The sequence below is a fragment of the Melospiza georgiana genome, chromosome 3 (assembly GCF_028018845.1).
Source record: "Melospiza georgiana isolate bMelGeo1 chromosome 3, bMelGeo1.pri, whole genome shotgun sequence".
Taxonomy (NCBI): domain Eukaryota; kingdom Metazoa; phylum Chordata; class Aves; order Passeriformes; family Passerellidae; genus Melospiza; species Melospiza georgiana.
In genome coordinates this window covers 16,668,836-17,206,970 of record NC_080432.1, presented here as the reverse complement: position 1 = coordinate 17,206,970, position 538,135 = coordinate 16,668,836, and the positions used below count along the sequence as shown (strand labels likewise).

The 538,135-nt window shown below is 50.4% G+C and overlaps 25 protein-coding genes across 38 annotated transcripts; 8 read left to right on the top strand and 17 right to left on the bottom strand.

Annotated features, from left to right (window-relative positions):
- Positions 1–32,612: 32,612 nt before the first annotated feature.
- On the top strand, positions 32,613–80,353 carry CAPN13 (calpain 13). The gene is made up of 21 exons (XM_058021171.1): positions 32,613–32,849; positions 44,154–44,223; positions 45,517–45,635; positions 49,241–49,374; positions 51,242–51,416; positions 52,935–53,006; positions 54,705–54,790; positions 56,080–56,154; positions 57,923–58,092; positions 59,987–60,132; positions 62,909–63,069; positions 64,562–64,598; positions 66,139–66,201; positions 67,132–67,189; positions 68,355–68,422; positions 69,876–69,944; positions 70,906–70,984; positions 73,759–73,875; positions 76,879–76,934; positions 78,455–78,500; positions 80,102–80,353. Exons 1-20 carry the CDS (start codon positions 32,613–32,615, stop codon positions 78,479–78,481), a joined length of 2,019 nt encoding a protein of 672 aa, XP_057877154.1. The 3' UTR covers positions 78,482–78,500; positions 80,102–80,353.
- A 13,864-nt stretch (positions 80,354–94,217) lies between these two features.
- On the bottom strand, positions 94,218–119,899 carry LOC131081212 (cullin-9-like). Of its 3 annotated transcripts, none has more exons than XM_058020157.1 (42): positions 119,747–119,899; positions 119,494–119,555; positions 117,871–118,461; positions 116,933–117,087; positions 116,098–116,619; positions 113,158–113,296; positions 111,550–111,740; positions 110,705–111,074; positions 110,289–110,490; positions 109,767–109,974; positions 109,473–109,666; positions 109,140–109,357; positions 108,763–108,994; positions 108,269–108,374; positions 107,740–107,970; positions 107,493–107,583; positions 107,254–107,425; positions 106,563–106,668; positions 106,311–106,406; positions 106,053–106,228; positions 105,419–105,552; positions 105,164–105,340; positions 104,819–104,934; positions 104,238–104,420; positions 103,741–103,898; positions 103,015–103,225; positions 102,762–102,927; positions 102,495–102,640; positions 102,215–102,332; positions 101,596–101,792; positions 101,255–101,514; positions 100,814–101,177; positions 100,457–100,597; positions 98,736–98,900; positions 98,492–98,655; positions 98,297–98,390; positions 98,018–98,092; positions 97,436–97,546; positions 96,664–96,781; positions 95,797–95,930; positions 95,537–95,628; positions 94,218–95,134 (listed from the first exon to the last, which is right to left on the bottom strand). In XM_058020157.1, exons 3-42 carry the CDS (start codon positions 118,445–118,447, stop codon positions 94,939–94,941), a joined length of 7,506 nt encoding a protein of 2,501 aa, XP_057876140.1. In that variant the 5' UTR covers positions 118,448–118,461; positions 119,494–119,555; positions 119,747–119,899; the 3' UTR covers positions 94,218–94,938. The 3 variants fall into 3 exon arrangements, with proteins under 3 accessions (XP_057876140.1, XP_057876138.1, XP_057876139.1); XM_058020155.1 differs by having other exon boundaries at positions 117,871–118,563; positions 119,747–119,765; XM_058020156.1 differs by lacking the exon at positions 119,747–119,899 and having other exon boundaries at positions 107,740–107,967; positions 119,494–119,553.
- A 5,213-nt stretch (positions 119,900–125,112) lies between these two features.
- Positions 125,113–136,704, bottom strand: SRF (serum response factor). The gene is made up of 7 exons (XM_058020980.1): positions 136,261–136,704; positions 134,668–134,934; positions 129,418–129,676; positions 127,264–127,383; positions 126,397–126,588; positions 125,841–125,917; positions 125,113–125,577 (listed from the first exon to the last, which is right to left on the bottom strand). Exons 1-7 carry the CDS (start codon positions 136,702–136,704, stop codon positions 125,482–125,484), a joined length of 1,455 nt encoding a protein of 484 aa, XP_057876963.1. The 3' UTR covers positions 125,113–125,481.
- A 6,119-nt stretch (positions 136,705–142,823) lies between these two features.
- Positions 142,824–177,126, bottom strand: PTK7 (protein tyrosine kinase 7 (inactive)). 3 transcript variants are annotated; one of them, XM_058020850.1, is made up of 20 exons: positions 177,043–177,126; positions 155,269–155,562; positions 154,644–154,746; positions 153,955–154,145; positions 152,821–152,968; positions 151,787–151,917; positions 151,248–151,514; positions 150,908–151,041; positions 150,411–150,546; positions 150,199–150,318; positions 149,905–150,054; positions 149,533–149,683; positions 149,064–149,191; positions 148,566–148,778; positions 145,376–145,531; positions 144,961–145,193; positions 144,336–144,416; positions 144,104–144,255; positions 143,849–144,027; positions 142,824–143,654 (listed from the first exon to the last, which is right to left on the bottom strand). In XM_058020850.1, exons 1-20 carry the CDS (start codon positions 177,089–177,091, stop codon positions 143,494–143,496), a joined length of 3,177 nt encoding a protein of 1,058 aa, XP_057876833.1. In that variant the 5' UTR covers positions 177,092–177,126; the 3' UTR covers positions 142,824–143,493. The 3 variants fall into 3 exon arrangements, with proteins under 3 accessions (XP_057876833.1, XP_057876834.1, XP_057876835.1); XM_058020851.1 differs by having other exon boundaries at positions 148,575–148,778; XM_058020852.1 differs by lacking the exons at positions 154,644–154,746; positions 155,269–155,562; positions 177,043–177,126 and having other exon boundaries at positions 153,955–154,636.
- A 2,018-nt stretch (positions 177,127–179,144) lies between these two features.
- LOC131081316 (heme-binding protein 1-like) lies at positions 179,145–183,724 on the bottom strand. Its single transcript, XM_058020336.1, has 5 exons — positions 183,545–183,724; positions 183,355–183,440; positions 180,613–180,754; positions 180,284–180,467; positions 179,145–180,129 (listed from the first exon to the last, which is right to left on the bottom strand). Exons 1-5 carry the CDS (start codon positions 183,693–183,695, stop codon positions 179,955–179,957), a joined length of 738 nt encoding a protein of 245 aa, XP_057876319.1. The 5' UTR covers positions 183,696–183,724; the 3' UTR covers positions 179,145–179,954.
- Positions 183,725–183,860: 136 nt separating this feature from the next.
- On the bottom strand, positions 183,861–208,095 carry KLC4 (kinesin light chain 4). 4 transcript variants are annotated; one of them, XM_058019581.1, is made up of 16 exons: positions 207,989–208,095; positions 197,528–197,794; positions 197,141–197,371; positions 196,767–196,845; positions 196,459–196,684; positions 196,082–196,169; positions 195,677–195,778; positions 195,211–195,384; positions 194,995–195,094; positions 194,398–194,450; positions 192,628–192,695; positions 192,440–192,548; positions 191,519–191,668; positions 184,866–184,990; positions 184,701–184,758; positions 183,861–184,340 (listed from the first exon to the last, which is right to left on the bottom strand). In XM_058019581.1, exons 2-16 carry the CDS (start codon positions 197,774–197,776, stop codon positions 184,251–184,253), a joined length of 1,902 nt encoding a protein of 633 aa, XP_057875564.1. In that variant the 5' UTR covers positions 197,777–197,794; positions 207,989–208,095; the 3' UTR covers positions 183,861–184,250. The 4 variants fall into 4 exon arrangements, with proteins under 4 accessions (XP_057875564.1, XP_057875562.1, XP_057875565.1 ...); XM_058019579.1 differs by having other exon boundaries at positions 191,546–191,668; positions 207,989–208,070; XM_058019582.1 differs by lacking the exon at positions 207,989–208,095 and adding an exon at positions 206,330–206,415.
- A 117-nt stretch (positions 208,096–208,212) lies between these two features.
- MRPL2 (mitochondrial ribosomal protein L2) lies at positions 208,213–209,825 on the top strand. Its single transcript, XM_058020900.1, has 6 exons — positions 208,213–208,462; positions 208,552–208,693; positions 208,782–208,897; positions 208,987–209,097; positions 209,418–209,491; positions 209,581–209,825. The coding sequence occupies exons 1-6, from the start codon at positions 208,213–208,215 to the stop codon at positions 209,791–209,793; spliced, it is 906 nt and encodes a 301-aa protein (XP_057876883.1). The 3' UTR covers positions 209,794–209,825.
- Positions 209,826–210,356: 531 nt separating this feature from the next.
- On the top strand, positions 210,357–225,816 carry LOC131080896 (cullin-9-like). 2 transcript variants are annotated; one of them, XM_058019542.1, is made up of 30 exons: positions 210,357–210,393; positions 211,214–211,804; positions 213,996–214,150; positions 214,446–214,946; positions 215,053–215,188; positions 215,369–215,559; positions 216,035–216,404; positions 216,619–216,820; positions 217,225–217,432; positions 217,533–217,726; positions 217,842–218,059; positions 218,205–218,436; positions 218,826–218,931; positions 219,233–219,460; positions 219,617–219,707; positions 219,775–219,946; positions 220,300–220,405; positions 220,562–220,657; positions 220,740–220,915; positions 221,416–221,549; positions 221,627–221,803; positions 222,033–222,148; positions 222,547–222,729; positions 223,069–223,226; positions 223,673–223,883; positions 223,971–224,136; positions 224,258–224,403; positions 224,566–224,683; positions 225,107–225,303; positions 225,384–225,816. In XM_058019542.1, exons 2-30 carry the CDS (start codon positions 211,228–211,230, stop codon positions 225,666–225,668), a joined length of 5,850 nt encoding a protein of 1,949 aa, XP_057875525.1. In that variant the 5' UTR covers positions 210,357–210,393; positions 211,214–211,227; the 3' UTR covers positions 225,669–225,816. The 2 variants fall into 2 exon arrangements, with proteins under 2 accessions (XP_057875525.1, XP_057875524.1); XM_058019541.1 differs by lacking the exons at positions 210,357–210,393; positions 211,214–211,804; positions 213,996–214,150 and having other exon boundaries at positions 214,519–214,946; positions 225,178–225,303.
- An 84-nt stretch (positions 225,817–225,900) lies between these two features.
- Positions 225,901–280,931, bottom strand: LOC131080897 (phosphofurin acidic cluster sorting protein 1-like). Of its 2 annotated transcripts, XM_058019543.1 has the most exons (25): positions 280,744–280,931; positions 245,853–245,940; positions 240,527–240,616; positions 240,091–240,216; positions 239,755–239,917; positions 239,518–239,609; positions 237,477–237,557; positions 236,647–236,706; positions 235,912–236,063; positions 232,014–232,107; positions 231,636–231,707; positions 231,218–231,348; positions 230,962–231,094; positions 230,747–230,851; positions 229,413–229,519; positions 228,982–229,136; positions 228,773–228,883; positions 228,583–228,685; positions 228,210–228,242; positions 227,802–227,844; positions 227,668–227,710; positions 227,442–227,583; positions 227,135–227,358; positions 226,829–226,942; positions 225,901–226,737 (listed from the first exon to the last, which is right to left on the bottom strand). In XM_058019543.1, the coding sequence occupies exons 1-25, from the start codon at positions 280,929–280,931 to the stop codon at positions 226,622–226,624; spliced, it is 2,766 nt and encodes a 921-aa protein (XP_057875526.1). In that variant the 3' UTR covers positions 225,901–226,621. The 2 variants fall into 2 exon arrangements, with proteins under 2 accessions (XP_057875526.1, XP_057875527.1); XM_058019544.1 differs by lacking the exon at positions 228,210–228,242 and having other exon boundaries at positions 280,744–280,848.
- A 5,413-nt stretch (positions 280,932–286,344) lies between these two features.
- On the top strand, positions 286,345–290,043 carry LOC131081443 (transmembrane protein 121-like). 2 transcript variants are annotated; one of them, XM_058020583.1, is made up of 3 exons: positions 286,370–286,411; positions 286,754–286,860; positions 288,025–290,043. In XM_058020583.1, exon 3 carries the CDS (start codon positions 288,026–288,028, stop codon positions 288,956–288,958), a length of 933 nt encoding a protein of 310 aa, XP_057876566.1. In that variant the 5' UTR covers positions 286,370–286,411; positions 286,754–286,860; position 288,025; the 3' UTR covers positions 288,959–290,043. The 2 variants fall into 2 exon arrangements, with proteins under 2 accessions (XP_057876565.1, XP_057876566.1); XM_058020582.1 differs by lacking the exon at positions 286,754–286,860 and having other exon boundaries at positions 286,345–286,411.
- A 550-nt stretch (positions 290,044–290,593) lies between these two features.
- Positions 290,594–298,863, bottom strand: RRP36 (ribosomal RNA processing 36). The gene is made up of 7 exons (XM_058020094.1): positions 298,648–298,863; positions 295,178–295,316; positions 292,877–292,943; positions 292,002–292,106; positions 291,805–291,879; positions 291,587–291,704; positions 290,594–291,356 (listed from the first exon to the last, which is right to left on the bottom strand). Exons 1-7 carry the CDS (start codon positions 298,844–298,846, stop codon positions 291,217–291,219), a joined length of 843 nt encoding a protein of 280 aa, XP_057876077.1. The 5' UTR covers positions 298,847–298,863; the 3' UTR covers positions 290,594–291,216.
- Positions 298,864–299,093: 230 nt separating this feature from the next.
- Positions 299,094–303,027, bottom strand: LOC131080859 (neuronal PAS domain-containing protein 4-like). The gene is made up of 9 exons (XM_058019461.1): positions 302,185–303,027; positions 301,494–301,660; positions 301,259–301,395; positions 300,968–301,073; positions 300,582–300,828; positions 300,339–300,448; positions 299,827–299,962; positions 299,271–299,544; positions 299,094–299,162 (listed from the first exon to the last, which is right to left on the bottom strand). Exons 1-9 carry the CDS (start codon positions 302,283–302,285, stop codon positions 299,094–299,096), a joined length of 1,347 nt encoding a protein of 448 aa, XP_057875444.1. The 5' UTR covers positions 302,286–303,027.
- A 1,605-nt stretch (positions 303,028–304,632) lies between these two features.
- KLHDC3 (kelch domain containing 3) lies at positions 304,633–324,235 on the bottom strand. 2 transcript variants are annotated; one of them, XM_058020091.1, is made up of 11 exons: positions 324,140–324,235; positions 317,339–317,563; positions 314,705–314,881; positions 312,465–312,580; positions 311,088–311,159; positions 310,647–310,860; positions 310,277–310,363; positions 308,915–309,023; positions 305,420–305,493; positions 304,981–305,059; positions 304,633–304,789 (listed from the first exon to the last, which is right to left on the bottom strand). In XM_058020091.1, the coding sequence occupies exons 2-11, from the start codon at positions 317,490–317,492 to the stop codon at positions 304,723–304,725; spliced, it is 1,149 nt and encodes a 382-aa protein (XP_057876074.1). In that variant the 5' UTR covers positions 317,493–317,563; positions 324,140–324,235; the 3' UTR covers positions 304,633–304,722. The 2 variants fall into 2 exon arrangements, with proteins under 2 accessions (XP_057876074.1, XP_057876076.1); XM_058020093.1 differs by lacking the exon at positions 324,140–324,235 and adding an exon at positions 323,742–323,932.
- Positions 324,236–324,393: 158 nt separating this feature from the next.
- MEA1 (male-enhanced antigen 1) lies at positions 324,394–325,729 on the top strand. The gene is given in 4 exon segments (XM_058020042.1): positions 324,394–324,450; positions 324,452–324,760; positions 324,840–324,954; positions 325,021–325,729. Coding segments are annotated over 4 exon segments (645 nt in total). The 3' UTR covers positions 325,185–325,729.
- Positions 325,593–353,167, bottom strand: PPP2R5D (protein phosphatase 2 regulatory subunit B'delta). The gene is made up of 16 exons (XM_058020040.1): positions 353,088–353,167; positions 352,224–352,316; positions 345,621–345,840; positions 344,506–344,705; positions 344,026–344,136; positions 342,576–342,668; positions 341,996–342,126; positions 341,825–341,884; positions 340,684–340,792; positions 339,789–339,842; positions 336,907–337,077; positions 334,741–334,868; positions 331,884–331,985; positions 329,387–329,459; positions 328,831–328,947; positions 325,593–328,484 (listed from the first exon to the last, which is right to left on the bottom strand). Exons 1-16 carry the CDS (start codon positions 353,112–353,114, stop codon positions 328,347–328,349), a joined length of 1,827 nt encoding a protein of 608 aa, XP_057876023.1. The 5' UTR covers positions 353,115–353,167; the 3' UTR covers positions 325,593–328,346.
- A 4,915-nt stretch (positions 353,168–358,082) lies between these two features.
- ABHD12 (abhydrolase domain containing 12, lysophospholipase) lies at positions 358,083–393,760 on the top strand. Its single transcript, XM_058020179.1, has 13 exons — positions 358,083–358,273; positions 375,597–375,721; positions 377,403–377,508; positions 379,629–379,748; positions 382,927–382,957; positions 385,438–385,483; positions 386,654–386,783; positions 388,537–388,574; positions 388,758–388,837; positions 389,364–389,446; positions 390,152–390,230; positions 390,471–390,598; positions 391,825–393,760. Exons 1-13 carry the CDS (start codon positions 358,116–358,118, stop codon positions 391,862–391,864), a joined length of 1,164 nt encoding a protein of 387 aa, XP_057876162.1. The 5' UTR covers positions 358,083–358,115; the 3' UTR covers positions 391,865–393,760.
- Positions 393,761–394,251: 491 nt separating this feature from the next.
- PYGB (glycogen phosphorylase B) lies at positions 394,252–411,843 on the bottom strand. Its single transcript, XM_058020924.1, has 20 exons — positions 411,566–411,843; positions 409,385–409,486; positions 407,463–407,541; positions 406,410–406,513; positions 404,345–404,476; positions 402,289–402,400; positions 401,850–401,932; positions 400,826–400,969; positions 400,398–400,490; positions 400,140–400,286; positions 399,859–400,022; positions 399,477–399,591; positions 398,298–398,399; positions 398,042–398,189; positions 397,470–397,528; positions 396,655–396,796; positions 396,133–396,340; positions 395,689–395,823; positions 395,512–395,578; positions 394,252–395,272 (listed from the first exon to the last, which is right to left on the bottom strand). The coding sequence occupies exons 1-20, from the start codon at positions 411,806–411,808 to the stop codon at positions 395,120–395,122; spliced, it is 2,532 nt and encodes an 843-aa protein (XP_057876907.1). The 5' UTR covers positions 411,809–411,843; the 3' UTR covers positions 394,252–395,119.
- A 254-nt stretch (positions 411,844–412,097) lies between these two features.
- ENTPD6 (ectonucleoside triphosphate diphosphohydrolase 6) lies at positions 412,098–425,227 on the bottom strand. 2 transcript variants are annotated; one of them, XM_058020020.1, is made up of 14 exons: positions 425,128–425,227; positions 423,491–423,832; positions 422,181–422,257; positions 421,635–421,778; positions 421,147–421,222; positions 419,885–419,920; positions 418,649–418,737; positions 417,344–417,423; positions 416,343–416,407; positions 415,883–415,984; positions 415,225–415,365; positions 414,338–414,394; positions 413,662–413,774; positions 412,098–413,411 (listed from the first exon to the last, which is right to left on the bottom strand). In XM_058020020.1, exons 2-14 carry the CDS (start codon positions 423,747–423,749, stop codon positions 413,322–413,324), a joined length of 1,329 nt encoding a protein of 442 aa, XP_057876003.1. In that variant the 5' UTR covers positions 423,750–423,832; positions 425,128–425,227; the 3' UTR covers positions 412,098–413,321. The 2 variants fall into 2 exon arrangements, with proteins under 2 accessions (XP_057876003.1, XP_057876004.1); XM_058020021.1 differs by lacking the exon at positions 425,128–425,227 and adding an exon at positions 424,793–424,885.
- A 25,250-nt stretch (positions 425,228–450,477) lies between these two features.
- On the top strand, positions 450,478–453,484 carry VSX1 (visual system homeobox 1). Its single transcript, XM_058021178.1, has 5 exons — positions 450,478–450,850; positions 451,134–451,212; positions 451,472–451,595; positions 452,448–452,628; positions 453,216–453,484. The coding sequence occupies exons 1-5, from the start codon at positions 450,478–450,480 to the stop codon at positions 453,482–453,484; spliced, it is 1,026 nt and encodes a 341-aa protein (XP_057877161.1).
- A 4,304-nt stretch (positions 453,485–457,788) lies between these two features.
- Positions 457,789–471,121, top strand: PEX6 (peroxisomal biogenesis factor 6). Its single transcript, XM_058020139.1, has 17 exons — positions 457,789–458,652; positions 458,728–458,888; positions 459,184–459,267; positions 459,936–460,038; positions 460,210–460,346; positions 460,423–460,534; positions 462,597–462,805; positions 462,914–463,106; positions 463,457–463,533; positions 463,621–463,753; positions 465,858–466,063; positions 466,163–466,224; positions 466,709–466,817; positions 467,529–467,645; positions 468,221–468,298; positions 470,117–470,256; positions 470,530–471,121. Exons 1-17 carry the CDS (start codon positions 457,789–457,791, stop codon positions 470,664–470,666), a joined length of 2,922 nt encoding a protein of 973 aa, XP_057876122.1. The 3' UTR covers positions 470,667–471,121.
- A 1,285-nt stretch (positions 471,122–472,406) lies between these two features.
- Positions 472,407–474,647, bottom strand: GNMT (glycine N-methyltransferase). Its single transcript, XM_058020143.1, has 6 exons — positions 474,381–474,647; positions 474,116–474,243; positions 473,691–473,804; positions 473,074–473,216; positions 472,809–472,930; positions 472,407–472,712 (listed from the first exon to the last, which is right to left on the bottom strand). The coding sequence occupies exons 1-6, from the start codon at positions 474,584–474,586 to the stop codon at positions 472,541–472,543; spliced, it is 885 nt and encodes a 294-aa protein (XP_057876126.1). The 5' UTR covers positions 474,587–474,647; the 3' UTR covers positions 472,407–472,540.
- A 331-nt stretch (positions 474,648–474,978) lies between these two features.
- CNPY3 (canopy FGF signaling regulator 3) lies at positions 474,979–480,188 on the bottom strand. 2 transcript variants are annotated; one of them, XM_058020140.1, is made up of 8 exons: positions 480,137–480,188; positions 479,698–480,009; positions 479,451–479,486; positions 476,601–476,724; positions 476,381–476,477; positions 475,878–476,000; positions 475,596–475,713; positions 474,979–475,466 (listed from the first exon to the last, which is right to left on the bottom strand). In XM_058020140.1, exons 1-8 carry the CDS (start codon positions 480,186–480,188, stop codon positions 475,261–475,263), a joined length of 1,068 nt encoding a protein of 355 aa, XP_057876123.1. In that variant the 3' UTR covers positions 474,979–475,260. The 2 variants fall into 2 exon arrangements, with proteins under 2 accessions (XP_057876123.1, XP_057876125.1); XM_058020142.1 differs by lacking the exons at positions 479,451–479,486; positions 479,698–480,009; positions 480,137–480,188 and adding an exon at positions 478,400–478,535.
- A 438-nt stretch (positions 480,189–480,626) lies between these two features.
- POLR1B (RNA polymerase I subunit B) lies at positions 480,627–494,352 on the bottom strand. The gene is made up of 15 exons (XM_058020099.1): positions 494,257–494,352; positions 494,012–494,179; positions 492,071–492,217; positions 491,084–491,216; positions 490,190–490,326; positions 489,522–489,745; positions 488,638–488,809; positions 487,631–487,802; positions 486,529–486,810; positions 485,809–485,942; positions 485,225–485,395; positions 484,478–484,634; positions 483,627–483,823; positions 482,972–483,225; positions 480,627–482,164 (listed from the first exon to the last, which is right to left on the bottom strand). The coding sequence occupies exons 3-15, from the start codon at positions 492,188–492,190 to the stop codon at positions 481,285–481,287; spliced, it is 3,033 nt and encodes a 1,010-aa protein (XP_057876082.1). The 5' UTR covers positions 492,191–492,217; positions 494,012–494,179; positions 494,257–494,352; the 3' UTR covers positions 480,627–481,284.
- A 1,126-nt stretch (positions 494,353–495,478) lies between these two features.
- Positions 495,479–511,128, bottom strand: TTL (tubulin tyrosine ligase). Its single transcript, XM_058021277.1, has 7 exons — positions 510,925–511,128; positions 507,407–507,485; positions 505,573–505,805; positions 502,080–502,215; positions 501,713–501,982; positions 500,731–500,874; positions 495,479–498,534 (listed from the first exon to the last, which is right to left on the bottom strand). The coding sequence occupies exons 1-7, from the start codon at positions 511,079–511,081 to the stop codon at positions 498,417–498,419; spliced, it is 1,137 nt and encodes a 378-aa protein (XP_057877260.1). The 5' UTR covers positions 511,082–511,128; the 3' UTR covers positions 495,479–498,416.
- A 3,360-nt stretch (positions 511,129–514,488) lies between these two features.
- Positions 514,489–530,827, bottom strand: SLC22A7 (solute carrier family 22 member 7). The gene is made up of 9 exons (XM_058019460.1): positions 530,450–530,827; positions 527,437–527,540; positions 522,257–522,411; positions 520,721–520,889; positions 518,206–518,323; positions 517,250–517,359; positions 516,949–517,163; positions 515,968–516,076; positions 514,489–514,699 (listed from the first exon to the last, which is right to left on the bottom strand). The coding sequence occupies exons 1-9, from the start codon at positions 530,825–530,827 to the stop codon at positions 514,489–514,491; spliced, it is 1,569 nt and encodes a 522-aa protein (XP_057875443.1).
- Positions 530,828–538,135: the final 7,308 nt, after the last annotated feature.

Below are 538,135 nucleotides of genomic sequence, written 5' to 3'. Positions count from 1 at the left end.
AGGCAGTAACGTGATCATTTCTCCTCTCTGAAGGCCGTGGGTCACTGAAAAATCCCCTAAAATTTTGCTGTGTGTCTCTCACTGCTCTGCTTCAGATCTGGACTAATTCAGATTTTCACTTTTCTTCCATAAAAGTAATATTTTTGCTAATTGTAGGTAATTGTGTCATATTTCTGTTTCCCAGTTTCCAAACTACAGATGAAGGGACTCCCATAAAATGCTGCTACTGATGGGACGGTGAAGGTTTAATTTTTAATTAAAATTAGAGACTGCTCCAAGAAAGGAAGAGGGATATTACCTGGGTTTGCTTCCCAGTTACCTTGTAGCCCACAATGTAAAGTACTGAAGAAAAGGTTTGGGATTCCCCATTCACACTGGTGAGCAGGGTGACCTGGGCTACGATGTCCCGGTGTCTCCAAGTCACTTAGCATAGCAGAAATTATTTCCTTTATTTATATTATTATTTCCCAGCTTTTGGAGATGTCTTTTACCAGAGATCATGCCAGGTGCTGCCTCTGTGTGCAACTGGGGGGAGAGAAGGACAGACAAGCTCAGGAGGGGTGTTAGGAATAGAAAGTCCTTTCCAGCCTGTCTTTCAGGGCAGCTGTCACTACAGCCACAGGTAACAGGTACACACAGCTCTTGTGTAGTAACAGCTCTCAAAGAGAACTTCCACAGGACCGTCAATGTGACTTAAAAAAAAAATACATCGTTTCTGTCTAAAAATGCTAGGATTTAGTGAAAATCCTATCCTTTGTTTCCTGTGCTGCAAACTGCAGGTGAAATACCATAAGCTTTAAGCCTTCAAGTGCTCTCAGCATCCCTTCTTGAATAAATTGCTGGCTTTCAGGATTTTACTGCCTCAGTTTCTCCTCCCTCAGTGCTGGGAGAAAGCCGTGTGTATAAATCTTCCCGGCTTTATAAGCAAAACTAGTATAGCTCTTTATGTGCAAAAGGTCACTGGTGCAAAATGCTTTTCATGTGCTGCAGTGATTACTGACCTCATCAAGCTCGCTTGGTGCCAGCCTCAAGGGCCTCTGTTCTGAGAGGGCTGGAGCAAGCTGTCATTTCGTGGTGGGAGGTGGCATTGTTTCTGTGCCACCACTCTGCCAGGAAACAAAGGGGAGCGCTTCAGAAGGAATGGACCCGTTTCACAAAGGAGGGCAGCGACCTTGGGCTCCTTTTTAATTGAACAGGGACATATCACATGTTCTCCTCACAATGGTGATGACAGGCAAGGGGTGGTAATTCCCTGTCTAGTGTTTACAAGGGAAGGCAGCTCCCAGGAGCTCAAAGCTTAACACGTTCACACCTGCACTGTGCCCACTGCCTGGCAATTCAACTCTGAAAATTCAAATTGCTGAATAGCCTGGCATGGGTTTGGAAGCTCAGCACCTGGCAGGTACACTCTGAGCAGGACCTCAGACCTATCTAGCTTTACTGTTTTCCACCAAAGCTGAAAATCTCTGTTCTCCTGACAGCCAAAGCTCTCTAAATGCTCTTTGCCTTAGCAGAAACAGCTACCTCACTACACATGTGTGTGTGCTTGGGCACCTGGACCCATGGGATCTGCAGGGATGTGTTTTTGGAAGGAGTTGTTTGACCAGCTTTGCAGCACTCTTGCCTTTTGGGAAACACAAATGCTATAGCAAACCCCTCCTGTTCCAAAACATGCTCTCAGTGATCACTGTGTCTAGGGACAGTGGAGAGGGGAGCATAAGCATGGTGTCCCTTACCAGAGAGCAGCAGCCAAGTTCAGCCAAGTCTCTTGGAGGCCCAAAAGCCACCACATTCCTCCCAGACCTGGGGAGCAGCAGCGCTTGTCAGACTGGTGATGGTGTCTCACACAGCCATCAGCTGTAACCCTTAGGCTACAGCTTATTTCATGGTCCAGGAAATGAGATTATCCCTATGGATCAGCAGTGTTTTCAGAGAAGCCTGAGAGTATCAGCCTGACTCCTGGGGAGCTTTATATAAAGCTGGCCATGGTCTGGCAGTCTCCAGAGTTAACCCCAGTGTGGCTTTTAGCAAATCTGCCTGACACCACTGCAGAGAAACCTCGCATGGCGTCAGGGAAAAGGTTAACTCGCTGCTGAAATCCAACTTGTACCGTCAGGTTTCTTCCCTTTATTAAAATACGCTGAAAACAGATGAACTTTTCTTGCTTTGTGTTTTTTCAATGCCTAGACAAATGATTGCCATGCTGTGAGCAGGCACAATGTGACTGATTGGGATCTAGATGGGCTCCCACACCAGTGCTGCTTAAGCCCCAGCATCATTTGGTGGCAATGCTTTTTTTTGGTAATGTTTTGCAATGACTTGAAAGAACATAAGATAAAGCAGAAAATATGATTCTAATCCTGGCTGTTGAGCTTTGTGACAGCCTTTATGATCTCCAGGTAAGTCACTTCTTGTGCCTTGGGAAATTTAGATTCAGAGCAGGAAACTCAAGGCTGGAACTGGCTTTTAAAGAGCCAACTAATGCTACCCCAAAACACACCAGAAAAAGTCAAAAAAAGCACATCCTCTCCCTCTCAAAGGAGATCCATGTTCCCATGAGAAGAAATCTGTCTGGTTTTAGTTGGGCTGGAGAAGTCTTGCAGTCCTTACATTGCTGCTTGTGTGATTTCCAGGTGTCTCATGCTCATCTTCTCTCTGCACCAGTGCAGTACCATAAGGTAAAAGCACAAATCATCTGTGCACAGAGCCTCAGGTTACAACATGTTGAGGTGGTTATTTGGTGGTAAGGAGGTGGAAACTGAATTCAAGGATCTTTGTTTATCCAGCAGTGCAACAGCAAAATGGGGCTGGTGGATGAAGACTGGAGAATTGGTGGTGGTTCAAGACAAGCAGAGGCCTGAGTGCTGATCCCTTCTCCTGCTCCTAGGAGTGGCTTGGGATGGCTTACTTCATTTCCCTGCCACAGTTGCCCTAAATTTTAGTGAAGAGCAGGTGTTTTGAAGAGAGAAAAAGCCAAGGATTGTTTTTTGTTGCGTGTAACGCCAGCAGTGCTAGGCTGGCAGTCAACATGGACCCTTTTATCTGTCTGTACAGATAAAAAGGTTCAGATGGAGTTAATGAGGAGCCTGTGAGGTCCTGTGGTTTAGAGTAGTGACCAAAACAGTGTTGGTAACACTCAGCAATGTTTTGGTTATTGCAGTGCCTGTACAGTACCAAGGTCTTCTCCATCTCTCACTCTGCTGCCCCTGTGAGCAGGCTGGGGAAAGGACTGGGACGGGGGACAGCTGGGACAGCTCCCCCAGAATCACCAAAGGAACATCTCACACCATAGGATGTGACACTCAGAGGTAAAACTGGATGGAGTTCTGCAACGGGAGGTCCCTGTCTGGCTGGGCATCAGGCTGCAAGTGATGACTGACTGCCTTTGCATCACTTGGTTGTTTTTGGGGTTGTTTAATTTAATTTCTTTTTCCTTCATCAGTGACTTCATCTTGACTCACAAGTGTTTCTCCCTTTTGCCCTTCAGTCAGTCTCTCCCATCCTGTGGGGCAGGGAAGGAGGGAATAGGGGCAGAGCTGCCAGGCAGGGCCAGCCCAGCCCCATGCCCTAAGCAAAGCAGGGTCTGTGCTGTGAGAGGCTGCTGCTCCTCGTGGCTCTGGTCACAACTCTGCCGTGCAATCTGCACTGCTCACATTGCAGATCTTAAAAGCTTCAGTGAAAAGCTGGGGGTTAGTATTGTTTGTAGAAGGGATAAAGGAAGCAAAGTCAATGAGGTTTCACACAAGCCACAGGAGAAACTTCTGCTGCTCAGTAATGTTCTGGCTACATTGATTTTGAATGATCAGTCCAGCACCAGTTTTAATGTGCAGCTGCTTTACATGGCTGCAGAGTTAGACTGTGGTATGGGTGTCCAGCTTATGTTGAGGCTTATTGCTGAGGCTTACATGCTGAAATCCAGTGGCATTTTTCCAGATTTATGGATGTTTTCCCAATGTCCACTGTTCTGTTTATCACTGGAAGTGCCTTCAAGAACCCTGTAAGAATAAAAACCTGTTGCAAGCTACTGCCTCTCCAACTGAGTCTAATTAAGCTTCAAATGGAGCTGCATGTTAGCACAGAGCTGACAAAGAGCAACACATAAATTTACAGGTAAGAATGCTTCCTTTGTGGAGCTGGGGGCTGTTTTGTTTTCCCTGATACTGCTTGGGCACTAAAGAAACCCAAACTGGTTCTGTGTGATGTACAGAAGAAGCCATGTCTGGGTTTTGCGTAAGCACACATGTAATAATTATGTATCCCTCACAATGAGCGATGTCTCTCATTTTCCTGTGACTTACATGAAAAAGTGTCCAGACAAGGTACTGCTACTGCAGAGGGTTAAATTGTCAGTTGTAAAACCAACCAGCCATCCAACCAACCCAAGAGAAAATAAAGGAGAAGGAGCACTGAAAGTTTGTATGTAACCTGATAGGTGCAATAAAAGAATGATATTGCGAAATTAGGACTGTTCCCAGGGTGAAAGGCTTAGGAGTCTGCAAGTCAGTAGGAATCTATTTAGGACCATTTTTAAGTGACTTAGAGTTGCACCATGGGGACAGGTTTATAACACAGCACCTGAACAAAGTCCCCCCCTCCACAGTTTTCTGAAAGAACCCAAGACTCTGCACTGCTCCTGTGGCCCCAGCTGTGCTCGTGTCAGGTTCAGCATGGACTTGGTGGTCCTGAATATCTGATGGATCCAGGTGTCTGTGTCTCTGCAGCAGGCAGATAAAAACCTACTGCCTCCTTTCCACAGCTTTGGAACAGTTGTGTGAGCCTCTTCTAATGGAGATTGGCATCCTGGTGCTGTGGTGGAGTGCTGGCATTTGGTATGTTTTCAGAAGAATCAGCATTACAAGCACTTTGAGCAGTTTTCATGAGTTCTGATCCTGCTGACAATTCCTGGATCGTCCCCATGGACATCCAGCCTGTGTTGTGTACCAGAGATGAATGTGTGGTCACAGCAGATCCAAGGTATTACTGACATGATCTCTGACCGTCTTGGCCTAAGCCCACACAATTTAGATGGTTTTTCCAAGTTTTACTGGACTCCAGCTGCCTGAGGCCACTGACAACAAGGATGTGCAGCAATGATCATCTCACCAAAAGAAGAAGAACAAGGGAGAGAGCACTTCCCATACTGAGGCTGCTACCACCTCCTTACTAATCCTTGGGATCTGTGCAGAAGGCAAGGTGCAAAGGAGGTTTCCTGGAGGTTTGGCAGTGGTGGGAGGCACTGGCTGACACTGCAGGGGTGGATGGGTTTACAACATGTGGAGGGTGGGGAGCAACCAAGGACAATTCAAATGATTTGAGCATGGAAACACCTGCACCCAGGGGTGCAGAGAGTCTGGGTGGATCTCAGATTAGCACCCTGCACCTCCAGGGGAGATTTACTTTGGCTGATAACTGATCCAGTGCTTGAAATGGCTGCCCCAGAACGCTGGAGGGGTTAAAAGGAGTTTGCTTATCTGGTTACTACATACTTTCACTTCTGTTAATGGAACTGTTATTAACAGTGTGGCAGTGGATTATTCAGTGCCCTGGACATGAAACCTTGATTTGGACAGGACCCATGTGTTGATAAGAGGCACTGCTCATGCTGTCTCTGCAGCTGTGTGCTGCCAGAGCATGCATTGGTGTGTCTGCAATGGATCCTCAGCGTGAAGGATCGCAGCCGTTGCATCTTCAATTTGATTTTCTTCTAGGGAAAGCTGCTGGAAGTAAAAACCAATTTGGTTTGTATAAACTGCATTAGAGATAAGAAGATATCCCTCAGAGTGCAGAAGATCACCTTAGAAGATGTTTTCACCCTACTGCAAGTAACAAGTCACACAATAAAAGGAATTTCTCACAGCTGATCTGATCTCCACCCATCCGTGAGCTGAAATAAACCCATCTCCTCTAATTCAGGACAGGTGTATCATATTTCCCAATCACATTACAGGCACTAGGGAGGCCTGGTGGTGTTAGCACTGAGCATATAACCCAGGCAAGTGAGGCAGCTTTGTCACCTTTGAGGGTCTGGCCTTGGAAATAAGATGCTGAACTGCTCCTGCTGATCTGGAAGTTGGCCTGGGAGGTTCTGCCTGTGCTGCTGCTGAGTAAGTAGTGGCTCTGGAGGGTCACCTGTGTGGCTTTCTTTTCTTTCTGGATAGATTTGGTGTCTTGTATCTTCTGTCCGATTCAGTCCTCCCAGTGAGGTGCTCAGTTGGTTCCTGTTTGTTTAGGTAGTGTGGTAGCCAACCTACAGAAGGAGCAAAAGAGGAAATATGCTTTAAAGGGAAAAACAGTGAGGAAAAAAATATTAAGCACAACAAGCCCACCACTTTTTCCTCCCTTGCTTCTCCCAATCTCTTGGCCTTCTGTAATAGGCATCCCTGATGTGTGCTAGCATCTAATTTGTAGTGTATCTAAGAGGTATCAGGGCTTGGGAAGCCACAGTGGGGCTGAGGATACAGGTGGATTTGCAGTCCAGCTCTGGGCTGGAGCCATCCCTTCTCTTCCCTGAGCACAAGTTTGTCAGCTCCAGTTCTCAGACTGGTGTGTTTTATGGGTCCTGCATTGCCATTTTCCCTCAGGGTGGGTCAGGAACACTGAGAATTCCTCCAAACAGGAGCAATGGGTTCCTAGCAAGAGATGCCAGCTCAGGTTGTCCATGAGATTACAGGGGAAAGACTGAGGCTGACCAAGCTTTGGTTGTTCTGCAGGGAGCAGGGTGACATTCACAGCTGGGCTTGCTGCTTTTGATGGTAGAAAGCAAAGCTTCTGCTGGTTTGGCTGTGGAAATGGAAGGTGCCGTGTCCATCTATCACAGTAATTAATGGTAGTTGTCAAAAGGTGCCTGAGAACACAAGCATCCAGAAGGGAAAGGAAAAACCTGTGGTGCCTCAAATGGATTTTGTAAGAAGTTACTGGACTGGGGAAAGAAAAAGAACATGTTCTTAACCTGACTTCAACTTTTTTTGGCAAGTAATGATGGCAGAGCTGTGGGTGGGCAGGATGTGCAGGAAGGGACTGTGTGCTCTCCAGGCTGTGACTTTGGAGAGGCAATGGCTCCAGAGCTGAGAGCTCTGCCTGCTCTCTCAGGTGTGCTGTGTGCTCAGGAGTGCAGGGCTGTGCTGGGGCTCCATCCCTGCTGCCCGTGGGGGATCCCTGGTGGTGTCCTGTGCCCCCTTCCCTTGCTGGTGACCCTCCTGGGGCCCCGTGCCAGCCCCAGCACAGGGAGCTGTTACCTGTGGTGGGACCCAGGGGAGTGGGAAGCCAGGTCTGTCCAGGTAATCAGGAATTGTTCCTTGGAGGCTGCTCTTTGTAGGACACCTGGCTGTGCCTGGAGCATCCTGCATGTTATCAGCTCATTTAAAATTGCTCACACAAGCCCTTATCAGTGCATGAGACCAAAGGGTGTTAGTGGGCATAATGACAAGGAAGGTTTTATGAACCACTTCATGAAGCCAAATCCTCAGGAGCTATTGAGGCTGTAATTAGATTTGAGGATAATAAGGGTTTTTTTTCCTTTCTTCTTCTATTTTTTTTCCCATCTCTTTCTTTCTGGTAGCAAATCAAGGGAAAAATTGGAGCTCTCAGTTCATTCTTGTGTGTTCAGAGTGTGGCTGCAGGCTGTACTCAGTAACACAAAGGGATTACAACTTGATATCAAGTAGCCTGGGAGAAGCGTGAGCATGAAAGTGCAGGGGTGTGCTTCACTGTGGACCACGTGGATCCCTTATGGATGTGCCTGGAAAAGGCCTCCCAAGCCTCAGGAGCGATTAATAATGAAATCAACTAATAACAAGATCTGCAATGTGAAGAGAAAACCAGCCAGCGTTTTGTTATGGGGAGAAAATGAGCAAAGCAGCAGGGAACGTGCTGATCGTGTCTGATTCATGTCGTCTCTGTAATCTCAGCTAAAGTTTTAACAGCCCAGCAAGATGAATTGCCCACTCCAATCAACACAGGCATCAGCATGGGGTTTATTAGAAGCAGGCTATCATTTAGCAATGTCAGGAGTGTATTTATTATTAAGCAGTAGACTCCACAGTCTAAATGGAAAACCATCACTCCTCCTCAGACACCAAACAAGGTATGTTCATAAAGCCCCATGGCCAATACATTGCATTATTGCCTGAGCACAAACCCTCAGTCTGCTTTACTGGACCTCAGGGCTTTCTGTGCTTAGCTACAAACAAACCAAAGTGTCTGAAGCTACTGGAGGACAAAGCTGTACAACAAAATGCTAATTTTGATTCTCAAAACTCCCTGGTGACTTCATTCCAGTGAAGAAACCGGAGAAGGAATTCTGGGTTCAGCATGGAAGGATTGGTTAAAAGTGGATGCTTATGGGCCAGGGTACCAAACCCTCTGAAAGCAGCTCTGCACTGTGTGCTCTCAGCTCAGAGACTCCTCAGCCCTTCCCTTTTCCTGGAGCCTTTGTCCATAGGGAGATCCATCAGTAAAATGTCTAGTAACACACCGTGAACATTTTGGTTTTATTTATCGCCACGTTAAGACACCCAGTATGGAAGCATAAATAACACAGTTCAAGTAAAACACCACTTAATGCAGTAATATTTCAGGCTGGATTTGTGGGAAAGGCTGGGGACTGACCATGTTTTCAGTCCAGCTTTGTAAATCCAGAGTATTTCTGGGCCAACAAGCATACAGTGCTCTCAACCTGTAGCATGAACTCTCAGATTTTGCAGCTCTGCTCTTGCTGCACAAACAGCAATTCCAGAAACACCTGGTTTAAATGTGGGAAAGAGTTCCTGGGCACAGCTCTCTGAGTGATATGACTGTCTGACTGTGGGCTGGCACGACTGGCTTTGAACATCACCAAAAAAATCTTTTCTTTGCAATTCATGAGGCCTAATCAGCCATATTTTTGACAAGTCCTCCTAATGGCCCTGTTGGGAGATACCTTGAAATATGACAAAGTGGATTTTCAAATTTTAGAAGCCAAATTTGCAGAATGAACTGAGAGCTGAGTCAGGGATGGAGCAAATGCATCAGACTCATTTTTTCACCTGTTTTTATCAGCTATCTGGGAATACTGATTTCTGAGGTTTAAGTGATATCACTGAAATTTCTTAATGTTTTATGTCACTTGAAATTATTTTCTTTAATTTCTCAGATTAGGGATTTGTAAACATACTAGACTAGAAATGCAGGTTGTAGATGATACAGAATTAGCGCTGCTCTTTAAACCTTCTCTTCACCAAAATTTGCTTTGTAAAAAGAAAATGAACCAGTTGAGTTTTCTCTTCCTCATTATTGCCTTGCACTTGGAAAGGGAAATACCAAGTGTCCATTTGAATGTTATTTGCAACTGAAGGCAGTCTTTGCATCTCGCTCTGTGAGATATTTTTTGGTCTGGGGCATGAATCTGGAGGGTCTTGCTGTACCACAACTTTTTCAGTTCTCTTCACCTTCAGTGTTCAATTTGTCCATTCACATTTAAAGTCCTTTTGTGTTTCATTGCCATTCCCATCAGCTGCTCCTGCTGCTGCCACTGTTCCCTGAATTCCCCATAACCATTATCCCTGATCAAGTCATAAAAGCAGATATGATACCATCTCCACAGGAGTGATTTTCATCTAGGTGTGATGAATTCCTCTTGCACTGCAATGGCTTGGATTCGGGCCATGCATAATTTTTGCATTAATTATGTCATTACTGTTTAATTGCTGCAATTGGCAGCATCACTTTCTCTGAGCCATCACTGTCATCATGTGGCCTCCACGTTTTGGCAGGGTCCCACCTGTTGGGGCACCCAGTGCAGATGTGTGGGATGTCCATGTAATGATATCAAGAAGCTGTGCTCACCTGGCCACAGGATGGGGAGTATCTGAGCTGACATCTCTTCTTTGTGAGGGCACCCAAAACCCTGCGAGGTGACCTGCAAAACGCTGCCTCTCGGAAATGTTTATTTATGTCCTTTTTCTGTAGCTTCAGATGGCTACACAAAGTACAGGAAATGGGGAATAAGGTCTCAAACTGAATTTTAAGGAGCTTCATAAAGTCAATTTAAAAGGCCTCATGACAATAAGTGCCACAAGGAAGTGACAGCACCTTGTTTGGGAAATGGAGACCAGGCTGGGGCTGTGTGTCAGGAGCCAGAGTGACCAGGGTGTGAGCACACTCTCAAAAGCACTGCAGCTGCTCACCTCATGCAGAAAGGGATTCCCTTCAGGGCTGTCAGGGTGATGTTTCTGGGATATCTGAGAGCTTCCTGCCATCTGGTGAGAGTGTTAAATGGTCAGCTAATGACAGGAGTGTCATCTGGTGTGGTGGTGTTCACAGGGGTCCCAGGACAGGGGAAGAGATGAGAGTCTTGACTCCATGTTTCAGAAGGCTGATTGATTATTTCATCTATAATATTAAATATATATATGAAAATATATATAAATAATATATTAAAATATATAAATATATAAAATAGTAATATATAAATATAAATTATAATAATATATAAAATATATGAAAATATACAAATATATTAATTTATCGTTTCATATCTATTAATATTAAAATAAAATTATATATTAAAAGAAAATTATATTTATTAAAAGAAATATTAAAAGAAAATATAAAAGAAGATTATATTAAAATAAAATTATATATTAGAACTATACTAGAATAAAGGATTTCATCAGAAGGCTAGCAAGGAATAGAAAGGAATGGAATGATAATGAAGTCTTGTGACTGACCAGACAGCCTGAGCCAGCTGATTGTGATTGGCCATTAATTAGAAACAACCACATGAGACCAATCACAGATGCACCTGTTGCATTCCACAGCAGCAGATAATTACCGTTTACATTTCATTTATGAGGCCTCTCAGCTTCTCAGGAGAAAAGATCCTAACAAAAGGATTTTTCATAAAATATATCAGTGACAATCTGGGAGTGCTTTAGGAATCCACCCCCACCTAAGCCCCTGCTGCAGAATCCACAAACTGGTGGGTTTGTAGGACCTTGGGGAATCCTCTCAGGATGAACCAGATGGAAGTGCCTCACATCCCTCTGTTTGCATGACACCCTCTGTTTTCATCCACAGCACAAATTGTTACACCTCCAGGCCACATCTTTGCTCTTTCTGACTTTTTTAAGGTAAAATTTTCACCATTGCTTCTTGTCAGTCTCCTGCACCAAATTAAATTCCATTTGAGATAATGTCAGAGGGGTGGCAGTGCAGCAGGTTACTTGTTAATCCTACAGCCCTGACACCTGGAAAACCTGCCAGGGTAGGGTACACTCATGGTATTTGACAAGGACCAAAGTCTGCATTTCCATTTTGCAGAGGGGGAAGGCCTGGTTTCCCAGAAGTAACCACTCTTCCAGTACCCTGACCAACCCTCGAGAGATTATACAAATCAAAACTGTGTAGTTTTCTCATTCAGAAGCAAGATTAGCTCTTTGGGGAGAGCCACACTTTGTGCTGTGGTTCCTGGCTGTGGCTCTCAGGTCTCCCATTCAGCGTCAGGCTGTCTGCTAACAGCACCATCAGTCCTCATTACTGCACAATATCCATCAAGCAACGAGCCCTGGTGTCTATTTAGCAGCAGGAGATCCTTATCCAGGAGAAGTGTTATGCCTTAAGACATTCTGCCTTAAACAAGGGTCAGCCATCCTGCCAAATGCATAAAACTCACTTTACCCAAATGCTTATTTTGAGTAAAACAGAGAGAAAAATAATTTCATGAGTTGCTTTTAATTCTCAGTCAATTTCTACCTTTTTGTGTGTGTGATGAGAAAGGCTCCAAAAAGCTCCAGAAGCACACATAAAAAGCTTTTTTTTTTTTTTCTTTTTTGGCAATGGCCCTGCTGGGAGTTCTTATGATTGTTGCATTCATTTGAGCTTGCTTACACAGACAAAACTCACTCAAGCAAAATCACTGCTGATCACTCTGCAAGTGGGAATGGTGATGAGGTGACAGTTCTATGGGCTCAGTTTCATGGGCATAAACCATCTTCATTGGCTGCAAAAGCTGCCTTGGGAGGAGTTCAACCTTTTCGTGTTTGTTTCAAGCACTTAAGAAAAAAAGGCAGCAATTACAGAGGGTGGCTTTAGGTCACTTTAAGTCACCCAGTGATGAACATTTATGCCACATATTACCAACTTTATAAACTGCACTGTTCTGTGCCAGTGGTTACCCACTGTATGGGTAATTGTAAAACAAACTCCATATTCCAATTGACACCCTTTCTAATTACATCTCACCTTCATTGGGCTATTAAAGTGATAAATGCTAGCAATTACATTGATCTCCAGTGAAAACCCTCTGTCTGTGCTGTGAGTGATTTGCCCTGGAGTCTGGCAGAATTCTACCAGTGGAGCCAAGCTCTGAACAAAACAACCCCCAAAAAAAGGAGGAAAAAAAAGTGTGGTAGGGTTTATTTTTTTGGTTTTTTGGGGTTTTGTTCCCTGAGAAGCAGCTCAGCTGATTGGAGAGTACCTGACGCCAAAGTCCATGCCCAGCATTGAACAGCAAGCCTGGATGGGGCTGATCTGCCAGCCATGAGCTGCAGCTTCTGCTCATTTTAATTGGATCTCTGCAGGAGGGGGAAGAGGGAGTGGACCTGGCAGGTGCTTCAGCGTGGCACAAGGTGCTCTCATTCAGCACTGGTGGCTGTTCTGTGCCTGTCCTTTGCATGTTTTGGCTTTCCCATGTTCTTGCACAGGAGATGTCCCTCATAGGAAGGGCCAGGAATGGATGGACATCTTTGCTCTGAGTGTGGGGAATTTAAATGTGCAGAGTCACCTGTGTTCCAGCTCAGGTGGGGTCTCTGCTGCAGGAGCCAGACTTAGATGGGAAGACAAAAAGCTGCTTTCTGTCACAAGAATGGGCTGTGGCACAGCCCTGGATGGTGGGGAAGCCATGAGGAGGATTCCTGGGGTGCCCTGGCTTTCCTTCCTCCCTGGCAGCCCCTCTGGAGAGCCAGGGAAAAGAGCTGGTGACATCTGGGGTTTGGGTTCCTCCCTGTTGGGTGATTTGGGAGAGCGCAGCAGACAGGGAGGGGAAGGGGCTCTTTTGCTCCAGTGCCTGCAGCAGCTCCTCCCACCCAAATGGGATCCTTTCTGTGGGGTCAGCAAGTGGGACAGAGGGTTTGGGATCACCCTGCAGGTCTGCCTTCATAGCAATTTTAATTTTAAATCCTCCCAATGCTTTGTTAGAGCCCCACATGCATTTCAGTGGAGACAGCAGCCCACCAGCCCAGGAGCAGATGTTGCTTTTCCTGCAGGGTTGAGCCAGCCACAGGGATGGAGTGTCAGAGATTTGTGGTTCTTTTTTAATAAATCTGATAACTTCTGCAGACTTTTCCCTGAGGGTTCCTGCAGGGCAACTGCTGGGATTAATGCCAAGAGCACAGCCTGAGCTGGACACAGGCTGGCCCAGCTCCTCAGGGATGGTTTTTGGGGGGCCAGACAACTGGGGCTCCCCATGGGTAACACATTTACCAGAGAAGGACACCCAAAGTCACCTCCTTTTATCATTCCTGATCTTGTAGGGACAGATTGAGGGCTTCTCCAATGCAGTTGCTGTCTGAAATGATTTGCTGAATACAGCCATTAGTCATTTCTGATTTATGAATTTTTCAGCCTGCGAGCACCTCAAAGTGAGGTATTTGAGATTCAAAATCCTGCCTGTGCTGATGTGTTGATTAGCTGGTCTGAATGCATTGAGGTGCTTGATGTGTTTCTATTTTGTGACTGAAATGAGTGTGACCTTAAAATGTTTTGTACTACTAAAAATAATAAGCCATTAAAATCCTCGGTAGTTGGCCTATGCCTTAAGAATATCATCCAGAGCTGGGAAGTAACAGCTGTGGGCTGCTTATTGACAAATTATGGCAGTGAACTTTTCCCCCAGCTTCTTTTGACAGGATTGCTTTGTGATCTGTACATTTCCTTGCCATATCTGAGTATCTTGCAGGAAAACCCTGAGTAAAGCTATCACCATCTGTTTTGTTGTTTTTTTCCATTATATGGGAAAAAGACACAGGTGGAAGGGGATGATTTGTTTTGGTATGAATGCCTCCTCTAATAAGAATTGTTCCTAGCAAAGCTTTCTGCATTTCATTAGCTACAGGCTGGACAGTGCACTGGTCTGTTGATGTGAAAATTTTGTGAGTTTTCACCCAAATGATAGAACCTCCATCTATTCTCAGTGACTCGTGCTTTACACAATGTGAAATCTGTTCTCTGTGACTATTTTTTGCCACTAAAATCCTTTCTCAGAATACTACTTTTGAATATGTTATTGCCAGCAAAATTATTTAGAGCGCATTTGTAGAAAAGTAACGTGAAGTTAGCAGGAACCTGGAAGAAAGTAAAACAGAAGAAAACAAGCTTTTTAAAAAAGGGAAAAGTATTTTCTCAGAAAAACAATGCAGATATCGAAAGCCTCTTACACTGAATGCCAGCCTGGTGACCTGAAATGAGGACGTGCACACAAATGTTCCTGAGTTCTGACTGGGCATGAGTTCTCTGGGTCACGGGGGGAAGAGAGAGAAAAATCAATGGGAGGTGCCAGGTTCTGTGCAAGGGTTGAAGTTCATACCTGGTGTGACCTCCTGTGAAACCAAAGGTGCTGGGGCACAACTCCTGTGTCCCTGCTGCCCGGGCTGGAGGTGCCATGGGGCTGTTTGTGGGTGTTTTACTGGATCAAGGATAAACAGATGTGTGTGTGAGTCAAACCAACACCTTCCTCAGACAGTGACAGCAGCACAGTCAGCAGATGGTGTCCCTGTGTTCTGGTGACACCCAGCCTGCTGCCCACGAGGAGCCCAGCCCCAGGTAACAGTCAGCAGGCAGAGTCACTGGAGCTGGTCATTGCAAATATTTATTCTTCAGGCACTTGTGGCAAAAATTCAAATAAAGGGCCTTGCACAGGTGCGGGTGTGATGCAGCATCTTGTGGTAAAGCTTTCAACACAGATGAAGGGAAACAGGGAAATGTTCAGGCATGTGGGCTTTTTTTCAGCCTGAAAGTAAACCCAAAAAGTTGCACTTTGCAAAGCAGCACTGTTATCTATTTACCAGGTGGCAGTGTGCAGATGCCCATCCCCTCCAGCCTGGATCAGATGCCTTCTTTAGGGCAGAAATGAAGTTTGTGGTGTGGGCACAGCAGCTCTCAGCCTCAGGGGCAGCCTCAGGCCCTGTGGTGTTTAGCAGTGGGATGGAACTTGGTGTTTGTGCCTTGTTCCTGGTGTGGCCATTGCCCCCAGGCAGGGCTGGGGTGCTGCTGCCTTGTCTCAGATGTGCTCCAGGCTGCACTGAAGTTATTGCATTATTCTGTCCAAGTCAGTGGCCTTTGGGTTAGATCCTGCAGCCAGCTGGGCATGGTTTTATTCAGAAATCCAGGCCTTGAGATAATCCCTGGTTGGAGAAACAAGATTTTTCAGGTGTTTCTGAGATGGACTCTTGAATTATGAATAGGAATTAATTTTCTGAAAAATCCCTTTGCCAGGATTTCTTCTCCTGGGAAGCTGAGAAACCTCGGAGAGAAACTGAAACAGTAATTATCTGATTTGCTTCTCCTGTGCTTTGCTGCTTTGGAATGTGGTCTGGAGATTGTTTACCAACTGGTCATTGATTGGTTTCATGTGAATTGTTTTAACTTAATGACCAATCACATCCAGCTGTGTTGAGGCTCTGAAGAGTCACAAGCTTTTCATTATTATCTTTTAACCTTCTGTCTGTATCCTTTGTCTATTCTTTAGTATAGTTTTAGTATAGCATAATATAATATATATTATATATTATAGTATATATAATATATATAATTTATATAATATATAATACTACATATATAATTTATATAATATATAATATATATTATTAATATAATATATATATTTAATAAAATGCCATAAAATAATAAATTAGCCTTCTAAGGACATGGAGTCAGATTCTCAATTCCTCCTTTGTCCTGGGGACCCAGGAAATACCACAGTTTTCCAACCAAATGGTTTCTGATTTCACTTTAGATTGTCTCTCTGTGAATGTTTCACCAGTAAAAGTTTTGCTCTTCCTGCTCCCTGTTGACTGAGAGGGTCTGAAATGCAACCAGAACCAGGGGCAAAAAAAAGGTGAAAATGTGTATTTAAAAGGAAGGGGAGTTTAAAAAGTGGCTGTATCTGCACTGGAGCTCTGTGGCCTGTATTGCTGGTACCAGGCAACACAAGTAGAACCAAGGCATAGAAATCTTCATAATACATAATTTTTATTTTAATCACTTGGCTTTTCCACAGCCCGTAACCATGCTCATTAACAAAATGCCCGGAGATTTATGAAGCCTGTATTTAAAAAAAAAAAAAAAAGTTAAAGATTAACTATTCTGAAACTTCCTTGGGTTTTTATATACCCAACAGTTAAAATGAAGTAAAATGATTTTAATCATTCCTCATCCTGACACGGAATAATTGTTTGTTCATACTGTTCGGATTACAGAGGTCTTTCAAGATCCAGTGGAAGGATCAAAGTCTTACTGTGTGAGGCACTGTACACACATCGTAAATCTGTGGCCCCAAAGAAGCTGCAGGATGGGCAATTTTTCAGTTTTTGTCTCTCAGCAATGCAGTGATGTCTTTTCCCTCTCCCTTTCTCTGACAGTCCAGTTATTTAGTGCAAACCCCATCTCTGTGATTTCCTCAATGCTCTGTGTAGCCCCTGGTTTAATAGGACCATCCCCAGTGCTTTGGCAGGAGGATATAAAGGGAGAGGAGGGGAGGAAGGCAATTCTTTGTTCTGGGAATCTGATCCGTCACAGGCTGCAGTATTTCCGGCTCAATCCCATCCTCTGTCACTCACTGGGGCTTATATTGGGTCAAACACATTAGAGTTGGGTTCTCCAGCTAATGGCTACCAAGCCCTGCTCTCAGTGGGCTGCAGCAAGCACAGTAATTGAAATTCAGACTGCAGGACAGAAAAGGCTCAGTCTTCATCTCAGCACATCACCCACTTGCTCATAGACAGTTTTCTCCTGGATGCAGCAAACAAGGGGCTTGGTTCAGGCTTGCCCCAAATCTTATCCCATATTAGTAAAAAAAATATGACAGTACATAGAGATTGCTTTTAGGTTCAAAGTGTCTCATCTTTTTGCTCTGTAGAAGAAACTTTGGCTGGTTCACTGTGGCAGAGTGAAGGTCCCTGACTGGCTCCTGGGGTTGCCAGATTCATTTTGCCTTTTCCATTAGTGCGTCAGGAGAGCTGCTGCATTCAGCTCTGCTCTGCTCTCACTCCCTTTTTGCATCTCCCTGTGCTCAGCAGCATCAGAGGAGCTGGAGGAAATCAGGTGTCTGGGAGAGGGACAAGATGTCTCTCACCAGGTGGGCTGAGGGGGGGACGTGGCTGCTTCTCATTCAGCTCTTGCTCCATCCTAAACCCTCTCTTATATTAGTGTTGGTATAGTGAGATTAGTGACTTGGTCTGGGATTTTCTAATAAGCTCACCAAATTTAAAATTAACAAGTTCTCTTTCAGAAAAAGTTAAAATTAAAAATGCACCAGGAATTGAGGCACTGTCACATTGTTTTCCAGTCTGTCTTTACTCTCCTGGGTGCTTCCCAGCATGGTACTGTGCCAGTTCTGCTCACCTCAAAGGGAAGCAACATTTCCAAGTCTGTCCTACCCTAGGGCTGGTCTTGCTGAGCCTTGATCTCTCCTTGTGTCCCTCTTCCCTTTCAGGCATTACCTTGCCTTTTTCACTTTTTTACTGGATGGAATAATGTTCACAGCAGTCATGCTCTGTAAATAAGCTGAGACTCTGCCCTCCTTTTTACAGTCTTGTGTATTATGGCCCTGTTCTATCCTGTGGCTGTTTTCCTTAGTCTCCTGTGTTTGACCATGGAATTAGAGAGTTCAGTTCTCCTCCTCCCCCAGGAAGAAGGAAGCTTTTAGAAATGTGGTGTAGTTTGGCTGGACAAGTTAAAGGCAGTGTCTGATGTGCTTCCTTAATACATTGTAGAATGCAGATAATCAGTGAAGAACATTAGTTGAAATGTCAATGAAAAGTGACAGAAACATTCACTGGGGACCATATGCTGTTCTCTGCACTGGCATCTCACTCTGCACACATGGCTCTGAGCCCTAGCTAAGTGCCTTATCTAGCTATTTAAGGTATTTAATTAATACCTCAGATAGAGCACCAATCCTCATTTTTCCATGTACTGATAGAGCAGAGCAAAGAGAGCAGCCCTGTTATCAAAGCACACCGTGCAGCTCGGAGAGGAACCTTTCATCCTGCCAAAGGAGCTCGGGGCAGGGAAAGGGAGTAGGGAAAGGAAGCCTGCTGCCAGCACAGCGTGGGGACAGAGGACATGTAGCCATGATATTTTATCAAAAATCCCTTCTTTAGGATTTTTCCTCCTGAGAAGCTGAGAGGGCTCAGGAACAAAATGTAAACATTGATTATCTGCTGCTGTGGAATGCAACAGGTGGATCTGTGATTGGTCTCATGAGGTTGTTTCTAATTAATGGCCAATCACAGTCCAGCTGTCTCAGACTCTCTGTCTGAGATAAGCTTGTGTTATCATTCCATTCTTTTTCTATTCTTAGCTAGCCTTCTGATGAAATCCTTTCTTCTATTCTTTAGTATAGTTTTTATATCATATATATAATTTTAATCTATTATATTAAGATATAATTTTTATATATTATATTAATATATATAATAATTGTATATATTATATATATTGATATATATTTTTAAATTTATATTTAGTTTTTATATCATATATCTAATTTTAATCTATTATATATATTAACATAATATATAATTTTATATATTATCTATAATATATAGTTGTGTATATTATATATATTGATATTATATTTAAACTATGTTATAAACATATACAAATTATATATATATTGATATAACATATATAATTTGTATATATTTATAATATAGTTTAAATATAATATATATGATAAAATAATAAATCAAGCCTTCTGAAATATGGAGTCAGCATTCTCATCTCTTCCCTCATCCTGTGAACACCCTCACAAGGTCACACCAGCCTGGGAAAGGTGGTGGCAGCTGCCATGGCCACGCAGCCAGGCGGAAAAGGAGAGCAGGGCACACAAACCCTTCCTTTCCAAGGGGCCTGGATGTGATGTGCTGCTCTGTCAGTCCATGCAGGGCACAGCTGGTCCCCCACAGCTCCTGGGAAGCAGAATTTGGGGAGGGCAGCTTTCTCCATCAGGGATTTGTGTGTTTGAGCCCAGGCTGGGTCCTGATGCTGAGATGCTCAGGATGACTGCCCCCACCACTGGGCTCTGTGCCTCAGATTTTCCACTTGTGCTCCACAGCCTCACTCTTGATCTTTGCTGGGATGGGATTCTGTCTTTCACATGTCCTAGAGACCCACCAGAGCCATGCTGCAAAGGGACAAATACTCTCTGGTTCCAAGTCTGTACAGTTACTGGAAGTTCACCCTGGTAAACCCCTCAACTCTTTCTATGCAAGATCACCTTGTTGCCTTTTTTTCCCTTCCTCTCTTGACAGCTTCCTCAGCAGCAAAACTCTCAGTTTCTGGAGGAGACCACTTCTGCCTGGAGCTTTCCTCCATGGATTTGCGACCCTTTCTATGCCTCTCAAATCAGAGCTCACGTTCCCCTTTAGTTTGGGACTGGATAAATCCAGTCTCCAGACTAAGCTGAACAGATTTCTTTATGGACAACACTTTGCTTTTAACTTGTCAGATAAGAAAGCTCAGATGCATCTGACTACAAAGTCATCAGCATGATGACAAAACTCAGGCTGCTGATGGTTTTGGTTCTTTGAGTTTTTTGGTTTTTTTTTTTACTTTTCAACCCTGTGAGGTTAGCGAGTGCTGATGCTGATATGACACTTCTCTGGGCCAAAATAATTCTTAGAGAGACCAAATGGGTCTCTGGTGAGTGGGATACGAAGTGTGGGCTGCTTTTTTTCAGAGGATGAACACCAGGTTTAGGTACCCTGAGTATTCCAGGGAAGCACAGATGATCCTGGGAGCCTTGCACTGTCCAGAAAGCAGAAAAGATCTGTACCACTCTCACCTAATTTGGGAACTGAGGTGAACACAAGCTTTTTTTCTGACTTTACCATCAGGTCTGTGGGTATCTCACCATTCTCTCTCAAGGCAGCTTTCCCTTTTAGACTGCCCAGGTACCTTACAGGTGTCTATGCTTAGGTCCTACTGCTTCAGGAGAGGTCACCTCTGCTGGATCAAGGGAAGATGGAGCCAGAGTCATCAAAAACATTATTTCTGGTTTTTCTAGTCTTTTAAGTTTGCAGGAATTTGGTGATGGAGTTGTTAGTCTGAGAGATCAATTCCATTTCTGCTTCCATGCCATTATTTGTGGTTTGTGGGACCAGTGTGTTCAAGCAATGTCCTAAACTGCCAGGATCCAGGGGGAGAAGTTCCACCAGCACCTCTCAGAGGACACCTCTCAGGGTGTCACATCTGTGGCTTCCAACCCACTCATGGCCTTAATTCCCCTGGGACAGTGTTAGGGTTTGCCATAATTTAGCTTCAGATCCCTCTGATTTGGGTATGAACCACATTTTCAGGTTTTGGGTTTGTGCCGCAGCACATGGAATCCCAGAGGAGCTGGGATTCCACGAACCCTGAATTTCTGCAGGTGTTGGATGTCTTGTGGGAGCAAGGAGGAGAATGTCACTGTCATGTTTTCTGAAAAATCCCTTTGCCGGGGTTTCTTCTCCTGGGAAGATGAGAAGCCTCAGCTTCTCCATGTTTTGCTGCTCTGGAATGTGGTCTGGAGATTGTTTACCCAAACATGTGAATTGTTTTTGATTAATGACCAATCACCACCAGCTGTGTTGGACTCTGAGGAGTCAGGGGTTCTTATTATTAATTTTGTTAAGTCTTCTGTCTGTATCCTTTCTCTTTCTTTTGTCTAGTTTTAGTATAGCATTCTTTAACATAACATAATATCATAAAATAATAGATCAGCCTTCTGAGAACATGGAGTCAGATTCTCATCTCTCTCCCCTCGTCCTGGGGACCCTCACAAACACCACAGGAGAGGTGGAATGCCAGCAGCTCACCCTGGTTGGCACCCCCCCAAATGCCAAGATGTCGAGGAGGAGGAAGCTGTGCTGTGCATGTCAGCAAAGACTGGGAACCCCAAATGTTTTTAGTAAGCTGTCAGAGAGATCTGCAGGCCAAGGATTCTCCTTTAGAGGATGGGGGGAATGTTTCTGGAAAACAAACAAGTGTGAGGCTGTCACAATCTGTTCACACCAAGGCAAAAACAAAAACAAAAAAAGCGTGAAATAAATTTTCTCGTCTCCATGGGGCTTGAAAGAGGCTGGAGGCAGAAATGCCAAACAAGGGCCAGTGTGCTGATGAAAACAAGAGCTTCATTCTGATTTTTGCCTTGCACCAAGGGCTGTCTCTGGGACACAAAAAGCTGCTTATGAAGAGGTAGATGAGGGACATTAAGGAGAGAGGAACAAAAGTGCTCCCTCCCTTTGATTCCTGTGAAGTGAAGCAGCATTGTTGTGACCAGGTGGGAGGCTGTGTCACTCACAAGGACAATGTCATGATGGCTCTGTTTAAAAAATGTTTTGATGTTACTCCTGATGATAGGATGGGCTTATTCTCAAGCAGATTTTCAATGCTGGCTGCTGAGGGGCCAAACTTCTGTAGAGGTTTTGTAGAGATTTGGTATTCAAAGTGGGATCATATTCTGTTCCTCGCTTAAACAAAAAAACAAAGTCCAAAATTTCCTGGGAAATCACATTCTTAAAAATAATGTCAGACCAAATGCAGAGAGCTACTGCAATACCACTTGAAATCTTTTTTACATTGCAATGTTAAACCTTCTGGATAATGCAGAGATGAGCCTGAAGTGATGTGGCTTTCATAAGCAAAAGTTGCAACCATTGCAAAATCAGAATGGAGCCCAATGGCATTATTGAAACGTTTGTATCTTTCTCGTGGTGAAAATTCATTGTTAGTGTCTTTCATCTTTGACAGAACTGCATTTTTCTGAAGGAAAAAATATTCCACTGGGAAATTCAAGTGCTAATATGGGTGTCAGTAGCAGGCTGCCTATTTTTTTATTTTTATTTTTATTCTCCAAGAATTCCCACTGTGGTTCTGAAGTCAGTGGATATTTCTTCTGCAAACAGGGCTCTGGAGAGAGATATTTTTCAGACCAAATCCCCCCTCCTCCAAGAGGCAGCTAGGACCCAGCTCTGTGGATTCATTATGTGCTGTTTAGCAGCTGCCACGCTTCACTCCAGCAACAGTTGTACTTCATTTATGAAGCAAAATTATTCATATGTGAATGTGGCAATAGTGCTGCAGCTCGTGGTGAGTTTGCACCAAGGAGCAGCTCGTGGGTGAGGACTGGGTAAAAAACAGATGCTGAAGTAGGACTTTGTTACTTGCCTGGTAGTTTTTACAGTCATAAAAGTTTATGTTTTAGGAGGGCAGGTCCTGCCAGAAATAGGAGTGCATAAACACGGAGCAAAGGAGCTTGTTTATGACTAATATTAATCATGGTTTCCCTGCATCTTGTCTGAGAGAAACAAATAAATGGTAACACTTGACCTATATACGAAATTATGAATGAGGAAATGAAATGGATTGATAGTATTCTTACATTAGTCCCATAATGCAAAAACAGTGGGATGCCCAATCACTGCAGCAAATGTGACAATGATTGAAGGATGATTCCTCTTTTACACAAAACCTATTTGTGTTCACTACCCTGGAAAATTTCCCAGCCTGTTTCTTTTATTTACCACGGTGTAAATTAGGAGCCTTTCTGCTAAAAAGAGTGTGATCTTCACAGGGGTGAGAGCAGCACAAGTAAGAAATTAAGGCATATGTCTGAAATGTTGCAAAAAATAACACTCCTAATACTTCAGAGCAGAAGCTCTGTGGGTGGAGTGAGGAGAGCTCCCTTTCTTCAGGCCAAGGCTCCCACCAGCACTTGGGCAAAGTGATGCAGTTCCTCCCCAGACAGCCTTGGGAGGTGATGCAGAACTCTGCCAAACTCACACATGCTGCTGAGCTGCTTTCAATGGCTCAGAGTTCATGTTCTGTGCAGTGCCTGGTGTGGGGCTGTGGTTTGGGTTTGTGCTGGAAGCAGTGCTGATAACAGAGAGATGTTTTTGCTGTGGTTGGGCAGTGCTTGCACACATCCTCAGGGCCTTTCCTGCTCCTCACCCACCCAGCAGGGAGAGGCTGGGAGGGGTCAGAGCAGCCCAGCTGGCCCCCTTGCCCCAAGGGACATCCCACACCAGGGCATCCTGGCCAGCAGGTAAAGCTGGGGAGGAGCAGGGAGGGGGGATGCTGGAGTCGCTGATTCCCCAGGAACTGCTCTGTGGGATGGAGCCTCTCCTTCCAGGAGATGCCTGAACACCTGCCTGCCCATGGGAAGCAGGGAATTCATTCCTTGGTTTGCCTTCCTTGTGCACACAGCTTTTGCTGTACCTTTTGAGGTGCCCTGACCTCAACCCGTGAGTTCTTTCACTTTTACTCTTCCAGTTCTCTTCCTGATCTGCTAGTGGGGGAGTGAGTGAGCTGACAGCTGCAGTGAGACCATGACATCCATGCAGAAGAACAGTCTACCCCCAGAAAAGCCAGGCAAAGAGGAGCTAGAAGTTTGGTTTAAAATCCATTTTAAAAGAGCCTATGTGTTGTGCAAATTATTTTTTGTGTGTGTTTTTTTTTATCTCAGGGTAGAGAGAAATAAAGATTCACTAAATTCCAAAAATCTGTGATGCCAAAAACCTGTGGTGCCAGCTGAGACCTCAGAAGCCATGTTGGCTTCACAGAAAACCTGGGTCCAACAGCACCTGCTGGAATTTGCCCTCTGGTGCCAGTCCCCAGGGAAAGAGGAAGCTATTGGTTCTTTATTTGGGTTTTACTAGCCCTGAGGTGGTGCCTCAACTGCAGGAGCAGTTTTGGTTTTTCAGTGATCCTCCAGCATCTTTTGTTCATGAGAAGATTAAACTGCACATCTACCCTTGGATGGATTCGTGTCCTTCATGTCCCTGCTGTGCAAAAGCAAACTTTAACTCAGGGGAATTGTTGGCACTTGCCACAATCTCACAGGGTAGCACAGCCCTGTGCACTTCACTCAAATCCTTCTGGGTTGGCTGGTTTTTTTCCCTTTTTTTTTTTTTTTTTTTTTTTTGTTTTTTTGTTTTTTTGTTTTTTTTTGTTTGTTTTGCAGGTTTCCACAGGTACTTAGGGTAGCAAATAATCCGGAGGCTCTTTACTGCACATAAATCCCTGAGCCTTCTGGGTTTCCTTCTCTGGAGCCACTGCAGAAATGGACACATCAATACAGCCTTCTGCAGAAAAGCTGACAATCTCAAAATGGGCTCGTGCTGCAATAACCGAAATCTCCTGCCAGGTTGGTGATGGGGCTTTCTAATCAACTTTGCAATGAATATTTCTTAAATCATGTTAATCCAGCATTTAAGCAGAGATATCAGTTCCAGACAATGAATCCCATGGCTGGAGGGGGCTGTACCTGTGGTTTCCAGGGGAGGAGGCAATGAGCAGCTCTCCTGCTGTCACAGCAGCCAGCAGCCATGGCATTTATCACCTCTCAGCTCCTTCCCTGCAATGAAGGAAATCCTTGCTCCCTGCTCCTGCTGCAATCAGCTTTTATTTATGTAGTGCTTATGGAAAACAGCTCTTAAAGGAAAACTGCACCTGTTTTGCCCTCCGAGGCAGATTTTGCTCTAATTTACATGGATGGGTTTCCTATTAGAGTTTGCTAAATGCTGGGGTCTCGAGAGGAAATGAAAGCCCTTAAATAGGAGCAGGCAGAGTGCAGTACCCAGCTTTCAGACCCACAGAGCTGTAGTGAGCACTGATGAAGAAGATGAACTGTCTTTTTCATGAGCCCTTTTATATTCTCATCTCCCGTAGCTCCTAGGAAGCAGCTGCTGTGTGAACTGTTGACATCCCAGCTCAAAGGGACTGCAGACCAAACAGAAAGTCTTGTTCTGGGGAAATTCCTGAGCCCAGGTGACTGTAGGATTACTTGGGGTAAGTAAAGAACTATGGATTGATAAATTTTTCTGTTAATCCCCAAGGTGAACTTCATGAACACTCACTGCAGAGTAACTTTTCATGAACAAGCTGTGGTAACTTGAAAAAGAGAGGGTAATTTCTTGGGTCTTTGAGTCCCCCTCCATCTTAAAGCAGGTTGACTTCCGAGTTAGGTGCTGCTGCTTATGTCCTTGTCCATGTGAACATCTCCAATATCTCTCTGGGCTTAGCCACTCTGAAGATCCTTTTTGTCCCCAGCCACATGTAATTTTCCTTGCTGCTCCTTGTGCCTGTTGCCTCTGTCCATCTGCTGTGCACCTTAAAGGACAGCCTGTCTCCATCTGCTCTGGAACTTTTTGGATAGTAGGAGAGTGCAGTTAGGTGTCCCTTTTGCCTGAGAAGAAAAATTCCCTTTCTCCCTTCTCTCACATTTTGTGCCCCAGCCCCTGACCGTCCGGTGTGTTTCTGCTGCACTGGGCAGCCTCAAACTGGGTACAGCACTGCAGATATCATCTCAAAAGTATTGTGCAAAAAGGAAGGGTCTCCTCCCTTGACCCAGAGTGCTGTTGGTTTGCTTTATTGCATTGTTGTCTGTTGTTCAGGTGGCAAGAGGCTGAGGATTCCAGGATTTTATTCAAACATGTGTTTGCAGGCTGTAGGATTACACTTAGGATTGCTGCCAAGGAATGTGTCCCTGAGAATGTGCTGCCCACATTCCCTTGAATTTTGGGCCTCCTTAGACTGTCTCAGTTTTGTCTCCCAAAAATAAACATTTCCGTGTTTTTGCTAGATACTCTTAAATTATTTGACTTTGGGCTTTAGCATAATGGAGGTCAGTCCCTTCCTGACTAAAAGGATAAGTTCTACTTCCTCAGGCAGCCCTGGAGGAAATGAGCTGCCCAAGTGAACTGAAGTGGAATTTAAGTAAGAACCCAGCATAAATGCTAACAGGCATTGGCCTAAAAATATCTGCTGATCTTCCTGCTGCAGAAAGAATGACACGCACCTCCGATAACTCGTCCTGTGCTGAGTCCTGCCAGGTCCAGGCTGTGCCTGGATCCTGAATGATTACTGCATTTCCTGGTGCTTTGAGGAGCAGAAAAACAAGATGAGAGGTGCAAATCAACCTGTTTTCCTCTGAGAATAACTGCAGCTGAAGCCCCACTTGGCCAGAGGATGCTGTCCACAAATGTAGGTTGACAATTCATTGTGCATGGCCAGCAGAAGTGTGTGTGTGCATATCTCTATATTTATGTGTCTTCCTGCTGTGATATCTGTATGAAACTATTACACCCAAGCCAGATTGGCTGTTGAACTTCAGCTTGGTCACGTTTGCTCAAGGTGTGGCCACAAGCTTCCCTATAAAGGGGAGCAGGGATTGGGCCAGCCCCTGTCTCCGTGTTGGTGTTGGCTGGAGCTACGCCGGAGGCTCTGCAGGTAAAAAACGTCCCTTTGCTCTTTGATTTAGCACCAGATGAAGCACAAGTAATAGGGCTGGAAAGGCACCACAGACACATTGAGAGGGATTTGCCTTAGAGAGGCAGAATAAATTAGAGTCCCTATCCTTAATGTTACCTGGAGGGAAAGGAAAGATGAATTTGCCATCCTAGAAAGAGGCTCCTTTGTAAAACGGTGAGTTGTCAGAAGTAATTGGATCAAGTGGGAGTAGAGATTCTAAGATGAGGAGGATGCTATAGTTACTGTGGGCTGATGTTAAATGAGGTAGAAAAAAGGTATCTGGAGCTGTCCTGTACTGTGTATGCAAAACGAGAAGAAAATTGACTTAATAAATAGCCAGGAGGGAGCGCTTCACAGGCTGTTTGGAGCAGAAGGTCGTGCAAGATGCCACTGGGAAAGCAATCTCCCCGAGGGCTGCCAGAGTGCCTGCCTTTGGTTTGGAATTTCTGTGGTGCTCAAACCTGGCTTGGTTTGGATTTTCTGTGGTGCACACGGTGTGTACAAGGAGCTGCTGTCCATGTGGGGTTTGGGACACCCACGTTCTGCTCCCTGCACTGCACCCTCAGCTTGCTGTCTCTGTTTCTTCCTGTGAATGCTAGGAGGGATAATAAACTCACACTTTGCTTCATTATAAGATAATTCTGGAACCGAGTCCCTGACATTTTTACAATGCCTCAAGTGTGTGAATGACAGGATCTTGGAGGAAAGAGTGCTGGCATTACTGTGGCATGTATTGAATGTTATGGGGAGATGAAATGTAGCTTGATAGTTTGGAGTGTTTGAGAGGAAGCAGGGGAAGAAGGGCTGTTGGCTTTTCAGCTCTTCTGGTACCCTTTGTTGTGTTTGAGAAAATTAGTTGCTCTTTCTAAAGTACAGAAATTCAGCTAAGCCAATATATAATGGAAATGTTTTGAGAAAATCAGTGGAGAGGAGAAGGTTCAGCCATGAAGTACACGTGGTTTCTAATTGCCTATTTCTACTTTCTACTCTGTGAAAAATACCAAAGCCATTGAAGGAAATGATGTCTGTACTGTGACATAAATCTTTATGCAAAGAGTAATTAGCTGTCAGTAGCTTTTGCTGCCATTGAGTACCTGATTATAGCTGTGGCTTGACATCTTTGCTGAATGAGAGCTGGAGGGAGACAGGACTCACCTTCCCTGCTGCCTTTGAGGCTGTTCAGTGCAGAGAATGGTGCCTGCTTGGGCTTTCCCCATGGATTTCTGCAGGAGTCTCCAACCTTTTTTGCCCTGCTATGTTCAGAGACTCCTCTTGCCTTCCCATCCCTTCCAGCTGCATCACTTGATCTCTTTATATCCCTCTCACTGTGGCTTTTCCTCTGCTTACTTAGTCTCCCTGTTTCTTTGCTGTTTGTCCCTTTCTCAGGGACAGACAACACGCATGTTCCTGTGCTGAGAAGGAAGAGAAACCAAAGTTGGGTGTGATTCCCTTCTCCATTTCAGATAAGTAAGTGTGTTGAAGGAGATCCCAGGACTAAGCAAATGTTTGTTTAGTCCCTCCTGAATGTTTACCCCCTTCTGAATAATAATTTCTTCCCTTAGACGAGTGGCAGTCTCTTTGTTTTCTTTAGAGTTTAACAGCATGTCTGAACCAGATTTTGTGAGGGTTTGAAATCCCTCCCTCTCTCCTTGAACATCTCCAACACCCATTCCATTATAACTCTGCCCCTTGAAGGCCCTTCTGCCTCTCGAGGTCAGTAACAGTAAGAAGCTCCCCAGCCAAGCAGGAAACATTCAGCTTTAACAACTTTTGTGACCTTTGCTGTTGCTGATGGACCTGTGAGAGCCACGTGGGAGAGCTGTGGCCAGGATTCAGGGTGCTGCTCCAAAATAAGTGACCATCAGAGTGTGTTGGGCACTGCCAGCCAGGCCCTGACCCCATGGACTGCCTGCAGAGGGGCATGAGTGTGTGAAAAATGCCAATCACTCGTTTTTAAAATTTTAAAAGTTTAATAGTAATAAAAGGGTTATAAAAATAGTAATACAATTAGAGTAATAATAGTACGGACAATTTGAATTAGGACAATATGAGACAACAAATACAAAGAGTTATGAGCAGTCCAGGTACCTTTTCCTGGGCATCACAAGCCTGAAAAAGGACACATGTTAGAGGATTAACCCTTAAAAACAATAACCTGTTCCATATTCATACACTTCATACATGATGCATAAATTCCATTCAAACACAGGATTCTGTCTGGTCAGTGTCAGCTTCTTCCTCTGAATCCTGACAGCACCTTCGAGGTGGGAAGAAGTTAATTTCTTCTGATAAGAGGACAATAAATTCTTTTTCTCTGAAAGATTTGGGTGTCCTGTGGCTGCTATCTCAGTGCCACTCCTTTCTTTAGAAAAGTATCCTGCATAGCATAGTTTCTATTTTAACATTTTTTATAACCTAAAACTATATTTAACACACTACTTAAGAGAATTAATTCAGCATAACTTTCTAACACAACACATATAGCATGCATTTTAATATTTGTGAAAAGCCAATCATAAAATACATGCATTTTTCACAGGTGGGTGTGGAACTCCTTTGTCTGTGCTGATGAAGATATTCCTGCAAGGGAGTAGTAGTTAAGTGTGTTATTTTCCTCAGTCTGGTTGCTAATTTAATCCCAATATGTTAAACAACGTAATTAAACACACACACACACATGCTAAAAACTCTTGTTCTCTGTCAGAAGAGAGGGAACGCGTGTCAGACCCAGCCTTCAAGCTCTGTTAATTTTAATTTGAGCTTTGGAATTAGTAATCAGTTTTGCTGGAACACTGTTTCAAGAAATAGATCTTAGCATGCACGGAGCCTGGGCACAGTTTCAAATGAGTATTTGTTAAGAAGCCATTCCCTTGTCGTGTTATGGTACATTACAGAAGATTTATTTCCATTGTATTAAAAAATGCAAACCCCAGGGGAATGCTCTCTCCTCTTGTTGGCCAAGGGTGGTTTTGGATTTTTTTTTTTTTTTTTGTGGGGCTTTTAATTAAAACAATGAGATGCAAAACCACTTATTTGTTTAGGCTGTTGTTACCATGCCAGGAGGGCTAAGTGACTTGAAGCACTGAGAAAGGTGATGAGACTAAGTAAAAAGGGTGTAGGGAGGGGAGTGGGGCTCTATCACACCTTCATTGCAGCTGAGCTGTTTTTTTGACATGTGGGAAGAATTCACAATACAAACCTGAGGCTTTGCTCTTACAGGAGCCATCTGCTCTATTTGTGCAGCACCACGGACATCTCAGATATACAGATAAGTTTGTTTGGTAGAAAAGAGCCCTTTTCTACAAAAAAAAATTAAACAACAACAAAAAAAAAATCAAACAAGCAAACAAAACCAACCAACCAAAAGAGCTATGGCATCCCAGTGCTGCAAAGTGAGACTAGGTGACTTCAGGCTAGAAATCAGCACAGCAAAGTTAATTAACTGGAGGTGAGGCTTGCCCAGGGCATGTGGTGGATTTTCCAGTGCTAATTTATGGAAGCCAGGTGCAGGAATCCCTGGATCAAGTGTGGTGGCATCCATAAAGCAAGATGCCAGAGGAGGATCACTGGGATTCTGCCTTTGAAATCAGCCCTGGCAGCTGCACCTGAGGCCCACCAGGCCGGGCCGCGACATTCCCAGTGCTGGAGGGACTGATCAGAGACTGAGTGAGCTGAGCCACAACCCGGGGATGGGGTTTTCTCAGTTTGTCATCTCTTCTGGAGCAGCAAGGGGTTTTACTCTTTAGTATTGTTTAGGTTTTGTTGTATAATAAACAGGTTTTTTCCACTTTTCTCCAAGGAGGTGTTTTCTCGTGGACCGGTTGAGGAGAGGGGCCAATTGAATCTGCCTTACTAGAGGAGCCCCTTTGGGGATTCTCTCCCAAATTTGCTCTAAACCAGGACAAATACATCTATTGGGGCCCAGCGTGGGGTGAGAAAGTGGAAAAAAGCTTTATTGATTGTATGTTGGTTGTGCTTGCTCTGTAGTGAGTTAAAGCAGTCAGTCGCTATGCTGCTTGAATTCGTAATGTCTCTTGGGGTGGAGGCCTTCATGTGGTTCTGGTCTCTAGACCTTTTTGAGGTTTCAATACCTTTCTGGTCACTAGGATTATTGTCCATAACATGTAATTTTTATGGTAAAGGGGCACAGATTGGAATAGCTGTTGTGCTGGCCTTGGTTATAATGATTTATAGGGCGTTTACAAAGATACTGGCGTCTGTTTACGATATTTATGGTTTATGGTTTCTTCGTCCTACCCTGCATCCCAGTTCCAGTAGTATGTTTTGGGAATTTATTAGTAATTGCACCCAGTTTGTTAGAGGAGGAGCTGCGAATAAGGCTTTCCAGCCCTTCCTTTCCTTCTTCTGCTTTGAATCTGTTATGTCACTTTTTGAGAATGTTCAGTTTCCCCGAATGTTAAAGAGACCATCTTTCTGGTATTTAATCTGGTAAACTTCCTCTATATGGTCTGCAGCTTCTCTAGAATGAGGGCTGAGATATCCGGAGGAGCTGGTGAGACCCCTGACCCAGAAGCAGATGCAGGCGTGAAAAATCCTGAGTGGTGTGGAGAATGGGAGAATATAGGCCAAACCCTGAAGGAATTTTCTGATCCTGTAGACTGGGATTTTCTACGGGAACAAATTCAGAACCCAGCTGAGGTGGGGAAATATCTAAAAGAGAAGTGCCATGACAATTCTAAAGAGAAAAGACTAATTGCAATAAGCTGCACCCTGGCCTGTGCTTATCGCACTGTGTTAGATAGTGCAGGGCAGCAGACAGAGGCAGGGGGGCAGGGAGATAAAGCAGCAGCTACCACAGTCACCCTAGGCTCGAAGCCAGCAGCCAAACCAGACAGTGAGCCTAAGCCACTGGCAGTTGCTGCAGGAAAAAAGCACACGAGCAAAACCAGTCAGCCAGTGACTGACGATGATGATCCAGGGGAAGGACCCTCAACACCAACCAATACAAAAGCCAAAGTTAACGCAACTGACACAGCATTGAAAGCCAATATTGAGTCTTATTCCCTGAAGGACCTTCATGGCTTACAGAAGGATTACACCCGATGACCTGATGAATCCATAATTAGTTGGCTGGTCCGTCTCTGGGATGCTGCAGGCAAGGCTACAATTCTGGATGGCACTGAAGCCAGGCATTTAGGATCCTTGTCACAGGATCCTGTCATTGACCAAGGAATGATGAGGGGGGCTAACCCTCACAGCCTCTGGGCACAGATCTTGGCCAGTGTAGCACAAAGATACCTGTGTGCAGATGATCTTTATATACAGCAAACACAGTGGAGACCATAGAGCAAGGGATCCAACGCCTAAGAGAAATGGCAGCGGCAGAGATTATCGTCTCAGATGATGTGACAATAGGAACCCAGGACAGGAACAAAAGTAGATCTTTGCTGGCATGACTCCTGCTGTGCTTTTTGATGCCTGTAAAGGGACAAAGCCCTCAACAGGGAGATTTTGGCTCCTGCATCCATCCCTAGCTGTGCCAGCAGGTGTATTAGCAGGTCTGTTCAGTACAGGGTTTCACTGCATGTGAAATGTTCAATATGTAATGTTCAATTTCCTAATTAAAATGCCCCTCTCTGTTAAATGCATTAACAGAGAGGGGCTCCACCCTGCTTCAGAGTGGAATACCTGGAGATGCCATGCAGGGACTGCCCATTTTAAACAGCAGTTTGTGCTCTGGGCACAGCTGTGATACCTGACCCAAAGATTCCTGGGTACCTGTGGGCATCATCCCTGCTCTCACTCCCACTCCCCTGGTGTGCAGCTCCTGTTCCATCCCCTGTGCTGGCTTATATTGCAGCTGTACCTCAGTGCTCACACAGCAGCTCACTAACAGCTTTGCTCTCTGTCCTCGGGGAAGACTCCAAATTGAATTTGTAGCACTGACAGCCCTGGTTTAAGATAAACCAGTCAGGATTTGACGACTGCTCCTTGCCCATGCATTTCCAGCTAATAAGGATTTTGTCACTGTGGCTGCCCTCAGCTTTGCAAGCTGCAGCTCCTGATGGGAGGGAGAGGGGTTATCCCACACACTCCTGATGCACCACTTTGGACTGGGAAACTAATGGCAGTCCCTGTCTTCCCCCCCACAGGAAAAGGGCAGGATGCTGGCCCCCAGCTCTGCTCCAATGCCAGAGCAGGGCTGGCAAACCTCAGGAGCCACAGGAAGCCCCCAGAACCTGAGGAAATTCAAGAGCCAGGACTTCAGAGAGCTGAGAGCCTCGTGCCTGAGCCAAGGGCTGCTCTTTGAGGATTCCACCTTCCCTGCCCACGTCAGCTCCATCGGTCCCAGCCTGCTCCCACAGGAGAAGCTCTGGCGGATCCAGTGGAAGAGGCCCACGGTGAGTTCCAGAGCTGGGGAGCTTGGGGGCACTGGTGGCCAGGGGCTACAGACCTGCACACTGGGGTGAACAATTTTAAAATTTTAAAAGTTTAATAGTAATGAAATGGCTATAAAAATAGTAATACAGAGCGATAAGAATTTGGACAGTCAGAGTTAGGACAATAAAAAAGGAAAGAATTACAAACATTTGGATGCTTTCCTCTTGAAAGCATGGGTCACTAACAAAGGATTAACCCTTAAAAGCAATAGCTCGTTGCATATTCAAATATCTCATACATGATTCAAAAGTTCTTTTCAAACAAAGGGTCTTTTCTGGTTATTGTCAACTTCCCCCCTCTCATCTTGTAAATCAATCATCTCAGTCCCCACCAAGTTTGGCTCTTCCTGATAAGGAGGCAATAATTCTTCTCTTGAAAATTTGTTGTCTTGTTGCTGTTATCTCTGGGCAAAGAATTTCTTGAGCTAGTTAGAAAAAGTATCTTACATAGCATAGTTTCTATTTTAATATTATGTTATGGTCCAAAACTATATTTAACACCCTACTGAAAAGGATTATAACTTTCTAACATAACACATATAATATTCATTTCAATATTTGTGAAAAGCCAATCATATAATATGCATTTTTCACACTGGGGTGGGAGATCTGTGTTGAGCAGGAAAGTAAACCTCAAGGGGAGCATTGGAAGCATAGTTGTAAAGAGGGATCCTAGCTGTGGGATGTGTGGAGGGAAGATAACATGTGAGAAACGATTGCTCACTTTTAAAAATTTTTAAAATTTCTTAAACATTAGCAAAGTTACAACAAAAGGAATAAATAAGGAAAAATTACAGCTCTGGCAGCACCTGTGACTATCAGCCATGTGCTTGTCTACAAAATGGATGCTTTGCTTTTTATATCTTTAGCCCTTCCCAAATTGTTGTCAGTCATTTCCTTCTCTGCTGTCCATTGGTGGAGATTACTTTCTTATATCTTGGTTGGTGGTCAGATTTTGGTAATAAACTGGTATTGTGATATAGGTGAGTAATGTAATAGTTGGCTCTCACAGTTGGACATAACAAATTGCTTTCTTTAAGCCCCCTACTGAGGCTATTAAAAGGGGGAAGAGAAAGAGCACTATGGAGAGATAAATCACAATAGCATCACTATGCATTTTAACATCTACATAATATCCATCTTAACTGTGAGAGCCAACTATTACATTACTCACCTATAACACGACATCTGCAGCATTAATGATTCCATTAGGTTCATTCTTGTAGGAAATTTTCTTCCACCTCTGAGTCTGACCAGAGCTACTGTTCCCACCTTGATCTGCTTCTAGAGGACTTTGTGCAAGGCTGAAAAGTTGTTAAATTCTGTTGAAGATCTCTGATTCCTGTAATCCAGGCAACTGACTCAGCAATACCTATTTTAAAGTAATTGGGACAAGGCAGGAGATGAAGTTTGTGTGCTGATTCCCAGTTGCCATTTAAAAGGCAGTTATCATCTGGCATATGGAAGTTTAGAATGGGAGGTAGGAATCACATGCTCAGCTCTTTTATCCCAGGACCTAATTTAGGAAATCTTCCCATGGTCCAACTGCTCTGTAGAGCACTGACTGCTGTGTGCCATTTGCTGCTGGTGCAGCTCCTGGATGAGCCATGTGCTGCCCCTTTTCTGGGTTTTGCTGAGCACACCGTGAGTGCCTGGGGCCTTTGGCTTCCCTGGGCTGGGACAGTGCCTCAGGGTATAGGGACAGTGGCTGTGAGACTGTAAAGAGACAGCATGGAACAACAGGAAAATATTTATTTGGATGGCAGATGGGTTAGGGCAGCAAGGCTGTGCTGGAGCTTGGCAGCGCGGTGGCCTTGGCGCAGCAGCAGCAGAGGATGCAGCCAGCGTGGATGTTGAAACTCATGGATCCCAGAAGGGAAGCAGAGCAGCCAGGACAGCCTGCAGAGCTGCTAAATGTGGGTGCCCACGTGGAAAGGCAGGAAACACAGCACATGGTAGGTGTGGAGGTGCTGGGTGCAGATACTTGGGTGTCTTCTGTGCAGGTGCCATGAAGAGATCATCGTCTTCTGCAGAAGCTGCTCCCACCACAGGCTGAATGTCTGGGCTTCTCCTTAGGCAGTTTTCCTTCAAAGTCTGTGTCTGGTGAGAGTGCAGCTGGTGCTGTGTTTTTTACACCAGCACTCTGCCCATGGGGTTCACAGCAGGTGGGAAAGTTGGTTGTATTAGGAAAGTAACTAAAAATGCAAAGGAGAAGAGTTAGTTGCCTGTTTCCAGTCTGAGAGAGAGAAAAAATAGGATAGCTAAGCATTAGACTCAGAAAAGACAAACACAGATATTAGAAAGGACTCTCCAGAGGCATTTTAAAGATGAATAAACTGGAATAAAATGTTATGATACAGTTCTCTTAAGTCTAACACCCCAGTTCTTTTACAGCAGAGAAGTGTAGGACTACAAAAGCATAAAAAGTGACTTAAAAACCCAAATACCACTGATTTTGAGGCACTGTGCTGTGGGATGAACATCTATCCCACTCTAATATCCTGAGAGTTATTTCATGTGGAAAGGGACTGATGTTCCTTGCCAAAAGCAGAATCTGCTGCTGCTGGTGCTTGAAGTTTGTCAGGTGAGGCAGGTATTGGAGAATTCCCTTCTATTTTGCTGAATCCATGAATACCAAGGTTCTGAATAAAAGTTTTTGTGCAATTGGTTTCAAAAATTTACATATGTCCTCTCCATCCCAGCACTTCCTTTCTGAAGAATTTTTTTACAGCAGCCAACAATTTTCCAGAGTGTTTTTTTTTTTTTTTTTTTTTTTTTTTTCAGGAAGGAGCAGGATCAAAATCCTTGGCTTTGCCAGAGCTCTCCTTCAAAAATTTAAACCATATGCCCATGGTCCAGGGTTCATGATGTGAACATTGAAAAAAGGGACACAAAAACATTGTGTCCCTTTTGTTCTTTTTTAGAGGCTAAAGCAACACCACCAGCTGCCTTTCTATGGCAAGGGACAAAAGTTGAGACTGCTGGCTCAACTGGGTCATCTGGAACAGGAACTAAGGGTTCCAGTGCTGAAGAAGACCCCAATTTTTTCCCCCTCAAAATTTTTGGCCAAAATTTTCACCTGCAGATGTCTCCCAACCATGCAGGCTTAACCTTGCCAGACAAGATGCAAGATAAAGGGGCTGAGGAGAGCAACCAGAAATTCTCAAATGTCACCACAACAGCCATGCTGTGTCATGGTGACATCAGAGTGTGGCCTCCCTTTCCTGACAGAATGAAGCAGGGGTAGAAGGTGTTTCTGAATTCATTTTTAGAGCTGCAGATGTGTGGAGTGAGGGGGTCAGGAGGCAAATAAAGTTGTGTTTGCGTTTCATAAATCCTGAAAGGCCAATGCTGTGTCCAGCTGGCTCTGGGAGTTGGTCCCCCAGGAGGAAGAGGGAGGTACCAGGAGATACCAGGTTGGGCAGCTTTCACCCATGCAGAAATGTTTGTACATTCTTTGTTCCTGGGCCATTGCAATGCTAACTCTAAGGACATGTGATCCCAGGTGTTTAAGCTACCTAAACAACTCAGCCCAGAGATACCTGTAATTTCCCCAAGAGAGACTGTTTCCAACCTGAATGCATCTCCCAGAGACTCAGTGCAGTTTTATCCTGCTGACAAATCATGGCCAATTTAACCTATGTCTGTGTTTTTTTCAGCCTCCACCATTAGCTCCCTCTGACATTAAAATAAATTTGTCTGTAATTGTACCTGTGACTGGCATCTCATTCCTAATAATCTCTTAGCCTCCATTTACTCTCGTGCAGTATCTGGTTATTTAAGTGGTAGATAGCAATTATAACTGCTGTCTTTGTTCCAGATCCAACTGAGCAGCTGAGCAACATGCTGCTTCTATTTTACCTTGTACATTGTCAAGAGAATTGCCAATTATGCTCAGAGTTTGGAGTCTTCATATCTGGGGGTAATGTATAAAGTGGAGAGAAAACAGCTTGGTTTCAGACAGTGACAGTCAGCAGTGACTGTCAGAAACAACTTTTTGACTTGTAAACTCATCTTGTTTAATAGGCATGTGCCTGAAAAGGGAGGGAAGGTGGATCAGGAGCACCAAGATGACATTTGAAATGTCACTTTTCCCAGCTCTGCAATAGTTACAGTTTCCCATCAGATGGAGACTGCTTCAGGCTGTGTTTGCATCCCCAGGCCCACAATCTATGCCCATTGAAATGTGAAATCTGTAACAGAGGTTTTGCATGTGGTATTTCAAGCATTACTAGAGGTCAGGCTGAAGGGAGCAAATACAGCAGGACCTTACAATTAACTATTCCTTTGGCTCACCAACAGTTTTGAGAAATGGAAAGAAGCTCTATTTTAGACTGAATATAGAATTTTCTATAGCTAGGCTTTTCTAAAGATCAATCAAAGGGAAATTCTCCATGAAGAATTATGTCAGATTTTGAAAACTGAGATGCTCCTTTTAAAATGTTCAGAACAATTCTTTTTCATTGTTTGCTGCTTTTCCTTCACACAAGCTATTGATTGGAACTGAGGAAGCCATGGAATGATTAACTGTTGCAGAATACGCATTTTTATTCAATTAATGTTCAGGCTAAAGATTTCTCTCTGTCCTGATCATAGCGCATCGTACTGTGCAGATGCAAAAGGAAATTGAAGGAGGATGGTCCAGATGACGTGAATTGTGGTGATGCTAAATGTGGAATGCTTTACTTCTGCTAACATTGGTTATATTTTCAGATATGATGTGTGTGAGGGGAGAGAGATTACCACCAGTGCACCAGTGCCTTGGCGCTGCACCAGGGCTCAGTATGGTGCCCATTGTAAATGTGAAAGATCGTCCATGATCTCAGTGCTTATGCCTTAAAAGAAGGCCAAAATGGGCACAGGGTGAAGTTGCTGAAGGATTTTCTGAAGGGTCTTCAAGGTGCAGACTACTCCTCCTGCTCTGCTCACCCTTGGTCTCCTGGGACTCTGTAGCTCCCTTGTGGAATGAGGGGATGCTGGGCAGGAGCTGGCATAAGAGGATCTGTCCTCCGATTAGCACAGACAGTTGTGTGTGGGGGCAGCTGGAAGAAAAGCTGCAAGGTGGCCAGTGGGAGTTTGAGGATCAGCATGGCAGGAACCCCTGAGTGCCTCTGATGTGACTTGTGGGGATGTGCCTGGTGGAAGGACTGTCTGAAAGAGCTGACAGGGGCTTTGTCTGCATCATCAGCCTGCTCAGAGCATCAGGGCGTGGGCTCCTTGGGTGCTTGTCTCAGGTATCTGGGGTCAGGTTGATGCCTCAGGTTTTAGCTTTTATATTTTTCAGAGTCTTTACCCCTTCAGTGTGTAGTTCTGAACTCCATATTAGAGGATGGTGAGCTCTCTTCATAGAGCAGGTAGACAAAACAATTCCTTCTCTAGCTGGGGACCGAGGACAAATGATCCAAGTCTCAGGCCCAAGAGCAGAAACAATGGCAGGATGAAGAGAAAAAACAAGAAGGATGGGATTTCATAAGCTATAACTGGACAATTAACTCAAATATGCAAATGGACCTGAACTTATAAAAGTGTGAGACCTCGTGACCATCATCCATTTTGTGCTATTTTGGGTTCGCCTTGGCTGGGCTCTTGTGCTGCCCAAGGTGGATCCATTGAGGCCTTTTAATAAATCCCTGCTTTATTCTTTAACTCCATCTAGCCTTTGTTCTAGGTCAGCCTTCACAAGGCATCAAGGGGATGAGAAAGGTAGTGTCCAAAAGATTCCTTGGATGGAAGGTGCAGAAAGAGGCAGTGTGAACTCAGGCAAGGGATTCACCTTGTTCTCATAGCAGAGCCCTGTGCTACTGCACTCAGCACCTAAAAAACATTGGAGAAAATTATACTCATGGAGCCAATGCTTGTTCTCTGGGAAAATAATCCATTATTTGAATCAATCACTTTGTAAAAGGGTTTGCTCATGTTTTTAATTCCCTTCCTCTGTCCCTTCCCAAAGAAAACATAACCACCTTTCAGGAGCAGAGTATCTATTGTTATCCTGCATAGCTTTTGGTGATTATTTGTTCCTTGGCCTGTTATTTATTTCCCAGAAATTTCCAAGAATTAGCATCAGCATTAAGGAATTTTGAATCCAGCAACTGACTTTTAAAAATGGACCTTTTAAAAACTTTTTTTGAAGTTAGCATCTTTCTGGATGGATAAACTGAGCTGGATTTCCTACTGGATCAGCCTTGGCCTGTCTGTAGCTGGAGGGGACTAAAAAACAGATTTCATTCAGGCAAGAATTTAGACAACAATTTGAAGTAAAACCAAAAACTTGTCTCTAATAGAAGAGAGGGAAAATAAATAAAAACATGGCAAAAACAAAAAGAAGAGGAAAAAGAAATGAAAGTTGTTACACGAGAGGTTTTAATGAGGGAAGTCAGGAATGTGTGGCAGCAAGGGACAGTGGTGTCCTGCAGGTCTGTCCCATTGGGGCCAGCAGTCCCTGGCAGGAGCCAAAGCTACTCACCAGCTGCTTGTGCTGGAGCTCACAGCTCCAGCCCTTCCCAGGAGGCTCTTGGATCCTGTTCAGTGTTTCTCCGTGATGAAAATCAAAATCAGTCCACCCTGTTCCTCTGAGTGTGCGTGTGCAATCAGGGTGATTGAACAGGAGCAGCATCCCCAGGCTGCACTGCCTCGGCCCTGCCTACTCAGCTGATTGCACCTGACCTCCACTTGGAGTTCAACCCTGAGGGCTGGGGAAGCTGCTCTGCATCACCAGCCATGACATCTGTCCTTCTGCAAGGTGGGAAATGTTTGTTAGCATCGTATTTCCCGACTCCATTGATCTTTGGGGAGAGCAGGTGGTGATGGGGAGTTTGTGCATCCTGGGTAGGTTGGAAAGCAGCGCTGCTGTGATGGTTGTTCACTGCCCTGATTCCCTTCCCAGGCTGGGGTGTCTCAGGCAGGACCACGTGGCTGTGTTGGCTGGAGGGTAGTTGGTAACACCATGGTACTTCCAGCTTTTGCTGTATGATCCCAGGGGGAGGTTCCAAGACCTCCAAGGAAACTCAAAGGCTGCAGGTACCCAGGACTGCTTCCCTTGTGCGCCTCCTTTGTCTTTGCCTCCTTTATTTTAGCAATGAACCACACAAAGCAAACAGGTTTCAGGTAAAACCCAAGCTGGTTTCTGTTTTTTGTCTGGTTGTTGACACCAGTCCATCCTCCAGCAGGATTTGGCTGTGACGTTTGTGGGCTCCACGCCTGTGTGAGTCTGGTGAGCTCATTCTTCCGATGCAAAAGAGAGCTGGAGCAGAGCATGGCTGCTTTTATAAGCAACAAATGCATTTGTATTGAAATCAGGCAATTAAGAATTGAGCTATTCTGCTGTAAAGCAGGGAATTGAGTTCTGTCGGTACAAGCAGACCCCTTGAGAGTAGTCTGATTTTTCCTATTAATTTTGGCTTGCTCAGTTATCCTCTCCCTCTCCAATCTGTCGGAGACAAGTCACTGCATGTCAGATCTCTGGTGTGGCTCAGCACAGCTTCTATTGTGTGGGTTGGAAAAGACCTTTAAATCAGGGAGTTCAACCATTATCCAGCACTGCCAAGCCATCTACATGTCTTTTAAATACCTCCAGGGGAGGTGACTGTGAGCAGCCAGTTCCAATGCTTGGCCACCCTTTCAGTGAATGAATTTTTCCTAATATCCATCATAAACCTACCCTGGCACAATCTGGGCCATCTTGTCTTGTTCTATCACTTTTTACCTGGGAGAAGAGACTGTAGCCTGGCTACCACCTCCTTTCAGGCAGATGTGGAGCCTCCTTTTCTTCAGGCTAAAAAAACCCAGCTCCCTCATTTGCTTCTCATAAGCCTTGTGCTCCAGACCCCCCAGTAACTTTGTCCTTTTTTCTGCCTCCCCTCCTTATCCAAAGTGTCTTATTTCTGTGGAGGTTTCCTGTGGTTATGGGATGTATGGCAGTGGTGTGACTGACCCCTCCTCAGCCCAGGGAACTGTGGTACAGTGTTTATTTCTTAATCCACAGCAACACTATTACAGGCACAGCAGTGCTGCTGAATTAACATTTGTCCAGCTGAGAACAGTTTGGCTTTCAATAAATAGCAGCCTTTTTATTTGTCATAATTTGTGTGTGTTGAACAGGGAGCACCATTACTCACGATGGCAGGGATGTGTAAGGATGGTGGAGCTGCAGCAGCGGGGAGCAACAAGAGTGTGGCTGAAGGGAAAGATCTGTGAAAGGAACAGAAACAGGGCTGGGATTTTATTTTAGGGTTAAGGTGGGATGACCAGGAGGTGACTCTGCAAACAGCTCCAGCCTCTTAACCCTCAGTGGCCTTGTGCCTGCACTCAGGATCATGCTGGGCTAGAAGAGAAATGTGGGGGAAAGTGGCCAGCACTCAGCCAGAGCAGCCTGCAGCCAGACTGCCCAGGAAATCCCACCTCAGGCTTCCCGTTTTTTACAGAACAGTTTGACTGTGTCCTTTGCATGTCTGCCTGTGGTCTACACCTACACTACACACCTCCAGCTCCTTCTGGGGACTTGTTCTTCCCTAAAAATTTCAAGCAATTATAAAAAGAGCTTTAGAGCTAAATGCATGTACAGGATACTTTCTTTCCACCTCAGATTAATTCTCTATCTTGCCCTTTAGATGAACAGACCATGCTCTAGAGGATGAACTGGCTTGAACTTGAACTTCTCTTTCTTTTTGAATACATAATGAAGCCTTCAGTGGTCCAGGGAAAGCCAGTGATGAGAGCTTTGTCCTGGGGGGATGAGTTCAGGCAGAGTGCTTGCCTTGCAGCCCATATGGTTGCCTTCACTGCTGGGCTCATGGATACTCTGAGAAGAGACACGTGGCTCCCTGAGCTCCCTCTTCTTCCCCCTTCCAGCCAAAAATGAAAAGTCTCAGTGAAAATGCCACAAAGCCTCATCATTTCTCTGTGAAACGGGGCACTGCTTATGGACAGACATGTAGTTTAACCTGTGGTTCCTCTCTTTGTCATGCAATTTGAGCAGTAGGAAATAGTGAGGCTTGCACATTTTGTGTAGTGGTAACTATGTGTTCAGCTGTATTTTGCAATAATGGACAATATGGTGTTTTATGACTGCTGTATTCTTGCCTTTGAAGGAAGAGGAGCTAATTGGAGACTTCCTTTCCTCCCAGTTGAAAAGGTGCAGATTTCAGAGCACATCCATCACCATTATGGCCTCTCTGTGCTCTATCAAAGCCCTCTGTGGGTCCAGACAGCTGCTGAGCAGCCCCTTCCCCTAGCTGGTGGAAACAGCACACTCTGTTGTGTCTCAGTGATTGCCCTGGAGCCTGTGGGGAGTGCAAACTCCTGGAAGCAGAGCTTCATGTGCTGTGGGGAATGCAGCACTGGAGAGTTCCCTCTGCCAGCCACAGAGATGTCTGTGTGCAGTCTGACTTCAGATGATGTCTTTTCTGGTTTTAGACTAAATTGCCAGTTTCTCTCAGCAAGGAAGCTGCTTAATGACTCAGCTCATCCCCGTTTGCTCACAGGGGAGTCCAACACCTTGGTGGGCAATAGAATATTTGGTGAGGCATCTAATGGGCTGCCTTTTGAGCCAGTCCCCACAAGAGGCTAGCAGGATCCACAGAGCAATTCTGAGCTTTAGCATCCTGGCACAGAGCACAGCATCAGCCTTTTCCTTGGGGGTCCCATAAAGACACAGCTGCCTTCCCATCAGTTTCAGGCTCATGCTCCTGGATGGTGCTTACCCCTGTGGCAGCTTTAGCCCAGCCACCTTGCTTCTGGCAAGTCAGTCTTCAAAGCCCTCAGAAATGATGGGGGAAACAAAAACAGCCATTCTTTTATGCTGTTGTCTTTCTGGGATGACTACTAGCAAGTCAGCCTCACACACAAAAGCATCGGCAAGTTCAAAGCCTTGCCATGCAGTTTAAACTTTCCTGTTTGTGGAAAGTTTTGAGTTCACCCGGGTGGGAAAGGGAGGTAGGGAAAACATAAGGCTGGGATGGATGTAGAGCAGAAGGGAGAAGGGCTCAATGCTGCCTCTTCCTTAAGCAATGAGCAACCACTGCTGCTGGTGGCCACATGTCTTAGGCCTGCTCCCATGCCATGGGTAAATCTCTTGCTGCAAATCCCCAAAGTCCTGGGATAGCTGGGGATGGCTGTAGGAGAACATCTCTCCAGGAATTTGCCTGCTGAGGCTGCCTTCCCTCACGTCAGCAGTGCTCTGGGAGCATGATGTGCCCACCAGCCTGAAGCAGTGACGTTGCATTGCATCTTTTCCTGACAGGGAAGTGTTTTGGAGGGGTTTGATCACTGTGGAGCCATTTCAGAAAGCTGACTGCATTTGCTAATGCTGAGCTCACACAACTGTGTAAGTCATGAGTCACATTGTGAGCTGGTCTTATTTTTGTGCAGCATGTCAGACCAGCTGGGAGGAAGGAATGCCAGGGCCTGTTCAGGGAAGGGCTGCTGTATTTTTTATTTTTTTTTTTTTTAACCAGGACTTTTTTCCTTCCTTTTATCTCTTTGTTTTCTTACATGTGTGATGACTTGCCTATTTCAGGCTGATTGCTCTTTCAAAACAGAGCCTTACCACGGTAGAGAGTGCCAAGGGCTCTTCATGGGAGATGGTGAGGCTGCTCCTTCCTGAGCACTTGGATATCCCAGGCCAACAGCAGGCACAGCTGGGAGAATGGTTCACATTTCTGTGTGCAAAGCCAAGCTCTGAAGTGCTTCCCCCTTCACTGCCCAAGCAAGACTCTCAAGGAAAATTCTCCCTGAATCAAAAATGTCAGCCAGGCCTATGGGATTTTGCAGACAGAGATTAAGCTCTCTTTCTATATCTCCCTCACCAGAGTGAAGAAAAGCAGCCCAGGCTGACCTGTATTAGACCTGAATGGAAACACAAAAGGCTTAGAGTGTAAAATGCTCCCAGACCCACTGCTGAGCTGAAGTATAGACCCTGTTCCTCTTTGCTTGGAGACCTGTGTTTCTGTGCCCTGCTGTGCCCCAGCAAACTGCATGATTTCACTGCCAAGCTCAGAGCTCTCTCTGAAAGGTGTCAGCAGCATCAGAAAAACCCAAATGAAAACTCAGGGAGCACCCACCCCCAGGTCCCCATCCCTAGGGATATCTGAGCAGGTTAAAAAAGAGATGGCTGAGTATCTCCTCTGTTTTTGTTGGTGGCAGGCAGCAAAACATCAGGGCTCAAGAAAAGCAGTTTTCAGACCTGGAAAAGGTAGGCAAGGGCAGGAACACACTGCTGGCAAAGGCTGGGTACTCATGCTGCTCTTTGCATTGTCTTTCCTCCAGGAACTTCAGAGAAATCCTCATCTGATCACGGATGGAGTTAGCAGATTTGACATCATGCAAGGAGAAATAGGTAAGGTGATATTCTTGATTTGGAGGAGATCTGCACAAAGCAATAACCTGTGACTGCTTTGCCATGTCCCAAGTGCTCAGTGGGAAGATGTGGACCATGGCAGCTGCAGTTAACAATCAGTGCAGGTCAATCTAGACTGGCACAAGTCCACAGACAACTGATTGCAGATATTTAACAGGATTCCCAAATGCAGCAGCTCAAATCTTTGTCACTCTTGTCTGGCATCTGCCTTCTGTCTGTGTAAGGCCAAGCTTAGAAATGGAGATCCAACTGAGATCAGGCAGATGCTTCAGGAAGAAAGGTCAAACACAGTTGAGTGTGAGTAGATAAACAGGCACAGCTCTGACTTCTGTAGGGCTGAATTTTCTTTCCTTTCTAATATCTTCATTTGTCTGCCAGTGTTTTCTTCCTGTGGATATTTCTGTTCAACTCCTGCAATACTTACCCAATATCAGAGTAGTTATCTGCACCCTGTGTCAGTTCCATCTTGTGCTCCTTGACCATGTTTGTCTTTTGGAGCAGCTCTGCTCCCATGGAGTAAGAAATGCTTTCCCATTTCTCACTCCACTGAGAAGTCCGAAGGTTTCCTAAAGAGTATTCTGTGTGGCATTTACATTATCTGGAAAAATTTCTTTGTCCAGGATTTTTCTCCTGGGAAGCTGAGAAGCTTCAGAGAAAAGGAAAACAATTCTTATCTCATTTGTTTCTCCTATGTTTTGTTCCTTTGGAATGTGTTTGGAGATTGTTTACCCACAGGTGATTGTTTCATTGGATTCTGCTGTGAGTTGTTTTCACTCATTGGCCAATTGGGGCCAAGCTGTGTTGGGACTCTGGAAAGAGACACTAATTTTCATTATTTATCTTTTTAGCCTTCTGTAAGTATCCTTTCTGTATTCTTTAGTATAGTATAATATTCATTAATATAATATAGTATCATAATAAATTAGCCTTCTGAGAACATGGAGTCAGATGCATCATTCCTGCCTTTGTTGGGGCATTTCCCAACAAATACAATAGTTCTGGGCTGCAAGTCTCAACATGACTGCAAAAGACAAGAGCAGCCTGAAAGTAGAAAAGGGTGGCTGGTGACAGCAGGGCTCCCAGTGGACATTGCTGGTGAATTCTGGACTGTGCTTCACCATTTTGGAGGGGGGAAAGGAGACAGAAGAATGTTGGTTACTTTTAGCAAAGTGGCTCTTAGAATGTTGCAGCCCATTCCCTTTCTAAAGAGTCAGCTGTGATCCAGAACAGCAAGTGACTGACTGGATGCACTGGATTCTTCCCTCCCCTGAGGTGACTGCTGGATGCTGGCTGCCCTGGGCTCCCTGACGCTGCGAAAACAATTTTTGGAAAATGTTTTGCCCAAGGACCAAGGATTCCAGGAGGATTATGCTGGGATTTTCCATTTCCGGGTATGTATTCCCTGTGCCATTGGTACCATTTGAGCTTGGCTGGGTTGGATTGCAAAGGGCTCCAAGCTGCAGCTCCACATCCCAACACCCTTGAATGCTTTGGTTCTTCAATGCTGACTCCCAGTTCGGAACTTTGCAGAAAATCCTGAATTTTTTAACGATTCCTCATGCTCCAGGTGGTACAATTGCACTTCAGGGAATTTGATGCCCTTTTCTGAAAGTTATGACTGCAAAGGCAGCGGTACCAGCTGTTCAGATAGATTTGTGTACATATATGTTTTAGATGGCATTCTGGTGGCTGCTTTGATTTGGGCAGTGTGTTATGGCTGTCATCTCACCTGCACTGTCTATTTGGGCTCATTTTCTGTTTCCCCACTTCACCTTGCCCTTTTAGCTCATTGAAACGTCTGGAAATTACAAATCCTTGGAGACAGAGCAGAGGAACAGGCTTTTGATATTTTGAAAAGAGATTTGTTTCAGAGAGAGGAACAAGGCTTTTTAGTAAATCCCACTTTCTACCAACTCCTGAAATTGTCTGAATCTCCCAGGAGGGTGACGCGGGTAGCAACTGGCAGGCTCTGCTTGCTTGTGTCTGAGTCAAACAAATATCTGGTGGGATTAGAAGAGCTTGCAGCACCATTAAACTCCAGAAGCTAAACTGGATGTGGAGAAAATCTGGATAAACTCAGCCATCCCTCATCCCCCTTACTTCACAAATATCTCTTGTTTTATGCAGTTCAGTACCAAACAGAGAGCTCTGGCAGTGGGACTTGTTTGACCTCCTAGGCTCTTGTGGAGCAGCACCAGGAGGATTATCTTGTGGACAGCCTAATTTTTGCTCTGTTCCTTTGCTCCTTAAAATACCAGATGTTTCTATCTTGGCCCATTTCCAGCACACACACTGCCACACTGTGTGAGATAAACCAGCTGAAGGGACACCAGTCTGCTTAAAACACATTAAAAGGATGCAAGCTAGATTGTCTTTCATGGGAGCTTTGAAAAGATTAGTTAGGCGCAATCCTTAAATCTTAAGCAGTATAAATACCTTACAGTATTTGAAAATGTTTTCCCTGTCATCTCATCTGCAAATCAATGCAACTGTTTCTGGCTTTCCTTGAGCAATAAACCCCTGAGAAAGCTCCTCTGAATGGAAATGCTTCTCTGCAATGCCTTTCAATTATTCCATCAAAGATATTTTATTGCCATCCACAGGCTAAGCAACCAGTCCTCAGTTCAGTGAGGAATCACAAACAAGGCATATCATATGCTAATAGAATAATTTTAGCTTATAACTTTTTTCTTCACCATTTTGGAAGTGGAGCATCTTGCCTCTCAGGAGTACAAGGGGCTGCTCCAGTGTTCCTGTACAGCAGGAGCTGTTCAGCTGCAAGAGTCAAGGGTGTTCAGCACTTCATCAGCTGTAGTTAAGATGGGCAATGTTTTTATCTAGGGAATAATTACAGTGATGTTATTTCCCCAGGGATTAAGTTAGTCCCATGTTTGCATAGGAATCCCTTTCTCACAACTGGAGGGATCTGCCCTGGGTGTTAATGTCCCTGCTCTACAGGAAAAAACTGATGAAATCTTTAAAGACCATAAATGGTCAAGACCTCAGTTTCAAGAAGCATCCAAAAAGTGCTTTTTAACACCATACAAAAGGTTGGTGTTAGTTGATAGTTGATAGACATGCGATTTTCTCCTTACTCAATTTCAGAACTGGATTTTTCTAAGATCTCTGCCCAGGAAGAAGAAAAGGAGGCAAAATAATGACACAGCATTCCCCCTTTGACCATCAGGACCCTAGATGTGTTATTGTCATCTTGAGACTGTCCATTTCTTTTTCTTCTCTTAAGGAAAATAAAGTCCTGATTTAAAAGGCTTATTCTAAATGCAAAGGCAAAGAACTTCCCTCTTTGCATTCTGCCTAAATAGCAATTCTTGGTTTTATTTACTACCACATTCACAACTGCAGTACTTAAATCCCATAAAGGGATATAAAGAAATTTCATTAAGCCAGTCTCAAGCCACATCCTCTGAAAGCAGGAGAATGGCTTCTCCTGCACCATTCTTGTACTTCCAGAGCACTCTAGGATTTCCCATGAGATTTCTTCTTCCTTCTGTGGCTTTTCCTGTCCTTGTGAGCTCAGATGAGACCACCTGAAGGTCTGTTGTGACAGTCAGGACAAAGCAGCTGAAGAAAAATACGCTGCTGCATTCAGACAGCCTCCAAGCTTGACCTCCCTACCAAACATGGCCAAAGAACTTGACTTTTGGAAAAACATCCCTCAGTAGGTTTGGACTGCATTAATCCCACAGCAAGTCCTGCATGTTCTCCTTGTTTACCTGTTGTGATTGCACACGGGGAGGTGTGGCTGGATGTCACACCTCTTCACACAGACCTGCTCCTAGATGTTGGCAGAAGGGCTCCTGGGGTGACTGAAAGGACATTTCCTTTTGGACATTCCTTTTGCCTGTCTCTCCTCCAGGCAGAGGACAGCCAGTGGAAGGCTTTTCCTTGAGCCAAAATCAAGCAGAAACCCCAAATATCTCCTGGAGCTCAAGGTAGAGGTTCCAACCCAAGTTAGGGGTTCCAACCCAAGTTAGCGGTTCCAACCCAATTTAGGTGGTTCCAACCCTCCTGCCACCACTGGTGCAGGAAGGGAGAGGCCTGGGTGAGGCAGAAATGTGGGCAGGATCAGACCTGCTTTCAGCTGAGCAGTCTGTAAGCTGCTTTGCTGCTGGGCAGATCTAGTCTGGTGCTTTTCTAGCAGAACAGCTCATTCTGGGGTTTTTCATTGACCGGAGCTGTTGAAATAAAATCATGCTGGACTAAATCTGTTGCTGGCATACTTCCACTAGAGTCCTTAGCATTACTGCAAATAAGAGCTTGGCCTCTTATGATTTCAAATCATGCTAAGCTACATTAATCTGCTAATGACTCTGGAAATGGCTCCTTTAGTTCATCCCCGCAGATCTTTATTCCTGTCTTTTCCCTTGAAAAGTTTCATCAGCTGGAGAAACACCTGCTCTGTCCACATGCTGGAGAGACTGCCTGTGTCCTTCTCATCCATCAAGGAGATGGATAACACCTCAAAACAGTCTTTAGTCACTACACTGTCTCCATCCATGACAGCGTGTCAGAGTCTTAATTGAAACACAGAGGAAAGGAAATTTAGAGGCTGGATCTTGACAAAACCTCTCTGGCCAAGAGCTGCACTGTGGGGAAATACCCAAGTGTGGCTGAGGAGTGAGGCTCGTGGAATCCATCTGCTGATCATTCTTTATCTCCTTGAGCTCTTGCCCAAGAATATTTGCATGCTCCCCTGTTGAATCTCTCCTCCCACTGATTGCAGGACCAGTTACACTCCCCAAGGACTTTCCCTGCCACTGGGAAATCTAGCCAGCTGGTGGCCTGTTTAACAATGGGGACCATTAGCCTGAGGAGTTCAGGAGAGAACTTGCATGTATCCATGTTGCTTTAGATTAATTCCTGTGCTGGTTCAGGAGGATTTTTCTTTCCATGGGCATTAATGATTAAAAGAGGCTTGTTATTTTATTTTTTCCCTCTCTTTTTAAAATATATTTTTTATTTTATTTATTTCCAGTTCTGGCAGTATGGAGAATGGGTGGATGTAGTGATAGATGACCGGCTGCCATTCCTAAATGGAAGATACCTGTCTGTACACCCCCGAACTTCAAATGAATTCTGGCCATCCTTGCTGGAAAAAGCATATGCCAAGTAAATACACCTGGTCTGTTCTTCTACCAAGTGCTGAATGCTTTCTGGGGGTGGTTTCACCCTCTGCCTTGTGCAAAGCACACAGGAAGGAGTTGAGGCTGACAGATGCCTCTGTGGTGCTGTGCTTGTGTTGGCTGCAGCAAACATGGGGACAACATAAACAGAAGATGTTGGCCTTGGGTTAGGCCTAACTCTACCCAGCCCTAAAGGCAGCCAGCCCTAAATCTGCCCCTAAATCTGGGATGTTAATGCCTGAGAAGCAAAATGAGCAGGGCAATGGTGACACAAAAGGGCCTGGAGTGTCCTCCTGTTTTCAGGGAAACTGCTTTGTCTCTGTTTTCCTTTCTGTGCTGTCCTCTGTTTGGGTCTGCAGAGTCCAAGCACAGATTACCTGTGTTTACAGACACCAATCAGAGATCATGTGGGTATTTGGAGCAGGCAATGAGAGGAAGCAGGACTGAAGAACATTCCCAGGCACAACACACACACTCCTGGGACTCTCTGATCAGCTCTCACTGCTCAGAGAGCTCTGACTCTAAGCTGAGCTCCCCAGAGTATGCAGGGTAAATAATGCCTAATAAAGAGATAACAATTTTTTTAAATCCTCTGGAGAGAGAATGGATCGGATTGTGGTCCCTTAGCATTTGCCCACTTCTCATTATTAAAAATGCTGAAGAAAAATCCTGTGTTAGGGGTGGTATGAAGGGCTGGAACTTGGTACCTGAGGCTGGTGTGGCATTTGCACTGCAGCGAAGAGGAGATGAGGAAAAGAGATAATAATTTTGGCAGATTTGGCCAGGAAAAAGCAAATGTTAAAGCAGGATGAGAGCAACTCAGGAAGGGGATGCATTTTGCCCTGAGATATCTCAGAAAAGTTGACTCAGGATTCAGTATCAATTTGCTGCATAAGATTTTAATTACAATGCATACCAAACCTCTATTAAATTAAAGTTGCAAGCAATGCTGTTTATGAGATTCCCATTGGAGAAGTTATTCCCCAACGCCCAAGACAAATTCTTTTCATCAGTGTAGGACAAGGACAACTCTTCAAAATACAATTAGCTGCAGACTTCATTTGATTACATTCATTAAATACAGTGTGTATGGAGGGGTTTAACAGCATGCTCTACCTGCTCTAAGTACAGCATGTTCCAGCTTATTTGCTGTCTCAATAAAAACCACACGATAAAAACAACAAGGACTGTGCTGGCAATATTAAATTATTATCCTATTATTGTGCTCTAGCAGAGTGAACTGGGAACAGTGCTGAGAGCTCATTTCTGCCTTGCCCTGGAAGCATGGGTAAATACCTTCACCTCTCTTCTCCTTTTTCTCATTTGCAAAAGGAATACTGGCCATTTTTGTGAAGAGCCCTGTATAAGTAGGATGTGGAAACTAACAGTTCAGCTCCATTTGACCTGAAACATCCATTTGAACTAGTCAGCCTTGGCTCCCTTCCTGTTCAGAGAAAAGAAACTGCATGCTTCAAGATGAGATGCAGCTCATCTCCCAGAAATGCCTGGGTTGGCCTGAGATGCACCTTATTATTATTTTGCGCTGCCTGTGAATGGCTCTGGACAGCTGCCTCAGATGGAGATGAAGGCACAGAAACAGCTCCCCCTTTGTCTCCTTCCTTCCTTCCACAGGACGTGTGTTGTGCCTGGCCAAGTATTTCAGTCACGTTGCCTTTCATTACCTGGCCACAGTGTCTGCCCAACCCAGCTCCCCTGTGCTCACCACCTCGATGCACACCTTCATTTTTAAAGCAAGCATTGTGTATTGTTTATGAAAACAATGTAAGGACTAATTAACTTCTCTCTTTTTTCCCCTTTTTTTTTTTTAATGTATTTAAATTTTTTTTCCATAGGCTGCAGGGCTCCTACCAGAACCTGAATGGAGGCTACCTCTCAGATGCTTTAGTAGACCTCACAGGTGGAGTCCAGGTGCAGTTTTCATTGAAGGAGCCACCTTCTGATCTGGAGGAGATCCTGAGAGCAGCTGACAGGTCTCGGTGTCTCATGGGCTGCAGCACCTCGGGCCAGGTGAGTCGCAGGGCTGGTCACACTCACTCTCTGGGTCCACTGGCTTTGCACAAAGGCTGCTCTTGGCAGGGGAAAGGGAAACCCATCACCACTCTGTAAAATAGTTACAGTTTATGGATGCCCCAAGGGAACCTGGCAGCAGAAAGCAGATAAGATTATTTGGTAAGGACTGTAAAGGCATTTGGGCAGAGGTGGCTGGATTGCTCTGTTCCAGAGGGGGTTGCAGCTTCTCTCCTGGCTAATTCCACTACAGTACAGTGGTGTCCTCTTCCAGCAGGACTGATTTTGGCCTCCTAACTTAGTGATCAGATCTGGCAAGGCCAAGACACACCTCTCTCTCTTCTGTGAAAGGATGCAATGTGACCGTGTTCACAGGGGTCTTGGGATGAGGGAAGAGACAAGGATCTGACTCCATGTTTCAGAGGGCTTGATTTATTATTTTATCATATATATTATATTAAAACTATACTAAAAGAATAGAATAAAGGATTTCATCAGAAGGCTAGCAAAGAATAGAAAAAAAAAAGAATAACAAAGGCTTGTGTCTTGGACAGAGAGTCAGAGCCCACTGACTGTGATTGGTCATTAATTAGAAACAACCACATGAGACCAATCACAGATCCACCTGTTGCATTCCACAGCAGCAGATAATCAATGTTTACAGTTTGTTCCTGAGCCCTCTCAGCTTCTCAGGAGGAAAAATCCTAAAGAAAGGATTTTTCATAAAAGATGTCTGTGATAGATGTAATTCTCTCATTGTGGCTTGCAGCCTTACTGGTATTGATGCTGGGCAGTTGCAAAGTGTGACCGTGTTCACAGGGGTCTCAGGTTGAGGGAAGAGATGAGGATCTGACTCCATGTTTCAGAAGGCTGATTTATTATTTTATTATATATATTACATTAAAACTATACTAAAAGAATAGAAGAACGGATTTCATCAGAAGGCCAGCTAAGAATAGAATAGGAAGGAATGATAACAAAGGTTTGTGGCTTGGACTCTCTGTCCAAGCCAGCTGGGCTGTGATTGGCCATTAATTATAAACATTTAAGATGGGCTAGTCAGAGACCTACCTGTTGCATTCCACAGCAGCAGATAATCAATGTTTACATTTTGATCCTGTGGCCTTTCAGCTTCTCAGGAGGAAAAATCCCAAAGAAAGGATTTTTCATAAAAGATGTCTGTGACAGCAAAGGGCTTTGTGATATTCAGCAAGTACCTTTGATAAAACATCTCCAAGGCTTCTCCTACAGCATGTGGCATGTGGCAGTGAATGTGTGACGCTGCTCTTGGGGTGCCTGCCTCCTCAGGACAGGAGGCTTGGCTGCTGCAAGCAAGCCAAGGACTGTTCTCTCATCTCAGGTGCAGTGGGAACGGCCACATTCCTGGAGGAACATCCCTGAGGAGCTGCTGTGGTCAGACCCCAGGCTTTGTTTAGTGCAAATGACACTCGTGGGAGCTGGTGGCTGTATCTGTGTGGTGTGGCAGGAGCTAAAAGCTGTGCTTTCTCCCCTCTGCAGTCAAGCAGGAACATAGAGCTGAGGAATGGGATTGTGCAGGGCCATGCCTACACCGTCACAGGAGCTGTGAAGGTAAGGCCAGGGACTTGTTCCTGCCTGCAGATCTTGTACTGATGATCCACCACAGGGCAGTGGTGCTGCTGGTCCAGTCAGAGTGAGGTGAATTAGCTCCACGCTCAGGGGGCATTGCTGAAAGCCCATAGTTCAAATTCCAAGAGATGGAAGGACTCTGGCACAACAAAAAGAGGGAGGATATCCAAATCCATGTTGTTTTCTAAAGGAAAATGCAACTGAAATTGACTTTTCTTGTGGGACACTTCAGCAGTGTGTCCCAAACACAATACAATACCAGTGTGTCAAATCCAACATTTCTGGAGATTTTTTGTTCCATGCTGACTCTTTAAAAATGTGCTTTTGTGATTCAAATGCAAGCAGAAGCACTGGCTGAAATTGTGGGATTTGTCATCTGATGCAAATCTACATTTGTTCAGCTCAATCACAAGCTGCCAAAAATCACTGTGTGAGGAGTAAATCGCTGGTTCAAGAACAGCGTTTCTCCATCTTTTAAAGCTGTTGTACTCATGCAGAACTGCTCCTGGCTGAATATTAATATTGATGATCTGAGAACCAATTTATCACATGGATCAAAAGAAATTAAGGATTTTTTACAGCCAGAAGTCAGAACATGGCTTAGCCCAGTAAGCTGTAGTGCACACAGGGAGAGTTAACAGTGAGGAGAGAAACCAAACAATAGCTATGCTGTCAAGCAAGATAGCTACAAAACCTCTGAATCTTGGAACCTGAAGTACCTTGGAAAGGGGATGCTGCTTTCCCTATAAGCTGCTTTCTCCCTTATCCCCCCTCTCTCTGTTGGTTTTCTCGTGCCATGGCATGCTTGGTGCTATCATCACAGCCAGTGTGCTGGTTTTTGGAGGCAAGGGGCTACAAAATGGAAATATGGGGGTTGCCAAGCTCCAGAGAAGGCCCCAGCTGTCTCTTTGCAGGGTAGAGGGGTGCCCCAATTCTGCTGGAAGAGAAGCAGGCTGCTCTGGTGTGTGAGAGAGGAGAAACAGTCTCTGCCCCACTTAATCAAGTGCCAAGACATCCAAGGGGCTGTCCTGAGGGGCAATAATTAGAGGCTGAGCCTTTGCCTGGGAAGAGACTGCCATGGTATTGTTTCCAACACTGCCTGTGTGCCTAAGGAGAGCCAGAAAACAAAGGTTTGCTTCTCCTTTCCACTTCCACCATTTTGGCTTCACTCACTGGCAAAAGTTAATTGCTTCTGACTTAAATCAGTGGCAGCAAAAGGAGGAGAACACCAGAACCCCCAGCTGCTGCAAACCACAGCCCCACAGATTGTGTTTGTATTCCATTCTCTGTGCTGACTGTTGGCTTTCACTCCAGGCAGTCTGGTGACCTCATTCCTCAAAGTCTCTGCCTTTGCTGACTCACAGCATCAGATGTGCAGAATTAGGCACTGGAATTTCCCAAGGCTGTTGAATTCATGCAGTGTGACAGGAATGCTGCTGCTTCTCCCTGTGTCAGCTATTCACTGTCCTCAGAAAAGCAAAATGGTTTTCCTGAGAGGTTTTCTCTCACACATCCTTCCTTTGCAGTGCAGCAGAAGGCACTGATTTTTCACTGCTGGGAAAATGAGATCAGAGGTTAAATCTGGTCTCTGAGGTATAGAGGAAGTTCCGTTTTATTACCCTTCTCTTCACTGAATTGTGAAAAGCTGTGACTGAGTTTGTTTTTCTTTCCTCTTTACAGGTCCCCTACAAGAATGCCTGGAAGCATATCATCAGGATCTGGAATCCATGGGGCCATGGGGAGTGGAAGGGGCCCTGGAGTGATAAGTAGGGTCTTAAAGCTTTAATATAACACTGAATCAATCTTTTATAAGAACCTCTGCCTTGCACCCATTTTAACAAAACAGATATTTCCAAATCAGTTAATTATGAGCATTATTTCCATCTGCATAGCAACTGTCTGCAGAAATCCAATCCAGGGGAAACTAATGCAGCCTTGCCAGGCTCAGGTGTCCCTTCTTGTCTGTGTGTATGCATTTTACCCAGTGCATGATTCTGCAGAAGTCTTGGATGGAAGAGCTCTTATTTCCTGGAGTAAGCTCTGACCATGTCCTTGGATGGCTGCTTCTGTTGAATCCTCCTGCAGAAATCACACATCCACCTTCCTCCTCTTTCTTCTGCTCCCATGGGGCTGACTCTGGGAAGAGGATGGTCAGATGAGTCCATGGAGCAGGGCAGCACTGAACACAGAGGGACAGAAAGGGTGCTTGGTTATTCCAGAGGCAAAGTGCCAGGGAATAGCTTGAACTAATCTTTTGGATCCTTCATGCAGCTTTGGGGATGCAAGGATCACTTTGCTGCCTTTGTGGATAATCCAACATCTCTTTCCCAAAGAAAATAATTATACAGACTGCAACATTATTTTGTAAACAAATAGATCTTAGTTTTCCTTTTGGAATTGCATCAGTGTTTCCATGATTAGAGAGATGTTCTTTTGCCACTCTTACGTTTTTTAATAGCATCCCACCCCTCCCTGTTGCTAGGACCACACACAAGCACTCTGCTGAGAAAAGTCAGGCTGCAGTGTTGCACCTGGAAGGGTTGGTGGGTTGTGTGGATGTGTCTGAGGCTGGGATAACATCCCTCTGCTCAGGCAGCATCCTCCCATCCTTTTGGAAGGGTGCATTACAATCCTAAGTGTAATTGAAATGTCAGCAGCACGTTCACAGGTGAGCTGCACAGATCAATAAATTATTGATTCACGTGCTGTTTATTTATCTTAAACTCTGCAGAAAGTACAATTATCACTTAATTGTAAACATGCTGCTTGGAAACAGCACATCTGACTGGGTAATGTGCTCCCTGCATGTCAGTGGAATATCAATGCTTCAGAGTGCTGTGGCTTGGGGCCTCTCCAGCCTGGGGACAGGTGACCAGGACAGAGGGGAGGATTCCCCACCCCAGGCTGGGCAGCTGAGTTCCATTTTTTGGTCCTGTTTCCAATGCACAGTTTGTTCACCCCTCCTGATCCCTCATGGCCTGACCAGCTGCTTGGAAGAATAGGCCAAAGATGAAAAGCTGTGCCTCACTTCTTGTTGATTTGTTCTTTCTTGCAGCTCTCCTCAGTGGGACCGTGTTGAGCCTAAATACAGAGAAGCCCTCCTCAGAAATAAGGATGATGGAGAATTCTGGTATTTCCCTATTGATCCTTTATCTGCAGGGTTTTCTATTTGCCTTCATTATGGAAAAAGTAATTTTGGCAGTTCTCTCTTCTTTATGGTGGCTCAAGGCACCCTGTGTTGGCTGTGTGCAAACAACAATTTGGAGATTGTCCTGACCCTGTGGTGTCAGAGGAAACAAGACCTGAAAAAATGGAGTTGGCCAAGATTAAGTGACAGGCTGATGAAATAAAAAAAAAAAAAGAAAAAGAAAAGTGAGAGAAGTAAAAATCCAGCCCTCTGAGACCTGGTCATTTTGTCACACCACCTCTCCTCATAAAGTGTGTGGTTTGAACCTTGGACTGACAGATGCTTGGAGGGGACAGCTGGCTAAGCAGGTCACTGAGCTTGTGCACTTGGCTGCTCTGCAGGTGCTGCTGGTGGTTTTTCACTGCCTCTGATTGCTCCCAGGTACAGCTCAGCCATGCATGGGCTGTCCCTTGGAAAAACTGATTATTCAGAAAGTGCACACGTGCCCTGGGGGGCTCTGAGGAAAGCAGTGGGGTCTGAAACACACAGGTGAGGCTTGAGTGAAGCATGAGTATGGGACAGAGCACTGTGGAGCTACAAGGGACAGTGGCAGAGGTGTGCTGGAGATGGCAGGGCTCCAGCAAGGTAGCCCTGAACGTGCCCTGTGCTTTACCCTGGGGCATTTGGGGCAGTCAGGGCAGCCCAAAATGCACTGAGAGCTGAGCTCTCCTGCAAGGTAGCAGCCAGCAGAGCTGCAGGTGCCTGCAGAGCTCTCCGCAATCTCCCTTCTTACAGACATGGGGTCAATGTGGATACCAAACTGGTGTCTGCACAGAACCACTGAGGGTGGAAGCAGGGTCATCCCAGAGCACGTGGCACAGGACTGTGATAAGATGGTTATGGAATACTCCACTGAGGGAGACTCCACACCCTCTCTGGGCAAGGTGTTCTCTCACAGACATCTTTTATGAAAAATCCTTTCCTTAGGATTTTTCCTCCTGAGAAGCTGAAAGGCCACAGGAACAAAATGTAGACAATGATTATCTGCTGCTGTGGGATGCAACAGGTGGATCTGTGATTAGCCCATCTTAAATGTTTGTAATTAATGGCCAATCACAGCCCAGCTGGCTTGGACAGAGAGCCGAGCCACAAACCTTTGTTATCATTCCTTCCTGTTCTATCCTTAGCTGGCCTTCTGATGAAATCCGTTCTTCTATTCTTTTAGTATAGTTTTAATGTAATATATATAATAAAATAATAAATCAGCCTTCTGAAACCTGGAATCAGATCCTCGTCTCTTCCCTCATCCTGGGACCCCTCTGAACACAGTCACAATGTTCCAGTGTGTGGTCATTTGCACAGTAAAGAAATTCTTTCTCATATTCAGGTGGAACTCGCTGTACATCAGTTTCTGCCCATTCCCTCTTGTGTCCTCTTGCTTGGCATCACCAAGCAGAGCCTGGTCCAACCTCTGACACTCTCCCTTCAGATACTGACATTGATGAGGTTCCCTCTTAAGGCTGGACAAGCCCAGCTCCCTCAGCCTTTCCTCAAAAGTGAGATGCTCCAGTCCCTTGATCATCTTTGTAGCCTCTACAGGACCTGCTCCAGCAGCTCCATGTCTCTCTTGTACTGAGAAGCCCAGAACTGGGCACAGCTCTCCAGATGTGCCTCACCAGGGCTGAGCAGACGGCCAGGATTCCCTCCTTTAGCTCTTGCCAATGTTCTTCTGTCTTGAACTGAACGGTGACATTTCCCTCCTTCTCTGCAGGATGTGCTGTAAGGACTTCCAGGAGCAGTTTTCATGGCTGTACATATGTAACAACACGCCAACATTCCTGGACTTTGGAGATGAGCGCGGCACAGCAGCGTGGTCTCTGACCAGCTACACCAACCTGTGGAGCCCAGGCCTTCCCTCCAGGAGGAGCCGCTATTCCCGGGGTAAGGGATGCTCACTGCACTCACCTGGTGGTGTTCTCCTCCTCATTGATGTGAAAATTCACTCTGAGCACCGGATTGCACAAAGTATTGATCGCCAGGTGTTAATGGCTGCCTTTTCCCATTACAGCACTTATCAGCTAAACAGGCAGAAACAAAGCAACAGCAGCAGCGCTGGCTGCTGAGTTAAAACGGGAGACTTGTGATTTAGGAACCTTTAAGTCAAAATGAGCTTGTATATCTTCTTTCAGCCAGTTGAAGTAGGTGTTACTGGGCACCTCATCAGAAAGTCTGGTCTGACAAATATGCTGTTGGTTTTACAGAGCAAAAAGTGCTCTGAAATGGAATGGATATGGAATGTCACAGACACATTTCATGAACAATCCTTTCCTTAGGATTTTTCCTCCTGAGAAGCTGACAGGCCTCAGGAACAAAATGTAAACAATGATTATCTGCTGCTATGGGATGCAACAGGTGCATCTGTGATTGGTCTCATGTGGTTGTTTGTAATTAATGGCCAATCACAGCCCAGCTGTCTCAGACTCTCCATCAGTCACAAGATTTTATTATTCATTCCTTTTCTATTCCTTTCAAGCCTTTTGATGAAATCCTTTCTTCTATTCTTCTAGTATAGTTTTAATATAATATATATACCATAAAATAATAAATCAGCCTTCTATAACATAGACTCACATTCTTGTCTCTTCCCTCGTGGGAACCCTATGCAAACCACCACAATGGAATGGAAAAAATGTGCTACCAAACTCTATTTTTTAAGGTAAAAAGGTCTTTTTGGGCTGATAAGACCAGCGGTTTTACTGCCTTTGCAAGAACTCTTCTGGCATTGTAAGCTCCAATCAATAGGAGTATATTTTTACATTTTTATCTTATCTCACCTCACTTTTTTTTTTACAGCTGCATCAGTGTTTGGGCTTTGTGTTTTTAATCTAGGATGGTAGTATCTGATCAGTGAAGAGGCCTCTTTTTTTCTCAAATGACAATCCTTGACTTAGCAGCAAGCAGGTTTTGGCTTACAGATTTCAGGCTCCTGCTCCTAACCTCAAGATGTGATAACAAAGCAATGCCTGCGCTGCTGCACACTCATTGGGACTGAGCAAGGAGCTGCAGGGGCTTCTTGTAGGCAAGGGGCTACAAAATGATGGAAAGATGGGGATTGCCAAGCTCTGAACTGGGAGTTTGCAGGCAGAACCATTTTCTTTGGACCTGTGTTTCCCAACAGCCCTCAAGTCCCTGTCCAAGCACAATCATTCAAATTTGCAACTTTCAAGGCCACCCAGCACAGGGATCTGGCTTAAATTCTACTCTGCTGCCATCTCAGTCCTTTTTTACCACTTAGGGCAGTTCATTGCTCTTATTTTTGTAACCAGGAATGCTTCCTGTTAACCAAAGCCTTGGCCAAGAAGCAGCTGGTGCTCGACATTCTGTCTGTCCATCACAAACACTGGCAGCAGGGAAGAAGAGGGTAGCTTTGCACCATTTTATCCTTTTCTATGTGTTTATCACCTCAAAGCCACAGTCTTGTTCAGCTCAGCCTCTGGGTCAGGTGCTTGATTAAGAGGCATTTTCCTGCTTTTCTGCTGCTGGGAGAGTGTGCCACACTGCCATGGAGGTGGAGCAGATGTAAGGGGGTTGAGAAATCCACACGACTTCCGTGACTTTGCCAGAAATTTCTAAAATGATGAATGTGCAATTAGTTTACCTCCAGATGCCTCAAGTTCTAGTGCTAGTGTGGAGACTGCAGTGCTCTGTTGTGATGAAAGGATCTTGGAGCAGTGACTGCCTGCTCCTCTGGGTCAACACAAGAAGATTTTACACAACAGGCTGCTGCTGGAACATCCCTGAGCCTACTGCTAACCTATTAACACTTTCTCAGCAGGTGCAGCTTCTACAAACCCTCAGTATTTTTTCAAAGTGCTAGATCACAACCCAAAAACCTGTAATGTAGCCATTTCACTCATGCAAAAACCCGCTGAGCATGTGCAGGATGAAAGAAACCTGGGGATTGGCTTTTTCATCACCACGGTAAGCACAGTCAGATATCATGTGGGCACTGCTGTTCTCTGTGTGGTTTGTTTTACCTGTGTGTGGGAATGCAAGGCTGAATTGCCTTTTGGCCTGTTAAAAACTCGGTATGTGATGTGAATTTCTGGGTGCCTCCTATTGTAGAAAACTCAGAGTAAAAGCAGAGTTAAGCAGGCTTAGTTTCTTTCATTCATGTCTTAAGGAAAAGGTGGCACTTTTAGTTCTGTAGCATCCCAGAACAGCCCTGGGAAGCTGAGGGAGTGCCTGGGTTAGGAGATGTGTCAGGGCAATATCCTCTGTAGCAGCAGCACTGGTGGCATGCCATGCTGGCTGGGCATGGGGCATGACAGCCAGCACAGCATGGTATGGCAGGGAAGCAGATTGTCTCTTGTTGCCCAAAGTGGGCCTTTCTCACTCATCCTCCTGTTCTCCATCTGAAAAGCTGTGTAGAAACATTTACAAAACACATGAGAGCCTTTGCTAGAGACCAGTGTAGAGGAAATCCACTCAAACACCTGGGACTTCCACTTCAATTTCTCTGGGTTTTTTTCTTGATGCCTGTCCAGAAAGGTGCCTTTTCAAGCTCCTTTTCAAGTCTTTTTGATGTCCTCAGAGCATTACCAGCCTTACTGAAAGCACAGTTGCTAGTGTGGATGGATGCTAACCCTTCCTAAAGTATTTTTCTTGTTGGCTAATGATTGTGGGAGGCTATTGTTCCAAACCCAAAGCCTAAAAAGAAACAGAGATTGCTATAACCCTAATTTCTCCTCATTCTCCTCATTACTGGAGAGGTTTGCCCTAATCCCAGACTTTAAATAATTGATGCCATAAGTTTAACAGCTCCTCATAAAGGAAGAGCATGGCTTTGTAGCTCATAAAAAAAAGTGTGTCTGAGAAATAAAAGATGTCATTAAAAGGGCATCCCTCCAGCAAGTGGAGCTCACTATCCCATCCCTGTGGGAGGATATCCTCTGTGCAGGTACCAAGCCTGCAGCACTCCATTGGGCCAGCTGTGCTGCTCCTGGTGAAAGGGGAATTGCTCCCTCCAGCATCCCCAAAAGTCACCAGACATGGAGGTCTTTGTGTGCTCTTGCATGATGCATGCCCACCTTGGTTAGTTACCCATTTTAACAGACGTGACCTTCACTGGGAGGCAATGATAGAGGTCTTGGTTCCCTCAAAAAAGGGATTGTTTAATCAGGAGGCCGACTAGGAGATGGGTTTTCTCTATTCTTGCTTTACATTTAACATTTTTTCTTCCCCTCCAGTTGATGCTCAGGTGTGTTTTCCCTCTTTTGGTATGAGATAGATCAAGGATGGATAAACCTCAGTGAGTTTGTCAAGTCTAGATGGCATGGCCTCTGTGGGCTGCCAGCCCATGGCTCACCTCAGGCTGCCTTTGGGCTCAGGTCACTTGGGGTTCTGGCCTTATGAGTGAGGCCCAACACATGACACTGGTCATGTAACAACATGTAAAAGTAAAAACAATTCACATGAAACAATCACCTGTCGGATAAACAATCTTCAACCACATTCCAAAGCAGCAAAACACAGGAGAAGCAAATGAGATAAGAATTGTCTTCCTTTTCTCTGAGGCTTCTCAGCTTCCCAGGAGAAAAATCCTGAGCAAAGGGATTTTTCCAGAGAATGTGAATGCCACACATCCGTTGTACAGTACCTTTTGAGATGCATCAAATTGTTGCTGTGAAGTAAAAGGAGCATTATCCCCTGGCAGGATGAGAGGAGAATGCAGTGCAGGCAAGGATGCAAAGCGGAATGGACGTATCTGATAGCTCTAGGAAGCCTTTGATTAAATATAGACGTGGAACACTAATACATGGCTGTGAGGGAAGTTTAATGTGGTGTGATAGAGCTGAGAAATGTATAGAGGCTGATTCTTATCTCACACCAGTTTTTGATTCCGTTGAGATATTAATCTGCTTCTGCTTTTTACCAGAAGGAATGTGGAATAAGGCTCAAAAACAGGGGGAAAAAGTATTACAGCATTTATTTCTTTGCAGCACTGCCCATTTCTATCTGCTCAAAATCTGACCCATTATACTTGGCAGTCTGTGTACCTCCCAGCCCTCTGTAACACTAGTCATCCTCTTTTTTTTTTTCCCTTCCAAAATAGCAGTTTTATGTTATTGTCTCCCAAAGACATGGCTCATAAATAACTCTGCCACGCTGTATAACCATTCTAAATGGAATTTATACATGCTGATATATTTTGGGGAATATGTTAAGGAAGGGTTTTTTATTATGCTATCTTTACATGTCATCATAGTAATAGCTGTTGCATTATATTTGTTTCATCTCAGCAAAAATAAATACTGGAATAACAGATGAAAGATCAGAATACTCAGTTTTCTTGTGACACTTGCCCGTTTGGATTGGGATTCTTGAAGCATTGTCATCTGGGGGACATGCTTAGAGGGCTCTCTGACCTCTTTGAGTCACAGAAGATCTCAGGGAATTTTTTAGTAATAGCATCCTTGATTCCTTCATGAACTCTGCTTAATGTTAATTGAGGTTCTCTTCAAATCTCCTTAAGTTCATTTTATCTTCTGTTTCTTTCACTTTCTCTGCCTTTGACCAGCTCTGATGTGTCCTTGAGAAAAGCCTGTCCCCTGGCTGGGCTTTCCAGGCCATGGGGGAGGTTGGGGTGTGATGGATGCAGATTCAGAGAGGTGTGGGGCTGGCAGGCTGTGTGAGTGTGCTGCCTGATTTACTCTGGTCCCTAACAGGAAAATATCCAGCTGTATTTTTCTTTCAGGAGAACTCCAGAGTTCTGAAGCAAACCTTTCTCCAGGCTCGAGATGTGACCAGCTGCCTGATGCTGAGCCCAGGGACCTACGCCGTGGTTCCTGCTGCAGCAGAGGACCAGGAATTCCAATTTCTCCTAAGGATTTTCATAAAGAATCAGGACTACCATGAGTAAGATGATACACACTCCTTAAAGGCCCCAGAGCCAGAGAGTGCCAGGAATTAACTCTTTGCTGTCGGGATAACTGATGGGGCAATTTGCTTTTGGTGTGTCCCTGGAGGGTGGGGAAGGCACAGAGGAGGGTAAAGGTGAGTGGGATCAGGTGTGCACTCAGCTGCACAAGGGTGGCACTGCAGAGCAGGGCAGGAGCTCATCTGCAGCCACCAAGGGTCCCAGCTTTGGCACAGAGAGCAATAACTGTGAAATGTGTCCTCTACCCCTGATTGTGGGGACATTTCTCTCTGCTGAAAGGAGGATGGGGAGCTTGTTTTCCCTAATTCTTAGCAGCTGTTCAGTATTTTATTGCATTCAGATGGATCAGGTCCCATTCTGCTCAGAGTGGGACCTGGAGAAGCCAAGAGCAGTGAAAGGCCTTGATCCTTTCACTCAGCCACCTCACAGACAGGCAGGGCTCCCTGTGGGCATGACAGCAGCCTTGAAGATAAGTGCAGTGGAAAAATGGTGTCTGAGTTCATGCAAAGGCAGCTATTACCACACATACACTCACATTGCCAGTGAATGTGGTATTGTTTATATTTGGGTGTGGTTTACTCCAGGTGAGCAAGCTCTGAGTCCCAGCATTCAGCCTCCCCAAATGACCTGCAAGCATCACTGTGCAGTGCCTTCCCTCAGCAAGATTTAGAGTGGATGTGATTGCAGCTCTGACCTCACTGGCCCATATCTCAATAATGAGATTGCTTTCCAGGCTTTGGCCCCTCCCTGGCAAAAACAGCCCAGAACCAAGTGAGGCAGCTGCTGAGTTATGGGAGCAAACACAAAGAGTGTGCGCTGTGGGCTGGACTGCCTCCAGCAGAGTGAGTCATGTGTGAGACAGCTCAGCCCTGGCAGTGAGCTTTCCAGGAGAGCCTCTGACCCTCACAGACCTTCCTGAACTCAGCCAGGTGTGGAGATGACCTTTCAGTGGCTCTTTGCAGCACTTACCTATACAGGTGTTATAAAAATAGAACCTGGCTTGTCTAATTTCTCTACTGAAAGCAAAACTCAAGCACTCAATGTGATGTCTTAGCAATGGTGACCCTGGCCCAGTTTCAGGCAGGCTGCAGACATTTAGATGTTGCCTTTTAATAGCCCAGGTGCTGTTTTTATTCCTGACTGTTAAGCTGAGCAAAGAGAAAGGAGGTGAAAATTTTCAGTGGCTCAAGGCGGGGCAGCCCTGTGTTCTGTGTAGTGAGGTCAGTCCTGGCATGTTCAGGGTGAGACAAACTACATTTCTATGTTCAGCCCTGTCTGCACAGAGAGACCCAGGAGTGGTGCAGCAGCTTTGTCTGAGCTGGGCCAGGCTGGGCCATGGGTGCTGAGCATCCTGTGGGGCTGTGGGCTGGGTGAGGGCTGCTGGTGGTGCCTGCCTTCCTCCACAGCTGCAAATCAGTGCTCTGGAAAGGGCTCTTTTCTCCCAGTTTGATTCTTGGAACTCTTTTCTAGGAATTCAAGCTCCCTGACCAGCCCAGAGCTGCCAATGGTAAGAGTCTGGAAACTGGTGTAAGTCCTGGTGGTGATCATTTGGTCACCTCTACTGATTCCTCTTCATCTGCTCTTTTCTCCCTCTACCACCCACCACTGTCCCATTGTTTGGCACCCTGCAACATTGCTGGGAGGGCAGGACACCTCTCTGGGGAGATGGGAGTGACAAAAAAGCCCTTCCTCTTCTCATGTGTCTGTTTCAGAGCCTGATTTTTGAGGAAACGGGACTTATACAGTCCCTTTATCAGTGTGTCCATCTGTCTTTTTCACCTCACCATCTTTAACACTCTGACAAACCAAATATAGCAGGGGAGAGAATGCTTAAAATATTCTAATTTCTTCCAGTGTCTGTAAAATGAGTATATATCTATGGCGGGGAGAGAGGGAAACATAATTCCTATGAGTGGGATTGGACATACCTTCCCCATGGGGATGATTCCCTTTAAGTGCTTGTACCCTGTAAAGCACAGGAGTCCATAGAGATGAGACTTAAATCAGATTTCTGCTGCTTTTCATCGGGATATCTTCAGAGACAGAGACAGAAAGCAAACCAAACTTTGAAACTGGCTGCATCTCTAGTCCAACCCCGATTTTGTCCTCTCCAGCCCAGCCACCATGGGTTTTTTGAGCTCTTGCTGTGAGCTGTGCACATTGCCAGGGCTGGTCCCATCAGCAAAGCCCTGCCACAGAGAGGCTGCTATTTACAACTTTCAGAGACACAGATCTTTGAAGCCTGAGGTGTGAAGGAGAACAGAAAGCTGAGTCCTTTCCTTGTGATTCATTTTCCAGCACACAATTAAGCCCCATTAGAGAGGTGGTGTAAATGGTGACTTTTTATCTCTTCCCACTGACAAGCTGTCAGTTTACCTGGCTGTTGTCCTTAGCCAGTGTTCTGACTTTGATGAATTGTGGTACCCACAGTTCCTGCTCCTGTTCAGGTATTTGGGCTTCTTTGCTGTGAAGTATCTCACACAGAGATGAAGGCATTGGGTCTTGGGCTTAGATTTTTTTCTGAAGACTTTATAACATTAAGGATAATTCCAATTAGTGGCTGGTGTATCCTTTCACTGGAAGGTTGGGGGAAAAAAATCACTTAACCATTGAATTGCAATTGCTCAGGTATAGTCCAAGCTTGTCTTGGGACTGAGAAGGTACAAGAGAAAGGAAAAGTCAGCTTTTCTGCTCTGTTTTCTTGGTTCACATGAATCTTCCCATGCCCTGAGCAGTGTCCCAACCAAGGTCCATCAATAAGGATCAGGCTCATGTATTGACTTGCTGAATTCCACTCTGGATGTGTTCTGTCATCTTCCTTAATCCCCGAACTGCTCCTTCCTGGTTGTACTAGCTGCTAACACCCAAAATATGCTTCTTCCTTCATTGCAGTAGCACTTGCTCACTCTTAAGCCTCTTTATTTTGGGGGTGTGAAAACTGCAGCCTGTGCTGCACATTCCCTGCCCCTCTAAAGTGCTGTCTGGATCTACAGACTTTTGCTTCCAGTAGCTGAATTATTTATGTCTGCTCTTTGTTTTCAATGCAGGATGTACCAAGACAGAACCAGAATAGCTCCTATAAGGCTCTTTTCCTAAGACATGCTAAGCAGGTACCCTCTCTAAAACATATTGTTGGAGAAAAAAAAAAATTAAAAAAATCACCACATGTGGACTTGCAGAAAAACTGATCTATGATGTTGATACAAATCCATTTAGAATTTTTTTTTTGGAAATGTAGCTCCATCCTCAAGTGGATACCCTGAAAATGGTATTGATTGACTTGCCAAAACCTCTAGAAAAATGGGACGTTCAGCTGGGATAGATTGTCTAGTGCCATATATCAGTGGAATATTGGAGATTTATAGTTGAGCTGGTGATGGGCTTGCATGTGTACTTTCTTGGTTTGGTTTTTTTTTTTTTTGCTTGGTTTGTTTATTTGCTGAAAGCAATTAGAAAGCCTTGGGTAGTCCCCCCCCTCTCATCAGCATCATTTTCCATTTGCCTTCTCAGCACTTGGAAACCAGACATCAGTCAGCATTTGAGTAATTGATTCCTGCTCTTTCAGAGCCAAGCTCTGTGTTCACAGGAGATGCTTTTAATGGTTTAATAAACTGTTATAAAGAACTCCTTGACTTAGTCAAGAGGAAAAAAATCGCTGTCAAAAGTCCCTGCACAATGAACCTCTGGCAGTTAATGGTGACATCAATGCGTGAAGGTGAAAACGAGCAGGGGTGTCTGGGGTGGCTGATGAGCAGCACTGCCTGTGCTCCCAGCCCTCCCACACTGTGCCTGCTGTGCTGCCCATCCGCAGCTCCCCATCCCTGCAGAGCCAACCCCGTGGGGATGGAAGTGCAGCTGGAGTGGCCCGGCAGCATGGAGAGTTGGGTCGTGCTCCAGAGAGGATGCTGCTGCTCCTTCGATGGATATAAACAGAGGTTCTTGGTTGACACAGTGTCTGAGAAAAAAAAGGTTTGGGCAAAAGTGGCACAGGAGAAAACTTGATGCTCACAGACATCTCTTTGTGCTTTATTTTGCATCAGGGCTCAACTATCGATGCCTCGCAGCTGCAACAACTCCTTAATGAAGTGATCTCCCAAGGTAAAGCTTTTGGTGCTTCCTTATCCTCGGACTAGAGTCAATTAGTCACAGGATTTAATGGTGTCCTGATGGTCCTTAAACAATCCTCATTGTGGCTTCCTGCACTGTGGGATCAGAGCATGAGAGTGGCACAGCTGGAGGCTGGAGCCAGCTCAGCCATGTGCTCAGCCAGGCTCAAAGTGCTCTTAGGACTTGCTAAATCAGCATAAGGGGCCTTTCTTGTCACTTTCATTTTCCTTGGCTGGGTTTGGAAAGACAGGAGTCTGCTAAGGAAGGCAGGAGCCTCTCCTGAAAGGCAAAATGTAAACCCTCCCCACCCCTCTGAATTGCTATAAATTTTAAATTAAGGGGCTCTTAGGCAAAAATACAGGAGCAGGAAATAACCGTTCTTTAATAGGGAAAGGGAAAAAAAAGGATAAAATAAACAACGCAGTACACTAGAACAACACTGACAGAGTCAGAACCCAACCTGACACCCTGTGGGTCAGGGTGTTGGTGCAGTCCCATTGGAAATGTGGCTGCCGCCCTCCTGAAGTGTCAGTTGTGGTTCTGTTGGAGCAAGGGGGGTCCTGTAGAGAAGAATGTATTCTTCCTCTGAAAATCCAGTGGAAGAGGAGGCAGCTGCTGTGCCTCTGGGGAATCCAGTGGAGAAAGCCATACTGGTGTCTCAAAACCTCTGGATTATATCCGGGTAGCAATGCTTGGCTCCTCCCTCTGGGCGGAGCATCTCCCAATGGGATGTTATAGCTCTTATCAGCCATGCAGTGACATTGTCTGTTATCAGCAATGTCCCCTCCCAAGGGAGGTGTGAATGTGGTCACTTAGAGAGATAAGGCAAACTGCCCACTTGACAAAGGTAATCTACCATACAGATGGTGATGGAAAACATCTTGCATGGCAATCCTCAACATCCCTCCCTGGGCAGGGGCTGTGCAGGGTGAGCCCACACAGGGCACCTGTCCCTGGGGAAGGCAGAGGTGTCTGAGATGTGCAGATTCCCTCAGCCTGGCACAGAGCCCTTGCTGCTGTGTGAGAGACTGAAAAGCTGGGGCTTTTCAACTGTGTGAGCCTTCAGCCAGGTGTCCTCCTTGCCTCAGAACGCTGTCCTGATGCCTGTCACAGCCCTAGCTCTTGCTAATTCCTTCTGTTTTGTCAATCCTTGCAGATGAAATGACCAGCCTGGGAGGGAGATTCAGCTTTGATTCATGCAGAGGCATTTTAGCTCTGATGGATGTATCCTTTCAGCAGAAGCAATAAACTTCCCTGGTGCTGCCCATCCTTGCCTTGAGTTATGGCTGAGCTGAGCATCCCAGTGTGAGAACCTGCAAGTAAATATTAGCCCAAATCCCCAATAAATAACTGTCCCACAGTCCATGCAGGACTTTGCTGTGCACACCCTGGCTCTGCTGTGTCTGCTACAAGGTGAAGATCAGCCTTCTGCTGCCAGCCAGTCCTTTGCTCTCATTTTGCCCCCTCTGGGGCTTGGCTAATCTTCACCCTTGGGTGGGGGTGTCAGGCAGAGCTGAGACAAGGAGGCAGGGCAGAGTTGAGGCATAGCTCAGCTGTTCTGTGGTGGTTGCACTACCTGTGGTGGCACTTCAGCAGGCTGCCAGCAGTGCTGGTGTCAGGGACAGAAACACTGTCACTGCTGAATGCCAGGCACCGGCCTCACAGGTCATCCCAGGGTGGATTTCCAGTGTATCTTTGCTATTTAGCTGAGTGACTCAGTCTTTTTACTGTTAACAAGACAACACAAGAAACACATTTCTGGACATTGTAGAACAAGAGGGCTCCTTGATGGAGACATACATCTCCCTCGTGTGTTTCTTCCCCTTTGCTTCCTCATTGTCTCTTTTCCTCCGTGCCTCGAAAAAGCTTTGAGACATTTTCAGACCTTTAAAAACTGCCAGAAAATGAATTTAAATGACCAGAAGTCCCTCTCTCTTTCCAGCTTTCAGCATGTAGCCAGTGAAGGAGACTTTTCCTCCTCTGCAAAGCCTGTCCTGGGATAAGTGGGCACTGTGAATGCATGGCACGTGCAAAGAGCTGACAAAGCCTCTGCTCTGCTGTAATTCAGGATGGATTTTTAATTCTCTGGCCTGCAGATAACCCATGTACAGTGTGCCCTATCCTGGCCTGCAAAGCCAGGATCAGCTTTTTTCACTCAGGTTCCACGACAGCAGCATTTGTCTGCTTGCATTTCAGTGGGGATGAGTTTTGCTCTCGGGGAGGTTTCACCATCCTGCACTGGGGTGGGTGCTGTGTGTCTGCTCAGGACTCCTGGGTGGGGAATGGAGGTTTGGGATCATCTCCGCGTGCTCTTGGCTCCTCAGGGCCTGCTCTCCCGGAGGATCCAGGCAGGGCAGATCCTGTGCAGAGGCAAGGCCATGGGGCCACATTCATTCACAGGGGTGTCCGTGCTCCGGGGCTAAACGTCACCCTGTGGTTAAAGGCACCTTATAAATAGAAACCTTTTGTGGTTTGTGAGCACAGGCATGAGCAGCTGTGCAGTGTGACAAAAAAGGTGGATTTAAACACCACTGAGGGCAGGAAAACTCTTGCTTTTCTCAGCAAGAAATGACCCACCGAAGAGGCTGCATCTTAGGCGTTCAGCTCCATGCAGGCAGCAACAAAGCCAGCCAGGTTCAGCCCTCATTAAGTGCTCCATCCTTAACTAAATGCTCAGCTCAACTCGAACGGGAGGCTCACCCTGCAGGAGTTCGGGAGCCTCTGGAGGAGCCTCACTAAGTACAGGGTACAGGGGAGGGGGTGGCTCTCTCTCGGGATGCTCTGGGTACTTTGTGGATTCTGTGGATTCCGTGCCCCGGGGCTCTCCAGCAGCGGGGAGCAGATGCTCGGTGCTCTGGGAGAGAGGCCTTGCAGAGGCTGCTTGCTAATGGGAGAAGCCTTGCAGGGGTTGTTTCTTTGCTTAGCGGGTCAGAGTTCCCTCCTCTCACGCCAGGGAGGCAGTGGTGTGTGTAAAATGCTCCAAATGAGCAGCCCAGGCTTTTCCAGCACACAGAGCATCGAGGGGAAAGGTAGGAAGGCCAATTAGACTCAGAATCTGATGGAAATCTCCGTGTCTGTGCCACCACTGGCAGGGTTTTTTTTCTTTTGAAATCACTTCTTAAACAGAGTCATCTGAAAAATGTCATTTCCTCATTTCTGCAGTTTCTAGTGGGAATGTGTAGGATCTGATAAAGGCTTGTCTGGGAGAAATGTTTCTGCTCCAGGATAGGCACTGGAAGCAGTGATATGGTATTTGGGGTCCCACTAAATTCTACAGGGAATATCTGGCTGCTTCTCTGTGTCAGGTCCTTCTCCCTCAGCCTTGGTGCAGGACAGGAGGGATTCCTCAAGACTCAGGTTTTCAGGTTTTCCTCAAAACTCACCCTCAAGCTGTTTTGTTCCATCTTGAGATGCTCTGAGACCACCTATTTCCCCATCTAGATAGGGGTGCTCTCCCCACTGACAGTGCCTCAAATGTGCTGGGGTGTGTTAGGAAAGCAAAAAGGCTTCTGCCCACCCCAAACTGTGGGATTTCTTATGCAGTAACGTTCTGTCAGAGCCTTCTGAAAATGGGCCTCCCAATGTCACAGCCACCCCATCTCACCTGTTGAACTTCTTTGCATCATATTTATTAAGGGAGGAGAACTGGTTGTAGTGGTAAATGTGGGTGGTAAGAGCTTGAAATCTGCCTTTGCACTGTGTTTTAGGAGATCTTCTTCAGGGAAGACAGGAACCGTTCTGGATTTCTTGATGTTGCTGAACTGGAGAATGCCATACAGGCAGCAGGTACACCCAGAGGGGCTGAGAGCTCCCCTTGCTTTCCCTGGGGCACTGAAGGAAAGGATGAGACGGAAAGAGGAAAGAAAAAAAGATTTCTGGGGAGAAAGTGGCTTGGATTTCTCAGAGATGCCAGTTAGATCACAGCTCTGCTGAGAGATCTGTGCTGGGGAACAGCACAGAAAGATGCAGAGAAGTGAATGCAGCACTGGCCAGAGCTGCTTCCTGGTCATGGATGGAACATCCAGCAGGGAGGGAAGGAGAGAGGAAGAATGGATTCCTGCACTTCCTCAGTTCCTGCAGCTCCTCTCCAGGGCAGTGACTAAGTCTAGAAGGGAAAGGCACACTGACAGGCATTTATTTAGTTTGCACTGACCTCTGTTGGCTGCTGAGTGTGAAACTCTCAGTGACTGCACACGAGTAAAGCACTTCAGCTGAGTGCTCTCAAAGGAGACTTTGTGCATGCAGTACATCTCTGACACAGCCATCCCCTTTGAATTGTGCACTAGAGAAGCTCCCATTTGGCTTCTGGAGCTCAGAGGATGCTGTCCCAGGAGGAAACGGGCACAGGATTGCTATCATACCTGGAAGCCATCAGCTGAGGGGATGCATCTATAATTACTTAATATTTTTTGCTGCTGAGAGCTGGGCAAAGCTCTGTCTGAGCTGCACCTGCATTTCTCAGACAAGTGATCAGCACTGATCACAGTTTCACTGGTCACTGATGTGCCAAATGGCAAAGGAGAAGTTGCCATTCTGTGAGAAAGATGCTAAAGTGTAAAACTGGGAGGAAAACTGTGCATGGAAAAGTCCTGCCAGCCAAAACAATGCAGCTGTTTGAAGGCATAAAAAGGCACTGTCAAGTGGCAAATTCAATACATGTTTGACTAGAAGTAGTTCTGAGTGGGGAAGAAAATTACAAGCTCATTCTTGCTGCCCTCTGAGCCAGACATCTACATTTGAATCTGGCTTGGCAATGGGATGATTGATCCCTGTCCTGGCTTTTGAGCAGGAACCCCAGAAGGGGTTTGGGAGATTGGTGCTACCTCTGGGAATGGTATTAATGTATCTATGTCCAACTCCTAGCCAGCTGTTCCCTGAAGTGTTCAGTGCTTTCCCCAACAAAACTCTGCAGTGTGTGCTTAATTTTCACTGTTTTCTTAATGCTTCCAATAATAATAATAATGGATCAGAGTAAAGCAGGCAGCTGCATTAACAGCAGTGCTGCCCTGAAATGCAGCAGCGTTGGCCTGATGTATTTACAAACTCCTCTTTGGCAACAGCAAATGATTCAAAATAATTTTTATAAATAGGGAAACATCAAGTCAGTAGTTAATATCTTGGCCAAAACCAGAGGGAGGAATCCAGCAGATAAAAGCTTTGGGAAGTAGTCTTACAAATCAGCTGAAAAGTCTTGGGAACAGAGGGGACTGACCCTTCAGTTTTGTTGATGAGGTTGATTGAGAGATGTTGCCAAGTGAGCAAGTGTATCCCAGACTGACCAGGCCAAATTCTTGGTGTTTTATTAGTGTAAGGCTTGACTGTAGCATGCCATAAGTAATATTTACTGGAACCTGCTCTCTGGAGAGAGGTTCTTTGAATTCCTACTATCTTCAAAAGCTTAAAAATAGAATTCATTGCTCACTGCTACAGTGGTTTAAAACCAGACTCAAAGAAGACAATTAATTAGATTAATTTTTAATTACTATCTTTATCTCGTTTGAGAAGAATATAAAATCATGTTTACCTTAATTTGAAATGTATCTTAAGCCCAAATGTATTTCCATTCTTTAATTATTCAGCATAATGTACCTGCTTCCTGCTGGAGACCTCCAACTAGGCTCATGCAACCAGAGTTTGTCAATGGTGGCACTAAACCACTTCCATCTCTCTCCCCACACAGGTGTAGAGAAGCCATTTCTTTTATTTCTGCTTTTTCAACTAATTTAGCTCCATGATGAGTTCATTTAAAACTGAAAAGTTCAGAGCTGGTTGAAAAAGCAGGAAAGTTACTTCACATCCAGCTGAGCTACTAAAACCTGGAGTGAGCAAATGAGACTTCTCTGAAGTCTCAGAGAAGGCATTAAACCAAAGCTATCAGTCCAGCTCTCTGCAGAAAATTTCCCTTTTGTTTTGCAAATCAGCTTTTAGTGCAAAATATATTTAAATCATTCCTCTCATATAGCCAGCACATTTAGGGTAGTTTTATTTAACTAATAAAAGAATCATTCTAAAAAGAAATTTTTGTTCATTCAATTGAGTACCGATTTCCATCCAAACAGACTGCGACACAAATACTGAATAATCAGCTAATAAAAACGAAATGCACCCTTCACCATTTTCTAATAGAAGAGAAAATGTAAAAATTAAGAATCCCAGGCATGCTATGCAGCATAATAGCCTGAGCATGCAGCAATGCAGCATCTGCCTCTTTAGCAGAAAGAGCCGGTGGTATTGGAAATGCTACACTCAGACTTTTACAGTTATGAGCCAAAGAAAATCACCCTTTCTTATAGAAAATAAAAGCTAGAAAGGCAAAGCAAGATAACACAAGATTAGTTAGCTCAGTGTTTGCAGCTTGCTGACTTGAGCCACAATGGGAGTCAGCGAGTGGGGTGACTTTGGTTTGCCATTACCCAACCCTGACTCTTGGGCACGAAGTGGGGGAAAAGCTGTCCAGGGGAGGGGCTGTGTGACAGGAGAGGGGGCTGAGGGTGTTGCTGGCAGGGTGCAGGAGGCCAGCAGAGCTGCTCCATCCCCTCCCAGCGTGTTTTCCCCGGCAGGTCTGTCCGTGGACGTGGTGCTGCTGCGGCTGCTGACGCTGCGCTACGGCGATGGCGCCGGCAGGGTTGGGTTCCGCGACTTCGTGTGCTGCATGCTGCGCCTCGACACCATGAGCCGTGAGTGCCAGCCCTGCCAGGGCCCCTGCAGCAGGGCAGCCTGCAAGCCAGCCTCAGAGAGGGACAAGGGACACGACACAAGGTGTAATCATACTGGTCCAACAGCGTAGCTTCAAGTGACACAGCTGCCCCGAGCCCAGGTGTGGCCCAAGCTCTTTGGGCAGCTGGCTTGCCAGGCGCTGGATTTATCTCCTGTGCACTGGTACAGAAAATCTAGGTGACCCCGACTCTAGGAATGATTGGCACCTGGCTCCATTGATTCAGAATGCTGGACAATTGCTTTATTAAAACTATATTACGTTACAGAATCACAGAATGATGAGGTTGGAAGAGACCTCTGAGATCATCAAGTCCAACCTTTGCCCTAACACCTCAACTAGACTATGGCACCAATCTTTCTTTAAACACATCCAGAGATGGTGATTCTACCACTTCCCTGGGAAGAGCATTCCGTAGTTTTATTCTTTCAGTGAAAAATTTCTTGCTAATATCCAGCCTATACCTTCCCTGATGTAGCTTGAGACGGTGCACTCTGGTTCTGTCAGTTGCTGCCCGGTTACATTACGACTATATGAAAGAGACACTATACTATAATACAAAGAATACTAAAGAATACAACTTGTGACTGTCTGAGGCAGCCAGGATGCAGTTTTGAGCCAATTGGCCGAGGAAACAAAACAATCCTCAGCAGAATCCAACTGACAAATCACTTCAGGTAAACAATCTTCCTAACACATTCCACATGTGCAAAAACTACAGAAGCAGCAAGTAGAGATAAGAATTGGTTTTCTCTGCTTCTCTCTGTGCTTCTCCATGAAAAAACCCTGAGAGAGAAAATTATGTCTCTCTCTGTTCAGAGAATGTGAATGCCACACACTGGAGCAACCGGCTGCTAGAAAGTAGCTCAGTGTTCAGTAAAGTTCTCTCAGTTTTTTGGTAAAGAGAAAGTCCAGTATTCTCTGTGGATAAACAAGCCCATTCCCCATGTTCCATCCAGCTATTGCCTGGCACTTGCAAGGAGGGAGTGCCTGTAAAAGAGCTTTTGCCTGAATGGAAATGAAATTGTGTTTTACAAAATCATAATTTTTGCTACTCTAATAATAAGCATTTTGACTGGAAATATTGGTGGTTAAAGCCAGCAACTGTGACCCCTGTGCTAGAACATTGCTACAGCAATTTATTTCATCTTTGGAATGAGCTGGGTTTCAGCAGTGCATGGAAAGGAGCATTCATTTCCTCCCATGTGTTTGTAGCACTGATGTTTAATGGGCCAACAGTGGTCAGCAGATCTGCTTGGATGACACTGCTGAAAATCCCATTTCAAGGGAGTGCAGCAGAAACAGCTCTGAAAGTATTGTAAAATCAGAGCGTGTCCCGGTTTTAATGCTTGCATTAAAAAAAAAAAAAAAAAGAAGCTTGTAAACACCCATTTTTTGTGATTATACATGTCACTTGCTATAGATGAAAGTTTTTATGCCTAAATTAGTGCCATAGAATTTTTTTTTGTTTAAAATAGATCCTTTTACATTTTAAGAGCCAATGTAAAGACAAATCCTTTGCATCCATGTGGAAAGGAGTATCTAAAATTTCATTGCTGTCTGTAATGAGAATCTTAAAATGCTTTCCACTCTTTCAGTTACCACTTTGCAGAGGGTTTAATGTGGAATACATTTTTCAAACTTTTTAGATCGTGGTGAATAAGTTTGTTACAGGAGAGGATAAGGGTGCCAAGTGGGAATAAAAGGCAGCCAACCTTTATGATGATGTGAATGCAGCGGGGAAGATAAAATCTGTCCCATTAAATCATTATTCATCCTTTCAAGATAGACAGAGATGAGACTCACACCAAAAGCAGCATCTTCTTTGCAAATTCTATTTAACTGGAGTTAATGAAGCAGTAAAGAGGCACTTACCTCTGCCCAGAGGAGGTAATTTCAGCGCTGCCATTTTTCCTAAAAAGACTGCTGGGTGCAAGCCCAGCCCTGCATTTGCAGCCTTGTCAAGGCTCTGGGCACAACATGGGGATTTCCTTGTTCTGTGCCTTTCTTCAGAGCAGTGCAGGCTGGATGTGCCACCTTTCCTCCCTGCTTTGGGCCATTCAGGTAGCTCTGGTGGCCTCCTAAGGGCCAGATGAGCAATGAGCCCTTGTGCCCTGTTCCCACCCTCTCCCTGCAGTCTGGGCATGTTTCAAAACACCTGTAATCTCACAAAGTGTTTTCCATGCAGAGTGGGAAACTCCAGGCTCCCAGAGAAATGTGTCATTCAAGGATAGGCAGACTTAAATTTGTTTCAACTTTTTATTGCTGTTATAAGAGCATATTTCTAGGAGAAAAGTAATTTCAAAATAAATAAAACCCCTCAAAATACTGTGTTTTGAGTTTATCCAAATGCTTGGGTTTGAAGGCTTCTCCTAGACATACTGCAATATAAATATGCACATAGAATAACAATATTTGAATGGATTTAAATTTCCTGATGGCAAAGTGTTCTGTCAAAAAAACTTTCAGCAATGTTAATTTCAAACTCTAGCTGAATAACAGCAGCATCTGCATTTATATTCCCTGCAAAAAGCTTGCAAGGCATACTAATGACTTCAAGAGAACCACTTTCTTTAGGGCACACTGTGATCACTCACTTCCAGGGAGGATGGAAAAGGACCAGCAGAAAGTTTCCCTGTGGGAAGATGTGTTTCAGTAGTTCACCATCCTCCTGTCCCTCTTCAGGCAGGAAAACAATTGAAACAAATTCTGAGAGGATATGAAGGCAGCCACATTGAGCACTGCACACTTCTGCCAAATTCTGGCCCCAAAATTGGGATCCCTTCCCAGGCTGTGATCCGAGGGCCAAGGCAGGAGGGGTACCCAGCACAGGAATGAGATGTGGCCAGGCAGAGCATCCCAGCACAGGGACTGCAGCTCTGCTCCTCAGCTGCCACAGCCTTATGTCAGAAGCAAGAATGCAATGTATTCTCATGAAATAAGGGGGTTTTTGTTCTGCCCCTAGATGCATTCCAAAACTTAGCAGAGGGCGGATCACAAATTTCAATGACAGCAATGGAGGTAAGAATGCTCCTTCTCTTCTCTTCTCTTCTCTTCTCTTCTCTTCTCTTCTCTTCTCTTCTCTTCTCTTCTCTTCTCTTCTCTTCTCTTCTCTTCTCTTCTCTTCTCTTCTCTTCTCTTCTCTTCTCTTCTCTTCTCTTCTCTTCTCTTCTCTTCTCTTCTCTTCTCTTCTCTTCTCTTCCCTTCCCTTCCCTTCCCTTCCCTTCCCTTCCCTTCCCTTCCCTTCCCTTCCCTTCCCTTCCCTTCCCTTCCCTTCCCTTCCCTTCCCTTCCCTTCCCTTCCCTTCCCTTCCCTTCCCTTCCCTTCCCTTCCCTTCCCTTCCCTTCCCTTCCCTTCCCTTCCCTTCCCTTCCCTTCCCTTCCCTTCCCTTCCCTTCCCTTCCCTTCCCTTCCCTTCCCTTCCCTTCCCTTCCCTTCCCTTCCCTTCCCTTCCCTTCCCTTCCCTTCCCTTCCCTTCCCTTCCCTTCCCTTCCCTTCCCTTCCCTTCCCTTCCCTTCCCTTCCCTTCCCTTCCCTTCCCTTCCCGTGGGAGCTCATTTTATCAGAGGGGTGAAGTTAGAGATGATGTGTGATTTGTGTTACTGGTTTTTGTCCAAGCAAATGGTGGTGGAGGTTTTGCCTGGCTGGAAGTGCCTCCTGTGTGGGAGGTGTTTCCCTGGGGTTCCCTGGCCCCACTGGAGCACAGCTCCATCCATCCCTGGCCAAGGCATGGGGTCTTCCCTTACTGACACCAGCCTGTCATTGCTGGAAACATTGCTCAAAGTGACTTTGAGGAAGTGACAAAAAAATAAAAAAATCCATGCCCTCATTTCTTACTGCCCCATCTGTTAATCCTGAATTGCAAAACATCTTGGTTTTAAGAAAGAACCAGCAGACAAATGCTTGCTGCTGCTGTTTGTCTTAAAAGCACAGCCTGAAGGATAGCTCAGTGAATGGGGATACATCAGGCTTTTTATCAGCTAGTCTGAAGCAAAAATCCTGCTGTGCTCCATAGTGATATGCCTGAGTACTGCATTTTATCAGTCTGGGGACTGTTATTTGACAACCCAGTGTTTAAAAAGGTTTTTTAAAACAGCCTTTTACAATCTCACCAGCTCCTGTTTACACTCTGTGTCTAGTGCAGGGCCTCATTGTTTTAATTCTTTTTTTTTTCTTTTGCACCAAGGGCAGAGCACAGTTTGCAAGCAGAGGACCTGGACCTATTTTACAGGGTAGTCTGTAGGACAGCCAGAAGTTGCTATCCCTTCCACTTGCAATCAGGCAGGTGCCACAACTTTCCCAGCAATTGCTCCTGCTGCAGCTGCTGCAATAATTTATCATGGAAAACAACATATGGAAAGAGTTTCTGGGTCTGAATTGTAATAAGGGAAAGAGGCAGTTCCAAAATCCCTCAACTATCCTGTGCACTACAAAAGGATAGTTGAGGGTCATTGGGTCACCCCTGAAGGTCCTGAGACAAGTCTGAAGGTTTGGTGTATACCATTTCTGTCTAATTGTACCTTTTCTTCTCCTTTTTTTCCAGTGGCTGACCCTTGTCATGTACACCTAGAGGGATGACAGAGGTCATGGTAAGAAATCTCCTCAGTGCTGACAAGAGAGGGTGGGGCCCTTGCAGGAGGCTCAGCCTGCAGTTATGGGGGGTTTTGAGAGAAAAAGCTGTGAGAGGAAGAGGGAAAGAGGTGAGACCTGCAGCATGAGAAGGGCTCTAAAGGAAATTGGACTTTGGGCTGTCTTTTTCCTGGGGAATTGCTGATGGCCTTACCAGTCAAGCAGACCACCAATGGCTCAGCTAGAAACTTGCCCCCACCTAAGATAATAGATGAGAGAGCATAACTTATTTTTTTGAGTTCTGAGGGGTGCAGTTAACTCTTCATATTTTACACAGCAGCAAATGTATAGTCAAATAGAGGGTGGGTATACAAAGTAACTTAGATTTCTTGGTCAGTCTGATTTCACATTTTTAACAGAATTACGTGGTTTGGTTTACATTTGAACTACAATCCCTACCTTGTGCTTCTTGTGATGTTTGCTGCCTTCATGTCAGGCCTAGAGAGGAACTTTTTTCCTCTGGATCTCCCAATTTTGCTGCTTGGTTCTCCTGAAAGACTTTGCCTTTTCCTGCAGAACTTGTGCTGTTCATAGACCCGAGAGCCATCTCGGCCATGGTGCTCCTGCCAGCCCTCTGTGATGCAAATGTCCCAGCTGCAGTGTTAAAGTGTTGGTGCTGCTCCCAAAGGAGAAAACAGGGAGGAAACCCTTAGTAAAATGTGCAGTGCAGGGGCAGCTGACCCCCAGGAATTTGTGGAGCATCCTTGGGCAAATCAGACCCTTTCCTTATCAGCCCGGACCAAAAATGGAGTAAAAACTTCAAACCCATTACATTCTTTGAAATCCATTCACTGCATCCAGCTAATCCTTCCTCTAGATATTGGATTCCACTTGTGAACAACACAGGAGCAGTAAATGTGATAAGAATTGTTTTTTCTTTCTCTGAGAATGTGAAACCCAGAAATATTTTTGGGAAGAATTATGCCTTGCTTTTCTCTGTAAAGAGAAATGTGGGGACACTGTGATGCCTTCACCTCTGAGCTCTGCCTGCAAACAGTTGTTTATTTGAAAGTCTGCCCTTTGCATTCAGAGCTGTGGACAGTGCAAAGCTGCATTTTGATGTGTTGGTGTGTGGAAACAGAATATTCACAACACTGCACCCAGCACTTGCACTGCAGACTGTCATTAGGTAAATATGAAAAGGACCTCACCTTTGGAGATGAAGTTGCTTAAATTATTGCTTGCAAATTAAATTCATAGTCTATTTAGTAATCTTTTTTTTCCATGAATGATTCATAAACTGATCATAACTTCTGGGAATATATAATTAATCATAATTTTCACTTACTGGTTTGGAATGAAATCCTGCCTGCAGGGTGTTTATAAGCAGCTCACTTGAGCAATTTAGCAGACACTTGCAGCTGGAGCCTGGGCAGTCGTGGCACAGGACCCTCAGAAGATCAGAACTGTTAAAACTGGAGCCTAACAAACTGTGATTGATGTGGGACAACACACTTGGCATTCTCGGAAAAAATTCTCTTGGCAAAAATATTCCCATTGGAGATTTCCAAAGGCTGACCTGAAGCTGGCTGTGTTCTGAGTCTCTTTACCTCTGTTTCAGGTGACTTTTCTTCCTCCTCAGCAGAGCAGTGCCAAAGGCCATCCCATAAAAAATCCATCCATAGAATTCTTGAAAAACCACAGTGAAGGAGTGGAGCCAGGTGTCCTCGTGCTTGGTGGTACTCCAGGCTGCTGGGGTGAAGAGTCCTTTCCAGGCAACCTGGAGGTGCTTGGAGAGGGAAGAATTGCTAATGGAAGCACTCCATGGGCAAACTGGAAGTACTTAATGGTCTGGGCAAGCTGGAAGTGTTGACTGTGATCTCCTCTCATCTTCCTGTAAATAGCACAGAAGCCAGGAACAGCTCCATTAACTCCACTATGAAAAAGAACAGAGCCATGCCTTTTGTGTGAAAGGAGTGTATAAGATGTAGGTTACAAAAACAATTAAGAGACAGTTTTATTTTAATTATTTCTTCATTTTCTTCTTTGCCATTTATAAGTGCCAGAAAATGATGGAAGAAATTAGTCCTAATTCATAAATAACACCAGACTCTTTTTAGTTTTCTTTGTACTTTTTATTAATAAATTAGGGGGAAAAAAAGTCTTATGCATTTTTGAGTTCATCAACTATAGGGATTTCATTTTATTTGCTACAGAAATGAGGTGGCATATTAGAGATACAGAACAAATTGTTCAGTGCTTTTTTCTGACTTCCAGAATCTATATTGGGACTGTTTGGGAGTGGAAAAGTTTATCAGAACTGCATTCTCTTCCTCTGTCCTGATGTCTTTAGAAATGTAGGGCTTCTTCAGACATAATTCCTGCTCAAAAATTTAACTTAAACCTGCAGAATAACTGTAACCTTTCTGTACCCACACATGAACTTCACTTTCATACTTTTTTATCATGGCACTAACAGTGAATTTAGTGATCTATTCCACTCAGGTATTGAAAAAAAATTATGAAGACTCTATTTGTGAAAATGCCAAAAAAGAAGGATGTCAATGGATGAAAGAAATCCCAGGTTGCCATGGCAATATAATTCACACCATGCCTCAACTAGACCTTCTACACAGGTTTCCATTGAGGCATCTACACATTAGCAACAGATTTACCCATTTGCCAGGCAGATGTTGCACACTGGAGCAGCAACTGCATCACAGGTAAAGATGAAACCCAGATTTTTGTTACCATGAGCACAGTCTGTGCTTTGTCACTGCCTCATTCACAGCTTGGAGAGCATTACTCATGTAAGTACATCCTGGGCAAGAGGGGCTACTGAACCCACTCTTTCACTGAAAATTAGAGCGAGGGGAAATCAGTAAAATTAGACTATTTTAATATTTTTTCGGTAATTTTTGACCAAACTGATTCCTTCTCCACAGCGAGACTTACACATCCCACCTGAAATTGTTAATCACTAATTAAGCCCTCTGCAAATGTTGGCAAAGAGAGGAGATAAAAAGGGGGCCATGGGAAAATAAATATGCTTTGCTAAAAAGGTTTATTAGTAGAATCATTTCAGAGAAAGGTTTATGTAGCTTAGCCTGGGATAATTAAAAAACTTCAAGTACTTCTGGAAGAAGTTCAGTGGTGCTCAAGATGGCTCAGACCTGCTGGGAACAAGCTCTTTGTAGCTACAGAGAAGTTATCTCTGTCCAAGTTGCAAAATTCAGTTCAAGTCAACTGCTTTAAATACTTCAATTCTTCTTGTGTGAAAGTCTCATCTACAAAAATACCAAGCCATTAAGATTAATCTTAAAAATCTTAATTTGCAGCCCGTGTATTACTTCTCCTTTTGTTGAGATGCATAATTGCCTTTCTGTGGAAGGCAATTTGCTTGTCAGGAGACCAAGATCCTTGTCTCATAACTCAGCCTGGCCACAGACTGAAATGTCTCCTTTTCACTGGAGAGCAGGCACAGCCACCAGGCACCCCTGGTGAGAAACATCACCTCTCCATGAGCTGTCTCCCTGTGAGCAGCTGCTGGGGCTGGTGCTCTGGATTGTCCCCAGGCACAGAGGGCACCTTCAGCTCCATCCCTTTACCAGCCTTTCATCCAGCTCTGTGTGGCTCTGCCCTCCCAGGGACAAACCCATGGCCCCTCTGGCTTTGCAGGCAGGATCTGCAGGCTGATCCTGCACTGGGGCAGAGCAATAACTCACTGCTGTCAAACCGAGCATGGCTGCCTGTCTGTGGCACTGGAGGAATTGGTATTCCACTTGATTTATACCTCCAACCGAGCTAATTAAGCAACAATTCAGGAGGAATCCATCATTGTGACAGACTTGTTGATTAACCATCCCACAAACAAAGTCAGGGGTGTTTGGTAGCCTGAAGAAAAAAAGGGTCAATAAGGGAGAAAAGCAATGATTTGGCCATAATACAGTGGTGACTGTTATTTCCAAAAGCAACAAGAAGTTTAATACATTTCACAAATACTGGGGCCAACACTGAAAACAAAGGCAGCTCAGATCAGTGGGGTGTTAGATAAAAGAGAGAAAACTTCTACATTTCATTTTTGTGTGATTAAGCTGTGAAGGCCAACTTTATGGGGATGGTGCCCCCTATTAAAATCTTCAGGCCCCTTCATCTGTGTTTGCCAGCTCTGAAATGTGAGTGCAGTCCCCATGAGATTTCTGGCACTTGTGAAGGCTCTGAGATCCATCCAATTATGATAATATCCTCTCTAATTTTTTTGATTAAAATCAGTTGCTAGTCCTCAGGGACACAAGTCTGAAAAGCCCTAAGAGAATCTGCTGTTAGAAATGCAAGAGAAGGACCTGGAACAAATGCTCTATTTTTAAATCTTCATGAGGCCAGTGCCCTCAAGAGGGAAAGAAGCAGGCTGAAGCAGATGAGATTAGCGATGCTGAGCTGCCTAGCACAGGAGATGGGATATAGAGCTGATGAAATTAGGTAGGATCTAAGCCAGCCATTAGCTTTAGAAGGACTCTGGTGCAGAGTGGTGACAGCTGACCCAGCAAGAACAATCTCTGCATCTCTGGATCTTGGAGCCCTCCTGCTTACTGCCCTTCTCCTGAGACCCAAGGGCCCCAAGTCTTACATCTGCCAGCCAAAGGCTGTGCCCAAATCATGCCAAGAGGAGGAAGTTCTCACATGTCTTACCTACAGGGTCTGATTCCTGAACCAGCAGCTGGGTCAAGGCTCTCTCATGGCCAGCTTTGGAGCAACTGGACCTCCCTCTCTACCTCTGGCTCTGCCTCAGGTCTCTCACAATGAAACTGCTGCTGCAATTTATGGAGAAAAACCAATAAAAAATTTCAAAGGGGAAAAAAAGGCTCATTATTCCCTAACCACATGCATGGCTGGAGAGGGGAAAGCTGGGTGAGACCCTGTGGTATTTTTAGGGTCCCCTGTGGCAGGAAGGAAATGATGAATCTGACTCCATATTCTTAGAAGGAATACAATATAATATAATATAATATAATATAATATAATATAATATAATATAATATAATATAATATAATATAATATAATATAATATAATATAATATAATATAATATAATATAATATAATATAATATAATATAATATAATATAATATAATATAATATAATATAATATAATATAATATAATATTATAATATAATATAATATAATATAATATAATAATATAATATAATATAATATAATATATATGTATTATTAGAGAATTATATTATTGTATATAATATATCATATATTATATATATGTTATATAAAATACATTGTATATTAAATATTATATATTCATATTATATAAAACTAATATAAACTAATATAATATACTATATTATAATATATTATATATCTATATCTATATCTATATTATGTTAGTTTAGTTTAGTTTATATTAGTTTACATAATATAAATATAATTGTTTATATATAAAATATAATATATTACAATATAAGCAATTATAATATAATCGTATTATAATAGATTATATTATATTAGATTATATTAAAATATATATTATATTATATTATATTATATTATATTATATTATATTATATTATATTATATTATATTATATTATATTATATTATATTATATTATATTAGATAAGCCTTCTAAGAACATGGAGTCAGATTCATCTTCATAGGACCCTGGCGACTTCACCCGAAACTTAAGGATAGCAAATTAGACAGAAGACAAAAGGTCCTGCCTAAGCAATTTACTAGAAAAAGAAGAGAACAAAGGAACTAATCACAACAAATTGTGAGGTGTTTTACCAGGAGCAAGAGCCTGTTGCCCCTGGCTCATTTTTTCTCTTTATAGAGCTTTGCTATTTTTACTAAAACTTTTTTGTTTCCAACACTACCACAGAAGCCATCCCACTAATTTTATGCCATCTGAGGTAGCTGAGCTATCTTGGGCGTGAGATAGATCCCCAAGAGCTTATAAAACCTGGCTCAAACAGATCATTATATCAGATACTTTCTCAAAAGAGGTACTTGTCCTTCTCTGAGTAGGAAGCAGATGGAAGTTCTGTCAAGAGAGTAGGAAGCAGATGGAAGTTCTGTCAAGAGAGACCCCTCCCCACATCCCCTCAGCAAAGGCACAGACAAATATTGGGATAATTTCACATTGGGTGGAGGATGCCAGCTCTATTTGGCACTATGGAGCTTTGCCTTAGCACCTGTCTTTAGGATTTCTTTGCTCCAGGGCTGCAGCTGAAACATTTCCCTCTTAGCTGGTGTGAAAAACTCCAGTCACTTGTTTTTTAAAATTTTAAAAGTTTAATAGCAATAAAATGGTAATAAAAATAGTAAAACAATTAGAGTAATAAAAATTTGGACAAGTATGATTAGGACAATATGAGACAATAGGAACAGTTACGGATGTCCAGGTACCTTTTTCTGGGCAAAATAGTCCCGAAAAAGGACCCACGTTAACAGAGGATTAACTCTTAAAAGCAACAGCCTGTTGCATATTCAGACACCTCATACATGATGCCTAAATTCCATTCAAACACAGGGTTCTGTCTGGTCATCATCAACTTCTTCCTCTGATTCCTGATGGTGTTTTCAGGGCTGAGCGAGGCAGGAAGAATTTCTTTTGATAAGAGAGCAATAAATTCTTTTTCTCTGAAAGACTGAGGTGTCCTGTGGCCGCTACCTCACTGCAAGTCCTTTCTTTAAAAAACAGTATCTTACATAGCACAGTTTCTATTTTAACATTATGTTATAACCTAAAACTCTACTTAACACACTACTTAAGAGAATTAACACAGCATTACTTTCTAACACAACACATATAATATTAATTTTAATATTTCCAAAAAGCCAATCATAAAATACATGCATTTTTCACCCCTGGCAATTCCTCACATGAAATACTTCAGCTGCAATTTCTGGCTGCACTCCTCGCACCTGGTCCCACCCTGCATTAGCTGCACCTTTTCAGCCCTGAGGAGGGCAGTCCCAAAGCACAGCAGCCACTTCACTGCAGGTTTCCCGATGCCCCCACCAGGCTGCCCATTGCCACCCTGTGTCCCTGGTGCCAGGTGTGCCACCAGGATGTGGCTCTGGGGTCCCTTTCTGCTGTCTGGCAGTGACATCTAGAGGCTCCCTGGCCTCAGCTCCTGCCTCACTGCTCACAGCTCTTGGCATGCAGAAACCTGTTCCTCCTGGAACCAAGCCCCTGAGAAGGGCTGGAGTGCTTCAGGGAAGGAGGTACAAGGCTTAAATCCAAGTCCTTCCCGTGCCCCTCCTTCCCTAAGCCACGGTGGGAAGGATCTTTGTTGTAGCACCCCAAGATAAATTTAATATTTTTTCTGGGATGCCAAAGGTCTGGGAGAGCCAGCCCGTGTCCTTTCCCTGAGAGAACTGGTCCACGCAAGGCTGGTGCTGGTTAAATGCGAAAAATGTGTATTTTATGATTGGCTTTTTTCAAATATTAAAATGAATATTATATGTGTTGTGTTAGAAAGTTATGCTGTATTAATTCTCTTAAGTAGTGTGTTAAATAGAGTTTTAGGTTATAACAAAATGTTAAAATAGAAATTATGCTATGTAGGATACTTTTTTAAAAGAGAGGACTCGCACCGAGATAGCAGCCACAGGACACCTAAATCTTTCAGAGAAAGGGAGTTTATTGCTCCATTATCAGAAGAAACGAACTTCTTCCTGCCTCGCTCAGCCATGGGGATGCTGTCAGGATTCAGAGGAAGAAGCTGACACTGACCAGACAGAATCCTGTGTTTGAATGGAATTTATGCATCATGGATGAAGTGTATGAATATGCAACAGGCTGTTCCTTTTAAGGGTTAATCCTCTGTTAATGTGGGTCCTTTTTCGGGCTCATTTTGCCCAGAAAGAGGTACCCAGACTGTCCTTAACTCTTTGTTTTTATTGACCCATATTGTCCTAAATCCTAATTGTCCAAATTTTAATTACTGTAATTATATTGCTATTTTTATAACCATTTTATTGCTATTAAACTTTTAAAATTTTAACAAACAAGTGATTGGCGTTTTTCACATTAAATAATACATCCAGCTTTCCACTTGAGGAAATATTATTTCCTTGCTTTACATGCCATCCATTAGGTTTGATGCCATCCAGCATCAAAGGCAAAGCTGCCACAGAAATACCTCTGTATCGTGGCTGGCTGTGCAAGATGAAAGATTATTGTACAAACAGCATTATGCATTTTAAAGCCATGCATTCAAGGAAAGGGGAGGAAATATATCATCTCCATAGGCTGAATTATTCAGGCAGATGATGAATGCATCTCCTGAAGCATTCCCAGGGTTTGAGCTGAAATACCTACCATGGAGAGAGAGAGGGAATACTATTGCCTATATGAAAGGTATTTGGTATTCAGTAGAATGTGTATTCTCTAGGGTGATATTCCACAGGCATTTTGAGTCAGCAGAGCAGATTGCAAACGAGCTTCTAGCCTGAAATCAGGGGAAAAAGCAGTTTAGTGAAGTAGAGCTTTCTCACAATAAAAAAATCTGCAGGAATATTGCAGTGAAAAGTGGGAGGAATGCTTCTTGCCCATCCTGTGTTAGATCCACCCTCCTCTCCTCTTTACTTATTGTGTCTGCCTGATGCTGAGCACCTGGGCTGTGATGATGGCTCCTAGCTCCACAAAGGGAGAAATGCTAAGAAAAGGTGGGAGGCCCAGCTGTGGGGTGAACCTTCTCCATCACCCTTGGATTTCATGGCCTAAAATCCCTTCTCCTTATTTCTGAGATATTGTATTTGCAGGGTGCCCCAGATTAAGGCAGAAACGATGAATCTGACTCCATGTTCTCAGAAGGGCAATTTATTATTTTATGATACTATATTATATTAAAGAATACTAAACTAAACTATACCAAAGAATACAGAAAAGATACTTACACAATGTTAAAAAGATAATAATGAAAACTCGTGACTCTCTCCAGAGTCCCAACACAGCTTGGCCCCAAAGAGTGAAAACAACTCACAGCAGAATCCAATGAAACAATCACCTGTGGGTAAACAATCTCCAAACACATTCCAAAGCAGCAAAATACAGGAGAAGCAAATGAAATAAGAATTGTTTTCCTTTTTCTCTGAGGCTTCTCAGCTTCCCAGGAGAAAAATCCTGGGCAAAGAGGTTTTTCAGAGAATGTGAATGCCACACTGAGGGACACAAGTTACATCTCCATCCAAGGAGCAGGAAAGTGCTTTGCTTACCAATGGTGTATGTGATTTGTAAGATCTAAATACAGTCATTACCTGGTAGAAATATCAATGTGTCAAGTTGTTTGGTTTTTCTATTTTTCAAACCAGCATTCCATGTGCTCTAGAACTCAGAGGTGGTAGGAGATATGAAATGAACCTGAGATTGTCAGGCTGTCTTGATTTTACTGGATCGAAGGAAGAATGGTGAAAAGAAAATTGTAGCTGTGAGTGACAGATTTTTCTTTTTCTGACTTTTTTTTCCCCTAGACACAGGCATAAAACTTCCACTTTTTCATTATTATATCAGATGAAACCAAAGGATTTTTCCCCTCCACCGGTAAAAAAAAATAAACAGTTTCAAGCTTTTAGGGTGATCAGTGAAGGCCAGCACAATCTTTAATCAAATTCAGAAGATGAACTGGACACCTTACCATTAGCTCCTCAATATCACTGATTACCACAGAAGTCTGTGGTATTTTTTGGGTCCCCCATCGTGGGGAGGAAATGATGAATCTGACTCCATGTTCTTAGAAGGCTAATTTATTATTTTATGACATTATATCATATTAAAGAATGCTATACTAAAACTATACTAAAGAATAGAGAAAGGATACAGACAGAAAGCTTAACAAGATAATAATGAAAACTCATCACCTCTTCCAGAGTCTGGACACAGCCTGACTGTGATTGGTCATTAATTTAAAACAATTCACAAGTTGGAGAAACAATCTCCAACCACATTCCAAAGCAGCAAAACACAGGAGAAGCAATTGAGATAATTATTGTTTTCCTTTTCCTCTGAGGTTCTCAGCTTCCCAGGAGAAGAATCCTGGGCAAGGGGATTTTTCATAAAATATCACGGTGACGGGAGGGGTTGGCATCATCCCTCGTTCCCAAAAGGAGGCATCAGAAACCTCCAGCACTTTCATGGGGCAGGAGGACACCAGGTGGCCTGGCTGGAATAAAGAAAGAGGAGAGTGAGTGTGGAGTTGGGCATGGCTGGGCCTGGCTACAGGAGAGCAAAGGCAGCACTTTCTGTGCCACTGCAGAATTTCTTTGGTGCAAGCAGCAGCCTCTCCAGCAAGTGCCTGTGCCAGAGGTGACTGCAGGGATGCTCTGGGGAGCTTCCTGTGTTTTACTGCCCTGGAAAAACCATGGGGCCTGGGAAAAGTCACACCAGGCACACTAGGAGATCTTGGCACACTCCTGCCTGCGGGCCTGGGTCGCCACATCCATGGGGAAATGTTTCCTGCAGGCTCTGCTGCTGCTCCTGGCGCTGACAGGGAGAACCTTCTGGAGGGCTTACAACCCCCATTTCCCTCCAGAGAGCTTACCTGAGAGCTCCATGCTAACACGGGCTGGGAACCAGCCCCTCTGGCTCAGCTCTTGGAGAAAATGATGGATCCAGCTCTTCTACTTGATGTGAACAAGTCCTAGGAAAGGCAGATCTCTGCATCACTCAGCTCTGCTGCTCAGTGTGAAGCCATGGCTCTGCAGGCACTGCTCAGACAGCAGGCTGGGTGTAAGGCCAAAATCAGAATATGGAATAGAAGAAGCCTTTCCCCATTAAACCACACTTGTAAAAATAATTTCTGGGCTTTTACCCTTGTCCAATTTCACTTTAAGGCCTCATTACTCTCCTTGTCCCCAAGGCTAGGAGAGGGTCATGCTGTGGGACAGCAGCCACATCCAAGAGGCAGCAGGCTGAGCAAACAGCTTTGCTTGTCAAGCTGGAAGCACCAAACTGAGGAAGGCAAGGGCCAGGAGCTGCTGAAAGGTTCAGGAAGCTGTGGTATCATCACTGCGCCTCAGGATGTGCCCTCTGTGCTGCCAGGACAGTGGTGGGTTGACAATTCCCACTGATCTGCATTAGAGGGATTCATGAGTCACACATCCCAAAAGAAAAAAAACATTTCTCTAATGAATAGACTGCTGTTACTGAGATGGGAATTTTGCATTATTTGATAATTTGAATATAATGATGTATTTCTAACACAGCATTAACAAAAAGTAACTGGCATTAGGCCTTCATGCAGATATTCATGGCTTTCAAGACACTTTATGGATGAATTGATTCTGTCCAATCAACCAAGACATAGAAGAATTATTTCCTTCTCTAGCTCCAAAGTGATTCAATAAAAAAGGGGATAGGATTTCCAAAACTGCCTTTTACTTTTGACTGAACAATGGAAGAGCTTTTAGAGAGGCCTGAGGCTCAAGTGTACCCAGTGGCAGAAAGTCAGAGGTAGAAACATTTAGGTCAGGAACAGATTGTTTCTCTTTTATTTTGATGAGATATGCTGTGATTTAATGAAGACTTCATCAACCCAGCCATGTCACACTAACACAGGAGCTCAGATGGATGGAGCACAATGCTCTTCTCCAGCACAGGGATCTGAAGTGGGAGATCAGGATGGGGATGGTGACAGCTCCCAGAATTAAACTGGGATCCAGCTGGGCACGGCTCAGAGGGACACAGCAGCAGAAGAATTGGTTTAGTGACAGGGGCTTGATCTTGAAGCTCCCTTCCAACCTAAACCTTTCCATGATTTCATGAAAAAAGCACCGAAGGGATAAAAAGCTTTGGCAAATTGGAATCTCTTGGGCAAATTATTTGAACAAACTTTTTTTTTTCCCCTTCTTGCAATGGACAGATTGTGTAAGAACTTCTGGGAAACAACACTGGCTAAAAGCCCCTGTACTGCTGATAAGCAGACACTCCCCCGAGGCTAATCTCATCTTAATTTGTCAGGGGTGTGTGTTTTAACTACTCAATCATTCGATAAAGGACTTTATCTCATTTACTGTATAGCCACTCCTCTTCCAAGCCCTGTTTGAAGAGAAGTGAATTTTTCCAGGAATTTTAACCCCAGCAGCTTCACCCGAGGTGGTTATTGAAAGCAGGGGCAGGGGATGCTGCAGCAGTTCCAGCCGGGAGCTGCAGATGTCAGGATTGAACTGCAGACTCCCAAGCAGAAAAGGGACCGAGGTACACCCAGCACCGTGTAGGTGACACTGGGAATGCCATGCTCAAAGCTCGCTTTTCTAAAAAAAAAAAAAAAAAAAAGGCGTATTTTATGATTGGCTTTACGCAAATAATAAAATGAATATTATATGTGATGTGTTAGAAAGTTATGCTGTATTAATTCTCTTAAGTATTGTGTTAAATAGAGTTTTGGGTTATAACATCATGTTAAAATAGAAACTATGCTATGTAGGATACTTTTTTTCCTACAGAAAGGACTGGCAGTGAGATAGCAGCCACAGGACACCTAAATCTTTCAGAGAAAGGGAATTTATTGCTCCATTATCAGGAGAAATGAACTTCTTCCCCCCTCGCTCAGCCATGAGACACCGTCAGGATTCAGAGGAAGAAGCTGACACTGACCAGACAGAATCCTGTGTTTGAATGGAATTTATGCATCATGGATGAGATGTATGAATATACAACAGGCTCTTGCTTTTTTAAGGGTTAATCTTCTGTTAACATGGGTCCTTTTTCGGGCTTATTTTACCCAGAAAAAGGCACCTGGACATCCCTAACTCTTTGTTTCTATTGTCTCATATTGTCCTAATTATAATTGTCCAAAAATTTAATTACTCTAATTATATTACTATTTTTATAACTATTTTGTTATCATTAAACTTTTAAATTTTTTAAAAACAAGCGATTGGCATTTTTCACACTTTGGAGGTGTAAAACCCCTCTTGAAAAAAGATTATTTTCCTCCACAAACGCAGAGCCAACACTGGTACCACAGGGGTTGCCCTGAAGGGGCAGACCCACCTCCATCCACACACAGAAGATTAAAAAACGTACAGAGAAAGGCACCAAAGTTAATCAAAGTCTTTTGAGCAGTTTCTGGTTGAGGAATCATTAAATATATAAGGTTATCTTAGTCTGGAGAAGAGCTGCTTACAATGATGTTAGAGAGCAGGTGCATAAAAAAAGCCCATTCATTGTCCTGTACTAGAATCAGGAGCAGCAGATAAATCTCTTGCTGGATTTATCTATTTTTTGTGTGCTGGAGCTGTAACATGCAAAGTGAATCTCCTCCTCAAGCTTAATTCTAGGAGCAATCCTTACAGTTTTGAGCAACCACTGGATGATGGCTTGAACAAGAATAGGAATTAACACCCTCACCATCATTCCACTCATCTCCAAACCTGCAAATCCCACCACCCACGAGCCGCTGAAGCCATAATCAAATACTTCCCTGGTAAAGCAGCTGCCTTGGCATTCATTGTCTTTTGAAGCAGAACCAGAGTGTCGTTAATAAATTAAACCAGGCAATGTCCTGCCCCTACTCACAGCAATTGAAATCTAACTACTCCCAGTCCCTTTCCATTCCTGATTCACAGGAGTATTCAATCCCTAGTCACTGCTATCAGCAATAACTAAATTCACTGCAAACCCATTATTGTCCCAAATCACTCTACTCAAAATTATTAACCACCATAATCCTTGCCTCAGCAGCTCTAGGAGACTGAACTGGACTAAATCAAACACAGATTTGAAAAGCCTTAAACATCCTCACTTGGGCTGAAGAGCCTAATAATTATTATGGCTATTATTATAATAGCCAAACACCCCCTACTAACTTTCTACTTATATTTCCTTATAACTTTTACATATATATATATAAAGGTTTATATATATATATATAAATAAATAACATATATACTAACTTTCTACTTATACTTCCTTATAACATATATATATAAGTAAGTTTTATATATATGTATATAAATGCCTTATATATACTAACTTTCTACTTATACTTCCTGATAATTGCCACAACAGTCCTTGCTCTTAACACCAACAAAGCTCAAAAACTACAAATGATAATGGCCTAAAGAAGGAAAATAGGGGTGAGGGCACAGGAGACAGAGACTACTCACCCCAAACTTCATGTGACAACAGGAAAACCTCACTTTCCTAATCCCTCCCTTATATAGGGCATTTGAAAGACTCAGTCTGGATGCTCTCATTGGTTTGAAGCCCTTCAGGTCCTGGCCAGTGAGGTGGCTGCAGCCTTGCAGATATTTGGTTGGCCAACACCCTTGTCAATCACTGTAACATCTCATATACAGTAAAATCTCAATATTAGTCTTCCCCTGCTACCAGGATTCCTGTTTGAATTACTTATTATTGAAAAATTTACTAAGCACATAATGACCAAAACAGTCATTGTTATACTCTCAGTACTAGGATTGCTCCTGTGCCTTCTCCTCACATAATATTCACCAAACACACTGCCACCACTCCAGAGAAAAGCCCTAACAATGATTCTATGCCTATCACTAACCAAAATCCTGCCCAACAAAATACAGAAACCTAGATGACCACATCCCTAAAAACCAACAAAAAATAAGCCCTAACAATTGAAACTGCTACCCAGTTAATAGAGTTAAGTTTAAACATAACTCTAGCATTAACCCTAACTGTATCTCTATCCCTAAAAATATTTCAACTAACCCCTCATCTTAAATTTAAGCCCTACATTTGTCCTAACCCTAAATGTAGCCAAAATGACTGTAAATCAAATATTAACTCGAATACCTAATGCTATCCCTATAAACTCTAACCCTGAACTCAAAGCTAGCTCTAACTTTATCCCTCATGACTGTCACCCCAACCTTAAACTCGAGCCTAACCATAACACAAACCCTCCACCTAAAACCCTAACACTGACCATAACCCCAACCCTCTCTTTAGCACTATTTGGTTCTTAAACACAACCACACACAAAGGGAGTACAAAGGGAAGGTGAGGACTTACAGAAAGTGCCTCTCACCAGGGCCCTCAGGACCATGGTCCTGGAATTTTGCAGAATCCTGGGACTAAGAACCACAGAGCCTACTGGGCAGGCAGCCCTGAGTGCCACCAGCATGGGGTTGGGCATGATGCTGGGTGCTTTGGTGCCTGGGATTGAGTAATCACCAAGTCCTCTGAGCAGGGGTCCCTGAAGGATGATTTTGGTGATCTCTTTGGTAGTGACAGGTTAGAATCTTTCCAATCTTTCTCTTGTTGGCAGCAGAACACACTGCTGATTAACAACCCCCAAATCCCCCCTCAAGCAGTCCCACATCTGCCTTTTGTTGGGCATCAGATGTTACCACCTCCATCAACATGCAGGGATCCTGCCTTGCACCTGCTCCCACAAACACCAGCCCCACTGCTCTGTATGGCCCCTGCCCTCTTCCACACAGCCCCTCACTGTTCCCTGAACTTTGCAGGGCAAACTGGGTGGTCTGGCTGAGCATTCCAAACCCAACTCATTTGTGATTTCTAGCTAATTTCACAAATAACTTCTGGGATAAGCACACTCAGGTCACATCCTCACTTGAGGATATCCTGCTCTCCCTCCCCTCCCCTGCTCCCCACAGACAACAAGAAGGCTTGTGCTAGAAGAAAACTGTTTATTTTTTTAAACAGAACTTTTTTCAACCCTTGTTCCTCAGGGTTTTCTCTTTTTTTTTTTTTTTTTTTTTTTTTTTTTTTGCAAAGATACATTATTATCTGAACAACCTCTGCATATATATATATATATATGTATACAAAATATATGTGTGTGCATATATTTATAAACTTAATCCTGCAAACTTGTTTGTGTCACTATGAGTGACACAAACTTGTGTCACTCATAGTGGCCCTTCCTGCTTCATAACAGAGAAGAAAACTCCAACAAAGGGCAAAAATGCAGCTCCTCTCAAGCAGAGGAACTGAACCACATCCATCTGTGGCTGGAGAGAATCCCACCAGCTCTAGCTGGGAAGCTTTGAGTGTAAATGCATCTTTTTACAGCATTTCTAGACACTGGCCATTGCTAGACAGTGCTGTGCTGGGACATGTGCCACCCTCCCCAGTGCCCAGCCCTTGGGGACAGCATACCAAGGACAAGGAGCTGCCCTTTAACAGGTGGCAAGTGGTCCTTACTCTGCAGGTGGGCTCTCCAACTCAATGAAATACCTACAGGCAGAACTGGAGACAAGAGAAAAAGGCAAGGAGATGTCTTTCTGAGAGGTGGCCACAGTAACACAGACCAGCTGCCCAGAGCATGTTTCTGCACATTCAAGAGTCACTGAGCAAGAAACCTCCCAGAGGAAATATTTTGTTCCATCTGAGAGCTCCTCCCTGCCTTTGAGGAAAAACAGTAACACAAACTGGTTGAGAAAAAGTAGAGGCAGAGGTCCAAGGTGGCAAGGTTGGGTGACAGAACCCTTCCAGTGTTAGCTACGATAGCTGTCATTGTCATCGAAGTAAGAATCACAATCTGAATCGTTATCAATCATAAAGTTGTCTTCATCAAGGTCATCATCATCATCATCATAGTCTTCCTGCCACTGTGGATCATAGTCATCATCTTCAACATCCTTGCCACCTTCATCTGTGTTGGGGGAGTCACACAGGAGGATCCGTTTCTGCCTGTTGAGGAGGAGAGCACAAAAGCTGTGAGCATCAGCTGGGACCCATCCCCACAGCACCCTCCTGTCATTGTCTCAGCATTAATTCATAACTCAGCATCCCCAGCCAAAGAAACTCGGGAGAGTCCAGGGAGAGCAGCTTCCATAACTGAGTCTGCCAGTGATGGAGCTGTCTTGATCACAGCTGCACACAAGCAGGAGTTTTGCTCGTTTCCCTACACCACTACATCACTTAAATTGCTACCTCAGGGGGAGGTAGCAATTAACCACAAAACAGGATGCAAGTAATCAGTGTTTGTCACTCACTCTTTTGTATGTCAGTGAGCACAGGAGAAAACTCTGCTCACCTGCTTTTTGTCTGCACTCACTCACCTTCCCCTGTTACCCCACTAAGAAAACTCACCCTGTACATGCAAGGGCCGAAGCAGGCACATTTGCAAGTTTCAACTTTCTCTGAACAGCATCTCCTGAAGTCTGGAGCCCCACACGGAAATCCTGTTAGCAGGAAAGAACAGCCAAAAGAGACAGAAACAGCATGTAATTTGTGCTGCAAACCCCAACCCTGCACACACACACAACCCTGAGTCTATCCCCTCAGCTGATCAAGCCCTTTATTTCCCCCACAAGAGCAAGCCAAGGCAGGAGCAGCCACGTGGCCTTCACCTGTGTGGAGTGCCAGAGGATTGCAAAGAGCCGCTCCCTGATCTGCCGCACCAACTCCAAACCCGTGTGGAAGTGCTCTGCTTTCAGCAGCTGAAGGGAGGTAGCCAGGTCCTGGTACTGCAGCAGGGTTTCCTCTGCAATTCAAGGCCAACAGAGTCAGGCTGCATCCCACACTCTTGAGGAGAGACCAAATCCTTGCCTCTGATTATGAAGCCAGCCATAGCTGCTTAGATCCCTGTCGCAGACATCTTTTATGGAAAATCCTTTCCTTAGGATTTTTCCTCCTGAGAAGCTGAAAGGCCTCAGGAACAAAATGTAAATATTGATTATCTGCTGCTGTGGAGTGCAACAGGTGGATCTGTGATTAGTCCATGTTGGATGTTTGTAATTAATGGCCAATCACAGCCCAGCTGGCTCAGACAGAGAGCCAAGCCACAAACCTTTGTTATCATTCTTTCCTTTTCTATTCTTAGCTGGCCTTCTGATGAAACCTTTTCTTCTATTCTTTTAGTATAGTTTTAATGTAATATATATCATAAAATAATAAATCAAGCCTTCTGAAACATGGAGTCAGATCCTCATCTCTTCCCTCATCCAAGAACCCCTGTGAACACCGTCACAGATCCCCTGTGCAAATGCATCCCTCTTTCAGAACAGAACATATTGCTCATTTCTGCATCAATCTCCACTGGCAGCCAAACTCAAGTGGATTTCCTCAGAAATGACATCAAACAGGCAAGGACTGGTCTGGGAGAAGTGAGGCCAGCTGGGTGTTGGTATATTTGCTATCACCCCACTACTGAGCTGCTGCTCTTTGGCTAGAGCTAGAAATGCCAGTCACAGCTTCAGGGAGGCTGCAGGACTTACCCAGAAGGATCTGCAGAGCATTAGTGAGCAGCTCCAGGCTCTCAGTCTGCTGTTCCACAATATCCATGCTCTCAGTGTCCTGGTTATAGTAGCTGTACACACAGGAGTATGCCAGCACCTGGTAAAGTACAGATCACCTTGTTAAGCACCCCCCTTCAGCTTCAGAGTGGGCAAGAAGGATCAAACCCCTCCAGACCTCATTATTATCAGTGACCCATTATGACAAGGGACAGCAGTGTTGGCTAACTCCAGATACTGGCAGGACTGGAAATGAATGTGCAATTATTTTATATTGAAGTCTAAAATAACTGATTTTTCCCACCTGCAAACCATCATCACAAGAACACAGGCTGTAAATGCATAACAAGTGTGACTGACCAGCAGCCAAAAGTGAAACCCATCAGCACACAGGACAGGCAATGCTGGGCAGCCCAGGCTGAACAAAGAGAATGGAACCCAAAGGGAAGCAGGCATGGTGCTGGGCAGCACCAAGAGCCCACAACAAAGGCATTTCAACAAGTGGAAAACTCCAGTTATGAATTAATGACTGAGCTCCAAATCCTATGACCTTACTGTCAGGAACACTGCAAACAGAGTTCAACCCAGACTCAAGGCAGGGAAGGGCAGACAGGAGCTCTTCCCCTGTCCTGATGCTACTCCTCCCCTCAAGCTTTCTTTGTCTCCTCTTTTTTGGAGAAGAACAAGGTTGGTGTCTCCTCACACCAGCAGAATTAAGTCTAAACCTCAGCAAGACTGTATTACCCAGCCTTACCTTCCGTGCCTGTTCTAGCACTTTGCAGGCATCAAGAACAAAGGTCAAGTTCCTAATTTTTGGCATTTCCCTGATGGAAGAAATGCTGTTCCTCAGACTTACAGCAAATTCCTGCAAAAACCAAAGGAGGGGGGAGGAAAGAGTCAATGTCACTGTCAAGCTCCACAAGACTGAAAAAACAGCACCTTCCACACAAATAATTGCTAAGCATTCTGAAGTGCCATCCCAGAAGAGGCAGGCAGCAGAAGAGCATTTAATGCATCCAACTATGACATTTCTACTGTGCCATCACTTCAACCTTTTACAGCAGAGCTCAGCCCTCAGTCACCAATGCTTCCAACTCCTGCACCACTCTGAGCCCCTCAACACCACAAATCAGGTGCTCAGTTTCCACAACAGGCTGGATAGAAGAAAGCAGCCAAGGACTGCTCCTTAATGTCAGAGCCAGGGCAAAATGATCATCCAGTGATTCCAGCCTGGATGTGAAGCCTGCTTCTAAGCAGAGAGGACACTGACACAAAGTGCCCTGCTCACCAGGGCTGAGCAGCAGACAGCATCTGCAAAGGCAGGAGGAGGCCTTACCCTTGCATGGTGATGAAAGGTGCATCTCTCATTGTAATCCTGGAAACGCTTCTCCTGCCAAGCTGCTTTACTCACCTGAAAGGAAAGGTAGAGGAGCTTGGAGCAATTGCCCTCGAGTACCAGGGCAACCTGGAAATGCCAGTATTCACAAAGTCCAGAGTGGAGTTTGGCAAATTCACAAAGTCCAAAGGGCCCAAGTGGAGATGCTTACCATCTCTGAGAGGCTACAGGGGTCTCTGAGCACAAGCATGAACCAAGGAGATCCAGCAAACCACTCACCATGGCAGAGCAGTTGTAATAATCCTTGTGATTCGGCCTCCAGGGCTTGAGGCAGCGCCAGCAGAAGCCATGATTACACTTTGCACAGGTCATACTGCAGAAGGACAATGGGAATCCCTCAGCCCTGACAGTGCTCCCTACACCACAGCCAGGGACTGTGCCACCCAGTCACAAACACAACAATTTTATACTCACTGCAGGCACCCTTCATTTTTCTCTATCTGAGCCTGGCAGTTTGGGCAGTGCTTTGAAATGAGCTTAGCCAGGTGTTTGCTTTGGGCTTCACTTGTCATTCCCTCATAGTATCCATCATCATCCACCCACTGAGACATGTGGCTGCAGCTGGCAGGATAATGGGCCTGAGGGACAGAGAAAGACAACCAGTCAAGCACACAAAAGCAGAGGGGTGTGTGCCAAACCTAGGACAGCTCAGCCTCACCTCTGGGAAGTTGCAGTTGAAGCAGGATATCCAGGAGCACTTGGAACAGGCTGCTCCATAACCCAGTCCATCCTTAAGGAGGATCTGATCACAGCCCTGAGGGTTGGTGCACCATGTCAGGTTGGAGCAACACTCAACATAGCGTCTGAGCAGGGCTTTTTCATACTGCAGTGAGAAGCCAGGAAAGACATTTAAGCCTGAGAAGCTGCATGGTTAAGCCTTAAAAGCAGTGTCTGGTGCTCTGAGCTATGCATCTCACCAAAGAGCTGCTCACAACAAAACAGCACTCAGTCAGTTTACCCTTCCATTCCATTCATTTTCCTATCCCCACCATGTCATATCTGGAAGCTGTTGCATTTCATAGAATTGCTGAGGCTGGAAGGCATTTCTGGAAATTAAAACCTGGTTCAACCTCTCCAGCTTAAAGCAGTATTGCTCAGGACTGTGTCCAATTGGATTTTCAATATACCAAAGCACAGAGACTACCTCTCTGCCCAAACTGTTACCATGTCTCACTACCCTTACTATTGGGAAAAAAAAAACCCAACCCCAAAAAATAAATTTCTTATGTTTAAATATTATCCCAGCATTAGATCTTCATAAAATAATCTAGTTATTTTGAGCTCAGGATTGGATCAGAGACCTCCACAGATTACTGCAACCCAAAATATTCTATGATTCTATGTGTGACTCTGCATCAGACATTAACACTCCAGCCACACCACTTACTGATCAAAAGGAAAACATAACATTTCAGTGACAGCATCAGAGCATCTTGTTAAAATTAGCTATTTATGTCAACCTGCAATAATTATTTCTTTTTATAAAACAGTCACAGCAACAGGCTACTAAATCCTGCTTTCAGACAGGTGTGACTATGGGATTTGCAAAGGCAGTAAGGACTAACTGCCCAGATATATGCATTAATTCTCCAAACACTTTCTGTAAAAAACAAGCCAAAAGGTACAACTGTCAAACAACAGAGCAGTGGAAAAGAGACTGTTCTGCCCAGCAGTTAACAAAAAGAGTCTGTCATGTGACAGCTACAGCTCTGCCATTAGGTGGGGAGAACATTCAGCCCTAAAAACTGAAAGAACAGAAAAAGTAGCACCTGCCAGAAAAAGTAGCCTGATGACCAGGCAGTAAGGTAAGCAGAGCTCAGAAAGCCTGGCTTAGACACCTCTGTAGACTCACACAGAGTGAAAATTAAGTCTGATGTGGTAATCCCTGCCATCTTCACAAAAACCTAAACTGCTCAAAGCCAGAGACCAATGGAAGAGAAAGGACATAGGGGTCACTGATGCAGCAGTAAAATGAAATTGCTTATGTTTTCAGTTTACTATATTATTATTATTATTATTATTATTATTATTATTATTATTATTATTATTATTATTTAATTGCTTCCAGCACAGCAGTAGAGGACACTTGTCATGAGCTGCTACCATGGCTCTCATCTAGTCCTGGACTAATGATGTGCCTGAAATGTTGTTTGCTAGAGAGATATATTTAGAGGAAATGCCACTGTGCTTTTGTTGATGTTATGCTTTCCTGAGCAGCTGGTATTGACCATAGTCAGAGAAAACAGACAAAATCTGGCTGGCCACCATCATCAAGCTGCCAGTCTTGGTAACAGGAAGGGGAAAAGCAGCAATAAAATTATCTGTGCTGACTAAATGTAGGAGAGCTTGGGCACCCAGCAGCCCCCCCTGCTGCTTCACCTTGGCTATGATCTCCTCGGAGGACACGATGGAGTAGATGAAGGCTGTGGTGGGCTGAGCTTGGCACTCGGATATGGGGCAGGTGCAGTTGACCACCATGTTCTGCTCAATGCGAGTTGTGAGGTACTCCCTCCAGCAGGGCTGCCAGGGCACAAGAGCAGAGGTCAGAGCTAAGCAGGGCTGTGTGACCCTGGAAGCCATCCCCACCCAGCACCCCACAGATCACAGGTAAGTACCCCAAAGCACAAAAGTGGGAATAGGCAAGCCAACAAGTGAAGGATCACAACAAAAAAGTGAGCTGAGCTACTTTACAATTGCCCGTCAAGTAGCAGGAACCAAAGGGCCCATGACCTTCACCTTGCAACAATAGTGCATGCAGCAAAGGGTTGGTGGCTTCTCAGCGGGACACAGCTGGTTCACACAGACTGGGCAGTGGGTTCCAGGGCTTGGGGGAGGCTGGACATCCTGCACTTGCAGCCCTGAGGAGATGAGCAGGCCCTCACGGTTCTCCACATAGCACTGGATCAGGAAATCCACATTCCACCTGCAGTGCATGAGCAGGTGCCGAGCAACATCATCTGGTATGCTCAGAGTGTCCTGGACCTGCTGTACTGTCTGGTTCATGAGCAGCTTTGCCTCCTCTGGACTGAGCGTGTGCCCCATTGGCACCTGCAGCATTGCCATGAGATATTCCTCCGCCCTGTCTGTGCCAGGATCCCGCCTGGCATGGAGAAACGTGCCATGGTCACACCAGGTAGAGATGCACACCCCTCCACACCTGATGACATGCATCCCTACCAGTGCAGGCTGTCTCTGCCATCCTCCTCCAGAGATTCCTGGGCTGGCCTGCACTGGAAAGTCATCTGTGCTTGGCCACCAAGAGGCGTTGTGGATTCAGCAGAGATGTATTCCAAGACGTGAGGCCTCCCCTCCCGGCGCCGCAGGTAGCCCTGGTTCAGCAGGTGCAGGACGCAGGACAGCACGTCCACGCTGTGGCAGCAGAAGCTCAGGAACTGCACCCCCGGGCCCAGCTCTCCCTTCTGACAGGCGTCGATCACCTGTGGCAGCAAGGCAGCCCCAGTGCAGCGGCTGCAGCCCCCGGGCAGCCCCTGTGCCCCCCGTGCCCCTGCAGCCCGTACCCTGAACACCAGGCTGTCGATGTGCAGCTGCTTCTCCCCCTTGAGGATGCGGGTGATGAGGCAGCACAGGACGTTCCTCTTCCTCTCCAGGGCGCTCACCTCGGCCCCCTCTGTGCGCAGGTACCTCTGCTGGGGCAGCAGCCTCAGCTGGCGGCCGCAGCTCTGCGCCAGGGCTGCCTGGTTCAGCCGCAGGGCACCTGCAGCCAGCACCCAAGCCAGGCTCAGCCGAGCTTGAGCTGCGCCCTGGAGGAGCCCCAGGGCACACGTGGGCCTGGGGACCCAAGCTGGGCCTCCTGTGGCTGCCTGCACCGCTGGCCACCCCAGCCCCGTCCCCCACACGTGGCCCCAAGGCTCAGCCGTGACACACACGGCCCCTGGCCTGGCCCAAGCCCACACACAGACCGAGACCCCCCTCAGCCACCCACGCTGACCCAGGCCCCGTGCACGGCCCCAGCCCCACCCCACACATCACCCCCAGCCCCACACTGGCCTCAGGCCCCACCCTGACACACATGGACCAGCCCCTCACCAGCCCGACGAGCTCCTGCACCCCTAAGCCCAGCCCCCCTCGGGGTTCAGGCCAGCCCCTCTCCCCTGGGTGCCCCAGCCCCACACTCACCCCCTGGAGTGCAGCTCCCCACCAGCACGCCCTGGCCCTGGGTCAGCGGGGTCAGCGCGTGGAGCACCAGGTCAGCAGGGAGCCCTGTGGCCCCCAGCAGGGCCTCCACAGCCACCTCCTGCAGCACGGGGGGCGAGGGCAATGGCCAGGGCTCACTGGCCACAGGCCCTGCCCAGGAACGGGGTCCGTGCCCCAAACACCGCTGGAGACCCCCCCAGCAGAGGGGAAGGGAGGACACGGCCCTGCCCTGCTCCAGCCCCCACCGTGGCTGCAGCCCTACCTGGGCGCTGTTGAAGCACAGCAGGATGTACATCTGCAGCGTGGACACGTGCAGCACGCAGTCTCCAAACTGCAGCTCGGCGTGGCCCAGCCACGTCCACTGCAGCCGCCGGGGCTTGCTGCACTCCCAGCCCAGCTGGCTCTGGCCTGCCAGGGACAGTGTCAGGGACAGGGACGGGCACCAGCCCTGCCAGGCACTCCCAGCCCAGCATCACTTGTGCCTGAGCTGCCCTCCAGGCTCTGGGCACAGCCCGGCCACAGCACTCACTCTGCCGGCAGAAGTCAGCAAACTCTTCCAGGGGGCAGCTCAGCAGCGCCGGGAAAAACCTCCCAGGGCTCTCCATGTAACAGAGCGGGGACACTGGCCAGCAGCGCGGGGACAGGGCCAGCACCTTCACCTCTGGCACCTCTGCCCCCGTGGCTGTGCCCAGCACCTGGGCACGAGGGCAGCTCCGGTCAGGCTCCGGGATCCCGCCAGGAACGCCGGCGGCCCCCGGGCTCCCCACCCCGATCCCGCTCACCTCGTTCAGGCCCGTGTCCAGCTCCAGCAGCCGCTTGTCCTGCTCCTGCAGCTGGAAGAGGCTGAACTGCCGCTGCAGCTCCTCCGACTCGGCCAAGTTGCTCAGCATGTCCTGGGGAAAGCGGCTGGGGAAGCACAGCCCGATCTGCTCCACGATGCCTCCTTCCAGCCACGATGGCCCTTGTGTCAGGAGCCGGTCCCCCAGGTAGTGCCTGCCATGGCCACCAGCTCCACTCAGGCTGGGCTGAGCCCTGTGGCCATCAGCCACCACCAGGAGACAGCCACAGCCCCGAGCCCCGTGGCCATCAGCCACCACCAGGAGACAGCCACAGCCCCGAGCCCTGTGGCCATCAGCCACCACCAGGAGACAGCCACAGCTCCCAGCCCTGTGGCCATCAGCCACCACCAGGAGACAGCCACAGCTCCCAGCCCTGTGGCCATCAGCCACCACCAGGAGACAGCCACAGCTCCGAGGCCATCAGCCAGCACCAGGGAACAGCCACAGCTCCGAGCCCAGCCTCACCCTACACATGGCACACGGGCTGGCAGCACACATGTGCTGTCCCCAGCAGGGAATGTGATTCCACACACTGGCAGCACCCATGGGCCCGCGACACTCCATGATCCCATAAAAGCAGAGCACTGCTGCCGCAGCAGGCCAAGCTCCCCCAGCACAACAGGCCATGTGCAGCAGGCCCCTGGCTCTGGGCAGACACAGCAGCCTCACCTGTAGAAGTGTTCAAAGGTGTGGGCAAACTCCAGGCCACTGAAGACCACAAAGGGCTCCAGGAACTGCTGCAGCCGCTCCAGAGGCCCCGTGCTGCCCGCAGCCCTGCGGAGCTCCTGGATCTGCACGTCAAGGTAGCGGGCAAACTGCTCACTCACCTGCAAGGGACAGGGCAGGCTGCAGACAGGGCTCACCGGGTGCCCGCAGGGCTGGGCTGGGGGAATGTCCCTGCAGGGAGCACCGGGAAACTCTGGCACTGCCGGGCAGGGGCCGAGGGTGCCCAGGCACCGGCCCAAGGCCGGAGCGTGCCAGGGCTGGGCCCACGCTGGGATGAGCACCCCACACCTGAGCTGGGCACCACCGGGGTGCCAGGGCAGGGCTCTGTGGCTCAGGGGAACAGGACAGCACCCACCCAGAGCCTGCCCCAGTGCCATGGCCAGGGCAGCTCCCCAGCCCCTGCCCAGGGCACGGCCCCGGGGCCGCGCTGCCCCACTCACGTGCAGGGCGGTGAGGAAGGAGAGCTGCAGCAAAGCCCCCGCAAAGCCCTGGCCCAGGGCCAGCACGAAGGCGGCCTGCTGCCCAAAGAGCTCCTCGGTGGCCCCGCGCAGGCGCTGGTACAGCCGGCAGTAGCGCTCCGCAAGGTCCGGCGCCTGCCCCGCCGCCTCCAGGAACCGCTGCACCTGCGGGAGCAGCGCCAGGGCTGAGCCAGCAGGATGTGCCCCTGGAACATCCCAGCCCTGCCCTGGAACACCAGCTGCCTGCTGGCTGCCGGGACTCGGGACCCTGCTGCTGCTGCTGCGGGGCTGCCGAGGTGGGAGCGCAGCTCCGAGGGCAGCCAGGGGCTGTGGGGGCACTGCGGACACACAGCAGCAGCCCCCAGCAGGAACAACAGCCCCACACCGGACCTGCGTCCTGGCCTGGCTGGCACTCGAGCCATGCAGGGTGGCAGCACAGCAGGGCTGTCCCCACATCGCTCCAGGCTCTGTGGAGGCCAGGTAGAGCCCGGTGCCTTCCCCATGGGCACTGCCAGACCCCACTCCCTGCTCCAACCCCTCCCAGTCAGCCCTCCAAGCTCTACCTGCTGCTGCACCACGCCACGCCAGCACTGTGAGATTCCCCACAGGCCTCTCGACTTCTCCACAGCCACCTTTGTAGTCCTGGCCGGCACCTCCTTGTTCTTCCCCTCCTTCCCACCTGCCAAGGGTCAGCCTCAGGCTCAGTGTGGCTCCATGGGCAGGCCCCACACACTGACCCGCCACAGCAGGGCGGAGGGGACGCTGGGGAGGCACAGCTGCTGCTGGGGCATGACCACAAACCTTCCCCGGCTCAGGAGCCTCTGTGCCATGGGATGCTCCCCAGAGGAGCCCCATGGCCACAGCCTGGCCCTCTGCAGCAGCCCCAGGCCAGGGCAGCCCCGGCTCACCAGCTGCTCTGGTCTCCTCTGGCTCGGGGCCGCCGGGGTCCACGTGCACCAGGAGCTGGGTCAGGCGCCGCACGCAGGAACCAAAGGCAGCCCTGCGTCCCGGGGCACGGCGGGGCAGCTCCACGCTCTCCAGGTACTCAGTGAGCAGCCAGGCCAGGGCACTGACACCATCGGGGCCTGCGAGGCCAGCCACGCTCAGAGCTGGTGCCTCTGCCCGCGGCGCGGCACGGCCGGGGCCCGGAGAGCGCGGCCTACCTGGGCTGGTGATGCTCTGCACCAAGGGGGTCACCAGGGCCTCCCAGAACGTCCTGCCCAGTGCCCGCGCTGCCTCCTCGTCGGGAAGGAAGCGGTTGGCAAAGCCCTGCTCGTGCTGCAGCGCCCGGTTCAGTCTGCAACAGCGAGCGGGCAGCGCTCGGTGCCAAGGGCTGGAGAACTCCCGTGGCAGAGCAGAGCGCAGTGCTGGCTCCCTGCTCTGCCCTTTACCAGGGCACCATGGCTCGCTGGCCCCATGGCCCCCAGCAGCCAGGGAGGGCCCCTTGCTCTCCCCAGGGCTGCCCCCAATGGCCCTTGGGGCCCTCGCAGCCCCTGCCAAATGGGGGCTGAGCAGTGCCTGTGGCCACGAGATCCTGCTGTGCCTGGCCAACCTCTGCCAGGACGTGCCAGCCCCTGGGGGACCAGCATCCTGCTCTGGGGGTTAGCCCAGCTTAAACCCCAATGACCCCAAGGTGGCCCTGGCCAGGAAGGAGCACCAGTGGCCAGGAAGGAGCAAGGGCCCCTCCCAGCCAGCTGCTCCTTTCCCAGCCCTGCAGTCCCCTCACAGGCTGCCAGCCCTGTCCCCCCGGGCCCTGGGACACCAGGGATGCGATGGCACAGCCAGGACACCACTCACCTGCCAAAGAGCTGCAGCAGCCGGCCCCGGTCTCGGCAGATCTCCTGGCTCCAGGCTTGAGCCCGAGCAGTGCAGGAGAGGAACGTCCGCCGGCACAGCTGCTCCCTGAAGATGGGCCAGAAGCTGGGCTTGGGACCCAGCACCTCGATGCCACGTACACGTGTGTCAATGCCACCCTAGGGGACAGCGGCACCCTCAGTTCCTGTGGCTCCAATGCCCCTCAGTGCCCGCTCCAGGCCCTGCCCCTGCTCCCCCTACCTGCTGGCACCGCTTCACCCGGATCTGGATGACGGGCCAGAAGCGGGTCATGTTCTCCAGCAGGATCACTCTGCTGTCCGAGGGCAGGATGGTCACCTGCAGGGAGGCACCGAGCCCTCAGCGTGCCAGGCAGCCCCGGGAGGCTCCCACAGCGCAGCTCCTGCCATTCCCAGCTCCCCGGACCTCCCGGCACAGCCAGACCTGCAGGGGGCACAGCAAGGAGCAGCCCCCGCCCCTCCCACGGGCACTCACCGCGTTCAGCTCCGTCCTGATGGTGGCAGGGCTGTCCCCGCCCAGCACCACCACCCTCGATGGCATGTAGCTGGAGTCCTCGCTGGCCACCAGCATGCTCAGCTCCCTGCACACACAAACACCGTGGGGCTGCCCAGCCATCCCCCCTCCCTGCCCCAGCCCTGCCAGCCACGTCCCGCTGGCCCCAGGACAGAGCCACTGTGGCAGGGCTGGCACAGATTCCCCAGGACAGAGCCACTGTGGCAGGGCTGGCACAGACCCCCAGGACAGGGCCACTGTGGCAGGGCTGGCACAGACCCCCAGGACAGAGCCACTGTTGCAGGGCTGGCACAGACCCCCAGGACAGAGCCACTGTGGCAGGGCTGGCACAGATCCCCAGGACAGAGCCACTGTGGCAGGGCTGGCACAGATCCCCAGGACAGAGCCACTGTGGCAGGGCTGGCACAGATTCCCAAAGACAGAGCCACTGTGGCAGGGCTGGCACAGATTCCCAAGGACAGAGCCACTGTGGCAGGGCTGGCACAGATTCCCCAGGACAGAGCCACTGTGGCAGGGCTGGCACAGATTCCCAAGGACAGAGCCACTGTGGCAGGGCTGGCACAGATTCCCCAGGACAGAGCCACTGTGGCAGGGCTGGCACAGATGCCCAGAGCCCTCTCCTGCACACACAGCCCTGCCAGCCCAGCCCCACCTGATCACCACTCCACACTGCATGTGCACAGTGATGAAGTGGGAGCCCGTGCTGCCGTTCGACTCCCAGTAGGTCCTGGGGTTCCTGTCCGTGAGCTTGCTGGCCTGGTGCGAGTTGGAAGAGACCTGCACCTTCTCCCAGCACTTGTCCTCCTTCACCTCCATGCTGGAGCCTGTGGGCAGAGCACATGCAGCTTCCAGCCACCAAGCCTGGCGTCAGCTCCCCCTGCCCGCGCTCACCTTGGCACAGGTTGTGCAGGAAGACATCAAAGAAGGGGATGCTGATGGGCTGCTGGCTCCGGCGGTGCTCCTCAATCTGTCCCAGCACCAGCTGTGGGACGGGGCAAGGCTCTCACCAGGGGCTCCTGCTCCCCTCAGCCCCGCAGGGCTGTGCCAGGCACAGAGCACGAGGCATCCCTGGGCAGCAGGGACAGCCTGGTGCCCCCAGCCCCCAATGCCCAGCCCAGCCGTGCCTCCCCAGGCCCACCTGGATGCAGCCAGCCAAGATGCTGCTCGTCAGCTTCTTGTAGAGCCCGGCGAACTTCTCGCACTCCGCCACCAGCTCCAGCAGGGCCGGCGCCGATGGCGGCACCGTGCTGTGCTTCTCCAGGGCCTTGGACAGAGCCTCGTGGGTGCCCACGTGGCACATCACCACCACACAGTCCTTGCTGGCACTGCCCAGGCGGTGCAGGAAGCCAACGACCTCCTGCAGCACCTGCTGAGACGCAGCCCTGAGCACACGGGCGCTGCTGGCAGCTCCAGGGCCCCCACAGACGGAGCTGCAGCTCCATTGCCTCATCCCAGCCCAGCAGCACCCACCGGAGCCTGGCACGGCACAGCCAGACTGGACATGGCCACCAGGACAGGGACACGGCCAGGACAGCCCCTCCCACCTCTCCCAGTGCCTCGGACACACGGCCAGGCTGGGGCCACCAGCGGGGCCCTGCCTGCCCAGCCCGGCTGCGGCACAGCCAGCACAGCCACCCTGCCTGCCACGAGCCCCAGGGCCCCCTCACCTCCCAGCTGCTGCTGTGCGTGATCAGCAAGGACACACAGGGCTCCACACACTCGTGCCAGGGCAGCACATCCTCCTGGTAACTCTCCAGGAACTTGTTCAGGATCCTGGGTGACAGAGGGGGCCTGCTCAGTGTGGGCACAGGGACAGCAGGGCTACAGGCAGCCCTGCTTCCCTGCCCCACCTGCAAGGCACCTCTCAGGGACAGCGAACTGAGGCTCCCCTGGCACCCTGCACACCCCACCAGACCCCAGGCATGTCCTCTGCTGCCCCTGCATGTCCCACCACACCAGGCACAGCTGCTGTGGCCCCACGTGGCCCTGTGCCCCAGGACGCCCCAACTGGCCCCTGCCTACGTGCTGGGGTGAGCCTGCCCCCAGTGAAGAGCAGCCCCACCAGCACCCACAAACAGGCACTGGCTCTCCCCACCATGACCCCCAGCACTCACACACCTCATGACGGGGTCCCAGACCCCCCCAGTCACCCTGCACCCACCTGAGGATGCTCAGGCTCACGGCCTTCTCTGTCCCCAGCAGCTCCAAGCTGCGCAGCAGCAGCCTGAAGCAGCTGTGGTCCTGCAGCAGCTGGGCCACCTGCCCAGAGGGAACGGGGCCTTGGCTGCACAGCTGCCGCTCCAGGGCCACCACCACCTCCTTGCACAGGCTGCCATCGTCCAGGCCACCCAGCAGCATCTGCACGCCCTTGGGGTCCAGCAGGGGCTCTGTGCCTGCCATGACAGGGACACTGAGCCCAGCCCAGGCGCTCACGGAGCACCAGCAGCCCCTCAGGGTGCTCCGCCCTGCCGGGCCAGGCAGCCCCGCCCTGGCACCCGCGGGGCCGTGGCACCCACGGGCACGGTGGGCGCCCGGTACCTGCAGCCTCCGGGCCCAGGGGCAGCCCGTGCTCCGCCAGGCGATTGATGGCGCTGAGGGCCAGCACTGCCTGGGGGCAGCCGCTGCTCTGCCCGGCCCTCCAGCAGCTCTGCAGCGCCGCCAGCAGATCGCAGCTCGCCAGCTGCTCCGCCAGGCCCCGGTGCCCGTCCATCAGCATGTTCACCACCAGCAGGCCGTTCCGCACGCCTGAGGAGCCCCTGCAGGGACACAGCCGTGCCACTCTCCTGCCCCCACAAACCACCTGCCCGCCCTGCCCGTCCTTCCCCCTGCAGATTGCCCCCGACCTCAGCCCTCTCCACGCTCTGCCCCTACCCTGGGACCCTCTGCATGGTGCTCAGGGCAGCAGGGATGCTGCTCAGCAGGCTGGCAGAGCCCTTGCTGGAGGCAGAGCCGATGCTGGCGAAGATCTCCCGCATCATCTGCGCGTCGCCGTGGTTCCAGGCCAAGCCCTTCCCGCCGGCGCCTCCCGGCTCCGCGTCCGCAGCTCCCACCAGCACCTTCAGGGCCTGCCAGGACGAGAGCGGCGCGGGGGCAGCGGCGCCTGCACCCCGCCCGGGCAGCCCGCGCTGCCCTGCCCGCCCCGGCGAGCCCCGGGCGCTCACTCACCGCCAGCCCGGCCTGCTGCACCAGGGCGGAGCGGCCGTGCAGCCGCATGCAGCCCAGCACGGCCCGCACGCCGCCCTCCGTGGCAAAGGGCACGCGCCACTCGTAGCGGGCCAGCAGCGCGGCCAGCAGCCGCAGCGTCACCGCCACCAGCGCCTTCTCCGCCGCCGCCGCGCTCAGCAGCTCCACCGACACCTGCACCAGCTTCTCCCTGCGGGGCACAGCACACCTCAGGCACGGCCTCCTCGGGCCCCGACAGCCACCTCCTTCCTGCCCGCGCTGCAGCTGGGACAGCCCTGCCAACGGGCCTGCCTGGGACACAGGGACACAAAATCCGCCTTTCCTCTCGCCCTGCCAACCCGCCTGCCGGGGACACAGGGACACAAAATCCACCTTTCCTCCCGCACACACCGCCCTCCATGCTCCCGCTGCCACCTCCCGCTCCTCCAGCTCAGCACTGGCCCCACCCTGCCCACAGGGCCCTCCCCGGGCAGCAGGAGGGCTCTGCAGCACCCCAGCACTCACCCGGCGCTCCCCATGCCCAGCCCGCCCTGGGCTGTGCCAGCTTGCTGCTCCCACTTGGGCTCCTCCTCCAGCATCTCCAGGATGTGCCTGAGCCCAGCCAAGCGCAGCCCCACCGCCGAGCTGCTGCTCTGGATCACCTCCACCACAGCTGCAACCTTGGCCAGCGAGCCGCCCTCACTCGGCCCCTTGGAGCTGCCCAGCGCTGGCCGGAGGGACGGAGCCGTCAGGGCAGCGGCGACACCTCCAGAGCTCCCAGGGTGCCACCCAGCCACACACCCAGCACCCACGGGCACCCCCACCCACCTCGGGCAGCCCTGGCTGCACGGCCCCCGTGCCCTGCCCAGAGTATCCCCTGTGGGGGCAGCAGCGCCGCTGCCGGCACCGTGCCTGTGCCCCGGCGTGTGCCAGGACGTTACCTTGGCTCTGCTCCTCCGTCACCTCTGGCAAGAACAGCCCTTCCCTCTCCAGGAGCTCGCTGAACAGCTGGGAATCCGACTTCTCTGCCACATCACGGCCCTGGGGCGGCCCTGGGGCTGCACAAAGGTCTCCCTCCGCTGCCTTGGCCATCGTGCCCTCAGGGCCGCTGCTCCTGTCACCCTCTGAGGACACTGCGGGGCTCCCTCCACCATCCTGCTCTGCTCCCCTCCCCAGGAAGTGTCTGCCGTAGACACGGGAGCCCCGCAGGTCCCGCAGAGAGCTGCCCTGGCACCGCTCCTCCAGGGCCTGCAGCACCTTCTGGGCCAGCTCCGCAGGCACCGACAGCTGCACCAGCGCTTCTTCATCCACCTCCGACAGCCACACCATGGCGACAAGTTAATCTCGGGCTCGACACGCTCCCCACGCCCCTTGTGGCGGCCCCTGGCACCTCGGACAGAAAGGCTGCACCGCCACGGGTGCCCAGGGCCGCTCCCCACTGCCACCCTCCCCTGCCTGTCCCCAGCCCGACCCACCAGCCCACAGCTCCCACCCGTGCTCAGCACCCAACTGCAGCTGGCAGAGTGACCCCACGGCCTGGCCTCGCCTGCCCAAACCTGCACAGTCACTCTTCAGCCAGGGGACACTGCCTGTCCTCTCATCTCCATCACTGCTCTGCTGGGACAAGCTCTCCAAGCTTTCCCCTCCCCACTCACCCTCCCATTTCTGCCCCGCCCAGGCTGGCCCTGCACAGCTCACACCTGCCCTCTCCTCTGGGCCTGCTCCCTCCCCTCAAGTTCCCTTTGCTCCTCCCTCCCATTTCCCTGCTGCAGGCTCTGGTCCCTACCTGCTCTCCCAGGTGCTGCTGGATGAGACAGGTGATCTCTTCCTGCTCCTGTGCTCCCAGCCTCCTCACAAAGAAGAGCAGCTCCCACCACTCGGCACGGCTCAGGGTGTCTGCAGCCTTGGGCAGCCGCTGGCCCAGGTAAGGCAGGGAGTACAGCCCCCCCAGGGGCTTGCACAGGAATGGCTGTGGAACTGCAGGGGAGCAGGGCAAGGGAGGGCACAGTCAGCTCTGCCAGCTCCCCCATCCTCTGCTGCACGCCCCACATTTCAATTCATACTCTAAGTGGGATATGATGCCTGGAAAGAGTTATATATAGAAGTGAAACAGAGCTCCTGCTTCCCCAAAATCAGAAAGACCATGAAAAGGAGGAATCTAACTAAGTCTGTTTTAAGTTAGACACTGCATACTGACATGAAGTTAAGCCTTTAAATACAAGAGGTATAAGCCATTTAAGAAATCATCTTTTCAACAGGCAATAAGAATAGTTTCAAAGTGTGCAATTTGCTGCTGACCTCAACATTCTCTCTTGCAGCCAGTAAATCCAAACCACTCTACACAAAAGATATTCTAGAAGGCCACAGCTGTGATAAAAGAGTTACTTTAATAGGTTTCCCTGGCTAGAATCATGTCAGATGCTGAACAAGAAAGGAGTATCTGAAGTCTGGATTCTACCTTTCATTTTTCTCCCAGTACAAGGGCAATGTTAAATGTTCTAGGAGATGTTGCAGATGTCTTACAAAAACAGTTCTTTAATATTTTAACACCTTGTTTAAAGCTTAATAGTATGAAGTTAAACAAATTGTTGCTATGTTCACGCTTTTAAAAATCCTTATCATTTACTTAAGGGGATTTGAGTGCCCCCAAATAGCTTCATCTCAGAGAAATTCTAAGAGGTTCTCAGAGAAATTAATGTTTTGGCAGTTCGGTCAGTTAATTCAAACACAAAGTTTTGACAGTTGCAGTTTAAATCAAATTTTGTCGCAGAGATCTTTTATGAAAAATCTTTTCTTGAAGATTTTTCCTCTTGAGAAGCTGGGAGGCCTCAAGAACAAAATGTAAACATTGATTATCTGCTGCTGTGGAATGCAACAGGTAGATCTTTGATTAGCCCATCTTAGATGTTTATAATTAATGGCTAATCACAACTCAGCTGGCTCAGACAAAGAGTCTGAGCCACAAACTTTTGTTATCATTCTTTCTTATTCTATTCTTAGCTAGCCTGCTGATGAAATCTTTTCTTCTATTCTTTTAAAATAGTTTTAATGTAATATATATAATAAAATAATAAATCAGCCTTCTGAAACATGGAGTCAAATCCTTGTCTCTTCCCTCAACCTGAGACCCCTGCGAACACAGTCACAAAATTTTATACTTTTTATATCATTACTTTCATTATACATCTCAACAGAAGTCTAGGGCTCAAAAATACTCCATTCAATCACAAGCCATGCAATTCCCTAACTAGCTTTACATGGTCACACAAACTAATGGTGCTTTCTAAACCCAGCCTGCTACTTGCTGTGTGATTGGCCACATAAAGGTCCCCACTGCTATCCCACAGGATAATCAGAAAGGAAGAGATGATACATACACACATCACAATCTCACCTGTGTCTAGACTGAAGCTCTTTCTCACACTAGATTCCTTTTCCTGAGCAGCAGGATCTTCCCACTGGTCCCCAAAGCCAAGAATCTCCAGGATGTGCCACCGCACCCAGTAGGTCCGACCCGTCGACTGCCGTAAAACCTGGGGGTGAAACAAATCCAGATAATCAGAACTGCTCACTTGTTCTGTCCTCTTGCTACACCTGTCCTCACACTTCCCAAAGAAGTAGTAGACCACAGAATTATTTTACAGATTTCAGCACTCACATTGTCCAGTTTTGAGGCATACCATCTTTAGTAACTTCTTGCCTTGGTTACACCTGGATCTTTATTTTTAAAAAAAAACTAACTTTGCCTGCGACCAGTACAGATCTCAGTACAGCAGCAGAGGCATGAGTGAATCCAGGTAATCACAACTGTTCCAAAAGTGCCAAGCTGCAGGTGCCTTGGGACAAGCACACAAAGGACATAACCAACACTACCCTGAGGCAGATGAGCTGTATATGAAGTACCTCAGGGCACTTTTATAACCTTGGTCATTCATCAACCCTCTCAAACAGGTTTTGGGCTCTTGACAAGCATGTCTCAAAGGCAGAAATTGTTTCCTCTGCTTTGTCCAAGTTGTCTCTCAAAAATCAGAAGGACTTTTTATGGCTTCCCATACCATAGTGTTACATTTAACCTTCTGAGCAGAAGGAGAACCCAGCAACAGCAAGTACAACCTGTCAGTAGCTTTAAAAACAGCACAAAAACTTATGGTTTGCTTATTCCACTGAGCTCTTTTGGAGTTACACCAGTGCTACTATGAACCCATTGTGCTGGACAGATCAGATGCTGATAGACTTTGGGAAAGCACTGTATGGAAGGAAGTTGAGTTAAACTACACCCAACACCAAATAGTCTTCAATGTATCTCTGACGAAACTAGTTATGTACCAAATGCCATCTCAAAGGAGCCATGGAAAGATAGGGCTGCAGGACCAGACACAGCAGGGAAAATCCTTCTTTGGAAAGGCAAGGAAAGTAACAGAAATCAGAGCAACAAAGGAAAGATGAGATGAGGTAAGAGACAGAGTTGTGATGGACTGGCCCAGTTGCCATTCAGATCTGGTTTTGTTAATAGTGTGAGCCTTACAAAAAACTTACTGAAAATAAGCCTGAATGGAGCAACTGCAAATTCATTCAACCTAATTAAACAGAAAAACAGACAGAAGAGGGAACCCAAGGGACCAACAGGACAAAGGGAATGGAAGCTAACAGTACACTTTAGCTCAACATTGAAGCAAAAACCCTTTGACATTTATCTCACTGGCAACAGGAGAAAATAACGAAAGGATCATGGTGCTCTTTCCAAGTGCCGAGTTCATCAAGAGTAAAAGTAAGTACAACTTTATAAGAAACAGACATCACAATTTTAGAAAAACACAGATATTAGAAACCAAGATGTATAAGGACAAAGGGAGAATCAGCATGAAATACATTTCCTTTGCAAGTTACCTTTATGGAGGGGGTTATAAAAGAGGTTTATACACCACTTAAAAATAAGTGGTTTATAAAAATAAGGAAAAAAATAGGGTGCAAGGCAGTTATTCAGCTGAGGAGGCCTGAATAGAAACATCACCAATGCATGGACCAGAACTAGAAAAGCCTTTTAACTGAGGTACATGGAAGACAGGGAGGTGATTCCAGAAAACCAGGGGACAGTCTTGCCTGGCCAACCTACTGGCCACCTATGATGGAGTGACCACATCAGTGGCCAAGGGAAGAGCTATGGCTGTCACCTGTCTGGACTTCTGTAAGGCCTTTAACAGCAATCCCACAACATCCTTCTCTTCAGACTGGAGAGACATGGATTCAACAGATGGAATCTGTTGATGGAATTGGTTGAATGGTCATATTCAGAGGTCAAGAGCTCAATATCCAGCTGGAGGTTCGTGACAACTAGTGTCCCTCAGGGGTCTGTATGGGGACCAATACCATCTGATATCTACATCAGTGACAACAGTGAGACTGGCTGCGCTCTCAGCAGGCTTGCTGACAACACCAAGATGAGCAGTGCAGTTGACATGCCTGAGGGATGGGATGGGATGGGATGGGATGGGATGGGATGGGATGGGATGGGATGGGATGGGATGGGATGGGATGGGATGGGATGGGATGGGATGGGATGGGATGGGATGGGATGGCATCCAAAGGAACCAGTGGGAACCTCATGAGGTTCAACAAGGCCAAGTACAAGGTCCTCCACCTGGGCTGTGGCAAACCACAATACCACTCCAGACTGGAGGACAAAGGGACTGAAAGCAGCCTTGGCAGAACTGATGGATGAAAAGCTGGGCATGACCTGGCAATGTGCACTCGGAGACCAAAGAGCTAACCATATCCTGGGCTGCATCAGAAGCAGTGTGGCCAGCAGGTGAAGGGAGGTGATTCTGCCCCTCTGCCCTGCTCTGGTGAGACCCCACCTGGAGAACTGCATGCAGCTCTGAAGACTTCGGTACAAGGCATGGACCTGGTGGAGCATGTAAAGAGGAAGGCCACAAAAACAGTAAGAGAGATGGAACACCTCTGCTATGAGGAAGCGCTGAGAGAGTTGGGGTTGTTCAACCTGGAGAAGAGAAGGCTCCAGGAAAACCTTACAGTGACCTTTCAATACTTAGAGCGGGCTTTTAAGAAAGATGGGGACAGCCTTTTTTAGTAAGGACTGTTTTAGAGGCTAAGAAATCTTAGTGGCACAACCCATACAAAACCAGACTAGCCTTCCCTGCAACCCACCCCTCAAGCTCTGAAAGGTGAGTGTTTTGCTAGGGCAGAAGCATTGATACACATTAAGCCATGCTTATTGTCCAACTTCCTGCACACAAAGACATCATTAGGAATTCATCAGTCACCCTGCTCACTCCTCTCTGCCATTCCAGCCAGAAGAAGTCTCCCCATGACCTACCTGTACTGTGTGCATGTTATTGGTGCTCTGGAGGAACTCGCCTTCCTCCCCAGCTCTCATGTCACCACAGTCCTCCAGCAGGCGCACCCGCATGCCGCGCACCAGGTGTGCCCGCAAGTACTCCGTGTAGTCACTGCTGTCTGCAAAGTCTGATGCACTCAGAAAAGTACACCCCTGCTTCTTGTGAGGAGCAAGATTTGAAGGCAACACAGGCTTTCGGGCAGCAGAGCTGGCCAAAAGAGCTGGCTTGTGCTGGAAGATGGAGCGGGCAGGGCGAGGCTGCGGGTCCCGCTTGTGCCTGTGGCTCCAGCCCATGGCGTGCACCAGCTCCGAGATGAGGCTGGCCATGGCCATGCTGAACTCAAACTCCTGCTTCACACGGCTCCTGTGCTCAGGGACGGGGCTGGGCACAGCACAGCCCTGCTGCTCCTCTCCCTGCTCCACGCCGCTGCTCAGCTTGTCCAGGAGAGAGGTCACACACAGGTAGCGCTTCACCAGGACAAACAGCTGCTTCCCAGGGATCTGCAACAAGCACAGCTCTCACACTCAGCCCCCAGCTCTCTCTGAGCCCCCAGCTCACTCCCAGAGCCTCCCATGAGACCTCTCAGCCACTCTGCCCTCCCTGCTGGCAGACCAGGCTCTCCAGGTGCCTCTGCACCAGCCCCAGCCTCTCACCAGGCCCAGACCCTGTCCCAGCTCTCCCTACAGCCAGCCCTGCTCCCCTGCCCACCTTCAGTCCCCTCCTGTCCCACACAAGGGTCCAGCCCTGGCCCCGCTCCCACCCTCCTGCCCCTCACGCCCGCAGGCCCAGGGCTGGTGGCGGCTCTGTCACCACCTGAGGGAGGTGAATCCCCTCGAAGGACAGGCAGGGCTCTGCAGAGGATGTGATCTCAGCAAACAGCTCCAGCAAGGTGCAGCGGCTGTCAAAGTCCATGTGCTGCTCAATGCCATCCTGCTGGCTCAGGGACAGCAGCACATGGGCCCAGATTCCTGCAACAACAACAAAAACTCCTCAGCCTCACAAAGACAACCCTCACCCAAGCTCCCTGCCAGAGACAGAGCTGCAGGGAAGGAACAGCTTTGCTGCTCAGTGTCACCTGATCCACGTTCTGTCCCTTCCTCTGCAGTGGCAACATTTTGCTCCATGCTCTATTTTTTCTATCCCTAAAGCTGAGAGATTCTCACAAAGCAGCAACCCCAAATAACTGATTCCAGAACAGGGTTCCAGGGAAGAAAAGAAGTCAAGGTTTAACCTGAATCAGCCCCTCATTTGCCCCACTTCAGAGCTGCATGAACTCAGGCACTAGGATAGGGAAAGCCGGATGTCCTGTGGGATACACCACAACCAGCAACCTTCCAGGTGCACCCAAGCCTCATCAGGCACTTCCAAGCCATGGCAGCCCCTCTGAAATTAGGACTAGCCTTTATCCAGGGCCTGAGGAAAGGCTCCCTTCCAAGAACACGCCAGAGACTTTCCAAAGGACAGCTTGGAGCAGAGTCACCCCACACTCTGCCAATCCCCTTGGCATAAGTCCTCCTAACAGTTAATCAGCATCCCAGCTCAGAAACCTGGCAGGGGAAAGAGTTTCCAGCTCCAAGAGCAGTCCAGACAACTGCAACAACCACAGAAATCCAGAAGATCCCGACTGATTCTCCCCCTTTTGCCAAGAAGCCCCGAGACACGCTGCTCCCCAGCACCTCACCCCTGCCGAAGGCTGGCACCCCCACTGCCCAGCCTCCCTCCTCAGTGGCCCCGAGCAGGAGCAGCCCCACCTGCATCGTGAGCCCCCAGCGCTCGCAGCATCTCGCCGGCGCCGCGGCGGACGCGCCGCTCCCTGTGGCACAGCATGGCCGTCAGCAGCTCCAGGGCTCCCGCCTCCCTGAAGGCGCCCGCCAGGGAGCCGATGCTGGCGTAGGCGCCCAGCACGTGCACCGTGCTCAGGACGGAGCACTCGGGGCTCCCGGCCTCGGCCACCTGGCGCCCGGCTCGCCGCACCAGGCTCCTCACGTCGGCCTCCATCTCCAGCAGCGAGGCCTCGTCCAGCGGCGCCGCGTCCGGCGCGACTTTGTCCGCGGCCGACGGCCTCGTGCGGGCCAGCAGCGCCGGGCAGCTGGCGCGGACCTCTTCTGCAGACATCCACAGGGAGATGCTCTCTGCCTTGCCGTCTCCAGAGGAGGCGCCGCCGCCGCCTCCCGCCGCTCTCTCTTCCGAGCTGACCACGCTCCACCGCACCAGGTATTCCGGCCGCTCGTCGTGGCCGCGCCGCTGCCGCAGCAGCTGCTCTGGGTGCGCCTGCAGCTTGGGGCCCAGCTGCACCAGCAGCGTGCCAGCGTGCTGCTCCTTCACCATGGCAGCAGCTGCGTCTGCAGGGACAGAGGGGAAGCAGGGTCAAGCTTTTATTTCTGCAAGTGTGAGGCAGCACTGGCAGTAGAATTGGTCGTAGCACAGCTTTTGATCCGGAGATCCTACAGACAGAACAAAGATTTGAAGGAAAACCCACTTTGCAGAGGTTCACATTCCCTTTCCAAGAAAATAAGTCCGTTTTTCATAAACAAAACCAGTTCCAAGCTCCACTGGAACACATAGGGGATTCTCCTAAATAAGGAAACTAACACAAAACATGAAGGCAAAATAGGCCCTTTTATAAAACAGCAAACAACCACAAGAAATTCTAGTCCTGTTTGCATCCCTGCCACTGTCCACAACATGACCCTCACAAGCTGCTGCTTTTGCACTTCTGCCTTCCCTCTTCCTATTTACCATCTATAATTGTTTGGAGTGTGAGTTTACCTAGAGCTCACAGTATTCTCACCATGCATAGGGACCTTCACATCACCAGGCCCTGAAGAAAATAACGAGCAGTTTCTCATACCTAGTTCATATACATCAGGTAAGGTTCACTACCTGAAAGTCTCTCAGTATTTCCTCCTTGCCCTCTTCTCAGAATTCTTTGCCTTTACAATGTTTCATCAATGGACAAATTCTACAGAACTAAAAGATTTCTACTCTCTGTTACCTGACTGTTCTGCATCTTGGGACCACAAAGAAGACACAGTGCTTCTCTGCTTTCATCCATGCAAAAAGCAGCATGGAAATAATTTGCTGTGAGTGAGTGCCTGTAATCAGCAAGGCAGCTGCAGACAAAACCAGGGACTGAGTTCACAGAGGATTCCAGATCAGGCTGATAGGAAGGAGCTCAGCCAGGTGGCAGTGGGAAATGCTCCTACCACTCACACACACTGGCAAGAGAAGCAGTGAAGCAAGATACCAGCGAAACAATCAATCTATGCTTAACCAAAGAAGACACTAACCATCAAACACTATGCCAGGCACATTAGAAACATTTTCCAGGTGCAGAGAGAAGCAGCCTGAACTCCCAAGACATATACACTTACCTTCGATTGTGCTACCTTCGTTGGAATTTGCCGCATGCCAGGTGGGAATCTTCTTGCAGCTTCTGTAATAAAAATACCGAGTTATTCTCCTGTGCTTTGTAGCAGCGTTTAGATGCTACACAAGCCAAAGAATTGTTTTCCTTAAGTGAGTTTGTACAGCGGACACACACACAGAGGACAGCTCGCACTGATGTGCCTTGGAACACACGGGCTTTGCCCCGGGCCGCCCCCCTATGCCGGGCCCTTCGCTCACCGGTGTCCCGCTGCCCTCGGAGCAACGGCGAGCCGGGCAGGGCACAGCCGGGCCCAGCTCCGGTACGCGGGGAGCCGACTCAGCCCCGAGGCGGGAAGGGGAAGCGGCCCTTGAGGCGCCGCTCCGACCCTGCCGCGGCCCCGGAACGGCCCCGGCCCCGGCGGCACCGGGAGGCGCCGGAAACAGCGCGCAGCTTCCTACGGGAGGCGGAGAGGGACACGCGAGTTCCGCGCCCGCCCACCGCAGTGTCCCCGCCGTGTCCCCGGCGTCCCTCAGGATGCGAGAATGGGGCAGGTTGGAAGAGACCACCGTGGGTTATCTGCTCCAAGCTCCCTGCTCCAGCAGGGCCATCGCAGAGCACATGGCACAGGATGGTGTCCAAATGGTTCTTGACTATCCCCAGCGAGGGAGACTCCACAGCCTCTCTGGGCAGTCTCCCGGTGCTCGGGCACTGCACAGAGAAGTTCTTCCTCACGTTCAGGTGGAACTTCCTGAGCCTCAGCGCCTGCCCCACTGTCCCATTGCCCGGCACCCCGAGCAGAGCCTGCTCCACGCTCAGGGCCCTCCCTGCAGGCACTGACAGACGTGGATGAAGTTCCTCTCAGTGTCTCTGAGCAGGCCCAGCTCCCCCAGCCTCTCCTCAGAGCTGAGGTGCTCCAGTCCCTTCACCATCTTTGTCACCCTCTGCGGGACCCACTCCAGGAGCTCCACATCTCTCTTGTCCTGAGGATCCCAGAACTGGGCACAGCACTCCAGGGCTGAGCAGAGGGGCAGGATCACCTGCCTGCCCTGCTGGCACTGCAGTTCCTGATGCAGCCCAGGATTCCATCGGGAATGTGCCACAAGAACGCTGCTGGCTGCCCCACAGCTTCCTTCAGTTCCAGGCCTGAGCTGGCACCTCAGCCTGGCTGTGCCGTGGGTCACAAAGCTGCTGTTCCCCCACACCAGGAATGGTGGCGAGCCATGGAAAAAGATGAAAGATTGGAATATCTTCTGATTCCCCTGGCTAATGTTAGAAATGAGAACAAATGGAAGTTGCAAGCTGAAGAAGGGATCGGCTGGAGCGAGCTGCTTTTTGGTAAGCTGGTAATGCTCTGCTGTGTGTTGGTACCATTTCTGTGGTGATTAATTGTGTTCATCAAGGGCTGTAGCAGGATGGGTGGCAGGAAGGCTAAAAGCATGTCATGTCAGCACTAATATTATTACTGCAAATGCACCATTAATCAAGAATTACAGTGCAGCAAGGTCAGGCCTCTGGCCCTGGGGTGGTTCCAGCCCTGCACCCACCCTCCATCCACCCTGCTGGCTTCAGTGGCAGCTGTGCTGGCTCCCGGCAGGTTTGGGGCTCTGAGACACTGCCCTGTTCTCTGTGCTGCTGCAGAGCCAGCTGAAGCCAGCTGCACACAAGTTTGGCCTGTTTCCAGCTCTGGTGTCACACTGATCTGAAATGCCCATAGCATAAAATCTAAATTCTAATCCTGTGCCCATACTGCCCTTCCTTGGGGTGCAAGTTTCTGTCAGTCTGATAAGATTTGTTTTAAATTACAAACAGTCATTAAAATCATCAGCTAACTAGATGAGAATTTGCTTTCTTATTTGATCCTGGAGCAACTTGTATGTGCCCAGCCTAATTTCTACCCTCACTACTAATGAAATGGATTAGACAATTTCCATGTTTTACAATAGCAATCAGCAATTAATCCAAACAATATAATTGCAATTAATTATAGGCTGGATAAAACAGTGCAGTGCTGCATCAGTTTGTGGAGACCATCCTTTAAACCTGTGGGCACCAGTGGTGGATTGTAAAGGTTTGTGTTTCCTAGCCAAACTCTTGATTTCTCCATTAGCACATGTGATCTCTGTTGGTGCTATTGATTCTTTCTTTCCAGATGCTCTTGAAATCTCTGTTTTCAATTAATTTGTCATTTTCCTTCCCTGTTAATTACCAAGACATCTTGTTTGTGACAAGGAGAGGTTTTCTGTGGTATTCACATGGCCTGCTTATGTCTTTGCTCTGATGGTCTCACACCATGCTTAGTAAGTCTTTTATCCTAAAAGTAAAGCTCTGTACCTGTGGTATCTTGCTCCATGGTGTGTAAGTGACACACAGGCCCCTGTGCACAGGTGATTTGGGATTGCTGGTGCTGAGAGGGTGTTTGTAGTGTTGAACCACAAGCCACACCTGTGTAGGCACAGGGCTAAAAGTGAGCTTGTGATGTAAAAGTACAACCTCACCTCCTCATGGGGAAAGAGCCATTTCAGCTGTCTTCTGCTCCTAAGCACTTTCTGTACAATCCTCTTCCCCCCTGAGGTATTTTCTCCAAACTGCACTTTTATCAGTGCTCAGCTTTCCTTACACTATACTGGCTCCAGGACCTGATGCTATGGCGAGGCCAGCAGCTGCATTTTTAGCTGGCATCCTCTGGCCCCACAGCCCTGATAATTGCAATAAGCCCCTCTCCCTTTGGGTTTATTCACACCTTTGGACACTTTTCTGAGCCTCCATGTGTCCTTGATCTGGCTTCTAAGCCCCTGCAGACTGATTTTGAATATTACCATATCTTCTCATAGCAGTTTTCTGCAGGGAATTTAAGTCTCCCTGTTCCTCCTTATTAACACCCATGAATTAGGTGTTAATAGGGAGGAACAGGGAGACTTAAATTCCCTGCAGAAATTCTTTTCCAAAATTCCCCATTTCTCCTCATTGCTGGTTTTTATGTCTCTTGACTGACACTCTGCCCTGCTCACCAGGGACATTGTTCCAGAGCTTTCAGGAAAGAGCCCTCACAGCACTTCTGTCAGGCTCTGGCCCACACATTAGGCTGAGACTCCAGAGGATAAGTCCAGGTGATCAGGAATAACCTGTGCAGGAATCAGTGGGGATAGAAACTTTTGTGAGCAGCCCCTCTTTTCCATGATCCCCCTTGGGTGTGCGTCACCCTCTCCCGGCAAAGCATGGTCAAGATCCCAAATCTGTGCACAAAATGATAACATTTATTGAAAGAGTAAGTTTTTTTTTAATACAAAAGAAAGCTCTGTACATAGTACTGTGATTACTTCCACATCCTTCCAGAAACACAACCCTGGAAACTGGAGGGGAAAAAAAAAATAATCCCACACACACTTATGCGTACACACACACACACACGCGCGCGCACACACACCCCTCAAACCAGTAAAATGAACTAAAAATGTCACCACACAATAAATGCCATTTCATCCCTGATACACAAGTGTTCTTACAAGTCTGCACTTAAATAAAATACACCATTAGCGTTTAACCAGCAGTTGCCTTTGGGGAGCCAGGGAGGGGATGCAGTCACACACCCTGTAGCAGCTGGGGCTCTCCTGCCCTTCTGGCCCAACAGCTCTGCTCCATAGTGCCAGCAGAAGCAAAGCAGAGCAAAGCCAGGCCACAGTGATGTGCTGGGGCAAAGGACAATGCAAACTCTGATCCCACACTTCTCCCTGGATGAACTCCTAGGTATCTATGTGGTTTTGGAAGCATCACGGAGCAGTTTTCCTACACTGAGCCATGGGACATGGCTCAGCACTCCCACATGCTCTGAGCTGCAGGGTTTGCATCACTCTCAGAGCAAGAATTCTACGGGGGGGCAGCATGCAACATCACCCTCACCAGATGGGCCACTCCACTCCCCACGAGCCCTTCCCAGGCTGCTAACAGATCAAAGGCTGAAAGGCTCTTGTGGGAATTCTTTGCCCAGGGAGCTTGGAGGAGACTTGTCCCCATCTGTGCACTGCAGAATGGCTGCAGAGGGGGAAGTACAGCCCAGATTGTCACCCAGGAGTTCAGGAGATGCTGCCTGCACAGCAAGCAGGGAGAACAGGGATTAGCCACTGCTGGTCACTCACCACAGGGAGGACTGGGGACACCCATGGCCCTTAGGCAGTCACAGGCACCACTGCTCCGTGCCAAGAGCAGTGACAGTGACAGAACAGCTGTAGGTCCCTGGACCAGAAGTGAACAGGGTGGTCAGCAGAAAACCCAGCCCACCTCTGGCTCCTGGGCACACTGCAAACTGCCTGCTTCTGAGGAAAGGGTTTACCACTTCCAGAGACCACTGCTGGTCTTCACTTGACTTCTGCCCATTAAGCCCAAAAGTATGGGTATGAAGTCCTCGTTACAGTTAAGTAGGAAACAAGCATCCCACTCGGTTCAGCTTGATCCCTGGCACATGCTGGTGGATGGAGAGTGCAGCTTAAACGCTAATGCTGAGGGAACATGTCCAAGGTTACAATACAAACTCAAAAGCAAGGCCCCTTTCCTGCCTCCGTGCCCACCCACCCACCCCTCTCCCATCCCCCTGGTACAAACCCCATTAAAACTGTACAGGAGCCAAACTTTTATTCCTTAAAGAATTACATAAATACTGAGTTTAACACTTAGAAAAATAAAGTAATTTTCTTTTTTTCTTTTTTTTTTTTTTTCTCTCCAAGGCTTCTTTTGTCTTTTAACTTAAAAAAAAAAAAAAAAGTTACAGTAGCTGCTTCTTCCCCTAAGGGTTCAGCAGCTTCTCTCACTTGCTCACTCTCCCTCCAGGGACAGGGCTAGGTAGCAGAGCCATTCACAGCAATTCCCATGCAGGACCAAGCATGCCCCAGCCCTTCTCCCCCAGCCTTGCTGAGCCTCTATACAGGCATCACAGCTGCTCCCCCACAGCCCAGGATGGCCTGCAGGTCACCCTGGTGCTCAGAGGAAGAGCCTGCCACCTGCCCAGCAGCTCAGTGCCCCACGGGCTCTTCCCTTTGACATTTGAGTTGTTTTTCCACCTTGCATCAGATACAGAAATTTAGAAAGCGCTGGCTGGAGCTGCAGGGGGATGTAGGACAGACCCAGCCACGTTCCCCTGGGTGTATGGAGTCCAGAAGCAGTGCAAGGGCTGAGAGTGCGGGGCTGAGCAGAGCACAGGGCCCCTGAGGAGCTCTCCAGGGCATCTTTGTGTTCCTGGGCATCTCTCTCACCACCTCACCTGTGCAAGGGCAGCCGCCGGGGCAGGGCCGGTCAGGCTGTAAATGTGCCAGGCAGCCCAGCGAGGAGGCACTGAGGGCAGAGGGCTCACTGTAGTGCATACAAGGAGGACAGGGCCACGTGCCACCAGCTGCGTCCTGCCCTCTGGGGAGAGGGCATGCAGGCCCAGAGATGCACATGCAAGCTGGCCCTTGTCTCCTGTCCGGAGCCCAGGGTGAGTTGCTGTGGCCAGGACCTGTCACCCCCACAAAGGCACATTGCTGAGGCCAGCAGCACAGCCACAACCCACTCTGCTCCGAGCTGCACCTGCACCACGGCTCCGGGTCTAAAGCTGAGCCCCACGCAGAGTAAATACTCATGGGCAAGGTGACTCAGAGCACCCAGAAGGAGCCAGAGCCTCCAGCTGGGAATGGCCTGCATTTATTTACAGTGCAGAGCGATCCTCCCTCAAAAGACAAATTTCTTTGGCTGGCGTGAGACAAGCACAGCTATTGCAGCATCCAAATGCCCCAAGCCCTGCGCGGCCCCAGCACGGCTCCACCCGGGGTGGCTCCTGCAGCCCCACGCGCATGCCTGTGTGTGTGGGGGTGGGTGAGTGCGTGTGTGTGTGTGCATGTGTGGATGAAGGAAACGTGAAAAGGCAACAATAAATAACTGGTGCAGTCTGTACGAGAAGGAGTTGCTGCCAGCCCCGACACTGGCATGACAAGCCAGAAAACAGAAGGCCGGCAGCAGAGGCCTCTCAGTCACTCTTGACGCTGTGTGAGGTGTCCAAGTTGACCACCTGCAGCTCCGTCAGGCTGCTGCCACTGCTGCTCTGCTGCCCGATGACAGCCATCTAGAGAGAGAAGGGAGGAGGAACCACTGGGGGACAGCACACCCTGAGGCCGTGTGTGCCAGCAGCCAGGGGGCACTGTCCTTCCCGGGCACCCATCCAAGGAGGATGAGACTCCCTCACCCAAGGGTGGGTAGCACAGAGCACATTCCCAGACCTGAGCACTGATCCTACACAGCCAGGTCTGCCCAGACACACAAAAGATGTGCAGGCAGAAGAGCAAGAATAAGCCCTGCACACACCTGCAAGTACTACTCTGTGCCTACCTGGTGAAGCTGGACAGCTGAGACTGGGATCTGAACCGTGCCTGATGGGGCTGTCAGGAACACCTGGGGGACGCCACCTGCCACAGAGAGAAGCACAAATGACACTGTCCCCTAAGAAGGGTTCCCCCATGGATCCTTTATCTGAGCTGTATGGAGTTACTCAATTACAAAGCTGCCTATCTGCACATATGGAGACATTCCAGAAGAAAGCATTTGGAAAACTAGTGAATGTGGCTGGGAGAAGCAGGCACAAGGCCTCAATCCAAGTCTTGCCTGTGGCTTCATGCTACTTTGCCCCCCTCTCCAGACCCTCCTGGCTCCCTGTGCTGCCTGCCCATCCCAGAAACCCTCACCCTCCTTTTTACCCATCAACAGCTCGTGCAATCCTTTGCACAAGAGAACGGCAAGACCTAAAAACACACATCAAGCATCACCCTTGCCAGGCCTTTGCGCGGCCACCAGCACTGCTGGGAAGAAAACCCTTTGTGATACAGCATAAATACACATGGGATGAGAAAAACCAGGGTGTCAGTGTCCTCTCAGGGAGCTGCCTTACCCTGATCCTGGACCTGTCCGTGGGACACCTGCATGGCGGAGGGCGCCTGCGGGAAAGCGTTGAGCACGGCGAGCCCGCCGTCGGCCAGGCCCGAGGTGGGCGCGTACATCACCGCGTGCGGGCTGGGGTACATCATGTGGCCGCCCACCGTGGTTGGCACCGACGACGTCATGATGGTCGCTGGGAGGGTCACTGCCAGCAGGACACAGCACATGTGAGCACACAAAGGAACCTGCCACGCTCACCTGCCTGCTCAGCACCACCCCAGCCACCTGCTGGGGCACAGCTCATGGAGATAGCCAGCTCTGTCTGCCACCCCAGAGATCAAGCAGAGCTCAAACTTCTCCTTTCGTGAGTATGAAGGGGCAGGAAAACACAGTGGCCAAACATCCCAGGACTAAATTCAACTTGTGTCTCAATTCCCCGATGAAACTTTAATAGAGCTGTTGAACTAGATTCAGCCTGCATCCAGGCACCTGAACTCAGATTCTGCTGACAAAGAGATGCCTTCTGCATAGACAGTAAAAGTCTCAAGCAGATGTAAGACAATGCCTTGTGCTAAAGGCAATGCTGGCTCACTAAGAAACCCCCTGAGAACTCAGCAACCTGTTCCCAGCTCCATGCTGCAAGTGAAGGCAGTGATGTATCTGGAGAGGCTCTGAAATCCCCTGTAAGGTCCCCCATGCCTACATAGGATACAGTGTAGCACAGCAGCTGGCAACAGGGATCCATACACCTGGGAAGCTGTCAACCTTGGATAGAGCTGGCCTGAAGCAGGAAACTGGCCAGGGAGCAGGCGTGAGGCTGGTTGGTGTGAGCTGTTTCCAGCAGTGGTGAGGAAGGCAAACAGAAGGTGGTTATCGGTACCTGTTCCGCTGGAAGAGGTCTGGGTAAGGTCAGTGCTGCTGTCACTAGAGGGAGACGTTTGCTGCGGGGCCTGGTGCACCTGGATTGCCTGGACTGGAACCTGCTGCGCCATGGTACCACCTGGGGAGAGAGAGGAGCCTGTCAGCCCGGGGCTCCATGGGATTCAGGCACTCTGGGCCACGTGAAAGCCCCCCAGTCCTTCTCTGGCTGCTCACAGCTCCACAGCACCGCTCTGTGCTGTACCGGAGGAGGCTACACAGCAGCAGTGTGTGGCAGAAACCAGAGACCAAAACCTGCTCTTTCCTGGCACGTGGGCCAAGAAGGGGTTAACTGGCCTACAAAGCTCCAAGAGTGAAGACAAGGCCACAACAGCTTTTGCCCAATTCCCAGCTGTGATTCAAGAACATCTGGGATCCTCCTTGCCATTCCTGGTTCCACCAAGACACAGAACAGATGTTGGGAGGAGAGGGCCCAGCCTCTCCTCCCCAGAGGAGCCAGTTCTGCAAGGATCACCTTGCTGCAAAAAGTGGAACCACAAGAGCCCAAATGCCCACACCAGCTGCCTTCACACTCTGGAGCCCAGCTCCATCCTCCACAGGGCACTCAGGGTGCAGCTCTCACCCCTCCTTGTGACCTTAAGAACATTACAGTGCCCTACAGAGGGGTTAGAGAACAGCTGGTCTCACGGTGTGCATCCCAGAGCTGCAGGCCACACAGCCTCTGCCCCAGACCACTCCCTGCAAAGCACTGCAGATCCAGAAACACAGCTTGGCACAGCAAGGTCTCCTAAGACTGAGGTCCTGCCTCCAGAGGGAAGAGCAAGGGATGCCAGAGAGCAAGAATCACTGGCCAGCTTGCTCGGACTGGGCATTTCCCCACACATCACACCCCAGAGACACACATCAGTTAATTCTCCTCCTCCAGATCACAAGGGAAATCCAGTTCCCTTGAATGGGAGCCTGCTGTCTGCCCAGGCCCCCAGGAGCCTTAAGCATTCCAAGAAAGCACAGGAGTTAGCAGAGTCATGGACTTAGGCACAAACAGGCAGGACATGAGAAATACTGTGTCACTCAGCACTGCTCCTCAATGATGGATGCCACCACAGAAAGCTCAGTCCTACTCTGAAACTCCATCCAGGAACAGGCCCAGCCCAAGAACAAACACCTGGACAGCCTTAACTCAGAACAAGAAGAAATTCCTACAAAGGACAGTGCACACAAGATAGCAGAGCAGCACCATTACTCTGCTCTGGGTCTCCCCTACCCTATCCTCTGCACTATGATTCAGGGGCTGACTGCAGATACAAACACAGAAGCAAGGGCAGCTGCTCAGAGCCAAATGCCAGCACTCAATAAACAACCACTGGGCACCTCAGCCCCTGTAGTACCCCTCCATCATCCTCAGCACAGCTGCACTAGGGACCTGCCTCTCCTGCCTTTGGTAGTCACAGGCCAAGCCCTGGGGCATGAGACTGAAAATCTGCTGCTTGCCTTGGTCTGCATCCCCCAGGATGCTGCTGCTGCTTATGTCAAGCATTTTCTGCCCTGTCTTCCCAGCCAGGGCTCCCTGTGCTCTGCCTCCTCTGAGCTCCCACAGTCAGGGGTCAGCTCTGTGGCCAGGCCCAGAGACACCTCCATCTCCCCATCTCTAGCAAGAGAAGGAGGAGAAGCAAGAACTGATCTGCCAGCGATACAATGTGCCCTCCAGCCCTGGCAGGGATGTGGAAAACTGTCTGCTGTGCCTGCTGTACCCATGACCAGCTGGCCCTGCTGGCTGCAAAGAGCCAGGGAATGCAGCTGTGAGTGAGTGAGAGGAATGGCAGGGGTCCCCAGAGAAAGGGAAGCACCTGCTGAAAGGAGGGAGAAAGGCTTCATCATCACCAGCTCTTTTCACTCCCTCCAGGCTTCCTGGCGCTGCCCTGGGGTCCCAGCTCAGCTCCCTGCCACCTCCCAGCAGCAAGGCCAGCTGGCAGCTCTCTAAAGAAACACTCACTACATGACCCTTCTCCAGCCACTGGGTTTGAGTATGGATACACAGCCAGGCTCACCTTACAGCAGCAACCACTCTGCTGCCCTGCTGCCACTAGGAGAGAACAGCAGCACACTCCAGGTGCAGAGATGGATGAACACAGCCCTCAGTCCCTAAGGCACTGACCTGACATGAGGGTGAAGCCAGTGGGTATCGGCATGAGGCCCCCAGACGTCACTGCACTGGCTCCAGTAGTCTTCAGCACTGTCCCGTTGGCACTGGTGACGGCATTGGGGCTGATGCTGGCAGACACTGGCGCCAGGTAATTGGTGATGGGGAATGACGGGCCACTGCTGACCTGCATGGAGGTCGAGGTGGTCGGGGCTGTCTGGATGGACGTTGTTCCCGGCAGGTTGGTGACAGTGAACGCGGGTTTCAGGGCGTCCTGCAAAGGGAGACATTGTGACAGCTCGCACCAGCCCCTGAGACCAAACCAGGCTCTGCAGGTTGCATCATCCCCTTTCCAAACCATACCCCCCACAGCCTGCTGCCAGCACATGGAGCAGAGCCAGGGGAGCAGAGAAGAGCTGCTTGCACAAACATGAGGAGAGCTGGAGAGAGCTCCACATAAACTGTAGATGCTGGCCCAGGGCCACAGAGGTCCCCTGAGAGCCCTCCCTACAACACACCAGGGGACAAAGCAACTGTTCCAGTCCCCAGGAGTCCCCAAAATGTCTAAGAAGAGAATAGCCTCTTTTTGGCACACACCAGGCAAAAGCAGCCCTTGCAGAGACAAATATAAAGGCAGAGTCTCCTGTCAGGAACACACACCACTTCCCTTAAGGCAGGAAACACAAGACCAAGAACAAGCGGAGAACCGGCTCTTAAAAGCAGCTGTACACTGGAAGTGACAGGGGAGAGGTGACTAAAGGCAAACCTGGACACTAGGGAGGCCCTGACAGCAGCTTTGGCAGGCCCTGGGGAATGCCTCCACGCATCTCCTGAAGCAGAGGCCAGGAGAACATGACCGCAGGAAGCACCTATGTGCCAACCCACTGGCAGGAGATGGGCGTGAGGCAAATGCTTCCAAAGGACCCCCCCAGCGTTCACTGCAGCCAGCACGGTCCTGCAAGGAGTGTCAGAGGACAGCACTGCCAGAGGAGCTGAGCACCAGGAAAGAGCTCTGTGCTGGGTCCACACTGGCCTGAGAGACCAGGCCAACACTGGCATCCCAGGTGTGGGAACAAGGGTGGAATTCCACGAGGGTGGAATGTGTGTGCCAAGCTGCAGCAACACTTTGGTTTCCACAGCCACAAAGCATGTGGCTGGATGTGCCTTGGATCTGCAGGAACCAACCAAGCCCAGCATGACTCCTGCTGCCTCTGGCAGTCACACCTCACCCAACTTCCCTCCATCCCCCAAATCCCCTTTGGAACACCCAGGGTGCCCATGGCTCCTCTGCTGCCCCGCTCACCTGGCCAGGAGCACACTGAGAATGCCCTGCTTCACAGGAGCCCGTGTCACAGAGCACAGGCAGCCTGCTGTCCCCGTGCCCTGACACAGCTGCCAGCACGCCTGGCAAGAGTTAAGGCTGCCACACTCCCACCCCTCCCACTGCAGCTGGTGGGCCCAGCTCTCCCACGTGCTAAGCCTTGTTCCCAGCTTGTCAAGCTGCCAGGAGCAAGGAATTCACAGCTCAACCAACAGCTAAAAAAGGGAAGGCAGCCCATTTTGGACAGGGGGATCCAATCCCAGGCACTCAGTCGTGCCCCAGGGCCCAGGGAGGGAGGAGAGCAACACCCCTCTGCCTTGGCACCGCGGTCCCTGAAGTCCAAATTAGCAGAGGCACGTGATAACGGAGCAGAGCCCAGCAGAGGCACTTTCCATTAGCTCAACCACAAACTCCTGCCATCCCACATGGGACGTGGGAGGCTCTGGGTGCCCTCCCCATGTGGGTGACAGGGCAGAGCTCTCCCCAGCCCACTAGGGAGCCAGAGCAGAGCTGGGCAGGACAGGTGCTGCTCCCAGTTGGAAAAGCCAGGGCTGCTCATGCCCACTATAGCTGTAGAGTAGTATACCCATGAGATGTAACCCATGAGATATAACCCCCAGCCAGGCAGGGCACTCAGCACCCAGTCACACTCCAGACTCCCAGGCCTGGAGAAGGCAGCCCAGAAAGTTCACAGCTCTCTACTCAGGGAGATTCTCAGGGCTCCCTAGAAGCACAAGGGCAAATCTCAGTACAAAACAAAGAGAGACTGGGAGAGAGGATGTGGCAACAGACTTGAATCATGCACAGCTCATGTCTGCCCTGCCTGTTCTGACCTTGTTGAGACTCAGATTCCTCCCATCTTTATTGGGCTGCAGCAACAGGTCCCAATACAGGAAGAGAGCTGGGAGAGACTTTGGGATTGGACACTCACTGTCATCTCCCCATAACTCTCAGTGATCCCCTGGGCACCTTGGCTCTTCTCAGCACCCTGCAAAGCCCAGGCCACATACATGAGACAAGTCAAGGGTCACTTCAGCAGACATCACCCAAGGGGCCATGGACAGCAGCCCTGAAAGCTCTTCCCTTCCTGATCCAGCTGCATCCATTCCAGCTCAGTGCAAGCCTCAGTGTCTGCAGAAGCAGCACACAGCAGAGGTGCAGCACACAGCAGAGGTGCAGCACACAGCAGAGGTGCAGCACAGACCCTCACCACTGCTTTGCAGCATGAGGGGGTCGCAGGGCACAGACCAGGCCAGCTGATGCCCATCCTGGGCCACAGCAGGACAGAAATTATCTCACTCCACAGCTTTTAGGGACTGCCTGAGGCAATGCCATTCAGCATGGCCCAGACACCAAGACAGAATTATTACACAGGTGTAGCAGGACAAGCCTCAGAGGAATATGGGAAATCCCAGTCTGGTTTCCAACACCTGGCCTGTGTTCCAGATGTAGAAAGTCCCACGTTTTCCCATTCCAGAGAGATTACCAGATCAGGGCTACTCCCCATGCTCTCAGCCCAATCTAGAGCCTCTGAGCTCCTTCCAAAATATCCTTTCCCACACAAGCACACCCAGGAGACTGCACACAGGCAGTGTCCTTTGGGGCCTGCAAAAGATGACAGAGGTATCACCATGAGGATACAGCTCTCAAAAGTACAGCAAGCCCCAGCACCACAGCAGGGAGTTTGGGTCTGGCACAGCAGGAGGATTTCAGAGCTGCTGCAGGTGTAGCACAGAGGAATAATCAGCAGGCTGCTGACTGCAGGTGACAGCCTGGCTGTGTTGTTCTCCCCACTCTGCTGCAGCACTGAACACAAGCAGGTTTTGTCCATACAGAGATGTGAGAAGCAGAGTTCTCACAAGGCCAGAGTGTCTTTTGGGGCATCCCATGTGGCTGCACCTGACAGTCCAGGCACCAATCTCCCGCCACCTCCTCCAGTGAGGCACCTGCAACCCAGCCTGTGCACCACTTGTGCATCAGCAAGCCCCAGCCACCCAGCATGGCCCATCCACAGGCTCCTTTCATCCTCAGAAGACTTCTTGGTCTATCTGAACTGAGCTGGTCTCTGCCCAGCCACCAACCAGGCTTCCAGGCCTGCAGACAGGACAGCCCTTGTCCCCAGCCTCAGGGCTTGCTCTGACACGAACTCTCAGCCAGCCAGAGGTGGATTTATTCAGAATGCCAAGCAGAAGACAGGGCCATAGGGCTCCTCCAGCCTCTCATCAAATGCTGGCTGTGGCCACCAGGCACCCCATACTAAGCACTGGCACTGGGATGGAGCTTTCAGGGTTGCATCAGACACTGAGAATAGAGAAGTTGTGTTAAGAAGGTCTCTGCAGAGTAACTGCACCCCAAGGGCACAGTTCCCTTGGGGCCAACTAGCAGTGCTTCCAGGAAGAGTACAAAGGGATTGAATGTGGTCAAGTCTCATGCCAAGGCCAGGTAATTTGTCTCATTACAAAATGCCTACAGGACTTGTCTTTTCATCCAGGAGAAGCCCAGGAGGCACAAGTCCTTCTAAACACAGGCTGCACAAATGAGAGATCACTGCTGTTAGAAGGCTTCTTTGCCTGCTGGATAGGGCTGGCACAGCTTACAGCAGCAACCAGAGGCATGACAGACTGGGACAGCCACAACTGCTGCTGGGATCCCATCAGCAGGAGCCACTCTCAAGGTCTGTTAAGGGCTGAAGCACAGACACTCCAGCCACACTTGGGCCCACCACAGCTCCTCTGCCTGCAGGGATCTCTGGGGCTGCTGATGCTTCTCAGGGCTCAGCAGCAGCTGAGCTTTTGCTTGGGGCAGCACTGCACACATGTGGGGCAGTGGACACTGAGGAATGGGGGGTACCCAGCAGCACCGTGAGCAGAGCTGTTTGCTGTCACAGAAGCAGGCAGCTGAATACCCCAGCAGCCCCAGACATGCTGGGCACATCTCAGTGCTGCACTCTCTACCTTTGCAATTACAGCAGAGAGATCTCCAGGTGCTGTCTGCTTAATGTCTAGAGGCCACTACACGGCAACAATGTGGCTTGAGCAGGGACAGCTGAGAGCTCCTACGACAAGGCCAATGGAAGAACACTTTTGCAGCAAGCCTGGTACCCATGACACCAGCACAGGCACAGCAGGGCTGTTCTGATTCCCAGCACCCAGCAGAACTGCACACAGGCCTGGGAAGCTGTGGCAGAGCCCCAAATTCAGCACGGCATCCCAGTCTTGCACCACAAGCTTCCCTGCCTCCCATCTCCAAGCACCTGTGGATCTGAGCACCAGCCTGCAAAGGAAGCAGCAGGGATGTGGGACAGCTCAGAGGAACAGTGCCAGGGAGTGCAGGGACAAGACAGGGCCCTTCCAGCAGAAAAGCTGACTCTGCCCAACCGTGCACCCACAGCCAGGCCACCCAGGGCAAAAGGCCACAAGTAACACGGGCAGGCAGGGGCCAGCGTCTGCAGGGACAACAGGCAGGGAGCAGAAATGGTCTGTCCAGCCAAATGTTTCCATTCCCCATGTCCTCCCTGCCCCCTTCCAAAACAGCACCAAAGCAAGAGACAGCTGCAGCTTATAAGGAATGTGAGGGGCCCTGCCAGGGACTCTGGCGAGGGAAACCAGGCCTTATAAGGCCATGGAGGCAGAATCAAATTTTTATCAATGAGTGTGAGAGCATGGAGACGCCTGGGGAGAGATAACAGTGCTGAAAGCTGGCCAGGGGGGTGGGCTGGGCCAGTGGGGAGCTACGCTGCAAGGGCCAGGACCAGGATACCTGCCGCCCACTCCCCTCCCTCCCTCAATCGCCGCCACTATCAGCCAAGGAGCCGGCCAGCCCTGGGATGACACAACACAAGCTCGCTGCAGTGGCAGCGAAAGGGGACGCATCCTCAGCTCCCAACGGGGATGATGAGGGCTCCCAGCACAGCCCAGGCCTCCCTGGGTGCCCAGCAGCATTACCTTGGTCTCCCCGCTGCTGTCAGACTCGGACACCTGGTAGGTGAGGTCCGTCTCCTCAAAGCCAGTGGCACTCATGCGCTGGTCAGTGGTGGGGTCCGAGCGCGGCGGCGAGTCCGGGGAGTTGAGGCACGTCTGGATCAGCGCCTTCCCCGTCTCGCTGGTGATCATGGGCTGCAGCTTCCGTGTGGCAAACGTGTACACATGGCCCGTCTCGCTGGCCACCAGCAGCAGGACTTGAGTGCCAGTCAGCGTGGAGAGCTCGTAGGCCTGCCAGAGGGACAAGGGAAGAACAGGGAGTCACAGGTGACACGGACAACACACGGTGCAGGACAAGACTCCCTGCATGTTCCCACAATGGCTCTCCTTCTCTTCATACCAGCTTCAGCTCCCTGCCACCCCAGAGGAACTGTAGCCTCTAAAACCAACCCAGGACTGGCTCCCTACAGGTTGAACTGCCCCATGCTGTGTTCCCATCCCCTTTAGCACACTCTTAGGGGATGTGCCTGCCAAGAGGCCGTGGGTAGAGTGGTCCCCTCAGTACAGTAGCCTGACAACATGGGGACACGGGATTGTCTCCATTCTGGAAATCCCACTGGCTTCTCCACACACATCTGGATACCTCCCTCACCTCATCCTCAGTGGTGTTACTTGGCACACACCTCTGCTAACTCATTCCCCTCACCAACACCCCATCCAGGCTTCGACCCAGATTTCCCTCTCAGGCTCCAGACCTCTGAGCACAGCTGCACCCAAGCATTCCTGCAGCGAGGCCACCATGCCCCAGGTGAGGAATACCTGTGCACTAGGAAGTGCACTCTTCACATGCCACCACTGCACACCCAGTGGCCTCATAAAAGCTTCTACAGACAGGATTGCCTCATTCCATGCCCCGTGGTCCCGGACCTCCAGGATGTGCCCAGCAGTACCTCACACCCATTCCCACCTTCCCAGTGTGCAGGATGCCCAGTTGAGCTGCCATGCAGCACTACCCAGTTGTTCAGAAGATGCTATGAGCACCACCAGGGATGCAGATCGGCCAGCAGCATCCAAAATCCCCCAAGTTTCTAATCTATCTTTGCACACCAGGAACCACACACAGCATTCTGGACCGGTCAAGACGTGGCGTCGGTCCCTTCCGCGGCCGAAGCAGCCGGTCCTACCGGGGGCAGGGCAGTCCAGCTGTGCCACCAAACACTCGGTGTTTTGGTGGCGGCTCCCAGCGAGGGGCCCCGAGGGCACCGGTCGGCACAGTCTGGACGCTGCACCGGGATGGGCCTCCCGAGACACATCACACGCCTGGCGACCGCCAAGCACACCGGCATGCCGCGGCCCCGGGGGTTCCCGCTCCCGGCTCCGTGCCCGAGCTCCGCCGGAGGCTCCCGCGCAGCCCCCCGGAAGGTGCTGGTGCCGGGCCGCCCCCCCGGTCCCGCCCGCGGCACGGGGAAGCCGCCGCCGTTTCCGGGCACGGCCCGCCGGCCTGCTCGGCGCTCGGACCGGGCCGGGACCGCCGCGGACAGGTGGGTGCCGGCCGGCATCCCCGCCCGGGCCGGACCGTGCCGCCCCCCCGCACCGGCCGGAGTCGCGGGGCCGCACCTTCTTCATGATGCCGGTCTTCCTCTTGCTGAAGGTGGTGTAGCGCCGCAGCTTGTTGTCGATGAACTCCATCTTGATCTTCACCCGGCCCCGCGTCTTCTTCCCGGGCTTGGCGCCGCTCACGGCCCCGCCGCCCCCGCCGCCGCTGTAGGCGGCCGCCGCCGCCGCTCCCGCCGCGGGCCCCGCCGCCGCTGCCGCCGCCGCCGCTTCGGCCAGGCCACGCTTCACGCCGCGCCGCTCGCCGCCCAGCTCCTCCTCCTCGGCCGACTCCGAGTCGCCCTCGCTGCCGCTGTACAGCGCCTCCCGCTTCAGGCAGCCCCCGGGCGCCCCCGCCGCCGCCCCGCCGCCGTTCGCCCCACGCGGCACCGGCGACCGGCCCAGCCCAGAGCCGCGGGCCAGCGCGGCGGCGGCGCCGTTCCCGGCCCCGGCCTGGCTCGGCAACATCGCGGCGGCGAGCGCGGGTCGGGTCGGGCCGGGTCAGGCCGGCCCCGCCATGTCCCCGCCGCGCTCCGCGCTCACGGCCCCGCTCCGCCGCCGCCCCCGCCGCGCCGCGCCGCCCCCATATAAAGCGATACAATGTTGCCTTTTATGGCGAAGGCGCTCCTTATATGGGGCGAGACGGCGCCCCGTCGGGAGGCGCCGTCCCATTGGCTGGCAGCCGCCGAGCGCCGGCGCCCATTGGCCGCCGGTTGGCGTTTGATTTGCATACGGTCGGACCGTGCTCGCGTCACGCCCGGGTTGGAACACGCAGGGCGGCTCTTAAAGGGACCGCGCCGCCCGGGACAGCGGGGCGCTCGGACCGGCTTTCGGACCGGGGCGGGGACCGCGAACGAGAGCGGGGACAGCCCCGGTGCCAGCCCTGCCCCGGGCCCCTTCCCGCCGCCAGCTCCGGGCACGGTCCTCGTAGGGGACACAGCACGTGTCTCAAGGATTGCGTGCCTCGCCATCGTCGGGATCCATCCAGCCGGCAGTGGCTCCGCCACCGCACCCGGCTCCCAGCGGTGCCACCAGCGGTGCCACCAGCGGTGCTCCAGGCAGCTCCGCAGCCCGACTGTTGTCACAGCCTGCAAGGGACAACGTCCCGTCCATTTGTGTCCGGTGGCTGCCGAGGCGCCGAGAGGACGTGGGTGCCCAGGGGTGTGCAGGGCACAGGAGTGGAGCAGATATGTCCAAAACACACATTGCTGAAGCACAGGCTGATCGCTAGCGAGCAGGAAAAAGATGTCCCGTGCAAGAGGATGGGCCGCAGGTCTCTTCAAACCCGCAGGGGGTGAGGCTGTGGTTCCGCACCGCGGCCACCCATGGGTGGGACAGAGCACCTGTGCAGGTGGCAAGGGGCTGTCACACCCTGGCTCATGCCCGTCAGATGCTCCAAGCACCTGGCACAGGTCACATCCTCCGTGCAGGTGTGACCCAGGAGCTCCAGAGCAGAGGGACAGCCCACAAAGGACAACCGTGTGCAAGGCGCACTACACACAGGTCACCAAAGGTGGAGGGGATGGCACAGCTCCAGAGCCCAAAGCTGTGAGGACAGACAGAGAATTCTTAGCTGAGAAAAGGGGGTCTCCCACACGCTGTCCTACAAAAAGGAGGTGCAACCCAGGGCAAGGCCCCACCTTTGGCAGCAGTGGTCTGGCCACAGACCCGTTTTGTCTCCTGGAGCTCTGCAGCACCCATGGAGCACACAGCAGCTCGCACGGGCCCTTTCCATATCTGCCTCATCCCTCAGAGGACACGCACGCCCAGCCCCAGCCCTCACAGCTGTCCCCCACAGCCCAGGGCCAAGCTCCTACAGAGCAAGGGAGTAACTGCAAACCCCAACACCCCCCTGCCTGCCACCGCCGCCTCCCCCTCCTCCCGCCAGCCATGCTCCTCCAGTGAGCACACATGCCATTTATAGCTCCCAGCAGGGCTGCTGGAACTCACATGCCTCCCATCACATGCCCTGGCCACCCTCCCCTCGGGCTGAGCACAAACTACACCTGACACAGGTGAGACCGAGGCCTGGCCGTGTCCTGCCAGGCTGGGGAAGGGTCAGCAGGACCCTCAGCCGGGCTGGGGACACCACTTTGGCTGGGGACAATGAGCACATGGATCTGATGGCCTCAGCCAGCGCGGTCTGCCTGCTCAGCACGAGCGTGCAGTCACTGCAGGTAGCAGGATTTGGTTTCCTCTTGCTCATGGGAGAGCTACACACTCCTTTCCTCCTTCTCTTCCCTGGGCCTTCCAATTGCAAGGCCTTTTACTCCCAAGCTGCAGGAGTGTCTACACAGGCAAAAGGTGAGACCTGGCTCCTTCTGGGCTTGCTCATCCCTTCTGCTCCAGTCCTTTCCTTCCCAAGCCTCATCCTATGGATGCTCTCCAAGATGCCTGTCCTTGTGCTCTGAACAGGCCCAGAGCTTCAGCCTGCCCCATCTTCCTGGCATGCCAATCTCCCACCAAGGCACCCAGACCCAGAGCTTCAGCCTGCCCCATCTTCCTGGCATGCCAATCTCCCACCAAGGCAGCCAGGCCCACGCTGGAGAGCCAAGCCCTGTCCCCAGGCCACCATCACCCACAGGACACAAGTCACCAGCAGGTCTTCCCTTGACCAAACCGGCAGCCACTGACAACTGGAAGCAGCTTAAAGCAAGTTCCCAGCCTTCAGGGATTGTCTTATTTACAACCCTCACATCATAAAATTCCCATTTCTAGCCCTGTTTAAACACAGCTTTAGAGCACAGCACTTGACAGTACGCTTAAAAGTCTCTTAAAATTCCCCCAAAATTCCCTCCAGACAAGCTGCCTGGCAGCTCCACAGGAGCACAGATCCTGCTGCCAGCGTGACCCCAGCCCTCTACATCCCCTTTTCAATCCTCTCTAGACCATTGCAACAAGTGCTTCATCCTTTTCCAGCTCTTCATCCATATTCCGGCAGGGTGCTGGGGATGTGGTGGTTTCCATCCTGTTCCTGATCATCCTACTATTGATACTCCAGATGCTTTTTCTGACTGCTGCTGACTACACTTAGCTGCTCTTTTTTTAACAGTCAGATCTCTTCTATGAGCAGTAACAACTAGAACAGAGGTACTAAAACTAGGTTATGGCCTTTCTTAATTTGTTTTTTTTTTTTTGTGGCCAACAGACAGGTGCAGGAATGGGGCTGCTCCCTGAGGGGTGACCCCAGGTCCTCATGAACAGGTATAATAAACCCACAGTACCTGAGCAGAGCAGCAAAAGGTGTTGGCATCCACAGGGCAAGCCATGGAGTAAATCCAGCATCCACTTGGTTGTGAGATACAGCCAAAATCCCGACTGAATAATAAAGCAACTACGTGTACCTAGAAGACAGGGCTAGATGCAAGGCCAAAACAGGAACACCTACAAGCTTGCTTAAAACAAACCTTAAAGCACAGGCTTGAGCTTCAGTGCAGCTCAGGAGTGTGGGGGGAGCCCCAGGTGAGGCTGCTTAGGACAATTAAGGCCCATGAGTTTCCACACAGCTGCAGCAGAGCCACAGGGCAGCAGAGGAAATCAGAGCAAACCAGGCAGCCCTTCCTCAAGCTGCCCAGCACTCATGGACCAGGGTGCTCAAAGGGTGCAGGGGGAATTTGGGTAACTTCAGGGCAAGAGAAAACATCAGGGACTTCCTGATGGAACTGTCTGGTTTGGGAGTTGTTCATTGGGACTAACATCTGCTTGCTGCTCTCTTACACCGTTCAGCAAATGTTCCATTTTGGTCACAGCTGGTGGCTCTCTGCGTGGATCTGGGCTCTGATGGAGCCATGTGGTTCTTTCTGGCCCTGGATCCCCCACCCACTCCTCTGCAAGGTGTTCCTTCAGCTTGGGCTGAGGCAATTGGATCCCACCTCTTGTCCACTGCCAAGGTGCTCTGCTTCTCCTGCAGGGACTGATTCCCTGCCCTGCTCCACCACTTTTAGCTGGGACTGCATTTGCTCAGCTTGCTGTTTCCAATTACTTTGGCCAACATCTCTCCCCTCCCCAACGATACAGAATTTTTTCATTACATCACTCCCAAAAATACACAATCCCAACCCCCATCATTCTGCACTGTTTGGGTCTGGAGCTTGTCCTAGCTTTGGTAACTCCATTTGGGTGCTTCCCTGTAGTCACCAGGTCCTGTCTGCATGGCAAGCAGGCTGTGGAGCCTCCAGGATGTGTTGGGACAAAGCAGAGCCCCCAGTCCTGATGCTGCTCACAGAACCAGCTCATTGCAGCCATGCTGTACCCTCCCACCACGTGAGATGCCAGAACAAGGGTGGTACCCCCAAAATCCGTGGCATCTCTGGTCTCTAGCCATGGCAAGGTTGAGATTCTGCTTGGCTAGGCCACCACAAGTGGCTTGGCTGCAGGAATCAGCCCAAAGGACAGCAAAGTCCACAGGAATGGAATGGATGTGAGAAGTGGAACAAAAGGACATCAAACAACAGCAAATGCACGAGACAGGTCCCTGGCAAGTTGGAGAGCACACAAGCAGCAGTGCCACAACACACACGCTTCAGAAGGGTTGCACACACACTGGGGGAGCAACAAGAAGGACATGAGGCTGAAAGGAGTAGAAAGAAAGGGACATCCTGATCCCTCTGTCCCCAACAGGCACAGTACCACCAGTCCCACGCTGTGGCCAGGCCCTCTGGTCATGGAGGCAGCCAGAGGTCAGGATGGCAGTCACCTGCTGCCAAGCCTACCATGCTAGGGAGCACCAGGTTCAGCAAACCAGACCTGCTGTCCTCCTCTAGAGAGGGGCCCAACATCCAGCCACTGCCACAGCTTGGCTTGCAAAGAGATCTTCGCTTGGGGAGAGTCCATTATCTCCACCTGCAAGTGTTGGAAAAGGGACAAACACCTTTGGTAACTGGCAGAGCAGCTGCCAGCAAACTTGCTTGCACCCAGTTTCCAAGCCTGGACCCAATCTGAGCTCAGGGCCAGCTAGCATATTCCAAGAAATGAGCACTTCCCTCCCTCCAGCATCTCCATAACCTCTCTGGGTAGCAGAGATGGGAAGAGGATCCTGGACATACCTGGTCCATCCCTGATTAAAGCAGAGCCAACTATGGGTAGTTCAGGACTCCTCTGGTCCGGCATCTCTGATGATGATGATGACGGTGATACCACAGCTTCTCTGGGACTCAGACCTTTTTTAGCCTTGAGGGGAAGCATTTCCCCTAATACCAGGATGAATGTCCCTTGTGCAGCCTGTGCCCACTGCCCCCAGTTCAGCCCCACCAGGGCTCCTGACAGACTCAGATCTGTCTGTATAACCCCCAAACCAGGGCTGTGCAGCCAAGTGGAGCTGCTGGTGCCTCACTGTGGCTCCAAGGGACAAGCCCATGCTGGCCTGGCTCATGTTCATGCTGTGGGCACTGGGGCTTCTTGTGCACCACATGCACACCTTTCCTCTCCCAAGGAGACTGCCAGGACCCTGCCATTGTTCAGAGGAGAGGGCTGCAGACCACATGTGACAGCAGGATATCCCCCAGGGTCCCCATCCAGGCCTGGCCCTGCCAGCATCCTGCAAGAAGCTGGAAATCTCCTGTACAAACCCACAACCCACCGTGGGCTGTGGAGCAGCCACAGAGGCGGGTGCACAAACCCAATCAGTACCTGAAGTGGGGGCAGCCAACCAACCTTAGGGAGAATGCCTGATGTCAAAGGACAAAATGGAAAAAAATATCTTGTGTTTAATTTGAAATGGAATAAAACAATATGTGCATTTTGTGGCAACCTTAACATTTCATAGTGACCTAAAAAGGTTTTGTTTAAAAGGGTGACAAGTTAGGAATTCATACACAAAAATCCAAAATCAAAAATATAATCCTTTAAGTGGGAAAGCAGAAGGTAAATCTGCTCCCATTGGCTTCTCTGAATCTATGAATGCACAGTGGCTTTTTTAGTCACTGTGGTGTTTCAGCCAGTGACAGAAAGTGATAAAGAATTGTGGGCTGTAATTTAATAAACTCTGTCATCCTGCAAGGGTGTGTCTTAACTACTTCAGTAGAAAAAACTCTGAATCTGGAAATGCTGCAAGAAGAACTGTGTAGATGTTTTCAGAGTCACTTTTTTTACTGTGTTGCCCAAAATTATGATGCAAAGCCTTGTCCTGTTTAGGTATGCAGCATCTTCCTTAAGCACAAAGAGGGGCTAGACAAACAAGCTTCCTGACAGGTTTAATTAGAGTACCAAGTAAAAGATTAGGCAGGTTTCACTTCAGAGATGTGAAAAAGGCATGTGAATAAATACCAGTTATGGTGGGCATTTGGGCCAAGGCCAGCTATCCACAACAACCATGAGTGGTGGTTTGCCTGGAGTCTCGAGAGGGACATTTTCTCTTGGAGAGCAACTCATGACTGCTCAGAGAGACAGCAAGTGCTGAGGCCAAGTGCTCCCTCAAGGCACACAGGGCTGGGAGCAGCACCTCAGATTCACCTGAGAAGGGGGCAAAGGGGTTAAACACAGCAGACAGATGCCTGAGGAATGAGCCCCAAACCCTTCCCAGGAGCCATGTGGAGGAAAACCGCTATCTGACAGCAGCGTTTTACAGAGACAAAAAAACAAAACAAAACAAAAAAAAAGCGCCTTTTTATTGAGAGCAGCACGTAAAAACCCAACAAAACCCAACCCTTCTTGGCTGCAGTACCCTCCACTCAAGCAAACAAACTAACCCAACTCTAGGCTGCATTCCAGTAACAGAAATACTATGGTGGGGAGGAGTCAGCGCTCTGGAAGAGGGAGACAGGGGGCTCTGCCCAGAGTCATAAGTACAAAAAAAGGCACAGGGTAACTGGGAAAGGTAGTAAGCTCCTTCATATGCCAGGCACTTTGTGCTCCTGTTGGCTGGCCTGTCCCCATGGGCAAGGGGAAGGCAGGCATGCCTAGCACAGACGGACGGACGGACAGAGGCCGGGCCAGGCCAGCAGAGGTGGATGTGGTGAGCAGGGACGCCCGAGCTCTGCCGTGGGAGGGGCGGCTGCTCCATCCACACCAGCAGCCTGAGGGCACCGGGCTGAGCAGGCAGGGGGCAGGAGGCAGCAAGGGCTGTCTTTGGGACCCACTGGGGAGGGGGCTGGGGCTGGGGTACACTGGCTTGTGCTTTGAGTCCAGCAGCTGCTGATGCTGAGCTGCTCGCTGGCGCATCGGGGTCAGCGAGGGGCCGTGCGAGTGCCAGGGGCTCCCCGGGCACGCACAGACCCCGCTCCACCCCGCCACATCCTTCACCAGCAAGGGCTGGGGGGCTCAGGCTTTGCTGTCGGCTGGGCTGTCCCCAAGGGTGGTGGCAAGCTCGCTGAAGGAGGGCCGGTCCTTGGGGCTGGGGGCCCAGCAGCGCTGCATCAGCTTGGCCAGGCGGGACGGGCAGCCCTCGGGCGCCGGGAGCTTCGTCTTCCCTGACTGGAGACCTGGCACGAAAGGAAACATTGGCAAGGGGTGTGACCCTCGCTGGGGGATGCAAGGAGAGCAGCAGTTCTCCATGCAGGCTGGGACAGCCTCCCCAGCCAGACCAGCACTGTCATCATACAGCCCGTCTGGCCCCCTTTACCACAAGTAAAGCACCTTGTGCTGTCCCCTACAATTCCAGGGGTGCTCCACGTACCTGCTAGCACCTCATCATCTGCCAGTGGAGTGTAGGGCATCTCCCCATGCGTGAAGACCTCCCACATGAGCACCCCAAAGGACCACACATCCGACTTAGTGGAGAACTCATCTTCCAGCACAGCCTCAGGCGGCATCCAGCGCAGCGGGATCCAGGCCTGGCGGAAGTGGTAGTACTCGCTGCGGGGGCAGCACAGGCAGGCAGTGAGATTGGTGCCATTTCACCCCCTCCCATTCCCCTGTCAGGCTCCCTGACCTGTTGTACACGTCCTTGCTGAGGCTCAGGGAGGAGACCTTGACCTGACGCTGGGCGCTGACCAGGCAATTCCTGGCTGCCAAATCCCGGTGCACAAACCTGCTGTTGGAGAGGTGCTCCATGCCCAGGGCCACCTGTGTGCACAGAGACACCTGACCCCAGAGAGCTGTCAGCACTGCCTGCCCTCCTTAGGCTCCCCAGCCCCAGAGCCCTTCCAGAGCTGCCCGGTCACCTTGTGTTTGGTAGTGAGTGGCTGTGGCTTCAGAGACTCATCTTTGCTCTTGGAGATTCTCAGAAACTGCTTCAGATCCCCCTGGAGACAGAAAGAAATTCAGAGTCAGCACCTCCACATACTGACAAGGCCCACTGGTCCCTGCAGTGCCTGGATGTAGCAGGCCCACAGATCCTCATCTCCTGATCCACGGTTCCTGCCTGTTCTCCTGGTCCCTGCCTTGTAGGGCAAGCCAGTATCTTGTTTCTGGGCCTCAACTGGCTAAGATTAGGGCAAGCAGGCCTGAAATCTCCAGGTTTTTCATGTCCCAAATTTATTTCTCTCCTACAAACTCCAGACTCCTCACAGCCCTTAGCCATTCTGCAGCATGGACTCCCACAACTTAGCTCGTATGGCTCAGTCTAGGAGATAAACCAGAAATTAGGAGATTGCAGAGGAAAAAGTCATCTCCAGGTCTTGCAGGAGACCCATTTCCCTTGAGACTCCTCCAGAGGCTGGGAATGGCACTAAGCTCAGCCTGGTCTCCTTACACCTCAGCTGCCCTGTGCTGCCAGCCCATTGCCACACTCCAGGCCCCTCTCCCACTGCTGTCACATCTCTGCTTCCTTGCTGGCAGGGCCCTTACCAGGTCCACGTACTCCAGGACCATGTAGTGAGGCTCAGCCTCGCGGCACAGCCCCAGCAGCCGCACCACGTTGGCGTGGTTCAGCTTCCCAAACATCTCTGCCTCCCGCCGGAAATCCAGCTGCAGCTGCTCATCCCTTGTCTGCAGGCTCTTCACCAGCACCAGGGCCTCGCCCTCACCATCTTCTGCACCTTTGGCCTTGGCCAGGAACACTTCACCAAACTCCCCCCTGCCTGCAAGTGTGGGGAAGCACAGGGGAAGGTGCCGTGCATTAGGACAGCAGGTGTGCCTGACATTACAGGGGCTGCAGGGCCCTCTGCACCCAGCACATCCTGGTTTCTGGCTGGGACACACTGGGGTTTCAGCCACAGGTATCCTGCCGGAGTGGGGACACGGCCAGGGTGGCCCACCATACCCAGGGTTGTGATCGTCTGCAGGTTGGAACGTGGAAAGTGCATCTTGTCCGTGGCGCTGTGGCGCTTGCTGGCCCCAGAGCTGCTGCCCAGGCTGGTCAAGGCCACTTCTTCCTGAATCTCTGCTGTCATCTGCCCATTCTGCAGCAAAGCACCGCCTGCCAGCGAAGCACAGACAGCTGCAGCATCCTGCCAGGCCACACAGTAAAAGCTCAGCCGCTCCTGGGGCTCTGACACTCTGAGCACTCCAGCCCCAGGCAGCAGAGTGGCCTGGCCTCAGTTTTTGCCCCATCTCTGGCAGCCCAGCAGCCACCCCTGAAATCAGATGCTGAGCAATGGCTTTGGTCCCAGAGCCAGCCAGCCCCATCTGGCCTTGTCCATCCCACTCAGTCATCCCCAAGCAGTGGCTACATCCCAACTACCATTGACAAAACCCTCCAGGGCAGCAGCAGGAGATGGGATGGGCGAGGCAGAGGTGGAGCAGATGGACACTGCTCACTATGGCCACAGTCTCTTGATATCCAAGAGACTCTCAAGCCTATCTGACACCAGCTGCTGCACTCTGATGTCCCTGCTCCTTACTCACTTCCCAGCAAGCCTTGGGAATGTCCTTGGAAGTGCTGAACCTCTAAGACCAGACCAGGCTGGATTTTAACTGGCTGGGTTAAAGCAGCGCTAGGAAGTCCTTGCAATCAGCCCCAGCAAGCTTTCTGCACAGGAACTTCACAAGAAACTTCCCTAGCACAAACACAAGCCAGAGAACAGGACAAAGCACGATTGCCTTGAGAAAACAGAAAACCCTGCATTTTATAGGCAGCTTCTAGAGCAATGACTGCATAGATGGCAAACCTTGATTTTGAATGTATTTACTGCTTGGATCAGAACTGGTTACTAGGAAGAGGTACTTTGCATAAGATGAAGGCAGGAGTTGGAATTTAAAGCAGGGAACAGCCCTGAGCCAGGGTCACTCACACCCCTCCAGCATCACCACTCCATTTCAGCTCCTCCTGGAATAAGGACTAGGCAAACAGCCACACAATAGGAAATTTTTAACAAAACTAAGACAAACCAGCACGAGGTAAATCCAACAGAGTCCCACTGCCTTCGGTTTCCATCACAGGCTGTTGCATCACACAGTGTGGGTACATGCCTGCTTACAATGCCCGTGTGCAAGGCAGGTAGCAGCACACCCTGAGCAGGCCTGGCCACCGTGACAGGGACCATGGCTTTGTCACAGGTAGGGCTGGAGCTGTGAACACTGGGATATGTTGACTTAAGAGCCATGGCTACTGACATCTGTCTGCTCTCACATGGTGGAGTAAGATTCGTAAAGATAAAAACAAAAAAACACCAGTTACCCCATAAATCAAAGCTGGATGCTCCTCACACTCTCCCTGCTTTTACATTCATTATCAGCAGGACTGCCTCACCCTCTGCTGTCTGCACTCATGACTAATCTGTCTCAAGACCACAAGCCTGAAGCCAAGAAGATAACACAAGACGACCACTGCAAGTGTGCCAAAAAAATCCAGAAGGCTGCAGTGTGATGAGTGTGCTGCCACTGAGAGACAGCACCAGCAGGCAGCAACAAGAGCCACTTTGGAGAACACACATGTTCATGTTTCACAGAGCCTGGACAAGGCACTTGGTAACAAAAGGACAGGAGGCTTCATGTATCCTGCACTCCAGAGAGGAACCAAGTGTGAGGAAGCTGCAGGCTTTGCCCACCCGCCTGCTACAGACACAGGAGCATCTCCTGGAGGAGACACTAGCACAGAAATCAGTCCCCACAGCCATGAGCCTCCCCAAATGCTATGTCTGTATTCAACAACAACAACAAAAAAGCAGCAGAGCCAGCCATGGATACTGAGAGCAAGGTCTCCTCACAGAGGATGTGGCACAGCAAGGACGTGACCTTGGAAAGTAACTGGATGGATAGGAGTGCACTGATCTACAGGAAATCCATAGCAAAGATCCACTGCAAGTCCATGGAGAGATTAAATCTGTCTGGATCCTAAAAGCACTGGAAAAGTCAGCTGGTGGTCAGCCAGGGAGCACCTGTAGGTACTCATACAGGTGCTGAAACACTTTGTGTCACCCAGCTAACAAGGGAGCACATCAAAAAGAGACAAAGAGCCAGATCTTTGAAGACTGTAGTGAACGGAATAACTCCACTAGAGCTGACAGCAAACACAAACCACTTCTCCAGAGAGGCTGTGGAAGGACCAAAAAGGAGTCCAGACATCTGGGGAGCTGGGTCTGCTTGTAAGAATGAGGATGCACCTGGCAGCTAACCTGGTTCGAAATGAAGGGAATAAGAAGAGGCAAACTCTAACAGAAAAGAAATATAATAAAGACAGGTTAAGATAAAAATCTGAGACCACCTCAGAAACAATTGAAAGAAATTCTTTCCCATGAAGGAGATGCTGGCCAGAGTCTGCTGGCACAGGTGAGCTGCCTGTGGCTTTTCCATTGAAAGATCTCACAGTGGTGGCAGATACAGAGCACAAAGCTGCTGAGATGCTCCTGCATCCCTGCTCCTAGGAGGTTCCCCACAGCCAGACTTCTCTTCTGGAGGTTTGGCTCTGCTCAAAGTGCCAATGCAAGGAGAAAACCAGGAGGCAAACCTAGCAGTTATGTTTTGCCAGGCCCTCACAGCAAATTGCACATGGTCAGGATGTGGCTGTGTGCTGGAGAACTGGGAGGGAACATCTGCATTTATGAGGAGTATGAATGGGGAGATCCAGGGAATTAGGGACACCAAGCTCAACTGCACCCCACCAGTTACAAGTCCTCACTGGAGATAACAGAGGGAGTTCAGTGACACATCTTCCATTCAGCACCAGGAGCTGCTGAACTCTGATTTGAAGGGGCCAGCAGAACATTACTGTTCCATTACACTGCACCAGGGATCCTTCCCTCCCCTGGGACAGTGATCCCACGTGCAGGTGCTGGGATGCAGGAGTGAGACACAACTCAGCAGACACAGATGGCACAAGGTGAGGCTGGGATTCAGGTTTCACACTGACTTGCCCATTTCTCACCTGGCAGCAGGTCTCTGCCACCAGGCAAAACCCACAGAGTGAGAGACCATGGGTTAGGAGTCCTCCCATCCCCTGGGAGCTCCCCGCCCCTCAGGCTCTCCAGCACAGGAACAGGGGGCTGTGGTGAAGCCCCAACCCTCAGGCGTACCGGCCTCACCGTTCAGACACTCCATCTCAGGCTCCTCGCCCTCTGGGTGCTTCTTCAGCCTCTTGGCTTTCCTCCTCTTCTTACAGTAGAACATCAGCCCCAGTACAATGATAATGTAGGCAACAGCTGCCCCCACTGAGAGCCCAATGGTCTGGATCATCTTGTAGGGCGTGTGGCTGGCAGGTCCCTCATCCTCTTCTGCTGCTGGCTTGTCTGTGGGGCAGAGAGCATCCAGCACATGGGGATGTGGAGAGATTTCCCAAATCCTGCTCAGGAATGTGCTGGAGGGATGTGAAAAGCCCCCAGTCCCCTACCCGCTGCTGTGGCCACCTCCTCACCCAGCCACAGCACGCTGGGCACATCCCACAGCACACTCTACTGCATTCCAGTGGGGATGCTGCTGGGACTGCCTGGCAGGCACAACCACAGCCAGAAGCAGGGCCTAGAACTGCCAGGGATTCCAGGAGGTCATGTCCCAGCCCTGGGCACCCTCCTTACCTACAACATAGAGGAATGCCTCCCGGTGCTTGATGTTGCAGCTGTTGCCAGCGATGCAGGTGTATTTTCCAGAGTCCTCAGAGGTGACGTCGTAAATCACCAAGGAGCCATTGGGCATGATCTGAATCCTGCCAACCACACACACACAGAGCTCTTGGCAAACACCAAAGGGCAGAGGCAGGCCTGGAGCACCTGCAGCCCCACGTCCCCAGTGCCATCAGCTTCCATCTCAGGCTGTGCAACACTTAAGAACAGATGACTGCAGCTCAATCACAGCTTGGCAGGCTGTGGCAGAAAGGGAAACCCTGGGGCCAGCAGAGTCCAAGTCCTGCCATGTGGAGTCAACTACGTGCCCACCAAGCTACGAACCCAGGACTGCACCACTGGCACCCTCACACTGGGCAGGGATGGGGGATACTTGGGAATATCCCGCTGCGCCACGTGTCAGTTTGGAATGGAGGCTGTGTACCTGGGCAGGAGCTTGCCAGGATCCAAAATCTTGTCCTTCCCTTTCCACTGGATGTGCGGTACGGGGTCCCCCTCTGCCTGGCACTGGAACATGGCTGTGTGGCCCGGGTACACCGTTGTGGGCTCTGGCTCCAGCTTGAAGGTGACGTAAACTGAAGGCAGAGAACTCTGTCAGCTCCTGGGAATGGTGCTAAGCTCCCACCAGGGAGCACGGCCAGCACGGTGCCACAGTGGCACGTGCCCTCCCAGGCTGCATGCTAAGCCCTGACAAACTGTGAGACACAGCTCAGGACCAGGCCAGACTCTGCCTTCTCTGCCCCCCAGGCCAAGGCAGCCCAGCAGGAAACGCCCCTGCCTGCCACAGAGCCCTCACCTGCTACCACGAGCTGCACGGTGGCGCGGATCTCGCCCTGCGGCCTGTTGGAGGCGATGCACGTGTAGTTCCCTGAGTCGCTCCTGCTCACCTTGTGGAAGGACAGGATGCCAGCATTGTGGCTGACGTGGGATGGCAGGCTGCTCCCATCTGCAGGACACGAGAGCACGGATGCAGCAGTTGTGCAGGACACAGGGGGTCACAGCTGCTTCACCCACGCTGGAGGTGGGACAAGGTGAAGCTCCCGTGGCCTCAGGGTGAGAAGCAGGCACACCACAACCAAATCCCCCTGACCTGTCTTAGTCCACTGGATGGTGGGTTTCTCCCGGCCCGTGGCCGAGCAGGACACTGTGACGTCCTTATCAAACTCCATGCACTGCAGGGGCTGAGGTGGCGGCGTGAACTTCAGCTTCTCTGCAACACACAGAGGCGATGTTCAGGCTCCCGGAGCTGGAGGTGCCACCCCTGCAGCCACCAGGGAGGGACGTGAGGGGCTGCCAGCCTACCCAGCACGTGCACCCGTGCGTATCCCTCGATGCTGCCCGCCGGGGTGCTGCTCACACACTTGTACATGGTGCCGTCGTACACCTCCACGTTGTTGATGCGCAGCGTCCCGTTCTCCGAGATCTCGAACCGCGAGTCCTGCCCAGAGCGGGGGAAGGAGCGGGGCACAAGTGACGTTGTCACCAGCCCTAGGCTCAGCCCTGCCTTGTGGCACTGCTGGCACGCCACGTGCCACACCGTGCTTCAGATAAACACTGCTGAGACCCACACGGAGAACTGAGACAAGCTGCGGGGACCTTTTTCTTAGCCCTGCCCCAAAAGCACAGGGCTGACTGCGCACCCACACATCAGGAGGATGGAGCTAGTGCCAGGAATAAGGCCAAAGTGGGGGTGACAGGGAAGCTGGGCCTAGGAACAAGGTGAGAAACAGCAGCAGCAGAGCAGGTGCCCAGCAGGAGTGAGTGCCCACAAGGGGCAAGTGCTCGCCTTGTGGCCTCACCTCAGAAATGGAGACGCCGTTGCGGTACCAGGTGACAGTGGGCTTCAGGGAGGCCTTGCTGAGGCAGTGCAGGTATCCTGGCTTGCTCTCCTCCAGCTGGCTGTCCTTGGGCATCTCCACCCATTTGGGTACAGCTGGGCACGAAGGCAAGGGGTTACACAGAGCCACTCACTACCCTCTGGCCAGCAGCAGTGCAAACACATAGGCAGTGTGCAACCCGCAGCTCAGCCACGAGAGGTGCCTTTCTGGGTCAGCGAGGTAATGAGCCACGCTGCCCAGCTCATCCTAACCCCCCACCCAACCCCTCTTCTGCTCCCACCCTCTTCAGAAAGTTTCCTACTAGCCACAGTGATGCTCAGCTCCTGTTTCTTCTCTCCAGCCTTGTTGGCAGCATGGCACGTGTAGATCCCTGCATCCATCTCGGTGATACTGGTGAAAATGAGCTGCTCTGCCTCTTGGTACACCCTGCCAGCAGTGGGAACTCGTTCCTGGTTTCTCTCCCACCAGATCTGGGGTGTGGGTATGCCCTGTGGGGCAGTGCAGGACACGCGGTGCCCCTGGTTTGCTGTCAACACCTTCGGGGAGAAGGGCGCCATGTCTTCAATCTCTGAGAGGAACAAGAGACCACAGGGCTCAAAGAGGGCAAGAAGATGTAGCCAACCCACCAACAAGAAAATGCAGCCAGCCCACCAACACCATCATTCACAGGGGAGGCACCATTTAAAGGTGAGAGCACACAAACTGTTTGCTCCCCTCATCCAGACAGCAAGGACGAACCATTGCATGTACTGACCCGCTGCTATATTGCCACACAGCTCCAGGGTGACACTGGAACTCTGGGGACCTGCTGCCCACCCTGTCACCAGCCCCAGACCTCACCTGCCAGCCGCAGAGTTGCCTTCAGCACCAGAGTTTTCCCCCTCTGCCCGTGGCCAACGCACTTGTAGACACCGGTGCTGCGAGCCCTCACCTGGGTGATCAGCAGGGAGCCATTGGCAAACACGGTGGTCCTGGGCACGTGGGGAGAGCAAGGGCTCAGTGGGCATCTCTGCAGGACATGGGCCACAGCTACAGAGCTGGGCTGTCCTGCATGAGCCCGTGAAAACAGGAGGGGCCACGGCAAAGCTTCCAACCACATGCAAACAAGCTGGTTGGGATAAGTTCTTCATGGAGGAAATGAGCTCACAGAAGTTTTTTTCTTGGTGAAGAGCTGGCTCCCACCAAAAAATGCATCAGCAAGCAGGAGCCAGCTCTGGGAGCACACAGAGCCAGGAGGGGGCAGGGGACACAAGGTGGCGCCCGGGGGCTGCCAGCACCCAGATGGCACTGCTTGCTTTCCAGAGTCTGGAAGAGACATCCCAGTTCCAGGATCACTGCCCTGCACTGCAGGCTGCCCCATGCTTAGGCTGCCTGGGGCTTAGAAACACTCCTGGCTCTGGGGATCACCATGCACATGGATGTGGAAGGGCAGAGAGCCATGGGCCCAGTGATTGCTGTGCAGATGCTGGGGGCTGGGAGGTGTTCCCAAGTCTGGGGATCACCACGTGTTGGCATCTAGTACTGGGACACACCCCTGACTGTGAACTGCCCCAAGTGGGTGTCTGGAGCTTGAGCTTCCCTGGCTCCATAGAATCACCACATCTGGGGCTGAGAGACATCCCTCACTGTGGGGCCATCATGCATGGGCATCTAGAAGTGACAGCCTCACAGATTTGTGTGAGGACAAACTGCTCCCTGAGTCCTGTTCAGGTAAATGCCATGCACAAGGACCAAGCCCCTGCTAAACCCAATCCCCATGACAACTCTGATGTTGCATGCTTGCCCTCCTGTACAGGCAGGGTTTGACCTCTCCCTTCTGGAACATAGTGCCCCTCTCTTCCCAGCCCTGCCCACAGCACTGGGGTCCCTGTTACTTGGATCTGTTGGTGACAGGGTTGTCTTCAAAGAGCCACTCCTGCGTGGGAGGGGGCACGGCTGCAAACTGGCAGTCGAACATGGCCTCTTCGTTCTTGGTCACGATGAGGTCCTGAGGGACGATCAGTGCCTGAGGAAAGCTCTCATCTGCAAAGGCACAGACCACAGGAGGGTGAGGGGGACAGAGGGGCCTCTGGTGTCCCCACACCAGTGCTCTGGAAAAGCTCAAAGAAGAGCTGGGTGCGCCCTGCATGGCCAAAGGAGGCAAACGTGCCAGCACAGCTGGAGTTAGGGACTCAGGGCCCAGGATTGCTGTGGGAGCTGCTCAGAAAGGGAAAACCCCTTCTGTTTCCAGCATGGCCCTGAGCACCCTGGTTCGTAGTGAACAGATCAAAGCTGACACTGGACAGCAAAATTCCCCTGTCCAGTTCCAAATACTCCTCTAATGTCGGCAATTCCTGCCCTCCTTAGGGCTTTCCTCCAAAGGCCAACAGGGCATTTACCCACATGGCAATGACACTAGCAAAACCAGAAGCACCTACAGCCTCTAGGGTGCTCCATTACAAAAGAAGACAGCATAAATCTGCTCCAGAAAGACACAGGGATGAATTAACACACACAGACAGGGCTGGGCTCCAGCCTGGCTGCGGTGGTGTTCACAGGGGTTTTAGGATGAGGGAAGAGACAAGAATGTTGACTTTATGTTTCAGAAGGCTTGATTTATTATTTTATATATATTATATTAAAACTATACTAAAAGAATAGAAGAAAGGATTTTATCAGAAGGCTAGCTAAGAATAGAAAAAGAATGATAACAAAGGCTTGTGACTGACTGAGACAGTCTGGAGAGCTGGACTGTGATTGGCCATTAATTAAAAACAATTACATGACACCAATCACAGATCCACCTGTTGCACTCTACACCAGCAGAGGATGGTTGTTCACATTTTGTTCCTGAGGCTTCTCAGGAGAAAAAATACTAAGGAAAGGATTTTTCATAAAACATGTCTGTGACACCTGGCCAGGATTTGTTGGGTCTGTCTCTGCCCAGAGCAAAGCCACGCTAGGCTGAGGTTCCCCTGCAGCAGAGCAGGCTGTGGGCAGGGCAGTGTGACAGCGGGGACACAACTCACCGATGACATTGAGCGTGAAGTTGTCGTGGCTGCAGACGGAGCCGACGGCGCTGCGGGCGCAGCAGTAGTAGAGCCCGTTGTCATCGGGGCTGGCGCTCGGCAGGGTCAGCGTCCGCTCCTTGCTGCTCACAGAGTAGGAGCTGTGGCTCTCCGGGAGGGGGACACCGTCCCGGAACCACTGCCACGAGGGGCTGCAAGACAGGGGAGAGCGGGTGAGCAGGGGCACGGCGCCATCAGGGCTGCCCCGGGAGCGGGTGTGCGGAGGAGACAGCCCAGAGATGGCCCAGTGCCCTGGCTCTCCGTCCCGCCGCCGACACACACACGAAGCCATGAGACATGCAGCCAAGGTGGACGGGACACGACTGGGAAGCGACGGAGAGTGACTGCAGCACACCAAGCAGCTCAGCAGCTGGGCTGTGCCAGCCCATCCTTACTGTGCTCCTCGCTAGGCGGCTCAGGGGAAGCCGTTTGCCTTCTCCCGCGGCGCTCGGCACAGGCCCAATCCTGCCTTTGGCCTTCCCTGACTCTACTGAATTCTTGCGGGAGAGAGGAGGGGACGTGGGGGAGGAGCAGAAAGAAAAAAGGTGGCGGGGAAAAGGGAGGGGGATAGAGAGAGAGAAAGAGAGAGACCACACAGCCAAGGTGCAGGGGCCCCTGGCAGGGTCCACTCCTCAGGAGGCAACCCTTACCGTGGGTGGCCATCGATGTGACACCGCAGCACCACTGTGGAGGAGGGCTGGATCTCGGCTACGCTGGCCGGCTGCTTCAGAACCACACCGCCTGTCTCAATCCCTGTGGGATCAAAGAACACCAACACAGCTGGCTCTCCAAGCCTACAGAGCCCAGGTGCTGGTTATTGGTGACTCACCGATAACCAGAGGAGGCAGCAAGGGCACAAGCATGCTTAGAGATACACATGCCCTCAAGCCAGCGTGGAGCAGAGAGACACCCACACTGCAGAGATCTCACTTTGCCCTACGTAGCTGTTCTTTGAGGGTTAAGGTGAGTTCTGAAAGGATCTGCAGTGCCCAGGACACACTTGCTGCAGTAATGTCCCAGTTTCATAAGCACAAACAGGAAAGGGGACAGGAGAAAGCATCTCTGACAGCCTCAGGGACACCAGAAGACACAAGAGGACTACAGGGCAGGATGGACATGGCAGCTGGAGAGGAATCCTCCATGAGCAGCCCAAGCTGTCCGATCCCCATCTGACCCACACAAGCATTAGCAGACAGCCTGGAAAAACTATTTCCAGCCTCTGGCCCTCCCAAGAGAATGCTCTTCCCCGTGCCTTGCAGGCAGCCCCACACTCACACTTGATGTTGAAGGAGGCGTTGGCCGTGCGCGCCTCCTCCCCGGTGAGCACGTTCCTCGCCAGGCACTGGAAGAGCCCGGCGTCCCGGTGCCGATCCACGGCGGCAAACTGGAGGTTGCTGCCCTCCTTGAAGCGCTGCTCCGTGTCCTGGACGGGAACTCCATCCTGCAGCCACTGGAACTCCACGTCGGCCGGCTCCTTGACCTCGCAGCGGAGGATGGCGCTGCGGCCGTGCAGGGCGTCCTGCGAGTACGGCTCTTTGGTGAACAGGATGCTCGCCTGGGCGCCCACGGCTGCAGGACAGAAAAGGGAGGGCATGCTCAGAGCCAGGGAAGGAGAAGAGTGGATCAGGTAAGCATGTGTCACTCTCAAGGGTCTCCAGACAGTCAGAGCCATGTTAGGAGAAACAGAGCTCAAAGCACATCTGTCAAAACTCATTCAGAGTTTGAACAGATCTGTGCTTGGATGCCAGCACAGCTGCTTTAAGCCTGTCTGCAGCAATCACTGGAACAGGGCTGCCTGAGCTTGCCACAGCCAAGGAGAGCCCTCTGCTCCCTGGGGACAGGGGCATTAAGAGGGAGCTCCCACAACCCACTACTGAGTGTCACACTTCCAGCCTGAACAGAAAGATGTCTTGCAGTGTATGAGTTAGGAAGCCCTGGAGAGCAAGCAGCTTCCTGGACACTTGCAATGGTTCTTTGAGTGCTTCTTGTCCAGTTTTTTGGGATGTGTCCTAAGTTCCAGCCTTGCACCACGATTGTCCCTGATCAGAAACATACACAGACTGTTTCTAGGTTTTCCTCAAAGTCCCTCTCCTCGGGACTGTGTCTCTGACTCACCTCCACAGCCCCAGCAATCACCCAGAGAAACACTGGTGTGGAACGAGGATTATTTACGTGAATAAACACAGCAGCTGCTGGAACACAGCACAAGAGGATGCAACAGGGACACCACAAACTTGTTCCGGTGACTCAGCCCACTCGCAAGCAGAAGGGGAAACAACAAACTGCAACAGCTGTCCTGGGGTCTGGTAGGGGCCTGAGGGGCTGCAGGCATCTCTCTACAGAGATGGGAACCCCCCAGAGCCCCCCTTGACACACTAATGCCCATCCAGGGTGCTTCCCTGGGCAATGCCTGGCATGGCTGCTGAGGAACCTCGCACACATTGCCAGATCTGGCTGCCCCCAGCCAGCCCTGCAGGCGCTCTGCTCTGGTTACCAGCTGGAAAAGCCAGGGAAGCAAACAAAAGGCAATTCAGCACATGAGGATGGCTCTTGGACTCTGCCAGCAGCACCATGCTCTGAAGGGAAAGGGGCCAAGCCAGGCAGATCTGGAGCTTCTTAGAATGGAGACAAACAAGAGCAGGGTCAAAACAGTGGGCTCCCACCAGTGCAGGAGAAACAGCTTCACAGAGTGGTTGCCTGGGTAAGTTACATGAACAGTATCAAAGTCCAGCTGAAAGGCAGCTCCTCTTTGGACACTCAGCCACATCCTCCCACCCAGCATCTGTATAAAAGCCGGGTGAAGGGATATGATTTGACAACACATCTGAGTCAGACAGAGCTAGGGATAAGGAATCCTTTGACAAAAGAGATGTTTTGAAGACCATCAAATTCCAGGAAGCCACAAGGGCCTTTCCCATGCTGGAAAGCCTTTGGAGCCTGCTACACAACACAGGGGCCAAGGCAATGCTGCTCATGGGCACCCTGGTGTCAGGCACACAGGGCTGGTCTGTGCTCCCCCACTCACAGCAGCAGCAGCAAGGCACTGACACAGGCACTCAAACAGGGCTGCACACCTGTCCCAAACACATCAGCCAGCAGCAGGGGCTGCATTTTGCAGTGACTCTTCTGTCACTGAATTCCCAACTGAATTTCCTCTGATCCCAGAGCTGTGAACTCTGAATTTGGCTGTCCTGACTTCTGCAGCAGAACAGCCAGCTCCATGCATTTCTCTGGAACCTGTTGATGGTCCTGTTTCCCTGGGTCTCACACTGAGCCAAGTCCCATCACCATGCTGTGCTCCAAGGGTCAGGACATCCAGTGAAGTCTCCATGGGCAGCTGCCATGCACTCCCCTAAGGGCAGGAACCATCCACCAGTCTGTGACAGCTGGCTCATGAACCAGAGATGAACACACGCCCCAAGGTGATACAACGTGCATGAACATGTGTCACATCGGATCTGTCCCAACCAGAGCACTCAGCAAGGCACCCAGCCTCACTCAAACACAGCCATGTGCTCCACAGCCCAAAAGCTCCAGCACATCAGGAGCTGAGCTCACACCACAACTGCTGCTGGGCCAAAGGGGCAGCAGGAAAGGGGAACAGAGCACTCAAATCCACTCAGGTTTGAACCTACAGGATCCAGGTCTGTTATTTTCCCCAGACATGCCTCAGGCATATTTCCATCAAACCACACCTGTATGGGACAAAGCACATGTGAAGTGGCAGGGGACACAAAGCTCATGCAGGAGATGGATTTGTTCTGCCCTTGGAGTGTCAGCCCACTCATCATGCCAGTGCTGGAGTTTGTGATGAGACATCTCTCTCTGAAGGTGCAGACCATTAGGGTATCAAGATGTTCTATTTTAAATTACATGCATTTCTAGCATTAAATCCCCAGCATTACCAATGTAATACCAAAGAGCAGCAGAGCTGCTTTCAGCCCATCTCTGACAGCACAAGTGAACTTCACTCAGCTCTGATCACTGAGAGCTTCAGCTGCCCCATGGCCAGGGAGGAGGACATGGCTCTGTGGACAGAGGACATGATGGTGGCCTGGCACAAGTCCCACATGGGAAGCAGGGATTTTACCAGGTGTCAGGAAACACTGGGATGCAGCTCTCTGGTGAAACAGGAGGAATTATTCATGATGTTGATTTCCATGCTGGGGAAATGGACACAACCATTTCAGCTCAAGCAAGATGCTGGTGATGAACAGCTCATGAGCACAGGTGTCAAGGCAAAATGGGATCAATAAATGTTAAAGTGCAGCAAGAACCACCAACCTGTGTTTTGTCTGACAACAGCATCCAAGGTGCCACTGGTGAACTGGCTACACATGCTGGAAACCATTGTCCCAACCATGTGTCACATTTGGGCTGCAAGGAGAGACCAGGAGCAGCTAGATGTGCTCCAGAGGAATCCTACTTGAGTTTTGGGCTGGAGGACAATCAGAAGCCCAGAGGTGGCCACAGCTTTTCACAGTACTTCAATCCAGAGCACCAGGGCCCAGTGCTGGGAGGTGGAACTGCCTGGAAGAGCTGCACAGCCCTGGCCCAGGGAAAGGCTGCAGCCAGCAGGGTCCATGCATGCCCCTCCATCTCCTGGGCTCAAGGAAGCTGTCCAAGGAGAGGGTTGCTGTGTGGGATGCCATTATGCCACAGTTTGGGTAAAACCTGTACAAAGCCAACAATCTCCACCGGTGCTGAGTAAAGAAAATTTGTTTGTTCCACTCAGCAGCTGCAGGACCTCCCAGCTCCCCTGTGTGGCAGAGCCATGGCCATGTGTGGCTCAGCCACTGGAGGCTACCCCAGAGGAGAGAGCAGAGGCAAGCCCAGCTCACACTGGACACCTTCCCAGCAGCTCCTGCTGTGGTTTCATGAGCTCATCTGGGCTGGGACACATTGCTGGGAGCTGCTGAACAAAGCAAAATGCTTCCCTTAGCGAGAGTCACCTCAAAAATGATCCAGCAATGCCACATCAGCCTTAGCAGGACAGAGGCAGTGCAGAGCTCTCTCTCCCCCAGCAACACAGCTGGGCCAGCCATGGTCCTGCAGAGCCCACACCAGCATGGAGCAGCCCCAAATGGGTGTGCTGGCAAACATCCGCCCTCTGCACATGCATGTGACACCAGCCACCCCTGGCTGGGAGAAAAAGAAACCCTCCACACATGTGTCTGGACTAAAACTGCCTCAACTGTGCCCACAGAAAGCTTTTCAGGAAAGCTTCAGCCAGATTAGATAAACATGTTTGAAATGCAGCACACCTGAAAACACCCAGTGGTGTGCTACTCAATTGAAATGCAAAACCCTCCTGTTGAGGTAACAGATAAAGGTTAAGTGAATTGTGCAGGGAGGTTCAATTGGTACCTACAGGTCCTCAGGGTGTCATCCCCACACACCACAAAGCAAATCATCTGCAGGGAGGGGACATGGACTAGTGGGATGCACAAGGATGGAGAGAGGAGCTCAGATCTCATCCTGGCTGTGAGCTCATCCTTCTGGCAAAGATGTGAGTGCAGGAACACAGCATCCTTCAGGCTGCAGTACCCTCCGCTCAAAACTAATTCAATTTTTTTAGGGAGGCAAATAGCAGCTTCCCAGGAAAAACAGTGACACTGATACACTTGCATTACCAGTCCTAGTTTCTAACAAGTGTATCAAAATTCACTTTTTTGTCTTGGGGTGTCCCCAGGTATTGAATTTGCAGGCACTCCCGATGAGGGGAGAGAGAATGATGAGGAGAACTCCCCATTAGAAGGCTAATTAATTACTTTATTATACCATATTATTCTGTACATCTAAAACTGAACCTGCCAAGCACTAAACTCTGCACACAACTCGTGACTGTCACCCAACAGTCCTGACACACACACACACCTGGTCCTGACAGGCCAAGGAAACAAAACACCATCACTTTGGGTAAACAAACTCCATGTTGCATTTTCCTTTTGCACAAACACAGGCACAGCAAATGATAAGAACTGTGTTTTCTTTCTCTGAGGTTCAGAGAATGTGAAACCCAGAAATATTCTTGGGAAGAATTGTGCCTTGCTTTTCTCTGTGGGGAGAAATTTGGGGCTGCAACCAGGACTCGGCCATTGCTGGACTCCAGCCTGAGCACATGCAGAGCCTTTCAGGGTGACAAACAAAATCAACTAAGCCATATCCAGGACAGACTTCTGAGCAACTCTGTGAAGTGCTAACTATAATTCACTGCTTTAATGCCTCAGTGCCAGCTCCATGGCTCACCTGGGCACACCCCAGCACCACCTGGGTGCTGCAGAGCAGCCGTGCAAGCTGAGGAGAGCAGGCAGCAATCCCTGCCCTGCCTGCCAGGCCAGGCTGCCTACATCTTGAAACAATCCAAAATCCCGGTCTCCTTGCCTCACGACATCGCTTGGGAATGCAGCCTCAACCACAAAGGCTTCAGCTGCTGCACAGCCCCAGATTCCTGCTGAGTGCACAGGAACCCCTCTCACCTACAGCCCTGCAGTGCTCCACATGCCCAGCCCTGTGGGAGATCCACACTTCCATCCACCCCAAACTGCCCCCACCCAGGCATTCCCAGTGTGCAGCTCCTGGGCACCAGCTCCTCTGAAATAAAACAGCTCTGGACAAAGCACAGAGAGGGAAAAGGAGAGGATCCATTTCACTCTGTACCCAAGAGTTTACCAATCTCTGAGACACCACAGGATATGAGTAATCCCAAAGCTGCTTGCAACCAAACCAGGAGCTAAAAGCATGGGAATGGGATTTGGGAGAGGGCTCTGTGCAAGTATAGGGTTTCCTGGTTTGGAAAGCAAGCCCAGCACTCTGTGCTTCTGCAGCCTGCAGCCCAGCCCCATTCTCCAGCCAGGCCCCAGGAGCATTATTCTGCAGACTTGCTTCCAGGAGCACTTCAGCAAAATTCACCCTGGGTCAGCTCAGCCAGATGTGCAAGCCAATTTCCTTAATGCTCTGCACCTGGAACACCAGTTCAGAGGAGCTGCAATTCCTCTCCAGTGCCCAGGACAGCAAAGCCCAGAGCACCCAAACTGCATCCATCCCTTCTCCCCAAAAGGGAGCCATCCTCTTCCTCTTCTTCCCTGCCAGGAGGAGGCCTCAGACCTACCCCAGCTATGGAGGCGGAAAACCTGGCTCAGAAAAAACAAAACTAAGACCCAGAAGTACCAAGATGTGATGGAAGCAGCCAGCTGCAAAAACTGGCCCAGCCAGCTGTTCTGGCAGAGGACATGACTGGCCAGCATCTGTTTGGCCTCTCAAAGCAGAGTGGAGCTCCCAGGCCCCCATGGCAGAGCCAGGAGCTCACAGGGGTCCCAACTCCACCACGGAACCAGGAGTGTGCAGGTCTCACACCTGAGGCAGGAGCTGAATGCATTTACAGCACCAGCTCAGCACTGAAGGAGACAGAGAGCTCTGTAACACACTGCTGAACATCTGCTCCCTGTCCATCTCCATTCACAGCTGGCAAAGATGCCATGCTCCCTGGGAAGGCACAGCTGGGAAGCTGCTCCCCCTGGCTCCCCAGACCTGCAGGGCCCTTGCAGCACCCCAGCAGTTCACTGAGGGAAGGCCCTGGGACCCTTCCAGCAGCCACACAATGCAATTTTCTGCAAACAGAGACCAGTGATACAGCTGGGAGAGAGCAGGCTGGCCTGGCCAGAGATGCCCCAGTCCCCACCTCTAACCTGAGGTGAACAGCAGGAGTAGCCTCAATCTATCCCCAGGCTGCAGCACTTCAGATTCAGACTGAAAGACCAGGATTAAGAGACCATTCCACCACTTTTTATTTGAGCTACCAACTCTGGGTGTGCCAGCTAACTAACAGAGCTCAGCAAAGCAAGGTGGCAGTGACAGCCTTTAGCCCCCTCAGATCCATTCTCAATACATGAGCACCCCACCATACCCACACTGTGACCTTCATGCTTCTGCTCACACCACTGAAGAAACAAATTGTCCAGCAGCAGTACAGGCTGTTGCTCTTTGATGAGAAACCACGAAGGAAAAGGAGGATTTGGATGAGCTAATGCACTCCCTCCCAGCTCTGTAAGCCTCCAACAAGGCAAGGCAGACACAGGCAGAGCTGCCACTGCATCCCCCAGCTGCATGTTTGGCTGCTGCTAATCCCAAGCAAACCCAACAATCCAGAACCACAGCTTGGAGGGTGGCTTGGCTCCCTGCAAGCCCAGGGGCAGAGCTAGGGGCCACAAGAAAGACAGGCCCCAAAGGAAAAAGGGCAGAAGGGACTGAGAAGCTCACACTCAGGACTGATTTATCACCTATTCTCTGAGAGACATCAGGGCACAGCAGAAGTGTGGTGTCAATGGCAACCATGGGCACATTTTCAGAAGAGACCATGACCTGTGCTCCATCCTAAGGACAGCAGGGATGGTGTTAGGGCTTCTCACAGGTTTCACTATCACACTCCCAGAAAGAATTATCAAGCAGGTCTTGTCTTTAGGAGCAACTTAAACATCACTGTCTGCAGGCAGCAATTCCTTCAGCTGCCAAGTCCTTGGGAATGGCTCCAGCACTTGGGCTTTGCTTTTAGTCACTCTTGGATCAAAGAGCAGCAAACTCTGTGCTCAAGCCCTGGCTTGCTTCCAAAGGCTGGGCAATGAAATCACTGAGCTAGAGCATCCTGAGCTTGCTGGTCCTGAGGACCTGACAAGCCCTCTGTCAGAGCAAGGCTGCACTGCCTGCAGGCAGGTTTAACTCCTCGTGTGCTGTGTGTGCCCTGCTCAGCGCCAGCTCAGCCCACGCAGCCTTGGCAGCAATTCTCACAAGGGAGAAACGCCCCAGACACTGAAGTGCTGCTGATGCTGAGCACTGCACCTCTGCCCTGACAGCCTTTTCTTCCTGCTGCAGCCAGGCACAGCCCGCACAGCACCTCTGCCCACATTAAACCTATGGGGGCCCAATGGGCTTGACATATCTCTCCTTTTCCCCTCATCTCCATCCACAATTGTCATTCTAAGCTATTAGCAGCACTTTGCTTGCCTGCAGTGCCTGGGCTCCTTCCAACCCAGTCTGCACTGCAAACAGCCACATCTCCAGAGCAGGAGAGCCACCAAGAGCAGCAGGCAGTAAAACCACTCACCTGGCCTCCTGTCCTGTCCTCTCTGGCTCAGCCAAGCACTTGGTTCCTTGATCCCATCTCCTGCTCCCCATGCCCTGCAGCCCACAGGACACAGAGTGCCCCAGAGCAAGCAGAGCACACCAGCATCTGCTCTTTGTCCCTGCGAGGCTCTCAGGGAGCACAGGGCCTCATACAGACCTCCCATTCATGTCTCCAGCAAGCCATGTGTTTCCTGGCACAGCTCATTACGAGCACGCTCTATAAAAGCAGATTTTTGGCATGCCAGAGCAGGGAACGACACATGGTCCAGCTTTTCCTCTGTGCTGGTCACAAGCACAGAGCCAGCAGGCTCACTTGCACCAGCTGAGGCCATAAGAGAAGCAAGCAAGGAAAATCATGAATGCTCAGGAACATGAGCAAACCCTCCCCTGCCTCCTGGGCAGGCCCCTGGAGCCACAAAAAGCAGCAGCTGGGAGCAACCCAGCTCTTCCACTGCTGGAGCAGCAGCCAAGCCAAACACCCAGGGATATTTTGCATCTCCAAATGATTTCCAGCCAGAGCGATCCTCCATGCGAGAGGTTCCAGTCCTGAAAGGCTCTCTTGCAATAAACCAGCAGGCCAGATGGAAATGGTTTGATTCAGGCAAGGGGCTCTGTGCACAGAGAGCAGCACAACATCTGGAAAGTCTTTGGGCACTCAGCATAGAAGGCTTTTAAAACTGCATCTTTTCCCATTCCAGTTAAAGGAAAATCAAAAACTCACTCTGCACCCAGGAAAGCAATCATGGGCACAAAGCAGCATTTCCAAGAAATGCTCTGCTAGAGTGCAGAAGAAACTGGACCAGTACCCAGGAGCTCCAGGTCATGCTGTGGTGGATCTAGATGATTGGGAGCTTGGTAAAACATCATCTCTTTGCCCCTGTGATTGTATCACACACCTGGGTCCAGCAGCTCTGCTGTGAGAGTGTGGGTGTGCTCAGATGGGCACTGAACCTCTGCCTTTGGGGCAGTTCACTCCAGATTTGCCAGAGACATGATGCCTGCACAGCACCACTGAGCTGGCTCCAGGTGTCCCACAGCACCTCTCTCTGCTGCTTTCTGTGTGGAACACAACCCAGAAAATACTGAGAAACCAATTCTACCCTGCAAAGAAAGTTTTAGAATGGAAACAAACAAACAAACAAAAAACAAAACAAAACCAAACACAACAAAATAATAAAAAAAAATTAAAAAAAAAAGGAAAGGGGAAAAAAGCAGCAACCACTTAGCAATTAGCCTCCTAAAAAGTGTTCAGAGACACTGCAAGTTGTAGGGTGTCCCTACCCTTCCAGGATCCCACAGATGGGAATGGTCAAGCCCAGTTTCTGAGTAGTTATCACAAGAAATCAGAACAAAGCCATTGGTGTTTGAATCAATTGCTGGAGCAGACACCGAGGCAGCACTGCCAGGGATGTGCTGGGGCACAGCTGGCCCTGGAAGAGCTCACTGCCACACAGAGCCCCATCCCCAGGCAGGCAGGTGCTGCTCACACATCTGCTGCAGGCCATTAGAACTGACAGAAAGGCTCAGCACAGGGACACTGAGCCCAGGAACCAGCTCCAGACTCTGGCAGCTGCCAGCACATGTCAGGACCTCACTCACTTGCCCAGCTCACACTAGTTTGGGGCTCCCTGCCTCTGTTCTTCATGCTGCCCTCCCTACTTGTCCAGCCCAGACCTTTTGAAACCCAGTCCCCTCCCCAGCCACACATCCCACAGGCTTGCTCCTTCCAAGGCCATCCCAAGCTCAGTTTCCTAACTCTGGCATAACCTTTATAGCAGCAGTGAGCAGAGACCCTGCCCTCCCGTGTGCCCAAAGCCACTCCAAAGCAGCAGGATGTGATGACACCCTCTGAAGGCAGGGAGAGGTCCCTGGGGAGTGAGGGAAGAATGAGCTGCTCCTCTGGCAATGAACAAGAACAGCAAGCAGGGGTGCTACTCTGCAGCCACAGAGCAGTGGGAGTGTTTTGGGAGGTTCCTACTCATTCCCAAGCCAAGCAGGGCTGCTCTCTGTGGGGCAGACCCCACGTTGCAGTTTGTCCCCAGGGCCGTGGGATTTGCCAGTGCTCTTTAAGGAGAACGTGTCACGGCTGAACTGCGAGCTGAGCTTCGTGCCAGCTTCTCCCAATATCTCAGCACCTCACTCACTCAGAAAAAACTGGAGCAAGAGAGGGAACTCCCCATGGTAGCCAAGCTCCTTGGCTCCCTGACACTGCTGGGGCTGCTGAACCAGAACAACTGGCCTTGGAGCTGCCTGTCTGCCCTGGGAGCACACTGACACTGCTCCAAGCCATGCTGTGCCCCTGCTCCTGGCACCTGCTGCAAGAGGGGACACGGGCACCTCCACAGAACACTGCACCAGGGAAACAGTGCCATTCTTTAGGGTCACTGGGTGCTCCCAGACCTTCAGAGAAGTCCAGATCCCCTTTCTGAGCAGCCAGCCCAGAGAACCAGCCCAAGGTATGAGTGCAGCGCAGTGGAGCTGGGAGAGGAAGAGGGCAGAGACAGCAGCCAGATCACTGCTCCTCCTGCCCAAACACCCAGGGCACAGCTGGGGCTGGCAGCACCACTTGGCCCCTGGCCCTTGGAAAAGGAAGTTTTGGCTAAGTGCTGCTTGCTGGGCATCACAGGCAGCGGTGGCCATGGGACCCCCAGACCAACATCTTTGTAGCAGATAAAGAGAGACACAGGGACAAATGGGACAGGAGCTGGGAATCCTGCTGGCTCAATGAAACCATCTTTCATGGGGCATCAGCCAAAGGCTCCTGAGCTGCACTGCCAAGCCCCAGTGAGAAACACAAATGTTTCAAGGGCGACTCAGCAGCACTGACAGACCTGCTGCACCCACCGGTCCTGCCAACCAGCTCTGCCAGGCTTGCTCTGAGCCCTTGAGCAATTCCCTGCTCTCCTCACAAACACCTGATGTGTGCTGCTGGCAGGAGCCACAGGGATCTGTAGGCTGAGCTCTGGCCAGCACAGCAGAGGGATTGCACTTTTCTCCCACCAAAAAAAGACAGCAGAAAGATGCCAAGTGGAACCAGGATGAGCCACATGCTTCCTGTGCAGCGGCCCTGAAGGATGATGCTCCCCCCACAATTCCAGCATGGGCCATGTAAGAATGAAAATGTCTTTACTAAGCAAAACTCCTGCTGGCAGAGGAGAGCCCAGGTGGTGCAGAACAGGCAGGCAGAGCTGTGACAGGGCTGGCTCATCACTGCTTGCCCTGGGGCTGGCAGCAAGGACAGGGTCTATGAGGGTCAGAGCTCATCCCAGGGCAGCTGGGGCCAGGTCTGCAGGTATCACACCAGGGACAGGCATCACACCAGGGCCTCTGGAGCCAGATCTCCAGGTTTCACCCCAGCTCCTGCCAATCCATCCCCACATCCCTGCACCCAGGCTGAGGGCCAAAGGCTGACGTTGTTGCTGCCATCCCAAGCCCAGCCAAGAGGGATTCCCCCAGAACAGCACTCTGTGTGTGTGTGTGTGGATGGAGCTCCTGGCCAGGGCTCTGCATGATTCCTGTTCCAGCTGAAACACCGTTCCAGATGAGGGGGAAAAGCAGAAGAAGCTCCATAAAACTGTCTGGCACTTCCCCTCAGCAAACAGGAGCCCCAGCCAGGCGCTGCAGAGAATGGGAGCTCAGGCTGTAAAGACAAAAGGGGGTGGGGGTGGGAAGAGGCCAGGGCAAGGGAAGCAGAGCAGAGAGGAGCAGCAAGCACACGAGGCCTGCAAGCAGAGCCAGCTGCTCCAGCCATGCAGCACCATCAGAGACAGAGCTGCTGCTGCTCAGAGCCAGCTCCCCTCCAAGCAGGGAGCTCACCAGGCTGCACTGGGCATGGAGCACTCCTGCCAGGGCTGTTTGCTGCAGAATGAAGCTTATTTATGCCCTGAAAGTGCCTGAGTGAGCTGTTTCTCTGAGTGCTGCTACCAAACCCACTGGAAGGAAGAAAACACCCCCAGTGCCACCCAAACCTGTGCTTCCCTCTGGCTGTGCTTGTCTGGACATCCTGTAAATCTTGCTTGCTCAGTGGGCCAAGTGAGAGGGTTACAACCTCACCCAGCACATGGCTCAGCACAAACCCCACAAACACCCCGAGAGCTACAGAGCAGAGCCAGCAGGGACAGGAGCTGCAGTCAAAAATTCCCATCTGCACCACTGCAAATACCCTCTCCATTTTGCTGGCAGCTCCATGTTTACACCATCTGCATGGACTTCAAGCCCACCCATAAGCAACTTGCTGGTCCCAAGCAAGACTCAGTGAGCTGGGGACAAAGGGACAGCTGCACTTCTGAGCCTTGCGTGCAGGGAAACAGACAGGGAGCTTATTTATATCCCAAGCTCTGCTCTAGGATAAATATTTTAAATCTCTCTCCAGGTCATGTCAGTATATTTACAGCTAACTTTCCTTTAGTTCTGTGCCTGTGGAGACTCAGATGGATTTGCCATGAAGATCCAGCTGGCCAAGCTCTGCAGACAGCTTACAGCTCATGGGAGAAATGGTTCATGCAGTGCCATGCTCTTGGAAACGACACCCATGCTCTGGCAACTGCTGCAGGCGTCCAGTTGTGTGCTCCTTCCTGCTGCTGCCTCTGTGCAGCCCACCCAGCCACTCTGCCTTCCCAGGAACAGGGAGAACCCATGGAGGCTGGGAAATGCCACCACACAACACCAGAATGGGGCTCCCCATGGATCACAGCTGCACTGTGGGTCTCTCTCTTACTGGAGCATCCTGCTTCACCATTTGGATGACCAAAGGTAAAAACCTTGGTTGTTCCCTTCCTACAGGAAGGAAAGAAGCTCCCAGGAGAGGGAATCACCTTTCCTAGCAGCCACCACAGTGCTGCAAAGTAAAAATTGCTGTGAAAAGGCACTGAGGAGACACCTGAAATGGGCTCTGCAAGGCTGGGGTTTGAGCTCTGGCTGCCTCTGAAGCTTCAGGAGGATGGACTGGCTGCCCAGGGCTCCCTGCTGGGTTCACAGGGATTTCTGTGCCAACCCTCACAGTGATTCAGGAACAGTGGTTCATAAACACTGCCTGCTGTGCGCTGCATGTCCATTCCCATCCGTGTGCCACTGGCTTCCTTCTGGCTACAAAGCACCACCCACAACTCCCCATATCTGTCTCCAGCTCTGTCCTACAGATTTCTGCCAGATGCTCCTCTTTGCCCTGCTAGAAAGCTGAAGATCAGCCCCATCTCACAACCATCATTTACAATTGTGCTGTTGGCCAGGACTCACCTCCTGGGAAAAACATCACCAGGGAGGCTGGACCTGCACCATCACCTCTGGAAGCAAAGAGGGCACAGAAAAGAACAGTTCCTTGTTTATTTTCATTAAAGCCATTTATGAATCTATATTAAAAGCCACAAAAATAGGAAAGCAGATGGAGAAGCTAATATTTCTTCTGCTCATGCAATATTAATTAAGAGGTAGCTTCTCTATGAGACATTGCTACATTATCTCAGCTAAAAATGGAAAAAAGTCCCTGAGTGGGAAGACTATGCAGCAGGGCACTTTCTGGAATATTTTACAAATCAATAACTAGGCAGAATGTTTGCTACAGATAAATCTAATGCAAAGCCCCTGTGTCAAATTAAAGAAAAGCTTGGCTGTAACACTCACTGAGACAGAAATTCCTCCTAACCAGATCTCCTTGAAAAGAAAGTGCTTTCCTCCATTGCAGCAGAAAAGCTGATTTCCAATACACCTGCAGGACAAATAGTTCTTGCTGGACACCCAGTAGGAGTATCAGTACAAAGCCACCAGAACAAAGAGTACCTGGGCATCCTAAGCAACCAAATGGCAAGGAAGGACACAAACAGTGGCAGCAGACACTCAGCAAGCAGGTCCTGGGGAGCTCAAAGCAGGTGCCTGCTGCTCAGTGAGGCCACTCAGCAACCCAGGGATAATGGATTGCTCCATCAAACCCATGGCAGGAATGCATCTGCAGCCAGTGAGAGGCAGGCCAAAATCCCAGCAAGGCCACAGAAACAAAACATGATGGTGAAGCGTGCCCAGGATGACAGCCTTTTGTTATTTCCTTGCCCAAATGTTAACCGTTCAGATGAATGCTTTCTGCTTCAGGCCACGTGGCTTTGAGACTTTTCCCCAGCTGAGCAGAAGAATCCTTACCCAGAAAGTCTTGTGATTTCCAGGGACCAGCTGAACATCTCAGCAGCCCTGCTCTGATTTCCCATCACCTGCTGTGAACTGGAGGCCAGGCTCAAGGAGACAAAGGCAATCCCAGGACGGCAGGAGGAAGCCACAGCCACACCTGGGAGAGCAGCAGTGCCCAGAGGCAGGCACTGCAGAGAAATCAAGCAGCAGAGTCTGAGAAGGGGGCGTGTGGCAAGCCATGGCAGGCCTGCATGCAGAAGAGGAATCAGGAAGAGCTGGAGATGGGAGGCACAGCTGGAAAAGGAACAGCTGCACTTGAGCCAGGAAAAGGCAGCAAATAGAGACGGGGCAGGAGGGTCAGGGCTGGCAAGCAGCTCCTCCAACACACACAATATGCAGGAGAGCCAGCAAGAGTTAACTCAGAAGATGGAAAAAAAAAAATCAGATGTGTTGCCTTTGTCGCTCAGCTTTTGCTTGGAATCTGGTGGAGAAAGAACTGCTTGAACCTGGCTGGAGGAAAGAATGATCACAGAGCAAGATCTCACTGCTGCAGGAGCAGTCTCAGCCCAGGAACTGGCCAGCCCCATAGCACCTGCCAGGTGTGTGCCAGGTTCATGGTGTTTGCAGCAGCCCATATGGATGGACAGGAACAAAGAACAAGAAAATAACTCATGAGAAGCTTTGGATTCTTTTCATCCAAGACAATTTGTACAATTCTTGCAACTGCTGAAAGAGACTTCTGGTGCTGGTCCCTCTGCAAAGACAACTGCACAACTTGATCTCAGCAGCACAAACCCATCCATGCTCCCATGAATGGTTAAGGAAAACTGGATGCACTGCCCTTTGTGGCACCCTACAAGACTTTATTTTCTCTGGTCTTGTCTTTGCTAGGAAAGACAAAATCCATAATCTTCTCTCCAATGAATGGTTCCCAGTGACCCAGGCCCAGCAGCATGGAGCAGCTCCGTGCCACAGCAGAGCCAGGACACACACCAAGGCAAGCTGCAGTGCAGCAATAAAGGCACTGCAAGCAGCAGCTTGTCCTGCCCTTAACCATTTGGACAGCCACTGCATGGTTTGAATCAAAGGCTTCCTTTGTGCTCCCAAAGAAGCCAATGAGCAACTGCAAGGAGGAGAGAGTTTACAGCAGGTCTTAAGCAATACCGTGCCTATCTTGTGCCAGCATCACTGACAGAAAGGACAGCCCCCCTTTCCCACCCAGAGGCACACAGAGCCTCCCCTCTGCAGCCAGAAGGGGACCTGGCCTCCACATGCCATGGCTCTGGGGACAGACCTGTCTGGCTTTGCTCTGGCGTGACAGAGGACAGAGCCAACCTGCCCGAATTGACAGCAGGAGGCTGCAGTCCTGGCTGTTCCTCAGGGTGGCCTGAGCTGCACCAAAATGTAAAATCCTGCTGCTGGGACAAACCTTGCTTCACAACAGCATCACAGGAGAGGAAAAGTTACAAAGCCTTGTTATCTTAGAGCTACAAACATCTCAGGTGTTAGCACCAAGGTCTGAGCCCAGCGCTCGCGGACACTGCTCTCAGCCAGGAACTGAACACAGGTCAGCCAGGGGCTGAAATACAAACAGCCTTGTAGACCTCACTCAAACCCCAGCCCCTTTCTGCCCGAGGTCCCAGCACAGACAGCAGCCCATTGCTTTCTCCCAGCTTGAAACACCTTGCTTTCCAGAGAGGGAAGGCTCATGCCCTGCAATCAAATGTGTCACACCACCTTCCAGACTGGAATCTGCTGCTGTCAGTTTTCTTCATTCATCATCCTGCACAATACGACCATCAACCCAAGCCATCCCAACCTCCCAGAGGTGCAGACCACCTGAGAGTGGTGGATTCAACTCATGGATGCTCAGGGGCCCTGGGCACACTCCAGTTCACAGGTGCCAAATCCCCGCCTGCTCCGTTCCAGTCAGAGCCTAATTTGACAAGGAGGAGACACACCACTGGTATCCCACTGCCAAGCAGCATTTCACAGGAGGAATCACCACCTAAAACCAGCCATGCCTCCTCTCCTGACACACAATCTGTATGCTCACAAGTGCTCCTCACTGTTCATCCTGAATTCTGCAGTTGGACTCGGTTTCCACTCTGCTCTTGGAGGCACCTGAACACCTCAGCATTCATCTCTTCACTTCCAGCAGAAATGTTGTAATTACAACACAGGCCTTGCCCTGGATGGCACTTACAATTTTTAAGGATTAGAATGCATTCTCAAAAGAGGCCCCCTTGCAGAACAATTTCAGGAGGTCAAAATGAGAGAATAGAGGATGGATTTTTGAAAGCTGATCAAATAAAAGGAGCAGCCCCAGGCGGTAACAGTCTGCAAAGAGTATCAAAATAGCGCCCACCCATCAACTTTCCCAAACTGCTAAACAAGCAGGCTTGGGGAAAGGCAGAGCTGAGCAGGCACACTGAAACTGCTCATCCCAGGCACACAGATCAGGCTTTCAGAAACTTGCAAACCCCTCTGAAGTGCCCCCCTTGCCTCTCTCTTTGCTGATCAGACAGCGTGCATTAGTCACCTCTCAAAGCACAGGTAAGGAACCTATTCTGTGACCAGACAGAGACTGCTTCCCTGGAAAAGACAAGGCTTAAGTTAAGACTGGAAGTACTGCACAGGTCAGCCTTTTAAGCTCAGGAAAAACATTTCTGTATTAAGTTTAAAAAAGAGCTGGCAGGAGTGAGAAACTGAGCCGAAGCAGCAGTCAATGAAAAGCACATGCACTGCAGACCTGGCTGCCAACACAAATTGATGCTTTAAAACAAAGACCACTTGTGTTTTGGCTTGAAGATCTTCCACAGCTACTCAGCAAGAGCTGCACAGATTAAAAGGAGACACAGGTAAACACAGAACAGCGCTGACTGCCAACTATTTCCCTGGAACAAAGGAATGACCAGAAATGGAGTCCTTGCCTTGACTGGGTGGCACGGGTTCATCCTCACTGGGCTGTCCCGTGCCAAACAAGGCAGAGACAATAGGAAATGCTGGACAAACCTATTCAGCCTCTATTTAAGCAGCACCTGGATCCAGAGCCTGAACCTGTGGAGATGCAGCTGCTTAAAACACTGAATATGCCTCCAAGCTCAAGAGCCCATAGGAGCTTCACTACAGTCAGCCTTCACTCTTCTTCTTCACCCATTTCCAGAAGCCTTCACTCTTCTTCTTCACCCATTTCCAGAAGAGACCCTGAACCACTGTTCCTCCAGCTCTTCACTCCCTGGGACTACAGACACATGTGTGCCTCCTGCAAAGCAAGATTCTGGTCTAGCTCCCAAACCAACAGATTTCCATTCATGTCTTGCAAGCTTTTTCCCTTCCTACAGCTTGCATATTCAGAAGGCACAGGAAGACTGAAACAGGAGATGGTCTTCTGCACAAAGATGATCCTTCCTTCAGTCTCGTCCTTTTTTAGGCACACCAGCTGTTCACTCTAAACCAAATGGCAAAGTCAACAGCTCCCATTGCAATGCAAAAGTGGATTTGCTGGTCCTGTGTCACATCAGAGATGACCTGACACTGCTCCTTGCTGTAACACCCAACAGCAGTGCAGGAAAGCAGCCACTGTGGCAGGTAAGAAAAAGGAGAAAGCTGACAGCTCATCAACACAGCACAGCAGATCCTGACAGGGTCTGGCAGCATGAAGGAGGTGGAAGTGCAGGACTCTGAACAGGCCACATCCTCCAGAATCAAAAATCTGTGTTCTTGCCTCCATATGCTGTGGTTCAGCAGTGTCAGCATTATGAAGGAAGCAAAAAAGTTTCTACAAGAGCCCAGGGCCCCTGACCTTACAAGCAACTCCCTCTGAAGAGCCTCCCAGAAACCAGAGCCCAACATATCTGGGCAGCTGAAAGCCCACACGGACATCAGGAACAAGATGTGACCCATGTGCAGAGCCTCCACACCATGGCAGAGCCCAGGGAATGGCAAATGCTCTGGCAGCAGCCACATGAAAAACCTGAAAACCTTCAGCATCCTGCCCCCTTCCTCATGAGGTCTCCCCCAGAGAACAAATCCTTCTGTGTCCAGCAGCATGATTGCTTTTTTCAGGCAAGGCAGCACACAAGGTATGCTGGAGGCACAGCACAGCCCTTTAACCCCTCTGTGAAATATAATATCTGCTCTTCCAACTAACTAAAAGTATTTTTAAGTAGCTCTGGGATGCCACTTCCCAATATCTTCCAGGCAAGGAGCAAGACATGGAATCAGGCCGCCCACCTTGGCACCTCTGCCATGCTGAAACACACTGAGCCCAGGAAACAACACGTTAACAGCTGCCAAATTATCATTTCTCCATCTCTCTTCCTCCTCTTCTCACAGACATGGTTCGTTTCTTGTAAAGGTGGAAGACACTGCAGTTGCCTTTCTCCCACCTCAGACATTATCAGCCTTCTCCAGCAGGTACTGCCATGCCAAAGGTGGGGCTGCCTCTTTCCCTTACACAGCAAAATCCACTGTGCTGGTTCACAGCCTTTGCAAACCCCACCAAACCCAAAGCTAACACCCTGTGCAACTTAAACCTCACCAAGAGGAATGTTCCTGTGCATCTGCCAAGCATCTTGCTAGTCCTGCTGCCCTCCAGGCCTCCAAAGAGCTGCCTGTCCCAGTCCCTGAAACCAACACTTCATGCCAGGAGAATGGGAACTGTTCCTTGGGGTCTGCACAAACAATTGCATGTCCTCCAACCCCAGGGGAATTTCCCTCCAAACACCACAGCAGCAACTGCCTACACAAAGAGCACGTTTGTACCCAGGTCTGTCCACTTCTAAATAAGCATTTGTTCCAAGTTCCCAAATATCGAAAGCAGTGGAAACTCCCACTGCTAATGTGAAATACTTTGCATTCCAGGCCTGAGAGGTATGCTTGAAAATGTTCAGGGAGGAAAGAGTGTTTATTCACTGGGAAGAGGTGTACTAGGTCCTGCTATTTACTTTAGTCCACGTGTGCTTGCTGGAATACAGCTTTGATCTTTGCAACTTAAATAGCAGATGAATTGAAACGAACGCAAGAAAAATATTAGTGTAAAGATCCTCCAGTAAATACCTGTAACCAGACCCCACAGCCTTCAGATCCTTTTGAAGTGCCTTATCACTCACAGCCAAACTGGCCCTCATGCTCTTGCCCACTGCCTCAAGGTGAGACTCTTTTCTTCCTATCCCTTTCCTATCTTCCCTCCATTTCCTTTGGGCTCCATTCCTTCAGAGGAAGTGCAGCCTGCCTTCCCAGGATACACACACCTATCTGCCTGGATGCAGCCTTTGGCCAAACAAGGTGAAACCTAGCACCTGTGCAATCAGCAGATGTGAGCTGCCATCCCCTCACTTCCCTTGAACAAGAGGGATTCAGGGAGGGAACACAAACATTCATCACCCAGCAGGCAACTAAACACGGTGCTTGCTGCAGTTCAAACATCTGCCCATCTGCCTTTAGAAGATGGTCTCATTCCAGGTCAATTAAGAGCTCAGAACACATCTTTAGGGATCTTTAAACACGACAGCTCCCTGAGCAGTGCCAGCTCCCAGCGATTCTGGAGCCCACTGTGCAGACAAAGTGCCTATGGCCACGGCTATGGAGTTGCCATCCTTTGAAGCTCCTGGCACTTCGAGGTTCCAGCCTGCCCAGAGCACTGTCTGAACACAGCCAAGTCCCAAGGGGGATCAGATCATTCCTGTTCTCATAAATTTTCTTCTTTAAGACCAGGCTTGCTAGGAAGCACAAGAAAAGCACTGCCATACAGAAACACACAGCTCAACACAGGACATGGAGGCATTTCCAGAACAAAATAGACCTTTTGGTTTTGGGTTGTTTTTTTTTTTTTTTTTTTTTTGCTTTAAAGGAAAGTTGACTCAGCAAATATTTCCTCTGCTAGCATTTCAACCACATGTTCCAGCAGAAGTCAGCACACATCTGGCACGCTGCAGTGCCACTGCCAGAAAGATCACAGCTTCATGAACAATGGAAGTGGAGGAAGAGGGAGCAGCAGCCCAGGCACTGAGCACTTCTGGAACATGCATGGCAAAGGATCTGTGTGAGCCGCGGACACTCCACACCTCCCAGGTCTTTCCACAGTGCTCTTTCCAAACACCATCCACAGGCAGAGAGACAATGCCCTGCAGCCTACAAAACTTACCAGCAGCCTGTAAAAGCTACATATCAAACTGCACGTTTTGGCTACACTGGTGGCACCTGAGATTTTTCACAGTGTCTGCGAGCTGGACAGCTGCATGCTACCCCCCGTGCTGTAGGACGTGATCCTGCTCAGCAAGAGAAACAAGGATTTGAGCAGTACAGAAACTCCAGCCACTGCAGAGTGGGAGGAAAGGCAGCACACAGCCCTCACAGGCAGGGCTGCACATCCCAGCTGCCAGTGGCACACAGGTGAACGCTGTGGCAGCTCCAAAGGGCCCTTCGACTTCAATCCAGAGCAGGCACTCCCCCGCCAGAACAGCCTTCCCAGAGGCTGCCAAGGCGGATGGCAATCACGGCGCTAATCAGCTAAGTAAGTGCTGCTTTTCCTGCTTATCAGCTGTAAATTGGACAATACTTGCCGCCTGGCAGCAGGGTTCAGCCACGGCTCCAGATATGGACGGGCAGCAGCCCAGCAGATATCTTTCCCTCCGAGGCAATATTCCACCCAGGTGCTAAACTAAGATGATTGCTCTTGATTTTACAGCAGAAACTGCAAAGCAAACTCTACAACTGTGCGCGGTGGGACAGAAGGGACTGCACGCAGCGACTGCCAGGGCTCCTAAGTGAAGAAACGAGGTGATGTGGCACGGGGCAGCCGTGGGGCCCTTCAAAGCCGGGCTGGAACACAGCTCACAGCCCCTGCGGCTCTCACGCACAGCCAAGACCTTGGGCTCCTCAGACAAGGAAAATGGTGCAGGGAGGGCAGTGGGGAGAAACACCACGGGGCAGAACGAGAGGAGGAGAGCTCAGGCCCTGCAGCTGAACACTGAAAAGCAGCAGCAGCAGCCAGGAGAACCAAGGGGCCGCGGATCGGGCAGGAAGAGTGAGCGGCACGGGGGGCGGGGCAGAGCGCTCATCCAGATGCGCTCAGCAAGGGACAAAAACCCCTCGGCGGCCGGCAGGTCAATCTCCGTCTCCACGGGTGGCAGCTCACCGCGGGCCCGCTGTTTTTCCTCGGGGCTCCGATCTGAGCAGAATTCATAGGAAAAACCCTGCGCTGCCCCGCGCAGCCTGCCCGGTGTCAGCCCTGCCCCGGGGCCGGCGGGGCGCGGGTCGGAGCCGAGCCCCGCTCCAGGGGTCTCCGGGACCCTCCCCGGCCCGCGCCGCTCCGGGGCCGCCCGTTCGCCGTCTCCAGCCGGCAAATGCCTGGCGTATTTGCATCCCCGTGAATTTCGGCACGACGCTCCCCCTTCGGAGCGGGCGGGCAGGGCGAGCCGGCGCACGCCGGGGAAGGAGAGCCGGGCGAGGCGCCCCGGCGGCTCCCGCAGCACGGCGGGGCTGGCGGGCCGGGGGCGCGGCCGGCCCGCACCGGGAACAGACGGGGCCCCAGCAGCCCCCGCTCCGCGCCCCAGTGGGACCAGCGGGCCCCATCGCCGCCGGGCTCACGGGAAGCCGGGGGGGCGCGAAGCACAGGAGGCTCGGCCCCAGACACGGCCGCTCCACCTTCACCCACCCCGGGGCCGGCCATGGACCCCCGCCCGCCGGCCCCGGCGCGGCCCAGGCACGGAGTCGAGCGGAGGCGCGAAGCTCCGCCGCCCTCGCCCCGCCGCCGGGACCCGCGCTCCCTGCCCGGGGGAGGCTGCGGGGGCTGTCCCGGCCCGCACTCACCCAGCACCAGCAGTGCCCGCACCGCCGCCATCCCCCGCGCCGCCGCCATCCCCCGCGCCGGTCAGCGTGCCCGCCGGACCCCAGCCATGCCGCCGCCGCCCCGCCCGCCGCCGCCGGGAGGGGTTCCGGAGGAGGGGCGGCCACCGGAAACCGGGCGGGGTCGGGAGGAGCGGGGTCCCCCAGGCAGCGCCCGGCTCGGCCCCCCGTGCCTCCGTCGCGGTGCTCGAGGCTCGGGGCTCGCTGGCGCCATCCCCCGCAGAGCAGAGCCCCGCCGGGCCGGGACGCCGCGCCGCGCTCCTCCGTACCCCCGGTACCCCCGTAACCCCAACCCTGCTCCTGCCAGTGCCCTCCGGTGCCCCGAGCTGCGAGGAGGCGACGCCGCTCCCCTCCCGCCCGGGGGCTCCTTGTAGCCGCGCTGTTTGTTAAACTGATGGCAGATCTGCACCGCTGTGAATGACCCTACAAAGGCACCGGGGCAGCGAGGAGCCAGGAGCACCCTGCTACGGGCAGAGGCTGGGCACAGTCCCGGTGTACAGCACGCTGCTGCTCCTCGCTGCTCCTCTGCAGGACCCGAGCAGCAAGAGCTGTCTGTCCATCTGCATGGCCCACACTGGAGCCTCCCTGCCCGAGCCAGTGCCTCTGGTGGAACCTGCTGCAGCCCTGCACCACCGGCTCTGGTAGCTGTCACTCTGAACGCCAGCTTTCCAGCCGGTTTGTTGAGCCTCCAAAATACTGGTTTTGGTACTGTGTGGAAGATGAGCCATCAGACATGGCGCTGAGCACTGCTGGATACATCACAGAGGATGCTGGAGCCTTTCCTCAGCAAAACCTGTGGCACAGGATTGGGGTGTGCTTGCTGCCCTATGTGGCTGCACCAGCCTGATTGGTGCTGCACCAAAGCCCCAACAGAGCTGCTCCCACAGGGCATGCAGCTGTGGAACTCTGCCAGTAACCCCAGACCAATCCCCCCTCCCAGGAAAGCCACCACCTCCTGCCACCAAAAGCAGTTCTGGTTTTGGTTGGGGACCAAGCAGCCTCAGAGGAAGTGGTAGCCTATTCAACACTCTCTAGAAAGGAAGTTTTACTTCCACCTGCAAGCTCAGGGCAAGCAGAGCAGCTGATAAGAGAAAGGGTCTCTGTCCCACACACACCAGCAGACTTTGTTCTCCCAGTGATACTGAGCCACCTGACCCCAGCTTCAGGGAATTGTTTCTTTCCCCAGGAGGGAAAGTGAGCTAAGCCCTGCTGATCCAGGCATCATGACTTCTCCGAGAAGCACTTGCCACATCAGTGCTGCCGGCTGTGACTGCATCTCCTGGGTCCATAATGCCTTTAGTGCCGCAGGAACAAGAGCTGCATCACCAGGTAGCCAGGGAACCACTGTCTGCCTTGCTGTGCTCACCCAGACTCTGCCTCAGGCTCCCTTGCAGAGAAGGGTGTATCATGCTGAGCCCCACTCTTCCCACAGCCATGGGCTGGGTATCCAGGCTCCCCACAGCCAGAGGGGACAGTGAGCAGCACCTGACTGGAGAGAGAGGAGTGGCAGAAGCCACCTGTGCTGCTGGGCAGGGAGATCACAGAGGGGACCAGGCCTTCCAGCCACTCCTACCCCCCAGCTGCAGTACAGGGACAAAGGGCCAGAGCTGGAGTTTGTGCAGGCAGCAAGGCACACAGCGTGACAAAACTCATTGGGATCTGTGTCAGAAGCAGTTAAGAGTCTCTCCACACCAAGCCTGTTGAGCACATTCCTGCAGGAGTGCACCAGCTCCTGCAGCCAACCAGCAGGACATGCAGTTGCATTTGAATTCTCACACCAAAGGGCAGGTGCCCATGTGGAGTACAGCCACAGGATCCAGCTTCTGCACCAGGGAAAAACGAGGCACTCCCCATCCAACAAACCACCTTACCTGCAGGGAGGAGAGTGTGCCCACACTTCTTGCAGCAGCAACAGAAGGCGCCTGTGCAGTAATGCAGAGGGAGTGTAGCTGTAACCTGGGCTAATTAGAGCCACAGCTTTGCAGCCTGGAGCATCTCCAGGAAGGAGACAGCAAGGCTCTTCCCAAGCCACCCCCCATCCACACCATCAGTGATCTGCAGCTGCAGTGGTTTGAACTGGGTTTATTGACTGTTGGCACTGCCAGCTTCCCCCAGGAAAGCATGATGGCATTCATGGATGTGAAACTCACTAACCAATGCACAACCCAACACACGGTGGTGCCGCTCCTGCTCTCTCTGGACCCACCCCTCTCAGCTCACAGCAGGCCTGCAAACAGCACCCACAAGAGATGGACAAAGGCTGCCAGCGCCCTAGTCCTGGCTGAGGAATGGTGAGTGACAGCCAGGGAGGCACCCAGCAGTCCAAAGAGAACCACCCCAGCAGGAAACATTCAGGATTCACACCTGAATTCAAGCCCTTTTTCCCTCTGAATGCAACTGTCTCTGTAGCAGCATTTCAGTGTCTCTGTTCAGGACAGGCAGCCATTCTCACAGGAAGCAGGCCAGAGGCCACCCTGAGCCCCACACATTGCACACAGTCATTCACCTTCTCGACACCACCACCTTGTGATGATGCCCACCACTGGACCCACTCTGGCCCAGCTCTGCAAAGCCCAGTGCAGGTCAGGCCAGCACATCACACAGGCCCACAGGTCACTGCCTTAATGAGCCCCCACCATGTGCTTCCCATCCAGAGCTTGCTCTAGAGGTTGCCTTTGGTGCCAGCTCCAGCCTCAACTGTGGGGGCAGGCGAAGCGCAGGCCAGGCAGGATTTCCCCTGGCAGGACCTTTGCAGGGCAGGCTGGAAAGCCACCCCACAGTCTCTCAGTCTCTCATGGTGTGGGTGAATAGTGGGATGTGCTCTGTCTCCTTTGGGTCAGAAGTGCCACCTGCAGCGGGTGCAGTGGCACAGGGTCTCACTCGGGCTGGCAGATGAACCAGATCTCGTTGCGGCGCTGGGGGACGCTGGGGTTCTCGTAGGAAGCCACGATGTAGGTTCCCCTCAGTACCGTCTCCCTGGGGCCCAGGAGCTCCCAGAAAACACTGATCTCCCTCAGAATTGTCTCCTCGGTGGTCATCCCATAGAAAACCCTGCAGCAGCAGCAAAGGGAACAGTGTAAACAACAAAGCCAGCACGTTGGCACAGCCAGAGCTCCCATCCCTGTGCCTAACGAACCACAGCAGCCACGCAGGGAGTTTGTACATCTCTGCTGAGCTGAGAAAACACCTCTGATGCTGGGGTCACCTGGTTATAACCCGGAGCGGTGCCCTCTCGGTGATGTGGATTTCGGGGTCCATGGGAACGGGGGGGTTTTGCTGGAACGCTCCTGGGAGATAATAGGCAGTTAGCACCTCCCGCTCCAGCTCGGTCTCCTCCTTGGTCAGGTGGATTTCATTGAGCACTGGGACTGTCATGCCCAGATGGCAACCTGGAAAGAGACAGGCAGGCAGTGAGACAGGTGTCTGGTTAGCAGCAGCAGCAGCAGCAGCAGCAGCAGCCCTCCTCCCCACTGCAGATGGACAATGGCAAAGCCTTTCCCTCTGTGCACTCTGCCAGCCCCTGCCTGCACACACCTACAGAGTTCTCCTTGCAGATGTAGCGCATGAGCTTCATGAAGCTCAGGGAGATGCTCTGCTCATACATGGGCTCCCCCATGGTGACACAGGCCCACTTCCCCGCCGGGTACTGCCGCTCCTCGTAGGCCGCCTCTTCGCACTGCAACAGGCCACAGACAAGGCAGGTCAGGGTGGGGCACGCTGAAAACACTGCAGCAGCTGGCTGGGAAACCAACACTGACAGGCAAGAAGCGGGGAGACACGAGCCTGCCCAAAGGGGAGCCCCTGCTAGGCAGTGGTTGGCAGAGCAGCACAAAGAAGGTGAGGGGAGCTGGCATCACACGCACCTCAGACAAGGGCACTCATGGGTGCTGGGCAAAGGTCAGCAGGAGTCAGCAAAAGGGGAGGCACAGACAAGGGACAGGGTGCAAGGGGGTCTGGAGGCTCCTGGCATGCACAAGGAATGCAGCACATCCTCAGCAAGGGGCACAGGACTTCCAGTTCCTCTTCGGTCCAGCCTACTCACAAGGATGTTCCTGATTCCAGGCACCCAAAGGCCTCCAGTAAGGCTGATGGTGTTCTCAGGTGCAGTGCCTTTTCCCTGGAACACTGCATGCACAGAGAATAACAGAAACATCCCTGCCCAGTAGAAGGGAAAATCTGGCAGAAGAGCTCTAGCACCCAGAAGCGTTGAGAAGACTGGAATAAAACTCCTCAGATCCTTCTCCCATACTAAGAACTGACAGGAGGAAGAAGAGACATGAACCCAATTCCAGCTGTGGAATTTTGTGGCATGAGTCCAAACCTCTATTGCCCAGTATTCTGAACAAACCTGACACAGAAGAGGGGCAAGGGGAATGGGGAAATTGCATCTGGGTATGTTCATAGGTCAGCTGTGTCTGTGGCATGTCTGTGAGCACAGGTAACCTAAACAGATGCTGGGAAGTTGTAGCCAGCACCTGTCTTCCTATCTCAGCCTGTTCTTCATCCAGATCAAAGTGGTCATGAGACAACCTTGTCCCACGGAGCTCAAGGCATCTTCCCAAACTTCTTGCTTCCACAGCTGTGCTGGCAGTGATGGAGACAGGAAGCTGTGACAAGACTCAGCACTGTGTGCAGCCTCCCTGTGCCTCCACCCAAGTCAAGTGTCTACCCTGAAAGCCAAGCCAAAGGCAGAAGGAAGGCAGCAGGCCTGCTTGTGTGCATCAGTGGGATGCCAGTGAAAAGAGCGCCCCAAAACACTGTGGGCATTCCCCCTCTAGCTGGGGCCATGCCTGCCATTGTCCCACCAAGCAAAGCAGAGCAGAGCAAGAGCATTTTCCAAGCAGGGAAATCACCAATCCCTCTACTCCATCTGCCATACCACCTGCAATAACGGAATCAACCCAGTGAAGTCACAGCACCTGGCTGTGCCACAGCCTGATCCTTCCACTGAGCACCACCACTCTGGATGACACTTGTCCAAAAGAAACAAGGAAGATGCTTCATGCAGACACAGTAGCAATAGGTCCCTGCAATGGGAGCTGGGGGCTGAGTGCTGACAGGGCACAGTGCTGTAGGTGGCATAATAATTCACTTGCCTCCAAGAGGATGAGGGCTTGTAGCACTGATAGGAAAAGCAGGAATCAGGAAAAGCAACCGAATCCTGATCTGCCTGAGCCTGGCAAACATGTCCCTAAGAGCCCCAGCTCCAAAGTCCCCTCAGCACTGATGTCAGGCCGTGGCTCTTCTCACAGCCTCACGTTCCAAGAATCCTCCTCAGGCACAGATGGGATGCCAACAACAACAGAAGCTCTTCAGTTCCCACAAAGTCTTGGGGCCCCATTCCTGCCTGGGACTGGCACAGGCAGAGAAAAGGCCAGATTAAGTCCCTGGGACCCAGAACACGGAAAGAGGGAGTGTGGTGAAGCCCCAGTTCCAAGCTGCACAAGCCACATGCTCAGACATGTTTTACAGGGAGTGCTGGATCTCAGCCCAGAAGAAATTGGTTAACCACTACTCATACAGAGGACAATTGACAGATGTCTTCTTGGTAGAAAGCCCAGCTAGGCCTGCAGAGACACAAGAACCAGTCTGACAAGCAGTTACTTCTCAAAGCACAGAAGCACCCTTATGTGCAAGAGATGAAAGTAAGTGTGCAACACAGCCAGCACAAAGAGAAGATCTTCAGCCAGAAAACACCATGTTTGGATTGGTGGTTGAGACAAATAACTACACATGCTCTCATCTGACAGCCAGGGTCACAGGCCCTGTGTTCCCCACAGACACATCTTTATCTTGTGCCAGCTGAATTCTCCAGCTCAACCAGCCAACACAACCAGCACAAACACAAAGCCAGCAGGACTCCGAGCTATGCAACAAGGTGTTGGGAGAACGGCAGGCTCTGAACTGAAAGTTCACTTTCTTAGATGTGCCCACCCCAGCAAGAGGACAGCCTGCTAAAGGAGGCAGATGGAAGTCAGAAGACCAGAGAAAGCAGCACGACTTGTCCGATTTTAAAATAAAAGCCGGGAAGCTGAGCATTGCCATTACTCTACGCAGGAGGAGGTGCAGGAGTGCCGGAATACTGCACCGATCCAGAGGCGCCATCCCGGAACCCCGCGGTGCTGCAGGAGGCCCGGCGAGGCTGGAGCGCGCCCGCCCACACGAGGCCCTTCCCCGCCGGGGAGAGGCTCCTCCATGGCCCCGGGCCGGCGGCGGCCCCACCGGAGGCGGCCCACGGCGGGCGGGCAGCGCTGTGCGGAGAGGGTCGGGCCTCACCTTCCCGTGCTGCGACAGGGACACGTACGGCACGGGCTCGCGAGCGTGCCTGTGCCGGGCCATCTGGGCGATCGGGCCTGCCATGTCTGCAAGGCAAAGCACACGAGAGACGAGGCTCGCCCCGGCCGCGGCGCAGAAGGGGTCCCGGTCCGTGCCGTGACAGCCCCGGCAGGCCCGGCGTGAGGCTCACCTCGGGGCAGGCTCACTCGGTGCGTGCTGGCCACGGCCTCCCAGTGCGCGAACAGCCGTGCCTCCCCCTCCGCGTCGTCCTCGTTGTCGCTGCCGTCCCCGTCGGGCTCCTCGCCCAGCCGCTCCAGGTCCTCCAGCGTGATCCGCGCCATCGCGTCCGCGGGGAACGGGCCGGGGACCGCCCCGGGGCGGCACAGCGCGGCCCGGCGCGGCGGAGAGCGCCCCCTGGCGCCCAGGCGGACCGTGTCCCGCTGTCCCCCCGGCAGGCGGCGCCCGCCCCGCCCCGCCCGCCCCGTCCCCCTCAGGCCGAGCCGCAGTCGCTTCTAGGGTCGGTTTTATTTAATAAAATAAAGTACAGCGATCATCCGGCGGGGAACCGGCGTGCCGGGGGCATGGGGCACTCCCGCCGCTGCCCCGGCCTGGGGGATAGCCCCCCATCCCCGGGCTGGCGATTCTACCTGGTGAGCGTGTGTGTGACCGGTACCGAGCATGCGGCCACCAGGGCTGCGGCCCCGGTGAGCAGCAGAGGAGCATGCGGGCGGGCTGCGGTGCCCGAACTAGCTAGGGACCCCCGGGGAGGCCGGGCTGGGCAGGCAGACGGTGGCACGAGAACCGGTGATGGGGAGAACATTGTAGGTGGTGTGGGGAGGTGCCGGGCGCTGCCCCGTGCAGCGCGAAGCCAGGGTGCCCAGCGGCGAGCAGCCAGCTCAGTTGGAGGAGAGCAGGGAGCTGTGGGAGGACAGGTCCATGCTGCTGGCGCTCAGGCCTCTGCTCTCCGCACGGAAGCCTTGGGTGCCCTGGAAAAAATAGAGTGCCCATGAGGTACCTGCAATGCACCCCCATGCCCCAAAGCTGCCACCCAACTCCCGCACCCCTTGCCTTGCAAGCCGGGATAGCCCTGGAGCTGCTGTCACACACAGTAGCTGCTGCCTGTGCTCCCAGCCCATGGCTGAGCTTTGTGGGGAGGAAGATGGGTCCTTGGAAGCAACACCTTCGGATTTGGAGCTCTGACCTCAGACAAGGGGCTACAAGCTCCGGGGTACTCGGCACAGCACCTGGGGCTCACTAACATGCCCCTCACCCCTGTGCCACTGGCCACTCAGCCCTCAGCCTCACGGGCAGCCCTGCACCAGCGCCACCACTCACACTGTGCTTACCTCAAACGAAGCATCACTAGACTTGTGCAGGTAATTTAAGGATGCAGCTCGTTTCATGCTGCAAGAAAGCAGAGGAGAGCAGATGTGATTGTGCTGTGAGTGGTCAGACCCAGACACACAAGGTGGCATACAGGGCCCTGTACACAGCCTGACCCTCGCACGTACCTGGTGTTCCTGGGCTCCAGAGGACCATTGCCCTGCAGTTTCTTGACCAACATCTCACTGCTCCTCCGTATCACATCCCGGATTTTTCCCAGGGAGCTGCTGCGCTGGAGAGTGCCACTGCCATCCTGGACACAGAGACACAAGCCAGGGTGATGGCTGAGTGGCACTGATCAGGCTGTGGATGATGCTGATGAGTGGCTGGAACTGGCTCCAAGCATCCTCTTGCCCACTTGCACTGAGGGATTAGCCCTGGCCCAAATCAGGCTCACTGCTCACTACATGGCTCCCCTCAGCCGGTTCTCCACAGGACATGGTAACCATGGAGTCAGCTGCTATTGTCTGCCTCATCCAGCCTGATAGTCCCTCCTGCCCAGGGCAAGCTCAACCCCCACACAGGCTGCTGGCTTGCCCCCAGCACAAATGGCACTGGCATCTGCACAGTCCTGCTTGAAGATGATACAGCTCCATCACCTGCAACAGCTCAGGAGCAACTACCAAGGAGGTCCCAGTGGCCAAAGAGGCAACAAGCCCTGTTGGGAGTCCCAAGATTAGGGATACTTTTGTCAGGCCAGGACAGGCTGCTGGGGCTTTCATTTCATTTCAAGGACTCTCTCCTCATTTGCTGCTGGCTGGAGACCATCCTCATCCTCTCCCTCCCCTTGCCCTTCTTCACACACCATCACCATTCCTCCTCTGTCCAGCACTCATACAGATGCACACCTGGTCCTGCAGGCTCACTCACATCACACAAAACCATTTCACACTGCACACACAGCCTTGTCCCATCCCTAACACATCCAAGACCATGAGCTTTGAGCCTTTGGAGCAATTCAGGCAGCTCCACTGGGGATGGATTAATTTGGCTGCACCAGCACCGTGCTGCCAAGCAGGCACCACCACTCCTAGGCCCCCCATCTTTAGCTGCATGCAGCCCCACTAGCTGCTCCAGGGGGTGGCACTTTGCAGAGGTCTTTTTGTGTCTATCTGCTTTTTCTGAAGACCAAAACCAGCCTGAAATCTTGTTCCTGAGCCTGCTTCCTCCCACATGCTTCCAAAAGTCCCCAGTGAGGTGCTCTCAGGCCTTAATAGGCTCCAATCCACCTCCTGCACTCTGCTCCACATGCATCCACAGGCTGCCAGCATGGCACCACACCATGGATGTGACATGGATGCCACCATGTCATCATGCCAAGCTCTTCCCCTGTGGCCTGGCCTGCTTGTTACATAAGGGTGTGACACCACTGCTGATGTGGAATTACTTTTGCTCTGATGGCTGGGTAACAGCAGTCTTCCCTGCACCTGCTGTGAATGGCCCCTGGAACACTGGGGCAGAAGAAAAGGAGGTGAAGGGATGGCAAAAGCCCTTTTACTCCTTAGGAAGATGTGAGGGAGCCCCTTTGAAGCATTCCAAATGACCCATATGCCTTGTGGCTCAGGCTAGCAGCAGCAATTACACTGTCCAAGCAGCTCTGCAGGTAGACAGGGTCTCTGCCTTAGGCCAGTCACCCCCTTGTGCTGAGCATCAGATTGTGGCCCTTGGGGAAAGCTTTTCCATCTCTCCCCTGCTCTGATTACCAAAGCTGAGCCAGCCCTAGACTGACCAGGACTTTTCCTACCAGCAAGCGTTTTTCTCCTGGTATTCCTCTCATTCCTTCTTGGATAAAACAAGTGCATTGAACCTCTTCACATTCTCATTGGGCTGAGGGTTTTCCAAGTTGAGAGCCATGTGCTGCTGCTGCAAAGGGACCCAGTCACCAGAAATGCAGAGAGCACCCAAAGCAGCAAAGTAAACAATTCAATTCCTGCACGAGGCACTCCGGGCAGGTTTTGGATGAGCTGAATGTCAGTGTGCAGCATTAACAAAGATGGGGAGGTGTCTTCTGCCTCCCCACCAGACTTACACTGGGACACCACTCTCCCTGCAAGGTACTGCTATGCCAAGCACTGTTGCTTTTCCCAGGGCACACAAGCCAGGGGTGGAAGAGGGAACACAGCTGGGACAGGGGAGCAGGACCATGGTACAAGGGCAGCAGGATCAGAAGTATCAGAGCTGGAGGATGGAGCCACATTTCCCCAGCTGCAGCGATGCAGACTGACTGCAGACCAACACCAGAACCAAATGCTGCTGCATGCTGGGTTAAAAATAGCCTCTCCTCTCCCCCCACTCCCTTTTCTGACGGGTTATTTTTAACCCAGAACATTTATGGGTTTGGTTTGCCGCAGAGCCCCCACCCCACTGCACCCACCAGGATGAGAGCATTCAAAAAAAACCCAAGCAGCTCCACCACTGAGCTCCTCTCCCCACTGCATGCTCCAACCCTGCCTAATGCATGGAGGCAGAGGACTTGGGCAGAATTTGGCAGCATGTAGAGCTCAGCACTGAGGGACACAATGGGGTATTTCTTTGGCTACACAGAAATGCCTCTTGGGGAAGGTCCAAGCTCAGATGCCCCAGGGCAGCCCTGCCACACATGGTTACAGAGCTGAGGTTAGCAGCAACTCCAATTTGGAGGACAGGGAAAAGGCACAGTGGAGCTGGGTCCTTCACCTCCAATGCTCAGCCTGGGAGGGGAGCCCTGGGGGCAGCACATGCCCCTGGACAGACAGACAGACACCAAGCACCCCCAGACCTGCTCCAGCAGCATTTGCACCCACCACCCCAGGCTGACCGACGCTGGCCTACAGAGCATGGAAAGAAGCACAGGGCAGCAATTTGGGTCAGTCTACCTTTAATTAGAGGTATGGTCGTTACAGCACCAGGTCCAGGACATGGCAAAGCACAGGGGCAGATGGCCCTGAGGTCCAAACACACCCTGCACTGGGAACTCCCTGCTCTCCAGAAGCCTGGAGCAGCACTGGGACAGCAGAGAGGACAGGCCTGCAGCACTCAGCCCTGGGCTCCACAGCCCATGTCCTGAGGACAAGCTTCCTTTCAGTAAGCACAAACTCCAGGGGAGCAGCATGCATGCACCCCAAGGCCTCTGCACCACCACAGGAAAGCCAGGCCCAGACAGACACAAGCACATTTAGTATCACAACCTGCCAGATGACTAGCATAAAAAAGGGATCTAGCTAAATAAATAAGGAGTCCTGTGCTGGCCCCTGGGCTCTATCCTGCTGCCTACAGCCTCCCCAGCTTTCTTCTAAAATAGGAGAGCCAGGGAGGTTCCCTTCCTATAGGAGGTGGGATGAGAGTGTACACTCAAGGATGTGAGACCCAAGGCAGAGGAGGTCTGGCCCTGGAACACATTCTGTACCCCAGTAATGACTAACAGCAGCAGACCCTGTGAAGGTCTGAAGCCATCAGAGGCCACCCCCACACCCCCTCAGGGTCAGCATGGTGACCCTATTGGTACCAGGGTTACACATTTCCCACCCCTTGGCTAGGGACAGCCACACTGCAGTCAGTCCCACAGACCTGTGAGCAACCCAGCCCCTACTCCTGCAACAACCTCCCTGCAGCCATCCCATCTGCTCCCACCTGCTCAGAGCACCTCCAGCCTAGCCCTCACATTCACATCCTCACATCCATCTTTGCACCTTCTTTTTCCCCCAACCACTCTGCCCCCATCCAGGCCATTCCCAATCTCAGCCACCTCTAACAGTCTGGGGTCTGTCCCTTGCAAAAAAACTCTCCTTTCCTCCTGCCCCTCCTCTGCTTTCAAGGAACAGCAAACAACTTCACTCCCACTTCTCCCACCACCACACCTGAGAGCCCTGTAGCAATGGGGGGTTGATTCAGCCCTTAATGCCAGATGAGGAACCTGGCTATAGCACCCAGTCAGGAAGGTGCAGCCAGACAAGCTTGTGCTGGCCAGTTCCTGTACATAATCCTTGGCTGTTGCCCCCAGCCTCATCTTGGATGCACAGTAGCTCTATGGGCTGCCCTGCAGAGAGACCCACACACTGCTCCTGGGTACAGAGCTCAGCAGGGAGGAGGGCAGCAGGATGGGGACTGCAGGAAGAGCCCATCTCACTGGGAACCAGCACAGGTTTGCTACAAGGCACTAACATCAGCTAAGCCTACAGGGAGGAAAGCACATGGGCACATGACAGCCCTGCCTAGGCCAGGCCTCACTGTCCCACAACAGCCCTCCATCTTCGAGCCTCTGTAGAGATGGAGGCAACAAGCAAGGAGGGCTGAGCATGAATAGTGACAACGGAGTGAAGCCTGGAGTGACGACAACGCCCCGCAGGGCTGTGCAAGGGCAGGCCAGGGCTGGGGACACGCGAGGGGACATTGGTGGGCCGTCACCCTGGCCTGGGGGAGCTGGCAGCTCCTCGCAGCTTCTTCCTGCTCTTGCTGGCCCCGGGGTGGAGCTGGGCCAGGGGCTCCTCGGCAGGCGTCGCGGTGCCCTCGCGCGCCAGGAGCTCTCGCCGAGGAAGGAGGGATGGTGTGGAGGAAAAGTCGGAGGATACAACACAAACATCCAGGTGACTGCGGTGGAGGGGAAAGAGGGAGTCTCGGCAGGCATTTAAGCCTAGTGCACAGAGAGGAGAGAGACACAATTCACAAGGCTGTGAGGTTGTAGGTCACCTATAGGGAGCAGGTGGGACAAGGCCCAGGCTGCATGCAGAGACCACAGGCCACATGTGGGCAGGGGGAGAGTATTGTGAGGCTGAAACTGCAGCCTCACTGCTCTGCTAGTGGGCTTACTGGGCTGGCAGGAACAGCTGAGCTCAGGGAGGAACAGCCTGGGGCTCCTGCTCCTGGGCCTCTGCAGCACGGGGCTGGTGCCATCCCCCTGCTCTCACATCCCAGTTACCTGGGCAGCAGCAGCTGATCCAGGCCCTGGGGTGCTTCCAGAGCTGCCTAGGGGCACAGGGCACCCTGGGGGCTCCCACAGCCCTGCCTGCAGCACAGGCTGCTTTAAGGCAGCACTTCTGAGGGCTCTGGACCAACCCAGAAAACAATAGGCCATGACAGACAGGAGCAGCAGGAGCTGCCTCAGACTCCTTTTGCAGGAGCTTCTGTACAGTGCAGGGCTGCTGGTTCAGAAGAGAAGGCTGGCTACGTGTGCAGCAGGCTGCAAAAGGAATCATGTGGCAGCAGCTGTGTCCCCCAGGGTGCTGGGCTAGCCCTCCAATCCTCTATTTACAGCTGTCTGGGTCAGGGAAGCTCTGCTAAGACCCCCAGGGAAGGGTCATATGAGCAGGGACTATTCCCTGGGACTGGCTGTGGCAGAGGGTGGCACTGCCTCTTGCCTTAGGATGATCAGCTCAGAGGCTGTCAGGAAGGTCTCCCAGATCATCACCAGTGCAAAGAGGTCACCCAGCACCAAGTACAGCCAGCAGGAGCTGCAGAAAGACACCAGCCAGCATAGGGACCAGGTGATTCTAGTCCAAACCTGCAGCCCTCCCTCTGTGCTTGTCTAGCCCCCTTACTAATGAGTGCAGGGGCCTGGAGTTGATGCCTTGCCAGAGCTAAGACCTGGGGCAAAGGACAGCCTTGCATCTGGTAAAGCTGCTGGGTCCACTTGAAGGTCTGTTTTCCAGATCCCCTTCAGCCACCTCCTGTGTACAATCCACAATCAAGAGAGCCAGCAGGCTTCAGGCTTTGGGTGCTGAAGGGCTGTCATGGCAACAGGGAAGAAGAAAGAAGAGGAAGGGAGGGAGCTCATGCAGGTGGGGATAGAGCAGAGCCAGGTGGGGAAGGGTTAGTGACAGCAGATGTGAGGGGGCAGCAAAGGACTCTGTGTGCTCAGTGCCTTCCCTGTGCCAGGCTGCAACAACCCCAGCTGCTCTGTGCTCCCAGAGTTTGCAGAAGGAGTGTAAGCACTAACAGCTCTAGCAGCCCTTGAACCAAGCACCCACCAGCACCATGCTCACTTGTTGCCTCTTCTCCACCCTCCTGCTTGCAGGAGACAAAAGGCATCTGTCCCAGCTCTAGATCACTACCTTCCTCCAAACTCAGTGCTAATGACCAAAGTCACCTTCAGCCTCAGAGCAAGCCTAGAGAGGTTCAGGTTGACCTGTCTGTGCCTCAGCTAACACCAGTCTCTTGCCTCCACTGGTCAGCCCAGCTTGCCATCCTGCAAAGACCTGCCTTTTGTCCCCTCTGCTTGGCCAGAACCTGCCTAGGGCATGAGACCAGGAGAGGGGGACAGCAAAGATGCTGGCTACAGACTACTCCTGTGCCCTGCAGTCAGTCAGTCAGTCAGTCAGTGAGTCACAGACACGCCAGGCACATCACACACACACACACAACCCTGCCCAGGCTCAGCATTGTCAGTGGCACAGTGCAGGACAGACAGCCACATGGCTCTCACAGGCTGGGTGAGCCCGAGATGGGGCTGATGCTCTCAGCCAGGGCCTCCAGAGGGGAGCAGCAGGGAGAGATGTTAATAAGGTTACAAGCCTAAGATTAAGGGCAGACCAGGGCCAGTTCATGCTGTGCACTGCAGGGCCTGGCAGCTCCCTGGAAGCAGGAGCCCTCAGCTGGCAATACCTGCTCTGTACACTAGAAGCCAGACCCAGACACGCACCTCTGCGGGCCGGCTGGCTCATGCCAAGAGAGGGGAAGGAAATGTGCAGGGAATGAATGGAGGCAGACAAGGATGCCACGACAGGCCACGCGGGGACAGCCCTCAGCCAGGCTGTCCCTGCCCTCTGGCAGCCGGCTGAGGCCGTTCTTGATGGTGTCTTGTACTTACCCCGCTCCATTCCACGCCCATACTCACTTCCTCGCTACCGTCTGTGGCATTCTCGTACTTGACACTGCCCCCCAGGCTCCGATGTCTCTCTGTGCCATCCCCCTCCTTCAGGATCTCCACCACCTTCGTCTGGTTGATTGGGTCAATGCCCTGCAAGTAGGAAAGGTTAAGGAAGAATGGTGGTTTGTCTTTACATGTTCCTTCCCTCTGGAGATCCACTGTGCTTGGTTCCTGTTCCCTCTCTTGGCCACTGCCCTATCGCAGCCAAAACTGCCCAGCACAACCAGGATGGAGCCAAATGCCATCCTGCACTTAGCAGTTTCTGTTTGAACTCCCAGCTCAGTGAGTCCTCACAAGGCCATAACCAACCCTGTGGAACAAGGGCTTGCTACCCCAAAGGTGACAGCTTCTTTCCTTCTCCTTTTGAAGTGTGAAGGATTCAGCTGTCCTTCAGTCTTTTGTGCTAGGTGCTTACAGCTCCTGCTTTATTATTTGATGACTGAGAGGAGTTTAAGGCAAGAGGTACTCTAAGAAATTCTAGGTATTTTTTGCCTCTGGACATAAAAAAATTAGTATGAAGAAAACATCCCAGTAAGTGCAGCTCTCCCCAGTAGCTGACAAAGCCCAGGAACCTGCCTTAACCCCACTGCAGTATTTCTGCACTCAGTGAGCCATGCCTTCCCCCACATGGACATCTGCTCCATCCACGCACACACGCACCACCCCACACACCCACACACATGGGGATTTCTGCACAAATGCATCCCCGACCACCGAGGCCCTCTGGTGTCACAGCAACGCAAACCAAGAACATCAGAGAGGCCCAGGAGAGTCCCTCACCACACCCCACCAAAGGCAGTGCCCCAAGGTGCCACCCCAGCCCTGCCAGCCCCCAGAGCAGGGCAGGTCCCTTGGGGTTACCTGTCGCCGGGAGCGAACCGCGCACTCCTCCAAGGTCTCGGCCGCCTCCAGCTTGCCCTGGCGCCGGTACAGCGCACCCAGGTTCCTCAGAGTGGTGTTCACAGTTGGGCTGTGGTAACACAGGGAGGTGAGCAGGAGCCCTGGGGTCACCCCCCAGAGTCCACAGCTGCCCACAAAGCAGCTCTTACCTGCTAACCTTACAGGCCTTGTACCAGCCACCATACTCGGCATAGGGAGCGCTGTCTCTGTGCTTGCTCTGCAGGGTGAGGAGAGAAGAGAGCTGTTAGTCCCACACCTACTGCGCTCCTCTGGCCTGTGCTCTGCCACTAAATCACTAAATGCCAGGCTCAGAGCCCAGGCTGCACCCCTGCACCAGCCCAGCCTTTGGAAACACAATACACAAATGAAGTGTCTGAACCTAACAGGCAAGGTGCCAAATCCTCTGGGGCAGATAAAGCCTTGGAGGCCAGGGCTGCCAGCTGTGCCCAAGGCCCCACTGATGGCATGAACTGGCCCCCATCTGCTGCCAGGGAAGAGAGGCGAGGGACAAAAGTAGCCAAGCTCTGTCAGAAGAATTTCATACATTTTAACAGAAGATATGGAAACAGCACAAGGCCCATCAGCCCCAGCTCCTGGGCCAGGAGTACAAGCAGGTCTGTGACTACTGCTGCTGCCTGGACAGGAGTGCCAACCCTGCTCTGATATGGGGCACAGACACAGCTGCCTTGGGGAGAGGAGCCCCAGAGTCAGGGGAAGTGGTTTAGCCCTTGCCTAAGACTGACATGTAGAATGAATCTCTCACTCCAGCTGTGACTCCCCCAGCCTCCTGTCCCATGGCAGAGCTTGCATTATCATCAGGAGCACAGCCTCATACTACAGCTTGATACATTTGACCCCTAAACTCTCCAAAGATTCCACCAGAAGAGTCTCAACCCCAGAGGGGGCACTGGGAACTTGGTCTCTACTCCAGCTTGGATTTCTCCAGGATGGTGCTGCAGCAAGTGCAGATTCTTTGCAGCAGAGCCTTCACAATACAGCAACCAGAGCAGTGCAAAGCTGAGCAGTGCCCTGCAGTGCCCATGCAGGGTGGTTCAATGGGAAGGCACAGGATGCTGTGGGAAGCACCTGCCAGTGCCAGTGCCCTGCTTCTAGGGCTGACAGGATGGGACTCATCAGGCACTAAGTCAAGCCTGCCAGACTGCTGCTTGAACCCTGGAGGGCTGGGGCCTGCTCTGAGGGCAAAAAAAAAAAAAAAAGGGAGAGTCACACTGCAGGTAGAGGACTAGATCAGAACCCTTCCTTCTGCTGCTTCACCTGCCTGCCAAAAAATAGATGAAGACTTGCACTTGGCAAAAGCAAAGACACAACTGCTGCATTTATTGGCCACAGAGCAGGGCCTGGGCTGCAGGAGCAACAGCAGCTTTGCCTTTCAGCCTAGCCCAAGGCATGCACAGTCCACTTCTATCCTTTTCAGAGGCCAGCTAGGGCCCACCCTGTGCAGAGACCCTTTTCAGATATGGCTCCATTTCCTAAGCAAGGTGACAGCAACAGTTTCTTCTTGACCTCCATTTTTTCCCTAGGCAGCCTCAGAGCTGCTTTAGAAGCCAGTTATGCTCTGGGTACTGGCAGCTCTTTGGAACAGAGTGCCAAAGCCTTGCAGCACAGCCCTCTGCCATCTGCCATCTTCCATCATCTGCATGCCCAAGAGGGATCAATCACTAAAGCAGCAAGAGCATGCAGCCATGGCTGAGAGACTGAACAGCCCTGCCCAAGGAAAAATCCCCTGGTCCCTAATGGACCTTCCCTCCCTGCTGGCCCAGGGAGCAGCGGTGCTGTATCCCCCCTCTCCAGACACCTCCTGGCCTTGGTAGCTCTTCAGATTGCAGCTTCTCCAGGAAGGAGGAGTTCAGGGATAGGCTGTGGTAAGAGAAGATCAAACCCCCTGGGATCAGACTCACCTTGCTCATCTCCTCTCTCTCCTCTGCATGCATCCAGATTGGCTTGTGCTCATCTGTGTGGGGAAGAATGCAAAACAGGTCCATTCACCACCCCACACTGTTGTTTGCCTCCTGTGCAGCCCAGCACTCTGTCCCCAGAGCTAGCACCTCATCAGGGGGAAGTGACATTCCAGATCCTCCCCCCAGTCCCTGGCCCAGAGTCCCAAGAGGACTCTCCCTGAACTCCTTCCCTTGAACTTTTCCCTTGGCTCAGAGTCCCAAGAAAGGCAGGACAAGGGAAGGAAAGAACAAGGGAAGGAAAGAATGAGTCCTCCCAGCACAAGTACATGTGCCAGGTGCACAGGAGAAACTTCAGCCTATGCTTGAGCATAATTGTGCCATTTACTATACCCAACCCTGTAAAAAGACTGGATTGAGACTCCTGAGAGAAGAGGGGGAACAGCATAACACACTAGGACAGCAGCACCTCAAGGGATGCCCAGAGCAGGGGCCTTGCAAGCATCCCATCCCTCAGTGTGGGCAACAGCAGAACCAGACAAGTCTAGGCTGAGAGCCAGGAAACCCCTGCCCTGCCCCAAGAGCTTCTGCTGTACAAACCATCCACAGAGCCAAACTCCTTCACGTGAGCACGGGTCAGGATCTCCTTATACAGCACCTCTGCATCTTTGTATTTGCCTTGCTTCAGGTAACAGGAAGCCTGCAATGAAAACAAAACAGCTCCAGCCCCTCTGGGAAACAGATTAACTCTCCCACCTCTTGCAGCTATTGCTCTGTCTCTGAGCACCTCTCCCAGGCCTCTCCCCAGTGCCTCACCAGGTTGTTCTTGGTCTTGGCCACATTGGGGTCATCAGGACCCAGGCAGCTCTCGTAGATCTCCAGGGCCCTGCAGTAATAGTACTCCACCTCATCGTACTTGCCCTGGTTCTGGCACAGCAGGGCTAGGTTGTTCAGCTGCTTGGCCACATCAGGATGGTCTTTGCCTAGAACCTGGGTGAATAAAAGAAGAGAAGACACAAAGACTGGAGTTTATAGATGCTGGAGTGCCCCCAGCACATGCCTACGTCAGACAAAAGCCAAAGTCTGGAGAGGAGGAGAAATTCCAGCTTCTACCTCCTGGCGGCCTCCCTAGGGCTGCAAACACTGGAGAGACAGGAAAGGTGGTGGCAGAATGAGCAGCTGAACAGCCTAGATAGGCCCTGGATCTCCCACATGCCTTGAGGTAATGGGAGAAAGCCCACAGAGAGAGCTGAAAGGACAAAGAGCACGGAAGAGCTCGTACCTTCTCACGGATCTCCAGGGCTCGCTTGCACAGTGGCTCTGCCTCTTTGTACTTCCCTCTCTTGCCATACAGAACAGCCAAATTGTTCAAAGTCGCTGCCACCTGCAGAGACAGAAGCTTCTCCATGAAACAAAGCAAATTCCAGCCAGACCAAACAAGGGGCACAAGCAACAGTAACAGGGACTGTCACATTTCCCCATGCCTGCAGTACTGCTGCTTAAGAGAAGGAGGCCCAGAGACAGAAGGCTGCCCTGCCTATATCACAGGATCCAAGAGAAGCCAACTCCTTACAGGCTGTACTGAACCGGCCAGCAGGAAATACTGAAGCAGTAAAACACTGCTGGAACAGTGCCCCAGCAGCACCCAAAGGTGAAGAAGTGACAGGAAAAGGAGAGAGACACTCACCGCTGGGTGGTCTTTGCCTAGAGTCTTCTCACGGATGGAAAGAGCATCATTCAAGAGGTGTGCTGCTTCTTTGTATTTGTTCTGATCCCTGCAGTGCAAAGTCAACCAGTTATTTGGGATTTGGACATTACACCTATGAACTATGTGCTCCTTCCACACAGACCCAGCCTTCAGAGTGCTTTCTTTCCTCACTCCTCCCTGCTTTAGTCAGTCCCTAGTTATATATGCGAGTTTGGCAAACCAAATACCATCTAGGCCAAAACCTTTCTGAAAGGCAAACCCCTGGAAGCTTGGGGAGCCCCAGGATATGCTGTAAAGGGAAACAGGAGATGCAGAAAGCTGTCCTGGCCCAATCCTGCCCTTCCCACCATGCTCACCTGTACACTAGTGCTAGAATGTTGAGCATGGTAGCCACATCAGGGTGATCATGGCCTGATGTTTTCTCCAGGTCCTCCAGTGCCTGCTTGCAGAGAGGCACAGCCACCTCATAGCGTCCCTGGGAGGCGTACTGGATGACGAGGTTGTGGAGGGTGCGCAGGCGTGCAGGAATCTCATACCCTCCCTGCTGGGCAGCTGCCACAGCACTGCTGTGCTGGTGGGGCACTGTGGGCACAGAAATAGACATGGCACGGTTGGCCCAGCAGGCTCAAACAGAGACAGCACCCATGCATGAGCAAACACTTACATCCAGGACCATGCTCCTCCTCCTCATTGGGGAATAGGTCATCCAGAGAGTCCTTGGTGGAGTCACCCTCCTTCTCCTCCTGACAGGATGAGAATCACAAATACTGTTGGTTCTCAGCAGAGACAGCAGCAGCCAGCGCTGAGTCAATTGCCAAACTCTCGCCATTCTGCAGCCCACCAACACACTCAATTTCTCCTGCTGTCTCTGCCACCAACACCCCCCACAAACAACATCCAGAGACTCTGCCCCATGCAGGCCCCCTTTAGCTACAGGCATTGCTGTGCATGGGAAGGGGCAAAATCCAGGGCAAGGCTATCATGTGATAACATGTTCTGGACCCACAAAAGCAGCTGCTCAAAAGGACTGGGGCATACCGAAGGTGAGACATCCTCATCATACTTCTTCAGCTGGTTCATGAACTCCAGGTGTTTCTTCTCCTCCTCCAGCTGAGCCACGGTCTGCTCACTGCGCTGCAGCTTCTGCTGGGTGTTGGCAAGCTCATCACGCAGCCACTGGTTCTCCTGGCACAGCCTCCGCACCTGGGCACGCAGCTTCTGCTTCTCCGACTCCACGGCGTTCAGATGGTTGGACAATGCCATCATCACCTTGGGAAGGGTCTCAGTCAGTGACAACCACAGGCTTGTCTCTCCCTCACACCCATGCTAGCCTTCTACACTTAGCCCCTTCCCACCCTGTAGCTTATGGGAAATGGCCACATGCCTATCCCAGATAACACCTCAGGGATCACCCCCTACTCTCACCTGAGCTTCTCCAAGCCCCAGCTCTATCATCTCCACGGACTTGCGGAGCAGGTTGGATTTCTCATGCACGAGATTGGCTTCTTCATCCTTCTTCAGGCACTTGATGGTCTCCAGCAAGCTGTGCAGGATGGAGTTGTGTTCATTCTTGAGTGCTTCCAGCCCTTGCATTACCAGCTTGGTGTTGGAAATTATCTCCTCTTGGCTCAGCTTGTCCAGTTTCTCCTCCCTTGGGTACACCATGGTGGACATAGTCCTACTCCTGCAGCCCTGCACAGAGACCAAGACAAAACCTGAGTGCCCCAGCGCTGCTTCAGACACAAGCACCGCAACCTCCTCCAAGCAGCGACAGCATTTAACAGATTGCCTACTCTAAACCCTTCTCCTTCATCCTCCCCTCTCCCTCTAGCAGCCTGCAGCTGTCAGGCTTCTGCTTTTGTGGCTGGGAGTGCTGGCAACCAGCGCAGGTGGCCTGCGAGGACAGGAGACAAAAAGGCGACAACCAGCGGTGACCTCCAACAGCCCCACGCTCCCAGCAGGGGGAAGACTAATTTAGCTCCCATTTAAGAGCAGAGATTTGTGGTTGGCAGCTGGGGTTGCAATCTATTCACCTTCTGCCCACAGACCACTGATGCAGAGAGGCTGTCAGAGCTCAGCACCTCTTCTGACTGCAGAAGAAAGGGAACATAAAGTGGAGGGGTGCCAGCTCAAAGCTTGCTGCTTCCTCAAAGGAAAATCTCCTAGAGGAGCATCTCAGACAGGAGGGCATCAGTGGTATTGTGCCAAAATAATGTACCAAAATATGAGCAGAAGAGTACATCCTGAGAATTGCAGCCTCAGCACAGAACTGCCACTAGGGCACTGAGGGACATGCCACCAGCAGGGCACACCACACCACTGCCTGACTGGGGAAGCTCACACTAACAGCTACAGTCACACTAACAATCCTTGTGCAGGTGTTGACTTGAAACACCAACAGCTTTTCCATCTTGATTCACCCTGCTGCCACCCCAAGGTCTCCTCAGGATGGCCTAAGAACTCTGGACTCCTTCCCTGTGCTGTTCCCCCAGACATACAATGGGGAAGTGCCCAGCTACTGCCTTTGCACAGCACTACAACCTACAATGTCAGTGTGGCTGCAAGATCCCTGCACACAAAGCCCAGGAGCTAGGGAAACACAACAGGCAGAGGCTGAGAGGCACAGCAGGCAGGCAGGACCCTGGCTGCTCCAGGACTCCTTATTTAGCACAGTCCCAGCCTCTCCCAGCAGCTGGGCCACCCCAGCAGCCTCCTCACATTACTCCACCTCCCACCTTGCTATCAGGTCACTCCAAAACCAGCCTCCTGCAATGCCCTGCACAGGCAGCACCTGCCCAGCAGCACCTCCTTGCTCCCTGGAGCTGGCAGAGGCCTCTGCAACCTGAGTGCCCAGGGCCCTGCTGCCAGGAGGCTGGCAAACTGCCCAGCAGCTACAGGAGGAGGTGAGGAATTGCTGCCAGCAGATCTGCCTTTGACCTCCTGCTGGACCCACCTCTGCACGGTGTGAGCTCTTTGTTCAGCAGCTGCCTTGAGCCTGCTTTACTGAGAGAACAGAAATCCTGTCCCAGCCACAGGAACACAGCAAGCACAGCTGCCCTTTCTGGCAGGCTCCTCTTCTCTCACCTGTGCACTCTGTCCAAGTGCCAGGGAGATACTGGGGAATGGGCCCTGAGCAATAGAGAGGCCCAGCTTGCTCCTCACTGCAGCACTTAAAGCGAAGGTGACAAACAGCACTGGGACAGTTGTTTTAAGTACACACATCTCATTATCAAACCCACTCATCTCCTCCTCTTTAGCCTCACTCTTCCTCCAGTTGTTTTATAGGCCTGAACTCTCCTCCCAGTTCTTCTTTGCTTTCTGTTCCCATGATGTACATCCATTCCTCAGGAAGGGGAGACAAACCCTCATCACACAGAGGAGACCTCACTGAACCCCTCAGCAGGGCAGAAACACCTCGTGTCTCTTGAAGGCTGGGCTTCTGTTCACACCTCTGAACAAGAACTGAGTCATCCTCCCCCAAAGTCACAATGCTGACTTCATATTCACTTCATGATCCAGCATCAGCACCAATTCTGAGTCACACATCACGCTATATTTCACTTTGGGGTATCTGTCATGCTCCACACGCAGTTAACCCTGCACATTTTATACCAAAACAGTCTCTCTGGACCATGACTTATGCCAGTTTCCTTTGCAGAAGATGATATGAAAAGAATAGCATGAAAAACCTCATTAAGGTCAAGATAGAGGACACAGACTGCTGTTTCAAAAGGAAAAATAGGCTTGCTGAGAGTTGGTTGCCACTCATACCCCATCTTCCAAACTCATTCTCAGAAACTGGCAGCTAACCATTCCAGACAACAATTTCCCTGGTTATTCTTTTTCTCTTTTTCTGGGATCAAGTGCTAAAGCAATACGGAAAGCTTTGCTTAATGGAGACTTCTACAGGTGAGCACAACTCAGGAAGAAATGTGCAACAATTCCCAGCCCTAGAGAAAAGAGGCTGGCAGCCCAAAGGGTGCTGGTACTGCCAAGGTAATAACTGCTAAAGGGTTAAATGGCCCCATCACTGGTTCCTGCTTCTAAGGAAACACACCCAGACTCACTTGCAAATAGGGAAACAGTTCTCTGGGACACAAGAAGATACCCAGGAACGGCCTCATACCCAAAAAACTACAACTCTGCTCTAAAACTCTCACAGCTGAGCAGCACAAGTCCCTGTGGGTACAGGCCCAGCTGTATGAAATGAAATGCTGACAGCTTTCAGGGCAGCATCACTTATGTCCATACAGAGATCTTGCTGGCATCTTTAACAAATGCAATACAAACACATTGTGAAGAGGAACATGTCACAGGATAAAAAGCCACCAGACCTCACACCTTGCTAGGTAACAGAGTCAGGAGACAAGACCCAGATCCATAGAAATCAGCCTCATTAATTCCACAGTACACAGAACTACTCCTCAACTGTGAAACTGCTGTTTGTTAAACCATCAGCATCTCTACTACAGCAACATTCTTTCTTCAGCCCTTCTAGCAGAAATGTTCACGCCTTTCACAGTCATCACAATCAAGTTGTTTTTTTGAAACTGCACAGATTTCAGTCTGAGAAGGAAAAATAAATCAAAGCATCCTGATCCACAGCATGTAAGACTCATCCTACACTGCAACTACCTCCTCAGATCCTTCAAGGCAACCCAATAGAGGCTTTTCTTCTCTCACAGGCTGTGCAAGCATCTGTAACAACCTCAGCCTTTCTGCCCTAGGGTGACATCCTGGAAACACAGCTCTGCTAGGTACCAATGTGTTTCCATGCTCAGCAGTGGACAGAGGATTGTCCAGGCTGGACACAGGCTACAAAACCTAAGAACACACAGATGCTCAACAAAAAAAACAAAGAGGAGACTGCTGAGAAGTCTTTGAATGCTGCTACCTCTTGTACAGCAAAGAAAAGCAACCAACACCAGCAAGAGCTGACTTAACTTTCCAAAGCAGGAATTTCCCCACAAAGAGTTTATTTCTAGTGCTGGCAGGTCTAGTCTCATTGCTCAGCCCTCCAAAGAGGAAACACTTGCTATGGCAGCCAGTGCCAAGGTCAGGCAGGGTGAGGCTGCTGTACACGCACTCTTCCATTCAGTAAGGGGCCCTGAGTGCCCTTTACCCAGGCAGAAAACACTCAGAGCTTTTCTGCAGGGAGGAGGGGACACACCATGGTTTGCCTTTTGCAGGGTGGGGCTCAGACTGGAACAGGAAGAATGCTTTTCCACGGAGCTCCTTGAGAGATGGAGAGTCCTGTTCCCGGTTTATCCTGCTGCAGTCCTCGTGGACCTGCAGGTGTCCCAGCCCAGGTCTCCACCCGCCCCTTTCCGCTCTAGTTGGCACATCTTCCCTATTTACAGCGAGCTGCAGGAACAGCCTGCCTTCCCGACAGCACCCAGCTCATCTCCCCTCTTCTGCTCCCTTTCGAGGGCAGGGGAGGAACATGAGTGCACTGAGCTTTGTGGCAGCTGCAGCAATCAGCCAGGGATCCATCAGCAAGGACATCCTGCCAGCTAAAACCTTCCTCCTGCATTCAAGTGCACAACTGCGAAATCGCTAAGCATCAGCAATTTCAGCAGCTCGTTGTTCTGCCTCTCCAAACTGCTCCCACGTGTGAGACCTTTCAGAGGAAAGAGCTGGAAGCTTCTCTGCTCCTGTCTTCAACCCACAACATCTACAAGGATGCCAGATTAAATGGGTCCAAGTCAATCTTAAAACTTAGATTATGATGCCTAATGCTGGAAAAGACTATTGGAGTGGGGAGGAGAAGCACTGGGGAAATCAGGAGTCAGCTACAACAGGACAGAGATCTCAGGTCTACAAACAACTTAGTTGATGCAGTTCACTGCCTCCCTGCACGCACAAGGCAATAACTGCAGCATCCTTCAAACTGCAGATGGTCTGCCAGCACTTTCTGTGAAGAAGTGAAACAGATTTTCAGCAAAATTTTCAGCAGCAAATTCTTCCGTAAGAGAAGGTGATCCAAGGATATTTAAGTGATGTAAGGTAGTTGCAGAGAGACAGCTGGGTTCTGGAAAAAAGCTCCCTGTGGAAAAGAGTAAGTCTGACCCACAGCAAGAACAAGTGACCACACTTGGGAGATAGATAGCAATGGTTTCCATTTAGAAATGCTTTCTCTTGCTTCATCATAATTGTCCCAGTCTCCTCCTGTGAGCCATGATTTGCTACCTGGAGAAACAGCAAGGTTATACATTTGGGACGCAAAACAACTTGATAAAAGCAGGGAGGGTTTTTTGGTTTGTTTGTCTTTCCTTGGACCTCTGCCAGCTCATTACTGTTGAGCAACAAAGGGTCTCTGGATGACTGGGTGACCACCAATGAAGCCAGAAATGAGACTGCAAATAAGAGAGCGAGGCTTCACCCTAAGAGACCCTGCAACAAAATCTAGACCTAATACTTTGGATGCTGAAAATAAAAGCACTAAAAAGCAAACAGAGTGACAAAGCTGCAGCCATCAGAGAGTCTGTGTGATGAGCACAAATTTTCTTATTTGGATACCAGTGTCAGAAGGCAAACAGATTGCAGGAGATTACAGTCAGCTGTGCAGAGCCTCTGTGGCTTCCACTGCACAGCCAGGACACAGTGACACTGCCAGGAACACTGCACATTGCCACACCACTGCCAGAAGAGCCACTGTGCCCAGGGTCACCACCCCAGGCCACCTGGGGAAAAGGGACAAAGCAGGGCTGCTGAGCTCCACATCCAAGCTGGTATTTCCAGAGCTGCTCTAATCCCGGCAAACAGGAAATGCTGAGGCACAGAGCAGGAATGGTGCTCTGTGATGCTTGTTACTGTTGCCAGAAATGCCCAGATGCTCCCCTAGAGCCACTAAGAACACACAAAGAGGACATCAGTCAGGAGTCAGCACCCTGGGAGGTCACACCCACCGTATCTCTGAGCTGCAATTGTAAAGTCAAAAGATGTCACTCAAATTCAAATGCCCACAATGCTCTCTGCCACCAGTGGTCCCATAAGTTTCTACATCCTACTGCCAAAAAAGGGGACACCTAGAGTCCCATCTTCCATCCAAAGTTCTTTCCCAATGCCAGGTTCCAGCTCAGACCTTTCCTGCCCTGCAGACAGTCTAAAGTTAAACCAACACACTGATGACTTCAAGCACTATAGAGGGACTCTTGTGCTGTAACTTTTCCCTCAGTAAGAGGCTGCCTTGAGTATTACTTGAAGAGTATTAACTAGAATGAATGCTTAGAGGTCTTTGGTCCATTCCGCCACCCAAAGCAGGTATCTGTGTCTAACTAAAGGATCACCTCCCAAAACAGAGATCCCACAAACTCTTCAGAGCCCTGTACCACAACTTCACCATCCTCTTGTGGGAGAAAAAAAAAAAAAAGTAAGGAAAAAAATTCTTCATCTGAATTCCTGAGATAAACTCAGTGCATTTGCCTTTAGTGAACTCCTCTTCAGGAAAAAGGAGCGAGGCACCACAGCACTAGAAACTGACCCAAGGCCCAGAGAAAGGGAATGCAGTGCCTGCTTCCTTCCAGCAATGTCCCACAGGGATTTTTGGATTCCCAAAGCAATCCACTCACAACAGCACAGCAGGCAGTGAAGGCAAGAAGTGGTCTTACTCACATTCCCCTATGCCCCAAAACCAGGGCTCTCCTTGGCACCCAGACATCTCCTCACATGGCTTTGAAGTCGGTCTCCAAGCCCAGAAAGACTTCACCCAACCAGTTTCCCCAACCCTCAGAGTATAACACTGTACAAGGTGACTGTGCTGGTGATGTGCCTTGATCCCTGTCTGTCCAGGGATCATGGCCAGGATTGCTTCTTCCAGCAGCTGGCACATGCCAGCTCTGGGGTTTTTCCCTAGATACTGGAAGGCTTGTGCTGGGAATGTCTGTGCTAACCAGCAGGCTGCAAGAGGCCCAGGGGATGAGGACTGAGGAACTGGATCTGCAGCTCAAATCCCAAGGAGACAGGAGCCGAAGGGAAAGAGCTTGAAGGGAGCCTCCCAACACTCCTCTCTGTCCCAGAAGCTTCAGCTCCCTACCACCCACAATCTCTAATGAAACACACAACATCACATAATCTTCCTGAAACCCAGGGCAAGGTGGTGATAAGGTGGCTTTACAAGGACTTGGCTGCAGTGACTCCACTACAGAAAGAACAAGGGAGCTTCTCATACCCTTCTCACCTCCCAGCCCACAGCTGGAAATGGACAAGGCAAAGGGTATTGGTGTTTGTTCTGATTGACCAGAGCAAGCAATTATCAAAGCATCATCCAATTCCAGAATGGATATGTACTCTGAGGAAGACAGAACAGGTAGTCTGGTTGGCTTTGTATCAGATCATTCATTCCTTTCAAGACCAGAAAGGCTTCACTCCATTTGTTACCACCAAAGAATACAGATATTGGAAATCAACAAGGGTTTAAAAACCCCAACAACAACAGCAAAACCAACCAACCAAACAAAAAAAAAAAATAACAGAAATTTTTGCCCTAACTATTTTGCTCTGGTTGTACATCGTATTTTTTACAACCCCAGCTGGCTGGGCAAACCTGCCCTTTCCAGCAGGCCATTGGAATGAGAACAGCAGCCATCACCACTCCCACCAGCAAGCTTATGCTGGCACCTCCAGATCAGCTGATAAGACCTTGTTTTTAAACTTGTTCATGTCTGCAGCAGCTCACCAAATCCACTCTGCATCTGCTGCGCCTGGGACTACAGCGAAACACCATTAAAACACATTTCCAGGCTGGTGGAGAGACAAGAGCTAAGCAGCTGGAACAGAGCCAGGGCAAGCATCTCTCCCCAGCTTCAGAATCTGATTGGGAGTCTTGCACTATAAAAAACAGAGCCAGAGCCATTACCTTGCCCTGACAGCATGAAGCAGTATTAAAGCAGGCAGAGTAATTCCCAGGAGCCAGTGCCTTTGCAGGCATCTGTCTAATGTGAGGGCTCTGCACTGGATGTGCCTGAGCCGGGTACAGGATATAACCAGGATGCAGATGGGACCAGCAGGAGCTCTGGAGCCACTCTGTGTGCCCTGGAGGGCTCTGCTGTGCCCACACTCCCTCCATGCTGTACCTGGGGCACCTGCAAAGACCTGCAGCTGATGGCAGGCTGCAAGACTGCGCTACTTTTATCAGAAGCAAACAGCTTTTGTCCACCACAGCAAGGCGGGCAAAGTCACAGGGACAAACCCCTACCTGCAAAACAAGCAGAGGATCTGTTCTATCTCTGGCTCAAGCTCTTTGCTCTTTGAGGAGCTATGTGGCTCTTTCCTAGCAAATTAAGCATTTACCCAGCAACTCTGCCAAGGTCAGTATCTTGCCCGTGTCCTTTGTACCCCAAGAGCCATTTTGGTATTTGGGGTTAATGCCGTTGTTTCAACCTGGACATTCCCCCAAAACAGCAGATGAGAGAACACATGCTTCCTGCTCCTTCTGCCAATTACAGCAAAGCACAGCCATGTTTATTTACCCTGTATCTGAGCTGGCCAGATCTTTGACCTGAACACCACCCTCTTTCCCCACAGGCACAGGCAGGGCTGGGTGTTTTCCACATCTCCAAGGCGGCACGGCAGAGAGGAGACCAAGGGCACTAGAGGAGAGCCGAGCATGGAACTGCAGCAGAGCGCCAGATGCCAGCTATGCAAGGCGCAGGGAAGCCTGCTGTTCCCGGTAATGTGCTGCTGCCTCCCACCATTGTGCAGATTTCTCCCGGCTGCCTGGCCACAGCATTCTACCGCAGCACCATCCCCCAGCTCTTCCTCAGACACCTCCTCCCAGGCGCATCCTCTCCTTCACAGAAGCTCACCCGCGATTCCCCCAGCCCACCACCTTCGGTAGGGTGCACCTCCACTTCGGAAAGGCTTAGGAAGCAGTTAATTAATGAAAATACGGTTTGGGGCGAAACAAGGCTCTTTGAGAGCTACTGCTGTATGACCTGCCTCCGTCATCGTTTCTCCGGCTTTGTCTGGCAGCAGGAGGCACGCCCGCTGCGTATCCTTGAAACAAACAAGCCGGAGAAACCCCTTCACCCCTCAGAACCACCACAGAGAAATCCCGCGCCCACCTGGCTACGTAAAACCTTCACAAGGCAAAAAAAAAAAGTTTTCACCAGCTCTGCCCGAAACTGCGCATCAAAGCGGTCCTTTGTTCCAGGACGGCCGGGCACCCTGCCCGTCTCAGTCACCGCACGGGAATGTCCCCCGCCCCGCGGCGCACAGGAGCGGTACCTGGCTGCCTGCAGCGGCTTGTCCAGCGCCGGTGCTCGCGGAGGCGGCGGAGGAGCGGCGGCCGCGGCGCTGCGCGGCTCCGTGCGCCCCGGGAGCGAGCGGCGGCGCGGCACCGGCGCTCGGCAGCCAGCCACACTGCGGCAGGGGGAGGGGAGCGATGCGGACACGCTCCGCGAACAGGACGCTCGGACGCTCTCCGGGGAGCGCAGAGAGCGCCACGCACGCCAAGCCCACGGCTCCCTCCTCAGGGATCCACGGGAGCGCCCAGCAGCAGGGCCGACCCCCGCTGCCCGAGCAGCACCGGGCACCACCGGGCTCCTGCTCAGCCCGCCAAAGCCCTGCTCCATCCCACCGTCCATCCTGGGGCAGAAGGTTTTACATCCTGTTGGGTACCACCCTCGCCCGCGTCCCCACTGCTGACCCCACGCCAGCCCCCAAAGCCAAGCTGGGGTAGCTGCAGAGAGCCCTCCAGCTGCTATCGCCGTGCCCACAGCAATGGCCACATCCAGGAGATCGGGGAAGGCTGGGAAGGATCTGGGAAGCCCGCAGTGTGAGGCTAGGCCGGGTACTGCCAGAAAGCACTTGTTCAGTCTCTGGCTGCTCTTCTCAAAGAGAGGACAACGACACATGATCCAGCTTGGATTGTTGCTACAGCCATCCCATGCACGGTAACACGCAATTGTCATGGTGCTCCCTACTATGTCCCCAGCTACCTACACCTGCCTGAACCAGGACTGCACTGGTGCTCCTGTTCCTCCCCACGGATTCCCTCAGAAGGGAAAGGGCTTCAGGTGTCCCAGAAGAAACACAGCCCAGCCTAGCGCTGTTGACACACAGGTTCTCTCTTGCCTCATCTCACAACACATACTTCTTTCCTAAAGCACCTTGTTGTCCTCCATTCCCAAGCTCTGGAGGGCAAATCTGGCTGGCTCTGTGGGTACATAGAGCCATGGCACGCTTACATATCACATAAGTTACACAGCAGAAGCGCAAACATACATTATTTGTGTTACACTGAAAGCCATTCCCGGCAATGAAGACACAGACTAATTATAGAGCAGTGAATCCCGCAGACTGTGCCCACAGCACCCTGGAAACAGCCACGGCCGGGTTTTCGGGCTGACCCACAGTTGCCATGCACACACTCCGCTCTTCCCTCGGGGCTCCCGGCCTCCGCCGGCCGTCCCTGCGTGGCACTCGGCCCTGCCCGCGGGGAGGCCGGGCGCACCGAGCCTGCGTACCGGGAGCTGCCCGGGCACAGCGGGCACGGCACGGCTCCCCCGGTGCTGAAGGGGTTGATCCCGCAGGGCGCGCCTCGCCGGCTCCAAAGTCCGCAGCGCCGGCAGCGCCCTTAGCGCCGACCCGCAGCGTTACGGCAGGCACGGCCCCAACGCTGCCCTCGCCCCCGCTCGCTCCGCTGCCCCAACGGCCGGGGCTCGCTGGGACGGTCCCCGAGCCACGCCAGCCCCAGCCCCAGCCCCAGCTCAGGGGCCTCCCCCGCGCCCCGCGAGGGTCCCACCGCCCCCCCGCGGCTGGCGGGGAGCGTCGCCCCGGGAAGGCCGCCCCCGCTCCGGCCTGCGCCGCCGGGCTCCGCGTGTCCTCCCCACGCCAGGGCCGCCGAGGCGAGCGACCGAGCCCCCGTAACCCCGCCAGTCCAACCTGCTGGGCGCAAGACCTCGATGGCGATCCCGGTCGCTGTCCCGGTCCCGGCGGGGGCGGGGCGAGACCCGCGGCCGGCACCACCCGCCCTCGCAGCGGCGCAGCCCCTTTAAATCCAAGATGGCCGCCGCCTCGGCCCCGCCGGCGGCAGCGCGCCACCTGCCGGCAGCCCCAGCTCGGGCCCGCGGCGGCCCCGCCCCGTCCGGCGGCGCCTTCCCGCGGCCATGGCGGCGCTGGGGCTCTGCCGCGCTTTCGGTGCTCTCTTGCTGTCGGCGGGCCCCCGCCGGGCCCGGCCCCCGGCACTGCCGTCCGGCCCCCAGCCCTGGCTGCCGGGGCCGCTGTCGGCGCCTGCCGCCTGCCGCGGGCTGAGCGGCTCGGCGCCGCGCTGCACCACCGACCCGCTGTGGAAGTGCCGGACCAAGTACACCGTGCGGCCCGTGGGCATGAAGAAGACGGGCGGCCGCGACCACACAGGTGGGCGGGCGGGAAGGCGGGCGCAGGCGGGCTGCCGGGGCCGGCTGGGCGCGGAGGGTCCCGCCTGCAGCCGCTCCCGTGTCCCGCAGGCCGCGTCCGCGTGCGGGGAATCGGCGGGGGACACAAGCGGCGCTACCGCATGATCGACTTCCAGCGCCTGCGCTACGAGGAGGGCGCCCCGGCGGAGCCCTTCACCGAGAAGGTCATCAGCGTCCGATACGACCCTTGCAGGCGAGTGCGGGGTGCGGGCTCGGCCCCGGGCCCGGGCGGTCGCGCCGGCCGTGGCCTCCCGCTCAGCCGCCGCGGGTTCTCCGTGCAGGTCGGCTGACATCGCCCTGGTGGCCGGCGGCAACCGCAAGCGCTGGATCATTGCCACGGAGAACATGCAGCCAGGGAGCACCATCACGAACTCGCCTCACATTAGCAGGATGGCAGGTGCACGCCAGGGCCAGGGGCGGCTGTGCCGGTCTTGTCGAGGGCTCGTCGGCTGCTCCTTGCCCAACTTGGCAGCTTCTGTCTTCCAGTGTCAGCCAGCGAAGGGGACGCATACCCACTGGGGGCTCTGCCTGTAGGCACACTGATCTGCAACCTGGAGAGCCACCCTGGGAAGGGAGCACAGTACATCCGGGCAGCTGGTATGTCCCCACACAGGGAACCCACTCTTTGTAGGGATTTGGCTGAGCACAGGTGGAGAGGAGGACAGGGGGACACTGCTCTGGGTGGCCAGTGACAGGGAGTTGCCATCTTCTTCTCATGTTAGAGTGCAACACATCCCTCCAGAAAAACAGGGGCAGCTCTACCCTGTTAATTCCTCAAGGCTCTGTCTTCTGCGAAGAGTCCCACATTTAGTATAACAGTACTTTGGGGAGTTACCATTATGGGGATGTGCTTGTCACAGGATGGGATACTTTGTCCTGCTGCTCAATGCAGCTGCCTCCTCTCTTGCCTTCTGCAGGTACTTGTGGGGTGCTGCTGCGGAAGGTGAACGGGACAGCCATCGTGCAGCTGCCGTCCAAAAGGCACATGCAGGTAAAGGAGCTGTGCTGTCCCTGGCTCCACTGCCTGGGCACACAACCTTGTGCCCCCGGGGAGGGCTGCAGCGCTTTTCTGTCCCCCAGGTGCTGGAGACCTGTGTGGCCACGGTGGGCCGCGTGTCCAACGTGGATCACAACAAGCGGGTGATCGGGAAGGCGGGCCGGAACCGCTGGCTGGGCAAGCGCCCGCACACGGGCTTGTGGCACCGCAAGGGTGGCTGGGCCGGCCGCAAGATCAAACCTCTCCCTCCCATGAAAAGCTACGTCAACCTGCCGCGGGTCAAAGCAGTGGAGTGATGCCTGGGGCAAATAAAGCGTTTTTCATGCTACCGCTGTCGCATTACTGATGTCTTTTATGCACAGGGCCTTTCCTCACTTTCAGACAGGTCAAGTTCTGCTGTGTTCAGTCTCTGGCAGGAGTGGGGTTGGTGCAAGAAATGAGTGTGGGGCTGTGGACTGCCTTGGCTAAAGTTTGAAGTTGGTGGGTGACCCGGTGTGGTCAATTGGCACAATCGTGTCAAACCTAGCTGTAGGACACCCGAGCTCTTCTCTCACCCTCAGCTTGTGGAGGAATGAAGACAAGCGGACGGGGAAGTGGCATCCAGCCAAGGTGACTGGGAAGCTGCCAATCACGGACAGCAGTTCCTCCCAGCCCCGGCAGCGCCTCACTGCTCCCCGGCCCTCTGCTGCCTCCTTCCCTCGCCGCCTTCCCTGTCCCACCCTGCTCCGTCCCTCAGCGCCCCAAGTGCCGCTCTGTGCTCCCTGTGCCTCATCCAGTCCCCGGCGCTGCCCCCGGTCGGTCCCGCCGCGCCCGCCCAGGCCCGGCCCTCACGGCCGCCGTCGGGCGGGCTCTGCGCAGGCGCCCGCGGCCGGAGCGGCGCGGGAGCGGTGCCGGAGGTAACGCGGCGGCCCCGGCGCGGCCCCGCGGCGGAGGGAGGGCGGCGGGCCGGGCTCGGCCGGGAGCGGCCGGCGAGCGCCCCGAGCGGAGCCGAGCCGGGACGGGCCCGGGCCGTTTAGGGGAGGTCTCGGTCGCGGCCTCGGGCCGGCCGGGCGTGAGGTGCGGCAGCCGAACCGGGCCGGGTCCGGTGCTCGGTGCCCGGCGAGTTCTCGCTTTGCCCGCGCCTGGAAGGAGCTTTGATGGTGCCGCTGGTGCGGCCGGCCCGTACGAGCCCTCTCCACGGGGACGCCAGTGCCGTGCATCCCGCCTTTAGCATGTGTGCCCCGGGCACGGGCCTGTCCCTCGCCGGGTCCCGGTCCCGGCCCGGTGATGTGCACGGAGCCCTCCAGTGCAGACTTGCACTGGCGTGTGGGCTCTGCCTGATCCAGCGTGTGGGCTCTGCCTGGCTCGGGTACCTCGCTCCATCAACACACAGCCAGGTGTTACAGCTGAGCTTCCTGGGGAAAGCTGCCCTTCCTGGGCACTGCTGTCCGTATTCCTGCCGTGCCCACAGTCTGTATGGCAGTCCAGAAATCACTGTGTTTTGCCCTGTTATCTTGTAACTCCATATATGCGGCTTTCCAAGGAGAAAGTGAGCCATATCTCATATATGCTATGTTAGGGTTGTACAGCGCTGTCTTTGAGTACAGCCGGTATAAAAGCACATTTTAATGGCTGCATTGCCATATCACCAGCCCTGTGACACACGGGAACACGGATCTCTAGCCACAGCATGCCTCAGCCACCTCTCCAGCTCCTGCTTCCCCTCTGTCCCTGCAGACGCAGCTGCTGCCATGGTGAAGGAGCAGCACGCTGGCACGCTGCTGGTGCAGCTGGGCCCCAAGCTGCAGGCGCACCCAGAGCAGCTGCTGCGGCAGCGGCGCGGCCACGACGAGCGGCCGGAATACCTGGTGCGGTGGAGCGTGGTCAGCTCGGAAGAGAGAGCGGCGGGAGGCGGCGGCGGCGCCTCCTCTGGAGACGGCAAGGCAGAGAGCATCTCCCTGTGGATGTCTGCAGAAGAGGTCCGCGCCAGCTGCCCGGCGCTGCTGGCCCGCACGAGGCCGTCGGCCGCGGACAAAGTCGCGCCGGACGCGGCGCCGCTGGACGAGGCCTCGCTGCTGGAGATGGAGGCCGACGTGAGGAGCCTGGTGCGGCGAGCCGGGCGCCAGGTGGCCGAGGCCGGGAGCCCCGAGTGCTCCGTCCTGAGCACGGTGCACGTGCTGGGCGCCTACGCCAGCATCGGCTCCCTGGCGGGCGCCTTCAGGGAGGCGGGAGCCCTGGAGCTGCTGACGGCCATGCTGTGCCACAGGGAGCGGCGCGTCCGCCGCGGCGCCGGCGAGATGCTGCGAGCGCTGGGGGCTCACGATGCAGGTGGGGGCTGCTCCTGCTCGGGGCCACTGAGGAGGGAGGCTGGGCAGTGGGGGTGCCAGCCTTCGGCAGGGGTGAGGTGCTGGGGAGCAGCGTGTCTCGGGGCTTCTTGGCAAAATGGGGAGAATCAGTCGGGATCTTCTGGATTTCTGTGGTTGTTGCAGTTGTCTGGACTGCTCTTGGAGTTGGAAGCTCTCCCCTGCCAGGTTTCTGAGCTGGGATGCTGACTAACTGTTAGGAGTGTGAAGGAATGTAAAGGGTGGCTGTCTCCTCTAGCAGCCCCAGCACCTCTCCTGCTCCACTGCTGGAACCCAGCCTGGGGAATCTGGAGCTTCTCAGGCTGAGGGATGAAGCTGCCACTTTCCCATTTGCAGGTTCAACCAGTAGCAAAGCTGATTGCCCATCCTGGAGCACGGACACAGGCAGGACTCTGACAGCACACACTTACGGCACTCACATAAACACAAGCCAGCCGTGTCCCCTCCTGCTCTTTGTCTGGCAGAGACACAAGGTCACTCCTGCCAGCACACACTGCATTTTCCAGGTTCACAAGTACACACACATTCACGGATCCCTTGGGTACCAGCATGCACCTGTGCCTGGATCCAAGCCCTTCTACCGGTCTCAGGGATCCCCTTGCTCATCAGTTTGTTAAGCCTGATGTTTGCTAGTAAACCTCTAGCACTTTTGTTCCACAGTCCACATTCACACATCCCTTGGGACTTCAAGCACCAGCCCCCATCCACATCATACCTTGGTCTGGACCCAGGACCTCCTCCTTGCTATTCCAGCATGAAGTGTTGCTAACGAGTTACATGCACAGCAGGGTAGGCAAAGGTGCAGACACTCACCCTTCCCCGCTGGCCTCGGGCACTGCAGTCCTGCTTCAGCTGCTGAGCTCCTCTCTTGCCTCCCTTCCAGCAGCTGTTCTTCAGAACACACACTGTTCTCTCCCCAGTGGCTGATGACCGAGGATCCTGCCAGCTCCAGGCACCGGCACTGGAGAGACCTTTGCACTTGCCCCAGTAGCTGGCACACCAGGCCAGGGACTCCTACAGCCCTGATCAGAACTGAGCCATTGATCTGGGTCAGCTGTACACCAGTCTTCCTGATAACTGGCGTTCCATGCTCAAATCTGTGATTTGATCCAGAGAGTGATGGCACCACTGACTGCCACTCACTCCCCTGGCTGACTGCACAGGGCTCCCACAGCCCCAGTTCGTGGTACCAAATGCCACTCATGCAGGTCTCACCAGCAGCTGGCACTTGGTCTTTGCAGCACACACACAGGGCAGAGACAGACTTAGTAAAGATTCAATAGGAAAGTAGGACAAACTCTGTCAATCAGGTACAGGACTGTCGGACAAACACACTGACCAGCTGTGGTTTAAACATGGCTGGCACCTTTTATAACCCTTTCTCTGCACCCCTTTTGTGTTCCTTGCCAATTCCAATTAATCAGATAATCTTACTGAGAAATAATCATTCTTACATGCCAGATGTCCTTACTAATTGTTGTCCAGATGTCCTTACTAATTGTTATGACTGACCAGATTTGTTTCTCCTCACTGCATCCATTAGCATTTGTCAGCCAGGTTTGTGATTCTTTATGTTCTTGTTTATGGCTTCCTTCTTACTTAGACTTTTTGCAGTGAAAAGGTTCTTGGCTGGAAACACTTAGAGGAACAGACAATCTCCTTCCATGTAGCCTTGCAATGAAGGGCTTGACACAACCCTGGGTGGCTAGAGGCTGGTCCTCACCCAGTTCTCTCATTTAGGAGGAGCTGCCATGGCTTGGAAGTGCCTGATGAGGCTTGGGTGCACCTGGAAGGTTGCTGGTTGTGGTGTATCCCACAGGACATCCGGCTTTCCCTATCCTAGTGCCTGAGTTCATGCAGCTCTGAAGTGGGGCAAATGAGGGGCTGATTCAGGTTAAACCTTGACTTCTTTTCTTCCCTGGGACCCTGTTCTGGAATCAGTTATTTGAGGTTGCTGCTTTGTGAGAATCTCTCAGCTTTAGGGGTAGAAAAAATAGAGCATGGAGCAAAATGTTGCCACTGCAGAGGAAGGGACAGAACGTGGATCAGGTGACACTGAGCAGCAAAGCTGTTCCTTCCCTGCAGCTCTGTCTCTGGCAGGGAGCTTGGGTGAGGGTTGTCTTTGTGAGGCTGAGGAGTTTTTGTTGTTGTTGCAGGAATCTGGGCCCATGTGCTGCTGTCCCTGAGCCAGCAGGATGGCATTGAGCAGCACATGGACTTTGACAGCCGCTGCACCTTGCTGGAGCTGTTTGCTGAGATCACATCCTCTGCAGAGCCCTGCCTGTCCTTCGAGGGGATTCACCTCCCTCAGGTGGTGACAGAGCCGCCACCAGCCCTGGGCCTGCGGGCGTGAGGGGCAGGAGGGTGGGAGCGGGGCCAGGGCTGGACCCTTGTGTGGGACAGGAGGGGACTGAAGGTGGGCAGGGGAGCAGGGCTGGCTGTAGGGAGAGCTGGGACAGGGTCTGGGCCTGGTGAGAGGCTGGGGCTGGTGCAGAGGCACCTGGAGAGCCTGGTCTGCCAGCAGGGAGGGCAGGGTGGCTGAGAGGTCTCATGGGAGGCTCTGGGAGTGAGCTGGGGGCTGAGTGTGAGAGCTGTGCTTGTTGCAGATCCCTGGGAAGCAGCTGTTTGTCCTGGTGAAGCGCTACCTGTGTGTGACCTCTCTCCTGGACAAGCTGAGCAGCGGCGTGGAGCAGGGAGAGGAGCAGCAGGGCTGTGCTGTGCCCAGCCCCGTCCCTGAGCACAGGAGCCGTGTGAAGCAGGAGTTTGAGTTCAGCATGGCCATGGCCAGCCTCATCTCGGAGCTGGTGCACGCCATGGGCTGGAGCCACAGGCACAAGCGGGACCCGCAGCCTCGCCCTGCCCGCTCCATCTTCCAGCACAAGCCCCCGGCCAGCTCTGCCGCCCGAGCAGCCCCCACGTGCCCAGCAAAGGAGCCCGTGGCCTTCAGGACGCGCTCGGCGTTCCCGAGCCGCAGCAGCTACGTGGAGTACGTGCAGGCCACGCTGGTGAGCGGCATGAGGGTGCGCATGCTCGAGGACTACGAGCAGGTCAGCGCCGGCGACGAGGGCGACTTCCGCCGCAGCAACGACGGCGTGCCCCCGGTGCAGGTACCATCCAAGGGGCTGCTCTGCTCTCCTGTGCAGCCTGGCGTGGGCACACTGGGGTTGGGTTTGCCTTCTGCCAGCTGGGTGTGTGCTGGGCTTTCTTCCTCAGGTGTACTGGCAAGCTCTAGGCTGTACCTACTGGGTTCACTGGCACATGGTCGAGATCATTGGGCCTTCAGAACAAAAGGAGCTGGAGGGCCAGGAGAAGGTTAACACCCTGACACGAAACCACAGACTGAGAGCAGGTGAGCAGCCCCTTTGAGCATGTTCCAACTCTCCCACTGCCCTCCTGTCACTTTCCCGTCTCCCAGCGAGTTATGGTATGGTGGGGACCTCTTCTGCCCAGCGCGAGGAATGAGTGTGCAGCAGAGGATGGGGGAGCTGGCAGAGCTGACTGTGCCCTCCCTTGCCCTGCTCCCCTGCAGTTCCACAGCCATTCCTGTGCAAGCCCCTGGGGGGGCTGTACTCCCTGCCTTACCTGGGCCAGCGGCTGCCCAAGGCTGCAGACACCCTGAGCCGTGCCGAGTGGTGGGAGCTGCTCTTCTTTGTGAGGAGGCTGGGAGCACAGGAGCAGGAAGAGATCACCTGTCTCATCCAGCAGCACCTGGGAGAGCAGGTAGGGACCAGAGCCTGCAGCAGGGAAATGGGAGGGAGGAGCAAAGGGAGCATTGGGGAAGGGAGCAGGCCCAGAGGAGAGGGCAGGTGTGAGCTGTGCAGGGCCAGCCTGGGCGGGGCAGAAATGGGAGGGTGAGTGGGGAGGGGAAAGCTTGGAGAGCTTGTCCCAGCAGAGCAGTGATGGAGATGAGAGGACAGGCAGTGTCCCCTGGCTGAAGAGTGACTGTGCAGGTTTGGGCAGGCGAGGCCAGGCCGTGGGGTCACTCTGCCAGCTGCAGTTGGGTGCTGAGCACGGGTGGGAGCTGTGGGCTGGTGGGTCGGGCTGGGGACAGGCAGGGGAGGGTGGCAGTGGGGAGCGGCCCTGGGCACCTGTGGCGGTGCAGCCTTTCTGTCCGTGGTGCCAGGGGCCGCCACAAGGGGCGTGCGGAGCGTGGCGAGCCCGAGATTAACTTGTCGCCATGGTGTGGCTGTCGGAGGTGGATGAAGAAGCGCTGGTGCAGCTGTCGGTGCCTGCGGAGCTGGCCCAGAAGGTGCTGCAGGCCCTGGAGGAGCGGTGCCAGGGCAGCTCCCTGCGGGACCTGCGGGGCTCCCCTGTCTATGGCAGACACCTCCTGGGGAGGGGAGCAGAGCAGGATGGTGGAGGGAGCCCCGCAGTGTCCTCAGAGGGTGACAGGAGCAGCGGCCCTGAGGGCACGATGGCCAAGGCAGCGGAGGGAGACCTTTGTGCAGCCCCAGGGCCGCCCCAGGGCCGTGATGTGGCAGAGAAGTCGGATTCCCAGCTGTTCAGCGAGCTCCTGGAGAGGGAAGGGCTGTTCTTGCCAGAGGTGACGGAGGAGCAGAGCCAAGGTAACGTCCTGGCACACGCTGGGGCACAGGCGCGGTGCCGGCAGCGGCGCTGCTGCCCCCACAGGGGATACTCTGGGCAGGGCACGGGGGCCGTGCAGCCAGGGCTGCCCGAGGTGGGTGGGGGTGCCCGTGGGTGCTGGGTGTGTGGCTGGGTGGCACCCTGGGAGCTCTGGAGGTGTCGCCGCTGCCCTGACGGCTCCGTCCCTCCGGCCAGCGCTGGGCAGCTCCAAGGGGCCGAGTGAGGGCGGCTCGCTGGCCAAGGTTGCAGCTGTGGTGGAGGTGATCCAGAGCAGCAGCTCGGCGGTGGGGCTGCGCTTGGCTGGGCTCAGGCACATCCTGGAGATGCTGGAGGAAGAGCCCAAGTCGGAGCAGCAAGCTGGCACAGCCCAGGGCGGGCTGGGCATGGGGAGCGCCGGGTGAGTGTTGGGGTGCTGCAGAGCCCTCCTGCTGCCCGGTGGGGCCGGTGCTGAGCTGGAGGAGCGGGAGGTGGCAGCGGGAGCGTGGAGGGCGGTGTGTGCGGGAGGAAAGGTGGATTTTGTGTCCCTGTGTCCCAGGCAGGCCCGTTGGCGGGGCGAGAGGAAAGGTGGATTTTGTGTCCCTGTGTCCCCGGCAGGCGGGTTGGCAGGGCGAGAGGAAAGGCGGATTTTGTGTCCCTGTGTCCCCGGCAGGCCGGTTGGCAGGGCGAGAGGAAAGGCGGATTTTGTGTCCCTGTGTCCCCGGCAGGCCCGTTGGCGGGGCTGTCCCAGCTGCAGCGCGGGCAGGAAGGAGGTGGCTGTCGGGGCCCGAGGAGGCCGTGCCTGAGGTGTGCTGTGCCCCGCAGGGAGAAGCTGGTGCAGGTGTCGGTGGAGCTGCTGAGCGCGGCGGCGGCGGAGAAGGCGCTGGTGGCGGTGACGCTGCGGCTGCTGGCCGCGCTGCTGGCCCGCTACGAGTGGCGCGTGCCCTTTGCCACGGAGGGCGGCGTGCGGGCCGTGCTGGGCTGCATGCGGCTGCACGGCCGCTCCGCCCTGGTGCAGCAGGCCGGGCTGGCGGTGAGTGAGCGCCCGGGGCTCGCCGGGGCGGGCAGGGCAGCGCGGGCTGCCCGGGCGGGGTGCAGGCGCCGCTGCCCCCGCGCCGCTCTCGTCCTGGCAGGCCCTGAAGGTGCTGGTGGGAGCTGCGGACGCGGAGCCGGGAGGCGCCGGCGGGAAGGGCTTGGCCTGGAACCACGGCGACGCGCAGATGATGCGGGAGATCTTCGCCAGCATCGGCTCTGCCTCCAGCAAGGGCTCTGCCAGCCTGCTGAGCAGCATCCCTGCTGCCCTGAGCACCATGCAGAGGGTCCCAGGGTAGGGGCAGAGCGTGGAGAGGGCTGAGGTCGGGGGCAATCTGCAGGGGGAAGGACGGGCAGGGCGGGCAGGTGGTTTGTGGGGGCAGGAGAGTGGCACGGCTGTGTCCCTGCAGGGGCTCCTCAGGCGTGCGGAACGGCCTGCTGGTGGTGAACATGCTGATGGACGGGCACCGGGGCCTGGCGGAGCAGCTGGCGAGCTGCGATCTGCTGGCGGCGCTGCAGAGCTGCTGGAGGGCCGGGCAGAGCAGCGGCTGCCCCCAGGCAGTGCTGGCCCTCAGCGCCATCAATCGCCTGGCGGAGCACGGGCTGCCCCTGGGCCCGGAGGCTGCAGGTACCGTGTGCCCACCGTGCCCGTGGGTGCCACGGCCCCGCGGGTGCCAGGGCGGGGCTGCCTGGCCCGGCAGGGCAGAGCACCCTGAGGGGCTGCTGGTGCTCCGTGAGCGCCTGGGCTGGGCTCAGTGTCCCTGTCATGGCAGGCACAGAGCCCCTGCTGGACCCCAAGGGCGTGCAGATGCTGCTGGGTGGCCTGGACGATGGCAGTCTGTGCAAGGAGGTGGTGGTGGCCCTGGAGCGGCAGCTGTGCAGCCAAGGCCCCGTTCCCTCTGGCCAGGTGGCCCAGCTGCTGCAGGACCACAGCTGCTTCAGGCTACTGCTGCGCAGCTTGGAGCTGCTGGGGACAGAGAAGGCCGTGAGCCTGAGCATCCTCAGGTGGGTGCAGGGTGACTGGGGGGGTCTGGGACCCCCTCATGAGGTGTGTGAGTGCTGGGGGTCATGGTGGGGAGAGCCAGTGCCTGTTTGTGGGTGCTGGTGGGGCTGCTCTTCACTGGGGGCAGGCTCACCCCAGCACGTAGGCAGGGACCAGTTGGGGTGTCCTGGGGCACAGGGCCACGTGGGGCCACAGCAGCTGTGCCTGGTGTGGTGGGGACATGCAGGGGCAGCAGAGGACACGCCTGGGGTCTGGTGGGGTGTGCAGGGTGCCAGGGGAGCCTCAGTTCGCAGTCCCTGAGAGGTGCCTTGCAGGTGGGGCAGGGAAGCAGGGCTGCCTGTAGCCCTGCTGTCCCTGTGCCCACACTGAGCAGGCCCCCTCTGTCACCCAGGATCCTGAACAAGTTCCTGGAGAGTTACCAGGAGGATGTGCTGCCCTGGCACGAGTGTGTGGAGCCCTGTGTGTCCTTGCTGATCACGCACAGCAGCAGCTGGGAGGTGAGGGGGCCCTGGGGCTCGTGGCAGGCAGGGTGGCTGTGCTGGCTGTGCCGCAGCCGGGCTGGGCAGGCAGGGCCCCGCTGGTGGCCCCAGCCTGGCCGTGTGTCCGAGGCACTGGGAGAGGTGGGAGGGGCTGTCCTGGCCGTGTCCCTGTCCTGGTGGCCATGCCCAGTCTGGCTGTGCCCTGCCAGGCTCTGGTGGGTGCTGCTGGGCTGGGATGAGGCAATGGAGCTGCAGCTCCGTCTGTGGGGGCCCTGGAGCTGCCAGCAGCGCCCGTGTGCTCAGGGCTGCGTCTCAGCAGGTGCTGCAGGAGGTCGTTGGCTTCCTGCACCGCCTGGGCAGTGCCAGCAAGGACTGTGTGGTGGTGATGTGCCACGTGGGCACCCACGAGGCTCTGTCCAAGGCCCTGGAGAAGCACAGCACGGTGCCGCCGTTGGCGCCGGCCCTGCTGGAGCTGGTGGCGGAGTGCGAGAAGTTCGCCGGGCTCTACAAGAAGCTGACGAGCAGCATCTTGGCTGGCTGCATCCAGGTGGGCCTGGGGAGGCACGGCTGGGCTGGGCATTGGGGGCTGGGGGCACCAGGCTGTCCCTGCTGCCGAGGGATGCCTCGTGCTGTGTGCCTGGCACAGCCCTGCGGGGCTGAGGGGAGCAGGAGCCCCTGGTGAGAGCCTTGCCCCGTCCCACAGCTGGTGCTGGGACAGATTGAGGAGCACCGCCGGAGCCAGCAGCCCATCAGCATCCCCTTCTTTGATGTCTTCCTGCACAACCTGTGCCAAGGTGAGCGCAGGCAGGGGGAGCTGACGCCAGGCTTGGTGGCTGGAAGCTGCATGTGCTCTGCCCACAGGCTCCAGCATGGAGGTGAAGGAGGACAAGTGCTGGGAGAAGGTGCAGGTCTCTTCCAACTCGCACCAGGCCAGCAAGCTCACGGACAGGAACCCCAGGACCTACTGGGAGTCGAACGGCAGCACGGGCTCCCACTTCATCACTGTGCACATGCAGTGTGGAGTGGTGATCAGGTGGGGCTGGGCTGGCAGGGCTGTGTGTGCAGGAGAGGGCTCTGGGCATCTGTGCCAGCCCTGCCACAGTGGCTCTGTCCTTGGGAATCTGTGCCAGCCCTGCCACAGTGGCTCTGTCCTGGGGGTCTGTGCCAGCCCTGCCACAGTGGCTCTGTCCTTGGGAATCTGTGCCAGCCCTGCCACAGTGGCTCTGTCCTGGGGGTCTGTGCCAGCCCTGCCACAGTGGCTCTGTCCTGGGGATCTGTGCCAGCCCTGCCACAGTGGCTCTGTCCTGGGGCCAGCGGGACGTGGCTGGCAGGGCTGGGGCAGGGAGGGGGGATGCCTGGGCAGCCCCACGGTGTTTGTGTGTGCAGGGAGCTGAGCATGCTGGTGGCCAGCGAGGACTCCAGCTACATGCCATCGAGGGTGGTGGTGCTGGGCGGGGACAGCCCTGCCACCATCAGGACGGAGCTGAACGCGGTGAGTGCCCGTGGGAGGGGCGGGGGCTGCTCCTTGCTGTGCCCCCTGCAGGTCTGGCTGTGCCGGGAGGCCCGGGGAGCTGGGAATGGCAGGAGCTGCGCTGTGGGAGCCTCCCGGGGCTGCCTGGCACGCTGAGGGCTCGGTGCCTCCCTGCAGGTGACCATCCTGCCCTCGGACAGCAGAGTGATCCTGCTGGAGAACATGACCCGCTTCTGGCCCGTCATCCAGATCCGGGTGAAGCGGTGCCAGCAGGTAGGGGGAGCAGGGGCAGGGCCTGGAGCGGGCACTGAGGGGCATTGGAGCCACAGGAACTGAGGGTGCCGCTGTCCCCTAGGGTGGCATTGACACACGTGTGCGTGGCATCGAGGTGCTGGGTCCCAAGCCCAGCTTCTGGCCCATCTTCAGGGAGCAGCTGTGCCGGCGGACGTTCCTCTCCTGCGCTGCTCGGGCTCAAGCCTGGAGCCAGGAGATCTGCCGAGACCGGGGCCGGCTGCTGCAGCTCTTTGGCAGGTGAGTGGTGTCCTGGCTGTGCCGTCGCATCCCTGGTGTCCCAGGGCCCGGGGGGACAGGGCTGGCAGCCTGTGAGGGGACTGCAGGGCTGGGAAAGGAGCAGCTGGCTGGGAGGGGCCCTTGCTCCTTCCTGGCCACTGGTGCTCCTTCCTGGCCAGGGCCACCTTGGGGTCATTGGGGTTTAAGCTGGGCTAACCCCCAGAGCAGGATGCTGGTCCCCCAGGGGCTGGCACGTCCTGGCAGAGGTTGGCCAGGCACAGCAGGATCTCGTGGCCACAGGCACTGCTCAGCCCCCATTTGGCAGAGGCTGCGAGGGCCCCAAGGGCCATTGGGGGCAGCCCTGGGGACAGCAAGGGGCCCTCCCTGGCTGCTGGGGGCCGTGGGGCCAGCGAGCCATGGTGCCCTGGCAAAGGGCAGAGCAGGGAGCCAGCACTGCGCTCTGCTCTGCCACGGGAGTTCTCCAGCCCTTGGCACCGAGCGCTGCCCGCTCGCTGTTGCAGACTGAACCGGGCGCTGCAGCACGAGCAGGGCTTTGCCAACCGCTTCCTTCCCGACGAGGAGGCAGCGCGGGCACTGGGCAGGACATTCTGGGAGGCCCTGGTGACCCCCTTGGTGCAGAGCATCACCAGCCCAGGTAGGCCGCGCTCTCCGGGCCCCGGCCGTGCCGCGCCCCGGCAGAGGCACCAGCTCTGAGTGTGGCTGGCCTCGCAGGCCCCGATGGTGTCAGTGCCCTGGCCTGGCTGCTCACTGAGTACCTGGAGAGCGTGGAGCTGCCCCGCCGTGCCCCGGGACGCAGGGCTGCCTTTGGTTCCTGCGTGCGGCGCCTGACCCAGCTCCTGGTGCACGTGGACCCCGGCGGCCCCGAGCCAGAGGAGACCAGAGCAGCTGGTGAGCCGGGGCTGCCCTGGCCTGGGGCTGCTGCAGAGGGCCAGGCTGTGGCCATGGGGCTCCTCTGGGGAGCATCCCATGGCACAGAGGCTCCTGAGCCGGGGAAGGCTTGTGGTCATGCCCCAGCAGCAGCTGTGCCTCCCCAGCGTCCCCTCCGCCCTGCTGTGGCGGGTCAGTGTGTGGGGCCTGCCCATGGAGCCACACTGAGCCTGAGGCTGACCCTTGGCAGGTGGGAAGGAGGGGAAGAACAAGGAGGTGCCGGCCAGGACTGCAAAGGTGTCTGTGGAGAAGTCGAGAGGCCTGTGGGGAATCTCACAGTGCTGGCGTGGCGTGGTGCAGCAGCAGGTAGAGCTTGGAGGGCTGACTGGGAGGGGTTGGAGCAGGGAGTGGGGTCTGGCAGTGCCCATGGGGAAGGCACCGGGCTGTACCTGCCCTCCACAGAGCCTGGAGCGATGTGGGGACAGCCCTGCTGTGCTGCCACCCTGCATGGCTCGAGTGCCAGCCAGGCCAGGACGCAGGTCCGGTGTGGGGCTGTTGTTCCTGCTGGGGGCTGCTGCTGTGTGTCCGCAGTGCCCCCACAGCCCCTGGCTGCCCTCGGAGCTGCGCTCCCACCTCGGCAGCCCCGCAGCAGCAGCAGCAGGGTCCCGAGTCCCGGCAGCCAGCAGGCAGCTGGTGTTCCAGGGCAGGGCTGGGATGTTCCAGGGGCACATCCTGCTGGCTCAGCCCTGGCGCTGCTCCCGCAGGTGCAGCGGTTCCTGGAGGCGGCGGGGCAGGCGCCGGACCTTGCGGAGCGCTACTGCCGGCTGTACCAGCGCCTGCGCGGGGCCACCGAGGAGCTCTTTGGGCAGCAGGCCGCCTTCGTGCTGGCCCTGGGCCAGGGCTTTGCGGGGGCTTTGCTGCAGCTCTCCTTCCTCACCGCCCTGCACGTGAGTGGGGCAGCGCGGCCCCGGGGCCGTGCCCTGGGCAGGGGCTGGGGAGCTGCCCTGGCCATGGCACTGGGGCAGGCTCTGGGTGGGTGCTGTCCTGTTCCCCTGAGCCACAGAGCCCTGCCCTGGCACCCCGGTGGTGCCCAGCTCAGGTGTGGGGTGCTCATCCCAGCGTGGGCCCGGCCCTGGCACACTCCGGCCTTGGGCCGGTGCCTGGGCACCCTCGGCCCCTGCCCGGCAGTGCCAGAGTTTCCCGGTGCTCCCTGCAGGGACATTCCCCCAGCCCAGCCCTGCGGGCACCCGGTGAGCCCTGTCTGCAGCCTGCCCTGTCCCTTGCAGGTGAGTGAGCAGTTTGCCCGCTACCTTGACGTGCAGATCCAGGAGCTCCGCAGGGCTGTGGGCAGCACGGGGCCTCTGGAGCGGCTGCAGCAGTTCCTGGAGCCCTTTGTGGTCTTCAGTGGCCTGGAGTTTGCCCACACCTTTGAACACTTCTACAGGTGAGGCTGCTGTGTCTGCCCAGAGCCAGGGGCCTGCTGCACATGGCCTGCTGTGCTGGGGGAGCTTGGCCTGCTGTGGCAGCAGTGCTCCTGCTTTGCTTTTATGGGATCACGGAGTGTGGAGGGCCCATGGGTGCTGCCAGTGTGTGGAATCACATTCCCTGCTGGGGACAGGGAGGAGACACATGTGTGCTGCCAGCCCGTGTGCCATGTGTAGGGTGAGGCTGGGCTCGGGGCTGTGGCTGTTCCCTGGTGGTGGCTGATGGCCACAGGGCTGGGAGCTGTGGCTGTCTCCTGGTGGTGGCTGATGGCCACAGGGCTGCGAGCTGTGGCTGTCTCCTGGTGGTGGCTGATGGCCACGGGGCTCGGGGCTGTGGCTGTCTCCTGGTGGTGGCTGATGGCCACAGGGCTCAGCCCAGCCTGACTGGAGCTGGTGGCCATGGCAGGCACTACCTGGGGGACCGGCTCCTGACACAAGGGCCATCGTGGCTGGAAGGAGGCATCGTGGAGCAGATCGGGCTGTGCTTCCCCAGCCGCTTTCCCCAGGACATGCTGAGCAACTTGGCCGAGTCGGAGGAGCTGCAGCGGCAGTTCAGCCTCTTCCAGCTGCAGGAGCAGGACAAGCGGCTGCTGGAGCTGGACACGGGCCTGAACGAGGTGAGCGGGATCGGGGTGGGGAGCCCGGGGGCCGCCGGTGTTCCTGGCGGGATCCCGGAGCCTGACTGGAGCTGCCCTCGTGCCCAGGTGCTGGGCACAGCCACGGGGGCAGAGGTGCCAGAGGTGAAGGTGCTGGCCCTGTCCCCGCACTGCTGGCCCGTGTCCCCGCTCTGTTACATGGAGAGCCCTGGGAGGTTTTTCCCGGCGCTGCTGAGCTCCCCCCTGGACGAGTTTGCTGACTTCTGCCGGCAGAGTGAGTGCTGCGGCCGGGCTGTGCCCAGAGCCTGGAGGGCAGCTCAGGCACAAGTGGTGCTGGGCTGGGAGTGCCTGGCAGGGCTGGTGCCCGTCCCTGTCCCTGACACTGTCCCTGGCAGGCCAGAGCCAGCTGGGCTGGGAGTGCAGCAAGCCCCGGCGGCTGCAGTGGACGTGGCTGGGCCACGCCGAGCTGCAGTTTGGAGACTGCGTGCTGCACGTGTCCACGCTGCAGATGTACATCCTGCTGTGCTTCAACAGCGCCCAGGTAGGGCTGCAGCCACGGTGGGGGCTGGAGCAGGGCAGGGCCGTGTCCTCCCTTCCCCTCTGCTGGGGGGGTCTCCAGCGGTGTTTGGGGCACGGACCCCGTTCCTGGGCAGGGCCTGTGGCCAGTGAGCCCTGGCCATTGCCCTCGCCCCCCGTGCTGCAGGAGGTGGCTGTGGAGGCCCTGCTGGGGGCCACAGGGCTCCCTGCTGACCTGGTGCTCCACGCGCTGACCCCGCTGACCCAGGGCCAGGGCGTGCTGGTGGGGAGCTGCACTCCAGGGGGTGAGTGTGGGGCTGGGGCACCCAGGGGAGAGGGGCTGGCCTGAACCCCGAGTGGGGCTGGGCTTAGGGGTGCAGGAGCTCGTAGGGCTGGTGAGGGGCTGGTCCATGTGTGTCAGGGTGGGGCCTGAGGCCAGTGTGGGGCTGGGGGTGATGTGTGGGGTGGGGCTGGGGCCGTGCACGGGGCCTGGGTCAGCGTGGGTGGCTGAGGGGGGTCTCGGTCTGTGTGTGGGCTTGGGCCAGGCCAGGGGCCGTGTGTGTCATGGCTGAGCCTTGGGGCCACGTGTGGGGGACGGGGCTGGGGTGGCCAGCGGTGCAGGCAGCCACAGGAGGCCCAGCTTGGGTCCCCCAGGCCCACGTGTGCCCTGGGGCTCCTCCAGGGCCCAGCTCAAGCTCGGCTGAGCCTGGCTTGGGTGCTGGCTGCAGGTGCCCTGCGGCTGAACCAGGCAGCCCTGGCGCAGAGCTGCGGCCGCCAGCTGAGGCTGCTGCCCCAGCAGAGGTACCTGCGCACAGAGGGGGCCGAGGTGAGCGCCCTGGAGAGGAAGAGGAACGTCCTGTGCTGCCTCATCACCCGCATCCTCAAGGGGGAGAAGCAGCTGCACATCGACAGCCTGGTGTTCAGGGTACGGGCTGCAGGGGCACGGGGGGCACAGGGGCTGCCCGGGGCTGCAGCCACTGCACTGGGGCTGCCTTGCTGCCACAGGTGATCGACGCCTGTCAGAAGGGAGAGCTGGGCCCGGGGGTGCAGTTCCTGAGCTTCTGCTGCCACAGCGTGGACGTGCTGTCCTGCGTCCTGCACCTGCTGAACCAGGGCTACCTGCGGCGCCAGGAGGGGAGGCCTCACGTCTTGGAATACATCTCTGCTGAATCCACCACGCTCCCCACTTCTCAGGTCCAGCCACAGGTTGCCTTCCATACTGTAGAGATCAAGACAGCAGCAAGCCTGGCCTCTGCTGAAAGGAGACAGACTTTTTCCACGTTCAGGTAAATGAGGACCTGGCTGTGAGAACTCAGGTTGAATCCAGTCTATCTCTTCCTAAACAGTGTGAGTTTTATTTAAATAAATGAGCCAAGCTCCACGCAGTCCCACCATGCAGTCTGTTGGGGAGCTCAGCTGGTCCATGGCTGAAAGTGTGGCCAGGCCATACCCCTGTGTGCTCATGCAGCCCTGACAGTCATGATCTCAGACAGGAGGGCACACACACACACACACCCTGCCATAATGGTAACAGCATTAATTTATTAAAATTAATCCCGAAAAGTAACCATACAATAAATTTAAAAAAAATAGAATCTTGTAAAAAAAAAACTCAGGTGCCCTCACCCCACACCTCCAGCTGGCAGCACCCTGGGGTAGGGCTGGTTGGGAAGGGATGGGGACATGAAGAGGACAGCCTCAGCAGCAGGGCTGCAGGGGGACTGGAAAAGCTGCTGAGGCTGTGCTGCAGAGGGCAGGGCCAGCACAGCAGTGCAAGGCTGGCAGTGGGGCTGGCAAGGGTGGTACAGGGGTGGTGGGCCCTGCTCAGCACCTGCCCCTGCACAGAGCAGTCTGGCTGGCTGCAGCACTGGGGAACCTGCCTGGGTCCAGCCCAGCTGGGACCCTGGCTGGCTACAGGGCTGGCCTGGCAGGTGCATCTGTGGAGAGTGGGGCCCAGAGCCCATCCTGGGGCCCTGCTGGCTGGCTGGTGCCAACCCTTGTCCCAGGCTGCTGCTGGGGGACATGGGAGGCAGATGGCATGGTGTCCTGGCTGGTGTTGGAGGGTGCATGGACCCGGTCTCACTGGCCTCACCTTCACGGGTCTTGGCCCACAGGGTGCAGGTGCAGTATCCCCCCCCACTGAGCAGGCAGGGACTGGTCTGCAGGAGATGGGGACAAGAGCATGTCCATCTCCCTGTCTCCTGCAACCCACTGCAGCTCCATTCCAGGGATGCCCCAATGTCTCACACACTCTTCGAGTAGCCGAAGATGCCCACAGGGAGGTACTTGACGTGTGTTGGCCACTGTGCTGCCAGCTGGAAAAACTTCACATCGTTCCACTCCACCCCATCTATGGAGACTGAGAGGAGAGGCTGCAGTGAGGCACAGCCCTACCACAGCCAGCCTGTGCTGCCCCAGTACAGCCCCAAGGGGCTGGCACCTGCCCTCACCTCGTAACATGGTGTTCTGGTGCTTGGCTGTGCAGATGAGGCGTGTGATCCCTTCGATGACTTGGCTTTTGGGTTCCAAGTCTTTTTCTTTTGGTTTCTTGCTCAGGAACATCACTGGGGACCAAGGCCACACAGGACCAATGTTAGGATGTCCCCACCTGGCCCTAAGTGGGAGCCCCTGCCCCAGTGCATTGACTGAGCCCTGCTGGGCCACATCTCAGCCCTGCCCTCCTGCAGGCTCCCCCACCCTCTCCACAAAGCACTGTGGCCCCACAGGCAGAGAGCACCCAGAGTGGGCTTGGTTACCTTTCTTGTTTTTCTCCTTGGTGACCACGGTCATGGCCATGGTGCTGGGGGGCACCAGCTCCCCGGTGCTGGGGATGCGGCTGACCTGGAGCGAGCGGAAGTTGCTCTTGAGGGTGTTCTTGATACCCGTCTCCCTCTTGTCACCCTCCTTCTTCCTCTCCGGCCCTTGGGTTGTCCAGTAATCCACCTGCAGGCCCATCACCTCCACACCAGGGCTCGGAGACCTGGGCAACAGGGGCAGCACATGGAGCACACAGGTGGTGCCCCTGCTCCCCTGCCCCAGGCTGAGGGGGCCTGGTTTCCTTACCCAGCTCCCGAGAGGCTGCTGCAGACGGACGGAGAGGGAGGTGGGGTGCAGATGGTCTCCTTGCCATAGGGAACAGATATACTGGGGGTTGGTGTTGAGCTCAGCAGGGAGGGGGTGCAGACTGTGGCATCATCCGAGTCCACTGGGGAGGAAAAGCGTGGGTTTGAGGGTTTGGGAGACACAAAGAGCCTGTGGAAAAGAGAGCTAGGCATTGCCAGGGACTCACCGGAGGCACTGAAAGACTGCTCCACCAGGCCCACCTTCACCACCTGCAAAGAGAAACCAGAGGATACCCAGCATCAGCAGGACTGTGCACTGCACCTCTCCCCTCAGCCCCTGCTGGCCCCTCAACTCACTCACCCCCACAAAGGGGACAAACTTCTGGCAGGAGTCCTCGTCGGGGCTGCAGAAGGAAGAGAGTCTGGTCAGGGTCTGGGTGTGCTGAGCACCGACTGCCGTGTGACTGCTGACCTTGTGCCCAGGCAGCCCTGCACTGTAGGGCTCACTGCTGGCTCACACCCACTAGGACCATCTCCTCTGCCCTCCCTCCCATGAGGCCCCCTGTCCCCCACATGGCAGCACAGGGCACACTACACAAGGAGGCAAGGAGTTGTCCCCTCCAGTGCTGGGAAAGGGCTTGCATGCGGGAGGGCAGCCCTGCCCCTCTGTGGGGTCACGGCTCCTCTGCACAGCAAGAGGGACGGATGGACGCACATAGGGAAAGGCAGGGAGGGGCCAGGCAGCGGCACAGCAAGCACAAGCCAATACCTGATATAAAAATCAAAATAGAGACTTCTCTTCCTTGGGTGCCAGAAACCAAGAGAAGGGAGAGGTGAGAGTGCAGCTGGAACACGAGCATCAACCCCCGGACAGCACAGTACCAGCTTGCAGCCCCACCCAGCCCATCCCAGCCCTGGCCCCCACCACTGGGGCTGTCACAGTCACAGCTACTGGAGGGGCCAAGCACACCGGGAGGTGGCAGGGAATGGTGCTGAGGGACCCCAGCTTCCCTCAGCACCACGCTGCTCCTCACTGCAACGTAGGGCCTCACTCACACGTCCCGTGTCCCTCATTCCTGTCCTGGGCACGTCCCAGACCGGGGCTGCATGAGGGAGGACAGGCACCCTGGGGCCACACTCACCTTTTCTGCTTGTAGGTCAGCATGGCCTCAGAGATGGGCAGCTGGTGAGAGAGGCTGGCTCCGGCGATGAACTGGGCAACACGGCCTGCTATGTCCACAGTGTCTGCGGGCACAAAGAGCCATGAGGACCTCCATGGCAGCTGGGCTGTCCCTCAGGGCACTGCTGGTGCCAGCCTGCCCCGCTCCTCACCTGCAGTGGGAGGCTCAGCCCTGCTGAACAGCTCCCGCCACGCCGTGTCCAGGAAGAGAGTGCTGTATTTGTTATCCACCGAGGCCAGGTATTTGGCCAGAGGGTGAGAGCCTGCAGGGGAGAAGGGCAGTGTTGGCTGCAGGCAGGGGAGTCTGGGGAGGTGGGAGAGGACAGCCCTGCCCTGGGGCTGGGCTCCTCGTGGCTCTCACCCAGTGGCACGAGCAGGAAGCGAAGGTAGTTGAGCCAGTCAGATGTCTTGCTGGCCAGCTGCTCCACAAAGAAACGGAGGACAACGCTCAGGTAGCTCTGGTCCCCTGCCACCACCACCTTCACCGGGGGAGGCATATGGGAGTTACAGTTACAGCTGCCAAAGGGAGAGGAAAAGGAGACCCTGAGGGATGTGCAGTGGCTCAGCAGTGGGCCAGGGAACACAGTCTGCCAGGCCAGCTGACAAAAACCCACTGCTGAGAACATCCAGCTTGGTGTGCACTGCCATGGGCAAAAGCAGTACTGGGACCCTCCACTCTCTGCAGAGTGTAAACTGTCCACAACCCCCAGCGAACCCTGGGGAGCCAGGGCCATGCCCAGCCCCTCTCTGAAGCCATCCAGTGCCACCATGCTGAGCCCAAGCTGTACTCACAATCGCTGGATGCGGGAGACAGTGGTGTTGAAGGCTGCCTGGATGTCTGCCACGGAGCACGTGGATACAACCAACTGCTTGTGCGCCTGGAGCTGCTCACTCACGTACTGCCAAGGAGAGAGCTCAGGTTAAGGCACCCTGGAACGTGGCTGTGCTGGCCAGCACCAGCCCATGCCTGCCCTGAGCCCTGTACCCCCAGGTTACAGCTGGGATGCCGGTCCCGTCTGTGCCATGCAGGGAGGCTGAAACCACCACCAGGTGACTGACAGCAGCATCCTGAGCATCCCTGCTCCTCCCAGCTCTGCTCTAGGGGTCAGACAGCCCCTTGCTCCTGCTTTTGAGCACAGCAGTCACTGTTGTGGCACTGCCATGGCAAGGGCAAAACTGTCCCAAGAACCAGGCTGTATTCCTTGAAATAAGCAGTTTGGTCCAGGGACCGTCTGATTTAAGTTCTGCCATTCCACAGCAGGGCCCTGCTCTAGGCTCACTCTGCATCTACTCATTCCCTCTTCTTGCTCTCTCCCACTGTGGCACTCCAAAATCCTTCTGTCTCTTCAGGTGTCTGCATACAGTTCAATAGTGGTAAAATAAGCAGCCAAGATGGACAAGGAGGCTGATTTTGGGAGTGGGCACTGATCCTTTTTTCCCTATCCAGGACAAGTGAACAAGCCAAGAATGCATGGCCTGAATGAGTCAAGACATCACCACCTTTCACTAAGCCCTTTCTTCTGTCTCAAAATTTACCAGCACCCCTTTCTGGATGCCAGATGTAGCTGCAGCATCCTGAAGGGGTCTCACAGGTGTTTTATCTAACTGCATGTTTGCACACATGTGCATTTCCTTGCTCACCTTTAGAGCTCCAGCTATGGGGGAGGCAAGTGTTTGTCAGGGACTGGGCCTGTCCTCACACCCCACCCTGCTCTGATGATGGAGTCCATGCTCCCTGGGAGGTGACACTCTTCCATCTCTCAGTGGGAAATACCTCTGCTGCTTCCCAGGGCCTCATGCCCACAGAGGAAGGGAGCTCTTTCTCAGGGAATCCAACAAAGCTCTGACCCATGGGAGCCAGGAGCAAACAGTTAGGGCCTAAGGCACAGTCTGCTAGCCAGCCTTTCTGGGACTGATCATGTTGTGAGGATCCAGTGATGCTGTGTGATGGAGAAGACACACCTGACTCTTGTTTATGTGACTCAGCACCCTGTAATTGCACTGTCTCCCTGAAGGAAGGGCCACACTGGGGGAGAGGAGGGCACAGCTTGTTACAGTTTCCCTGGGATGCCCTGCTATGACTGGGAGAACCCACCCTGCTGACAGCTCCCATCACACCCACTCACCTGCCCCTGCCACTCAGCAACATTGACCAGCACGATGCTCTCGGGGAGCTGCTCGTCTGAGACCAGGATCTGGTTCAGCTGATCGTAAACAGACTTTCGAGGCACCTGGGACAGCAGCACCACAAAGGTTAACCAACCCCACTCAGCCACCCTGGACACCACCCAGGGCTGAAGGCCTGGCAGCTCTTGGATGAGAAACCTCCAAGTGGGCTCACCTGGGTGTTATGCCATGAGTCTGGAGAGCTCTCACTGTCCAGGCTGCTGGCACGGCCACCTTGTACCTTGGAGCTCTGCCTGTCCTTCACGGAGGTGCTGCGGGGACGCCACAGCTGCTTGCTCTCTGCCTTGCTGTGAAGGAGAAGCAGGAGAGGCAAAACTGTTGAGGAAATCCCATCTCCACTAACCCCATCTGAGATCAGGGAGCCAGTGTGAGCTTGCTCAGCCCTGGGAGGGGGCACACAGCTGCCTTACCTGGGGGACACGGCACTGGGGAGCTCGGTTTTGCTCCCAGAGCCCAGCTGGGGCAGTCTGTCCATGCTGCCCTCCCTCATGGCAGCCTCTGTGGGAGTCAGCCGGGAACAGGACTCGTCTGATGTCAGCTCCTGAGGGCCAACAGAGTCACTTCACACACCCTGCTCTCCTAGCACCAACAAGGAGCAGCCCTGCACCCATGGGTGCCCATCATCAGGAGAAGCCTGGTGGCCCTCCCAGAGAGCCAAGGCTGCAGGGTCCATGTCCTGCAAACCCTAACACTCCTTCAATTTTTGCTGCTCTCCAGCACAATCTACTCATCTTCCTAAGCACTGCTCCCAGCCTGGTGGGCACCCCTGGTACTCCAGAAAGCAAGCTGGGCTTTGAAAGAGCTCCACATCCCACAGCCTGGACTCACCACTGCAGGGACCTCCGTTCCTTGCTCCTCCTGCGATCGCTGTGCTCCTGGCTTCCGCTGCTCTGCCTCGTCCTGGGGGACAGGGAATGGGGTCAGAGCAGGATGGAGCACCCTGTGCAGGGCAGCTGCCAGTGAGTGACCCGTGCCTGGCCTCACAGAACACAAGCTCCCACAGGGGAGCCCCAGGGCATCTCTGGGAGCGGCCCCAGAGGATGTCCCCCATCGCTACCTGCCTGCCTGTGCTGGGAAGAAGAGGAGGAAAGAAGGAAAGGAGCAGCCCCAGGCAGGAGCTGTGGTCTCAGAGTGCTGTGGGGGTGCTGGGCTGGCTGGGGAGGGACAGGGGCAGGAGATGGTGGTGGAGGTGGAGGTGTAACTCACAGGGCTGCCCGACTCTTGATCCTGCCCTTTCTGGCTGTGCAGACTGCCGATCTCAGTCTGGGAACCAGAATGAGAGACTCCCTCAAAGAAACGCCTGCAGAGAAACAGACAGACGAACGGACGGACAGACAGACAGACGGGAGAGAAAAAGGCAGGAATAAGAGAGGAACAAAGTCACCATGACCCCAGCACACCCCCACCAGCCTGTCCCAAGCACAGAGCTCTGTGGAGAGGTCCTCAGTGGGACACAGGGCCTGACAGCCAGGTGTGTGGGTGATGCACAGCTGAGGAGCAGAGCTGTCAGCAGTGCCCTGTGACCTTGGGAGCTCAGGGCAGGGGCTCCTGGTGCCTTCTGCCTCAGGTGATCCCCTACCCCTGAAGGGCAGATGAGGAGCTGCCACTCTGCCCCAGCTCACTGGTATAGTCTCTGTTAACACCACAATTTCAGAGTGTCCCTAAACCTCTCTGCTTCCTCAGACTTCTGCTGCCTTCCCTTCTGCCTCCCCTTTTCCAGGGATTGCTCCTTGTCTCTGCCTGCTGCACACTTCCAAATGCAGCATTCTCCTTCCCCTTCCCAAGGCTCTGAAGGTCTCACTACTGCACACAGAATCACACCTCAGGTAGCACAATACATAAATTTGCCAAATTTTCGGTCTCTGGGCTGACATTTTGGTAGAGTTGCATAGTGCAGCTCCTAGTCCTCTTTTCAAGTCACCATAGTTCACACAGGAACATTCCTGGGGAAGCCAGGACAGTCTACACCACTACAGTGCAAGCTTCCACCTTTGCTTACCCTTTTTCCACACATGATTTCTTTGCCAAGGACCCCTTTCACAGCCTGTGGGCTGCTCCAAGACCACTCTTTAGGAAACAAGTGGAGTCTATCACTGGGATCTCACTTGCCAGTTTTCCCAGGACCTTCACAGCAACCAGAATCCACCTGCAATGTGTGACTTTGCTGCAGGAGATCAGAGCTAGCTTCCCTCTAAGCATTGTGTATGTGCTCATTAACTCCCAGGAAATATTTCTCCTGCAGATAGGGCCATGAGGTTGCAGGTTTGCAGGGATGGCCACTGAGGCATAAGATATAGAGAAGTTCTTCTGTTAGTACTCTATCAGAGTGGGTTTCCATTGTTTTCTACTTTTCTCACCAGGATTTACCTGCAGTTTCCTGCAGGATATCTCATCCTGCCTGCTCCTTTTATTTTCCTTCTAGCATGCTTCCTCATTTGTATACAGCACACTGTAGTGCCAGGGACAACAGTGTGTGTCAGGTTTTAGTGCTCCTGAAAGGACATTCCACCTCTGTAAATAAATGATGGCTCCTGCACAGAGCAGCTCTTCAGCAGCAGTGTTTACACACTGCTTGGGAAAAGTCAAGGCTTGATTTTCCCCTCACTGGCTCTGTGACCAGGTTGCTTCAGGTTTAGAGTCACAATAGTGCCCTGGTGGGACATTTTTTCCAGGCCACACACTGGTATATAAATTACATCTCCTTTTACCAACGTATTTCCTCTGTCTCTTCCCCTCCATCCTCTGCTACAAAATCTCAGGCATTGTCACCCCTCTGTGCAGTCATTACTCTACACTTGCCTTTCCCAGCCAGAAATTCAACCCATAGAGATTACATTAGTAACTTAAGAGTCAGACCAGAAAAACATGTAGGTTTTCTGATAGATCACCCCTCAACCAGCATCTCTTCCATACTCCTCTATACTGTCCCAAGTGACCCCACCAGAATGTGACATACCCCTCATGCCACTGGCATCACAAAGAGGTATATTCATTCCCTCCTTTTTCTAAGACACTGGATGTGTCTAGATTATATTATACTTCCTCTGGCTTTCAACACTCCATTTAAATCAGGCTGTCTCCCCCTTCCCCAAGCTGTGTTTGTTTGTGCCCTCTCTCACTTGCAATTCAGAAGCTTTCACCCCTCAAGGATATCACATTAAGCACAGAGCCCTTTTACAATTTCCTGCTCTGCAGTTTAATGCTCTCCTCCTACAGGCATGATTGAGATTTAGGTGAAGTCCTTCTGCACAGCCTCCTGTTCTAAATGAATTTAGCCTCCCTTGTCCCACCCATTTTCCAGTCATCTATGAAGATATTTGCTCATTCATTGAGGTCCTGTAACAGCCTCAGCTCCAGTTTTGCCCCAGTGAGGAGCAAACTGGAGCTGTGTGACCTCTGGCTGATCAAAAGGATCAGCTCTCAGCACCACTGGCCCAACCCAGGGCACCAGCCCCTTCCCACTGCTGCGGGCTGCACACCATCAGTGCCCTCCTTGCTTCACACAGATGTTTACAGTGTCCAGCAAGGCTGTCCATGACAAGAAATCCAACGTGAGGATCACCTCAAGTTTACAGGCTAGGCTGTGATTTACCCCCTGAGAAGGCTACATAGCACTTGGGAACCATGAAGTCTACATGAAACACCTTAGCAGGCAGCTTCCACATCTCCTTAGAAAAAATACAGTCCCAGAACTTTGTGAAGTATTCCCTTGTGAATTCAAGGGATACACATTCAGCACTGCCAGAACCTGAGGCACCAGAGACACTTTAGGATGTCCTTTCAGGAATAGCACCAAATACTCCAGGAAGAACTGTAATGGTGGGCACCAGCACAAACCAGCACTCACTCTGGAAAGCTGTTCCAGTGAGCAGATGTTTGCAAGCAGGCACTTGCAGAACCAGGGTGGAGGTCTGTCTTTACATTTAAATACTCTCAATAGACTTTTCTTACAGTTTCACACAGTCTATATACATAAACCACTATATGACCACAGAAAGACTCCTTTTTCTCCCACAGCACCTTTGTCTCCTTGGAGGAGAGACCATGTGAAACTCCTTTTGGAGTTCCAGCAGATAATTTAAGCAGCTTGCCCATGTGCCTGCTGCCTCCTTCACAATAACTTGTGGGTTTGTGTAAAATACAACTTCTATCATGCTTCTGTTTTTTCCCAAGTGGCCTATGGGTTCCAAAATGCAGCAGATTTAATTTCAGGTTGCCTGTGGTCTGCTATTCCTGCTAAGTACCTTCAGTGGGGATACCAACCAAATAATATTTTTAATCTATATATACATGGGAGGATTTTTTTGGTTTATTTTTTGGTTGGTTTTTTTTTACATGGCAGGGGGGTTAGCACTAGATGATCTCTCAGGTCCCTTCCAACCCAGGCCATTCTATGATCCTATAATCTATATATAAAACCATAGAAACAACAATGCCAAGTGAGCTTGGCTTGACTACAAGTGCACTATGATGCAGCCAAGTAGAAGACAACAAAAGACAACTTTTCACAAAAAGACAGCACAAGAGCACAAAAGCCATGAGCAGAGAGGCCAGGTGAGCACAGATGACATGGAGCAAAGCCTGGTTTCCCTGCAGGATCCCGGAGACCCCTGTGCTAAGTCAGCAGTTCTTGGCAGAGCAAGTCCCCAGTGCCTGGGGAATGGGGTGAGGAGCAGCACTGCTGGTTGCCAATCACATTTCCACACAGGGTGGGAACACAGCATGCACATCTCACAGGGACTGGCCCAAGCAGTCACAAAGGGCTCAAAAGACAGGCATGCTTCAGTGTGGAGAGCCCAGAGCACACCAGGATTGTTGGCAGAAAGATATGAGAGCTGGGAGCAGCTGGGGCTTAGATCAAATAGGGCTTTACCAGCAGATCAGTGTCAGATGCTGGGCTGGCAGAAAAATGAGACTAAATGTGAAGGAAATCAGATTTAATGGACAGTTTTAACTGAGGAGCCAGAAGTGCCAATAGCAGATGGCAATGGGAGTGGAGACAAGACAATGCCTGCATTAGCCCAAGCAGCAGAAAGGTGTTGGAGACCATTTCTCCAGGTCCCACAGGCTGTGCTGCTGGCCATGGACTCCCTGCCACCCTTACCTCAGGGTGGGCTTGGGTGTGCTGTGCACACTCTCATTGTCCTCCATCTCCGGGCCACTGTCACTGTTGTTGCACTCTTCCAGGCTGTCATAGAGCAAGCCCAGGTCTTCTTCCACCTCCTGGGTCTGGTCTACAGGGTCAGAGTCCAGGACCTGTGGGACCAAGCCCAGAGAGCAGTGAGGAGATATGGAGTTCCATGAACAAGCTGCCTGTCAGTCATGAGGCACACCATGGCACTGTTCCCAGCTCAGGGAGGCACATCCAGTGACATTGTCATTGGGCCAAAGGAGGGTGCCATGACATCCAGAGGAGTCTCAGACACCCATCACACTTGCTGGCAGTTAGGACACCTGGGAGGACCTTCACTGGCTGTGCACACACTTAGCCTGGGCTGTCAGCCAAGAGAAGCCATGCACAGGCTGATGTGAGCCTGCAGTCAGTCTAACTGGACAGGACTGGCCCTGCAATGCCAGCTCCTGGTGCAGAGTCAGCACTCTTCTTCCCTCTTTCCCCAACAGGAAGGTGCTTTTTGAATTGAGCACAAGGCCCAGAGCTGCTTTCCTGAGGCAGAAGGCTTTGGAAAAGCCATGTCCCAGTCTCTGCCATGTCTCACACCACATTTGGCACATCCCTGTGCTCACAAACCCTGTGCTCCCAGTGAGTGGGAACCTGCACTCTGACACCAACACATCTGCAGGTGACATTGCCAGATGGGGCAGCTTTCCTGCTTCTTACCTCTTCTGTCACTCTGAACCTCCTCAGCAAAGCCACAAATTTCTGCTTGAAGTTTGGTTGCTAAAACAAAAGAAAGGAAGAAAAAAAGATCAGCAAAACCATCAAACCACATTCCAAGCTAACATACAGGCCATGGTTATTCTCTCTGGACATGCTGTCCAGAGGTCCAAGGTCAGCTATGATTGCTCTCTCTCTCTCTAAATTTGCTATAGGACTTGGAACTACCTCTGAACTCCACAAGAAGCCACAGTCTGGGCATGAGGGAGGATGCAAGGATTCATACTTTCCCTGCTACAGGCTGAATTAGCACTTCATTTAAATCCTGTTTCTCCCCAGACCACCTGGTTGAACAATACTGCCTTCAAGCAAGAAAAGATGGGGAACAAACTCAGGAAGAAGGTGGCCAGGGATCTGCAGGGCTGAAGTCAACAGGGATGAGAAGTTTGGAGAGCAAGGGTCTGGCAGAGCAGCTCCTCCCTTCTGCAGACATGCAGAGGAGTGCTAATAGTTCAGCTTTCCTTGTGCCCACCCTCCTCTTCCTCAAGAAAGGAAGGAGACCATGTGACAGCAGCAAGTCAAAACTCTGTTGCACACAGATCACCACTGATACAAAGCCAGGCTGAACACAGTACAGACCATGAACTGGGATACAGCTCTGAGCAACAAGCTAGCTCATTAATGGCAAGAGTTTTGCTCCTTCTCAGAGCCAAGGGCCCTCTCCACTGCTCTGCACCAGCATCTCCCCTTCCCAACACCCCTCACTGCCTTCAGAGAGGGGAGAAAGTGAATCCCTTCCATCCCTTTGATCATGCTGTAAATGCTGATGTTACTCTGCCAATTGATGTGGTTCGGCTCATTTTCCTCCTGGATTTCTTGGTTTTCCTCAAGTCATCCTCTTCATCAAACAGATCCTGCAGGCAAAAAGTCACAGTACATTAGAACAACTGTGTTCATGGAGCAGCACCTCCTAAAATTTTCCTGACTCACATTTGCCCTCCATTTTGAAAAGTTTTGATTCACTCTGCTCCCAAAATCTTGTCTTTTTCTGCTACCTCTCTCTATGGATCTTCTCTCTCCTTAGCACTGTTCCCCTTCAGACATTCTTCCCCAGCATTTCTATCCCCAGGCCCCTTCAGAGAAGAATGTATCAGCAAGATAAGAGGAGACACAGCCTCCTCAGGACCCATTTGCTTCCCTGTTCTCCTGCTCTCCCCTCTCCAGAGTTAGCTCAGAGAGCACAGGAATCACAAAGAAACATTTTTTCCAGTGGTTAGCCTTAACAATATAACAATATGCACAACTCCCAGGGACATGGGCTCCTGCTGTATTAACCCAGCATGATGGGACAGGTAATCTGGAGGACCCTTGTGAGAGACTGAAATGATAATGGTGATAATGGTTAATGACTTGAACAAATGGCCATTTGTCATTAACCAAAAGCAGCAGGTGTGCTTTGCTGAAGCCCAGCAAACAGAAGGGGAGGAGGAGAATTTTTGGATGTGTGGTGGAGAAGCCTCTGATCTGCCTAGGAACAGCCCAGGTGCAGAGGGGTGAGTACCCATCACCAGAGATTGACCAGGACAAACCAACTTCAGTTTAGCAACAAGCTGGGTTTTGAGCCAGATAAAGGAAGAGGCCACAAGAGGCCCTGCTGGACAGGATAATGCTTTTCATCAGACCAATATCCTCCCTTACACAACTGGCTCAGGTGTAAAACTTCCTCCCCCATCTCCCCCTCCCTTAGGCCTGAAGGTATTCATCCCTTCTGATGTGGCATAACTGGCTCAACTACACTGAAGTGAGAGAGAACTCTCAAGTCTTAGAAGGTGCCAAACAATCAAAGGCCACCCCCCTACCCACCCCAAGCACCCCAGACTCATTCCTGAGGCCTTTCACCTGAGGACTGCACATAAACCACAGTGTTACATTAGACAGTGTAAAGGTCCCCACTCCAGTGGAGGTACCTGGGCATTCCCACCTAAACCTGAATGCACATTAACCACTGAACTCCCTGTTTGAGGCTTCCCCCAGCAAGACTACAACCATCACTTCAACCAAGCAATAATCAAATCTGAATCCCCAGCTGGTGATGTCTTCTCTCTCCACTATCTACTCTTATTGTTTCTTTACCTCTCTTTCTTTTTCTGTTATATTTTCTGAAGTGGTATCTTTACACTTTTATACCGTTGTATTACTATGGGTAATAATAACCAAAATGGCCACATAGCTCCTTCCCATTGCAACCAAGTTGTTCTGAAATAAACCTGTCATATAGATATATATTTATAAACACTGGTCATCCAGTGTTGCTTCACTCTGATCTGCCCCAATAACCTCAGTTACCCTCAGACCACAACAAGTCTGACCAGGGGTTTGTCCCTGTGCTTTATCAGCACACTTCCACAAGGTGTTCCATGGCCTTGAGTACAGCACAGCAAACAGCAGTGACACATCTCATCACAGGGCTGGGATGGCTCTGCCGCCTCTGATCATTTTCAGAACTACTTCTTCCTAAAATCCCTGTTCTCTCTCAGACAGTGAGGAGTCTCTGACCTGGTGTCACAGGGAGAAGGGAGAAAATCATGGTGCAAGATGGAGAGAGCTCAGCAGGGGTTTTCTGCTGCAGACCAGACAGCTCCAGAGACAGACAGATGAGCTCTATGGTTCTCCAAAGTCCCTTGCCTTACAATGGACTTGACAGCAGACCACTGCTGTCAACCTTCTTTTTGCTGTGAGGTATTACAGCTCTCAGCCTTCTGAAACAATGCCAAATGTTTACAGGGGGATGAGAGGGCTCAGGATGATGAAGAACCTGACTCTTGCCTCAGAAACAGGACCAGGCATAAAGAATCTTTGCCAGGCCTCCCTTACCTGACCCTGCACAGCATCATCACTGGCTTCCTGTTCTGAGGAGAAGCTGTCATCCTCTTCTTCAGAGTAGTTATCAATGTCTGGGGAGCGATCTGAAAGCAGACAGTGCAAGTGCCCCAGCTCAGCATGGTGCCTGTCATGGCTCCAGGGAAAGCACTGGCAGGCAGTGCTGGGGACACACTCTGTTACCCAAATGTGTCCCCAATGTCTGCCTGCAGCTCTGAGCACTGAACACACCTGAAGCTTTGATTTTAGGACCTGAGGGGACGTTCCCATCCTCATGGTCGATGGGCTGGCTGGACAGAGAGTAGATGCTGATTTCAGCCACTCGAATGTTCACGTCCTTCATGTTGCTGTGGAGGCCCAGGAGCTGCCCACCATCTGTTGGGTGCTGCATGACCTAGACAGACAGACAGACAAGCTCCATGACAGGGTGACACAATGGCAGCTGGCAGCCCACCCTCTCTGTATTACAGCCAGCCAACAAGCCAGAACTCTCACAGCAATGAGACCCTGCCCAGAGCTGGCACAGGAGGCCGTGTGGGACTGCCCCCTGCTCCCAGCACGCTGTACCTCAGCCATGTTGATGATTCCCACTGCCAGGGTCTTGTAGCCCAGGATGGTGCGGTTCTTGTACCTCTTCCTCCGCTGCAGCATGATCTGCAGCTTGTTGCCATCCCTCTTCAGGAAGTGTGGGTACTGGGCAAGGGAAGCACACAGAAAATGGCAGCATGAGGGCAAGGCTCAGCACGACACACAGGTAGAAAACTCTTCTTCAATGCTGATGTACAGCAGGATCTGACCTGCTGAGCTTTGAGGTGCCCCTCAAAGGCCACCTGCACCTACCCAGCATCCTCCAAACCCCAATGTCCAGCAAACAATCCCCGGAGCAATGGAGCAGCTGGCCAACCACAGCAGGCTCTTCCACAGAGGATGTGCCTTTCACACTTAGCCCCAAGGTTGTGCTTGCTGAAAAATGCCAGGTAAGGGAGTCCAGGGCACCAGGTACCTGCAGTGAGAAGGTCAGCTCCAGCTCGGTCTCCATCAGGCCCCCAGGTGGGAGGATGTATTCATTTGACCTCAGGACTCGCTTTGAACCCTGGAATGAGATTAACAGATACACACACTGAGCTCAACCACAGACTCCTCTGCCTCACACACACAAGACAATGGTGATCACAGTCCACAAGGAAAGAGAGAATGCCTTGACTCCGTTCTGTTCCACCTTGCAGAGCCACCTTTCACATGCCTATCAACACTCTGCAAAAGCCTGCAGCACCCCCTGAGCTGCCATTTGCCCCTTCTCCTTGCCCACCTGCCAGGGAGCACCTGCTCTTCACCTGCCCTGCCTAATCTGGCTCTCTGCACCTGCAGGGACACTCCCATGTGTCACAGACATCTTTCATGAAAAATCCTTTCTTTAGAATTTTTTCTCCTGAGAAGTTGAGAGGCCTCAGGAACAAAATGTAAACATTGATTATCTGCTGCTGTGGAATGCAGCAGGTGCATCTCTGATTGGCCCATGTTGGATGTTTCTAATTAATGGCCAATCACAGTGAGCTGGCTCAGACTCTCTGTCCGAGACACAAGTTTTGTTATCATTCCTTCTTTTTCTATCCTTAGCTGGCCTTCTGATGAAATCCTTTCTTCTATTCTTTTAGTATAGTTTTAATGTAATACATATCATAAAATAATAAATCAGCCTTCTGAAACACGGAGTCTGATCCTCAGACCCCTGTGAACACGGTCACACCAGGCTGTGGAGGGACAATCCAAGCCAGAGGGAGCCAGGCAGGGCAAAGGAAAGGGCCCCAATACCCTGCCTGGCCAGGTCCTGGAGACATCTCTCCCCCAAGCAGACAGGCCCAGTGCAGATCCCTGTCTAAGCACAGCAGCAGGATGGCTCTGCTGGATTAAGTCAGGATGTCCAGGAGAACAGGGGTCCCCCTGCTTGCTCAGCTGTGTCTCAGAAAACTCCATCCTAGTCTTCTCCTCAGGCAACAGTCTTTACATATAGAAATGGTTTTTACCAGAAGGGCAGGAACAGAGGCACTCTAACCATGTTCCCACTCCAACTCTTTCCTTTACCTCTGCTCTATCTCTACTATCTCTCTGTCTTGGTTTCTGACAGACACACGGAATGACTCAGGGGCAGAAAATTGCTGTCTGCATGCACCAGGTCCTCTTGGCTGCAGGGTGGCACAACCCACAGATCCTCCCAAAAGCTGCCTGCAATGCTGTTCCCAGAGACTGTGCCAGGAGCAAGGCTTTCCTGCAAAAGGTCTTCCTAAAACGGAAGAGAGGAGGTGGAGCTCATCCCCTTCACCATCTGTGAGCTTTCCTGGCCAAGAACACACTGACCCTTCCTGAACTCTTCTCTGATAACAGATCATAGGCAGTCACAATGACAGTGACCATTTACTTCAGCACATCCACCATTTGCTCTTTGTTGCAGAGCAATTAACCACCAAAGATTTATTCTTTCATCCAAACACAAGTAGAAGTGCAATTACTCTTCCTGAAGATGCTATTTCTGGGGAAGGACTGATGGCAAAGAAAAGGTGAAGATATCCTGAGTGGTGTGTTCAGGAAATGATGGTTTGCTTCATAAACATTGCTGTCCTGTGCCTCACTGTCATTTACCACTAAGGAATTACATACCCAGCCTCAATCCCAGGTGAATCCTATCCCTCAGTGAAATGCCAGTGCACACCCAGGTAGAATTGCATGGACTGGGACATAGTGCAGTGCAAGGACAAGGACATAGAAATACTGAGGATTCTCCATCCTTTGAGAAATTCAAACCTCAACTGGACATGGCACTGAACACTTGATGTAGCTCAGCTGTTCTGTAACTTGAGTGATGTCAGGTAAAACCAATTTCTCTGCAGAACAGTTGAGTATCTCTATGAATACTACAGAAAAACTTAATATCAGACTGTTACAGTGAAAATGGATGACAGAGTGTCAAGGAAGGGAAAAGCAATAGGGACAAGAGGTGGTCATAGGTTTTTACTGCCTAAGAACTGAAAACATACAGGAGCTTTCACTACAATACACAGGTCTGGTTTGCAAGGTACAACCCCAAATTTCAGGTGTAAATCTGTCCTGGTTGGTATGGTTTATAAAAGGGTTGAGGCTAGAGCAGCACACCACATCTGGAAAAGGAGAGAACTAATACTGGTGCTGGACTAGGCAGACAGCAAAACACCAGAATTCAAGTTGAATGCACATTTTGGGAGAGAACAATCCATTAATAAACAAATTTAGGGTTTAGCTAGGATTGCTCAGGCAGGAGTGAGAAACACTACAAGTCATTACAAACAGGTAATGACTGAGGCATAAACTGCATAGCAAGAAAGACCAAAAAAGCCCAAGTTCCTTCAGGCAGCAGGGTTGGGGCAGCAGGCAGGCCTGGCAGAGGCAAACAACCTTTTTAGCCTGGCCTAGATCACAGCACACTCTCTTGTCTCCTACATAGTGACTGCCAATATCATCTCTCTACAACAATACCAAGGCTTGAACCTGAGTCACCAGCTATATCCTGCAGGCAGATGCAGGGAGATCTGCATCCACAGCACCTGTCACAGGAGCTGGAAGTTCTGGGAGTGCTGGGGTTTGTTTTCTTCTTTTTCTTTGACTGTTTCCTCTATTCATGGCTCAAGACAGGGTGTTTGTGAGCCTCAGTCTCTCTGCTGACAGGGAATACTGTGTTTCCCTCCATGCCATAATCAGTTGCAATACCAAGGCAGGTATCTGCAGCTGTATGGAGCTGAGCCAGCACATCCAAATCTCTTAGTGTCACACTGAGCAAATACAGAAGGAAATGCTCTGTGATGGCTCCAGTCTGTTAAAACAAATAACAAGGGACAAAGGTTTAAAAAAACCACTCAAGTGAATGAGAGCAAATCCCCTTTTTCACAGTAGTTCAGGCTTTATCTCACTCAAATCCATGGAACATTATATATTCAAATCACCTCTGGGAAACGGGTAAGTTCTGTAGACATAGAAAGTTCCCCTTGACTGTGGTATTTCCAGATGAAGGAGCAGGTAGCAGCACATGGCACCCTGGGAGGCTGTCTTTTAAGACAAGAAGGGAGCTGTGAGAAGAAGATCAGGAGTTCTGGACAGGCTTTACACTGTCCTTTGGGTCATGCACATTTTTTAAGCAGGCTGTCTCCAGCACAGGAGCTCTTGCCTGGGTGGCAGCTCCATTCAGGCAGGGTCAGAGCTTTATTTCCATGCAATCTGCCCTTCAGAGCAGCAACTTCCTGACCCCAACAGAACTACTACTGAAGTGAGAGAAATACAGCTTCCCTTTCCTCTAGTCCCCAGCTTCCCCCTTGGGAATTTGCAGGTCCTTTATAAATTCTGTGCATCAGCTGTTTCCATCCAAAAGATGGAATGCTCCCTGGAAAGCCTTCAAACAGTTTCTTAATGTGACTCATCTGTTACCTAGGAGAGGAGCAGGAGGGATGGATCCATCTGAGGCCACTCTGTAGGCACGCTGTGCTGGAGCTGCCCACAGCCTCCATCTGCCTTCCAGCAGCCCCAAACCCTGCCAAGGCAGCTGGCCAGGCAGGTGGAAAGCAGCCTAGGGAGGCACACAAGCTCAGCCCACTCCCACAAGGAATGCTGAGCCATGGGGTAATGTAGGTAAAAGCATTCTCCTTGTTCTCTTCAGCTTTGCAGGAAGCCACAGCTACATGACCATGCAGAGAGGAGGTGCCCATGTTTAAATTCAATCCTGGATGCAGCCTCCATTCCCTAACAGGAAAATAAGCCCTGCAGCAAGAAGGCTTTGTGGCTTCAAACTGCTGAGGCCTATTAATTTCTTTTGCCATCAAGGTGCAAGATCGGCCTGTGGCAGGGATGGGGATGGTCTGAGAGAGCTGGAGTCCCACACTGTACTGTCTCCTCCCCAGTCCCACATTTGCAGCCTGTGAGGGCTGTAGCTGAGGACATGCACACTCAGCACAAGTGGGCTGCACAAGAACCCAAGGCTCCCCAGTGCAGAGAAGCACATTCAGCTTGGGCTGACTGTGCAGGAGAGAAGTCAGGGACCACTCCAGCTCTCACAGTCAAGTAGGACCCACAGCTCCCAGCTGGCTGCCAGCCCCCCAGTCCTGTGCTGCTGTCAGCTGTGGCCCAGCCAGGCAGCTCTCTGTTCTCAGGCTGGTTCCTTGCTAAAGCCTGCTCCAAAAGGGCACAGGTCTCAGGGGTTCCAGGGCTTTCAGCTCTCCTGAATGACACCATACATACAGCGATGGAAATGCCACAAAGTGGGACACTGACCAACAGTGTGTGGACCACAGCCTCTCCTACTGTCCTCACTCCCTGCCCCAGGCTTCACACATTTTGCCTTCAGTTTCTTCCGTGAGAGTGAATCAGGTCTGCCATGAAGGCAACTCCAGCTCTCAGAGCTCCACTAATACTGCAGCTTCCAGCATTAATCCAGGATTTAGATCCTAATGTGTGCAGCACAGAGAGCTCTGTGGGAGCACAAAGCTGCTGAGCTGCCGACCCACGGTGCTTTCAGCGGGATCAGCTGCTGTCGTGCCAGCTGACAAGAACGATGGAAGGACACCAGCACCCTAGCTGGGTCAGGGAAGCTGTGGCCAGGACAGCATGCTCAAGATGCATTTTGCTTCCATGCTGTCCTTTGGCAGGTGAAAAGGATGTGCCTGCACCCCCAGGAGCACATCTCTCCACCACAAGCAGCAGAGAGGGTGGAGGGATCGCACATATCAGGATGGTGGTAAATTCCTGTCCCCTTGGTGACAAAGATCCTCTCCCCTCCCTTCTGCCTGGTTCACAGTAGAGGCCTAGGCCTAGCAGGGATGCACAGGGAAAGGGAAGGGATATTAGAGATCAGACAGGGTACAAATATCAGCAGAACACCATGCACAGAGATGCTGATCCCTTGCACCATTCCCTTCCCACCCTTCATTCCCCAGGGAGTGATCTGGATGGAAGGCACTGCTGGAAACCATCCAGCACTGACCCTCTCTTAAAGGGTAGGGAACAGTGGGATGACAAACTCCAACCAGCAATTTGAGAGGAGGGCCTTGGCAGAGGCAGGCAGGGAGGCAGGACAGATTCTGTCCCAGTGTCTAACCAAATTCATTCCCAATACAAGGCAGCACCAGGTGTCTTGCTGCTGTCCCTGGGGCATCATTCCCACCTGCCTGACAGCCAAAACATCCCTGAGCATGCTAACTGAGACAGAGGGGTTGGTGGCACTAGGCAAGGGACATGCAGACCAGCACTTCACAGAGGGCACAAGGATGGGCTTGGCTCGCTGCCATCAGGCAGCAGCGAGCAGAGGAGCCTACCTGAATCTTCACAGCGATAAGCACAGAGCTCAGCTCTTTGTCCAGCTCTTTCAGCACTGTGAGCTTCTTCAGGCGCAGACTGCAGAGCCTGTAAGACAGAGAGAATGGGACACATTCAGGCACCACCATCCCTGGGGCCCTGCCACATGGCACCCAGAGCTCAGAAGGCAGCCTGGATGCTTGGCCCAGTCGCAGGCACAGGCCTGGCCTAGGAACGCCGGCATTCACGCGCCACCGAGACAGCCCGTCGGGGAAAAAAGGAAAGAGGGAAAATTAACAGAGCTAAAGCAGGCTTAAGGGATTAGTATGCAACAGGAAGTCCAACTGCAGGCCATGTGGTAAAGAGATCCCTTCCCAAGCAGGGCTGTTGCCAGCTCTGTTTAAATCTACCTTGGCCACAGCACTGTTTATTTATAAACCAAAGCACTTAAATCCACCCTTATCCTGGACTTAGTTAAGGCAAATTGTTCCCATGCAGACATCACAACTCAGCTCTCCTCTTGCATCGTACCACACAGAGCTGGCTTGGGAAGCAGCCCCACAGGAGGTTTCATACAGCTTCAGCCACCCTGACAAGCTCAAATCCTGGGGACTCAGCATGGTAAGTGGCACTTCCAGGAAAAAGCTAGGAAGGATCCTGAGGCTAAGTGAGAAGAGCTACTTTCACTGCTCAAAGGAACAGCCAGCCACTCTGTCTCCTGCCTAGGAGCCTGCAGCAGGACTCCCACAGACACTATTGCAAGGAGCTCTGTGTCAGGCAGGCATTGCCAGGCTTCACCAGCAGTAAGAGCACGCTGATGTTCTCCAAGTTACCCTCTGTGCTCCACGGCTGCATTGCTGCAGACTCCGGTTCCCAGGACTTGTGTGGATATCAGCATGCTGGACCTGAGAGTCAGGCCACCCTCCCTGGAGAACAGATTTGGCTGCTACCAAATACCTTTCTGTCTGACACACTGTGCTGTCTGAATACCTGCTTTATTTATTTTTAAAGGAAAAACCTGCTCTTGCTATGGTGATGCACAGCAGCCATGTAGAACAATCCCAGAGATGGAATGACAGTAAAAAGGGAAGGACAGAGCCAAACTGCAGGACGGGTTTAGGGTTTAGCAAGCACTCACCTCCTACCATATCCCTGTCCTCCCTTCTAAAATAATTTTAGCTTGTGCAGAAGGTTTCCTGGACCGTGACTGCAACCCTGCTGCTCTGCCCTTCATGTTCTGGTCCCTCCTGGTAGAGACTAGAAGTCAGGAAGCTGGGTGTGCAGGGGAGTTCTGCACACTCCTTGGCCAGATGGCTGTATTATTTCAGCCAAAACCCAGAGCACAGACCCTAAGATCTCATCCTCTGTGCACTCCAGCACAGTAACAAGTGGTCCCTGTCCACCCTTCCCCTCTGAGCCTCTGCTTGTAGGAAGGGAGAAACCTCATTACCTGAGGCAGGTTTCTTCCTCCCCAGAAATACTTAGGCATGGTTAGGGGTGAGCTGTGGGGAGCAAGGCCAAAGACAAAGAGGCACCTCTGGCAGAGAGAGGGGGACTGAATTCTCACCAGAAAAAGGGGTACAGCCACTCCATCAGATGTACTGAAGGAAAGCTTGCAAAGAGGCTGAGCTTAGCTAACAACCACCACTAACCAGTGCTGACTGTGACTGCTGCTAGACCAGCCATGGAGAGAAATGAGGCTTGAACATGTGGGACAAGGACAGCACATCTACTCCAACTTTCCTCGCAGCACTAATTTAGTCATGATAGTTACCTGCATGAAAAGTTATCTCTTAAAGACTGAAACTTACATAAGGATATTCAGTCTTAATTGGAGGATGTGGAAAGGTTATAATTCAACCTGGCAGTTGTTCTTGCTTTAGAAACACATTTCTTATCAAAAACTAATTCACTCATTAGCTCTTCATGCTCCTCTCTGAGGCAGTACCTGGTAATTTTTCCAGGGGAAGAACGAATGCCTGCTGGTCAGCTCTGCCCACTTAGGCAGCTCTTTCATCTCTGATAAGGCACTCTTCTCTCTCTATCCCTCTCCGGCTCCAAGATCTATTTTACACAGTGAGAGATGCTGTAGCCTGCCCCATGTCCTTTCCATAACACTTGCCAGAAGGTGATTCCCCCCTTCCACCCTGTGCTCTCCCTCCCTGCAGCACTCAAAGACAGAAGGTACTCAAAGGTTCAGCTTGCACCCTGCAGCTCCAGCCTTTCTCCAAACAGTGCTTTCTAAAATACCACCATCCTTCCCACAGGGATTAACATGCATGTTCTAGAGTCTGAGTGTACTTGCAGCACAAGAGCACACAATTTTTAAGCAGCTTGGCTGTCCCTGATGATCCTCTTTTGATCTGTTACTTAACCAATCCCTGCATCACCCAGATTTACATCAGTGCTGAGTGTCCAGTACAGGGCAGCAGAGGGTCCCACACTAATCTCTGCAGATACCCACAGGACAGGATTAATCCACAGTGATCAGATGCTGCTCTGAACATTACAGCCAGATTCCATGGCAACTACCCCATGGTTTTGTCCAGAACTGATCACAGTGTGATCCCTGAAAATCACTTTTTGGTAGACAAATTATAAATCTGGATTTACTTACTCCTATAATTAAACAGAACAAGTAGCAACTGTTCTTGAGGTGTGGAACTGCAGCAGGGATTTCTGCTATACTGAGTCGTGGTAAATATGTCTGTGTAACATTCTGATAGCAACAAGGACTGACAGCAACAAGGAAAATGAGCTCCAACAAGGCAGTCTGACAGCCCCTGCAACCTCAGTACTCCTACATCCCTATACTGGTCATTTACTGGGGAGAGGAACTCACTGTTCCCTGGTATTAACTTTAAAAATGCTGCCTTCATTCCCTCACTAAATTTGGAGATTTTGCTCTGAAGTTTGATTGAAACACTTGTGCTTTCACCAAGCTGGCCTGTAGTTATCTTGAAAAGGAAAGCTCTTATAAACATGCATTTTGTGAAATTCACTGCCTCCAGCGGTTGTTTGCAAAAGCATCCATTCAAGAGGTCACAGAGGACACACAGTGGTTTATTTTTGTTAAGGAAGCTTTCCTGCCTGACCATCCAGGACCACAGGTAACTGTACTAATTCTAACAAATTGAATATTTCCTCTCCAAGGGATGGATACTCTGTTCTGCTGATGTGAAGAACCCCCATTCTTTCCATAAATTTCCTGCTGCCTGACAAACTCCAAAAACATACTGGGAGTCCACAGAGATGTTAACTCATTTCTGCTCTTCCCAGAACACTGCATGTGCCAAGGCTACTAATCCTGCTCCCCTGCTAAGAGTGGCTCTGTTTCTATTGCTTTACCTGGCTCACCACAGTGTCCTTGCAGGTAGGAGGACAAAATACCTGCAAAAAGAACTAGATTTGGGTAATATAACAGAATGTCAGTTAAATCAGGCTGTGGTTTACTTGAAATGTGCATCACACAGGTGATATTCTCCATCAGAGAAGCACAGAACTGTTAAGGTTGGAAAAGACCTCTAAGAACATCAAACCATTAACAAAGCATGACCATGTTCACCACTAACTTCGTAACCCATTTACACACAAGTGCCTCATCCACCTGTTTTCTGAATATTTCCAGGGGTGCTGATTCCAACACTTGATTCCACCACTTCTCCACCCTTTCAGTGAAGAACTTTCTCCTAATATCCAACCTAAACCTGCTCTGGTGCTACTTGAGGCTGTTTCCTCTTGTTCTGTCACTTGTTACCTGGGAAAAGAGACCAACTCCCAGCTCAGTACCACCTCCTTTCAGGGAGTTGTAGAGAGCAATAAGGTCACCCTGAGTCTCCTTTTCTCCAAGCCAAACAGCCCCAGGTCCCCCAAGCACTCCTCATAAACTTAATTCCCTAAACCCTTCACCAACTCCAGACACACTCCAGCACCTCAGTGTCTTTTGTGTAGTGAGGGGCCCAAAGATTAACACAATATTCAAATTCAAATCATCAGGCAGAGGTGTGAGAGCTGCTGAATTCAAGGTGTCACATCCTTTTAAGATGCTGTTATCTGCCATTAGGAGGCTCAGCTCATACCTATGTGTGTACATGACCCACTGTGGCAATAGAGCTTGGGTCACACACTGTCTACAGTTTTCCCACTGCATGTGGAACATGGACTGTCATGGGATGTCCTAGGATAAAGAGGCAGCTTTCTCCAATATTGTTGCTGCTGCTGACAGTGATTTACTACAGGCTGGTCTTCCCAGTGCAACTGAATTAAGTTTAGTGGAATAATGTGACTGGTTTGTGGTGCAGTCACAATTTCTGCATTATCACTCCACTATCTTTACTTCGTGTGCATCCAGATTGGAGGGGTTTGTATAATCCAGGAGCCCAAGAGAAGGAGCAGACATCTTTTTATTGCTTTAGTACAACAAGTTTTGTGTTTTCATTATTGGTTGCCTCTGTCAGAGGCTGAGTCAATTCCCCTAACCTAGGAAACCACAGCTGATGAAATCCTACAATTCTGAAAAATCCTCATATCTGCTTTTTTGTAAGCACACATGGGAGCTTAATTATGGTCTCTATTCTTCCTGGGTCTATTGCTCACTATCCCTTTCTACAAAATAAGTCCTAAACATTTTAACTTTGATACAGCTGAAGTCTGGCCAGAGCTGCATTGTGTCCCCATTTTTTGCCAGAGCAATACACAGATGTGTAGGGTCTATTTTACAAGCATTCTTATCACTATTTGTTATACCAAATCATATACATATTATCCAAGAAAAATTCACTCAATATTTTTATTGCACTGCAGTAAAAGTGTCAAAATTCTCTGCAGATTTAATGGACCTAATTCTCTACCTCCTAGAGACCACAGCAAGAGGACATTAAAGCATTTTCTTATCTACTTCTTTTTTTGCTTTTCAACAACAAAAAGTACTTTTTTTGCTTTCCTTTTCACTGAAGGGGCAATATAAAGCATTATGCAACAATTTCCTGCTTGAGCAGTACTTTGTGCATAGCTTCCTCCTTAAAAAAAAAGAAAGTGCTCCCCAAGTTAAAAAAAACTAATATTGTTTTGAAAAGCAAGAAGGTTTTCTGCTGCTCTGACTGTGCCACTAAACTGGGTCACAGGTGATGCCCTCCATGTATAAACAGAACTAATAAAATCTTCTTAAGAGCAACAACAACAGTCCTCATTCTGGAGGAAGCCTTCAAATATTATTTGTATGTTTACCACCCTCTTACCTGTATAAATGCATATGTATAAAAATACGCTTTTAGATTTTTTTCAAAAGTATGTATAAACACTATTATAAGCAAGTACTAGTCCAAAGAAAATCTCATCCAAATAACAAAACAGTGTTTCAACTGATGTGCAACATCTGGAGAATCTGCTCTTGGCGTGGTGCTCCCTGCAGCTGGAACAAGCGAGGGGAAAAGCCCAGAGTGCATCCAGAGTCACTGCCCAGCCCTGCTCTGTGCCTCAGAGCCAGGCCTTACCCACAAGTTAAGGGTCAAGCCCATGAAATCCTCTCTTTTCCTGCTGATATCCTGGGCTGTTCAGTGCTTGGCTCACCAACCACTCCTGAGTGGCAGCTCATTCTCTGGACAAGACTGTTTCCCTGGATATTCGCACTGATTTCTCCAACCTTGGGTCCTCCTGTAGTTTCCATGCCACCTACAAATGTTAGAACACATCCACCTTTCCCAGCACTGGCCCTCTGTGCATCCTTGTCAGCACCACCACCTTTATTAGATTCACAGACACGGACTAAACCTTTAACAGTGTCAGTTTAGCTGCTTTTCAATATTTTTCCTGATTCTGACAGCTCAGATTTCTTTTCAGGGTGATATTAAACTTTGAGACTGGCCTTCTGGAAAGATGCCAGAATTTCCATGGGGCTCAGAGGCACGGGACGCTCCCGATGCTGCTGTACCCCGCCAAACACTGGAGCGGCGCCTATTCCCAAACACGTTCCCGCTAGAGGGCAGAAGGCAGCCGGGCTGCACACAAACCCGGGACACGGGGATGCTCGGCAGAGTGGCAGGTCGCATGGAGCAGCTTGTAAAAGCAGATGTGACTGATCACAGGGGTGTCCATCCACAGAGCTCACCTCGGACAGTGGCCAGGTGAAGCCACTATCGAGGTGTCAAGGGAAGAGCACACAAAACACATTTCGAAATGTGCCACAGCTCCCTGAAGGCAAGCTCCTCCCCGAGCCCCAAGTGGTGCTTGCATGAGGCACCCCCGATGACACAGAGGGGAGGAGAGACCTACTCCACTTTCAGAAACCAAGTCCCTGTTGCCAGCAAACAGAGCAATGAACTGGGACAGCAGTTCATCGGGCTCTGCAGATGCAGGTAGGTGCACCAGTTCCAGATGGATTGGGAGGAAAGCAGCAGCCTGCTCTGAGAGCTTCCCCTCGGGGAAGGGACAGAGAGGCAGAGCACTCAGGGCTTGCCAGCACACTCCTGCCACTCTGCCCTCAGGCCACTGCAGCTGCTGCAGCCCGAGATGGGCAACTAAAGCAAGCTGCACCAAAAAGTGTAACACAGTAAGAGACAAAGAACAAAAAATATGACAGCGCCCTCCTGGGTCAGCAAGGAAGGAGCCAGGGCAGAGCCACCAAATACTGGCTGTGTCTCAGGTCCCTCAGCCAAGACACACGAGGTGGTGTGCAGCACAACAGCCCTGGTCCAACCAGCATTCCTCTCCTTGCCATCAGACAGACATTTTGGCTCATCTGCATCCTGGCTGACAGCAGCTTGCTGCCAGTAGCACATGTCTGCCCTGCTGCTACATCCAAAGCAGGCTCCTGTTACTGCAAATTGCAGTAGGTTTCATTTATCCCAATTCCCAAGTGACATTCACAAAGGAAATCCTAAGGCACGAAGCACAGAAAACAAAACCTCTCCAGGTTATGTCCCTTCCTTTCCTAGGAAGCATTTCACAGCTTACAGCTCTGCCTGCCAAGAAATGCAGCCTGTTTTCCCACATGACTGTTCTTCCCATCTCCTTCCATGTGTCCCTAGACAGACCAAACCCAAAGCCAGTGCTCAGATATCCCAGAGGACAGATGACACCCTCCTTCCTTTTGCCTTTGAGGGTGCAGCAAAGGAAGGGGTTTCTTATCCTCGCAGCAGCAACTTGGCTGCACTACAGGTGAGGAGGATAGGCAAAGTCATGCTGGGGAGGGCAAAAAATAACAATATCAGTAGGATATACATTACCAAGAGCAAGGTATCATCAAGCAATTCATCCTCAGTCAGGAAGCAAATGGGAAGGAAACAGTGTCCTGCAAGCAGATACATGTGCCTTTCCTTGTCTTCCCGGCTGGCTTCTTGCTACTGCCTAGAGTTTTCCTCACAGCCTTGTGTCCTGGTTAGCATTCCCCCCCTGGAATGGCCATTCAAGATAGGCTGCAGTCACTGAAAAGAGGCCAGTGCAGTGCATTAAATGGGACCTCACTCAGCACCACTGTGCTGAATTGGAGCACCTCATTTTTTTCATTCTCCTATCCCCATAGAAGGGAAAATCCACGCCATCAGCCCCTGCTGTTCTCATGTGAGCGTGCAGGCCATTTTTAACTACACCAAACATCACCATCTCAGTGTGTATGCACATTTACCAGAACTGCCCTGCTCCAGCCAGCCCTCACTCTTTATTCTCTGGGCAGCAATCTCTGGTTTGGTCAGCACCCAGCTGCTCTATTAAACACTCTGAAGCAGCTTTCCCATCCACTGCAGGGGCCACACAGGGCTCTGAGTGCCACCCAGAGGCCTCCCAGGCATCTTCTCTTCCATCACAGGCCTGGAGCATTCCTCTGTGCTCAGAGATGGATTTCAGAGCACTGCAACACTCACCAGAGGCAGAGAACAGGGCAGGTCATGTCCCAGAGAGACACAAGAGCCAGGACAAGGCATGGCAGGCATTCCGGGCTGGGTCAGGTGCACCAGTGAGATAAGGAGGTTCAGAGAAAGGATAAGGGCATCAACACCGTGCATGACTCAGCCAGCAGCAGCAGCTACTGCTGATCACCAGCAACAGCCATCAGAGCTGCTTGCTGCCAGTGTGAAAGCAGCCAGGTGAGGGGAGGAAAGTGCACACAGGTAATGGATTCACTGATTTTGTCTGCAAGAGCCAAGACTTGTTCAGGATTATGGAAGAGATTTGTTGGATTTATCTAAGAGAATATATAAATCTTTCTAAATACCAAACAAGATGTACAAAATCATCCTCTTCCTCAGGGTTTTCACAGCTGCTATCTGACATGTGTAGCCAAACTACAGCCAAAACTGCTCCTGCACCAGCCACTGTTCCCTTCACTGGAACGCTCTACCAGGTTTTGCTTTAGAACACGCCTGCTAAAGGAGGTCAGCCAACATGCCTCAGTGAGTGTACCCCAGCCCCACACCCAGGGAGCCACACCAGGAGTGGCAGATGGACCACCAGCAGTGTTGTGCTTGGGTACAGAGCACTTCTCTTTCCTAAAAGCTTTATCTACTACAGGCTTTCAGCTGGTTTTGTGCTGCCAAAATGTTACCATGCTAGCAAGGCACACTGAAGACTTGAACTACTCATAACACTGCATTTGCAATGAAAGAATGGCTACTCAGGACAGGAGCTAACACCCAGATCTCTCTGCTTGTTTGCTGTCCATGGCATAGTGAGGCTGTTCCCAGCAGGAGGGCCCATGCAGAGGCCATGAGATCCCAAACCAGGACAGAGCAAGCCTGGCTGCAATAGAAAAACTCCCACAAATGATTGGCCAAGGCCATACACGAGCATTCCCTTTTCCGCAGTACCCCCCCAAAGCACAGACAGCAGTGACACTCTCAGACCAGCCAAGATCTCTGGGATTCCCTCTGGTTAGGGCTGCAGCCAACAGCTCCAGAGTACACATGCTCTCCTTCTCAAGCCTGCTAAACCATCCTCTGATGTTTGGATGTGCCTCCTCACACGGACAAGTGTGTGCCAGCATCTCTGCAAGCAAACAGTTCCTAAACAAGACAAATGGTGCTTTCTCAAATACCATAGGGAAGCCAGTCAAAGATAAGCCTATATTATGAAATGCTCCCTTCCTGATCCCAGGCAGTTTTCTTCAAGCACAAGTGTCCTTTATAGGCTCCATAGCTACAGACAGCTCCAGAGTTTCAGACTCAGTAACACAGGCAGCCTCAAAAAGAACTGGACCACTCTGGCCTAGTACCTGTTGGTGTTGTGGATTTGTGTTGAGGAAAGCATGGCACACTGCAGGCAGCAGAGAGAGAGGGATGGCCAACACCAATATAGAACCTAAATGCCACCTCCTGATTGAGGACTGCTTCCTCCTGATCCTCCCTGCAGACTGGGAGCTCCCACAAGTGCTGCCAGCCTGGGGAGCAGATCACACACAAGACACACATCCTTCCTACCCCGATCCCAGGGGACATTCCTGCTAATGTGGTTAGTCCCACTGTAGGAGGAGAGAGCAGCTGCCACTGTGATGCCAAACCTCCCCAGAACCTCAAACTCCCAAACAGGATGAGCATGGCCTGTCAGCACTGGCAGGGCTATTCCAGCCTCCCCCTCCTAGCAGGGCTCCTCTCTCCACACACAATTCAATACAGAGCTCTGCCCAGCAGGTTTATAAACCTCTCTGCTGCACAGGTCTCTGATCTAGACCAGTGAGGCCACTGTGCAGACCACACACAACAAACCCTTGTCAGAAAAGTGGGGAAGCTATGAAAGGGCAGTTGTTAAATCCTGGAAGAGCCATCAGTCTGTGCAGTCAGTGACAAAAACAAGATCAGAGGATGGAGTGAAAAACCTGAGATCTGCCTAGAAAGACCCTTGGCTCCTCCAAGCTGTCACCAACACAGACATGCCAGAGCTACCCCACACTCCACAGCAGGGAGCTGCAGCTCACCTGGTGCCACAGAGCAGCTTTCCTTTCAGCACAGAGGTACCTGCAAACACTGCAGTGTGCACTGCTTCTCCCCAGCAGTTAGCGTCACAAACAGCCCCTCCTGGCAGAGACATCCATCTTGCAACACTACTGCAATACCAAGCTGCTGGGCTGTTTCTACCCAGCTGTGCATGCTTTTCTGAGGCAGGGATGCCACACAATCCATGCAGCTGGAGTGGGAGTGACAAGGCAGCACGCATTGCTATGGCTCACACTAAATTCCCTGGCTCAGGAATAGCATGGTACTGATCAAAACATCCCAACAAGAGAATACTGCTTTTTGTCCAGGTCCTCTGACCCTGTAACGCCAGGCATCAAAAATCATGAACCAGCTATGCTGCAAAAATAAATGTGTCCAGGGAGCAGTCTGAGCTCCAGTGGACCAAGCAGAGGCAATTTGCCCTCAGAGCACCCTCCAGGCAAAGCATGCAGGCAGCTGCTGTCCACAGCCACTCCTTCTCCCTGGCACCACCAGATCCCCCAGCAGGCTGCCAGGCTGTCCAGCAGCCTGTCCCTACTCTCCAAGGTGCTGCAGCTTGTGTCAGCAGTGTCACACAGTCACTCACAGGCTGGCAGGGCCCTTGGGGGCCCCAGCAAGCAGCACCCACACTGAACACTGCAGGCACCTGCAACTGCTCACTTCCAGACACTGTCCCAGTGGAACAGGACATTCTTTCCAAGGATCATTGTGCCTATTCACCTCCTCAGCAAGCTGCAAGCAGAGCCAGAAGCTATCACAGCACACATTTCACCTAGCAAAAGGGTCCATAAATAACCTGGTGTGCCTCCTCACCACATCCTGTATTACAGCCACACCGGGCACAGGCAGCCATCCAAAGACACCCTCACTAAGAAAATTTAAATTTGTAACATACTTCACAAGTTCAACACCCTACCAACCACTTTGTCTCTTTACAGCACAGTTTTGTAGTGCTCACTGAAGCACCAGAATGCCTATTGAAGAACTCAGGAAACGGAGGGACAGGTGATTTATCATGCAACCCTTCCCACCAACCCACAGGAATCTGTGGCTGCAGTGAAGGATTTCCTGCACAATAGGTGCACACAAAACCACTTGGTGCAACAGAGGCACTCCTTTGTGTCCATTATCTGGGCATATGCTGTCCTGTGTATGTTCAGATGCAGCATCCTTCTTTTCTAAGTACTCTGAATTTTATACAGGAGGTCATTAAGCATTTCTGAAATGAGTTGTCCTCAGCTCAGGCTTCCAGAAAAACATATGCCAGTGCACACACTATCTTGAGACCGGCCCACAGGAAGCTCTGCACCAGCCAACTGAAGCAGAAGAGACAAAAACATGGCTTTTTTGGTTCACTGATCAAACTGTAAAACAAGCCTATAAAAGAAATAAAAGCTAGCTCCAGCCCAGAATAATACTGAAAAGTTTTTAAAGCAGCCATGAGGGGACATCTTTGAATCTGACTCTATCTAACAGTGGTTAGTAGGGGCAAGAAATAAGACAGCAAGTGACTATAAAATTGTAACCAGTTACAGTTTTTAAGAGGACAAAAGTCAGGGGAAAACAACATCAGAGAAGGAAACGTAAATGAAGGCTACAAAAAGGGTACCACTGAAAGCAAAAACTTAGTTCAGAAATATCTGACAGTTCCTTAATAGAAATGCTGCTTGCAGCTATAAAGAGTTCAGAGGAGAGGTGAATGCACTCCTCAGGATAATCACATATGGAGAAAAGGCAGAGGAAGCTGTTCCCCAGGGAAGGCAGATACCACAGCACTGGGTCTTTTGTTAGCACAATTCCTTGGATGCAATCACCCTCCTCCTCCCCCACATGAAAGATCAATCAGAGATTGTCAAGAGTGTTCAAAAGAGCCTATTAAGCTTCCACAAAAAAGAGGCCTGTGCATGCAGGGAATCCCTTTACTGTGCTCACTGCAGCTCCCTATCATGTTCAGCTGGGAGAAAAGCAGGGAGAAGGAAAACAATGCACAGAGCAGTGAGGAATACCAGGCAAGTGCCTTGCTATCCCAAATTCATGGGGCTGGGAGCTTTCTAGAGGAGATAACATAGCCCTGGTTTGTTACTGCAGAAAGGGCAGACACAAGGTGCAGACACAGCAAGAGAGCTTCCAGGAACAACATGTTTCCAGGGTGGGGTGGGAGATGCAACTTCATTGTTCCAAGTCAGGATTTGGGTTTGCCTGGACAGCCAGCTCTCAAAGCAAAGCAAAATTGCATCAAAAGCTGAGCTCCAACTATACCCACAGTGCAAATAGTATCCTGAGGAATGAGAGACAGGACAACAATTACCATTTCTCAGACCCTCCTCAGTCCAACAGTGAGCAAACAAATCAACATGTAAATAACTGTTCCAGGAGAGGACAACATCTATGGAGGACAGTGACTGCATGGAAGGCACCAGCCAGCCCCAGCACTGTAAGGCAGCCTCCCCATCCCACCAGACACTGGTCCCATCCTTTCCACTCAGAATCTGCCACCAAGCTACTGAGCACACAAGTGCTGGCCTTTAGTGTCCCCTGCACTCTGTTCCAGCTCCATGCTCAGGAAGGAAATGGACAGCAACATTCATATGGTCCTGACAGGTTTATTCCAGCTGCAGGAGGGCACCAGCACAGCTGGATTTGGGCAGTGTCACCAGCAGGATTTCAGCATGTGTCAGGCACAAAGGGAGAACAGACTGCTGACACAAGTCACCCACATGCAGGATATTTGTTCATACAAGCCAATTGCAGGAAGAGTTGAGAAAGTTATTACCATTATTTCTACATTTGCCTGCTTAATCTTGTTGTCCTAGTTACACAGCCCTGGTGACTAAGGCAACCAGTCTTGGCAAGTAAGATACAGAATGCAATGAGATGTAATACAAATATTTAAGATTACTCTCAAAGAGCAAAAGCAGAAACAAGTAAAAGCAATTCTGTGCCCCCAGCATCACCCCCAGTCTCCTTTCATTTACTGCATTTCTCATCACCTCCACAGCAGTCTGAGCATGGATACTCAGGTGGGTTTGTGGCACCCAGGGGACCCAACTGGGCTGAAAACCCAAATCAGGTGTGCCAGAGCTCCCCACACACTCCCTCTTCACAGCGAGTAAACTGCACAGACACTGACATGTACAGTCCTGTGCCAGACTGAAGATCAGAACTCGTGCTACCATTCAATAAACAGCTCCTCTTTATCCACGTATGGTCTCTGCAGCAGGCAGGCTGCAGGTTCATAATGCCCTGGAGCATTTCACACAGGCATTCCAAGGCATCTCCATCTAGGAACTGAGGAACATGACACTCCTGTGGTTTCTGAGATCACTATCAGCTCTGCAACAATCCCAGTCCTGAGCACATATTTGCTTCTCTGTTCTTTTTATCAGAGACATACAATACCCAGAACATCTCAGGCTCAAGGCTGTGAAAAGTTAAGTCAAAAGTTACTTTAAGTGAACCACATGGCTTGGACAATATAAAGGCATTTCTGCTGTCCACAGTCCAGAACCTCCAAATCTAAACTCTTATGATCATGATCCAAGCACATATCAAGCCCAAAACATAAGCAACTCTTGCTCATATGGAACTCCAAGTAGCATTTCCCTAAGCTTATCTTTTTCTCTCCACTTGCTACTAAACTTCACATAAATGGGAAAAAACTACATGATTTATATTTTAATCAAGATATCAGTTATGCAGAACCTGTAAGAGTGAACAAAAATTGGAACAGCTTTTGATAGACACTTCATGTTTAGCTTGCCCAGAACACTAAGTATGCAGCAGTGCTGGGCACCTCACAAGAAACAGAAAAACAAGACTATTGTGCTGGGATGGGTGATCAGATGCTGAGAAGATGAGAAAATTTCAATCAAGATATGCATATAATAACCCATGATGCATCATTATAAAAAGATGTGTTTAAAATATTATTTAAAAGGAAAAAAAAGATAATTTTATCCCTCTCCAACCCTTAATTATCCTATATTAGAGCTGTGTATAGGACTTAATTATTTAGGCTGCTTACCTGTTAGAAGCTAACCACATAAAAGAGGAAGTTTCATTTTCTCCCTTTCACATTTTCACACCCAAAGAGAATCACCCAAGACCTTGTGGGCATCCTCATGAGAAGGCATGGAACTTCAAGAAGAAAATCTTCAAGAATGTGGAGCCAACAGTGCTGCAACACTGAGCTCACAGGAGTGAAAGGGACAGTTCTGCACAGGCTGCATGTTCCAGGGTGTGGGATGGAATTCCAGCTAGGAAGCATCAGGCCCTGAGTTACCTCAAAAGCTTGGAAAATTCTGCCTTCCAAGGGCTTCACCCAAGGCCTTGTTGGAACTACATTCCACTCAAATGAACTTCAGAGGAATGACCTCTCTTGAAGCAAGCACTGCGTTAAAGCAATGTTTCTGCTTAAGTTCTCAATATTGTTTCACTTAAAATGAAAACAGCTTAGGGTTTTCAAATCAGTCTGACCTAATGCAATGGGGCCAGGACACAACTACTTTTGAACTACAACTACAGCAGGAATAAGCAAGCCAAGGCAACAGGGAGGCTGCAGAGAGGCAGAGGCTCTCGTTGGTGTGCCCAGCTGGAGGGAAGGCGGGCAGGCACCACTCTCTGCCCCCACCCCTTCAGAGGCTGCTTTGCTTCTCCAGCAGGCAATCTGCCCCAAGGCCCAGCCCACAGTGTCCCCTCTCCAAAGTGGGATGAGTAACAAAGCTAATTTGGAAACCAGAAACCAGGCAGGGGCTTGAGGAAACCTATGCAGGTTGCCAGAGCAACTCCACAACTCCATGTCACCGGAGACCACCACACTCAGAACACTCTGACAGCAAAGCCCTTTCAGCACCTGGAGGACAGCCAGCTACCCAGTTTTCTGGCAGCAGGACTGCAAGCCTAAGTAAGATCAGCCCAGCTCAATCTTATGAATGGAAGATCTCCAAGGGACAGCAGAACAGCTGGCATGGCCAGTGCAGGCTCAGCATCCAGCAAAGCCAAGCTGGGAAGGTACTGGGAGGCAGATCAATGAGCTGCCATTGTGATTGATTCTCCAAGTTTTTCTGTTTGAGGGAATGACACTCTGGAGAGCAGCACACATGGGGTGTGCAGCACAGATTTTTCACTGTTAAAAAGTAGCCTGTGTTGTTTCAGCACAACAGGCAACAAAAACATCAAACTAGAGCTACCTGAGTGATTAATCCTCAGAACTACTTTATAAATGCTGACAATAATTTGAAGCACCTTTCAGCATTTTCCAAAATCAAAGAAATAAAACTGGATGTTTTCCCTTTCTTCTTGTTTATATCCTCTCTCAAAACCTGAACTCAAGTACCTGATATTAAACAAGTGGCTTAAGCCAATACTGCAATCTCTCTGGCTCACAGCATTAGCAAGGGTTAAGCAGGCTTAATGCAATTGCTCTTGTCAGCCCCTCTGACTGCCTGGAACACCAGAGAAAGATCAAATTATTCCAACAGAAACAAGAGATTAATCCACCACTCACATTTCTGTCAGTGGAGCTTTTGCCTCCCTCTGGAATATCCTGATTTGACAGCAAGGCCAGCCTCACCTTTGGGGATGCTGTGGGATGCCAAAACTCTGCAACTGAATATGGGTGAAACACAATAAACCCCAAAGGTGCACAGACAAAACCTAAGATTATGGTTTAATTCTTCCTGCAAGAAAAGATATTTAACCCAGCAATGTGAAGAGCTATGAAATATGAAAGAAAAATCCAGAAGATACAGGTGACAACCAAACTCTGAGGACAGAGATGGAGCACATGACTATGAGAAGCTCCTGCATCTGTTACAGACACCTTGGATGTTGGATGGCTACATAAAGCACAGGGCACCTGTCCCTGGGTCTCCATGAGCAGGCTCTGTGGGCACACCTGTGCATGAACCAGCCCTCCACCTCCCCAGATTAATGCTGCTTACTCCTCAGAAGGCAGGCTGAGCCAGTCTCCCACACACTTGTATTATCTGCTCAAAGAACAGCTGCTCACAGAGACTGCAGCCCTGGGTTTCAGACTCAAGGTCAGTTACCCCACACTGCAAAAAGAAAGGCTTGAAGGGAAGATTTCAATCCTAGAACAAAGACTGTGGAGGTATTTGTTAGCTGCTTTGGCACTTGTTTCTTCAGTTTGCACTGTTTTTGATAAAGCTGGTATCTGAGCACTGCTGATAATTTATCCAGCACACACCCCTGACTGAGAGCTGCACCCCTGGTGAAATTGTTTCTAGCAAAAGATTGCAAAGCCCTGGGAATTTCCCTGCCATCCACTTGCTGAATGATGTTTACTTGGAGCCCCAGATACACCATGGCAATTTGGGCTTAAAACACCTCTGTGCACTAGAAACTCTGTAACAGCTTCAAACACAAAGAGAAAGGATGATTTCTCACATACACACACACAAGCAATGTCCTTGGGAATCCCTGCACTTCAGTGCAACTTCACTGAGCTTTGGTGCTTTTGGAAGATTTTATTTTTTTCCAGTTGGAGACATATTTCCATCCCTGCAGAGAATTTTCTTCAAGGAGTCACCTGGAAAAATGTGCCAGGGAAGAGAACACCTGATAACATCCCCATTAGAACTGGCACTCAGTGAGAAATACCTTATTCTACTCAGTTATCCATGTAAAAGGATAAATGTAAGGAGTGCTCCCTACCCACATTAATCAAAGGAAAAACAAATTTGTGAAGAAGTAAAGAGGAGGGTTTAATCTGTTTACACTAGCACTAAGTCAGAATGACCTTTCCTTCTACCACTGCCTTTCTCCCAGAGATAAAACAGCATGGCTCCATTTTCTGGACCCTGTGCTCCAGGCTGTGCCCATCAGAGAGCACACAAAGGGCAGCATGGAGCAGACATACCTGGGGTGAGGAACACTCACTGCCCACAACCAGGTTCCCACAGGAGCCTGGACAATTCCCCACCAGGCTCATTTTCAGGCCCTTGTCACAGATGCTCACAGAAATCAAGTAACATCCCACTTCTTTGGAAACACTGACAATTCCTATCAGAAGGTGCAGGCAGGGAGCTGGAGAACCAATTCCCACCACCAGCACCCAATGCTGTATCCTGTGGTGTTCACAGTCTCTGAAAAATCCCTTCACCCAGGATTCTTCTCCTGGGAAGCTGAGAAGCCTCAGAGAAAAAAGAAAACAATCTAATCTCACTTGCTTCTTCTGTGTTGTGCTCATGTGGAATATGTTTGGAGATTGTTTATCCACAGGTGATTGTTTCATTGGATTCTGCTGTGAGTTGTTTTCACTCATTGGCCAATTGGGGCCAAGCTGTGTTGGGACACTGCAGAAAGAGTCACAAGTTTTCATTATTATCTTTTTAGCCTTCTGTAAGTATCCTTTCTGTATTCTTTAGTATAGTATAGTATAATGATAAATACGATTTAAAAAATAAATAAAAATAAAATAAAAATTAAAAATAAAATTTAAAAATTAAAATAAAAAACTAAAAATTAAAAATATTCTAATTTAAAATAAAAAATTAAAAATAAAATAAAAAATAAACATTTAAAAATAAAATAACTTTAAAAATTTTAAAAATAAAAATAAAAGCATTTAAAAATTAAAAAATAAAAAAAAATTTAAAACAAAATAAAAAATTATAAAAACCCAAATAAATAACCCCAAATAAAAAACCCCAAATAAAAAAACCCCAAAATTAAAAAAATACCCAAATTAAAAAAAAAAAAACCAAATTAAAAACCCCAAATAAAAAAAAACAAATTAAAAAAAAACCAATAAAAAAAAAACAAATAAAAAAACCCAACAAAATAAAATAATTTTAAAAAAATTTAAAATACAAACCTTCTAAAAACATAAAGTCAAATTCATCATTCTTTCCTTCATCAAGACACCCTGCACATACAATGGTATCCTTCCCTCCCTGTGGTTCCCAAGCAGCACTGTGTGTTTGAGCACGTGACACATTGACTCATCCAGCAGAGAACGAACCTAAAACACAATGAGCTATTTCCTTCCAGCCAGCACTGAGCCAGCTCCTCACAGAACCAGGCATGTGCTGGAACCAGTGCCAGTGCAGATTTGGGAGGATGAGCTGCCAATCTGTGCCACTGCAGGTGTCCCTGCTGAGTCCAAGCAGAGGGGATCTGGAGCTGGGCCTGAGAAAGGAACAAAGCTCTCCCACTGTGGGAGCTCAGCACAACATTCCTGATGTGCAGAGTCACCGGGGGCTCGGAGGTCCTGGAACATTGCCAGAAGTGTTTGGTGGTTGGACTTTGATCCTGCACAGGAGACCACACCTGTATGAGGATGGGAGGATCACACGGGGATAAATGGTGAAGGGATAGGTTAATTATAGTGTGAAACACAGGTTTTAGAATCTCAATACAGGGGGGTTCTAGGGAGACAAGATGGAGGAATTAGGGCATGTCCTGTCCTTCTTCTTCTAGTCGTCCATCTTTCGTGGTGATGGTGGCACTTTGAGATTGGTTCTTACTGAATGTGCACTTGTCAATAAGGGTGAAAGGTATTGGGGAGAAAAGGTAAATGTAGTGAGAGTCCTATGTATTGGATAGGTGGGTCCTGTTGCTCTAAATGAGCCACAGCTGTGAAGTCCTTAGTTGGGCAGCAGCTGTGGCTCATGAAGGCAATGGATAAAAGGGGGTGGGTCGAGAGCCCAGAAGGAGCCCCTGTGAAGCCATGAGGAACAGCACAGCAGAGAGGAGCTGTGTGGTAGAAAACCAGCTAGAAGGTATGGACTTTAAGAATATCATAACAAGAGTATGGGACTCGAGAAATATGAAATACAATACAATAGGTAAATATCTTATTTGTAGTTTTGGGTATAAAGATAAGTGACCGCCCCGAGGGCACTCTGTGCTCATGGCTGACGTGCTGTGCGGATCTCTGTCAGGCCGAGAGAAAATATTGTAGATAAGAATTAATAAACAACACTGAAGACCAAGAAACCTGAAGGCCCCTTTTGTCCTTTGGAGTGCGGGCTGCCCCAAGGCCATCCCAAGCCTTTCCAGGCCATCAGAAACAGCCGAGAACGGGACATCCCACCTTCTTCTGAAAGAACCCAGTCAAGGCATGAATCACCCCCAGGAAGCACTTGTCATGCCAACCATACATATCACCCAGCAGAAAGGCATGCAGGGCTTCCAGTTAAGATAAGACAACAGCAATTAGCCACTTAGGGGTGCCTGTCACCTTTCTCTCCCTCAACACACCTCAGTTCCTCAAGTATTGTTGGCTTTATTTGAGTACTTTTATTTCATCTGTTTTGTCTTGCCTTGAATCCTGAACCCTGCTGCACAATTTCCACTGACAAGGCTGGCTGTGCTGTGTTGAGAGCTCACACAACAGCTTTGGGTCATGCATCCCAGCTACCTGCACCACAGCCCATGAAAGGTGCCATGCAAACCATGCTCTTTGGGGAAAAAAACCCAACAAGTTGATATTTAAAAAGATACTTATGAGAAAACCGTTCATCTTACATCTAACATTCATCTTACATCTAATATGTAAGCCTCTAAACCTCAGCATGTAAGACTTCCCATTGGGGTTTTTTTCCATTCTTTTTTTAAGATTAGGAGGGCCATAAGTCTTTTAGGTCTGGCTGGCCTGACCTGTAGAGCACAGACAACCAACATATTTGCTCAGGCAAAAAAGAAATGGCAACACACCAAAAACTGTTGTCATCTCATTGCAGGGGTTCCACACTGCTGTCTCCTTATCACAAGAGTTTCAAACCTTCCTGGTGCTTCTTGTGGGCAGCTCCTCCAAGCACTGACTCTTCTCACAAAGCAGCCACTGACTCCAGCTCCCTTCTCACCCAGCCACCCCACTCTTTTATAGCACTTTTCTTCTCACTGGTCACAGCTGGGGCCTGCTCCTAATCTTTGCTAATTGGCCCAGCTGCAACTCCTTAGGGGTGAGATTACTTTCTACACTATCTTTATTTTCTTATATTCTATCCCCCTACAAAAAAAAAAAACCCTGAGGAATGGACGTTTATCAGCATCCATCTTTTATCAGCAAGCAACAAAACTTGGGCTGGTGTCAAGCCATCTCTGAAATTTACCCCCTGTCCACAGAATAAAAAAGGCAGCAGAGCTGAAAAGCACCTCAGATATGAGATGCAACTTCTTGTAACAGACAGACAAAGCAGCAGCCTGATGTCCTCTATTCATTCATGTAAGACAAATTCAACACTGAAGCTCAACAACTCCAAAGTCATTGTTGCTTTAAACAGCACCAAAATCTTTACACCTACAAACAGTCCTAACTTTTTGGAGAGCTCTGGTTCCCATCCTGAACTGACATACAGCCAGGGAGTGACAAGATGTTCCTCAGACATGGGGACAATTATCACAGAATCATAGACTGGTTTGGGTTGGAAGATTGTCTTGTTCCCACTCCCCTGCCATGGGCAGGCACAGCTGCTCACAGCCCCATCCAGCCTGGCCTTGAGCACTTCCAGGGACAGGGGATCCACAACTTCTCTGGGCTATTCATCCTCATAGTGAACAATTTTGAGTTTTGACAAGTTTGAGAATTTTAGGTTGTCCTATATGGAGTCAGGAGTTGGGCTTGGTGATCCTCATGGATCCCTTGCAGCTCAGGGAATTCTGTGATATTTGAACTGTAAATATCTTAACTCCCTAGCACCTGTAGAACGTCTGTAGGATTTGCTCCACACCAGAGTCAGCCAAATGTTCTGGCAACTTCCAGAAGGGGTGCAGAGAGCTTTTCTTTTTTCCATATTCCCAGGGCAGAAGCAACTCAGAGGAAGTGGCTTCAAAAATCTTGGTTTTCCTTTTCTAAGAAATAACATTTATAACTACCTCGCCCTCCAGAAGCCTCTCCAGTCAGAGATAGTTACTTTAGTAGATCCTTCCCATCTCTTCTGGAAAAAAAAAAAAAAAAAGGAGGGAGGACAGAGCACTGGAAGATATCTCCTGACAGGAAGGAGTAAAGATGAGGGGTTGTCATGCCTGGAAAGTTGGCATTCTGCCCACCTACCCATGGACTGACAGCTGCCTTAGAAAATGCTGGAAAGCTGGCAGATTGTTTCCTCTCTACCAAGCCACACAAAACCAGCTCCATGGAAGAGAGGATGGAAGCCAGCCACCATGGCTGAAGAAATGAAAAGCACTGCATCCTTCCAGTGGCCATGTTTGGATTTTCATCACACCCTCTGTTTGCCCTCTGGCTGCTGCTACTTCTAGAGAGCCCCTAAAAGGCAAAGCTCTTCTACAAAGGGGCAGCTCCTCAGCATTCATGCCACATTACTCCATTCTCCTTTGGATTGGTGAGAAAACTCACTCAACAGAGAGAAAACAACTGCTACAAACTTTTCTCCAGCTGCTGGGAGTTAGTGGTGGATTTGCACTCATACTAACCAGTAAGCCCAAAAGCCATTTCCAGGCAGATTTTCCACCTGAACTCCCAGGGCACAGCAGAATATTTCACACAAGGCAGCCACACCACCTCATGCTTGCTGTAATTCTCTTGGTGTGTTACTAAACTACTCACACTGCAGTTGATTGAGCAAGGCAGCAAGAGGCTGGAAGTCTGCCAAGAGCCATTGAGAAACAGCCTGAAATGCATCTGAAAGGACAGGGGGGAAACTCAACCACACACCTCACAGTGCAGCTCTCTCAGTTCTGTTATGATATGGACCTGTGGCCTCCAGAGTTGCCTGGAGTTAGGAGCAGGATTTTACACCCAGTTTTATCACTGGATGTGTAATTCACAACACACAGATGATTTAGGAGCCTCTCATCCATTTCATCTAGTAGCTGCAGCCACAAAGAAATACACTGAAAATTCCTTATTTTATTAGATATCTTCCTTCAGTGCAAAATCTGCATACAGCTTCAAAATTAGATCTTTATTCTAAAGAAGAAGAAAGCTGCTAGCCTTGCTATTCAGAGGATGACAATCCTCCAAAGCACAACCTCTGCAGGCAAAGTAAAAAGAAAACAAAGCCTGCCTTTAATAATCACAAAGCTTTACAAGAAAACTCCTACTATCACTGCAACAGAAAGCACATGCCAAATTCTGCAAGGGCAGGGAAGACAGGCAGGCAAGGAAGAAATACTGCTGTGGCTCCTAGGGAACTCTAAACACTTTTGTTCTCAGGGATATCCATATGGAAGAGCAGGTTTTTTTCTTAGTTCCTAATATCTCAAGGCCTTCCATTAGAGAAGAAAAAATAAATCATATTTAGGGCCTATTTATTGTATACCCACATAAAAAAAAAAATCATATTTAGGGCCTATTTGTTGGATACCCACATAATACTGCAAGAGAGCTCATCAGGTTCACTCCTCAAGGCAAAGCTGGTGTAAATCAGACCAAAAGAAGCATTCAGTTAGGTGAATTTGCTTTAAGTTTATCCATTGGGGCAATTTAATGACAGGGAAACATTGTGGTGAAACTCAGCACAAACAACAAATGAATGTGTTCCAGTCAGTAAATCTTCAGACAACGAGTCAAAACCAAACTCAGGGCATCTCAGACTGGCAATGGCTGCACTTTGGCAGCATCAACTGCAACATAATACAAGACTGAAAAGCTCTTTTGAACCAGTTGTATGAAACCTCATGCAAATTCCCAAACCCCAAAAATCTCTCTGTTATCTTGTTTCACTGGCCTGGTCATTTTACTACCAGGCAGTTCCACCCCAGACCATCTGTCATTAGCAGATCTAGTCCATCAGCAGTTTGTTCAGGAGCTGCTTCTCCTCCCAAACATTGCAGGCTGTCCATGCACAAAACAATGTCACCAAGCATGGAACAGACTCCTTCCCTCAACACCCCTTGTATTTAATCCTAAACATGAAGGCTTAATCCTTACAAGTATTTCTATCACAGCTGAAAAATGGGAAATCTCAAGGTAATACAAAGCCTGAAAACAGGAAAGGAAGAAAATCAGCAAGTACAAAACATGGCTGGCTTTCACTCAGCCTCTCCTGTCCTTTACATAACCCAGATGTTTTAAGATGTAGTAAAAACTTAAGAACTGTGAGAACCAGGGAAATAATAAGGAAATGGCACAGGCTTGAGTTTCTCCAGTGCTGACAGTTGTCACACAGTTATACAGTTAATGACACAGTTGCAAAATGTCTTTCAGTTCAACAGGATAGGAAAAGTTTTCCTCCATTTTTATCCCATATAACACTTAATTTGTAGGGATATTTCCTACTGCAAAAATAAGGGAAGAAGTTGTTCAAAAGCCTTCTTTAAGGCAGCCTGAGATTATCTCTCTCAGGCCCAGAAAGAACCAAGTTATTTTCCCTTCAGTGGCTTCATTTCTCATAGTCAACAAGTAAGAACCAGGACACTCAAAAGATACATCTAGAAATCCTCACACTGTCACCAACCAATCTCTTTTCCTTTTTTAATCTCTTCTATTCTCTTTTATTCTCTTCTCTCCTTTATTCTCTTCCTTCCTTCTTTCTAGGAGATTCCCTTTTTCAGCATTTGTTGTTCCACCTGCTGCTTCTGAGGAAGTTCCCCCATGTTGCTGTCTGCCCTTAGACAGAGAAACTGTATCACATATGAATTCACCTGCACTGTCAACAACTCAGGGATCCTTCTAGAGAGCCACCAGCAACAAATGGTTATTCTGGATAACAGGAACTGAATTCTGAAACTTCACCTGTTTTATTTATACAGTAAAATGTATAATTAGTGCTGGCAAAACACCATGTAACTCTACACTTCCTCTTCATAATCTCCTTTGGAGCACTGATGTCACAAGGAAGATGTTCTGTAACCACCCTGGGACACATTTACACTGAACACTGCTAACCTCAATGGAAACTTTGTCTGGCCTGAAAACACACCTACTCTAAAGGCACAGACCAGGGAGCTTCTCTCACACAAATTTTGCCTGGATTTTAAACCTTGATCCATTTAATTTTGCCTTTTTCCCAAAGAGAGTTCCAATATCGTGCACATCTCACAGTCAGGTCTCCTTGAAAAGTCATTTACTCTCACAGTATTAGAAAAAAATTAGGCTGTAATTAAGCAGAGTTATAAACCTTTGGTCACTTGGGACCTGAAACCTATTCATATTCATGTCAACAGGAGTGTTTGTTGCTACAATCAGGACTGCACACAAGACATCATTTCTCAAAAAGAAAATAATCTTCTGGAGGCAATACCTATTCTGCCTTCTGCTCACAGCTGTGTTTAGCTGGGATGTGACCACTCCTGCCGGTCCACCCCCCACCATTCTGCATTTCTGCATCTCACCCAAAGAACAGCATTTCCCTTGTCACAGCCTACAGCCTGGTTTCTTCCCTAATCTCACAGCTCTGCCAGCTCCCAGAGGAGAAATAACCATGGCTGCAATGGCAGAAGTGGTCTTTGGAAAATGATTTTCAAGATTCCTCTTCCCAAGAGTGCACAACTATCAGGATCTGCTAAAAGCTTCAAACTTCCCCCAAAAGACACTCAGATCTACAAAGGTAGTCATTCCATACCTAGACAGATAGACAGGACTCAAATTTTGGGGCCAACTGTTCTCATGCTCTTTCAACAAGCTCCCAGTGCTCAGTGTGGAGCCTCATCACAGTTTCTTCAGGCCAAGGCAAGGGGAGGTTTGATGATTTTCTTTACAGGCACCACATCCCTGCCTGCAAGGGTATGAAACCAAGATTTCTCTGTTCTAAGTGGGATCCAACAGTGTCAGGATTAAAGTATTGCTGTAACTGGATTGCTTCCTGCAGTCACAAACAATAATCAGGTTAAGAGATTTCCTTTCCCTCCTCTTGCCTGGGCTGTGAGTAGGCAGAAGTTACAAGGCAAGTGGGAGGCTGTTAAACTGTTCCTACTCCAATTGTTTGAGAGGAGTGTTAATTTTGGGTTAATTTTGCCTCCTACTCATGGATTTAAAGGCACATTTACCTATGCAGGGAGCAAGTGCACCTTGCTGCACAAACCATGAATGAAACAGACTCCTTGAAACCAATCTCTCAGCTCTGCATCCTTTCACACCACAAACCCACACACATGCATCACTGGAGAGAACACAGCTGAAACAGCTTAGCCTGAAAATGCACCTTCTCTCCCACCCCCTTTCCTGCACTCATATCAGCTTTTTCCAGGCTGCCTTCTCTCCTCCTTTCCCCCTCCAGATTCTCAATACCATCCCACTGGAAAAAGACAGCAAACCCTGAGGATGGTTGAGTTACCTCCACAGCACAGCCAGCCAGCAAATAGGGGATTGGAAGGCAGCCAATTCTCCACCACAGGGCACCCAACAGGACCTCCAAGCTCCCTTTAACACAGATTTCTATGAAATATGGTTCTTTGGGGCAGTTGCCCTTGACAAGACAGTACAAAAGTGGGCAAATAGATCAAAGTTGAGAGAGTTGGACAGGCATTGTGTAATTTCCTAGCAGATTCCTGTGTGAGGCTACAACTCATTGGCAGTGTTGTTCACAATACCCAAATATTTGGTAAGGAGTGACAAAAAATAAAAAGGAAAATTAACTGAGGACAAACCAAGCAACTGCTGCCCCACTGTGTGAACAGGAGACTTGCAGTGACATAACTGCATTTCCTAGGCCCTGCTACAGCAAGACTTAATTGCTCTTAGAGTGATGCAATCCAGATCTCAACTCTAAATCTGGATTTGGGCAGAGACAAAAGATTTAATCTGTCACTGCCACTTTTTAACTGCTGGATGAATCCTTCACCTCTGCTTCCCCCTCACCCATGTTTATCCAAAGCACAGAGTAAACCCCCCACAAAACAAGCAACATTTCACTGCAGCACATCATGCAGCATCTACCACAACAGGATGTGAGGCTCTGCCACAGCCTCCTGGCACGTCCTGTCACACAAGCTCAATTCCAGATAATAAGGACACTGTCAAGAAGCATCTCCTGGGGATGCATGAGGATCTGCCCCAGCAGCCTGAACCCTGGCCCAGCATGCACAGCATTCCACCCAGCCACACAGCCATCAGCCTCCCTCATGTTCACTGCAAGCTGTGCAGATACTCACTGCCTCAACCAGGAGCAATAGCTTCTCTCAGCCCTTAAAATCTCAGCAGAAAGTCCAAATCATTTCTACACACTGCTCCCCAAATCTCAGCTAGATTCCAGCAGCTCCCAGGGGATTCCCATCTGGCAGCAAAGCAAACTCTGCCAGTGCTCTCACTCTCAGGTGGTTTCTCGCCCTGTCACATGCAAGAAAAAGGCAACACTGTGGCATGGAGACAGCTGTGAACAAAGTAGGGAGAACAGGAACCTGAGTCATAGCTGTGGCTTCAGGGAGGGAAAGGGATACCTCAACTAGAAGAGCAAGCAACTTCAGATCTGAATCTAAGCCTCACTTCAGTGTCCTAACCACAAGGGCATCTTTCTGCTTTATTTTCAAACAATATTTTCAAACTTTTACTTGTTTAGCAAAGAGCACATGACCAAATTCATTGCAGATGTGTAACAGCCCCCCGCCAGAAACCTTAAAAAGAGCTTACTAACCAATCCACAGGGCAATGGTAACATGCTGAACTTTTAAAATTATCTTTTCTAGGCAACAAAAGGGGTACACTAGGTGGGACACACCCCATCTTTACCTGGCCACTGCTTTAAAATCACTGTGTTAAAACTTCCAGTTGTTCACTGGGGCTCTACCCAAAAGCCATCTCAGGACAGACAAGTAGTGGAAGTCTGCAGCAGCACCTGATCTTCTCCAGAGCATTTTAGCCATCCTGAAATTAGGCATCAGCAACAGCATGGCCAATGTCATGGAACTTTCTTCACAAATGTAACAGATTTGGAAATTTTGTGTCTCCATATGCAGCAGAATTGCTGCACCAGCTGTCCCCAAATCCAAGGCTGCTTTAACAAAAGCTGCAGCAGCGCCAGTTCAGCAGAGAGCAGCAGTCAAGGTGCAAATGCACCACACCTGCTCCGAGCCTGTCAGGGCCCTGTTGCTGAACAGCTCGCTCAGTCTCCAGGCTAAAATAAAATGTGTTAATGAAGTAACCACCACAAAGCATCGGTGATTACAAAAACATCACTTGCAGCCTTCTCTGCAGAAAGGAAAGCACAAGTGCTTCAGACACGGTGACAAGCAGCTTTGAACCAAGTGAGAAAGTGCTAATGGGGATGCAGAACAGACCACGCTCCCACACTCATCACCCGGCAGAGTTTGCCGGGATACACCTCCATGACTGCTGTGCCAAGGCAGCTAGGCTGGGAAAAGCGGTGAAATGAGGTCAGCGTTAGGTCACTGATCACACCAACTCCTTACACTATACAGAGGGTAAAGATCTACACACAAACACTGGCAAAAAGCAATCATGCCACACAGCAGCCTCCCTAAAGTGTAGTTAACATTTTTCCTACTCATGCTTAACGTAGAGTTCACATTTCATTACATCGCTCCTCCTGAAGTAGCACGGACACAAGATCGTCATCCCTTCCACTTCCTCTGCTTTATCTCGATCTGGCAAGCACCTGAGAGCTGAATCCCTGCAGGCTCAGAACATTGCCCCGGGTTAGGTTACACCTGGGACAACACACTGAAGCAATACGAGCCCATGAAAGAGTCTCAAACCAGCATAGACATCTGTTTTTGAGGCTTCTTCAAAAAATTAAGAAAAAAAAAGTTTAATTCTCAAGAGTTTCACAGTTAAGATTCTTCACCCAGAAGAGTGATTCTTACCAAAGCTGGCACATTTGTTCTTGGGCTTTTCATCAACAAAAGCTGTTAATAACCAGTGCCTGTACAATGCAGTTTTCTGCTCAGATCCTTGTGGGTGGAGCAGGAGCCTGAAACAAAGCTTGTCCATACTTCCACAAATCAATACAGCAACAGCTAAAATCACCTCCAAATAATATTAACATTTCAGCAACACACAGATGAGATGAACACAGTGAAACTGCAGAGCAATGGGAATGTTGTCCTTTTGTCTGACTGGAAGCTAAGGAACATAAGAGGCAGGGGAAGAAAAGCTTGAAATGTCAAGGGACTTGACAAACATCAAGGAGAAATTTAATAAATTATTCATACACACAGGAGGTGAAATCCAAACAGGACATTCAGATTCTGCTTCTGACAAAGGAGCACACAGGAAAGGAAGGAATATCTGGAAGAAGCAGCCTTGAGCACAAGGTATGAGAGAACTGAAAGAAATGTTGACTTATGGGACTTATTTGAGGGATGCACATTAAAGAAAGTTCAGAAAGTCTAGAAGAAAAAAGCTGATATTCATTAACACTGAAGAAATGTAAAAGCCATTAAAAAACAACCCAAGCAGATCAAGAACACAGTTCAGCTGAAAAACACAAGCCATACAAGAACTAGATGTAGCTTACAGCTTCACAAGGAATAGTCTTTAAATTATGAGAAAAAAATCAAACTACTTTGAGAAGGGAAAAATTAAGACTTGGATTGAAAGATTGCTCAATTACAGGTATGCAAGTAAAACCAGAAGCAAGGAAAAAATCATGAGAACAGTGTCAAAAGTATCACAGGCAGGGGCAGGGCTTTTGGGGGAAAGGAGCAATGAGAAAAAAGGGAATGTATTGATAAAGCAGAAAATAGACTAGAAGAAGAAGCTGAAGGAACATGGAGGGAAATCCTAAATACACAGGGGCTCTTCTAAAAGTATATAAACAATGTAAACCTAAATGATACTTATCTAAATAATATGGATACTTAAATTGTTACTGAAAATGAAACAGCAGAAGAATCAATGAGAGGCTTTGCAGGAACAGGATCTTCTCTCCTGGTAGAGAAAGCTATTAAAGAACAAGAAAAATGTAGCAAAACCCTTTACCAGGGAGTTACTCTTATTCTAACCCAGCTACCATTGCAACTGTCCAACACCTAATTGTTAACAGCTTTCAGTTCTGGAAAATGGAACTAAAGACATGAGTTCTGCTGTCATCCTGAACTGCCTATACTGGTAAGGATTTATTTATCACATATACAGAAAAACAGTAAATACATACATTAAAACACATAGCTGGGTGTGGAACCTGGACAATTTTTGTCCAGGAAATGGTCCCACATGCCCTGGCTTTGGATCTCATGCTACTTAAAATATGCTCACACTGAAGAATAAGAAACATGATAAGAAATGGAAGTTTAAAAATCAGCATGAGTAAGTAAATAAGGAAAACACAGAACAAACATAGACCAGGAGCTCTAATTTACTGAACAGAACCCCTCACTGAGTTAGACCACAATGCACAAACCAGGGCATGAGAGATGGCAGCACTAGAAAGGACAGGGCATTGCAACAGGCCAGCAGACAACGTCAGCCTGATGCTGGGCTGTGTGCACTGAGGCTGAATCACACTGCAGAGCAGGGAGTGGTCTCTGGAGCCACAGTTGCAGTGTGTTCAGGCACCTGAAATATTGCAGCTCTGCTCCCAGCACGCTGCCATGAGTGTGCTGAAGTATCCAAACAAAGCCTCATTTAGCTGAGAGACTCCAGCTACAAGAGCAGCATCACTTGAGCTGTCTGCTTCCCCAGAGGCTGAGACAAGTTCCTGCTGCCACATCCCACACAGAGGAGTAAGACACTCTCACTTCTTGTTTCCCAAAACAGGATTCACCAGCTTTGATGTAGTTAAAAAAAAACCCAAAACAAACCAAAACAGAAGCACAGCCTCCCTGTCAGCTGGAATGCTGAAAGCTTGGACAAGATAACACCACAAGGTGTTTGGAAAACAGCTCTGGCCATATGCTCACCTGGCATGCTATAAAATGCAGTATGTTTTTTACCTCTGGCTCTCTTTGGAAACAACTTTTAAAGTTGATAGGAGACACAGCTTTCAATCTAGAATCATTCCAGGTTCAAACAAGTACACAAAAGCATCAGCACAGACTTAAACCACAGAATGGATCCCTAAGGGAACCCTGTAAGCTGCTGGTGCTCAGTAATTCCTTCTTTTGGCAGAACAAAGCCCTGGGGATGGTGATCCCAGAGAAGGGTGGACTGCACACCAACAACATGGCTGCCAAAGAGCAGCCACAAGTGACTGAGGATGCCAGAAGTGGAATGTGCACTCGTGGTGTCCTAGCACAGCAAGAACAATGGAACATTTCTGATAAACCATCAGAGACCTGTTGCAACACAGCCTGGCTGATGAATGAAGCATGGAAAACAAGGCTGGGATGCAGCATGACAGGTCCTCCAAATAAAATCAAACCCTCAGGGAAGTCACTATGAACATTTTGCACGGAGCACACCCCCATCAATCACATCAGGAGGGCACACTTGTCCCAAGTTCTGCTCAATTATTGTGTGCTCAGAAGGAAAACCAAACACTGCCAGAGAAGAAATCCCAAATGTGCTCCACTGCCACAGAGAGCTACAGATAGTGGACAGCATATGAGACATATTATCCTGCAGGCCTGTAGCCAAGCCCATGATATTAAGAATAATAAGCAATCTGATGGCTGTTTAGAACATTTTGTTTTCTATATAGGACTGCAAGGAAATCATAATTCAAACAGGGCATATCACCACTTATAAGAGACTGTTTCCCTACAAGAAACTGTGGCCTCTCCCAAGCACTCTGGGTCTGAAGCTACATCAGTTTGTCAAGGAATCACAGTGTCTTCTGAAGGAACAATCTGGAATCATTTAACATTCCCAGAGGTGCAACTCTGTAGCTTATCCAAACAGAACAGATTTTGCTGAGGTTGGAAGTTTACCATGAAAATGTCTGATTTACCCAGGAAACCACTCAAGAACATCTCAGGCAGATAAATACATATTCTTCCAGCTGGAATAAGCATTTCTTAAAGGAACACCCAGTTCAGAGGCTCTTGAAACTCTTAGGGGGTGTAGAAAACACAGAGAATGCTCTGTGCTGAGAGTAAAGAGACCCCTGAGCCCACAGCAGCCCCTTGATGTGGCTGTGCCAGAGGAGAGCACGTTCCTTCACTCCACACCACAGGGCAGGAGCTGTCACTGAAAGGATTCCTCAGGCAATGGAAGCATGCAACCACACCTGCACAAATAAAGTGTTAACCTGCTCTCCACCAGGTAATGGACACTGGCTGCCCAAACAGGAAAACTGGGCAGCAGAGACAAGAGCATTCACCTCATGGAACTCCAGAGGATCACCCTAGCTGGCACTTTTGGGATACTTCCAGTTGTACTTGCAACAACTGCTCTCATTCCAAGAACACATTCATTAGGCTGTAACTCTCCAAAAGAAAAGTTTGCAATTTATAATGATAGAGAATCCAGAGCACCTGCTGGAATGTAACATCCTGAAGGTACACACACAAAGTGAGCCCAGAACATGCATTTCCATCAATCAATGCCTTTCTAACAACCATACACAAAAGACACTGTGTTCAGGCACACTGTGTGGGTGGCAGCAAGACTTGGAATGTTTCCTCATGCATTGTACTGAGATACAAGGCATTGTGGATGAAATGCAGGGTATTTGAATCCTTGCAGTGCCATTCTTCAGTGCCAATCCTTGCAGCAGCAGCATCTGCACAGGTAGAATCTGCCTTTGCAGCAATACTGATGCAGCAACCAAAACACAACTTGTATCTCTCACCTCTAACTAGAAATATGATTACTTATCACTGAAACAACATCCACATAACACTGAACACAGTAGCTGTGTCATGGAAAAAGTGAACACAATCACACAATCTTATCTTGTTTCCTAATTAAGAACTCACATTTATGGACGCTCAGATGTTTAAAGAAAAAAAAAATAAAAAGAGCAGTCCTATTAAAAGAGGTGGAAAATACCACTATGTGGAAATAACAAGACCTCAAGCATGTGTGCACCAAGTCCTTTGACACATTTTTTCCCAACACACAAAACAATGAGAACACAGTGAGGCATTACCTTGATGCAGACGGACATTTTACCTTGGCAATGCTCTGGTTCACTTCTGGCCTCTCCACACAGTGAAAATCTGCTACTACCCCTAAGGGGACCTACATGCAAGGCATCTCAATAAAGACATTCCCACCTCAGAACACTGCTATAAAGATTCTACTAAGACAACTGTGAGTGGAAGTTAAGGCTGACTGATGGACTATTTCAGCCAAAGTGTGCTTCACATCCTGCACTGTGAATTAAGCAGGTTTGCTTTCCCTCTAAGGCACTGTGATGGGAAGCCAATCATTTGGAGCCCATGGGCAGCCCCACTGAAGATGCAAAGAGCATTCTGTATCATTTCCAGGTGTTTACTTCTTTCTGCCTTTCTGCATAATAACCCACTGCCCAGAACATTCAGCTCTGCCTCCCCTGGCAGCCACTTAAGCCAAAGGCAGCAGGGCCTAGGCTTGCTCAGTCAGTTCATAGATTGGTCATAAAGAGGTCACAGATCTCTCTCAACTTGGCCCTGAAAAGAGAAAAACCCCAGCAGGAGGGATGACACCTCCATCCAGAGAGCAAGGCAATCTCCAGAAATAAATGTGGGCTTCATTCAGTGGCACACGCCCGATTCAGGCAGAGAAAACCTTCCATTCCAGGCAAGAGCTGAGCTCAGACAGCCGAGATCCTCCTGCAGGACACCAAAAGTCCTGCAGTCACTACTGAACCCTTCCATGCACTGGGGCTTGTACTTCCCACTGCCCATTTGTACTGGCCCAGACTCTTTCTGGCACCTTGAAGGCCTGGACAACCTGTCCTGCATTAACAGCTGAGCAAAAAATAACCCCACAAAGGCTGACCCAGCCCAGCCCCACTCCTGCAGCAGCCAGAGCTGCACCTGCAGAAAATCAAACACCTAAGAAGGAGCACAGGGACATCTTCTATAAAGAGATAATCTATATCTTCTATAATCTTCTATTAAAATGCATCTTCTATAGCATTAAAACCAGTGCAAAGTTCTTCTTTCTCCAGATATCCATAAGTATGAAAAAATGCAGACTACACATGCATAAGGGATAGAGAAGCCCAAGGACATTATTGCCCATGGATGGAAATTATTCTGCCACCACTCCCAAAGCACAGTGAGAGCAGGGACCACCTGTGCTGGGCACAGCAGAGCTCCTGCCTTGAAGAACACATCAAGAAGAAGAAGAAGACATCCAGGCTGCACCACACACCAGCAGGTCAGTAGAGAGAGAACGCAGGCAAGCAATAAAGAAGCACAGTGCACAGATACACCACTGACAGCTCAGCTTTGGGGCTTGAGCTCACTTCAGCTAACTGAAACACTTGTCTGACATGTGCTATCCATGACCTGCTCACTCAGGAGAGCCTGGGCTAACAGAAGGCTGGAAAACACAGAATCACCAGTTCCACACTGGTCACTGTGGCCACTGGCAGGGCTTCTCCAGACCTGCTGACTCTACAGAGGTGACAGCACATCATGTCAGAGCCATGGCTCTGAAGGAAGAATCAGCTTCCATTAGCTTCCTCCCATCTTAGCAGATGCTGTGTTTGAAGATACTCCAGAGATGATATTTCAGATGAATTTCACAGAAATTCCCTGCAAGCAGCTGTGTCAGATGGCTGCCCCCTGGGCTGGCAGCACACAAAGAACTCGTGCATTAGAACAAGCATCTACACAATGCTAATGGAAACTGTCCTTGTGACAAGACACAGGATTCACTGGGCCAAACACCAGTTCTACAAACAACTTTCAGACTGATTACACATCACTTCTCACCCACTGGCATGCTGCCACCTGTGTAACCCACTTCTACACTCTTCTACACTCAGACTCACTATTCTCAGTCATGCTGTCGTGGTTTGCCCAAAACAGTTCTGCTCTCCCAAGCTCCTGGAGCACTTCCATTTGTGAAACATGCACATCCTTCACCATCACTAAGCTCTGTGCTTTGCATATGCAAATTTTTTCTACAGGAAGTCAACCTGATAATTCTGTCCTGCTCTCCAAATTCCAGCCTGGGAGTAAGCTGCCCACAAATGAACAACACCTCAAGTCACTTTAAAGCTATGAAATGATCACTTGCTTCCTGCTTCCCACAACAGCCTCAGCATGTGTCATCAAAAGGTGCACAGGCTTTTAGCAGACACATGTTGCAAACTCCTTCACATCTGCTGCCTGCTGAGCCCAGCACTCCCTTGGGCACCACAATCACAGAGGCTTTCTCTAGTTAGTAGCTTGAAGTATTTTGGAACGTTTCTACTCTAGCCCATCTGGCCACACAGTCACTGAGTTTCCCTGTACACACTCATCCAGCAAAGCCCTTTCACAAAGGCTGGTATCCTGCTGCCCTACAGGAACGGTTTTTTTGCTCACCCTCTTAAATTTTACACCTCTAATTTTTGTGAAACACTTGAATACATCATTGCAGACAACACACCACTGCCCAGAGACACGAGGAACCACGGTGACTTCCTGAATCTGCCCTGTAACTCTCATGAGAAGATCTGATGAGAGTCTGGTAAGATGAGTGAGCCGAAGGACACCCACCCACCTCGTTAACACACCAGGCACCTTCTGGCTCTATGACAGGTGTTCATAAGCACACCTAGCCGTACTGACAGTGGTGACATCCACACCACCCAGCTTGTCTCCCAGCCCTACCAGAGATACAGCTCAGAGTTCAGCTGGCAGCACAGAGAATCCTTCCCGCTGCCCCCCAAGGTCTGGAGCGCAGATGACACAGGCCCAGGGATGCGGGTGGGCACTGCCTGGCTCCGCGGAAGCGGCTGTAGGGCCATCACCGTTCACTTCGGGGGGACAGAGGCAGCTTTCCCGAGCACGGCCACGACGATACGCGATACAGCCCCTCTGAGCCCCAGGGCCACCGCGGCACGCACCCGCCAGGGGCTGCAACATGGAGGCAACGCAGCCGCGCTCGGCGCTGTGCCCCCTGCCCGCCGCCCCCCGGGGCCGCTCCCGCCGCAAGCGCCAGCGCCGGGGCTCGCCGCGCATCAGCCGCTGCCGGGGCCGGGCCTCCCGCCGCCGAGGAGCGGGGATGCTGCGGGGGCCGCCTCCTCTCCCCGGCCCCGCTCGTGTGCGGGCTCCGCGCGGCCCCGGCGGCGGGGCGGCTCACCTGGGCACGCAGCTCGGCGCCGACCGATCGATCTCCCACGTGGCGAAGAGGTTCATGGGCACCGGCACCGGCACCGGGCTGGCCATCGCCATCGCGGTCGCTGTCGCCGCCGCCCCGCCGGCCGCCGCCGGAGGCCCCGCGGCGGGGCCCGGGCCCAGCACGCTGCTCGCCGCCGCCGCCGTCGCCATCGCCGCCATCCCGCCGCCGCCGCCGTTGGCGCTGGGGGGCGGCGCGAGCCCCTCGCCTCAGCGACGGCCTCCACCCCGGCGCGCGCGCGCGCGCGCGCCCCCGCTCCCTCGCGGCCAGTGACCAATCAGAGCGCGGCCGGGGCGCGGGCACGAGCCAACCGGAGCCGGGAGAAAGGGCCAGGATCGCGACTGATGGCAAACAGCCAATCGGAGCCGAGCGGGAGGCGGGGCCGGGGCGGCCGCTGCCCAATCGGAGAGGCCGGCGGGGCGGGGCCAGCCAATGGGAGCGGCGCCGCTGCCCCGGCTCGGCTTGGCGGGGGTAGGAGGGCGCGGCGTCGCTCCCTTTAAAGCGCATCGGCCGCCGCCCGCGGGAGCGCGCCCAGGGGCGCGGTCGGGACACGTCCTGCTGCCGCTCCGTCTGTCCGTCCCCGCACCGGGCAGCGGCGGAAAATCCCCGGGGCTGGCTAGAGCCTCGGCCCTGCATGAGTGGCGGCGATGGCGAGACATGGCCGGAGGATGGGCCTGAGGAGGAACGGAGCAGCCGGAGCCGCGGGCACGGCGGGTTGAGGGCAAAAGGAAGCCGAGACCTCTGCCTGACTCTTTCCTCGAAACACTTGGGAACTCCTGTCACGCTACAGGAAGAAAAGCAGAAACCCCCTTCAGTCCCACTGAAGGTCTCCAGGGAAATGCAGCAAAAGGAGGAACCTCGTCGGCCAGAAACTGCAAGTGGTGGCAGCCACAAAATAGCAAAACAATGGGCAAAAGCTATTTGGGACCTGGAGACCGTGCCCAGAGCTTCAACAGCTCAGACTATAAAGCATGTGCAGGGCAGAGCATCCCTAGGGACAGAGGTGAGGGCAAGCCTGTGACACTACAGCTGGACAAGTGCACTCTGTTCTGGTAGAAAACATAAAAGTTCCCTCCCGTACCTTGCCTCCATCTGTCTGAAATGGCTCTGCCTCTTGAAAAAATGGGATGTCAGAGAAATCAAATAATCATAATAGGGTGGTACTGGCTGAGGGCTCCCAAAAGGAAGCAGAGATGGTCCAAGAGCTGCGCTGAAAACTGTGTGAAAGAAACAGCCAAGTCAATAGTGGTCAAAGCAGAAAACAAAGAAAAGCCAGCAGCTTCTGCAGGGACCTGTGCTCCTCAAGGCATTTAGCAGTGACAGAGTTTTCCATGGATGCAGTGTTAATTCCAGGCAGATTGTAAAATGTGGCTCATGCCAGTGGAGGAATTAGACTCAGAAAAGTGGCAGCAGCAAAATATTGCAAAGCAGCCCAAAACATCCATGGCTTCTACTGTCAATCTTGAGTACTGTGTTTTCAAAACATTACCAGTAAACATTTCAGGGGCACCTTCCTGAATACTGATGTATAATTTGAAATCTATCCCTTGCACCTTTTATTTTCACTTGCATTTGTCAGGTCTACATTTGCCCTGCTGTTGAGGTTCAGGATGGTCAGTAACATGCTGGGAATTCACACCAGATTCCAGTTTGACTAGATGGACAATCTGAACCATCATCAAGCTTTTACTTTTTGTTCCCTGCCCACCTTCCCAGCCCATTTCTGCACATGATAAATGGCATGGATCACAGCAGAGCTGCCCAGACCTCCTGACTTGCTCACAAAACAGCTTGATTGCTGCTTTAATGTATTTGCTTTCCTTTAAGTGGGTCATTAATGCACAAGAGGACCTTTGCTGACAGCCTTGGTTCTCTAAGAACATTTTCTAGGGGATCTTAGCAGAGGCCTTTGTGTAAGAGCAGCTGGACCAAGGATGAGCTGCATTTTCACAGCATTCTGCCAATTGATGTGGAAACCTTGGCTTTGCAGCCAGAGAGAGTCACACAATGGTCATGGCCTTTTTCACAGCATTTTCACCCACCATTGTTTGACCTCAGCTGGGTATCACCACTGCCTTTCCCCAAAAGCAGCTGCCTGCTCCAGAGGAGCTTCCTAGATGTAGGGTCATGATTTACCCTGAGAAAACCCCTTGCAGTCCCTCCCCAGCTGTTTGCTTTCATCCATTTGCTTTCTAGTCTGAGTCACCATTCCTGGCTATTTGTGGGTACTTTAATAGCATTGAGTGCTCCGGGTTTTCAGTTCCAGGAGACCAGAGGCACCTCCCTGCTGAGCCCAGGGCAGCCTGCTGAGGTGACTGCCTTCCAGGCACTTCCCAAGGGCTGGCATTCCTGCTGCTCCCCCTTTCCTGAAGGATGCCCATCACTTCCAGCCACCTCTGCTCTGCCCTGGGGCTGTGCCATGGTTTACAATTTGTGATTCTTTCTCAGAGCTGTTGGAGCTCAGGGCACGGTCCCCAGGTCATAAATGGTCTTTAGCTGTCACAGCCACCACTTGCAGTTTCTGGTTGATGAGGTTCCTCTTTTCTGCTGTGTTTCCCCTGGAAGGATGTTCAGTGGGACTGAGGTACATTTCTCTGCCTCTTTCCCTCCAGCCAGTTCCCTTCGAGTACTTCTTGCAGCTCACTTGGGGTTTTTGGCCTTCTGGCTTTTTTACAGATGAATTTATATTTATATATTTGTTCTCAGGCTGTTTCAATGTGCTTTATTTATTTGGGGGCACGTCTGCACAGCCCACTCTTCATTTTTTTCCTGTCTTCATGTTATATTGACTTTGTGCCTACAGCATGACCTACCCACAGCTGTGCTCTTCCACACATAGTGGCCTTTCCCACTCTCTGGGATCAAAATTATCCTGTGTTTTTCACTGCAAGTCCCAAATCCTGGTTGTCTTCCAGCTTAAACAGAGGCTAGTAGAGTGGTCATCACATTCAGCTGCTTTCCCAGCTCCTCTTATGCTGAGACCTTTCTGTGTGCCAGCCACTTGCTGAGGTTTGCTTCCTTGTGGATATGATCCTTGAGGACATCAGGGAAATGCTCTTCAGCATCCAGATAACCCATTTGAAATGTGCCTTCAGAAAAGCTTATTTTTACTTATTTTCTTTTATGTGTCACAGCTGAAGCTCTCAGCACGGTCCCCAGGCCACTGCCTGCCTTTCTCCATTACAGCCACTGCTTGCTGTTCCTTGCTGACAAACTTCCTCTGCTTCCCACAGCTCCCCTTTGGGGATGTTAACACGACTGATGGATTTCCCCATCTCTGAAAAGGGACTTTTCAGTGCCAGTGATGGCACTTGTGAAAAACGCCAATCACTTGTTTTTAAAATTTTAAAAATTTAACAGTAATAAAAGGGTTATTAAAATAGTAATATAATTAGAGTAATAATAATTTGGACAATTTGAATTAGGGCAATATGAGACAATAAATACAAAGAGTTATGGACAGTCTGGGTGCCTTTTTCTGGGCAGCACAAGCCAGAAAAAGGACCCACATTAACAGAGGATTAACCCTTAAAAGCAGCAGCCTGTTGCATATTCATACACCTCATACATGATGCATAAATTCCATTCAAACACAGGATTCTGTCTGGTCAGTGTCAGCTTCTTCCTCTGAATCCTAACAGTGCCTTCAAGGCAGGAAGAAGTTCGTTTCTTCTGACAAGAGGGCAATAAATTCTTTTTCTCTGAAAGATTTGGGTGTCCTGTGGCTGCTATCTTGCTGCAAGTCTTCTTTAAAAAAAGTATCTTACATAGCATAGTTTCTATTTTAACATTTTTTATAACCTAAAACTCTATTGAACACAGTACTTAAGAGAATGAATACAGCATTACTTTCTAACACAACACATATAATATTCATTTTAATATTTGCAAAAAGTTAATCATAAAATACACATTTTTCACAGCACTGAAAGTGCAGGTTTCATGGGCTAAGCTGAAAATGCTTCTCCACCCAAGTCTGGCAGCAGCCAGAGAGCAGCTGGGAACCCTGGCGTACCCTCTCTGCTTCCCTTCCATTTTATCCATCACACAGATGCATCCACACACCAACTCTGGCACCCCAGCTCCTGCATCGTGTTCTAGAGAAGCACACAAGTATCTGTTCTTGCTCTGGCTCCTGATTTTTATGTGCCTTGTCAAAGCAGCTCTTTACTGCTTCCCACACAAATGTTGTCACCTCCTGTCCTAGTCTCCAGTGGAGACTCAGGGGTTTTATGATTCCAGCTCATGGATGAATCATCTTGTCTTTAGTCCCATTGCTAGTAGGTTCCTCCAGCACCCCTCTCTCACCTCTGTCATGTGGATACCTCTGTGCTGTCCCCCTCCCTGGGTGCCTGCATGGACAGAGGCCCATTGCTCTTCCTGCATCCTGGAGGAGACTGCTGGGATAGGGAGAGCCAGTGCTTCTGTGTCCTGGGGGAAAGAAGGAGCTTTCTGCAGTGTCAGCTTGCCCTCTTGTGCCTCACAGTGCTCTCCACTCGAGTTGCAAGGTCTCCTTTCATTTTTGGAGGCAAGTTGCTTTGGCTGCTTTGTTTCCCTGCTCTTCCAGCCCTTCTGGGATTGCTGTTTATTCCTGGCTTAGGAGAATGCTCCCACAGCCAAACTCCTTACCTTGTTGCAGCTGTCTAACCCAGAGCTCTGCTCCCTCCACCTGCCTGCATCAACCAGTCCGCAGCCACTGTGGGACACATGAGCTAAGCCTGGATGCTGGTCCAGTGTCTCCATTGCCCAAGGACACCACAGGTTAGATTTATATGTTCCTGGTGGCAATGTCCCAGGACATTAGATCCAACAGGGACCTCTGTCAGCAGCTGGATGCAAGGAGGGCTGCACCTCCCCTGGCACTCTATCACTTGCACTTAGGTCTATGCCTGGTTTTGCTCATAGCCCACCTCCAGAGATCTTAGAACTTCCCCGTCTTCCAACATACATGTATCTACAATGAGCATTTCAAAGCCAGAGAGGAAATACACTGAAAAACCTTTCCTGCGTAGCTAACACCTGAATCACTTAGAAGAAAGTTTGGAGTTAAATGCAAAAAGCTGCTCAGGCTAATAGAGGAGCAGTTGCACAGAAGTTTGTCCACCCTGTCATGGAAACCTTTTGCCTTCCCTGGCCTGCTTTGCTTCCCTAGACCACCTGTACCAGAGCGGGGCGAGGCTGGGGCTCTCCAGGACCCTGCAGACCGGCACAGCTCGGTGTCAGCCCATGCTTCCCCTGCCTTCTCCCCCCAGCAAGGAGCGGTCGCGGCCCCAGTCCCTCCCGGAGGGCAGACATCCTTGCCAGGCTTCCCGCTCCTTCGCCCGGGGCCTCTGCCGGGCTGCGGCCCTGCGGGGTCCGGCTCTGCCCGGGGCTGGAGAGGGTGGCCATGCAGCCGGTGGCCCCGGGGCGGCAGCGAGCCCGGCCGGGGTGCCCGGAGCCGGCGGAGCGGCGGGCGGCGCCGGGCCCGCGGGTGAGGCGGGGGCCGCCGCAGTCCCCGCCCGCCGCCCGCCGGGAGGGGCCGAGCGCCGCCGCCGCCGCAGAACCGCCGCTGCCGCCGCCGGGCCGCGCCGGGCGATGCCGCGCCGGGCCCGGGGCCGCCGCCGCCGCCCTGAGCCCCGGGGAGCCGCCCGAGGTAAGCGGGAGCCGGGGGGGCGGCAGGCCGGGCCCCGCGGCCGGAGGGCAGCGCCTGTTCCCGGCAGGCCCGGCCGCTCTGTGGGCAGGGGGCTCGGGGCAGGCGGGGCCGGCGCTCCCGGGGCACGGAGCTCGGCAGGGCGGCCCCGCTCCTGGGGGCCTGGGGCTGAGCCCCGTGCTGGGCCGGGGCCCGGGGTATCCCCAGCCCCCGCGGAGGCTCGGGCAGGCCGTGGGGTGAGCCCCCCGCCTGGTGTGTGGCACGCTCCAGCTGTGCCACATCCACGGGCTCCCCCGTGCCCGCCGCCTGTGCTGCCTCCCCCTGAGAGGCACCTGTGTCTGACAGGTTCAGGCTTCGCTGCCTCCCGCAACGTGCCAGGATGCTGCTGGGCCCAGGGATGCACGACTGCGCCGGACGCCTGCTCCCTCAAAAGCCAAAAAGCAGGAGTTCAGGTAGCTTGTGCCCAGCGCCCTGTGCCATCAGTGTCAGGCCGTGTGCGGGGCTGACCATGAACCGTGTGGCCTCCATCCTGCTCGGTGCTCAGGTGCCACCTGCACGCTGCCCCCTGGATGAGCAGGATGGTGTCCCGGGCGTGCACGGCCCAGGCGTGGCAGAGGCGGGCTCGGCGTGGGCAGCGCTGTGCCACACAGTCATCAGCCCAGCTCCATCCTCCATTTCATCCGGGGGGCTGGCTCCCCTCCAGAGCAGCTGCCAAGTTCTTCTCTGCCTGGTGAGGCCCCAGCTCTGTCCTCACTCCTTGCCTCTGAAGGCAGCTGCCTGCAGCTGTGCTCGGTCAGGGGGAGGGTCTGACAGCCCTGGTGCCACACAAGGCAGGCAGGGAGCTTTTGGGGACAGTGCTTTGCTCTGCCCCAGCCCAGGAAAGCTGAGCATCCCACAGAAATTCAGGGCCTGTTGCAGAGCTCCTTGTGTGCTGGAGCTTTGGGCTCATGGTGCTGTTCCTTGCTTTATGGTGTTGGGGCAGGGTGGGCATTGGCAAATAGCTCTGGGCAAAGCTCTTGGGGGTATGAACCTGAAGGAAACTGAATATCTGGCCAATTTTTCCCTCCCACCCCACAAGACAGCCAGGCTAAAAAAACCCAGGCTTCATCTTGTGCTGTGCATAAAAATAAAGAGACTAAAAAAAGCAGTCCTGGATCATAGCATTTAAGGGCCTGCTTGGGTTAAACACATAAGTCTAGTCTTAGCTTGCCTTGTGAGGGGAAAATAAAAGCAGGGAAATCCCATGGAAAATAAGGCATGTACCCTTCATGGTGGCAGAGGCTAGTCAGTGTGATGAGCTACCAGAAAAGGCAGTGGGATCCCAAGTGCTTGACATGTCCCAAGTGTCCAGCCTGCCCCACCATGTGCTTCCTAGGATCTGGCTTTCAGCCAGCACATGCCACCAGGATGGCCTGGTCGGTCTTAGGAGCTCTTTGGCTAGAAATCTGCAGGTTTGGAACAAGCCAGGCACATAGGATGGGAGAAATCTAGGAATGGCTCCCTCCCTTCTTTCAGCCACTCACAGCTGTTGAGGAGAGGGTGGCAGAAGGGGGCCCAAGGGTGGGACTAGGAAATCTCAGCAACTTCCTGATGACCCTGCCTGTTCCTCTGTGCAGGATGGTTCCCCCACCACCTGTCAGCAAGCCCCATGTGTGCCTCTCCACAGTGCTCATCATGACCAGCCTCGTCCTCATGGATGCCTACCTGGTGGAGCAGAGCCAGGGCTCCAGGAAGCTGGGCATCTGTGTCATGGTGGCAGTGGGTGACATTTGCTTCCTGCTGGTGCTCCGCTACGTGGCTATCTGGGTTGGGGCAGAGGTAAAGACAGCCAAGCGAGGATACGCCATGATCCTCTGGTTCCTCTACGTCTTCGTTCTGGAGATCAAAGTCTACTTTGTATACCAGAATTACAAAGCTGACCGGAAAAGTTTGGATCTCATCGCCCGCAAAGCGCTGACCTTGCTGCTCTCCATCTGCATCCCAGCTCTCTACGTGCTCCTGGTGGCCACCGAGCACATGGAGTACGTCAGAACGTTCAAGAAGAAGGAGGATCTCCGCAACCGCCTCTTCTGGGTCATTGTGGACATGCTGGACGTGCTGGACATCCAGGCCAACCTGTGGGAGCCCCAGAAGAAAGGGCTGCCCCTCTGGGCTGAGGGCATCATGTTCTTCTACTGCTACATCCTGCTCCTGGTCCTGCCCTGCGTGTCCCTGTGCGAGATCAGCATGCAGGGCATCGGCATCGTGCCGCACCGCATGATGCTCTACCCCATGCTCAGCATGCTCACCGTCAACATCGCCACCATCTTCATCCGAGGCAGCAACATGGTCTTCTTCAGGGATGCCCGGGTCTCCAGCATCTTCATGGGCAAGAACATGCTGGCCATTGGCATGAAGGTCTGCATGTTCGTGCAGTACCAGCGGCACCAGCACCACGCGCCCCCGGGGCCGGACCCGCAGCACAGCACCCCGGCCCAGCCGCCCTCGGGGCTGCGCAAGGCCCGGGACCAGCCTGCCTGCCCCGAGGAGCTGGCCCAGGACAACACGTGACGGGGCGGCAGGAGCTACAGCCTGGCCATCCCCACGCCTGGCCGGAGCCACAGACCCGGGGCAGGCTGTGGAGCTCCCTGCCTGGACAGAGGGGAACCACCCTGCTCCCTCCTTCCCTGGGTGAAACCGCTCAGGGCCCGAGGGGCGCGTGGTGAGGGCCCCCACAGCAGCCTCTGCAAGGCTGCAGGGCAGTTTGGAAGCTCAGCACCCTCTGCAAGGCTGCAGGGCAGTTTGGAAGCTCAGCACCCTCTGCAAGGCTGCAGGGCAGTTTGGAAGCTCAGCACCCTCTGCAAGGCTGCAGGGCAGTTTGGAACCCCAGCACCCTCTGCAAGGCTGCAGGGCAGTTTGGAACCCCAGCACCCTCTGCAAGGCTGCAGGGCAGTTTGGAACCCCAGCACCCTGTGCAAGGCTGCAGGGCAGTTTGGAACCCCAGCACCCTGTGCAAGGCTGCAGGGCAGTTTGGAAGCTCAGCAGCCTCTGCAAGGCTGCAGGGCAGTTTGGAACCCCAGCACCCTGTGCAAGGCTGCAGGGCAGTTTGGAACCCCAGCACCCTGTGCAAGGCTGCAGGGCAGTTTGGAAGCTCAGCAGCCTCTGCAAGGTTGCAGGGCAGTTTGGAAGCTCAGCAGCCTCTGCAAGGTTGCAGAGCAGTTTGGAAGCTCAGCAGCCTCTGCAAGGCTGCAGGGCAGTTTGGAAGCTCAGCAGCCCACCTGGTAAAACAGCAGAGCAGGGGACGAGGCCAGGGCTGCCTGCCATGAGGTGTGTCTGGGTGAGGCCAGGCAGCCCCACCCTGTGCCAGGCTCCCTGTCAGTGCTCCCTGTGCAGCACTGCTCTCTGGGCAGCCAGGCTGCTGCACGGGGACACAGTGGGTCACCCACTTTTCTGTTGTGGTTGGCCCTGGCTCCAGTGTGGTCCTTGGCAGCAGCCTGCTCCCCACTCTAAGCTGAGGTCCCCATGCAGGGGGAGCAAGGCCTGGGCCTCCCTCTGTTGTCACCCCTCTCAGCCAGCTGCAGGCTTGGGGGGACCCAAAAAGGGGTGACTGTCCTTTTTTTGTATCTCCCTCTTTGCAATAAAAGACTTGAGCCCTGCAGCCTTTTCCTGTCTGTGTCCCTGCCAGCAGGCAGATCTCCCCCCTCTTCTGGGGGACTTGTGGGACTGGGTGTCTGCAGAGCGTGTGGAGAGGGGCAGGAGGGGAAAGCAGAACCACTTTGGGGGTGCACCTGCTGCACCAGACCTACAAGCAGCAGGGCATGGGGACACAGGGAGTCAGGAATGCTGAGGAGGGACCCCTCAGCGAGGCCCTGGCAGCAGTCTCTAGCCAAGCTATCCCATGGCTACTGCCTTCCCCCAGTTCCACCAAGTCCTCTCACCAGAGCAGAACTTGCATCACCCACAGGAATTACAGTGGAGCTAAGTGGTTCAGCAGCACCCTCAGGCTGGCTGACCTGCTCCTTGCTCCATGCTTTGCTCCCATCAAGGCTCTCCCAAGGCCCCAAACGCCTGTGGCCACCCACAGGGCACAGCTGTGCCCAGGCACTCTCCCAGCACACTCTGACCTCTCACACTGGGGTTACCTGGGCCACCCCCTTGTCAGCACAGCCATGGCAGACAGGGGAAAAAAGGAACAAGGAGAAGCAAGAGGGCTGCTGGGATATTGGAGAGAGGCACTGACTCCCCTAAAGTCAAACACTTTTGACTGGAACAGACTGACAGTGGGAATAAAGTAAAAACAGGTTCCTGGATGAGGGAACAAAAAGTTCCATCTTGAGAACCTGAAGCAGTAGAGCAGAGGCCAAGAGAGGTGAGGGCATCTGTCCTTGGACATTACCAGATCCCACCAAAGCAGCCCTGAGCAACCTGATCTGAAGTCAGGGTTGCTGCTCTGAGCAGGGATTGTCCCACATCCTTTTCTGCCTCAGTGGAAGTCTGAGAGAACCTGGAGTAGAGCCAGCAGCGCAGGGCAGGACTCAGGCTTTCCTTGCTGGAGTTGGAAATGAGCAGGTGCCAGGGCAAAGACAGCTGTCATCACCATCAGCATCTGCATGACACAGTTGTCACCACCCAGGCATGATCTACACCACAAGCAAAGCAGATACTTCAGCTACAAAAAAAATGTAGTTCCTTCAGTTCAGCCCCTGCTCTGCTGCCTTACAGCATCACTGCACACTGGAAGGCAGGTCCTGGGAAGAGGGATAACCATCCTCCAGGCCTGGCCAAGGCAGAATGAGCCAGTGCCAGACAACAGCACGACTGTCCAACAGTCACAAGTTCTTCTGTGAGGGCAGATGGCGCTTGTCTTTGATGGCATTTCTCTTCCTCTTCTTGTTCAGGAAGCTCTCCAGCTTTCCACTCCTCTTCAGCTCTGCATACTTCTCAGCTAGCTCCAATTTCCGCTTCTCAGCTGCAGAGCAGAGGGAAGTTGAGTTTTAAAGTGAAGCCCAAAACATCTCTACAGAGCAGCCCCTTCCCACCTCTCCCTCCCTGATCCAGCTTCTCCCTTGAGCAGCAGCACTGGAACAATTCCCCCACAGCTGTGTGGGATGGTATGGACACCTTGCTCCCAGAGCTTGAATTCCTGCCAGCAGTTCTCCCTCTAGATGCCCCTGCAGCATGCTTACTCCAAGTACTTACATTTCTTTAGGAAGAAAGGTTTCTTTCCCTGCTTGGCCAATTCCCTCTGTTGTCTTTTCAAAGACAGCTCCCTCTCTCTCAACTTCTGCTGTTTTTTCTGTGCCTGTTCCTGCTGTGTCTGTACAAAAAGGATGGCCTGTGTCAGCACTGAGGCAGAGCTCAGGTGACACATCCTCTCTGCCAGTGCTCCCCAGAGAGGAGCTGCTCACTGAACTCACCATACGGTTCAGGAGCCGCTGGAGTTTCTCCTTCTGCTCCACGTTCCGGCATTTCTTCAGCTGCTTCTGAACCATCTGAAGAAGAAGAGAGCAGAAAGCTGCATCACTGCCTGCCTGTCCCCTCCCCTGTGAAAAGCCTTTGAAGTAGCCCCTGCCAAGCAAGGTTCCTCCAGGCAAGGACAGGCACAGAGCATCACCTCCTTCTCCTGCTGCTTGATGCTGTCCAGGAAGCTGTAGGTCTTCATAAATATGTCAGGCTTATACTCTCCAGACAGGTCATCAAATCGAGGGTCTCTCTGGACCTGTCAGCAGGAAGGCAAGAGCTGTAGCCATTGTTATCCTGTTAACAGCCTGCTGACTCTCCCTTCATGGATCAGCCAATTTTTTTCCCCAGCAATGTTATGCTCCCACCACTGAAATATCTGCAGTTGGCAAAGATTGAGTACAATGGTCAAGGTGGCATCCCCAAAGTCATGCCTGCATCAAATTTATCATGCAACAGACATCTCCATGTGCCAGTCTGCCACCCAGGAACAGCCAAGAATAACAGCAGGAGTGCTGCTGTCAAACACCTGCAACTCCCAGACCAAGAGCTGGCTGAATGTGTGTTGTCAAGGTGATGGATTTGGGAACTCATACCTATCCAGATTTTCACAGATTAACTGGGTCAGGCCATGCAAAAAGGGTGGTACAAAGAGGTCTCTCACTGTGGAAATTACCATATTCCAATGATCCAGCAATGATAAGTCAAAAGTTAGATTCAGATTGGAAAGTAATGGACATCTGAACTTCTGAGATTAGAATAATGACCACGGTTTGTAGTGGAAGTGTCATTGGTGGCTGTCATTGCACCTTCTGGAAACATCTGGGTCACAAACTCTCAAGTTAACCTGCAGCTGCTCCAACCCACCCACTGTTCTCCCCAGGGAAACACTGTCACTGTCTCCACTCCCCATGGCCCAGCCCTGTCCTCCAGAAGCAGCCTGTGCCATCTGCAGCAGCCCCATTCCCAAGTGTGTGCCCTGTCAGCAGCACTAAGGCAAGTCATGAGCTGGGGAGGGGCAGCACCCACCTTCTTCCTAACAGGGACCACTTGTCGCAGGAAAGGTACAGGCTTCTTGGCTGACATCTCCAGTGGCCTGGAAACAAGAAAAATGGATTTAGGAGGAGCAAATGTCAGAATGAGGCCCAAGCTAATATGCTGGGAGGTCATCTGGACCCTCAGAAGAACATTACTGTACAAGAGATTCTCCCAGCTCAATCCTTACCATGATATAGAAAGCAAAGAGGTGGCTCAGTCAAAAGCCACAGAAGGCTACAACAACCAAATATATCAAAATGTGGTTAAAACAACCCTACAAAGAACCTGGAACAGCTCCTCTGTATCAAGTGAAAACCCACCACCTGCATCAATAATGTGTTGAACTGATAATTCCTCTCATGAAGTCACAGAATGGCTGGGGGTGGAAGGAACCTTTCCTAAAGCAGAGTCACCTAGAGCAGATTGCACAGGATTGCATCCAGGTGGGTTTTAAATATCTCCAGAGAAGGAGACTCCACAACCTCACTGAGCACTTCTTCAGTCACCCTCAGAGTGAGGAAGCTTTTCCTCATATTCCGGTGAAACTCCCTGTGTTTCAGTATTGCCCCTTGTCCTGTCACTGGATGCCACTGAAAAGAGCCTGGCACCATCCTCTTGACACCTGCCCTTTACATATTTCCAGTGATAAGGTCCATTCTTATCATCTCTTCTCCAGGCTAAACAGTCCCAGCTACCTCAACCTGTTGTCACAGGAGAGATGCTCCAGTACCCTAATGTTTTTTTGGGGTTTTTTTGCCCTCTAGTGGATTCATCCTCTCCAGGGCCTCCATGTCTCTCTTGTCCTGAGGATCCCAGAACTGGGCACAGCACTCCAGACTGGCCTCCCCAGGGCTGAGCAGAGGGGCAGGATCCCCTCCCTGCCCTGCTGGCACTGCAGTTCCTGATGCAGCCCAGGATTTTGTTGGCCTTCTTGTCCCCCAGGGCAGGGCTGGCCCAAGGACAGCTCATTGTCCACCAGGACACCCAGGTCCTTCTCTGCAGGAGCCTGCCCTTACCATTGCTGAATTCCAGGAGCTTCTTTGTGCCCAGCCTGTCCAGGTCTCATGGAATGGCAGCACAGCCCTCTGTGGAGCAGCTACTCCTCCCAGCTTTCTGCTGACAGCAAACTTGCTGAGGGACACCTGCTGAGAGCACCCACAGCCAGCCACAACCCCACAGGCACAGGTTTTCCAAATCCCTCTCAGGGCAGTGCTCAGTGTATTCTCACATCCTCTGAGGCTACAACCCTGCACAATGCTCTGGAGTCACTGCTGAAAACAGCTCAGTGCCAGGGAACTCCCTGAAGCCCTTTCTTTAAGAAGCTCACTTCCGTAACAAAAGCATGAGAGAAAAAGCATGTGGGATTTCCAGCAATACATTACTTAAAGGATTAGAGGAATTAAACAAAAGCAGAATTATGCAAACTGTGTGGCAGAAATAGAGACACTGAGAGAAGATGTTGCACTACACAAAATCCCCCAGAGTCTTGAGTAAAAAGTAAAGCAGAAACATTATCCTAACCAACTCTTTATGGCAGGAGAAATGTATTTTGTGTTCTGTGCTTGTGCATTGAGCAGAGGTTCAGAAATAAGATAGGGAGTGCAGGTGTAAGAGAGGAAACCCATTCAAATCACCTGGGTGCCACTCTGAGGATTGAAAACTACCTAATTACTGCAAATAAGGGGTAAGGGTATTGCTGTTACCAGTAGGGGCCTGTGGAGAACTGTAAAAAGGTAAGATAGCTTTTGTTGTGATGAATACAGGGAAAAGTCTGTGATGGCAAGTTCTGTAGAGAGGGAATAAAGGAAAATGAACACGGACAAGCCACAGATGAGACAGCAAGAGAAGGATAAATGGAATTGCAGAACAATTGTCTGTGACTGTAAGTCCAGGCAGTGAGAGCCAGGCAGAAGATACTGATAAGCTGGAAGGGGTTTAGGAACCAGCAGGGCAATGATTTCAGGTCACAGTGGACACTGTCACAGAGCTTGAGAGGCACACCATGCCAAGGGTTACAAGTGCCTTAATTTAGAGGGTATAAAGGCAGTGAGTGCCAATTTAACTGTCAGGTGGCTGCTGGGGATTTGAAGAGAACAGGATATTAAGAGCTCTGAAAACAGCACCAGACCATTTCCAAATGAAATATAGTGACAGGCATTATTGTCCAGTACATTAAAGGAGATCTATGCCAGCTCCAAGGCAACACCACTGCTGTGAGGAGCTCCCAGTGCAATTTCTGGAATGCAGAGAGCACACACACACGTTTTTCTGATCACAAAAGAGCCTCTTTACCCCTTTTTGCCTTGTTGCTGCTTCAGTGTAGCTTTGGCAGGCTTTGCAGTTTGCTTCCCACCAGGCACCTTCCTGCTCACTCTGGTCCTTGCATCACTCTGCACCCGCAGGAGCTCCTCAAAAGACATGTCAGACTGACCTGGAAGAGAGCACAGGGCACACCTGAGCTGAACAGCTCCTCAAGGCACTTCTCACCCCCAGACTCCACCAAGAGGGATGCCTCAGAGCTTGGGACAGTGACACAAGCACAGTGGTGCCATCCCTGTACAACTGCACCCTTGCATCTCTCAGCCTCTGGTTCCTCTGCCATTGATCACTTCAGTCTCTACCACCAGAACAGAGCAGCCTCCCCTCTCCCCAAAGTGTCTTTGCTTCTCTCTCCACTCAACAGCACACACAAGACCAGTACAAAGTGTTTGCCTGGCACAAAGAGCAGTGCAAGCTCTACACTGGGCACTGTGAATTCGGAGGGGTTACCTCTCAGTCCTGACTTTCCTATTTTAATGTTTCTTTAATATCCCTTAATATCAGTAACCTTTAGAGCTTCTTATAACCAGAATGCAAAAATATTATTATCTCTATTATCATACTATTCTTTATTCTAGATTTATACTTCTAGGTGTTCAGAACCAACAACTGAAAGCATTTCTTCAGTCAGCACTTGGATATACTCATTCCACTCGGGGTTTGCACTGTGTCCCTTCTGGAAGGGAAAGCTGTGACCGTGTTCACAGGGGTTTTTGGGTTGGGGAAGAGACGAGGATCTGACTCCATGTTTCAGAAGGTTGGATTTATTATTTTATGATATATATTACATTAAAACTATATTAAAAGAATAGAAGAAAGGATTTCATCAGAAGGCCAGCTAAGAATAGAATAGGAAAGAATGATAAGAAAGGTTTGTGGCTCGGCTCTTTGTCCGAGCCAGCTGGACTGTGATTGGCCATTAATTACAAACACCCAACATGGACCAATCACAGATGCACCTGTTGCATTCCACAGCAGAAATAATCAATGTTTACATTTTGTTCCTGAGGCCTCTCAATTTCTCAGGAGAAAAAATCCTAAGGAAAGGATTTTCCATGAAAGACCCTATGGAAAGATCCTTTCTGCGACAGAAAGCCTTGGCAAACTGACTGAGGTGGTGTTTGCCTGCTCAGCACCCCTGAGCAGTGACAGACACATGGTCTTTCTGAGCCTTTGCAATACAAAACACACCGAGTGTGGCCCAACAGCGACCATCACAGCCTGTCTGTGATACCCTGGCTGGATACCAGGTGCCCCACAAGCTGCTCTTGTAGCCCACTCCCTCCCAAACCCTTCCCACACAAACACAAAACCCTGTCCACGAGCGAGGTTTGTGTGTGCCCTGCCAAATTCAGGAAGCAACATGAGGTCAGTCAGTCACACTGGCTCAGAGCATGGACTCATCCTGGCAATAACCAGGACCTTCAGAAACAACTCTCATCATCCAGAAAACATCATGGGCACAGCCAAGAGCTGCCTCAGTAAATGTTTTCATTTTGCTTGCTCTGAATGCTCAGGAACTCTGCTCTGATGATGCTCATTAGTGCTCTGAAGTGGGGTACAGGAGCAAGGACTATCCAGTCTGCTGCACAAGGGACAAAGGAAATGTGAATACAGCATGATTTCATTCCCCTAAACACCCACCCCATCCAAATCCTGAACAAGGACAGCCAAAAGGACAAATAAAGCATTAAAAGAAAGGAATTATGAAGTGGAAGATACTCTCAGCACTTGATGAAGACAAGGCACCATCACTTGCACTCCAATATTCCACTTGGCTGAAATTCCAAAACAAAGCTGTTTACACAGCAAAGACTTCAATGAAAATGAGATAAAGACACCATATAAAATGATGCCAAAAGGAGATTTGGTATAAATCAGACAAAGCAAAGCCATGCAGAGTTTCCATGATAAAGTATTTCATCACTGGTACAGGAGACCAAACCTGACTACCTAAAACCTGATAGGGAAAATTATTTCCACATGGTACTATCAGTCCACAAAATACATCCTACTGCCTGTTTCTAGGAGATTGAATTAACCACTCACAGTGATAAAAACATCACTATAAAAAAAAAAGAAGCCTCTTCTGGAGCAGAAGTGAATGGTCCCAGCAGGCATTCACTAATCTGGGCAGCAGATTTGGCAACTGTGTGTGTGAAAAGGTTCTGGTTAAAAAGGCAGGATTAGCTTATTTTCCTTGTTCCTCGCATTCTTGCTTGAGGACTTAATTTCCCAATTTTTTCATTCCTTTTTTCCCCTTAGTATATAACTTACCTGTTCTCTGCTGTCTTTGTTGTCCATTTAATTTTCCCTCCTGCCACTTTTCCCCTTCATCCATTATTTTGTGGATTGTTTCCTTCTTTTTACACCTCTTGATAAGCTACTGTTACCTGCAGATAACAGGGGCATTTCCTGCTCTCAAGCACAGCCTCCTGTGTTTCCTCTCCTCCCACAGACTCCTGTGGCACATGGACACCTTATGCCTTCCTCAGCTGAACCTGCAGGGAGCTATACAACCTGCAGAGCACACAGATGGCCTAAAGAAATGCCTGATATCTGCCCAGTCCTTCCCTGCTGAGACAAAATCAGGGCTGGACTCCTCCTGCTCCAGAAACAAGATCACAGAGTGCCCTGACAGATGGCAAAAGCAAAGCTGCTGTTCCCATTCCCATTCCCATCCAGCTGTGGGAAGGACAGAGTGCCTGCCAGTGATCCTCTCTCTGAGCTTTACTCACCTGAGAAAAACAAAATGCCTACAACAGATGGCGAGGCACCTTGCCCACCTCTGAACCCCACTGCCAAAACCTCACCTGCAGAGATGTGCCTCCCCCAGAGTCACACCCTGGAGACCTTTCACAAGGAACCAGAGACTCCTCACACCCGTGACACGCTGTGCTGTGCCCTGCAGATAACACCAATGCCCACTCCCTCACGATTCCCTTCAAGGGCTTTTGCTGTATTTTTTGTAAGGTTTTCATTCTCACTCGGATCGTTCTGAGACGGGGAAACCAAACTGTGTTTGCTGCAGTGGACGAGAACCCCATGCCAGCCCTCAGCCCACACAGCCGGGCATTGCCTGCTCCTTGCTCTGCTGTGCTGGGAGGGTCTCTCCAGCTCCTGCACACAGGAACTGGCACACATATTGTCCCCGAGACGTGTGACATCTCCCACAGCAACTTGGGTGAAGTTAAATGGGTGAGCTTTAAGACCCCTTCCAAGCAAACCATTTTATGGTCTGTGATTCCCCGCACTGGGGACAAGCGGCCCCTACACGAGTTTGTTCCAGGGACCTCTCACCCAACCCCGCTGCTGATCCCGAGCTGCTCAGCTGGGCAGGAGCTGGGATACGAGAGGGCACCGAGCTCTTTGGCAGCTCCTTTCCCACCAAACCGAGCCGAGGTGCCGCCTTTCCCGGAGTCGCTCCCGCCGGGCTCCCTCACCTTTCCCGCCAGCCCCCGCCACGCTCCCGCCGTCGTCGCTCTCGTCGCTGGAGCCAGAGCTCTCCTCCGCCGGCTCCAGCCTCCTCCCGAGCGCCTGCTCCGCGGCCGCCTCTTCCTCGCTGTCCGTGACGGCGGCGGCGGCGGCTCGTCCCCGTCCTTGTCCCCGTCCCCATCCCGGTCCCTCACGGCGCGGCCCCATCGCCCCCGGAACGGCCCGCGCGGCACCGGCGGAACCGGAAGCGGAGCAGAGGCGGTCACGTGGGGGAGCGGCGTTTATTGTCCTTTTTTTTTTTTTTTAAGAAAAAAATCCTTCTTTTCTGAGGAACGGGTTATGTACACAAAGGCCCCGGCGATACCCAACTAAGTAGTCAGTAAGTGTTTTTAAGTGCAAGATCTTTGCGCTGTGGGACTGAGCCGTCCTGATGGCGGGTTTATCGCAGGCCGGACTAAGTTTCTAATGCGAGCACCAAGTTTAAACGAAGGTTTGCCATGGCCTCCCGCTGGATCACCTGCAGCTGTCAGAAGTGACCAGCAGGCTGAAATGTGGTTACACACAGCGGCCTGCATTAGGGCAGGTACAGCCAGCAGACCAAGGGGTGTCAGCACCTCTGAGCACTCCACACCTGTGGGAGCACACTTGGAATGTCGCACCCTATTTTCTGCTCGAAGGGAAGCCGAAGGAAGTGGGCAGGAGGGTGGTGCAGCAGAGAGTTCCCAAAGCAGACAGAGGCATCGTCCTCGGCTTCCTCGGGACGGGGCCAGCGGCAGGGCGGAGCGGGCGGCGAGAGGCTGTCGGCCAGGGCGCGGAGCTGCTCGGCCAGCCGGGCCACATCCCGGCCCGCGGGCGGCGCGGCGGCGCGGGGCTGCCGGGAGCGCAGGTGGGCCGCCTCCTCCTCCCTGCGGGGACACGGGGTAAGCGACAGCCTGGGGACCCTGGCTGAGCGCCAGCTCCAGGTGATGCAGCCCCACCACCCCCTGGGATCCTGCTCACCTGAGGCAGCTGCAGGTGATGCAGAGCCACCCCCCGGGATCCCGCTCACCTGAGGCAGGTGCAGGTGATGCAGAGCCACCCCCCGGGATCCCGCTCACCTGAGGCAGGTGCAGGTGATGCAGCCCCCACTCCCCGCTCACCTGAGGCAGCGGCAGGTGCAGGTGATGCAGCCCCCACTCCCCGCTCACCTGAGGCAGCGGCAGGTGCAGGTGATGCAGCCGCCGTCCCGCCGCGCCCACACTCGCAGCCAGCTCCAGGCGCGGTCCCTGCGCAGCACTCGCAGCACGGCGGTCCCCGCTGCCGGCCCGGCCCCCGCGCCCAGCGCTGCGGGCAAGGAAAGGGACTGCGTGAGCCACAGCAGGGCACGGCCCCAGGGTGCCGGGATAGCCCCGCAGGCTGCCCCGGTGGGCTCTGCCGCCGGCCCCAGCAGGACAGAAGCAACACAGAGATGGGGCTCAGGTGGGATTGTCCCTTTTTATACCGTGGCAAAGCAGGATTGCCCACCCCCAGCTTGGAAACTACTTATAGACAGTGTATGGGGCGTGTAATCACTTCCCCACTTCATCCTTTTTGGAGCAGGGAGTCACAACAGGGAGGGCTGAATTTGCTTTGTCGCTGCTGTCCTGGATAGCCACGTTTCAGGCATAACCAGACCATGGAGCCAGGGGACAGCACACATGTTCCTGGGTGTGACACTCACCCAGGGCCCTGTGCTGGGCAGCTGCCAGCTCAGCATCCTCAGGGTGCAGGAGGCTGTACCACGACTGACCGACCAGCTCCTCCCGGTGGTAGCCGAGGTGGTAGGTGACACTGGGGAAGACAAGGGGAGTGGGGACTGAGTGCTGTACGAAGCCTGCATCCCATACACAGGCTGAGTGAAGGGAATTATTCTTGCTGCCCGAGATGTACAGCTGGGGCTGTGTGCGAGCAGGCACCCCCTCACCTCTCCGTGACATCAATAAACGTCATGTCCAGGAGATGCATGCTCTGGAACATGTCATCCTGGGAAGCAGCTTCGCCATCTGTGGGTGACTGCACAAGGGGTGTGCAGAGAGCCAGGAAGGCTGTGGTGGAGGGGGAGGGTGGCCAGTGCAGGGCCACAAAGCGCCCGCACACTGCCACCACCCGATTGCCCCCGTGCTGCAGCCGGAAGGCCTTGGATGTGCGCATCTCGCTGACAAAAGTGACTTCTGCAGGGAAACACACCGTTCAGAGTGGGTCAGGAGCTGCCTCACTGCTCCAAGCAGGGCTGGCCCTGCTCTCAAATCACAGCCAAGGGCCAGAGCAGGATGGCAAGATCCATGAGATGCCAGCCGAGGCCTCCCTTACCCCTGCCAGGCTCCTCCCGGGCAAGGAGGAGCTTCTTGTGCACATCCTCTCCCACTCGCCCATCCAGGATGTCAAAGACTGTGTCCCCCTGGGCGAGCAGCTCCACCTGACAAACAGAGGGCTGCCCTCAGAGACTGTGCCTGTCTCAGTGGGCCCTGGCTGCCATCGTGGGTGCACAGCCTGCTGCAGCCACAGCCCAGCGTCTGCTGGGGCAGCGTGCTGTGCAGGCACTAAAGGCACCAGGATGGGTATGGGGATGGTGACTGCAAATGCCCAGTGAGCAGGCCTTACCACAGAGAGGCCCAGGACCTGAGCCACGTTCTCTGAGATGTAGACCAGCTTGCTGTCTGCTGAGAGCACAAGCAGAAACCCCGGGAGCAGGGAGAGTAGCTCTGTGCCAATGGCCGGTCCCGTAGGAGGAGCCAAGCCTGCAGGGGGATGAGGGTGAAGAGTTGTCTTGGATGAGGCAGGGGCAGTGCCCCACACAGAGCCAAGGGAGCGTGGAGAACAGCGGTGCTGAGGGTACCTGGAGGGAAGAGCTGAGCCCCCCGCAGGCGGAGGCACACCAGGGCCATGGTGTGCAGGTAGGAGAGCCGCTCCTTCTCCTGGGCAGAGATGGGCAGCAGGGAGCGCAGCGCCTGCAGCTCCGCATTGATCTGGTCTCGGCGAGCCTTGGAAGCGCTCTTGGTTGACCTGCAAAGCCAACCATCTGGGACACCTGTCCAGGGAGGGCAAGGGACAGCATTCCCTGCCTGTCATTGTGGGCAGAATTGCCAGCTTGGGGATATGGAGTGGAGATGCTCAGCACCCATGCCAGCTGCTGCCTCTAGGAGAGCAAACCTTGTGGGCATAGGCAGAGGTGCTCCAGCCTACCCAGGGGCACACGCTGCTGGTATGGCTGGTGCCTCTCCTGCTGGGCATCAGGCTGGACAATGACTTGAGCCCACGTGAGACAACCTCCCCACCAGGATGGAAAGAACATCCAGTGCTGGAATGTGCACCCCAGCCCAGTACAATCTGCCTTTCCTCCTAAACTACCTAAAATACCTCTGTCCCTCCAAATTCTTGCACCTCCTCCCCATGCACTGGCCGGCAGTCCCGCTGTCCAGGCTGGTGTCAGCACCTTGCAAGGGCCATCAGAGCCTGCACCAGCTATCCCGGGGTTCTGGGAGGCCATCCCAGCCCTGAGGGAGGGCAGGAGGTGGGAGAGAGCTCACCTGAAGGGCCTCGGGGCGCTGGGCGCCTGCTTGGCCCTGGCGGGCAGGCAGCTCATCTCTGCCTGCAGTGGCCGGTGGCAGTGGCTGCAGAAGATGGTCATGCTGCCGGGGCTGGGATGCCTGGGGCTGGCAGGGAACCGCTGCCTCCTTCGCCTGCGGCTGTGGCTGAACCTGCTGACCCTGCTGCTCCTGGCCTCCTTTTGTAGCCTCCTGGGGTGCAGAGGCCAAGCCACTCAGGGGCGAGAATTACCTCTTGTGACGCAACTCCAAACAGCTCGGGGCTATTTTTAGAAGGCAGGCTGCTAAAAATAGCCCTTGCAAGCAGTTGAAATTTGAGAGGGGAAGTAATAAAAGGAAGCCAGGGTCTTTAAAGCAAACCTGCCGCTCAGGAGGGGGCAGTGACAAAGGCAGCAGGGATCTCCCTGTGGGGCACACATCTGCCCAGCTCCTGCCAGCCCTGCAAAACATCCTGTGTCAAGTCTGCCTGACTGGGAGCTGCTCTCCAGTACCACTGATGACTGACCTGGGTGCTGGGAGAAGGAGTTGATAAGAAAGAAAACAGAGGTGGAAACACCAGGACCAAGGTGGTGAACAGTGTGCCATGCCCAGGCCTGCAATAGGTTCCTGGCAGAGGCAGGTTAGAGCCACAGCACCCCTGAACCTTTAAGAGGAGTGTCAGTGACTCCTCTCCCTGATGAGCACCTTTCCTTCCCAGAGGAGATCTGTCCTCCACAAAGGTTTGCTCTCCTGGAGGCAGCTGGCATGGGGTGCTGAGCTTTTCTGGGGGTGATTGACTCCACTCACTGCCCCAGAGACTGAGATTCCTCCCAGTGACAGAACTGAGGAGCCTCTGTGCTCAGCACCACACAGCCCAGCACAGGGACTCTGGGTGTTAGGGGGCATTTCCTAGTGCCTGGCAGCCTGCAAGGAGAGTCAGCTTGGTGCTTTAGTGCACAGCAAAAAAACTCCACCATTTATTTCACAGCTTGAGAGAGTGCCTGTGGCTGAGGCAGCTGATGGAGGGAGGGAGTTAGAGCTGCTGGACAACACATGGGAGACGTTCACCTAAGTCCTCTTGGTAACCTGCAGGTGCCAAGGACCACAAAGGATGCTGGAGCTGCTCCCCCTCAGCCAGATGTGCTGTCACAGCTCACCCTGTTTCCCTCCAGGCCAATGATGCTCATCACCTTCACAAGGAGGTGCTGCCAGTGTGTGAAGAACAAGCTCTTGTCACCATTATGGGGCCTTCTGTTCTCTTGCCACGGGGTTTCACTGCTGTCACACCACTCCAGACTGCTCCACTGTGCTGGCATTGGCCACCTCCTGCAGGCTGAGGAGCCCAGGCACCTCTGCAACCTCGTGCTGCTGGATGAGCACTTGTCCCTGGCCATGTGCCAGCCTTCAGGGCAGACAGCCCAGGCCCTCTGCCACCCATGTTCCTGGCATGCAGCCACCACCATCTCAGCAGCCCCTGTGACTTTACATCCCAGGACAGGCCCTGAGTGCTTCCTTAGCTTTCTATGCAATAGCCCCACTGCAGTTGCCACTGGAGCTCCTCTTCACATCAGATGCCTCATGTTGGTGAGAAAGGGTTTGAGCACGGCCCTCTGTGCCAGCCAGGAAGGCTGTCCCAGGCATCCCTCCACCTCCAGCCCTGAAGCAGGAAGCTCCAGAGCACCCACTTACCTGAGGCAGTGCAGCCAAAGGAGACAGACACCATTTTCCTTCTGTCCTCTTGCAGGACAGCACAACTCTGGGCAGGAGGCAGGTACCCCACAGCAGTGCTGCTGGAGGAGGCCCAGCTTCCCTTGCCCATCCCAGGCAGGGCTGTGGCTCACATCAGCCACTGCCTGCTGCTCCACAAGCCACCACTGGCCTGCAGCTGCAGGGAAAAGCACCTGGTTCAGTCTCTCCCCTCTCAAGCCTTTTTCTCCCCCAGTTCATCTGCTAGGACACACAGAAACCACGTCTGCCTCACCATTTATAAAACTTCCCCCAGTTGCTGTTTTACAATGGGAGCTGGGCAGTGTCCAGCTGGGCCCAGGCCCCCACACTGTGCTCAGCTTGGAGCTGGGGCCTGCCCTTCAGTGCCAGGAAGCTGTCAGTGCTGGCAGGAGCAGGTGTGGAGGTTCCTGCTCTCTTGAGGCAATGCAGGAACAGTTCAGGTGGACCCTGACATCAACCCCAGGGCCGTGGCTGGTGGTAAAGAGTTGATTCAGGCCCTTGGAAAGTGGCTGCACACCGGACAGCACAGCTGCAGTTCCACAGGCAAAGGGAAAGGAAGCTCTAGAACCACCAGTGAGGAGAGGGGTCACAGCTGTGCTGCTGAGGCCAGACAGTTTTTCCCTCAGTGGCCAGCTCTGCCTGCCCCCTTGTGCTGCCCAAAGCATGACAAGGGCAGAGGGAGGCCTAGCTAGGGCAAGACAAACCGAGCTCACACATTCCTTGCTTGAAAGGGCTAAAAATTCATGCAGGCAGTGGAGCAAGAGGTCAGCATGTGGAGGGGTGAGGGCAGGGTGGTGGAAGGACAAGTTCTCTTCAGCCCTGGTTGGAGACAATGGGGCGGCTGATGGTGCTGTTGGTTGTCATGGCTGAGAGCTCCCATCTGTAACACACCAAGAGGATACACACTCAGAAAAAGCACAAACACAGTGCCCAGGGCTAGAGCAGCTTTGTTTCATGCCAGCCTCAGCTACAGTCTCCAGCCCAGCCCACAAAGGTGTCCAGAGCCTTGAGGGCAGCCCTCAAGCAGGGCTGGAGCACCCCAGGGTGAGGTCCCAGCAAGGCACACAATACCTGATGTCGTGGGGAAGGCAGGACTGGTCCAGGCTGTACTGAATCACTGCTAGCTTACACAACGTCTTCAGACTGGGGCCTGGGAAAAGAGAGCAGTTTAGCTACAGCAGCCTTTGACTGGACACCATGGAGGCCCCAGCATCATGCAGTCAGTGCCACAGGAAACAGGGCAGAGCCTTGTCTGAGGGACAAGACAGAGTGACACCAGGGACAGGCTGGGGTGCTCCCACAAGAGGCCTTGCATGCAGGAGTGCACAAAGCATGGCTGCAGCTCTGGCTGCTCTGCCTCGAGCCAAGCACACTGGTCAGACACAGCTGTCTGGCTCCAGGACATGGCACCTGCAGCCACAGAGAGCACAGTGAGGTGCTTCACAGCAGGGCCTGCTCACAGGGCACCTTGTGGTAAGAGGTACAAGCTGGGCAGGAAGTGCTCACGTACTGAAGTCGAGGATGTAGAGATCCGAGTGATCCATCAGGTCAAATTCATCACCCATTCCCTCCTCTGGAGATGGGCTGCAGAAACCAAGCACAGTGTGTCAGTCAGTGCCAAAATTCTTATGCACCAGCTCACCAAGGGCTGAGGAAGCCCAGGAATGTCCCTGGCGTCCCTGTCCCAGGCAGGGGCCCTGTGATCCCTCCTGGCCCTCTGAAGTCCCAAGGAGCACTCAAAGTCATCACTTTCTCAGCTCCTTGCAGAGGAGGCAGAGCTGCACAGGAGCCAGGGAGCAGAAACCCACACAATTTCCTCTGCAGGGCATGGGAGATCTGCCTCCTTTTCATGGATGACAATGATGATTCCGCCATGAGCCTCCCCCTCACATCACCTGTCCATCACTCCTGTTCTCATGTATTTAAGATCTACTGCATTTATTGCAGCTTGGCCCCTCAGATGCTGTGAGAGGAGTGTAGAGAAAGCAGCTAGAAAACATCTAAACATCTGCATGGCAGGGCAAGCACAGACATTTCTCAGTATGACTGAGGAATCACTTTGGACTCCAGCCACAGCTGGAGTGGTTGTGCCAAAATGGGGATGGCATTTCAGAAGATTGTAGCTGAGCACTGAGCAATGCAGCAGTCATTTTAAACCAATCTCAATTTGCTGATACTCCCATTTGATGTTGGTCCAGGAATGCTGATGAGGAACTACAGCACCAGGCATTTCTAGGGAACAGCCAGCCTCACCTATGGTTTCCTGCCACAGTGGTCTTGATGGAACAACCAAAGCACCTGAGAGACTGGACACTACATCTCCTTGCACAGACAAATCAGCCTGTGCTGAAACAGGGGAAAATACTCCCTTGGCTGATGGTTGTTTGGAGAATTTAAAAGAAAGAAAGGAAAAATGTTTTAAGTCCTGCTTTGGTCTGTGACAAAACAACTTAGTGTGCCCTCACCACTTAGCTGGGACTGACCTCATGCAGTGACTCCTTGCCCCAGTGTCTCTTGTTTCCCCACCAAGCTTCACACTCACGGGACATGAGGCAGTACCTGCTCCCCCAGGTCCCCACAACCTCAGGCAAAGCTGACAGCACAGCTCAGTGCTGGCACAGACCTGTTGCTGATGGGACCCATCTGCCCGGATACAGGCAGGAGCCCCTTTAACTCCACCTCGTGTGCTCACCACACCACAATCTAATCTCACATCCACGTCACAGGAAACCCCAGGCCATCCCTTATCTATCAAAGGAAAGCCAGCAGGCACCATGTCTGTGCCTTTAATCACCAAAAGGAAAGCAGCAGGGTGAGCCTGGAGTTCAAGACCAGGCAACCCCCTGCAACTCCCAGGCAGCACAGCAGCATGCAGGGCACACCTTTGCCAGCCAGAGCCCAGCAAAACTGCTCATTGCAGCTGCAAAACAACTCACCCTGCACTGCAGTGACTCAGTGACAGCCCCTACTCCCTCACCAGAGCCAGGATTCCTAAGCCCTGTCAGGGAAAACACAGGCTCAAGCCAAATCTGGATCAGCATCTCTTCAGCTAAACTGTTTTATAGCATTCCTTCTCCCCCCACTTCTTCCTTGTGGATGGTCTCTGCACACTGAATTGCTGGTGGGTTTGGGAAGAAACCAGACCAGGGCCACAACTGTGACACAGCTAATGGGAACACCAAGCTTCTTGGTCCCTTAAATGGGACACAAGTGAAGGATTGTTCCTGGCCACAGTGGGGCAAAACCACCAAGCTCTGGCCAGGACTACCAAAGAAAGAAAGCTTTTGGATGCCCTAGGAGCAAGCAGCCTGCAGAAGCGCCTCTTCAGCAGGAAGTGTGAATCCTGGAAAGGCAGACACAAAGGGGCTTTGCTGCCCATCCCCCAGAGCTGTTCCCTAGAAAGCTGAGCCTGCTGGCTCATCCTCTGAGGATCCCTGCAGGACAGCCCCACCCCTCCCCCTGGCCAGCCCGGGGAGCACAGGTCAGCAGGCAGACCCATGGGAGTTCTCCATTACAACGACTTCCTGGAAAACTTCTTATCTCTCCAGGCAGCTCCAGAATACACCTGATAACTGCTACAGGAAGCCAGCACGGCCCACCCCCACCTCCCACTTCCCCAAGACCCTCCCTCCAGCTCAAGCAGGCTGCATTCCTGGCTGCCAGCACATCTTCCCAGCCCACACTAGTGCTGATGAATGTGCCTGTACTGGGGTTGAGCCTGACCTAAGAAACAAGCTGAATTCTGTAGTGGTTAATGGAGAAGACAAGGCACTGCTGCATTGCCTGGCAAGGGTGAACCAAACTCCAAAAAGCTGGTGTCAATTTTGTGGTGGTTTGGTAGCATTTCCCAGGAGTGCCAGGGTTTAACATCAAAGTTCAGCTGCTGCTGCAACACAAATCTACACAGCACAGCATCTGGGACCCCCAAAACTCCCCTAAAGCCCTGCCAAGCCCTACCTTCTGCTGTACTGAGCAGCAACCAGCATCTTTTGAGGAGACTGGATAAACTCAGCACCTCTGCATACCTCACCTGCACTAAGCACTCCCTCAAAGTCACATGGACATCCTACAGCTAAGCACACTCCCCCTTCACCCCATCACACACTGGTATGGTCAGGTCACCCTTGGTTCTGTGCCCCAAGTTTGCTTCAGAAGCATCCCCAAAAAGCTACTGTCAAGAACCCAGAGAGAGCCCCAAAGCTTTCCCAACCATGTGGAGAGCTGAAAACATTTAAGATGTCTCTGCGAGGTAGATACTGGCAAGCAGGACTGTGCTCCAGAGCTGCAATTTGTCACTACAGACAGCATAGAGTGTGTCCTGGTGATAGGCCACTTCCTTTCTTGTAGCAGCTGTTAAGGCTCTTGGCCACATCCAGCTGCCCTGCACCCTGACAGTATCACTTCCAGTGTTTGACAGCTAAATCCATAACACCAGGTCCCTGTTGTGAATGGGAATGTTGCTAAGGAACACTGGCAGAAGGCAACATTGTCTTGTCATGTGTGTAGGCTCCTCAAACAGCTCCCAGCTGAGCTGACATCCCACTGCAGCCTGGCAGCAGAACCCACACTTGCCAGTGGAAGAAAGAAGCTCTGATGGGAGAAGCAGGGCAGCATGTAGGTGAAGATAAGTCAGTTTGAGGTCTGCTCTGGCACAACAGACTGAGATACATGTCCTTCTGACAGCAGGATCTCTTCTCTTATCCCCACAACCTCTTTACCAGAAAGCTTGAGCGCTGCACAGCCCCTCCTGAGCAGCCTGTTACACCCTTCTGTCTCTACATGTACAAGATGGTTGTCACCAGATGCTTTACAAGCTTACATGACACTTCAATCTCTTCCACGGCCTTTCTTCAGGGGACCCTGATGTCCATGATTACCTACACTTGTCAGACAGGCTGACACTTGCCACGTGCCTTTGAAGTCCATCTGATGGGTCTGAGTGTGAAGGGACACTGTGCTGAAGGGACTGGCAAAGCCTCTGGAGGAGCCACCTCACACAGCTCACCTGGTACCTCCAAAGAGGATGATTCTGTCCCCCACTCTGCAGCAGCACTGCCGGCGCCGGGGACACGGCCCCTTCCCCTTGGGCTCAATCTTCCTCCAGGAAAGAGAAACTAACAGGAGGAAAAGAGAGAAAACTTGTCACAAGAGCCTGGCCAAGACCAGCTATAAGCAGGTCATGAATTTAAACAGATCACAGGAAAAGCAGAGGCCCAGTACCCCACAGACACCAGCTAGCCAATATCCAGCCTCCCCCCGACCTCCTCATTAATGGCCAATCATGCACTTCCATGAAGTGCCACTTAGATGCCAGTCACAGTCCTGGAGCTCTGCCTGCTGAGATTTGCAGGTCATATCATAGAATGGTTTAGGTTGGAAGGGACCTTAAAGACCATCTTGTCCCAACCCCCTGCCATGGGCAGGGACACCTTGCACTACACCAGGTTGCTCAGGGCCCCGTCAAGGCCTTTCACTTGCAAAGCCTGAGCACCAGGACCCACAGACTGCCATGGCAGCGGGTCCAACATCACAGGGAGCTGTACTGGGCAGAGCTGCAGGGACAGAGAGGCAGCCTCCCTTCCCCAGAGCCTGCTGCGGTCGGGATTTGGATGAGGAAGATCCAGGAACCAGCTCCATCTGCTGGCAGGCTGCGATCGCAGAGCACCCGGGCAGAGGCGCCTCAGCCGCTGGGACAGCTCGGCTGCGGGAGGAGGGCGTGGAGAACTGGGCCAGGTGGAGACAGCAGCCTTTGTTCTTGCTGCTCTCTGCACCAAGGATGCTTGGGGGCGACAAAGCACAGGACTGAAACCTGCAGGAGCTCTGCCAGCTCACAGTCAGCTTGGGGAGCAGCTGGTTGGCTGCTCTCAGGTAACTTTACTAGAAAGCAATTAGCAAACAAAAGGAGTCTAGACAGTCAAACGTGCCTGAGGACCCCCAAACTGGCTCACAGCTGAGTGGTATTCAGGGTACCAGCTGAAGAACCCCCCTTCTGCAGCACAGTTTGAGCTGCTACCAAGAGATGGTGATCCTGCAGCTCAGGTTGAATGGTTTCTCCAGCTATAGTCTCTCTCTTCCCTAAAACCTATTTCTTTCCCATATCTTCTCTTCTGTCAGTACTTTTGCACATTTGAGAACAAGACAAAGTTTTTCCAATGAAATATGTCTTTTAGCAATACCTCATTTTCTATTTTATAACTGAGATCTGGAAACATCCCGAGGAGGAACAGACACAGGAGTGATTTGCTGTCAGAAGAGCCAAGAGCCATTCCCCCCCTAGCAGCACTCCTTGGACAGTATGTTCTTCTGAGCACTCACATGCCTGAGGGCCTGGAGCACTATCACTGCAGCAAGTTAAAAGCATAAATACCTGGATTGAATTTCCAGAGGTCATGGAAGTGTCTGTTCAGGCGTGCATTGTAGCCACCAAATACATAGAGCTCCCCGTTGTAGCTGACTGTAGGGAGTAAGCACAGACATCAGAGGGCACCCAGCATGTCCCTGACCCAACACCAAACACAAACCAAACCAACGTGGTGCTGGCTGCCCACCTCTCCTTACATCACCTTCACGTGCAGTGGGGAGTGCAGTGCTTTTTGGTGGGCAGCAGCTTTCCACAGAAACTGGGCTTTGTGCAACCCTTTCTAACCCACAGCCCCACCCAGCAGAGCAAACACCCCTCCTAAGGCAGGCAGAAACTTCCCTCCACCATGCTCCACCCTCAGCAGACCCCCACTCACAGGCTGAATGGCTCCTCCTGCCCTCAGGGAGCACGGGGGTGTGAGGGGACTCCAGCCAGGAGTTGGTTTCTGTATCAAACACTTTGATTCTGTTACAGTAGATCTCGTTATTAGAGTGAAAGGGCCCAAAGCGATCAGCTCTGCCCCCAAACACGTACATCTTTGTTCCAATGATGGTAGCTGAATGAAAGTCTCTCCAGCGAGCTGGAGTACCCTGAGGGACAGAATAGAAAATAAAAACAAAAGAAAGAGTGCAGATCAGCCAGGGAAATAACACATCTTGATGGGGAAGTTGGGTGGCTGCCTTCTCCTGGAGAACTTCCCATCCTGTAGAGCCCAGCCATATCAGCCAGAAGCTGTGAGACAAGTGTGGGCAGCTACCCCAGAGAATGGTAGATGCAAAACTTCCTCCACAAACCAGAGGGAAAAACAGACACTGACCTTGGCAGAGATTAAGGTCCACATCATGTTTGTGGTGTCCAATTTATGGATATCATTTGAAAAGCAGTCAGCCTGGAAGACACATGAACAGCTTGGTCACAAAGGGACTGAGAAGTTTGGTCACATCCAGCCCCAGAAGGATGCTGCCCTGCAGAGCTGGAGCATCCCTTTGGATTCAGTGCTTCCTAAAGAACAAGGTGCTTGCTCAGGCAGCACTTATCACTTAACAAGAGGAAAGCAAAGCCCTTTTCTTCCCAAAGGTGTTCTGTCTCTTCCTGCAGCTTTCCCATTTATTTGGTGCTCGGTTCCTCCCCCAAAGGCTGTCCTGCACACAGTACATTCATGGCAGGAGCCTGCCTCCTCTCCATGTAGCAGCAGGTAAAAGAGGCATTAGCAGGACAGTCAGAGTGGCTCTGCTAAGGCTGCCTAACGAGATGCAGAAGCCAAGATTACATCCAGGAGCAAAGACACTCCAGGTTCTGAGGCCCCACAAAACCCATCTGCAGCTGGCTGCCTGGAGGAGACTGCATTCACACAAACAATGGACTCCTGCTCCTCCAGGCAAGGTAGAGAGCAGCAAGACAGCCAGAGGTTTATTTGGTCTTGGTTAAAAAAAAAGACATCTGAACCCCTCCTGCTGCTGTAATCAATATAATGGATTTGGCCTATCACCCTCAGAAAAGAAGGAATAACCCAGAAATTTCTGTAACAGAGCTCAAACTTTCTTCCAAACAAACAGACATGACTTTGCACATCTGTTCTGAAATCTGGTGATAATTTTTATTTACCCACTTTTTAAGATTACATCATGAGGATTTGCTAAAAAGAGCATTAGGTACACTGACAGCTATTGCAGGATGAACTTTGGCTCAGGGTATTCCTAATGGGAAGGTAAGCAAACGTTTGCTGAAAGGGATCAGCAAGATGTCAGAGGAGGTGGAGACTGCAGGGAACATACACCAGACTAGGACAAAACCTCACAGCAACACTGCAGAAAGTGATTTTTCTGGCTCACTTCTGAGCCAAATTAAAATAAATGTAGATCAATATATACTTATTAAAAATGTTGTGTATTTATGTATCTACATTTGGCCGAGAAATGAGCCAGAAAAAAAATTAAATTTTTACCTCTTTGTGGTAAATATGTTTTGTGAAATTCAAAAAAAATTTAACACTTTTTTGGACTTGCTTTTCCAACCATCTTCTCCTGAAATAATTAGCATAACCTGGATACTAATGCCATAACTTTGCTAAGTTACAAAATGACAGTGACTTGGAATACAAACACACCCCTGTGTCCTGCCTCTATCAGTGTCCTGGGTATCAACACCCTCTTTCCCAAGGGCTCACCAATTAACAGTTACAGAGATCACTCACCAGCTGTTCATAGCCTCCAAAGATAAACATGCTCTTTGCCAGGACACAGGCTGAGTGCCCATCTCTTGCCCCTGGGACCATTCCAGAGACCTTTGGTGTGAACCACTTGTGTGTGTCTGAAACAAAACAAGAGGCAATGCTGAGAAAACACAGTAGGACTTGGGGTGGGATAGTTCTATTACTGCTGTTCTTAAATTTCTAAGGCAAAAATAATTCTTGCTTTCTCACAAAGCACATGCCCTGCCAGAGAGGCTGCAAGCTTTTTTGGGCAAGGCTACCTGCCTGAGCCCCCACAGAGGGACACAGTGACAGAATCCTCAGCCTCTTGGCATGGCCACTGAGTGCCAGACCTGACAAAGAGCTCACATTTGAAGTGTGAGTAGTACAGCAGGGCTTGAACAATGTTACTTTTACAGAATCTCTTGCAGAGTGTACTCGTGAGTCACTTATCAACTCTGCATTCACACTTTCTATTACAATGAAGCAATAATGCTAAGTGGCACAACTGACCTCAAGGCGTGGAGATGCTCAGTAACTGAGCATGACTGAGGGAAAACAGCTCTCAAACCCAGATACAAATCACTTAATCACAAGTTCTCCATGTTAGCTGCTGTGCAGATCTCCACCTCTGCAGTGCAGCTCTCCCTGTCTTATCTGCTCCACCTGTTACATTCTCTCACTTTCCTCACTCTTCCTTTCCTCTTGCTCACTTTCCACCCTTCACAATGCTCCCTGTGAGCCTGCACCAAACACATTCAGCCCCTCAGCCTGCACACTCCAGGGGCTGGCTTGATTTAGAAGATGACTTAAATCCAGGCAGAGCTGCTCTCCATGCCAGGGCAGCACAGAGCCAGGCCAGGACCGGGTGCCAATTGCTAACAGGCACCTGCCCCAAGAGCTCCCAGAGGCACAGATAAGCCCTGAGGCTGCAGGAGACATTCCCCACCCTCCCTAACAGCCCTTGGCTGCCAAGAACAGTGCTTATTTCAGAGAGTTGTGGAGCCAAAGCACGAGGATGACTTCCCTGAACTTGGCCTGTGGACACAAGTGTCCACCTATGCTCCAGCTGGCACCACACAAAGGGTCTTGCAAGGTCAGCAGAATCCCTGGGGAGCCTCTAGTGTGACATCCCAGGGCTATCGAGTTCCTTCTCTCCCTGGGGCTGCTTCCAAACTCAGTCACATTGTATCAGCAAAAGCTCACCCAATTGCAGCATGGAAAAAACCTCAATTTGGGATCTGCTCAACACTGCAGGGACAAAACTGCACTCAGACAGGACTTTATTTAGCCTGATGTGACTCCTACAGTGGAACTTACACTGCAGACATGGCACTGTGACTGCCAGCCACACTTTCCAGGAATGGCAGGCCTGTGTGTACAGACAGCTGCAGAGGGTTTGGAGCAGGACTTTCTGTTAATTTTCCCTTAATGCTAAAGCCCTGGAGCTGCCAGGGAGACTGGGCAGGTCCCACTACAAAGCCTCTGTGTAGGCAGAGCTTTACTGGTGGCTTCTCAGCTGCATGTGTCAGGGGAAGGAAGGGGGAAACCCTGTGCCATAAGCTGTAAGATTCTTCCTGATAAAGAAGAGATCCATGGACCAAGCACCAGAGCAAGCAGTTTCCTTGCAAGCTCTCTAAGATAGTTACTGGCCAGTATTTAGACGGACTTGCATCCAGAATCCAGATACACTCCTTTTCTTTCCTGACACTTGTGTCCATGCACTTCCTGATGGTGCCTTTTCTCCAGAGGTGCTCCAGCAGTGCTATGGAGAAGCCAACTAAAAGGCTCAAGGAGTTTATTTTTCAGGTTTATCTAACTTGATTCATGTCTCCCCTGATTTTGCCATCCTGTCCTGGACTACTCCTGTGTTTTGTTCCTCACTCTCCTTCACACCTTCAGAAAGAAGAACCACACTGAAGAGGAACCACAATCATCAAGAGCCACAATTAAGGAATACTATATCACATAGAGAGAACACTTCAATTCTAGCTACTATCAGAGAGAGCACACAAAGCTGATAGAAAAATTAAAACCATTTTCATTGTTAGAAAAGATCAGCAATCTCTGCCCAAAGGCTTGTAAGCACAATGCCCACCATACTCCACTTCCAAAACTGCTCAAACACAGTGACACCATTTCCTCCAGACTGTCACTGAGGGACAAGAAAACAAGTTGGGGAGCAGAGAGGAGGTGTGATCAAGACCAGCTGTGCCAAGGAGCAGTGAGAAGCTGGAACTTACTGACATCAAAGGCATAGAGCACGTTGCAGGCTCCCTCGGTGTCGTTGCGGCCGCCCCAGATGTAGACGGTGTCGTCGATGAGCACGGCCGAGTGCCCATACCTCATGTAGGGCACCTCCCTCACGTGGTCTCGGCTGTTTGTCCACACTGGAGGCAGCTTGATCCAGCGTAGAGACACTGGAAACACAAGTTTGAGCCCATTGCTGACAGGTCATAACCCATCCTGTGTGTTGCTTTTTACCCCGTGACAAGGGGCAGAAGCAGGTGAGTAAACAAGACAAAGCTGTGTCTGACCTCGAGTAGCAGCTAGTTAAGAAATACAGAAGACAAAACCAGGCTCTGTTCTACAACAATTCATTGAGAAGGTTTCCACTCTGGCTCATCCTAGACTGTGAGTGAAAAATACAGCACACACACAAACAAATAGGGAAAGAAAAATGAAGAAGTACAGAGGGGACCACGAATACAGACACTACTTCAAGCCAGTGAGATTGTTGAAGAGACTCAAAGCTGGGAGAATGGGCAGCACAGGAATAACTCACTGCAGTAAAATGCAAGGGAACACCTGAAGGCATCACTTGGACTTGCGGAAGCACAGTTTAAGTACAACAACCCAGCAGTTTGGTAGGAACTGGGTTTGTTTGCTTTTGTTTTTGTTTTCAAGCTACAGATGAGGTGGCTGTCTGCCTCCTTTACCCCATCTGTATTCAAGTTCTCCCTGCTAGCCTTGCATTACTAATAGGAGTTCCTTGGGATTACAGGTTCCTCTTCCTGTGTGTCACGTCCAGCAGCAGCCAGAACAGTCAACAGGTATTACAGGGTTTAATGACAGTGCAAGAGCCACAGCAAGTGTTACATAACAGCACCAGTCACCCTCCTTCCACCACATACAGCCTCCAGGTTTGTTTTCTACACAGAGCTGATACAAAATATAGCAGAAAACAGCCTGCAGCTCCTCTGAAATACTAACATAGGGAAAGGGAAAAGTCAGGCATCTCAAAAGGTGGGCATCTACCCCACAAGCAGAAAGGGCACTGAGGAAGCACATGCAATGCTAAAGTCAAGCTAGACTGGATGCTTCCTACCTAAAACATAGTTTTCATCTTTGGAAAACTCATTCAAAATCTGGTATCTTGGCTTTAGCACTGCCACCTGACAGTGCTAGCTGAGCAAGGGCTTGGGAAGCCACTGTCACTTCCCATGTGGTGGCTGCAGCATTCTGACACTTTAATACTTGGGAGTGGTAAGAGGCAAAGACAACACAAGAGCATTCCTTTGGGCACAGTCATTATGCTTCCCCAGAAGATTGCTGCTCTCCTTGTCACGTTCTACAACATTCAGCTGTGTTGAGTATAAAAGCCCAGTCCCTCTGGACAGAGGTGAATGTCACTGTTCACAGGATCCTGAGCTACACCCCCTCTACCCTGAGAGCAGGTCACCTTGGCAGCCCTCTGTAACCAATGCTTTTATCCCTGCTGCACATCAGTCTTAAAGGAGTGAATTCACTGCATTTTACAGACAAGCTCGGTTTGTCTACATGTGGGTGGGTGCTCACAGAGCATTCAGCACGCTGTCCAGTCTCCAAAACTGGTCATTGGTTCTCTGTTCTTGGCCCTGTTTAGCAGGAGCCACCCAAGCATCTGTGCAGTTTTTTAATCACCTGCCTAATTACAGGGAAATGCTTAAGGGACCAGCTCAGTAACCTCTTTAGTTCAAGGAGCACTCAATCAAGAAATAACAGCCTGTGCCAGCACAACCATGGCTCCAACTCAGCCTCATGACAGGTACTGGTTACCCTACACAAATGGCTCCAGTTGCAGATGCTTTTCCAAGCTATGCTGTGAATCTGCACGATAGCTGTTACCAAAAAGGGAAGGCCTCTCTCCCTCCTAGCCACATGCCCCTACTGACTCCAGTTGTCAGCTGCCCCCACAGGGAAACAGCTCAGATGTCTACACCTGGAATCTTTAGTGAGTGCACTGTCTCACACCGTGCTCCTTCCACACTATGGGCAGCTGAACATGGACATGCTGCCATGAGGGGGGACCTGAGCTAGCTCTGTATCACCTCTTTGCACCTGGCTGACTTTGAGTTTGCAGAGAACAAGGTCAAACCAAACCATTAGCTTTGTGACTATTTCAGCGAGTCCTTATCCTAGCAGTCACATGAACTAGAGCCCCTCAAGCTGAAAATGCACTAAGAAAGAGGCTCCTACCTACTCTGATAACATTTTCTGGAAATGTAAGAGTCAGAGAGCATGTTACAGGGTATAACATGCCAGGCACCAGCAGGTGAGAAAAGCACTAAGTGAGCCCAGCAAGACAAGCCCTCTGTGCCCACGAGGACATGTTGTAATCTTATTGTTGCTATTATATTTCTAGAGTTCGTACCTTCTGGCTGGTTTTCTCACATGCAGCTCTTCTCAGCAGTGTTGTTCCTTGTGGCTCCATCAGGGCTCCTCCAAAGCTCTCAACCCACCCCTTTTTTAGCAATCCTAGTTGCCTTCCCAAGCCACAGCTGCTGCCCAACTAAGGACTTCACAGCTGTAGCTCATTTAGAATAACTAGGACTGGGGCAAGGCCACTTATACAGCACATAGATTTTACAGGGCCTCCTATACAAGGCCAGGTTTACCTGCGTTGAACACGTGCACGTCGATCTGCCGCAGGGTCTCATAGTCCTCTCCCGAGCAGTAGCCGCCGAAGGAATAGACCTTGTGGCCCACAGCCACGGCCGCGTGGTTCACCCTGCGTGGGCCCCCTTCCAAGTGCACTGCCCAGCGGAGCATTCCTCTGCCAGCCAGGCGCTCTTCAGGGCCCCCGGTGCCACAGCCGCATGCTTCCGAGGCCGCTGCAAGGGCTGCAACACACACACAAGGCCAAAATAACAACATCCACCCTTCCCTGAATGCCTGCTGCAAAGGTTACCTCAGTGTGCCCTCATTCACCTGCCTCCCAGCTGGGAATGTTCCTCTCGGGCTCAGAGGAGCAAGCAGAGGTGCCCTTGCACACAAAACCCCTCAGGGTGGCTGCACAGGCAGCCCCAGCCAAACACCTTCGGCCTGGGCACGCACACGTCACGGTCATGTCAGAGCCATTTGTGTGCATGGATGAAAACACACAGTGAGAGCCAGCAGTGAAGGTGAAAAGAACAAACCCAGAGGGAAGAGCGTGCTCTTTGGATCAGGTCTGAGAAACAGCAGAGAAAAAGATTAAAAACAAAACACCCAACAAAATAACTCCAAAGAACCACCCCTACCTAAAGCAAACAACTTCCCTTTGTGAAAAATGCATGTATTTTATGATTGGTTTTTCGCAAATATTAAAATGAATATTATATGTGTTGTGTTAGAAAGCTATGCTTATTAATTAAAAGTATTAATTCTCTTAAGTAGTGTGGAAAATATAGTTTTAGGTTATAAAAAATGTTAAAATAGAAACTATGCTATGTAGGATACTTTCTTTAAGAAAAGGACTTGTAGCAAGATAGCAGCCACAGGACACCCAAATCTTTCAGAGAAAAAGAATTTATTGCCCTCTTATCAGAAGAAATGAACTTCTTCCCGCCTCGAAGGCGCTGTCAGGATTAAGAGGAAGAAGCTGACACTGCCCAGACAGAATCCTGTGTTTGAATGGAATTTATGCATCATGTATGAGGTGTATAAATATGCAACAGGCTGCTGCTTTTAAGGGTTAATCCTCTGTTAACGTGGGTCCTTTTTCGGGCTTTAGCTGCCCAGAAAAGGTACCCAGATGTCCATAACTCTTTGTCTCTATTGTCTCATATTGTCCTAATTCAAACTGTCCAAATTGTTATTACTCTAATTGTATTACTATTTTTTATAACCATTTTATTACTATTAAAGTTTTAAAATTTTAAAAACAAGTGATTGGTGTTTTTCACACTGTTATAGGGGTGGGTGACAACATTAGCATTTGGAGTCATTGATTTGAGCACTAGGGTTCAAGCTAATTAACACAAGAGAGCAGAAAACCCCTAATCTAGGTAGAAAGCACTTTGGTAATGCTCAGAAAAGGTCTTTTCCTCCCACAGCAAACCCAAGCATAACTAAGAAAATTCTGTAGCATCACATCTTGTTAAGCAACTGATATCCTTCATTCCTCAAACAGATGGCTTAGGTCATATCTTAAGAAGTGACCACAGCTGATTCTTGCAGAGATTCTCCTCTGGATGTAAGAACAAAGAGGGGAGTCCTGCCCCGGTGCTTCTGAAACAGCAGCTCAGTTTGATTTTTAACAGTTTTCTCCTAACTGAAAACAGCCATTAGAAGAGATGTCAGTGTTTCAGACAGCACAAATAAAATTGTCTTATTTCATTTCTTGTTTCTAGGTTATTGAAAGGTTCAGTCAGCATGCTCCTATCTCACAATCAGTTTCAGCCTTTGCAGAATCCAAAGAAATTTGGGGATGCCTTTGAACAAGGACTAAATTCCTACACAAAATTCCTACACTCTGCCCCATTCCATTTTGGAAAGTAGTGAATTTTGGCAAGGAGGACTTCCCTCGTGTTTGAGGTTTCTGAATTGGCTGGAGGGCAGCAAGAGGGGCAGTGCTGCGCTGCTCTGCTCCATCTGGCCACCCCCAGCCCCTCAGTCAAGTGGAATCACTGCTCACCACGAGGCCCATCAGCAGCCTGGCCACCCCAGGGCCCAGCACACCCTCACACTCACATTTTATCCTTCCTGCAGAAGAATAAGAGATGCCACCAACAGGGAGCTCCTGGCATGAAGCAGAGCTTAGGCTTCATCCACTGACTCCACAGGCAGCTCAAAACCATTCAGTAACCACTCACCTCATTCCAGAACTCTCAAATGTCATTAAAATTTGAGTAGCTTATTTTAAAAGTTATTTATTTTTTCAGTTGTTTTCATGCTCTGTACATGAATGTGACAGAACACATGCAAAGCCCAAACAGAGACCATCCTGCAGCCTTATTGCAACAGGAGTCTCTCCTGCAAACCTCCCCGTTCCTGCAGCAACCACCCTAACCTAAACTGCAGTCAGGAACCCAGAAAGCTGCAGCAAGCTTTGCTCCAGCAGGGGTGCTCCAGAAGGGCCCAGAACAGCCCCCGTCTTCCACAGGCCATGCTTCAATTTCAGATCTAACAGCTTTTTTTCCTTAAGCATCTTTTTTTTTTTTTTTTTTTTTTTTTTTTTAAGCCAGGCAGCACTCTTGCATAAGTCTTCTGCAAAGCTACAGAACAGATGAGTTTCCATGGAACCCACCAAAGGCACCTTCCAAGCTATTTTGAAGGCTTCACATATCTAAATCTGTTTCCTGCCTCAGTCACAAGTTATTCCTGAAAAATCTAACCAATGTTTCCCTCATAATCTCTTCTTGTTTAAGTGATTCTGTAAAATTCTCCTCAAGGAGCTCAACTGGTCTTTATCACCACCATCAATATTTTCAATACCCTTCAGACTGAGCCAAATCCAGGAGGACTAAGAGGATGAATCTTATTTCCAAGTTCTCTGCACTGTACCACGGCCCCTGCCTTTTTTATCAGAAAAGCTGGGAAGACTTCCTCACCCTTGGGGCTTCCCTTGAGCCAGGTGCAAGGATGCTGCTCCTGTCACTGCCACAGGAGCTGGCTACCCTGCCCCAGCAGTTCTGCCATTCCCACCAGAAGGCAGCTCACCCCAAGAGGTTAAATCTGGTCCACTGAGAAGCTCCAGGCACTACGAGAAAGATGCTGAGGTTGAAGCAACAAAGTTGGAATGCTGTTTCCTACAATTACTGGGAAAGGTTTTCCCCAGGTGACTGGCAGGTCTGGAGTGGTGGAGAGGGCAATGGGATGGAAGTTGGCTGTGCTCTGCCTTGGCTCTGTGCAGGGATACCCCTTTGGAGCAAACACAGAGCTCTGCCAGCACAGCCTCCTGCTGCCCCTCCTCAGAGCCAAGAAAAGCAAACACTCATCTGAACACTTCACCAGGACAGAATGACCAGAAGTGTGAAGTAATCTTTACAGGTCATGGGGAAACACAGGTTTTAACAAGCTGGCAGGGATTTTCCAAACCCAAGAGCTCTTCTGTACCCTGTAACAAAAGCACCCGTGCAAACTCTCATCTTCCTCTTCTGCCACTGGCCACAACCCTACCCTGGAACTACCACATCTTCCTGCCATCACCAGGATTTGTTTGCCCCTTTTCAGCCCCACACAGGCCTGGCTTCCCCTCCTCCCTGCACAGCCCTGTCTCCTGAGGATGCCTCCCCTGTTTCACCCCATGCTGTCTATGCCCAGCTCCAGATTCTCCTTGCCTGCCTTATTTACAATAATTTCTTTAGACCAATCTTCCATCTCAAAGCATTTTCCTCCTCTGAGCTCCCTCTGTGCACCATCTGCAAATAAGAGTTAGACACATATTTTGAGAAAAAAAACTATATTTTCTGTCCTACAACTATGGACACTCTTGAATTCCATTCAAGTTTGATTTCCAATGCTAATTTTTATGACACAAATGAGGACATAAATAAACCACTTTTCAGTCCCATTCCTATGAGGATTTCTTAGTAGGAGAAGTGCAGCACTTGACATTAAGCTACAGCTTAGATTTCTTTACAGATCACAGAGGACACAGCCAAGGAGAGAGGGGGGAAAGCAAAATTGATAAGAAACAATTTACTAACAATTTCCCCCAATTGTACAATATTAGATTATGCAAAGTACATTCTGTGGTTTCTCATTTAGGACACCAACAAGAGTGATGTAGGCTGTAAAACACAAAAATATTGATAAGACAGAGGCAAATTGTATTAGAGAACTGGGAGGGCACTGCAGGATGAGGCACACAGAATCACAGCTTCTGTTCAAGCCAACCTTACTTCCACTGACTCACATTAAATCCTCACTTTCATCTCCAAAAATGAACAGATCTCTTACTTCCAACCATGCAATCTTCACAACCTCCCATTTCCCTGGTCTGCCATGATCTAGCCAGAAATACAGTAAAGCACAGAGGATGCAGAAAAATGTTGAAACCCCTGGTATGTCCTGTCATTATGGAATAAGAGCATATCCAAAAATCAGGACATGCTTCACATGATGTTGGTGATGCTGGAAATTAAGTGACAACAGCAGTGTGCTGTTCCTCTGCCACAAAGCACCTGGAGCATTTCACTGCTAAGCCAGGGAACAATCAGATTTAATTCAGCTCTGCATTCTTCCAACACAGCACCTACAGAAAGCACTCCCATATCTCTGCTTGTGCTGCTGCCTCAAGATGCACTTCATGCCTGCAAGAACCTTCATCCCAACTGCCCCAGCTCACACCTAACAAGAGCCTAACAACACAGCACATGGACACCTGAGATCAACACAAATATCACTCAATAACCTCTCACTAGCACATCCTCCAAAACTGTTGTGCTGACTTGAGCACTGTGGCACAGCTAGAAAAAAATCCCCAGAACAACAACAAAAAAAAACCAAAGCAGGTTTTAGTCACATTTTTCACTCGTTTGTTCTACTGGCTTTAGGCTTAGTATTTCCAAACCCTACAATTAGGTAAGAAAATAATTAATTCAAGATAGAAAGCTACTGAGCATCTCCAAGTACAGCAGCCAGGTGATGATCTTAAAGCAAACCCATATATCCTTGGATCCACTTTGCTCAAAGGGAGCTCCCTGGGCTCTCTCACTCCTCTGTGCACACAGGAGGAAACCTAGAGCCATTCCTAAAACCTGCTCAGATCAGCCTTGCTGCACCCAATGCCCAAAGCAAGGGGGACAAACCCAGCAGCCTGGATTGTCAAGGACTCATTCTGCCACCCCCAGAATCACAGCAGCACCCCAAGAAGAGCAGCCTACCCTGCAAAGCTGCCCCAGAGAGCAAATCCTACCGTGTGGCCGCCTCAGTCTTGTCTCCCAAAAGACACCAGCCACAAGGTTTAGTAACCCTTAAAATAGCCCAGCCAGTTCACAGCAGTCCATATAGACTGTTCTATTTCAAGCACATCCAACATACTGTTAGAGATAACATGAGAACAACCCGCTTTCTTCACTTGTGCTTGACATTTATCTAATGCTTGGAGCATTTGTGCTAAGGCAGTGTGAAACTGCAAGCTTGCACATTCAACAGCTCAGACACTCACAATGCAATTCCAGCCCCAGTAAATTAGATGGTGCTAGAACAGCCCTGGAGCTCGTGCACTGAGCCTGCTCTGGAAGCTCATGTTAGCCATGGGAACCACAGGCCACACTGCTCAGGCACAAATTTATCCCAGTGCTATCCCCACAGCCAGCCTCACCATCTCCTTGTTTTTCACCAAATACTTTGCTCACTTACTTTTGCTTAGTATTTGGATTCTGCACCTACTCAGCTGGCTTCTATTCTTCACCTTGCTTCCCAAACCCCAGCTTCTCTATGGAGTGTGCCTAAGCTTTGGAGACAGTGCTTGAGTTCCCCATCAGGAATTTGGCTCAGCCTGTCAAGCTGTTTGTGCCAGGCCAAGGGCAGCCCTTGGCTTGGGAAGCAGGCTCAGGAAAGCCGAGCTGACAGCTTTACACAGGGCTACATCAGTTTGTTCCTCAGCCTCTCTGCTGCACTGACACTGATCCCCGGGCAGGGTGGTGCTCACAGGTGCCAGCCTTCCCTTCCCTCTGCCTGGCACATGGGACTGGCATGCAGCCCCACACCAGCCACGACTGGGTGAGAGAATAAAGGGTCTGAAACCACATGAGCCCACGGGCTGGAGAGGGAAGGCACAGCAGAGGTCATGCCAGGGCAGAAGGGCAGCATCCCTAACACAGACCTGTCTGGGAGGATAGAGATGTGTGTGGTCACAGAATGCTTTAAGGATGGAGAATTAACCCAACGCTGCCAGGCCCACCCCTAACACATGTCCTGAAAGTGCCACATTTTTAATACTTCCAGGGATGGTGATTCGACCATTTTCCTGGGCAGCCTGTTCCAACGCCATACTACCCTTCTCGTGAAGGAGTTTTTCCTAATATCCAATCTAAGCCTTCCCTGGTGCAGTTTGAAGCTATTTCTCTTGACCAGCCCGTTAGTTGTTACCTGGGAGAAGAGGCCGGCCCCCAGCTGGTGACAATCTCCTTTCGGGCAGCTGTAGAGAGTGACAGGGTCTCCCCTGAGCTGCCTTTCCTCCGGGCTGAGCACCCTCAGCTCTCTCAGCCGCTCCTCACAGGACTCCCTCTCTGCACCCTTCAGCAGCTCCTCGGCCCAGCTCCGGACACGCTCCAGCACCGTTGCCCGCCGCTCCCCGCCCGAGCCCCTCCGTGCGCCCCGCGCCCCCACCCGCGGGCCCGGCCGAGAGCACCCGGGCAGGGCGGCGGCCCCGCGCCCCCGGCCCTCACGGAGGGGCTCGGCGGGGCCCGCCGGCCTCAGCCTCCCCCAGCCCCGGCATGGCCCCGCCGGCTCCCCCCGCCCCTGCGGCCCCGGCCCCAGCCCCGTACCTGTGCCCGTACAAGGAGCGCCGACAGCCCCGCTCCGACAGGAGCTCCCGCCGCTCCCTGGGACTTGTAGTGCGGCGTGGCCCCGCCCGGGTCCGCGGGCGCCCCCCCGCCGGAGCGGCGCGGCCCTGACAGGCCCTTCCGCGGTGCCGGGCCCCGGCCCCCCTCAGGGGCGGCTCCCTGGGTTCCCCGCCCCGCCCGGGCCCGGCCCCGGCGCGCTGCTCCGGCCCCGGCCCAGACCGAGATGGCGACACTCGATGGCGACGCGCGACGGCACCGGCGGCGCGTGCCGGCGGCACCGCCCACCGCGCCCAGGGCCCGCTCCGGGACTACAACACCCAGAGTGCCCCGCGGCGGCCGCGGCGGTTCCGGGTGGCGGTGGCGGCACCTCCTCGGCGCCGCGCCCGGTGTATGGCAGTGGTGCGGAGCATGGGCCCCGAGCGCGTCTGTCCCCGGGAGCCCGGGCCGCCGGAGGGCCCTGACGGCGCGGCCGGGTGGAGCGGCGATGAGGAGGAGGAGGAGGAGGAAGAGGAGGAGAGCGGCGGGTATTTGTATCAGCCGCTGAGCCAGGAACCGGAGCAGGGCCTCGGCGACGCGGGCCCCGGCCTGCAGGAGCGGCTGCAGGTACCGCCCAGCGCCTCCCGCCGGGCCGGGGGTGGCGGCACCCGCGGTCCCGACCTCCGCTGCCCGCCTTTCTCCGCAGATGCTGAGGCTGCACCTGCCCGACCCGCCGGTGGACAGCGAGGAGGAGAATGAGGAGGAGGCAGCGGGAGGCGCCGCGGCTCAGAGCAGCCACAGCTCCATCCCCATGGATGCAGGTAACCGCGTCTCCGGCAGGACCCGCCCGGGGCTCTGCCGCGGTCTCACGGCCTCTCTGTTCCCAGAGCATGTGGAGCTGGTGAAGAGAACGATGGCCAGCGTGAAGCTGCCCACCCTGGGCATCCCCGCCTGGGCCAACCAGATCTCGGAGGAGCAGTGGAAGGACGTGGTGCAGCGCACGCTGCAGGCCCGGCAGAGCCTCGGCGGCCCCCGGCCTCAGTGGAACTGAGGGCAGCGCTGCGGCACAGGGGCTGCAAACCCCAGCCCTCCCTCTACCCTGGAAGCACCCACTGCCTCCGAGCCAGGTGCTGACAGGACTTGCCAGTATCAACCTCCCAGTTTGTCCCACTGACATTGTCTGGTTTTCCTTTCCACTCCTTTTTCTGGGTTCTGGCTGGTGCATAAGTCAGTGTGATAACATTGTGTTGGCTTCCTCTACCTCTGAGGAAGCAGATTGGTTTCCATGCCTGGATGCATATGGGGCGATGGGGCTTGGCTGGCTTTGCCCAGATTCCCTCAGGACAAACACTGGACTTGGCCCCATGCTGACAGTACCAGAGAAGTCATTCTCCAGGCTAGGGCCCCTCCTCTCAGGATAGGGTCTGTGTGTTGGGAATATCACAGGTGGAGCAAGATGTGTCATTCCAAGAGATTGGTTTTATTTAGTTCTGTACATACAGGGACATCTGTACAAAATCCAACACTTTCATACTATGTAATGCTCTACTGAAAATAAAGTACACCATATGTACATATGAACTGTAAGCAGCTTAATACTTGTGTCCAGGGTGTGAATGCAGTAGTTTTGCTTTTTCCCTTGGGAGGAGCAAGCCAGGTGGAGTGGAAGAGGCAGCTCCAGTTCTGTCCATTTGGCTGATGTGGGGAAAGGCATAGGCAGAAATGAGCAGCACTAATGCTAGAAACCAAGTACTGAGCGAGGGGCAGCTGTAGCATGGCAGATGCAGGTCTGCCTATGAGCAGTACATGTGGTGAGAGGGTGAGCACACTCCCCCCTGTCTCACATGGTCCCCTTCTGACGTGTCCAGGACACTGGAATGAATAGGCAGCAAACAAAGGATGATGTGAAGGTACTAAGCCTAAGTTCCCTGACCCAAAACAAGACACAAAAAGCTATGGGAACATCAAAGCTGTACAGCACATAATCATGATGTGTTACAATCCTGCCCCTGCACATGGCACAACCCCAGCAGCATTCCTCTGGCCAGGGTCAGGGTCTGCCAGCAGAGACAGATCATCTGCAGGACAGTGCCAGCCCCTGCACACCACAAGGTTCTGTTCCCTCTGCAGGCAGAGCACCCCACAGCGGGGAAAGGCAGCCACTGCCCAGCAGCAAGCAGGCTCAAGTGAGGGCATACCATGCTGTAGCAATCTAAAAATGAGGTCTTGGCTTACAGCACAAAGCTAAGCAGCCAGTTGGAGAGCCTGTGCTGAGACAGGAAGGAGCCTCCTGCCCAGCCCGAGCCTGGCAGCCCTCATTTCCAGAGCTGTGCTGCTCTGGCACCACCTGGTGCACGTCCACATGCTGTGCCAGGCGTGAGGTAATCGATTGGCAGCTGATCATGAGCTCAGACTAATGTTCAAAATAAGCAATAACCTCCCTGAGGTGTTTCTGAAGTCTCCTGACACTAGAACTGGCCCGTTGCGTGAGGCGGAGGGGAGGTGGGGCCCGGCGTGACTGGGGGATCTCGCACATGCACCCGCCAGCTCCTCCCAAGAGATGGCGGCATTCCTGATAAGGGCTGAGCCGGGAGGAGGGAGCTACACGGGGCAGGGATGCAGGTACACAGGTCAGAACAGCCTCGCTGGGGTGGAGGGAAGATGTGCTGCACACCAGCACAAAGATTAGAGGGGGTGATGCTCTGACCTGGAAATGGTTTCCTGGTGAGGACAAGCAGATACACCAGAACCTTCTACAACATCCGTGCTGCTGCAAAGCAGTGCCAGGCTAGCACCAACCCCACAGCTCCCTGCACCACTGCAAACCCACTTTGAAGCTCATGTGTCAAGAAAGCAGGCACAGCAGGTAAGAAGCAAGGACTCCCTCTCTATGACAAACCAGGTGGCACCTCGGCCTGGCACTGAGTCTGCACCACAAACAACACGGGTGAAAGCTGGATCACAGGAGCACCCAAGCGCTGCACAAGCCCCTGGGCTATCAGCAAGTGTTTCTAAATGCTAAGTTAGCACGGGCCCTGATGCACCAGGTGATAACTAACAAGGGCCTCGGGCACAGCAGGTGCACACGTGACAGGACAGGTGAACTTTGCTCAGAGCACCCACGGAAGCAGCGATTGAGCACTAGTGCTTAGCCATTGATAATAATGAGGAGACAAGTGAACACTCAAACTCAGCCACACCCCAGGAGGTGCAGCCATTGCTTCCACTAGCTTGCAGAAATGACTAGCAGCACAAGCTTCCTAGAAACCCTGGCCCTGAAGAGCTAAGGATGGGATACAGAGACAAAGGGAGAGCTGCAGGAGTATTTTAATTGAGCAGGTAGAGGAAGAAAGTAGAAGTCAGTGGCTGACACCTGCTACAAAGCGGGAAGTTAATTCTGGGCCCACAATTAACCCGAGCCATCGGGAAGGAAATGAGTCAGCACGGACCAACACAAACAGCAGAAGGAATTCACTTTCTCACAAGAGAGCTTCTAAGGATGCTCTAAAGGGAGGACTGCAATAGTATGTAGTGCTTGCACCCAGCTTAACTGGGGGTGGCAAAGCACTGAACCCCCACTCCACTGACAGGGGAATAAAACAAGGGGCTGGTAGCAAAAGAAAGGTGGAAGTAAACATTTCCTCTGCTGTACATTAAGACCCTTCAGCTGTGGAGCTGCACCCCAAGGCAGGCTGGAGAGACAGCAGAGCCTTCCATACTCTGCTTCTGCCCCAAGCCTAGCCTGGCCTCTGACCATGGCAGGGCTCAGCTGCACAGGCTGCACAGGGGCAGGTGTGGAGGAGATGGGCACTTGGAGTTTGGAGCAGCACACTGAGCCACGCACGGCAGGCTCTGCCCAACACAGAGCCCTTAGTGAGGCTCTGGCTGCCTGGCAGAGTAAAATCAGGTGGCAGCTCACAGTGAAGTGAGTCCTGCCTGGGCTGATAAAAGCAGAGGTCAGGCAGGCTCCCCTAATGCCTGCAGAGCCAAGGTGGGAAAGCAGGAGGACGAAGAAAAAGCAGGAGGACAGGACAGTGGTGAGATACAAGTTCTAACATAAAACCAGATCTACCCTGGAGGTATGCAGATGGAGTGGAGGACAGGCACAGCTCACCATGTTCATTCCTTACTTATACATGAGAACCGAGTGCATTTCCATGACCCCTGGAGGAAAGGGATGGGGCAGAGCTTCCTGGGCCAGCTCCTGAGCCCGTCAGAGAGCCTCCTGGCTTGAGGTGAGAAACTCTTCTGCTCTCTTGTGGGCCTCCAAGGCTTTTATAGTGTAGACGTCCTGCGGAAGCTCAGACTTCCGGCGCAGCAAAACTTTGTCCTTCTTAATGTCTTTCAGCATCTACAAACAAATCAAAGGAGTCAGGAACCAGCAGCAAACCCCTTCATGCCTTCAGCCTCTGACTCCAGCTGCTCTAAGTTATGCTGGGTGGCACTGCAGCATGCTTCAGAACAGGCTGAGAGCCAAACACAGACCAAAAGGACACAAGCAAGTCCCACTGGCACTTTTTCCAGAGTGAGAAGGATAGAAAAACTCCACTCTTCAGACTACAGGTTGATCTCTTAATGATGAGGGGTGAGAGTAGTGGCATTTACCTTCAAAATATTTGGAAAGAGCCAGTTGTGGCTATGCTGAGTTGCTGGCTGGACTGGGAGCAAGTGTGAAAGGACTCGAGTCCCCTACTCACCTGCACAGCCTCCGTCTCCACCGTTTTCTTCAGGAGCTGAATGTCCTCTGCAGTCGGGGTCTCTGTCTCCATACAGCACACAGAAGGCAAGGGTAGAGGTGCATAATACATGGGGTACTGCAGGCAACACAGACAGCTGGAGAGTCAGCACTCCATCCAACACCACACCTCCTCCCCCAGCATGATAACACAGCATGGCACAGTCTTCCAGCTTCTTCTCTGGCCCCCAGAAAGGCAGCAGTGGGGACACAGGCAGGGAAGGGTATCCTCCCCTCCCCTGTGCCCTCTGACTCCCAGCACACTGCAGTTCACAGTGTGGCCCATAAACACACACATGCTCTCTATAGGGCAGTACTTAAGGTCAGTGCTGCAGAGGGACAGCCTGATAAATCACTGCCACATTCCCAGGATGCTGTTTTTTGGGACACACCACTGCTGCAGCAGTGTCCACAGGGCTGAGATCAGATATTAAAACCTGCTTTCATGGGCTGAGGAAGCAGGTCAAGACCCCCAGCACATTCTTGTCCCATTCATCCTAGGTGCTGTTGTCACTCACCTGGGGGTTCAGTCGAGCCAACTCCTCTATTTTCTGCCACATTTCTTCTCGTTCCTTCATCCTGAACCTTCCCCTGCACAGAGAGAGCGAGAGCAAGTGTGAACTCCTGGGGAAAGCCCAGCTTTCATTCACAGCATGATAAAAGCAAGAGACAGCAGAAAAGTGCAGGCAAGGGGAAGTGCAGCTCTGTCATTCAGAAACCCCTAATTCTACCTAAATCTACAGGTGAGATGAAGCAAGAAGAGGGGACACACTATGGCTAGCAGAGGGTAGGCAGGCATGCTCCTCGCTCACCTCAGAGCACAGGGTGGCAACACTGGGCTGCACAGGCACTTTTGGCCTGGCTTTGTGCTGCCAGGAGTAGAGCAGAGTGTCTTGTTTAATGCCAGAATGTCTGGGGTAATGCCATGACACCAGTCTGGATTTCAAACACACACTTTCCTGGTGCTCCCCAGATGCAGAGGGACAAACTCTATTTTCCAACAGAACTGGGGTTCCACTGCCCCACTGCTCCATCTCTCTCTAGCCATAACACAGCACAGAGCTGCCTGAACAGCCCAGGCACAGCTCTTGACCTTGGCACAGATTTTGGCACACAGCAGGGTCACTTATAAATCACAGGACAGTGAATGCTCACTGCAAACAGAGGTGAGCTTCCACCACCCCTTGTTATTCTCTTCTGCACTTTAAACAGCTGCACTAAAATCTCAGCTTTATTTCCATTAACTACATGACTTTCATCCCAGCTACTAGTCTTTCTAGTGCCCTATGTACCCATGTTAAGGAAGTTTTTATACTCTGTAATGACATCACACTCTTCAGAGTCATGTAGGCTTAGAATGAGAATGAAGCTGCCAAGCAGCAGATTGCTCCACCAGAAAACACAGAGTCACAAAAACACCTCCAACAAACCAACCTCAAAACACCCCAAATGAATAACCCATTCAGGACAAGACACCACCTGCCCCAACTTCCTCACTGGTTTTCTAAAGGATTCTGATAATCCAAACAGTTTAAAGGTGTCTGGGGAGACTGGAAAGGTGCAGTCAGCCCATTTGCACTGAGAGACAGCCTCTCCACATGTTCCTGCAGAGTCTGTCCTTCATGACCACCAGGCCTGAGCTGGCATGGCACTTGTAGACATGTTACCTAATTAAAAATAAGGCTAAGCCATAATCAGACCTCTCAACATCTGGCTGCAGCCTAACAGTGAACATACAACTCTCTTTCCTATTTACTCAGTTTGTTTGCACATGCAGTCCTTCCCACACATGTTGTTTTCTAGTTCACAGTACAAGGTTTTCTGAAGCCTAATTAAGCACAGAGGCACTAGACAAAAAAAAATCATCCTAACATGAGCAGAAAACTGCAGCACTACCCATACTTTTATTGGACAGCACTGAGCTGTTTTGTAAAGCTTTTTCAGAACAATTCACACACCAGTGCTGGGAACAGTCACCTTCAGCAGGCCAGCAGCTAAACAAGGGAGAGAAAACTCCTGATGGAAACACCAGGTAAATCTTGTAGGAAATGTACTGTCACTTAAAATATATGTGAAAATATTGGTGGGCTTCATAAACTCCCTAGAATGGGAAAAAAAGAAAACTTGCTTGCTCCCATTTTAGACACTAAAAAACCTTCATTTCTCCATAAGCAGGTTACTCATCTGAACGTCTGATTCATAAATCAACTTATTACTTATTATTGAGTTACTTACTCCTATTTCACAAAACAGAATGTACCCCAGAGTTCCACACTCCCAGCAAGGATCAGCTCTGCTCTCCCCACCAGCAGCCCTGGCTCATCCAGGAATGAGGAGCATTGTTTTACTATTTTATTTCACTAAGTCAGCAGAAAATAGATCCAAAACAAAAAAAAAAAAAAAAACTCCTTCTTGCTTACTGGACTGACTCAGCTCACCAAGGCAAGCCACAGAAGCACCAAAATCAGCACAAGGCAGCAGAAAAAGTGGAGTTCTTTCCTCTTTACAGCATCATGGCACAGGTACTTGCTGAGCACAGATTTTATCCCCACCATTCACTCTTTGAAACTGCAGGAATTATTCCATCTTTATCACTGGAAAATTGAAAGCATCCTGTGGCATGAGAGATGCATTATGCCCACTGCAGCAAAACTCTTCAGAAAAGCCTTTCTAAAGTAATAGATTCTACTGACATCACTACAACATTTATGAACTGGTGAGTATTTCCAAGGCAGAACAAAGCTGAGTATTCTCTGTGTGGCAATCTATTTGCTCATGACTCAGCAAACTCTGTCAACCTTTCCTAGGCCACCTGCTTCAGCAGGACTGAAAGGGTTTTTATCAGGGCACACCTCATCCCTACTCATGGTTATGGCTAAGGAATCCTACTTTTTGACAGAATTACTTACCACCTTTCCATTTCCCCTCTGCCTACTGCCATCTACCATCTGTTACTGTACCCCAAGGAGACTTTAGGATGAGCTCAAGTTACTTGGCAAAAACCCTCTTACTCACTTCTGCTTCTCTGCCTTGTATTGCTGTGTGCAGTCATCAAAAAGCTTTTGGTTCATCTCCATGAAGAGCTTCAGTGCATTGTAGATCAGCCCATGAATTGTCCTGCAAAGGAAGGAGGAAAGGAGAACAAGTCATGGTGGGCAGGTTCTTCCAGCTGAGCTGGCACCAGCAGCACAGACAGGAGGTAACAGCAGCAGCAACTCATTCTGCAGTGAGGTGACAAAAGACTCTCACACAATCCCAGCTCTTACCAAGGCAAAATCCCTTCAATAAACACAGCAGGAACTGTACAACAGGGGGAAAGAGATGGAGAAGGAAGAGAAGATCCTGGGACAGGCCTGCTGCGGCCAGATTAATGAGTGCAAAAATCCACATTCATGTGTTCATTTCTTGCAGTTACAAGTGGGAAATGAAGGATGCTAGGGGCCTGTTCAAGGCTGTTTTCAAGGGGGCTTTAGTGCCTCCCACTGTTCACACCACACATAACACAATGACTGGTTTGGGCTGCCAGTATTTGGTCATGAGCTTTTCTGCTGAGCTGCCCAAAACACAGCCAGGGAGCAGCCCTGAAGAGATGGGAACCAGCACACAGAATATCACAGAAGGAAAGTCAGCTCTGTGCCAGTGATTTATGGATAGCTTGCACTGTGTGTGAACTCCCTGTGGGACAAAAATCTCTCCTAGGGAATGAAAACAAGTGTTGAAGCTGTCTCTGAAATACCTGACCCAGAGGCAAGAGATGAGATTCAGCAGACTAAACTCTGTGTCTCTACCAGCTCTGCAAATGGAATATTGAAGAGAGATGCAATCCTGCTGGACTTAAGCAGGCTGTCTGACCAAACAGATGAATCATGTGAAGGAAGAGGAAAATCTGGGGGACTCAACCTGCCCTGAGAAGATGGGGATGTTGCTCAAAGACAAGGAGAAATAAGAGAAAAAGACTTTCATTTGCAGAACTTCATCTGCAATACCACTGGGAAGCAGACCAGAAAAGACAGGAACAGCAGAATCATGAATCTTGGCTGCTGCAGGGACATGGAACTGGTGAAAGGTTTCAGACAAGAACACGAAGTTCTTTTCTGAGCTCTGGACTTGTCCAGCCTCCCTAGAATTAATTTTTAGCTAATTCACTACAGGAAGTGTGTTAAATCAAATTAATTAAACTTGAATTTACTAGGTAAGGAATTAAATGAAGAAGTCAGAAGAAAGGAAGTTGATAAGAGAACCATAAAACAGAGTAGCATCTAGGAATCAGACACAGAGGACAATATTTGACATGGACAGCTGCCCAGTGAGTTCTGCTTTCTCTGTTTTTCCTGTATCAAGGACTCAGACACTGTATTAGCCAACTTCTCTGGTCACAGAGAACATAAGGGTGGGACATTAGTTAACAAGCAGCCAGAAGTCAGATGGAAAATCTACTGCACACTTCTGGCAGCCTTAGTGATAGGCAGGTATCAAACAGTGTGAAGACTCAAGGGCCCAAGGCTGGCAAATGCAGGTGCCCCAACCCTTGCAGAAGCTCTGCTGTGGCCCTTTCCATGCTGTGCAGAGATGGCTGGGGGCAAAATTAGAGCACACTGAGAACTTATATTCACATTTTAACAGAAGCTGTAACAGTACAGGATTTACAGGGTAAAATGCAGCTACTGCTCCCTGGTTGGAATGCTGTTGGTGTGCTCCAAGCCTGCTCCAGGATGGTTCTCCACAGACACAACCTGCAGCCACAGCCCCTGCTGAGGGGATGGAACAGAGGGTGGAGCAGAGTGGAAACACCTCACCCAAGCTCCCTTGGAGTCCTGGCAGGGAGGGGATCTCCATGGTGCTGTGCAGCTGATAAACTGCACAGGGCCTGTCAGCTATGGGAGATAGGAGCTGTCCTGTGGCTGAGACAGAACTGGGGTGAAATCACCCTCCTTGGGTGAGCTTGGTTCACCATAACAGAACTGTACTGACACACATCCCTTTCCCAAAATCACCCTCCTTGGATGAGCTTTTTTAACTACAACACAATTGTACTAACACACATCCCCTTCCCAAAATCACCCTCCTTGAATGAGTTTTTTTAACTACAACACAATTGCACTAACACACATCCCCTTCCCAAAATCCCCATCCCAGAGTGTGATCACCCCTCACAGGGCACGTGCTTTGTGCTTTACTGACTACACCTCTGAGCAAAGTGAGAGGATTTTGCACCTATCAGTAACAAAGGCACGTGTGACTAAGAGTCACTCGAGCTCCACCTAAAGAAATAGCACAAAAGTAAGCTGAGAATAGGAGTGAGTTAGGGAAGACTGCATTGTAACTACTGGGATCAGTCACCAGGCTGAACCCATCTTCTTCCCCTGTGGGTAAGGAATGTACTCTACACACTGGATACTTTTACTGGGAATTAGAGCTTCTCTGAATTGCTTTGAATATGTTTTTGCAGTCAGATGCTTTCACTGGCAGTCCCTGAATCTTAACCTGTCACAATTTTATGTTTGTAAGGAATGTTACTCCATGAACTGTCAGTGTAAGTCCTTCCCAGGCACTGGCACTCACCAGCAACAGGGAACATAACCAAATAAAATGGAAGACCTGCTGAGTGGTTTCTCTTATGCTGCTGGCATATTTCCCTGAATAAGTCAGTTAAACTGACCCAGCAGGACAGTCCAATGAAGGGTCCCCTTAACAGGACACTGACAGACTGGTTGGGCACAAGGGTTTTGCTTTTCCTGGGGTGCTGACAGAAAACTCAGAGGGTTCAGGAAATCTTTTTCCATGATACATGCTGATACTGCAGCAGCATGCCCCAAGACTGCCAGTGGATCAAACAACCCAGCAAGTGTCAGAGCATGAGGGAAAGACCTACTTGTTCCAGTGACTCTTGGAGTTCTTGTAGAGTGCTGGGAACATGATTGGGAGGATTTTGGCTGCATTATCGCTGATCAGGCTCATGATATATTCATTGTTCCAGTAGTACAGTGCTCGCTCTGCCACCTGCAGCAGGAGACAAAGGCATCCTTGAAGAGGCTCCTTCCAGGAACTCCTGTGGTGCCACCACCCAGCCAAGGAGCCCACATGCTTCCCCACAGCACAGGGCTGACCTTCATGAGCTTCTCTGAAGCCATCCATCCTTCCTTTGCCTCAGCCTCTGCTAGACACTTCTCATTTTTCTGGGACAAACCTCATGTTCTTGAATAGACAAGTCAATATACCCATGATTCCAACACCTTTACACAACATTTAAGGACAGTAATGTCATCTACTACAGGTCCCAGTTCTCACTTTTCTGGGACAAACCTCATGTTCTTGAATAGACAAGTCAATATACTCATGATTCCAACACTTAAGGACAGTAACGTCATCTACTACAGGTCCCAATTCAGATTAGCTCCAAGCCTTCTTCATTTCCTCAGACTGTCCTCTGTAAAGTTCACTCCTCCCTGGCTTTCCCACAACAGAGTCTCTCAGGGCTTTGAAGCTTGCTTCAGTTACCAGTCCCACAATTCAACCCCCTGATTTAGTAAAGGTGAAAATATGGAAAATCTTGGGGCAGCCATCCTGCTCTAACAAGACAAACAAGTCAAACAAGTTTCCACACAGTGACAGACAATGCAGGCTAATTTCTGCATTTAGTGCCAGCTTGAGAATGGTTTAAAAACCTAGAAAAAGAGACATCCAGACTCAGTTTTGCATTTCAGATAATGCAGAACTTGCTATATCCCCTTAGTATTCCACAGAAGTAAATGAAATGAAACTCATTTTGTGTCCACTTACCTAGCTTTTGGTTTGCAAGATGTGGTTAAGCTTTTTTCTGCTACATTAACACACAATCCATTCAGAGAAAACTGATTCCCACCAAGGTGCTCAGACTCACCAAGAAGTCAATTCCTAATTTTGCTCTTCAGACAAGCTGTAGACTGTTCAGCCTGACTGTATGGGACACCTTTGGGGTTAATTCTCTTAGGCTCTGAAGTGTTTGCACCTTCTCCAGGTTTCTCAGCATTGTTCTTCAGAGTTTGGCAGCAGATGAGGGCTGCTATCAAGTACAGGATGTCTCTCCTCCAGCCTTTACCCTACTTAATCCAAGCTCCTTAGTTCCTTCTGGTAGCTGCCTCCACACCCAAAGGTCACATTAGTCCTTTGGTTCCCCACCACCACACCAGGAATCCATGTCCAGCTGGTTTCCATCATGATGCCCTAGACCTTTACACAAAACTGATTTTTACATACATGTGTGACCTAGACTGACCTTATTTTTGCCTTGTAAATACATGACTTTGTACCTCTCTATACCCAAAGACAAACTGAAGCCAGCCTGCCTCACTGTGCACTCACTCTCACTGGGAGATGGCTGAGTCATTTCTTCTTTAACACTCCACCTAAACCTAGCTCAACCATGTGTTTGACCAGCAAGCTCTCTTCTTCCTGGGCACTCCTCATGGCAGTCTAAAACTGCCATGAGTGAGTGAAGAACACCTGCTAGGAGCTACTAGCAGGTCCCACCACCCTGTACATTTTAAACCCTCACAGAGATATTAGCCAGCTACTACAACCAGTTTCCCTTCAGTGGAAACAAGGAAGAAACAGGCTCCAGCACTTCTCCAGTACACCTCACTCTTTACTACCTGTGCCAGAATAAAACAAAGGACTTTCCCAGCACAGTGTCTTTGGTTGGCCTCTCTCCAACGCTGCAGAGTGCTCAGTTTTACTTCAGCAGGTGACCCTGGATGGATATCCTCTGTCCTTGCTAGCCAGAACAGGAGGTGGCAGAGCACCTGTGCTGCAGCCCCAGCCTCTGCAGCACCCAGTGCTGAGCAGCACAGAGCAGCAGGAGAGGCTGCACAGATCTGCTCTGTGCTCTCTTTGGATGAGCTCAGGCTGTGGTTGTGCTGAGGATTCACTGCTTCCCACCAAGTGTCACCCCAATACTCGCCCTGGTCACACTTCCACATGCCCAAAACTGCGGTGCCACCCTCAAATGCCAAGTGGGTTACAAGTCAATGCTCCATCTCCTCCCTGAGCTGCAACCTACCTGGAAGTGTGGGCTGGAGACACATTTGGCCAACTGCCTGAATAAGGGCTCCATAACTTTCACAAACTCAGATGGTTCAATCACATCCAGGATCTCCTCCAGCTCATTTAAGAACATCACCTCTTTGGGACTGTGAGTTTTTGGCCAGAACTTCAGCAAGCCCACAATCACCTGAGTGGGAAGAGTACAGAGACAGTTAGTTAGAAGCTCAAAGTCAACACCAGCTGCAAAATAAATTTTTAAGCACGTGGTCACAACAGCAAGAGGGGAGGAAGTAACAGAATAAACTTTCTCAGTGAGTCAGGGTGAGGGTGGGTGGTCAGTGAAGAAAGAAGACAAAAAGCCCAAACTCTGCAAAGTTACACTCATGGGGCAGCTCTCCCTAGGCTGCTATGATTTATTACAAGCACAAAGTTTACAATAATTTCGTATCCCCCACCACAGCTTAGCACAGAAGGGTGAAACTGGACTGGGCAGCAGCTGGCAGACAGTGCAAAGCAACCACAGAAGTTCAACTAATCCAACTGGAAATGCTATAGAGAAGGTCTCTGAAGGGTCATTATTCAAAACACTGCAGAGCTTGAATACTGGGGAGCACTGAATAAATAAAGCAATGCATGGGTTTGGGACAAGGAAGGGAAATACTGCTTCACACAAAAGTAACTGGATTATGGGACTCATTCTTGCAAGACTTTGTAGAGATTTAAAGTTGAAACAGACTCCAGAATGGAACAGACAAGTTTATGGAGTTTACACCTAATGGTTATAATTAAATATGACAATGCAGATGCAACTTCTGGCTGAGTAAAACCATTGCTTACAAGAATAGGGAAGGACTATATCTCCCTAGATTTTATTTTTTTATTTTTAATACTGCTTCCTGTCCTACCCATCTGCTTCTAGACACTATAAAGGCAGGATCCAAGATGCTGGAGACCTTCACTCTGTTGGAAGAAGAGATGCTTACTCTGTGGACACCAGAGGCACACACAGCTGAGCTGCCCTTTCAAACCTCTGCACTTCAGCTACCTGATCCTGAAGTTGGCACTTGAGAGGAAGTTCAGAGCAGCAGGGGACAGGAGTGGGCATTGCAACAACAGGATTAGAGATATCTGAGCATTATGTTTCTGCCAACTCAAGGCTTCAAAACCAGCAGTCCATTATTCTCAATGCTTGTCGTTATTCATGTCTGCCATTCAGGCAAGAGTTAGCTTCAATGACTCAGAAGTCATCTCACCTACAAACTAAGGTGGCATGAGGTGTCTGGAGTCTGTGTTTGCTATTCCTGAGCACATCTGAGGCCTTGTTCACCTGACTGCTGTTGAGACAAGAGCTACCACATCAAGCCTTGCTGAGCAAGCTTCTGGGGGGCCATTTGAGGCAAGGGTGGACCCAGGGAGTAATCTGGCCTCTTTCCAGCACTGCTGGTAACATCTCCCTGTGCATTCAGACTCTTGCTGATGCATAAGCCCTGTAATTCTTCCAGCCTTCAGTAACACCAGGGGGCTCTATTCAAAACCTTCACAAGCAAGATGCTTCAACAGAACCCAAGTTGTGGCACTATGGTCCTGGTTGAAACACAACACAACATGCACTGAAGGTGGTGAAATTGGGTCATTCCACTGCCTTCCACCTGGGTCTGTAATCCAGGGGCCACTGAACAGTTATCCAGAAAGAAGTGATGAGCTACAGAGCTTTACAGTCTGAATAAGCTGCAAAGTGAAATATTGACAGATTTCTATTTCTCTCTTCTCCCTCAACCTTTGAGGTGCTTTGGCAGGAGGCTGTAGGACTGGATGTCAGCCACAGGAAGTACTCAGCACGGTCAGGAAGCTACTTGAAGTGGTTTGTTTCAGAGCAGGCTTCTGGGAACATAGGAAATGGAGGAGCCAGGTTTAAAGGAAAAGCTAGGAGGTCTGTTTCAGCACTGCTGGTGTCAGAGCTGTGGAGCCAGAAAGATGACAGCAGCTGACCAGCTTCTACCCAGCACAGGCAGGCTCACCATGAGCACATACATTTGAGGCAGGGAACAGAACGACCTCAGCCAGCATTACTCATTAAAGCACTCACACTTTTGGTGCTCCCTGCTACACTGACAGAAGTGTGTGTTCTCTGCCCATCTGCTGTTTTGAGCCTGTGAAGCTCAGCTCTGTAGAAGACATTTCCTGGCCTGTAGTGGGTGGAGAAACACTTGTCTCCTTCTTGCACCCTCTGCCAAGCTGGCATTTAGCCTGGTTAACACTGCAGGTTTGTGCAGACAGTAACTAGAATATGTGAGGTCACCACTTACACTGCTCACATTTTAGAACCTGCTGTTTCCAAGCACCATATCCTGAAGGTAAATGTGTCTACACTGTCACTTACCTCTACAAAAGTAGCAAACTGATGCTAAAGCTGGAAGGAGAATACTTTCATGAAGGAACAGTGGCATGCCTAAGTAGATGTTGTGTCCCAGGTTCCTAACCTCATCCCCACAATTCTGCAGCCAATTCCAACAGTCTGGAGGAACTCTTACTATTTCAGGGCCCCCACAAGCTCTGGTTCCATCAGATGGTCATGTATTTTGTCTCTGCAGTATCCCTCATTAGCCAGAAGCTCTGCCCTGGGAGAACAGCTTGGTATCCTGTTCCTTCTGCTACACCAAGATCTGAAGCACAGAGGAAGATTGCAGCCCACCTTCCTGAAACTTGCAGGAGAGATTGCTAAAGACTTGCACATGAGCAGTACAGCCCCTTCTACCCCCAGGGAGCCAGGCAAACCCAGCAAACAATACCAGTGAATCCCAGCCTCCTTACAGCAAGGGTGAGAAAGGGCTGCTCTGAGGAAGCTGTGAAGCTTTTTGGGACTTGACTGTCACACAGAAGTGAAGCAATATTACTCACTGGCTCTGTCAAGCTGCTGTCTTTCTCCAAGAACTGTACAACACAGTATGCCAGCTGCAGGAAAAAAACATGGCAAGATTAGAGCTTCCTCAAGCGTACCCAAGTGCTACCACCTCCTAGGCTGGCAGTAACACCATGCCCATTATGTTGCAGCTCTAAACAAATCCAGTTTACTGATGGCAAGTGAAGACTAAGACCAAGCAGGCAGGGCATGAGCTCAGGACATTTGTGCAATTTAAAGGACAAAACTTCAGAGCAGTCCACAGCCAATACATTGAGATGAAAGCACAGCTGCACACTCAGTGCTGGGGAAGAACAAACCTGACTGACACAAAGCCCTGCCCCACAGAAACAGGGCTGAGAGAACAGACATCTCTACTTAGTACCCATATTTTTTCACTTCCTATCCCAAGTTCTCATCTTCTCTATTCTTCTGTTATGTACTCAAAATTGGAAGAAATTAATCTCTAAACCAATCTAGCAGTCTAGCAAGCCAACTTCTCCACATATCTCAGTGGTGACTAATATCTGATACACCACATGCACTGGCTGATGACTGCAGCTAGGAAATTTACCTCTCTGGTTTCAGCAGGCCCCCAATATTTCACAAGCTTCCAGCACAGAAAGACAAAGCAAGCCACAGCATTGAGACACTAGGAAATGTCAGGATACTCTCCTATAACCCAGTGGCACAGGCCCAGACAGCACAAGAATGGAATAACCACTATAGTATGGGACAGAGTCCAGAACATCTCACAGCAAGAACTTGTACAATGTGGCCTGGTGGATAGCTGTAAACAATTAGCTTATAAACTAATATAAATATAGAGAGATTTTAACAGCTATAAGCTCTTGCAAAATCCCAATCTGCCCTTGAACTTGAAGCACTTCTCACCTGTGGATGGTACACACTGAGAGACTTCACTTTGTGCAGTGGTAACAAGACTCTGATGAGGAACATCTTGTGCTCTTCCTTCAGAGGCAAAGCAAACCCATTGATTATGCTGAGAAGAAACAAGAGTCTTGTTCAAATTTTGACCCAGCAGAAATACAGTGCCTCACCCCAGCCCCTTGAGGAAGCACCCCCAAAAGTGTGGTCACTGCACCCCAGCCTTCACACTGAGCTCAGTGAGTGCTCTTGGCAGGTAGCACAGGGAAATGCCTTTGAGGAGCCTGGGCTCTGCTCTGTCCCTGCCAGGCTCAGCCCCACACACACTCAAGCAGAACCTCTGGGGAAGGCCAGCACTGAAGGAGCTCAATGCTTGAGCCTTGTGTGTTCCAGACAACTTTTCATTAAAATCCTTTCCTTAGGATTTTTCCTCCTGAGAAGCTGGGAGGCCTCAGGAACAAAATGTAAACAATCATTATCTGCTGCTGTGGAATGCAACAGGTGCATCTGTGATTGGTCTCATGTGGATGTTTGGAATTAATGGCCAATCACAGCCCAGCTGGCTCGGACTCTCTGTCTGAGCCACAAACCTTTGTTATCATTCCTTTCTGTTCTTAGCTTAGCTGGCCTTCTGAGATGAAACATTTTCTTTTATTCTTTTAGTATAGTTTTAATGTAATATATATAATAAAATAATAAATCAAGCCTTCTGAAATATGGAGTCAGATCTCTGTCTCTTCCTCCAACATAAGACCCCTGTGAACACTGTCACACTTGTGCATTACAGAACAGGAGGGTGGCAGCACAAGAGGGCCACAAACAGAAGGGAAGCTGAAACCTGGGAGAAGGCTGCCCATTGCTAGGGCTTCTCAGAGCTGTGAGGAGCTCTGCTCTCTCACTGCCTGCTGAGGCAAGACAGCAAGTGTGACTGGACTCAATAAAGAACAGGACACAGATCTGGGGAGGAGAAGGCTACCACTGTACTTATCAGCACACTGGGAGTACTTCATGCTCTGTCAGACAGATTCTCTGCAAGAGGTGCCTCCTGCAAGGACTGCTGAAGGAAGGCACTGCCTTTTCACACAGCACACTGGGCTGGAGGCCACTCTCACTATGGGCCCTCTGGGACTCCCAAAAGTGCCCTTACCTTCCCAGGATCTCCAGTAGCTCTGCAATCCCATTGTGGTGTTCTGTTTCATAGATGAACCTAAAGAGAAGGATGAGAAGTCATTGCCAAATGCTGGATACAGTTTCATAAGCAAGAGGAAGGAAAAATGCTGGAGACAGAGAGTCTACATGGTAGTAAGAAAGACCTCACCTGTAAAATATATTATTGATCTGCCTCCTCACATATGCTCTCAGGCCCAGGAACTTCCCATAGATCCTGTGCAGAATAGTTTTTAGGAAATCTCTTTCTCTGGGGTCTTCACTGTCAAAGAGATCCAGCAGCTGTGGGGAGAGAAACTCAGTCAGTGCCTGCACACTGCCTGTCTGGGCAAAGCTAGCAGCAACACTGGGCACTGCTCCTGTTTGGCAAAAACAGCTCCTTCAGCTGAGTGATGCCTTCAACACCCTGAGCACAGTGGTCATTTCCCTGAAACATGTGACCTCCTAGTCACAAGCTGGAACCATCATTTCTTTCACCTTCAGAAGCACAGTGATGGCCTACAGAGCTGCACATCCCCAGATTTCCCCTGCAAGGCCCCTGTGCCCCCCCTCCATCTGTACAATGAGTTATGAGTTCCAGGGAGTACAGCTCACACACTCTCTTGCCCTTCACAGAAAATTCTGTCTGCTCATTCAGGACAAATAAAGAAAAGTCACATTATCAAGCACCAAAATCTGCTGCAGCTCCTCCATAAAGGTGGTGCACAGTGGCAGGGGCAGCAATTACTTACAGATAGCACAAACTTCTGGTCAATGTATTTCTTGGCTACATTTGGTTGAAAGTCAGGTGACTCCAGGAACCTGAGGAAGAACTCGTACACCAGCTGTTGAGGGAAAAGGAGAGATTACTTAGAAATCTCCCTGTCCTCTCACCAGTGTTTACTTCACATTTTATGTTTTCCTTCTCTTTAAGGATTCAGGGAAAGGCTGGGAAGCCCAAACAGGAGCATAAAGGCCAGTGTTTCCTTACCCAGTGGGATCAACTCAGCTGCCCTTGCTTTAATGGGCAAGAGTCTCTGATGGCAAAAAGCTGCACAAATCTGCCTGAGATCTCATCACCGCAGGTCTCCCAAAGATAACACCCACCTCCTCAGATTAACACATTAGGCTTGGGAAACTCTTCTCCCATCTTCAGCACACATACCTACAGAGATCAGAAATCTCCAGAGATGTCAAAGGCTCAGATTCATTGGATGCCCTTGAGACATCCAAGGAATAACAGAAGAGCAGAGAAATGAAACAGACCCCAGAAAAACATGCAGTGTCCTCTGCCTCCTGGGTACTGACTCAAGGTTGGCTTGGCCTCACTAAGCCAGGAGAGCTGCATGCTGTGTCCCACTTGGAAAACAAAGGGCAGCTTGCTTTAAGAAGGTTGTCAGTGCTGAAACATCAAATTCTGGTCCTCCTGTTCTCTGAGAGGACTGAGTCCACTCTCATTTCTCCTAGTGGTCCTGAGAGGCCACTAGGCCAAACAAGATCAATGCATTTGAAAGGTCTGATTTTGGAATTGAAGGAATGATAGGACCATGCACCTACAGGTAGGGCCTGGCTGCCAAGGACAGCAGTAAAGAAAAAACTGAGGTGCTGACTAAAAAGCTCAGCATTCAGTTGCCAGAAATCCATGCTGGCTGCTGCTGACTCAATTCTGAGAAACAAATGCTGCCTAGCATTCACAGCACTCTGGTGCTGAGGACACGCTATTTCCATCAATGCTCACATCCCTATGTCAACTGCAGCAGTGAGAAGTGATTAACCACTGCTGCAGAATGACACCTTATTTCTTCTCTGTATTTTCTGCTTCATTCTGCAGTACCTGCCTCTTTTTCTGCCTTTGTCTGCTTGACAGCACATCCCTGTGCCAGTGCCTCGAGCTTTCCTCCTGACTTCCACTGCTGAGCTCTGCTAAATCACGCTCACTTGTCACTTTCCTAACCCTTTTTATCTAGTCTGTCTAAAGCCATCTGCAGGTGAATGTTGCACAGAGTCATCAGCCAGTTCCCAGGACACCCTTGCTTCCTGCAGTACCTAAGAGCCACCTCTGACCCCTGGGTGGCAGGCCTGGTCTTTCCTCAGCAACCCTTGCAGGCTGGTGAAGCAGCAGTGGCAGGGCTGGCAGCCTCTACATGGACTCAACTTCTGGGAGATAAATTCACCAGATTTATATCCCCCACTGCTCCTCACCTGAAGGTGTGGCCAGGCAGCTTCTAATGTAGGCTCATCTTCTTCAGGGTCAAATTCTGCTCCTGTGGGATTGGACGATGGTGGGAGTGTCCGGAAGAGGTTCACTGAAAACTGAGGCGAGTGAAAAAATTGCATGAATGACACTGTGACACCTCATGATGGTCCTCCATAGAGCAAACCCTTCACTGCAGTGTGATTTGTCCCAGCTGTGCCCACAGGCTGATCCCTTCCTGCAGGCTGCAGGGCTACACTCTGCACAAGTGCAGTCTGTGACAGAGACAAGAGCTGCCACCTCTCCCCACAGCAGGCACTGTCACCACCACCACCCCCACACACACTTCTCTTCCTGAAGGTGGGGAGATAAGGAATGGGTAGCACTGGGGTCACACTCCTCTCTGACAAATCCCCATCCCCTCCTCCTCCCACACTTCCCTGTTTCTTTGGCACAAAAGCCACACAAACACTGGCTCTGTGCCCTACCATGATGACAGCTTCAGGGTAGATGGCCTCGGTGACAACATCCCGGTTGTGTGTGATGTACTCCACCATCTCATTGAGACCTGCTCGCTTCACCTCCTTGAACTTCAGGTCACTGAGGGGGTCAGAGATGAAGTCAAAAAGAACGCAGCACTGCCGCAGCTTCTGGATGAAAAGCTCTTCTCGTTCGTGGGGAGGAGCATCTGTCAGACAAAGCAGGGACATCTGTCCTTGCAGACAGGCACCTCACCTTCCTGCTTTACCCAGGTAGCACTGTGCTTTGCTCCCTGTGGCTTCCCCCTCCCCTGTCACATTGTCCTTGAACTGAGGCACTGTTATCCCTGCTATGGACATGGGACAAGGGAGGCACAGAAATCCCATGAGGGGATTTCAAATGTGGTAGCAGTTTCTAACCTGATAAGCATTGATCTCTTCTGTGTACAGAGTACACTGAAAAAGGAGAGCAGTGGCAACCATGTCCTGCACCCCAGAGACACAAAGGGAGCTGAGCAGCACACACTGCAGCCTAACCCTACTGCCAGACAACAGGGCCAGGAGCTACACATTAACAGATTCTCTTTTTGATACAACTGGAAACTACACACTGCCTTGGCCTTCCCCAAAGGCTTGTCTGTGTCTGTGAGCAGCATCAAGAAATGGCTCTGCCTCAATGACTGCTGAAAATGCTTTCTCCTTGTCCATACTCATGTTTAATTGCAATATAATTTACACTAAGTGCTAATACCAAGCTGCCCTAATGTGGACAGGTTCAATTGCACTATCATAATTTGCAATGGAAACACAATGAGGAGGAAGCCTGGTCCTTCCCCAGGAATGGGTGGATGTAGGAACCAAGCACAGCCTGCACCAAGGTCTCTGCACTTTACCACCTTCCTGCACAGCCTCCTGAAGAATCTGAGGCAATCCTCAGTACACAGAAGCAGGTTTAAATACCTCAACTGGGAAGGTAAGTATGAAGTTTGCATTAAGAATACTCTGATTATTTTAGACCATCCATTGATTCTCTATGGGCTAACAAGCCAAGCACCTTTCCATGTAACTGGCTGGACAAACTGCAGCTTGCCATGCAGGTCACTTCCACCCCACTGCCTGTTTACCTTTGAGGGCTGGGAGCTTTTGCAGCTCGCGGTTTTTGCTCAGGTTGAAGCGGGAAGAGCTGTGCCGGCGCTCCTTCTTCACAATCTGGGGTCCCCCTGAGTACTTGATTTTGTTCAGCTGGGTTGGGGGGGGAGCACTGTTGCTGGGCCGCTTGTTTGAGGTTGGCTGCTGCTGTGGCTGCTGCTGGGCCTGCTGAGGCTGCTGCTGAGGCTGCTGGGCCTGGAGAGGGAGAAAACAACAACTCAGAAGCTTTTAGCTACAAGCCTCATAAGCAGATGCCCATCAGCATCTTCTTGGAATGAAGAAACCTGGCAGGTTTTTCACTGTTGCACTTGCAGTTGAGTGCATCTCACCAGCTCTAAAGCTGCTGGTTGCCTCTGCAGCATATCTGCAAAGTAAACATCAGTTTTACTCGTGTCTGCAAGGTACCACAAAGACACTGGAGCCTCTCAGCACAGCCAGTGCTATGGATGTGGAAAGCAGCAAAGCAAAAGTCACATCTTGTGACAAATTACATGGAGCAGAAATAAGAACTTTCTGTGCTCCAAACAGAAATCTCAGCGTGCTGCTGTCCCTGCAGCACTCTGTACAACACACACAAACAAGTTTAGAAAAGCAGCAATTTGCTTCCTTGTCCCTGTGCAGGGAATCACTTGTGAAAGAGCAAAGCATGTAGTACAGAGCAGACATAAAGGCCTTGGAAAGGCAATAGTGAAGACCACGACAATTATTGCTGCACTCATGGTCCAGGAGCCCCTATAAACCACATGGATCATACACACAAACATACAGAACCTCAGATCCCAGGCTGTGGGCTGTCCCAGCCCATCCTGGCTGCTCTCTCCCATTTCTGCCTCACTGCTGTCAGGACTTCTGTAGATGGGCTTTTCCCACATCTCTCCTTTCAGCCACACAAACTCTCTGCCTGCATTCTCCTCTCCCACTGCACCTACAGAGGCACTTTCTCATGTTTAGCATGTGACCAGAAACTCAAGCCAGTGTTTGCTCAGCTCAGCTCTCTTCTGACCTTGCTGAAGCTCTCTTGGTTCAAGTCCCACTTGGGCCATAATGACTCAATAACTGACCCTTTAATTTCACACTGACCCAACCTGTGGAAAACTCAGACAAAAGAGGGCAACATCCTGCCAGGAAGCAGAGAGAGGGATTAGCTGGAACCAGCACCCAGCCTGCCCTGGCTGTGCTGCATCAGCCACCTCCTTCCTGCTGGCACATGAAGCCAAGGAGCTGCAGCATGAACCTGTTTAGGATACAGCAAGAACAGCACAATGGATGGGGAGCAGAGGTGAGTGGAATTCTTGGACATCACCTCCTTCTCTCCCCATAATTCTCATAGAGCACAGTGGTAGGAGGGCAGACCTCACCAGGACAGTGACCAGCAGTGTTTTAAGGGAGTGCAGGAGCTCAGCAGAGCTCACCACCCTCCAGATGGCCAGTCTCCTCCTGGCTGAGCTGCAGCTACTCTGCACACTCCTTTCCCTGGTTTCCAGAGAGGTGCAGCACAGCACTGCAGTGCAAGAGCAAGAGTTACTGTACCTGCAGCACGTGGGAAGGCAGCAACTAGGAACAGGGAAAGGTGCCTAAAAGGAGATGCTGCTCTACAGATTGGGATCTTTGGAGCAAGTGTAAAGACTCCTCATGGACAAGAGGACACAAGGTGAAACATCAATTTTTTTGTCAAGCCATTACTTTGAATGAGAAATCAGAAAAAATTTCATTCTGGTCTGGCTCTGTTTGAAGGAAATCTTGAGTGGTTCTGTTTCAAGCTCAGCTCCAAGCCAAGGTGGGGGGAAGACAACAAGATTTGAACTCTCCACAGTTTACATTTGTTTCAATTCCCTTCATAGAGCAGTGCTGTCCCATGATGAGAGGAGGGAGCCAGATGAGCTTGTGATAAAAGCTGCAGTGTCTGCCAAACAAAGCAGGCCCAGACTACAAACTGGAGGCAACTTATCCTAAAGAGTAGTCTCTGCTCAGTTAAGCCAGGACAAAGCCTTGCTGGCCAGCCTCCAAGACTGAAAAGTTCATTCCTCACCCTGAATATTTGGGTATCAGGGCAGTGTGAACCACTCAAAATATTGTCCAGATGCCTTTGGGAATCCTCACCTCTGCATCACTGTCTTTCCACAGGGAAGAAGGGAAAAAAATCTGAATGCTGAGCCACCACAGAGCAAAGATGGTAGAGAGAGAAGCAGAAGATGCACTGGTGGCCTCCCAGGTAACACTGAAGGAAGCAGGACACATGGGCCCTCCTAGCTGATAGGACATGTCTGTGTACTCCTCACCCACCCAAAAACCCCACAGGCAAATGCTCAGAGCATGGTGTGGTTACTGCATGTGAACAGGCTGCACAACGGGGCTGGAAAAGTCCACCAGTCTCCAACAGTCCACAGTCTCCAACATCTTGCACAAAGAGAGACAAAACATAGTTTCAGGTTTAGCTGCCAGCTATTTAAGAAACAGCCATGCACATGCAGAAGTCCCACAGCTGAGATTGCTAGGGAAAACCCGATGGCTGGAGAGGTCAGGTACACTCATATGCTGCAGGGTTTATGATGGGCTGCTTGTACAGGCACTTTCTGGGATCAAGTTGAATCCCTGCTTTCAGGAGGTGCTTCCTGTGGCAGGCCTGCTGTCCTGCTGCCTTCAACACCTCCTACCTTGGCCACATGAATCAGTAGAGGCTTATTTTAAGTTTCCTAACACTTTCTTCCCTGAAGTTTCCATCCCTGAAAACACAGCAGACTACTGAACCTGAAAGCTTTTGTCTTTCTTTCCCTGATACCAACACCAGCTCCATGGCTGCAGGCACCTCCCTCTCCCTCCCTGAGCAGGCTCAGCCCCTCCTGACAAGCAGGGCTCACACACTGTGACAAAGCCAACAGCCTGGGGGACACTTTGCTGTGCCTGTCACACTGAACATGCTGAGGTGACCAGAGAATAGCACAAGGTGTTTGCACCAAGCACAGTGGGGTAGCCCCACTTTCCCCACTGCAGTGGAGCAGCTCCTTGTGCCAACAGGACATGAAATTTAGGGGTTATTTCATTCACCCCTAAATGAAACTGAATTAGAACTCCTGCACACAATCTCCCTGCCTCCAGTTCACTTCCTCCCTGCTGGTTCCCACCACCTCTCCTCCCAGTTAGGAACTTGCCTGCACAAGCCAATGAGCCCCAGGCCCTGAGCCTGCTCTGTGCCATTCCTCCTCACCCCAGAGAGCAGAGATCCTGTTCCCCCAGCCCCCCTGAGCTGTGCTGGCTCCTCCTGCTCTCCTCCAGCCGTGCATGACCTCACCTCTGCAGGCACTCCTGCTGCAGCTGGGTGCATTGCCACTCGGGAAGCCCTTTCTGCCTCACTGCTCCCTTGAGCATCCCCTGCTTGCTAAGCTTCCCAGCCCAGATCTGCTCTCAGCTCCTCCTCCTCCTCAGATGACTCTTCCCTTCCCATCCCTCAAGTCAGTACCTGCTCTCTTTGTCTGCTGTTACACAGCTTCCCTATTAAAATGAGGCTCTGTGCCTCAGAAGTAGCACGAACACACTGTAATGCTGGCTCTGAATAATGAACTCCAGGTACTGCAGTAACAAGCCCCATGGAGATATGTGCAAAACATGAAAATACAGCAGCTCACTGAAAAGGTACAGCCTCTCCCAGAGCTGCAAATCTCATCAGCAAGGCTCCAAGCTGCCCTTGAGGCTGCAGAGCAACTCCCATCTTTACTGCTGCTAATGCCTGCTCCCACTTCCAGGTCATTAACTCTTTTCCCCACCCAGCTGCCTCTCCCAGTCTTTCTGGCCAGGAGGAGTAACTCTTTCTCATCCTCTCATTCAATGCTGCCTTGGTCTCTGACATTATTTTTTTTCTCCTTAAATAGCTACCCAGAAATTCTCTGCATTCACATACTCATCATGTCCCAGAAGGACTGAATTAAACATACCTTTCATTTCCCACTCCCTGCTCTCATGTTTTACTCCACTGCTCCTTGTCTCTTCCACAGCAAACTGCCCCCACAAAGCCAGGGGCTGTGTTGGCTATTCATATCAGAGAAATGCTCATCTTGGAGTAAAACTGAGAGCACTGCAGTACCCCTGGACTAAAGAGAGAATCCAACACTCTCCTTCCCTTGTGGATGTGCCTGCTTTTCAACATATCTGCCCTTCCAGATCAGCTCCTTTGCTGCACAGAACAAAGCACTTTGCTTAGGGGGCTCTGGACTGGCTCCTACCCTCTTCATCTCCCTCCACACAGATCCCCACAGGAGCTCTTTGTCCACTGCATTTGCCCAGATCCATCAAAACAGAGCTGCTCTGCAACAAGCTTTACTCATCCCACCAGCTAGACAAGTTGCCTGCAAAACAAATCATAACTTTCTGGTACCAGGATAAATTAAAGTTGATTCTTTTCCCTGCTCCATGGAGCATGGTGTGAGAGAGAAAAGCACAAACTGCAAGAGGGCTGCCCACATGGCTGCTCCCCTGCTGCAAGTCCATTAAACATCTACTGAGAGATGAAGAAAAAGGAAAGATTTTTTTTTAGTGCACCCAATTTTCACCCTAGAACAGGCAACCAACCAAGCATAGCTCCACAGGAGAATTCACAGGGCATGAAACTCCCACAATGGCAGCAGAGGTATCCAGGTTGGGCTCAGCCCATCAATCCCACCAGACAACTCCACTCCCAGCGTTTCACAAGTCAAACTACCTCTTGCTTCTGACATGAGGAAGGAGTTTTGCTCCCAGCACACATTACCTAATTCCTCACCCATTGTGAAAGTCAAAATACCTTTCTGTGTTTCCTGAAGAGCAAGAAAATCGCATTCAAACTGGTATACATTTCTTCTTATCAAGCAAAGAGCTCTCTTCCATTCTGCAGCAGAGTACTCCAGAGACAAGAAAGCATCAAGAAGGAACAAACTTCACTGCAGACTCAACAGGGATAGGAAGAAGAGACCTGTGACAGCACACACTGCAGAGGTGTCTCCTTTCTGCTCTGCTCTCTGTTCCTATGATCAAAGGAGAGGCAGCTTTCCATCTTAAAGGAGGGCTGGATTTTGTCTGGAGTATAAGGAAGTGGCTAGCTATGTTTTGTGGGAGGGAATTTCAGACACATCACTCCTAAGTTTCTCCTGCACCCAGGCAAATATTACATGCCATTTCAGGTCACAAAAGGAAGCCTGTCACTTGTGACATTTTTCCCTTCTTCAGAGTGACCTGCTTTGCTGGCTATCCATTGCAAGACCCAGACTTTCCTACACCTTTCCAGAGCTGTGAACTCAGCAAAGAGTTACACATAAATAAAAGGTAAGTCTGACCTATAATGCCAACACAGGAGTTCTCTCACTCCCTTGGAGTCTGCAGGCAGCTCTCCCACCAAGCTGTTTTCAGCTGCATACACAGAATAAAACAGACAGAGGCAAAGGCCAGGATGGGGGATCTACAAAACTGCTGCCTGCTCCAAGGCACACAAAGTAAGAATGATTCCTTGCTGGCCACATGGCAGGTTAGGCATGAGCACAAAACTGAGTGGCTTGTAGTGGGTTTATTTTCTGAGGCTCTGCAATGCAGATCTGTGCTTTGGAGTCTAAAATAACATTGACTACAGCCACGCCACTGTACTACACATTTCTTCCTAGTCTTGATTGGCCCTACATCTCTCCCATGTCCAATCCTCCAAATGACAAGTGCAATGTGTCCCAGACAAGACCAGAGCACACAAGCTTCTATGGATGTAGAAGTGGCACAGCTTGTTTGCCAAATTGTAGCATTAAAATAAAACCACATATACATGCATGCTTCCTCAGATGTGTATAACATTCTTCTGAGACGATTCTCAAATTCCACAACCACTGCCTGAATGCCAGACAAACTCAGAACTACCAGAAAAGTTCCACTGAACACAACTTTGTGCTAACCCTAAGGACAGCTTATCATACCATCATATTCTGCTGAGGCCATTCTAATGTATCTACCCTGGCAACATCCAAACTGAGAGTGAGACTGCACATCTGGGAATACAGACTGTGCCTTCTTGTGAGGAATGCTGCATTCAGCACAAGGCTGTTATACCACAGGAGAGCCATTTCATCTCTAGCAGTTCATTCTCTCAAGTGTTCCTATCCATTACTTCCTAATCTCACTCCTCCAGAAAACGCCTCAGAAGAACAGATCTTTTCCCTTTGCTTCTCACTACTCTCCCACTCTGACACAAAGTGACAACAGAGTTGATGGCACTTTGCTCTGACAGGAGCAAGGAGGCTGCTCCCATCTGCCAGGCTTCCACCTCCTTGATAATCATGGCATGTCCCTTTCTGCAGCCAACTTTGCCATGCCCTGCCCACCTCTGTGAGCACCACTCGCCCTCAGCTTTGTGCCAAATGTCTTTTTGCAGGTCTGTAGGGTATGAGACTCATCAGCTGGTCTCATCCATAGTCATTGTTCCCTTTGGGCCAATTTTGCTTCTCCGACTTCTTAAGATCCCTGTGACATGTGTTATCTGGTGGAACAGCTTGAAGCAGCTAAAATGAAAGATTTTATTCCTCCCCAAAGCTTGCACATGCACACTGCTGTACCCAAGGTGAAAGTCTTACCTCTTCTGAATTCTCAGCCCCACCATCCTTCCCGCTACTGCTGCTGCTGCTGCTGCCAGGCTTTGTGGTGCTTTTGGTAGACTTTGGAGACTCCTGAAAGGATGACAACACAATCAGAGAAAACTCCACCTTGCTCAAAATGCCAGCATCTCTCTGCAGAGCTCAGGTGTGAGCAGCCAGAGAGCACGCCCTGCTCCGGACATCCCCTCCCAGCCCTTTCTCCCTGGGCTTTCTCCCATCCCGAGCGGCTCCCGCGGCGCTGGCTCCCAGGACGAGGCCAAGCTCCGAGCCCGGAGCGATGCTGGCATCTCCCGGCCCGGTCACCGCGGGCTGACCCCGGCCGGTGACAGGGCCCGGTGCCCACCCAGCCCTTCCCCGGGGCGCGGCCTCATCGCAGATACGCGGTGCCAGGCGCCCGCAGCCCCGGCCCAGCCGCCCTGGGCGGCGGCGGCGGCGGCGGCGGATCGGGGGCCTCTCCCCGCCGGCGGCGGGAGCAGCGGGGCCGGGGCGTGGGTGCGGCCGTACCTCCCCCACCGGGAGCATCCCCGCGGCCGGCGGAGCGCGCAGGGCGGGCCGGGCCGGGCCGGGCTCGCACGGAGGCACCGCCGGCCGCCCCTCGCGCCCTCCCGCCCGCCTCCCCCGGGCCCGCGCGCGCCCCCGCCGCCCTCCTGCGCCACCCGACCCGCCCGCCGCGGGCGCGCGCCCGCGCCCCCGCCCCCTGCCGGCCACAGCCCCGTGCGCGCCCCCGCCCGAGGGCTGAGCCCAGGCAAGGCCGCGCCGGGGAGGGGCGGTGAGAGCGAGCCGTCGGCCGCCGCGCCGCGCGCGGGAGCTCCCCCGGCGCCGCCGCCGCCCCCGGGGCCGCACCTTCTCCTTCTTCAGCTTGTAGGGCATGGTGAGCGCCGGCCCCCAACCGCTCCGCGCCCGCCGCCGCCGCCGCCGCCTGCGCCCGGGCCCGGCCGCAGCGCCCCGCTCCCATTGGGCCAGGCGCGCCGGCCTGCCTAGCAACAGCCTCCGCCGCCGCCGCGTGCCGCTGACGCAGGGCGACCGATTTTTCTGATTGGCCACGGGGCGCGCGGGCGCCGGGCACGCCCTAGGGGGCGGGGCTGCGGGAGCGGCTCTTCCGGGGCAGCGGCCCCGGCGCGGGTTCGGGCCCGGCTCCTTCCCGCGGGAGGGACGCGGGGCCTGCGGGGCTCCCGGGACACGGCAAGAGCCTGCAGGGGGCTCCTTGTCCTGCCTTCCGGCTCTCCTCTGCATCGCTCGAGAAGGAGGAGCCCCAAGAGGCTGAGCTGGTCCCCGGGGCTGCACCCCATATTTGCGGGCCTCGTTAGTGCTCCCATACACAATTCTGGGGGAGCTGCTGGTGGGAACAAGGGGGCGAGTGAAGCTGGTGGATCCAAGGGTGACAATGTGCCTGTGAGCACTGCGAGGCCCAGCACAGCCGGAGCTTTGTAGTTGCTGATAGGGAGAAGGCAGTCCCTGGGACAGCGGGTCCCTGCTCACACGGGGCTGCCCGATTAGCTCATTGGCAGGTGGTTCTGCATCCTTACAGGGGGAGGATGTGTCCAGCAGCCTGCACGTGTCACCTTCAAGCTGGTGGTGCAGGTAGGCAAAAAGCTCTGGGTAGTGTCAGAGGTGCTTCAGCAGGAGCACAGTTGTGGCATGTGGGGAAGAAGTTCCCTAAGAGTGTTTTGAAAGATCAGTGCATCAGCTTATTGATCTTATCATCTTCATTGACCTGATCCCCAGGGGCAGAGCAAGGTCCTGGTTTCTGTTGTTCTTCCTCTATGTCATGCACAAGTGGCCACAGCCCCAGCACAACCATCTGGGTGTTTGTGAGCTGGAAACCCTGCCACTGTGAGCAGGCAAAAGCCACTTGCTTGAGGAGTTTGTAGTTATCATAATTCCCCGTCAAAAGCTGTCACATGGAATTCTGGATTGGCTTTCCTTGATCCTGGAGGTTGGTGAAACTCAGCTTCACCAAACTGTATTTGGCCCCTGACTTTGTCCCGGTGTCAAGTGACTGATGTTTGTGCCTAACTTCTGACACTGTGGCACAAGGTGGCCATCAAGGTCATCTCCAAAAAGAAGGCAGAAATGGAAGAAAACCTTGGGAAATTTCTGTCCCACTGGATGCAGGCAGGGTGAGAAGGTGGCATTATCAGGGGGCAGCAGGAGCAGCCCCTGAGCATCTGCAGGGCAGGGGGCACATCTGAGGGTCTCCAGGGGCTAAGGGGGAATTGGGAGCACCCTTTGGGGAGCTCCATGGGCAGCAGTGCTGCCGGATGGCTCAGTGGGGCAGGGGTGTTTGGGCTTCAAAGGAACAGGAGTGCTTGGGGGAGTCCTTGGGCACTGTGAGGCAAAGGGCAGGAATTCTGAGGGGCAGGGAGTTCTTGGAGCTTTGGGAGGATGGAGGCGTGGTGGGCACTCCCTGGGGGACTGACGAGGGTCGGGGGAGCAGCGGTGGGCAAAGGGGATGGGGTGCAAGGCAGAGGGGAGCCAGCGGGGGGCAGGGCCGTCCCATGCCAAGCCCATGTGTCCCGAAGGGCTCATCCCGCTGAGCCACGGCATCAGGACAGCTTTTATCTCCTCGTGGAACATCCTAGAGCAGGGATGCTCCCAGCTGGGGAATCATGTTCCCCAGCCCAGGGAGTGAAGGACTCCCTGGAAGCCTCTCTCCATCTCCACATCTCTGACTGCTCTTACCAGTGCCAGCTCTCCTCCCTGCTCTGGTCCCTCATTTACCCACAGCTCCTTCCTTGCTTCCTGACCTGCCTGGCCCCAGACCTTCATTCTGCACCTGCCTGCCCACAGCACCCTGCAGAGGGTTAAACCTGGAAAACATTTTCCTAGACAGTGAGGAAAACATGAGGGTCCCCATCTCCAAATTTTCCAGAAGGGTGGAAAGTGAGGAGGATGTCAGTGGGGAGTCTTTTGAGGTCTCAAACATCAGGGACTGCCCACCAAGGTATCACTGAGCCAGAGCTGCTGCCAATCCAATCCTGTGCTTCTGCATGTACTGATATCCAGCAGGAGAAGCCCTGTGACCTCCTCCTGGCAAACACATGAAGTCCTGAGCTCACCTTCTGCACCCTGCTCTGGGGCTACAAGCCTTGTTATGCCACCAACCTGCAGCACCTGCTGTGCCAGACCCAGCAGTCCTGTCTTGCCACAAAGTCAGCCCTGAGCTAGGACTGCAAGGTGAGGGGCTGGGAGATTGCCCTGCCTTCAGGAAGGATGAATTCAGCATTAAAGGATGGCTCTACCTTCCATCTGAGCTCTTCATAGTTTACTCTGCATGGTCCAGCTAGGAGACAGTTGGGCAAGCAGATGAAGAAGCCCATGGTGCTGAGGAGCAGAAATCTCTCCTCCTAGCAGGCCTCTCTGCATTTCTAGAGGCTGCCTTCAGCAGGACGTTGCAGTGTCTGCCCTGCCTCAATTCACCTCTCCTTGCCTTTCATTCCCTTCTCAAGTACCATCTCAAGATGGCTCTGCCCCTTTTCTGGTTTCTCTGCTGCTTTGAATATCCTTGTGCTCTCCAGAGACTTTTCTCACAGTGGTTTCCTAACCAGAACTTTCCCCTGGTCTTTCCAGATCCCTTTGGTATCTCCTGCTCTGGTTTCTGTCTTTTGAGGAGATTTGTTTGAGCTCATTCACAGCCAAACACAGCTCTCATTCCTTCTCTTGAGAGTGTTGCTTAGGATCAGTGCTCATTTGCTGTCCTTTGCTTCCCATCAGTCTTCCTCATCTCCAGATCAGGCTGGTAAATCCAGGTGCAGCTGCCTCTGAAGAATACAGGATGGGAAGGAGGCTGACACTGGTGTAGCCCAGCAGGCTGTGTCCTTGCCCCATGGTCTGTCTCCAGACCCCTTTGGGGTCACTCCACACACACAGAAACTCTCTGGAATGTGCCCTTGCCCATAGCAATAGTTTCTACTATTGCTCTGTTGTAATCTTTGTTCATGCCTTGAGCTAAGAAATCCCAAATTCTTTCCCAACCTTTACTCTGACTCGATTTTCCTGTTCTTCCTGTACATGTTTTGTAGAAATTCTGGCTGGTAAGAAATCCTGTGTCAGCACATTTCCTCAGCTGTTTTGCATTGTTCAGATCCAGTATTTGTTGAGCAGAGATGGCAGAATTTCACCCTGGGTTGCTTATAACAGCAGCAGAAATAAGGTTTGTAGTGGACTATGGCCTCAACAATCTCTCAAGTCGACCAGAATTCCACCATGGGGGTTAATTTGCAATTCAGAATGGATCTTGTGCATTGATTTCTGGGGTGTGTGTGGTAATTTCTGAGGATAACTCACAGAAAGGTACACTAACAAAGGATTAACCCTTAAATGCCATAGCCTGCTGCATATTCATACATCTCATACATGATGCATAAATTCCATTCAAACACAGGATTCTGTCTGGTCAGTGTCTTCTTCCTCTGAATCCTGACAGTGTCGTCCTACCCAAGCCAGGCAGGAAGAAGTTTGTTTCTCCTGATAATGGAGCAATAAATTCTCTTTCTCTGGAAGATTTAGGTGTCCTGTGGCTGCTATCTCAGTGCAAGTCCTTTCTGTAGAAAAAAAGTATCCTACATAGCATAGTTTCTATTTTAACATTTTATTACAACCTAAAACTATATTTAACACACTACTTAAGAGAATTAATAACACAACACATATAATATTCATTTTAATATTTGCAAAAAGCCAATCCTAAAATATGCTTCACAGCACAATATTGTGAATATTTTTCACAGCACAAAGCCAGGGAAGCTCTGTAACTTCTTGCCTTGCCTGTGTGGTTCCTCTTTAGGAATAAGTCAAATGAAGACCTACTTTCCACTGTGGTATCATAACACTTCTGGCCATCAAAGAGCCTTTTTCCCCGTCCCTGTTCCCACTGGCAATTCCATCAGTAGCTTGGCTCTGACTCTCCTCACATCCCTGAACCAGCTGTGCTGTGTTAAAAATGCGTATTTTACGATTGGCTTTTGGCAAATATTAAAATGAATATTATATGTGTTATGTTAGAAAGTTATGCTGTATTAATTTTTTTAGGTAGTGTGTTAAATGTAGTTTTAGGTTATAACATAGTGTTAAAATAGAAATTATGTATGTGAGATATTTTTTTAAGAAAGGAATAAGGTACTCGCACCAGATAGCAGCCCCAGGACACCTAAATCTTTCAGAGAAAGGGAATTTATTGCTCCATTATCAGGAGAAATGAACTTCTTCCCGCCTCGCTCAGCCCTGAAGATGCTGTCAGGATTCAGAGGAAGGAGCTGACACTGACCAGACAGAATCCTGTGCTTGAATGGAATTTATGCATCATGTATGAGATGTATGAATATGCAACAGGCTGTTGCTTTTAAGGGTTAATCCTTTGTTAACGTGAGTCCTTTTTCGGGCTTATGTTGCCCAGAAAGAGGTACCCGGACATCCGTAACTCTTTGTTTCTTTTGTCTCATATTGCCCTAAATCCAAATTGTCCAAATTATTATTACTCTAATTGTATGACTATTTTTATAACCATTTTATTACTATTAAACTTTTAAAATTTTAAAAACAAGTGACTGGCGTTTTTCACAAGGGGCTCTTTCACGGGCCCGCAGAGCTCCCGCCCTCAGCAGCGCCGCCCCCTCAGCGCCCCGGCCCACAGCGAAATGGCGGCCGGGCTCGTGCCCGCAGTAGAGATGGCGCCGCGGCCTCTCCGAGGCGGGGATTGGCGGGGGCGGTGGAGGGGCGGGGCGAGGGGCGCGGCCGGGGGCGGGGATTGGCGGGCGCGCCTGGGGGGCGGGGCCGGGCAGTGCCGGGCAGGGCGCGCGGCGAGTGAGCGCGGCCCCGCTCCGCTGCCGCCGTCTCCGCCGCCGCCGCCGCCGCTGCCGCCCCCGCCCCGGCATGAGGAAACGCAACGAGTCGGTCACGGTGGAGCATGAGCGCGCCGCCGCCGCCGCTGCCGCCGTGCCCGGGCCCCTCGACAAGGGCTGCAGCCTGAGGCGAAGCCTGCGCCTGCCTTCCTCCGCCGCCGCCGAGGGCATGAAGCGACCGCTGGGCAGGTGAGCGCCGCCGTCGCTCCGCCGGGCTTTGTTATCCCCGTGTCACCGTCTGGGGGACACCGAGAGCCTGCCGGGGAGCGGGACGGCAGCGGGGCTGGGTTTGGCGAGCAGAGAGGACGGGCCGAGGAGCCGGCGGGACGGACAGGTACGCGGGCCCGGGATGGTACCCAGCTCAGCCCCGCTCCCCGGTTTCCCTGGTTTTCCCGGTTTTCCCGGTTTTCCCGGTTTTCCCGGTGTGCCAGATACCGGCCCCGCGGTGCTTTCCGTTCTCGGGGCAAAGGACTGGCCGGAGAGCGGGGCGGTAACGGGACCAGCCAAGGATGGGAGGGGTTTGGTGCTCGGTGCTCGTACCTGGGCGCTGCCGCCTCCATCCCCCTTTGGAGCAGGCAGGCGTTCTCCCAAAAAAACAAAAATAAAAATGGCTAGCACGGAATCCTTCCGTCAGAGAGCGTATGTGGAGCGGCGGGGCCCTGCAGGTAGGATGCGTGCGTTTTTGGGAGAAGCTGGTGGCTGTCAAAGTGATCTCTTTGGCGTAAATGAATCAGATTTAGGGGTCACTAGGAGAAGCTGACATGCGTGACTGTTGGAAGGAGTTTAGCCGTGGCTTTTTGCCAGGTATGTGAACGTTTTAAACGTATTTATAGTGGGGAAATGTTTGTGTGCCTTTCTAAAAAGACTGTAACAATAGAAGGTGCTTATCACCTGGACCCTTCATCGTGTAAGATTTTTGGGGGGATGCAATACACGATCAGAACCTGCCTCCCTGGCTCTCTGCAGCTGCGAGTCAAGATACAAGCTTTAATTTCCTCTAAATCAGTATGGTGGTGTTCTTTGTGTTTTGAAAGTGTGGAGAATGTGTAGAACAGCTATGTGGTTTGGGTAGCTGTAATCAAATCGCTGTGCTTCAGCAATACATCAGCCAATTTTTGTTTTTTTTAAAGGTGCTTATCAGTGCATTTCTAGTAAATGAGCTGTTGTGGATATTTCTCTGCTAAATTTTCTGAGATTTTTTTTTCTGTTCTCATAGACAAAATTAGCATTTGAAAAGAGCTGTGGACACTTGTCATGTTCAAAGACAGAGGCTTTAAAATGTGATTTCTCATATTGGGTAATAGCTATTTAATTTTGTGCCCTGGAGGTAAACCTTTGGGATGCTGTCACTGCTCTGTACATGTTCTGACAAGCTTTTGGTAATTGAAAATGGCGCTGAGTTGATCTCTCAGTTTCCATGACTGTGCAGTGGATCCAACAGTGACAGTGCTCGGCTTTTATAACATTTTGAAATTTGGCACATCTATTCTCCTTGTCCAAGTGGATGTCTCCTAGACCAGTGGCACTGGAGTGATGGCTTGCTGGCTCTTCAGCATTGTGAATGGCACTCAGGCACCTTTCACTCAAATGGAAATGCTCTGTGGGTGGTGAGCAAGCCCTGAGAGCTCCGAGTGCAGGCTGTTGGCTTGGTCTGGCAGGCAGGCAGGTGCTTTGTGGATCCCAGACACAGCACAGCTGTATTGGGAGGGCCAAGCTAAAAATAGGGAAAGCACATCCTGTCTGCGAGAAACACTCTTGTGTTTATTTTCTCCATTTACACGTTTGAAAGCGGTCAGCAGTCAAGCTTTCCTCGGTTTTCTCCATTTTCCACTTTTGAAGCCTGTTTCAGTAATTCCTGAAGTCCTGCATGGATTCTGGCCCTTCCTCCCTGCTTCCCACCTCCTCCTGTCCTTTTTGGGTCAGGTATTCTATATTCCACACAGCAGCGTTTCTCAAACTCGTGACATTGTAGGAGAATCTTGTTTGAAGCTGGCTTTTCCTTTTCCACATTTTCAAATATCTGTGATGTTTTGTTTTTTTTTCTTTCATGCTGTCCTGTGTTGCCTACCTTCCTTACTGACTTTCAGTGGCCCTTCTCTGACTTTCCTCACCTTGCGAGCCTTCAGACAGTGGCTTGCAGGCAAAGTGTCTCTGTCTGCCAGTACCTTCCAGCAGTGTTTTTTATGGGACAACAAACACACTGCTGAATCTTAGTGTGCAGGAAGGGGAGGTCCAGGCAGAAGAAGTTATGATGCCCAGAGATAAGGTTCTTGTCCAGAACAATCACCCTGAGTCAGGTCAGACAGCCTTTAGCTCCATGTCCCACCTTTGGTGGACAGCAGGGAGTGTTTAAGGAAGAGCATGGGGAAATGCATGCAGTGACCTCCCCAGGGCAGTTGTGGTCAGTTATGTGGCCAACAAGTTGCTGTTACACCATCTAGATCATCATATTTTAATATGCAAGGTCATGCCGTTATTGCAGCATTCCTTATACTGCTGGGAATAAAAGTAGTCAAGTAGTCCTTGGTTGTTGTTTTCAATGGGTTATATCAATTTTACTCCCCAGCTTGCCCAAGCTGTGAGGTAAAAATTCAGCTGCAAGGTTCCTGAGGTGGAGGTGCCATAACATCTGAAATTGGGGATTTGTACCAGACTGTTCTTAGCTTGCTCCTTGATGAAAGAGTTAAAATCAACTAATGGATGCTGTGTTAAAGGGGAAGTTGGGCTGGCTGCATTTCGTGCTGCTGGCTTGGGGAAGCAGCACATATGTCTGGCTTCATCCTGTGGGTTTCCACCTCTTATTTGTGAACCATACAAGCCCCTGGCTGGGAAGGCAAACCAATCCCCAGTGGCTGTGTGGTTGTGCAGCCAAGGGCTGATCCTGTGCCATATTCCATGGGTCAGGAGCAAGGAGAGGGGAGGCTGCAGAGGCAGCTGTGCCTGCAACTGCAGCAGTGACCAGGAGGCTGCTGCTGTGTGCCCTTCTCCTGCTCACATCCAGCTCCTCAGCAAAGGCTAAATAGCACCCCAGGTGATGTTTGTGGGATACAGAGCTGGCTCAGTACCAGCAGCAGTTTGTTCTTACAGCAGTATTTTTGAATTTTTACCAGCACTGCGTTTGCCCCTCAGTTTTTTGTTCAGTCATAGCATCACAATGTGCTCATTCATCCAGGAGCTGAAACTCATTCTAAAGAGGTGGCTGTGCATTTTGACTGGCAACTGCTCTGTTACAGAAAGCGTGTGCATGGGCTTCAGAGTGTAATGGAGATGGATATCTGATAAATAAGATTTATGTGGCTTTGGCTAGTGCATAGTGCAGTCAGTGTGGCTTTCCTTAAGTGGTTTACAACCAGAAATGAACAAATACAGGTATTTCCATTTTCTTCCATAGATAGCAATAATATCTACTATGAAGTTTACCTAAGCACTTTACAAGTTGCGCCTTTAAAAGTGCATGATTGTTTTTTTAAAGGAGCTGTTTTGTCTGAAATTATTTCTTTATTTACTGCATTATTGCTTTTAATAATAAGCAGTGCTTGCTTTTCCTGGTATGTATGTTTTGTGTGGATGGCCATTCCTCTAATATTTCTGTTGTGAGGCATTTTCCAGGTGCCAGTGTTGGAAGTGCTAGATGGATATTAGGGTGGCATTGTGTTTTGGGTACTTGCTGTGACTCATTTTTGTGCTTGGTGGCTGTGATGTTCTGAGGAAATGTGTTTGAGCAGCCATAGATGTGGAAAACCTTTATGTGGGAGTACAGAGAATAGAGAAAATCAAATGAGCTTAATACTGACATTAGATACCAGAGCAAATTCTCCTATCTCATTTCTGCTGAACCCTGATCCTGGTGATAAAAGGTCACATGCATGTTACCCTTCCCTTCTGTGATGCTACCCTTCCCTTCTGTGACCTCATGGTTATCTGATCCTCATTCAATCCCAATCAATAGTCAGACTATAGACTTGAGGTGTGAATTTTGCCATTATTCTACAGTTATTCTAGAAACACTTGTTTGCTACAAACGTTAGAACTTGTTCCTGTCTCTCTCCATGCTGTGGAGCAGTGAAGTGCTCCAAATCCCATGTGTGTGAGCTTTGTTCCTTGATAGCTGGAGAAGCTGCTGTCCCTTCAGCTGTCCCTGGTACCTTTACACCCCTGATGCTGGCACAAGTCCCTGCAAGGGGAAGTTCTGGGACCTTTCCAGTGCCTGTCCAGCCTGTGCACCCCACAAGCTGGGTATTTTTGGGCTGACACTGCAATTGGATGTAGTTTCAGTTCCACTGCAGTAGCCTTGTTCCTGTCTGTTGTGGAGCATTTCCTGGGTGTTTTGTGAGCATGCAGGGAGGTGCTGAAGGGAAGAGGGTGCAGCAGGCTCTCTGCTCTTCCCCTCTGATGCAGCTGAATTTCCCTGGAACACTGAGTGTGCTCGAGTGTGACAAATGCGATGTGTGGTGACCCTTGGTGCCATCCTGCCCCAGCAGCTGTATTCCCATGGCTCCTTGGATTTAACCAGTGGTACCTTCCCTCTGACAGAAAACTTGGCCATCTCCAATATCTGCCCCTCTGTCCTCTCTCTGCCCCATCCTTGTATCTCTAGACCTAGCCCCCTTTCTTCTGATGTTACTTTTTTAGAAGCATTTGCAGAGTCTTTTATGATTATTCCAGTCTGTTCCATTGTAGCACAGATGACAAATACTTGAATTGTTCTCCTGCAAGTTTTCATCAATATATTTAAGGGTTTTTTTTCCTCAAGTGAATTTTATGCTATTGTCTCTCTTAATTACTGTGTTCAGGTTAAACCAGTTACTTGTCAGGGCTTTCAAAAGAGGAAGGAGGCTGCCTGCATAGAGATATTTCATCAATCATGCTGCTTTTTCACCAATTCCACCTTCCTACTGGGTTACTGCCTCTATTTCAGTTTTTCTTGAGCAGAGTTCACAAAGGAGCTGTGAAATGGTTTCCAGTTGCTTGCCTGTTCTTTCTTTCATAGTAAATACAGGTTGAATCACAGTCCCTCCAATGGGTAAAATATGAAAAAACAGTTTCCTTTGTGTGAGGATTTTTTTTAGTGTGTGGGGCTCTTTTTTGGTTTTGGTTGTGTTGGGGTTTTTTGTTTGCCTTTTTTTTTTTTTGTTGCAGTTCTCTTGAAGAGCATGCACTGTAATATATTGCTCAGATAAGTCAAAAATAGGATTGTGTAACTTTTTCCACCTTTATGTCTTCTTTTTTTTTTTTTTTTTAATTATTTATTTGAAGGGTATCACAGTAGCTCTGTTTCCTGTTTTGTCCTGTGCATTGTCAGCCATTTTGGCAGCTTAAGGCTGGGGAATGCCTCTGAATTTCTCCCAGGTTACCAATCTGGGGCATTAGGTATTCGTTCTCTGCAGCATCTTCCCAGTTTGCTCATCTTTTCCAGCCATTATAATTCTCTTTCCTTGTGCTCATCTTCTCCTCACTCTTTCTCAATGACACATTAGTCATTTGGCAAAAATAGCAATATTCCCTGCAATGTGGGGAATTATTTGTTTTATTATTGTGGGTTGTTTTAATTTCATATTTTTTTTTTAATTTAAAGATTTGTGGAGTTACAATGTTGACATGTAGCAGTTCTGTGCCTCAGTGTGTTACTGTTACAGCCTATCTTTTTTTCACCATTTTCATCACTGACTTTGGAGGTTTTTTTTTTAGTGTTAACTAGGTGTGGTTTACTCTCTTAAACATCCCTTGAGACCCAGCATCCTCCTGCAGGTCTCTCTGTATGACCTAAAATTTCTGTCTTTGCATCCAGTGTACCATGAGCCTCTCTGGATTTTCTGTAATAAGAGCACAGCATTTTTTCTGCTGCATCTGCTCTGTTGTGTCCGAGCAGTTTCCTCAGAGACCTCTGCTCAAGCAGGAATGTTCAGGCTGAAGAGAGTTTGCCCTCTGGTTTGGTGTTGGTCTCCCTAAACTCCTGATTTCCTTGCAGTGCAATATTTCTGACATCATCCTTGCCCCTGGGTTCAGTTGCTCTGCTTTGATGGCTTGTGTCTGAATTAATAATTACCATGGTATTGCTAATTGCTGCTACTTTGCTTTCTGCTTGGGAGCTGTATGAATTGCCTCTACTTGTTTGAGTATCCCTAAACTTCCCTTGGGTTTGGTAACTCCTGGGACCAACAGGGCTTCCCTGTCATCTCTGGAGTGAAGGTGCCTGTGGAGATCAGGGTCTTCCCAGCATTGTCACCTTCTCTTCTGTCCTTTCTGGAATGTGGCTGCTGTGCCAGAAATCAAGTTCTCTGCAGAGGCAGTCACAGGTCACTGCAGTGGATCTGTAGGTTTTCTCCAGGGTGCAACGTAGATGCATTTATTTTTGGTGAAAACAATGTTGGGGTGTTTTTATTAAAACTAATGATGGTGACATCATTTCCTCTCCAGAATCCCCTTTCTGCTCCATGTTCAGGGGCCTGGTGTACCCCAGCAGGACTTTTGCTGTATTTGAAGAGTGCTGCCAGCTGGGTCTGGGCTCCTTGGAAAGGAGCAGTGCCTGCTTAGGAGGCTGCAGCCAAGTTACTTTATCCTCCTAGGCATGAAGGGCAGGGCAGATTATTTTGGTAAATCATGTCAGGATGTGAAATTAGTGCATTCTACAGCAATTTCCCTATAAAACCTGGGGTTTTGTGAGCTCATTGGGTAGCTGTGCTGTGTCCTGTTGGAGCTCCAGCAGCAGCTGGCTTCTGGCATGGGGAGTGAGTGAGAGACTGCAAGCAAGGGAAGTTTACTAAGGATGTAATGTGAGAGCACTATGTTAATGTAGCTGTGACTGAATCAGTACCACAAGAAGATTAAAAGAAAGTGCTTCAGCTGTATTAAAAGGGTAACAGGAGACCTAGGAGACTTTAAAGCCATTAGCCTGAGGTGGAGTCAGTGCAATTTAAATTGCAAGAGTTAATTTGAAATTCAGTGGAAGAAGATTTAACAGCTAAATATATATACTAATGAAAGTAGATCTGTCCTGTGGAAGGACACTGTAAAATGCAACAGGTTTGTCAAGATTGCAACCTGGTTGATCAAAGTATCAGCAGTAAAATTGTTTCTCCAAAGCACTTGACTTTGTACTGTAGTTTTATTGACATTGCTTGCACTGCTAATGGAAAGCGTGATATCTCTATTGAAAATTGGCTCAATGGAGAGAGAAACAACTGGGAAATTGGAGTGGTATTGATCCTTGAGTTCAAAGGTGTGTAATTTTGTATATAATCATCCCAAGGATGAGTTGGTTATCAGTTACTATTGATAAACATGGGAGGAGGAGAGGATTGATGAGGGCTGATGGATGGGGAAGTCAGCAGTTCAGAGCAGATAGCCAAATAGTGAAAAGGTCACCAGGACACAAGCAAAGCTGGCAGGATGGTGGGGAGAGAGGGCAGGGGTTGTGACAGGGATAGGAATGGTGGCAGAGGGTGAAGCTGTGCTAGGTAAGTCACCTCTGTAAGCTGTCGTGTGTCCCTGAATATCCCTTAGCCAGACAGGGAGGCTGCCACCTAGGCTGTGCACTTTTGCCTTCCTGGCACACATCTCCTTCCTTCTCTCTCTCTCTAGTGCAACACTTGGCTCCAGAAATCTGCCTCTTTCACACTGAAGGCAATTCAAACTTTCAAACAGAATTTCCTAATTTTAGACTCTATCACATGCCTTGATCATTCACTGAGCTAACAGGAACCATGACTATTTGCTTTCCAAATCAAAGTGTTTATTTAACCCAGATTTATTTCAAGAGTGTAACTCTTACTGAGAAATAGAGCAATAGAAAAGATTGTTAGACTAGAAGATTAACTTTAAAACACAAACACTTGAAAATATTTGAGATAAGTCCCATGGCTGCCCTTCTTCAAAACTATATGTCCAATTTTTACCCACTTAAAGTGGTTGTTAATTCCTCTTGAAAAAGAGATTAGTGTTGAGTAATAAGGGCCATAAGGTCACATGAAGTCTCCTCTCCCTTTTTACTAAAAGTGTGCAGAATAAAGGATTTCATGTGGCATAGCTGAAGAAATGAATAAACTGAAGAATATGTGAATAACCGAAGAAACCCTTTTGGAAGGGTACTCTTCAGTGGCATTGTGCAAGCTCAGAGCAGAGTACAGAAAATGCATTTACCCTCTCCAGAGCCTGGTTTCCCTTCCCCTGGCAGTAAAGTTTCCCCTGGGGTGACTATTCTGAGACAGAGGAGCCTGCACTAATGAGGATGATGTAAACTGGAAACTTGGAGTCAGGGCTCCCAGGCTGCAGCATCCTTGCTTGTGGAGCAAAGTGTGTTCAAGGTGTTGAAGAACTGAATAGATGTTAAGACTTCTTACAATGCTCAGGAAGGGAAGCCTGGCACTCTTTTCTCTCTTAAAGCAGTCTGATTTCACTTTTTGTAAAGTTTTGATTAGTTTCAGAGCAGCTTCAGGAAGCAAGAATAAAGCTGACAATACAAGTTTTATACTGCTGAATGTGAAAACTGTGAATTGCACACAGTCATTGGAAATAGCCCTTTCTCTTGTTCTTGCAAACCCAGCAGAAATGCAGTGGCTGACCTTTGCTTTCAGTTTCTGATAGCCTTGTGCTGTCTCTTATAAAACATTATTTTCCCCTTTCACTACCAGAGTAGGGACCACATTTCATTTTAAACTTTGGCAGGCTGATGTGCAAGTGCTGCTTAGCACAGCTGGTCAGAGCATGGTGCTAATGACACCAAGGTTGTGGGTTCAGTCCCTCTGTGGGCCATTTGCTCAGGAGTTGGACTTGATGATCCTCGTGGGTCCCTTCCAACTGGGAATATTCTGTGGAACTGTTTTGTTTCCCTGCAGTTAAGTGAAAACTCCAACGCCTGGTCTTCACCTTGGAGTTTGTGTTTTCTGGGTTGGCTCTTGAAGGTTTTGTAGTGTTAGCAATGGCTTTGGTTTTAATTGTCCTTAATTTTTTTTAAGCCTTTGTCATTTGGGAGTTCTTTCCCCCACAAGATGATAGCTAGAGCTGGAATCCCTGAATAAAGCACAGATGAACAGAGATTAATCTGCCTGCCTATATGCAAAATGCCCCCTGTTCAAAGTATGTCAGGGCCAACAGCAGTTCTATATCTGCTCATACATCTGTTCTTTAACTCTGGCTGTTGTTTTATGGCCATGCAGTGTTTGTTAAGCCTCCCTTTTTAAACGGGTCACAATTACAGAGGACACTGTGACTGCCAGCTGAATGTAACTGTGCTGGGCTGACAGTCAGCATATGTAATGTTTTGGCATTGTTTAATGTTCTTGTTTGCTTGTATGCTTCCAACGGGGAACAGTTGGTCTATTGTAATCAAAATGTATTGCTAACGATGTGTTCTGAATCTAAAAGGTGGCAGTATCACTGCTAACACAAAAACATTCTTTTTCTTCAGGCTTCTCAGAAGGAATGGCTTCTGATCTCTGCCAGCAAAAGTAGAGCTTTTTTTCAGCTGGAAAGTATAAGATGACCATTTTCATGTGTTTGGAAGGAAAAATGTCTACAATACACAAATGAATCTTTTGCTCAGGTGATTTAGATGAAAGCCAGAGCCACAGAGCCTGCTGCTAGTGGTAATTCTCAGGCTGTGTGGCTGCCTCACAAGAACTGCTATGTGAAAATGTGATTTCATGCTTACCAAGTTGTGCTGCTTGGAAATACAGATCTGTTCCCTCAGATGTATCCACAAGAACAAAGAGTGAACCTGAGTTCTTGTTCTTGCTGCAAGGTTAACACACTCATGCAGGTCTGTGGGGTTTCGAGCACTTTAACAATGGGTAATTGGTGGCGGGGGAATTGGCTTGGCTGTACTGTGTGCTGCCTCAATTATGATATGCATTCAGCAGGCAAATGGCTTTAAATGCAGGTTAGGAGCTGTGCTGGAGCATTATGTGTCTGAACCAGTTCTGCTCTTGAACTCTGCTTGTGCACCTTGATTCTCCTCCCCATGGAGGTGAGTGTGCTTGGGAGAAATGAGAATTTCCAGACTCGGCTGCTCTCAAGCTTCTGTTTTGCACTTCCAGTTCTGTTTCAGTCGTTTGGTGTTTATGTTCTGGTTTTTCCTCTTTCATTAGCAGACAACTAATGAGTTCCTCAGCTCACAGAGTAGTGAGAGGGCTGTGCCTTCAGTCTAAACCAGCTGTCAGCTGTGAAATGAGTAAAAAACTTAAGAATCTGGTAAACACTGTGGAGGGAGTGTACTTGTTGTATCTCAATGCCAAGCTCAACTAAAATCTAATGTGGGTGACTTCAGATTTGATTAGTGTCAGCAGCATTGCTGGTGAGCTCTGGAGAAAGCATGTCCTTAGAATTTAAACAAGGGCTCATACCAGAAAGGTTTGGGCACAGACTAAGTGGCTGTTGCAGAAAATGCATTCGGGAAAAGTCAACAACCTTAAAACCCGAATCCCCAAGCCTGCTTTTCTGTCCCAAAAGTCAATTGTTCTGTTGCTGAGGGTTTAATTATTTGTTGTTTGCTACATACTTAAAATGACAGTAGCATCTGCCCCTTCCTTTTTAAAATGTAGCTTTCAGGTTAATCTTGTCACATGCAGTTCACGCTAATGGTAATACCACTGTACCCAAGCATTGAGAAATAACATAGTTGCTGCTTAGGCCATGCTGTCAGCATACATTTAAAATAAATTGGTGCTGTGTTGCCAAATGTTCAGCCCATTCTTGTCTCCTGCTCTGTGAAACATGTAGATTTCATGCAATTGGAATGTTGAGTTATCAAGACTGGTGTTCTGAGCTCCTGTACTTCAAAGGATGTGCCAATGCATAGTGATTTAATCAGACAAGCTGTGTTATTACTGCATTTAGGGTAGTCAGCTTAGACAGTGGTTGTGAGGAGGAGAGCCCAAGCCCTGGCATTGGGAAGGGATGGGGTGCTGATGGGGGAAAAGTTAGATGTCCCATATCCCTGTCCTATTAAATGCTTGTGAGAGCCTTTCCCTCCCTTGCTTAATTTATTCTGCTTTTTGCAAGTGTGTTCCATGGACAAAGACCCATACATTACCTGCAAGCTGCTCTGTTATTTCTGCTCATTAATGCTGTACACTTGCCTTTCCCTCCCTTCATGGGCTTGTTTTTGTTTTTGTTTTTTTCCTGCAGCGCTCTGAGTCCTGGCATAACCTTTGCTGGCATTTCAGTGCTATCGACCTGCTCAGCAGAGCTTTCCTCTCACCCTGAGTGCTGATGCCACATTTTCCCCCCACTTGATGCATCAGAATTTTGATTCTTTCAGGTCCTACCCTGATCTTTTCTTCTCCAAGCTGAAATGTGGTTGTGAGGGTCTCAATAGCTGGAGCTTGGTGTCCCCTCCTGAAAAAAATTAATTGAAATGCTTTCCTTTACTTTGCACTTATATCTCTTGGAGGAACAGAGCTAAATTCATGACTGGGTAGATGGCTTCCTTCTTGCTGTTTAGTGTTTTAAGTTAATGCTTAACCATTTGATATTAATCAGAATGAGGCACAGAAAAGCAGTCTGTGATAATCTGGGTTGTAAGAGGGGAATGAGGTAGTGAAGTGGGGGAATTTGGGAGCTTAAAGTTTCCAACCTCACCTGCATTCAGGTAGGTGGAACAACAGTGAAGATGTTAGCCCAGCCAAAAGGAGATGGTTTGTAGGCTTTGTGGGAATAGATAGTTTGCAATAAAGGAGGGAAAGGAATGTGTCTGAGGCAGCAGTTGTACAATCTCTGTAAACTGGTCCTGAGGGCTCCTTCTTTGGAACCTTCTTAGTTATTTCTACCACATGCATCTCCACAAATTTACCTATTTAAAAGGCTAATTTTATGTGTGTTTGCATTTATCTGTTACAATGCAGATACAGGGTTTGGTCTTTTCTACAATGAACTTCTCTTTGTGGCCCCACTAACCAGTGCCAGCTTCAGGCTGCATAGGTGTGGGAGTGAATGGAAGGTGGGGTAAACTGCATAGTTTACTCATGGAGAGCTTGTCAAGTGAACTGAGGTGATTTCTCTGACTGCAGGTGATGTGGGGGGATTTTTAAAGATGATAGAGGTTCAGAGGGCCTAACTGAAAGCAGCATCAGTAGTCTTTTAATCGTAGTCTTTGATTGATAGTCTTTTCTTTGATTGATTGTAGTTCTTTGATTTACAGTCTTTTCTATAATAGTAGCAAAGAAGAATAGACTTCAGTAGCCAGCAGTGTTTTTTATTGTTAGAATTGTTTGTTATCATTTGACAGGAAATTCAAAGTTTTATGGGTGTATTGACATCTTGTCATTTCTTAGTTTTGAAGTTTTTCCTCTGTTGGGACACCTTTACTTTCCATCACTGATGGTGGTGTGTCTGTTGACAAAATAAGTTGTCACAATATTGTGAGAAACTTGGAGGTAGAGCTTGCATGTTTAAAGAGATTATCAAAAAGCTCAGCTTGCTTTTCTTTTGTCTTTTTGGTTATTTTTTAATGAAAACCCATAGGCTTTAAATTTGTTGACTTTCCCCCACCTTATTAAGCCAATTATTCCTTTAATTTATTTTTTAATTTAAAGAGGAATAGCAGAACATCCCAAATGTTTGCTTCTGGGTAAAGTCAGACTATAGAGTGCTGTAGCTTTTCCAGGGTTGGGTCTCTGCTGATGGGGGCTTGAATACTTTGCTTCATCCTAGTTTTTAAAGCAAATATTTAAGAAGGCTTGCTTAGTGTTTTATTCCCCTCTCTCTCCCTCTTTTCCATTGATGCAAATAGGAGCATTTAGCAGCTTTAGCCAGATTGGGATGTTTGGGTAGCTTTTTCTGTTTCTGCCCAGTGGGCAAGTCATTCAGCTTTGTTTGTATTCTGGGAGCCTTCTTATTTTCTGTGAGAAATCACTGCTCAGTGAGAATGCAGCCAGTCTGATTTGTTGCCTGAACCTGGCAAATTTTAGCCCATTCAGCTCAGCTCTGGGTCACCAGAGGGAGGTTGTGAAGCGTGGGCTGTCACAGTTTGCCAAGTGTTTGTGGGAGGAATTAAGGGGACAGCTGTGTAAGGTAGTCTGTCTTTGCTAGGAGGAGGAGAAGGGACAGGGTGACTTCTTGGGATCTTCTGTAGCCTCTTTGCTCTCCATGTATCTGTAACATGACTAAAACAGTCTCTGATTTAAAATGCTTATTTTAAGTCAAGTGATGAACATTTTAGATGCTACAGTGATGAGAGCAGAATCTGACTCCATGTTTCAGAAGGCTGATTTATTATTTTATGATATATATTACATTAAAACTACACTAAAAGAATAGAAGAAAAGATTTCATCAGAAGGCCAGCTAAGAATAGAATAGCAAAGAATGCTAACAAAGGCTTAGAGAGTCCAAAAACAGAGAGTCCAAGCCAGCTGACTGTGATTGGCCATTAATTAGAAACGACTCTATGAGACCAATCACAGATGCACCTGTTGCATTCCACAGCAGCAGATAACTATTGTTTGCATTTTGTTCCTGAGGCTTCTTAGCTTCTCAGGAGGAAAAATTTTAAAGAAAAGATTTTTCATAAAAGTTGTCTGCGACAGTTCTTGTTATGCCATGTATTTTGGTTTTTTCCTCTACCGCCCATAAAGTCACTTCTGTCACTTGTGTGCTCAAGGTCTTTGCTTTCCACATCCTGTGCTCTGGGTTCCTGCTGGGAGAGCTCTGCTGTTTGCAGTTTGGAGAGCTGGGGACATGAGGGACTCCAGAGTGACAGCATTCCCTGTCACTACTGAACAAGCAGAGCCTCGTGCTCTGGTGTCTGCAGCAGTTTTGTTTCACTCCTGCCCCAGGCAGATCACAAAGGGCACGGTGGGCTGTGGGTGCATTTATCTGTAGATCCTTTAGGGACTGCAAGCACAGCCTGTGTGTGTTTCTGATAAATGTTGTCCTTGCTCTGCTACAGGATCAGTTTTAGTCTCTTGTTTCACCCTTGGCCTGCCCTTTCACCCTGCTAGCACATCTGATCAGGAGATGCTAATGGAAGCACTCCCAGTGTAGAAATGATTGAGATGATCTGCAGTAGAAATTATTTCCATCTGAATCTGGATGCCAGAGCACGGCACAGGATTCTGGTGATTGGACATTGTTCATGAAACCTCCCAGGTTTGCTGAGAGGAGGGGGCTGCACTCAGGGGAAGCTGTCATGAGAGGACCCCCAGCTTCTCCTTGCCAGCCCAAATACAGAATGTGCTTGTTCTGGGTGAATGTGGGACCTTCATCCAGGTGGAAGCTATGAGGGAAACCTTCTGGTTCTGATGTCTCACTTCCAGGGAAGATTTCCTTCTGTCAGACTGAGGTATGTCTGGAGAGGGAATGTGCTTTTCCATGTTCACTTCAGGAAAGTGCATGAAGCAAAAACCACTTCATGTTTTCTCTGTGTTTGGACAGAACCCAGATGTTGGGAAAAAAAACTTTGGTAAATGCAGGGGGCAAAATGTGAAGATGGGGATTTTGTTTTATTGTTGGGTGTTCTGTGAGATGTTTTGTTGTTTTGAGGTTTTTTTTACACATTTTTATTGTTCCAGGAAATAAATTTCTGATATTCTTAAATATCTTCAGTTTGCAGCTTTTTATTTTCTACATCACTTGTATTTTCCAACTAAGACCTGCTGAGTTTTCCGGTGAAAAGGTGGTGACAAGTATGTTGCTTTTGCCTGAGCACACCAAAATTTCCTTTTGCAGGACATATATTTCCTGAAATAGCTTTTCTACCAAGCAATAGGAGTTTAATTTAGTTAAATAACTCACTGAAGATTCACCTGATAATTTTATAATGTCTGTACTTCAGCATATATTCTTGGATTTATCTGGAGAAAAGCTGTCTGGTGGATGGAAGCTTTGCCCTGGTTACATTGTAAGTAGACATCTCCCTGGAGATGAGGTGTAAATGTCACATTGCTGATTAGCATCTGACATGGGCCATGGGAGCAAAGAAAGGGATGCCTCAGTTCAGGCTCCAAAAAGGAGAAACTGGAATAATTCCTGAGCTCTGACAGTGTTACCTGGACAAATGTCCTCCTGAGTGTTTTCTGTTCCTGGTTCCAGCTTGTGCCTGGGCTCTGGGAAGTGGGGAAGTGCTTTGCCCCTGTTTTGATGTGCTCTGGTTGTGCCTGCAGGAGTTAAGACCTGGCTCTGTTGTCTTCCTAAGCGAGTGGGGTTTTTATTCTGTAGGAATGAAATCCTGGCATATGCAAAATTCCCCTGGCAGAGCTCTTGGCTGCTTCAGGATCTGAACCCCAGGCAGGAAAACTTGCTGGGAAGCCCCATCCTGCCTGGCTGCTCACCTGTACTCTGGGAAGCTGGTGAGGACACAGTGCCTTGGTTTGAGGCATTTGAAGGCATGGACACTCCAAAACGAGTTTCCCCCCTTTTAACTTTAACCACTCCCCTTTTTGCCAATAAGGAGAGATAAATGGGAGTAGATCTAAGTGAAAAAATAACTAGACAAAGTGTTTTAACAAAACTTCACACTTTTCTCAATGAATAGAGCTGAGTTACATTTCAGTTGCTCAGCAGTTAAATGTCAGTTTTCCTTGAGTGATCTCCCTTTGTCTTCCACAAATCCATTCCAGCTATGAAAATAGGTGGTAAGTGCTGATGTAGTGGAAAGCTGGGTTTAATCTGAGAGTAGGGAGCATTGGTCAGCTCAGTGATTAGCCCAAACAAAATGTTGTGTGGGTTTTTTTTCCCAAAGTTGTGGGCATAGGTGGGTCAGTCTGAAGCTTGGGTACTCACTTCGGTTCTTCTAAATCCCATTTTGTATCATTTCCTCTGCTAGTCCTTTGCTGGTTTTGCTTTTCTTACTTTAGAAAACTGGGCTTGAGGTGTGGAAATGTCACTGGAAGCCTTGATGGAGTTCTTTACCTCTTCATTGTCAAATTTGCTGTGGAAAGTATAAAAATCTGTTGAACTTTTCAACGTGGGCTTGTTGCAGCCACAGCTGGGTGACAGTGACTTAGTAATATATTTTTCCCCCTTTGGAAAAATAACAATTGTTTTAGCTTGTGAAGAAAAGGGCTTTAATTTTGGTAGCACGTGTTTCTGAAGTCCAAAATGTCGTTCCAGGGTGAGAGGAGGCACACAGGCACTTGTAAGCATGTAGTAGTGTGCTGAAGGCAGGGTTTGGATGAATAACAGGATATCCTCTTCTCTATGAGCACCTTAGCAGTCATGCCAAAAACTTAGGGAGAGATTGGAATGTCTCCATTTTTGCTGGGCTGAAAAAGTGTTCCTGAGAGTCTTGGCTTTTGATTCACAAAATTTCAGATTTTGAAAATTTTGGTACATGATTAAACTATTTCCATCCCAGTTCTATCTGTACACTCGTTTTTCGTGTACAAATGTGTAAAAACCAGATCTTTAGTCTCTCTGTTTCACAATAGCTGACAGTGGCTAAACCCTCTTAGCTCGAGTCTAGAGCAAGTTTAGCTTGTCAGCTCCAAGAATTGCCAAATGGGAGATGAATAATTTCATGTCTTTTGGAAAGATTGTTCTCTGATTTCAGTAGCCTGCAGTTCCCAACACTGAGAACTGTTTGCTCACTGGCATGGAACATGATTGTTGCTCAAGACTGTCTGCTGAAAAGGAACAGAAATTGTGTTGCCTGAAGGCTTCCCATGGATTTTAGTTCTTGATTGCAGGGCTGGTTGAGAAACCTCAGTGCACATGAAATGTTGGTCAACTAAATAATTACACATAAGCCTTTATGTAAACATATGTGCATATATAAACACACATATGAATGTGCATTTGGTAGTTATTCTGATACAATAAAGGGAATTTTGAGATATGTCACTTGACTAGCTGCTGTGTGTTACTTGATTTTTTTTGGTTGTTTTTTTTTTTTTTTTTTTTTTGTTGTTGTTGTTGGTTAGGATTTTTCTCTTTTTTTTTATTTTTTTTTTTTAGCTTATTCTTCCTAATAAGAATACTCTAGAGAAAAATGAGTGGGGCAATTCTTAGAGAATAATGCTGCAGTTTATGAAATTTATTATATTTTATAACTTAGAAGGGTTTGCTTTTTAGGGCATTGAGAGGTAATCCTTTTAGCTGGACAAAGCAGAATGTCTGCTCCAGTCTGTTAATGAGATAATGTGTAACTTTATCAGTCTCATTACACATTATTTCCTCAAAATATGTGAAAATTGAACTGAACAAAATCTGATAGTGATGTAAATGTAAGTATGATTGGGCTGCTTTTTGGAGATGAACATGTGATATGCATTCTAGAGATTCTGAAATCTGTTAAGTTAGCAGGAAGAAAAGCTCTTGTTACAGAGTCTTTTAAAATGTAATCAGTAGGGAGTTTCTATTCCCTTTTTCTAAGCTGCCTGTCATCAGCTGGTATTTTGGTTACTTCTGCTTCTCTCAAACGACTGAGGCTACACAAACTGTTTGAAATTAGCTTTTGTTTAAAGTGTAAATGACCAGATTTTCAAAACCACCAAGCACAGATCATTGTGAAAATTGCTCCATAAAAATTTTGCTGTATTCAGCTCTGTCTTTCTATATTTTATTTTTCTTTTATCCAGGCGATACGGATTATGGTTTCGATTGAGGAAGGTGATACTCTGGCTGCTGGGAGTGTACATAGCCATCCCATTTCTAGTGAAACTTTGCCCTGCTATTCAGGCAAAGCTGGTCTTCCTAAACTTTGGTAAGTGACTCAGTGGCTGAGGGGACAAGGGGAGTTTGTTTGCCTTCACTTTCACCCTGCATCTGAGCAGCTTGTGAAGGACATGAACTTTCACAGGTTGTAAACCTCCCCAGACTGTGGTTTGGAAAGCATTCTGTGTGGTTGGTGTAGCATGTCTTTATATAAATAGAGTGACCAAACCAAAGCCAGTTTTCAGCCAAAAGAGTTTTTCCTTCAGGAAAACTGTGCAATATGTCAGCTGTGTTTCTCTGAGGGGTTCCTCACAGTTGCATGAGTAGACAGCAAGGAATTGAAATTAAACCCAGCAATCTAAATTTGCACTTAAACCTTACTTGTATTTTATAATGAAATTTTGAAAAATATCTTCCTCTCTGTCAAAGCTAGAAGGACCAACTATGGATACATTGTATTTTACATAACTTGTCTAATTTTGACTGCATGCTTTGCATGTTCTCACACCTTGGACCGTGGTTGCTGTGAAGTGTGCACATGTGCAGGGCAGCTCTTATGCTTTGATTGTCAGAACTGACAGCCACATAACCTGAATAGTGCAGGCTCCAGTGATTTTGCTTTTACAGAGCTTTGTTAGGTCTCACTGAAGTTCCTGCTTCTGCTTATTGACAAGTGACCAAAATAATTGTCCTGTAGCATGTTCTTGTTGCTGTGCTTGCCAGATTTCCTCAGTATGGTCTACAATGTGTTTAGAGTCAGGACAGAGATTTCTAGGGAAATTGTCCAGAAACCTGCCCTGGAGGTGGATAGTCATGAGTAGCATGGAGAGTGGGAGAAAATGGTCCTTTTTGGAATCTCCAGCAAAAGGCACCTGGAGAGACTCCAGGACAACCCCTGGGGTCTGGAGTTGGGGACACAAAGGATCTGAATTTCTGGCTGATGTTAGACCACCACAAAGGCACAGAGAAGTTGCATGACGTTCCCAGAGCACTGGTGGGAGTGACTTGGGTGCCTGTCCAGACCTTGACTGCACAAGCTGCTGTCTTCTTGGAGGACCCACAGCCCTCATGGGATGCAGCAGGTGGTGGTGCCCTGCATGGCTTGTCTGGGACTCTCCCATCTGCTTTTGCATGAGAGCAGACACTTTCACAGATAAAGATTTGCAGTCTGAGGGCCCACATTTGTCAGGTTAACATTGGCTCTTGTCTGCATTGGTTTTTATGTCTGTGTGAAGTTTAACAGTTTTTGAGAGGGTAAGTGAAGTGAGATTTGGCTGTCACCATTAGCAGTATTGCTTTTGTGTCAGTAGAACAAAAGCTTTGGTGTGTTAATTGCTGTACCACTAAATCTCAGGGAGACAGAGTTCCTGGTTCTGCTGTAGTGGAGCTCCATTTTATGGGAAAAGACTGAATCCAAATCAGCAGCAGAGATCTATAAAGCAGACTGGACAGAGATGGTTAAATGCTTGTCAAAGGAAGCTTTGTCTTCCCCGCCTTCTCTTAATTTTAGCCTGTTCCCTGTGTTTTTGGTGATTGCCTGTGTCTTCTTACGTTGCTCTCTTTGCTGTTCATTTTTAAATCACAGCTGTAACAAATTATTCCTTTTACACAAAAAGGTCTTCCCAGCTAGTACAACCTTCCAGTGCTTTGGTTAAGCAGTTTTGTGAGAAAATAAATTAAAATTAAAATGCTTATTTTTTTCTTTTTCTTTCTTTCTCTCTTCATTTCAGTGAGGGTCCCATATTTCATTGACTTGAAAAGGCCACAGGATCAAGGTTTAAACCACACCTGTAATTATTATTTGCAGCCAGAGGAGGATGTAACCATTGGAGTCTGGTAAGGAATGCAGTTCTGTGCAGTATGTGCCATGCATCTTTATCCTTCTCTTTGTTCTAGATGCTGCCTATTCAGTCTTTTTGCTGTGCATGCTCTCATTTGTGGATGTTTGTATTTTCCTCTGCCAAGTGACCGAGTTCATGTTGAAAAGTATGCAAATCTCTGGGGCTCATCTGACCTGGGATCAGCAATGCACAAAACACAGTCAGACAACCTGGGCATTCAGAGAAACATCAAAATTTGGAATTTTAAAGTTTACAGTTCTGCATCACCACAAAGATCCTGCCTCCAGATCAGACCAGACCCATGGAGTTAGATTTTTGTCATTCAACTCTGATTCTGTGTTTTGTTTTGCAAAATACATGTGGGGGAAGATAGGAAAACAGATCAAAGTGTTCAGAGTAGGAGGAAGAAAATTCTGCTCATAAAACATATGTAAGATTTGGAGAGTGGGTGAGAACGGAACACACAGTTTACACTCTTCACAAAACAAGTGACAGTGTCAGAGCTCATTTGTCATTTCTTTCTCTCAGTGATGATTTTCTGGGCCCAGATAAGGACAATTCATTTTAGCTCCTTGTTACCCTGGATTGTGTCAGGTATGGAGGGAGGGGTTGTTCCCTTGATACAGACAGTGATGTTCAGTCTGTGAAGGGCAGGATTTGGAGTTTTCAGCTGTGTGTGCAACTTAAATGAGTCCTTTAATGCAGTAGAGATTTTCTCTTCAGCATAGGTACGTAACCTTTAAATGGGATAGAGATAAAGGTATATAACCTTTAAATGGGATAGAGATATTCTTATTATTGTCATTAGGACATTTTCTTTCCTTTAAGTAAATTTTAGTGAAAGGTATGTTTAGAAACTTGAAAACTTCAGTCTTTCCAGGAGAGGCTGATAAGTAGTGCTTTGATTCTTCACTTGGACAATTAAAATTCTATCTTTGCTAAAACAGAACTTCCAGCTTGTGGTGGCAATTCAGAGGCTGTCATTTATCTGTATATTTATGGAAAATTTTCACAAAAGTTTGGAACCTTGCTTTTAAAAGCCAGTGCAAGGTCTCGTGTTTGGTACATTTGTGAAACAAAGTCCTCAGCCTGCTTTGTTTCTAAGTTTGCAAAAGTCTTGGGGCAGAACAGTTGAATTTTTGAGTGTCACAGTTACTGAGGCTTTTTACCTCTTCAAGACCTTGGTGTCTGCTGGCTGCATGCAAGCAAATTGACTTTTTACATTGTTTTCCTCTGTGTGCTCTGAGCTTTACATCTGGGGAGGATTGCTGTGGTAGGTGCAAGCTTGTCTGCCTTTCAGGTAAAAAGGCATGAGAGTGTTTAAGTTACTTCTGATGGCTCTAAGCCAGCCCCCTTCTCAACAACTCACATGGTTGTGGGCATGTCCTTGCTTTGTGTTTGTATTTTAATTATCCAGTTTAATTACCTACCTTCTATTCAGTCTGTCATTCCTCTTTCTGTTCCTCCAGTGTTGAATTCTTTCTCACAGGCCACATAGGTACATTATCTGCAGAAGAACTGCTGTGAGTTAAATTCCTGCCTCTTGTAGATTGTAACTTTTGCAGCTAAAATGTTACACCTTCAAGAACCTTGTGCCTGAAAACATTTTATCTTCTCCTCAGAGCCTGGGCTCCTCCTTTTCCTCAGATTGCCTGTAAAGGCAGATATGCTTCTTAATCACTGAACATTCTTTCCAAGCCCAACTGGCTTTGATTACTCTGTACATCTGCTGACCTAGCAGCGAATCTTGTTTATGGTATATAAGTTATGTTAATTGAAGTGATTAAGTGCCATAAAAGCTGAGGAACTGTGATTATTTTGCCAGAGCAGCAGGAAGTTCAGTAATTGTGCCTTTGAAGTTCGATGCCTTGCACAGACAGCTCTACATTTTGAAGACAGTGATGGTGGAGGTGAAAATGTAGAAATAAGTGTAGCCACTGCCTTTTTCAATTTGAAAAGCTAATTTTTCAGCTAATCAGGACAGTTTTATGAACAGTGTGTGTGAGGTGTGTAGTCCTGAGTGAAGGAGTTGAACAGGAAATCTCAGAGTTCAAGTGGCAGACACTGGGGTGCTGAGGAGCAGCAGGACAGTGCAGATTTTCCTTCTGTCCACAGGCACACAGTCCCTGCAGCCTTGTGGAAGAATGCCCGAGGGAAGGACCAGCCCTGGTTTGAAGAGGCTTTGGGCTCCACCCACCCTGTGATCCTTTACCTGCACGGCAATGCAGGGACAAGGTGAGGCACAAAACACTGCTGGCTTTGGTTCAGGATGTGTTTTCCTGGCTCGTCACAGCTTCAGCACCTTCAGAAAGACAAGAAAAACTCCTTAGGGGCTGTAGTGACAGGACAAGGGATAATAATTTTAAATTAAAAGAGGGTTGATTTACATCATATACAGGGAAGAAATTGTTCATTTGTTCACAATGAGGGTGGTGGTCAAACACTGGAACAGCTTGTCCAGAGAGGTGGCAGAGGCACCACCCCTGGAAACATTCAAGGTCAGGCTGGATGGAGATCTGAGCAAACTGATCTAGTTGAAGATGTCCCTGCTTGTTGCAGGGGATTGGACTGGATGGCCTTTGAAGGTCTCCTCCAGCCCAAACTATTCTATGATTAAAACCAAAATAAAATCTAAAATTAATTTGGTGCTTCTCCTTTGAAAAGAAGGCACATACATTTTATGGAATGATCCCTCTCCAGTATTGAATGTGGGAATGGATTTATTGCAGTTATCAGAGATATCTGATATTATAGTTTACCTTGTATCCTCTGCTGGAAGCCAGGAGGCTGAGACCCTTCCTGAATCAGGTGTTGGAAAGTCTTCTTTTCTGTATAATACAGAAATTTTCTGAATTGAGACAGAGGATGGTATTAGTGCTTCTGCATATGTGACTCACAGGCATTAAATAAACCTTCCAGTTCCTTTTGTGAGTTTATTGTAGTAATTAACACATTCTGAGGAAGGAAAATCAGAAGGAAAGAGGAAGGTTATGTGCTGGTCTTGTTTCATTATTGCATCTGTCCAGGACATTTGTCTGGACCAGGAGCACTTCTAAAACCTGTAATTTTATAGTTGACTGTTTGTTGGCTAAAGTAGTAGATGAATTCTCTGTACTTTGTTGCTGGATGCTAAAAACCATTAATGCAGTGTGAAGATATTTCTCAGGATCATGTTCTTCCTGCCACCTCTCCACATGTTACAGTGCTTTTGTTTGTTTCTTTGAACATGGTCTCTTCTCCTAAAAATATGCATTTTACAAAAGAGTATCAATCCCCTGCTGGATTTTGAGTGGGATGCTTTTTCTTGGTTGCATCTTCTTTTGAAGATGATGTCTGCCCATAGATACTCTGCAAGAGCAGCAACATTGCAGGAAAACAAGTTCCTTGATGTAAAGAAACACTTTTAGCTGTGCTTCTAGTGAAGGTTTGCTAACCTCTACATCACAAGAACACTTTTCACACCAATTCTTGTCTCAGCACTGTGCTTTTCTTGGCACAAGGGCACAGTGTGGAAGGTGTGTGCTGCAACCCAGGAAATGCATGAACAGATGGGGTTTTTTTGCAAACTGCCCTTGCCTTCTTGTGCTGATGCATTGCAAGGTTTAATCAAATTGTTGCATTGTTTTTCAGACATTTCTTCATTTTTTATTTTTTGCCTTGATTGGGTGTCGCAAATGATACTAAGGGAAGCTTAATGGAAACTTAAGGGAAGCTTAAGGGAAACTTCCTGCTGTAGGGGCCTGAGTTAACTTATGTATTGTAAATATATGTATGGCAGTTGAAAGATCTTTGTATTGTATTAGTGACCCTGCTCTGATTCTAGTTATTGTAAATGGGCTGCAGCTGTGATGTCCTTGATTGGGCAGCAGCTGTAGCCCATGGAGGTAACTGAGATAAAAGGGGGCGGGGTGGTCAGGGAGAGCCTGGGAGAGGAGCCCTGACTGAGAAGCAACAACACCACTGCTGTGAAGATCTGCCATGAGAAACTCACCAAGAAGGTATGAGGCCCTGGAAATATAATTATGCAACAACATGAATACAACATCCTGCAGCTTAATGGTGGCTGTTTGGGGCCAGTATCTTTTTGTGTATTGATTACATTTCCTTCTCAACTCCCCCAAGTGCTGCTGGGATAAAGGACTGAGCTAGGGCTCAGTTACATATTTCCCATTTCACTCTGTGCCCTGGAGGTGCTCTTGGCTTTGCCATTTCAGATTTAATGTGTGCTGCTGTATGTTTGTTTCTGTGCTGCACATTCAGTTGCTTGTCCCAGGGTTGCTTTACTGCTGCAGGCTGCATTAACCATGAGTGAAATGCACTGCCTTGGCCTCCTGGTTTGGCTTGAGTGATCTGGGGCTGAGGCAGAAATGTTGTGTACTCAATCCCCTTAAGAAAATTCCTCTGTTACACTTCAAGGAAAGCACGGAAAAGCACAAAGGTGTGCATGTGAAAGGTGACTTTTCAAGCAAGTGGATCATCATCTTCAGGCTTGTATGATTCAAAATGACTTACAAGCAACCCCTTGCATTTTGCCCACAGTGTTTTTGACTGGATTAGGTGTTTTCTAGCATGGTTGGAGCTGACAGCTTTGGTAGGTAGGCAAGTGCATGTATTCTAAATTTTGGTTTAGAGTCTACACTGACCAAGCCAGTCACAGTATGAAATTTCTAGAGTTTTCATAAGTGCAAGAGTACATTTAGTATAATACCAATACTAGACTGAAGTGTGAGTATGGATTAGCCAGGTCATGTTGTGCATGTATTTTAAGGTGTGTAATGGCACACTCATATTCCTTTCTGTTGTCTAGGTTTCAGTTTATATTTATAAATAAAAGCAGATTCTTCCCCTGGACTTTGCAGTTTTCAGTTCTGCTTTTCTCTGCTCACTTTTTTGCACATGTCCTTTCTTTCCCTCTGCTTGGAGCCAGGTGAGGAAATGTAAAATTCACCTGCTTGGCTTAATGTCATTATTTCTGGTGGCAGCATCAAACTTTATGAGAATCAGGGCTACTGGCTGGGGCAGCACTTGTGGCAAGAGATCAGGGTAGGCAGAGCAAAAAGGGACAGGCTGTTCTGGATGTATTACAGGCTTTGGAAAAGGCAGACAGCAGGGTGGGTTGAAAAGTTCATTTTTACCTGCTGTGAGGCAAGATTTACATGGAGAAGTTGACTTCAGAATTGTGTCCTGCATAGCTCAACAGAGCCTGGCTGTCTCCTTGAAGCCTGTGACAAAGCATTTATGGTGTTTCTTATGTTTGGCATGTTTTTGTTAGATTGCCTGAGGCAATTGGGAAATATGTTTCTGGAAACTTAAATACTCAAATGTGGTTGTTTTGGGGTTTTTTAATGTGTTTGTTTCTTTTTGTTTGGTTGTTTAATGTTTCTTTTTTCTCTCCTTTTTTCTTCATCGATAGAGGAGGGGATCACCGGGTGGAGCTTTACAAGGTAAGAGGCTGCCTTGTAAAAGGAGATTGTCCAAAGAGCTACATTAAAAAACAGCTTTCCAAAGAGCTGGAGAGTGGGTGACAGCTGCATTAACACCTCAGGTGTGCACAGAGCTGAGGAGAGTGCTCAAACAGCCCTTGGGGCTCTCAGTGTCCTTCCAAGGGAAGCCTGTAAGGGAAAAGGCTCTCTAAGTTGTGAGCAAGCACACTCCTCCCATCTTCAAAGGTCTTTGAAAGGTTTTTTATTTGCTGTTGTTAACTGCCAGCTCCAGCTAGGCTAACCAAGACAGTTTCTGGGAAAAATCAAGAGTTTTATTTAATTACAGCCCCAATTTGATTGATTAGTGTACTAATTTAAGGTACCATTTAAGAGCATTCAGCCTGGATTTCCCCTTTCCTCAAGGCACAGTGCATTTGTATCAACCATCTCAAGTGCAGAAGGTTTTGTAGAAAACCCAATGAATTCCCCAGGTGTAGCACTATGGTGTGAGTTATATGAGAACACAGCTGCTTTGAGTGTTTTGTCTAATGATTTTTGGGGTAATTTACTTTATTAAACTCTCTTTTGGCTGAAATTCCCCCACACAGTTTCTTGGTCTCAAATCACATGTTTCTAAGAGAGACATAATTGTTTTTGTTGGTTCATTTCAGAGAGGTCTGAGTCTGTTCTTCTCTTTATTTGTGTCAATGTTGGCACTCATAAAGCTTTATTGCAATTCAATGCAAGATCCCCTGCTGCAAAATCTTTTAAATTCAGATGGCTTAGAAAATAGTGTTTAGCAACCCCAAGAAGGCAGGTGATACTTCATTTCCTTTAAGAATAAAAAAAAGATTAGCTAATTTGCAGAAAATTGGTTGAGGAGACTGTCATGTATGATTTATTTTGTCATTTTTCTTGGAACCAGCCTGTGCTGTGATGCATTTTGTGCTGGCCAAGACAGGCAGAGGAGTTGGTTTTGATTTTGATGGACAAGAGTAGGAGTACTTCAGAATACACAGACTTGGTGTGTTTCTGTGTACATATACAGAGAACACAATTTCCCAAACCCCAAGGTTTCTGTTCCTGGGTCTGCTATTCTTTGCTTCTGAGAACATCCAGACAAGCTGCTTGGTTTGCCTTTTTCAGTCAGTGAACACACACATGGGCTTAGCAGAACCACTCCAGAAACTCCAGGTTTGTGTTTATTCCAGCAGAATGAACCAGCTTTGGGATGCTGTCCTTTTTGCTGGTGCTTTTAATAGGCCTTCAATGCAGCCAACACATAAAACATGTATAGAAGACAGGTGAACTCTCAACAGATTAAATAATTTTTAATGGCCTGGAAAAGGTGAGATTGTATGTGATATCTTAGCAGTAAAATCACATTGTAAAGCTTAAAAAAAAAAAAAAAAACAACTTTTCAGGCAGAAACTTCATCTTCAGGGAATTCAGTGTGTGAGTGAACTTATAAAAATGTCATATAGTGATTCCATTGGAAACAGCTGATTTGTCTGGTGGGACAATGGAAGTGCTCTCTCCCTTTCCAGTCATTTGTCTGTGTGAGCTCCACTTGATACTGTGTGCCTCAAAGTGGTTGGGAAATGTTTAATTGTTTATAAATCTACCCAATACATGCAATCTCTTAAAACTGTGCTATAAGTAATGCTCAGCTGACAGGTGTAATTTCATTTGTAGACTACAATTAATTTCATTTGTAGACTACAATTAATTTCATTTGTAGACTACAATGCTCCCAGTACCACTAGAAAGGGTATTGGTTTTATATTTCCTCTTTAGAGTATAGCATAATACTAATGTTGCTTTCTAAAAAATCATGTATCATACATAGACCACAAGAGAAACATTTTAATCATTTTGTAACTTTTTGTTGATTTTTTTTGTCTACCACAGAGCTTTTAGGTTCCTATCAAACAATGGTAGCTTGGAATGCTTGTATCGTTTTTACCAAGGCACTTTTTCCAAGCAAGTTGGTCTAACATTGAGTGGTTTTACTTACTTTTAAGTAAGTAAATCCTTACTTTTACGACTACAATTGGCTATAACATGAATATTTATAATAGAGCAACTGCACATTTTTAAGTTATACATTTAAGCCTTCTGCCATGGGTTCCTGTATGTTGTTCTTACATTTATGCCAATTTGAGTAATGTAATTGAAACAGTTGTACTCTTTCACTGGAAAACATAAAAGTCTTTGTAGGGGAAACAGTAGGATATTTGCAGATCTTAAGGTCAAAGCTGTTAAAGGAATAATCAACATCTTAGGTAGCCTGATATGAGGTCCAGGAAACAAGTGGAGTAAAACCAGTGGGCTGAGATTAGTGCTTGGAAAGCTCTGTGCCTGCTACATTGAAAAGCTGTAAATTGGCCATTTAGCATGTCAATAATTTTATAAAATGAATGCTTGCACCTTGGCCTGATGCAGGAGCATGGCTGGTGTGCAGGACTCTGTAATGGGTTCTGTGTTTCTCTGCCTTGCAGGTCCTCAGCTCCCTGGGGTACCACGTGGTGACATTTGACTATCGAGGTATGTGGTTTATTCTTCTGCCAACCCTTGCTGCCAGCTCATTAGCTGTGCTGATTGCTTCTCTTTTTCCCCCTCATGGCTCTCTAGAGAATTTCCAGCAATTTCTTTTTCCTGATGTCCAGCTGGGTGGGCTGTGGCTCCTGTCTGTCCTCATGCACTGGGCTTGTTGATTTGGGAGCTGAGGAGCAGAGAGTGAGCCAGGCTGTCACAGCATCCACTTCAGGCACTCCCCAGGTGCACACATGGGAGCTGGGGGCTTGCCTGGGTGTAATCCTTCTGGATAAGATCTAGTTGACTTTCCTAAGGTCACACAGGGAACTGAACTTGCACTTACTTCCTTCCAAAAGCTGAGATAAGGCTGAGTAAATTATTTGCTAGCAATACTTGGCAGAAGCCACAACTGCTTTGCACCTCTGCACCAGCAGTCAGGCATCTGCGGCTCCTTTTTTACCTTCTTAGTATTTAAGCCATGGCTGCAGTGTAATGCCACTGCAGATACCAGAAAGAAATTAATCCATTGCATTTTTATCAAGAAGACACCTGGGAGAAGCTTATTGGTAGGAGCTTGCCCTGTTTTTCAGTCCTGCTGGCAGCTGCTTCTCTGGCTGTTCACTGGGAATCAGAAGGGATGTGGGGTGCTGGCTGCTAAGAGCATACAATGTGTGGATGTGCTGCAATAGTGATGGAGCCAGAACAGTCAGGAGGATGGAAAGTTGCTGGAGGGCAGTGATTGAACAGCACAGACAAACTGATGTTGCAACAGCTCAGTGAGGCACGGTTGGGTTTTGGCCCTAAGCATCCAATCCTGTGCTGTCAGAGGCTGCACTTACAAATTGGTTACATGCATGGAGAAGCAGGGAAGGTTTGGGAGCTGAGCTGTTGCAGATGGGTACGTGCAAGAATGCTGTTGTGGCAGTGTTTGAGATGCAATCTTTGGTTTTGTTGTTGACTAAATCCACAAAACCTCCTTGGCAAACAGCAGTCACCTGGATTGGATGACTGTGAGTCAACCAGAGCTTTCAGCCCCAATTTGTAGAGGTGCACAGTGATGTGAACAGCAAGTGCCCATGTTCCAGGCCCCTTTGCAGTTGCAGGTGGGCTGCAGGGGAGGAGCTGGCTGCTTCTGCTGAGCAGTTTGAGCGATTCTCAGCAGGACTCTTTGTGTTCCAGGCTGGGGTGACTCCATAGGCAGCCCTTCAGAGAGGGGAATGACCTACGACGCCCTTCATGTCTTCGACTGGATAAAAGCCCGGAGCGGAGACAACCCCGTCTATATTTGGGGACACTCCCTGGGCACAGGGTAAGCATCTAATCTTAGTGGCACTTCTAAAGAAGCAGCTTCTAAAGAACATTAAGCACTGACCTTGGATGAAGGTGCTGTTTTGCAATAATCCCTGGGCTGGCTTGGCTTGGCATGTGTGGCATAATTTCTGGAGGGTGGCTTCCCCCTTTGCGCTGTACAGAGTGAGAAGGGCTGCAGTGAATGACTGCAGCAGTGGATCTTGAACCTTCATTGTCCACAGGGCTCACACTAGAAAGACACTTAAAATTATAGATTGTAGATTGTCTTTCAGAGCAGATCATCAGACTTGTCTGGTTTTCTGAAAGTGTCTCAGACCAGCCATGCTTGCATGTGCCTTGTGCTTTCAAAAGATTTCCTCCTGTCCTGATGAACATGCTGTGTGTAATCAGGGCTTGGGCAGATGCTTGCATGACTATGCTGCTGGCCACCTCTGACATTTGCATGATTATGCCTGGCACAGGGAAGTTCAAGGTGTCAAGTGCCTTTGCCTTCATGTTTTTAACTTTCATTTCCTGCTTCCTCCCTTTCCATGGTTGTCTGGAGGCAAGTCATGTTGAGCACCACTTGTGATTGTGGAAGAGCAGAGGGCAAACACAAGAGTTACCTTTGAGTTGAGCTGTGTACAGATAAACTGTGAGACCACAAGGCTGTGAAACACATGCTGGGACAGGGAGGTATTTCAGGGAAGTGGCTCTTCATTGCTGTGACACTATACACCTTGCTTAGTTTGAGAGAAGACAAAGACTTTTTCTTGGCTCGTCCTCTATATTTTTTGCACTGCTCAGAATCCCTTTCTGGGTCAGAGCATGTTTGTGATGTTTCCCAGCACTGCAGTCAGAGTGTCCTGAGACTGGTCCCCAGCTGAGTTCTCTAGTGACCACAGCCGGTCTGGAGTTCAGGGTTTGTGAAATGCTCTGTGCTTGGAGAACTTGGCAGCTTTGGAAATATCCCTGTCCCATTAGACTGATGCAGAGGGGAGACCTTGCTGCTTTCTGTGCCAGTTAGGGAAGCTCCTTGCAGTGTAGCCCTGGGATGCTGCACTCCAGCTGCCTGGAACACAGCCCCCCTCTGCCTACTCCCCTGCACTCCCCTCTTGCTTGCTCAGCCCTTGTGGTCTGGAGGCAGGAGGCCGTGTCACCCTGCTTGGATGTGCTGGGAGCCACCTGAAAGGAGTCTATCCAAGGGGCTGCCTGGTGTGTTTCTTCCTTGGACTTGTTCATTAAACACAGGCCCCTGGTGTCACTTGGGGCACCTGGGTACATGAGGACACAGGTCACTGTGGGCCAGCTGCCGGACCTCGAGCGCTGTGCGGGATGGACCTCGTGGCTGTGGGGTTGTAGGGAATTTACAGGGATCCCCCAGCCAGGGGAGAGAATGATGCATCTGACTCCATCTTATCAGAAGGCTAATTATTGACTTTATTATACTACATTATTCTATCTTATATTGCATTACATCTAAACTGAATCTGCCAAGAGAACCTCGTGACTGTCAGCTGACTGTCCCAACACACACACAAGGAAACAAAACACCATCACTTTGGGTAAACAGTCTCCATGTTGCATTCCCCTTTTGCACAAACACAAGGAAACAAAACACCATCACTTTGGGTAAACAGTCTCCATGTTGCATTCCCCTTTTGCACAAACACAGACACAGCAAAAGAGATAAGAATATTCTTGGGAAGAATTGTGCCTTGCTTTTCTCTGTAGAGGGCATGTGCCAACTCAATGTTCCTTCTTCTTTCCAGAGTTGCAACAAACCTGGTGCGGCGCCTCTGCGAGAGAGGTGAGTGTGACCCGTGGATGCATTTCCAGCAGCCTGCTGCTGTCCCAGATTCCCACAGACATTTGGGGAGCTGACAGAGCTGTCCTTGGTGCACCGTGGTGGCAGCTGCTCCCATGAGGCAGAGCCTGACCTTGCTGGCTGGCTGCATCCCCGCGTTTCAGCACATTGCCTTTGGCTTTTCAGAAACGCCCCCGGATGCCCTGATCCTGGAATCTCCATTCACCAACATACGGGAGGAGGCGCGGAGCCATCCCTTTTCTGTGGCAAGTACACAGTGACACTCTCACTGCTGGCATGGAATTGTGAGCATGGAAAGGAACCTTCAGAAGTGCTGGAGCTGAGCTAACTGTGGTGTCTGTAAACATTGGGGGTAAAGAGCTGCACTGGAGACAGCTGCTCACAATGAGCAGAGCCAGAGCTGTGTGTCCAGCATGGGAATGAGCTGGCTCTGAACTGAGCACACACCCAGGCCAGGCCTTGCATACAGCCGAGCTGGTGAGGAGGTGCCCTGGAATAAAGCTCTTCTAGGAAGAACTGCCCACAGTCCTGCATGATACCTGGGGACTTTGACCATGCCAGCACCCACAGGGCCTGCTCCTGAGCAGGCTGGTAAGATAGGCCTGAAACAGGGGAGGAAAAGTAATGCTGATGGAAACAGGGGCAGTGTAACTGCAAAGAGCATGGTCAGCAGCCAGGGGATGTCATGGGATGGCAGTGGCCTGCCCTGTTAGTGCTCTTTGTATCAATGGACTGCTGGTGCCTGCCACTAATGCACATCTTTCCTCTCAGATATACAGATACTTCCCTGGATTTGACTGGTTCTTCCTTGACCCCATCACAACAAGTGGAATTAAATTTGCAAACGATGAGAAGTGAGTTCCCTCTTTGCTGGGGTTTCAGCTGTGGCTGCAGTAAGCCATGGCAAGCATCAATGAGGACAGACATGAGACTGCACTCTGGCTTTTTTTTGTTGCTGCATTGCTCTTACTGGAGTGATTTCAATTACTCTCACAGCCCTGAGAGCAGCACAGTGGAGCTCTGTTTTTTTAAATTGTTCATAGTAAGGACAGATGCAACAGAGAGAACAAAGACTCCTCAGGGATATCCTGATTCGGTTCATGCCATTTATGCTTTTCAAGTGTACCTTCCACGTTAAACAGTAGCATTGCAACATGGCAGGAAGGTTTGGGAAGATTTCTTTGCTGTGTATTTGCCTGAGCCACCTTGCCTGTAATCACATCGACTCCTTTCACTGAGTCTTTCCTTGAAGGGCCAGAGCATTTGTGAACTTCCAGTATTGAAACCAAACCAGACCTGGGGGGAGAGGAGGTGATGATTTACAGTGGAGTGAGCCACATTTCTCTGGTCTAAGCAGCAAGAAAATTTTATAAGCATGTCTTTCACTAGTAAATTTTCTACAGACCAAATGAATGGTGCCTAGATAAGGTTTTAAATTGTAGTTAATAACCCACAGGACATGCTTGTCATTACAGTTTTCTTTAAAATGTGCACGTGTTGGTGTTGGAGAAATGGTGGGATTGCTCTGAGCCTTTGTGACATTGTTTTGTGTTTTACAGTGTGAAATACATTTCCTGCTCCCTGCTCATCCTTCATGCTGAGGATGATCCAGTGGTACCATTTCACCTGGGAAAAAAGGTACACACGTGGCTCTGCAAACTGATCTGGTGGGAGGAGCTGGTGTGGATAGAACATCTCAGCCAGGCAAGAAGTCAGTAATGGAAAGGGGTAAAACACATAGCCCAGAGGGACTGCAGGTCCTGCAGTGTGGCAATGAGGCTGAAGCTACCAAAGCCGTGCCTGAGGGGGCAGTGGGTTTGGCAGGGGGAGCTGGGTTGGGGTGACACCAATCCCTCACCTGCCTCCCCTTGGGTGCAGCTTTACAACATCGCGGCGACGTCGCGGAGCTTCCGGGACTACAAGGTGCAGTTTGTGCCCTTCCACACAGACCTGGGCTACCGGCACAAGTACATCTACAGGAGTCCAGAGCTACCTCGGATACTGCGGTAACCGCGCTCCCGGGGCCGGGCTGGGCACCCTGTGCTCTCCACAGAAGGGGACATACCAGGCTGATGTGGCTCTGGGGTTTTTGGGATCTCCCCAAAAATAAGTGCTGTGGGTGTGCCAGACTGCAAAGTTTAGTTAAGCACAACCTGTCTGTGTTGTCTTATATATCAAGTGTTCTATTATCATTATGGTGCAAGGATTCCATGTCACCAGAGTTTCGTACCTCCCCAATGCTTCTTGTATGCAGTTCCTCTGAGTGCTGACTGTTCCTGGTCCCTGCGATAACCATCTGACTCCAGATTCCACAAATCCACTCTTTTATACCACTGTTCTTATTTATACCACTGTTCTTATTGGCTACAGGTGTGGCTTGTTAAGATCAGGCCTAATCTTTAGTAATTGGTCCAGCTGCACCTCTTTGGGAGATAAGATTACATTCTATACCACCTTCATTTACCCATACTGTGTCCCCCTACATGTCTGGGCCCCTTAGGCAGGCTCTAGAGCCCACAGGTAATCTTAGCAAGCTCAGCTCTTAAGTGAGATCAGCTCTTTGGTGATTTTCAGCTGTTTGCTTGCCAAGTGCCTCAGCAGCAGATGCATGGAGAGAGAGGAAAATCACTGTATGAGGTTCTGCAGAGATGTCTTTATTGGCAGCTTCTGCCAAGGGTCTCAGTGACAGCTCTTGCCCTGAACTGGGCAGAAGTAGGGGTTTATATAGGGTACAGGAATTTTGGGAAACACCCTACTAGTAAGGGTGGAGGTGAAAGTGACTTATTGTCTTACAGAGAGATAACAAGGGTCTGAGGGCAGGAGAGGGCTTCTTAGCTCCAGTCATCATGACTAGGCATTTCTTATCTTAGGCACATTACTGCCAGGGAGGCCTTGCAGACCCTGTGCCTGCTACACCGGGGCTGGCTTAGCACAGGAGTCAGAGCTCTCCACCTCCCTGCAAAGCAGGTTTTGGGAAGGGGAGCCACAGAAATCTGGGAGCACTTTCTGGCTCATCTCTGCTGTGAGCTGGATGCTGTGGAGGGGCTGTTTGCAGAGTGGTTGCTTCAGTTTGGCTCTTTCAGTGGGAGCCTCTGATGGTGTGAGAGCAGAGCTCAGTGCTGTTCCCTGTAGCTGCAAATGCTGAGTGCTTGCCAGGGGAATGGGAGGACCTGCAGGCTGTAGCATACACCAGAGTATAGGAGAGTCACTGCTTTGTCATTTCCTTTTCTAGGGAATTCCTGGGAAAATCTGAACATGAGCATCATCACTGAAGACTGTCTGCTTGTCAGCACAGAGATTTTCATTTCCTTTCTCTCTCTTTTTCCTCCCCGCTCCCTGTGGGTCAGTCTGCCATTCTTCCATCCCTGGCACTAGAGGAGGTCAGGGATTCCCATTCCAGTCCTGATGTGTACCCTTGGCAACTCCAGCTTCTGGCATCAGCATCTGTGATGGCAAAAGGAAGAAGTTTTTGGCTTCTTTTTGGACTTGGACAGAGGGGTGGTGACAGCCCAGGAACCAGTACCAAACCATGAAAAATGTAATCACAGCAAAGCCTCGCCCATCCCTCGTGGTACTGCTGAGGACAGATGTTCCTAGGACACTGTGTCATGACCAAGGATGTTCCTTTCACTTTTAAACACTGCTGCTGTTTTTGGATCATGTAGAGATACATTTGTAGACAAATGGCTTTTGCCACGTCTCCTTACCACAGGTGTCTTGCTTGAGTTTGAGGTGTTCTCTTTCTAGAAAATACATGTTTTGCCTTTCCTCTTTGATCAGTGGCTGTAATTACAAATACATGGAGGATCCAGGTAGTGAGAGGTATTTTTATTTAGCTCTTCAGTCACAATGTGCTGCGAGTGTTGGGGTAATTGCACAGATCTGGAAATAAAATGAAAGATTTTTTTTTTTTTTGTTTTTGAAACATCTATGTAATGGGCAAGGCTAGTGCCCTTTTATCTTTCCTGCACCTTTTTCCTTCTGAACATTACTTTTTGCTCTCATCCCTGCTATTCTCTGTGGAGCTCCTCCCCTTCTTCACAAGTATTCCTATTAGGATTGGAATGACACATGTATATAAACTGCAGATGGGGGCGTTTAAGCCAGAAACTGTGAGATTACTTTTTTGCTTGATCTCCTCTTCCATGGACAGTGTGTGCCCAGGCTGCTGGAATGGATGTCTTCCATTACCCCTGTTCAAACCCAGACAGCCATGTGCTGCTTTTAGGTGAGAAGGGCAAGCTGTTTTTTTTCCTCAACTACTTTTTAACTCCTTGGGTCAGGTTTTCCTGTTCCTGGTGGCAGTGCTGTTCCACTGTAGTTAAAAGCAGGCAGTGATACAGTTTTTGATGCACAAATAAGTCTGGGGTGCCATTCCCCATCTCTCCCCCCTGCCTTCTGTGCACTTCCAGTAGCACATCTTAGCCCCTCCGACAGCCATTGTTCAGGAGGCAGAAGTGGAAACGAGCCTTTCCCACAGGAAGAGGTTCTGGGGGTGTCCTTGCCCTGCTTGGGGCTAGAAGTGGGACTGGTTTATGCCACTGAAAGAGGAGTCAGTGACACACTGCCTTGCTGGGGTCCTGCCCCTTGTCAGTCCACACAGACAGTTCCAGGTGCTGTAGGTTTAGTCACTAGTGCTCAAAGGGAATTGTGCTGCCCCAAGGATCCGGTCAGGGGTGTACAGCATAGTAATAAACTGCTCAGCATGCATCAGAGTTATAGCTGCAGGCTCATCCTAGCTGCAAAAGAGACAGTAGCTTGTTCTTGTACCAAGATTCTTCTGCCATTAGTGCAGTTGTCCCCGAGGTTTCTGACCCTGATACTCATGAAGTAGCTGTGCCACTACAATACAAGTGCAGCAACCTTGATTTATCACACTGACAGATGAGAAACACACACCTGGCTCTGGAGAGTAACACACATTCCAGTCAGAGCTGCTGCTGGCAGCTGGCTTGGGGCAAAGTGCAGCCTGAGTGGGGCCTGGCTGGCTGCCTTCCTCCTGCTGGGACAGAGCTGGGAGTCCAGCACGAGAGCTGCTGCTCTGGGTGGTCCCAGCACCACCATTCCTGTTGGCAGCCCAGTGATGTGCTTGGAAATTTCAACTGAAATGTTTATCTAAAAGTGGTGTAGTTTTAATAAAGGCATTGACTGCTGATCACTTTAGCTTTACCAGTCTTACCTGGCAGTTTTTGGGACGTTTTCTCCACACTGAGCAGGTCAGCTGGGTGTGGGGCTGGGCTGCAGTAGGGCTGTGCAGCTGGGAATGGGCAAATCTTTGTGGCTGCTGTCAGCTCTAGGGGAGCGACTCACCTGGAGCCCAGAGGGTCTGTGCCTTTATTTTGGCTGCAGCTGAGGCAATGCTTCTCCCCTGGGAATGGGGGAGATGGGAATTGCTTGTGTGACTTCTGGCTCAGGAGCCCTGTGTGCCATTTGCAGGGCAAACCCAACACAAACCCCCACCCCAGTGCATGGAGTCAGCTGTCATGGGCACGTTGTCCCCCCATGGTGGGGCCAGCACCCTGCCAGCTGCAAGGGACTACAAACCACAAAGCCACAGCTGGGCAAGGACAGCAGTGATTCAGGCATTGTGGCCTGAGCTTGTTGCAACATGAACCCAGAGGCATGGAGTAGTCACAAGTCAGTCCAAAGTCAAACCAGCAGGTGTTTGGGTTGTTTTAATGAGTTGGTGTCAAACAGGGCAGTACTGGTGCACTACACAGCACTATGGGTGTTAAAGTGTGACCCTAGCACTGGGAGGGACATGTGGAGCAGCATGACCCTGCTAAGAAAGAGTGCCAGGGCTGTGATCCATGTTCACCCCCTGAGCAGCACACACACACAGCTGTATCTGCAGAGCCAAGAGCCAGCAGGTACAGCCCTCCCTGTGCAGAGATGGAGGCTAAAAATCCCTGGAGTGGCTTGTTTACTGGGCCTTTAGTTAGGGAAGAGGTGTGGTAGGAGGCTACAGTAAGGTCTGTGGCAAGGAAGTGGCTGATCCCAGGCTCTCCTGCTTGTGGCACAGTGTTGGTGCCTGCCCTGAGGCCAGCATCTTTCACAGCCAGCCCCCCTTCTTTAGGTGATACTGGGGAAGGGGATGGGCAGGGATTGGCCTCTGCCTCCCCCAGCTTTGGGCCTGGCAGACCCTGCAGGAGAAAGACACACTGTGGTGGCTAGTCCTACTTGTGGGGCAGGATCAAGGAGGCCAGGCCCTTGCACACAGGGGCAGGGGAAGGTTTACTTGGAAAGCCCTTGTTAAGCATGGAGCACAGCTGTGGAAGACTTATCCATGGCCATCTCACTAAAAGCACTATGCAGCACGTGCAGGCTAGGTAGGTGCAAACACAAGGTCCTTTCTCCTGCCCTCCAGCTCTTGTTCCTTGGTCAGGGCTCCTCCTCAGAGCATCTTCTATCCCTCTGAGGGAAAGGCCTTGTTTCTGCAGAGCTGAGCCCATCTGACTGGTGGTGAAATGCAGGTGAGGACTCCTGCGATGGGAGCACATCCCTCCTTCCTTCCCTTGGTGCTCGCATCAGTTTCGGGGCAGGTTGGGCGGGGGGATGGCTGTGGCAGAAGGCTCCACCCCCCAGATCTCACGGGCATACTCCGTGATGGTTCTGTCACTGGAGAACTTGCCCGAGCACGCAATGTTCCTGATCACTTTCCTTGTCCATTCACGGGGATCCTGGCAAGAAGAGAGGCAGTGTCAATATTCAGCTGCTCACCCAGCTCTGTCCTGGCTTGCAGGCTTTCAGGGCACTGGCTGGTTTAAAACTCCACAGTGTGGGGCTGCTGAAGCAGCCAAATCTGCCTCACCCTGCCCCAGGGCACCCACATGCTGCAGTGTCCATGAGAAGGACTCCACTGGAGCACGCTCATCCCAGTTATCCTCAGTGTTCCCACTCAGCAGTGGGCAAACCTTACCATGAACAGCTGGTCCACTTGCCCTTGGCACTTAATGTAGGCCTCATAGTCTGCAAACACCTTAAACCTGAAACCCAAAGCACAGTCTGGCTGGGGTTTGCCTTCTGGGCAGGACAGACACCTTCCCTCCCATGAGCAGGCAGTGCCCCCCTGCACAGGGATGCTCCCAGGACTCACCTGTCGTGGTACATGAGCATGTTCACCACATCCTTGAAGCAGCCGGGGTCCCGAGGGGAGAAGAAGCCGCTGGTGATCTGGTCGATGGCCTGGCGCAGCTCGGGCAGGCGCTCGTAGAACTCGCGGGCGTTGTACCTGTGCCAGCAGAGACAGCCTCAGGCACTGCTGCTCCTCCCTGTGCTGGGGCAGGGAGGGCAGGCAGGGAGGTGGGACAGCTCCTGCATGAGGGCCTGTGCCCATCAGAGCACCCTGCTCGTGGCTCACACCAGCAGCAGTGTCTGATACCTCATACCATGTCCCACTGCTGAATCCTTGCAGCCCAAGGCAAAGACTGCCTCTAGCCCCCTGCTCCAGAGCTGCCCAGAGAAGAAAGTGTCCCTCCCAGAGAACATGGCTCTCCCCATCAGAGCTGAGCCCATCTGACAAGCCCTGGTGTTCACCAACCCTTTCCGATCCAGGGCCTCCACGTCCTCCACCCTCATGCCAAATATGAAGAGATTTTCTTCGCCCGCCTCCTCAGCCATCTCCACGTTGGCCCCGTCCATGGTCCCGATGGTGAGGGCCCCGTTCACCATGAACTTCATGTTGCCAGTGCCCGAGGCCTCTGTGCCAGCTGTGGAGATCTGCTGGGAGAGATCCGCTGCTGGGATCACTGCCAGGTGCAAGAGAAGTGGGAGTTAATCCTTGGCACATTGCAGCTCCCCACAACCAGGACTGGCCCTTCTGACCTCGCCCTCAGCCCAAACAGCGCAACTCTGGGGCCAGGCTCAGCTTTGCCATGACCCCAAGCAGCTGCTGCCACTCCTGCATGAATGAAGCTGGCTTCCTGCCCTGTGTGGAGCCTTCAGGCTCTTCCTAAGGGACAGCCAGGTGTCCTGCCACAACTGCCTCTCAGGCCAGCCCGTTCCTGGGCCCAGCTGGGACGTGCCCAATTTGTGACAGGTGCTTACAGAAGACCAGACATACCCTTCTCAGCCAAGGACACCCGGTAGTTCTCCAGGAAGATGACCTTGAGCTTGTCCCCCACATAGGGGTCGTTGTTGATGACCTCACCAATGGATGTGATGAGTTTGATGATCATCTTGGCCATGTGGTAGCCAGGGGCTGCCTGAAGAAGAGCAGTCCAGAAATGGGGAAGGCTTTTAAGGAAGGGAGAGCATAAGAGATGACAGTGTGGGGTTCTCACTGCAGTGAGTCTGAGCCTCACTTCTGCTGGTCACATGGAATCACAGCATGGTTTGGGTTGGAAAGGACCTTGGAAAGATATCTAGTCCAACCCCCCTGCAATAAGCAGGGACATCTTCAACTAGACCAGGTTGCTGAGAGCCCCATCCAACTTATCTTGAATGTTTCCAGAGATGGAGCATGTATCACCTCAGGGCAACCTGTTCCAGTGGGTCACCACACTGACTGAAAAAATTTCCACCTTAGATCTAATCGAAATTAACTCTTCTTCAATTTAAAACCACTATCCCTTGTCCTAGCACAACAGGTCCTGCTAAAACATTTTTCCCCATCTTTCTTAAAAGGCCCACTTCAAGCACTTCAAGGCTACAATAAAGTCTCCCCAGAGCCTGAACAATTCTAATTCTCCCTAAATTCTCCCTCTCTACATCATGAATTAGGTAAAACACTTTATTGGGTAATAGTGATGGAGCCTTGCTCAGTCCAGTTAGTTCATGGAAAATCCACAGCAGGCCCAGCAAAGCCACAGAAAGGGGACAGGACCTTCCCCATCCACCCCCCAGCCACGCATGCATGGAGTCTGGAATGCAGGTTACCTTTCCTCCAATCATAATGGTCCTGGGCACAAAGGATTTGGATGGATTACATCTGATGCCTGAAAGAGCAGGGATCTTTCTTCAAAATTGTTTCAAATTTGAAAGCTCAAATTTGATCCTAAATAAACCCAAAAAATTAAAAATCTTCAGAACTGAAGATAAGCTGGGCAGAGTTTAGTGCCTGATCAGAGGCAGGCTGGAATCTAAGCCCATGTCACAAGCACCCTGCAGGACCCTGAGCCCAACCAGACATCTGCTGGAGCTGTGGTGGGCAAAAAACAGCCACAGAATCCTTGGGGATTCAGATCCTTGGAGAACTCCTCAAGGCAGAACAATGCAGAGCTCCAATGGCTTGCCTCCCTTTGGGAATGGGCAGGGGCCCCAAGTATACAATGGGAAATGGGGCCTTAACTTGCACCAGGTCACTCTTGACAGCTGCAGAACAGGTGTGGAGGTTACCTGGGCTGGAGATTTGGGCTGTGAGCTTTTCCCCAGAGCTCTTTATGAGCCTTCAGCCACTCTGCCTTCCCTCCTGGAGAGAAGCCCTGGCAGTGAGAGGCCGGGGGACTTACGGTTGTAGAGGGTGATGGCGTGCAGGCAGTTCAGCAGCTGCCGCTTGTACTCATGGATTCGCTTCACCTGGACATCAAACATGGACATTGGGTTGATCTTCACCTTGTAATGCTCCTCCAGGTAGGCTGCAAACTTCAGCTTGTTCTCCTGGCAGAAAAATATTTGAGGAACAGGCATGAGTTGGCAGGGCTTGCATCAGAAGTGAGCACTTGCTGCTGGGATGTTCCTGGATGTTCTTCCCCCAGGGCACATTACCTGCTTGACTTTTGCCACATCCCTGATAAAAGTCTCGTTATCAATGAACTCCAGGAGCTTCTTCAGCTGGCTCAGATCTGTGATGAAGCCTTCCCCAATTTTCTAAAACAACAAATCAGGAATGCCATGAGACACTTCACCCAGCCCACAACTGCCCCTTCCCACAGTCCCCTTGGGAACTGGAAGAGGCAGTGTGCCACATTGGAAAAGGGGCACATAGGAAAAGAAGCACAGTTTTTTATTATGAGATTATTTCTCAGCATCACAAAGAAGCCCAATGGAAACAGGGCACTTGCAAAAATTCAGACAAGCCCTCCTTTCTCAAGGAGTTTTAGCAAGAAAAGGGAGATGTGTGCACATGTGCCATGGCCTCCTGGCAGCTGGAGAAACCAATGGGCAGGACATGAAGATTCATTTAACTACAGGATGATATTCAGTCATGGCATGTTGCAGTGTGATGTAAAAACCTGCCCTAAAGGGCCTGGGAAATACAAGGGACAGAACTGGAGCTGGGCCTCCATGGGAGGAGGTCCGTTGTGCCCATGAGGCTGAACACTTGTCCAGACACCCTATGGTTGTGCCTGTGTGCAGTCCACACAAGGGCAGGGACCAGATTTAGATTTCTGCAGCTTTTTTTGGCCAACTTTTCATCATCAACTTTAGAGCCCAGCCAATCTCACACCTACAGGTGCCACAGCATTGTCCTCCCAGGCTGTCCCCACAGAGCTGCCATGGACATATTTTCTGAAAAATACTTTTGCTAGGGTTTTTCTCCTGAGAAGCCTCACAGGAAAAGAAAACCAATAATTATCTGCTGCTCTGGAATGCAACAGGTGCATTTGATCTCATGTGAGTTGTTTTTTACTTGATGACCAACGACAGCCACCTTTGTTGAGGCTGTGAGCAGTCACAAGATTTTATTATCATTCCTTTCTATTCCTTTCAAGCCTTCTGATGAAATCCTTTCTTCTATTCTTTAGTATAGTTTTAGTATATAATTTTCTTTAATATAATATATATCATAAAATAATAAATCAGCCTTCTGGAACATGGAGTCAAGATTCTCATCTCTTCCCTCTCCTGGGACCACCACAGTCACCTTCAGGGTTGACCAGACCACAGGAAGAGGTGACCAAAGGGATCACACTGAGCTCCTCACTTCCCACGATCACCACTCACCTCAGCAATAATGTCAGCCAGTCCTGGGTTGCACAGCAGGAGCCAGCGCCTCGGCGTGATCCCATTGGTCTTGTTCTGAAACTTTTCTGGCTCCAGCTCATAGAAATCCTTGAACCTGGAACACCACGGAGCTCTGAGCCACCCACCACCACCCGAGCTGCATCTGAGCCCCCCCAGTGTGTGCTCCTGACTCAGGGCAGGCTCCATCACTCTTTGCTGCCTCTCACCCCCTTCCTCAGCCGTACTGCCAGGAGTTTCACCCGCTCCAAAGGAGAGATCCAAAGCAGAGCTGGACACCCAGCTGCCCCAGCTAATCCTTCCCAGCTGGCAGGCAAAGCCCAGGGAGGGGAGGGAGCCCACCCCTGGCTGTGTCCCAACTCACACCGAGTTCTTCACGATGTCGGAGTGGATGCGGGCCACGCCGTTGACGGCGTGCGAGCCGATGACGCAGAGGTGCGCCATGTTGATCCTCTTGCAGTCGCCCTCCTCGATCACCGACATCCTGCGCAGGCGGTCGATGTCCCCCGGGTACAGAGCTGCCACGCGCTGCAGGCAGGGACAGGGACATGAGTGACACGGCCACAGCACCTGGGAGCACTCCCATCCTCACGGTGGTCACACCAAGGTCCCCAGAGTCCCCGCAGCCTGGCGCCGGTCCCTTACATCCAGGTGCATTTGGTTGAGGGCGTAAATGATCTCCAGGTGCCGCGGCAGCAGCTTCTCAAACATGGAGACCGGCCAGCGCTCCAGGGCTTCGGGCAGCACAGTGTGGTTGGTGTAGGCACACGTCCTCTTTGTGATCTCCCAGGCCTGCATCACAGACAGCAGGTTAGTGCACGTGCATCCAGGCCAGGCAGGAAAAGGAAATCCCACAGCTCCTTCCCCTGTGAGGTTCAGCACGGTCCTCCCAGCTCTGCTCACCTTGTCCCAGTCCACCTTCTCCACATCCACCAGGATTCGCATGAGCTCTGGTATGGACAGGGCAGGGTGGGTGTCATTGAGCTGAATAGCCACCTGCAACACAGACTTGCTGATCTCAGTTCTGGCAGTGTCAGACTGTGACAGTGCCCTGCATGCATGGGGTTGGCTAAGGGTCAGCCCCAAGGCTCTTCTTATGACTCACGACCCAGAAACAGACCTCTCAGTAATGGAGCTATTCAAACTTTTCAAGTTTTGCTCCAAATTACAATTTTTTCCCTGGGAAAATAGGCCCAGAGATCATCTGTTTTACAACCCAACTTGCCAGGGTGTTTGTATAAACACCCCCATTTAGTCCTGAGCTTCCTGCTCTCCCTCAAGAGAGGCAGGTCTGGCTGAAATTTCCCCAGTGCCTCTGCCCACAGCCTCACCTTGTCTGGGAAGGTTTCAAAGCACGTTCTCACGGGGTCTCGGCAGCCGAACTTGGAGGACTTGAAGCGGCGGATGATGTCCTGGAGGGTGGCAGCCACCACAAAGTACTCCTGCTTCAGCCGCAGCTCCTTGCCTTCAAAGAACTGCAAGAGGGGGCAGCACATGCATTGGAGCTGCAGCTGCCATCCCCACTTGGCAGCCAAAGCCCTGGAGATTCTCCTCTCCCCCTCAGGGGCTTCCCAACAGGCTTCACATGTCTGGCTCCTCACCAGAGCAAATGTGGATGTTTCTCAAATGTCTCTGATGTGGACAGCAGCTGTAGGGACTCACAAAGGGGCTTGGCATCCCAAACAGCTGCTTCCAGAGAGAGACAGCCTGCCCCATCCATGCTACTCCTACAGAGCCAGCACACATCCCTCCCTCGTGGCAAAATCCTTTGCAGGGTTTTTTGGGCTTTCTGCAATGGCCAGGAGTGTCTCTGGACACAGCAGCTGCCTCACACACACCATGCTTTGTGCTGGTCTGTTTTAAAATACCAGCAGGTTTGATAGGGTGTGGGGAAAAGTGCAGGGGATTTGCACTTCCCAGAACAGATGCCAATCCATGGCTGGATATGAGGGCTCTTCCTTTTTGGACCCAGAGCCCAGTAAGTGCTTAGCCTGGGACAGCACTTGCAGTGAGAAATCCCTTGAACTGGGGATGGAAATGAGTCCCCTCTGTGTAAACTGTGCCTTAAAGTTGAAGGAGTAATGTCTTCCTCTCCATACAGTATGGAACAGAGCAGCTACACCTTATGGGCCAGACTCTTGGCTGCCAATCAGCCCTCTGGAGCCAGCAGAGCCATTCCTGTTCACTGGGAATTATAGGGACAACCTATACTGTATTACAGGGACAACCTACTGTATTAAAGCAAAGCAACAAGCATCAGATGCTCACGACCTTCCAGTGTTGGCAAACAAGGAGACACAACTGCAGGAAGGATGATTCTGAGCAACAGGGAAGAGAGGCAAGCAGGTCACTCACGTTATCATTGGGGTACAGGACTCTGGATATGTTCTCTGCCAGGTTTCTGTCCAACACTGCCTCGATGTAGTCACCCATATTGACTGCAGGGAGAGAAACACACACAGCACTGCAGCAGCTGGAGAGATTCAGGCAGGTCCCTGACACCACACTTTTCCCTCTTCTCTTGCAGAGAGGTTTTGTACCAGCCAGGAATATTCAGGCTGGTACTAATGGAACAGGATGGGAATGTACATGTGTGAAAGGCACTAGAGTGGCAGGAGGAGATGGGTGGGTGTCTGGGAGTAGTGTGATCCATGGATGTGCACACAGTGCTGTGGTTTGGAGACAGCTATGGAATAAACACAAAGCAGGGCAGACGTGAAGTGCTGCACCATGCACAAAGGCACAGCTGTGTCCCACCTGGCCAGAGGAGAGGCACTGGAGGGACAGGACTTACACTCCTGGAGGTTGAAGTCGTTTGGAGCCTTGGCAGACCAGAGCCTCATGGTGTTCACAGTGTTGTTCTTGTATCCAGGCACTGGGGTGTCGTAAGGCATGGCAAGGACAACCTGAAAAGGACAGTGTCCCCCCTGGTTACAGCACAGTGACCTGGAGAATGTGGGACAGTGGCTGAAACCTCTGCAAAAAGAATCCAGAGGACAAAGACAAGTCCTGGCTGTGGAAGGAATCTCACCTCTATCATGGGCACTTCCACCACCTAATGGGAAGCATTCATAGGAGAACCAGAGCTGTCTGGAGCTCTACTGAAACAAGAAACCTGCTGACCTTCCTGTATTAACTGGGGTACCTATCAGAGCACTGAAAGCACCCTCAGCTGCCCACAGGGATTCTGTCTGTGCTGGGGAAAAGCCAGGGCAGCTTGGACTTTTGTGTTTCCATCTGGGATTAACTCCACAGCCTGAATCCTGCCCATTACCCTTCTGCAACCTGCCAGGACCAAACCCTATAACTGCAGCACCATTTCCAGAGCCATCCACCCAATATTCAGGGTTTTTTGAACCTGCCTGGATAATTCCACTGAGATCTCCAGCACCTGAACTGAACATGAGTGTGAAACTCCTTGTGCAGTTTGCAGATGATGCTTAAGCCTCAGGAGGCTACAGGGAGTAACCCCGGACCTCCTAGTTCGCACAGCCGGGAAAACCTGGGCGGGTCAGCATGTGGGTCATGAACAGCCTCTTTGTGCTGGCATGGGCAACAGCTCCCCTCTGGGGACAACCAGCAGGAGCTCAGGCTCTCCAAGCTGCTGTTAGCAGCTCTGAACATGGAAGCAGGCAGGGAGCCTGCCCAGGCACTGACTGGGGCACACAGCACATGAACTCAGCTATGCTATATTTGGAGGCTGCATCTTTGGCTTTTTTGAACCTTTCCAACTTGTTCCTTTAGCAGCACTATCTGAAAAGTCACCTCCTTGTAGGAAGCAGTGTTTGGGATCCCTGAAACCCCAGACTAGCAGGAGGATCAGAAGAGAGACATGTTGAAATGCAATGACACTTGGTCCCCAGATGGACGCCTGCTACACCTGGGGCCCAGAGAGCTCTGGCACAGTGCTCCCAAGATATTCCCTGTGCTGGAGCTCTGGTGTTGAATCCTTGCACTGTTAACATGGCAATCACCTGGGTCACTTCACAGCCTCTGACAACCAGAGATAAAATGGTTTATTTGTCCTCTGAGCCGGCCCAGGTGACTCTGTAACTGAGCTTCAGCTCTTGGTGCTGAAGAGAATGGCTGAGCTCTGTGGCTGTGAGCTCCTTGGTTAACCGAGCTGAACATTATGGGAACAAAGCTAGGTCATCCCCCTGAATCACAGAGAAATTCATTGTCCTTCCTTCCTCCACCCTGAGCAGTGCTTGCAGAGGAGAGGCTGAAGCATCTTAGATTCACCTGTGTCTTTGTTAGCAGCAAAATGGGAATGCACCTATGATGCAGCAGCCTGAACAAGCACGAGCCCCTGAAGTACAGCATTATGTCCTCAACTGTGGGACAGGCTGAAGGAGGGTTGGTGCTCCATGATGCCACAAAACAAGGCCTCCAGGCATACTGGAGACTGGAACTCACACCTTCAGCCTCCCCTGACAGCACCCTGCCCATTGGGCTGCTCTGGGGAAGAGGAACTTGCTCTCACAACAAGAGTTAAACACCCATGGCCTTGTTCCACGCCTCTGCACAGCAGCAGCATCAGAACCAGCTGAAAATCCACAGAGTGTGAATGGCCAGCAGCATGGAAGAAGCCTACAATTCTCCTCCAGCATAAATCCATGTAAGACTGTGCAGCTTTGCCCTGGAGATCAACAGATGTCTCTTTTATCTCAAATCCTGCTGTAACAATTCAACAAAAGCTTTTATCTCCTCCAACCCCATAGGCTACCAAGTCACCTTTGTAACTGAAGTTTGGCCAGTCTGGGAGGGAAGCAGAGCCTGAAGACCTCAGGCAGCCCCAGGGTGACCCTGTCTGCCTTCCCCAGCCAGCAGGGGGAGACTGACGGTGGTACCTGGGTGTCGATCCACTTCACGCCGTCGGCAGTGTGCTCCACGCGGCCGTAGAAGTGCACGGGCAGCATGTACTCGGGGCGAGCCTTCTCCCAGGGGTTCCCGTAGCGCAGCCAGTCGTCAGCCTCCTCCACCTGCAGGGACAGGGGGTCAAGGAGAGCCTTGGATCAAGGAGAGCTTGTGGCTCCACGAGAAGGCTGAACGTGGCTCCTCACAGGGAGACCGGTTTAAAAGTAAAGCTTCAGCAAGCTGGCTTTAAAAATGGATGTGCAGAGGCCTCTAGAGGATAGCCGGGTGTGAAAAATGCATGTATTTTATGATTGGCTTTTTGCAAATATTGAAATGAATATTATATGTGTTGTGTTAGGAAGTAATGCTGTGTTAATTCTCTTAAGTACTGTGTTAAATATAGTTTTAGGTTATAAAAAATGTTAAAATAGAAACTGTGCTATGTAAGATACTTCTTTCAAAGAAAAGACTTGCAGTGAGATAGCAGCCACAGGACACCTCAGTCTTTCAGAGAAAAAGAATTTATTGCTCCATTATCAGAATAAACCAACTTCTTCCTGCCTCAAAGGCGCTGTTAGGATTCAGAGGATGAAGTAGACGATGACCAGACAGAATCCTGTGTTTGAATGGAATTTATGCATCATGTATGAAGTGTATGAATATGCAACAGGCTGTTGCTTTTAAGGGTTAATCCTTTGTTAACGTGGGTCCTTTTTCAGGCTGGTGCTGCCCAGAAAAAGGTACCCAGACTGTCTGTAACTCTTTGTTTTTATCGTCTCATATTGTCCTAATTCAATTTGTCCAAATTATTATTACTCTAATTGTATTACTATTTTTATAACCATTTTATTATTATTAAACTTATAAAATTTTAAAAGCAAGCTAGTGGCACTTTTCTCACCGGGCTTTGCAAAGCTTGGATGATGCATCCCAGCTGGTATAAATAAATAAATCAGCCTCTATGGATCTGTGTTAAGGTTTAAGCCATGCAAACTGCACAGACCACTGCTCTCAGTCTGTCTCCAGGCCTCCACATCCAGTTTGACAATGGATACTGTGGAATATGTGGGATGTGGCACCCAGTGGAGATGCTCCTGGCCACAATCCACACCCTGTAAGCCAACTCTTGTTAACTGCTGTGCCCTCTGCCAGAGTGGGTTTCTCCCCTCAGCTCACAGCTGTGGCACTGGGAGCAAAGTGAATCCATCAGAGCCACCCAGGCTGGTGTTATCCAGAGATGTTTTGTGCCTCCATGCATTTCTCTGTTGTGAGGGGAGGGACTTAAAGGAAGGGGGAGATAGTGGGACAAGGAGGGGCAAGGGGGAGGGCCACAGCACAGCATGCCACCACCCCTGTTCTTTTTTAAGAAACATGAAGTCAAATACAGGGGAAGTTTTCTCCTCCCTGTTTTTACCATTTATGGAGCCTGGCATTTCAGCTTCTTTGTGGAGAAGCAGGAAAAAAACAACTTTCAAACCTCTCATGGTCCCTGACCTACAGAGTGGCATTTTATGGAGAAAAAGATACTTTATACTCCAAAGTAAGGTGAGTCTCCTAATGAAAACCATTTCCAGACACACACTAAGGAAAACTGCCAGCTGAGGCAGATTTTTTAGCCTATTTTCACTGAAAATAGCATGATCGCTAATGCTACAGGAAAATTCCTGTTTAATCCCTGTCTGCCACTGATCAGGGAACCCACAGGAGCAGCAATCACCCCAGACATTTGCCTGTTTTCCATAATGATCAAACACATCCTTTGCCAGACACCTTCCTGAGGTACTTAGGCACATCTCCATCTTTAGTCTGACTGCTTTGCTGACTCACAGCCAAGCTGGATGGGACTCTGGGGCTGCTGCAGCTGCACTGTGGAGACCCAGGCAGGCAAACCTTGGTCTCAGCCATGCCCTGTGGCTCAACTCCCACATCATCTCACCCAGTGATGGACTCAAATGCCCAGTTCAAGAGCAGCTCAAGGCACTGCAGTGCCTTTTACATCCAGGCCTTGTCCACAGCATGAAAGAGAGGGAGAAAGAGGGACCTGAGTTTTCCAAGTACCTGCCAGCCATCGACAATCTTCTGGTTGAAGATCCCAAACTCGTAGCGGATGCCGTAACCGTATGCTGCCAGCCCCAGCGTGGCCATGGAGTCTAGGAAACAGGCTGAAAGGGTGAAGGAAACAGGCTGAAAGGGTGAAGGAAACAGGCTCAAAGGGTCCAGGAAACAGGCCCAAAGGGTGAAGGAAACAGGCTGAAAGGGTGAAGGAAACAGGCCCAAAGGGTGAAGGAAACAGGCTCAAAGGGTCCAGGAAACAGGCCCAAAGGGTGAAGGAAACAGGCTGTAGGAGCAGAGCATGGGCACTCTGCAAGGAACCTCACTCCTTGCTTGCTGCATGTGCTGTGCATGGAGATGAGGAGCTGCCACAACAGTGCTGCTGGAAATGTTTATTACTCAGAGGAAACCCATGTGCAAAAGGGAGACAAGGAGGCAGTCGGCAGCAGGACTCTGTGCATGTCCTGCTGAGCAACCACAAACCCCCAAAATTGCTGGTGACAAGGACAGATCACCAAAACCCCAAATCCAGCTTTATTGCAGTGAGAGCTCTTCTAAATTTGCCTTCCTCTAAGCCTGTCTGCCCAGTAAAGCAGAGCTTCTGACCCTGACCTGCTGCACCACCAGCTCCTTAACTATTATTGCTTCCAAAGGAAACCCTTCCAGCCTTCAATCCAGGCAGTTCTGGTAAAGATCAGCCCCAGCATTTACTCTGTGCTGGGGAGCTCTCATCTCCAGCTGTCCCATGGGACAGGCAGACCAAAATAGCAGCCAGCAATCTGCCTGTGTGAGAGCTGTTGAGTGCCTCTGGGAAGTGAGAGATTTCACAGGGAGGTGAGGAGAAAGGCTCCAGACAGCCTCTTCCAGCCACAGCCCTGCCTGCTGCACTGCAGAACACACACCTACAGCTCTGGGCTGCTGTCTCTGGTGTTTCTGGCCAGCCAGGAGCAGGCAGGAGGGTCCCACTGGCAGATGGCAGTGGTGAGGGTGTGACAGCCACACCACCCTTGGTCCCCATGCACTCTGCATGAGGAGGGAACTCCCCTCGCCCTGTATTACCTGCCAGGCGGCCCAGGCCTCCATTTCCCAGTCCAGCATCTTCTTCAATTTCTTCCAGCTCCTCCAAGTCCAAACCCAGCTATTGGAGAACAACCACAGCAGAACATGTCACCAAACAAATCCCATGTGTCCTGAGCTGCTCTCCAAGGAGGACAAACACATCCCAAAACCACCCACACTGAAGGAAATTAAACCCACAAGGTCTCTGATTCCCTCCCCACAAAGCATCTCATCAGCACCTAGTCCTTGGGCAGCCCAACTGATTGGAAAACAACTTAGCCCATCACCAGATATTGCTTTCCCATGAAGAAGGTTTCCTTAGAGAATTCAGACAAAACTCTCATGCCCTAGCAGCCCCTCAGGTGAGGATGCCCTGTGACCAAACTTGGCATTGGAGACAGTATGGGGGGAATGGTCAAGCCAGTGTGCAAGGGACCCCCAAGTTCTGCCTGGGCAGGGGAGATCATCCCTCTGCTCGTGCACTGAGTCCTTGAGGAAGGGCATGGCCAGGCTGGCAGCAGTGACTGCAGCATTCACCATCACTCCCTGTGCTTCCCACATCCTGCTCCCGAGCTCCTTGGCTGCAGTCTGTGGCTGGAAGTGGTTGCCTGCATCTCCTGAGCCATTTGTTCTATGGTCTGGGGGCCCCTGCCAGATGAAGGCTGAGGCTGCCAGCAGCAAGGACTCTCCAGGAGTCCAGGGGGCAGCAGCAGCAGCTCACCCTGGTGCCGGGGGGGACAGCACGGTGTCAAGCCCGTACAGCTGCTCCCCAAACTGCTTTCCCAGCACTTCAATGGTCTGCAACCACAAGATGGGAAAGCCTCATGCACAGAGTGATGGGGACACAAACACAGAGAAAAATTCTTTCAGTGACAGAGCCATGCTGGATGTGAGACCTTTGAAGCAACCTGGCCACGGGCCATGATGAACTCCCCAGGCTGGAGGCTGCAGCAAGGGAAGCCTTGGCATGTTGGGCCAAATCTGCACTTGGAAAGTGTCTTGCAAAAGAACTTAGAGGATGTTCCTGAAAAAAGCCAGCCTGCTCTCTCTCTGTTTCCTCCTCAGAGAGGAAACAGGTGCCTCCCTGGAAATCCCTTTCGGTCTCTTGCCAGGGAAAGTGCATGCCAGGATGTTCCAGCAGCAACTGTAGCACCTCATGTAGAGAGACAGTGAATTGCCCAACTTCTGCTACAAAGTGTAACATGGATCAGAGGGGAAGCTGGGAGAAATAAAGGGTTTGGGTGGAAAGCCAAAAACCTCATTCTGTCGAAAAAAGTCACTGTGCTGTTGCAGAGGTGCCTGCAAATAACCATATAAGTAAGTAACAATGGCCTCACATTAGTGATTGCCTTGGTGATACCCAGCTGTGTTTTTTTCAAGATGGATATCATCTGAGGACATTTTATTTCCAGCAAAGATTTCCCTCCTTTCTCCTTTCCCACCAAATAACTTCTACCTGCCAGCACTGCTGTTGTGCCTTGTGTACCTCAATGTATGAACTGCAATTTGGTGTTTTGCTGCTCAAGTCCCAGTTTCTCCCATTACACTACATCTCCTGTGATAAACCATCATTTCTCCCACTAGTGGAAAGCTCTTTGCAGCCTGTGACTCTCATGTCATTTAGGATACTGGGTGTTGTTTTCAGTATGCACTTTTGGGTTCTCCCATTCACTACAGGGTGGTTTGGAAAATGTACTCCAACTCCAATGGTGGTTTGGAAAAATGTACTCCAACTCCAAGGAACCCCAAGGCTCCCCCATTGTCCTCTCTGGGGAATGAAAAACACTAAGATAGAGCCAAGCTTCATTTAGTGTAGTCCAAATAACAACCTCCTCAGGTAAAGCCCTGAGAAATAAAGATGCTCAGCCATTTGTGTGGAAAAGTTTAGCATCAGGGGGACCCTGGTATCCCCAAGACTTTACCTGGTAAATGGCTTCATCACAGGCATTCTGCAGGCCCAGGTTCACCATGGTGTTCTGCAGAGTGCGGCCCATGTAGAACTCCAGGGACAGGTAGTAAATGCGCTGGGGAGGCAAAGCGAGACGCTTACACACAGCACAGCACTTTGCTTCCACTGAAGCTGCTTCAAATCAAGAGCAGACCCAAGCATTTCCCAGAGCAGGGATGTCTTCCCAGACTGGCTTTTGGCGCCTGCTCCTGAACACCACGCACCAGAGTTGTTTGTCAGAAGAATTTCGAGCGGGACGCCGGCCAAGCCTCCACCACGCATCTCCCTGCCAACAGCCTTCTATAGAAAAATCTCGCTGCCTGTTAAGTGTTTCCCTAATTAACTCAGGGCAACTATTATCTAGGATGCTGAATGATATATTTATACACTGTCAGGCTCAGCTGAGGTGATGTTTACGCTGGGCTTTTAAAGTTTTCCTAGGCTGAGCTGATCCGGTCTCCCAAAAGCCAGAGCAAGCCCCCTGCCCCTGCAGGCTGGCTGGGCTGAGGGCCAGCACCTTCCTGGGAGGAATTTTCCAGCACTCCCATCTCATGGGTCCTCCTGCTCACCCCACACTGAGTTTCACTACTGTTTCACCCTGTTGAACAAGTAAATTGTCCCATAGGTGGCAGGGTTCCTGGCACAACTGTGCAGTGACCTTCCAAGTTTGAGAGGAGTCGTGTATGTGCTGCAAATGCTAAGGAAAGCCTCTTTGTGGGATGAGAAGCAGGCTGTGCAAACTTTTGCCCTCACTCAGATGCATCACTATGGATATTTTTATAAATAAACCAGAATTCTTAGCGGAGCAATTACCTGACTTCAAATTGCGCTTTCCTGTGACTCTCTTTCCACTGTAGTGTGGATCTTCCCCTGCTAAGCAGCAGGGAAAGATCCACAGAGCATTCCCCACTCTGCCATCTCTGCTGGGAGTCTGAAAGGGTCAGTCTGTTCCCTAGGGCTCATCAGAAAGACAGGAATCATTGCACACAAATGATCTGCTCCTTTCAGTCTCCCACAGAGGCACGCTTCTAGTGAAAATCTAAGTGTGGAGGACAGTAAGCAAACTCACTCCAGGATCCTCTGAGCCTTTATGGGATGTGTGCAACCCCTTCTGTTGGTGCTGCAATACAGATCAGGGCACATTTGTGTGAGTTGGGACAAAAGGGAGAGTCCCATGCATCAGTGTAATTCTCAGTACACATGCAGCCATTCTGTGGTGAAAGTGCACTTTGTTTCTTGTGTCAAGGCAATATTCATCATCTTGGGAAAAGAGCTGACTCAGGGAGGTGGCTGCCTGCCTGCACCCTGGGAAGGTATGTGCCTTTCTCTGTGCACACCTGCTCTCTGTGGCTCTCCAGTCAAGCGCTGGGTTGGGTCTTAATTCAAAAGGATTAAGTCTGAATTATGTCTTGCACCTCCCAACACCTTCAGCATCACTGTTCTGACTTGGCAAGTGAACCCCTGGGTTTGGTAACCTGGGAGAGCTTATCTGGCTTTCACAAGGCAAGAAACTCCTCTCCAGCCTCAAAGCTGAGCTGCCTGCATGCTCTGCAGGAGTGAAGTCAGGACACAGCTGTGCTGAGCCATGGAGCTGATGATGCCCACAGGGGACACCACACAGCAGCAGTGTGAGTGCAGGACGTGACTGTGGTGGAGCCTGCAGAGGAGCTGGCAGCAGCAAGGACCTGCTCAGAGTGGGACATGGCTGTGGCAAGGTGCAGGGGGACACAGTTATGAGGGTGTCCGAGGGGGGACAGTGCTGCAGCAAGGTTCAGTGGAACAGGACTGCAGAAGAGTTTGTGGAGACACAGTCACGGCAAACTGCACAAGGGACATGGCTGTGGTGATATCTGTGGGGACAAAGGCATGGCAAGATGTGCGTGAGGGACACAGATGAGGCAAGGCTCATGGGGACACAGACATGCTGAGCTGTGTACGAGGCACACAGCAACAGCGGGGTGTGTGTGAGGGATACAGGTGTCACGATGCCCGCAGGGAAGAAATCACGGCCATGGCAAGGCGCCCCACAGGCAGGTGCACGCAAGGGACAAGTTCCAGGGGACACACCCACAGTGACACCTGGCAGGTAGACACGGAAACACCCTTGGTGAAGGCACAGCCGCCCTCCCCCGTCCCTCGTCCCGCCGGGGCTCACCTTGGGGTCCCGCTCGTAGTAGTGCTGCTGGGTGCGGATCCAGCGCCCCACCAGGTGGTCGCGCACCGTGTGCGCCAGCGCGAAGTAGTAATCGCGGGGGGTGGCGACGTTGCGGTCCTTGACGAGGGTGAAGTGCAGGTGGCGATTGAAGCTCTTGCGCACCTCGGCCACGTCCCCCAGCCCCGCGATGCCCCGCACGCTGATCTGCTTCCGACGGTCCCCATCGCTCAGCGGCGCCGCCATCCCGCTGCCTCCGCCGCCGCCTCCGCCGCAGCCGGGCTGGGGCAGGGCTGGGGCAGGGCCGGGGCAGGGCCGGGGCCGCCGCGCCTGCGCCTCCCCCGCCCGCGGCGAGGCGGGGCCGGCAACGCGGCCGGGGCGGGCCCAGGGGCACCGGGAGGGCCACGGGGGATGGGGCGGCACCGGAGCGCTCGGATGGCGGAGCGACCGGCGGAACTGATGGCGGCAGGGCAGGGAGTTCCATCCCGCCCCCCGTGCGCGCTCTGGCGCTAAAAGGCTCCCCACCACAACGTTCTGATTTCAAATTGGGGGTTTATTGTCGGCACGGCGAGGTTCAAGTGTCCCCACGCAGCAGGTCACTGTGTCATGTACTGCTGCCCTGAGCCCGTGAGTCAGGGCTCTCGGGGATGCTGGGCTCTTCTGCGCCCCCAAAAGACCACTTGGGCCTTCTCTATACATTCATTAAATACATCACAAATTCACAGTTAGATTACAAATAACACAGCATATCTCCTCGAGCCCCTGTGATCACTCCCTGCCTGCATACCAGGCACTGCTGGAGTGGAGCACATCAGCTACCCTGCCCTGGCTCATTGCAACCACAATACATTCATGTAGCACAGATGTGTCTGCAGGAAAACTCACCCAAAATACCATGCAAATGCATCAATGCCCAGCCCTGCAATGTCCAGTAAGCCATGCTCAGGGTTTATTTTTGTGGCTGCATCTTGTTGCTCCATCTTCCTCTGATCAGCTCTAGAACTGTCAAATCCATCATTATCCTTGTACCCAGCTCCCAAGCCTTGCTCATTCAGCAAATCTGATGTTGCCTTCCATTATCCACCTCCCAACAGCCAGGGAATCAACATTAGCCTTTGACCCTACAGGTACACAGGCTCCAACTCATGCTTCCAAGCCTACATCCAGTTCTAGGGTCTTCCTGAGCTTTTCTCCTTTGGCAACTGGAACACAGAGCTGTGACTTCCATGCTGCATTTCAAAGCTGCTGCCTGTCAGCAGCATAATATGTAAATGCACCATTTTTGCACACACAAGTTTACCTTCGAACACAGGAGTAGTAAAATAAAAATCATCACTGAAAACTGCTGACAAACAGGAAAAAACACCCTGAAATCAGGACAGTAAAGAGTTCCTTCTGGAGTGACCGTTCAGCAACTTCAGCACACAGCAAGCACATAGTACAGGCATATTCCAAAAAAGTTGTGTTTTTCTCATAGAGATCATAGATGTCCTGCAGAGTCCTGGTTTTCCTTCCAAAAGGATCAAGTTTTACATTAAGCTGATGGCACATGCTGTCAAATCAAGACTTTTCCTTTACACTCTGCACTGTAAAAAAGAGCTAGCGATGGCAGGGGCTTGGCAGGGGCTGGGAGGAAGGTAGTGTAGTTCATGGTGATCTTCCAAAGGACCCTGGAAGACAAAAGCACACCCTTCCACAGGGTCTCCCATGCTGGGCTCCCAAAAAAAGGGAATTCCAAAAGGTCACCCTTCTAGGAGTGTTAGTACTGCAGTCTGTTCAGTGAGTCGATGTAATGGAAAGTGGCTCCCAATGCCCAGCTCGTTTCAACGTTGTCAATTTTCCGGGCAAGCTGGGCAAAAAAATAAAAAAAAAAAAGGCAGAAAAGTTAAACCTCATTTTTTTGGGGAGAATCTGAAGCATGCAAGTGCTGATACAGTGCTGAAGATTATGACAAAGTTACCAGCATTGTGGGGAGCGTGTTGCTGCACCCACCATGTGTTGTAGCAAGAAGGTAAATCAAGAACCAAGCTCCTGGCAGGATGAGTCCTGCCTTGGCACCCTCCTGCCCACTCTCCCCAGAAATTCTCTTTGAGCTTCACCTTAAAGCCTTGGCTCTTTGGAAAGCCCAGTTCCTGCAGCAGGAAGGTGATGTATGTGAGGTCCATGCAGAGAAAAGGGTTGTTCCCAGGGCTGATTTCCATGGTCTTACAAACTGAGAAGAAAGAAAACAGTGTCTGAATGCACACTGTGGGCTCAGGTCTAACAACAGCCCCACTGTGAAAAACCTCAAATGAATCCACAAAACAGCTGTCAGGGATGGAACCTGTTATAATGGGGCTGAAATTACATACACACATTAGGATAGGCACATAAATTTTGTAAGGAAGTCAAGACATTCTGTCTCTCCCCTAGCAGCAGTTTCTTGTATCCTCCAGGAAAAGAGCCTTTCTTCTATCCTCTTCAAGTCTTTGAATATCTGAGCAACCACAGGTGTGTTATCTTTCTTGAGCACCAGCTTAACAAATGTTGACAAAACCAAATTAAAAAAAGCCCAACAACATAAAAGAAAAAGAAAAACTCAAAATAAAACCCACTGCAAAAGCAGAAGTTAATATAAAAATAGGTGAGATTTTCAGAAATAAGCAGAAATGTTGGTTAGATGCTATTTAGAGGGACTCAATATTTACTTAGCATCAGGCTTCTTAGTGTGTCTCACATTTGCCACCTGGAATGAATTTACACCCAATTACAAGTGTGTGTTTGTATTTTACTCACCATATTTAGCTGCAATTTCAAAGTCACTAACAGTTAAGCTTCCTCCTTTTTCTTTATCTAAAAGAAAAAAACCCCAATTTTTTACAGTCTTTGTATAATGGCAATTGTAGACTCAAATCATAAAAGTTGTTTAGAAATTAAACCTTGAGCCACTGAAATCAATGTCAAAATTCAGACAAAATTCAGGTTTTAAAGGTAAAAGCACCTTCAAAAATTCTCAATATAGATTCAAAAGCCTTGATTTATGAAGAACCTTTAGCTTTGTTTCCTGCAGAAACAGAGCTTACAGACCATCTCAGCTGATCCCCATTTCTGCACTGCCCTGGACAGTGAGCACCTGTGACCAGATCTGACAGCTGCAACACATTAAATCTGAAATTATTTGTAAAAAGACAGTAGCTGAGAAGGGAGGTGTGTTTGTCCAAACTAACTTGAGATCTCATTATCTGCTTTTTACCACTGAATATGACAGCCTTTTGTACACAAGCACCCCACTGGAAAAGAGATGTGATTAATTCTGAATGCATGTGGAAATATCTGAAAATCTTCATTCCATCAAAAGGTCAGTGGAGCAAACACACAGCCCAGATAATTTTTACTGCTTTACTGCTCAAGAAATTTGTTTATCATCATGAAGTTTTTTTTATTTCAGATTGTAGAGCTAATTAGGTAACAACCATTTCTGAAATGCAAGCTGTTTAAAAACTATTTCACAGGCCCAGTATCTTCTCTATAGACAATAGAGAAGATACTGTCTATATTATAGACAATAATATCAAGTCAATGCTGCACAGCAATGTTAACAGACTAATTTCCATGTGTGTAAGTGTTCCCACTATTTCTATAACTTGCCATTTAAAATGAAACCAACTCAGAAGCAGACATACCTATGAGACCAGCCTCTGCTGCACAGTCATAGTAGTAGGAGAAAATGTAAAAGTCCAGGTCCTTCACTTCCCCAGCTCTGTGCACTTTCTTGTAGAGCATCTTTGCCACTTTATTAGAACAAGACTCATATAGAGGCTCACCTAAAAGAAGACAAAATCGTATTACAGGCTGAGAATTAAATATATACAGACTTTATTTAGCATCTGCCAGGAAACAGGCACCTTTTTGCAAAATAGCAAAACTCTTCACAGAGAACTGAAATCTGAATCTTCTTCTAGTGTGTCTAGTCTCACACCTACCATCCTCATGTTGGGACTTATGTGATAGATCAGACATGCACAACATCATTTGAGGCAGAAGGGTTTTGAAAGACCTATTCAAGGACTGCTCAACTCCATCTGCATCATGTCTGGCAGCTTTACTGACTGGACAGACACATCATGGCACAAGACAAAGGAACTGCAGGATCTCTTTGACAGCACATCAAGAGAAGCCAGACAGAGCAGTAAACAGAGTCTGGTGTCTTTGAAAGAGGATGAGTGTGTATTTACTGTGCTAATAGCAGCTAACCTAGATAGCAAGAGTGATAAATCACTATACCTGCCTTCTGTCCTTTAATTTTGTACACTAGATAGCAAGAGTGATAAATCACTATACCTGCCTTCTGTCCTTTAATTTTGTACACTATCTCAGCGTGTTGCCATTCGGATTTGAAGCCAGGTGGCAAACAAGGGCTGATCAATTCCTCCCCTTCTCCTACTGCAGAAGTAAAACAAAGCCACATTAGGAAAAAACATAAGGAGTAAATTCAGATCCTTCACCCCCAGCCCTTCTCCACACTGTCCTGCAGCTTCAGCAAGGCCCCTCCACAGCCCAGCCATGGTTTGGATGTCCCATGCCACCCCCAACCTAGGGCTGGCAAGAATCCAGGTCTCCTGGGAGCTGTCAGTGTCACCTCCTGCATTCCTCTCCAATGCACCCAGCCATGGTGACAGGAGCCCACATGCCCCTCAGGAACCTCAAGCCCAGTGGGAAGGGGATTCACAGCTCCTCCCCCCACCACAGGAGTACACACCCTGAGCTCAGAACCAGGATCTGAACACTGCCCATAACTTACAGGGTTTTCCCTCAACTCCTCCCAAAATGGCAAGCCTTGCTGACATCAGCCCAAGTCCCAGGTAACTGCAAAGGGAGAAAAGCCTCTGTGAGCAACAGACATCCTTCCTCTGGTACTCCACTGACAACCTGGCTGGGACATGCCAGTCTCCTCCTGACAGCCATGGTAATTAAAGTGCCTCAAGTCAGCAGCTCATGCACATGAGTGGAACAGTGTGACAGCCTGTTCTCATATTACCATATCCAGAAGGATAATTTATCTTTGAAAAAGCTCAGGCAATAGCTGTCAGTTGTAATCTGGCTCTTGGAGAACTGGCAATGGCATTTCTCTGCCTCTACCCCTAGTACCTCACTGGGTACTCCTGCCCTCCTCAAAGGCAGCACAGACACTTGCATATAGAACTGATTTTCTGAGCCCAACCACACCCCACAGCAAACACAGGTGGGAAGAAGCTACTGGCCCAAAACACTGGGAGCAGAGAAGACAGTGGGGAAGAAAAACTAACAGAAGAAATAACAAAGCATTATGAACTGACTGCAACCCCCACTCTCCATCTTCCTGTGCTGCTCAGTGGTGAGAAGGTGTAAAAGTTGGAAGTGAAGCTGAGCATGGGAAGTAGAGGCAGAAGTGGAGGGAAAGCCTTTTTGATTTTGTTCTTATTATCTTACTGTTTAATTGGCAATAAATTAAATTAAATACTAAATAAATGAAATTAAAGTCAAGTCTGTTTCACCCATGACAATAACTGGTGACCTCCCTGTCCTCATCTTGACCCATGAGCTTTTTCTCCTATTTTCTTTCCCCGTCCTGTTAATAGAATGGGAGTGATAGAGGGACTTGGTGGGCAGCCAAGGTTAATCCACCAAAATCACATGGCTCAAGTTTCTCTGCTTCTTCATGGTATTCATTTGCAAGGACCCCACTCCAGAAAAACACCTCAGTCTCCCTGGCTTCACAGAAAGCTTCCATCTGAGCACTGTGCTCTTTTTTCCACAACTAACCTGTATGAATACAGCTTGTAGGTGTGGTTAAACATCTGAAATGAAGTTGTGTGGCCAGATGGTGATGTCTGGAGAGTTGCCTGGAGGGAGAAAAAGATGTCACTGGCAGGTTTCTGCCAGCCAGCAGCAAACATCAACAAGGTAATCTTCCAACACGTTAGGAAAAACGTGAAACAATCCTAGCATGATTCAGAGAGAAATGATGAATTTGCAAGGATTTCAATTTGACTGCTGATGCACAAGACAGCCACAAAACCTGGAGCTAAGAGTGTCTTCACATGAGAGGGTTCAAACTGTTATATTTGTGTCCACAAAAGTGTTACTTTCATTAAAAAAGGAATCCTTACTCCAGCTCTTAACTGCTTTTGTCCAGAGGCTCAAGCAACTGCCTCTTCACATGATCCCTACTACAGGAACTGTGTGCAAACTAATAGGCAGGCCAGGCACGCATTAACTTCCTACTCCAGTGAATTCATCTGTGAACTTGCACAAGCCAGGGGAAAAGCACATCCCTGAGCTTGCCAAGGAACAGAGCAAGGATCAGCCTGTGGTCTGTAGGAATGAAAGGGCAGCCTGTTCCCCAAGTGCATCAGCTCAGCTAGAGTGTTTGTGGGGAGCAAAGCTCTGGCCACAGTGCTGCTCATATCTTTTCTCTATCTCCAGAATTTCCACATCCTGGACCCTTCACATCCCTTGCCATTCTGCTGAAACAGTGCAATGTTTTGATTATCCCAGGCTGGGACACTCCCTCTGCCTTTGTGCAGCTTTACTATGAGCACTATCTCTGCTCAGGCCAGAGCCTTAAAATACCAGAGCCACAGGGCTTCACAGAACAGCTGTAAAAATGCCAGGAAGCTAAAATGGCATTCATTTGCAACTGAGGGAACTCAGGACAATCAGAAACAAGGATTGAGAAGGCACCTCACTGTGTTCTTAAACCCCAGTGTAGGCCATATGCTGGGTTTGAATTCATTAACAGCCTTGGTTTTTTTTGTGCTCTTTGTTATAAGCTGTACAAACTGAAAGTCAAGGATTCAGACATTCAGAACATGGTGTCCTCCAGAGATAAAGCAGCCCTGGCAGGCTCACCACAAGCACCACTGACCCATGGAGCTGGATGAAGAGGATGGACAAAGAGTTGTGAATGCCTCTGGGACTGACTATAAAAAGGCACATATGACCAAGTCACAAGTGTGGCTTCATGTCACACTGACAAAACTCTTGCTCTGTTTCCAAGGGAAAGAAACCTGAGCAGTGAGAGATTCCTGCAGCAGCATTTCCCAACAGTGTGCATGCTCACGTTACCTTGGCACGTGGAAGGAAGGTGATCTGTGTTGATCCACCACCCAAATCCAGCATCCCTACACTTCTCCTCTGGGGGTCATCTAGCCTGCCTGAAATGTGTGACAGAACAGAGAAAGCCATGGTGGGCACTGGGAAAAACTGGCTAGGAACAAAACCAGAAGTACAGTGGTAAGGAAAGAGAACAATCTAACTCCACTCTCAGCTTTCACACAGCACTAAATTACACTGTTTTCCACTGGGCACTGATTTTGGCTTTATCAAACCTGAAAATCCTAAAGTGACAAGAGTCTCTTATTTCTTCAGTGGCTGTTCCTGCCCTAATCACAGCAGTTTTGGGTATTGCTTTCCTAAACATTTTGGATGCAAAGACCTTTTGCAAACTCTGCTCTGGTAACCACTTTGTAACACAGAGGAATGTGGTTGTCTTGGCCACCTTTCCCTGATCCCTTGGCAATATTTTGCAGATTCCTATGGCCAAAGGGATGACAGACTGAAAAGAGCTGGCCTGAGAGACTCAGCTCTCTTGGAATTCTTCCTGCTGCCAGCCAAGACCTCTGCTCTCATTTAGATCTAGTTCTTTTCAGTTAGATCCTTCTGACAAGGACAGTTTGTGCCAAGTACCTCAGTACACCTCATGATAGCTGATGTTTGAAGATCCCTGACCTTTCTGGTATTTCCTGGGAGCACAAAAAGCTCCAGAGCACATTGCCCCACAGGCTGGGTGCTGAACAGAGCACTTGGACGGCAGAGTGCTTTATGCATTGTCAGAGAGGTCTTCAGCTCAGTTTTCTCTCTACTCTTCAGCTACCCTTTTCTCACTCAGCAGTGTAAACACCCTGGCATTTCTGTGTTATAAATCTGTAAGGAAGTACCACAGCACTTTCTTTTACTCTCTGCAGCTGCCAAGCACATCTAGAATACTCACACAAAAAATTTAGCCTGAGTCACAGCAGGCTCTAAAAAGGAATAAAATGCTCTGGTACCCTAGAGGGAACTGAAAGAAAAGCTACATTAAACATCTAGGAAAAAGGATTAAACTCCTCACTCCATCAAGTAAATGGACAAAATCCTAATGACTTGAATAGGCCAAGCCAAAAACAAACTGCTGACTTATTCTCAGAGCCTTCTTTCTCCCATTCTACCCCAACGAATGAGCAAATTCCACACAGGGGCAGAAAAGAGCAGGAATTTCACAGCATTGGTTATATCTTTATACACATGCTCATGTACACATACCTGTTAAGAAATTTATTGTGATCCAGGCTGAAATACCTAATAAGGAAAAGATTCAGAAGACACATGTTTAGATCATAATATTTAATTTTATCTAACTGCAGCAACAAGTAAGTCAAGCCCTATTAGAAGGTCTCCAGAAATGGCAATGGCTGACAAACTCAAGATTAGGCTATTTGAAGAAAGAGAATGACTTTCTCTATCAGAGCTTTTGTGATATCTGGGAGAGATACCCCATGTATGAAATGCCTGGAGAACTCTGTATTTCACAGGTCAAAAACTCAGGCAGGAAGTCACAAAGGCCTCAGTCCTTAGCTAAAAGACAAAGAGATGACTGAAACTCACATTGTTAATTTTCTAGGAAAACATCCACTGTTGGCTTTTGTTTGATGTCAGTCACTCCACTTATCTTTATGAACACAAAGAATTTTCATCTTTCAGTGTTCTAATTTTGCCTGTTTTCCTCTAAGCAATTTTGTGAGCTATGCTGTTTTTGTCCTCTTCTTGTTTTATAAACTGGTCCCCATAAATGAGGTGAACCAGTGACCTTATGTTAACAAATTCAAATATTTATTCACGTGGTTAAAACTCAAGGCATGCCAGAGAGCATGGCCTACTTCAATCTTTGGCTGAATCCAGGCTATCACTACAATTACTGATTTTAAAACAAAAGAAAAAGAATATATTTCCTCCATTAAGCAGCAAAACCAGAAACACATAAACAGCTTCAGTTATTTTAAAGCTCGGTTTCTGAGCAGATTTAAAACACATTTCAACACTCAATTACTTAGAATTTTGACATTCTGTCCTCAACATTTTTGGATCAACATGAACTTACTTCAGCATATATTTTCTTCCCTATATAACATTTTTTTTCAGATTGAACTTGAAAAATTAACATTATGATCATCAAGTACTTCCAGAGAGCTCTGATAAGCATTGTCAAGAGCAGAGTGGGCTAACCCAATTGTTGAAGACCATTTCAACAAGCAGATATTCAGAAATGTCTCCAAAAGTGCTGACTGCACAGTGGCTTTCTGATGATCCTACAGGAACTGCTCAACACTAAGAGCTTCCAAGATCAGGACAGAGCTCAGGACTTCAAATTGGAAAACAGTACACAAGATTTCTTTGGCAGGCACTGCCTGTGGCTACATAAAAACTCTGCTTCTGTCAAACCTGCTCCTACTACAGCAGGCAGGGACTTGTCACAGTGCAGCAGGGATTTCCAGGACTGCAGAAAGAGTCTCCATAAAGTTGCTTACCTTCATCAGTTCCATTCATTATTGACACACAATTGTCCCTTACAAAGAAGGGGGAAGCCTGAAAAATCTCCTTCACCTGTAGTACAAATAAAAGTCACATTCAGAGAAATACTTTTCCAAGTTTTTTAAAACCCCAATTTTACACTACTACTCCTCTGCTTGGGCCAGATCCTGACTGCTGCTCACCACTGTGTTTGAAGTTCAAGAGTCCAATACTCAGCAGCCTTTATGTGCTGGCCCTGCAGTTTGGTGCAGAAACAGGGATGGATGTGATGGGTTTCCAAGCATGAAGACTGCTCAGAAATGCCATTAACAAAGGATGAACATGGGTAGGGAAGTGAATCCCATTTGCTTTGTTGGAATTGGTATCATAGATACATGGGAAAGGCAGGAGATGGACACCTTAGCTTGCAGGAATGTGCCAGGGTGCTGCATTTTTAACAGGAGCATGTTTTCTGGAAATAAAACAGAAAGACAAGAGATAATACCTTTTCCAGCAACTTCTGAGCTTTCTCTCCTGGCAGCAACCGTAGGCCAGCTGTGGCTTTCAGGACCAGAGGAGTAAACTTCCACAGCTCCATAGGAACTTCCTTCTTTGCCACCTCCAGGAGCTCTTTTATTCCCTGGCCACTCTGGGAGCAAAGAACAATAAAAGAACTGTTAAAAACTCTTTTGAAAGATCAAAAGGGTGATCAGAGCTATGATTCATTGCAAATGTGAAACAGACAAATTAATATCAAAAGGGGTCAAGAGAAGGTGCAGGACTCACTATCTCACCAGCATAAAGCCTAGTGGATATAATGGGAATTATTGAACAACTGGTGCAAAGCAAAGTCACTTTTTCAAACAGGGAAACAGAACTCTGCCACCAAATTTTTTGGCTACAAAAAGCTCAAAGGGCAGTATGACAAATTCTCAGAAAGCAAAGGCTTTTGTAAAACACTATGAGCTGGGTCTAAGTCTGGCTCTTAGGAGTCCCTAAATCCCTGCAAACCAGAAGGCAAGGGAGACAGGGAAGAAGTAACTTAAATTACCTTTTCAACATCATCAGCATATGCAGACAGACCTGGTTTCAGTGCTTTAAACGTCTCATGGGTTAACCTGGGAGTCTCTGTTCAAAAGTAGCATTCCAAAATAAGTAATGGCACAAATAATTTTGCATGCACAGAAAGAAAACCATTAAAAAAATTCCATTATTATGTGCTAACAGAAGTCAATTGAAGCCTCTGTCTAGTGAACTATTATCAGCCACCTGACCTTTAAATACAGCCCTGGATGTGGAATTAGAAGCTGAGAAAACCACTTTTAAAGCCATGACTGGTTGTCAGGTGCTGCTGTCCACTATGCACATCAGCCACCAGATGGGTGCAAGCTCTCTTTGAGGCCTTGCACCTGCCATGTGCAGCTTTCCAAACTGCACCTGCAAAAAAGAGTTCTTGTTTCAGCCTACCCTGCTCTGGCTAAACTTGATTCCAGCAAAACCTAATGGAAGCTCTTCTCCTGTTTTCAATGGCAGCAGAGGGATGCAGACTTCAGTACCTTGTATAAACCAGCAGTGCAGGCAACACTTACACTCCATTTGCTGTGATACATTCTGAAATTGTGTTTCAAATGAAGCAGGCAAGGAAGAAGCAAAAACTTGGAAACACAGGGAAAGAAGTAAATCCAAGGACTGTTGTTTAACCTAAAGGGCCAATCACACCATACAGCACACTGCTAATCCTCCACACAGCCTTTACATCACCTACTAACAGCACCCACACGTGCTCGCTGATCTTAATGAGTTTCACAACATACAAACAAATGAAGCTTACTACTGCAGAGGAAAGCTGGAGCTTTTTTGTACACTTTGTTCTCAATTCTCCAAAGCAGTTTCTGTCCTGATGCCACACACAGCAATTTTAATCAAACTATTTGCAATTTTTGTTTTCTTTTGCAGTTTAAACCCAACCCTGAAGCCAAGGATGCACTAAACCAGACATTGTAGAGAGAAGCAGCTCACTGCCAGGAACTGGAGACACCAAACAACCAAAAAAAGTTGGGAAATAAGGCAGTTTGAATTTATAATTGTCTCTTCCATCAGTGTGATGAAAAACTGCTTTTCTTCAAGACACTACTCTAAAAGTACAGCTGCTATTTACTTCATATTCTGACATTACAGCATTTTCTCCTTGTTGAACATTTTCATAATTTCATCCAAATACACATGCTTGAATAATTTCATACCTCCTCTCTAGAAAGACCTGAAGCCTGTATATTCAAGTAGATCCTAGAAAACTGTCATCAAAATTCTCCTCCACAATTTATGGAAGAATTAATCTGTCATGCAATGAGCAGGACATACCTCTTGGCTGCTGAGCAAATTTAAATATATGGATGCGAGTTCCTGTGCTTCCTGCATCAAACATAATTCCATAAAAGACAGAGAGATCTGTGCTCACTGCCTGATGGGTCAGTTTATCTCCTCTGCTTTCAGCCACTCCTTCTGTGGCTCCCACAAACGGTTTGGAGCCCAAGTGCCATTTCACATATGCAACATAAACAGCTATGCATGTCAGAATGCCAAAAGCGAAGAAGCGCTTTGATATCTTCATGGCTTCCATTTAATGGGATGTTTTGTTTCTTCCCTTTATCAGGTGGTCTGTTCCTTCTCCTTCATGCAGAACAGCTGGCTCCCACATCACTCCTACATCCAACAGAAGAGAAAGGATCTGCTTTATTTTCCCAACCTGACAGAGGGATCTAAAAGTACGATGCCCACGACACTGGACGCTATTTTCCCAATGAACAGAAGGAAAGCAAGCTCCTCTTCCAGCCCCACAGCTCACTTAAGGCATGGGGCAGCACAAATCTTCTTCCCCCCCATTTCTAGAGGCCAAATAAGGCACAAAACAAGGAGGGTTCAGAGAAGCTGTATACAGTGAGCAAGGTGGGAGGGGACCTCATCCAACATCCTGCTCACAGCAGGGGCGGCTGTTGGGACCCTCCATGTGAACAAGAGCATTTTGAAAAACTCTGAGGATGAATGTCCCACAGCTTCTCTGGGCAGTTATCTTTGTTAGTTCCTGGATGGTGAGCAAGGTCCCAGAAGACTGGACAAGGACAACTTAAAATTAACTTTGAATGGCAAGATGCAAGATCCAGGGAATTGAGTGCCCTCCTCCCCTATCCCCAACACCAGGAAAGAAACCCACAAAATCTACAAGGCATCACACAGCATCATTCAGATGATTAAAAAGCAGTTCAGTGGTAATTTATGGGGAGAAAAATTACATACACTTTTTCCTTTTTTGATAGAATAATGAAGTGAAAGGAAAACAATTGATGAAGGCGAGTTAAACAAGGTTTTTTACACATATGTAACCTCTTGATGAGAATTCGGGAAGGTGTGAAGGGGAGGAACTTAAAATCAAAGTGATTACAGAGTATTTCCAAAAACAGGTAAGACAACATTTCCTACAAATGGAGGAAAACAATCACAGGCACATATACACATAAAAACGGATCAGCTTAAGGGAAAGGGAACTGTAGATTGTCATGACACAGAAATCAGGAAGATGGCATTGCAAGAAAATTAAAAAATTAAATTGCAAGTAAAAAAAAATAGATTAATTGCAAGTAAATTAAAGATTTTCCTGTCTTCTACCAGCAGGCAGATGCCAATCGCTGCAGGTCGGTGCCGGGAAGGCCTCGGCCGCGGCCACAGCAGAGATAAATGTCACAAGGGGGAGGAAATCCGCAGGGACCGGGGGATCCTTCCAGGGGACACGAAACAGGCGGGAAAAATGAGGATTCTCAGCAGCCTGGCAGCGCTAACCCCGCTTGCCCGGAGAGAACCGCGACCGTCCCTTCCCCACCTTTGTCAGGGGACGCCACGGTTTGCTGCAAGGCAGAAGCTCCCCGCTGGCGCCCGGGAGCCGGGATACAGCCGGGAGCCCGGCCCAACCCACCCCGCAGGGTGCCCCTCGCTGACACACAGACCTCTGTCCCACTGTCCTGCCGCCTGTACTTCCTTCTTCCTCCTCCCGGCTCCCTCTTCCCTCCCTCTTCTCTCCGTCCCTCCCAAACTCACGCCGCCCTCGCCGGCCCCGCCATGGCGGCCCAGCCCGCTCGGCGCAGGCGCAGGAAGGGCACGCAGCCCCATGAGGGGGCGGCCCCACGAGCGGCCGGACCCGTCCGTACGCGGGGGCTCCGTGGAAATGTGCTTAAAAAACAAACAAAATAAATAAAATTAGGTGAAATGCCGCAAGGTCAGAAAGGTGTGGAGAAACAGTACCGGAAAATATGTGGGATGTGTCAGGAGTGTCTCGAATCAGGTGGTAGTTTGTGACCGTGTTCACAGGGGTCTTAGGTTGAGGGAAGAGACGAGGATCTGACTCCATGTTTCAGAAGGCTGATTTATTATTTTATGATATGTATTACATTAAAACTATACTAAAAGAATAGAAGAAAGGATTTCATCAGGAGGCCAGCTAAGAATAGAATAAGAAGGAATGATAACGAAGGTTTGTGGCTCGGTTCTCTGTCCGAGCCAGCTCACTGTGATTGGCCATTAATTACAAACATCCAGCATGGGCCAATCACAGATGCACCTGTTGCATCCCACAGCAGCAGATAATCAATGTTTGCATTTTGTTCCTGAGGCCTCTGAGCTTCTCAGGAGGAAAAATCCTAAGGAAAGGATTTTTCATAAAAGATGTCTGCGACAGTAGTTAACGCCACTTGGTCAAGGACACCGTGGAGCTACAAAGCTTTAAGGATGAGGTACATCATGGAGATGTTGATGTATCAATGGGCAGCTTGGCAAAACACTCAAGGTCCATGTATCCTGTAGCTGAAATATGTTCATTATAGTTGTGGAAAACGCTAATCACTTGTTTTTAAAATTTTAAAAGTTTAATAGTAATAAAAGCGTTATAAAAATAGTAATACAATTAGAGTAATAATAATTTGGACAATTTCAATTAGGACAATATGAGACAATAAATACAAAGAGTTACGAACATCCGAGTAACTTTTTCAGGGCAACAAAGCCCGAAAAAGGACCCACATTAACAGAGGATTAACCCTTAAAAGCAACAGCCAGTTGCATATTCATACACTTCATACATGATACATAAATTCCATTCAAATACAAGATTCTGTCTGGTCATCATCAACTTCTTCATAATCGTCAATGTCTTCATAATCTTGACAGCGTCATTCTGCCCAAGCAAAGTGGGAAGAAGTTCATTTCTCCTGATAATGGAACAATAAATTCTCTTTCTCTGAAAGATTTAAGTGTCTTGTGGCTGCTATCTCAGTGCAAATCCTTTTTTTAGAAAAAAAGTATCTTACGTAGCATAGTTTCTATTTTAACATTTTGTTATAACTTAAAACTATATTTAACACACTACTTAAGAAAATGAATACAGCATTACTTTCTGAAAACATATAATATTCATTTTAACATTTGCAAAAAGCCAATCATAAAATACACATTTTTCACATAGTACTAAAAAAGCACACCTGTAGGTCAAAAAGGTGCTGGCCAGGTGAAAACCCTTCCCCTGAGTATCTATGGAAGTTATGTGGGTCACATAATTTGTATGATAATTACTAACCAGTCCTAATAAAGGTTTAAGAGAATTTAAGAGGTGGATGCTCTAAATGAGTTATCTCCCTTTAGTTTTAGTTGATGCTCTTCCACCAATAAGGAATTAATAGAAATACATGTAAGTGAAAAAAATGAATTTACCAACAAGTGAAACAGCAACAGGCAAAAATAATTAAAAAAAACTAAAACAAACCAGTAAATAACCACTGGAAACAGAATTGCTAAATCTTACTAACCCCTCGTGAACAAAGACTTTAAAAGGGCCTGTGACACTTCCCACCTTGATTCTCTTCTCTGGTTGCAGGGTCTTAGAGGTAATAACAATTTTGGGGGCACAGAAAGATATGGAATACAGTAACATTTTGGGTTGCCCTCAACATGTACTTGGGGAGGTTACTAGTACTAAATATCTGTGTATAAATAATGGCCTGGTATCCGTTTCTCTGGGTCTGCATTGAAGGCACTTGAGACAGTAGTTCATGTTCAGACTCAGGTGTTTATTACTTCTTATCAGTAAAACCCACCTAGGAGCAAGTTTCCTGAAACCTAGAGCAGGACTTGAGTCCCTTCTGTTTAGAAACACTCAGTCATCTGAACTCATCAGGACAGAGAGCCTGCTACATCAGCAGCCTGTTTCTTCTTCCTCCAGGTTGCAAGAAAACAGGATTACTTCTGGAGGGTTACTCAGGGTGAAGGACTACTTGCCTTTTTTCTTCAAGACAGAAGATTTCAGTTATACCAGTATAGTTTTCCTTAGCAAAATAATTTTTTTTTCAATCCTAAATAAAGAAATGGTCCTGTCACCGATTGCTAGGTCAGCAAAAGAGGTTTTTTTCCCTTTTCACGAGGGAAAGCAGATTTCAGGAGTTGAGGCCCTTGAGGAAAAGCAGGTCAAGGCCAGCAGAGAGCAGCATTTTGTTAGGAACACCATTTCCCCAGGGACAAGGGCAAAATAGTACAGTATTTATTTCTCTTAGTTGAAATAGAAATATCTTGCATATATGCTCATAAAGAGTGCTGCAGTTAGGATTAGAGATTCCAAAGAAATGGGAATGTAATATTGAGTTGGGTTTTCTTTTCGTCCCTCCTGTGAAAAACATTACTTATGTGCATGGGAACAATTCTCAGGCTATTTGGGGAAACCCTTTTCCCTCAGCTGTGGACCTGGGATTAAATGTAGGTGGTTTAAAGATTTTTGGATCCATTTCTGAAACTGTGTCACACACAGTACTCTGGTCATTGTTAGACTTAAGGCACACAGGCTGAGATTTGTAACAAATTTTCAATTATGATATCTACAAATCATATTACTTGTACATTTAAATTCATAGCTTGGTGTATTATATATATCAAACTTGAGGCAGATTATTGGGAAGGAGTTTGGGAACCATTTTGGATATTATCTCTATCACTCCCATGTTATAAGAATAATTGTTTTGGAAGTCTGAATGCGAATTAATAAACAGGGATCAAAGGCAAATTGTACGGATAGAAGAACCTGTACAATTAAAAGGTTATCTCACCAATTTGCTGACAACACTTGTGAACAGCAACAAGATTATGTTGTGCTGTAAGTACAAGGTCAGTGTTTTTGGCACAGTGTGCCCACAAACTGCATGTGATTGGCATGTTGTGAGTGCCAGGTAGCAGCATGTGCCAAATCCCACTGAATGACCCATGTCCCTGCATCCTCAGAGAGGCACAGGGGTGTTCAACCAGCTGATGTGTACCCAGCAAGAGTTGGTCTGCTGCAGTACTTGGAAATACTAAGGAGAAGGAACAACAACTAAACCTGCAGCTCAAATTTCCATTCAGGTTCCTTCATCTCAAAGAACAAATTATACTCGTGCTGACCTGTAGCAGAAAAGTGTGATGCTCATTGAACCCTGAACATTAAATTTGTCTCCTTGCTGCAAACCATTCATGTGTAGCTTTTTCTGTGTCTGTCTATCACCACATCCTCCCCATTCTCCAGAGAAGGACAGGTAGTCCTGAGGCTCCATCACTTACCTGAAACCCCACTCAGCACCTGCTGCTCTCTGATACCCTCCACTGTGGTTCTTTCATCATTCCTTCCCAAAACTCCTAGCAGGGCAGGATTTGGCATGTACTGCAACTTCTCTGCAGCTGCATCTGTCCCTGGTTGAGAGGGCCATGATCAAACATACCAGACAAATGCTGAATTACCATCCATTCCTATGGAGGAAGCATAAATATTGAAATAAATAGAGAAATAAGCATATTTCTCTATCTCCCCTCTGGATACCCATCAGTTTTTGACAAAGTCACATAAATTAAACACCATTGAGACATTTATGCTCCTGGCAATTTTGGCTGAAAGTAGTAACTGGTTCAATATTTTGGAGGGGCAGTTCTGTATCATAGGGGGTGTCTCCCAGGGGATGCTGCTGATGTTTTCCTTGATGGTTGTGGCTATAGTGCCACAAACCAGAAAAACTGAGGAGGTTTCTGCTGTTCCTCACTGGTGCTCACAAACCATGTGCAGAAATGAACTGTAACTTTGGAAATGCTGCCTCAACGTGGTCTTTTTGGTGCCCTACAGGCTGAAGTTCTTCATAAATTTATCATGACCTACATAATTGACCTATATTATGTGTCTGTTTGTTAAATAGATTGCACTAATTATAAACATGAATGGGGATGGCTTAGCAGTTATTTATTTATTCTGAGGTGCGTGCCTGCTGTCTGAAATGATGCACAGGAGGATCATTGCCAGATTTTCCTCCTTGGCCTCTCCATATTTAACATGCACCACAGACTGTTGTAATAAGCCATGAATAGAGGGGGGGGGGGAAAAAAGGAAAATTGTTTTTATTGCTTTTCTAAGTAAGGGAATGTATGCAAGATCCTCCAACAGGTCTGTAAGCAAGAAAATTAAGCATCAGGGAGAAAACACAACACAGCAAAATTTTCAAGCCCTTGATTTGTAGGGCAGTGGGTAGGGGCTGAGTGTGCTTTGCACTTTGGTCACTTTTTGGTGACCTTTCTAGGCGGGGAAGCAGCATTACCACACCTTGCTGGCAGCTGAGCATTTGATAATGAATAAATTTCTATTTCTATTTCTCCTTGTGCTTATGCCTCTCTTGCAGACTGCTGGAGCTGACTGAAACCCAGGGTGCCGTTGAAATGTGGTGAGTTTAGTGGAGCTGCACCTGCTCCCAGCAAGGATGAATTTTTGCTTTTAACGTTTCAGACTGACATCCGAAGCCTGGCTGATTTGCCTCTAGGGGCAGATTTGGATCAGGGTTTAAAGCAGATGTCTGCTGCCACAGACCCCCTCGGTTGTGTTAGCGACGCTGCCAGGCCGTTTCCACTGCCCTGTCCCCATTCAGACAGACAGGGAGCGCTGAGTGTAATCTAATTAAGGAGAATTCCCCAGATCTTTGTTTTGTGTCTGCTATCACTGTGGTTTTAACTTCTCCAAATTCATCATAAATGCACCCATCTGTGGGCTGGCACATAGTGCTGACAGCAAGTAGATGGTTTTGGAGGAAAAAATTGGGTGGGGAGGATGAAAAAAGTGAAAATGAATTGCCGCCATTTTTAACTGTTTGCAATTTCAGAAACTTGTGTTTCATGTTGGGGATGAATTTCCAGGCAGTCAAAAATATATGTTTTACTAGTGGGTTGGTAAGCAAAGTGTTTGTTGAAATATTATTAATTTGGTAGAGTGGTTGTTGAGTGGCACAGGTCTGTCTGTTGGAATAGACGTGGCTTGAACAAGCTTTTGTAAAGAAAGATTTTTATGATCTTGTCATAATCTTGGAGTTAACTGTGAATATTCTGAGGGAGAAGGAAGTAATTTCTCGCCTTATCATTCTGCTTCCTCTGCAGAAGATTGATTGTGACTTCTTCTACAGAGATTTTAAAAGCTATTACTGCCTTATGTATGATGTTAAGGTTCAGCTTTTGATAAAAATGCTCTGATAAAAAAAAAACAAACAAACTTTTTGAACATGATATTTGACACCCAAAATAATTTAGCTTCGAGTTGACTTCTTAAGGTTCCCATGTTTCAAGGAGGGCCAAATTTGATGTTTGATTGGATTGCTCAAAGTCTTGTCAGCTGTTTAGTACCTGTAAGAATGGAGACTCCTGGGGCCCTGTCTCAGGACTGAACCACCCATAATGTGAAATACGTTGTGTGATCCTAACAGGAACTTGCCATGTTCTAATTTGTGACCTTCACTTCTCATGCTGCCACTAAAGATCTCTGGGAAAAGCCTCTCTTATTATTCAGCTGTCACAAAATTATGACTACAGACAGTAGTCCTGGGATTTTGGAAACAATTTGCGTCTTCAGATGATTACTCGTTTTCACACTGTTTAGTTTCATGGTGAATTTTCTGTGTGAGTCTTGTGATATTTTCAAAGACTATTATGTAAAGCATGTCAGAAGCAATTTAAAGTCATTATGAAAAACAGAAAACTGAAAGTGTCTGTCTTTCCTTAATATTCATAATATTCCATTGCTAGATACGTGTAGAAATGGAAATAGGGAAGTAGAGCTGGCTGCCAATTCTCTCCTATGTATATAATCCATTTTCTTCTTTGTTGCTTATAAAGCAACAGTGATGATGCTGAGAGAAGTAAACATTGGAAATGTTTACTGCACTTTTAGGAGCACTCACCCTATCCACTCAGAAATGCAGACACCAAAATCCATTAATTGCTTTTGAATATAAAGTGCAGTCTATTGTGCTACATTTGTTTTCTCAGTAAATAGTGTCACCCATTGTCGCCCTGTTTTTTTAAAGATTTTCTAAGCCTTCTGATGTTTACATTCTTATAATAAATTTTCTCACACACTTTATGTAAATGTTTTGCATTCTTTTATGAAAGAAAATAAATTTAATGAACTGTTGGTTTGTCCAGTGTCATTGGAGAGGTGGCACTTTCACCCTCCAATCCACTGTCACTTTTGGAAATCTATAAATGTTAGATTCAAAAATTAAAAAGTCCCTTTTACCTTAAAAAGAGCAGTGTGTCCACATTGTATTATTTTGTGTCCTAGAGTAGCAACCCATCTGTCTTCTATCATAACTTACCAAAATAAGTATTTTCTTGCAAAATATTATCTCAGTCTCTCTGATATGCTCAGTTACTTTGACACTGTGATGCAGAAAAATTATGTTGCCAGATTTCCATTTCTTTCCTGAAGGAAAAGACTTTGATGTCTGTCACCTATATGCTGGTTTCAGCCACCTTCATGCTCAACATGAAACAGAAACTGAGCAATTTTTAAAAAATTAATAACTGAAACAATCTCTACTTTTTAGTAGAGTGTGTAACAATAGCTGTCTGGAAAGGTGGCGTTTTAACAAGTTAAAATATTTTAGTTGCATATCTCTGTAAATTTGAAAAAAGCTATTTTTTGGTTCAGCTGACAAATTGTAAATCTCATCAGTTGTGGAATAGTAGTTGAAATGAACCATTTCTGAAATGTTCACAGCATTGTCTTTGGTGAATGGTTGGTTTTCAGGCAGTCTGTGTGTTGAGTTGTGGTGCAGGAAGCAGTTTCAGGGAAGGTGGCCCAGCAGAGCAGGCAGGTGTCCCGTGTGCAGCCACAGAGCTGGTCTGGAGAGCACTGCTCAGCCCCAGGGAGATGGGCGAGGCTGGCTTACAGCAAAGTTTGTGAGAACAGAGAGAGCTCACCATTTCCACACTTTGTTTGTAATCAAAGGCAGACACTGGAGAGGGTGAGTGGGGTGGGAAACAAGGCCTTCATCCCTGCCAGTGTGGGCTTGAGGGCTGGGTCACATCAGAGCTACCAGGGAAGCAGAGGACACCAAAACCATGGACTTTCCTAGAAGCAGCAGAGCTTGCTTGTGTTAGGGAGCACTGCCAGAGGAGATTAGCAGAAACCTGGTCAGTAAATGCACCGGCTGGCCTTCTGCAGCCAGAGAGGCCAGCCCTTCTTGGGGATAATTCAGCTGTTTGAAGGGAGCACAGCATCCCTTGGGGATGGTGGAATCAAGTGCTGAATTTCCCCTTGTGCTCCTGGAGTAAAGAGAAACACATTGGAGCTGACCTGGGGCCAGCCGTTTGCCCACCACCCATGAAAACCTATGAATAACAGGGGTTTGAATTTACCAAGCCAAGTGATGGACCCTCCAGCCCGCTATTCATTACTCCAATTAACAATCAGTTGCCTGAAAAATGGGCCAATCTGTTTCTTGGGGAGCCACATAGAGAAAATCCACAAGGCGAGCCAATTAGCATACCAGTCCTCACCGTCTAGAGAATCTAATTTAGTTATTTGGTCGATCTAAGTACCAAAATATTGTTGTTTTGTTATGGAGCATATAATGTTTGTTAAATGGCCGAAATCCCCCGGGGTCCATATGCTGCTGATACTCCCTGCGTCCTCCCAAGCTGGCAGAGGCAATAAGGCAAAAACTGTTTTGTCCCGCACATGGCCCCTGCATTTTGCTGGCACAAGGCGGCAGCTGGACGGAGGCAGAACAAGCCTTCGCCACCCAGGGTGGGCGGGATAGCTTCCCTCCGAAATAGTTGCACACTTGAGCAAGCCCATTGTCTGCGCAGAAAGTATTTCAACCGCCTCTTACCAGGCAAAGACTGCGCAGAGCCAGTGTTTGGACAACCTGTCTGCGCGGAGCATTGTGCAGGAGCAATTAGTTTGCAAATTGCCCGTTTGCACATCCGCGCGTGAATTAGTTACATTGCTCCCACAGGATTTGTTATTCTTAGCATTGCTGTTAAGGAAGGCCCATGAATAAAAAAAAAAAAGGTAATTTGGATGAAAGATTTTCTCCCCGCCAGCGCGAAGTTCCTCGGCCAGGACAGGCAGAGGATGGAGTCCCTCAGCAGGAAATTAGTGATTCTGCCTCTTCGTGTTTCCAATCCTCTGGGTTGATGCTTGTGAAAAATGCATGTATTTTATGATTGGCTTTTCGCAAATATTCAAATTATTATTATATGTGTTGTGTTAGAAAGTAACGCTGTATTAATTCTCTTAAGTACTGTGTTAAATATAGTTTTAGGTTATAAAAAATGTTAAAATAGAAACCATGCTGTGTAGGATACTTTTTTTAAAGAAAGGACTCGCAACGAGATAGCAGCCACAGGACACCTAAATCTTTCAGAGAAAAAGAATTTAGTGCCCTCTTATCAGAAGAAATGAACTTCTTCCCGCCTCAAAGGTGCTGTTAGGATTCAGAGGAAGAAGTTGACGATGACCAGACAGAATCCTGTGTTTGAATGGAATTTATGCATCATGGATGAGGTGTATGAATATGCAACCGGCTGTTGCTTTTAAGGGTTAATCCTCTGTTAACGTTTTCGTGCTGCCCAGAAAGAGGTACCGGGACTGTCCGTGACTTTTGTATTTATTGTCTCATATTGTCCTAATTCAAATTGTCCAAATTGTTATTACTCTAATTGTATTACTCTTTTTATAACCATTTTATTACTATTAAACTTTTAAAATTTTAAAAACAAGTGATTGGCGTTTTTCACAAAGCTGGTGTAACAGGTTGTGCAAAGTTTCTTGCTCATTTCATAGCTTTTTTTTTTTTTTTTTTTTTTTTTTTTTTTTTTTTTGTTAAAGATAACACATGACAGCTGTCAGCTTGTACTGCCATTCCTGGTGCACATTCTCTGTGCTTGGAGAGGTGGCCCAATCCTGTAACTCAGCTGCTCCTTCTTTCCTGGATAAATCTCACGGTTAGATTTTAGCAGCCAAAGAAACACCAGAGCAACCAATATATCCTGGCTGATTTAATGGCATTACTTTTATTCTGGTCTGAATTTGCTGGAGCTGGAGGAGAGTGACATTGGAAGGAAAGGAATCCGACTGAATGGACAGTCCTTCTCAGCGTTCACACCACATTTAGCTCTCCAGTTCAAAGCCCAAACTGCAGATCACTGCAGCCTAATCAGCAGAAGAAGGACAGTAAAGGTGAGGGGTGACTGTGTCTGTCATACATGGGCATTTTGGTCAGATGCTCCAATTAATCTGTGCCTGCTCTCACCAGCTTTGTTCAATTCCGCAGGTGCCTAATGGTTCTGCTGCCCAGCTTTGAGCACGCTGATGTTTCTCCACCATCCTCTCACTGTCCTGAGCTGGGTTTTAGCTCAGCTTACAGGTTCCAGTGCAAGTATTCAGGTGCTGCTATGTGATCATCTTTTGGACTCCTGCATTCCTGCCAGTTATCCAGAGCCTTGGTGGTCCAGTGGCTACTGCCAGGGCTGAGAAAAGCTATAGAGAAGCAAGTTGTGGTCAGGTGATGTGAATGTCCTGCATGGACAGGTTTCCCATCTGCTTTTCTTCTGGGAAATCTCAGAAGTTGATGTGGTAGATACTCTGTGGCATTAAAGTTTTTAACTTCAAGTCACCAGAGGCCACATAACAACAGCACCCCACAAAAATAAAAATAATAAAAGGAAATCCATCTCTGCCTCACATCTTTATGCTGTAGGTTCTGACAATGTCTTTTCTGAGGGTGAATGGTGTCACTCTGCCCCATGTGCACATCACACTGTGTATGGACAGTCAAGTTCATAGTTGGCACAGTTAAGAACAGCACATTTTTTTGGCTGCTGTAAATAAAATTGGGGGATCCATGGTGAAAAAGATATGCCCCTTCTTTTTTTACCCAAATTCATCTTGCTTCTGGGACACAATGTTTTCCAATGAAGGCATTTTATTCAACATTTTCTTAGCTATTTTAGGTGCCATTCCAAAGGACTGTCTCCAGTCACCATCTTTTCCATGGAGAGGTAGATGTGTTTTTTGAAAGTGAAAATCTATTTCTGCAAGTGGTTCAATTTGCTTGCACATCTGACCTTTGCTATTTAGTGTTGATTTATCACCTTTGCAAATGTGATGGAAAATCAGTAACATTTAATGTTTCTTTGCAGCTCAGTGGTTGACCAAACTCCTCTGGGCTGAGAAAAGGCTGATGTTGATTTGAGGATTTAGCAGTCAAATAGATTGAAAACTTGCCAATATGGGCATAGCCAATTTTGTATTACACTCATTTCTATTTAAACCAGAATGAAATAAAATTCCTTTGAGAAGCTGTAGTAGTATTTTAACAGCATTTTTGCAATCTTAGAGCCACCTTATGATCTCATGGAAAAGGGTCATTTGTAAGCTCTGAAACCATAAAAAGCAGGACTTCCTGATGCTGTGTTAGCTCTCCCAAATTCTTTACACATTGGGTTACCCACTTTTCCTCCTCGTAAAGGAAAGGAGCAGGTAGTCACCTGCAGCTTTCTCCAAAAGATGTGACCACTGCTTCTTTCCTTGTTTGAATCTACAGAAGTTTATTGACTTAAAAAAAAAATTGTTCTGACCTGTGAATGGCAGCTCAACAACCAGCATCTTGTAGAAAGGCCAGCTAACAAACAGGAGATAAGTTTGCTCTTGGTAAAAGCAGGAACTTCCTTCTTACTTTCTTCGGTTCTATTAGTCACAGTCTATTTCAGCGCTGTCTTTTTATTTCAGTGTCTGCCTTTGCCAATTCCTGCCTCCTAGCTGGTACCCATTGGTGTGATGATTTCCCTGGAGCTGCTGCAGCATAAAGAAATTGTGCTTGTGATCCTCAGTCTCACTCCCTGATGAGATTTGAGGAGCTTGGGCAGTGCATGGGGTAAAAAAGGATTGGGGTGCAGTTTCCTGCTACAGGCCACTGCTCTTTGGTCATAACTGTGGTCCAAATGCTTGGGGGAGTGGGTGACTGCTGCATTTTATTAAAGGCATGCAACTGAAATAATAATCGGATAAAAGGATCACTTATTGTCAAACGATTATGGAGCTGCATTATGTGATTTCATATCTTTTCCTTCAAAATCTCTGCATTTCAAACCAGCTTGTGGTTTTACTCTGTGCCATTAACACTTTGGTATTACACAGGAGTATATTTCACATGGCAATTCAGTGGGATATGGATTATGTTATCAGGAAATAAATAAAATTTTGTCAAGTTGGCCTTGGCTCTGCTGGTGGTAATCATGAAATTGTTTGTCCTTAAGCTATGGCAGAGGATTGGATTCTTAAAAACTGGATAAAGAAAAATGCTTTTAGAGTGATTTCTTTACAATAAAAACATGATAGTCTTAAAGCTAACTGATAATCTTTGTGAGTCCATTCCATGTGAAACAGGGGAGCAAACAGATTCCCAGCTGATATAAGTCAACATAGTCCCATTTGCTGGGAAAGCTGGGTCAGTCCACAGCAGCTGAGGATCCAGCCCCGTGACTGAAAGAATCCTCATCTTGCTGGCAAAACAAGGGAAAAGACTGTAACAGGATTTTGTGAGGACAAATAATATTACAGAGCAAATAAGATGGGCTGGGGACCAAACAGGATGATGGTTTCATTTGTCATTTCTCAAGATTTTTTTTTTTTAAATTGGAATATGCACCAACAGGTACAAGTTGTCTCATGGAGCTGCTGAGGGCTGTTAACCTCTTTTAGTACAGTTTACTGTCTAGCACTGTAGTGGGGTTAGGCTCATGAATGGTGCACCTTTAATAACTTTAATAAAACTCCTGAGTTAATCCCCTCTAGAGGTCTGCGTGACATTACTAGCTGTAATCTAACCCTTCCAGGTTATTGTCCATGCACTTATGGGCATAAAACCTTCTTTGGGAGAATTAGGTATTTTCTCATCATGCGTGCCAGTAGCTTTTCGCTGAATATCACTCAATTTCCATGAAAATCTGAGTTACTCTGGCAAGTTGCAGTTTACCTAGTCTATAAAAAAGGATATTCAGCATTTTCAACCAATCTATCCTTTACCTACCTCTGCATTAGTCAGATGAGATACTCTCTGGTGGACTGCTGGAAAGTGAAAGCAGTTTGTTTTTGGGACAGGCAGATGCAGGATGTGCGTGGGGAAGGAAACGCTGCAAGCAGATGAGTCCCTGCTGTACGTGGAGTCATTTCAGGACAACAGCCTGGTGGTGAAGCATCCATCCATTTCTGTTCCTCCCTTTGCCTGCAGGACCTCGCTGCCTTGTGTCCTGGGAAAATGTGCAGCTCCTTGGGCTCACCACTGACCAGCTGCTCAGAAGGTGTTCAAGGTTTCCAGGGTTGCATGTAGACACAGCCTGTATTGGATCTCAGCTCCTGTGGGGAAAGCAATGCTTCATTTCCCTGCCCAGGTTTACAAACTCTCCAAGAAAGGGACCTTCTCTTACTTTGCTTGTCATGTTAATAATGAACAACCACAGCACAGAGCCTGGAGTGAGCACTGCAAAAGGAGCTGTGGTTGCATCGCTGTGTCACCCCTCCTTGTGCCACAGATGCTTCACTGATCTTGTCCTCATCTGGGATGTCTGGGAATGCACAGGCAGCACCAGGGTGAGTGTCCAGGTGCCTGCCCTCTGCCTTGGGAGGCAGGAGCTGCCCAGAGCCAGCTCTCACACTCCTCACAAGGTGGAGCAGGGAAATCAGGTCACAGCAGAGAGGGGTTGCAGTTTTGCCATCTGCAGAAGAGTTTTTGGGAGTTTGACATGCTGGGTGAGAGGCAGGTGTCCAAGGCACTGGGAATGTTGGGGAGTCTTGTCCCTGTGGGTTATGAAAGGCAAGGAGAACTTTGCTGCCAGATGATCTCTCCAGTCAGGTCTCTCCTGCACCCAGCTACAGCTGCAAACCAGTGTTGATCGTATTTTGTATTGCTGAAATGTTTGTGTGTACAGAAACTTTTGTGGAGACCATTGCTGAGATGTGATCATATGCCAAATTCTACAACACAGAAATGGAACAAGCTGGTGCATTCCCATTTCCCACCGTGGCTTGAGCATGGAGGAGAAGCCAGGTGGGAGATGTTACAGTGCTTAGTGCTGTGGCTGTATTGTGAATAAAACCTCTCTGTTCCAATGCACAGGAACACAGCACAGACCTGTCTCCATGTCCTCCATGTCCCAGAGACCCAGTTGTCCAAGAGACCACTGAGAACTCATGGATAAGCTGGAAATTAAATTGAAGCCTCTCAGGTGCTTGAGACCAGTCACCTCCACCTTCTCTTTCTAACTAACTCATCTCAGGTCCTGCGTGCCATCCAGCTTAGGGAGCTGTCCAACACTGGAGAAGTCCCAGATTGATCTATGTTACTCCTGCCAGCTAGTTTTGTTTTGCTTTAAATTCATTGCTTTTTCTTTACAGAGACTTGTTCAGTGAGGCTTGGCTTGAAGAGGGGCTGAAATGCCATCACACATTCTGTACCTTATGACAGGAAGTGTAATTATGCTTCCTACCTGGTAAACACACTGCTCACCTTTGAATAATCAGGGAAAGCCACCACAAGGGTTAAACACTTTATTTAGATGGCTTTGTTTGTTACGTGTGTGCTTTGCTTGTTCTGAGAATTAACAGAAGATAAGCTAAAAGTTCATTTATAAGAGTATTAAAGGATAATTATGATGGAGTAAATGCAGCAGGTCAAAAGGCATTATGATGAACAGAATCATAATATAGGGCTTGGGAAAATAAGCTAAAATGTACAATGCCTAACATCGCTCACTGAATGCCACAGAAAGTGTTCCTCCTCACAGTTTCTCTCTCCTTCTTCATTCTCACTCTAAATTAAAGAACCTCCATCAGCACTCTGCTGTTCGAGCATGAATATGTCATGATAATCAATTGCAGTAACTTAAATTAAACTTTTGGGCAGGCATAAATATGTGACCTTTTAATATCAACGAAATGATAAAAAAGATTTGGTAGGAAATCTGTTTCAATCAGATTAGAGGAGAAGTGGGTAAAGCTGATTACAAGCCCACTAAACACAGTATTTGGGCAGTATTTGTTCAGAAACAATAGCGTTAATTCTACTTTAACAAGTATTATCTGGAAAATCAATAATTAATGGTAACCCATTATCAACTTGTAATTTAGCACAGAGATTAAGTTGGGGGAGAAGTGAAAGCAAGTGGGCAACCTGCTTTTACTTGACCTGTCAGGCTGATGGATTAACAAGTGACAGCAGGGCTTCATATTTTTTTAGAGGAGAGGTGGTAGAAATAAGTCAATTTGGGCTTCTTGCTCTTTGGCACCACCTTGCCCTCCTGCCTCCTCAAGCTTTGCAGAAGAGCTTCCTTCTGCAGGCAGAGTGATGGCATCTTCAGAGGCACTTGGTGCTGGGACAAAGCGAGGGAACATCACCCCCAGATCCATGGGATGCAAGGAGAGAGGTGAGCAGAGGAGGGGGAAGGTGCTGTTTGTAGGTGATGTGAGCATATGCAGCAGCATCATCTTGGCTGGGCTCCCTGCAGGGACATCCCCCTCTTCAACATCTTCATGCAGCTCCCAGATTGCCAAAGTGCCCCCTACCATCACTGACAGGATTTGTAGCAATATGTGGGAATGCATGTGAGCAGCCAGATTTTCCCCTGCCAGCTCCTCCTTTCCCCTCACCACATCAGCTCTGTTTGGAGAAACAAACCTTATTTGTGGTCTGTGTGATGCTGGGACTCAGATGTGTGTGTGTGTGTGTGTGTGTGTGTGTGTGTGTGTGTGTGTGTGTGTGTTGGAAGTGGTGTGCACAACCTGTCATTGCAACAGATGCCAAGCAGATGATGGTTTTGTGAAGATAGCATTCTTCCAGAGGATGCAGATGTCCTGATCAAGGATCTGTGTGTGTGCACGTGTGCATGATTCTCTCAGGGTGTCTCTGTGCATGAGGCCACAGCAGGCTTTTAGGAGAGGAACATCACTAAATTTCAGGAGGTCAGCAGCGAGCCAACACTTCCACCTTGCTGTCCATCTTCTTCTGGGCAGAGGCTCTTTCTTGCCAGAGCTGAGTTACCTGCCTGCCTTTGGCAGAGTGGGATGCAGTCTGGGGGCTGTAGTGGTTTATGAGAGAAAGAGTATAAAAGGAGGTGGGTTGAGGACCGTGGAAAGCAAGAGAGCCAGTGCCAGGGGGCCTGTGGAGGCCTCTGCAGCCACCCACAGCTGGGATGCTCTTTGCCTTGCTCAAAGATGGTCACAGATGACAGACAGTGGTCTTTGTATAGAGAAGAGGCAAGAATGCAGGAATATATCACCTCTTTTAGCAGAGTTAGAGCTGGAAACAGCGACTCCTTAGGCTGGTCTCATATTTCCCACCAAACTCGCCCTCGCTGTTGCTGTGGGTGAGGACCACCATGGCAGGATGAGAAGCCCAAGAGCTGTGCTTATCTCTGTGTTTCCCCTGGCTGCACCCTCTGTTTCTGAGCTGCCCTGGAGGGGCAGGGCACTGCAGGGCTGATGTCCAGGCTGGGCACAGCTGGCTCTGGGGCTCGGTGTGCAGCAGGGAGGTGATGGGGGCTCCATGGCAGCCAGCAGGGAGGGATGCTCTCAGCAAAGGGAACAGATTGAAGGCAGATTGTGAGGGTGAAGCAGCACCGTGCTGCACAGATAGGGAGTGGCTTCAGAAATGGCATTTAATCATTCAACATTAACACAAGACATCTGTCACCACCCTTGGCAGTGATGGTGCTACACAGCAAAACAATATGTTCTGGTGCTCCTAATCACAGGAAAAACACTACTTTTTTGCAGAGAGTTCTTTTAGTGCCCAGCACAAATCCTTCTATTTTATTATAGCAATCCCAGCCAAATCCTCCAATAAATGGAGTTTTTATTAATGTGCAGCTGTTGAATGAGAAAAAAATAAAACTCAGAAATAAAAATGAATCCCTGAATAATCAGGCTGATCCCATGCAGTAAGAACAAACAGGCCGACCACATACTTACAGCTTTTTGGTATTATTTAAAAATATGGTCAGGGCTTTTCTTTCCCACTCTATTTTTTTTTTCTTTTTTACACAGACCTGATTAGATTTTGCTCAGGAAGATCCAAGCCACTTCTGTGAGCTGGAAATGCAGCAAGGAGTGAGAGGATCTAGAATGAGGGTTACATCCAGTGTGTGTGCCTGATATTTTCCCACCACTATGGTCAGGAATTTGCTTCATCCAGGGAAGAGAGTGGAGGGGTGGCACCATGCCCAGGGCAGCTGAGGTTTGGCTTTGCAATGAGGGATGTGCTTGCAAAAGAGAAAAGAAGAGAGTGTCAAAAAAATCAGGGTGGAAAAAGGTAAGTAGCAAAAGTCCTCTGACCATGGCAGCTCTCAGCAGAGGATGGTGTGGTTTGCTTTAATTAGCTGCAGTTTGGTGCTCTTTGAGCTTGCCAGGTGAAATGCCAGTCAGAAGTGCTATTTTGCAGCTAAAAATGAGGGAGGGGTGGTGCCATGGTGATGTGGTGGGTGAGGCAGGTGCTGAGCAGGGGCAAAGAGCAATGCCCACCCTGCGTTTAGCCCCAGGTCCTCTCCCCGTGCCCATGTCCTGCCCTGCCAAAGCATCTGCAGGCAGTGTGTGATGAGTGGAGAGGCCTGCCAGGAACAGAACAAATCTCCCTCCTTTATGCTGGCTCTTGCTGCCCGGAGATCTGCTCCAGCCCTGCTCCAGCCACGGCCCAGCACGGTCCCAGGCTCCAGGCCAGCTGGCAACCCAGCCACCATCCAGGGCTGTGCCCTGATGGCTCTGGCCCAGAGGAGAGTGCTGAGTGAGCAGAGATGGAGGGGAATTGCTGGAGCTGCCACTGGATGTGTGCAGGCGTATGCAGGTGGCTGAGACCTCAGACCGCCCCATGGAGGCTCACCTGGAGTTAAACCTCCAAAGGCAGCCTGGGCAGCACCCCCAGAGCCAACAGGGCTCTCATGTTATCCAAGGTTAGCTGTGGCCATTGGGACAGTGCCTGTCACCCCTGCTCACCCAGGGGTGCAGCCTGGCTGATGTGAGGCAGGGGGGAATGTCCTGAGCAGATAGCACCCTGCCTATGAAATGGCACCACCATCTCTGCTATGCATTCTGATTAAATTGGAGCCAAAGCAAAGCCCTAATTCTTCTGATTAAAGCTTAGAAGTTAAGCTCTTCGGACAGGATGTGTGCCTTGCCCTGTGCTCTCCTAAACCACTTTGTCCATTCCATGACAAGACACTAATAACACACTGCTATACATTTCTTCTCAGACACTCATGATGCCCATTCCAGAGTGTGTATGGTGTGCCTGGGACATCCCACCACTTCTGTCTGGGCAGTGGTATTTATATGTGTTCACCTGGACATTTTGGAAGCAGGAAAGCAGAAGGAACTGCTCCAAGCAAAGCAGAGGTCCACGTGTGCCAGGGTTCATCCTTTATGGATTTGGTTTTTCCTAGAGGAATCGCCCTGGAAGAGATGCCCCAATCCAGGCATGGTTTGGGGCATTACAGAAATGCTGTGTTACCTCAGGTACTCTACAAGCACGGGATCAGCCTGCTGTCACTGCCCTACAGGGAGTGGGTAAAAGGGAATTAGTGTGATGAGTTAGGGTGTCAGGGACAGGAGCAGATTTGTCACTGTCTTAGCCTCCATTTACAGGTAGTTTACCCAGGGTAGCTCTGTTATGAAGCTTTACTTGGGTGCTCTGTACCCTGCAGGACTTTCTGAGGATGTGGGATGAGGCTCACCTGCATCACCTGCTTGCTTTTAAGGAGAAGCTCCTGGCACCTGCTGGGAAGTGTGGCCCTGGGCAAGACCTGGGCTGCTGTGGTTCCACAGACGTTCAGCTTCATGCAGGGAATCCAGGAAACTTCTGTCCTGAACATCTGGCATGGGGAAGCTCTCCCATCCTTTCCTCCTCTGCACCACAGCCTGGTATTGTTTGTCACAGATCAATGCATTTACCCATGTGGAAAAATGTCATTACCACCAGGGCTCGGCTTTTCTTTCCCCCTGAACCGCCCCTGCTGTGCTGGTGAGGGGCTGGCTAATTGCCTCTTTTCTCAGGTTGCCCCTGGGGATGGCTGTCCCGCAGCCTGCCACACATCTCAGCTGCACTCTCAGGGCTTCCCCCAGCCAAAGGGGCTGCTTTGCCAAACAAATGAACACTCAGACACCGTGCAGGACCACGGGGCTCTTTGTTACATCTCCTCCTGTGAGCTAAAGAAACGAAGGGGAGTCACTTAAAAAGAGAGGGAAGGATGGATGGAGGGCTCCCAGCCAGGAGGGGAGATGCAGGTAACCTGCTGGTCTGAGCATCCTGCTGGGATGGCCCCCAAAATGGGAATGAGGTGCAGATTACCTGCCCTGGGCAGACAGGAACAGAGGGAAGGGAATTGCCCTTCAGGGCTTCTGCTGTCTCTGCTGTGTGTTCACCTCTTTGGCTGGGAGAGCTCTGCAGGAGCTGCAAAGGAGGCTGAGCTGGGAGATGCTGAAGGAAACTGGTGACCAGGCATCTTTTCCTTGTAGAAACTGGAAACTTTCTAGGCATCAAACAACAGGAACTAAGAGCAATTTTACTGCTATTCACTGCAATTTCCAAGTAGGAAGAAAACACATTTGTTCTACTTTCAAAATCCATCATAACCTGAAGCCAAAAGGCAAGACTGCAGACAATAATCCCACAAAGAAGTTTTCTTTCTCTTATTACTTTTCTTCCTCCTCTTTTTCCCAGAGTGTGACAATACCAATAATATAAGTCCTGTTTGAGATGAATAAATAATTATTAATTTTCAGCAACATTAAATCTATTAATTTTGTACAGTATGCTCCCTTTTGGCATCAAGGCCCACCTTGATTATGTTAGAGGAGTCCTGTCAAAGCAAAACCCAGGAGCTGGTAGAAAAGCTGGAAAGTCCTCTGTAATAAAATCTATCCTTTATTGTAGAAAAAAGTCCCACAAGAAAATTTTACAAGATTAACAACCCAGTGCTGCCGGTATAAGAGAATAAAGAAGATGGTGTAGGAGTGACACTGGTGAGAGCAAGGCTGAGCTATTAAAGGAGAACCAGGAAGAGGAGGTCCCCATGAGTTAAAAGATGCTCTTTCTGCATCCAAAAAGAAAATTGCAGAATGCAGTGTCAGAGCACAGCAAACACATCCCTGGGTACACATCCCTGGGCAGGAGCAGCTTTCCTGCAGGTCAATTAAAATGGGTGAAGTGAGCTACAGGAACACTATCTGTATTTCCCACACCAAATAATGTGGTTGCTTACAAAGATGAGACAGGCAAGCAGGTGTGCCTTCACTCTTCTGGGAAGGAGCATTCATGCACATTAATATATTTATGTTATTTTTCTCTTATTTCTCTAGGTCCTTTAGATGGTCTATTTGGGACAGCATAGCTTGGGTAAAGGGTCATTTGCTTGTGTGATGGGGTTTGTGAGACTGCCACATCAGTCTTCAGCTAAAAGACCCCAGCTTAGGTCTCTTAGGAGCCCAATTGTTAATGGGGGAGAGGAAGGACGCTGAAACTCATTAATGCCTTACCTGGTGTGTCTGAAAAGAAATGGGAAGCGATGCTTGAAAACCTCCCTGCTCAGCTGCAGAGTGGAGATGGGTGGGAAAACCCAGGTGCCACTTGTCACAGCAAGCCCAGGCCAGTGCTGAGAAAGGGACCTGGCCTTCTTTGCAGAGCCAAAAGCTCTGAATTCACCTGCAAGGAGAGGTGCCCCACTTCAGGAGAGCTGATCTGGAAAGCCGTGTTGTGGGTAAGAGTGAGAGTAGCTGCCTGTGGGCTGGTGTCCCCTGCTTTAATTAGGTTAGTTTCTTTCATGGCAAGTGCTGTCATACCAAGCTGAAAAATCAATACCATATGGCACAGCACTCAGATAGCAAACTTGGAGATTAATTAAAGGAGAAGTGCTTCTGTTAGGTCTCAGAGCACAGTGCCTGTGATTAGGCATGGCTGAACTGGTTTGGAAATGCAAAGGCTGGGCAGCACCAGGGCTGAGCTGGATGCTCTGCCACTCTGGGGTCAGAACAAACTGTTATCTCCCTTTCTTTACTTGCTGAAATCACTGGTTAACATGTTCTCCTGCATTTTCTGTGTCTTGCTTCCAGGCCAGGGGAGGTGCAAAGGGAAGCATTTTTCTGGAAGTGCTTGGTGAGGTGCTGGGTATGAACATGGAGATGGTGCTGCCTGGGGGCTCACTTTGCTCCTGGGCTGGGAGTTGGGAAAGCCATGGGAAGGGGGAGAGGGAGAGGGAGAGGGAGAGGGAGAGGGAGAGGGAGAGGGAGAGGACTCCATTGCTCGGAAAGTTTCTGACTCCATTGCTTGGGAAGTTTCTGACTCCATCTCTTGGGAAGTTTCATTTCCAGGGCACAGACCAGAGTGGGACAGTGTCTACCCCTCTTTTGGGAGTTGCTGATTTAATGAATATGGCAGCTATTGTGTGTGTTTGGGACCCTCACAGCCGTTTCTCTTCTGCCGATACTTTCTTTTCTTTTCGGCTTTAATGAGAGTTTCTCTAATTGACTTGATGATTTCTGTTTAATTAGCACATTTTGGAGGAATGATCAAAAAATAATAAGATAAAGTAATCAGACAAGCATAGTGCAAAGGAATAATAGCTCCTTTGTGGGGCTAATTGGAGTGGACAGTCCATCGGCTAGTTTGGGGCTCCTCACAGTTGGATATTCCCAGCCTGGTTGTGCCTTGTGCTCAGAGCTTCCAAACACCCACATAGACCCAGCTTTGGTAGTCATTTCAATTAGCTTTAATGACCTGTGAATGAGCACCAAGGAGAACTGAGTCTGGGTCTGACCTGTTTTGCCATTGCCCAGATTTTGCTTAAGGCTGTGGCATCAGGTGCCAGGCCCTGGGTAGCAGCAGGCAGAGCATCTCTGGGGAGGGTTGTGTGTTCCAGCTCACACATCCTGTACAGGACAAGAGGGGGTTGCCCATGGGAATGTGAGATGGGCGGATAAATGGTACTAGAAAGCAACTAGTTTGGCAGAAGCAAGAGGGAGGAGAAACAAAAAGCAGCAGCTGAAGGAGCAACCAGAAATCGGAGGTACCACTGTTGTGCCTGTTCCATCTGGGTTCCTTCCTGAGCACTCTGTCCCTCCTGTTCCCATACATACACCTCTGGAACAAGCCCCAGGAGTAGGAACAGCACTTGCCATGGGCTCCATCACTAACAGCTCCTTGGAGATACGCAGGGTGAGCTCTGCTCGCTCACCAGCTGCCAGCCATGCTCACAGTTGATGCTGTAGGTGCAGCACCTTGCTGGCCATTTGTTTGCCCTGTGCTGGCTAGGAATTAATTAGGAGATGGGCTCCAGGCTGCTGTGACAGCTGTCTGCATGTGGCACTTCCCAGCAGTTTGATTAAATCCGTGACACTCCAGATGTGAGCGCCCTGTGTGGGGGCACATGCTTTGCTCTTAAACTCCACTTAAACCGTGACTGCTCTTCTGGTTTTAATCAAAGGCAAATGCCTTAAGACAGAAATCTGTGCAGAGGAATTAGTAGGGATGTCTCTGGGGTGTGTGGACAAGGAAAGGGACCCCCCATGCCAAATTAGGGCTGACAACACTTGCAGTCAGCTGGGCTGGTGATGCTGCAGCACTGAGCAGGTGGTGCATGGCCAGCTGTGGCTGTGCTCAGCCTGCAAACCCTCTGCGTCACCCACATCCATTGGAGCTGCAAAGGAAGCACTTCCCACAGCCTGACAGTGCAGGGAGCACAGGTTCCCTGATTCGTTTAACCTGTTCACACTGCCTGCCTCTGCAAATCCATCACCCCAAAATGATTGGTACTTGGCCACTGCATATACCCATTCCTAACTGGCCAGGGGTGTGCACACAATCCACCCCTGAGGAAGGTCTCATTGCCTGCATTTCAAGGAGGAGGCTCACCTGTAACTTAGAGGTGGGGATTTAGCCTTGCAAAAGACAAATGGGACTGGCTGCATCACCCCCTCTTTGCTGCCTTCTCCCCTAGCTGTGGCCTGTTTCTCAGTTCCTTTTTACTCAGTATCAGAGACAATGCTTTCACAGCAGCCACCACTTCCCCGTGTTCCCAGCAGGATGTGCAGGAGGCAGAAGAAAAGCCCTTCTTCTTCTGTCCATGCTTGTTGAGGTTCCCACCCTTGCCACACTGCCTGTGTTGCCATCAGCTGGCTGCTCACCCTGCTGCGCTCCACCTCTGGGTCACCCTGCCCCTGTGCAAGGCCACCAACAGCAGGGCTGGGCTCTCCCTACACAGCAGGTGTAGGGTTGTGGTGCCAGCATCATCCCTGGGGAGCAGGATCCTGCCTGCTCCTGTGCTGGTGTGCCAAGAGCTGCTGATGGTGTGGGATGTGGAGCTGGGGAGGAGGACTGGGCAGTGACTGCTGGGGCAGGTACCATGGATGGATGTGCAGTAAGAGCTGGGCTTTTGGACATGGGTTCTCCATCCAGCCTGGGGCACAGGAGCCTCTTCCACCCCGAGCTGCCTGAAACTGTCAGATGGTCCTTTATTATTGACCTGATTCATATCTAAACCAGGGAGGTGAAAGCTGTCTTATCCCATTACTAATCCCCTAAACCAGGCCCTTCAATACCTTCTCCTTGCTGCCCCCTCCTCATTGCTACAGCAGGTGGTTGCAGGATGAGTGCACATCCTTGGGGGCTTTCCCTGAGCCCACGGTGAAGACAGAGACTCCAAAATCCCACCAAATGCTGGCTCTGGGGTTATCATCCGCTGAGGAGGGTCTGCCAAAATCCTGCATGTGTCTGTAATCCCCTAAGGCTTGTTTCTGGGCTCTGAGTGGGACAGCTCCAGGTATCCATCCCATCATGTGTGCCCTCCATCCTGCAGGTCATGGCAGGTGTCTGACACAGTGGTGGAGCAGGGGACAATCTGGGGACTGTCCCAGCTGGCTGTGTCCCTAGTCCTGCAAAGAGCAGCAGGGATGGGGATGCTCCAGCATCAGCTGCAGGCAGTGTTCACCCCCTGGGACACGGGACTGCACCAAGCCTGGGGTCCTGTGGCTTTGGGCTGCTCTGGTAGAGCCCCATGGAGGTTCTGGCTGCTGGGGCACCCTGAGGCTGCTGGGCCGGCTGGCACAGGCACCCTGCCCATGGAGAGGGGGGGCAAACCCCAGGGAAATTAGAGCAAGGGGCGATGTTTGATGTTCTGCTCTTTAAGCGATTAATAATCTTTCGGCGTCGGAGAATCAGCTGAAAATCTTCCTTAGAAAATAATGAGCAGAGAAACATTTACTGATTAGTCTAATCCCAGCTAATCCTATCTGATGAGCATATATCAAGATATCCTTTAACTGATTTATTGTCCAAAGGACTGGTGGAGGTGCCCATCTTCACCGTGCCTGGGGGAGCTGGGGGTGCAGCAGGAGTGTCCCCATAGCCCGTCCCAGTGTCCTGTCCCAGGAGCAGGTGTGTCCCTGTCCCCCAGGGCACGGCCTCGCTCACCCTGGCCCTGGGAGGCAGCGCCATATCCAGGCCACCTTGCCAGCACGGGGAGATTTAATCGCTATTTCCATTTCTGCGTCTATCGGCTTTCTCTTGGGTTTGAGCTTTTATGTTTCATAAACTGATTAGGAGCAATTATACGTGCTTTATCCCCAAACTTTCCAAATGCCTAGGCCATATGCATATTTAAGGCTTCATCATCTCTCCCAACAGCTCAGCCTCAATGTAAACTGCTGAAATCAAGCTGATTCTGGGACAACATCAAAAATTAGGGTTTTAACCACTAAAATCTGCTCGAACAGGAAATTTGTTGTGGGTGGTGGCCGGATTATGACTTCTAATTACTGTGGCAGATCCTCCCTGCCTAGCAGTGAAAGTCTCCTATTCCAGCAAAACTGCAGCAAAACCACTCTGGGGAAGTGAAGATGCCCAATGGGATCCCGGGGTGCTCTGTGTCCGGACAGGGGGCAGCTCTGGGTGGGGATGCCCTGAGCATCCCTTCATCCCGAGAACACGAGCACCCCGAATTGGTGGCCACACTTGCCCACCCCCCACTCCCCTCACACCCATTTGCCTTTCTTGGTGAGAAGCACGATGGTCCAGAGGGTTCCCCCCCGCCAGCCAGCCCCCAGTGCCGGCCACGGCAATTATCCTAAATGAAAGTTATTGTTCTGCTAATCCTGGGAACAGCTTGCGATGGGAGATTTGGGTCTTTCTTTAATAATGCAAAGTTAATGCGGAGTCCCCTTGTAATTATCTTTATCAGAAGGACCCTCGGTTAATCTGACCGTCCAATGAAGGCCTGGATCAGGCGGCCCGTGTAAGCCGGTTGTAAATCATTTCCATCAACAGATGAAGGGAAGAGGGAAAAAAATTGCAGCCCAGGTGCAAGAATCTGGGAGCAAAAGGGAGCACCGAGGCCAGGCACCTCGGGGTGGCCCTGGCCCGGGTGACAAGACACCTGGGGTCAGGGGAGGCTGTGCCTGTTCCCATCCCCGTCTCTAGGGTGCTGAGCCCAGTGGGATGTCCCATCTGGGTTGTGGGGCTGAAGAGTCCTGGGCTGGAATGGGGGTGCTGGGGAGTGGAAGAGGGGATGTGGGGACACAGGGACACAGCAGGGAGTTCCTGGGAGGAAACCCGGAGAGGGAACCCAAGGGGATGCGAGACGGATTTATGGGGCACGGAGGGCAACAGGGTGAGCGGGCCGGGCACTGAGAGGGGGTCCTGGAGAGGGTCCGAGCGCAACCGCAGGGGCCCGGCGGGGGGCGGCGAGCACCGAGGGGCGGGGGCCGAGGGGAACGGAGGGAGGGACAGCGAGAGGGGCGGCGGGGGCCGGGCGGCGGCCCGGGAGCGCCGGGGGAGGGGCGCGGGACCCGTGCGGGCGGGAGGGGGCACCGAGGCTGATAATCCCGGGATTGGGAGCGCCCCCCCGCCGGTCTGGAGTGTGATTGGAGCCGGCACCGGCGGCGGGACGATAAAAAGGGCGGCGGGCGGCGGTGGCCGGGCCAGGCGGCGGCGGCGGCGATGCCGGGCCGGGCGGAGCCGTCGGGGGGACGCGCGGCGGCGGGGCCGGTGGCGGTGCCCGTGCCGGTGACACCGGGCGCGGCGGCGCGGCCGGGAGGCGCGGGGCTGCGGGCCAAGGGCTTCGCCATCACCGACCTGCTGGGGCTGGAAGCCGAGCTGCAGCCGCCCCCCGGGCCCCCCCCGGCCGCCACCGCCACCGGCGGCTACGAGGGCGGCGGGGCGCTGGGGCTGGGGCTGGGGCTGCTGTGCAGCCTGGGCGCGCCGGGCGCCCCGTGCCTGCTGCCCGCCCCGCTGCCGCTGCTGCCCGCCCGCGGCCCCCGCCCGCCGCCCGGGCCGCCGCCCGCCGCCCGCCGCCACAAGGAGAACATCTCCGGTGAGCGGGGTCGGGGTCCGGGGTGGCCGCGCACGGGGACCCCCGTCCCGAGCCGCTGCCGGGGCTGCCCCGCATCATCGTCCCGCCGGGTTGCCGAGCCTTTCGCCCTCCGGCAACGCGGGCTCCCACCCCTGCCCCGGGATGGCATCACCGGTGCGGGCTCAGCTCGGGGAGGGAACCCCTCCGTGCCCCCGGGCGGCTGGAACCGTGCTCGGGGAGCCGCGTTCGGGTGCCCCGCTCCCGACGGGAACGTGACTCTTGCCCTCCCGCATGCTGCTGCCAGATGAGGACAGCCTGTCCGGGGACGCCAGCGAGCTGAAGATGTCCAGCTCCCAGATCAAGAGGAAGAAACGCCGGCACAGGTAGCGCTGGGAACCATGCTCTGTCCCCGTTCTCACCTCCTCCTGCTGCCACCATCCTCTCGCTGTTCCTCTTCTCCCCGGGCTGGGGCGGTCGGTACCCCCAAGGGGGATAAAGGGAGGAAAAGGAGGAAAGAGGAGGGCTGCAGCTGGGGTGTGGGGAGGATTCTCCAGAAGAAAACCTCAGCGTGTGGGGGCTGCCAGCCTCGCTGCTTGCCCAAGGGTCCGGACGGTGTGACAGGATGCTCTCTCCTCTCGGCAGGACCGTATTCACAGCTCACCAGCTGGAGGAGCTGGAGAAGGCTTTCAATGAAGCGCACTACCCCGACGTGTATGCCCGGGAGATGCTGGCTGTGAAGACGGAGCTGCCGGAGGACAGGATACAGGTAGGTGGCTGCAGCGCTCCTCTCTCTCCCGAGGAATCTGCAGGCTGCCATCACCCGGCCGTGTCCCCTGCTCTGTGGCAGTGGGTGCAGGTGGTGGGAGCGTGGTGGCACCGAAATGCCTGGGGGGAGGCTGAGCTTGTGCCTGCTGGCATCAGCCTCCCGATGGACATGCAGAACCAGGGCACCGAGCTGGCCCCAGCAGTCGCTCTTTGCTGGCAACTTGGCTCTGTCCTCCCGCTCAGGCAGGAGCTGGGAGCAATTTGGAGCTGCTGGGCCAAGCTGTGACACAGGAGCTTGCTCACTGGCTTGCCCCTTTGAGGGACACATGGAATTTTAGGGCCTGATCTTGCTCCCCTATGGAACAGCTCAGGGGCTTAACAATGAGGTGGTGGTCTGGGCAGCAGCATGGTTATATCTGCTGCCTTGAACCTTCAAATAGAGGAGTGGGGTGGGAAGAGGGACCCGAGCAACTTCTGTCATCATTGGTCACTGCATTATGGAGCCCTTTTTCTGGAGAGGTTGGTGCTTTGTGGATCAGGCAGGGAGGCCCCGCGGGCAGGCCGAGCAGCATCGGGTGACTTTGGCTGGGATCACCCTCCTGTGTCACCACCAGCCTGATGTTAACATGTGCTCCCTCTCCCCCCCTTCCTCCCCTCTCTGACACCCACGTGTGTGCCCTCCCTCACACCCCTCCCCACACGGCGTCTGCACACCCACCCCTGCACGCACCCCCACGGCTGGCCTTGCCCTGGACGCACATTCCCTCCTTCCCCACGGGACACACACCGGCCTGTGGGGGCTGTCTCCTCCCCAACCCACCCCTCCATGCTCTCCTGGCTGTTACCCCTGAAGGTTTGGTTTCAGAACCGAAGAGCCAAGTGGCGGAAGCGGGAGAAGTGCTGGGGCCGCAGCAGCGTGATGGCGGAGTACGGCCTGTACGGCGCCATGGTGCGGCACTCCATCCCCCTGCCCGAGTCCATCCTCAACTCCGCCAAGAGCGGCCTGGTGGGATCCTGCGCCCCGTGGCTGCTGGGTGAGTGGGAACCTGGGGCATTCAGGGCTCAGATTCTTCTTTCATCTGGCTGCCCTCACCCTTTTGCAGAAAGGAATGGGGCCTCCCCGCCCCAGAGCTGTATATAGGCCGCCAAGTGCCCTCGGTTTTCTGCTTCCTCCTTGCAAAGAACAGCTAGGGAAAGGAAAACCTTTTGCTGCTGTGTCAGACAGGTGCCTGCACATGGGTGGGTATCAAGGAGTTGCAAGGCATCTAAGAATTCACCACCACCTGCCTCTGAACTGGAGATACCTCAGAGCTACCTACCTCAGCGCTACCTCAGAGCTACCCTCTGCTCATTCCAGGTTGGAATGGGTCATCACAGCACACATTCCCTGTAAGCCTTCCCTGTTACAGGGAAGGCACAGACTAATTTTGCCACAAGCCATCCCCTTGGGCTGCAGAGAGCAGGTGGCAGGGCTCTGAGTTAGGAAAGGCTGGTAGAGAGCTTTCCTTGGGATGTAGGCAAGAACTGTGGGAAGCAGCAGTAATTCAGGAGGTGATTCTGAGCCTTCCCAAGCAGAAATAAGCAACCGGTACCCTTGGCTTTTCTGTCTCCCCTCTGCAAGGTATGCACAAAAAGTCCATGGAGGTAAGCAGGAAGGCAGAGAGCCAAGAGAAGCTGGCAGATGGCTGGCGAGTGGAGCAGGAGGAGGAAGAGGAACTCAAAGGGACGCAGGCCAGCTCCCAGAAGGGCTCTGACAAGGTTGGGCCTGCGAAAGACTCGGAGGACACAGCCATCGACCTCTCCAGGACAGCCAAGCACGAGAAGAGGGGTGTTCTGAGGCAGTACATCAATGGGGACCCCTCCTCAGAGCAGAAGGACAGGGACCACTGAGCCTGGGCTGCCTGGAGGAGGCCAGACCTCACAGCGTCCTGGCGACACCATAATATTTATTGATTTATTGATATATATATTTTTTTTCTTAAATAACGGAACTTTTATCCGAATTCAGGGCATTTTAAAAACTGGGCACACACATCCCCTCGTCCCCTCACTTTGAAGCTGTTCACTTCTCAGCAGAGCCAGGGTGGAGGGTGGCAGAGGGGACGGGGGCAGTGCGAGGACAGGCGCGCATTGCGGTCAGCACCCACTGCTGCTGGGGAGGAGCCCCCCTCCTTCCTTCCTTCCCTTCCCCTCCGTGCTGGGACCACTCCCCCAGCTAGCCAGAAGCACAAAGAGGAGCAGCCCACTGGGAGTTGCTCCCTCCTCCAGCATGCAGGGGCAAGGATGGTGCAGGAGTTTACAGACGCCTTCTCCAAGCGCTTCCACCCCACCCGTGTGCGAGTCCTTCCACGCCCAGCACACAAATCTTCCACCTCAGCAGGGTTTTTAAACATGGTAGGGTTCATCCTCAAGCTGGTGTAACCTGACAGCCAGGCAGGTTTATATTTCCTGAGGATCTAGCCTGCCAATGCAGCCTTATCACTGGATTTACACTGTGTATCTTCCTTAACTCGTATCTGGGAGAAGGGGGTAAGGAGGTTTTTGTTTATGCAATGATTTTGTACACTCTTGAATGTCACTTGCCACACTATGCATGATAGAACAGACCTTTTTGAAAAGCAAGCCATAGTACCCTGGAGCAATTAAACAATTTTGTGAAGTGACATAAGAAGATATTTTGTAATTGTCTGTAAAAAGTGTTAATGTCAGAGCTGTTTCTTGGTCACCCTATATTTATGTCTAAAAGCACTTTAGTAATCTGGATTTTTGAATGTGGCTCTTCCTGTATTGTCCACCATTTATTTATTACACATCCATAAATAAAATTGTGGTGTATCTTTAGTTTTCATGCTCTCTATTGCAATTTATACCTTCCTTTGACACATCTCATGGCAGCTGCTGAACTGGCCCATGCACACGCCTCGACAGCTCTCCTGGAACACCTCCAGTTTCATCCACCAGCCAAAACATAACGGAAAATTATCAAAATCTGAGTAATTCCAATTTGGAAAGTGTCGTGACACAGGTCAGGGGGTGTGTGGGGCAGATAGTGATGCTGTCCCTGCTGCTGGGCCTGGCTGCTCACAGCTGCAGCTGCAGGCTGTGCTGGGCAGGGGGACAGAGGGGGGACATTTCCTGGGAAGAGCAGAGCAGAGCAGTAAGTGGCACATGCAGATTTCCTGCTTTTCCCCTCCTTGGCTTGGCCAGACCCCTCCAGGCTGCTGTGGGGAGGGGTAACACATGCATGGCAAATACAAGCTTTGCAGGGAAAAAAAAAAAAAAAGTTTGCTGGGGGGGCTGTGGGGAGCACGGTTCAGGAAAGGACCAGCCAGGGCTTATTGCAGCAGCAATTAGGCTCACTGAGAGCCGAGACTTAGCACATTGGAGGCCTAATCCTGCCTGAGCAGCATCTGCAAACCTTTTATTTGGGCTGTGCCACGCTGGCACTGGATGCTTGCAATCCTTTTTATTTATTTATTTATTTTCCCCCCTTTGGTCTGCCTGCGTGCAGATGGCCTGGCTTCTTGCCTTGTGCTGGCTGCAGGGCTGTGAGAGCAGGCACGTCACCACCACCAGCGCTACAAGGGGAGACTCTGTGGGTCCCACATGCACAGGGAGGCTCCTGGCAGTGCCTGGTGGGATCCCAGCGCTCACCACAGGCTGGCAAGGAGGAGCCAAGAGGAGGGCGACTGGCCGGGAAGTGTCCACTGTCCTCCAAGGTCACTGCTTGGAGCAGCAATAGCAGCAGGGCAGCACATTCTGGTTGTTGCTTCAGGTTTGATCCATCTAGAGATCAGTGGCAGCCAGACCCAGCCATGGCTCAGCCAGCGCTGGTTCAGTGACAAGAGTGTGACCCTGATGCCAGCCAATGGCTGCCACTTGCACACATCTCCACTGCTCCATGTGAGACCTCACAGCCGTCCTGGTGACCACACCAGGGCCTGGTGCCATGAAATTCCCTTTGTAAGGAGCCTCAGGCATCCCTCAGCCACGAGTGCTGGGCTTGCTCTAGCAGAGCCCAGCAGAACATTGTCACAGACATATTTTAAGAAAAATCCTTTTGCAAGGATCTTTCTCCTGAGAAGCTTAAGCTTCTCCATGTTTTGCTGCTTTGGAATGTGATCTAGAGAATTGTTTCCCCAGCATGTGAAATTTGTTTTTACTTGATGACCAATGACAGCCACCTGTGTTGAGGCTGTGAGCAGTCACAAGATTTTATTATAATTCCTTTTCTATTCCTTGCTAGCCTTCTGATGAAATCCTTTCTTCTATTCTTTTAGTATAGGTTTAATATAATATATATTTTAAAGCAGAGATAAAATGGCCCAACCACTGGTAGTCAGAGTTTTCTTACATCCCAGTGATGGGCCCAGAGCAGAGAAGGCTGCAGGGCTGCATTTGCAGAAGCATCTTCACGGTGCCATTTCCGTACAGCTTCAGCAATGTTCATATCTGTGTCACTTTGTTTTGGCCAATGCTGCCAAGCCGCAGGTTGGATTTTCAGACTGGGAGCTCAGCGAGCAAGCCCGAACGCTTTGTAAGCGCTCCCTCGTGTGGAGCAGGGCGATGGGACACGAGAGGAGAGGGGAGCGGAGGGGAGGATGTATTAACATTTTAATTAATAAATGTAATCTTGTAATTAAAAGGTAACTTTTGTAATTAAAATAAGAACGATGTTAGTGGGATTTTTTTAGAAAGGAATGAGACACTCGCACCAGAGAGCAGCCACAGGACACCTAAATCTTTCAGAGAAAAAGAATTTAGTGTCCTCTTAGCAGAAGAAAAGAACTTCTTCCTGCCTCGAAGAGGCTGATAGGATTAGAAGGAAGAAGCTGATGATTACCAGACAGAATCCTGTATTTGAATAGAATTTATGCATCATGTATGAGGTGTATGAATATGCAACCGGCTGTTGTTTTTAAGGGTTAATCCTCTGTTAACGAGGGTCCTTTTTCAGGCTCATGCTGCCCTGAAAAAGGTACCTGGACGCCCATAACTCGTTGTATTCCTTGTCTCATATTGTCCTAATTCAATTTGTCCAAATTATTATTACTCTAATTGTATGACTATTTTAAGAACCATTTTATTACTATTAAACTTTTAAAATTTTAAAGGCAAGTGATTGGCGTTTTTCACACAGGCCAACCCTGTCCTGGGGTGCATCGGGCACAGCATCGCCTGCTGGATGAGTGAGGGAGGGGATTGTTCCTCTCTGCTCTGCCCTGGGGCGGCCTCACCTCGAGTTCTGGGGGCAGTTTGGGGCGCTGCCATGTAAAACAGACACTGAAATTGTTAGAGAGCTTCCAAAGGAGGGCTACGAAGATGGTGAAGAGCCATCCTTGTGAGGAGCAGCTAAGGTGACTTGGTCTGTTCAGCCTGGAGGAGGCTGAGGAGAGACGCCACCGCAGTCTGCACGATTAAAGCAGTGGGGCAGACGCTCATCTTTTGTCTGTGGTGACCAGCGAGAGGACCCGAGAGAATGGCTCTAAAGCTCTATCAGGGGAAGTTTAGGTTGGATATTAGGAAAAGCTTCTTCACCCAGAGGGTGGTTGGGCACTGGAACAGGCTCCCCAGGGAAGCGGTAACAGCACCAAGCCCGACAGAGTTCAGTGGGTGTTTGGACAATACTCTCGGGCATTCTCTGTGATTACTGGGCTTGTCCTGTGCAGGGACAGAAGTTGGGCTTTAATGATTCTGTGTCCCTTCCAACTCAGACTATTCTATGACTTCCTAGGTTAATTCAGCACTAACACCAATACAAACCCATTCTTTTAAACCAGGTGCACGTGTCCAGCCCGCAAAATCTCCACAGGCTGCCACAGGCAAGGGCACCGAGTGCCCTTTCTCTCATTCTCGCACTGTGCGGCCGCGAGGCTCGCGGGGGGGGCGCGGAACAGCAAAATCCCCGCCCGCCTCTTTGGCCACCTTCCCCCTCTGGGAAGGGGAACCCGCAGGTTCTGGCTGCAGGCTCCCGGAGCCGGGGAGGACGGGCCCGAGTGTCACCGTCACCGGGTGTCGCTGCCGCCCGCACGGCTCGGAACAAGCGCCGGAGCGCAGAGTCCCAACCCGGCCCGGGCCCGCCCCGCGCCGCCGCTCTGCGGCCTGCCCGGGGTGTGGCGGCACCGCGCTCCGCCCCGGCCCGCCCCCGCTGCCTGTGCCCCGCTCCGCCCCGCTCCGCCCCCGCTGCCGGCGCGATGGCGGTGGCCGTGCTGCGGCCGCTGGACGCGCCGCCGGCGGAGCTGTGGCCGGCCACGGCGCTGCTGCTGGCGCCGGCGGGGCTGTGCGCGGCGCTGCGCGGGCGGGGCGGCGCGCTGGTGCTGGCGGTGCGGCCGGCGGGGCGCGGCGGGGCGCAGCCGGTGCTGCTGAGCGCCGTGGCGCTGGAGGCGGGCGGGCGGCGCGGCGCGGAGCTGTGGCTGCGCGGGGCGCTGCTGCGGCGCCTGGGGCTGGCGGCCGGCCGCAGGGTTGCCGTGTGGCCCGTGCGGCGCCCGCCGGCGCTGGCCTGGGTGCTGCTGGGGGCGGCGGGCCGGGCAGGGAGGCTGGCGGGCGGCGCGGTGCTGGCGCGGCGGGGCGAGGCGCTGCCGGGGCCGGGCCCCGGGCCGGGCCCGCTGGTGCTGGAGGCGCGCCCGGCCCTGCAGGGGTTGCTGGGCAGCGGGACGCGCACCGCCCTCGCCCCCCCGCCGCCCGCCCCGCCGGGCACCGCCCGCGGCCGCCCCCCGTCCGCCGCCGCGCCGCCCCTCGTCTCCCGCTTCGCCGCCGCCGCCGCCTCCGGGCCGCGGCTGCGGGCGGTGCCCGGCGGGGCGGGCGGCGGCGGCGGGGCGGAGCTGTGGGTGAGCCGGCGCGGGCTGCTGGCGCTGGGGCTCTTCCAGGGCGAGTGGGTGCGGGTGGGCGCCGAGGGCGCGGCCCGGGAGCACCTGGCGGCGCTGCTGGCGCGGCCGCCGCCATGGGAGTACCCGCGGGCCGCCCGCCGCGGGCCGCCCGACGGCACCGCGCTGCTGGCCCCGGCCCTGGCCTTCAACCTGGGCTGCGACCCCGCCGCCGCCGCACAGCTCCGGCTGCAGGTGAGCCACGGCCGGGCAGACGGGGAGCGGGGCGGCGGCAGCCGCAGCTCACGGTGCGCCCCGTGCCCTCCGCAGAGGTACGAAAGGAGCGGAGCCGCGGATGGGAAGGGCAGCCGGTCCGTGCTGTCTGTGCCGCCGTTCGCCAAGGAGGTGCACCTGGAGATCGTGTGCTCGCCGGCGTACAACACCCGGGGGAGCTACGGCTGCGTGCTCTACAGGCACTTCGAAACGCCGCGGTGAGCTGTGCGCGGTGCGCGCTCGGGGCAGAGGCGCTGTCCGGCCGTGCCGCACGCTGGGGATGTGCACATCCACGCCCCCAGTGCGGGGGCTGTGTAGCTTTAGAATATCCCCTTGCATTGTCCTGTCAGGAGTATGCTCTGCTTGGACACAACACTTCTTGTCCTGTCCTTCAAAAGTCACCCTCAAGTCTCTGTCATTTCTGTAAAAACACAAGTGATGCAGGGCAGGGAGGCCACACAACCAGAAGGATTTACTCTCTTTCACTGATGAAACTCTCTGGATTTTTTGTAGGCTGGTCCAAGAAGGAGACATCCTGTGTGTTCCAACATTTGGAAATGCTGAGTTTATAGAACTAAATGCAGACAAGTTCCTAAGGTAGGTCAACTCACTGTGGCTCTGTTGGTATCAGAAGAGTGAAGATACTTTTCCATTATTGACTCTCTTGAAATCAGTTTATTCCATTCTGATCTATCCCTGGATTTTAGTGTTTTTATCTGTCTGTTAATATACTGGGAAGAGGGAAATGTTTTTGCTGGATTATGGAGGGCTGAAGCTAAGAGGGAGGCCTCTGTTAGCTTATTTGAATAGTTGGGAAGGGAAAAAAGGAGAAAGAGAGGTAGAGCAACTGATGGGGATAAAGAGTAAAGAGGAAAGGGTGGCTTGAGGGCAGTCAGAGCCACATAAACAAAACAAAGTGGGAGCTGGGCTTCTCAACTTGTGACAACAAAATGTGCATATAAGCCCTAGGAGTTCATGTTAGATTAACTTTGTGTTTGGCCACCAGTTCTGCCTTTCTTGGTTTTGCTCGTGTGGCTTTGGGACAGTTGTGCTAAATGGGAGAACATCCCCTTTGTATCAGGATAAGGGTGCTCCCAGTGGCATTCCCAACATTTCCATTGGGTGATCCTTGTGCATACTGCAGGAGGACAAGAGTTTTTCTGCTTACCTGTGCTTATCAGCTGTCTTCTTGTTGACATTTATATTGTTCCTTCCTTCAAGATCTTGGCTAAGCACTTCAGAATGCTTTTTTTGTTTTCCCTTAGGTGGCCAGAGCTTTATTTCAAGGTGAAGAAGATCGTCGGCATGGTGGAAGGCGAGCAGTCCGAGGGTTACCTGGTGGACACCCAGAACACGTCTCTCTATCTGGTGAGATGTTGGTGGAGAGCAGAGGGGGGAGATCTGAGGCTGAGCTTGCACTGTGGATGACAAGTGTACCTGTGGAGGCTTGTGCCTCCTGCCATTGCAAAGTGGCATTTCAGGGCAGATGTTGTCACTTGGCACCGGTCTTTATTGGGTGGCGTTTTTGCTTCCTCACAGGTGGGTTCAACAAACAGCACTGTGCCATCTGCCCCAGCCCATAACAGCAGTGAGTTCTGGAGCAGTTTGTCCCCTGCGGGGCTTTCTGAAGTGGTGAAGCAGCTCTGCGATGCTCTCCGGCCCCACCTGCGCCGTCGGTGAGTGGGAATTCCTTGGAGGGAGCCCTGGGAGCGGTGGGGCCGCAGGCAGAGCTCCCCTCGGCGTGTGTTGCAGGGCCAGCGCGCTGAGCGGCGTGGGCAGCGTGCTCCTCTCGGGGCCTGGCGGCAGCGGGAAGCTGATGGCTGTCAGAGCTGTGTGCAGCTGCCTCAACCTCCACCTCCTCAAGGTAATTCCTCCTGGGCACAGTGGATTGGTGGATTTACAGCAGACAGAGGATTATGGAAATGTGTTTTAAGTCGGCCCTGCTGCAGCCGTGACACGAGCCTATCCAGGAGCTGCTTGCACGTGCAGATGCAGACAAATAATGCTGAGATCTTCTTTAGCTGAAGGAAAAGAAAAGCAGCCCTTGGTTTCATGCTAGCACGTGGCTCAAAAATCTCTTGGCATGTAAAACAGCTGCCCTGTGACTGTGTTCACTGCCAGAGCAGTGAAGTGGCAGATGAAATTCACTGGAGTTGGTTTAATGTGGAATATGATACAGTTCCAGCTGACTGTCAGTACTAAGGATTTGGTTTTATATCAATGGCCCCCTGAAAACTTGTGCTCTGCTCTCTGTATGTGTAAAAAATCAGATCACATTTTATGAAACAAACTTGAGAGTGGGTGCTGTTGCTGTGCAAATCCATTTCTTGACACAGCTTGAACATCATGCACAGTTCTGGTCTCCCCATCACAAAAGCATAAAACTGAACTGGAAAAAATCAGAGAAGTACACTGGGTAAGATCAGGGGTCTAGACCAGTTTCTGTGTGGGGAAAAGGTGAATAAATTCTTCAGCTTGAAAAATAAAGAATGAAGGGAGAGTCTGATACAAGTTTTTACAAGATCTTTTTGAAAGAGATTTTTGACAAGAGCTTGAGAGGTCAACAGAGCATGGGAGGTGTTTACTTTTCTCTGTGCCAGCATGAGGCCTGTGACTGTCAGATGAAGCTGGTGGGAGCAGGCAAGCTAAAGGAGAGGTTTCTCTGTATAGGTGAGAGTATTTGGATGAGAAATCTACTGTTACAAAACCACATCTGATTGGGAAAAGTCCTTTTGATGGGAAAAGTCCTTTTGATGGCAATGTTATGTGCCTGGATGGCCAAAATGAGATTTAGCACCCGTCTCTGTCCAGCACAAAAGGTTCTGGGAACCAGCAGAGTCTTCAGTGACTTGTTAAAATTGCTATTTTCTTCCAGCATACCTCTTTTGTTCACTCTGACAGCCCAGGATTATCCCACAAATGTTTTAATTTCCTTGGATCTGTAGAGATATGTTTGCAAAAGTGAGAGAAAGTCATGTGCTAGGAGACTTTCTGAAATTCTGCAAGGACATGGAAGAAGAAGAAGAAAAATGGAAAGAATAGGGCTGGAAGATTCCTCTTTTTGTGGAAGAAAATCCAATGTCCACCACTTGATAAACAACTTTTTGTCCTTTCTCTCTGCCTTTCAGTGCTTGCATACAGATGCTGCTGCCATTACAACCCTACAACTCCTGGGTTTTTTCTGTAGTACATGGAGCATAGGAGTTCCTCTGCACTGTGTCCCTGTCCTTGCCCTTTAGGGAGCTGTTCTCCCTGCTTCAGGCTGAGGATGAAGCTCAGGGAGTCCTGGGGATGGTTGAGTCTCCCTGGACAACCTCACAGCACTAGGAGGCAGCACTGCCTGTTCCCAGGCTGCTGTTCAAGGCTCACCAATCACCTCTTCCTTGGATGACTTCAGCAAGTGTTTGCTTTGTAAACAGTGTCTGGGCCTCTTGCCATCTCTAACTTCCCCCCAAACACCCATCACCTTTACCTTCCCCCTGCACTTTGAGCCGGTCTGGCACTGGTTGAGCAGTTTCCTGGGCCTCCTCCTCTACTTAGTGCACTGTTGTGCAAGATACTTTGTCCTCCCTGTCTTCCACAGCTCTCATCTCCCTTCCAGCTCCCATCTCTTCCAGCTGAGGTTGCTGAGCTGTGATATCCACTGTGTTGATTTCTCTGGTCCCTTTGCCTCACCTTTTTCAGATAAGACCCTCCTGCCTACCTCACCTCTTGCAGAGAAGCAAGAGACAGCCATTTATCCATGCTAAGGCATCCAGAACGTGCCTATTTTGAATATGACCTGAATGTCATATTCAGAAAATACTGGGAAACACCAAGTTTGATGTCCTCTGAGCCATGAATTGCCCGTGCAAAGCTTTGTGCAATGTTGTCCTATGTCCCCCCAGCCATGCATGTTGCAACTGCCTTGTCTGTGTGTCTGGCAGGTCGATTGTGTCAGTTTGTGCAGTGACACCAGTGCAGCCACAGAGGAGAAAGTGCAGGTGGCCTTCAGCCAGGCCCAGCAGTACCAGCCCTGTGTGCTCCTGCTCAAAGACATCGAGGTGCTTGGCAGAGAGCGAGACGGGCTCGGGGAGGACGCCAGGGTCATTGCTACCCTCAGGCAGCTGCTCCTGGACACAGAGCCAGCACTGAGGTATGGACCCTGCACCATATTGTGGGTATTCAAGGTAATTGCTTGCTTCTGCCAAGGGAGAAGCAGAGACAGAGCTGAGACCATGCACTGTCCCCTTTCTCCCCACAGCCACCCCGTGCTGGTGATTGGCACAACCTGCAAGCCCCAGGATGTTCCCACAGATGTGCAGACTGCTTTCCTCCATGAGGTGAAGATTGAGGCCCCTTCAGAGGAGCAGAGGAGGTTGATGCTCGGCATGCTGACTGCCGGCCTGCCTCTGGGCAAAGAAGTGAGCCTGTCCAAGCTGGCCCGCAGGACTGCAGTGAGTAAAAGCACAGCAGCACGTGGGCATGGCCAGGCTGGCAGTGCTGGGCCAATCTCCCCAGCTGGCCTTGGAGAAAGGGGTAATTCCCACAGCCCAAACAACTTCTTCAGTGGCTAATCCTGGTGTTCAGACATCAGCTTTTAAATGTAGATTTCTAGTCCATGCCTTTTGCAGAGGTGTTGGCTGATGTTCAGCTCTGCTAATAAAAAAAAATGAAGCTAGAGCCTTGAAGCAGGAACAGCTGCTCAAGGAACAGCTCTGCAAGGAATTTTTCCCTATGCTTTTTATGGCCTAGGTGTAGCTGTGGTGAGGGACTGAACTGCTGCTCTTTGTTTCTGCATCCACAGGGATTTGTGCTGGGAGATTTCTGTGCCTTGTTGTCCCACAGCAGCCGGGCTGCTTGCACCCGCATCCAGGCCTTGAGGTAGCACAGGCAGCAGGGAGGGGAGGGCAGGGGCTGCAGCCACTAGTGGGACACAGTCTGACTCCTTTCCCTTTCTTTCCTCACCAGTTTTCCAGGCGGGCTGAGTGAAGAAGTGGAGAGGGATTTTTGCACTGCAGGGTTCCCGGTGCTCGAGGAGGATTTTAGTGCTGCACTGGAGCAGCTGCATGATGCCCACTCTCAGGCAGTGGGGGCCCCAAAGGTGAGATGTTGGGGCACAAGGAGGGGCTGGGTTCTGCAGAGCTCTTGGCTCAAGATGCCCTCACAGATCTTGCAGGGCTGTGTTCTGACATGTTGTTTCCTGCTCTGTCCTTCCCTGTATTCCCTCACCTTTAAGTGGGAAAGAGTCCTCTGGACTTTCCCCCATCAGTTTCCACCCTCTTGGCTTGGAATTTGTCAGGGAAGCTCGTGCAGTGCTAAATGCAGACCAGTGGTGCTGGAGGGGTGCCAGCTGTGCAGCTTGGGGGGCAGAGCTGTCTCCCTGAGATCTCCCCAGCCACCTGGCCTGAGGGGACAGAGAGGCTGTGACACAGGCTGGTGGGGCAGTTTCTCCCCTTGTGTGATAAGTCTTAGACTTCATCTCTGGCCTTGGATGCTGCTTGAGCTGGGATGGACTTTTTTCTGACAGACAGGCAGTTTGAAGAACTTGGGGTTTCTTCAGAGAAAGTGACCTGGAGAGTCTGAGAAAACAAGCAGTCAGCTGCTCAGAAGGGGTGTGATCTTCCCTAGCAGCTTGGCCCCCAGGGAAGCAGCATTTGGGGTGACTGGTTTGGCTGGGCAATGTGGTGTTAGGACCAAGCAAAGTGATCAGAAGCTCTTTTCCATGCCCATGAGTGCCAGCAGCTGAGTTCAGCACAGGACAGGAAGCCTTGGCCCTGGAGCAGTTCCTCTGGCACCCCAGCTGCCCACTTAATTCATGCAGTGAGCTCTGTTTAATGGTGTTTGCCAAGTTTGCTGTAAGACAGATAACCACAGAGCATGCTCAGCAGTGAGCTGTGTGAATGGGAGTTAATTTTGTTTGTATTTTACATTCCTTTATTGATTTCTTAGTAATTGGTTGTGGTCAGGAAGCCCATTAGCAGACCTGGATACTCTCAACATTGCTTTCAGTTCCCTGCTTGCACTTTCTGGTGAGTCACACATTTGTCTGCACTTACAACCTGAGCCTTCTGGAGAGAGCTGATTCCAAACCTCCTCTTGTTAGCAGTGTCTGCACCCTGTCTTAGACTTACAATGTGCTCCCCTGAAAACAACCTTGCTGCAGTTTTCCTGTGCTCATGTCTGTAGAGCTCTCTCTAGCAAGGCAGGATGAGCAAAAGTGCAGAGGAGAGGGCAGCTCTTCCATCCATTGTCACTGCAGAAGGGCCAGTGACCTTTTGCTTTAAAAGTTGGGTTTCTTTTCTGAAAATCCTTGTTTTGTTTGGCCTAATTTTCCTGATGGACAGCTAAAGAAATAAAATGAGATAACATAATTTCCAGTAGTGAAGGAAGGAGATGCAAATTAGCTGAGGTGGGGGAAGAATTTTGCCCTAAGCTATTTTTGAACTCCCCATTTGTGCTGGCACCAGCAGGTGGGGGAGGAAGTGTGGGGTTTTCCCAGGAGAGCTGCTCTGACTCTCAGGAGGATGTCATGCATGCTGTGGCATTCCAGCTATTCCTAAAGTGCAGAGCAGCAGCATGCTCTGGGATAGTTTTGCTCAGCACAAAATAACCCAAGAGGTCTTGGCTCACCCATCTCAGGTTTGGTGTCTTCTCTATGTTCTCCCTGACCCCTCACATGTCTGCAGCTGACCCCCTCGTGAGCATACATGGACTTTGTTCTTGCATTCCCCTTTCAAGAGCAGTGAGTGTTCCATACACTGTCCTGCAGGATTTTTCTCTGTCACATCCCCCTTGCCATCACAGAGCTCAGGGCAGCCCAGATTCTGTCCCTCTGCAAGGTGTGAAGGTGTGAAGCCCTTGCACAGTTAATTTTTAATTTTTATTCTTATTTTTGCCTTCCTTCACACATCCCAAAGGCTGTCTGCAGCAAGACTCTCTCCCCTCAAAGCTGCAGATACTTTTTGCTGACTTAGGATCCCAGGGGCAGGATTGGAGTCCTCCTTCCCCTGGGATCCTCCTCCCAGTGGAGGACTGGAGATGAAGCACACTCTGTGAGTGCAGCCTGCCTGAGGATGTGTTTGTACAGTTTGGTTCTCCCTTGCAAAGCTCAGAAGAGGGGAAATGTGGATTTTGGATGCTGGAGCTGCCCAGGCACGCTCGGGGCTCAGGAGTGAGTGCTGACAAGGTTCTCCCTCTCTTGGCAGATCCCCTCAGTGTCCTGGCAGGATGTTGGTGGGCTGCAGGAGGTGAAGAAGGAGATCCTGGACACTATCCAGCTGCCCTTGGAGCACCCAGAGCTGCTGTCCCTGGGTCTGTGCCGCTCTGGGCTGCTGCTGTATGGGCCTCCAGGGACAGGGAAGACCTTGCTGGCAAAAGCTGTGGCAACAACATGCACCATGACATTCCTTAGGTGAGGAGAAATGTGAGGGGGGTTCTCACAATGGATCTGACTTCCTGCTGGCAGGGCATGGGGGTCTCTAACTGGCTTCCTCCTCTCCCTGCCCCACAGTGTGAAAGGACCAGAGCTCATCAACATGTACGTCGGGCAAAGCGAGGAGAACGTGCGCAATGGTGAGGACGTGCATCCTGCTCCTGCATGTGGGGACATGGGGCTTCTCTGTAGAGCTTCAGGGAAGGAGGCAGGGCTTAAACCCCCCTTCCCAACTCCCACCCACAGCTCTCAGCAAGGGCTTGGACCCAGCTGTCTCCTACAGTCCGTTCCCTGCTGCCTGCAGCTTCCCCTCCTGCTCTCTCTGCTCCTGTTGCTCCTGTCCCTGGTGTTCTGATGGGACAGCAGCTCCCCAGAGTCACAGCTGAGCCTCAGGGCCCATCCTGCTTGGACAGCAGCTCCTCAGAGTCACAGCTGAGCCTTAGGGCCCATCCTGCTCAGTGCTGCTTGTCCCCATTCTATTGAGACACTCAGGCAGGAGCGGTTGGGGGTACAGTGGACATCTAGTTTCCATCCATACCTCTTCCCTGCTGGGAATGTAGCAGGTCCTGTTGCTGTTGACTGCTCCTCCATGTCTTTTTCACCTTTTGTGCTGTCTCCTCACAGTGTTTGCCAGAGCCAGGGCAGCTGCTCCCTGCATTATCTTCTTTGATGAGCTGGATTCCCTGGCCCCCAGTCGTGGGCGAAGTGGAGATTCAGGGGGTGTCATGGACAGGTGAGTGAGCATCAGGTGTCCTTGGGAGAGCAGGATTCCTGCCTCAGCTGCAGGCAGTGCATGAGATTGCCCTGAAAGGCATAGTCCATTCCACCTCTCTTTCTCTGTTTTTCCCTCTCTCTGCTCTCTTCAGCTCTCAGCATGGCCTGTCTCTTCTCTCTGAGCATTAGTACTGCTGTTTGCATTGCCTCAGGTTCCCGATTGCCCAAGCTAGTTGTGCAAACATTTGGTTAAGACAGTCTCCTCCATCTGCTTCTGTGGCTGCCAAGTGCTCCCTTTGGCCTCTCCAAGGTCATCCTTCACACTCCTGCTGTTCTGCCCTCCTATTAGCTGCTGTTTCCCTGTGGTGGGAAACCTTTCAGGTGCTCCTGGTAGAAGCAAAGTGTGTACAGCTTAGAGATACCCAGAAACAGGGTTATTTTCCCTAGGCCTCCTCTGCTCTGCTGCTAAGCTGGTAGTCCCCATCCAGTCTTCCTGTTCGGAAGGACTGTCTGGGATTTGGACTACTTTGCAGTGAGCCCATGTGCTTGCTGGCTGTGCTGATGGAGAAGTCTGGATGGCTGTGTAAGGGCTCTTCAGGGAAGAGAAATAGGAGCTGAAGTCTGAGAAATGGACCTGCCACTGTCCTCAATTCTTCTTTTTTCATTCGTGGCTGAGGGGAGACACTGGGTGACTTGCCAAGTTCTAAGTGTCATGTCTTGCTCCCTGCAGAGTTGTCTCACAGCTCCTTGCAGAGCTTGATGGCCTTCACTCCAGCAGAGAGGTGTTTGTCATTGGAGCCACCAACAGGCCTGACCTCCTGGACCCAGCTCTGCTACGGCCGGGCAGGTATGTCCCATCCTGCCAGGCAGGTATGTCCCACCCTGCCCTGCCTCACTCAGGGGGTTCCCCAGAGCTCCTCAGGAGACTGTGGTGAGCAGGACTGTGTCCTCACCACGTTCCCTCTGCAGAGATTGTTTGTGAAGGCCCCTGGCTCACAGGAAGCCAGGAGGGGGCTGGTGCCTGTGGCTGTAGCAGCAGCAGTGTAAGATACCACAGCTTGTTGCCCCCACTGCTCTGGTTGCTGCCTCAGCAACCAGAGGGCCATGAGGGAGCTGCTGTTGCACCAAACAATGGCAGGAATTGGTGCCCCAGGGCCCTTTCTGCACAGCTGCCCCCCAGCCTGTGACTTGCTTGTCCTGGGGCAGCACTTTGTATCTGCTGTTGTTGGACCCTGGGTGGGTCCTGTGTGTCCATTTCCCCAGCCTGCTGCTGTCTCTCCAGCACGTGGGCTGCTTCAGGCTCTGTATCACCCACAAACTGGACAGCAAAATGAGCTGTCCTGCAGCTCCTGGTACACAGGGCTGAGCCCTTGTGGCAGGTTTGCTTTGGCCTGTGCCCAGCTGCCCTCTCTGTGCTGACAGGTTTGACAAGCTGGTCTACGTGGGCATCAGCGAGGACCGGGAGTCGCAGCTGCAGGTGCTGAGTGCTGTCACCAGGAGGTGAGTGACCCTGTGCTCCTGCAGCCTCCTCACACCACCTTGCAGGGGGTCACAGCCCTCCTGGGGCTGATGCACAGCGTGTGCTCCATCTTGGCTTCATGTCTGAGCCCTGGGGAGCACCTGAGGTCACTGAGCCACAGCCAGTGGGTAGGGCAGGAGGACAGAGCGATTTCCAGCTGGGACTGGTTTTTCTACAGGATGGGTGGAGCTCAGCCTGCCTGTCCTAGTGGAGGGGTTGGTAGAGTTTTCCAGCCATGTGCTCTTCTTATGGAGCTCAGCCAGATCCTGATGGTGTAGTAAGACTGCCGTGCAGCTGCAGGACAGGAAGCTCCCATTTGATTCCTGCAAGAGAATTTCCTCTGCTGTTTGCCCATCCAAGTGTGAAGGCAGCTCCATTCAGCTCATTGCCTCTCCTCCTGTGGTGCTCAGGGTGTGACGATGTTCACAGGGGTTCTTGGATGAGGGAGGAGATGAAAATGTTGACTCCGTGTTTCAGAAGGCTTGATTTATTATTTTATGATATATATTACATTAAAACTATACTAAAAAATAGAAGAAAAGGTTTCATCAGAAGGCTAGCTAAGCTATGAACAGAACCAGAAAGAATGATAACAAAGCTTCTGTCTCAGACAGAGTCTGAGCCAGCTGATTGTGATTAATTAATTACAGACATCCAGCATGGGCCAATCACAGATGCACCTATTGCATTCCACAGCAGCAGATAATCAATGTTTACATTTTGTTCCTGAGGCCTCTCAGCTTCTCAGGAGGAAAAAATCCTAAGGAAAGGATTTTTCATGAAAAGATGTCTGTGACACAGGGGTGTTCAGACTGTGATTTGTGTGTCTTCCCCATCACTGGTTGTGTGGGATTGCTGAGCAGCAGGGTTTGGCTACTTTTCCAGCTGCTCTGAGCTCCTGAGAGCATCTCTGGAGGGAGAGAAGCAAGGCCTGCAATTGGAGTGCAGAGGTGCCCCCCACCACAGCTGGGTGAGTGGCTGGGACTGCCTCTGCAGGGACTCTGTCCTGGGTAGCTGTGATCACCTCTGCCTGTCACTGTGAGTTAGCAGGAGAGGTGAGAGTGTGGGCTGGCTGCCAGCAGCTTGTCACACCCTGTGTCTTGGCCACCATGCCCTCCAGCAGCTGCTGCTCCTGCTGAAGGAGGCTCACTGTCTGCAGGGTGGCTCTCATGGGGTGGTTTGGGGTTACAGTGGTTTGTACTCTCTCATTAAACATGTTCTCATCCAGCCATGACTGCAGGTTGTTCCCAGGCATGTGGAACACTTAATTTATCTAGGTGAGAAGTCAAACACCAGTGGCATAAACAGATGGTGTTCTAGAGAGTTCATCCTGCACCATGGTTCCAAGACTGATTCCTACATCCTTTGTGCTTCCTAGCCTGGAACCAGAGAGGCCCAGAGAAGCTGTGGATGCCCCATCCATGGACATGTTCAAGCCCAGGCTGGATGGGGCTTGGAGCATCCTTGTCCAGTGGAAGGTGTTCCTGCCTATGGCAGGGGAGTTGGAACTGGATGATCTTTAAGATCCCTTCCAACTCAGGCCATGCTGTGCTGTGGTGCTGTGATTCAAAGTTTCCTTTGATCCTGCTTAGCAGGAGAGAGGACCCTGCTGCAGGGATGTTTCAAAGAAAAGTGACTGTTGAAAAAAACAGTAAAGCAAACTTTTTTTTTTTTTTTTTTGTTGAGCATGCAGAGCACATTCTGGAGGCAGCTAAGCATGGGTACTCTGCTTGTTCCTGCCCAGTCACACTGGTCTGGTTTTTCTTGGCCTTTACACCTCTGTTTTTCTCTCTTGGCAGGTTTAAACTGGATCCTTCTGTGAATCTCACCACCATCCTAGAAAAATGCCCAGCTCAGCTGACGGGAGCAGACATCTATGCCCTGTGTTCAGATGCCATGATGTGTGCTGTCAAACGCAAGGTGGAGTGGATTGAGGAAGGTAGGAGCCCTGCCCTAACCTGTGCCAGCTGTTGGAGCAGCCCAGCACAGGGGCAGAGAGGAGAGTTAGCACTGCTGGGCTGTGTGAGAAGATCCTCAGCAGCTTTGGGACCACAGTGCTGGGCTCTCGGTTACTGCCAGGCAGGCAGGTTCTGCAGATGTGGTCATCTTGGCCCCAGGGGGAAGGAGAGAGACACAGCTTTTCCTTTGATGGCTTTTGGATCTTACCAGCTGCTCCTGTTCTCAGCCCTTCCATGTTGTTTCTCTCATGCAGGGCTGGATACTGAGAAGTCTGCTCTGATCCTGACCATGGAAGACTTCCTGCAGGCTGCTGCCAGGTTGCAGCCATCAGTCTCTGAGCAGGAGCTGCTCAGGTACAGACTCATCCAGCAGAAGTTTGCAGCCTCCTAAAGCTCAGCAGAGCTGGGACTGCAGAACAGGCACAAACAGGCACTGCCTGCTCTCCTCTGATGCCTCCCGGGCTCCCTTCTTTTGAGCTTGGGTGGAAATGGTGTCTGTGCAGTTTCCCAAGCCAAGGCCTGCTGGGTGGTGGGCTCTGTGAGGGTCCCTCAGGTGTCAGCAGTGCATTGTGGCTGCTGGCAACATGGCAGGGTGATTTCCTTGCAGGGACAGAGCTGTGGGCAGTGTAGGGGTGTCTCCATGGCTGACAGGCCATTCTTTGGTGGGGGAGCAAGGCTCAAACTGCACCTGGTTTGGCAGCAAGTTCAGGGCTGGAGGCAGCTGCTGTTTGACTGTCAGCCCCCAATGAGAGGTGCTGGCCAGAGGGGCAGCAGGACACAGGGCACTGCTGCTCCAGCTGCCCTGGACTTGACATAGTCTCTGAATAAATACAGGTGTTTCTAGCACTAGGTGCTCACTGCCTGACCTCAAGTTGTTGCTTCTGTTGGTGTCTGTAGGCTCAGGAAGGTCCCTGCAAATTTTTGGGTGGGCTGGGTGGTACAGAGAAATCATTGTCCTGCAGGTAGAGAGGGGAGCACACCTGTGAACTAGAGTGGGGCCACTCTCACCCTGCCAGAATGGCTGGAGCTCTTGTTGGATGAGGAATGCCTGAGGGAGAGGCACTTGCTTGGCTGGGAGCTGAGCTCCCTCTGCAGAAGGAGCCCAGTTCTTGCTGGAGACACTGGGTGACAGGACATGAGGCAATGGGAGCAAGTGGCAGAAAAGAAATTCCCATTGGATGAGAGGAAAAACTTGTCACAGGGAGAAGGGGGAGCTTCAGCCTTTGAAATACTCAAACCTTGTCTGGAACAGCCTGGAGCTGCCCAGTCTGCACTAATTTGTGCTGAGCACCACTTGGCCCAGGACCCCTGAGGTCCTGCCTCACCTCCCCCTGCAGCCTCACAGCAGCTGCTGGTGGCACTGCACATCCCCTGCTTCCCAACAAATGGCACTGGAGCTGGTTTGGCAGCTGCTGTGCCAGGTGCCTGCAGCTGCCCTCAGCTTTCTGCAGCCCAGGGAGTTGCTGGTGCCAGGTTTTGCCCCAGCTGCTGTAGGCACTGAGCCTGCTGACAGCTGGATCCCTGGGCCAGGCGTGGCTGAGGGCCTGCTCCCCCTGGAGCTCCTCTACTAAGGGCTGCTTCCACAGCAGCTCCTGGCATTCCATGGGTGAGTTTGCAGCTGGTGCTTGCCTGGAGCCCTGTGGCTCTGGCTCTGGTGCCTTTGCGTGTTCAGGCAGGGCTCTCCCTGACCGCACTGCTCCGTGCTGCTGCATCTGGGCACCTCATCTTGCCCAGGGAGGGAGGGAGGGAGCTGCAGCCACAGCAGAAGCACTGCTGGAGGCTCCAGTGGGGGAGTGGGTACCCCTGTGTGGGGCTGAGGAGTGTGAAGAACAGGAGTCAGCACCTGTTTGGGAGGTGCAGGTGAGATAACAGGTTCCAGCACACTGCTGTGAGCAGTGCTGCAGGGACTCAGCTGGGGTGTGCAAGCACCTGGGAGCCAGCTCACCCCTCCTTCCCGCTTCAAGGGGAGCCCCAAGCCCCACCTGCAGCTGGGGCCTTGGTGGGGCAGCTGTGCCTGCACCCATCCTGTGCCCCCCAGGCTGAGCACCTCCTTCCACAGAGTCCTGAGGAGGCAGTGGCTGTCCCCCTTGCCCCATACCCTGCCCAGACAGGGACACACGGACCATGATCCAAGGTAGCTCTCACAAGTGTTCTTAATTAAGGGGAGGGGTCTCCCAGATGGCTCTCAGCCATGTCCCCACCCCCTGCTTGGACCCACAGCTGCTTGGAGCTCTCAGCCACCACAGTCCCATCTCCGTAGCCCCCTCAGCCTGTCTTCTTCACGACGTGGATGAAGTAGCAGGGCACATGGGCCTGGCCTGGCGTGTAGGGCTGGAAGTCACCCAGGACAGTGTGCTGGCACTTTCCCTGGAAGGCTCCTTTCAGCAGGGCTGTGAAGGCCTCCAGCCGGTGTGGGTAGTACGAGAGGCGGAACTTGCTGCAAGGAGGCAGTGCTGGTGAGGCAGGGGACAGCAGGGGACAGTGCCAGCCACCCCCCCATGGCAGGAGCCACCACCTCTGCAGCTCTTCTCACCTCAGCTCCGGGTCTGCCCCTGCCTCAGTGGGGGGGACCTGCACCGTGTAGTCCAGGGTCACCATGTGTGCCTTGTTGTTCACCAGCAGCACCGAGGTGGTGATGTCCTTGGTCAGGTCGCTCTGGGAGAGCACAGGAGGATGTCTGTGTCCTGTGGGGACTCGGTGGCCCCCAGCCTGGGCACAGTCCTGCTGCCTGGCCCCCTTGAGGCCATGGGGCTGGGGCAAAGGGGATTGGGATGGGGCAGGGCGTGCCAGCCACCGACCTTGTAGTAGATGTTCTTGCCGGGCGGCGCGCAGCCCGTGGCCAGGATGTGATCGTAGTTGCGGTGGTCGATGATCAGGACACCCCCAGGCCTCACCATGCTGGCAATGTTCCTCAGGGCCAGCTTGTGGTCACTCTGGTCCCCTGGAGAGGAAACTATGGCGTCTCCAAGCACTGGCTGTACCCCACTGGCTGAACTGGACATGCCCTCATCTTACCCGTACACATGTAGACATGCACACACAAATACCTGCCCCTACCACCTTCCCCCAAATCTCAGCTTGGAGAACCCACAGCCCCACCCATGGCATGAGCTCAGGCACGTTCTCAGCCTCGCTGGAGCAGAGCGTGCCACGTGGGAAACCCACCACCCGCCTTTGTGGCACAAGTCTGGGTGTGCCTCCAGCCTTGTCACAGCAGTACATTGATGCACAAACCTCCACCATGACCATGAAACCCAGTGGGCCCACTCATGTCACAGACTGGGGCAGTGGGGCCTCAGCTCCACTGTGTGTAATCCCATCCCAACAATGCCACGACTTGGGACACGTTCTCAGCTTGCTGTAAGACACCATGCATGCACAGGTGCTCCCCCTCCTCTCCCCTGCCCCAACTCACCTTTGAAATCAGGCAGGTGTGCAAAGGAGTTCCCCAGGCAGATGACTGCATCAAACCCATCCCCTGGCTTCTCCAGGTCCTTCTCCAGTGTGAGCCAGTTGGCCTCCTCGATGACTGCATCATAGGGAAATGGATGAGGCCAGGGACACCCAACAGCCTCCCCTGCCCGCGAGACCCCATCCCAGCATCACCCAGCCCTCCCCAGGCCCCTGTGGCTGCTTGCTCTGGCCTCTGGCGAGCAGCCAGCCAGGCAAGGACCATGGCTTGTCTTTGCCGAGCAGCTGGCACTGTCAGGTCCCCGCAGCAAGGCCACCGGGCCGGCGGCAGTCCCACACGAGTGGCCTGAGCACTGCTAGGGGTCATGGGCAGTGCGCTGGGGCAGTGTCAGTGTCTGCAGCCCCTCCCGGCCCCCACAGCCCCCGCACCCCATCGGTCGAAAGGCTCCTCCTTGCGCCGCTCCCAGCGCTCCTTCAGCGCGTACTTGAGCATCTTGTCGCTGGCATCGACGCTGGTCACCTGGAAGCCCTCCTCGAGCAGCATGATGGAGTCCACCCTGGGGACACGGCTGTCAGCGGGGCCGGGGGCAGCACAGGGGCCGGGGAGGGGGGCTCTGGGCATGGCCGCGGGCAGCGAGGCCCCGGGAAGCAGAGGGAAGGGACACCTGGGAGCTGGGCGGGAGCGGGGCCTCACCCGGTGCCGCAGGCCACGTCCAGGACGGAGCGGCAGCGGTGCTGGCGGAGCAGCGCCAGGAGCCAGCTGCGGTACTCGGCCGTGCGGTCCCGCGTGTCCCCGATGTACAGCTGCCACACGCGGGCCGCCCGCCCGTCCGCGTACTGGTCCGGCAGCCCCTCCGCCGCCACTCCCAGCGAGCGGGTCCGGTACACGCTGTCCACCATCCCGCCGCCGTCAGGGACCCGCACCCGGACACCGACACGGCCGCGGCCCCTCAGCCCGGCTGCGCCGCGCCCCCCTGGCCGCGCCCCGCCCCCGCGCGCCCGCCAATCCCCGCCGCGTCCGTCCCCGCGCGCCGGCCAATCACCGCTCGCGCCGCGCCCCTCCCGCCCCCCGGCCAGGCCACGGCCCCTTGGCCGCGCCCCCACCAATGAGCGCCGCCCGGCAGCGCTCGCGCCGCGCCCCCTCACGGCCCCGACCTTTGCCTCGGCCGGGCCAGGGCCCGGGCCGCGGGACCCGCCCGCCCCTCACCGGCCTCTCCCCGCGCCGCAGCAGCAGCGCCGATCCCGCACCCAGCAGCAGCAGCAGAAGCAGGGCCGGCAGTGGCGGCGGCGACTCTGGGGAAAACGTCTTTATTTACAGTCCCGGCGGCGTGAGAGGAGCCGGCGGCGGGGCAGCGCTCGCGGCCCCCTGGAGCTGGAGCCCCCGGCAGGGATGCGGCAGGGCTGGGTCCGCGGCGGCTCCGTGACACCGAATCACGGGATAGCACCCAGGCTGGCCAGGCGGGGCCAGGCGCTCCGGTCTCCCCCGGGGTCACAAGTCCCTTTTCCTTTGGTACCCATAGGCACAGCGGGGTGAAACCCCGGAGCGGGCGGCCCCGGGGGCAGGGGCTGCGTGCCTACAGCTCATCGGCTGGGCTGTGGGTGAGCGGAGCCTGCTCCTGGACGCCCTCCAGGGCCTCCCCTGTGTCTGGAAGGCTGGCAGCTCCCTCGCGCTCATCCTTCTGGCCCTTTTTCTTCTTCTTCCCGCTCTTTTTTTTGCTCTGCTTCTCCCCCACGCTTGCCAAATCACCCTTCTTGCCAGTCCACTTCTCTGCCAGGCAGCCTAGGGAAAAGAGAAGAGAGGGGCAGAGGGGGCTCTGAGAGAGGCAGGACTCCCATGCTTTAGCAAGGCTCCCCTGCCCTCCCAAGCATTCCTGCATTGTTTCAGCCCCTAGAAGCAGCCAGGACTTACTTGTGTCCTTTCCTTTTAGCACGTGGTTGGCACAGAGAAACTGGGAGAGATCCTCCGTCTGGTGGTGCCTGTACCAATCTTCGATCACGTCTTCATACTCCTCTACCAGCACATCGCACTAGGGCAGAGAGGAGAGCCCAGCTCCAGACATGTGCTGGTGTGGCAGGACCAGGGCCAGGCTCCTGCCACAGGTCCTGCCAACATCCTGCTCCCAGGATGCTCTCCCCTCTTCCAATCCAGCCTACAAGGTCACTGTAGGGCCAATCCCACAGGCTGGGGTACCTGCTTTTTGAGGTCAGCCACCTCAGCAGAGGTCTCATTCCACAGCTCGTAGGGGATGTCCATCACCACCTTGACACCCTTGTGCACCAGATTGTGCAGGGTCTCGAACGTCTCTGACATGCCCTGTGAGGGAGGGAGCAGCACGGCCTGGTGAGGTGGGGCTCCCACTCTCCACACAACCCTGCCCAGCCATGCAGAACATGCAAACCAGATCCCTGGGGGCATCAGCGTTACCAGGGGGGGAGCTCAGGTGGCAGCGAGTTCCCCTCTGCAAACCTGGTCCCAGACCCCAGAGGAAGACAGCCCCAAGCTCCCTCCATGCCTGCCCACCACCACCAAAGACAGCACCCCACATCTGACTTGGGGGCAGCGTGGCCTGGCCTGCCAGGCACTGTCAGGGGATCCAGAGGATGGGAAGAATGACCCTGGATTGTCACTCTGGCAGTGAAGGGATGGATGGGTGAGACACATTTGGGAGCAGGAACTGGAGGAACGTCCCTCACCTTTGCAAATCTGTTACTGCCGCTCCTCTCCTTGTGCAGGTTGTAATCCAACAGCCGCTTGCAGATGTTCTCTGTAACCTCAATTAACCGGATGTCCCTGCATGCAGAGAAAGGCTCAGGCTTGGTGTGGGCCCCCAGCCAAGGCACAGGGTCAGCCTCCCAAAGCCCCAGCTCCAGAGGCAGTGACAGCAGAGGAGCCTCCTGTCCCACTGTCACTTACGACTGTGTGTACTTGACAGCAGAGCCCTTCCCGTCCAGGAAGCCATACTTGGTGTCAATCACCTCCTTGGTCTTGCCAGTCTCCTCGAAGGCGGATTTCAGCTCCACTGCCACGTACTTGCACACTATGGGAAGGAGAGAGCACAAAGGCTTTAGGGGCTGTCACTGTTGTGACAAACAGCAGCAAGAGCCAGCCCAGGAACTGGGCAGGCCAAAGCTGCTGTGAGCACAAAACACATTTTGGCCATCCAGAGAGATAACCAGGAATGGCTCAGCTGCTTCCACTGGAGATCACTTGAAGCAGGAGCACCCAAACCAACATTTCAGTGTAAACCAGCTGCTGTGGCACAGCTGGAAGTCACACAGGCTTAGCTTTGCCCCCAAAAGCCTCCACCTCCCTGCCACAAGCTGCTCTCCTCCTTTTGGAAGAGCACGGGGTCCTTTCACAGTGCAAGTCCCAGCGTGGCTCAGAGCTTCTCCTTGTGATGGCAGCACCTGGTCCCACCTGGTGCTGGTTCTGTGCTCTCAGTGCCCTGGGGACACTGGGGCTGTGCTGGGGACACTGAGCAGCTGGCAGGGCTCGCTGGGCTGGGTGACAGCACAAAGTGCTGGCTGTGACCTCTACCAACACAACCTGGGGCTCTGCCTGCAGCAGAGACCACATCATCAACAGATTTAGAACACAATGCAGGGTTATTTTTATAAAGCTAAAAAAGAAGGCTTTATTTCTTCTGTCAAAAGAGCCCAATAGAGCTATAGAAACAGACAGCAGGAGAAATATCTCAGGGGTTTACAAGTGGGAATGGGGAGGAATGGAAGCCAGGCATGGTGTGGCTATTCCTCCCCCCAAAACAGGGGAATTTCTCAGGAGGCTGGAGAAAGCTTTGTCCAGTGCTGTGGGGTCCTGTTTGTCATGAGCCACCTCTCCTTTGAGCTCCACTTTAGGAGAAGTGCCGAGCTTCAGCGGGAATGGTCTGACAGCAATGAGCCAGTGTCTTCTGCCAGGTAATTATGTGAGCTGAGAGATGCCCCAGGCAGGAAGAGAGCGAGGTGGCTCCTCCAGAGCTCCCATGAAGTGTTGAGAAGCCCTGTGTGCACTTCCTGCACAATCCTCTCTCTGCTGGCACAGGGGGCTGGAGGCAACTGTGGGATGATCTCTCCTTCCTGCAGGCCCTTGGGTCTCAAGGATGTCCCCCTCCACACCACACCTGCTGCAGTGTCCCCACACATGCCAGGAGTGCTCAGTGCTGAGTCCAGCTATCCAGATGCTCCCTGCGGCTTTGGCTGAGCACTGACACAGGTTGGAAGCCTGGGCAGGAAGAGGAGCAGAGTGTGGTCAGTGCCTGCTCTGGTGCTTCTCTGAGGTTACGCTGGTGCCACAGCAGAACTCGGACATCAGCATCTCCAGAGCTGCTTCCTCGGCAGGGAAAGTTTTGTAAAGAACTCCCTATATTTTAAAATTTTCTCTTTGCTGTCCAGCTCCACATGTGCCTGCACAACAAAGGCAGAGGAAACCGCACCAGGCAGCAAATGCCCGTCATGACCTACCCCGGACTGCCTGCGAACCAAAGGGATACTCAGACAGGAAGCATCACGGAGACCAAACTGTAAGCAGCACACACGACCAGTCCCAGCTACGAACCGGCAGGCGATCAAGCGGCTGCCGGTAACGGCGATGCCCGCAGGCAGGAGGCGGGCAAAGGAGCAGCCCGCGGGGGCGCAGCCTCGCACCAGCAACCTCCGGCCCGAGCAGGCAGCGGGCGGCCGCCGATCAGCCCGGTCCCCCGAGGCCCCGCTTACCCTCGCACTTGCTGGGCAGTCGCACCCAGTCCGAGTCGTCGCCCCCCGCCAGCGCCGCCGCCATCAGCAGCATCAGCAACGCTGCCCCCGCCGCCGCCGCCATGACTCCGCTTCCGGGGCGCGCTGCCGCCCCGCCACGCCCGTTACCATGGCGACCCCGCCGCGCCCGCCAATGGCGGAGCCGCGCGTGCCCCGCGTGACCAATCCCCGCCGGCCGCCGCCAGCCAATCCCGGCGGCGCGCGGCCCGCGTGGCACCGCCCCCGGGCGGTCCCGCCGGGCGCCCACGTGGGAAGGGGCGCGCACGTGGCCGCGGGGGGGCCGCGGGGTACCCACACAACCCCCGGGGCCTTCCCTGCCTCTGGAATCAGGGAAACCTTCCCTCCGAGGTACCCTGGGGCCCCTTCCCATCCTCCAGGAAATTCCACGGCCCTGCCACCCTCAGAAATTTATCAGCTCCTCTCTCTTGTCTCCTCAAGCCAAGATTCCCATCCTGTACCTCCCCCAGCCAACATTGGGTCTTCTCCCTCCTCCACTGGGCGGGTCCCCTCTCGAGTCTCCAGAATATTTCCAGTGACTGCCACAGCCCTACGCCAAACCAGGGGGACTTACCCTTCATGCCCTCAGCTCTGGGCGAGGAGGATGGAGGTGAGGACGGCATCAGAGAGCAAGACCTTCAGCAGCACCACACGGACAGCCATGAGCAGCGCTGCCAAGGCAGGGGCCGGTGACACTGCAATGGAAGGGTGAGGTGAAGCCTGCCACAGACACCCCCCTGCGCCCACGTCCTTCCCAGGCCTGCCACGGGGCCATGTTTGGGATCTTTACACATTCCAGAGACACCTCATGTCACCCTCATGCTGTTCCTGAGGGCAAGCTGGCTCTGACCCAGTTTCCCCATTCTTCCCACCAAGGTGAAGCTTCCCTCCCTCTTCCCCAGTCCCACAACACTGGGAAAGCCCATCCCAACCACGACATATCCCCAGCCAAGCCACTGCCAGGGCTTTCTCCCTGGCAGCTGCCATTCCCAGCAGGCAGGGACCAGAGACTCACCAGCTGTGCTACAGAGCTCTGCTGCCTCCTCGTTGCCTGTGGGATGAAAGAGCAGCTGGGGAGGCAGTGGCAGCCCAGCACCAGGTGCATGGCAGGGCCAGCCACAAACCCCTTCCTGTGATCGGGACAGTTTGCCCCTAGAGCCTCACACCTGCTCCTTGCCCTCCCTCCTCGGGGGCCGGCAGGGCACCCACAGGGCTGGGCAGCAGCGGCCCAGGCAGGCAGAGGGGTGGCAGCTGGGCCATACCCGAGATGCGGATGGGGCGGGAGCTGTGGGACGGGGAGCTCCTGTTGGCCCCCACATGGCAGGCGAGTTCCCTCTCGCGCGGGGGATCACTGGAGAGGAGGGAGACGGAGCAGACGGATCCACCATCCTCCTGGGAGGCGCCATAGGCAAAGGACTGCAGGACGCTGCCGTTCCCACCGGAGATCCACACGGCGTGGCCAGAGCTGGGGGCCAGGTCGCTCACCACGCACACCACCAGCTGCCGGCGCTGCCCGGCCAGCACCATGCTCAGTGGCGGGGTCAGAGTAGGCAGTGGCACGGCTGCCCTGCCAGCTGAGGGAGACAAGGTTTAGGGGCACTGCTTCCCTCACACATCCCACCCAGCACGGCTCAGCCTTTGCATCCAGGCTGGGTGGCAGCCCGCCTTTCCGCCTCCTGGCTTTGTCCCGGGGGTACTCACGGGGCAGGAGCGGGAGCAGAGCGGCAGCCAGCAGCACCCGGAGCAGCTCCATGGCAGCTGCAGCGCTTGGGGCCGCCGGGGCTCAGCCCCCGCCGCAGCTCCAGCTGCGCCGCCCACCGGGGCTGCGGGGCCCTCCCGCCGGGGGTACAGCCCCGCTCCGCCCCGCCGGCGCCGCTGCTGCTTCCCACGGAGCGAGTCCCGGCCCCGGGGGTGCTGCACATCGGGACCTCGCCCCCCGGGACACCCCCACCGCCTCCCGCCCGCCGAGCCCCGGGAGCACCCCCGGCCCAGCACAGCGCTGCCGGCAGGTGAGGAATAAACGACAAAAGGACTCTGGGCTGCACCGCAGGGTACGGTTGTGCCCGGGACACACGCTCGGCCCCGCGGTGACCAGGGCAGGTGGCACCCTGGGACACGGTGGGGTGGGTGGCAGCTGCTGGGGACTTAAGGAGGACGAGCTCCTACAAGATCCATGCGCGAGCCAGGCTGGAAATGCATCTGTTTTATTCTTCTTCAGCCAAACGCACCAAAACAAACCCCAAAGCCCAGCACTGCTCGGCTTGGTGACACCAAACGCTTCCAGGACACACCTGGCAGGGCAGCCTTGGTTACTTGCAGTCAAGGCTGTGGCTTCACGCAGCAGAACTTTGTGCCACCTTCTTTATGACTCAAGGCACATGTATTGAAATAAAAAGAAAACAAAACATGTACAATAACTTCAACACAACCCCATCATTAAGGCATACATTTTTCAAAGATTTTTCTTGAAAAAAACAACAAAAAAAATTTTTTTTTGTAATTTCCAGCATTCACCTCATGCTGTTTTATGACCTCTTCATACCTACAGTTTCAGCCCAAATTCAAAGAATCCCATCACTCTCAACCCAGGAGCTTGGGCGGAGCAGCAATATTGCCTGATTTTCATACACATCTCAATAGCTGGTGATCCTTTAGGAAGTCCAAACAAACCAACAGAGCCATCTTTCCTTGCCCTACCTACAGCTTGGCAAGCACCCTGTCACAATACAAACATCAAATTAATCTGGAATTCTTTTGAAGAACCTGAGAACTGACTTAATACCTGCAACTCAGCGACAAGACTCGACATGTGCCTCCTCCCTCCAACCATCACCACGCCAAGGACCAAGCTACTCCACACTGAGCTTTGTTTTGATGTTCATGGCCGCCAGCTCAGCCACGAAGTAGCGGAAGACGTGGGGCACAGGGACGACCTCGATGGCATCCACCTCGCCACAGACGGAGCAGGAGTACCTCCTGCTGCTGGTCACGGAGGCCTGGGACAGTTTCTCCAGCACAGGGGACGTCATGCTGCCACAGCTGGTGCACACGTAGGCCACGGAGCCGTCGGAGCAGTTGAAGAGGCGGTCCTGCAGCAGGAAGGACGTGCCGTGGGCCAGCAGAGCGTCGCGCTCCATCTCGCCGAAGCGGATGCCCCCTTCCACGTTCCTGCCCTTGACGGGCTGGTTGGTGACGGCGTCTCGGGGCCCCGTGGTCCTCACCTGGAACTTGTCGGAGACCATGTGGCGCAGGCGCTGGTAGTACACCACACCCACGAAGATGTCTGCCTCCAGCTCCACCCCGCTGATGCCGCTGTACATCTTCTCCGTGCCAAAGTAGTTGTAACCCGCGCTGGCCAGAGTCTCACCGAAGTATTTCAGAGCAGATTTCTTCTCGGTGAAGGTGAAGGGAGTGGCATCGTAGGACACGCCGTGCAGGGCTGCCGACTTCCCTGCCATGCTCTCAATTAACATGCCAATGGTCATGCGGGAGGGGAAGCCGTGAGGGTTGAAGAGGATGTCTGGAACCATGCCGTTCTCTGTGAAGGGCATGTCCTCCACGGGCCACAGCTGGCTCAGGATGCCCTTCTGTCCGTGGCGGCTGGCAAATTTGTCCCCAATGGTGGGATTTCGGGGAACCCTCACAGTGATGCAGGCCTTCTTGAACTTCCCAGTGCCACGGTCGTTGCTGCACAACCTGACGTTGTCCACAATGGCCACTTCCTTACTCCTGTGGAGGTGGAGGAACAATCATAGCAAAAGTGTCAGGTTTGATAATAATTTTTGGTTTCAAAAGGAAAATGAAGCAAAAACCTTAAACCACTTATAAAATGCCTTTGGACAGCTGAGAAACACCACAATTTTTCAAAGTATTACTCAGCAGTGAGGGAACTCAGACTATGTAAGAATTAGGGCAAGGAAGCAATACAAAGGCACCTTCCATAAGCCATTCAAGTACTACTTTTGGGTGATAGGGTAATGTGCCACCTATGATTTAAAATGAGGATCATTTCAACCTGGTTAATCTGGATCACACTTTGTATCTGGTAAACTGCATCCCACTGCCATTTTCATTGTGTTAAGGCAGCAGCCCCTCTCCCTACCACCAATAAATTCACACCATACTAATGGGATCCCAAAATAAAGAACTCAATTCAGTTCTTCAGTAGAAAGGGAAGTTCAGAGCAGAAAGGGAAGGCCAAGCGTGAGGTTTGACAAGTGCCTTGTTCAGGGCTGTGCTCCTTCTATAGATGAGCCCTCAGCCTGATATTCCATGTGCCAGGGGTCTGCTTAAAGCTTAATTGTTATCATGTCCACGTACAACCAGCACAGGCAAATCACCACAAAAACATCCTCCTGGGATAAGCCATCTCTGCAGCACAAACTGGCTTAGAGAAAAGATGTGACACATGCCTGGGAGTCACCTACAGCATGAACTTCATGCTCTCTGTCACACCATGGACGCTATTATGTGAGGAGAAAAGGGAACATCTGCAGGGAAATGTGAGCAGAGCCAGGAGTGACAAGCTGTACTTACTTATAGTACACAGTGAAGGTCTCCCCTGTGTTGAGGTTCATGAAGCTGTAGAAGGGGTCCCCAGGCTGCAGGATAGACCCTACAAAAGGCAGTCCATCAGCATCCAGCTTCTCCCCAATGTTTGGATCGCCAGGCCTGATGCCAAATACTAAATTATCTCCTGCCCTGCTGGCTTTAAGGGAAAGGTCAATGCTCTCTGCCTTGATAACACTTCCATAAGCAAATCCTCTCTGCCAGGAAGATTTATTTACGATCTAAAAAGGAGAAACAAAAGGCTGTTAAAGACTTGCTGATAACTTCAAAGAAAAGATTTACAAAGGTAAGCATCAGACCAAAATACAAACACTGCCTTTTAAAGCCTCCCAGTAAGTCACCACTCCAAAAAGCTCAAGCCTCACATAACACCAGTATTTTTCAAAGCTGGAAGGCCACGGCCTTGGACAAACAAAGCTCTGCTCTACTTCCAGCACTTCCAGCATTGCCTGCTGTAACAACACAACCACTGTGCTGCTGAATCTGCCCAAAAGGTGTGAGCACCAGCACAGAGAGAAAGCAGGGTCCTCTCAGCTGAGTATCACCCCTACTCCCAGTGCTCCACATCTAATTCATCCACAGGTGTGAATGAATTAGGATTTTTTTCCTTCTGGTGGCTTACCATTGCATCTTCCATGTCATAGCCACTGTAGGAGATGACAGCCACGATGGAATTGGTGCCAACGGGATAGCTGTCCATCCCATAATAGTCATACATGCTGGGCCTCACCAGAGGGCTCTGGGGGGTGTGCAGGTGGTACAGCTTGTTATCTGAGCGATCCTTGTAGTTGTAAACAGGAAACCCCATGGTCTGCTTTCCTGGAGGGAAGGAGGGAAACTTGGATTTATTCCTCTGTGTATCTTATTAAGAAAAAAGCTGGAGATACTTAGAAATTTAGAGGGATTATCAATCTTAACTCCCTCGGAATTTAATAATTGTCCTAAGCCCAGCTCTAATTTTTCTATGAACCACAATACTCAATGTCTTTCACAGCATTTCATAAGGACTACATCTAATTTTGTTTTCTTTTCTGCAATTTCAAAATCCCCACTAAGGCTGGTGTGGTGCTTCTGGTTTTGCTTACTTAGAGATTTTTTTTGTGTGTTTACTTGTTTTGTTTTGTCATTTTTGGGGGGAATGTATGTGTGTCTTCCTCCCAGTGTTTCCCAGAGTAAGGCCCATGTTATGTATTTCCAGGCCAAAAAGCATTTGCTTCTGCAGCATAAATATCCAGGCAAGGGAATGGAGTTTTGAACTGTCATATTGCTATGTACAGAAAAACATGAGAAAGAAGTAGTGTTTTAAGGACATCTTTCTGAAAATACTGTCAGAAATTCAATATACTAGAGGTATAAATCCTATATATAAATTTTTAATACATATATTTTTAATATATTATATATATATATATGATTATGAGGTGTTAATCCCTCTGCCCAAGGTCTTGCAGCCCTGGGTACTTCAGCACTTACCCATCTGGCACTGGTACATGTTCCGTGGACTTTGGTTGTGGTCAGAGAAGGGAATGAGATTGGCCACCACACTCAAAATGCTGTGAGGGAAGAGCTCCTGGTGAGTGGTCACTCCAGGCACCACCTCTGACTGCAGTGTGGCCACGTTCATGAAGATCTGCAAACATCAAATCGGATAATGCTTGTACATTTCCTTCTTTTAAAGGGAAGGAAACAAAACAAAGCTGTCTCCGATGGCTTTCTGTCCATTTCAGTTTTAGCTGTGGGTGTTGCCTGCACTGTAGTGTATTAGCAAGACAAATCAGACAGCTGGTAAACCACCTATCACGGATTAGCTGCATGGAAGGAATCCTGAAACACAGAACTGCAGTAATGTGTCCTCCTTTCTGTCTCCCACTTTAATAGTTCCAAGTGGATGAGCTTCCCTGCAATCCACTGCTTGGCTGCCCAGGAGCCATTTGGCAAACAGGATGTAACACAAGATGACATGGTACACACAGCACAGCAATCCTGCACTTCAAATCTTCACAAAGTTAATACCAAGTGCAGATCTGAAGATCTCAAAAAGATCTCTACAGTCCAGCTATGACATTTACCAGAAATCAATTTGCAGGAGTGAAAAAACCCCTTCTGTCACCCATTCCAGCTCTTCAACACAAGCCTCATCCTCAGCTCCTTTCACAAATATTCACCAAACCCATTTTTGATGCCAGGTACCTCTGTAACATGGGAACATGCAAACCCCACCTGTTCCAGAGTCCCAATCCATTCATTCTTTCCATAGGCCAGGTTCCTGACAGGCCGCACCATCCGGCAAGGGTTGGTGAAAATGAAGAGCCCAGGATACAGGCTGGGTTTTCCTGTCATTGGGATAAGGACCACTTCTGCCCGTGCAGGAAACCTCTTCTCTTGTGTGATCTGTTGGTGCAAAGAAATAACAAGCTAGAAACACAAACCAAGTTTAACCAAATTGCATCCACCTGGTCACACAATGATAATGTCAACCACTGTTGTAGCCACTAATTAAAATCTACAGAGAAGAGTTCTTAGAAATACTTTTAGAAAAATCTCCACCAAAAAAGCCAGAATATGCCTTATCTTGCCTTTTTCAAGAAAATGTTCTTTCAAAAACTGTAACTTCGTAAACCAACAGATGATACATAAAAAAGCTAACACAAAAGCACACTCAAATACCAATACACAGCCAAAGATAAATTACTGGGTCAGATTAAAAAAAAAAAAGAAGCCTAAGAAGTTCCAAACATTGCTATTTTCTACCACTGCATGTTGAAGATGTTTAACTAAGAAACATTCCAAACAGGACAACAAACCTTGAAACGGCGGAGAGTTTGTGCAATCTCGGGAGCCAGCTCCTGCTCCACCCAGCCCACCATGGAGCCATCCAGCACAACCCTGTAGCACTCTGAGTAAGGCTGGCTTGGAGCTGCATCAATGGGGGTGACACCTGTGGCAACACAGGGTTGATGGACAGAACAGCAAAAAAAAAAAAAAAAAAAAAAAGCAAGAAACAAGAGACAGGAGTTATTTCTGCACTTCTCAGTTCACACCTAGAAATTTTCTGAGACATCAAAAAATTCTCAGCAAAGCCATAGGCAGGTTCAATGGAAAATGAAAAACACAACATAGAATGTCACCCCCCTCCCCATTTTTCTGACTGAAATAAGGGTTCTCATTATTATTCTCTCATTCTCATTATTCTCTGATTACCTTCATTATTGAAGGTAATCACAAGTGAACTGCAGTTCAATTCAAGTCATTACAAAGTTACTGTTTTTTTTAGTCCAGTTTCTCAGAGCTGTGAGAAATTCCCTGTGCAATTCTTTGTGCTTCAGTGAACATCCTCACACTACAGCACTAACATTGAATTTTACAGGCTGATGTGCCTGTACAAAGCAATGTGTTGTTTACCACTAAGCAGAAGCCCAGTAAGTCAAACTTGATTTTACTTCCCAACTGAGCAGTGTGCTGTGATGCTGTGTGAAAAACCCTTCCCAGGCACCTCACTAAACCATCAGGCCAGTGAAACATACCCAGGGAACATAACAAAGGCGGGATGTCTGTCACGGGCACCATCTCAGTGACAATTTCACACAGAGCTGTCATGTGGTTCATGAGCCCACAGGGCTCTCCATCTGGGGTGTCCACGGGGCACAGGAAGCCCCAGGACTCGGGCAGCAGCTTGCGCACGGTCGTGGTTCTCATCTGGGAGAACGCCGCCCCTCTGTGGATGCAGCGGAAGTGGGAGAGGTAGCGGATGAAATTCAGCTTGTCCCCCACCACACAGAGACCACTGGCCTGCAGCATGCCCAGCCCTAGGGAACAAAGGGGAGATTATGGCAGGAGCTCATCCAGCTTCAACAAACACAGCATGTTACAAGGCAGTTTCTTATTTTTCACTGACAACCCCTAAAGATGCTCACACTGGATCTCAACAAGGCAGGTGCACTTGCATAGGCAACTCAGTGACCTGTAAGAGACCTAGAGACTTTAAATTCCAAGCTATTCCTTAAAATCTAGTTCCTTTCACAAACATGAGGAAGTAATTGCCAGTGAAGCGAATAGGAATTTGCAGCTGGTATGTATTACCAAAATTCTACAGGTTTGTAATCTAATTTCATTTTCTAGTGGGCACTCCATTACAACACTGTCATATGGGATACTTCAGGGAAGCATCAGATAAATCTGAATCTACATCAGATTTCTGAATTTACATCAGGTAAACCAGTTTCTCTCCATTTAAGCTCACAGGACTCATGGGGCAGTTGTGATTTAAAAATGCCCCTTCTCTGCATTGCACCTTCTAAGAAAAAATAATATTTGGGAAAGCAAATCGAATTATGGTCACCATTTTGGACAATGTTAAATTTAATTTCAACTATTCATCTGGGTAGAGGCTTTGCTTTCATAATTAACCTGTTCTGTACCGTGCACAATGCCTATGCTTGTGCATAAATCTTGCCTTTTTTCCTCAACTATCCCCTTCTTCAAACCCCTTTTAGCAATTCAGTCACAGTGTACAATGTCTGCCTACAAGCAGTTGTTTCCAGTTAAGAGCTCAATTTTACATTGTTCCTCATTTTGGTTTACAGGAAAAAAGGAAAATAAAAGGTCACCTTAAGTCTGCAGATTTACCTGTTTTAGACCTCAGGTTACCAGTTGCAAGGAGATACTCAAATGGCTTGGTGAAGTCTGGTGCCAGGCCGAATGCCTTCACCAGGCTGTCTGTATTTAGGCTGATATCTGTCTTTTCTGCTCTTTTCTCCAAAACAAACCTAACAGATTGCAGCCAGGTTTCAAGCCTCTCCTACAGTTTAAAAGTGAGAGATTTAAAATTAAAACAAGTCAGGAAAGGCTTGAATTAGAACATCAGTTGTACATACCACAGAACACCTCTGAAATTAGCAAGATGGACAACTTTTAAGGAACTGACAATTTTCCAGACTTATTTCCAACACTGACTTCATTCTGTCAAGATGCTGATGGTATATGTCAACACAGAACTAAAAGAAAAACACCCACACAACAGCTTGGCAATCACTTCCACCCAGAATGGTGATGAGTCTGGCAAATTAAGCACAATAAGAGAATTTCATAAAGCAGAAACTGTACCTATCATCTGACCACAAGGATAACTCTGTATACAGTGCACACTGTGCCTACTGTCTGCTTTAGACTATTTAGGATTTTTGGATTAAAAAAAAAGGGGCTGTTAACTCACTCCCCTGCTGATCTGACAGCAAGTGCTAGGCAGGAAAACAACTTTTTCTGGTTCCAAGTAGCTGTTTTTTATAGCACTAAAATGCTTCCCCAAGTTCACTTTCAAACCACTCAAATAGTAGAGATTTTTTTACAGGCTTTCAACAAAACAACGCTAAAGAAAATTCTGGCTAAAGGGGAAAAGAAAGATTATAGAAATATGTAATAACACAGGGAAGTATCTTATTTGGGGATGAGAACTACTATTGCACAGTGAACTTCATGGGACAGTTAAGCTTCTCTACTCCCAGCACCCTAAAATGAGGAATCCCTATAAATTGAATTAGAGTAGATTAGTAGTAAGTTACCTGTTTAAGTCAGAAGCATGTTACCAATTTTCTGATGTGTAAAGAAATGTAAAGATGTGGGAGCCATGCCCTTACCTTTAAGAACATAAGGAAAAGCTGTCCTGGGGTAAGCACCTCGTGATTCATAAGACTGTCTGGATTATCTTCCATGCATTCCCCTTTGGCAAAAGCATAGAGCTTCTGGGTCATCATACAGAGCAGGTAGAACTTTTCAGTTCTATTGGTCAGGTGAATACAGATACAATTGCTGAAGGAAGAGAAAGAAGAAGGATAACTACCATGATCTCTTCATGCTAGCTTCATGTTCTTCAGGTCTCTCCAAAATAATTGTAAACCAATATTTTTAAAATAAAAGCCTAACAAGACAAGTAGACGTAAACTACAAAATATTTCTGTTAGCACTATCAGTATCCTGTCACAGAAACTCCAAATCTCCACTGCTATCAAGCCATGTATGGAAAACTGTGGGCTGAGCAACAGTCTAGCACAAACAAAAAAGGAAAACCACATCTAATTCCTAAAGCTGGAGGAAGAGCAAACACCTACTTTAACAGAAAAATGAATTTTTTTGTTGAATGCCTGCCACACTGACAGTCTCAAAGCAAATTCTTCCACTGCTTTCTAAATTATCTCACATAAAGATTTTAAAGCATTTCTTTTCTGCCATTTTAAAAGATAAAAATTATTCAGAATTGACAGAGATTTGGTGAAACTGATAATAAACTGCAGAATTTCTGTTCACCAAATGGATCAGAGCAAGCTTTAACCTTCTCTTCCTCAACCTTTGTGTCTTTTATCAATGACATCATAAAAATGCCATCTAAATAAAAACTGTCACCCTCTTGTGAAACTGTTTTGGGAATACTTGTGTCAATCCATTACAACACATATCATTATAATACTCTCACACATGCCTGTAAATTCAACACAGTGACACTGGATCCCAGCCACATACAGACCTCAGAATGAAATCTGCAGCCTGTTCATTGCTGTACCACTCAGGCAGGTTGAGTTTCACTCTGAAGCTCTTTCCCAGGTAGTCCAGGACGTTTTGCTGTGTCAAACAGCCAGCATCCACCACTGCTCTCAACATCTCAGTGACACAGTTTGCAAAAAAGGTGTCATCTTCCCTTCCTTTCACCAGCTCTTCAAAAATCTGGTAGTCTGGGAAATCAACCAATGCCTGAGAGACAGAAGTTTATCAGATCAGAAAAATAAGAAAACATCTGTCTACAAAATACAGCTAAAGAACTAAGGCTGTATCCTAACCCAGTGCTCTAGAAATGCCCTTCCACAATGAAAACTGCAAAATGCTGTGGGGTTGGGATGCTTAGAGAGTAATGCGGGGAATATTCATACACTGATAATGATCTCCACCCAGACCATTCATTAGAAAAAACCCCACAAAACCATGAGTGTGTGACTCTCCCCTCATCTCTTATCCCTACAGACACTTCCTCTGCTGCAGACTGAGTGTTTGATTAGTGTTGCACAGTTTGGATGACATTTCCCAAATCACTGAAAACACTCCAAGTGGAATTAGCTTCTTCTCGTTACTTAAAGCAAAAATGCTGTGCAAAACTTCTGTGTTTATTCAATACAAAAATGACAAGCATTCATTGCTCACCTTCAGAGCAAATCCCAAGGGGAGGAAGAACAACTCTTTGCGAAAAATGAAATTCAACATGACACAGCCATTTTCCAAGTAGTGAAGGTTCATATTTATTGCAGTATGCTCATCCTTGACACAGTGCATCACCACCCCTGCAAAAATCACAACATCACCACGAGCTGCACAAAACCAAGCGGCTGCATCACTGTGTCATGTCCAAGGAGGTGTGAGACAATTCATGAGGGAAACTTTGGTACTTGATGGCTGAGAACATGATTACACTACACTGTCAGCGTGCCACTTCAAATAAACGCTGGTCTTTAAAAACTTCATGGAAGATGCAAGAAGTTTTTAAAGAAAGACCCAGGCCTCAACTACCCTGTTTGTAACCTTTGGTTGTAGGACAGAGTAACAAACAATTACTGCTCCTAATGGCACTCTTATCTCTGTGTTTGGGTGGCAGTGCAGGAGCAGTGTTTCCTGGTCCAGCTCTACACTATCATCTGCAGGACAAAGAAAAATAAAACAAAAAAGGACCATCTAATCTGGTACTGCCTTGAAATAAACCAGCTGCAGTGGAACTACAGTGTGTGCTCAAGCACCATGGTCCAGTCAAATCAGCAACTGGCAACACCTGAGTTTAAAATGCTATTTAACATTTGCTGGCTTAATTCAATTTTAAACTGGTTTTACTGAGTATACATGACAAAGGGAAAGTCAGACAGCTCCCACAAGGCAAGTCCCTGTTCTTGCTCGTGGGGTGTTTACCCTCTATTCTTACGTGCAGCAAAAAATATTAACATTACACAAGAACTGTAACAAAACTACCAAAATTCAGCTACAGATGGTCACTCCTGTTTGTCCTCAAGCAGTTGTTAGTAGGATGCTGCAGGGAACTGCTGAGCTTACCATACTCTGTGAAACCAGGGCCTCTGTTTTTCCACTTGTGTCTTGCCATTGCAAGAGGGAAGTTTCGCCTGGGCATAATCAGCATCCTGATTACTTTTTCTAAGCCATTGATGATAAAGTAGCCTCCCATTTCCTGGAAGGAGAAGAGAAATCATTTTAATACACTCAGAAACTCAGAATTGGCATTGTGAGTAAAAGAAAAAAATGCCTGTACTATAAATGAAAACCAAACATTTAATGGGAAATAGCAAGACATGATTCAGCACTGCTTTTGGAAAGGCTGCACTCACACTTATGAAGTCTAAATGTAGAAGAGCGCAAGGAAAAGGATGCATGTTCCACAATTTAGAGGAAGAAAAAACCTTTGTGATCAATGCAACATATCTGATTAGCAGACATTAACTGTTTAAAGTAATTAAAAAAGCTCTGAAATTCTCACACTGAGTTTATAAACCAGAAGGGTTTTCAGAGCAAAATATCTCTGTCTGATCACAAACAAGCTTACTTTTCTGATTTTCTTTTGTAGTTTTCTCTTTTTTTATGAGTTCAAAATGCAGTGCTAAATAAATCTGTATTCAGTTATAGACAGCTAACATGCTACTGGGGAGACAGGAAAAAGCTGCAGAAGACAAATGGGAATGGAATTGTGTCTTTCAATGCCTGTTCTCCAAATCTTTCCTTCCACAGAGTCGCCTTCATAGCACTCTCATTTGCTGTGCAGCAGCTGAGAGTTTCTATACCAAAACTGTAGGGATTGACACCAAACAGATCCCTGTGCTCAAGAACAGCCACAGCTGCAAACTTCTCACGCTGCTTCATCGAGCCCCCATAAGCAATCTGCTTTCAAGAGAAAATGGGAAGTCAAACTTGAAACAAAAAGTCAAACTTGAAACAAAATATCAATGTTCAAGCCCTGCAAAGAGAAGGTGACCTGACAAATGGCCCAGGTAAAACACAGACTTTCCTGACCCTCAAAATCCCCGTTACCTCTTCCTCCTCATGGTGCTGCAGAAGGTCTTGTGGAGAAAAACCACAGAGGTTGCACAATTTGGACTTGACCATGATTGGAATGTACCCCAAGGGCTGTCTGATAGTCCCTTGGGGCATGTCATTCACTGACCAGCTGATGTCGGCCTAAAACAACACAACACCAACAGTGAGCAAGTTAAGGTGCCCTTTCAATGTTTCCTGCTATAGAAACTGTACCTTTCACACAACCACAAGCAGTTGGACAGACTTGTAGCACTGTAAAATGGTAGCAATAATGAAAACAAAAACCAGTAGATAAATGCATAAAGATTACACTCTGGGGAACAGTCAATGTGGGGTTACAGAAGAAAATCATACAAGGCTGGAGTCAGGTAAAGAAGCTGCTGGCTGAGTGAACAAGGTTGGTCTGGCATCCTTTGCCTTCCAGACCCTTCAACAGAGCAGCATGAATAAAAAAAGGCAGCCACAGGACTGGAAAGGAAACTTCAGAAGATAACACTTAAAAGCAGAAGAAGACAGCAAGTGTCCACTGAAAAAGACATCCACACTACAGGCCTGACAAAATCTTTCCTTTCTTCACTCAGCACATTCATGAGTGATCTGAAAACCAAGAAAGAAAAGCATGCAGGAAAGAAAATTTATTAACAAGTTCTGGCAGTGTGTGTGAAGGGAAACTGTGGGAGCAAAGAATCTTAACTTTACATGCAGAATGATGGGCGTTGGAAGAGCTGCTGTCCTGCAGGAGAGAAACACTGGCACTGCAACACAGGAACATGGGTTCAACACCTGGCAGCAGCAAAAATGAGTAAACTGAGTCTCGGAAATTATTGGAAAAGGGAAGGGAATGCTACTGTGCCCCTTTAAATCCATGAGGCAGCCTTGTCTACACCTGAAGTGATGACTAAGGGTCTACAGCTGCTCAGCAGGCTGGGGCTCACATCCCATCCTGGGGCAGTGGGAACTGAGGGAGGAACATGGAGCTAAAGCAGCACGGTGGAAACAGGGAGTGATTACTGACTGTTTGCTGCTGTGCATGGGCAGGGAAGGGCAGCACAAGGCAATGCCTTTTCACACAAGGCACAGCAAACTGTTCTAACTGCTCCAAGCATTCAAAAAATAATTAAACAGACAATGGGGAAAAAAAAAAGATATGGGAAATAATTCAGGTAAGAAAAACAAAATCAGCTGTAGCTCAGGAAAATCTAAGATCCACTGGGAATATAGCTGTGAACAATCTGCACTGCCCCACTTTCATTTTCAGATAAGGTACTGCACTTAGAGTGGCTTTTATCATGGCAAGGTGTACAGCTTCAAATAATAATAATAATAATTAAAAAAAAACCAACAAAAAAGAAAAGCAAAAAACCTGAAAATCCAAGCAAGCACTCCCTTGCACCAGGTGCCTCACATAAACAATCAGCTCAGACACAAATACATCATTTCAATAGAAAACAGCAATGTGCAATCCCTTCACACTGCAAAGGAAAATATTTGCTGGGGATGCTTCCTCTCCAGGTAAATTTCAAAGCACTTCACAAAACCCATGAACCTGTGAACAGGAGAGATTTATAGCTCTGGACTTGTGCACGGGAGCAACGCTGCTTTTGAAACCTGGATTCCTGCAGAAACAAGATCTGGATTATGCCGCTCTCGGGGATGACACGGGTCTCCATCCAAGCTCTTCCAAGCCGGAGAAACGGGAAAGAAGGGCAGCGGGGCCGGACCACGACAAGTTTGATGTGCAGGGAAAAACAGCGAGGCCACACATCATCAACAACACCCCAGAGCCCGCGGGGGACAGCGCTGCCTGAAACCCCCGGAGATCGCTGAGCCGGGAAGGGACCTTTAAAAATACAGCACACGGCCGGGACAGGGACACGCGTGTGCGGGGCTCAGCCCGGACAGGGACACGCGTGTGCGGGGCGGGCGGGCACTTACGGTGATCCTGCCGCGGTAGGTGCTGCGGAGCCCGCGGCACTCAGCCGGGAACACCCTCCTCTCCTGGCACACCGTCCCGGCCGGCACGGCGGGAGGGGCGATGGACACGCCGACCAGCGTCAGCGCCAGCCGGGTCTCCTTCAGCGCGAATTCCACCGAGGGCACATCCTGCAACAGCACCGGGTCAGCGCGGCGGGGCCGGGGGAGGGCCGGGCGCCGCGCCCCCCGCCCCGCGCCCCCCGCACCTGCACAGCGCGATAGACGCCCTCGCTGACGGCGTAGTTGAAGGACTCGATGTGGGCGCTGGTGAGGTCGCGCTGGGTGGTGCCGCGCCGCGGCGGCCGCAGCCGGTGCGGGTCCGGGCGCGGCCCCGTCCCGGTGCCCGCCATGCCGCGCGCTCCTCCTCACGGGAAGCGCCGCGCGCCGCGACCGCCGCGTGCCGGGCTCGCACCGCCTCCCGGCCGGGCCCCGCGCGTGCGCTCCGCACCCGGCCCCGCCCCCTCCGCGCGCGCCGCTTCCCGGCTGCTCCAGGAGCGCGTCCCTCCCTGCGGCCGCTCCCGGGGCACGGGGCGCGTCCCTCCCTGCGGCCGCTCCAGGGACACGGAGCCCGTCCATCCCTGCGGCAGTTCCAGGGACACGGAGCCCGTCCCTCCCTGCGGCCGCTCCAGGGGCACGGGGCGCGTCCCTCCCTGCGGCAGTTCCAGGGGCACGGGGCGCGTCCCTCCCTGCGGCCGCTCCAGGGACACGGGGCGCGTCCCTCCCTGCGGCAGTTCCAGGGGCACGGGGCGCGTCCCTCCCTGCGGCCGCTCCAGGGACACGGAGCCCGTCCCTCCCTGCGGCCGCTCCAGGGACACGGGGCGCGTCCCTCCCTGCGGCAGTTCCAGGGGCACGGGGCGCGTCCCTCCCTGCGGCAGTTCCAGGGGCACGGGGCGCGTCCCTCCCTGCGGCAGTTCCAGGGGCACGGGGCGCGTCCCTCCCTGCGGCCGCTCTACGGGCACGGAGCGCGTCCATCCCTGAGGCCGCTTCAGGAGCACGGAGCGCGTCCCTCCCTGCGGCAGTTCCAGGGGCGCCTCCATCCCTGCGGCCGCTCCAGGGGCACGGGGCGCTTCCATCCCTGCGGCCGCTCCAGGAGCGCGTCCATCCCTGCACCGCTCCTGTCTCCAGAGCCCGCCCCGCAGCTCTGTCCCTCCGGGCTGCGCTCCTCCCGACACGCATTCCCAGCTCCCCTGGGTCCCCCTTGTACATCCGTGTCACCCGTGTCCCTCTCCCGGCCCAGCCACGTGCGCTCTCGGAACAGGAGCCGGGACATCCACCCATGCCCGTCGCTCTCCGCCACTTCCGCACGCCGGGAATGCCGAAGAGCCCCGGTGTTCCCAGCTCCCAGCGTTGCCGGGACAGCCCAGTGCCCGTGCTCCTGGGCACTTGGCAGCCCAGGGACCCGCTGCGCCAAGGAAACACCGCAGGCCGTGGGGTTTGCATGTTTTAATGATGGTTTAGAGAGATGCGGATAGATGTGAGCTCACCGCAGAGCCGGGAGCTCAGGCATTCCCAGCCCCACATGCACAGGCTGGCGTGAGAGCAGCCGGGCACACGGTCCCGGGGCTGATCCTCGGCAGTGCCCCGTGTACCCCAAATCCTCTCAGCACCAGGGTTTCCCAAGGGCTGCCACAGCAGACACGGTCATGGAGCACGATTATGAACGGCACAGCGTTGCTCTCCCTGGAGAGAGCTGCGTGTGGAGAACGAGAAATGCTGGGAGCAGGGACATGCAAGCAGTCCTGAAGGGCACTGGTCACAGTCACCTGGATGAAATCGGCGATTAAGCCTTTCTTAGACTTCTCCGGCGTTCTCCATGGACTGTGGGATTTCAGCAGAAGCACAACATGACTAACTCGTATGGAACAAGCCACATGGGAGTTACCTGAAACCCAGAGTCCAGTGGGACCAGACCCTGCTGGACAACGCAGCTGGAACACCTGGGCCAGAAATTCTTCATGGATGACATGAAGGGATACAACTAAGACTAGAGACATTCTGTGGTATGGTAGGTGTCTTCTGGAAACCCAGCAGTATCCTGGGTGAAAGCTCAGGAAAGAGAGTAAGACCTTTTCTATTGACCTTTTAGCTGAAATAAACTAGAAAACATTTATTGTTGTATATTCCTAAAAAAAGAAACAAACAGAAGTCTCACAGGGGCTTGTGAGCATCACTTGCAAGGTGCACCCAAGGCTGCAATGCCCAGGCCTCGGCCACACACACATCCTCTACTCCACCTTGTAGCTATAGGATTTTGGGCAAAACTTTAGGCACTGTGCTCTCTGTCCTTAATCATTTACCTTCTGTGCTTTACTTGGGGGGACACTCTGAGAGAAGGTGGAAAATACACATTTTACTCCAGAGGATGTTGCTTATTCCTGAAAAATTCAGCAAACAGAGGATTCAAGTGTCCCTGAAACACTACCTCCCCCAAGCCCAGCTGGAAAGGCAGGGTATGAATAGCTGCATCATCTGTAGTTGTGGCTCTACCACCAAGCATTATCTAAACTTCCCTTCTGAGGAGAAGGATGGGTCTAGCCCCCAGAATCTGAGCATTTCTTAGCTCATTGTGATGGGGAAAATTTTCTGTTCTTGTCTGCCCTAGTGTTTATGAGAGCTCAGACACATCCTTGATGAGAGCAGTTGCTTTGAGATCTTCCCACTGCTGGACAAAAACCATGCAGTTTTAAAGCTCAGCTAAGCCAACATGAAAATATCAACAGAGATGTGGTGAACTTTGCAATCTGAGTAACAACCCTTAACAGCCTACATTTTACCTTGGTGAGTTACCACCACACTTCACCTGGACTGCAGTGAAATTCTGACACCTCTGTGCTATCAGAAGGTTAGAAAACCCAACCAATCCTTCCCCCAACATCCTTCTCCCTCCTTATCACTCAAGCCCCTTCCTATCAGAATTGCCTGCTGCATGAAGAACTCAGAAATCTCCATCACAAGCAGAGGTGAGTACACCAAAATGCTGGGATCTTCTGAGGAGGGCAGAAATTCCATTGCTGCTTCACTTCCCGTAACACACAGGCAGCTTGTAATCTCCACAGTGCCCTCCTGTTTGTTTGTTTGTTTGCTATGGGGAACAGGAACTGCTTTCTGTCCATGACCATCTCTCCCTGCCAGAGGGATGTGCTGGGCTCACACTGCCAATTCAGACACACTTCACAAGGTGGGACACATGACAGGTTTAGGTCATACTTGAAGCAGATGTTTGCTCTGAAATGCAGAGACCTCAAGGAATCTAACCTCTCCTTCCCCCCAAAGCACCTGATTTCCCAGATGTGTGGCAAACAGGAATGTCTCTCCTGGTCTACAAAACCTCACCCACCTTGCCCCTAGCTAAGATCAAGCTGTGGACTGTGTTCAGGGCAGAAGATTACAGTATTTGTCAAACAGATGAGAATAAAACTGGCTGGAACAAATGGGATTTGGGTAGAAAGATTTCAGGTCCAAACCTCAAGTAAATAATGAAGGGGAAATCTGAGAGAAGAGCCTAAATTCATTGCAGTGCCTCAGAAGAAACTGAGATCAGGTTTCTGCTACTTGAAACACTCAGCACAAAAGTGATGCTCAAAATCCTACAGCCTACTGCTGAGCTCTGAGGGGGTCTCTCTACCTCTTTTAAGCAGAATCCAACTGCCTCAGACTGGGACAATCACTGATCCAAATCTCAATAGGAAAAGGGATAGCTATAAATAAAGAAAATCACCTTCCTTGCTTGGGTTAATTCACCACCTGCAGTTCAGCACCGTTTACCAGCCATTGCCTGGGTGTTCAGCCAACCAGCTTGGAAAATGACCTAAGGAAACTGATTTCTTGGTGTTCCTGGTTTTAGGCACCAGGAGAGCTGGCTCCTTTCTATGTAACAGAGCAGGAACAAAGGAAAGGAGTCACCTATTTGGAGCTGAGCTAAGGCACTAATGATGCAGTAGGTGAGGAAAGGATAAACACAGCAGGAGGAGGACAACTCCATCGTTCTCTCCACTCAATTCCCTTAAAAAACCCAATGTTATCTCTATAGAAAAGGAGGAGCTAATACAGCATTACAGTATCCCTGCTGGGGTTTCATTTTAAGGTTGTTCTGTTGTACTCCCAGAGAGATTTGTTTCAGGTATCAAAGTCACAGGAGCTGTTTCTAAAGTGGATTTTGGTGAATGCAGGCAGAGTTATCTGAGCAGCTCTGGCTCATCACAGCTCTGTGAGGATGCCTGTTTTGTTGTTTTTCCCTGTGGTCTCCCAGAAAATATGAAGCCTGTCTCTATCACTTTTTGGCATGTTACTGAGATAAGCCACCAGAGTGTGCTGACCCGAGGGGTGCAGTCTCTCCCTGTTCACAGAGGTGGCAGCTGTGTCATCGTCACAGCTTGATGAAGATCGAGGATGACTGGCTCATCTTCTGCCCAGTGTCACTGAGGGGGAAAACGCTGGAGATGGCTACATCCACAATTCCTTGGCAGAGCTCTGCATACAGCTTCCTAAGAGATGAGAGAGAGAGAGAGAGAGAATCAGACACCCAAGCCAGGACAAACCAGCAGATGCCTGGCCAATTTTGATGTTTTTATGTAGAAATGCATTTTCCCAGCAAAATCTACAAGATCCTACTCCCATCACAAGGAGTTTCAGGATGGCAAACAGGGGGAGAGCAGTATCTCTTCCACCTCCTCCCTGTTTACACCCACAAATATCTTCTTTTTCCATGGTGGTAATTCCCAGTATTGCTCCCTTTCACAAAGAACCACAAAACCCATTACCTATGTTTACAGTCAGAGGCTCTGGACCCTCAGGCCCCAGACTTGAGTCTCCACAAGATGCAAAGGGGCAGAAAACATCTCAGGGCTCCCTGTACCAAACTTCCAGCTCAGAGAGCTGGGATTTACTGCACCAGACTGTTCACACTGGAATGTGCCCCAGAAGGGCTGCTCTGATGCATTCCTGGTTTGATGAAATGTTGTGCTGGGGTGCAGCTCAGGGGCTCCACAAGACCCTCAGACATGTGGGATGTGTTTCACCATGGCACAGCAGGATTAGGGAGAAGAAAGACAAGGTGTTTGAGCTAACAACAGCTTCATTTTCTGCTGGAGGAAATGCACGTGTAACCTCCCTGAATGTGCTGGCATCTGGCACATATTTAGTCCCAAACCTGCTTTTCCCAGGATTAGCAATGTCTTTACTCCATGTCACTGGGGCTGTGTGACAGTGAGATGTTTTTTTTCAGCTCCTGGGAATGTTATGACTTACAGCAGCCATTTTTTCCTCTTTAAACGGGAGCTGTGTGATACAAGTGCTACAAATAAAAATAACCCTGAACAGAAGTCACAAATAGCCAAAACCTACCTCAGCTGCTTTCAATCTTCCAAGTGCCCAACAAAGCCCTTGCTCTGCTCTTCCAAGAGGCACAAAACAAACAGGGCACTGCTGCAATCCGAATCCACCCAGCAACAGCCAAATTCTACCCTTACAGCAAGACAAGGAGGTGCAAGGCAATAATTGCACCATGATGCACATGGGCAATCCTGGACACAGAAAGCTCCCCAAGCTCTAGCCCTGAAAAAGTTCCTCAACAGGCTGTCTGGTAAGGTTTGACCTGCATTTTTTGTCTACTGTTAGTGATGATCTAACCTAATTTAATCAACACCTAATCTCATAAAGTTCTAATGCAGCGATGTACAGCCTGTTCTGTTTTGCTTGGTTTTTTTTTTTAATATGATACAGATGCTCACTTAGCAAAAATTTCTGGTCTCCTGCAGCTGTCTCAGTCATGTAATACAGCACTTTCTGCTGTGCCTACACAGAAATGTTCATGGCCAGGGCTGTTGGGCTGTTCCAGCCTCCCTGTGGCTGCTGGAAGAAGCTATAACCTGATTTCTGAGATACCAAAAGGGTTAATTCAATTTTTACTGTGCCTGTGAACTCTTAGCAGAGAAACAAGGCATGCAAAATCTGCTTTCCCAGCAAGGATGGCTGGAAGGAGATATCTGGCTCAGGAATGCTGGCACAGCCAAAACAAGGACTTAATCTGGGAACCTGGGGAGGGTTTTTGGTAATGGGCAAATTGCATGAATATAAGCAAGACACTTGTAAAATCACATGGACACATAAAGTCAGGAGTTATCCCCCGTGTGATTTGAATTAATGATGCTCTTAACACTAAATTGGTGTTGAGTCTTTATTCCTTAGGTTTTCAGGGATTTGGTAACATCTGCAGCATCCACAGTGGGCTCTGTGGTCCTGCTGCCTGCAAATTGAGTCACTCACTTCCAGCTGCTGCCCTTAATGCTCCTCATTTAACATGTGCTCACATAATGAGCAGCCACCAGTGGTGCCACAACAGAGACTGAGAAACAATCTGACTCCCAAAACATTAAATCTGCAAACATAACTTCAACCCAAGTGCAATAAAAATGACCCAAGTGATATTCAAACCCATTTGTTCAAAAACCCAGGTTAATGCCTCATCCCACGTGGGAAAGAAGCTGGGGGATACCAAACACAGAGAGAAGAGTAATGAACCCAAACTGACTGGCACTTGGGAGTCCAGTGTTAGCCTGGAAAACTCCCTCACCATTCATTTTCTTTCACCTTTTTCACTCGGAGCTGGGACACAGCCATGTTTTGGGTGAGGCATGTGAATGGTGGCATCACAAGGGTGTTCCAGAAACTGATTTACTCACTGGGCACATGCTGGGGCCCCATTGACTTCTATCAGCCAGACCTTCAGCTCCTCATCCACCATGAAGTCAAAGCCAAAGAGCTGGAAGCTCTGGTAGTGAAGATGCTTCGTGCTGATTGCAGGCTCTATACACATAAGGCAGCTTCTGTGAAGGGAGAAACAGGAATTCAGGATTAAGGCTGGTGTGGACAGGTTAAGTAGGAGGGGTTGTCCTGGAACTCTCCCAAATTACAAGTTATGTCCAACACATGCCATAGTAACCAGGTCCATGCAAGTGAAAATCCATGTGGGGACACCCCTGAGTTAACTCACAAAGAGCTGGAGAGCATCCTCCCTCACCACTGGGTCAGGCAAGCTGGAAAACATGATGTGCAATGCCACCAAGGGCTGCAGCAGATCCCCAGGAACTGCCACTGGATGCTCATTTGCCTTCAAGTCCCTCAAAGATTACACCACATCTTTTTTAGTGCAATTAACAGCAGTGGGGCACTGGCAAAGCAAATCCCTTCATGAAGGACTGCTTTGTCAAACCTGGATTCTGTGCAGCACCAAGATCTCTCTCCAGGCACTTTCTCTGCTCAGGAAGGAAGTGGCTCTTGTGGACTGAGGAAGATGACCCACGCAACAGCCATGTGCTGTGCTGGCTGATGGTAGGGGAAGCATCCAGAGTCTGCACACTTGAGTTCACCTTCACCTTCCCTCTATCACCTTTATGCCTTTCTTAATCTCAGCCTCTCCAGCCCTGGCTCTCTTCCCTTTTCACTCTATCCTTCTCCAGCCACAGCTCGCAAATCACAGAGATGTGGACACACACCACTGAGGCAACAGCACTTATGGTGGTACCTTCTCACTGAGCAGTGACATGGGGCTATTTATGGCCTTATCCTAAATTTCTGCAATTGAAACCCTTTCCTTCTTGCTCTATGTCCATACTCCCTGTCCCTGAAGGGTTTTGCCCACTTCAGCAGCAGGCAGCTGGCTACCTTATGATGTGTTTGATTTGCAGTAAGATGCTGTTCTCAAGCGTTGTGTTCAGGGCATCCATCAGATACTGGTTGAACTCCTCGAAGAACATTTCGTTCCCTTCCTCATAGCGCCCGTAGTTTTTGGAATATTCCTTCTGGATGCAGTGATTGGTCAAGTGGCAGGTTTTGTCCTGGAAGTTAGCACTGTTATATGGTTCTGAAGAGGTCCGCAGGACACCCTCTCTGTAGAGGTAGATATTATATTGATGATCCACAAGAACCCAGCTCCTGGGGGAACAAACAGGAGGACAAATTCTACTCTCAGTGGCTCCCAAAGAAACAGCATGAACAAGAAAACTGCTGTTACAAAGGCAGGAGAGGTTACCTGATGTCAAACTTGCGATGCCCTGGCTCTAAAAGTAGAGGATTCTCCAGGTACTTCTGAATCACGTGCACTTGTCCCTGCTCATCGATGAAGTCCAGGAGCTCTGAAGCCTCTGAAGAAATCAGGATCCCTTCCCCTGGCACAGAAAGTTGAAGACAAAATTAGGCAGAGGATCCTTCTACCTTTGTTGGAGCTTTTTCAGGCCCCCAGTGGCTCATTAGCCCAAAAAGCAACTCGCAGGAACCCGTGGCCCCAGGGTCAGCAATTGCACAGCCACTCCATGGGAATGAATCTGTGGAGGGATCTCTCCCTTGCCACCCCCAGAAACCAGCCCTGCTGCAAATGGGAACCAAGGGCACCTGACAGGGCACAGCCTGCCCAGGGAATGTCTGCAGGGGGGTGGCTGCTGAGGTGTGAGGAGATGCACAGCTAACAGGGACCTGGGCAGGCAGTGAGGCAGCTGCTTGGCTTGGGGGCATTCTGGTTTCTTTTATGTCTTTTTTTTCTTCCTATCTAGGCTTGGCAGGGGGAGGACGATGTGGTGGTGGTTGTATTTGGCACTTGGCAAATTTGGTTTTGTTTTTCCCTGGTTTTCAGCAGTTTAGAGAGAACAGGGAGTTTGGCACATTATCTATAAAGATTTTTGCCCTTCTTTTTTATTTGGGGAGGGAGATTTGTGGGGTTTTTTATCCCAGACTCAAGACCTTCTTTCCCTGTCTGGCTTCTCTGGCTGCCAGAGGCAGTCACACATGCACACTTGTGCAGCACTGCCCTGCTCACTGAATTCACTTAAGTTATTATTAAAATCATTGCTGAATAAGGAAAAGCACCATTTTAAATTGCTCATCCATGTACTCAGTGTTCCAGCTGTGGAAGCTCTTCATTAAAAAAATGAACTGTGCCATTTAAACACTCCTACATTTTGGCTGAAGTTGTCACTGTTCATCTCTTGCAAGAGTCCAAATAGCAAACTTCTGTTGCAGAGCACTGAAGAGAGCCCATTTTCCTTCTGGGATTTCATAAAGGAAGAGCCTGGTGCCAGGAGGGATAAGCCAGCTCAGGTAAAGTTATCAAACCCTCCTCTGGCACTATGCCCATTCTTGAGGTATTAAGTTTTCTGGACTAAACCTGATTACTTAGTCTTAATTTTGTGCTGAGTCTTTTTGAGGAAATACTGTGCAAAAAAAAACCCCACTCTTCAAGGGGGCATCAGAGGGGTAACAGAGGTTTGAAGCACAGGCAGGGTTTGACAGGATCATCCAACAAAAAATGCTCCTAGCTGTGATTTCTGTGATTGCTGTCAGCACAGCCCTGCAGGTACTCCCACTGCTGCATCCTCTGCTCAGCTTTCCAGCTCTACTGTCCTCTCATTCATCCCAGCACCCTCCACTGAAAGGAAGCCTGAAATTAAAGTATCTTTCTCACCCATGATTTATGCAGAGGGCAAGATTTTTTAGTCTCCTGATCACAGCAGAGCAAGGCAGAACCTTGCACTGGCACAACTTCAGGCTGTGCACTGGGGAAAGGAGGGGAACAACATCCCAGAGCCAGCAAAGCTGCTGCAGTGGGGAGATCAGCAGGCACCTGCTCCACATGGACAGATGGCAAACCCAGGGGAGGGTCAGGGCAGCCACCCAGTGAGGCAGCAAAGCAGCTTATGTGGGGCAGCTGGCAAAGAAAACACCAAAACCTCCAGCGACAGCTGCCAACCCTTCAAATGTTTGACTCAGGGAATCCTAAACCTTGAATTTTCCTGTTATTGATGGATGACTAAACTGTTGTTAGACCTGTCCCAAGACAAGGGCTGTGCCTGAGCTGTATCTTTCTTGGTTATTAGCATGAACAAGCTTTCTTCTTCATCAGAAGTAATCCCCAGACGTATAAAACTTCCCTCTAGAAGATTACCATGAGACTCTGCTTTCCACTTTAATTTGCAGCAGCACAGTGATGAATACAAAAGGCTACTCTGCTTTAGTGCAGAAAAGATGGGATCACATGTGCATGAAGTATCTGAAGAGCCTGAACCTGCTCAGCCTGCAGCAGACCACAGCAACTGCCTTTCCAAATGCCCAGATGGATTTTTCTGCCAGTTTACCCCACAGAAACACATTCTTGCACTGGCATAACAAAAGGACTCATCTTTCATTCCTGATGAAAACAAGGATACTCTTCCAATTCTTCTTGGTGACACAGCCCAGAGAGCAGGACAGAGAAGGAAGCTGGTGTAAAGGACAGTTTTATGGTGCAGCCAGCTCTGGCTTTCACATTCTCTTTTCTGCAAGGCTGCATGCAAAGTGATTCTGCAAAGATGAGTAATGGGCTTGTTCTCTCTGAAAAGACCAGGTCCCTCCTCAGGCTGGGCTCTGCTGCACACACAGCAAGGTAAGTTTTTAAACATAGCCATTCTAACAAAAAAAAGTGCCCACGATAAGACCATAACTGACAGAGAGCACACAGTCACCAAAGCCCTGCATTTAGAGCTGTGTCCAGCCACCTCACAGCTCCTTATTTCTGCAGAGTGAGTGATGGAATGACCCTGGAACAAGGAAGGACACATTATCACTGGGGTATCTGTTTGTCCTACTCAGATTAAATGGACAGACAGACACTGCATTGATTGTCTGTGCTCTGGTACCTTCCCCTGAGGCCTGGGTACAACTGTGACGCACTGAGCTCGTGGCTGCTCATTGTGACCACAGGCAGGCCACTGGCACCAGGCATGTGAGTCTGGCTGAAAGACAAGCAGGATTTGCACCCAGGAGAAGGCAAGTTAAGCTGCAGCATGGGAAGCTGGGCTCCCTGCCCCTGAAGGCTACTGTCCTGCCTGCTGACTGCCTCCCTGTATCCTGTTCTGCTCCCTCTAAACTGCTCTCCACATTCCCCCCACTTGCTGGTCCCTGCTGTGCTGCAGACATCTTTTATGGAAAATCCTTTCCTTAAGATATTTCCTCCTGAGAAGCTGAGAGGCCTCAGGAACAAAATGTAAACAATGGTTATCTGCTGCTGTGGAATGCAACAGGTGGATCTTTGCTAGGCCCATCTCAGACGTTTGTAATTAATGGCCAATCACAGCCCAGCTGGCTCGGACAGAGAGCTGAGCCACAAACCTTTGTTATCATTCTTTGCTATTCTATTCTTAGCTGGCCTTCTGATGAAACCTTTTCTTCTATTTTTTTAGTACAGTTTTAATGTTATATATATAAAATAAAATAATAAATCAAGCCTTCTGAAACATGGAGTCAGATCCTCATCTCTTCCCTCATCTAAGAACCCCTGTGAACATGGTCACACTGCTGCCTTCTCCCCACAGCACATTCCCACATTTTGAGGTGCATGTTCATGTCCTAGGCAGCACATGCACACCACCCTGCCTGCCTGGCATGGCCAGTGGAACCCTTCAGACACATCAGCTCAGCCAAACCCTGTGACCCTACAGATCATGCAAAAAGAGTGAGGAATGATGAGGAACAGCTCCTGGTGCTGGAGAACGAACCTTTGGCACCAGCAGAGGACTTGGCTATCCACACGTTGCCCTCGTTGCCCTCGCGGCGCCGGTTGTAGGCGGCCAGGAACACTTCCCGCTCGTCTGTCCTCGAGTTGTTGATGAGATGGCGAATTCCATTCTGGGCTGGAGCCACCGGGGTCTTCAGGTTTGTTGGGTAAATCACATAGGACTCAGGGAACCACGTGCAGGACTCCGACAGCTCAGGGCTTGTCTTGATGAGCCTGGGTGAACATAGACAGGCTGTTAATGTCCAGAGTGTGCCCACCTGCACGGGGCCTTTCTAATAAAGAAAAATCATCATTAACCGGGCTCTTTTGCTTGATGATGAATGGCAGCTTATGGATAGCCTGTGCTAAATTATCCTGTTTTCCTAAAACCCTTCAAATTAGGGTTTTCTTAAAGATATCATGGCAACCCCAGCCCACAGCAAAGCACTACTCTTTGAAGCAGAACCTGCATGCTTTCATTAAACACTTTACTGATATAATGAAACTAACAGCTGTTAGTTTCCCCATAACTAAAGCTGGTGCTGCATTCCCTGCACAAGGGAACGGAGGAGGGATTTTCACTGATATGGCTCAGGGCAGGAAGGATCACAGCTGGAAAAAGGAAAGCCAGAGCAGTCATGCTGTCTGTGCTGGTGTTTAGCCCTTGATCCCATTCCCACTGAGATAGGACCAGGTGTCCCAGCTGTGCATGAAGATCTCTGGGAAGCCACAGAAAGCAAGGGCACAGCTTTCACATGTTTCACATCCCAAGGTGTCTGGAATCCCTCAGGCACATCTCTCTGGAGACAGCAGCAAATTCCTGTTAGCAGAGCTCAGGCCTGTTTTCTTTCCAAGCCAAGGGAGCTGCCTGCCTCTCCAAATGCCTGTGCTTTGCTTAAAGCCAAAAGTGGAGTTCATGAGGTGCTGACTCTCTGTGCATTTGTGCCTCTCTGCTGGGATGGCAGTGAGTCAGTGGCACTTTGGGAGCCCTGAGAAATGTCATTTGTTGTCCTGTGGGTTCCTAGGTAGCTTGATGCATGCTTGACCCTACAGTTAAAAAGGTGCTTTCACCACTCCAGGTAACAGGCTAAAGAGGAATTCATCTGAGGAGTGCTCCAAGTGCTTGTTTAAAAATACTCTGCCACTTTCTGGCAAACACCATCACCACTGCCAGGAAAGGAACTGGGAAGAGGCTCTTTGCAGAGGAAGGAGAGGCCTTGGATCAGCACACCCAGCCTGCAGGGCTGCATTAGTGAGAGGCAGCACAGACTGTAATGGGCAATCAAAGGAGACCAAGAGCTCTGACATAAAGATACAGAGTTTGCACAGGGACAGGGTTATTTACCATGAAAGTTCATCCACATTTCCCCAGGAGAGACTGGCATGGCAGGTCATGCAGAAATAACTCCCAGAGCTCTTCCTGGAGATGTCTCCAAGCATTTGTTTGACCAACAAATCTGATTAGCTAAAGGCACATTAGTGTCTCTTCTCTGTATGGAACAGAGAATAAAAGGAGAAGGTTTTAATTAAATGTCTACAAGGAAAAAGAGCAGATTCGTTTGGGTTTCTTCTTCCCTTTTGATTTGGCTCTAATCTGATTCAATACAGTCCATGGTTTCAAGTAGATGCAACTCAGTGGAAATGGCATTTCCCCTGAGGTTACAGAGAGGCCTTTGTGCACACAAACAGCTCCAGAGAGCAGCCCAGGAGCCTGAAGACAGCACATGCACAGGGCAGCTGCTGTGTGAAATACCCTCCAAACAGGTTCAACACTCAACAAGGGTTAGAAGGGAAGTTTCTGCCAAGCCCATCTGACATTTTAGTGAATTTCTTACTTCACCAGAGATGCTTTACGGCACAGCTTGTCTGCTCCCCTGTAGTAATTCACCAGCTGCACAAGTCCAGGTTCGTGGCCTGAGAAGGGGAAACAGAGGTCAGACAAACTCCAAAGTGAACAAAGGCAAAGCAGCTGCTTGGTGCAAAGGACGTGTGCAGTAGGGGAAGGAAAAGGAGGCTGTTTCCTTGCCCTGCATTACAGAAACAGGTTGTAAACTGGTCCCTGTGGTTTCTTTCATTTAGTTATAAAAAACGATGCAGTTACCCACTTGTTTTTAATCTGACACATCCATCTTGCAAAGGAAAATAATTTTTTCCTAATTCACACTGGGAACTGGCAGGTGCTCTCCATCTGCTGGTGTAAGCTTGTAAGAACCAAGATTTCAGTCACTCTTAAATACAGGTGGAAGATGTAGGGAAACACACCCTGACACAAAGATCACAGCTCAGCAAAGGGCCTTTTTTCTTTGTCATGTACAGCACAACTCCCTCTTGGGCCTGAGACCATAAAACACTGGGGAAAGCTTGGAGTCTTGCTTCTTTCTAGCAGTTTGCAACAATACCTGTTGGATACCTGAGGTGAGGAGGAACCTCTGGGAGTCTCTGCTCCAACCTCTTGTCCAAAGCCTGAGTATCTCCAAAGACAGATACTGACTTTAGGTCCTTGACCCAGGGCTTGGCTGTCAAGCTGTGTCCCCTTGACTATACTGGTGGCCCTTCCTATAGTAACTCCAGATGTTTAAGTCTTCACCTTTTCACAGGACAGAAACACTCCTGCTCAGCTGGAAGCTCCCTGAGAGGGACCAGAATCCAGAAAAAGGATTTAGGGTTTTACTTATCCTCCTTGGTACCTGCCTGGGAAAAAAGGCCTGGAGCAAACATTACCTTAAACACCAGGCAGCTGCAAGATCACAGAGAGGAAATATCTATCTTCAGCCTGAAAGTCACTTCCCTGACCTGGGTCACTTTTATTCACAAATCTTTAAATACAAGATAGCTGAAAACCATCCTGCAGAAAAGATCTGTAGCTTCAGGCACTTCAAGGTGCATCCAGCACAGGCAGGTTTGTTTTTTTGTTTGTTTGTTTTTTTTTTTTTTAACTGAAAAGAAAATAATAAAACCCCTCAAATTTTCTTCTGTTTCCAGTTTATCCTGGGGAGATGGGCTCATGAGCATTGCCATGGAGCAGTGGGCTGCAACATAGACTTGGGTGGCCCGCAAAGAGGGACCACAAGGCAGGAAGGGAAACTTCTGGAGCATGTTGTGAGCTCTGCAGCATGCATTTAGTGGGATTAAAAAGCTGCCAAGGCACTGACCAAAGTGGCAATCGTCTCCTGGCCAGCAGAGCATGGAGCCCAGCATCCCCTGCTACATGAGCCTCTTCCTCCTTTCCATGCCCTCAGCACAAACTCTGCTTTTCCCCTAGATGAGGACACAGCTTAAGGGCACAATCCCCCAGGAATTAGGTTATCAGTGAGAGCTGCAGAGGTCCCTGCAGCTGGGCAGAAGCAGTGGTGCATGCTGAGTCCCCACTTCTCTCCATGATCCAGCTTAGGCCCTGAGTAATGCAAATCCCTACAGTTCCCTGAATTAATGTCTGCTTCCACTGAGTAGAGCCCTTAGGAAAACCAAGCCAGCTTTGATGCAACAGTTGCTCAGGAAGAAGATAGAGCTTTTTGGAAAACGCACCAAAATAACCACGTTATTTTTGGTCTGACTCTACTGATTTCAGGCAACCAGTTTCCTGCTATAGGAGGACGGTTTAAAGATGCCAGTGCCAAAGCACGGCCCCTCTCCATGGGTTATAGACATGGCTTGGCTGTGAGAAATGGTTTGAGTTTTTGTGCATCCCATGCCAACACATGCTGAAGGGCTCAGGGAAGCCCTTTCATCACTCCAGGACACTTTTAGAGGATGGAAGGGATTAGTCAGAGATGGCCACAAGCCCACCACAGCTGGATGTGCTGTGCATGCCCACTCTCAAGGAACTGCATTTGTTCTGCAATGAGGCCTGATGCTCACAGGTCCTCCATGCTGAGCAAGTTAAAGCATGGGTCTGCCTGCTGTGCCTGCTGCAAGCACATGTGAGCATCCTCGCTGCCTGAGCCTCTCCTGGTGTCTCCCTGCCCGCTGCAGACACTGGCAGTGACCAGATGGCACCGCCATGTGATGGGGACTTTCCACTCACCAGTGTGCAGGAGACAAGGGAGAGGTGCTGGAACTGGTGACTTGCAAATTGTTAAGAGCAGCCAGAGATGGGTCTCTGCTGCAAGAAAGGGGCTGCAAGAAAGGGGCTGCAAAGCCATCTTGCACCAGAGCTGCTGGAGTGAGGGGGCTCTGCCTCTTCTGATGTTCATGCAGCCAGAAGCAGTGCTGCAAAACCACCCCAGAAAGACACAAACCAGGGCCAAGATGACAGTGCAGCCCCGCTCCCTGCCACGCCCTGCAACACTGCCAGTGCCTGCCTTGGCTCTCCTGTTCCTGGGCACTCTCCCTCCCTGCTCCCGGGCTCTGCACCATCCAGCAGGGCACAGGGCCAGGGTGGCTGTGCCATGGGGCAGCACCGGCATGGCAGGCAGGGCACAAACCTACACAGAGCCCTGCGCGGTGGCAGGGTGACACTGGGGGTCAGGCAGCAGGGGAAAAGGTGGTGGGGCAGGGCTTGTACAGGGCCCTACACACACAGAGCCTCTGGAATTACCCACACCCTGCTCCAGACAGGGACAGTGCTGTCACCCGCACCGAGCCCTGCAGAGGCACATCCCCACTAGCTCGGCTCTGGAGTGAAGGTTTGAACGTGCCTGGCTTAGCCGTGTTCCTGCTGCCTGAGACAGGAGGCAGAACAGCTCTAAGCCCGATACCACATGAGCTCAGCACCGCAGTGTCCGTGCCCAGCAGCAGGCAGGCGATGACACCGGAGCCACCGCGGCCCCACAAAGGCACCGCCGCTTGTCCGGATCCCCCCGCAGCGGTGCGAGCGGCCCCAAGGGCACCGCGGCAGGGCAAGGAAGGCGCTCCTGGGCTGCACCAGAGGGGGCCGGGATCCCCAGCTCTGCCGCATGTCATGGGGGAATCTCCGGGTGACACTCGTGTCATCCCCCCGCCCTTCCCACGGCTTGACCACCCCACAGGCCTCAAGCCGGGCGGGTGTTTGGGGGGAGCGCGGTGAAATCACTCTCCGGGAGCTTGGGAAAGGATCCTTCGAGCCCCGGCTGGCGGCGGCAGGGCCCGCAGAGAGCCGGCTGCGCGGAGACCCCGCGAGGCCTGAGCTTTGTTTAGGCGCCGGGGCGGCCGCCGAGCCGCGGGGGCAGCGACAGGGACGGGGCGGGAGCGGGGCCGGGGGCACTGCATCCCCAACCGCGGGGGCTCCGAGAGGCTGCGGCGACCCGCGGGGACGCTGCCCTGCGGCGGGGGACACCGGGGACGGGCGAGCACAGCCGCAGCCACGGACCGAGGGGGAGCGGGGAACGCCGGGCGCCGCTGCCGGCGGCGGGGCGGGCGCGGGGAGGAGCCTTACCCAGCCGGCCGAAGGGGAGCCGGTTCCTCTCGCCCAGCATGAGGTTGAAGCGGGGGTTGTCCCTGCGGAGGCGCCGCCACTGCCCGCTGGCCAGCAGCAGCCGGCTCACCTCGGTGTACACGCTGCTGCCCTCGTCCCGCACCACGAAGGTGTACATGGCGGCGGGGCGGGGAGGAAGGGGCTCCCCGCCCTACCCCCGGCGGCTCATGGGGCCCCGCCGCAGCCCAGGCAGGGCCCTGCGCGGCCGCCGCCGCCCGGCCCGGCTCCGCATGGCCGGGGCCGCCGCCCCCGCGCACCGCCCGACAGCCTGCCCAGGCGGGGACTGACCCGGAACCAGAACCGCCCTCCCGAGCCCGATCCTGAGCCCGAGCCGGCTCCGGCTCCTGCTTCTCCCCGCCCCGTTACGCCGTGCAGCCGCCGGGGCGGAGCGTGCGCCCGCTGGGGGCCGGGCCAGCGTCTCCGCGGGGTGACACCGGCCGGCATTTGTCACCGGCCGGGATCTGTCACTGCCCGGGATCTGTCACCGGCCGGGATCTGTCACCGGCCGGGATCTGACACTGCCCGGGATCTGTCACTGCCCTGATCTGACATTGCCCGGGATCTGTCACCGGCCGGGATCTGTCACTGACCGGGATCTGTCACTGCCCTGATCTGACATTGCCCGGGATCTGTCACCGGCCGGGATCTGACACTGCCCGGGATCTGTCACTGCCCTGATCTGACATTGCCCGGGATCTGTCACCGGCCGGGATCTGACACTGCCCGGGATCTGACACCGCCCGGGATCTGTCACTGCCCGGGCTCTGTCACTGCCCGGGCTCTGTCACTGCCCGGGATCTGTCACCGCCCGGGATCTGACACCGCCCGGGATCTGACACTGACCGGGATCTGACACTGCCCGGGCTCTGTCACTGCCCGGGATCTGACATCGGCCCGGTTCTGTCACCGGCCCCGCCGCTCCCCGGTGTGACTCAGCCCCGTGTGTCCCCTGTCACCCAGGCTTGATGCCTGCGGGCTCTGCTGCCCTCCGGTGCTCAGGGCCCCTGGGGGATGCTCACCCCTGAGCCAGGAGATCTCCTCCTTCCTAATCCATTTGGCTCTTCCAATCACTCCTTATCTTCTCCTACATTGCTACCTAATTTGATCCTTCTGCTTATGGAAAGGTCTTCTTGTTTGTAACCATCACTTCTGTCTTTCTCACAAACCTGCAGCAGAGCAAAGATATCTCACAAATTAAAACCTGGAAGTTAGATTTCCTCCCAGAACAGATCAGGTCTGTCTTAACAAACCTATCAATAATGAAAATTATGAGGTTTTGAGTTGGTTAATGTCCTGTTTTTCCTTCAGACACTGTATGAGTAATGACATCAGCATTGCATACATCAGCTGGCATACTCTATAAATCATTATATATTTCCAAGAAATAAGGAACATTTTGCTGAAGGAAACACAGAGAGGACATGACCTGCACATTGCCTTTTCTTTTTTTGACCGCACAAGGTAAGGTGTTAAGTGATTCATGGATGGAAAAAATTAATTTAGAAAATAGCTGCTGTCATAGCAGCTAAAAAAAAATTCTCTAGGCAGCTTATTTCTACTAGGAGGTGCTCTTGAACCTGGGATAGGATGGGCCTCTGGATCTGTTTTCAGATGCATCCTCAGTGTGTGTTCTCTTCACAGTGTTGTGAGTTAAAACACCTCACAGCCCAGGGAATCACAGAGCACCTGGGACTCAGATCCTGAAGCCATTCCTCTTCCCAGTTTGGGTATGTGCTGTTTATCAGGATTCCAAAATGATAGGTAATTCCAACTGATAGATAATTTGATGGCTCATCTCTGTTGGTTGCATAATGAAGCACAAGAGGCAAAGATGCTCCACAGAGTTAAGATCGATGTGTTAGACCAGTAAGCAGAATGAAGTCCAATAATGGACTACTCAATATTCCATGCAAAATTTCCTGTAGCAAGGTGGATTTTGGGTTTGGGATTTGTGGTGTGGTTTTTTTGGGGTTTTGGGGGGTTTGGTTTTTTGGGGTGGTTTTTTGTTTGGGTTTTTTTTTTTTTTTTTTTTTTTTTTTTTTTTTTGGTTTGGTTTGGGTTTTTTGGGTTTGTTTTTGGTTTTTTTTTTTTCCCTATAGCTTAAAGTATAATTCTTTCATACACACTAAATTTAAATGCAAGACCTTTTTTCTTCTTTGTGTATGTAGGAAAAATGCTTGCAGTTAACCCATTCCCAGTGGGACTCCTGCATGTGCTTTTTTCTGGCTTTGAGCCTCATTGTGAAAACCGTCCAGACCTCTTCTAAATGCAAGAAATATTTGTAGCTACAGTTTATAGTTTGAAATGAACCATAAATTACCACCCAGCTGGATTTATTGGAGCTGATTTGGGTTTGTGTGATTCTCACTGAGTATTTTTCTAGCTGCATTGTTTCTCCAGGTGTAGGAACCAATGGAGTTTCTGGAGGGCTGTGCAGGGATCTGAGAGGTCCAAGTCCAACAAGGCCAAAGACTGGAAGAGCTTAGCACAAGGTACCTTTATTTCCACACCCTGTTGGCCCTGAGCATCCTTGCTGCTGGCCACACCATAATGGGTTAGCTCCTGCCAGCTGGTGTCCTGATCTGCCTCCTTCCTCCCGTGTCCTCAGTTCCACTTCCCTTGGGATTGGGATCAGTGGGCAGCAAAGGCTCTTTCCCTGGCAGATCACAGCATGGCTCAGTTTGTGCAGTCCTCCATGCTGGCTTCCCGCAGGATTCCTCACTTTGGGAGAGCCTGCAGTGGCACGCCCTCAGCAGTGCTGGCTTCTGGTGGCACCTTTACTCTGCAAAAAAAAAAAAATCACTTTTAAAAATAAAACCCACACCTTCATGCAAACACCTCCTTCGCCTTTATGGCTATTAATCAGTAAATGCAAAGATGGAACTTGCTTCTACTGTAAAGCAAATAATGCAAGTCCTCTAAAAGGTAAGAGCAATGCAAATCATCAAGCTCCAGGCAGAAGAGAGAAATCACCAGTAAACTGCGTTTTCTGTTTCAACTTACTGCTGTTCATTATGAGGTCTCACAATAGAAAATGTGAGCTGAGAAAATAATGAAAAAGACACTGTGAGAGTGCCAAATAGAATTCTACCTGAGTGTTTGGTGATGGACTACACAGAGAACACGTGGAGCTGTGCTGTGGGAGGGTCACAGACTTGCTGTGCACTGTAGATTGCTTTCATACTCTATAGTTTACGTGCCTCTCACTTCTATAAATGCTGCATTTCAGTGCCATAAACCACATTAAAACCCTGACCCATAGCTGTGCTTCCTCCTTGGCTCTTCAGGGACTTGACAAGGGTTGGGAGCAGAACTGGACTTTGCCTTGGTGGCTTCCCTCTGACCCCCTCAGCACAAACGTGTGGATGGCCAGAAAAGCGGGAAGGCCAACAGGCCCACAGGCCAACAACCCAGCTGGGCTGTCCCTTCTTCCGCTGCCGCCCACAGACAGGGAAATTGCAGGCAGCAGAGAGGGATGTCCCCATTCCTCATCAGAATCCATGTGCAGGGCAGGACAGGGGTCACTCACTGTGGCTTCTCCACGTCCTCGATGCCCTCGGGCAGGCGTGTGTTGAGCGTCTCCGGGAGCAGGAAGGCCGTGGCGCCGCTGCACACGGCCACGGCGCAGTATGTCACCTCGGGCAGGGACCGCCACACCTCGTCCAGCAGGAACACCAGCGGGGCCAGTGCCCCTCCCAGGCGCGCCAGGAACGACGTGTACCCCATCCCGTTCTGCCTGGAAAGGGGCACACCACCACAGGGGGAAACAGAGGCCTACTTGTGTCATGGCAGGCCTCCGCCCTTTTCCCCTCTGCCATTTTTCTCTCTGCCATTTTTTTTTCTTTCTTCATATCTTCCTAAAATCATCATCATCTATCCCAGAGATCAACTGTGAGAAAGAAGCTGCAGTTCCACACTAAGAATACCTGCTCTAAAGCGGTTTCCACTTTAAATGTCTAACACCCTGAGAGCATTTTCTAATAGTAAGACTAGTGAGTCTTCCAACCTGCTTAAAGGAAATCCAAGTTCCTCCTTCTCCCAGGTACTTCTAGGCAGGTGGCATAGACTAGAGATACCTGTGAGCATTTTTGGTCCAAGGAAGGAGCCCTTGGAGAGGAGACCAGAAATTAAGACCTAATTTTGAGGGGATGGGTGGCATTTCACACTCATGACAAGGATCCCAGGACCTGCTTGCACATATACAGAACAAGTACTGCAGAAGGAACCAACAATTTTTTCTTTGCCAATGTCTTTGAGCATGAAAGATATAAACTGATCTGGGATAAGAAATGGCAGACCAGTGTGACTGTTTTGTTTAAATGTGAATCTTTCCCCATATACAACAGACCTTTGAAAGCTAAAGGACTAAATAGCAGAGGAGGGTACTCTGGGCAGGAAGGGACAGAAGTGAAGTAGCCCACAAGGCCTGCTGTCACTCATGAGCTTTTTTTCAGACTTCCACAAAGAAATCAGTGAGGTGATGCCCTCCACCAGACTTAGCTATATCCCCACCTATGCAATCTGGTGTTATGTTACCATTTTCCAGGTATGTCAAATAAGCTCTGTTTTTCCTCCTGAAAGGCTGGCTAATGGCTGCTTTAATATCATCCAATGTCCAAAAGACTCTCAAACATGTGGTAGTATGTGTCCCTTGTAAAATTTTGTATTTCAAGTTATTATTTCAGTCCCTGACAGATTATAACAGGGAACAAAGACATTACTAAGCACAGGTGCTTTATGGAGTGCAAAGATATTCCCACACAAAATACTACTCACCTTTCCATTCATCTTCCTGTCAGCACAACCTAACCACCCACAACCCAGGTGAAAGAAAGGGTGGCTTTCTGTCTCCCTCTTGTGAGTATATTAAATCCCTAGAACCTAATAGTTCCAGAGGAAAGCGGCAAGTGCTGCGTGGTGGTCACCAGCCCATCCTGCTGTGCTGATGGCCTGAGCAGCCCAGCCAGGCCCTGGGGGTGTGCTCAGCTGGGTGGCATCTCTTACCTCAGAATGGTGGGGTAGAGCTCTGAGGTGTACAGGAAGACGGTGGTGAAGGCAGCTTCTGAGCAACCCTTGCCCAAAACGGCCACTACTGAACGCAGGGAGCTGAAGGCTGGCGGGAAGGAAAGGCATTTATGCAGTGAGCTGCCTCTGGGAAGGAACTTCCAGGTCTAAGAAGGGAGAAGGTTCAGTGCTCCCACTCACAAAACAGGGAGGTTCATAGCCCTGGAGCTGCTGTCTCCAAAGGTCTGCAGGTTTAGTAAGTGTCGCAGACATCTTTTATGAAAAATACTTTCCTTAGGATTTTTCCTCCTGAGAAGCTGAGAGGCCTCAGGAACAAAATGTAAACAATGATTATCTGCTGCTGTGGAATGCAACAGGTGGATCTGTGATTGGCCCATGCTGGATGTTTGTAATTAATGGCCAATCACAGCCCAGCTGGCTCAGACAGAGAGTCTGAGACAGCTGCCTTTGTTATCATTCTTTCCTTTTCTATTCTTAGCTGGCCTTCTGATGAAACCTTTTCTTCTATTCTTTTAGTATCATTTTAATGTAATTTATATAATAAAATAATAAATGAAGACTTCTGAAACATGGAATCAGATCCTTGCCTGTTCCCCAATCCGAAAACCCCTGTGAACATGGTCACGAGTAAATATTGGCCCAAGTGGGAGCTGAACTGATGACAGGATAGGTCCTGATGACAGGATAGGTCCTTTGTCCAGTTCCCATTGGACAAAGTCTCTAATTAAGATAGGCACTGTGTCATAGCTGGACCCTTCAGCAGTCACAAAAGCATCTGCTGTGACAGATTTTGGGGTTAGCCCACATCAGTGACCTTGTCTCGTGGACACCCTTCAGGTGGAGGACTTGTCTACAAAGAATTGCCTGTGGCCAAATCCCCGGCTCTCCTTCTTCAGCACTGCCCCAAATGGACTCCATCCCCCTTTAGCAAGTCCTGTGTAGAGCAGAAGAGCCTCTCACACTTGGGAATGAGGATGTTGGCTCCTATGCAGACCCCGGCCAGGATGAGCGTCCATGCCTGGCTCTGCCGCCGGCCGATTCGGTTCACCAGCACGTACATGGCCATCTTGGCAGGAATCTCAATGACACCAAAGACAAACTGGGAGAGATAGATGCTGAGCCCAAAGCCAGTCAGGTTCATGCTCAAGCCGTAGTAAGAGAAGGCAACACCGAACCTGCAAGGAGTGGATGGAGATGGGACTGAGGGAAATCCCTCTGGGAGCTGCAGGATGAATTCCCCCCGGGCAGTGACACTGCTTACCACACCACACCAGAACACACAGAGATCTTCCTCAGGACTGGGGTCCTGAACAAGCTGATGTAGGAGTAACTCCCTCCCATGTTTTTGTCTGTTGCCATCCTTGTGAGGGCCTGGCAGAGATGGAAAGAAGGAAATAGCTCAGCTGCTGTTCTGTTAGGATGCAGACATGAAACCCCAGACAGGCTGGGGACTTTGCCCTTCCCAGCTTCAGATCCACCTTGGATTTTCCATACATTCTCTTTGTAGAGCCATTCTCTGAGCGTACATTTTCAGAGTCATGTTTTCCTACAACTTTAAAGGTTGCCTGCTATTTTAGACCTCTCTTTCTTCCCAAGGTTTCTTCTTCCCTCTCACCTACATGCCCCATGTAGCAGAGAGGTCTGTAGAGAAATGGCAGATGGAAAAGTCAGCGTTGGCCAGTTCCATCCTCTTCCCCATGTGGCTGCCTGCTGTTGTATGAAAAGCTAGCAGCGAGCTTCATGCTTTGTTCTTAGGAGTGCATTCATTTAAAGGGTAATTATTTATCCATCTACTTATATAAGTACAGAAAACCTTAAAAGTCAAGCACTGAGAAGAAGTTCTTCTTCACTGCCTGTGAAGAAGAAGACTGCTTGTCCAAAAGGCTTTTTGGCAATTGATTGAGGAGTAAGAACCCACAGAGTTAATAAGTTCTACTCACTGTGTATTTACTCCACTGTACAGTCCACTGAGGCCTCTTGCCATGGCAAAAACAAGTGGAAAGACACTCCAACTAATGCATGGGATTCCTGGCCTTATGGGAGCTGAGCTGGAGCTTTATCTTTAGGAGTGAATTTCTGCTTTCTAGAGGAAAATGCCCACAGTACCCCACAGACCACACTGCAGGCTGAGCATTGGTCCAGGTATCAAACAGAAGTAAAACACAGAGAGACAAAGTGGGAGAACAAGAACGTATGTCTGGATCTCCAGTTCCTTACCTCTGGTGAGACAGCAAAGTCTTTCCTTCCATTCATTCTTGCACATCTGAGCAGGTGCCTGTGGGCTTGCTTCACTTTGCCCTTGGCTATGAGCCACCTGGCAGACTCTGGGACCCACCTGCAGGGGCAAGGAGAGGAGACTGTTCCTCTTGGAGCTGCCTGTTCTCCACCCCATATCCATGGCTCTGGCATCTTCTCCATGAGAATTCCACCTAAACATAACAACTCTGGTGCATGGGAGGAGTAAGGGGGCACACTTTTGACAGATACAGGCTCTTCTACCCCCAAAGGCTGAACTGGCTGAAGTTTCAAACTCTTATCAATTAAAACTGGCCCCAGGGAATTTTTATTTACATATTTGTGCTTCCTGGGACTCTTTAAGCTTTGAAATTGTCAGCTATTAAAAATCACAATATAGAAAGGATTCAGTGAGCTCTGTACATGCTTTGTTATTAGCTAAAATGATTTGGTTTTCACAATAATCAAAGCCTTCTGCACACTGGAGCCTCCCACTAGAATGGTCCCAGACCAGATCCCTACAATCCAGTGTTTGTGATTCATGTGCCCTAAATCAGATCACAGAAAAACTAATGAGCAACTGTTGTCACTATTCAAGCAGGAATTGAAAATGATGTGTTGAGCAAAATATGTTTGGAGAATTGGTCTTGTTTAAAGTTTTCATCTCCTTCCCACAGGCTTACAACCTTGGGAAATGTAAAGAAGGAAAGATGGCATTTTGCACTCATTGCCACTGCCTCTAGAGAGTAATACCATGTCTTTTGGCTGTCTGCTGTTTCCACTGAGTTCTGACATTGTGTCAATAATATCTACAGAGTGCTAAATTAGATTTTAATTCCATACTTCAGAGACTTTCAATTTTCTGCAATCACTGACCTTATGGGTGCTTGAAGACTAGAGTATAATTTGTTGGAGAACTAATGTCCATAAAAGATAGTAACATAAGAAGAAATATCAAATGGTTATGATGAAAAGGGTGGGGGGTCCAAATGCATCTGTGAATTTCAGCACTTCCAAGAACTCATTTTTTTAATGGCTGGCTGTCCTAGAAAGAGAGCAAAACAACTTGAACTAAAAAAGTTAGCAGGACACGTATTTTAGTTGTGCTGGACTTGATCAGTGAAATACCAGAAGTTACTCTTTAGACTGTCAATGAATCAACTCTGTATTCTAATTTGTATTACTACACAGGGAAATAATTAAAAAAAAACCCAAAGAAGATGAAAAAATTAAAGTTTCTTTGATTAAATGAACCATATCCCATTTTAAGGCTTAGGAGATGTCAGGTATTCTTAAATAAGGCTACAGGGGGGAATTTGCCCATAGAAAGCAGGTGTATTTGGCCCATCAGGATGGTTGCACACCTGAGGAAAGCCTTGGGAAGTGCAGAGATAAATGAACTTGACCTAGCCTGAAGGTGTCAGTGGCTTTCATGGAAAATTTGGTATCCTTCCCAGTGGGGTGGGGACAGAGAACGGATAAATGTTTTATCTTGAGTGTACTAAGGATTAAAGCCTGGATCTGGTTGAGTGTTCCTTTATTGGAATCTCTATTCTTTACTCTGAGCCATGTCTGACAGAGCTGGCAGCACCAAATCCTGCTTCCACCTGTCATCCTAATGCCTCAGCCTCATTCCTGCCTCCTCCTTGTCCCCAAAACTGGGATGTAACCTTGGGAGAGACAAAACCCAGGCCACTCTGTTGGGAAGGATGAAGGTTTGACAAGAAAGTCTCACAGATTTGTATGCTTGGCAGAAAGATTTTTGAATGTAGAGTCTGATGAAGGAATGGAGATGGAAGCAAGTTTTGATACAGAAGAAAAGAATTGCTTAGCCAGTCTTAGTGGATAACCAAGGAGGCAAAGGGTGTGTTAGTTAGAAGGGTTTTTTATGATTTAGAGGAAAGGATAAACTTCAAACAAGAAGATGTTTTTACCAAGCAGAAAGATAGCACAGGCAAACAAGTCAGCAAATGTTGCAAGTAGAAAAAAGGTCTCAGAATTTTGTACTGCAAGAAAATTGAAAAACAACTTCTAGCTTAAACTGTAATGTACTAACTTTTAGTGATTAGAGAACAGTAACATGAATATGGTAATTACAGCAGTGATGATAGGCTATAGATAAAAGTGAAGGTATAGATTGGTTCTACTGTATTAAGATGCTCAGCAAAGGAAAGTCTATAATGCATTGTAACCTAAACTCAGGGTCTCCAGGCCTGCCTGCAGCTGGAGCTGACAGCTGTAGGCACAGCTCTGTCACCCACAACCTTGGACTGCTGTAACTCTTGGATGGAATAAACTGCATTTTGGAGAGGCCCTGGAGTCCCACATCCCTCATTTAAGCTCTCACGCCCCTCCAGTTTTCCAGAACTGCCACACTTGGGCAATCCAGGTACAGGACCCAGATGAATCCTGCTCATCCTGAGGGGCTCCTGAAGGCCTCCTAGGACCCACAGAGGAGGCAAATCCCAGTGTGCTTCCTTCTGGTGGCTGCACTCACCACAGGCAGACGATGCTCAGGAGGCAGGGAGCTGTCACAGCCACCAGCAGCCAGTGCCACTCCCTCACCAGGTAGGCTGCCAGGGCCAGCAGCATGTTCCCCACGCTCCAGAAGATGCTGCTCAGGATCCCGGTGAAGGTGCGGTGCTGGACATCCACCCACTCCATCCCTGCAAGAGAGGGGCACCATCCAGCTGGGACATGCAGGACTTCTCCAGGCAGAGAAGGCATGAAGGAGTTTTTAACAAGGGCAGAACAAGGGAATATCCCTGCTCTGCTCCTTCACAAAGTTCCACTGTTTGGCTGATATTTGCAATACTGAAATATTCAGCCGCAGCACTTAGGCTGTTGCAAAGCTGTCAGCCACTAAAATAAAACTTCAGGGAAAGAAATACTGGGCATGTGTTAAGGAACAGTGCTAAAACCACTCTTGGTGATATTTTTTTTATCCCATTCAATAGCATTCACTTGGTCTTCTTCATCAACCCGATTTTTTTTTCCCCCCTAGCCATCTTGCTTGCACAGTTTCCCATTTCTCTCTCATTATTCCCATTTCCACTCATTATTTCAGATTAAAGAAATAGATTGGGAAGAATTGTTGTTCACATGGAGCCCACCCAGAGCAGACAGCAGCAGAAGTGTAAAACCAGCTGGGGGTCTCCTTGTTTGTGTGTGTGAACCAAAAGCCAGTTTTCCTCTGAAGGTTTGGACCTCTAACAATCAGAAATGCCCCTCCCAAGCTCTACTATGACTTGCAGGAATCGATCTTTATAGCAATAAACAAACACAGCAGCCCTTGGGATTTGTCAGGTCTTGTGTGGGCTTTTCCAATGCTGGAGCCATCATAGCCTGATTTTGACTAGATCTGCAAAAATCCTGGAAATTTCTGCTGCAACTGTTAATTGTTCTTGGGTGCAACACTTTTTGCCCAGTATGGCCCAACTGTATCTACAAAATTATCCATTTTGTAGATATCCTGATTTACTCGATATCTACAAAATATTTACTGGATATCCTGAAATCTGGAGCTTGTTTTTTATTATGTAGTTACCTAAATTCTTCAGCTTCAGTTTTGCGTAGCTCTGTGTGATTTGTAAAAATTTTTTTGGTAGCTCTTCTCATTGTAAAATACAAATTGTCAGCTTAAGAAAACTTGAAACTGGGGAAGTAGAGACACCCTGTAAATGACACAGCATCTCTTGTGCTGATGAGGACAGGGCAATGCTGGATTGTCCTAACAGTGCTTGAAAGGTGAGAACTTTGTATGAGTGGAAAGGGGAAGAGACTTTGGAGCGTGGCTTTGATTGTGTTGCTGATGGTACTTGACAGGAACTGGGTAGCTTGTTGCAACAGAAGTACTGACGAGTGGCTGCTGTATTTTGAGCAGACTGTTAAATATTAATTAGACAAACAGCAAATTGCAATTCTGGGATCCTCGCAAGCGGGAAACCGTGCGCGCGGCGATTCCCAGACCCCTGTTCCTGCCTGGCAGAGAATTCCCTCCCCACCCACGGCCTGCCAGGACCCCCACACTCACCCAGAGGCAGGACAATCAGGGACAGGCCACTCAGGGCCACCCCAGTGAGGGTCCGTGTGACGGCCAGCATCGTGTAGGACACGGAGGCGGCGCTCAGCATCCCAAAAACCAGGGAGCACAGCAGGGACAGCTGCAGCATGGCCTTCCTTCCAAACCTGCCACGAGCACAGGCTGGGTTACACTGGTTGGAAACCTGGCGTGGGAGCAGGGTTTGAAATGGGCAAAGCAGAGATTGTAGAGGAAAATTAAAGGATGCAGCATGCTGGAGAGGAAAAAAAATTGCTCTGGATCAAGCTGGTGCCACAGTGGGGCAATCCCATGCAGATCCCACCCCATAATCTTTGGGAATCTCCAGTGGAAAGACCAGTGCTGCTCAGAACAACAAATCTGGCTCTCCTGGCCCACAGCACCACCAAAAGCAGTGATGCCAGCTTGAAATCCCGTGTTGCTGTCACACCCTGCTCCCTCCAGTGTCAGTGTCCTCTCCCATGGCTTACTCAGCACTGGCCACTGCCACCACTCTCAAGGAGGTGACAGAGCTGTGACACCTTCACCCTGCTCCTTGGAAGGAAAAGGAAGGAATCCCATTGTCTGCCCACATGTGCAAATGGCCCTGAAATCCTAAGGGGTTTCTGAGGAATCTGCCAGGTTGTTGTTCCCCGGGGGTTCCCTTTCCCTGTTATCCGGAGTCCTGTGTGGAGAGTGTGGAGAAATACAGAACATTAAATGCACACAAATGCAATATAAATGTATATAAACACACAGACACACCCTCTCACAGACAGAGAAATATGTCTGCATGTGTTTCTGCACAACCTATGAAAATGTAATAATCCAAATGGAGCACAAGGTGTCGGTCTCCTGATGAACATCAGCACTGCATGCTAGGAAAGCTGAGGCTCAAGCAGCAGCAGTAGATTCAGCCTGCCTGCAGGTGATGTGCAGACCACAAGGACTGAAATCCTGCTCTGGTCCTGGCATTAGGGCTCTCCCAGTGCCCCCCTGAGAAGGATGGTGCAGGAACAATTGCTCCAGGGGAAAAAGTGGCATTGCCAGGACATAATGCCGCAGTAACATTCCCAAAAATAATCAAAAATTACTTCATTCAGCAGGTGATAAATGAACCTACAGGCAACCCCCCCCAATTTGTGGCTTGGGTACAGGGAGTTTGCTGGATCTGCTTTGAAATTTAAGCTGGGACAGTTTGTAAAAGACACTTTGATGCACCTGGGTCAGAACAGGAAGCACCAGAAACCCCCCAGAGCTGGATCCAGTTTCCAATAGGGAACTGCCCAAGAAAGAAAATACATTTTGTAAATGAAGATTTTTCCTTGAAAATACAGTAAGGAGGGTATAAAACCCATAATATTCCCTACAGGAGTCAAGGCAGCTATTTAAGGAACCATTACTAAACTCTTAGCAAAAGGAAAACCAAGATATAGGGAGGCTGCTAGAAATAATGCCATTAAAATTGTCTTCAAAGAGAGTGGTAGGAAAGCACAACTTCTGAAAGACTGTAGAAAATACAATAAAAGGAGCAGACTGCAGAAGCATAAAAATTAATAAAAAAGCCATTTTCATTAATAACCCCTAATCTGGAAGTCTGCCAAAGCATTATTGAACCAATTCAGTACAAGGACAAGGTAGAAAAGGAGTGTTTGGAGAAGAGCAGACAATAACAGAAACAATAAATATGTTATATATATATTGTTTCTGTTATTATTTCTGTTATACATATAGTATATATATATATATATATACTATATATACACTATATATATATATATATGTATTTTTGCATACATTTGTTCACAGTGAAGGTTTTTGGACGCTTTACCTGGGTCAAATTTGTCACTGGAGTAGATCTCAAATCCAAATATCTGTGATGGCTTAGAAAAAACCTGAACCTGAACAGCAGCAAAATGCCAGATGGTTTTCCCCCTGGAGCACCAGAGATGAAACCTCTGCCTCACTGTTAGCACAAAGAAGTGGGATCTCATCTCTGTCAGAGAAAAGGAGGGTTGCTAATGGGAGGTCAGCTTTAAAGAGATGATAGGGGAGATGTGGGGGGTGATATCTGAGGTTTAACCTAATGATCCTTAATTTTCCCCTTGCTTCCCTAACCACTGATCACTGCTGTGTGGATTGCTTGCCCAGAGCAAAATTGTGTTTTGCTGTATAATGCCAAAATCTTCCTGCTGAGTAGCTGTGGTCAGCTCAGAGCCTCCGTTTGAAATGAGAGGTTTGAATTGTTTCTCTGTTTTAGATTGATCTGCCCTGATTGTCTCATCCAGTCATAGTCCTGTAACTCCTTCTGCAAAGCCTCCAGCCTCTGACCTCATCTCTGCCAGGCTCAGCATCCCCTCCCCACTTGCTCCCTTCCCAGATTATTTATGAATGCACTGAAAAGCACAAAATTCCAAGCACAGGCTGCTCCCCTGTCATCATGGAGCACTTGCATTTCCTCTCTTTTACTAATTCAGTCATGCTGAGACCTTCCTTCTCACCCTGGGGCAGCTCAGTTTCTGCAGGAGTGTTTGATGAGGAGGCTGAGATGGTGTCTCCTCTGCTCACACACCTGTTGATCCATGCAAAGAAATCCTGCACATTTTTAAGGCTTGGATCTTTTGGAAAACCCAGCTGATTCTTCACTGGTGTGTCCCACCTCCCCCTGAGGCCCTGGGTCCATCTTTCAGAGGAGTTTCTGCCAATTTGCCTGGTGCAGACAGAGGTCAGGCTGCCTGGCACTCCTGAGAGCTTATTTGGACACCAGTTAAAAGCTTTTCTATCCCCAGGATGCTGCAGGGCTCCAGGACAATGTCTCCTTACTCCTGGCATTTAACTGGAATCCCTCTGGTGTTTTCCTCTCTGCCTTCTTCTGTCAGCTCATTCAAAGCTCCAGCTCCAGCACCTGCCTCTACACATTCTCCCACTGTGAGCACAGACTTATTTATGTCTCACACTACAGCCTATTTATTTCCAGATGCTCCTTGATCCTCTGCTGGCTCTTCCCCCTCACAATCCATTTGTGAAACAAATTACTTTTCATTTTGTGCTACCTTGTGTTATCTTATTTTCTGCCATATTTTGTCCTGCTCCTTTTCTCAGTTCTGATTCTCTCCCCCTCTAGCTGTGCTATAAAACTACTGTGGTTACAAAGCCAAGGCACACAGTTTGAAAATCATGCAGGTGCCTTGGGTCCTTGTACAAGCACAGCCAGGTACCCACAGGTAAAGATATGGATGTAAGAATTCCCATCTGCAGCGCTGTGAAAAATGCATGTATTTTATGATTGGCTTTTCACAAATATTAAAATGAATATTATAAGTGTTGTGTTAGAAAGTAATGCTGTATTCATTCTCTTAAGCACTGTGTTAATTATAGTTTTAGGTTACAAAAAATGTTAAAATAGAAACTATGCTATGTAGGATACTTTTGTTTAAGAAAGGACTCACAGTGAGATAGGACCCAGAGGAAACTTCAATCTTTCAGAGAAAAAGAATTTATTGCTCCCTTATCAGAAGAAATTAACTTCTTCCCGCCTCAAAGGCGCTGTCAGGATTGAGAGGAGGAAGCTGACACTGACCAGACAGAATCCTGTGTTTGAATGGAATTTATGTATCATGTATGAGGTGTATGAATATGCAACAGGCTGTTGCTTTTAAGGGTTAATCCTCTGTTAACGTGGGTCCTTTTTCAGGCTTGTGCTGCCCAGAAAAAAGTACCCGGAATGTCCCTAACTCTTTGTATTTATTGTCCCATATTGTCCTAATTCAATTTGTCCAAATTATTATTACTCTAATTGTATTATTATTTTTATATAACCATTTTATTACTATTAAACTTTTAAAATTTTAAAAATGAGTGATTGGTGTTTTTAACAAGCACTAAAGTCTCTGGGTCCTTCACACTTCAGGTTCCCCTCTGCATGATTCTGCAGCTTGCTGTACTCTAATTCCTCCCAGAGGAAGGAAATCAGGAAGCAATTTCCCAATAATGAATAATGTACAGAGAACAGCACATCCCAACTGCGTGCCTGGACTCTGTGTCCTCTGATGGGTTTCCTGGTTTTTGCTGCTTGCAAAAATATTTGGTTTCTTATCTGATGCCCTTTCTAGGTTATTACTTGGATTTATTTTTCAGGTTTATGTTGTCATATCCTAACATTTAACCAGAGAGAGCAGCTTTGTTTCTGTTTCCTTCATTGCTTTATCTCTTCCTTAAGGAATAAATACTTCCCTGCTTGAAAAAAATATCCTTTACCCTGATTCTCTAGGAATGACAGAGTCAGATTTTGCTTGCTGGAAACTTGTCACAGACATCTTATATGTAAAATCTTTTCCTTAGGATTTTTCCTCCTGAGAAGCTGTGAGGCCTCAGGAACAAAATGTAAACAATCATTATCTGCTGCTGTAGAATGCAACAGGTGCATCTGTGATTAGCCTATGTTGGTTGTTTATAATTAATAGCTAATCACAGTGAGCTGGACAGAGTCCGAGATACAAGCCTTTTTTATCCTTCTTTCCTATTCTATTCTTAGCTGGCCTTCTGATGAAACATTTTCTTCTATTCTTTTAGTATAGTTTTAATGTAATATATATCATAAAATAATAAATCAAGCCTTCTGAAACATGGAGTCAGATCCTCATCTCTTCCCTCATGCCAAGACCCCTGTGAACACCGTCACAGAAACTCTTTTGAGCTATGGCAAAAAATTCCTCTGAGCCCCTCACTTGGGTGTTATTAGCCAGTTTGAGTATAATTTTCAAGGAGTTAATTTGTGATTAATTTGCAAGGAGTTCACTCTTTTAGCCTTTTTGTCCAGCTTTCTATCAATCAGCTCACTCCATTTTTAGACTGAAACTGGTCTGGCAGACTGATTTTTTTTTTGGGTTTTGTTTTTTTATTGCTCCTGAAGCACTTCTGCCCACAGTCACCAGTGCATCTGCCTCCTGCCCAAGGCCAGAGCTGCTTCTGTGATCCAGGATGCATTTTGTGGCTCACTGATCCAGGAAGAGTTTACTCCCTTGGATCCTATTTCCCAGTGAGAGGCTGGATCTCCCTTTGCAGTTGCCTTTTGTCCTTCCCCCGCCCCTCTGGCTGATTGCGGGAGGTGGCATGTGTGTGGAATTCTTTCTGTGAAGCCAAGGCCCTGAGGAGCAGCCTGGGAGGGCTCAAACCTGTCGGAGAGGTCCCCGAACACCATGGCCCCCACGGTGACGCCGATGAAGAAGAAGGTTGCTGTCGCCTGGTTCAGCCCACGCTGCTCACACACGAGGTCCCACTGAAACACAAGGCCAAAACGACACTTTAGTGCCCAGCCCAGCCCCTGCTGCCTTCTCACACTCCTTCATTCCACTGCATCGTGCAGTTTGTGTCTGCTGAGTCTGATGGACCGGTGGGATCCTGCACTAAACTGCACATCAGACAGTGCCAGGGTCCTGTGTCGCAGACATCTTCTCATGAAAATGCTTTCCTTGGATTTTTTCCTCCTGAGAAGCCTCAGGAACAAAATGTAAACAATGGTTATCTGCTGCTGTGGAATGCAACAGGTGGATCTGTGATTGGTCTCATGTGGTTGTTTGTAATTAATGGCCAATCATGGCACAGCTGGCTCCAACAGAGAGTCTGGGACAGCTGCCTTTGTTATTCATTCCTTTCTATTCTTAGCTTAGCTGGCCTTCTGAGGAGAACCTTTTCTTCTATTCATTTAGTATAGTTTTAATGTAATATATATCATAAAATAATAAATCAGCCTTCTGAAACATGGAGTCAAATCCTCATCTCTTCCCTCAACCTGAGACCCCTGTGAACATGGTCACAGTCCTGGAAAATGGAAAGCTGAATCTTACAAAAGTCCCAGTTATCCATCCCCACTGTGACAGCCTCTCTGTGAACGCTTCATGGAATCACAGAACCGTAGAGGATGCTGAGTTGGAAGGGACCCATCAGGGCATCGAGTCCAACTCCTGGCCCTGCACAGGACACTCCAAAAGTCACCCCAAGTGCCTGAGATTTTTGTCCAAATGCTTCTGGAGCTCTGTCACTCTGGTGCTGTGACCACTGCCCTGGGGAGCCTGTTCCAGTGCCCAGCCACCCTCTGGGTCAAGAACTTTTCTCTGATATCCAAACTAAACCTCCCCTGACTCAACTTCAGCCCATTCCCATGGGTTCTGTCACTGCTCACCACTGAGAAAAGAGCAGTGTCTGCCCCTCCACTTGCCCTTGTGGGGATGTTGAAGACCCCAATGAAGTCTCCCCTCAGTCTCCTCCAGGCTGGACAGACCAAGTGTCCTCAGCCGCTCCTCATGTGGCTTCCTCTGCAGGCCCTTCACCACCCTCATGGCTCTCCTTTGAATGCTCTCCAATAGCTGAGTGTCTCTTTTATATTGTGGTGCCCAAAGCTGCCCCCAGGACTCGAGGTGAGGCTGCCCCAGTGCAGAGCAGAGCAGAGCAGAGCAGATCAGGACAATCCCCTCCTTTGACTGCTTGGTGATGCTGTGCCTGATGCTCCTAGGACAGAGCTGGGCATCAGAAAACTTTCCTGGGTGCCACACACAGAGAGTTCCCCATTTTCCTCTCCTGACCTCTGCCAGACCTGCCCAGGTGCAAGTCTCTCCCCCAGCTCCTCTGTTGTGGCCTGAGGGTGCCCTGGTGAGCTGGGCATTGGCAGGGCAGTCTCATGGCATTGTCACTGCAGTGAGCTGTCACAGCCAGCCCTCAGTGAGCACTGGGGACAGCTGTGATGATAACCAGTTCCTCTTGCCCTGACCAGTTTCCTTGGAAGATGTCTGTGCAGGGAAGAGGAGGGCAGAGGGGAGGTAAGGTCAAATACTTGCTCTTAATACCAACCTATTGATTTCTTACTGAGAGGTTGGTTTGGACATCCATCCTAATTAAGTTAATGAACATAATTTTACTTTCTCGGAAGTGCAAACATCACAAATCTCTACAGAATGCAGAGTTAATTTTGTCTGTGTGCAAATGTGGCAAAATTTAACCATCAACCCACACCTGCAGCCAGCTAGACCTCGAGCAACCTTTCTTGCTACAAGAGCAGAATTCCAGAGAGAGTCCTGGTCCCTTGCAGGGCCTCTGGCCATGAGAGCAGCATCACGAGGCTCCATGTGCAGAGTTTCTCCTTCTAGCCTCTCCCTCAGCACTTCTTCCCATCTCCAGTGCAGACATGAGGTGCACACCCAGGGCACACACCACCCTCACCCCTGTGAGGAGCAGGAGGGGTTGGGTGGTGGGGAGGAAGCAGCAGCTCCTTGTCCCTGCTCCCACTGAGACAACAGCACCATCCTTCTACCCCAGCTGTGCCCCTTTTGCCTGACCAAACTTCTCCTTCCCTGAGACCTTGTGTGGTTTGGGCTGTTTCCCAAGGAAAGTAAAGCATTAACACCCAGAGGTATCACTGCTAGCCCTGGAAAAGTGTTTCAGGAGGTGGGTGGTTAATGTTTGATGGACAGGGAACCTTCTGCAGGCTCAAGGTTATGGCTGGCTACGAGCTCAGTGGAAGACCCTCAGTGGAGAGAACATTGGATTTGGGAGAGAGATATTGGTGGTAAGGGAAGAGAGGCAGCACAACCCTGAGGAGAAAAAAAAGAAGAGAAGAGAAGAGAAGAGAAGAGAAGAGAAGAGAAGAGAAGAGAAGAGAAGAGAAGAGAAGAGAAGAGAAGAGAAGAGAAGAGAAGAGAAGAGAAGAGAAGAGAAGAGAAGAGAAGAGAGAAGAAGGTGAAGATCAGTGAGGAAGGGTAGCCAAGGGAATAGAAGTTATAAAGTGTTTAGAAAACCAAGAAAGGAAATCAAGAGCTCATGTGAAAGCCTGACAGGATGCAATCTTGTGCAAATTTTCACACAGAGAAAATCTTATATCTGTTTCTTTCCACTGCCATCTGACCCCCTCCCAAATCTCTCAATCATCTGGAGAAATTAGGATGATTATAATGAGAAATGTTGGTATCAACCTAAGCAAGAGGAGATGCTCACAAAAATAATATTAATAAATGTTAGCTCCTATAGTGAGCTTCAGAGAGCTTCCCCCTCCCAGGACATCTTCTCTGAGCAGGTCATGTCCACAATGCACAGATTCCCCTCTCATTCTGTGCACTCAGCAAACTCCTCTCCATCTCCTTCTCTAAAAACACAGAGCTAATTTCAGTTTTGGCTGGATCCCAGGCCAGGAGTTACCTGGGTGGAGATGGTGGAGGTGAACTGAGAGTGGTCATAGACCCATCCGTGCTGGCAGGGCTGGATGATGGATTTGTTCTCTGGCTGCAGAGAGGAGTTGAGCAGCAGGTGGAACTGAGGCTGTGAGAACATCTCACAGGAGCTGAAAGTGCCATCAGGCTTCTGAGGGATGCTGATGAGCAGAACTTCCTCCCTGGTGAGGTTCACAAATGCCTCTCGGTGTGGAATTGCACAGTGATGAAAGGGGGTGGCAGCGAGAAAATTGTGCAGCAGGAAATGCATGGGAAGGTTGATCCTTGCGAGGCAGAGGATAGCCAAAATCAAAATCTGGAATCTGCCAAAGCCCCCAATTTCCAGCAAGAGATCCTCAAATTTCATCTTTTTTTCCTGTGGTGTTTGCTCATTCAGAGCAGATAGGTACCAAGGAGCAGCAACATGAGGTTGAAAAGCAGCCTCTGCTCCTGGAGCTCAACTTCCCATGGCTTTTCATACAGCCACCTCTTTGGACTTTGAGACCTTGCTGGAAGGTGTCAAAAGTCACAGGGGAGCTCTTCATTTAGGGCATAGCCAAAGGAATGATCCTGTGAGCCCACATCCCTTGGAAAGGACCCAGCACAGGGCACCTGATCTTCTGGAGTCCTTTCCTGCTGCTGTGGTTTTGGAGAGGGACATCTGCTTTAGGAAGGGAGGCTGTGGGGACACTCTGATTTGTCATGTGCAGGTCCTGCAGCAAACTCTGCCTGCTGCGAGCTGGTCACCAGCCAGACCTGCTGGACTGTGACAGAGGAGGAGCAGGGGTGTCCCACTGGGTCAGGGCATCCAAGGACACCCAGCCTGGCCGCTGAGCACCAGCCAAGTGTGTTTTGGTGTGTTTTGTGTCACACCATGCCCTTGGAGCAGGGAGTGCAGAGAGGCTGCCTGGAATGGAGATGTGTATCAGAGAGGTGTGTGTGCCCTTTGGGTGGGTAAGGGCCACCTACCTGCTCACCTGTGCCCTGCAAAAAATGGAAAAAGTGAAAAGTCCTTTTCTCCTGGATGCCTGGAAAGGTGTTTTGCTAGGACAAAGGCAAGGAGTTGGTGAGAGCTGCAGTGCTGGCAGGCAGAGAGGCTGCACCTCTCATGCTGGGGGCCACGACACACTCTGCAGGGTCCAGCCCTGGGGACAGAGGTGACAGCCAAAGGAGTGAATGTGCAACAGGGCCACAGGTGCTGCTGCCCCTACTGCACAGACTGGGGATGAGATTGGGGCAGTAAATTCAAAGCAGGGGGAGAAAGGGCTGACTGCCTGGGGACCTTCTCCTGCAAGTGCCCTCACACCTGGGGACACGACATGAGCCTGCTTCCCCTGCAGCAGGTGCTCCAGGCAGACTGGGCCCATGAGAAGGTTGTGTCCTCAGCTCAGGGGGCTGAGAATCACACAGCAAGCAGGAGCAGCACCCTGCAAAGGCCACAACTGAAGAAGCAGAGCAGTGGAGCTGCTGAGAGCTTACTCTAACTTATATCCCATTTTCACCCTCTGTACCTCTCTCCTTGCTGTCTCTGCCCTCCCTCCTCCACCAGCCCTGCACTCCTGAGTGTTGGTAGGTGCTGATGCATCATCTCCAGCCTTTCTCCAAGCTGTGGCCCCGGACATGCTCTGCTTTAAAGCAGCTCCATTCACATGAAAGCAGGGTTGGTTGGTGTTGGGATGCAGGCACAGCAGGGTCTGGGCTCAGGGAATGCTGGAAGTGGTGCTGAGTGCCAGGAGCTGCCTGTCTGCACTGCCCTGCTCTGCAGCCAAGGGCTGGGGACAAGGGGCTGCAGAGCAGCAGGTGGGAATGAGGAGATCCAAAAGAGCTTTTCCAAAAGGGCTCCTGCTGTGGCTGATGGCCCAGACCATGTGTTGCCCAGACAAGAAGCGCTGTGAGGGCACAGAGCAGAATAACACCATGATCTGTGACCTTAGGAGACATTTCCCCCTTTCAGCAGCATACCTGGCCACCCATGTTTCACTAATGTGCTGCCCCAGTGCCATGGAGTGAGCTATCTCAGTGCTCATCCCAGGACAGGCACACAGGAGTGAAGCAGGGACACCAGACAATGCTGTGCCTCCAGGGTTACAGTTTAAGCTGAAGCTGAACTAAAGAACAAATTATTTTTTCATCACCAGTCTTCTAAGAGCAAGGGAGAGAAACTCTAATAGATGTGCTGCTGAATATTTAAACTGCAAACAGATCCAGCCACTCCAGTCAGAACTGAGATTATGGATCACTGTTCTGCAGCTCCTGGGGCTCTGCTGCTCCTGCTGCATTCCTTGAAATGTACATTGCTCTGTTTCTTGAACCCAAATGTGCTCCTTTAACCAGTCACCAGCTTCAGTTAATGGCCAACACATGTGCAAGGTCTGTAACTGACTTGACTGAATTAACAACTTGGTTAATTAGAGCTGGCTCAAACAGCTTGGAAACGCCTGGTGAGAGCAACCAGACTCCTGTGCTGCTGTCACACACAATGCTGAAAGGAAGAGTTTACTTTTTACTTCACACATCTAACACTTCCTGCTGCAATCTCTCTGATCCTTTTCAGGATGTCAGCTACTTGTTGAGAGGGGTGGATTATTAAATTACTTGGTCACTAAGGTGTTAGCTTTTCTGTTTCCATCAGTGATTTCCTAACACCTTCTATGGAGCTGCAATAGCTTGGGTGGTGGAAGGAGTGAAGGAGCCTTTAGCAACTGGAGCCACCCCTCAGGTGTCTCAACAGAGATCTGACCAGTGCTTGCAGGATGGTGCTTCAATGACAATTTTCTATGTTTTCTCCAAATTACACCTCAGTGCCATGAAAATCTGTGTCCATCAGAGCTGGACCTGCTGTTGGAGGGCAGAAGAGTCTCCTTCTCACTGCAGCTCAGTGCAGCCTGCAGGAGGGAGATGTGACACACAGAGGGAGGCTCTAATTTTTTTTCCTCTAATTTGTAAAGGCAGTTTAGGCAGGCAGATGCACAGAGCTGAGGATCCCTGCAGCGTCAGTCTGGGCTGCACTGTGCTGCAGCAGCGTGTCCAAACACTCCTGGCACCACGTGTGCACATCAGATTGTGTAGCTCAGCTGGAGAAAGAGAAGGTGCAGCCAACAAAGAGGTCCTGGGTTTCCTCTTTGGGGGTCTTTGTTTGGTCATAGAATAAAGGGAGTTAATGCCATTCTGACTTGGTGCCACGTTAGCAAGACTCTGCTTTCCATTGCTTGCAGCTGTCTTGTGTGCAGTTGTTTTACTCATCTGCACAAATGACAACTGCTTTGCAAGTACACGGGGTCTTGTGAAAAAATGCATGTATTTTATGATTGGCTTTTCACAAATATTAAAATGAATATTATATGTGTTGTGTTAGAAAGTAATGTTGTATTAATTCTCTTAAGTAGTGGGTTAAACATAGTTTTAGGTTATAAAGAATGTTAAAATAGAAACCATGCTGTGTAGGATACTTTTTTTAAAGAAAGGACTCGCAGTGAGATAGCAGCCACAGGACACCTAAATCTTTCAGAGAAAAATAATTTATTGCTCCCTTTTTAGAAGAAACAAACTTCTTCCTGCCTTGAAGGCGCTGTCAGGATTCAGAGGAAGAATCTGACACTGAGCAGACAGAATCCTGAGTTTGAATGGAATTTATGCATCATGTATGAGGTGTATGAATATGCAACGGGCTGTTGCTTTTAAGGGTTAATCCTTTGTTAACTGTGTCCTTTTTCGGGCTCGTGCTGCCCAGAAAAAGGTACCCGGACATCCTTAACTCTTTGTATTTATTGTCCCATATTGTCCTAATTCAATTTGTCCAAATTATTATTACTCTAATTGTATTATTATTTTTATATAACCATTTTAATTACTATTAAACTTTAAAAATTTTAAAAACAAGAGATTGCCATTTTTCACAGTCTGGCCAAAGGTTTTTTTCTTACCTGTCAAAAATACAACATTGATTTTTCCTTCGTGTGAAAGGACATGAGCCACTTCCATGTCTTCTACTGTGTGGGATCATGGATCCACAGCCAGCACTTGTATGCTCCCTGCTTCCCCAGAAGATCCTCCAGACCTGTCTCATGGCCCTTCTTCACCTTTCCATATCTTATGGAACTGATTTAGTGTCATTTTCCTCTAACTGGTGCTGTTGGAAAACTGTAGCAAGACAGAGATTCAGCCCAAATTATTTGGCTGCATTTTACAGAGGAAAAGGCAAATCCAAACTCCTCCTTCAGTCAGGGAAAGAAAGACACAGCAGGAACAGGAAGTCCAGACAGGATCACATATTTTCAGGGCTGAGATTCCATCTGATATCCTCTCACTTAGACAGGATAATCCTGTGTGAAGTAAAACATTGCCAGGGAACTCGAAACAAACCCACTGGTTGAGGGAGCAGCATGAGCAGGAAATAATGACCCAGGAGCTGGGAAGACTACAGGACTGCCTCTTCCTGACATAGACTTTTAGGAGCTTTTATGTCCCAGTGTTTATTTTTATAATTTTGGATTCTACACTGGAGTCAAATGTGTTTTCTTTTGGCTATAGGAGAAAGAATAAAATCTGTCATCACAGGAATAACTTTCCAAGGGAGTAGGTTTTTTATTCTCTGCTGCTCCCTCTTCCAGAACCCTCTCCTAAAGCTGGATACTAAACTCTTACCACACACCCCTGGATGTGGTCTGCACACCATAGGCATGAGGTAACTTGAGCATGGTAAAAGGAATGTTGTAAAAATTGTCCTCAGCTTCAACATCAGATAGTCAGAGAGTATTGAAAGTCAAACCATGCCAAGTTACTGGTTTGCTTTTGCTCCACTTCCCACATATTAATGTGCAGGTCCAACATGTCTCCAAATGTGGCATCTTAACTGTGGCATCTTGACTGTGCAAAGCACATATTATTTTATTTTATTGTTGTTAAAAGCAGGCTTTTCTCTCTGACAAGTGCTGTTTTAGGAGTGGATGGCTGAGCCTGCTGCCTGCAGTGTGGGTGTAAAGAAGGTTCATGGTGAAGGAACATGTCTTGCAACACCAATAAATGGGAGAGGACACCAATGAAAAGGTAGACAGGCTTTTAATGGCATGATCCAGAATCCCCTTTTAATAACAAATCTAATGACAACTGTGTCTGATATGAACAAGAAATGGCATAATTGTTTATTTTATTTTTTTTAAGATGTGATCTGAAATTAAGACAAATGCCAGGTGGGTCTGTACACAGACAGGGCTTCTGTGATGCATGCCAGATTTTATGGCCAAGAAATTCGCCATGCAGTTGAACCAGATTGTGGTTCCTCAGTCGGAGTCCTACATTCTGTTTGCAGTGTGTAAACATTCTCCAGCTGCTTTCCTAAAGAATGCAAAGAAGATATGTAGAGAGAGATTCAGCCTTGGGATTCAGTCACATTTCCAGGCAGAAGGAGCAGAAGTCCTGTCTCCAGAATGTGCCAGAGGCAAAGGAAAACGTCGGTGCGCCAGGTACAACGTCTGAGTGTAGAGTCACATGCTATCGTGTTAAAAGGAGATCTATAAAATCATCTGTGTTCCCAGCTCCAATTCCTGTCTGGAGAAGAAGCAGCAGGTCCCATAGCACAGCAGTCCTGGTTTCACAGCCAGGGGTACCCCCACGTCCTGCAGAGCTCATCCCACCCTCCGCAGGGACGGTCCCGAGCCTGTGCCGCGCGCTCCCGAGGGAACATCAGCCCCAGCCTCCTGCAGGAACCTGTGCAGAGCTCCCTGAGCTCCAGGCAGGGCAAGACGGGCCCAGGCAGAGGCAGAGCAGCCCCTGAGGAGCACTGAGCTGGCACCAGTCCTGCAGGGTCTTCACCAAAGCCCAGCTCTCACCCCTGAGCCCCCTCTGCTTCAGGAGCTAAGAGCAGGAGAAATTATTATCTTGGTCCCTACAAGGAACCCAGCTCTGGATTTGCTTTGGTAGCTCCCTTCCTCCTTTCAGCACAGAGGGCATCAGTGTTCCCTTTGAACCTGCTTTCCAGCCATTTGCAGCTCCAGAAATAAAAGTGATTATGTTCCTCCTTGTGACCCAGCACATGGCCTGTATGGGTTGCACAGGTTGATGGCCAAGTCTGCCTCAGGCTCTGCAGAATCCAGGAGGGCTTCAACCCCCCAGGCAAAAAAGGACTGACCTGGAGGGAACATACAGTTGTTACTTTGAAGGCAAGATTTGCTGGAGGAGCTACAGTAGGAATGAAGTGACAGGAGAGTGATGGTGGATAGATCACTGTCATCTCCTGGGATTCTGGCTGCACTGGGGATCACAGCTCACCCCAGCCTGCAGGCAGAGCTATTCCCTAGCCTTGCAAAACTCCCAACCCCGGTGCTCATGGAGGTCTAAACATCAGCTGGCTCAGCTGCCACTGCCAGCACAGTCCCAGCCCCTTGGGAAGCAGCTCCTGCACAGCCACTGGGGGTTCTGCACACACTGAGCCCACCCAGTAGCCCAGTCACAGGCACATGCCACAGGAAAGGCCCTGAACAGCAGCCCGAGCTCTCCTCCTCATGGGGAGGTGCAGGAGTAGCTGGCAAACAGATGGAACCAAACTTGCAAACCCTCAGGTGGTCCCCCTGGACTTTGTCAAACCAGCCCAGCACTGCTGGAGCATGGCCATGTTCCAGTTCAGCCAGAAGAAACTCATTTGATACCAAACTCATGATGTCCACAGTGGGACTCTTACTGTGTTCACAGGATTAATTTAACTGCAGGTGGCTGATGTGTGGGGCAAGGCCTTAGGTGGGCATTGGTGTCAGTGCACGTGGAACAGCTGTGGGTCAATAAACTGTACAGAGAAAAAAGCAGTGTGCTGAGGGACCACTGGGATGCTACTGGAGCTGCCCAGGCTATCAGTGATCATCTTCTTACAGAGAATCTACAGTGAGAAAACACCTCTGTGTGGGAAAGGAGAAATGTGACAGATTTTCTTGCCCCAACACAACCTGCTTTGGATCAACATGTTTCACCACCAAACTCTCAGTGCTCGTGTTAGCCAGGAGCAGCCACATGAACAGTGATGCTCCAGACCCTGCTCCAAGCCCCACAGAGCTGTGTGTCTGTCCAGCAGCTGTTGCAGGTCTGGTGGCAGGCAGGACAGCTGTCAGGCACCCAGGCTGGCGTGGTTCAGCCCTGGTTTGTGCTCAGGCAGGTGCAGCCTCACAGCTGACATCACTTTGGTACAGTGGTATCCTGTTCCCCCATGCACACTCACTGCACACAGCAGTCAGCCCTGCACACATCTGAAGTCACAGGTGAGACTTCTCTGAAGGCAGCAGGACCCTTTTAAACCTTTAGTCGCTATATATAATGGTCACTACTTATATTGTTGTAATAATATATATATATATATATATATATATAATAATATTCTTTACTTAAAAAAGGGCAAGCAAATTCTCCTGCCTCTCACTGCTTCCAAGCACAACTGACCCAGAGATATTTGCTACCAAAACACCTTTTGCACCAAGGCAAACAGAAGTGCCTGTGCTGCCAACCAGACAAATCAGATAAGCAGCTCCATCCATTCGTGTGTTTGAGCCTCTCCACAGTATCAGTCTGTCTGGTGCCATCTGTCCTTTCCTCCCTCTGCTCATACAATCCATTGCCACACTGGTTAGTGCTGAGAGCTGCCTTTCAGACTCCCCACTGGCACATCCCCCTGTATCCATGCTTCCTTGCAGGC

Bases quoted from the DNA above. Each gene is read 5' to 3' on its own strand.
- CAPN13 (XM_058021171.1), top strand. From the start codon at position 32,613: ATGCTGGCCCCCAGCTCTGCTCCAATGCCAGAGCAGGGCTGGCAAACC. The intron at 53,007-54,704 runs GTAAGGCCAGGG...TCCTCTTTACAG, and splicing joins CCGTCACAGGAGCTGTGAAG to GTCCCCTACAAGAATGCCTG. The intron at 56,155-57,922 runs GTATTTCCCTAT...CCTTCTCTGCAG, and splicing joins AAGGATGATGGAGAATTCTG to GATGTGCTGTAAGGACTTCC.
- LOC131081212 (XM_058020157.1), bottom strand. From the start codon at position 118,447: ATGGTGAAGGAGCAGCACGCTGGCACGCTGCTGGTGCAGCTGGGCCCC. The intron at 111,741-113,157 runs GTGAGATTGTGA...GCTCCCCTGCAG, and splicing joins GAGCTTCAGTCTAGACACAG to TTCCACAGCCATTCCTGTGC. The intron at 103,899-104,237 runs GTGAGTGGGGCA...TGTCCCTTGCAG, and splicing joins CCTTCCTCACCGCCCTGCAC to GTGAGTGAGCAGTTTGCCCG.
- SRF (XM_058020980.1), bottom strand. From the start codon at position 136,704: ATGTTGCCGAGCCAGGCCGGGGCCGGGAACGGCGCCGCCGCCGCGCTG. The intron at 126,589-127,263 runs GTACCGATAACC...TCCTGCTGGCAG, and splicing joins GACCTCTTCCAGCGGAACAG to TGACCCTCCCAGCGACCATC. The intron at 125,918-126,396 runs GTAAGGCAGCTC...TCTCTGTGGCAG, and splicing joins CGGACAGGTCCAGGATCAGG to GTGGCGTCCCCCAGGTGTTC.
- PTK7 (XM_058020850.1), bottom strand. From the start codon at position 177,091: ATGGCGGCGGCGCGGGGGATGGCGGCGGTGCGGGCACTGCTGGTGCTG. The intron at 151,918-152,820 runs GTAACAGGGACC...CCACGTGCCCAG, and splicing joins CCTGTCACCAACAGATCCAA to GACCACCGTGTTTGCCAATG. The intron at 151,515-151,786 runs GTGAGGTCTGGG...TGTTCCTCTCAG, and splicing joins GGCAACTCTGCGGCTGGCAG to AGATTGAAGACATGGCGCCC.
- LOC131081316 (XM_058020336.1), bottom strand. From the start codon at position 183,695: ATGGCGCGGATCACGCTGGAGGACCTGGAGCGGCTGGGCGAGGAGCCC. The intron at 180,755-183,354 runs GTGAGGCCCGAC...GGCCTGTTGCAG, and splicing joins CCCTGTCGCAGCACGGGAAG to TGCGAAGAGGCGGCCTACGA. The intron at 180,468-180,612 runs GTGTGTGCAGGC...GTCTCTTTCCAG, and splicing joins CTGCAAGGAGAACTCTGTAG to GTTGCCATCTGGGCATGACA.
- KLC4 (XM_058019581.1), bottom strand. From the start codon at position 197,776: ATGTCCACCATGGTGTACCCAAGGGAGGAGAAACTGGACAAGCTGAGC. The intron at 195,095-195,210 runs GTGAGGCACTGG...TTTTCATTGCAG, and splicing joins CCAAGACCAAGAACAACCTG to GCTTCCTGTTACCTGAAGCA. The intron at 191,669-192,439 runs GTAACCCCAAGG...TCCTACTTGCAG, and splicing joins CGGTTCGCTCCCGGCGACAG to GGCATTGACCCAATCAACCA.
- MRPL2 (XM_058020900.1), top strand. From the start codon at position 208,213: ATGGCGGCGCTGGGGCTCTGCCGCGCTTTCGGTGCTCTCTTGCTGTCG. The intron at 209,098-209,417 runs GTATGTCCCCAC...TGCCTTCTGCAG, and splicing joins ACAGTACATCCGGGCAGCTG to GTACTTGTGGGGTGCTGCTG. The intron at 209,492-209,580 runs GTAAAGGAGCTG...TCTGTCCCCCAG, and splicing joins CGTCCAAAAGGCACATGCAG to GTGCTGGAGACCTGTGTGGC.
- LOC131080896 (XM_058019542.1), top strand. From the start codon at position 211,228: ATGGTGAAGGAGCAGCACGCTGGCACGCTGCTGGTGCAGCTGGGCCCC. The intron at 218,060-218,204 runs GTACCGTGTGCC...CTGTCATGGCAG, and splicing joins CCTGGGCCCGGAGGCTGCAG to GCACAGAGCCCCTGCTGGAC. The intron at 224,684-225,106 runs GTGAGTGTGGGG...TGCTGGCTGCAG, and splicing joins GGGGAGCTGCACTCCAGGGG to GTGCCCTGCGGCTGAACCAG.
- LOC131080897 (XM_058019543.1), bottom strand. From the start codon at position 280,931: ATGGCGACGGCGGCGGCGGCGAGCAGCGTGCTGGGCCCGGGCCCCGCC. The intron at 227,359-227,441 runs GTAAGGAAACCA...CCTGTTGCCCAG, and splicing joins AGCAGCCTCTCGGGAGCTGG to GTCTCCGAGCCCTGGTGTGG. The intron at 226,943-227,134 runs GTAACCAAGCCC...CTTGGTCCCCAG, and splicing joins CAAGGAGAAAAACAAGAAAG to TGATGTTCCTGAGCAAGAAA.
- LOC131081443 (XM_058020582.1), top strand. From the start codon at position 288,026: ATGGTTCCCCCACCACCTGTCAGCAAGCCCCATGTGTGCCTCTCCACA.
- RRP36 (XM_058020094.1), bottom strand. From the start codon at position 298,846: ATGGGGCCGCGCCGTGAGGGACCGGGATGGGGACGGGGACAAGGACGG. The intron at 291,880-292,001 runs GTGATGCTCTGT...CTTCTTCTTCAG, and splicing joins TCAAGCAGCAGGAGAAGGAG to ATGGTTCAGAAGCAGCTGAA. The intron at 291,357-291,586 runs GTAAGTACTTGG...TCTGCTCTGCAG, and splicing joins ACCTTTCTTCCTAAAGAAAT to CTGAGAAGCGGAAATTGGAG.
- LOC131080859 (XM_058019461.1), bottom strand. From the start codon at position 302,285: ATGACCATCTTCTGCAGCCACTGCCACCGGCCACTGCAGGCAGAGATG. The intron at 301,661-302,184 runs GTGAGCTCTCTC...TTGGCTTTGCAG, and splicing joins AGCGCCCCGAGGCCCTTCAG to GTCAACCAAGAGCGCTTCCA. The intron at 301,396-301,493 runs GTACCCTCAGCA...ATCCCCCTGCAG, and splicing joins GGCTCAGCTCTTCCCTCCAG to GCTTGGCTCCTCCTACGGGA.
- KLHDC3 (XM_058020091.1), bottom strand. From the start codon at position 317,492: ATGCTCCGCTGGGCAGTGCACTTGGAAGGGGGCCCACGCAGGGTGAAC. The intron at 312,581-314,704 runs GTAAGTTCCAGC...GTTTTGTTTCAG, and splicing joins GCTCTATGCCTTTGATGTCA to ACACACACAAGTGGTTCACA. The intron at 310,861-311,087 runs GTCAGTGTCTGT...TCTGTCCCTCAG, and splicing joins GGACCTTAATCTCTGCCAAG to GGTACTCCAGCTCGCTGGAG.
- PPP2R5D (XM_058020040.1), bottom strand. From the start codon at position 353,114: ATGCCCTACAAGCTGAAGAAGGAGAAG. The intron at 331,986-334,740 runs GTAGGTCTTTCC...CTTCCTTTGCAG, and splicing joins TCCAAGAGTCACTGGAACAA to GACAATTCATGGGCTGATCT. The intron at 329,460-331,883 runs GTGAGTAAGAGG...CTCTCTGTGCAG, and splicing joins TACAAGGCAGAGAAGCAGAA to GGGAAGGTTCAGGATGAAGG.
- ABHD12 (XM_058020179.1), top strand. From the start codon at position 358,116: ATGAGGAAACGCAACGAGTCGGTCACGGTGGAGCATGAGCGCGCCGCC. The intron at 375,722-377,402 runs GTAAGTGACTCA...TCTTCATTTCAG, and splicing joins GCTGGTCTTCCTAAACTTTG to TGAGGGTCCCATATTTCATT. The intron at 386,784-388,536 runs GTAAGCATCTAA...TCTTCTTTCCAG, and splicing joins GGACACTCCCTGGGCACAGG to AGTTGCAACAAACCTGGTGC.
- PYGB (XM_058020924.1), bottom strand. From the start codon at position 411,808: ATGGCGGCGCCGCTGAGCGATGGGGACCGTCGGAAGCAGATCAGCGTG. The intron at 409,487-411,565 runs GTGAGCCCCGGC...TTGCCTCCCCAG, and splicing joins ACTACGAGCGGGACCCCAAG to CGCATTTACTACCTGTCCCT. The intron at 406,514-407,462 runs GTAATACAGGGC...TCACCCTTTCAG, and splicing joins AGGCCTGGGCCGCCTGGCAG to CCTGTTTCCTAGACTCCATG.
- ENTPD6 (XM_058020020.1), bottom strand. From the start codon at position 423,749: ATGGAAGCCATGAAGATATCAAAGCGCTTCTTCGCTTTTGGCATTCTG. The intron at 417,424-418,648 runs GTAACGTGAGCA...TTCTCCCTCCAG, and splicing joins CCTTCCTTCCACGTGCCAAG to GCAACTCTCCAGACATCACC. The intron at 413,412-413,661 runs GTGAAGCTCAAA...TTTTTTGCCCAG, and splicing joins CAAAGAGCCAAGGCTTTAAG to CTTGCCCGGAAAATTGACAA.
- VSX1 (XM_058021178.1), top strand. From the start codon at position 450,478: ATGCCGGGCCGGGCGGAGCCGTCGGGGGGACGCGCGGCGGCGGGGCCG. The intron at 450,851-451,133 runs GTGAGCGGGGTC...TGCTGCTGCCAG, and splicing joins CCACAAGGAGAACATCTCCG to ATGAGGACAGCCTGTCCGGG. The intron at 452,629-453,215 runs GTGAGTGGGAAC...CCCCTCTGCAAG, and splicing joins CTGCGCCCCGTGGCTGCTGG to GTATGCACAAAAAGTCCATG.
- PEX6 (XM_058020139.1), top strand. From the start codon at position 457,789: ATGGCGGTGGCCGTGCTGCGGCCGCTGGACGCGCCGCCGGCGGAGCTG. The intron at 462,806-462,913 runs GTATGGACCCTG...TTCTCCCCACAG, and splicing joins GACACAGAGCCAGCACTGAG to CCACCCCGTGCTGGTGATTG. The intron at 463,754-465,857 runs GTGAGATGTTGG...CTCTCTTGGCAG, and splicing joins AGGCAGTGGGGGCCCCAAAG to ATCCCCTCAGTGTCCTGGCA.
- GNMT (XM_058020143.1), bottom strand. From the start codon at position 474,586: ATGGTGGACAGCGTGTACCGGACCCGCTCGCTGGGAGTGGCGGCGGAG. The intron at 473,805-474,115 runs GTGCGGGGGCTG...CCTATGATGCAG, and splicing joins GGAGCCTTTCGACCGATGGG to TCATCGAGGAGGCCAACTGG. The intron at 473,217-473,690 runs GTGAGTTGGGGC...TTTCCTCTCCAG, and splicing joins ACACCTGCCTGATTTCAAAG to GGGACCAGAGTGACCACAAG.
- CNPY3 (XM_058020140.1), bottom strand. From the start codon at position 480,188: ATGGAGCTGCTCCGGGTGCTGCTGGCTGCCGCTCTGCTCCCGCTCCTG. The intron at 480,010-480,136 runs GTGAGTACCCCC...TGTCTCCCTCAG, and splicing joins TCTGCTCCCGCTCCTGCCCC to CTGGCAGGGCAGCCGTGCCA. The intron at 475,714-475,877 runs GTACCCCAGCCT...TCTCTGCCCTAG, and splicing joins TGGCTGACCTCAAAAAGCAG to TGCGATGTGCTGGTAGAGGA.
- POLR1B (XM_058020099.1), bottom strand. From the start codon at position 492,190: ATGCCCCAAGGGACTATCAGACAGCCCTTGGGGTACATTCCAATCATG. The intron at 485,943-486,528 runs GTATGTTTCACT...GTGTTGCCACAG, and splicing joins GCCTTTGTTATGTTCCCTGG to GTGTCACCCCCATTGATGCA. The intron at 484,635-485,224 runs GTGGGGTTTGCA...TGATGTTTGCAG, and splicing joins GGATTGGGACTCTGGAACAG to ATCTTCATGAACGTGGCCAC.
- TTL (XM_058021277.1), bottom strand. From the start codon at position 511,081: ATGTACACCTTCGTGGTGCGGGACGAGGGCAGCAGCGTGTACACCGAG. The intron at 507,486-510,924 runs GTAAGGCTCCTC...TCCCCTTCTCAG, and splicing joins GCTCCCCTTCGGCCGGCTGG to GCCACGAACCTGGACTTGTG. The intron at 502,216-505,572 runs GTTCGTTCTCCA...TTTCTGTGCCAG, and splicing joins GTCCTCTGCTGGTGCCAAAG to GGGAAGGGATCCTGATTTCT.
- SLC22A7 (XM_058019460.1), bottom strand. From the start codon at position 530,827: ATGAAATTTGAGGATCTCTTGCTGGAAATTGGGGGCTTTGGCAGATTC. The intron at 527,541-530,449 runs GTAACTCCTGGC...CTTGTGTTTCAG, and splicing joins CCTCCACCATCTCCACCCAG to TGGGACCTCGTGTGTGAGCA. The intron at 522,412-527,436 runs GTTTGAGCCCTC...TGCTCGTGGCAG, and splicing joins TTCGGGGACCTCTCCGACAG to GTTTGGAAGGAAGGCCATGC.